Raw genomic sequence first — 576,716 nt, 5'->3', positions numbered from 1 at the left:
GGTCGCGAGCGCCGCACAATTATTTCGCCTCGCGAAGGATAGAGACGAGTTCAAGAAACTGACTGCCAACCTTCGCTAGTCGGAGAGGCACCCTAAGAAGAAGAAGAAGGCAATGTCGCTTTCAAAAAATTGTACCTGCTTTTGACATTCTACTAGAAAACATATTTCACAATTTATCTAGACCAACTTATGTATTTTACAGGTAGGTATTATGTTATACTTTAACTTTTGTGTAATTTATATTTTTTGGAAAATAAATTATAGACGAAAACAGTCCATTAACCATTATACCTAGTCGTAAAGCAAAATAGGCACAACGGGACGACCCTACTGACACTAATTAGGTAAGTTGTGTGTGACTTTTTTATTTATCAACTTTATAATTGCTGAAAAGGGACTCCCTAGACATTTATTTTGTAATTCACAAACAAAAAGTTGTCAAGGACAGCGAACATTTTTTCGAAATGTATCTTTGTACTCGTCTGTATTATCAACATTATCAATCTGTTTGATAAACCCCTCTAAAGGGATAGACTTCCCTTTTTATAGTAGGCTGTTTGCAATGCATCATGCTCTTTTTATTTAAAGAGTATGCAATATTATGCTGAGTTCGATCCCTTTACTGTTGTGTGTTGTAATTGTGTTGTGTGGCATAATTCTCTAATAAAGCTTTTTTCTTTCTTTCTTTCAATGAAGGTTGGCGGTCTCAATTTTATGACTTGTATTGTTATTAAATGTCATTGATGATAGTGACTGGGATCGAAAGCTTATATACTCAGAAGCACAATAATTATCCGCCCACATTAATATGACACGAGTATTATAAAGTGGGCGGACATTATTGTGCCTCTGTATATTAACATGCTCTCCAAGGCTCACGTACCTTATAATATATTCCTTTAAACTCCAGTATAACGTGACGTAGCCGCGACAGTGATTGTGTGATTGTACCATCAATTTGTGGTAGAGGAAACACCTCGAGCAGGCCCCAGGACTTGTGACTTTGGGTTTAGGTTTAAGGGATCCCTTTAAAATGCCTTAACACTCAGTTCCCCTGCCCGACATGTTTTCTATGCCTACATTAACAATTCACAATCAATAATTAGACCACGAAACATTATAGTACATAATCACTATAGCTTGGCAAGTTAGTTGATGACACTCCCATGATATGTGATCGACGGGGGAAAGGACTGCGCGGGTGTAAAGACGTGCGCGCGGGGCTAGCCCCCTCGCGGCCCTCGCAAACCATCGGTAGTGTTACGAACGAATTTACCAAGCTATAACGCGACTGGCAGCGTGACGGCGTTCACGCTGCCTAACAAAGAACTAAATAATGAATGTAAATACCACCCGTACTCGAGAAACTCGTAACACCAGGGTGTTACTGAAAAATTTTTGAAAAAAAGAAAATATTTTAAAAGGCAATATTTCTTAGCCTAGGGCTTGAATGCGGGACATCGTGATTGGAAGCCATATAGGCTAACCAACGACACTGTTATATTCAATAAAGATACATATAGTAAAAGAAAAATATATTTTATTTTGAAAAACAATATCTATACTGGAGTAAATTTTTAATTGATATCAGCCATGTTTGTTTTCTTAATTCGCTATTGCCTTTTTATCGGATATGTAACATGTAACAGAGTAGTAAATAAAGCGTACTCCATTTAACGTTGGACGTTAGCCAAATATTTGCTTTGGTGTAGCGGAAGCGTTGCTTAAACTAAATTAAAAATTCCTGTTTATACGAAAATTTGCAAATAAAATTAAAACTGTTTATTTTGTTTAAAAAAATATTTAATGAAATTATATTACGTTCCGTTAAATTGTGTGGATCACAAAGGACCAAGACTGTATCTGCCATTAGAACTCCTTAATCCGGCCCTGTCGCAAAATCTGTTGTTAGCGGACGACTCGTCGTCGTTAATAACCCATATACGGCTCACTGCGGAGATTGAGTCTCCTCTCAGAATGAGAGGGGTTAGGCCAATAGTCCACCACGCTGGCCCAATGCGGATTGGCAGACTTCACACACGCTGAGAATTAAGAAATTCTCTGGTGTGCAGGTTTCCTCACGATGTTTTCCTTCACCGTTTGAGACACGTGATATTTAATTTCTTAAAATGAACACAACTGAAAAATTGGAGGCGCATGCCCCGGACCGGATTCGAACCCACACCCTCCGGAATCGGAGGCTGAGGTCATATTCATAGGGCTATCACGGCTCAGCGAATAGCGGGTAGCGGACGTCTACTAAGTATAAACTACCTCACTGCCTTATTTTGTACGTTTATATTTGTACGTCAAGCTTTCGATTTTTCGTGATGTGACCTTTCGCTTTCATTGACATGGACTTTTTCAACCTTTTCGAAACATGACCTATAATCCTCTTTCCCTCCAACTATTTCAAATGCCTTGACAGTAAGAAGAACTTATGTGTATGTACTAGTATTTGTCGAAATGCATTAAATGAAAAAGATGCTGCATATATACCTAAGTGATGTAAATTTCGTAGTTCTCATTTGCTAATTAAATAGGTATTCTAACACAACTGAGCAACTGCAGTTACCCAGTGTATTTACTTCATCATCATAATAATCATCATCATCATTCATCAGCCGATGAACGTCCACTGTAGGACATAGGCCTTTAGTAGAGACTTTTAAACTAATTTATCTAGAACTTTAACACTCCTAGTATAAGATATTGGAGAAAACAAACAGACATTAAAACGTGCGCGACTGATATTATAAGGTTTCCGTTTTTGTACTACGTTTTACGTTCGGAACCCTAAAAAATAGTTGGATCATGGACTGACAAGCTTTCATCTTTTGTAAAATGAGACAATTCTAGTCACAGAGGCTCAGAAAAATATTGGGTACTTATGTGAATAACTAAAATTGGTAAAAAATACGCTATTTTCTAAACAGAACGGTGGAAATTACATAAAACCCATTCTACCGTACTCGATCTATTTCTCTTTCAAAATGACTTTTTAAACGTTAATTGTTTACGTAAATTGAAAAGTAAAAATATCTAATAAAGGCCGAAGCTTTCTTTCAATTAACAAAGAGTGAAAATTAACGTTTTTTTAATGCTAAGAGTTCCCTAAACAACGTTTAATTGGGCAGTTTTTCCTAAAGTAGAAAATTGAACGTTTATCTGTCCCTAGGGATTTTTCAACGCAACAGTGGATTTAAGCGTGAAAATGTTTTTATACTTGTTTCACACTTTAGACAATGAAATTATGTAAATAAAAATAAACAAGTAAAAAGAAAAATAGCGAGAACGACGGCGTTGTAAGTACAAATTTGGTACTTTATTAGATTACGATTTAACCTGCTTATGTAATTTATTAAATTTAACTTTAACCTAAACTTGACTGACGTCTAGACTAAACCTAACTAGATTTGGATGTGTGTATTTTTGTTTTTTTCGTTTGGTTGACGAAACCTATATTTAAAACACACTTACACTCATAAGTTCTCTTTTATATCGTACCTCAAAGATTAAAAAGTCGAAGCATTTATAAAAAATCTACAATTCTACCTGCCTGTTTAAACCTGACTGTCTCCTTTAACAACTAGACAGTACAAGTAGGTTTGTTCTGTCAATTATTATTACTATGAAAAAGCCCATCGAAACTGTGTCTAGTAATGCACAAGTTCAAAGTCTGCATTCATTTATTTCAAGTTTACAAACACTTTAGAAACGTCAAGTGTTAACACGGTGATAAGTACATCATCAATATTTCAATAGGCGGGAATCAAACCTCAGACCTTACAGATTTTACCCCAGGTCGGTAAATGTGGAGATGTTGAGGTCTTAAGCTTGTTTTACAACCTTTTAAAGCCCTCAGTAACATGTCCGGTAATGGAGATATCAGGGAGACGCATAAAAGAGTCTAGCTGCCGTCTGTGAGGTAATCCCCACGTCCCGCCATGCATAATACATGCGACTTATCTCGCAAACAACCTCCGCGAATGTCACTAATTAGCGACCACTCTCAGAGACGTTTTAACCCTTTTACTACCGCCTATATTATATACCCCCCGCTGTCGACGCCGGTTTCGATATGGAGTGACTACATTTTTGCAGTATTTTTTTAAATATTTTGCCAGTTATGTTTATACCTATAACTACTTATTAAACAATCTTAAACGATCTTCCGGACATGGTCAAAAATCATATAAAAGATACGAATATATTTACGAACGTTCATAGACGGAAACGAGGAGGACGGGACATATGTTGAGAGAAAAGAAAGAGAAATGGACAAAAATAATAACGAAATGGTACCCTAGAGACAGTAAACGAAATAGAGACAGATGAAGAGATGGGAAGATGATTTTAAGAAAATAGGAGGACCAAAATGGATGCGATTAGCAAAAAACAGAAATACGTGGAAAATATTAGAGGAGGCCTTCGTCTGTACAAGACAAGCTGTTTGAAAGGGAGTTCCATCGGGTGGAAAATTACTATTTTAGCTAGTTGCTAACAAAGTAAATAAAATGTAGGGTAACCTACTTGTATGTAATGATAAAAACAGCATTAAAGGCTTATTTTATTTTATTACTAGCTGACGCCACGCGGTTTCACCCGCGTGGTACCTGTTCCCGTAGGAATACGGGGATAATATATAGTCTATAATCTTCCTCGATAAATGGGCTATCTAACACTGAAAGAATTTTTCAAATCGGACCAGGAGTTCCTGAGATTAGCGCGTTCAATCAAACAAACACTCCAGCTTTATAATATTAGTATAGATAGGCGAAAATTAAAGAAATACTTTTTGGGACAGCCTGTGTAACTCCTCAGCAGCGATACTCTATAATTGTGTTGTTTATTTTACTACCCGCTAATGATTGTTCTTTGTTTTTTTTTTCTCTTTTTGTTTGTTATTTTTTTTTTAATATCGCATATTGTAATAATAACCAGTGCACAGTAAAACCAACTGTGGTTCGCGTTGCGTTAGGCTTAATTTAAATATGATTTTTGTAAATAAATAAAATATAAGAGATATAGTGCATGTAATAGAAATCCTTGTGCTATCTGTATACAAAACAAAGTTCCATAAATGGATTCGAGTTGAGAATTTGGGTAAAAATTAACATCACGGACCTTACCGGTCCAATTTTTCGACCAAGATCTGACCAGTTAGGTTGAAAATTACTCAACGGATTTTCATGTGGTTTTCACATCAAAATAAATAAATTAGTACAAAGTACCTAATGACTATTTCTCACAGATAATAGCAAAAATAATTTATTATTAATTCATTGGTGTCATTCGGACAAATCAACAAATAAACTCACAGACAAAAATTAAAAAAAAAAACAGCTGTTTGGGACCTGCAGCGCTACTCTGTAACGATGTTTTTATAACTCGCTAAGTACGAATTTCATATTCACCTCTATCTCTCTCTGTCTAACGCAATACCATAGAATGGAAAAGATAGATGTGAATTCGAAACTCGCACTTATGAATTCGATAATCGCAAGTGTGCGAGTTACACAAAAGAGAGATACATTTGCAAAAATCGTTACAGAATATCGCTACAGAACCCATTGTGTGATTGATTTGGCTTCGTTACAACTTTGTTATAATGACTATAAGACGCGTCGCGGTTTTAGCCGCGATGTTTTCCTTTTTCGTGGAAATACGGGGATAAAATTGTTACTCGGTGAAGATGTAGATTTAGAAAGAAAGAAAGAAAGAAAATATCTTTATTGCTACCATTATGCCACACATCACAATTATCGTAGAATAATAAATACCCTGCGATATGTGGCATAACCTAGAAAAAGGTTCCAGCTCAGCATATTGCTGTATGCTCCCCGTATTCAAAAAAGCATACAGCGCTGATTTTCAGCTCAGGACCCCGTTCCAAGTGCCACCACGAAAACAGACAACATAAACCCGTATTTAAAGATTTAACTACATTAAAACTTATAACTGGCTTTAACTACATTAAAACTTATAACTAGTTAAAATAATAATAAAAAATGAAAGGAGAAAAAAAAGTATTTAAAATTAAAATACAACAAATCAAAATTAATTCGATTGATTGATTGATTGATTTGATGATGTTTACTTTTTGAGTTAAAATGTAACAAACAAACATCAGTTTTTACTTATTTATAATATTACTTTACATTGAGTCCACATATATTAGTGTATTCTCAGTACTTCGGTACGAGTAGTGTGATGTCAAAACTCAATTTGCGATTCGCGTCAGTAAATACAGCAGTATTAGCCGAGTAAACCACTTTAGCTATTCAATCAGCATTGCTGTGTCGCTCCACATTAATAATCACTTGCTTAATTACAACATGTATATCATTAAGTGTTTACACTCTCAGATACTCGTAGCTGGTGATATGAACAGAATTCATCTAAACAGAATTTGAAATTATGGTAATATAAGAATATTTTTTACTAGCCGACGTCCCGTTGTTTCACCCACGTAGTTCCCATCCCCGTGAGAATACGGGGAAAAAATATACTCTATGATACTAGCAAATGACGTGGCTTTCTAATGGTAAAAAAAAAATTTAAAATCGGTTCTGATTATCCATAGATTACTCCCCACATTACGTGTGCAAGTGCATAATCTTTCAAGTTATTGTAACAAAATATTGGTGTTTCCCTAGCTAGCCTAGCTAGATTATTGTTTTCGAGACTGGCAGATCCCCTACGGTTTACCCATGTAGTTCTCATTCCTGTGGCAATAAAGAGATAAATTATAGCTTGTTATTCGCTCAAAATGTAGCTTTCATTTAGTGAAGTTTTTGACGGCCTCGTCGTTGGTATGCGCGGTTGATTTAATGTCGGAGGTCCTGGGTTGGGCCGATTGAGGTTTTCTTAATTGGTCCAGGTCTAGTTGGCGGCTGGCTTCGGCCGTGGCTAGTTACCACCCTACCGACAAAGACGTACCGCCAAGCGATTTAGCGTTCCGGTACCATGTCATGTACCTAGAAACCTCCCACCAGCTAGATCTGGAACAATTAGGAAAACCTCAATCAGTCCAGCCGGGCATCGAAGCCAGGAATCCGTCTTGTAAGTTCACTGCGTATACCACTGCGCCACGGAGGCCGTCAAAATAAACTTCGCGATAAGCTAGGTATGTCAATGACTTTACATTAGGGACTACTTTAGAAAAAAAACGTATGCGTCACGAGACGCTTGACAGAAGTGTTAACTTAAACATGCTGCCGTATGCGCGAGAGAATGGCAAGCCAGACAGAGTGGCGCCGTAACGCGTTACGTTACAAAGCAGTTTTAAGAAGTTATCTCTTCAAAAACAAATTCTACATGGGTACAATCCCGGGCGTCCACTAGAGTGTAATTTAGTAAGCAAATTCTACTTTGAAATTTTGAAAAGATCTCTCTCCATTCTTATAATGAAATAGCGAGATAACGTGTAGAATATAAATTAATTTCTCATGTAATAGCCCGGTCCAGCGGGATTAATATTGTATCAGGGAAACCTTTTACATTGCAGCACGGGCTGTGCTGCGTTTGAACGCTGTTTTAAATAGAAAGTTTTGATTTAAATCAAAGTCAGTCTAATATAATTCAATTAAAACCTGAAAGTTTTTAAATCTTCAAATCGTTTTAAATTACACATTAATGTATTAATGTACAGTAACTCTTTCGTTATCAACCATAAACGGCTCACTGCTGAGCTCGAGTCTCCTCTCAGAATGAGAGGGGTTAGGCTAATAGTCCACCACGCCCAATGCGTATTGGCAGACTTCACACACGCAGAGAATTAAGGAATTCTCTGGTGTGCAGGTTTCCTCACGATGTTTTCCTTCACCGTTTGAGACACGTGATATTTAATTTCTTAAAATTCACACAACTGAAAAGTTAGAGGACATTATACAGTAACTATGTTAATTTAAATATATATAATATAGTACACCCAGTCTCATCTTATAACTAAGAAAGACCTCCAAGAAAATCAGTCAGATTTATTTTATTATTACTATCTCATACGTAGTGTAAACTAACATTCTAGTACAAACAATTTTTAGTAAAGAAATTTTTTTTTCGCAAACTACCATCGATATTTATTTAAATAATATATATAAAACATGTTGTGTAACAACAACAAGATGTACTAAAGTAAAAAAATAAAAACACTCATCGTTCCTATGAGCTATCTACTAATCGGTTCAAAGGCAAGCATTTGTATAGTTCTAGAATGTCCCAGTTCAATTCACCGCTAAATTCATGTCTCATCTTCTAGATTTACCACGTTATTTAAAAATAAATTACTGAATTTTGTGAGACTAATCTGAGGTTTCGCCATTCAAATAAAAAAAGGGTTTTTAAAATCGGTTTATGGACGACATCACCACAACACGGTCTTTAATTTTAGGTGATAACACCGTAAGAAAACATTGATGTAAAATATCATACTCTTATCAATTGAAAAGTGAAAATATTCACTAATAAAAAGGAGTTTAGTGAAAATTACATTTTTTTTCGATTAATTATCAAGTCAATAACATAAAAATTCCTTAATGGACGAACGGAAACGCAATTGACGGAATTAAGAGATAACAAACAAAAAAAGCATAGAAGTGTGAACCACCTCCCTTTTTGCTTTATAAGTATAAATATTGCGTGAAAGTATATGAAATCGAAATGAACTTGATCGACTTTATTGTTTGCGTGCAACTTGATCCAGTTGAAAAGGAACAAGTTTACTGTTACCGTCTCAGTGTAAACGTGGCACAGTCGTTGTGCAAAGCAATCTTTCTCACTTAGCTCGGACTCTAACCCCATAGGGAATTTAAGAAGCACTGGTAGTAAAGAGCGAAATACTTTATTACATTACTATGTATCATGTTAAGAAAAGCAACTTTTTAATATTTTTGCTTCTATTTAACAAAACTTTTTATTTTTTTAATGATAGTCGATGTTTGACTTGAATGTCACTTTACTGGGCTAGGTAATATTAGAAATTATTTAATCGTCAGAGCCTGAAATAGTCAGTCATTTATAAAAAGCTGAAAGTCTGATAGACTTTGCTCTATAAACACTGTACATGTTACAGCCACTAGGGTGTTTGAACGACTGTTATTTTACATTTTCTTCTATATACAGGGTGCTCGGGAATATTTACCATAACTTCAAGATGTTGACGAGTCCACATATAAGACCACATATAAATAGTAAGTACGCGTAAACAAAGACGACGCTTCATTTGGGAACAAAATGATCCTTTGTTTGATTTATAGTGTATGTTTATAGAAATGGTGTATATGCCGTATGTGCTAATGTTAAAAACAAAATCGACAGATTTGTCGCTAAACAAAAAAGTGCGTAATGTGGTGCAGTGTATTTAGTAAAGTAATTACAATGCAATGCGTGCAGCAGGTAAGTTCAGTGTATTAATAAAGAAAATAGGTACATTGTGCTTTCTGTGCCAGACAAAAATTTCATAAAATAATATATTTAAACAACTTTTTGACAAAATATTAAGGTCATTTGAAGCCATATGTTCTGTCTTGAGAAGTGTAAATATAGATGTGGCGAACTACCTCTAAGTCTCGTGTTTCTCTGTAAAAAAATACCACTTAAAATTCTTGTATTGAAGTGGTAGGTACTTATGTCAGTCCACCTACACTGCGTATTAATTCGTAACTAATATTAAACTAACAGCATACATTGTTTGTTAAGTAGTTTAACTATAATACTTAAGAATAACTAACAATTTAAAGTTAAAACCAAAATAAATTCAAAGTTCGCGCTTTTCTTTTGACGTTTTGTAGCGTTGTCTCTCTCAAACATATTGCTATTCAACCGCAGATCAGAGACAAATGTCGATCACTCATTCACAATAGACGATTCAAATGCTATTCAGTTTAGGAGATGTCATGGTACGAATTAAAAGCGATTCACTATAGGCGCCGAAGTTGAATAGCGTCGGATTTGAACCGCTAGGTTAAAGTTGATAGTAGCCCTGCTGAACTGAATAACTAATATTTTTTTAACTAGAAAATAAAAACTTTTTATGTTTTCATAAAAAGTAATTCAAATATATCCGTCTATCTATGTAACACACGCTTTTATCTATCCTTGCATTTTAAAATACGTTAAACTTGGCTACGTCTTAATTGTAAGGATGCGTATAAGGGACACAATATTTTAAGATCTTTTTACAAAAGAAATATTTTTTACATCGAAGATATTCATTTTAGAACAAATGTTCCTTTGACATTTTTAATTAATTTAAAGAATATAACCCTAGAGTTATGTTAAATACTCCCGAGCACCCTGTACATATAATATGACAAAAAATTCACAAGACAACCCATTGAATGTTTCCTTTATAAAACAACGAAGGATGACAGTCGTTATTGATTGTTCACTTGAACATATCAATCGTTTATATCATTAAATGAAATTAAATGAATTGAAAATTGTTATAATATGCATCTTAACATTTGTCATACCCATACATTTTTTAGTTTTCGAAAGGTTAGCGTTTGTAATATGAGAATCGATGTGTAACTTAAGCTAGGCATATATGGCTAAAGGCTCTGACCATCGCAAGCTCTCGCTCTAATTACGCGCTTGAAATGTGACCGACAACTATATCAAACGAGCAATTACAGATGAAATAAATGTTTCACGCCTCACAAGCGAATCATTGAAGCCTGGCCCTCAAGTGGGTTATTATTAGGCTGATAATTATAATGATTTATTTGTTTATGGCAGCTGGACTGACACCCAAGACGACCAATGGTTACGACGACAAGGTTTAAGAAAATGCCTTGTGACCGGGGGAGCAAGATCCCCGCGCTTTAAGGGCAAGGTGGCTAAACCTCGAGACCACACAAACTTATCATCATGGGAGGAAATGACCTGTCTGCTATTTATTTATTTCATTGTATACAAAAATATATATTATTAAATATAAAATTATACAAATTTTCTTATAGTACAGCCAATTGTAGATTTTTCATAATCTTAACATATTGCGTAATATAACGCTTGAAAATACATTCAAGAAAAAGATCACATTAAAACGTATGTGTGTTTCCTGTTTATGTGCGAAGTGTGAGTGTATGTATGTTCATATATTATGAATGGAATGTGTGTGTGTGTGTGAGAATGTGTGTGTGTGTGAAGAAAGTGTGTGCTAGGCGTTTAATTACGAAGCTTCTTAAAGTCCGCAAGATGTCGCTTATGTATTATTTGAATATAGAAAGAAGTAAATTTGAGTATGTCTTATAGCTATCTGTATCTGTAATTTATTATGATAACTTCCCTAGTTAAGCACTGTTATAAAAAGAACTATTAATGAAAACGAAAGACATTGAAACGAAATGTACGAATGAGGTCATTCGTCAATTTCTTTTAGATTTAGACGCGTTTAACAACAACCCCTTTTCGCTAAACATAATTAACACTCCCTTTCCGTTGCCGAGTGATAAATTAGCGTCACAAAAAGGGGACCCCATGGCTTCTGACATCTTGTGTTGTAATTGTTGTTTTACCATAAATGGGGTTTTGTAAAACACCGCCATTTATGTTAATCTTCATTAGCCATGGCTTTTTATGATATACTATCGTCAGGGTTCGCATGGTGTGAAAATTATTAAAAAAATATGCATTGCATTACAATTTCAAAGGGCCGACTGGGTGTCATATCTGAATTACCTAATTCTACCTGTTTTCACTCTCTCCTTTATTTATTTATCTTTTTGTTTTAATTTTTAACAATGTTAATCTAAAAATATAATATAAAACACTATTAAATATTTATAAAAAAAATTAACCCTCCCGCTGCGGGACATTTGAGTGCCCAAGCAACCGGTGGTCAGGGCTCCAGAGTGAGGAACCTCCACACAATACGCGCCGTCTCAAAAATCACTGCCTTCGGTATCCGACCCTTGATCCAACAGTTAAATGAAAACTTCTTAAGGTGTTGGTCGAAGCTTTTCGCTATAAGACCATTGGCTGAAACAACTATCGGAACAATAATAGTTGACTCAACATTCCACATGGCGGTAATCTCGTCAATCTCTTTTTACCTGTAATTATTATTTACTTAAAACACAGAGGTGTCAACACGGTGAAGGAAAAACATCGTGAGGAAACCTGCAAATGACTGAGATTTTTTTTTAATTCTCTGCGTGAGTGAAAGCTGCCAATCTGCAATGGGCCAGCGTGGTAGACTATTGGCCTAATCCCTCTCATTCTGAGAAGAGATTCGTCTGATAATAGTGATGACAAAGAGGATTATATTTAAAAGCAGTGGATTAGATATAAAAAATTTAAAAACCAGTTTCTGCTGAATAGGCAGAGTCACTTTAATGGATAGACACGAATATCATCAACTAGCTATTGTGAGTAATTCTCTAGTCACAGCATTTCGTATTCGACATTAATTTCTCGCTAACTGATCAAAATTACTAATCAGTGTGTTAGCCACTGTGATTTTCATTAACAATGGGCTTTACAGAATACGAAAGATGCGGTTCTCATTAATTTGATGTTTTATATCAAGTGGTTCGTCATCAACCCATATTCGGCTCACTGCTAAGCTCAAGTCTCCTCTCAGAATGAGAGAGGTTATGCCAATAGTCCACCACGCTGGTCCAATGCGGATTGGCAGACTTCACACACGCAGAGAATTAAAATTTTCAGGTATTTGCTGATTTCCTTATGATGTTTTTCCTTCACCGTGTTGACACCTTTGTGTAATAGGTAAATAATAATTACAGGTAGAATAAGTAAAGTAGGTAATTCAGATATGACACCGAGTCGGCCCTTTGAAATTGTAATGCAATGCATATATTTGTTTTTAATTTTCACACCATGCGAGTGGTTAATCGACCTAATTTCTAGGTCAACTGGTCGTTTGTTTCAACTTCTAAGATTTTATGCCTTCTGTATCCGATCCTTAACTCTATGTTAAAAATAATAAAAATTAAACTACAAATTGATTTTTTCTTTTATTTATTTATTTACACATTATTTAATTGTCAATATAAATTACAAAATATAATACAAAACACTATAAGTCAAAGTCAAAGTCAAAATTCATTTATTTCAAATAGGCTTAGTTTACAAGCTCTTTCGAAACGTCATGTAATAATATTTAACTTAAGATAATGGTGATAATAATTATTCGAAAACTTAAAATTAAAGTTACGAGGTTTGGGGAGGGAGGGTTGGTACGAGGGACCAATATGGTCAGGGCTCCAGAGTGAGGAACCTTCTCAAAATACTCGACGTCTTTCCTTCACTTGATCATTACCTTCCCTTGATTCAACACTCAAGCGAAAGCTTCTCACGTAGTTGGTCGAAGCTTTTCAAAACTTTTCGAAGAAGAATAACGACTATCTATAATGGTTGACTTGACATTGTGTATTATTATGTATTCATAATAATTCTATTGACTCAGTATGTATCTATTTTTTTTTATTAGGTGTATAACCAGTAATAAATTTATAAGTATTATTTTGAAATATATAAACAGAAATCTAGGAAAAAGCGAGGTATTAAAATCAATTCCATTTTAACCTTATAAGTACGAATAGGTCCTATGTGACCTCTCCTTTCCTCCTTCTCCTTTGGCCGTTTCCGGTAGAACCCCTGTAGCTACATTTCTACTATATCCTATAGATTCAACAAAAATGTGAACATTAGATACAATGTTTACCTTACAACTAGATCTAAAGTTAAACCGTCTTCCTGAAATTTAAAACACATAATTATTTACTGTTTATACTATATTTCTCACTTATTATACGTATATTTTAATTCCTTTAATCATATGAACCATATCGTAATAATAATTTACTCCATTTCTAGGCCACCTCTTACCGACTGCCCACTGTCATACAATTGGTTGACATGCACCCTGTGTGAAACTTGTCTATACCAATACTTATAAGTTATTGTCACTACAAACAATAATATAGCAATAGTAAAACACGAAGCTATAATATATAATAATATTTTTATATCAACTAATGTATTATTATCAAATTCATTAAGTGAATCCGCACTTAATTTTGTAGCACTACCGGTCGAATTATTGTTTACATATTTACCAATTGTCATATTATTAGCAATTAATACCGGTGATTGTAATTTATCTTTCTGAATATTACCTAATTTGGTCAAGTTATTATTTATTTCCAATAATCTTATCATTGTGTTAATGTTGTTTGCTACTCTATCGCTATTGTTTAAAAGTTGCGGTAAGAGGTCACTTTTACTGTTTACAGCATTTTTTCGAAATTGTTCATCGAAAACTATTTCCGATCGATTCAATTTTGCTAAAGCATTGTCAAAATATTTGTGGTTATTTTCCAAAAGTGCAGTAATTCTGGAAAATGTCTCATTCAATGGCATTTTTAAATAGTTATAAATGTTATCAACAGCTTTTTTTATCTCATTCACATCGCTAGTGATATTAAAGTTGTTATTTTCATATTTATTTTCAACCCGTGATGAATTTGTTTTGCACGCTATACCATGTATATTTTCAGAATCAAAATCAAATGTTTCTGCAGTAACATTTAGGTTATAGTTATTATATTTTTTCCAATATGCCAAAGCATCGCATGATATACTATTCCCACCAATAGTTATAATGTTTACACTTGTTTCGCTAAGTGCTGTGAAATCCATACTTTTTAAATTATTATTATCAAGAAATAACTCGTTCAAATATGGACTACTGTGTAAAAGATTTACGCCAAACGTGTGTATTTCATTGTTTGATAAATTGAGAATACGAAGATTTCTAAGTCCATCAAGTACGCCAAACTGGAGATATTGCAAGTTATTGCTATAAAGGTTCAAGCTATTTATCATTTCATTTGATAAAAAAGTACCAGGCTGAATAGTGGAAATTATATTGAAACTTAAATCGAGCCAGTTGAGAATATTCATATTCTGCAGTGATCCTTTGTTCAATACTTTGATTTTATTTGAACTGGCATCTAATTTCAGAATGTCTTTTATTTGATAAACGTAAACAGAATTAATATCATCAATATCACAATTTGATAAAATTAACGTTGATATTGAAGTATTCGCAGCTTTTTCAAAATTAAATTTGTGTCTTACATTCCTTAGCGAAACTTTTGATAAAATCAAATTATTAAAAACATCACCCATAACGTGCAAATTGTAATTAGAAAACATGTCTAAATAGTGCAAATGTGGCGTTGATTGCAACCCACGAGAATCAAAATGATAAATATTATTATAAGCTAAATTTAGTTTTTCTAAAAAGCGTAAATTTTTAAATGTTTCACTTGTAATATTTTGTAACTTGTTATTGTTAAGATACAGTTCTAATATTTGTAGAATGCTTGAAGTATTGATGTGAAAATTTTGTAAAAAGTTATGTGATACATCAAGACTTTTGATAGACCCAGTCGCTTTGAAGGTTTCATACTCGATATTATCGAACAGACTGTGGGAAAGATTAAGATAAACAAGTGAAGCCATACCAGAAAACGTTCCATTGAGGCAAGAAACCGATTTTATGTACGACAAATCTAAAGAGTTTACCTTGTACAGACCTCGAAATAAATTTTGTGTTAAAGAGTTCACAAAAGCGTTATTACTAATATTAAGGTCTCTAAGATTTGTCAGATCAATAAATGAGCTAAATTCAATATCTTCAACTTTATTATTCGATAAATCTAACCTTACCAAACTTTTCATGTTTTTGAACATTTTAGAATTAACTTTTTTGATTAAATTATTTTGAATATAATATTCTGTTAACTGTGTAAGATCGCTTGTATTAAATTCAATATCAACAAGGTTATTACAAGACAAATCTAGTATCCTAAGTATTTCCAATGATTGAAAGGCGGATTCTGTTATATTTTCTAATAAATTATTACTCAAATTCAAATATTTCAAGTTTTGACCTAAAGTGCTAAAAGCTTTATCACCTAATGCTTTTAGACCACCACCCTTACTTAAATCTAAGCTTTCGACAGAAATGCCTAGGAATGTATCGCTATCTATTGATCCTCTAATATGGTTATCTTGTATATCAAAAAAGGATATATTAGTTGTACTAAATGCACCCCCTGCTATATTCTCTATATCATTGTGGGAAAGAGACAATTTGAACATTTTGTTGTTATTTTGAAATAGATGTTGACGAATTGCGTTTATTTTGTTATGACTTAAATCTAATTCTTTCAGATTTCTAAGAGTAGCTAGAGATTCATCTTCAATATGTTTTATGTAATTAGAACTAAGATTGAGTTTTTGTAAGCTGATCAAAGATTTAAAGCTTATAGCAGTTAGTGATGTCAGTTGATTGTTATCTATAGCTAAATCTTTTAAGTGCCTAAATCTTGCTAAGTTTTGACTAATTTCTGAAATTTCATTATTTGAGAGTTTGAGAGTCTCTAATTGCGTTATTCCTTCAAATGTCAGTATATCGAATTGTTTAAGTTTATTAAACGAAAGATCCAAATATATGAGTGTAGAAAACATTTCAAAACAATTATCAGGTATTGATTCAAGTGCATTATAGCTAAGATCAATGCTACTAACTAAGCTGTGGTATGGATTTACATTTTCATCTTCTTCAATGGTAGATATTTGGTTGTGAGATACATTTACGACCTTCATGGAAACACCTGATAATTTTCTCAAATTTATCATTTCCACTTGGTTGTACGTTAAAGAAAATTCGGTCAATACGATTAATCTGCTTATAATTGGAGGCACTGAAACTAGATTACCACTTCCAATATTCAATGTCGCTACTTTAGTATCTTCTTCTATTCCAATTAAAGGATTCTCGTTATCGTCAACATTTACAAATTGAACGTCTACATCTAATTTATAATCATTTAATTCATAATCATACGTTTCAGTATACCGATTCCATTGTCGGCTATCAGATTTAATGCAACGCCAATTGTTTAACAATGTATCGATATCTTCAGTTGTTCCAACACAGGTTATTTTGGCAGTGCAAATAGGACCAGAGTATTCTACAAACGAACAGTCTCCTTTAATGCCGTCAATCGTTGCAAAAACCATCAAAAATAACAGCAGCATAGCGTCTGAAAAAAAAGAAAAATACTATAAAAACTCAATGGTTTTATTATACGTAACAAAGCTTTTACAGCTTTTTCATCAGAGTATATTAATATTATAAAGAAAAAGATTTGTAGTCTTGTATGTAAAGAATAACATCAAAAAATATTTGACCGATTTAAAAAATTCTTACACGAAAAGCATTGGGGAATAACATAAGTTATCCACGGAATGAAAAAGGTGCGGGTGAAATCGCAAGGCTCTGTTAGTTGCCAATATGAAGATAAGGTTGCCCTTAGGTGGCTATTGGCATATTGCTGAGGTACGACTTAATCCATGGCACTAGTTTTTGCAACCTTATCCTACATAAGTTAGATTATAGCCAGTAATATTGTCAATAATAAAATTAGAAAGATACATTTTATAGGATTTTTCATCTCCTTAGTATATACTTACTAACTTAACTTTCATAATAAATAGATAATAATTACTAATATAAGAAAATTGTTACCAATTAACAGCTTAGGTTTAACTCACCAGGTTACTTAGACTTGTTAAACTTCTAAAATTATACTCTCCTCTTAAAGAGTTATAAATTATCTAAATTCTTTGTCATAATAAATGACTACGACTACTGCATTATAAACCAACGAACTGAATGGCTATTGGCTGTCGTTCAATTGGACGAGTGAGAGCGTGACGTCACCTGGTACCTTTGAGTTACTATACGTATTAGAGAAGCTGTTCCAAACAATAGCCATGTAGAAACGTAGCGGGAGGCCAGCGCTGGACTGGGTGATTATATTATTTGCTGCAGCGCTAAAACATTGGTAAATATCAGTTAATGAATGATGTTTTTTTGCGATCAACACCTCGTGGCGTTTTTTTTATTCTTTACAAGTTAGCCCATGACTACAATCTCACCTGATGGTAAGTGATTATGCAATCTAAGATTGAAAGGGGGTAACTTGTTAGGAGGAGGATGAAAATCCACACTCCTCTCGGTTTCTAAAGAAATTATGAAGTGCTATATCGCCGCGTGAGACGTGATAGCCCAGTGGATATGACCTCTGCCTCCAATTCCGGAGGGTGTGGGTTCGAATCCGGACCGGGGCATGCACCTCCAACATTTCAGTTGTGTGCATTTTAAGAAATTAAATATCTCGTGTCTCAAACGGTGAAGGAAAACATCGTGAGGAAACCTGCACACCAGAGAATTTCTTAATTCTCTGCGTGTGTGAAGTCTGCCAATCCGCATTGGGCCAGCGTGGTGGACTATTGGCCTAACTCCTCTCATTCTGAGAGGAGACTCGAGCTCAGTAGTGAGCCGTATATGGGTTGATAACGTATATCGCCGCAGTTGAACGGAACATAGTAGGGATAAGTGGGTGTATTTCTCTAGTACGTAGTAGTTGTAACTCAATGATAGGTACATTGTTTTTATTAAAACAGTATTATCACAGGGATGTATTTGGATAATGTTAAAGGAGATCATTCACGCTCCATACATTTTTGGGCTCTTTTTGAAAGTGCCGGCCAACAAAAAAAAATGGCACGACTCATTAGAATTAGCTATTTGGAGCAATAGTTAATATGGCATAAAAGTTGTCAGGTGGCTCTGAACCAAGTTATACAGGTTCGACGATTCGTTGTTTCCATACATTTTGTCAATTTTCAAAAGTGCCCGCCAAGAAAAAAAACTGGTACGTATCGTTAGAACTGTCCATTTGGAGCAATAGTTACTACGGCTCAAATGTAGTAGGACTGCACTGAACCAAGTTATACAGGTTCGATCACTCGTCACTTCTCACAATTTTTAAGTGCCAACCATTAAAATGGTACGTATCATTAGAACTGGCTATAATAGGAACGGGGAGTAATAGTTAGTATAGTACAACAAACGTTGTAGGCCTGCTCTGAGCCATGTTATACAAGTTCAATGATTCTTAATTTCTATGCATTTTATCGATTTAAGCAGTTAGTTGGTAGGTATGACAGAAACATTGTATGATTGCTCTGATCCAAGTTATTTGCGTTCGATAATTCGTCACTCTTGTTTTTGTTGATATCTGAATGTAATGGGGAACAATAAATAGGGAATAATGATGAATACTTAACTAATAATATGAAATAAATGTCATCATTGTGTAAGAGCTGTGTCATCATTATTTGTTATGTTCTTCCTTCTGGACCGTTTCTGCACTTAGCCATGTGATTTGCCGTTGTGCGTGTATTTGTTATGTTATTCAAGCTTGTAAACCGAAATTACAATTACTTGAGGAACTTAATAAAACGTTTTTATTTCTCTCAATGCACAATAACACAATTTTCAGTTACATTTGCACCATAATGTTGAATTTGTGCAAATGCTTAGAATCATTATTACTAGAATTTTTTCTGAAGCGTGTGCGACGTGTTACTAACTATTGCTCCTAATGACTAGTTTTAACGTTAGGTACCATATTTTAGGTGAACGGTACTTTAAAAAATCAGTAAAATATATGGATTTGACGAATCATCTAAACAGTATAACTTGATTCGGATCTATACTACAACGTTTATGCCATAGTAACTATTACTGAAAATGGCTAGTTATAACGATAAATAGCATTTACTTTGTAACTTACAAAACTCCATCAAATACATTGAAGTGACGAGACATCGAACCTGTATAACTTGGTTCAGAACAATCTTGCAACATTTGTGCCATACTAACTATTACTCCAAATGGGCAGTCTTAACCATAAGTACCATATTTTTGTTAAACGGTACTTTAAAAAATCAATAAAATAAATGGGTTGGACGAATTATTTAAACTGTATAACTCTACACAAAGCTATACTACAATGTTTATGCCATAGTAACTATTGCTGCAAATGGCTATTTATAACGATACGTATGATTTATTTTGTTTGCGGGCACTTACAAAACTCAGAAAAATGTATAGAAGTGACGAGTGATCGAACCTGTATAACTTGGTTCAGTGCAGTCCTACTACATTTGAGCCGTAGTAACTATTGCTCCAAATGGACAGTTCTAACGATACGTACCAGTTTTTTTTCTTGGCGGGCACTTTTGAAAATTGACAAAATGTATGGAAACAACGAATCGTCGAACCTGTATAACTTGGTTCAGAGCCCTCCTACAACTTTCATGCCATATTAACTATTACTCCAAATGACTAGTTCTATCGATTCGTGCTATTTTTTTTCGTTGGCCGGCACTTTCAAAAAGGGCCCAAAATGAATGATCTCCTTTCGTGCATTACGGAGTGTCTTCTCTAGAACGTTGTACATGGTAACTCAATGGTAGGTACATTGTTTTTATCAAAACAGTGTTATCAAGGATGTGTTGGATAATTTTAAATAATGAGTTCGTACATTAGACAATAATGAACGTTCCTTAGAAGAACAAAAATTGATTGTTCAACACACAATACCTATCTATATCGTATTGTATGATGTATAGCAATTTAAAGCTTCAAACTAATCGTACAGGGATTATCTTAATAGAGATGCCACAAGGAGTCTCCCGATAAGAGGACACAACGAAAGTGGATTCCGAATTTTAAAATGTTTTATAATGCACAAGAAAATGACAATTATATATGCAAATATCTACTTAAAGCTACTGTTACACATGCTCATTTCAAGCACGAAAGCATGCTACTATTGAGCAGTTGCTACTTATTAGCATATGAATCGCAACATTGCTAATAATGAGCATGCTTATTTCGAGCTTGCTCAAGAATCAGCAGTCGTGCGATTTATGAGCATGCTACTTGCTGCGCGGGTGAAAGGGGGCGTGCTTTCAACATGTCTGAACAGGTTTGCATAATGAGTATGCTAGTCGATCAGCATTGCTATTATGTATTCTCTTCACCATACTTAAAAATAGCATGCGTATTACCAGCAAATGTAAACTGATGATAAGCATGCTCGTATGGAGCATACTTAATAGCACGTTTTTAGCATGCTATTTTAGAGCATGTGTAATAGTACCATGATGTTGGTGGTTAATGATAAAAATATTATTTTGTATAGACTATTTATACTTTGTTATATTATCTGTATATTTTTCAATTCTTGTAGTAAACTTTATTAACCTTTCTTTCATTTTCACTCTCAGAATAAGTACACTAAATACAGTGCATTTCAATTACTTCAATAATACGTGATAGCCTAGTGGATATGACCTCTGCCTTAGATTTGGAAGGCGTAGATTCGAATCCGGTCCGGGGCATGCATCTCCAACTTTTCTGTTAAGTTTATTTAAAGAAATTGAATATCACGTGTCTCAAACGGTGAAGGAAAAACTTTGTGACGAAACCTGCATACCTGAGAATTTTCTTAATTCTCTACTGGTGTGATGTCTACCAATCCTCATTTTGCCAGTGTGGTGAACAAAGGCCTTACCCCTCTCATTGTGAGAGGAGACTCGTGCTCAACAGTGAGCCGAATATGGGTTGTTAATGATGATATGACAATAGAGGTGGATGTTGTGGTGGCTGGAGCTCCTTATCCCCTCTATAATTAGAGAGGTATGGCCTTGTAGTGGGCCCTAAATTAGGCTGAGAATGATGATGATGATGAATTTCAGCATTAATCCCAAATTATTCCATTGGCAGCACGGAAGATACAAGTTTTACCATAGAAAGATCATCAATAAAGAAAAGAAATAAGAAAAAATAAAAACAATTTATTATTGATACTAGGTACATGTTTTTAATACATTAGCAAAGTCTTTTGTACATGATCAATATCCCCTTCCAAGTAAACAGTTCCTGTGACAGAGTATGGAGTATGGAGTACTGGTGCAAAAAACCGAATTAGGAACGACCTTCCGACCGAACTAAAAGTTTTTCTTTTATTATTCTTGACTACAATCTCACCTGATGGTAAGTGATGATGGAATCTAAAATGGAAGCGGGCTACGAAATCGTACCAGAACGCTAAATCGCTTGGCGGTAAGGTGGTAACTACCCACGGCCGAAGCCTCCCACTAGCCAGGCCTGGACCAATTAAGAAAATTTCAATCGGCTCAACCGGGGATTGAGCCCAGGACCTCCGTTTTGTAGATCCACCGCGCCTACAAATACATACGAATATGTTACCTAAGAAATTCCTGGCCAATTTATAATTTACCATTACTTTGAATGATTGTTTGGCCAGGAGTTTATATACAACTTGTTTAATTGGATTTAAAACAGTTTTGGTCCAAAAGGAAAAAAAAGGTCGTTACTAATTCAAATCTTAGACAGCAGGCCAGTTCCCATATTAGTGGACATATTTGAAATTTACCAATTACATTATGTTAGTAATTCATAAGTCGCGTGATTTCGTATTCACAATTTATTTATTGCTTAAAATTGAGATTATATGTGAATATCATATAATAGATATAACTAACAATGGATTGTACAGAATACTAAAAATGCGGTTGTTATAATTTTGATGTTAATTATATTAGGTAGCTAACATAGGTAAAAGTTAGTGTGTTGGCCGGCTGGTGATATTCAAGCTTCTCCTTATATGATTAATTGTTGTTAACTAATTAATCCATTTCTAAGCCATTACTCATTCGTTGTCCACTTTCATAATTGTGAGTTATCCCTATCCTACGCGTTGCTTTACTACAAAAATATTTATGAGTCAATGCCACTGCTTGCAACATAACTACAATAGATAAACACACGGCTATAAAGTATAACAAAATTTTCATATCTGCAAATGTACGATTATCAAATTGGTCATTTTTATATCCTACAATCAATTTTGAAACATAATCCGTTAAATTTTTATTTTCATTTTTAAAAGTCGCCCTATCAGAAATTGGTATTGTATCTGATGGTTCCTTTTGGACGTTGGCTAATTTAGTTAAATTATTATTAGTTTCCAGCAATGATATCATCAATTTAATATCATTTGCTACACTATCACTTATATTTTTATTATCTTTCAATAGTTGTTTTATTTGCTCATTAAAAACTATTTGCGAACGGTTCTGTATTTCCAAAGCCTTATCTGTGCTATTATTATCAGAGACTTTGCCTATAACAGAAATCATATTTGAAATTGTTTCATTCATAGATATTTTTAAAAAGCCGTACATTTGCCCTAATACTTCTTTTATTTTTATCACTTCACTAGTTATATTGGCATTAGTGTTTTCATTATGAATAATTTCCGTATGAGAAAATCCTGTTTTTCCTTTGCAACTTATGCCATATAACTCGGTCAAAAATGGAGTAGAGTGTAAGAGGTTTATGCCAAATATATGTATTTCATTGTTTGATAAATTAAGAACACGAAGATTCTTAAGGCCATCGAGTACTCCAAATTGTAAAGATTCTAAATTGTTGCCATTAAGATTCAAAGTGTTGATCATTTTATTGGAAAGAAATGTTCCTGGTTGAATAGCAGAAATCATATTAAAGCTTATATCAAGCCAGTTTAGAGCATCCATATTCTGGAACGAACCTTTGTTTAATGCTTGGATTTTGTTTGAGCTAATATCTAACTTAAGAACGTCTTTAATTTTATAAACAAAAACAGAATTAATATCGCTAATTTCACAATTTGATAATATTAAAGTCGTTATTGAGCTATTCACGACATTATCAAAATTAAATATTTGTCTCACATTTTTGAAAGAAACTGTTGATATAACCAAATTATTGAAAGCATCACCTTTTATATGCATGTTAACATTAGAAAATAAATCCAGATAATGTAAATGAGACAACGATTTTATGCCCATAGAATGAAAATATAGGATGTTATTAAAAGCTAAATTTAGCTTTTCTAATAACTGAAAATTTTCAAATGTTTCACTCGTAATGTTTGTTAACTTGTTATTATTTAAATATAATTCTTTTAAAAGTGGAATGCATGAAGTATTAATAGCGAAGTTTTCCAGATAATTGTATGACAAATCAATAACTTCCATAGACCCAGTATTCTTAAATGTCTCATATTCAATAGTTTCTAATTGACTGTGAGATAGATTCAAATTAACAAGAGAAGTCATTCCTGAAAATGATTCATTCAAAGAAGTTGATGATCTTGTATTAGACAAATCTAGTGTAATTACTCGTGACAACCCTTGGAATAAATTCATTGTAAGAGAATTAACAAAATGATTGCTACTTATGTTTAAATCTTTTAAATTTTCAAGTTCAATGAATGAGTTTACTTCTACATCCCTAATTTTATTTTGTGATAAGTCTAATTTAACTAAGCTTTTCATATTTTTGAACATATTTGGAGTGACTTTTTTGATAAAATTATTTTGAAGATAATATTCTTTTAACTGAATAAGATCGCTCGTATTAAACTCCATATCGATCAAATTATTTTGTGACAAATCTAGTTTTAAAAGAATTTTTAATGAATAAAAGGCAGACTCTGTTATATTTTCTATTAAATTGTAGCTCAAATTTAAATACCTTAAATCATGACTCAAAGCACTAAATGCCTTATCGCCTAGGTTTTTTATAGTCCCATTACTCAAATCTAAATTCTCGACTGAAACGCCCAGGAACGTATCATAGACTATTGATCCACTAATATAGTTATTTTTTATATCAAAATTGGATATATTAGTTGTGCTAAAAGCACCTCCTTCTATGTTTTCTATATCATTGTGAGAAAGCGACAAGTCATTTATTTTGATGGTATTTTTAAATAATGTTTTACGAACCACGTTTATTTTATTATAACTTAAATCTAATTGTTCAAGATTTGTTAGTGTAGATAGAGATTGATCTTCAATATGTTTAATCATATTTGAACTAAGGTTGAGTCGTTCTAAGCTAATCAGAGTTCTGAGATTTACATCTGTAAGTGTTGTCAGTTGGTTGTGATCTAAACTCAAATCTTTTAACTTCATGAATCTTGCAAAGTTTTGACCGATTTCTAATATTTTATTATTAGAGAGTTTCAATATCTCCAACTGTGCTATACCTTCAAAGGTAAGTATATCGAAATTTTCGATCTTATTAAAAGAAAGGTCCAAATATTTAAGACGTAAATACATTGCAAAGCAATTATTTGGTATTGATTCTAGCGAGTTGTAACTAAGATCAATAGTTGTAATCATACTTGTACTTTCTACTGAGCTAAATTCAATCGTTGTTATCAAATTGTGAGATATATTTACAGTCTTTAAAGAATTGACTAATAATTGGTTAAAATTTATAGTTTCAAGTTTATTATACGTTACAGAAAACTCTGTAAGTTTATGAAAACCGGCTAATGTGACTCCCACTGCAACTAAATTGCCTCTTTCAACAATCAAAGATTTCACATTGGTTTTTGCATCTGATAAACCCGATAAATAATCCTCTGAAATACCAATATCAACATCACCAATGTTTACATTTAAGTTATAGTTGTTGTCCCAATTATAATCCCGTTCATTGCCATAGTAATATCGAACACGGTGTTTTATACAACTCCAGTTATTCTTAACTAATTGCATTAAGTTTTCAGTTTTTCCGTGGCAAGTAATATCTGCAGTACAAATATTATCTTCTTTTGCATATTCACTTAGTGTACATTGTCCTTCGACACCCAGTATCGTTGCAAAAAACAAAATACTTATCAGCAGCATTGTGTCTGTAAAAAGAAATGAAATATTAAGATTGCCTACATTTTTATAAATATGTATGAGATTTTAGAAAAACTTCAACCCATTCAACTTTTTGACAATGAAAGTCACTTTTGAGGGGCAAGATGGAAGGTAAAAATATTTTTTTGTAAACTGCATAGAATTCTCTTAGTAATTTTCAAAATGAAAAATTTAGTTTAACATCGGAACACTCGTCACGCGATTACAACTCACACTTGTCCAGTTTTGTTTACGTAAGACGTCTGTTTGTTATTTATCAAGTATTTAGGGGTAGGTAATATTAATCTTAACCATTAATATAAATATATTTAAACAATACACACATATCACTATCTAGCTAATTTATCATATAAATTTATTTACTACATATTATACATACTTATATAATATACTAGCAGACGCCACACGGTTTCAATCGTGTAGTTCCCGTTCCCGTGAGAATACGGGGATAGCTTCCCAACAGTGAAAGAGATTTTTAAAAGCGATTCAGTAGTTTCGGAGCCTATTTAATGCACACAAACAAACAAACAAACAATGAAATCTTTCCTCTTTACAATATTAATATAGATACACCCAGACACTGGAAAACACATATATTCATCATCCAGTTGTGGGAAACGAAATCGAATGACGGTCGTGGATGCAGGACGCAGAATCAGAACCCACTACGCTTTGCGACCATCAGTAGGTATATTGTAAGCAAGCATTGATTGATGATGAAGTCTATGACACTCACAAATAATCGCTAGATGAGGCCCCAGAAAATCATATGATTGATTGATGATGAAGTCTATGACACTCACAAATAACATCGCTTTTGATAAAAGGATTTTCAAATCAATGCAGTATATCCGGAGATTACATTACAAATTAACAAACTCACAAACTTTCAACTCTTTATAATAATGATGAATGAATGAATAAATGAATGAAATATACTTTATTGTACACCAAAAATAATAATTACAGACAAGAAATTAACTTAAAAACTAATGTACAATTGGCGGCTTTATCGCTAATGAGCGATCTCTTCCAGACAACCAACCGAAAAAGAGAAAATAAATACAATAATGATTATTAGTATACCTAGATTAAATTGTATATTATGGATAACTTACATTATATAACGTAAAGTGAGGAATGGAAGAACTAAATGATTGTATTGCTTACCAAATTATATTCTTCAAATATGAAACTTTCACCAACATAGTGCAATATTTCTTTTAATATTTATAATGTAATCGTTCGCCGTTCGCAAAGTGGTAACGCGACTGGAATATGCGCGTAAGAGCCCGGACGTGTCCTGTGTGATAGGCGTTGCTGTTCCGTAGTCAACTGTCAAACAATCCATATGTTTGTGATGAGTATGTTTATACCTACTCGTAATAAATTCGGACTTTAATACCAATATCTATCTATCTATATATATAAAAGAAAGTCGTGTTAGTTACTCCACTTATAACTCATGAACGACTGAACCGATTTAGCTGAAAATTGGCAGGGAGGTAGTTTGGAGTCAGAAGAAGGACATAGGATACTTTTTATAAAAAAAAATTAAAAAAAAGTAAAATAAAAGTCGGGTTTTCCTTCCTGACGCTATAACTCCAGAACGCACGAACCGATTTCCACGGTTTTGCATTCGTTGAAAAGGTCTCGGGCTCCGTGAGGTTTATAGCAAAGAAAATTCAGGAAAATTTTCAACGTAGGGTAGGGGTAGGCTAGGGGTAGGGTAAGGGTAGGGTAGGGGTAGGGTAGGGGTAGGGTTAGGGTTGGGGTAGGGTAGGGGTAGGGTAGGGGTAGGTTAGGGGTAGGATGGGGTAGGGTAGGGGTAGGGTAGGGTAAGGGTAGGGTAGGGGTAGGGTAGGGGTAGGATAGGGGTAGGGTAGGGACGCTGGGGTCCCAAGGAAAGCACAGTGTTGGTCGACCCCCCACTAGGTGGACCGCGGATATCAAGCGGGTTGCGGGGAGCCGCTGGATGCTGGCGGCTCGAGATCGTTGCGCTTGGAGGTCCATGCAAGAGGCCTATGTCTAGCAGTGGACGTCTATTGGCTGATAAGGTAAGTGGTCGTTAAATAATCTTACATCATAGCGCTACACCCGCAATCCGCATTGGAGATGCGTGGTGGGTCAAAGTTATATCCCCTCTCCTCTAAGGAGGTAATAGTATGACATGATCATCATCATTATCAACCCATATTCAGCTCACTGCTGAGCTCGAGTATCCTCTCAGAATGAGAGGGGTTAGGCCAATAGTCTACCACGCTGGCCCAATGCGGATTGGCAGACTTCTCACACGCAGAGAATTAAGAAAATTCTCTGGTATGCAGGTTTCCTCACGATGTTTTCCTTCACCGTTTGAAACACGTGATATTTAATTTCTTTAAATATATACAACTGAAAAAATAAACGGCATCTCCGGACCGGATTCGAACCCACACCGTCCGGAATCGGAAGCAGAGGTCATATCCACTGGGCTATCACAGCTTATGACATGATGCATAATGTTAAAGAAATACTCGTATGATGATATTTGTTGTTCGAATCCACGCGGATAACTATAGTAATATAAGTATAAGTTTATACGTTAATTAATTTTATAATTTATACTTACAAAATATAAACAGTAATGTTTTGTTGTTATAAATTGTAATTACATACCATTTCCTTTTCCCTTACGTGACAAAGATAAAGCAACTTTGTATTTATAAATTGTGTAGGTACTAAAGCATGCGGAAAGTTTTGCCACGCAGAATTTATATTTGACTTTTATAGTATTCTATATATACTTTTATAGTGAAAGTATAAGTATAATATAGCTATACTACTATAGCGTATTCACTAACTATGAGTTACTTTAGTGGATATACACATTACCAACTAGCTATCGCAAGCAATTCTTTAGTCACGTGGTTTGTAGTCAGCTAGTAGTAGCTGTATCAGCGCTGGTGTGTGTGGTGAAAATCCCTTTATAATTCTAACTGACGATGTCGCAATACCCAAACAGCGTCGTAGTCGTAGAGTAGAGAGAGTGATTTCGTTCTCTCTTTCTCTCTAAAGATCACATGAGGCGTTAGAGCGGGAGAGGCGCTCGCGCAACTGATTTAATTGTTTGATTTTTTAATTTAGTGTGATATACAAAGGCATTTAACTTTTGTACCTAAGTTTTATGTTTTCATGTAATTTGGTAGGTATCTACTGACTAAACATTAACCCCCCCCCCCCCCAACCCTATCTATCCACAAAACGTCCCGCATTCCATTTTCAGAAAGTTGGCCGCCATATACGAAACACTAATTAATATCGTGCAGTTTAAAGCAGTAAACATTCGAACAGCTTAGCTATGTGCGGCAGTAGGGTCGGTAAATCTCTGGATGGTGGTACTTTTTCCGGGTTTGGTGCTGTTTCCCCTTTTACACGTCTCAGAAAGGTGCAGCGTAGAATATACGATTGAAGATCGTTCTAAGGGCTACTTATACAACACTAGCTAACACCGCGCGGCTTCTCCAGCGTGGTTCCCGTTCCCGTAATAATGCGGGGATAATATATAGCCTACAGTCTTCCTCAATAAATGGGCTGTTTAACACTAAAAGAATTTTTCAAATAGGATCAGTAGTTCTTCAGATTAGCGTGTTTAAGCAAACAAACTCTTCAGCTTTATAATTTTAGTATAGATACGTTAAAATTACTGAATTGTGGGTCGCCAACCCGTAGCATAGGGTTTGACAACTTGTCCCTTGTTCTTAATAATTATGATTGAAAATGGGAAAATATTAATTGTAGATCTCAAGAACATGCAGTTTTACACTAACTGTAGCACTTTACCTGTGACCTTAAGTTGTTAGGCAAGTCAACTGAATGTCCTTATGACTTTGGTAGATATTTACTTTTTTTAATCTCTCTCTAGTTAATTATTTTGTCATCTGACAAAACAAACTGTGTGCCTAGTGGGAGTTTTCAATATTTTCATACTGTTACTATCACGGTGACGTTTACGCAAATTTATATGGAATTGAAACAGTTGTGCAGTAGTTCACTAGATGGCGCTGTTTCAATTCCTTAGAAATTCGCGTTTACGTTACGTGAGGGTAACAGTATCAAACTGCCACTAGGCCCTCTGTTTCCTTTTAAACATGGTGAAAGGTGCGGAAAGTAATAAAGTAGGTAAGGTACATAATGAGTTTATCGCGCAATACTTTCGTGGTGCTTCACAATACTCATTTTGATGATTTGACATAAAAACAATGAAATCATTCAGAACAAATGCATTCGGGGAAGTACCGTTTTATCATCACAATGTTGCCATTGTTTATTCGTTTGTTTGTAAAATAATAATTTGTTGATAGCTTTAGTTTATTTAACCCACAGCGCCAAACATTTTTGAACTATGTACCTACAAGTACATCCCTAAAAAATTCGACTCATACTATGTGTACCCGGTGCATCAGTAAGGCGAGGCAGATATTTAAATTAATTTAAGCTTTAGTATTAGTATTAGTATTTTGTATTTCGCACTAACATAGATAATAAGCTAATAACTACTATACTTGAAATTTTCTTAGATGTCAATTTTAAACAACAATAATGGCTGACTATGAACCAAAGACAATCAGTAGGGTTGAGAAGTTAACCGCGGGCATCGTAACGATATCAAGTAGGTATCGTTATATCTGAAATAACTAAACTAAAATATCCGTTACTATACGTCATCTTAAAAACGAATACGTTCCATATTCGTTTCGTTTTCCAACTTTTCAGTTGTGTGCATTTTAGGAAATTAAATATCATTTTAAGAATATATACACCAAGGAGAAGAAGTGAATCATGAAATACATGAAAATGTTGGATATAGTAATAATAATAATAATATAGCCTTTATTTCCTAGTACATAAATTACAAAAATTTTACAGTTTACATTTTTAAAAATTACAAAAGATACAAAAGTTAAAAAACATTAACATTTCATTTCATTTTGTTGGATATAGTAGCGACATTATTTCCACATACGAATATTTTTGAAATAAAGTCAGTGGCAATTTATAATGGAAATTTTTAATTTTTAAATTGTTGAAGAAAACAATTGAGAAAAACAAAAAAGCGACAAAAATATTTTTCTATTGAATTAAAGATTATTATTACTTTCTTTTTTTACCTTGGTTATACACCACTAGTCCAAATGACTATGTAGAACATAATTGGAATTAATGTACACTTACTGTCTGTCTCTAATTATAATTCGTAACATTTTTCTAGCTCTAGAACCTACTAAATTTATTACCGCATAATGTCATCTATTCAAAAACCTTTGTACTAAAGTTTCGGCCCCTTGTACATCACTATCTCTCAAACTTCTTTATATAATATCCTAATAACTCTGACTATCACGATTTACGTATACCAGAAAAATAAAAATCTCACCATGTTGCGAAACAAAAGTAATAATTTTTTTTCCATTAGTATTTCAAATCTTTTATTTATTTTTCTGATCCAGCAATCATAATATTCAAGTCGTATTTGTGTATTGTTTTCTTTATTCTTAATTTAAAAATTTTGCAAGTGGTTGAAGAATCGGTTTATCGGTTTTTTAATAATTTTTGATCGTGCTATATAATTACAAACATTCGGGAGCACTCGCGCCGCGATCGGTTAAGCTCGGTTTAGGATGAGTTAACTGCGAGCAAAAAGTGCCACATTGTCGCTTCCATGCTCACAGTGAGGTCGTGTCAATGTTTGTTCCATATCATCATTACTTATTTGTTTCGTTTGCAATTGTTAGTTTTGTTATTTATTTGTTGTTTGGTTGTTATATTATTGCTGATTGCTGAGTAGTGTATGACTAACAATAATATAACTAACCGAAAATTCCGACTTTCAGATGGGTGGATTTTAGGTTGAATTTCATATGGATTGATTTATTTATTAGGTATACTAAAAATATAAAAAAAAAATATTATGAAAAAATACAACCGACTTCAAAATGTTAACGTACCCACGAAACTAAAAAGGGAAAGATAACATTATTATATTTTCTACTTATTGATCATTTTGAAGTCGCTGCCAAGCCCGTCTGATGTTGACTTAAGTCGTTACTGAAAAAAACACATGACAGACAAAAATAATGTCTGAGAAACAAAAATCTTTACGATAGGGTACACCTTGAATTAATAGATTGAATACACTGGCTTGGCAGAAAATATAATGATATTATTTTTCCCTTTTTTAATTTCGTGGGTACGTTAATATTTTGAAGTCGGTTGTATATATTTTTTTAAATTATTATTTGTTTTTTCTCAATTAGGTCCTTCAACTATTTTAAAATCAAAAATCTCCATAAAATTGCCACTGACTTTATGAAAAAATATTCGTATGCGGAAATAATGTCGCTGCTATGTCCAACGTTTTCATGTATGTAGATTTACTTCTTCTCCATGGAGTATAATATATTCTTTGGTGCTGTGTTAATAAAGATACACATTTATTTTATTTATAAGCCACAAAGGACACAAATATTAAAATTAAAAAATATGTACATAATTATCGACAAGTTATAATTTCATGTATCTTTCCCGTCTCTTCAATTCATAGACAATCTAGCATTACGAAATGTCAAATTCGCAACATTTTTGTTAATCTGTAGAAATAAAACTTGTTGTGATTTCGTTTTTAGTGAAATAAATGTGATATAATAGTTAATTACAAGCAGTTATTATGTAATTCGCGGTGTGCGCGTTAAATGAAGTGATGTGTATATAAATGATTTAGTTTAAACGGACGGTTTGTGAGAAATATGTGAATGTCGTGACGACGGATCTTTGTTTACCTTTTTTGCCATGTAAGGAAAAAAATACTATAACACTATATGGGTCAATGGCCTGAAAAAAACATACTTTATTTTATGTTATTTTATTTATTATTATGTTCGCAATTTTCTCAAAAGCTTCTTATCAGGGTTGGATAGGGTATTAAGTACGTTACATAAATTCTTATAAACCTTAAAAGATGGTTTTATTTTCCTCGTCAAGTTATATTAAGTTAATAAAAATACAGTCAAGTCAGTGTCACAGTGTCGACTATTTGGGGAAGATTTTTAATTTTCATGTAAAAATTGTTAGGTAGTAATTAGCGGAGTTGGTCATTTAGCTTCTGATTATATTATTCTAAGCCATATATATACTCTATCGCTCAGACAATGATTTTAGCATACATACTAGTATACCTAATTTGAAATCGGTTTGTAGGCAGTTCCTTGAAAAAACGAGTGTGCCGAGACGTTCTTAAATGCCTTAATTAATTGAATTTTATTTATTATTCTTGAAATAAATTAAGAAGGCTTTGTTGTCGGAGAGGTGGGAAGAATATTTTGACAGCAGCAACATAGAAACTTTTAAAATAGTCTGTGGTCATAAAATCAGTCCAAAGTTTGCTCTGTCAATTGCTTGGCAAACGTGCAAACGTCAGCTGTAACGCGTTACGTTACCAAGCACTTTACCCTCCCATAAAAAGTTATCACTTCATAATTGTTATCCAAGTTTAGCTTGGCAACACTGCTTTCCCTAAAACTGGGGAATCACTGTTACGCTTATCGTAGGCAAATGCGTCCAACATACAATAATAATAATAATCAGTTTGTGTTCATATTGTATTGTAGGTACTGTGTGACTGGTATTGACCTTAATCATCTTTTTTTATCAGTTTCCATGACCTCAAAAATTGCCATCATTTACATTGCGTGTGAGCTTATGATATTATGATGTACCTATTTTAGGGATGATTTACATTAGACCGGGACGTCTCCGGGCCGAAGCCGTGAACGACTGTGGTGTAGATGAACATCGTACGTCAGTAGATGGATCTCAGACGAAATACCTATGGACCTTTATCGCACTCAAATTGACCAATAAAAGTAACCATCGTTTTTTGAGGGTGATGAGGTAAACTCACACATCGAAAATATTTAAAGCCAATAAATATATTTAACTGTCCTTACACTACAAACAACTATAAATTTGATTAAGTGATTAATTACGCAATAAATACACGTGTAATTTCTACACAGACTAACAAACAACTAATCGCTTAGATGACACATACAACACTCGTTACAGAATATTCATCAGAATAAACATCGATTAAGTAATAATAATAAAATAAATAGGTAATAATAATAAAGTAAATATTTATATTTATTTTATCGATATTCTGGTGTTCGGGGAAGAATAGTAACATTTTTAAAGTTCTTTAGACTCGCGACAAAAACTACAACAATGAAACATTAATTTAAATAAACGCGTTAGATCGTTGATCTTAAACTTCGACAGATCGTCGGTTAGCGAGGCAGGTCCCTATATAATTCGTCTGAGGCTCGGACGGGACACGGATCATGCACTGTGAAGTAAACTGCGTCATACACAATGTATGTAACGTTTAAAATCAGTACCTAATCCGGCCGTACACGACACGTCCCGGTCACGGCCTGGGTAATAAATCATCCCTTAATCTAACCCACTGCCATCTAGGGCTGCATTACAATGCTTCTTGGTAAAAAGAAAACTCAATATTTCATAGATTAAATCCCAGGACTTCATCAACCGAACCAAGGACATCACGATACGAAGTCGAATAGGCTAATCATTGGACCAAAGAGGTAGTTATTCGCGTCTAATACGAGTATGTTGATGGTTTATTGAGTCGCGAAGCTGAAGTAGCAATGGGCGGGGTACATAAACGAAAAGTGATGGACTTTGGAGTCCCAAGGTGCTGATGTGATGCTAGCGGCTCTGGCCGTTTTGTTTGGCAGTCCATGCAAGAGGCCTATGTCCAATTGTGGACGTCCATCGGTTGTCAAAGATAAATATGATAATGATTGATAATGAATGATGATGATGAGGATGCGATGACGAAGAGATGGTCTCCACCAGTCAGACCTGGACGAATTAAGAAAACCAGGACCAGGTCTGACTGTTGAACCAGGACTTCCGTCTTGTGACTCCACCACGAATACCACTGCCCCAAAAAAGATGTCTGCCAAAAAAGATGTTGATGGCAACGTATTAACACCAGCCAACTTTCCAACTCAAAGTCTACATATTTTTGGCTGGTGGGAGGCTTCGGCCGTGGCTAGTTACCACCCTACCGACAAAGACGAACCGCCAAGTGATTTAACGTTCCGGTAAGAGGTCGTGTAGAAACCGAAAGGATGTGGATTTCATCCTACTCCTAGCAAGTAGGCCCGCTTCCATTTTGGATTGCATTGAGTGAGATTGTAGTCAAGGGCTAACTTGTAGAGAATAAAAAAAAAAAATATAACCCACATGGATCGGGATGAAATGTTCCAAACATGGTTTGCATGGCTGGCTGGCTGCTGCGATGAAAATACGAGTAGTCTACATCCCGTAGGTATGCGCTGAGCCTTATTTTAAAAAAGTTCTAAGAGCCTGTAGGTAAGTAACGATGAAGTTTGGATCTTCGTGGCTATCTATGGTAGGCAAAGAGACACCTTTAAAAAATCTCGTGTAAGTACACATAAAAAACGATGTACTTTGAAGATTTCCAAGTAGCAGGTAGTCATTTTATAAACTTTTGGTTCTTTTGTGGCTCTCCTCATCCTATCACACTAATATTATAAAGGCGAAAGTTTGTGTGTAAGTGTGTAAGTATGTTTGTTCCTCTTTTACGCTACGGCTACTGAAGCGATTTGGCTGAAATTTGGAATGAAAATAGATTTTACTCTGGATTAACACATATGCTACTTTTCATCCCTGAAAAGTCCATGATTCTCGCCGGATTTGTGAAAATCGGATTCCACGCGGACGAAGTCGCGGGCGTCCGCTTATTATATTATAAACGCGAAAGTTTGTATGGATGTTTGGATGTTTGTTAATCTTTAACGCCGCTACTACTAAAGCGATTTAGCTAAAATTTGGAATGGAAATGGATTTTACTCTAGATTTTATCCCGAAAAATCCATGGTTCCCCGAGATTTGCGAAAACTGATGATGTTGTTGATATGAATGTTTGTTACACTTTCACGCCTCGATTACTGAACCGAATTAGCTGAAATTTGGTATTGAGATATATTATAGCATGAATTAACACATAGGCTACTTTTTAAATTAGACATTAGATATTAGATTAGATTCGATTACATTTTAGATATTAACGCCAAAGTCTATCCATAAAGGAGAGGGGCTATGGAGCTTAGAACCACTACACTGCTCCTACGTGGGTGAGCGGGTTTAACGTTATGTTAAATGTTAGACTTTTTTACAATCAATCTTTACTAATAATAAAAAGTTGATTTGTGTGTTTGTTTGTTTACTTAACGCGCTAATCTCAAGAATTAATGGTCTGATTTGAAAAATTATTTCAGTGTTAGATAGCCCATTTATCGAGGAAGAGTATAGGCTATTACACCCCCCTACGGGAACGGGAATCACGCAGGTGAAACTTGAATCTTTTCTTGAAAAAAAGAAAAGATCTGTATTTCATATCCCGACCCAGAACTCAAATCCAGGACATCGTGTTCCGAAACCACATAGTATAATCATTAGACCAAGGAGAGAATTTAGTAAGCAATCACTAAGAGTATGGACTAAAAATAAAAGGAAGACTGTCTGTTCACGGGCTCTTGAACTATAATAAATAAGCTGTAACTGCAATTCCTAGAAACTATTCGTTATAAGATACTGATATAAAATACATACATCAAAGTAAGGTATCAAGACTGCTGTGCGGTAAACATTTGATACCGAACACGTCAAAGAATATTCTTGTGAGACGTTTCATATAATTGCAAGAAGATGACCAACGTGATTGTGCCTAAGTGTAAAACCAACTTTAAACACTGGATATTATGAGACTAGACGTAACAGGATACTAGACAAGTTAGCACACTCGACATTTTATTACACTGGACATAGTCAACCTGCTGGCCTATTCACTATTTTGAATTTAAAAAAATCAAAATTTTTGTCTTTATTATCAACCAATTAAAATAAACAACAAATAAATTGTCAAATTGTCATCTACATACTATATAAGAACCACCAGTAAGCACCAGTAAGCGACATTTGTATTTGGTATCATATTAAGTAGATGATATTGTGTCAATTGATTTGTTGTTTATTTTAAAAGGTTGATAATACAGGCCAAAATAGGAAATAGGCCATCTGAACGCTATAAACAGAGTAAAGTTTCGCAGAAATTTTCCTAGAAACTGTCGCCCTGAGTCAATCAACAATAGACGTAGGTGTTCAATTAATGGTAATTTGATTTGGATCGTAAATAATTATGCGACGTATATCATCATCATCATCATCATTATCAACATTACAAAAAACAAGAGCAGCCTCCCCCCCCCCCCCCTCTTATAGGATGAGATCCTATTTTTAACCACAAAGTGGATAAAAGGAGGAAAGTTAAAAAAAGGATCTCATCCTATATCCCATTTATCATTTAGCATCCCTAGGTTTATCATGTTGTTACTGCATTTATTCCTGTTAAAGAGAAAGCCACATTTTAGATTCCATCATCATTGGTTGACACGGTCTATCTCTCTCTAAGCCGTTCTGAATGTGAAGATTAACGTATGGCCTTAATGTCTGTTCTGTTTAAAACATACTCTATGACGAAATACCGGTGTTTCTATTACGCAGAGTCAGCAAAATGGTGTGAGCGTCAAATTTTATTACGTCCACTGGACTTTAGAACTACACTTTGCGAGCGGTTGTGGTGTCTGTTACAAGTATTCGGGTAAGTCTTTATTATTTTATTACAACATAGTTATAGGAATGATATAAATAAATCAGTAAGTTTGTTTTGTTGTTGACTATGACCGGCTTAACCGCTGTACCAATATTGATAAGAATAACACCAATATTTACATAATCGGTGGACTACAGGCACATGGGCCTAAGTACTGCCTCGTTGTTTAAGCTATGACGAGGTTTTGGGTTCGAGTCCAGCGTATATAATACTTTTTTTTTAAATTAATAAAAATCCCCAACCCGGAGTTGGGAAGTTCGTAAAGTTACATCTTCGTAAGATGTGAGCAATATAAGCCCTCAATCATTGTTATTATCAGTATGATTGTGGTCATTAAAGAATTTAACATTATCACTTTAAAATTTGTATTGGAACAGCGTGACGCTGACGGGTCAAAAAAGGGAGCTATAAAGAGGGAGGCTTGCCGTTAAAAGTAAGCTAATAATGATTTTAATGTTGCCTTGTTGATGATAATGATAAAAAAGTATCAACTCTCCCGATACGGGACATTTGAGTGCCCAAGCAACCGGTGGTAAGGGCTCAAAATGAGAAACCTCCTCACAATACGCGCCGTCTCAAGTATCACTGCCTTTTGTATCCAGCCCTTGATCCAGCTGTTAAGCGAAAATCCGCTTGATGTCCTCGGTCCAGCTAGGTCTAGCTAGGACATCAAGCGGATTGCAGGAAACATCATCATCATCATCATCATCATCATCATCATCATCAGCATCATCATTATCAGTTGATGGACGTCCACTGCTGGACGTAGGCCTTATGCATAGACTTCCTTGCAAAACGGTCACGAGCGGCCAGTATCCAGCGGCTCCCTGCAACCCGCTTGATGTCTTCGGTCCACCTAGTGGGGGGTCAAGCTATGCTTGGAGTTTCTCTGCGTGATCGAATCACAAATGAGGAGATCCGCAGACGAACCAAAGTCACTGACATAGCTTAGCGAGTCGCGTAGCTGAAACCTTCAATCACCGAAATATAAAGTTAAAATAATTAAGTTAAAGTCCTTGTAGTCGCTTAAAGTTACTTTCAGTCTAAGAGTTATTCTTCTTGAATCTAGCAACCATTTTACCTACAAATTAATTTTTAATCCGGCCAGCTACAGAGATCATTGAGATTAGCGCGTTTAAACAAAGACTATAAGAATATAACTCGCTTTATAATGTTAGTATTAAAAACGTAATTTCATGTTAATATTAATACAATCTTTTATTTTCAGATTTACTTTAAATTGCAGCGTCTATGCAAGGAAAATGAGAGAGGGTGAGATAATTTATTTCTACTTATTAAAGCTAGAATGTCTAGTGGTTAGCGTAGCTTTCGATCACGATCACGAGGTACTGGGTTCGAATCCTTGGTCAGGATCTGAGGTACTGAGTTTTTGTTTCTTCTAAGACATTTTTAGTTAAAATTCTATAGCTTGGCAAGTTCTTTGATGACACTTCCATGATTCGCGAGCGACGGGGGGGAAGGACTGCGCGGGTATGAAGTCGTATGCGCATCGCTACCTCCCGGCCCTCGCGGACCATCGAGAGTGTTACGGACCAATTTGCCAAGCTATAAGTCGTTGGCGTACACCCGGTGTTTTATATTTGCCATATCATATTTTTATTTATTTTTGTAAATATTACGAATATTCCCATTCTTCTCCAGGTAGTCGGGAAAGACTGTGTTAGTTTAGACTCCTATAAGTGGACTTATACACCTTGAGGTGTTGACAGTTATAGAACCTACTCCCGAGCACCCTGTGTAAATGCGAACGGTCACTCATCAATAAATCTCTAAACCGACTCTAAACAATTGACGTGCACAAATGAAATTTATAAAAATAAAAATAGCTTTATTTCCTTACAATTACAGACATCTTTTGAAAATTATTCTTAAGGTTTACAAGTTTTATAGATTGTTAGTGGGTTAGTTGATATTATCAAATTTTTTTATATTATGTTAGTAATGTTAATTTTTCATTTTATTATTCTTTTTTGTAAGGACTGCAGTGAAAGCCTCCTCCAATTGTAGCCATTGTATTCTGTCTCTGGCTGTTCGTTGCCATGTTTTACCTGCAAGCCTGACTATATCGTCACTCCACCTTCTTAATGGTCTACCTCGTTTGCGTTTTGAGTCTCGTGGGTACCAGTTTGTAACAATTTGGGACCATCTATCGTCTGATGTTCTTTGTATGTGGCCTGCCCATTTCCATTAAAGACAGGTAGTTAATAGTAACTACGTGTCCACTAAGGACAGATTTTTCAAAAGGGGAGGTCCAATGGCGGACGAAGTCGCGGGCAGGGCCGTCCCGCCCTTACGGCGAACGGAGCAGTCGCTCCAGGCGACCAACCCTAGAGGGCGCCTAAATGGCAAAGAAAAATAAAATAAATGTATTTTTTTCGTCTAAATTTTAAGCGAAGTGATTAACGAGGCGCATGCGAATAGAATGCGCGGGCGCCATCGCTTCGCCATCCGGTGTCCGGAAGTATGATTATAGAAGTTATCGATATTCTATTACTTCTAAAATCCGTAGGCGGTATAGCGTCGGAATTTCAATTGGTCACTCTAGTCTAGAGTATGGTCGAGGTCTTCGCGTTCCATACTTTGCACTCCCTATTTATTATTAGGAGCAAACATGAGAGGCGACATAGTTGGATCTCGCTCCATTCTAAAATTTACTTCGGGCCGGCGCTGGTCGTGGGCATAACTAGTAATTTGTAATCTTGTTCCGTTTCAGTGATAGCTAGCTTGTTGCTTCTCATGGCGAGTCATGTCGCCGCGCACTGTCCGTTGAACATCCATATCGGCAACTGTTCGTACCGCATCCTATGTTACAACACAATCAGCGACCTCAAGTTTGACGGCGACTGCGAAGGCTCTAGCAACTATGACGTCAAGGTATTATTATTAAAAAACAAACTATTCTTCGCACGCCAAACGATGATCTGTGGATCACACTCATCTGTGGATCACAAGGATCTCAAACTGTTAATGGCCCACTTTAAGGCCAAGATTCTTATAGAATGGATTTAGAGCTTCAACCCACCTCGCTACAGATAACGCGAACTGCAAGGCTCAAAGGTGGACCCCGTTTCTATGAGAATACAGTAAAAAATAATCTGGCTTTCTATTAATAAAAGAATTTTTAAAAGCGGTTGTGTATTTCCAGAGATTTCTGTCAAAAAAAAGATAACGAAATCTCAGTATAATAACTTGAAATATTGTTTCTTTGTAGATCGACATCACTCTCCAAAATGCCTCCGATACATTCCACATTGGCGTGGACCCCGAGCTCCTTGCGACGATCACAACGCTCACTGTCCACGGAAACTGGCCAAGAACTGATCTATCATTTTTGGACATGATGTACAGACTCAAAAATCTTTATATCATCAATAACAACATACAGCAGATCTCTAACAGCCCTTTTCGAAATCTCGTTAATATCGAAAATATTGATTTATCGCATAACAGAATAGCAAACATTGAAGACCTTTTCCAATTTGAAAGTAGGCCATACAAAATGTATTCACTATCATTAGCTTACAACTCAATAGTAGAAGTACCCGGTGATTCTTTTGGAGAGCTGTCTAGTATACGCGAACTGGATCTCTCCCATAACTTCATCAGAGAATTGAAAGAAGAGCCTTTCTGCAACTTGACAAATTTGCATGTCTTGAAATTAAACAACAACAGAATCAAAGATCTAAATGGCGCGTTGCATAACTTGCTTAATTTGAGACACCTGTATTTGAGATCGAATCAAATAGAGAAAATCGATATGGTGTCAATAAATACGATAAATCATTTGGAGACGTTTGACATATCCAAAAACCACATTGAAGTTATAGATCCAACGTTATTCCCGAGACATTGGAATCATTTTAGGAACGACTCAGTTTGTAAGATCATACTTGCTGATAACCGTATTGCACACGTGCCGAATGCGTCGATTGAAGTTTACGAACGATACAGAAGAAATTCCGATTATAAATTTGTTTATACTAAACTTGATTTGTCAAACAATTCGATCACTCATTTGGAATACTACGCCTTCACTCTTATGCTGCCCATATCGATAGATCTATCTAATAACAAGTTAACCGACTTTATTGTAAACGCAGAAGATCTTATGTATGTACAATATTTAAATCTAAGCAGCAACTATTTGAACAGGCTGTATTATGAAAGCTTTTCAGCTATGCACAATTTGCATAACTTTGATTTGTCACATAACTACATGGAAAATTTTCCAGACCAATCATTGTCTAACACTCACAATTTGAAATACGTAAACATTACATACAATGACATTCTGGAATTGCACAGTTTGAGAATAACATTCCATCCCGAAGGTGGCTACTTAGACCTTTCGAACAATGGTCTTTCAGCTCTTGTTATACCTCAAAATGAAGCCATAGGATTAAAGGAGCTAGCCCTTACTTTTAACAATATTTCCGATCCATATCTCATAAGATTAACTGATCAAAAGAATCTGACAAGACTGGATATGAGCAATAATTTCATCGTCGAGTTAGATGAATCGTCGCTACAGTTGCCTCAACAGCTGGACTATTTAGATTTGAGTTTCAACGATATTTACAGAATTTCGCCATCAGCTTTCTACCGATTGACTAGTTTGCGAACATTGAAATTGTCGCATAATCATCTAAAAATTATTGAACACGGCGTGTTTCGTGGGCTGTCCATGTTATTGAACTTAGATCTTTCATTCAACGAAATTGGTCAATTAGACTCCAAAACCTTTACCGATTTGAAGAAACTGGGCATACTGTCTCTGAGTCATAATGGTTTAAATATACTGGATAATGAAGGTTGGCTCTCTCATGACCTAGAATTGATAGTCTATCTGGATGACAATAATTTGTCATGCGAGTGGCTTGCCAAGGCATTGAATGACTTCAAGAGAGGGTATTCTAAGATGCATCCCACCGTGTTTAAAACTGTAATAACTGGGAACTCAATCAATGGCATCCCGTGTATGCAAGAAGTGCAGAATTTGGAAAGACCAACCTCGAAATACATGACCGACGAGCGTCTTTTGATAATTTGCCAGAAAATTTTAGAAGCAGTCCAGAAGCAAACATCGCTAATGAAAGAGTTTCGATGGCAATTAATCCTTCAGGACGAAAAAAAGAAATCTGCTCTAAACACTTATAACACTAACAAAATCTTTGACTTTTAAATATTATGTTGGCTTTCAACATTATAATTTGTAATTCATTCTTACTTATTTTATAATCATTTGTTTGTCTTATAAATGTAATGACTTACTTTATAAATAAAGTAATTTTATCTTCTTTTAATGCTGTTTCAATTCATTAGGTACATACGTTAACAACACAATACTGTTAAGAAAAAAGACATATTGTCGATCATAATTATAGCTGTAGAATCGATAATATCTTTCTCTCTATCGTTGCGATGGGACGAAAGAGAGCTCTTTTTAACCGACTTCTAAAAAGGAGGAGGTTCTACATTCAGCTGTATGTATGTTTTTTTTTCTCTTCACGATATATCTCCAGTGACACTAACATTTTTTTCTTTACAAATTAGCCCTTGACTACAATCTCGCCTGATGGTAAGTGATGATGCAATCTAAGATGGCGGTGCTGTCCCAGTCCCATCTCTTTCGTACTAACGCAATGGAAGAGATAGCGATATTTCCGGATGCAACGCATTTAGTTTAATAGGGATGATGACTAGGTTTGAATATATTGATTTTTATGATACATTTAGGGTCAATGTTAACTAATTTATGCATAAAAAGCACTGATTGTCTGGATATTTGCAATTTAAATAAGATTATAAAATTTCAAAATCTATTAACAATCTTTTATTGTAATTAGATGAAAATTCATACAGTTTTAGCTTCCTTACATTAAATGTGACATTTTTACTATATGAACTATAAACATAAACGCACAAATAACAAGAATATTAGTAATTTTGTTTGAACGCACATACAAATCTAACAATCATTACATCACCTACGACGTCATTAGTTCGTGCCATTTTGTATGGGGCGTTTATCAGGGATCCGCGGCAGCGCCGCAAATCTGACCCTTTAAGTCCCTGTAGCTCCGAAAGTAATGATCGCAGATACTCTGTTCCTTTTACAAAATTGCTTTACTATTAGCATACTCTTAATTTATATACAATTTAAAAAACTGTCATCATCCCTATTGTTATTTTAGCGCCACTGGTACCTATCCTAGGCCCACTGGTGATATTACTACCTATTTAAAAAAAACTTATTTAATAGTCTATCTAATCTTAAGTCTATCAATATTAACAATGCAAACGATGTCTGTTACTTTTTCAAGGCTAAACCTCTGAACCAATTAGGTGTACTTCTAGATATAAATTGTAACTTGAAAAAGAAGGTCCATTTTTATCGCGTCGAATTGGTTTTAAAAAATAGAATTTTATCGCAAACTGAGTCTCCGGCGTCCGCTTTTACTTTATAATGCACTAGCTGACGCCGCGCGGTTTTACCCGCGTGGTTCCCGTTCCCGTAGGAATATGGGGATAATATATAGTCTATAGCCTCCCTCAATAAATAGGCTATCTATCACTGAAAGAATTTTTCAAATCGGACCAGTAGTTCCTGAGATTAGCGCGTTCAATCAAACAAACAAACAAACAAACAAACAAACAAACAAACAAACAAACAAACAAACAAACAAACAAACAAACAAACAAACAATAAGTTTTTTTTCTTCGGCTTTATAATATTAGTATAGATTAAAAATCAAAGAACATGCAGACATTTCAATTTTATTAATTTCTACATTAGATATCGCAGCAAAATTAAGTTCATAATTTCTTGCTTCATCTATTTTTGGTTTCAATATTAATATATTTCAAAATCTTCAAACTGAGGGTAGTTATCTCCATAGTCAACGCTGAACAAGACCGCGCACTCGACTTCCCCCGCGATAACATCCCGACTGACATGCGTTGGGCCAATGCCAACCAATTCCAGCAAAGCCAGATCCTTCTTTATGGAGATCATAAGTGCTAACTTTAATTTCTCTCTATAATCAATAACAAGTTTTTTTTTTTATTGAGAAAGAATACAATAAGGAACTTGAGCTAACTTATCCTAATAACAATACAAATCATGCCCACGTGGATCGCTGGCAAGAATACTGGCTGCATTTCCGCACTGGACAGCCAGGCTGATCTTCTGTGCAAAAAACGAGCCAGCCCTTCTGTCACCAGTCGAGGCAACTAGCCGCGATGAAATGATTCGGTAATTTTTTTTGGCACTGCGACTCCATGGCCCAAGGATCTCCACGGCAAAGGGTACAAATATGTAACTCTCTGTCAGAAAGGCATACTTGAGCCACGGTTTCAGCTTCATTAACAAGTTGAAGTTAATGTGACGAAAAACCTGGGCCTGTAACCATATGACATGTCGATTCTCTTTCTATAAACCAGCATTAACTAGTCGTTTAATAATTTTCATGAAATGAAAATTACATTTTCACTACTCTTGCTCAAAAACACTGTCATATTACCACTCCACAGCGGGGCTAAACAAGCATTTCAGGCTCTAGGGGCTAAAGTAATTTTGTTTTTTTTTAATTCTTGTCTGTTACGAGTTCTAGCCAAGTTAGCCTATTATAAAACGGAGGAGGTTTTATTCGAAAATAGAATCGTTTTATTGCGAAATTGTTTTGAAAAATAAATAAAAAACTTTAAATTGGAATGAAATGCAGCGTTATTGTATGTGGAATGCGTTAATTTTTTTATTTAATTTTTATTGAGTTGCGAATATAGCGAGATTTGAAGACATGGGACATCCTTTACTCATTATTCATCTTTACAATAGTCGGAAATTATGTTACCGGGTAAAAGCATCTCCCTTGATATCCAAGATTGTAGACTTTGTACATTTTATTTTCAAATAAAATAAAACATTGAATATTTTACTAAATTATTTTATTTTCTCGCAATCGTAGTGAAAAGCACAGTGTAACACTCGGGGCTAAACCCATTATAAACTCGGTTTCTATTTAGGCGGTTTCTATTTCCTAAAAATACCTCGTATATAATGGGTCTTTTTAGCCCCTTGTATAACAATCTACTATTTCGATAGCTGCTTACTACAAAATAGGAGAGACGCATATCTTAGCAATCCATGGATTCACCATGCGGGTGCCGAGTCCATCGCATGGAAGAGAAAAAAACTCCGAGCAGAGTCCCGGACTTGTGACCAACGGATGTAGGGTTAAGGAATTCCTCGACAATCGATTAACACTCCCCTTCTCCGCTCGTGTTGTTCTCCCTGCCTAGCCAAATTTGGTAAGATCTCTACATATAATCAGTGTCTGTTAAAAACAGTAAGCTGAAAATTGGTATGGGTATGTATATTAAAAATTACGTCTACAATTTGATAAAAAGAAAATTTGAAAAAATAATTTACATACATGCAAGCACATGCAAAGTGAAGATGAATTTTATATCGTCTATTCCATGATGTGGGGTATCATTATTGGTATTTTTGTGAATTACGTAAAGGATTAAAGTTCTAACTTGATCTACGGAACCCTACACTGCGCGTGGCCCGACACGCACTTGACCGGTTTTTCATTTCCCTTTACATCAAAGAAATAATTTTAATTAGTTTATTGTTCAAAAATACGTACAATTTATACGTTTTCCTTTTCGCCATGACATCAAACTGTTTTATGCTATAAGCTATATGCTTAACTGGACCTGATGGACGTGTAGCTTTAAAAATGCCCATCTAAAAGTATAAAGGTATCTCAATTATTTTTATCTACAAAACATTCTCACTTTTGTGACTCAGCTCTTTAAATGAGAATAAAAAACGAATCATACTTATTTTAATACTAATAAATAGGCACCGACATATCTATACTAATCTATACTAATATTATAAAGCTGAAGAGTTTGTTTGTTTGATTGAACGCGCTAATCTCAAGAACTGCTGGTCCGATTTGAAAAATTATTTCAGTGTTAGATAGCAAATTTATCGAGGAAGGCCATAGGCTTTATATTATTCCCATATTCCTACGGGAACGTAAACCACGCGGGTGAAACCGCCCGGCGTCAGCTAGTTATGCTATAAAGACTCCATTTACGTTTCATAAAACAGCGCACAAAAGTTTCTAAACTATTTCACAGGTTTTAACATAATTCCGTCAGCAGAGCGATTGACAGTGGTTGTCGAGTCAAGTCCAGTCTTTGGACCGTAGCTACACCACTCGATTTACAATTTAATAGTGTTTTTCAGATAGCAATTCGTCTCACGATTGGAAGTTTGCCGCGATTCTACGTAACGTCACAAGGCAACTATCGCCGTACCCATGCTATCTGAAAAACACTATCTGCTTTTGTGCGTGCTATCGTGTTCCAGGTATAACGTTCGAACGTATACTCTCTCCCAATCGATTTAAAATTTAATGAGGAAGCCTGAAACTGGCTGCAGTGACTAAAAAGTTGCGGAGTAAAATGTTGTCATGATTTGAACCTATAATGCTGATGTCAAGGGGATAATATGTCTTGTAAATAGGCGTAACCTTGACTATGCAATGATGAGGTTAAAGTTAGAGCGCGTTTGCATATAGAAGGTATGCCTATTCACTCTTGTTTTTAAATTGCATAAATAATAAATGTCTGCGGAAATACTGAAGCCAAAATGACATTCTACATTTTAGCTGTTCTAACTACACACGTCCATGCGGTAAGTTTCGTGAGAGTCGACTGGATTTCAACAACGAAAGCATGCCATTGTTCACGACGCTTCGATTATCTGTGGTAGAATGGAAATAGAGGGACTATAGAAACGCAGGAGCTGATGGAAGCTAAATATTGTTGCCGACACAAACTCTACGTTCGTTATGCATGCCTCTTCAAAATACACTAACGCATTGACAGACGTGTTGCTACCGATGTGAGCCTCACAAAATAAAGCCAAACCTTTGTATCGGTTGGAGTTTGCGGCAAGTACATGTGGTATAGGCTTTAAAATAGACTGATAAATAATGACATTGCTCAACGAGTCGCGAAGCTGAAGTGGCAATAGGCGGGGCACATAGTTCGAAGACGGACGTTGCGGTCCCAAGGTGCTGGAATGGCGACCCAGCACTACAAAGCGCAGTGTTGGTAGACCCCCACCAGGTGGACTGACGACATCAAGCGAGTCGCAGGGATTCGCTGGATTTAGGCGGCTCAGTATCGTGATGTTTGGAAGTCCCTACAAAAGGCTATGTCCTGCAATAGACGTCCATCGGCTGATATGATGATGATGATGATAATAATGATGATGATAAAGTCATTCTTTAGAGCAGAGAAGACATATTGAGATAGTTTGACCTGGTACTTTTGCATGTTTGATGGTAATGACAAAGATGCGGAGTGTATAAGCTATTAACATTGCTTTCAACGTCAAAAAATAATTGTAAATACTGTTTGATTTTAAATATTAATTGATTATGAAACACGGCTAAAACTCACGTGATATTACGTCGGAGTATGCCCGACTAGTTTCGAACCCATACGGGGCCCTTAGTCATGAGCTGGTTCTTGCATCGCGGCACGATCCAAACATAGTCGGGCATACTCCGACGTAATATCACGTGAGTTTTAGCCGTGTTTCATAATCAATTAATATGAATAACACTCACGATAGTTTAAATTCTAAAATGATTTTAAATAGTTTACAAATCTAAAAACACACTTTTAGCACGTACTAACAATTACAAATACTGGATTTAAGTCACGTGACTATTTTTTTCGTATTTCTGACAGCAAACCCTTTCATTTGCTATCCATACCATGGGGGTGGACTTCAAACAGTCAGTCCACCATCTTGGAGAGGCCGCCATATTGGATTTGTAATGACGTTTCTTAGCTAGTCATGTATTGTCATCAGAACTCAGAGCGTGTGCAAAATTTCATCCTACACGAAGACCGGGAAGTGGGTCAAATTAAGATTCCAAGATTTGTCTTTCCTACATAGTTAAAGTGATTGGGAAGGTCGCCATATTGGATTTGTAATGACGTTTCTTAGCTTGTCGTGTATTGTCATCAGAACTCAGAGCGTGTGCAAAATTTCGTCCTAATCAAAAACCAGGAAGTAGGTCAAATTAAGATTCCAAGATTATCTTACATACATTATAAGTGAAGCTAATATAAATCGTGTAAAAAGAGCCACTGTCGAGTTACTTGCCGGCTCTTCTAAGCAGATTCTATACCTTCACAACCGGTACAAATAGCTATCACTACAAATAGATGAACTTCAACACTGCTGGTATACTAGCCTACTGGAGTACCTGAACTAAAAGAATTTTGAATTTGAATTTTGGCTTACATGTATGACTTCGTCCTTGTACTGAGATATCACTTCCATGGCTTTATACCGCTTGTCCATATCAAACATAACTAGGACGTGCGGTGGTAGGAACTCGTCTTCCGGGGTTACGTTCTCTGAAACTAACTGTATTCATTTGTGACTAAAGAAGTCATCGTTATCAGCCTATTTTAATGGTCTTTTACTGGACCACGTGCCGTATTAGCCGTATCAATGATACGGGGCCCCCGGACTCTAGGGGGACCCCTGGAGTTCAGGGGGCCCCGAAAAAAACATATAAAAACTGCCTATAGGGCTTCCACTTTAGAAATTACAAAAATAAAAAAATATTTTTCACCCAAATAATTGCAACGTCCTACATTGGTTAAGTCACTGTCATATTTATTTTAAGCAAGCATTTTTATTTTTTTTTGTGAGAAATGTTTACCAAGGGCCCCCCCAACCTCCTAGGACTCCCTCCTTTTAGGAGAGAGATATACCAAATACTTTCTGAAGAATCTGAAGACCGTTAACCCGCCAAGCTACTTTGCGAGTTAACATTTAATGTCTTAAAATGCACACAACTGAAAAGTTGGAGGTGCGTGCCCCGGAACGGATTCGAACCTACACCCTACGGAATCGGAGGCAGAGGCCATATCCACTGGACTATCACGGCTCTTAGGGTGACGTGTAATACTGTATACCTATCTATCTCAGCCTGGAAGGGATCGACCAACATTACATTTATCGATGCTGAGTCGCCGTGTTACCGTTCCCGTTCCTGTGAGAATACGGAGATAAAATACCTATGACACTCGCAAATAACGTGGCTTTCTACTGATAAAATAATTTTTACAATCAGTTGAGTAGATCCAGAGATTATCCCTACAAATCCACAAACTTTACCTCTTTATAATATTAGTATCTTAAAATGCACACAACTGACTCTGACTCTGACTGACTCAGTTGTGTGCATGTTAAGAAATTAAATGTCACGTGTCTCAAACGGTTAAGGAAAAACATCGTGAGGAAACCTGCATACCAGAGTATTTTCTTAATTCTCTGCGATGAATGTGTGAAGTCTGCCAATCCGCATTGGACGAGCGTGGTGGACTATTGGCCTAACCCTTCTCATTCTGAGAGGAGACTTGAGCTCAGCCGTGAGCCGAATATGGGTTGATAATGATGAATATTAGTATCAGTATAGAAGGTGACATTATATTTATAATCAAGCAACTATCTGCTTAGTCCGTCAATTACTAAGTACATATAAAAATTACTTTGGGGAATAAGATAGCCAAGCCGTTGGTTTTTGCCACATCGTTGGGCGGAGCGTAGAAACCTGGTATTAGAAGACCGGCGGGTGGAAAGTACTCGTTTTCATCATCCGTTTCTTCTTCATCTTCCACTTCTACGTCAGGTAATACCTTTAAATTATATTGTAAACTTAATTTATCTTATATAGCTGATAACCGCGACATCGTCTGCCTAAAAATAGTTTTCCGAGATTTTAACAAATCCTGTGTATCATGGATTTTACAGGAATTAAAATTTGATTGTTTAACCTATTTACTAATTCAGGATAAAATTTCAGCAAATTTGGTTTAATAGTTACGGTGTAAAGGAGTGACAACACACAAACTTTTTCTAATACATTTTTCAATATTTATTTTATCCTCGCACTATGAAATTAGTTTTAAGAGCTTTATGTTACAACATTCTTCCAAACAAAACCATCAAGTTCGACCATTTGCAATGACTCTAGCATTGATTTTGAAGGCACATTTACACTGAGAAGAGTCAACATAACTCCTTTATTTAATTTAATTTATTTATTAATACTGACCTCAGGAATGACTATGTTTACATCATCGTCATCGGATTCTTGATTTAAATTTTCTAGAGCTGACAAATTCTGTAAAACACGTATATATTGAGACGCGCGAAAGAGCGACAGCCCAATTAAAAAGACTAACAACAAAGGGACAAGGAATCTTTACACGAACCATTTGAAGCCACTTTTGTCTACTTAATAACTATAAATCTATTTATTATATTTCGCTCTAGAAATAATAATTAACGCATACTTAAAGAACCTAATTTAAGCAAACACGCAAGAATTAGAACAAAATATATTTTACTAGCTGACGCCGCGTGGTTTCACCCGCGTGGTTTTCATTCCGGTAAGAGTACGGAGATAATATAGCTTATAGCCTTCCTTGATAAATAGGCTATCTAACACCGAAAGAATTTTTCAAATCGGCCCAGTAGTTCCTGAGATTAGCGCGTTCAAACAAACAAACAAACTCTTCAGCTTTATAATATTAGTACAGATATAGTGGATATTTGAAGAAAATAACGTATTTTTTTCAAATAAAACTTGTGAACCTTTTTAATTGTTTTTTTTATAGAATAATTTATTTCGCCTTTTATAACCGATATGCGGACGTTAGTAAAAAATACTTCATAAGCATATTCATAGATAGTCTGTCAAACGTATTCAAGAAAAGAATTAACGAATCCGCCTCAAACCTATTTTTCAACTAATCATTATCAACCTATTCGAATGACCAATACAGGGTTAGGACGACTCATGACGTCATTTCAAATATTATTTAATAAAACTGGATTTTCAAGCTAAACAATCTCGTGCTGATTTATACCAATAACTGTATTATCTTACTCCTGTTTTAAGGAGCTCGATTCTACGATTTTCCTTTGCAGCTCTTTTAGCTTGTATACCATCAGCAATAGCTTGTCTCGCTAGCCGTTGTATTTCAGACAATCTTCTTGCTCGCTTTTCTATAACTTCTTCCTAGAATCAGAGTCGAGGATAAACAAAATATTATTAGCAAAATGATGGAGAACATTTTCGAAGAACTAGTAAATATTTTTAATGACAAGCTTTTTCAGGATAAGGCTTTCACCCCATTTTTAACCCTATAAATATTTTACATTTATAAATACGTAAACGTACCTAAACTCGAATACTCCATAAGAGAGAAAGTTTCAAATACTTCAAACACATTAATATTTTTTTATTTAACCGAGTAAGTACGAGTATTTATCATTTGTTCAAATACATAACTTCAAAAATAGCAGATTATCAAACATATTAAATGAATTTTATATACCTTTTGTTTTAAGCGGTTTTCTTTGCGTTTTCGTAATATTTCTTCTCGGGAAGAGCTGTACGTTTTGTATGTATCAAAAGCAGTTTTCAAAGCATTTTGGTCTTTCAATGGCTTAGTTTCATCTATCGGGGTTACTTCTTCGTATAAAATTTTGCGCACCAGAGCTTAAAATAGATGAAATCACTTGTTAAAGAAACCGGCAATGGCTACGCCATAAGACCAGTGGTTAGGTTAGCTTAGGCTTCGGTTCATAAGGTCCTAGGTTCGAGTCCTGAATTGGAGTATGAAGTGTTGAACTTTTTTTTCAGTACATTCTCAGTAAAAACTAGGAGTAGGGAAGTCGACGGATGATGTATCGATGAACCGGTCATTTTCATCATCATCATCATCATCATCATCATCATCATCATCATCGTCGTCATCATCATATACTGTATTAGGTAGACTAAATAGATAATAAAGTAAATATAATAACATAGAGGCTGCATGCACATCGCGAGGCACTTTTTCCCGAGGAGTGCAGGAGGAGGAGTCACGTTTTAAGTTATATCTTAATTAATTTAGTTTTAAAATAATAATAAATAAAATGAAAATAAATAGATTTTACTCTGGATTAACACACAAGTTACTTTTCTTTCTGGTAAAATCCGTGGTTTCTGCGGGATATGTTGAAAACTGAATTCCACACGAACGAAGTCGCGGGCGTCCGATCGTTAGAAATAAATGAATTCTTTATTTTGGTCATCATGATTATGACGATGATGATACTACTAGCAAACGAAATGCTTGCCGGTGTCCAGCACACGGTAGCAAATGGCTAAAGCGTACACAAGGAGTATTCGTTAATTTAGCATCACTAACAAATAATACATCGTACGCCATCTCCTTGGACAGCTATACTTTTCGTGACCCACTATAATGATTGTCAAGTTGATGCTGGTGATGATGATGATGATGATGATGATGATAATGAATCTACTAACACACGAAATGCTTGTCAGTGTCCAGCAGACGAAAGCATATAGCTAAAGCCGGCGCAGAGAGCAGCGTATACAAGGAAGCCTCGTTCAGTTCGGCATCACCGGCATACAATACGTCGTACGCCATCTCTTCCGACAGCCGTACCTCTTCGCGACCCACCATGATTATATCTGGGGATGAAACAATTGTTTCAGTATTGCATCTGCGTGTATGAAGTGTCTGTCTGTGATTTCAAAATAACTACTCATGTAATAATTATTTACACAATAGCAACACATAATTAATCTTTTTTTAAATTTTTCTATCTATCTGTTTTTCCGGGCTAATCTATGGAAACGTGATCTATGGAACGTGAGCTTAAAGTTTCGTCACTTTCTTACTTTATGTCAAATTAAAAGAACAAAACTTGTTGATAAGCTAACAGACATTTATCAGGTGGTGTCACCGGCCCATAAACTATTAAACACTTAACTATTTTGATCCCATCGCTCATACAATTCAGGATGGGCATGTACCATATGTGGCCAGTACAACACAAAGTTCAAATGCTGCAAGTATGGTATCATCCTCTCCGCTCTGTGACGCTTGCGAGCTGCTTGTCTTTCTTGTCTACGAGCTTCTGCTGATGATTCTTCTTTCTGCTTCTCCAATATACGTGACTTATGCCATTCCTTTAATTTATTTAAAACAAGATTTGCAAAAATTATAGTAGGTATACTCGTAATGTGCTCTCCAAAAAAATTAGACTCTACTATGTATAGAGTTACACTTTTATTATAAGTATTATTTTTCAGTTTTTCCGCATTTTCCGCAAAATATTTGGGCTACTAAGAAGTTCAGACGGAACCTATCACCATAGAATGAACCACGAATTGGAAGACCTAGTAAAAGACGAAACAATAGTGCGAAATTGTAAAACCCAACGTCTTCAGTGGCTAGGGCACGTAGAGAGGCTGGATATACTCATACAAAATGGAGACCACAGGTAAAAAAATTAAAAGGAAGAAGATGGCTAGATTGTGTTAAAGAGGACCTGCAAAAAATGGAAAAATTATCTGCGTGGGAAAATAATGCAAGGAATAGAAATGAATGGAGAAAAGTGGTAAACCAAGACCCACAAAAAGGTTGTAGCGCCGAAGGAAGTAAGTAAGAAGTAATGTTTTGCGGTAGTATGGAGGCCTCATTATTCTAGGTATATTTGGTGACTTGAACTTGGTGACAGAAAACTATTTATCTGCACTATTTATCTTAAAAAAAAAACCTTTTCATCTAAGGAAAGGTTTTAGTAACTTCATTAGAATTATGATTTACTGTTGTGGCTTGTGTTTTTACACTTCCAAAATGAACACGAAGACATAATTAAGGGAATAAAATATAAAAACACAGTACATATTTTATAAGTCCACGTCCACTCACAGCATGCGCTTGTTACGTACTAAGATAAGATGTGTGTGCACGTCTTTGGGTAATGACATAAAATGGGATTTTTAGTATGGAGGGGACCATCTAACGATCTACGATAATTGATATAATGTTAGTCCAGTGACCAACGGGTCAATTAATCCACACCTTTTCACTATCTTTAATTTAACAGTAGTTTATGTCTTACCATTTCTTCTGGTGATGCCTCATCCAAGTTGTAAGTGACCCTTTCATTAAGATTACCTTTCTGGTATTGGTTAAAACAATCAATCTCAAACTTCGCAGCCTGTGCAAACCTCATATGATCGACTCCTCTGAAGACTCGCGTTATTTTTCGATTCTGTAAAAACGCGTCAAAATACAAAGATAAATTAATATAGGTAGATATACCCTGAGCCGTGATTACACAGTAAATAGCAGCATATGGATTCGAATCCGGTTCGGTGCATGCACCTTCAACTTTTCAGTTGTGTGCATTATGAAATTAAATATCACGTGTTTCTAACGGCGAAGAAAAACATCGTAAGGAAAGCTGCATACCAGAGAGTTTTCTTAATTCTCTGCGTGTGTGAAGTCTGCCGATCCGCATTGGGCCAGCGTAGTTGACTATTGGCCTAACTCTCATTCTGAAAGACTCGAGCTCAGCAGTGAGCCAAATATGAGTTGATAATGATGATAATGATAATATACCCTGTCACTCATCAATTTAATACTAATATTACAAAGAGGTAAAGTTTGTAGTGCTGAAGAAGGTAATCTGTGGATCTGCTGAACCGATTTAGAAAAAAATCTTTAAGCATTAAAAACCACGTTATTTGTGAGTATACTTTATCCCCATATTCCCACGGGAATGGGAACTACACGGGTGAAACCGCGGGGCGTCAGTTAGTTGGTAATGTAGCTGTCCATTGAAGAAAGAATTTTTAGTAGTTTAGCTGTGAAAGAAAAAGTATTTTTGTAAAGAAATATCTGAAGATGGAAAACGCTTACCACAATGAATAGAAATACAGGCTCGCTTTGGTCGTGGAAACGACTTAATGACTCAATTTCATCAATTAACACCTGCAACATGTCTTAAAAATTGATGGAAAAACATCGTGAGGAAACCTGCTTTTTTGAGAATTTTCTTAATTCTCTACGTGTGTGAACTTTGTCAATCCGCATTGGGCCAACGTGGTTAACTATAAGCCTCTCTTTCTCATTCTGAGAGGCGACTCGTGATCAACAGTGAGCCGAATATGGCTTGTTAATGATATTGAAACTCTAAACCCACCAACCTGCCTAAACAGCCGATAGGGTCTAAGCTCCAAACTTCCTTCTGGTATAGGGGAGAGGAAGCCTTTGCCCATTGGTGGGCCATCAACAGAAATGTGACTTATCTATACTAATATTATAAAGCTGAAGAGTTTGTTTGTTTGATTGAACGCGCTAATCTCAGGAACTACTGGTCCGATTTGAAAAAATTCTTTCAGTGTTAGATAGCCCATTTATTGAGGAAGGCCCCGTATATTTTACCTCCGTATTCCTACGGGAACGGGAACCACGCGGGTGAAATCGCGCGGCGTCTACTAGTATCAGAAAAAAGTATCTGAAATACTTTTTATTTTTTATTTTCAATTTATTTACCCTCAATAGCAGCATGTTTCCATCGCTCCAGTCAAGCTTAATCTTCACAAAGAGCTGGTCGAGAGCCGTGCAGGGACCAGCGAAGGAGTTGTAAACATCAGCACCTAAACAACCATGTTTTTAAAAATGAAGGCTTTTTTTTCTGTTTGTGTAAGTGCCTAAGGCTCTATAAAGGGACCGCAACGGCGTCACCAGGGGTTTGGGCGAGCGGGGGGCGGGGCACATAGTTCGAAGAGGACGTTGAGGTGGACCAAGGTGTTGGAATGTCGACCCCCGCACTAGGAAGCACAGTGTTGGTCGACCCCCCATCAAGTGGACTGACGACATCAAACGAGTCTCAGGTGGTGGATTCGCTAGATGCAGGTGGCTCAGGATCGTGATGTTTGGAAGTCCCTACAAAAGTATGTCCTGCAATGGACGTCCATCGGCTAATATGATGATGAAAACATTTCTTTATTATGTACCTATAGATTAGAATTAAACAATTAGCTTACAAATCAATATGTTTTGATTGTGATTGAGGATGTACTCAAATTGCTGTTCATTTTCAATATTTACGAACACCTCTATTTTCTTTTTAGCCATTTTGTCAAAAACGTAGTGAATGGAGTTATTTTAAAGTAAAATCACTGTGGCCAAGGCAAAAAGATCAATGACTTTTACTAGTTAGACATGAGAAATCCATGAAATAAACAAAGACTTTGAAAGTTTGAGTGTTTTAGATAACACTGTAACGGTAGGTAGGTAGGTCGAATGTTTATGATGATGTCAGGGTTTACGCTTCAACGTTTTTTTCAAATTTCTGAACCGCTACTAGTTATTTCTCAAAAGAAAAACCTCGATAGTCATCTCCTAACCCGATCCAGGACTCGAATCCAGAACTAAGAGATTCACGTAAGTATAAGGTCTTTGATCCAAATCCAAAGTAACAAAAGCTAATCGCTAGAAGGCCGTAAGCACGACATCTATGTGAAACCTAAAATACTAGCCAAAGTACTAACCAAGTATGATGAATATATTTTAATGGTCTTTCCTAGATGGCGCTGTTGTAACAATGATAAAGTATTATTGATATTTTGTTATATCTGTGTATATTATTGTGATTGTTATTTTATTTACATTTATTTTTATTAATTTCTTGTAAAAAAGTACAAGATAATTTTTTTTAATTATGCAAAACATTATGGCAACTTTCGGAAACTTCTAGATTGCAATATATTTTTAATCATCGTATCGTTTGTAATTTGAACTTATTATTAGAGCACTTATTTAACTGTTAAAAATTTATTTAATTTCACTTTACTTAATTACTACTTTTAGTTTAGTTTCATCACGAACTTTTTCTTGTCCGATCTTTGATATTTTATTTTTTGTAATGGCATTACAACACGAAGCTGTCACTTGTCAGGCAGCCATATTGAAAATTTTAGTGATTCGGAAATTATCGTTTGCGATGGAGTCATATTTTTGCGTAACAAATTCTGATTATAACTCCGTTGAAAACTCCTTGAAATTATGTCATTTGTTTACCTCTTTCCAATTCAGTCGTGTTCAATGCAGAAAAGTCTCTATCGTTTGACGAAATTCGCCTGAGAATTGTTATTGTTAGGAAAAATTTGTCGATTCGGGAGACATCTTGTGTTGAAAATCCAGCAAGTTGTGCGCCTTGTCTGATTTTGTCTTTCACGTGAAAAGTAAGCAAATTTAGATCAGTGCAATAAACGTCCGCAATCATGGACGTGTCGTGGGGTGCGTATCGTTTTCTTGTGATTAATGTTGTGATTTAGGATCGATGGGTTTTACGTGTGTATTTTCGCAGATGCAGACAACTTCGAACCAAAACTCCCGACCACGTTGACATCATCCAACAAATGGGAAGGAGAGGACGAGGATGATACTGTCAAGGTAACCGAAACAGCTGCCAAATTATTGAAATCGCTCTGTAACTTATCGTAATACCGACATATTGATTTATATTGTGATTGAAGGACATAACCTCAACCTGTCTACGTGTTGACGTCAGCTCACTTTACAGGACAGCTGGGAGGACGAGGAGGAAGAGAAGAAAGATGAGGAGAAAAAGGAGAGCACTCCGACTCCCTTACCAACGAAGCCTAAAAAGAAAATACTTGAAAAAATCGCTGAAAAAGAGGTTGGTAAAACTTATGTACCTACATGTCAATGTCACTATCTGTAAAACCTACTATCTAAACTGCATTACGATTCAGTATGTGTCGAAATTAAAGTTTGTGTAATATTTATTAACATATTCATATTATGTCATTTCAACATAATGAATATCTTGTACAATAATGTAATTTACCACCAATATGTTGCACTGTGTATGTTATATTTATTACATTCCTAATAGTATAGATAATTACTATTTTTTTTTTTTATTGAGAAAGAATACAATAAGGAACTTAAGCTAACTTATCCTAATAACTATACAAATCATGCCCACGTGGAATAGTGGCAAGAATACTGGCTGCATTTCCGCGTTGGACAGCCAGGCTGATCCTTTGCGCAAAAAATGAGCCAGCCCTTCTGTCACCAGTCGAGGCAACAAGCCGTGGTGAAATGGTACGGAAAAATTTTTTGGCACTGCGACTCCAAGGCCCAAGGGTCTCCACGGCAAAAGGTCTCGATAATTACTTAATTTATATCTATAAATATTACAAAGAGGTAAAGATTTCAGGTTGTAACCTCTGAGTCTACTGAACCAAATTTGAAAATTATTTTACTAATAGACAGCCACATCATTTGTAAGTATTTGTGATATCCATGGTGGGTCCATTGTGTGGCAGAGAGAAGACCTGGACTTGTGACCTACAGGTGTAGGGTTTAGAAATACCTTGACAGTCAATTATTACTACTTGTCAGCCTACACTGAACAACCTCCTATATAACTTGTCTATCTACTCAAAACTGGGGAGATAAACCATACCCAGATGGCAAAAATGAAAGCCGTAAAGTAGAATTGAATTGTACATCACTCTCATTCTCTGCTTGTGTTGTTCTCCCTGTTTAGCTAAACCTACTAGAGCAGCTTTGGATACCTTTACCTACCCTACCCAATATAGAACTGGCAGTGGCAGTGGCAGTTCTAGTGAGGCTAAGGTCTATAAGCCAGTTATAAAGAGACTTAGCTGGTAATCCTCTCACACCCACTTCACAGCATACAGACTAACCACATGGTTATTTTTAGTTAGTTCATTTGGTCATAACATTTATTCATTGGATGAATATCTTCGCATGCCACAGATTGATTGCAGTTCCATAGTCCATCATGTGGCAGAGAAGAAATCTCTGAGTCTGGACTTGTCAACTATTTGTATTTTTTAGGAATTCCTTGAATTCCTGTATTCCCACAGGAACAGGAACTATGTGGAAGGAACCATGATGCATAATATGCTATTATATAAATAAAAGCTGTTAGTATGTAAAGCTAAAACTCGATAACAACTTGATGATTTTAATAATTATTTTTTTTTTTTTTGTTGACTCTTATACAGAAGTGGTAAATAAAAATACTAAGATGAACTCTCGAAATGGCCAAAAACTTGAATAAACTGATGTAGGCACATAATCACTGAGTAGACATGTCAAATTACTTTGAACAGTTTGTGGCAGAGCTTTAGTTTAAGAGTTATGTGATTCAGGGCTGTTTGTCAATTTTTTATATGAAGTAAGGCTTATATAGAACTTGGTTTATTACAAGACAATGTTTGTTAGTTACCAATTCTTTTCAATAATGTATTAAATGTTTAATTATCAGTGACTTAAAATGGACTTCTTGAAAATGCATTTTGAATCATCCTGATATTATTGAATACAATAAATATTATGATTAGATGCAATAATATTAATTGGAAATAAATCTTTTCTTCTTGTCTTATCTTGGCTAATGAATGTCAAAGTGGTTTCAAATGTCAGCACTATCAGCCTATTTTAATACCCCCCTGCAGTACCAGGCTTCCCTTTTAGGAGAGGTGATTTGTAGCTTATTTTACTCTACCCATCAGGCTGGTCTAATATTGGTTGGCGGGCTAGAGTCTGACTCTGTAATAAATACTATCAATGTAAGATAATGGTCAGATAATGTAACATTCTACAGAGGTGGATGTAACACATATCTGTGTATGGGTATCCTAAAGTCAAGAGTGAATAGGCATTTTCTAGGCAAGTGTGTTCCACCATAGGCTGCATCATCGCTTACCAGGCGTGATTGCAGCCAAGCTCTTGCTTATACAAAATAAAAAAACATGACTAAATCCATAACTTTCAGACTGCAACTGAGAATTTTATGGATGAACAAAAAGCTCAATATTTCATAACCAAACCCTGGGCTTAATGACAACCCACCACTTAATAATCCTAATAATAACCCAGGACTAAAAGCACAATACCACTAAGGAGGTTTTAAACATATATTTAATAAATAGACAATTCTTATTACTAGTTTTACCTAAATGCAATGTTGAATGTGGACTGTAATGTGTCTTACAACTGTACTAACTTGATTTTTGTTTTATGTTATAGCGTCTAGAGCAAGCGGCTGAGAAGGAGGAGGAATTGACGCCAGAACAGAAGGCTGCAGAGAAGCTCCGGCGCCAGAAATTGCAGGAGGAGTCTGATTTGAGGCTTGCCATGGAAACATTTGGTAATAACTTTAGCTTATATCTTAGTGTTTTTGAGATAGCATGGGTAAGGTGACAGTTGCCTTATGACGTTCATAATATGTACTATTATCGTGAATCATCACAAATTTCTTAAAAAAAATATTTTGTTTATTAGGGCTAGGCTAATAAAGCGACAAAAGAACATACAGAGCTGCGCGGTTTTCAGTAATTTCAGTAAATTAAATTGTATCTTTTTATTAGTTAATTGTTGTTATAGAGTGGGTGTAACGCTATAAAGTGTATCATTATATGGAAAGCAAGCTAAACCAATAAAAGCTATGTGATTTCGCCATTTAAATCGAGTGACAGAGTCATGCCAACAGACCATTCGCTGAATGTTTTTTTTTAATAACAGATTGCAAAGAAAAACCACGTTACATGGAACTTTCACTGTATTTCTCTAATGTTTTTCCAGGCATAGAGAGTGGTGGCTCGGGCAAGCTGGACGGCTTCAACCCCACCACAAAGGAGGAGTTCACAGAGTTTGCCGACTTGCTCTGCACTAAAATCAACTTGTACAAGAACAGGGAGGAGTTCCCCGCCTTTGTTGATGAACTGGTCAAAAATATTATTTTACAAAGTAAGTTCAAAGTTCATCATCATCATTATGAACACATATTCGGCTCACTGCTGAGCTTGAGTCCTCTCAGAATGAGAGGGGTTAGGCTAATAGTCAACCACGCTGGCCCAATGCGGATCGACAGACTTCACACACGCAGAGAATTAAGAAAATTCTCTGGTATGCAGGTTTCCTCACGATGTGTTTTCCTCACTGTTTGAGTCCCATGATATTTTGTTTTTTTTAAATGAAAGTTGGAGGTGTATGCCCCAGACCAAATTCGAACTTACTCAAAATTACCTACAAGTATTTTTTGTTTTCAAAGATTGCATTCTATTTATTTATTAATTTTTTTTTGACAAGTTACTATGTGTGTGTATATGTATATCTTTTAAACTATTTATCTATATATAGTTTATCATTTTTAATTTGTGTAAGTAAATTGTTTGTGATTTCAACATTTAAATTGAATATAGCGCCCTCTGGACAATCTTTTTTTTTTTTAATTATTCTATATTGAGTGATCAAATAAATGTTTAATTTACTGGTATAGCATATTATTATTTACTAGCGGACGCCCGCGACTTCGTCCGCGTGAAAGTCGTTGTAAACTTTCAACTACCCCTATCCTACTCTACCCTAACCTACCTCTACCCCACCCCTACCCTACCCTATCCCAACCCTACTCCTACCCTACCACTACCCTATCCCTACCCTACCCTACCCCTACCCTACTCATTAAGACTACACTTCTTTATTTATACGCCTATTTTTTCCTCCCACCGCTAGTCGCGTCGAGCGCGGCAACCGTTACACAAAAATAATCCTTAAAGCATGAATTAGTATTCAGGCGCGTATGGCTTAGCGTATTTCATGTATAACTTTGGTGTTTCGCTACCAATTTTTATGATTATTTTTTTATTGAATAGGTAATAATGTTAACTTTTTTATTAGGGATGAGTGATGAGTGTTATAAACATAAGAGTAGACAAATATAATTAGAAAGCTCCGAACTGCTAAGCTGTCGGGAGTTACACGTGTTATCGTGAGTCAACCATAAAAGATAGACATATATATGCTATTGTGTTTTTTTTAAATAATTTTAAGGAGAACATTTCCGTCATACATGATTTCTATGTAGCTTTAACCATTAAGGCTGTACTTGCGACGGAAGCTTAAAAAATGGAGTAACTTCTCCCGTTTTCTCAACATTTCTCTTCACTGCCCTGTTCCTATTGATCGTAGCGTAATGAAAAGTATACTATAACCTGCCCAGGAGTATGTAGAATAATTATACCAAGTTTCGTTAAGATCCGTCGAGTAGTTTTTGTTTCTATAAAGAACATACAGACAGACAGACAAAAATTTTACTGATTGCATTTTTGGCATCAGTATCGATCACTAATCACCCCCTAATAGTTATTTTGGAAATATATTTCATGTACAGAATTGACCTCTCTACAGATTTATTATAAGTATAGATTGAGTCAGTTTAGACTTAAGTTTATTTATCTATAAATCATTGCATTTTTTTTTTTGACAGTGGCATCTGCTGACATAAAAAGAATAAAATTGACAGTGGACAACCTTTACATTGAGAAACAGAAGGCAGAAAAGAATGAAAAGTCAAAGAAGCCCAACAAGGGCAAAGGAAAGGCCAAATTAAAAGTGGAAGGCGATAATGTAAGTACTAGACTAAACTTTTTAGGAAATTAGAGAATTATCATTTTAATCAGCCATCCCAAGGCCGAGGCACTGCTGTCTTTTCACTACCGTCAGGGCCAGGCCTCGCTCTTTAAAAGAGTATCTAACTGCCTCATTGGTTCTGTGGTTAAATGGTTCAGCTACGAGTTATGCGGTCCAGGGTTCGATTTCCAGGTCAGACTAGTAAAAAAAATATGTTATTGGGATTTTTCTTACTAGGATAATCTGGTCTGGCTGGTCAGTCTTTCCTGGAGTTAGGAAGTTGGCGGTGTTAGTATACCCCTGTGCCTCGGGAGCACGTAAAGCCGTCGATCCTGCGCCTGATCTTTATTGGTCATGTTGGTCTACCGTCACATCACATCACACGGCCCTATGATATCCCCTACGTACATGTAACCATGTAATCTCATGGTGAGATGTTAATGTTGGCAGCTGTGGCCGAAAAAACATTTCAGTTGGGAACATTTATGTAGTCACAAGTTCAGGACTCTGCTCGGAGTTTTTCTCTCTACCTAGCAATGAACCCGGTACCCGCACGGTGAATCTATGGAATCCTAAGATATTTGTCTCTCTGGAAACAAATCTAGTTTAGATTCAAATCCCCTCTTATCGATTAAAGGCTCAATATTTTGTCCCCCAAGTGAGCACTTCAACCTCATTACCTCATCTTCCTGGGCCTTTACCGCACTTGGCCACTAATGGTTGGCCGTTGTACATCCTCATTATCCATAACTATCCATGCAAAGGCTAACCACTAGACCATCTATTCCCAAAGTGGTCCAGGTAGACCCATAGGGGTCTACGGAAGACTCAGCGGGGGTCTATGTTGACGTGACATTGATGGGGGTTCAAGATTCGTAAGCGGGGGTCTACAAAATTTCTTCTGATTTCATACCAAATGGGGAATTTTCTAAATAAAATAAGTAATTGTGAATTGATTGCTTCCTTGTGCTGTGAATAGATGTCAAAAATTAAAGTTGGCTGAAATAACTTCTTGCCTGGATAATTTTACTTTTTTTTATGTCACACAGCACAATCAATTAATTTACTTAGTACCTAATCAATTCACTTTTTTTTTAAAACTGTTTTGTATTGGTGGCTGTTGTTTTAGCTGCAACAAAAATTTCCATAGGTGAATCTAATTACTTTTTTGAATTTTGGATATAAAAAAAAAAAAAAAAAAAATTCAAAATTCATTTATTTCAAGTAGGCTCAGTTTACAAGCACTTTTGACACGTCAGTTGACTATTTGTAAAGATTCTACCACCGGTTCGGAAGGCAGGTTCTGCTGAGAAGATACCGGCAAGAAACTCAACAGTTGCTCTTTTGAAAAAGTCATACAGTATTACAATTTACATTTGATAACAATTAAATTACAATTTCTTATAGTTTTATTTCCTGTGTGAAGGTGGAAGCTGATCCAATGGCCTCCAAGCACCTTTGTCGTTAAGGAACTCATCAATAGTGTAGTAACCTCGACTAAGTAAATGTTTTTTAACACATTGCTTAAAGTTGTGCATTGGCAAGTCCATCACAGTCTTGGGGATCTTGTTATAGAAGAGTACACCCAAACCCACAAAAGATTTTTTAACTCTTTGGAGACGATATGCAGAAATAACTAACTTATGCCCGTGTCTAGTAAGACGTGGGTTTAGATCTCCTTTTCGTTTGTACAAATTAATATTTTGTCTCACATAAACTATACTGTTATATATATACTGACAGGCTACTGTTAAAATGCCTATTTCTTTAAACTTTTGACGAAGGGACTCGCGTGATTTTAGTTGATATATTGCTCGAATTGCTCTTTTTTGAAGTACAAATATAGAATGTATATCAGCAGCCTTGCCCCACAACAAAATACCGTAAGACATTACGCTGTGAAAGTACGCAAAATAAACAAGTCTAGCTGTATCAACATCAGTAAACTGTCTTATTTTTCTCACTGCAAAAGCAGCTGAGCTGAGTTTACCTGACAGTTTTTCTATATGAGCACCCCACTGAAGTTTAGAATCCAAGGTCACTCCCAGGAAAACTGTGATATAAATTTAGCAGCTGGTCCACTGGAACCAGTTAAATGAGAATAAAAGTTTGGGAAACTCTGCACTAGACTAATGAACTTTACTTTTTAAACTTTGCTTTGTAAGTTGTGCTAGCTTGTACCAATCGCAAGAAAGCTATTGGCGACAAACAGAGTTTTTACTCGCTTGTATACATTTTTTTTATTATTATTTCCAGGCTCATCTCAACCAATATGACGCATACGGCAACTACGACGACGATTACGACGATTTCATGTAAACACACAAACATACATACACACAGCAACGATACCTGGCCTCTGACTCAAAGAGATCACATCACTTTCAATGTGAAACTCATCGGTAACTTGTTTATCTACTTTTGGAAGTCTGTTTAGTCTTGCATGTATGGGTAAGGTTTACAGACAAGAGTTAGACAGTTCACAGTGTGTAAAACTGAAGTTTATACATGCAGAGGTAAATGGACTTTCTGTAGTTTGGAAACACAAACATAGGGACTACCATGTTTTTGTTAATTTTTTTTTTGTTTGCAGCTGTTTTGTGTTCTTTCTTTGCCTATGTTTAGCGTAAAGCCTAATTTCTCTGTTTGAAGCAAAAATTAGTTAAAAACTAAAATTTCGAATACCTCAGTATTTCAATTCAATTTTTGATTATATGGCTTGCTGCTGTACCAATTGGGTACAATTTACTTCGCCAATGTCACGTGGTAAGGAAGACACACTTTTATAGAGGTTGATCGGTGTAAGCTGGGAATCAAGTATTAATTATTATTGTACTAACTATTTCCTGCTAATTAATCAGTTGCCTTAATTATGTGGTTTGTTTCCTATAATAGTTTTACTGTACTTAATGGTAACATTACAGAATACAATAACAAATATATAGCAAACTTTAATTAATAAAAAATTGTAATAAATATTAATTACTTTTTTTTTAACAATCTAAGCTGGGATCAGAAATCGTAAAACAAAATAACAAGCATACAAATTTAAAATTATGTTTGACATTAAAAGTGATGTGACTAAATATATTTTTCTATAATAATCACAATAATGTATATAAAATGCTTCGACTCGAATTCATATATTTCAAAATTAAATTATTTTAATGTGTTGTAAATACATCCATCTGGTATGGATTTTTAATAATTTATGATTATTTTTATGGAATTCATAGCGTTTTTGCAGTAGGTATATGTGACGAAAATATCTAGATAACTTATGGTATTCATGGGTATTCACATCGGTCTCCCATTAAAAAGTGGATGCACAATCAGCGACCAAAAAATGTCCTTACTCAATGAGTGCCAAACACAACTTCTTCTTCTTCTTCTTCTTCTTCTTCATTTGCAAATTTAACCTTAAACTCAATGCTTGAGGTTGAATTTGGGATTTTATTGATTAATGGTCTATATTTAAAAGCTTTTAGGTATAATTTTCTTTACCAATAATCCTAAAACTGTCAAAGCAAAATTGGCCAGTTTTAAGTGAAATTTTCTACATGATTGTGCGTACTTTTATTATAAGAGATCAATAGGTAATTCAACATAAAACTATTGTTGTATAAACCGTTTTTTTTTTAATTTATCTTTTTAAATATTGGCCTACAACTTACTGAAGTTTTTTATAGAAGACCTCAAAAACTATAAAATAGTTTTGCAAAGTCTACCTAATGCAACTCATTTTAAAGGATATCTGTACTATCAAATAGTGTATTAATACAAATTTAATCTCTAACTTAAGGTGTATTAGGTTGATTTTACCATGTTTTTTTTTCTATTCTTGAACTATATACCTACATAAAACCTTTAAAAATATCACAAAAACACCTAAAAATTTTAATAAGTTATTGAAAGAAATTGCAAAATTAAATTTGTATATAATGATTTTGAATTTATATTTACTTTGAAATTTCGAGTCCTATGTAAACTAAGTTTGTTATCTAAGTACATTTTATTGTATAACCTCGTTTTTTTTCATTCAGTCATGTCTCCAATTGCTTTTTTAATTTCTTGAAATTGTATTTTTAGTCTAGGACTGATAAATTAATAATAAATAATATTGTCATCACATTTATTTTTAATATATTAGGGAACATGCACACAGTCAGTAATAATATTGACTATATTATTGAATGTGTGTAGACACCCTTATAGTCATATGTCTTCAGAGGACAGGTATCATATTGGTTCATACACAGTTTGAAATTTGAACATTAAAATGTATTCTATTGAATTTCTTTAAAATATCATTATTTTTAGTGAAGAAGTGACAATTTTTATGACGTTACATGGTCAAACAAGCTGTGCAATACAAGATTTTAGGTGTCAGCGGTAACGTAGCGGCGGCGGTGGGGCATCACTCCGCGCGCTGCTCATTTCGGAGACGTCATAAAGATTGCATCCGATTATATATATTGTCCAAAATATTTTTGTAAAATTCTTTGGACTACGTAATTTACCCTCTATGCATTGAAAGAAGAAATATCATGTCAATGTCTGAGGGTTTCCTATAATCATGTTATATGTACTATCATTCAAGTGTACATCTAGTCTTACGATTTGTTAGATTGCTATTTACAGTGGAATTCAGTCGTTGTAGGGGTACCCCCAGGGGACCATTCACCCGCTTAGTGTTGAATTCTCAAACATGAGAGTTTTACTTTGATTCTCAGCGGGTGAACAATCCCCTAGGGGCGCTCCCACAATGTCTGAATTCCACTGTTAGACAAATTCCATTTTAACTTTGGCACGCCATTGGGAGTAGTAAACTAGACTGAAGAGTTTAAATTCGACACTCAGCGGGTGAATGATCCCCTGGGGGCGCCCCACAATGTCTGAATTCCACTGTTAGACATATTCCTTTTTACGTCTAGACTTAGACTTAGACTGGGTCCAATGGTTAATTTTATGAACTGAATTGTTTCATTTATCTAGTTGCAAGTAAGAGTGTGATTTCAATAGTCATTACTTTTATTTATAATCTATTTTTTACAGGCAAAGGTTGCTGGGCATACAGCCTGTTAACCTTTATTGATTTAGTTAGTGAAAAAAAAAATTAAAATAATACTGTTTTTGTTACTAATTTATTAGGATATTTTGTCAAGTGTCTAAACTGTGTATGAATCAAACATCACCATACAAACAACAAGCCATGTATCGTATAATATACGCATATTTTGTAATATACTATCGTTTCATCCACGGTTACGGTCCGATGTTATGTTATATAGATAATAAATTTTTTTATTGTGATATTTTTCTGTATTTTTTTTTATTGTTTACAAGTTAATTATGGTAAGTGTAGATGGAAGCGAGCTAACTTGTTCAGAGTTGGATGAAAATCCACACGACATCGTACTGGAACGCTAAATCGCTTGCCGGTACATCTGTGCGGGTAGGGTGGTAACTAGCCACGGCCGAAGCCTCCCACCAGCCAGACATGGACTAATTAAGAAAACCTCAGTCAGCCCAGCCGGGAATCGAACACAGGGCCTCCGTATTGTAAATCCACTGAGCCACGGAGGTCGTTAAATATCATTTATTGAAGAAATTATCTGTAGCAGTCCTGAGGTCAGACAGTTTGGTTGGTGTTACAAAAGTAAAAAAAAAAGAGTTTATGTCCCATTTAGACACTGAACTTGATAAAAAAACATGTCCTAAAATGGGCCTCTATTATTTATAAGCAAGTCGATCGTATTTTTACGGATAGAAGATACTAATTGCTGTTTAGAAAATAATTTTCAGAATTTTTGGAACCCGCATTAATTAGATAAATATTTTTTTTGTTTCGCTCGCTTGTCTACAAATTAAACATAGACAATGCAGTGAAAGTGTTCAAAACAGCCAATAAAAACACCTGGAATTGAATTCATATCCGGTGTAAGCTGTCAATGTCATGTAATATTGTCAAAGTCAATATGACACAAGTTAAAAATAAACATCAATTAATAGACAGAGAAGCATGAAACAAAACAATTCCATATATTGCTTTAGAACGAACGCGACTACGCGAAGATCACTGACAATCTGTCAGGGTGTGAATTACGAGCATGTTGCCATGATATAATTCCTAATTAATGTTGTCAGCTAATGAAAAAATTACATTTTATATAAATAGTTTTAAAAAAAATGCCCTGTATTTTATGTTATTTTAAGATTAAAATAATTGGTTGTAAAGTAAGCATACTTGATACTCGGAATAAAGGCCCAGCCTCCATACAAAATTAAAACATGTACTAAAAACGAGGAAGAATCGCGGGCGTCTGCAAGTATAATTTGAAGAACGGACGTGGTCATTGAGACAGCCAATCCGTATAGGAAAAGGGTAAAGCCGCTCTCTCACGATCAAATGCAATATTGATTTGATTGAATGCAATGTTGAACGTGGTATGAGAAAACTGCTAAATGAAATTCAAAATTCAAAACACCTTTCCTAGGACCAACGCTGATGATAATCTTACCAATCTGATACGATTTTTGAATTGATAACATAGACCAAACAAATAATGGGAGAATGGGTGAATTCAAAGTTACGCAGTCTACAGTTTAGTACCTACCTGTTTTCCACTTGAATAATTTTGAATTTTGCAACCAAGAAGTTATCCATTATGGCCTCTGTATTTCCACTCCATTGTTTCCAGTAGGCATAATACAATTCACATACTATTTCCTGTGAATAGACCATTTCTCATAGCGTCATCGGTCATTATTAGGCAAGCAACTTGGGTAAGTGTTAACGGTCGTGCGAATGTAAATAATACAAGGCGTTTGAGTTTGAACAATTACCCATTAGAAAAACGATTCAGGAACTGCGCAATCTTTTGAGATTTGAGAGAATTCACGTAAGTAATTTTACGCAAATAGCTATAATTGAAAAATCAAGAATCTGAGTAATTCTAGCCTAATAATAACAGGCTGTAGAAATTAGCAAAAAAAACAGATACAGCTGAAGTAGGTAAGTACCTACATCAACCAAAGATTTTATACTAGGTATTAGACATGTTACCAGCACATCGCAACTGAGGCGCACGAAAGTGACCTCTTGAAGTTCTGTGACCCACTGTAACCATAAAACTTAAGGGGTAGAATTAAATGATTGAATTCTAATCATCCAAGTTCCGCTTTTATTAATAAACAGTACCTACCAATGATCTACGAGTTGGTACCTACCTATGAACCAAGACATGCCTCATAATATCAAGGATCAAAGTTTGTCATCGTATGCTCCTAGCAGGTGTGAGTAGTAGGTCCAGCAGGCCTATTCACTAAGAATAATGTCAGCTAATATAATTAACATCAAATCAATAACAACCCATATTTATTAACCGCGTATTTCGTACAGCCCATTACTTACGAAAATCATAACGGGAGACACGCTGGTTAGTAGGTAAATACAAAATCACTATATTGATAGCTAGTTTTAGTTGTAGTTGGTAAATTTCGTGTACCTTTATCCACTCAAAATTAGTGAATAGCCTAGCCGATCCTCAAATGTCCAAGTATAAAAAGTATTTTTTTTCCTACATGAAGAGTCATGTCTCCAGTAGCCAGATTCATTTTCATTTGTAGACCCCTGAGCCTGACCCATACAAGTTGATTCAAATTATCATTTAAAGCAATTTTTAAAAGCGAGATAGGCAAAAATCTGTTGTGCTATAAAGCCTTAAAGGAATAAACATTATTCCATAGAGCACAAAGATCTATTTTAAAATCCAACCCGTTTGTTATGAAAAAAGAAATTCGACATAAATCACGACCTTTCGCTTTGTGTAAGCAAGTATTTGCATACACTAGGTGAAAAGCGTTGTATGGCGGTATTTACAAGCTGCTGACTTCGTGCTTAGCTTACGATAGCGTTGACTTGTTTAGAATATAAGGCTGTGTGTTTAAAGCTACAAGTGTCAAGTTGACAGTCTGCTTCCTGTATCCACGGGCGTGGGTTCGATTCCCACAACTGGAAAATATTTGTGTGATGAACATGGGTATTTTCCAGTATCTGGGTGTAAATATACATTATTTAAGTATCTATTTGTAGTATATATAGTACCGACGAGTATAATACAAGCTATACGCTTACGGGGCTTTGGGGCTTATTGGGGCTACTCATGTGTGTGTATTGTTTAAAAAATCTATACTTTTAAAGCTGAAGAGTTTGTTTGTTTGAACGCGCTAATCTCAGGAACTACTGTCCGATTTAAAAATTCTTTCAATGTTAGTCCATTTATCGAGGAAGGCTATAGGTATAAGGTCTAAGATATATATTATCCCCGTATTCCTACGGGAACGGGAACTAGTAATAGATATGAATTAGTATATACTTACCTATATACACAACTGTCAGTCTGTCACCATAAATTGTCTCGCTATGCGTTTACCTTGCTGAGGTAAAATAACAACAATACATACGGTATGTTATCATCATTATCATCATCATCATCATCATCATCATAATCATCATCAATATTAGTTGATGGACATCCACTGCTGGACAAAGACTTCTTGTATAGACTTCCAAACACCAGCGGCTCCCTGAAACCCTCTTCAACTTCGCGACTGAGCTATGTCGGTGATTTTGAATCTTCTACGGATATCCTTTCATTCGATCACGCAGAGAAACTATGATGTATGCGTCGACACAGTTTGCATGTGTGAGTGTCGGCCAGCGCGAACCCAAGCATAGCTCGATCTATCGCCCGCTGAATGACTGTGAGCCTTCTTGAGTTAGCAATCAAGTCAAGTCAAGTTAACGGCATGTTAATAAAAAGCTAATATTAGCTTGAAGCTTAACACCACAGTGTGATCGCAGCCTGCCAGTAACCAGTCTGGCTCGTGAGCGAAGGATCTGTCGTCTTGCTTATACAAAATAAAAAAACATGACTAAATCCATAACTTTCAGACTGCATCTGAGAATTTTATGGATGAACAAAAAGCTCAATATTTCATAACCAAACTCTGGGCTTAATGACAACCCACCACTTAATAATCCAAATAATAACCCAGGACCTAATGATCCAAAGCAAGATACCACTAAGGAGGTTTTAAACATATACATATATTTAAAAAAATATAAATAGACAAAACTTATTACTAGTTTTACCTAAATGCAATGTTGAATGTGGACTGTAATGTGTTTTACAACTGTACTAACTTGATTTTTGTTTTATGTTATAGCGTCTAGAGCAAGCGGCTGAGAAGGAGGAGGAATTGACGCCAGAACAGAAGGCTGCAGAGAAGCTCCGGCGCCAGAAATTGCAGGAGGAGTCTGATTTGAGGCTTGCCATGGAAACATTTGGTAATAACTTTAGCTTATATCTTAATGTTTTTCAGATAGCATGGGTAAGGTGACAGTTGCCTTATGACGTTCATAATATGTACTATTATCGTGAATCATCACAAATTTCTTAAAAAAAATATTTTGTTTATTAGGGCTAGGCTAATAAAGCGACAAAAAAACATAGAGAGCTGCATGGTTTTCACTAATTTCAGCAAATTAAATTCTACCTTTTTATTAGTTAATTGTTGTTATAGAGTGGGTGTAACGCTATAAAGTGTATCATTATATGGAAAGCAAGCTAAACCAATAAAAGCCATGTGATTTCGCCGTTTTAGCGAGTTTGTCTTTAAATTGAGTGACAGAGTCATGCCAACAGACCATTCGCTGAATTTTTTTTTTTTAAATGAAAAATAAAAATCATGGAGCTTACACTGTATTTCATGAATATTTTTCCAGGCATAGAGAGTGGTGGTTCGGGCAAGCTGGACGGCTTCAACCCCACCACAAAGGAGGAGTTCACAGAGTTTGCCGACTTGCTCTGCACTAAAATCAACTTGTACAAGAACAGGGAGGAGTTCCCCGCCTTTGTTGATGAACTGGTCAAAAATATTATTTTACAAAGTAAGTTCAAAATTCATCATCATCGCCATTATCAACCCATATTCTGCTCACTGCTGAGCTCGAGTCCTCTCTAAATGAGAGGGGTTAGGCCAATAGTCAACCATACTGGCCCAATGCGGATCGGCAGACTTCACACACGCAGAGAATTAAGAAAATTCTCTGGTATGCAGGTTTCCTCACGATGTGTTTTCCTCACTGTTTGAGACCCATGATATTTTGTTTTTTTTACATGAAAGTTGGAGGTGCATGCCCCAGACCAAATTCGAACTTACTCAAAATTACCTACAAGTATTTTTTGTTTTCAAAGATTGCATTCTATTTATTTAATAATTTTTTTTTGACAAGTTACTATGTGTATATGTATATCTTTTAAACTATTTATCTATATATAGTTTATCATTTTTAATTTGTGTAAGTAAATTGTTTGTGATTTCAACATTTAAATTGAATATAGCGCCCTCTGGACAATCTTTTTTTTTTTTTTTTAATTATGCTATATTGAGTATCAAATAAATGTTTAATTTACTAGTATAGCATATTATTATTTATTGAGTCAGTTTAGACTTAAGTTTATTTATCTGTAAATCATTGCATTTTTTTTTGACAGTGGCATCTGCTGACATAAAAAGGATAAAATTGACAGTGGACAACCTTTACATTGAGAAACAGAAGGCAGAAAAGAATGAAAAGTCAAAGAAGCCCAACAAGGGCAAAGGAAAGGCCAAATTAAAAGTGGAAGGCGATAATGTAAGTACTAGACTAAACTTTTTAGGAAATTAGAGAATTATCATTTTAATCGGCCATCCCAAGGCCTTGCTCTTTAAAAGAGTATTTAACTGCCTCATTGGTTCTGTGTTTAAGTGGTTAAGTCCAGATTCCCAGGTCAGGCTAATAAAAAAATATGTTATTGGGATTTTTTATACAAGGAAAATCTGGTCTGGCTGGTCAGTCTTTCCTGGAGTTAGGAAGTTGGCGTTGTTAGTATACCCTTGTGCGTCGGGAGCACGTTAAGCCGTCGATCCTGCGCCTGATCTTTCATTGGTCATGTTGGTCTACCGTCCCATGGCACTATAATATCTCATACATGTAACCATGTAATCTCAAGGTGAGATGTCAATGTTGGAATCCATGGAATGCTTAGATATTTGTCTTATCAAATCCCCTCTTATCTATTAAAGGCTCAATATTTTGTAACCCAAGTGAGCACTTTAACCACAAGACGTTGACAAAGTCAAGACCTCATTACCCCATCTTCTTTCCTGGGCGTTTTCCGCACTTGTTCACTAATGGTTGGCGATTGAGCGTTGTACCCACGTATCGTACCCACTCCTAGCACAGTCTTTCCCGACTAGTTGGATGGGAATGGGGATATTAAAAAAAAATATGAAAATAATCTTTTATTATATTAAAAAAAGGTATGGCAAATAATCTTTTAAAAAAATAATAAAATAACAACCCATACAAAGGCTAACCACTAGACTAATGAACTTTACTTTATATTTAAACTAGCGGACCCAGTTCAGCTTTGCTTTGACAGTTGTGCTAGCTTGTACCAATCGCAATCGCTATTGACGACAAATGAGAGTTTTTACTTGCTTGTATACATTTTTTTTTATTATTATTTCCAGGCTCACCTCAATCAATATGACGCATACGGCAACTACGACGACGATTACGACGATTTCATGTAAACACACACACAAACATACACACAGCAACGATACCTGGCCTCTGACTCAAAGAGATCACCTCACTTTCAATGTGAAGCTCATCGGTAACTTGTTTATCTACTTAAAGAAGTCTGTTTAGTCTTGCATGGGTAAGGTATACAGACAAGAATTTAGACAGTATATAGTGTGTAAAACTGAAGTTTATACACACAAACACACTTGGTCTATCGACTTACCACTACATGCAGAGTTAAATGGACTTTCTGTAGTTTGAAACACAAACATAGGGATTACCATGTTTATGTTAATTTTTTTTTGTTTGCAGCTGTTTTGTGTTCTTTTTCTGCCTATGTTTAGCGTAAAGCCTAATTTCTCTGTTTGAAGCAAAAATTAGTTAAAAATTAAAATTACAAATACCTCAGTATTTGAACTAACAACAACTGGATTATCATGAAAAAGAAATTTAAGTTTATAATTATGCAGTAATTTATATTTCCTGCTCATTGATCAGTTGCCTTAATTATGTGGTTTATTTCCTTTAATAGTTTTACTGTACTTAATGGTAACATAACAGAATACAATAACAAATATATAGCAAACTTTAATTAACAAAAAATTGTAATAAATATTAATTACTTTTTTTTTAACAATCTAAGCTGGGGTCAGAAATCGTAAAACAAAATAACAAGCATACAAATTTAAAATTATGTTTCACATTAAAAGTGATGTGACTAAATATATTTTTCTATAATAATCACAATAATGTATAAAATGCTTCGACTCGAATTCATATATTTCAAAATTAAATTATTTTAATGTGTTGTAAATACATCCATCTGGTATGGATTTTTAATAATTTATAATGATTATTTTTATGGAATTCATAGCGTTTTTGCAGTAGGTATATGTGACGAAAATATCTAGATAACTTATTTCATGGGTATTCACATCGGTCTCCCATTAAAAAGTGGATGCACAATCAGCGACCAAAAAATGTCCTTACTCAATGAGTGCCAAACACAACTTCTTGGCACTCAATTCAAGTAGTCGCATTTGCAAATTTAACCTTAAACTCAATGCTTAAGGTTGAATTTGGGATTTTATTGATTAATGGACTATATTTAAAAGCTTTTAGGTATAATTTTCTTTACCAATAATCCTAAAACTGTCAAAGCAAAATTGGCCAGTTTTAAGTGAAATTTTTTACATGATTGTGCGTCCTTTTATTATAAGAGGTCAATGGGTATTTTAACATAAAACTGTTATTGTTGTATAAACCGTTTATTTTTTTTTTAATTTATCTTTTTTTAAATATTGGCCTACAACTTACTGAAGTTTTTTATAGAAGACCTCAAAAACTATAAAATAGTTTTGCTAAGTCTACCTAATGCACTTCATTTTAAAGGATATCTGTACTATTAAATAGTGTATTAATACAAATTTAATCTCTAATTTAAGGTATATTAGGTTGATTTTACTTGAAATTTTTTTTCTATTCTTGAACTATATACCTACATAAAACCTTTAAAAAATCACAAAAACACCTAAAAATTTTAATGAGTTATTGAAAGAAATTGCGAAATTATATTTGTATATAATGATTTCGAATTTATATTTAGTTTGAAATTTCGAGTCCTATGTAAACTAAGTTTGTTATCTAAGTACATTTTATTGTATAAACATCGTTTTTTTTTTCATTCAGTCATGTCTCCAATTGCTTTTTTAATTTCTTGAAATTGTATTTTTAGTCTAGGACTGATAAATATAAATAATATTGTCATCACATTTATTTTTAATATATTAGGGAACATGTACACAGTCAGTAATAATATTGACTATATTATTGAATGTGTGTAGACACCCTTATAGTCATATGTCTTCAGAGGACAGGTATCATATTGGTTCATACACAGTTTGAAATTTGAATATTAAAATGTATTCTATTGAATTTCTTTAAAATATCATCATTTTTAGTGAAGAAGTGACAATTTAGTATAGTCGGAAGCAATTTTTATGACGTTAAAAAACATGGTGCGTTAAGCTGTGCAATACAAGATTTTAGGTGTCAGCGGTAACGTAGCGGGGCAGCGGTGGGGCATCACTCCGCGCGCTGCTCATTTCGGAGACGTCATAAAGATTGCATCCGATTATATATATATTATACATATTGTCCAAAATATTTTTGTAAAATTCTACGTAATTTACCCTCTATGCATTGAAAGAAGAAATATCATGTCAATGTCTGGGGGTTTCCTATAACCATGTTATATGTACTATCATTCAAGTGTACATCTAGTCTTGCGATTTGTTAGATTGCTATTTACTGTGGAATTCATTGAAGTTGTAGGGGTACCCCCAGGGGACCATTCACCAGCTGAGTGTCGAATCCTCAAACATGAGAGTATTAATTCGACACTCAGCGAGTGAACGTTCCCCTTGGGGCGCCCCCACAATGTCTGTATTCCACTGTTAGACATATTCCATTTTAACTTTGGTACGCCATTGGGAGTAGTAAACTAAACTGAAGAGTTTAAATTCGACACTCAGCGGGTAAACGATTCCCTAGGGGCGCCCTCACAATGTCTGAATTCCACTGTTAGACATATTCCAATTATTCCATTTTAACTTTGGCACGCCATTGGGAGTAGTAAACTAAACTGAAGAGTTTAAATTCGACACTCAGCGGGTAAACGATCCCCTAGGGGCGCCCTCACAATGTCTGAATTCCACTGTTAGACATATTCCATTTTAACTTTGGCACGCCATTGGGAGTAGTAAACTAGACTGGGTCCATTTTATGAACTCTTATTGTTTCATTCATCTACTTGCAAGTAAGAGTGTGATTTCAATAGTCATTACTTTTATTTATAATCTATTTTTTACAGGCAAAGGTTGCTGGGCATACAGCCTGTTAATCTTTATTGATTTAGTTAGTGAAAAAAAAAAATTAAATTATTACTGTTTTTGTTACTTATTTATTAGGATATTTTGTCAAGTGTCAAAACTGTGTATGAATCAAACATCACCATACAAACAACAAGCCATGTATCGTATAATATACGCATATTTTGTAATATACTATCGTTTCATCCACGGTTACGGTCCGATGTTATGTTATATAGATAATAAATTTTTTTATTGTGATAACTTTCTGTATTTTTTTTTATTCTTTACAAGTTAGGTTTTAACTACAATCTCACCTAATGAGAAGTTGTGATGCAATCTAAGATGGGAGCGAGCTAACTTGTTTAGAGTTGGATGAAAATCCACACGACATCGTACTGGAACGCTAAATCGCTTGGCGGTACGTCTGTGCCGGTAGGGTGGTAACTAGCCACGGCCGAAGCCTCCCACCAGCCAGACATGGACTAATTAAGAAAACCTCAGTCAGCCCAGCCGGGAATCGAACACAGGGCCTCCGTATTGTAAATCCACTGAGCCACGGAGGTCGTTAAATATCATTTATTGAAGAAATTATCTGTAGCAGTCCTGAGGTTAGACACTTTGATTGGTGTTACAAAAGTAAAAAAAAGTGTTTTTGTTTGCACTTCACCTCGCATTTAGACACTGAACTACTCAACGGATTTTGATAAAAAACATGTCCCAAAATGGGCCTCTATTATTTATAAGCAAATCGATCGTATTTTTTACGGATAGAAGATACAAATTGCTGTTTAGAAAATAATATTCAGAATTTTTGGAACCCGCATTAATTAGATAAATATTTTTCGTTTCGCTCCCTTGTGTACAAATTAAACATAGAGACAATGCAGTGACAGTGTTCAAAACAGCCAATAAAAACACCTGGAATTGAATTCATATCCGGTGTAAGCTGCCAATGTCATGTAATATTGTCAAATGTCAATATGACACAAGTTAAAAATAAACATCAATTAATAGACAGAGAAGCATGAAACAAAACAGTCCAATTTGCTTTAAAAATGCCTTAAACGAACGCGACTACGCGAAGATCATCTGTCAGGGTGTGAACTGCGAGCATGTTGCCATGATAAAAATTCTTAATTAATGTTGTCAACTAATGAAAAAAATACATTTTTTAGAAATAGTTTAAAAAAATTCCCTGTATTTTATGTTCTTTTAAGATAAAAATAATTGGTTCTGCTTCCTTGACACTCGGAATAAAGGCCCAGCCCCCATACAAAATTACGACATGTCCTATAAACAAGGACGAGTCGCGGGCGTTTGCAAGTATAATTTGAAAAACGGACACAAATTCGTGTCAAACGTCATAGAGGCAGCTAATCCGTATAGGAAAAGGGTAAAGCCGCTCTCTCACGATCAAATGCAATGTTGATTTGATCGAATGCAATGTTGAACGTGGTATTAGAAAACTGCTAAACGAAATTCAAAATTCAAAACACCTTTCCTAGGACCAACGCTGATGATAATCTTACCAATCTGATACGATTTCTGATTGATAACATAGACCAAACAAATAATGGGAGAATGGGTGAATTCAAAGTTACGCAGTCTACAGTTTAGTACCTACCTGTTTTCCACTTGAATAATTTTGAATTTTGCAACCAAGAAGTTATCCATTATGGCCTCTGTATTTCCACTCCATTGTTTCCAGTAGGCATAATACAATTCACATACTATTTCCTGTGAATAGACCATTTCTCATAGCGTCATCGGTCATTATTAGGCAAGCAACTTGGGTAAGTGTTAACGGTCGTGCGAATGTAAATAATACAAGGCGTTTGAGTTTGAACAATTACCCATTAGAAAAACGATTCAGGAACTGCGCAATCTTTTGAGATTTGAGAGAATTCACGTAAGTAATTTTACGCAAATAGCTATAATTGAAAAATCAAGAATCTGAGTAATTCTAGCCTAATAATAACAGGCTGTAGAAATTAGCAAAAAAAACAGATACAGCTGAAGTAGGTAAGTACCTACATCAACCAAAGATTTTATACTAGGTATTAGACATGTTACCAGCACATCGCAACTGAGGCGCACGAAAGTGACCTCTTGAAGTTCTGTGACCCACTGTAACCATAAAACTTAAGGGGTAGAATTAAATGATTGAATTCTAATCATCCAAGTTCCGCTTTTATTAATAAACAGTACCTACCAATGATCTACGAGTTGGTACCTACCTATGAACCAAGACATGCCTCATAATATCAAGGATCAAAGTTTGTCATCGTATGCTCCTAGCAGGTGTGAGTAGTAGGTCCAGCAGGCCTATTCACTAAGAATAATGTCAGCTAATATAATTAACATCAAATCAATAACAACCCATATTTATTAACCGCGTATTTCGTACAGCCCATTACTTACGAAAATCATAACGGGAGACACGCTGGTTAGTAGGTAAATACAAAATCACTATATTGATAGCTAGTTTTAGTTGTAGTTGGTAAATTTCGTGTACCTTTATCCACTCAAAATTAGTGAATAGCCTAGCCGATCCTCAAATGTCCAAGTATAAAAAGTATTTTTTTTCCTACATGAAGAGTCATGTCTCCAGTAGCCAGATTCATTTTCATTTGTAGACCCCTGAGCCTGACCCATACAAGTTGATTCAAATTATCATTTAAAGCAATTTTTAAAAGCGAGATAGGCAAAAATCTGTTGTGCTATAAAGCCTTAAAGGAATAAACATTATTCCATAGAGCACAAAGATCTATTTTAAAATCCAACCCGTTTGTTATGAAAAAAGAAATTCGACATAAATCACGACCTTTCGCTTTGTGTAAGCAAGTATTTGCATACACTAGGTGAAAAGCGTTGTATGGCGGTATTTACAAGCTGCTGACTTCGTGCTTAGCTTACGATAGCGTTGACTTGTTTAGAATATAAGGCTGTGTGTTTAAAGCTACAAGTGTCAAGTTGACAGTCTGCTTCCTGTATCCACGGGCGTGGGTTCGATTCCCACAACTGGAAAATATTTGTGTGATGAACATGGGTATTTTCCAGTATCTGGGTGTAAATATACATTATTTAAGTATCTATTTGTAGTATATATAGTACCGACGAGTATAATACAAGCTATACGCTTACGGGGCTTTGGGGCTTATTGGGGCTACTCATGTGTGTGTATTGTTTAAAAAATCTATACTTTTAAAGCTGAAGAGTTTGTTTGTTTGAACGCGCTAATCTCAGGAACTACTGTCCGATTTAAAAATTCTTTCAATGTTAGTCCATTTATCGAGGAAGGCTATAGGTATAAGGTCTAAGATATATATTATCCCCGTATTCCTACGGGAACGGGAACTAGTAATAGATATGAATTAGTATATACTTACCTATATACACAACTGTCAGTCTGTCACCATAAATTGTCTCGCTATGCGTTTACCTTGCTGAGGTAAAATAACAACAATACATACGGTATGTTATCATCATTATCATCATCATCATCATCATCATCATAATCATCATCAATATTAGTTGATGGACATCCACTGCTGGACAAAGACTTCTTGTATAGACTTCCAAACACCAGCGGCTCCCTGAAACCCTCTTCAACTTCGCGACTGAGCTATGTCGGTGATTTTGAATCTTCTACGGATATCCTTTCATTCGATCACGCAGAGAAACTATGATGTATGCGTCGACACAGTTTGCATGTGTGAGTGTCGGCCAGCGCGAACCCAAGCATAGCTCGATCTATCGCCCGCTGAATGACTGTGAGCCTTCTTGAGTTAGCAATCAAGTCAAGTCAAGTTAACGGCATGTTAATAAAAAGCTAATATTAGCTTGAAGCTTAACACCACAGTGTGATCGCAGCCTGCCAGTAACCAGTCTGGCTCGTGAGCGAAGGATCTGTCGTCTTGCTTATACAAAATAAAAAAACATGACTAAATCCATAACTTTCAGACTGCATCTGAGAATTTTATGGATGAACAAAAAGCTCAATATTTCATAACCAAACTCTGGGCTTAATGACAACCCACCACTTAATAATCCAAATAATAACCCAGGACCTAATGATCCAAAGCAAGATACCACTAAGGAGGTTTTAAACATATACATATATTTAAAAAAATATAAATAGACAAAACTTATTACTAGTTTTACCTAAATGCAATGTTGAATGTGGACTGTAATGTGTTTTACAACTGTACTAACTTGATTTTTGTTTTATGTTATAGCGTCTAGAGCAAGCGGCTGAGAAGGAGGAGGAATTGACGCCAGAACAGAAGGCTGCAGAGAAGCTCCGGCGCCAGAAATTGCAGGAGGAGTCTGATTTGAGGCTTGCCATGGAAACATTTGGTAATAACTTTAGCTTATATCTTAATGTTTTTCAGATAGCATGGGTAAGGTGACAGTTGCCTTATGACGTTCATAATATGTACTATTATCGTGAATCATCACAAATTTCTTAAAAAAAATATTTTGTTTATTAGGGCTAGGCTAATAAAGCGACAAAAAAACATAGAGAGCTGCATGGTTTTCACTAATTTCAGCAAATTAAATTCTACCTTTTTATTAGTTAATTGTTGTTATAGAGTGGGTGTAACGCTATAAAGTGTATCATTATATGGAAAGCAAGCTAAACCAATAAAAGCCATGTGATTTCGCCGTTTTAGCGAGTTTGTCTTTAAATTGAGTGACAGAGTCATGCCAACAGACCATTCGCTGAATTTTTTTTTTTTAAATGAAAAATAAAAATCATGGAGCTTACACTGTATTTCATGAATATTTTTCCAGGCATAGAGAGTGGTGGTTCGGGCAAGCTGGACGGCTTCAACCCCACCACAAAGGAGGAGTTCACAGAGTTTGCCGACTTGCTCTGCACTAAAATCAACTTGTACAAGAACAGGGAGGAGTTCCCCGCCTTTGTTGATGAACTGGTCAAAAATATTATTTTACAAAGTAAGTTCAAAATTCATCATCATCGCCATTATCAACCCATATTCTGCTCACTGCTGAGCTCGAGTCCTCTCTAAATGAGAGGGGTTAGGCCAATAGTCAACCATACTGGCCCAATGCGGATCGGCAGACTTCACACACGCAGAGAATTAAGAAAATTCTCTGGTATGCAGGTTTCCTCACGATGTGTTTTCCTCACTGTTTGAGACCCATGATATTTTGTTTTTTTTACATGAAAGTTGGAGGTGCATGCCCCAGACCAAATTCGAACTTACTCAAAATTACCTACAAGTATTTTTTGTTTTCAAAGATTGCATTCTATTTATTTAATAATTTTTTTTTGACAAGTTACTATGTGTATATGTATATCTTTTAAACTATTTATCTATATATAGTTTATCATTTTTAATTTGTGTAAGTAAATTGTTTGTGATTTCAACATTTAAATTGAATATAGCGCCCTCTGGACAATCTTTTTTTTTTTTTTTTAATTATGCTATATTGAGTATCAAATAAATGTTTAATTTACTAGTATAGCATATTATTATTTATTGAGTCAGTTTAGACTTAAGTTTATTTATCTGTAAATCATTGCATTTTTTTTTGACAGTGGCATCTGCTGACATAAAAAGGATAAAATTGACAGTGGACAACCTTTACATTGAGAAACAGAAGGCAGAAAAGAATGAAAAGTCAAAGAAGCCCAACAAGGGCAAAGGAAAGGCCAAATTAAAAGTGGAAGGCGATAATGTAAGTACTAGACTAAACTTTTTAGGAAATTAGAGAATTATCATTTTAATCGGCCATCCCAAGGCCTTGCTCTTTAAAAGAGTATTTAACTGCCTCATTGGTTCTGTGTTTAAGTGGTTAAGTCCAGATTCCCAGGTCAGGCTAATAAAAAAATATGTTATTGGGATTTTTTATACAAGGAAAATCTGGTCTGGCTGGTCAGTCTTTCCTGGAGTTAGGAAGTTGGCGTTGTTAGTATACCCTTGTGCGTCGGGAGCACGTTAAGCCGTCGATCCTGCGCCTGATCTTTCATTGGTCATGTTGGTCTACCGTCCCATGGCACTATAATATCTCATACATGTAACCATGTAATCTCAAGGTGAGATGTCAATGTTGGAATCCATGGAATGCTTAGATATTTGTCTTATCAAATCCCCTCTTATCTATTAAAGGCTCAATATTTTGTAACCCAAGTGAGCACTTTAACCACAAGACGTTGACAAAGTCAAGACCTCATTACCCCATCTTCTTTCCTGGGCGTTTTCCGCACTTGTTCACTAATGGTTGGCGATTGAGCGTTGTACCCACGTATCGTACCCACTCCTAGCACAGTCTTTCCCGACTAGTTGGATGGGAATGGGGATATTAAAAAAAAATATGAAAATAATCTTTTATTATATTAAAAAAAGGTATGGCAAATAATCTTTTAAAAAAATAATAAAATAACAACCCATACAAAGGCTAACCACTAGACTAATGAACTTTACTTTATATTTAAACTAGCGGACCCAGTTCAGCTTTGCTTTGACAGTTGTGCTAGCTTGTACCAATCGCAATCGCTATTGACGACAAATGAGAGTTTTTACTTGCTTGTATACATTTTTTTTTATTATTATTTCCAGGCTCACCTCAATCAATATGACGCATACGGCAACTACGACGACGATTACGACGATTTCATGTAAACACACACACAAACATACACACAGCAACGATACCTGGCCTCTGACTCAAAGAGATCACCTCACTTTCAATGTGAAGCTCATCGGTAACTTGTTTATCTACTTAAAGAAGTCTGTTTAGTCTTGCATGGGTAAGGTATACAGACAAGAATTTAGACAGTATATAGTGTGTAAAACTGAAGTTTATACACACAAACACACTTGGTCTATCGACTTACCACTACATGCAGAGTTAAATGGACTTTCTGTAGTTTGAAACACAAACATAGGGATTACCATGTTTATGTTAATTTTTTTTTGTTTGCAGCTGTTTTGTGTTCTTTTTCTGCCTATGTTTAGCGTAAAGCCTAATTTCTCTGTTTGAAGCAAAAATTAGTTAAAAATTAAAATTACAAATACCTCAGTATTTGAACTAACAACAACTGGATTATCATGAAAAAGAAATTTAAGTTTATAATTATGCAGTAATTTATATTTCCTGCTCATTGATCAGTTGCCTTAATTATGTGGTTTATTTCCTTTAATAGTTTTACTGTACTTAATGGTAACATAACAGAATACAATAACAAATATATAGCAAACTTTAATTAACAAAAAATTGTAATAAATATTAATTACTTTTTTTTTAACAATCTAAGCTGGGGTCAGAAATCGTAAAACAAAATAACAAGCATACAAATTTAAAATTATGTTTCACATTAAAAGTGATGTGACTAAATATATTTTTCTATAATAATCACAATAATGTATAAAATGCTTCGACTCGAATTCATATATTTCAAAATTAAATTATTTTAATGTGTTGTAAATACATCCATCTGGTATGGATTTTTAATAATTTATAATGATTATTTTTATGGAATTCATAGCGTTTTTGCAGTAGGTATATGTGACGAAAATATCTAGATAACTTATTTCATGGGTATTCACATCGGTCTCCCATTAAAAAGTGGATGCACAATCAGCGACCAAAAAATGTCCTTACTCAATGAGTGCCAAACACAACTTCTTGGCACTCAATTCAAGTAGTCGCATTTGCAAATTTAACCTTAAACTCAATGCTTAAGGTTGAATTTGGGATTTTATTGATTAATGGACTATATTTAAAAGCTTTTAGGTATAATTTTCTTTACCAATAATCCTAAAACTGTCAAAGCAAAATTGGCCAGTTTTAAGTGAAATTTTTTACATGATTGTGCGTCCTTTTATTATAAGAGGTCAATGGGTATTTTAACATAAAACTGTTATTGTTGTATAAACCGTTTATTTTTTTTTTAATTTATCTTTTTTTAAATATTGGCCTACAACTTACTGAAGTTTTTTATAGAAGACCTCAAAAACTATAAAATAGTTTTGCTAAGTCTACCTAATGCACTTCATTTTAAAGGATATCTGTACTATTAAATAGTGTATTAATACAAATTTAATCTCTAATTTAAGGTATATTAGGTTGATTTTACTTGAAATTTTTTTTCTATTCTTGAACTATATACCTACATAAAACCTTTAAAAAATCACAAAAACACCTAAAAATTTTAATGAGTTATTGAAAGAAATTGCGAAATTATATTTGTATATAATGATTTCGAATTTATATTTAGTTTGAAATTTCGAGTCCTATGTAAACTAAGTTTGTTATCTAAGTACATTTTATTGTATAAACATCGTTTTTTTTTTCATTCAGTCATGTCTCCAATTGCTTTTTTAATTTCTTGAAATTGTATTTTTAGTCTAGGACTGATAAATATAAATAATATTGTCATCACATTTATTTTTAATATATTAGGGAACATGTACACAGTCAGTAATAATATTGACTATATTATTGAATGTGTGTAGACACCCTTATAGTCATATGTCTTCAGAGGACAGGTATCATATTGGTTCATACACAGTTTGAAATTTGAATATTAAAATGTATTCTATTGAATTTCTTTAAAATATCATCATTTTTAGTGAAGAAGTGACAATTTAGTATAGTCGGAAGCAATTTTTATGACGTTAAAAAACATGGTGCGTTAAGCTGTGCAATACAAGATTTTAGGTGTCAGCGGTAACGTAGCGGGGCAGCGGTGGGGCATCACTCCGCGCGCTGCTCATTTCGGAGACGTCATAAAGATTGCATCCGATTATATATATATTATACATATTGTCCAAAATATTTTTGTAAAATTCTACGTAATTTACCCTCTATGCATTGAAAGAAGAAATATCATGTCAATGTCTGGGGGTTTCCTATAACCATGTTATATGTACTATCATTCAAGTGTACATCTAGTCTTGCGATTTGTTAGATTGCTATTTACTGTGGAATTCATTGAAGTTGTAGGGGTACCCCCAGGGGACCATTCACCAGCTGAGTGTCGAATCCTCAAACATGAGAGTATTAATTCGACACTCAGCGAGTGAACGTTCCCCTTGGGGCGCCCCCACAATGTCTGTATTCCACTGTTAGACATATTCCATTTTAACTTTGGTACGCCATTGGGAGTAGTAAACTAAACTGAAGAGTTTAAATTCGACACTCAGCGGGTAAACGATTCCCTAGGGGCGCCCTCACAATGTCTGAATTCCACTGTTAGACATATTCCAATTATTCCATTTTAACTTTGGCACGCCATTGGGAGTAGTAAACTAAACTGAAGAGTTTAAATTCGACACTCAGCGGGTAAACGATCCCCTAGGGGCGCCCTCACAATGTCTGAATTCCACTGTTAGACATATTCCATTTTAACTTTGGCACGCCATTGGGAGTAGTAAACTAGACTGGGTCCATTTTATGAACTCTTATTGTTTCATTCATCTACTTGCAAGTAAGAGTGTGATTTCAATAGTCATTACTTTTATTTATAATCTATTTTTTACAGGCAAAGGTTGCTGGGCATACAGCCTGTTAATCTTTATTGATTTAGTTAGTGAAAAAAAAAAATTAAATTATTACTGTTTTTGTTACTTATTTATTAGGATATTTTGTCAAGTGTCAAAACTGTGTATGAATCAAACATCACCATACAAACAACAAGCCATGTATCGTATAATATACGCATATTTTGTAATATACTATCGTTTCATCCACGGTTACGGTCCGATGTTATGTTATATAGATAATAAATTTTTTTATTGTGATATTTTTCTGTATTTTTTTTTATTGTTTACAAGTTAATTATGGTAAGTGTAGATGGAAGCGAGCTAACTTGTTCAGAGTTGGATGAAAATCCACACGACATCGTACTGGAACGCTAAATCGCTTGCCGGTACATCTGTGCGGGTAGGGTGGTAACTAGCCACGGCCGAAGCCTCCCACCAGCCAGACATGGACTAATTAAGAAAACCTCAGTCAGCCCAGCCGGGAATCGAACACAGGGCCTCCGTATTGTAAATCCACTGAGCCACGGAGGTCGTTAAATATCATTTATTGAAGAAATTATCTGTAGCAGTCCTGAGGTCAGACAGTTTGGTTGGTGTTACAAAAGTAAAAAAAAAAGAGTTTATGTCCCATTTAGACACTGAACTTGATAAAAAAACATGTCCTAAAATGGGCCTCTATTATTTATAAGCAAGTCGATCGTATTTTTACGGATAGAAGATACTAATTGCTGTTTAGAAAATAATTTTCAGAATTTTTGGAACCCGCATTAATTAGATAAATATTTTTTTTGTTTCGCTCGCTTGTCTACAAATTAAACATAGACAATGCAGTGAAAGTGTTCAAAACAGCCAATAAAAACACCTGGAATTGAATTCATATCCGGTGTAAGCTGTCAATGTCATGTAATATTGTCAAAGTCAATATGACACAAGTTAAAAATAAACATCAATTAATAGACAGAGAAGCATGAAACAAAACAATTCCATATATTGCTTTAGAACGAACGCGACTACGCGAAGATCACTGACAATCTGTCAGGGTGTGAATTACGAGCATGTTGCCATGATATAATTCCTAATTAATGTTGTCAGCTAATGAAAAAATTACATTTTATATAAATAGTTTTAAAAAAAATGCCCTGTATTTTATGTTATTTTAAGATTAAAATAATTGGTTGTAAAGTAAGCATACTTGATACTCGGAATAAAGGCCCAGCCTCCATACAAAATTAAAACATGTACTAAAAACGAGGAAGAATCGCGGGCGTCTGCAAGTATAATTTGAAGAACGGACGTGGTCATTGAGACAGCCAATCCGTATAGGAAAAGGGTAAAGCCGCTCTCTCACGATCAAATGCAATATTGATTTGATTGAATGCAATGTTGAACGTGGTATGAGAAAACTGCTAAATGAAATTCAAAATTCAAAACACCTTTCCTAGGACCAACGCTGATGATAATCTTACCAATCTGATACGATTTTTGAATTGATAACATAGACCAAACAAATAATGGGAGAATGGGTGAATTCAAAGTTACGCAGTCTACAGTTTAGTACCTACCTGTTTTCCACTTGAATAATTTTGAATTTTGCAACCAAGAAGTTATCCATTATGGCCTCTGTATTTCCACTCCATTGTTTCCAGTAGGCATAATACAATTCACATACTATTTCCTGTGAATAGACCATTTCTCATAGCGTCATCGGTCATTATTAGGCAAGCAACTTGGGTAAGTGTTAACGGTCGTGCGAATGTAAATAATACAAGGCGTTTGAGTTTGAACAATTACCCATTAGAAAAACGATTCAGGAACTGCGCAATCTTTTGAGATTTGAGAGAATTCACGTAAGTAATTTTACGCAAATAGCTATAATTGAAAAATCAAGAATCTGAGTAATTCTAGCCTAATAATAACAGGCTGTAGAAATTAGCAAAAAAAACAGATACAGCTGAAGTAGGTAAGTACCTACATCAACCAAAGATTTTATACTAGGTATTAGACATGTTACCAGCACATCGCAACTGAGGCGCACGAAAGTGACCTCTTGAAGTTCTGTGACCCACTGTAACCATAAAACTTAAGGGGTAGAATTAAATGATTGAATTCTAATCATCCAAGTTCCGCTTTTATTAATAAACAGTACCTACCAATGATCTACGAGTTGGTACCTACCTATGAACCAAGACATGCCTCATAATATCAAGGATCAAAGTTTGTCATCGTATGCTCCTAGCAGGTGTGAGTAGTAGGTCCAGCAGGCCTATTCACTAAGAATAATGTCAGCTAATATAATTAACATCAAATCAATAACAACCCATATTTATTAACCGCGTATTTCGTACAGCCCATTACTTACGAAAATCATAACGGGAGACACGCTGGTTAGTAGGTAAATACAAAATCACTATATTGATAGCTAGTTTTAGTTGTAGTTGGTAAATTTCGTGTACCTTTATCCACTCAAAATTAGTGAATAGCCTAGCCGATCCTCAAATGTCCAAGTATAAAAAGTATTTTTTTTCCTACATGAAGAGTCATGTCTCCAGTAGCCAGATTCATTTTCATTTGTAGACCCCTGAGCCTGACCCATACAAGTTGATTCAAATTATCATTTAAAGCAATTTTTAAAAGCGAGATAGGCAAAAATCTGTTGTGCTATAAAGCCTTAAAGGAATAAACATTATTCCATAGAGCACAAAGATCTATTTTAAAATCCAACCCGTTTGTTATGAAAAAAGAAATTCGACATAAATCACGACCTTTCGCTTTGTGTAAGCAAGTATTTGCATACACTAGGTGAAAAGCGTTGTATGGCGGTATTTACAAGCTGCTGACTTCGTGCTTAGCTTACGATAGCGTTGACTTGTTTAGAATATAAGGCTGTGTGTTTAAAGCTACAAGTGTCAAGTTGACAGTCTGCTTCCTGTATCCACGGGCGTGGGTTCGATTCCCACAACTGGAAAATATTTGTGTGATGAACATGGGTATTTTCCAGTATCTGGGTGTAAATATACATTATTTAAGTATCTATTTGTAGTATATATAGTACCGACGAGTATAATACAAGCTATACGCTTACGGGGCTTTGGGGCTTATTGGGGCTACTCATGTGTGTGTATTGTTTAAAAAATCTATACTTTTAAAGCTGAAGAGTTTGTTTGTTTGAACGCGCTAATCTCAGGAACTACTGTCCGATTTAAAAATTCTTTCAATGTTAGTCCATTTATCGAGGAAGGCTATAGGTATAAGGTCTAAGATATATATTATCCCCGTATTCCTACGGGAACGGGAACTAGTAATAGATATGAATTAGTATATACTTACCTATATACACAACTGTCAGTCTGTCACCATAAATTGTCTCGCTATGCGTTTACCTTGCTGAGGTAAAATAACAACAATACATACGGTATGTTATCATCATTATCATCATCATCATCATCATCATCATAATCATCATCAATATTAGTTGATGGACATCCACTGCTGGACAAAGACTTCTTGTATAGACTTCCAAACACCAGCGGCTCCCTGAAACCCTCTTCAACTTCGCGACTGAGCTATGTCGGTGATTTTGAATCTTCTACGGATATCCTTTCATTCGATCACGCAGAGAAACTATGATGTATGCGTCGACACAGTTTGCATGTGTGAGTGTCGGCCAGCGCGAACCCAAGCATAGCTCGATCTATCGCCCGCTGAATGACTGTGAGCCTTCTTGAGTTAGCAATCAAGTCAAGTCAAGTTAACGGCATGTTAATAAAAAGCTAATATTAGCTTGAAGCTTAACACCACAGTGTGATCGCAGCCTGCCAGTAACCAGTCTGGCTCGTGAGCGAAGGATCTGTCGTGAAAGGGTTGTTTATGTAACTGACCGGCTGACCGGCTTTGTTCAAGCCTTTCCTCCATATTAGATGACGTTACCTTATAACATCTGTTTAGATTCTCCACCTCTTACGTCACCCGGACGTTGGTTCATATCAAGTTACGTTCAGGTTCGTCACACGTAGGTACCCTCTTACCAACGTCCGTCCCTCTCGGACGAGTCTCTTTTCCTCAGACCTCATTACCTACTCGCTATCAACGTCTTCCTGGGAATGTCATAGATGACGCCCTGGGAGACCCTCGGTCTGATAGATATATAATATAGCTTCTAAGCTAAATACCTGGAAACATTGCGGTCCATAACCTCACAGAAATTATTCATTTATAAGACTTTCGGCCACAAAACAGTATATTAAAAGTATCAAGAATAAGGTGACCCTGAGATCATCATTGTCTTTCATTTATGTCATTATAATCCTTTTTTAGCGTAGCGCCAGGTCTTTACGTTACTCTAATGTGGTTTAACGGACTAGTAGCGCGTAATGAGCCAATACTCCTGGATTAGCCTATAAGCTATTTATGCAGCTTAGGGTATCCCGTGTAGGAGGACACTAGAGACGACCGACAAAAAAATTAGCACACGAGAATTAAGGGAATTTCAAAATCCGCGCTTTTTAAATCGATGTTGACGGAGAACAGACAGGCAGAGGAACATTGCTTAGAGCATCAAGTTACCTTAATCCGGCACTGGCCAATACCGTATTATTGCTAACTTGTAAGTAGTTATAAGCGTTTTTTTAGTTCGGAAGGCAACTGTATGTATAGGTAGGTAATATAGGAATAGTAGGTAGGTAGGTATAGTATAACACAGTTGGCCTACTGTGCGATGTGTGTGGAATAGAGAGGCAGTGAAAGTCCCCACTGGACTGTCCTTGTAATAAATCAACGATACATATAACCCATTGTCACTGCATAGAATAGAACATTATAGCATGAGGCCATGTCGCAGCATAACGTTAAGTACATGGTTTGTGACCTACCTAGACCTAAGTACTTGGTTGTTTTTTTATTCAAATCCTACCATAAACCATGCTCAATTTTTTAAAAATAGCTAATTTTGACCGTAGCCTCTTGAAAATCATTATGAAGAAGTAAAATCACATTTTTCGGACAAAGGGTATTTTTTTAAGCAATTTATGCTTGCGAGGGTATTTTTTTTAGGCAATTTTTTAGATTTTGACTATAATTTAAATTGGAGCGCGCTTACCAAGAATATGCCTATTCACACATTCATTTCATGCCTTTCCAGGGATCCCTCTATGAGTTTCCTAGGTTGATCCTAGAAGATACCCGGAAAACGTGCTCCAGGAAGACAGCGGAAAGGGTGGATATAATGTCAAAGAGTGGTTCAAGTTAACCTGACCTGAGTTTGACAATCTTGCAACAGATCGGAAGTTTTCTATATACCTACCTGCACATGACCGCCAAACTTCAGTTGGAAGAAGGCATACATCTATATCTACTAATATTATAAAGAGGTAAAATTCGTGGTGTTGTAGTTGGTAATCTCTGGATCTACTGAACCGATTTCATCATCATCATCATCATCATCATCATCATCATGTCAGCCGATGGACGTCCACTGCAGGACATAGGCCTTTTGTAGAGACTTTCAAACATCAGGGTCCTAAGGCGCCTGCATCCAGCGAATCCCTGCGAATCGCTTGCCGTCAGTCCACTTGGTGGAGGTCTACCAACACTGCGCTTTCTGGTGCGGGGTCGCAACTGAACCAATTTAGAAAATTCTTTTACCACTAGCAAACCACGTTATTTGTGAGTGTTATAGGCTATATATCCCCGTATTCTTACGAGGACGGGAACTATGTGGGTGAGACCGCAGGGCGTCGGTTAATCTTCTATAAAATGAGGTATGTCTGGTTATCGCAGACTGTCGTACATACAAAACCTTCACCAAATAGTCACAACATGTAATCCACCCACACATTTTAAACTACCAAAGTGAATTTGTGTCGAAATTTTGAACCACAAATAATGATATTTCAAGCATCTTGAGGCAGTAAAAAGAAGAGCCGCAGTGTCACTCGAGTTATTAGAGGCGGTGTCGTAAACATAATACGCGTTACCTAAGCGGTCCGCGCGTCCTTTCACCGCATAGCGACTTTTAAGCCACTCCCTGCGATCAGCGAAGCTATGGCTATATAGCCAAAAATTTTATACTGTAGACATGTCACTAGCGTCGAAACTAAGACGAACAAAGGTCATAGAACATAGTCTTATAGTAAACAACGAAAGTTGTATACATAATATATATACACAACTTAATATTGTTTACAATATCATGTTGTGTCAAGTGAAGTAGCAATAATTCAGATCACTTTGTGCATATATGTATATAGTAACATATATATATAGTATAAAGCCATATTATAATTATAAAAAACTAAAGCACTTCTAAATGAGACATTTTAGTCTAAGTGTTTTTCGTATAGGTATATCTCTAGATTTTGTATTTCTCGTTTGCAACGAAATACAAAATCTAGAGCGTTTTGTGAGCAATCCATGGCAACTCCACAAAGTTATCCATGTATATTGTATACGCAAATACATTCTTACTTCTACAAGTAGTTTCTTTCTGAACTAAAAGTACTATAAGATTACTTTTAATGTATAGGTATACGTACAAGTAAAATAGTGTAAGTAAACCCGTTTACAATTTAAACCACAGTTATAAAGTATAACATATGTGCTTTACTCTGCAGTAATTTATAGTATGTTACATCTGTCAGTGGAAAATCAACCTCGGAATGACATTAGTGGGCGATAGGTATATTATTACTTTGCTACTATTACCTGATGCCGCCATTGTAATTTGAAAAGTTAGTTTATTGTTAACTCCTTTCATAATACATAAAACCTTATATTTTGGCGCTAAATTATTGTTTATTTATATATAAGTCAACAGTCAAACGGCGAGTATCGAACTTAAGATCTGTCAGAATAGACCAGCGGCTTAGCTCGAAAAATATTACACTTTGTTTGAAATATTACACATTGTAATGTATTTATATTTTATTCCAGGGCCTGTAGCCATGTGGCAAATCGAATCTCTTTCTACAAACGCTACGAAAACAAAAAACCCTACACTACCCCCACCCTACACCTACCCTAATCTACCCCTACCTACCCAAGCTATGTGTGTTTAATGTGCATCAATCATAATGATAAAACATAAACAACGACATAGGATATAGGCAAAAGTGTTACCGTGTTTTAGGCCGAAAAGGAGGAGGGGTTTTAGCCGGTAAGAGTCCGGCACTACCCTTTAGGGTGTCCATGAGGATTTCCCCTCCTTAATGGAAAAAAATCATAATGATGAAAAAAAAAAAAAAAAAAAAAAAAAAAAAAACATACATACAGCCGAACGTAGAACCTCCTCCTTTTTGGAAGTCGGTTAATTACTAACTAAAGAAGGCAAAAAGCATCACGTAATTTACATAGATTGATGAATTCATTTTTAAGTGACCAGCTGGTCTCATTTCTCACGAACTCTTTGACCTGAACTGACGCTTACCTACTGTTTTAATGATCGTGTGCGGAAATGTGGTATCTGTGATTTATTAATAAAAGAGTTAGGTAACTAAGTACTTTTTTAAGCCTCTTTTAATCTTTCTCGTTACGTAAATCGGAAGACGTTAATGGATTTTCCTCTAACTACAACACTAGGAACTAGTGGTTTATTCGGCATCTCTGCAATGACAATAGCACAGCCAAGGCTTCTACCGGCTTACTTATAGTCCACAAACACTGAGTCAAGATAGCTGGGTCCTCGGTCTTCTATATAACCAGTAACAAAGGATTAGGAGAGTAAGTAGTGTATAATTATGCGTATGGATTTGTATGGTCTAGGTACTACTTCACAAATTCGCTGGTGTCTTTATGTTTATCAAATTATATAAAAACGAAAATTTCCAAAACCGCTTGACGAACGTTGAAAATTGACAGGGAGGTAGTTTATAGTTAATCGACGAGCGCTAAAAAGGGGTCCTAGGGCAGACGATGTCGCGAACGTCCGCTAGTTATAATATAATTTATTCTTCAAGCAAATAACCATACAACACAAAGCGCGTAGGCTAACGTCGCTTTATAAATCCGTGTAATAAAGAAGTGTGCCACATCGATTCTCTTTCTACAATCGCAAACTCTTCGAAAATTATAACAAACTAATAGACGCCGTGCGGTTTCACCCGCGTGGTTCCCGTTCCCGTAGGAATACGAGGATACGCCTTCCTCGATAAATGGGCTATCTAACACTAAAAGAATTTTTCAAATCGGCCCAGTAGTTCCTGAGATTAACGCGTTCAAGCAAACAAACAAACTCTTTAGCTTTATAATATTAGTAAGTATAGATGTATGGGAATTACATTTGCTATCGGTCACGTGATCTGTCGTTTGGATCTGTCATTCCCATATATTTTTTTGTTTTGGTGGCGTTAGCATTTGTAGAAAGAGATTCGACGTGCCACATGGCTACAGGCCCTGGAATGAAATATAAATGCAATTTGTACAAGCAGTGTGATATTATTTCAGCCTGCGACCTGCATGCTGTGATGAAACGGCGAAAGTGAATGGAATTCGTGAGCATCGTCCGAACTTGGCTTACTCAATGTTATGCGCGACTCATAGGATATGAATCTTTCATTAAAATCGAAATATATATATCTAAAAGTAAAACTAGCGGACCCGATCAAGCTTCGCTTTAACTTAGGGTTGTTTTTATGGATTTTTATTTTAGAAAATGTGTACTTAAATCTGATGTATAAATATCTTAGTGTTGTGTAAGAAAAGATTGATTAATTTTGAAAAAGTTTTAAGTTTATTAAAAAAAAAATAAAAGTCAATGTTTAACATTTTTTATTAAAAGTAGATATTTGTTGGCGGCTTAAGTACAACGCTAAAGTTAATCTCTATATTATATATGGTATTTTATTTTCAAATACGTGCGATACTTAAGTCGTCGTAACGTTTTTAGTAGGTCGGCATCTGTCGAATTTCGGTAATTTTTGAGGATTTTTGGGGGGCGGGGATTATAGCTAAACGCCCCGCGTTTAGCTATATATCTGGTTAATATCATGGGCGTTCAAGTGGTTAGGTGCACTTACTTCTTCCCTACCTATACCCTACCTTACCCTACGCTACCTCTACCCTACCTCCGTCCTACCCCTACTCTTTTTCCATATTTTCTCACCTTTTTAATAAAGCCATAAGGGGTCTATGTAGTCCGGAGGCCCCGTATCATTGATATAGCTGACACGGCGGTAGCAGGGCTGGGCAGGACATCCGATAAAACTGATAGTGTGTTGGTCGCGATCTGCATGACATCAAGCACATTGCGGCCAACACACGATCAGTTTCATCGGATGTCCTGCTGTTGGCGCTGCAGGCATGTGGACTTATTGGATGGTGAGTGGCTAGCATTTCGCTTCCTAAATGTCCCGAAGATGATCCTCTACAAGTGAACATACAAAGCTTCTTGGATTACAACATAATTCAGATTATAGGCTGCATCGTCGCTTAATTTTTAAGCCTGATTGAAAAGTATTTTTTTTTTAATTCTAATATTTTTTTAAATCCTCTTATTCATCATCTTTCATGTATTCATTCCTTTCATCCTCTTATTCATCTTATTAAAAACCTTTCATTTGATCTCACAATGAAGTTTGTAAAAGTTTTCTTTTCAACTTTTCATCTTACCCCCCATAAATACCCCCCCATATTAAAATTTTACCTATTCACATTACATCCCTGTATTTGGGTCACTATTATTTATATGTGTACGAAATTTCAACTGGATTGGTCCAGTACGGACTGGATTGGTACGGTTTGACGGCCTCCGTGGCGCAGTGGCATGCGCGGTGGATTTACAAGACGGAGGTCCTGGGTTCGATCCCCGGCTGGGCAGATTGAGATTTTCTTAATTTGTCCAGGTCTGGCTGGTGGGAGGCTTCGGCCGTGGCTAGTTACCACCCTACCGACAAAGACGTACCGCCAAGCGATTTAGCGTTCCGGTACGATGCCGTGTAGAAACCGCAAGGGGTGTGGATTTTCATCCTCCTCCTAACAAGTTAGCCCGCTTCCATCGTAGACTGCATCATCACTTACCATCAGGTGAGATTGTAGTCAAGGGCTACCTTGTAAAGAATAATAAAAAAAAAAACATACGGAGAAAACCGACAGACATTAAAATGTGCGCGGGTAAGATTAAAATCAGACATTGTAAATATAAGGTTTAGGTACTAGAATAAATAAACAAATTAAATAAATAGTATCAAATACCTACTATGACAGAGAATTCTTTGCGCGCTTTCTTTACTTTCGTTCCGGTCGTGTCCCATTATATTCTACGACAAAAACCGGTCAAACCGCATTTCATTTAATCGGATCAATATCGGACTATAAATAGGTTGCGATATTTTTTTACGGATTTGGCGAAACCCTTCTGAGCAAATTACAATCAGTATTATTATAGGTATTTGTATTTCGCACTAACATAGATAATAAGCTAAAAAATAACACTATTTGTTATTATATTGCTGTGGGCTCTTCTCAGACCAAGGCGCGTTTGGAACCCTCGTAACTTTAATTATAAGTTTTCTAATAATTATTATCATCATTATCTTAAGTTTAGTATTATTACCTGACTTTTCGAAAGAGCTTGTAAACTAAGCCTATTTGAAAAAAAATTTAATAAAAAAAATACGACCGACTTCAAAACCTAAAAACGTACCCATTAAACTAAAAAGCGAAAAATAACATCATAATATGTTCTACCTGCTGATCAGTATGAAGGCGGTGCTAAGCCGGTGATGTATTAATTCAAGCCATGTGAATATCTTATAGATTTAGATTTTGCAGACAATGTTGTTTCATGTGGTCCTGTCAGAAATGGCTTAAAGAAAGTATGGATGTTTGTTACTCTTTTACGCCGCTACTACACAGGCGATTTGAAATTCCGAATGGAAATAGATTATACTCTGAATTAAAATACGCTACATCAATCAATAAAAAACCATGGTTCCCGCGGGATTTGTGAAAGACTGAATACCACGCGGACGAAGTCGCGGGCGTCCGCTAGTACGCTCATAGTGATGAAAATTTAATTTTCTGAAACTTGTAATATCACTTTATTCGTATAAGATCGTCAAGGCTCGAGCCTCGCGTTGCACAACGGCTCGTTATAGCGTCAGCCACATCAAACGGTGAATGTGAGGACCGCATAGTGTAGGAGACGGAAACTATTTTATTTAAACGCTTAATACAACGAAAAAAACAACATGACACATTTTTATTTATTTATTTAAGCCTTTACAATCTAAATTACATAATATTTATTACATGCTTTATAGTTAAATTTCTTCCCACTGCTGGGCAAAGGCCTCCCCCTTCCTCTTCCATTGTGTCCTTTCCATAGCTGATCGGGTCCTGTATGTTCCTTCAAAGGCAATCGTCTTTCCATCTACTAATTGGTCTGCCTCTTTTTCTTTTTTCATCCCTTTACATGACACATTTACATGATGAAAATTTAACCACAACTTCATGCAAAACCATCATGACATCTGTCCACCTTATTTAAGGGCGTAAAGTTACCTCAGTAAAATGGTATTGAATGAAATGAATGAAATGTTCAATGAAGTCCTACATTGTAATAGGAAACAATCCTGTGAAAAGCGTACTACTCGTAAATGTAAAACATTATGGAATCGCTACGAATTTAAGAGCTTGTGGTAAGACCCCTGACCATTAATTTCCTTAAGGAGTTATTGTCCGCAAGCGCAAGACTATTAACAATAGACAAACACAAATTTAAAATACTATCGTGTTAGTTTAGATTAAGAAAATAAGCAAATAATTTAATTATAAAATTAAGCTACATGGAAATATTCATAAAATTTCTTATTCCTGAGATTAAAATAACCTTTTGTCCCCTTGACTCTGCCACCAGTCTACTTTTACTTATTCCTTCTCCTTTCTACCATAAAACGGCATCGCTAACGGTGGCATCCATATATTGTGGATGTCCAAGCAACTCGTACGAAACGATTTACATCCACATTTCTAATTCGTACAGCAAAAATTTGGAACACCCTTCCGGGGTTTGTGTTTCCTGAAACTTATAATTTAAACACCTTCAAAGCATGAGTGATTAGGCATCTTCTAGGTAAGCGCCCTCCAACTTAGACCGCTTTAATGCTTTCCATCAGGCTTAGTTGTAGTATATTGCATAAAAAAAATACCATGACCGGACTTATGACACTTCCGGGTGACAGCGACATTGTCTTCGCAACCAAGGCGGTGATTCCCAATCCTATTGCCCGGGAGCGAGCTGAAAGCTATAAAGATATATTAATTTTTGTAACTATTCATAAGAAATTGTGATTTGATCAGACTTTTAATCAAAATACTGTATTTCGGCTGAAAACGAAAACAATAAAACTTACGTCGTTAGCTCTTGGCCTATCGCGTACTGAATCTAATTGCTTTATTCCACATTTGGCCACACTGTACGGCCGTTACCGTCTGATTGCCATAATGACAGTATTTTAGACTATTTGCGGCTGAATAATGAATTGTTATTCCTCTGTTACATTATAAATCTAATAGAGCATGTTAACCTTCAAAGAGAAGGGGAGATCTCTGTATTTATCTGTATTTTAGTAAATTATAGACTTTTGGGTTTTATTGAGCTGTTTGTGCCAGAGCTCTTATGTATCATCATCATCATCATTATCATGGACATGGATAACCACTGCTGAGCATAAGCTCTTAAGGATTTCCAAACAACCCTGTTTTGAGCCATCTGTAGTTAATAGTACATTATGATATAAGTGTGGTAAGTTGAAAATTACAGCCGAGGCGATATTGCAGCTCGAGCCAATGGCGAGAGCTATAGTAAGGAAGCAGAGGCTGTAATTATCAAAGCGCACGTATGTCAGAAGAACCAAAGTCACTGACATAGCTCAACGAGTTGCGAAGCTGAAGTGGCAATGGGCGGGGCACATAGTTCGAAGAGTCGATGGACGTTGGGGTCCCAAGGTACTGGAATGGCGACCCCGCACTAGAAAGCGCAATGTTGTCGACCCCCCACCAGGTGGACTGACGACATCAAGCAAGTCGCAGCGACTCGCTGGATGCAGGTGGCTCAGTATCGTGATGTTTGGAAGTCCCTACAAAAGGCCTATGTTCTGCAGTGGACGTCCATTGGCTAATATGATGTTGATGACGTATGTCATACGATGTTTTGACACATTTTGACACAACCTGCTTGATCTTTTTACTGTATCTTTGTTCCACATAAAGTGGGGTTGATGGTGGGTGGTTTGACCACCCGGAGGCACTTGATGGTAAGTGGAGGCACTTACCATCAAGTGCCTCCTACTGTTGTTCTGCTTCTAATATATATTTTATATTATTTACAAGTTAGCCCTTGGCTACATTCTCACCTCATTGTAAGTGATGATACAATCTAAGATGGATACGGGCTATCTTGTTAGGAGAATGAAAATCCACACCTCTTTTGGGTTCTACACGACATCATACCGGAACGCTAAATCGCTTGGCGGTACATCTTTGTCTGTAGGGCGGTAACTAGCCACGACCTAAGCCTCCCACCAGTCAGACCTGGATCAAAACCTCAATCGGCCCATCCGGGGATCAAACCCAGGCCCTCCGTCTTATAATCCACCGCGCATACCACTACGCCACGGAGGCCGTCACGTTTACGTCTTATTAACAACTAGCAGACACAATGCGGCTTTACCTGCATATTTCCCGTCCCGTGGAAATACAGGGATGAAATATAGCCTATATGTTCATCAGGGATAATGTGTTCTCTCTCTAAAATATAGATTACCATAATAAAAGATTTTTTATTTTTTGTGAAAGCTACCTATTATATAAGTTTCAAGTAATATCTTGTCCACGAGCATCTTGAGTAGATCACCTTGATTCGCTAGCGTAAATACTAGGTTTTGTACCATCGGAACAGATGGTACGTAATTGCTATGTGAGCCAAAACCACTCCTACATCCTTCGATTACTTAACTTTGATTAAATTTGAAATTATTAGAGACTACTTGGAATTTAAGTCTTAATAGCTTGAGGGCCCATAAGATCTAGATTCTGTCTGTTAAGTCTTCTATTTTTTTCTTTACAAGACTTACCTAGGGCTACTTGTTAGGAGGAGGATGAAAATCCACACCCCTTTCGGTTTCTACACTACGAAACCTCAATCGGCCCAAACGGGGCTCGAACCCAGGACCTCCGTCTTGTAAATCCACCGCGCATACCACTGCACTACTGAGGCTGTCAAACCACTCCTGTAACTCAAGCTATTTACGTAGTTGGAGAGGAAAGGGGAAATTCGAGAAAGTATTAAATGTATGTAAATCAAAGCCATTTCCGTGTTTTGAAGGTAGAACAACTATACCAATTATTTTGATGTAATAATTTGAAGTATAAGCAGTGGCGTAGCGTGCCTTGAAGGGGCCCTGTATCAAAATTAGTAGGGGGCTCAAAAGATTTCTCACAAAATATACAAAAATGCGCTGACTTAAATAGGATGGACTGAATGGATGGAAGACTTAAGTAGGATGTTTTCTACTTACTTTTGAGCGCACGCTTTCATACGTATGGAGCCTCTGTAGTCCGGGGCCCCGTGTCATTGTTACGACGGATACGGCGGTAGCTACGCCCCTGCGTATAAGGAGGTTGGCTTAGCTCTATGGTGTGGAGTGGAGAATGTACGAAATATCAAAACGATGCGATCTACGACATGCATGTAAGTTAACGCATGGCCATTCGTCTCACATGATGAAAAGTGACTTTTTTCCTGATTGTGTAAGTGCCGTAGGCTCCTTAATGGGACCTCAGCGGCGTCACCGGGGGGTGTTGGGCGAGCTCAGAAGCATCGCAAGAAAATGTGGTTGGAACGACTCTCTAAGGGCGTTTGACTCTAAGACTCGGACCTTGGCTTAGAGGGCCATTATGTAAGGGTATTTGGGCCTGAGTTTATCGGTCCGGGCGCCCCCAAAGTCGTGGATTAAAAACCTCAGTAACGTCAGAATGAGAAGTGACGTTGCGTCTACGATAGCTACTGCCGGGTAGTACAAAGTGCCAACAAGAAAGAAGAAGATCACTCGCTTGCCTATACACCTATATTTGAAATTCATAACTTTAAGTTTAAATTTTCAACTTTACATAAGTGTTTCAATAGTGCTAGTAAATAACCTTGCTAGAAATAAATGCTTTTTGACCTATTAATTTTTTTAAGTCTCAAAAAAGACTCCTCCATGCAAAGCCAGGTCACGCTAACTAGAACATCGAAGCCTAATCTGTAATTGTAATTTGATGCAAAAGACGCCACCACCCTTTGAGCTGGTTTACATAGAGTTCAATCACTTCGATAGAATTCGGGCTAAGGACGTGACTGACCTGACGATTAGATGCAGGTCGAACGCAAATTTTGAACTGCTAAAAGAGAACGGAAGCTATTCTGCAAGATTCATTCATTCATTCATTGAAGATTCAGGAACTATTCGATCTAGTTTCTCCTTTACTTTTATACCATAGAACCACTGAGCAACGTTTTTATAATTGATTTCCCGTAAACACTCATTTTTTGAGGCATGCACCTCCAACTTTTCAGTTGTGTGCATTTAAGAAATTAAATATCACGTGTCTCAAACGGTGAAGGAATAACATCGCGGGGAAACCTGCATACCTCAGAATTTTATCAATTCTGTGTGTAAAGTCTGCCAATCCCCATTACGCCAGCGTGGTAGACTAAGGCCTAACCCCTCTCATTCTGAGAGGAGACTCGTGTCGAATATGGGTTGATAATGATAAAACATTCATTTTAGTAGGTACCTACTATAAATAAAGAGCATGTTGTCTAATCGTGATCGTGAAGCGTTTTGACGGCCTCCGTGGCGCAGTGGTATGCGCGGTGGATTTACAAAATGGAGGTCCTGGGTCCGATCCTCGGCTGGGAGGATCGATGGCTGGGCTGCTTTCTTAGTTGGTCCAGGTCTGGCTGGTGAGAGGCTTTGGCCGTGGCTAGTTTAGTTCTGGTACGATGCCGTGTAGAAAACGAAAGGGGTGTGGATTTCATCCTCCTCCAAACAAGTTAGCCCGCTATCATCATATACTGCAACATCAGGTGAGATTGTAGTCAAGGGATAACTTGTAAAAAAAAATATATATAGACATTATTAGATATTACACTTAGTAGTATTAGAGCTTTCTTCAATGTATTCTGACTTGTAACATGTATTGTATATACAAGAATTTTATGTTTAATTGTTACATCAAGAGTCGGATATTAAAAGGCTGTTAATACTTGAGACAGTATATACACAATGGAGCACTGGCCACCAAACTGCGGATTCATATCAGTATTTTTGAAAATGTTGTTTATTAGAGAAACTAAATCATGAGAGATTGTACAATAATGTTGCCACACTAACTACAAGTAAGGCAACACACGAACTTCTCGTTTTACGAGTAAATCTAAGTATCAGTGTAACCTTACCTCCCACCTGACCCAATAAACTGTGCAACTTCAGGTATATTTTGAAACTATTTCATAGCTGACATCGCCTACGTACAGTCTAAAGTCTAAGTTATTATCAAGATGAAGCGATTTGCGCGCGAGCTCACTCTACGAACGAAGGCTTTTTTTTTTATTTAACAATGTAAAATATCTTGATTTTGAATTTCATTTCATTTTATTGTTTTTCATTAAATTATTAGAAAATATTACTTATTATTAAATATTAACATTATATTATTAAATCTGCTGATTTTTATGAACTTGCTTGATAATATCTATAGTAATATTATAAAGAGGAGAGATTTATATTTTTATATTTTTGTATTTTACAAGTTTATTTGTTACTGGACCTATTTGAAAAATTCTTTCACTAATAGAAAGCTACATTATTAAGGAGTAACATTGGTAACAACAACATCTATATATTTTTATCATTAAACAGGCACACCTTTTGTCCAACCAATTGCCAGACACTGTTTTTAAACAATTTTTTCTCAGGACGAGACCAATTTGGCGAATAAAAAGAAACCCTCTGAAATCTAGCAATCGCGCGATTGTACGTGCGACTAAATCGCTTGATCTGGACAAGGCCTAGTAACACCTATTTTGTAACTATCTAGTTTCATCGCGACGTTAGACAGGCACATCTTTTGTCTAACAAATTCCCAGGACACCGTTTTTTCTCATGTCGAGACCAATTTGTTAATTCTATTAATTGTTTTTGAGTATGACGACTTTAATTGCGCTAATTGGACTATTCAGTTTCATGAGATTTCTTTTGTATATCGTGTTTATTAGGTACTGTGTTGGTTTTGTGGTTCGTACACATAGTGCCGTAATAGCCCAATGGATATGACCTCTGACTCCGATTCCGGAGGGTGTGGATTTGAATCCGGTCCGGGGCATGCACCTCCAACTTTTCAGTTGTGCGTATTTTAAGAAATTAAATATGTGAATATTAAAGTCGATCTATCACGTATGTCTAACTAAGTTACTGACCCGATTTAGATGAATTTTGGTACCATGATCAATAGGACCTTTGAGCAGAACATAGATTTATTTTTTATCTTGGAAGACTCTATGATTCCTAAAAGATTTGCGAAACATGGAATTTCACAGAGTCGTGGCCGTACCCAAGTAGAGTCACCCACAATTATTATCTCTCCACCACCACCGAGTTCGTCTCAAATCACATAAATAAGTTCAACCATTAAACTAATGAATATAACAAAAATATATCGGGCGGTCACTAGTGTTTTGTAAGTAATTAAATAAATATAATAAAATGTAATCAAAACCATCTTACAAAACCTAAAAACAAATAAATTGTATCAAAATTACCAAGCCTGCGCTTAGTTGCAATCACCTGCAATCATACAACCACATCAGATAGAAAGCTGTGATTAGGTATCACTCAGACAGACCGAGATTGTCTACGGTAACGAGCATTCATTCTTGGTTTGAAGGTTCCCAAATTAGGAGATTACGTTTATTGCATTGTTACAATTATCATGAGATTATGACATAACATGATTTCATTTAACCGTAACAATCGAATCGTTAATTACATCAAACGGTTTAAACAAACAAAATTTTCATATCAAACTTTTTATATCACCATCATCATCATCATCATTGACACCAACACCACGCTGGCCAAATGCGGATTAGCAGACTTCATACACGTAGAGAATTGAGAAAATTTTCAGGTACGCAGGTTTCCTCACGATGTTTTTCCTTCGCCGTTGGAGACACGTGATATTTAATTTTTAAAATTACTATGGTATTTATTTATTTAGTTGGTTCACTAGTGACTTTTAAGAAATTAAATATCACGTGTTTCAATCGGTGAAGGAAAACATCGTGAGGAAACCTGCATACCAGATAATTATCTTAATTCTCTGTGTGTGTGAAGTTTGCCAATCCGCATTGGGCCAGCGTGGTGGACTATTGGCCTTACCCCTCTTATTTTGAGAGGAGACTCGAGCTCAGCAGTGAGCCGAACATGGGTTGATGACAACGACGACGACTAGTGACTGTTACAGTTTTACATAATTACAAATTCAAAAATACAAACACAAGGCTTTGTACAATATCATTAATCCTAATTCCTCTGATTAAAGTTTAACGTACACAAAATAAAAAGGTATTTTGAGCTTTTATTTATTTAGATTTTCGTTATCAATGAATTTTAAAACACACACTTCGCGCTTATTTCCGTAAGATTCTGTAAGAAAAAGTCAATTGACAACAACAAAACCGTGGGTACAGGTAAGAATGTAATAACATATGATTATGAGGCTCGCGGCCGTGGTGTTTGGAAGTCCATGCAAGAGGCCTATGTCCAGCAAATCAGCTTAAGGTTTAATCCTTTAAAAATATTGTTAAAGTGTAAAGCCAGTGTAAGCCAGAGTAGCAAGCTTATCTACAGGGTGCGCGGGAGTATTTCCCATAAAATTCAAAAAATTCAAAATTAATTTATATCAATAAGGCTTAGTTTACAAGCACTTTTGAAATGTCAGGATTATATCATAATTTAATTTAATCTAATGGTGGTAATAATAGTCGGAAACTTAAAATTAAAGTTACGAGGGTTCCAAAGGCGCCTTGGTCCGAGAAGAGACCACAACAAACTCAGCCAAGGTTTATTGTTTTTTTTTGTTTACCACCATTTTACAAACGTATTTAAAACTAAGCATAACTTCAAGGTGTTGACGAGACCACTTATAGTGCCGAACAGCTGCTTATCTAATATTTCATTAACTAAAAAAAAGATATTATGTTTCCATACTTCAAATAATTCCGACTATCCATGTAACACACAAGAGCCATGATAGCCCAGTGAATATGACCTCTGCCTCCGATTCCGGAAGGCGTAGGTTCGAACCCGGTCCGGGGCACAACACAACTTATCAGTTGTGTTCATTTTAAGAAATTAAATATCACGTGTCTCAAACGATGAAGGAAAACATCGTGAGGAAACCTGCACACCGGAGAGTTTTCTTAATTCTCTACGTGTGTGAAGTCTGCCAACCCGCATTGGGCCAGCGTGGTGAACTATTGGCCTAACCCCTCTCATTCTGAGAGGAGACTCGAGCTCAGCATGTATATGGGTTGATAATGATGATGTAACACACGCCTTTATCTATCCTTGCATTACATATGACACACATTTTAAGATCTATTTACGAAAGAAATTATTAATTATTATTTACTCCGAAAATATTCATTAAAGATTACATGTTCCTTGAACATTTTTAATTATTTTTGGTAAAGAATATAATCCTAGAGTTACGGAAAATACTCCCGAGCACCCTGTATAAGCAAGCTGAGGCAGGAAGCTACTGTCAGCTTAATCATAAAAATATATTGGAGGCTCTGCTAAATCTCAATAAGTGTAACGACTATAGATATTATTGTGGCTCGCGCTCGCGGTGCAATCTCCGACCTCGATGTCGCGGTTACGAAATATCAGGTAATGAATGTAATATATTACGATGCACTTTGCGAATTACAAAATTACTTACATGCTACAATCTATACAAATGTGTATATTTCAAATGTTTATTTGAGTGTATTTATAGAGCCTAATAAATATCAAGAGAAAAACATGATGAGACGTCGCGTAAATCTTTCATAATAAAACTGTTATATTTATATTTTGTACTATCGGACGCCCGTGACTTCGTCCGGTCTACTAACCATACCTTTTCTATTTCATTAACCTAACCTAACCCCTCTTATTCTGAGAGGAGACTCGAGTTTAACAGTGAGTTAAATATGGATTGATAATGATTATTTATCTGATAGAGAAGATTGTACACTTCTAAACTAAACAAAAACTCTGGTAATACATGTTAAAAAATTTACAGAAAGTTTTTTTTAATGTTTAAAAATAAACTTCTTAAATTTGAGAGATGATTATTTTAACTGCAACACAATTTACTCCTACTATCAATTGAGGTCATCATTTTTGAATTAAAAAAATAATTATAATATAAAAATCTTAATCGTTATATAAAAACTGTATTGATGTAACATACTCAAGACACTCAAGATTTTAGCCCAGTTTTTGAAAACATGATTATTTATAGAATTAGTTAATCGGCTGAGAGATTATTTTAATTATAATCTGTATTTTGATCAAGTTACAAATTACGATTACAGACAAACGAATTAAGTCATAAGCCCATACTTCAAGTATTTTGAATATTTCTAATTTATTGCCATTTTATTTATGTACCGTACCGTATTTATGCCTCCAATTCCGTAAGGTGTGGGTTCGAATCCGGCATACACCTCCAACTTTTCAGTTATGTGCATTTTAAAAAATTAAATATTACGTGTCTCAAACGGTGAAGGTGAAACATCGTGAGGATACCTGCATACCAGAGAACTTTCTTAATTCTCTGCGTGTGTTAAGTCTGCCAATCCGCATTGGCCAGCGTGGTGGACTATTGGCCTAACCCCTCTCGTTCTGAGAGGAGACTCGAGCTCAGCAGTGAGCCGAATATGGGTTGATAATGATGATGATGATGAATTAAATGAAGATCTGTATAAGGTCTCTAATTAATTGTCTTACCCGTAGGGTACTACTATCGAAACCTACGAGAGATTAAACATTAAGAATGTAGAAACAGTAAACAGTAATATTTATCGATGCCTTTCAGAAACTGGGAGTTTGAGTAATACATTCTCGTTTAATTGAATGCATCTTACAATCTTCAATTGCGCAAACAAAATGTGATTGGCAAATTATTGTTTGTGGCATCAGAAACAGTTCTTAGTGATCCTTAGGCCTAATATAGGTGACCAAACGACGTACTTCATGATGAGAAATAGGCAAATGTCAACAGCAGCATAATCCGACTTCCTATTAATATTATAAACGCAAAAGTTTGTATGGATGTTTTTGTGTATGTTTGGATGTTTGTTACTCTTTAACGCCGCAACTACTGAACCGATTTGGCTGAAATTTGGAATGGAAATAAATTTTACTCTGGATTATTACATAGGCTACTTTTTATCCCGAAAAAAATCCTGGATTCACGAGATTTACCTTGTGATTTTGATGGTTTGAGTGTTTTTTACTCTTTCACGCCTCGGCTACTGAACCGAATCGCCTAAAATTTGAAGTAGAGATAGATTACAGTCTGGATTAACACATAGGCTACTTTTTATCTCGAAAAAATCCATGGATCGAGGGATTTGTGAAAAAGTAAATTCCATGAAGACAGAAGAACGACGAACGAACGGAGTCGCGGGTCTTGTCAACTTCATTATTCTTGTATGTCTGTGGTATAGGTTTAGCCACCGAGTTAGTAAATAAAATGTGAACTGGAAAACAAATTCAACACATCCTAGTTGTAAAGGTTATTTTAAGGGTGTGGATTTTCATCCTCCTCCTAACAAGTTAGCCCACTTCCATCTTAGATCAGCACTTACCATCAGGTGTGAATGTAGTCATGGACTAACTTGTAAATAATAAAAAAGTTATTCTTGCACAATTACCTCAGAGTAGTCAATCAAAACGACCAAAAGCTTTGTGAGAAGCTAATATGTTAAAGTCAGTAAATGAATATGATCTGGAATACGAAGTCAGGACCTGCCACTTTAAAAGCAAAACTTGCACAATTACGTCAGAGAAGTCAATCATATAAAACAAAAGCTTCGTGAGAAGCTCAAATACTGAAGATATATTTAGTTTCGTTAGAATTTGATAAGGTACTGTTTCAAATATTTGAAAGTATCAATAAAACAACCTTTATAATGTAAGAAATTAGGAAGCAACATTTGTTATATCAAACCAAATAAACGTGATTTTTAATTTTTCTTATAAAATAATAGTTAATAGAATTAGTTATGATAATAAAATAATATAAAGATTATTTTATCATCAAAATTATAAGACATTTAATTTGTAACTACAGGTGATTGGATTTGATAGATCACGATCTCGCTAATAAAGTTAATTTAATGGCGCGTTGAAGTCTTTTATATGTCGAGGCGTTAATATGAAGCAATAGCAATGTCAGGTTGATAAATTGACTGTTATTTATCTAACTTTGCTTTTGGTCTACTGCTTTTTTATGAATGAAAATGAAAATTATTGGAGAAAAGTAACCTTCCTACCATACAAGAATTAAAAGATATAGGATATATAAATAATAATCTATCAATATCTAAAACCTACGCTCTAAATCTAGGTCTAATCTAGGCTCTAAATACCCTACAAGGAAGTAGGGATTGCCCTGTAGATATTCATTTTATAAATACTAGTTTAAAAATGTACTTGTATTCTGTAAAAAACGTCTCCGTAACAATAAAAAGCCGTAACAAACATAACCAACCATCACATCATAGAAGAGGTAAAAAAATCACACAAACGACCTTATCCCAATTTCCCTCTCGACGAGACTCACCTCTCCATTTACATAACACTGTGAAGGTTGACTTTCTTTAGGGGGGAGGCTGTATGCGACGCGGTCTTTGCCTCAGTTGTGAAGACGCGCGCGCCCGCGCAAGTGTTGTGACAGTTGACATTGACAGTTCCATTTTTTTCCCCCCAACCGCTGATAGTGTTCGGATACCATGAGGCTCAGTTTTTGGGTACGTTCCATTTTTGAATACTTTGTAGAGTGCGATGAACTTTCGTCAGTAAAAGTTATTGATATTGGAAGTCATAAGTTTCGAACGCGCTTTGATTGGAAAGTAATATGATATATTGTAAAAAATATTGTTATGCTAATTTTGATTTTTATTAATTTAGTTATTGTAAGCTAGTTTGTTTGTCATTTAATTGATTAATCTGTACCATGTTTCAATGTATTATCATTAAAAATTTATTTTATATTTCATATCGTGCAGCGATGCGTTTACGGTTGTGTTAATTAAGCTTTTACGTTGCGTCAATGTTTGACAAAGATGCTCGGAGGCAATTGAATCAGCTTTCATCTTTATTCAAGAACTAGTGATTAATTATTTACGGAATGACATATTATTTAACAAATATTGTAAATATTGATGATTTAAAAAAAGCAACTGATAAGCAATCGTCGTACTTGACGTTTGAAAAGTGTATTTAAATTAAGCCTACTTGAAATACACGATTTTTAATTTGATTTTGTCCTTACCGATTACGGAGCACCTTTTTAAAATGTAGTCTTGTCAATGTAAACGAAGGTTTGAAGGCTTTTGAAATATGTAAATAAGTACCGTGCGCAATGCATAAATTAATGATCTTAAGTCTTAAATAAGAGTTTAACTTTAAAGATTTGACCCACAAGATACGTACAAATTAATTACTTCAAATATGAATATTCAATTATTTTTTGACCAATACATACATGAATGTATACAAACTCATAATGCAAAGTAAATTTAATAAAATATAAATTATAAATCATACTGAAATAACAATTACTTACAATATATTTTTAACATGGACCTACTCAATCTACTTCCCTTAAAATAACACAAGCGAAGAGAGTACAAGAGAAAATAAAAGTGCCCCGAAAATGGACGGTCCTTTATTTATTTTTAAAACTATTCATTCATTTATAATAATCTTTGACCTATTTTTAACTGAAAGATATTGGAAAAATTTGGGCCTCATATTTTAAATACACCTTGCACCTGCATCACTAAAGCTATCTGGAAATATTTTATTTTATTTTCATAAAACCACGGAATAGTTACCAGGGTTGCATAAATACTAGCATGTGGTGTTCGCAGTACAAATCAAATTAATTATTACTCAATATCGATACATCCTTTCTCGAATTGCGTAAAAGCTTCAACGCGAGGAAGTGTGTCAGACGAGCGACGTGGAATTTGCGAACGGAACTCTACACATCAGCCGCTTACACACCAAAAGAGAAATGCTAAGCTATAAATATTTAGGCTTTCTTTCGTATCGCTTTGTATTCTTGTTGTAAAAGTTTATTTATGTCGGAAAAAAAATTGTCGATAGCGCAACTGTGAATGTTGGTTTGAATAAGACAACGCTAATCGTCTTAAATTGAAACCAGAAGGTACGTTGAGTTGTTATTGGAACTAAAGCACAATAATGTGACGTATACCATACGTATAAAAATATTATCAATGAATTAATATTCATACTAAGGCAAAAATTAAGTCTAGTAATTAGAAATTTGTTCTTCTTTTAATAATCTCCTTTATGACAAGTCTTCTATTTACTAAGAATCTCTTGTAGGTAGTCAAGTTTTGGAAGCTTTTTAACAAGAGACGATAAAAGATAATACTTTTACCTTTTTATGTATAGGTTTATTAATTTGATCATATATATTTTTTATGTGTGTTCCCAGTTATCTTCGTCGTTTTGTTTAAACTCATTACTGTACATTAAGGTGACACGCGTATACAAGCATATAGATGTTATGTTGCTGTCGTTAGTAAATTAAAAAGTGTTAAGTTTATAGCTGTTAGTGGACAAAGCCTTAACGACAACCTGCCGAGTGGGCAGCGTGTTCAGTTTTCTCTTGTTTATTCACCAATCCAAAGCATGCATAAGTGGGTATAGCTTTTTATTAAACATAAGAAAATCATTTTAACTGACAAACAACTGTCATTTTTTAAACATTGACAGTTTAATGAAAACCAAATGTCATGCTGGCCCATTCACTATTTTGGTCGTTATTATCAACCTATTAAAATAAACACCAAATCAATTGATGAACTTTCAAATACATACTGTATGATATCTACCAGTAGGTAAGCACCGGATGACATTAATTGTTACATATAATCTCAATTTCGTATATGTCAACTAGCATACGTCAAACATAGTGAATTAGCCTGCTGGTTTTTATTAAGCTACTAGCGGACGCCCGCGACTTTGTTCACGTAAAAATCCATGTATCTTTCAACCTCTATTTCACCTTCACCACCTTGTAAAACATACGAAAATATGAATTATTTTCGTATGTTTTACATATAATAAATAATCCAGTAATCATTTTACAAAAATATAACATAAAACATGAACGATTTATGAAAAAAAACTTCAACCCCTTTTAACCTGAATAGAAATTTGGATAATCTTGAATTTCATTATTATTAGTATTTTTTTGTAAATAAAGGACTTTCTATACAAACGCTCAACCCCTACTTCGTCCCCTTCTGATTTTATTTTTGCGACACAAAGTATCCTATAACCTTCTTTGTATTATGGTCTAAAATGGTGCTAAGTTTTTGTTTGAATTTATTCGGTAGTTTCAGCGTGATGCCCGGTCAAAAAAACACGGGCGAAAAATAAAAAAAATGAATTTTTGGCTTCAGTATCTATAATAAAATGCCTGTAAACAAAAATTTTCAAAATACCTTCTATGTCCTTAATTAGACCTGTCACAGTTTATTGAGTATAAAAGTCAAATGTCAATGCAGTTTTCATATAAGACTTGAACTTAGGAATCTGTGATCTGAAGCTACCACTGTGACAACGAGACTAAAGCTTTGAAAACATACAAAAAAAATACTTTAATTTAAATATTATTAACTCGCCGATGCACCACGGTTTCACCCGTCAGAATACACTACCAATTAACGTGGCTGTCTAGTGAAAAAATATATTTTTTAATCGGTTTGTCAGTAACCCTATTCAGAGAATTCTACCCCTCTACAACACCATAAACTTTATCTCTTTATAATGTTGTAGTATAGATTAGTATAATAGTTACAGATGGTGCCTGGGATCGAATCCCGACCTTCCTCTATTCGCATACCTAAAACAAAAAATAATTTAATTAAATTAATAAAATAACATAGAAAGTTTACACTAAACATTATATTTCAATACACATTTACATACATAATGGTGTGCATTATGAGGTATTTAGGTTTCACAACACTCATCTCGGCAATTTGTGTGCAAAGTAGACAGACGGGCAATAAAACTCTAAATTGTTGTTACGTGTTGTTATGTCACACGTGTGTTTGCTTCGGAAGTTATGTCTGGTTAAAAAAAAAACTTTTTTGAAAGGTATGTTATGCGCCGTTAAGTCGTCTTAATCTACGTATGTAAGAGTAATTCTTCCTAATTCTTATGTAGATACTTGACAATCTAGCCGATACTCTGCGGTTTCATCCGCGTAGTTCCCGGTCCCATGAGAAGATGGAAATAAAATATAGCCCATGTCGCTCGCAAAAAACGTGGTTTTCTAATGGTACAAAAATTTTCAAAATCGACTCTACCTCTCTACCCACAAACTTTACCTCGGTTTGGATCGTGCCACGATGCAAGAACTAGCTCATGACTAAGGGCTCCGTATGGATTCGAAACTAGTCGGGCATACTCCGATCTAATATCACGTGAGTTTCATGATCAAGTAAACTTTACCTCTTTATAATATTAGTATAGATTAAAATAAAACTGGTATTTAACCGCGAATAAGAATGGTGGGTTTTAGTTGGTCGTCTCTTTGAATTTTAATCCCTTCTTAGCTGTAATAGTTTTCTTTTTAATTGCATTAGGAACTTCTGTAATTTTTTTCATGTATCCATAAACAACCTAGCTTTGTGTATTTAAAACTTTGGACTGAAGGGAATTATGCAATCTTTGTTTTTACCCAAAAATGTGGGAGTTTCGCGGTGATATTTAAAAAAAGATTTTTTTTTTTTATTGGTTTTTATTTTATTTATTATTATCACATATATAATTTTTGTGGTGCATTCCCAGCTTAAATATTGTAATATGATAATCAAAAATTAAAAGGGATTTTCCTGGGCACATTTTTCATCCCCTGCAATCTGACTTAATATAACCCATTCAAATGAAATCTGGATTGACTAGGCTATAAATTAAATAAGACCATCGCAGTTATGCAATGTTCTCACTTGAAAATTCCCAAGCTATAAAATTATTCAAGTTCTTTAGACTAGGTACGAGTATTTTATTTATTTCAGCGGTTTCAAAATAACTCCCACGCATATAAAAGTATTTAATAATTGGAGTCAAGGTGAAGTCAATAATAAATGATAGTGCAATAAAATACCCTGATACTGGTGACCCGCACCTTAAAAGTTTTTAAATTGAAAAAAAAAATAAAGTAGATATTTTTATCTTAAAATGGAGAGGACTGAAGAAATTATGGTAATGTGCTCTGATTGCATAATATACTAATGTTCACTTTAGCATTTGGAACGTACAAAACCGTAAAATATGAGACTTAGACAGTTACAGTCTACAGAACACGAAGATTGAACAACACAAACAAACAATAAACAAACAACAACAGACAATAACAAACAAAGTCATGTTTTGTAAAATCGACGCTCTGAAAATGAGATCAATTATCATTATCATGATTATCAACCCATATTCGGCTCACTGCTGAGCTCGAGTTTCCTCTCAGAATGAGAGGGGTTAGGCCAAATAGTCAATCTCGCTGGCCCAATGGCAGACTTCACACACGCAGAGAATTAAGAAAATTCTCAGGTATGCAAGTTTCCTCACGATGTTTTTCCTTCACCGTTCACAAAGTGATATTTAATTTCTTAAAATGCACATAACTGAAAAGTTGGTGATGCATTTAACCGGATTTGACCCTCCGGAATTGGGGGCAGAGGTCATATCTACTGGGCTATCACGGCTCTCAAGCTATCAAGCAAACATCCTGATCTATTTTTTATCAGCAGGAAGTCACACGGAACTCCGCTGCCGCGGTGACTTGTGGGAGATCGGATTACTCTTTACCTACTAATAAACAGCCGTCTGTTCTTACATCGATAAATACTTCTTTGACAGACTAAAAACACTGCACAAGCTTGCCCTGCATCTCAACCTGATACATAGTTATGTTATGCTTACAATCTCACTGGCAACCATATCCTTTTAACTTAAACATGGCATTGCTGTTTTATAACAGTACGAGACTGTGGTAAGAGTATTTCTACTGCCAAATGGCGAAAGTACCAGGGTGTGATATCAGAATGAGCGTTCTAAAAAAGCAATAATAAAGCAAAAATAAAAGATAAAAGAAGATCAATACTCACCGAGCGAAGGTGGCAAGTGTGTGGTGTAATTACAAATAAACAACCACCTGAGCTTACGTTGATTAACTTTGTCTTGTAACAGCACTCAACGAATATGCCCTGCATCTAAAACTGAGGCACAATTAAGGAGTTTTATTATTTGCATGTAATTTCACTGGCAATCATATCCTTCTGACTGGATCATACCAATGCCTTTTAATATTAAGAACTAATCAGTTATTGTTATCGTATCTCTACTGTCAAATGGCGAATATACTTTACTTAAGTAGGTACTTTAACAGGGTAATATCAGAAAGATCAATTGTACAGGATAAAAACAAGACCAAAACACACATCTTGGCACACTGATCCATTTTTTGCCACCTGATATAGAGCTTTATTATTTACTTGTAAATTCACTAGCATCCTTCTTATCGGTATGATTCTATCTTACCGATTCTATTTGAAAATAATAGTGTATCTACAATAATAGCATTTCTACTCTGTAATGGAGAAAGTATTTTACTTGAATGATATCACAAAAGGGCAAATGTATTGGACAAAAACAAGATCAAAACACACATCCTGGCACACTGATCCATTTTTTGTCACCTGATATAGAGCTTTATTATTTACTTGTAAATTCACTAGCATTCTTCTTATCGGTATATTTCTACTCTGTAATGGAGAAAGTACTTTACTTGAATGATATCACAAAAGGGCAAATGTATTGGACAAAAACAAGATCATAACACACATCCTGGCACACTGATCCATTTTTTGTCACCTGCGGCAGGAAGCCAAGCCGCGGCGGTGCCGGTGGTGGCAGGTGCGTGGTTGAATTACTAATAAACAACGTTTTCTACGCCCTACTTGCGGTTCGGTTACCACAATCGCTAAACTTGACGTTTATGATTAGAAATTTCGATACCTGGTTTTGTCGTTAATGTTTTTCGCTTGATTCCGATCATTTCGCGGTTTTTGCTTCCTTTTTCCTTTCGTTGGTTTAATTAGATTTGTCGAAAATAATAAAATTAAAGGAAATGGTAATTGTGTTTCTCTGCATAAAAATAATGTCTTTGATCTGGTTTTGATAGCGTTGCTGCTTTTTTTATTTATAATTATTGTAGTTAATTTATGTTTCCCCTCTAGTTGAGTCGATAAATCTTCTAAATGTGGATACAAACGATAGAAAATCCACTTTAATGAAGTGGTCATTTGGATTTTATAGGCTAATGTAAGTAATCGAAATTTTTAAAATTACATAGGCCCCATTGGTCTATAAAACTTTAGAAATATATCATTAAACTTTAGATCATTATCCAGTCCTGGAAAAGACCAGGATTGAAGCAGAGTAAGTAACAAATTATTATTATTTTACAAAGAAAAAGTTTTAATGTAGGTAATACTAGCGGACGCTCGCGACTTCGTCCGAATGGAAATCAATGTAAACTTTCAAGCCCTATTTCACCACTTTAAAAAGTTTGAATTTTAAAATTTTTTAGATATTTAGTATTTTTTTTATGATTTATGAACAAATTTTTAAAACTGTAACTCATATCTCCTGCGTGCATGGTTAATCTCAATATGAGATTGGAAAAATTCGGTTAGAAGCATATTATTAAAGCAATGTCAATGATATTTTATACTAGAGATGAGGCACTAGCTCATCAAAACTGAGGCGGACAAATGTGGACAATTGACTTAATTTCATTTAGTCGTTTATTAAACAAACAAATAATACCTAAATATCGTCTACAATGTCGAGTTGTGTGTTCAGGAAGTGTAAAGACTATATATTTACATAAATATATAATGGAACTAAAGAGCACGTGTGCGCTCAGTGGTGTAGCAAAATCCGGATCACTTTTTGCGGTAATTTTGTAGGGACGTAACCTATCTATATTATAAAGTTATCATTGGGCAGTACACTGACTGACTGTAACATCTTTTGTATTGGTATCTTGCAATGAATAAATGAATTTGAATTTGAATTTAAAAATAAAGTAAATAAAAGCTCTTTCTTTGTAAACAGCGAAGGTTTTACAATGTTAATGCTAAGCTCGGCCTTGACTCTGTCCGATTGGCCACGTTTCCGATCGCACGTAACGCCAATTTAACGGTACGTTTACTGTCGCTCCACCTGCTCTACTTTACTACGGGAAATAGACAATAGTTACTTTTTTAACCTACTTCAAAAAAAGGAGGAGGTTCTCAATTCGACGAGTACCTATGTTTTTTTTAATCTTTATTACGTCTCATAACTTTTATGTATTAACCAATTTTGAAAATTCTTTTTTTGTTTGAGAGAGTTGGTATACCTACTTTCAGATTACACTATGCTAGGACACACTAAAAACAGAAAAAAAAATGTTTTTAACAAAAAAATTTAACCGACATCAAAGATGCTTTATCTACCTATACAACAACATTGTATCTATGTTCTGTCTAATGATCGATTTGAAGGCGGCGAATATTGCAGTAGAAATTGCGATGAAGAAAAAACATCGTGAGGAAACCTGCATACCTGAGAATTTTATTAATTCTTTGCGTGTGTGAAGTCTGCCAAACCGCATTGGGCCAGCGTGGTGGACTGTTGACCTAACCCCTCTCATTCTATGAGGAGACTCGAGCTCAGCAGTGAACCGAATATGGGTTGATAATGATGATTTCAAATGTTACGCCAAAATTGGCTTTTATACGGCAAAATTTCCTAAAATAGTAAGTTGTCACAAAGGTAACTTTCTAAAAAACTTTCTGTTAAAAAAGGAACTTCAAGCTTTTGCTTACAAATCGGTGTATTGAACTAAATTCTATTGTGTTCTTTATTTACTGACAAGTTGTGGAGGTCAAGTGTCAGCTATATATAAAACCTCGCTAAAACTGGTCTCGCCACTTATCTGGGTTAAGAATTACAAGTATTAATGTATCCTGAGGTTCCGGTCTTCAGAAATACATTACTATATGTTCAATGGCATCCAATATCTATATAATTTCCGGTATTTTATTACAGGCGAATTCAGATTTAACAGTTTGTGTAATTTCATTGTAGCAGACCAAACATATTGTACTGCCACGTAATTTCATTTATAAAGACCGCAATAAATATCGTATTTTATGTAGACCTTTTATCTGATGGCGTACCATTTTTGTATTTCTTTTTGCCCCCCTTCATGAAATACATAAATTATCTCTCAAATGGCAACAATACTTTAAACTACATACCATAAACTTAAATCGTGTGGGTGCCTGTGATGTTACAAGCACTGGACACAATTAATAAAACACCTAAGTCTCTAGACGCACGAGGAAAGCGGATTTATAAGACGTGTTCCTAGTAGGTGCCTATATAAGTGTACTTTATAATTGTGTGCTTGTTTCTCTGATATCTTAAGGTTTTGTTTATTCTGGCACTACTTTATTACAAATCCCGCGGGAACTTGAATTTTTCCAGGATAAAAAGTAACCTATATGTTAATCCGGCGTATCTTCATTCCACATTATAGCCAAATCCATTCAGTAGTATGCGTGAAAGAGAAACTAACCTCCATGCAACCGTACATACGAGTATTTGCACAATTATAATATTATCGTCGAATGTCGATGTACTTACTCCTTTTTCGTTCTTTTGTGTAGATATGCCTGCTTCGATACTGTCTGAGCTCTTGATCCGTTTACATGATGCAAAATTATTGTACACTAGCGGACGCCCGCGACTTTGTCCGCCCGTAGACCTCTTTAATCCAGCCCTTAGTAGTATGGTGTAACTTCTCCCGTTTTCCCAACATTTCCCTTGACTGCTCTGCTCCTATTGATCATAGCATGATGAAAAGTATACTATAACCTGCTTAGGAGTACGAAGAGTAATTGTCCCAAGTTTCGTTAAAATCCGTTGAGTTGTTTTTGTTTCTATAACAAACATACAGACAGACAGACAGCCAAAAATTTTACTGATTGCATTTTTGACATCAGCATCGATCACTTATCAGCCCCTGATAGTTAAAAAAAAATCCGTCAATTCCGTATATTAAATATATTTCCAAAAGTTATTTTGGAAATATATTTAATATACGGAATTGACCTCTCTACAGATTTATTATAAGTATAGATAGATAACGTCTCCATAGCTGAGTATCGTTGACACCCATGTACCTACAACATACCACAATGTTAATATCACTAGACCTACCCTTAGTACACAACAATCATCGGAAGCAGATGCTTAGTTAGCAAACAATGCAATAATTGTTGATGACATTGTTTTAGCCGGCTAGTGATTGGATTACAAGGCGGATTTGCCGGCTATTGTCTTATTCGTCACTGCGTTTGTCGCGTTAGATGCGGCTTTGTCAGCATATTATCGTTTCGCAGCATGACCGGATATTCTTACCTGTGACTAAATCTTTCTACTAGTTAGGTGATTGGTAATTCTATCTTTTACGCATATTTGCTTATTTAAAATAATTTCCCTCGGAACTGCACTTCCATTTCAGACTGGCCACTGATCTGCGCCAGCCCTAAATTCTGAAGATAGATTTATTACCAATAGAAATCATCAAATAAATAATATAAAAGTGGCATTTTCTGTATCGATATATCGGTGTGCCGATTTAATGATATAGACCTCTTGCGTGGACTTCCAAATACCTCTCAAACTGACAGCATCCATCGGCTCCTTTTAGATGTTACTTTAAGCAAAACATGGATTTACTAAATATATATTTTTTAATAATCCACCTATATATCCTAGTTCTAAAGGTACTAAAATATCATCATTATCAACCCATATTCAGCTCATTTGAGACACGTGATATTTAATTTCTTAAAATGCACACAACTGAAAAGTTGGAGGTGCATGCCCCGGACCGGATTCGAACCCACACCCGTAGGTAACACACCATAAGGTAGTAATACGATAACTATCAACTACGGGTATCAGTTAATTTAATTCACTGTATAATCGGTGCCGCCAAAAATATAAATCATACCTAAACCATAAATTAAACGTGATCCACCAAACACTCGATCACTCCGAGCGCGTCACCGTCCCACCCTCCGTGAAAGTCCATTCATATCACATCGCACATAATTGCAAATTAGCTCAAAAAATAAGCACGAATCGCGACCTTAACACGCACTAATAAGTGCCACGAGTTGAAGTAACTTTTACTTTTTTTTTAACGGCTCCGTAACCGGCAACGCAAACACCGGTTCACTTTCGGTGTAAGATTCGTAGTTAATTCTTCGGCCCATGCGAAGGTTGTATTGTATAATGGTTACGTCAGTTTAAACGTTTGTTCAAATGCGTTTTTACGTGGAAAATGCGTGACACATCCGCCTCCGTCGTTAGACGTTTGAACTTGTTAAACGTTGTCTGTTCTTCTTTCTTTTCTTTTTTTCTTTATTTATTCCATTTTAGTAATTAACCTGACATACGGTTTTTTTGATAGACCAATTTCTATGTTGTAATAAAATTTGTATCTCACAATTAGCGGAAACACTAATTGAAATTGAAACACATTCATAATTTAATGTAGGTAGTTACAATGAATTGGACGTTTTGGAGATTAACCAACACAGTGACACGTAGTTTCTATTTATTAAGACAAAACTTTGTTAAGTAGGTAACCTAAAATAACAACGTATTTTTCTTAAACATTACAGAGTATTTTAAATAACTATAATAACCAAAACACTTAAATTTGAGTCAACATACCATATTGTGCCATTTGTAAAATTCACGACGACTCTTCATTTTGAATACAATACGCTTTCAATATTTGTGTTTAAACATACACCTTCATGAATACTTAGTGAACTAGAAACTTGTGCGCGATGTTCACAAAAGAAGCCGAGTCATCCTCTAATAATGTACTGCGGAGTGACGCAGGGTGGTATAATAGAGCCAATGGTTTTTAACCTTTACATTAACAAAGTTACTGGTCCTGATCTTTAACCTACAAATGTTATTGATTGAAATGCCGTAAATATCCCGTGTTGAAAGGCACATCACAGCGTGAGACACATGATGTCTAAGATGAAATCTAAGTACGAACAAATGCCTTGATTACCTTATCTAATGTAATGGAGAGAGAATCTGCAAAGACCAGACCTTTGTTATTTTATAAAAGTACACCTACTATATAATCAAACTGTAAGTACATAATCTAAATCTAATAACGCTTTAAAACTTAAAAGCTCAGCGACAAATTAGCTAAAATTTTGAAACAATAAACAACAGGGATAGATTAAAAGACTAAATAAATATAGTCAAAATCACAGGCTTAAGCTGGATGTATTTATTATACTCTTACCGAAGTTTATCGCACTTTTAAACTTAAGCTAAATCATTACTACCAACAAATTACACAGGAGCATAATTATCATTTGAACAAATCCAATAGAAGGCCTATGAAAGACCACATTCATGCACATAAAAGACTATCTTGCAAATAGAAAGTGAAGTTAAAAGGTCCAAGCCATTAATTTTAATTGAGGTCATAACTCGTAAAATAAATCTAACAAGATCTGCATTTCTAAAGAACAATAAATTATAAATAAATTACATTTAAAAAATAAAGAGGAAATACATAAATTACATAAACGGTCGATTAGTTTTAATTAGTTGATCGGTCGCCAACCTTAATTAAGTGGCTTGTTTGAAGCTGTTGGTAATGGTTTTAGAAAAGACAGAAATTGATGTAATATTTGGCCTTAGTCGTTTGAATTTTGGACAAAAAATTATAAGTTTTGTAACTATAATTATAAATTAAGTCTAGTCGTCAAAGTATCATAATACTAAAACCCTGCACACAAATTTGATAACTAAGTACGTTAGATTTAATTAGATTTTCAGGTAGACTTAAAAAGTAGTTTGAGATTTTATAAAGCCTATTTTAATAAAAATGGTATTTTTATTAAAATAAGCTGCAAGCTGTATAAAAGAATCTATAATAAATAAGACACAAGTATATTCTATGCCATAAGTTCATACACCTTTAGTTACAAAAAAGTTATGTAATATTAAAATATAAAGAGTCGTTTATATTATGATACAAACTTCGAACTGTGTTAACCGTAACCAATTTTTCAAATACATTGGTGTGTTTAATTTGATAATGACTATAAAAGATTCGATTACATAAAAACGCGTTTTTAATAAACGTCGTTATATAAGTTTATCTAAGAGTGTTATCTTTTAAACTTGTTAAACTGCATTTATTAATAACTAGTGGACGCCCGCGACTTCGTCCACGTGAAACCCTACCCCTACCCTACCCTGCTCCCACCCTACCAATCCTACCATGCCCCTAATCAAAACTACCTTTACCGTACTTTTACTCTTACTCCTACCCCTACCCTATCCCTATACCCCTATCCTACCGCTACCTTGCGTATTCTATGTCCACCTACTAGTTCTAAGCTACTGCTCTACCAATTTTCAGCCAAATCAGCCCAGCTGTTCTCGAGTTATACCTAAATAGTATAACCAACACGACTTTCTTTTATAACAACGAATATATAGAAGTTAACTATAATTTTAAAAATACGAGTACATAGAAGTTAACTATAAGTTTAAGCCCCAATAGCTCAGTGGTAAAGGGGCCGGCCTCATCACCGAGATGTGGTGGTTCGATCCCCACCCAATGGACTAGTGTCGTACCCACTCCTAATACAGTCTTTTCCGACTAATGGGAGGTGAAAGAGAATATTGGACATAATATTCAAAACATAATTATTTAATTAATTTAAATTCTTTTAAAAAGAAGAAAATATATTATTTATCAACCTGCCAAATCTACAATGTCGAGTGGTGTGTTTAGTGTGTTAATATTTAATGTAAGTAAACACAAAATTGTGCATGTGCGCGCTCAGTAGAGTAGCTAAATTCGGACCACTTTTGTATCATCATTATCAACCCATATTTGTCTCACTGCTGAGCTCGAGTCTCCTCTCAGAATGAGAGGGTTTAGGCAAATAGTCCACCACGCTGGCCCAATGCGGATTGGCAGACTTCACACACGCAGAGAATTAAGAAAATTCTCTGGTATCTAGGTTTCCTCAAGATGTTTTCTTTCACCATTTGAGACACGTGATGAGTAATTTCTTAAAATGCACATAACTGAAAAGTTGGAGATGCATGCCCCGGACCAGATTCGAACCCACACCCTCCGGAATCGGAGGCAGAGGTCATATCCCCTGGGCTATCGGTCCCACTTTTGTATGCACGTAATAAATCTAAGAGTATAAAATCTTCGCTGCCTTCATCAAAAGGCTTACTTTCAAGCTTTCGACTTTTGATCCAATCTAGTGTCTCAATATGCCTACTCGTAAGATGAGCCTTAGGATGATTATGATTCACGCTACTCGTATCATAAGAAGCTTAAGATATTAAGTGAATCATATTATTTTTAGATAAGATTATCAGTAGACCCACCACACTGCTTTGACGTCTGACGTGGGTTAACGAGCTTATAAAAAAAAAAAGTTTTAGAAATCGGTCCAGGCGTCTTTGAGTAATCGGTGTACATACATAAAAAAAAAATACCGACCGAATTGAGAACCTCCTCCTTTTTGAAGTCGGTTAAAAAAGAAAGAAAGAAAAGACGTTTATTTTAAAAATTGTGCCACACACCACAATCCCTAAGTACTATTTTAGCATATTAATTGATTATGAAACACGGCTAAAACTCATGTGATATTAGGTCGGAATATGCTAGTTTCGAACCATACATACGGGGCTTAGTCATGAGCTGGTTCTTGCATCGCGGCACTATCCAAACTGTAAACTGTTTAAATTCTAAAATACTATTGTAGCGTCCGATGCCTCAACCAGTTGAGCTAGGCAAGACCAAAACTGTCAGCATTTTGCTGCATGAACCAAGCAAATGCCGGTGATTTTCAGCACTGATTTTCAACTGATTTATAAAACAAATTGTATTAAATTAAAATTATGATAATGACAGTAACACAAATAATTCAAACTAGCTTCCTACGAAATTGAAATTCAGTTTAGTTAGCTTTTCAAAATGTGCAAAATAGCTACCTATTTTATATCAGTAACAAACAATGATATTTCATACTAGAGATTACATTAGCGCATCAAAACTGAGGTGGACAAATGTGCATAAGTGTCTTAAGATAAGGTAGGGATAGGGTAGGGTAGGGGTATGGTAGGGGTAGGGTACGGGTAGGGTAGGTAGGGAAGAAGCGCACATAAGTCAAAATGAAGCTTGACCGGGTCCGATAGTAGTTCCTATAAGTAGCTGCCTTCCGATCCGGTGGTAGAATCTTTACAAATAGTCAACTGACGTGTCAAAAGTGCTTTTAAACTGAGCCTACTAGAAATAAATGATTTTTGATTGTGATTTTTTGATTTTTTAGGTCCTCATTAGCATAATAGGCTTATAGCTTATTTTGGGAGCTTAGACACACCACGGGTTCGATCACTATCACCTGGGTCTTTAAAAATAGACTGGTCTTAGTCGTTATTCTTTATCATTATATGGAATAACGACCAAACGTCTTGAAAAATACATTGGTAGTAAAAATACTGACTTATGTTTAAGTACTAGAACGCAAGACTTAATATTAAAACGTTAACCAACTAAAACGTGAACTAATTCAAAACATCCGAAGGGTCTATTAAAAATAAACTACAACGTTGTGATTACATTTGTACCTTTAGTTGTTACCGCCAAAGACGAAGCGTAATCGCGCCGTTGTTTCACTCTCACTCCAAAACGAACGGTGGACTGGTTGACGGACTGGTCGGCAGACGGGTCGGACGACTGGTCGCCCCGGAATGCCGTAGAAAGCTCGAATCGTAATGAAGAGGCGGGCGGGACGCCGCGGGTTTTCAAAATAACTTTGTCGTTAGAGAAATTGTTATGTTGTTTTTGTTATCAATCCTTCTCAGTAAATATACTCGCAGATATATCCTCTTTATCAGCTTTTTTCTGATTGTGTAAGTTTCGTAGGCTCCAATAGAACCCCAGTGACGTCACTGGGGGGTTTGATCGAGTGCCTGATGGGGCCCGAAGGCTGAAGTAAATATGGGCGTCTCCTCTGAGACTCGGATCTCAGCTTAGAGGGTCATTCTAGAAGGATGTTTTGACCTGAGTGTATCAGTCCGAGCGCCCACGAGATCGTGGATTTAAAACCCACATCCAGATGACGTCAGATATCGGCCCACATGGTCAGGGGATATTAATCCACTACCCTGATGCAAAGCTTAGGGTGGAAATTATGAATTACTTAACAGTCACTAGGTATCAGATGTTAAAGAGGAGTTTACCCTACCTATACTAATAGCATTAACAACTGAGTCTTAGGGCCATAAATCATTTCTCTATATCTATCTCGCTTGCACTTATGGGTCTTATGGAGCCGTCTAGTGAAGGGTGTAACAATGAAAGACATATTATCGATAAGTAAAGTTTATTATCGTATCTTGTTCACAAAATTAAAAAAATTAACAATATTTGATTTAATATAATACATATTTCATATTATATAATTATTAACTAAATAAAATTAATCTTCATCTGAGTCTTCATCATCAGAATCTTCGTCTTCTGCCAAATTTATTATATATTAGTATCCATAGTGCGCAACGAGTAACACATGAATGTATTTATTTAATTGCAGTAAACACATTTATAGCAAAAAAAATACGCAATGCAATTACATTAGAAACCGACCAATCAGAATCGTCCAAATCATTATTGACTCATCATTAGCACGTGCGCAGGTAGCCGTTTATCGATAATTAGGGTGCGCAGGTAGGCGCGCTGCACATTCCTATCTTTTTTGACTTTTATGACCGGACGACTCAGATGATAATGCGCATACTATAGTAGAGTTGTTTAACGAGTCGCGCAGTCTCGAAAGAGTGAGACCAGAAACCTTAGTAGGTAACAGCGGCGAAGAGTTCAATCAAGCCGACTCTCACCGGGTTACCTTTAAAAATCCATGCATATTTACTATTGTACTGCATCTACATATTTAAGAAGTTTGTATCACGCTATATGAATTTTCTTTTGTTTGAGACGGCTTTGCTTCATCAAAATGCCATCCTTCGCCACTGGTAGGTAATATTAAGTTTAACAAGTCTCAATGAAATAACTTTATGGCAATTTAAAAAAGCGTAACTCCTCATTCAAAGCCATTCATTCAAATGACGTCACTGGGGTATAATTACCCGTGAAAAAAAACGCTTAAGAATTTATTTAGGTACATTACCAATTATACTCATTAGAATAGAAACAATATTAATAAGCATATTATTAATCTACTTACCCACTGACTGATAGCAATGCAGATCTCCTTCGACACTAACCTACAAATTCAACCAAAGCATTTACTAACGTAATTTCATTAAGTGTTAGGTACTATGATAATTATATAACTATCAGTGGTAGAGTCTTAAGAAATAGACAAACTTGACGTTTCAAACGTGTTTGTAAACTAAAAAAATGAAAATTTTGAATTTTCAAACTTTTCGCTCTATCCTTCATTACCCAACTTTGATTTTTGTTTAGAAAAAGAAAGGGATAAACGTATTTTATTGCAGTCATCAACAGCCTTCCCGTCTCCCCGTCTTTTTTTTTGTTCTATACAAGTTATACTTGTACAAGTATACTTGACTACAATCTCACCTGATGGTAAATGATGATGTAATCTAAGATGGTAGCGGGCTAACTTGTTAGGAGTAGGAAGACAATCTACACCCCTACGTACGGTACGGTACGTCTTTTCCGGTAAGGTGGTAACTAGCCACGGCCGAAGCCTCCCACCAGCCAGACCTGGACCAATTAAGAAAACCTCAATCGGCCCAGCTGGGGATCGAACCCAAGACCTCCGTCTTGTAAATCCGCCGCGCATACCACTGCGCCACGGAGGCCGTCTCTCCGTCTATTTTCGCTCCCCTCCAATTAGACGGAAAGACTATTAGGAGTGGGTACGACAATAGATGAGTAGGCGGGGATCGAACCATGATCTCTCGATTTTGAGCCCCTTTCATCATCATCATCATTATCAGACCATATTCGGCTCACTGCTGAGCTCGAGTCTCCTCTGGGATAGACAGTCGGCATTATTTCAATTACTATGTATGGAAACAAAAAAGTTTTTTTTTATTAAAAAAATTAGTTACGCATTTCGGCTCCTATATGTGGACTTGTCAACACCTTGAAGTTATGGAAAATACTTCCGAGCATCCTGTATAATAAAATGTCTTACACTCTCGCATAGTGTGTATGTCATTAGAAAGCACACAGTCCTTCCTCATGAGCCGCGTGCGGCGGGTAATTTACATTTGATCTGAACCTGTCAATTGTAAACGAATCGATTTAAAATGATTCTATCGTTCGTTCAACTTATAGATAGATGCCATTAGCTGGACTCAAATCGCGAACGCAGTACCGGATATACATGACTAGCTGACGCTGCGCGGTTTCACCCGCGTGGTTTCCGTTCGCGTATGAATACGGGGATAATATATAACCTATAGCCTTCCTTGATAAATGGGCAATCTAACACTGCAAGAATTTTTCAAATCGGACCAGTAGTTCCTGAGATTAGCGCCTTCAATCAAACAAACTCTTTAGCTTTATAATATTAGTATAGATTTGTTCAGTATCTTGAGAATGTCGAGCTTTCGGAATCGAAAACAGAAATTGACGCGGACGGAGACTCGTGCGTCTGCTAAGCTGAAATTATTTTGAGAATGCTTCAATCACGGAAAATGATAGAGTTCCAATAGTAGTAGTAGAATTCGTTATCAATCCATATTCGGCTCACTACTGAGCTCGAGTCTCCTCTCAGAATGAGAGCGGTTAGGCCAATAGTTCACCACGCTGTCCCAATGCGGGTTGGTAGACTTCACACACGCAGATTATGCAGGTTTCCTCACGATGTTTTTCCTTTACCGTTTGAGACACTATTTTTATGATATTTAATTTCTTAAAATGTACACATATTTAATTTCTTAAAATGCACAGCACATATCTTTAAGTATTTATATAGTACATATCTTTAATTCTACGGGATGATTACCAGGAAATTGTTTTAAAAAAATACAAATGAAAAAAAATTACCGTATAAATGACCATCTAAAGCGGTCGTATAAGTTATAATATTTTGAATTAGCTAAGCAGCAAACAAATCAAAAAGCTCATTTCTACAAAACTGTCATAACAGCCGTAATGGCTGGTGCGTGACGTCACGCCAACAAATCCGCTGCGAGCAGGAAGCCCCATGAATAAATAGGAACTAATCATACGGCAGTTATTGATAAACGGATCCATTGTCCCGGTGAAAGTGTCGTGTCGGTGAACTTGATCTTCGGATAACGCCAAACATACAGACAGCGCGACTATTGCCTGTTACTTATGATATAACTAGATAAATTAGATTGTTTTTTATCTGTGACAGCATTGAGCTTGATTGTAATCACATTAACGTACTAATTATATTCACTTGATTTAGCGTTCCGGTAGAAACCGAAAAAGGCGGTGGATTTTCATTTTCCTCCTCCTTACAAGTTAGTCCGGTTTCATCTTAGACTGCATGATTTCTACAATCAGGTGAGATTGTAGTCAAAAGCAAACTTGTTAACAAAATGAAAACGCCTTCCTAGGTACAAGTATTTTCGTCTTTGGCGGAATGATAACAGTTGGATATATTCACTATTATGGTATTTATTATCAACCTATTAAAATTAACATCAAATCAACTAGCATACGTAAATAGTGAATTAGCCTGCAGGTGCATAATATTTTCCTGGACTATCCGCAGGAAAAAAAAAGTTTTAATTGTATATGGGTCACCAAGCTTTTGTTTCGAGGATAGCATTTGACATACGACGGTGATGATGATGATGATGAGGATAAATATACCACATTTTATAATATTTATACTTAAATTCTAACTTTTTTTTTCTTTTATTCTTTACAAGTTAGCCCTTGACTACAATCTCACCTGATGGTAAGTGATGATGCAATCTAAGATGGAAGCGGGCTAACTTGTTAGGAGGAGGATGAAAATCCACACCCCTCTCGATTTCTACACGGCATCGTACCGGAACGCTAAATCGCTTGGCGGTACGTCTTTGCCGGTAGGGTGGTAACTAGCCACGGCCGATGCCTCCCACCAGCCAGACCTGGACAAATTAAGAAAATCTCAATCTGCCCAGCCGGGGATCGAACCCAGGACCTCCGTTTTGTAAATCCACCGCGCATACCACTGCGCCATGGAGGCCGTCATATATATAACTATTTTTGAAGTTAATTGAATGTAACAGAAACATATACATATGTATATTTAAATAGAATTTCCAATATTTGGTACCAATATAGGTACCATGCGACAGAACGTTCCAATAATATCATGATTACTAACAGATACAAGAAAAAACATATAATTAATAAATTCATTAATCAGTTGGATTGTGTAATTTTATAAGGATCCACATTCACTTGTGTTTTCACCTTGGTATGATTGATCTAAAAATTCATAATATTAGTGCTGCAATATGAAATTACAAACGTTGATATAATGACTTGATTTATCAAAATGACGTGGCAAGGTCTCGGCGTCACGTTTCGGTAAATGTAAGGTCTAATGACCTAATGATGTTGGCGTTCTCTCTCTGGCTACGTATGGTTATCGGGTTTGATTTTTGTTTAGGTCAATTTGTGTAAATTAATTTCGATTTTTTCGAAAGCTGATGTTGAAGATGCTTTATTACTTAAGTTTTTCTTTGTCTTGTAGGTACGGTTTTATTAATTATTATTGTTCCGATAATCGTTTCAGTCAATGGTCTTATAGCGAAAAGCTATCCTAAAGAAGCTTTCGTTTGACTCAGGATCAAGGGTAGGATATAAAAGGAAATAATCCTTGACGAGACGAATCCTGTCCACCGGTGCCCTGGGCATTCAAAAGCTCCACTACTGAAGGAAAGGATTGTATCAATTTGTGTATTAAAAATATTATTAAAATAAAAAAGAGTAAATAAATAAATGAGAGAACAGAGTAATAAATAACCCAAATTTCGGCCATTTATACTAAGCCAGTTCATACTTACATAGTGCAAATTCCATGACATTAATTATCTGGATTTACACATATTATTATGTATGTATGTACTATATCGTATAATTAGTAGTAACTTTTAGTAATAAGGTTTTAGTTTTATTTTTATGTGTTTTTTTATCTTGAAAATAAAGATCATAATTGTTATTTTAAACATCAGGCTGTACATACATAAAACAAAACTTTGATTACGCAATAGTCAAATAAATTGTTGTGAATTATGCTCGAACTGCAGAAGAGTCACGTAAACGCAACAAAACGTAATATTATCATAATGAACAAAGCTCATCAACAATGACTAACAGCTACCGCATTGTGGTTCCGCATCTTAATCTAGTTTCAAGGAAAATTAACTTGTGGCCCGAGCAATTAATCATCCATTGTTATGTGCGCTTGCTCTACGGTTAGCGAAATATACTTTTACTCTCATAATAAAGTTTGTATAAGAGTAACTGTGCACAACAGTCAGACAAAGATATATATTTCGAATGAAAAAAAAATAATAAATCAGAAATTCGACTGGATCGAATGTAACCATTGATCCCATGTCTAGGTACGTACTAAAATTGTTTTTTTAAGGTCCAATGACAATGTTTCCGGATTTACTCTGTGTAAAAGATTTAGAAATAATCTTTTAAACATAAAAATGGAACCGACTTCAAAGACATATTTCAGTTACTTTGATTTTAACACAAAATTACGAAACCGATTTTCATGAAAATGACATCGATCTGGAACTATACTTTTTCAAACAAATAAAATCAATATTGGTTAGTGATATAACCTATAACTATAATGACGAAGTGATGGGAAAACAAACATTAAAAAAAAACAAACATAATTGAGAACCTCCTCCTTTTTTTGAAGTCGGTTACCTTAATGTATAGACATACTAAATGCCTTATATCATCTAGATTCTGGAATATAAAACCTTCAACTTTTAGAAGTGCGATATCTTAAAGGAATGATGATTCTAAGAAAAAAAAGTATAGGGACCAGTGGAGACTTTTGGTTTACCAAAGGACTCTAACCTAACCATAATACAGTTTTGGGTGGTTTGGTTAGGTTAGAGTCGGAGTTTCTGTTATTTGATGATGATGTTGATATACCACACTACAACCAACCCATATTTAAGTTCAAAAACTTTTTTTATATTGACGAACAGTTTACAGAACAAGTAGACGGATCACTTGATGTCAAGCAAAACAAAAATTCCCAGAACACATCCAATCTCTAAACACTTATGGTGTTATATAATTACACGTTCACAGTTCAAGTCATGCTGTCAAGTGCTATATAGCCTACAGGGAGCTATAAAAGAATCATCTACTGGAAATGATTGACAGACAGACAGACTAATGATTCTTTTCAATGGAAGATTGAATAGAGACCACCTTGCTTCTCGTAATAATAATTAATTAGTCTTCGCATGTTGAAAGATCGTAACACGTGAGTGAATTTAGGTATTGATTTATTTCAAACTAGCGGACGCCCGCGACTTTGTCCGCGTGAAACTCGATGTAAACATTCAACTACCCAAATATCTTACGGAACCTTATTTTTTTCCAAAATAAAATTTAGCCTATGTTATTTGAGGATAACGTAGCCTCCGAATGGTAAAAGAATTTTTAAAATCGGTCCAGTAGTTTTTGAGCCTATTCATTACAAACAAATAAACATACAAAGTTTTCCTCTTTATAATACTGGTAAAGATGGTATAGATAAGACATAAGTAATTTCATTTTCCGTTTTAATGTCTAAATTACAATATAATAAAATATCGGAACGATATCCGGCGGATTTCCAGTCTTTCCGTAGTAAAGGATTTAGCCCCACTACTCCCTAGCCAGGTATACAGACTTTACTCAAAAATTTCGACCATCTCTCTGCGAAACGAGATAAATAGAATACTAGCGGACGCCCGCGACTACGTCCGCGTGTAATTCAATTTTTCACAAATCCCGCGGGAACCATGGATTTTACCGGGATAAAAAGTATATAGCCTAAATGTTAAATCAGAGTAAAACCTATTTTCAATCCAAATTTTAGCCAAATCGCTTCAGTAGCCGCAGCGTAAAAGAGGAACAAACCTACACACACACAAACTTTGGCCTTTATAATAAAGTATTTTAATTTAATTTAGCCCATGTAGGTTAAATAGGAGTTGAAAATTTTTATGGAAGTCTGTAATTTTTCAGTAATGTAAAATTTATTGGGGATGAAAACTTACGCAGATGAAGTCGTGGGCGTCGGCTAGTATTTTTTTTTATTATTTATTATTCACAAGTTAGCCCTTGACTACAATCTCACCTGATGGTAAGTGATGATGTAGTCTAAGATGGAAGTGGGCTAACTTGTTAGGAGGAGGATGAAAACCCACACCCCTTTCGGTTTCTACACAACATCGTACCGGAACGCTAAATTGCTTGGCGGTACGTCTTTCTCGGTAACTAACCACGGCCGAAGCCTCCCACCAGCCAGACCTGGATCAATTAAGTAAATCTCTATCGGTCCAGCCGGGGATCGAACCCAGGACCTCCGTTTTGTAAATCCACCGCGCATACCGATACGCCACGGAGGTCGTCAAAATAAATTAATAGTATCTATAAATCCTTTCGGCAGCCGGCTAAGCGGAGTTATTACGTCATCATGTTTTGTGACCCGCATCAATTATATTTTCTAATGATATGATGATACGTCGTATGCATGTTCAATGTTACGACACGTTCTCACATTACGTAACATACGTAAAGGAAATAACAGAAAATAATCTCCATTTCCTCTTTGTAAGTTGACCCACATTTTGTGTAATCTTTGCATCTTAGTGTCCATTAGACGGACAAGTGTGCGAATTATAAACAATTATGTAGATTTTTAAAAGTTCTTCAAAGTGTCTATCGTTAAAAAAATATAGGCCTGCTATAAAAATACACTTTTAATATTAAAGAATTATGAGGCAGTTACGTACATTTAAATATTTTGATTTTTACGACACTTTCCCTTTCTTTGATCAAGACGCTACGTGGAAGGGATAGATGTATTTTTATTTACGCATAATACAAATACAAACATACGTAAATTATAATTAAATATTTTCTTGCACTATAAACTATTTTAATATAGTAATGCCTTTATTTAAAAGTTGTTGAAATTACTAAAAGCAATAAGATCTTTTTTAAAATAACGGTACACTTATGTCACATACATTTTTTTTTAATCGCGTCATCTTAATGAAAGAAAAATAATTATTGCACTCAAAGCTGTTTTTTATAATAATAATAATAATAATTTATTTGCTAAAACATGGGTTATAACAGATACAATGAATACAATTCACAATTATTAATGGGCCAAACATGTTTTGCCACAAATTAGGCGTGCAAATTTTTAAATCCAGTAATACAATATAAATGTTCAAATTATTTATATATGTTACATGATAATTTGATTGAAAATAAAGTGACATACAGGAAATTTACCACAACTATACCAATAATGAAATAATTCTAAAGTAATGAAAATAATAAAATATTTAAATAAAGTTTATGTCAAATTGCGAAACTATAATAAATTAGTCAAATTGATTTTATTTTAAAAAAAATTATTATAATTCATCGGTAATTTAATCTTTAAAATCTTAATTGCAGCTACAGTACAGTACTTACAGTACTAACAGTACTTACAGTACTGAAAAAAGTGATTCAAAATAGAAAAAAACCGTATATAGTATATGTAACCCTAAGGACTTTTTTCATTAATAAGTATAGGTAATTACGTAGAGTATCTACTATTTGCGTTTTATCCATTAATTATGGGACATCTTGTATACATAGCTTAAACCACAGCCTTGCAAGGTGTTAATTAAATATTTATATGATAAACTCGTGTGTCATAAAAACAACTGAAGCGTCCTTGTGTATTACCAAATTATTCTCGATCTGCAGGTAAAGGTAGACTTTCAAAGACACGTTACCGTGACACAAATAATCCGAAATGTGCAAGTGATAATGATGAAACAAGAAAAATACTGTTTCGCACCTAATTTTAGTGAATGGACTGTAGTGAACATATTAATATTAAGAACTAGTGAGCGCCCGCTATTTGGTCTACGAATACCTTATTACTGCTGGACATAGGCCTCTAGCATGGACCTCCAATGGGCACCAAGGGCGGCAAGTTTTGATAAGTATTTTTAAGTATTAGTTTTAATTTATTTTGATTTTATAGTTTTGAGTCAATTTATGCTTATTTTAATAGTTACATTTTATTGTACGAGTAGGTCAGAATTGACAATAAAATCTTCGTTGCACACCCAAAAAAGTGGGGTATCTGAAAATTTTCCAAAGTCTTGAAAATATTCCGCTTGTTAACATAAACTGAACTACTATGAGTTAATGAATTCGATTACATCTTTCTTATGTAACGTGATAATTGGATAGATATACTTAAATACATAATATATGTAAACTTATGGATATTCGAATGATAGGTATAATAAGTATGTATATGTAAAATGGAACGTCTCGGATATATCTACAGTTCGTTGCATGTAGAATGGTACGGGTGAGAGTTCGTTTTACTCTTGAAAGTTTACCGTGATTCACCGTACCCATTCTATCTGAAAAACACTATAAGTAAACTTTTAAAGAACTTTAAAAATCGGTTATACTTTTAAAGAATTTTAAAAAACGGGTTAGTAGATTCAGAGTTAGGTCAATATTATATTCTGTGGTAACCTACAACCTCACAATCTTTCCTTTAAAATATTACTCATAGTATGGATAACATCTACGTCAGAATAAAATTATAATAATGTAAGTGGAGGTACAAGTATTGAAACGATCGCAATGCGTAATTTATACGTTGACCGTGAGAAAAAGGCTCAGGGAAATTGTGGAAAATTGCTGCTACAGCTCTACTGGCCTAGCCTAGCGATACACCTTGATAACATGTTGTTTTACTGGATCTTGTCTGTGTTCTGTATCTAATACTTAAATGACTACTATTAAATTAATAATAAATCAAAGTTAAGAGTGATTAGAAACCTCAATAAATCTCTTTCAGGCTTGGAGTCTATACTACCTAATATCTATTACAAAGAGGTAATTTCTGGATATACTGAAAATTCTTTTACCACTAGAAAGCTACGTTATTTGTGAGTGTCATAGGTTATATTTTATCTCTGTATTCTCACGGAAACTTCGCAAGAGAAACCGCGAGGCGTCGGCTGGTAAATTAACTTTTACAGCATTTTGTCATCAAAAATATTATTAGTAGGTTCCTAGACCACAAATTGTGTTTACCGTCTATGTCCAAATCGATAGGTACAGATGTTTCGGCTTAAAATAAACAGACAAACTTACGTATTTATAATATTAGTATATTATAAATACGTAAGCGGTTTTGAATTATCATCATCATTCATCTTCAGCTCACTATCGGCATCACAACTCATATTCGGCTCACTGTTCGAGTCTGGTACGATATCGTGTAGACACCGAAAGAGGAGTGGATTTTCATCTTCTTCCTAACAAGTTAGCCCGCTTCCATCTTTGATAGCATCATCACTTACCATCAGTTGAGACTGTAGTCAAGGGCTAACTTGTAAAGAATAAAAAAGGGGTTAGGCTAATAGTCCACCAATGCGGATTGGCTGACTTTACATTTCTCCGGTACCTATGCAGGTTTCCTCGCGATGTTTTTCCTTCACCGTTTGAGACACGAGATATTTAATTTCTTAAAATGCACATATCTGAAAAGTTGGACGTGCATGCGCCGGACTGTATTCGAATTTACGTTCACCGAATGGAAGGCAGAGGTCATGTCCTGGGTTATAACGGCTTACGTATTGTAAATTCAATGTTATTGTACCTATACAAAGTGTTAGTCCAAAGGCCAAAGTCTCATCGATAATCTGATAAGCCGGTACACTGACACGACCGGAGACGAAGAGCGATTAGACACAGCTTTGGGTTTTGTGAGATACCTCGGATGAGGCACAGAGATGTAATACAGAGAATAAATTATCATAATGGAAGAAATACACACGGACGATGCGTGACAAAAATTTAACTACGACCACAACTTCTCTTCGTCCTCATGAAATTAGGTTATTTATACTATATTTCCTTGCTTACTTGTCATGTATTTCTGTTTGTTTTTTAATTATGAAAATATTATATTTCAAGGCTTAATAATGAGTCACGAGAAAAGCAACTATTTTTGATTCGACTTTTTTTCTTCGGGACAGTAGGTGAAGGTCCACGTCACCTACGCGTTATTGCTTTGATAAGTATTAAGTTTTACGTTGGCCTGACCCACGCTGCGCTTGACCCTATACCTGCTCGTACCTAACTAGAGATCGGATACAACACACACCCACGCCTGACCCCTAAACGTACTTGTAAATCGGTAACCGAACAATCTAACCACTGAACCAAGAAGACAGATATGTAGTAGGTAAGATACAATGGAAGGTATCTATAGTTACTACAGTACATATTGACTCAAGAACGTTGACGGCCTCCGTGGCGCAGTGGTATGCGCGGTGGATTTACAAGACGGAGGTCCTGGGTTCGATCCCCGGCTGGGCAGATTGAGATTTTCTTAATTTGTCCAGGTCTGGCTGGTCGGAGGCATCGGCCGTGGCTAGTTACCACCCTACCGGCTAAGACGTACCTACCGCCAAGCGATTTAGCGTTCCGGTACGATGCCGTGTAGAAACCGAAAGGGGTGTGGATTTTCATCCTCCTCCTAACAAGGTAGCCCGCTTCCATCTTAGACTGCATCATCACTTACCATCAGGTGAGATTGTAGTCAAGGGCTAACTTGTAAAGAATAAAAAAAATTTAAAAAAAACTTACGCCAACCAATGGTTCAATATACCTAAGTACTGTTTCGGGCAGCAATGAATTAAGTTTAATTGCTAACCTCCGGTAGGAGATGACCCTAACAGAAGATGGGACCCGTTTTTCCGTCCCGTGTTAAAATATAATACTATGCCACATTACAGGGATTTTTAGGTTTTTGCCGAGTAGGTAATATCCTCTATGGTAATGTCACGCTTTTTTGAGCTATAGGTCAATTATAGCGCACAGGGTGTAGCGTTTTTAGGCAACGTCGTATATTTATAAAGACTTAGATTAATTCTTTTAACTTTCTGTTTGCAAAAAATATGAAATAGGGCGGCGATCTTTAGGAAAAAAACTTCAGTCACCGAGATGAGCAGTAAGAGGTAAAAAGTTGAGAAAAATTTGTCACGTCGTATGGGTATGTTCCCTAATAATAATATAGGTAATACCCACAGAACAGACATCGCTAAAAGCTAACGCTTTTCTTATATCTATGGTAATACCTATCATGATATCGGGTATGGTGCTTACCCGTAGAACATAGATAAAGCGCATATAGCTTGCTCTTTAGACTCTGACTATTATTATGGCTTTAGAGATTATACGTACAGAATAAACAGGTTGTTTTTGTTTTCCAATTCAATTCAATTTACTCAACTCTACTTTAGTATTGCATGGTAACAAAACTATATGAAGTTACTTTTACTTTCAACAGTTTGCTGACAATGAAGCAATGTGTGCATTACAAAATAAATTAGCATTTACAAGCCGACAATCACCACACTTACCTCAGCCTATAACATGCTGCAATGACATGAAAAAATGGTAAAACAATCTGACCATACGATGATAATAAGTGTTGCAACCTTCTGTTTTATATAGACATGATAATCTCGTATCGCAATGTGCGTTGGCTTTAACTAAGAGGTTTTGCCGGTCAATTACTAACTTTGACGTACGTTAGCTACCTAATAGTATTAGCATCAAATCAATAAGAACTGCATTGTCCGTAGGTATTTCGTAAAATCATAATGTCAACTGAGAAATGTCCAAATGTGTAAATAAATAGTTTCACCTGCTGGATTTCAATTATCATAATATTCGTAGAACATATAAGTACAGGATGCAAGAAATGCTCGTTATGATAACAAGGACTCACGTTACTTATTTGTCATTTACAGTTGAAGTACATGCCCTTCATAGATACAAAAATCCACTGCCTACTCTAAGGATTTATTACGAACTTGTATTTTGTACCATCTATAGGTAGTATACGAATAATGCCTACCCCAATTTAAGGATCATGCGCACGCCACGCAGTAGTTACACCCTGTACATTCACACACTGTGACTGACTTCAAAAAAGAAACGTGTACCTATGTTTTGTTATGTTTGTTACCATTACTTGGTCATTTATTGACCAATTTGTAAATTATTAGATATTTTTTTCAAATGGGTAGATACCTACTTACAAATTTGTCCCATAGAATTTTCACGAAAATCGGTTTATTACTTTGATTTTAAAATCAAAAATACTTTAAACGGCATAGACGGTTTCATCCTTCCTACCTTACGGTTTCATCATCATCAGATGACAAAGCTAGAAGGTATGACAGGAGAGGTCGTCATATGATGTTGAGATTGAAAGATATTGTAGGTAGGTAGTCACATTAGGTACTCGTAACTAAGTAATAAAATAACTTTTAAAGATAAATTTAATTTACTAAAAATAACACAACTAACTACTGCAATAATAATAATGTACCTTTAAAATACTCTTTAATAACAGCCAGTTATCATAAAACTTCATGTTTCAAGTCGGTCTTTAATGACTTCCCAAATACCATCACGTACAAGGAAGACTCACTTTTATTTTCATTAAGAATGCAGACAAACATGTTTCGTCGAATCCCTTTTTTTGTTCTGGATAAAGTTATAACCTTATTGGATAGGACTCGGTACATACTTTATTTCAACGCAATTAATTAATAAACAGTTATAACTTTGTGATAAAAACATATTTAAAAATTAAAAAACTTTTTCCCTACTGTTATAAATGCCAATATTATCACAGATCTTATAAAAAAATCTAAAATGAACTTTATGGTTGTTTCAGGTCACAGCATTTGCTGTGCTCAGCACAACATACGCCAAGAACTCGACAACGAAAACGAAACCGAAACGACAGTTAGACAACATAAGGACACCTCAGAATCTTCAATACTCACTCGTGCTGCCTCATTCTAGAGTCGCACATTTTCGCTCCATTAGCAGCAATCGAAGAATCTCAAATGTTGCTCCAAGAGCAGGAAAATTACCCCCATACGCTGTACAAATGGAACCCGTAGTGCAGTACTCCCAAAAAGATCCACTATACGATCCAAGCCATGACAATCTAGTAGATGCCGTGAACCAAAACGAAATTTACGCTCAACCTAAAATACTCAATATTCACGATGATGGACCTGACGGATCCTACGGACCTCCTTACGGAGCACTACCCACTGCTCCACTATACAGTGGAGACTCACACCCTCACTATATTGAAGCTCCTGAACCTATAATAGAAATTATTATCAAAGAATCAAATGAATCTCTACCAGCCCCGCCTCCACCTCCAGTACTCAAAAAGAAAAAGGAACCAGTGCACGTTTTCTATGTAAAATACAGTAAGGACCCCCACTCAAAAGACAAAGTAGTCTACGAAAAACCTGTACCAGCTATCACACCGCCATCTAACGAGGACGAGGATCATCATGAAGATTATGTGACAGTTACTCCACAACCTCATTACATACCCCAACAAACGACTACGTTGAGAGCTATTATTAAACCAGAGTCTGAAATCTATCATAGTAACAGCAATGTTAAAATAACATTTGGAAACGATGACCATCATTATAGTCACAGACGAGAAGAGCATCATCACGGCGAAGATAGAGAGGAGACAGCTCCTAGACCAGCAATTGCGTTACCTAATTCACAGCCAACTGAAGTACAAACAGGAAGATCAGCGTCACCTAAAACACAATACGAACAAGAAACAAAACATTTTAGTCAGTCTAGTCAGCAAGTATATAATCAGCAACCTGTACAACAAGCACAAAGTCGCATACAATTTCAACAACAGCCACAACTTAATCATGAACCTCAATTACCTAGACAAGGGCCATCGGTTACACCTTTTAGAGCGCAAGCACCACGTCAACCGTTAGGTCCTACTATATCCCTAAGACCTACGTTTTCAAACGTGTCTCCTAATCCTAGCCAACATTTTGCTAATGTAGCTCCAACAATCCCTGGACCAATTGGACCAATTTTCTCATCGTTCCCACGACCAAATAACCCTCCTTCATTCCACTCTCGCCAAAATAATCCACCATCATTTGGTCCTAGGCCACATTTCAATGGTCCACCTAGAGTTAGTTTTCATCCAGGGCCACAAAGGCCTCAACAACAATATTTCGACGAAGCAAAATACTTGCAAGAAAATTATCACACAATAACAACTGATCAAGTAGATCCTCCAAAACAACAATTGTTGCCTAACAGACAAATTCAAAATTTCAACCTTAATTCTAAACCCAATCCAAGCCCTTCTCCAGCTCATTTCTCTGAGCTTAGCCGACCTCAGCAAATAATTCCTTTTAACCAACAATTACCTCAACAAAGACCACCACAAGTCTTTGATAACAATAAAAATAAACCATCATTTTCAATTGCCCCGAGCAGGTCTCCATTCTTTAACTTGAAACCATCTCCACCGCATATTGAAGATAACCGCCCTCCTTTTCAACGCCAGCCTCTTCCAAACCCCACTCAACAACATGTCAGTTTCCACCAAGGTCCTCAGGCACAGCTAAGACCTTCAGTTCAACTCTCTGCACAGGATACTCCTTCCCAAAACATATATTTAACATCTCCTTCGTCTACACCATCTCCAATTTCTCATAATCAGTTTCTTCCACAGCCTTCCTCCACGCCATTATTTAGCTTCCAACCATCACCTAATTCGAATGATCCTCAGAACTTCCATCCGCAGATCTTATCCACTGGTAGACCACAATACAATCCATCAGAAAGACCTCAGAGTAACAACCAAGAATTATCTAATCTTGACCATCAACAAAATGTTCAACAATTTGTACCCAATGGTGGGGAATTAGTAGCCTCCATACCACGATATGAACAGCATATAACGGTAAATGGACCAAATGAACAACCCAGTTATAATAGTGGTTTGAATATTATAAGCCAACCAACACCGACGGCAAGTGCGGTAGAACAACAAGCACTGCCGCAATATATAGATGCTGAACAAGAACAAGTTAGGCAACAGTTAGCACAAAATGTAAGAAAACAACAAGAGGAAATCCAACGCTTGCAACAACAACTACAATTAGCTCATCAACAGCAACAGCAGCATCAGCATCAGCAGCAGCAGCAACAACAACATCAGCAGCAGCAACAACAACATCAGCAGCAGCAGCAACAACAACAGCAACAACAGCAGCAACAGCTACACCAGCAACAGCAACAAGACGAATACCAACAAAGATTGAATCAATATAATCAACATCAAGCTGCAGCAAATAATCAGTATGTACAAGAAAGAACTAGATTGCAAACAGCGCAGAATTATGTAACCAGCTCGACGCCTACAGAATACTACCAATCTACTTCTAGGACAGTAGAAATTAAACCTACGACTCAAAAATATGTATCATCTACAGTAAACTCCGTCAGTAATAGTCCTGAACCTCAGAAAGAGCAGAAAAAGAAGCCCACTTTTGAGCTGCCCGATGAAGTTCCCGATGACTTACGACAACAGCTACTCTCTTCTGGTATTCTTGACAACGCTGATATAAGCGTCCTTGATTACGACAAAGTGGGCGAAACTCCTCTCGAATCATTACCTCCAGACCAGTTGGCAAACTTTTTCAGTGCTGGGGGCGGTCAACAAATAGCTGCCAGTGAGAACAGACCTATAATCGTCAAACCTAGTGGTGATAAAATAGAATCTAGAATAGACGAAAATATCGACGAAGATGACCAAGAAATCGCTGCATCGGAGAATTTGCCAAGCATTGTAGCACCTCCTCAAACTCAGGCTGTAGAAATGAAAGTTGTGCATTTTGACCCAAAAACTGCTGAAGGTCAACAAATTGCTAACGATTACGTAAAAGAAGATGCCACACAAGTTGACCCTGTGGCTTTGAATGATAAAAAATATAACAGATACCTACCTCTCAAAGTCAGAGGAAATCAATTTCCCTTACCTGACGTACTAAAAGGCAGAAAAATAACATCTGTTGTGGTCTTAGCTCCAGTTCAAACGGAAACTTTGGAAGGTGAACACCCAAGAGCTGAACGTTCGGCATCTGATAGTTTAAGAGGTATTAAATTTGTTGCCGGCGAAACTCTTAATACTCTTTTGAAGATGCCAACAAAAGACAACTTTGAAAAATGGCTCGATATGGAAAAGAAAACAGCAACCGATGAACAATCTGTCATTCTTTTGGTCACTGGGTAAGCTTAAACGTTTTTCTATCTATAATTAAACCAAGAAATTAATTATATTATATATAAATCTTAGTTATCCATTTTAAAGTTGATGTTTTAATGTAATTCAATTAACTAAAACTTTGTTTTGTTCATTTCCAACTGTTTAACCTAAAACTTTAAAGTTCTATTAAAACTTACTAATATTTTATTTCGCAGAAATGAAGAGAAACCAGAAGAAAGAGAAATTTTCATGTACGACATCGCAACAGGCAACGTAAGCAAGCTCAATGGGGATTTATCTAACGCATTCGTTGAAGCAGCAGAAAATAATTCGCTAAGCAAAGACATTGAAGCACTAGCAATCGAAGGGGAAGGCACACCAGAAAACTTTAACAAGGATGATGTCATCTCAGAGGGATCAGACAATGTGCCATTATTTGTAGATCTATCTGGAGCTAAATTAGATAAAGAAAACAATAAGGGAGTATTAATATCATCAGGGTATAGTAAAACAAAGCGGGGTAGATCCTTTAGAAGACATTGACATACCGCCTTTGGCTCTTTAACATTGTAAATAGTTTAGCTGTAGTATTACTAAATTAAAAAGGACTTGATGTTGTATATTTAGTTGTTAATAATTATGATGAAAGTGATGATCGGGTTGTAAAATATAAAGAATTTAATATAAGACCTTTGTGTGTTATTTTAATTGAAATCACATTAAAACATCAAGAACCAAACACATCGTGCACTTTCCTTACCTTGTGGATTTAACTTAGCTTCAAGTGCATACTATGATACTATATGCATACCTACGTCCTACTCCGTGGATTCACCACCTTAGTTCCGCTTCTCATGGGAATACGGAGATACTGTGTTACTGCCTATGTAGCTTAACATTGATGAAATAATTTTAAAAATCGGTTCAGTGGTTTAGCGAGAAAGCGTAACAAACAAACACATTCGCCTTACTTACAATATTAGTTAGGATAAATGAAACTATTAAGAGATCAGACACTTACCCACAGTACATAGCTCTCTTATGAATCCAGGGCGGAGCGTTAGAAATTAATAATAGCGGCCCATCTAGATAAATTAAAAGATTAAAAAATAAAATAATTTATTGATGATAACGGTAGCAGCTAGCGTTTATTATAGCGCCATCTATCAGGGCAGGAGAAAACTAAGGAGTGGTTGATAGTTGTGAACAAAGAATATATTGTTGTGAATATCATTCTAACGGTTGCATTAATATATTTTTCAAAGTTAGAGTAATAAATTTAAGATTAATAAAATTAGAGGCTACTTTTATATTAACAAGAATATAATGTTACACAAATAATGTATTTTTTTATATTTGCAACACAAAACATTGATGTCAATAAAGTTACAAAGGGGTAACACAGAAATTAACGTCAAACGTATGGATTATTTACGGTGGAACGTATTTGCCGCAGTGTAATTTTTTCTGTCTTTATTTTTGATGTGTTTTTAAATTGTTTTTGAGTTTTGTAACCATGATGGAAGGATCTTTGAGTAAATGGACAAATGTGATGAAAGGCTGGCAGTACCGCTGGTTCGTGCTGGATGAAAACGCTGGCCTCCTTTCCTATTATACTGTGAGTGACGTTCGAATATTTTTTCTCTTCTATAAATATTTGTTTTGAAATTACGACCTTTTGAATACAATTAATGTTTACACAGCATTAAAAGAAACGTTTGTGCGAGGCTTAAAACTTAATGAGAAAATAGCAACTGTGCAAAACTTTGAGGTTACCTACGTTATTATAATTGTTTATTTTGAACACTTGAAGATTTGTAAGAACAACTAAATAAATTAAACACTATTTATCTGATTAAACTACTGTAAAAAATGGTGATCTCTATGCATTAAGTTATTATAGTGGTCTTAAACAAACACTTGGTTTCTTGTCCTAAGTATATTTTTGTTTAAAAGTGTAAAATGTTTTTTTGCTTTAAACTAAAAAGCTAGTATGTTTTACAGTGCTTAAGTACTCTAAACTTTTTGCTTACTGCAGTTTTTGATTGAACAAGTGATTTATTATCCAGTAAAGAATTTCTTGGAAGAAGGAGGTCCTTTGATTGTTAAAAGACTCTTTTTGTCAGAAAGTGCCATTGGACACAGGTTCATTGAGTAGTTAGTATTACTATTCCACAAAAGGTCTGTGTTATTTGACACTGAAATGATTTTTAGTCTAAGTGTTAGCTGATAGTAAGTGTGCACTTCTTTCTTTTTATTCTCTTTTAGAGAGCTGAGTCACAAAAGTGTACCAAAGTGGTGAAGTAACAATTACAGCTACATTATGTTTTACTGTTACCAACAAACAAGAAAATGAACAAACAACCCAATCATTCCAACCCAATCTTCAAAAAATCATATCATATCATAAAATCATAAAACTCAGACTGTATGGTAAATGATCTTTGCCTGTCCCTGTTGGGAACAAATGAAAGATGACGTGTTGTGGTCCTTTTTTTGAAAATAACTGTCCACTACATAATTTCTCCACAGTGGATCGCTTTAGCCTTTTCGTCTTACAAGGTGTTATTAGCAAGACTGTTTGTGTGTTCTTGCAGTCTGCTTTTGTGTTTAATGGCATTTTTTGTTATTTCTTCCTTGACTGTCGGCATTTCGAGATATTCATATATGTCTGCTGTTTTGAAGTTGATAAAGTTATGATTTCATTATTAAAGTAGAATTATCAAGACTTTTTAGATATAAGTAAATTGCCATCCGGCAATTTCACTGCTTCTTAATTCTTTTGCTACCACAACACTAGAAATGGTGATAAGGTGGTATTGATTAATGCAAATTTGAAGACTAACTTCCCTGTGAAAATGTTTGATGATTATGTTACCTACACATTCCAATAAACTTACCAAGCTCGCCTTACCTTATTAAGGTACTAACTAATGCATCCTAAAGAAACCTGCATACCTGAGAATTTTCTTAATTCTCTACATGTGAAGCCTGCCAATCCACATTGAGCTAGCATAGTTTACTATTAGCCTAACCCCTCTTATTCTGAGAGAAGACCCTTGCTCAAGAGTGAGCCGAATATGGGTTGTAATGATGACTAAAGTGTGAAATCAAAACTCCTTGCAACAAATAGACTTATTTTAATCTTTAGATTTAACTCCATTTTGTTTGAAATTTGTTTTATTACATTTATTATTTATATAATTTTGCCGGAAGAAGTCGTAAAACATGTAGTAAATGAATATGACATTGGGGAAGTAGATTACTGTGATGCCAAGAGGCGCTGGACAGCTCGGCAGAAATACTTGAGCGCTGTGTAGTAACATCACTGTAAATTGGATCTGTTAAGGAAAATAGTTGTATTAGAACCTTCAGAAGTACCACTAATAAATTATGAACAAGTTAAATAAATTTTTGTACAACAGCTCTGCTCATAGTCTGCCGACTGATTGCATGAGATAAACAGAACAAAAAAAAAAAAAATTACTAAAACATTGTACTGCAATCCTACTCAATGTTTACTGTTCACCAACATATAAGTTAAAAATGAGGTTTTAAATTTTTAGTCATTTCACACTGTTGATAACTGATGTCTGACAATTTTGATACTTAAGAAATCCATACTAATATTATAAATGAAAGTGTGTGTGTATGTCTGTCTGTTTGTTTCTTTGTATTTCACAGCAAAACAATTGATGTGATTTTTTAAGTGGAGATAGTTGAAAGGAGAAATTGACGTAGGCTACTTTTGTCTTTTTCTAACTTCCAAACCCCCCCCCCACTTCCTAAAATGGGGGTTGAAAGTTTGTATTGAGCATTTGTAGGGTAGTTAGGGAATAAGCGCACATAAGTCAAAGCGAAGCTTGACTGGTTCCGCTAGTAGTATAATAAACATCTGTATGAATACGTACCATCTGGATAATTGTTAGCCATTTCTTATATTTAATAAGAACAGCTTTAACTGCGGGGCTTCCCTCTGAAGACATGAGGTAGTAACTGTACATTATCACGTGCACCGCATTGTTTATCATGGGGGAGAATGATGTTAAGCCACCTGTAAAAGAAATAGTTCAATGATTAACAATTAGCATTGTTACCATGATAATATAAATCATCATGACATCCTAATTGAGATCCTTAATAGCTCAACGGTAGAGCAAGCAGACTCTTCACTGAGGGGTGGTGGTTCAATCCCCTACTACTTTGACTACTTGCTGTTCCTCTTCATGTAGTCCCTAAAGTGTGTTAGGAGTAGGTACGTACGGTTACTAATGGAAGAACAGTGTTTAAAATTAAGTGTTTAAAAAAATTAAGAAATGCACTGGCCACCCCTCCGATTTTCTTTCTTTTTCTTTTTTTTTTGATTTGCCCATTGCAATTTTTCACTATTTTTATTATGCCCGCTGTAATAGTTTTGTAACTCTATGGTAAATTCATCCTGATTGATAATTTAACGGTTTCACTTCGATAGATTATAGTATACCGATAAATAACACGTTAAATTGTAATCACTATGTTCAGTTCACAATATATCGACAGATTACAATATCGCGAGTGAGATTATAAACAAACGTATTTTACAATTTTACGGTGACATATATAAAGGAGCCTAGACCAAAGAAATGTGCACTCGCACATCAAATATGTAACACCAAAGCTGATCCTTTAGCTTATCTAAACAGAATCCTATTTATTGAACATCTCTGAATATGATATTACTATATCAATAGAAATACATTTCTAAATACAACTAACACAAAACTCAGTTCTAAATTTAAAGTAATAAGATTCAATTTAGTTTGATTCAACAGAAACCACTTTCACGATTTGTATGCTCAGAGTTATGTATAGAAAACTGGATTTTAACGCGTCCTCTTTTATTTGAACGCCTTAGGCTTTGGATCCTTTTTGTTCTTATGGTAATTCGAGATCCTGTAGCGAGCAAATTAGCATTTTTAAATAAAAAAAATTGTTTACGAATAGGTGTTGTAACGTGTTTCTCTTTAATGACTATCCTTAATTGATTAAATTCAAGATCTAAATAATTTCCTTATAATACCAGTTCATAATAATTAAGTGAATCTTTGAGGTATATAGGCTGAGTGAGATCGTTTGGTATATCGGTAATTTAGATACCATAGCGAGGATGAATAAAATAAGAAAAGTAGGAATTTATAAAGCCTCAATAGCTTAATGCTAAGAGCGTTCGGACTCATCACCGAGGGGTGGTGGTTCGATCCCTGCCCCGTTGGTCTATTGTCGTACCCACTCTTAGCACAGTCTTTCCCGACTAGTTGGAGGGGAACGGGAATATTGATCTTATTAAAAAAAATATATGACAAATATTCTTTATATAACAGTGCGTGTTGCCAGTGATGACCTATCCGTTCCGAGACTTGGTCGCTAACTATGGGCCTCATAAGAAGGCTCAGAGTCACACAGCGGGCGATGAAACGAGCTATGCTCGGAGTATCTCTTCTTGATCGTATCAGAAATGAGGAGATCCGCAGAAGACAAAGCTCAACGCGTCGGAAAGCTGAAGTGGCAATAGGCGGGGCTTAAAGTTCGAAGAGCCGATGGACGTTGGGGATCCCAAGGTACTGGAATGGCGACCTCGCACTAGGAAGTGCAGTGTTGGTCGACCAGGTGGATTGACGACACTAAACGAGTCGCAGGTATTCGCTGGATGCAGGCGGCTCATCGATCGTGATGTTTGGAAGTCCCTACAAAAGTTCTATGTCCTGCAGTGGACGTCCATCGGCTGATATGATGATGATATTGTATGTATATAAAAATGTAGGTAGCGTCAGCGTAGTAAAAACTTAATTGAGTGTATAGCGTAACGTAATAGTGTGACTGCTCCCCATAGTGTGCAAATTAATAACACTCATCTAACCTGCTTATATGAATCACACTCATAATGCGGGGGAAACAAATTGGCGTGTGTTTGCGACGTGCGAGGCGAGAGTAATTGACCGAGGGTCAGAGCGTATCGATTATGCGTCTGTGTTATAAAACTGAGCCTACCTAGTTAGGTCTACATTTTATTATGTTGGATAGGTTCGCGCTAAAATTATTGTGGTGGGAAATTCTTCTTCTTCTTAGGGTGTCTCTCGATTACTGAAGGTCGGCGGTCAGGTTTCTAAACTTTTCCTTGTCCATGGCTAAGCGGAAAAGTTCTTCGACTGTCTTTATGCCAGTCCACTCCCTTGTGTTTCGTAGCCAGGACTTCTTTCTTCTTCCTACTCCTCTTTTGCCTGCAATCTTGCCCATCTTGATGATTTGAAGCAAACGGTATCTATCGTGTCGCAAAATATGCCCTAGATACGACATCTTCCGCTGCTTGATGCTTGACTGAGCTTGTTAAAACAACAAGCTCAGTCTTCTTCTGCACTCTGGCAAGAACCTCTGTGTTAGACACTTTCGCTTTCTTTCGTTGTGGGAAATGTAGAAGGCAAACGTCCTTTTACGAACGAAGATTTACCTCGTGTAAATCTCCAGCCTAATGGTCGGATCTTCTCAAGGAAACAGGGGCCCACACCTTTTACGGTGTCTTCCAAATGGCCAGCGACCCTACTCGATAGAGGAGCATTGTCTAACGAAAGATACTCGCCGAGGTGGTCACGATCCTCAGTCATGAGGGTCCGCCTGGAGAAAGACTGAAAAATATAAAATCTCAGCTAAAAACCGACAAAAGGACACCTACAAACCTAACGAAATACTCGTATTTAACTTGTATTACATATTATGTAACACTCTGAAATCAAAGCAACTTTAAGAAGATAGGTACTTCAATTATTGTTTATACAGTCAACTTGGTAAAAGAGTTCCTCTCAGAATGAGAGGGGTTAGGCCAATAGACCACACTGGCCCTATGCGAATTGGCAGACTTAAAACACGCAGAGAATTCTCAGGTATGCAGGTTTCCTCACGATGTTTTTCCTTCGCCGTTTGAGACACGTGATATTTAATTTCTTAAAATGCACACAACTGAAAAGTTGCAGGTGCATGCCCCGGACCGAATTCGAACTCACATCTTCCGGAATCGGAGGATATGTTCACAAGGCTATCACAAGGCTATATCCACAAGGCTATCACGGAAATAAACGGTAGATATTTCAAACATTTTTCCACAATCTTTTGTAGCGTTTTTCTTTTATTACTGGTAGTGATTTTCAAGCCGACAATAAAAGGCACCTTTGAACAAGCTTTCAGGTCTATTAGTTTGCGCGCCACGTTCTCAGAACCCTCGTTATAGCCAATACTTGTAAATAATTAATCATTTTTTTCATTACCATCACACTGCTCGTAAAGCCATGAGGCACGTTTGCTCATTAAAGTCTAATACACGTCGAGTCATTCGCGTTTTACGGCTCGCTCCTAAAATAGACTGCAATTAAAAAGTTTACCTACTACGAGCATTACTCTGTAATGAAGACACGGAACTTTCCGTTGAAGCTCTACTGTATGTAGTACTATCTACTTTTCATCATTAACTATTGAGCACGAGTCTCCTCTCAGAATGAGAGGGTTAGGTCCACCACGCTGGCCAAATGCGGATTGGGACTTCACACACTTAGAGAATTAAGAAAATTCTCAGGTATGCAGGTTTCCTCACGATGTTTTTCCTTCACCGTTTGAGACACGTGATATTTAATTTTTTAAAATGCACATGGTTGAATAAGTTGGAGGTGCATGCCCCGGACCGGATTCGAACCTACGCCCTTCGAATCGAAACCAGAGCCGCTGAATGACGAATTTAAACTATACGTTTGAGAATTTAAGTTTACAGTTAGTAGGCGTTTGTTAAGAATAGATTGTGCAAGAAGGCCGGATTAAGGAAGTCCAAGGGCCGCTAATAATTAACATGGTCATTACTCAATATTCATCTTGAAATTGAAAATAATTTTCTATGCGACATTTGAAAGTTACTATCCGTTTGTCACAATGTTTATTTCTAAACAATGAACAACAAATTTTCCTTTAGTGTAACGTTAGATAATAACAGTCCAGTTACGCAAGCTTTTATAATAAATAAAATAAGGAAGATAAGCTGTGAGTTGCGTTACATAATTCAATATCCTGATATTACGGAGCTTTCGAGCATCATAGTATAAGAGATGGCATAAAGATTTACTAATGTAAGACAACATAAACAATAATTCAACGTCCCTTAAAATCCTCAATAGCTGAACGGTATAGGGGGCAGACTCCTTGCCGAGGGGCTGTGGTTCGATCCCCGCCCGCTAGACGATATTGTCGTACCCACTCGTTTCAGTCTTTGCCGACTAGTTGGGGGCAAACATTCATTAAAAAATTGTTATCATATTCCACAAAACAGTAGTTTTGTAACGTTTATACTACTTATCTATACTAATATTATAAAGCTGAAGAGTTTGTTTGTTTGATTGAACGCGCTAATCTCAGGAACTACTGGTCCGTTTTGAAAAAATATTTCTGTATTAGATAGACCATTTATCAAGGAAGGCTATATGCTATATAATTATCCCTGTATTCATACATGAACGGCAACCGCGCGGGTAAAACCGCGCGGTGTCAGCTAGTCATTAATAAATACGAGAGTTTGGATGTTCAATGTCCATATTTGTTACTCTTTGACACAAATTACTAAAGAATGACTAAAGATAGATAATATCCAGATTTAATAAATGCTACTTTTTGTGCTGAATGCATGTTCTGGTAAAAATAATTAACGCTGACGAAGTCGCGGGGGTGTCATTGTAATAAATAAGTTCAGAAAAATAAACTTGCGTTACATAATTCGATATTTTGAAATTTCGGAGCTGTGGACCACTATAGTATGAGAGATATCCAGAACATTTTCTAATCTAAGACAACATGAAAAAGTATTGTTATAAGGTCCCACAAATCGGACGTTAGGTTCGTGACTAATCTAATTATTCGCACGCCTTGACTAATTGATGATTTGTTACGCTTTATTTGCTTACTTCATAGCGATTTGTTTGTAGTTAAGATTTTTCTCTATCTAATCGTTGTTTTACTATATTTTTTTTTAGATTTTAATTTACAGCCAAATTAAACCCTTAATTTATTTATTTTCATCAGTATTTTCATCTATACCTCATAGCCACCACGTTATTTGTACATTACAAACTCCATAGTAACATGAAAAAAAAGCAGGGACATAGTTTCTCCACTAATATTATGAAGAGGAAAAGTTTGGTACCTCTGAACAGATTTTGAAAAGCCTTTTGTCAAAATAAAGCTACTTATTCACCGAGCAACAACACTATATTCTATCCCCGTATTCCGGGAACTGAAGCTACGCGGGTGAAACCGCGGGGCGTCTTTTAGTATAAAATAATAAAGGCCCTGGCTCTCGGTCTACAAGTAACGATAAGAAAAGTATTGCTTTCTATACTAATCAACGCTATCAAGTCACGAGTGTATGCATACACTATATGACACATGTCGTGCTGTTTATTATTGACGAACCATTTGACGTACTCGTATGAGGAATTGACGTACCGTTGACGAATGAGGAGTTCTTAGATTGCCGAGGGCGTCGGCTTGTGGAACTACGTGATGTAACGCGCGTAGGCAAAGTTATCTACAGTTTCTTTGGTGAATAGAAAGGGAGAAGTAATGACAGTGGTGCTTTAATCACTATAGAATTGATATTTAAAAAAAATCGGTTATCTGTAAAGTCGGTTTACTGACGATAGTTGAACGTGACAACGTCATAAGAAAATACTAATGGAATTGTTGCATTTTTCCAAAGAAAATGTTCTTTTTTCTAAAATACTGTTTAATAATCTTCATATACCAGAATATACTTTATTTCTTGTAAAAAAAGTTGGCAATCCTATAGGGAACGACGTATGACGTCATTTTCTTTCGAGTGTGCAGCCGACTTCATCAAATTATAAGACGTTGTCATGTCAGAAATAATGGAGAAAGGATTCTATTTTGGATAAAATAAAAAATAATAACATGTCTCTCCTACGATTGAGGGACTTATTGGTGCGTTAGCTAACAACGGCTAGGGTGCCAGAGTGAAGAACCTTAAGCAGAAGATGAAATAATTTATTACACATAAAATAAAGGTTATACAAAGTGCTAGTGGGGCTGGCTCTGTATGTAGACCTTTTAACGGTAGTTCGGTACGTAGTACGGTAGAGAAAAAAATTTCTCGAATATACCATCATATTCGAGAAATTTTTTTCTCGATAATATTAGTTGGTTTAAATGTCAAAGTGATCCGAAACAGCTTCGAGCGCCTAAACTAAGGTATTTGGAATCGCGTGCAAAGTTTGGCAATGGAGGCTTGTTGATTGCTCCACGAAAATGTTCCAAGTTTTCCGACCAAACAACGTCTGGCGCCTCACGCGAGTCACGAATTAAAACACTTGTGCACTCACTGCGATCTGTATCCGAGGGAACAGTCTTTTTTTATTGTTTATAAGTTAGCCCTTGACTACAATCTCACCTGATGTTAAGTGATGATGGTAGTCTTAGATGGAAGCGGGCTAACTTGTAAGAAGGAGGATGAAAATCCACACACCTTTCGGTTTCTACACGGCATCGTACCGGAACGCTAAATCGCTTGGCGGTACGTCTTTGCCGGTAGGGTGGTAACTAGCCATGGCCGGAGCCTCCCACCAGCCAGACCTGGACCAATTAAGAAAATCTCGATCTGCTCGTTCCGATAAGTTTATTTAGTGGGATTGTTGTTGAGTAAACTTAAAAATTTTGAAAAATCAAAACGACAGTCAATAATTTTACTAGAATGATGGCTTTGAGAAATCTGTTACATCATAAGTTCGTTCAAGGTAAGAGTCTTATAATTGTTGCAAAAAAAAATTCCCGAAGTTAACAAGTTAGTGACATCACTACCACACGGAGAGGCCCGTTTATATCTATAGACACAGTGCGACACAGACAAGTACCGTGGCAGACACCCACAAACACCGTCTATTCACAGATTGAGATTTTCTTAATTGGTCCAGCTCTGGCTGGTGGGAGGCTTCGGCCGTGGCTAGTTACCACCCTACCGGCAAAGACGTATCGCCAAGCGATTTAGCGTTCAGCCTAACAAGTTAGCCCGCTTCCATCTTAGATTGCATCATCACTAACCATCAGGTGAGATTGTAGTCAAGGGCTAACTTGTCAAAAATAAAAAAAAAAACACTGCCCAGCAGGTAGCTAGAGACACGAGAAGTCCTTTTTAACCGACTTCAAGGAGGAGGTTCTCAATTCGGTCGGTATTTTTTTTTTTTCATGATAGAAGTCCCCAGACGCCAGACGTCTTAATGGCGCTAATTGACATTTGGTAGTGACGGCTTTTGTCTTTGTGGAAGGCACAATCAATTTTAGTTCAAATTTCATGAAAAAGATTCTACAGACATGAACCGCACAAACAAAATATTCTTTCCCCGAATACTGGCCGGGCGTGGCCCGTGTCTATCAATGTCTGGGCGGTCGCGTTACGATAGATATAAATACGTTAATAAACACATATAAAAGAATATTTTTTGTCTGCCACGGCACGTGTCTGGCACGCTAAATGTCTGTACAGATATGAGCGGACCTTAGCCGTCGATCATCATTAACATCGATAGTGTTTGTCAAATATCCTGGTCTTGTACTGCAACATCAGCTTCGTGACTCGTTGAGCTACGAGTATGTCGGTGACTTTGGTTCTTCTGTGGATCTCCTCATTTTTGATTCGATCACGCAGAGATACACCAAGCATAACTCCACACTGTCTTTAGCATCGTGTTAAACAGAGAGATATATAGAGACGAATTACATCGTACAAAAATGGCTCTTCTAATCAGAACCTGACTCGAACCGGTGGTATAGTCTCTACAAATAGTCAAACTTAGTAATAGTAAACGTTTCAAAGGTGATAATAAGGCCTACTTGAAACAAACGAATTTCATTCAAAATTTCTGACAGCAGGTGTAAATATCGTCAATTATTAATTATTGTTATCAAAAAATATATATGGCATTACCTCCAACATATTTAACACCGGACCAAACGATGATCAAAGTGCTGATGTGATGGTATATGTGTAGGAAAGACGCCTGTCTTTCCTTCTTCCGCAGCAGGAAGAACATTGTCTCCAAAAACTCCATCAGCTTCAAGATAACCGTCCACCAGAGAAACCGAAGCATTCTTAACGCTTCTGGATTCATTGAGTAGTCTGGTAGCATGCAGCCGAAGTGGTATGTGGTGGTCCAACCCGAAGTCATTATCTAGAATAATAAATATAGCTTGGATGCGAAATATACACGAATTAGAATACATTTGATTTAGAATACATTACTGTATGAAATGTATTCTAAATCAAATTAAATAATTATGTTAGTAAATATATTGCGAATGGTTTGTCTAAAACACTCAGTCAGGATATGATTAATTGTCAATTATTTTTTTAAATTTTCATAAAACAAAAAGTCAAAAATACAAAGTCCATACCAATCGAGCGAGCGAAAGTATGAAACCTACAGGACATAAACGCTAAATTATGTTTTTTTTGTTATTCGGGCATCACGCTGAAACTACTGAATGAATTCAAATAAAACTTTTGCTCGGTTTTAAACCATAATATGGAGAAGGTTATAGGATACTTTTTATTGCGAAAATAAAATAAGAAGAGGGTGAAATAGGGGTTGAAAGTTTGTATGGAAAGTCCTTCATTTATAGAGTTACAGTTTTAGAAATTTGTTCATAAATCATGAAAAAATACGAAATATAATGTGATTCAAATTTTTTTTAATTCAACCCCTTAAGCGGTGAAATAGGGAAAGTTTACATTGATTTCCACGCGGACGAAGTCGCGGGCGTCCGCTAGTGTTAATAATACGTTAATAGCAATCAAATAATCCCAAGGTTCACAAACCAGTTACAGATAAACATGGGACGTACCCCGAGCTTCCTTGTAATTGGATAATCACATCAAATTACAGTCCGCCTCATGCAAATTGAAAGCGCTGAGACGAAGATAGACAACGCCACTTACGTAGGTACCTCATATGTGTATGTATTAACATAAATAATATATGTATTATGTATGGTAATACATATAGATAGATATACTTTATTTGCGCACCACAAAGACAAAAACAAGTGAAATAAAAACATATTAAGAAGAGATCAGCATACAAAAGGCGGCCTTATCGCTAAGTAGCGATTTCTTCCAGGCAACCTTAGGAAAACTTAAGGACATCAGCAGGTGGCGCAAAACAAAAATAACCATAGTAATAGTTATATAAATAAATAATTTATATCCTAATACATAAACAATATTACACAAATACCTACAATAATGAAAATAATACATATCAATATATACTAATAAATACATTATAAAGTCATGTTGAAGAGAAATAATAGACAGATCTTTATCTCGTCCTTACTGCACCAGATAGTGAGTCTTTTTTGAAAATGTCCTGACTTACATGGTACTTAATATGTATATGTTCTCAATTTTAATTCTAAAAATGGTTTTAGTACGTGTCTAAAAAAATCATTAAACTCAAAAGTTATCGAAATTTAATTAATTTTAATAATTATATTAAAAGCGAATATTTTAATAATCAAGCAGTTATATCTACTTGTTGTATTCTTGTATCAGAGTATTGTTGTAACATTTTCAGAGGGCCTAGTGGCAGTTTGGTACTGTACGATCGCGTTAACGTAAACGCAAATTTCCAAGGAATTGAAACAGCGCCATCTAGTGGCACTGTTGTACAACTGTTTCAATTTCATATAAATTCGCGTTTACGTTAACGCGATAGTAACAGTATGAAAACTCCCACTACGCACACAGTGATTCTTTTTGAATCTGATTTTGTTCTGTCTTTTTAATTTTTTCCATTTACCTAATACTAATACAACCTAATGCTGGTATATTTTATTTATTTCATATTATCTATATTAATTTAAATTTATATAATTTACAACATTTTAATATTGTTTATTACTCTATAACAATTTACAGTTGAATTTCCTTTTCAAAATTGAATTGAATCCAAATTTAAGTACACTACACATAATAATTGTATCCGGGTCAAATCTTGATGCTAATCAGAAACATGATGCACTGAAATCTAGATCACTTCATAAACTTAGCACAACTGGAACGCGCGGAGGCTTTGTGATCATTTAGATCAGAGCCTGTCATAGCTAGACCTTCTCGTACCTCTTTTAATCATCATATCAGCCGACGTACGTCCACTGCAGGACATAGGCCTTTTGTACAATTGGCGGCCTTATCTATACTAATATTATACAGCTGAAGAGTTTGTTTGTTTCAACGCGGTAATCTCAGGAACTACTGGTCCGATTTGAAAAATTCTTTCAGTGTTAGATAGCACATTTATCGAGGAAGGCTATATTTTATCCCTGTATTTCTACGTGAACGGGAACCACGCGGGTGAAACCGCGCGGCGTTAGTCGCTAATAAGCCTCCGAACAGGCAACTCTAAAAGCTGACTCATGTGCTCTTAAAGACAACCAATCAAGAGAAAATAGTCAATATTCATTAATTTCAATTAGGCTTAGTTTACAATATATCTAGACATACATTACATAGATCTAGCTATTGCAAGCTTTTAGTCCAATTGCCTAGTTAATGCAGAACCAATAAGTAGAGGGAAATTGCACAAGACATTTGACATTTAGCGGAGAAAGGCAGGGTTGATCTACTTATAGATATATGTGATTGTAACGTTTGAACGTAAAAGCTTTACATCACAGACGTTAGTAAAGTAGTATTAAGTACTTTACATCTAACGATAGACCACAGAGTAAAGATGATCTAGAGTGAGTATTTACAAGCAGCGTAAAAGCAAGTAAGCAAGGTGAAGTCCTTGAAACCCATAAAAATAAAAAACAAACGTCACGCGTCCTCTTGACATCTGCGTATAGATAGGTACTCGAACTTTTTTCATAATTTGTATTTCAAAATTTAACACTAACAACAATTACGTAAATTAATATAATAATCAATTGCCGTGTAGAAACCGAAAGGGGTGTGGATTTTCATCCTCCTCCTAACAAGTTAGCCCGCTTCCAACTTAGACTGCATCATCACTTACCATCAGGTGAGATTGTAGTCAAGGGCTAACTTGTAAAAAATAAAAAAAAAATCAATATTTACCTACCAATAAAAAATACTCGCATCTTATTTTTTTAGTTTTTACCCGAAGGGTAAAGAAGAAGGGTTATGTTTATGTATGAACAGTTTTTAAAATATTTAAAAATAAAATTTATTAAAAAATTTTTTAATAAATTTTTTTTCAGTTTTTTAAATATTTAAAAATAATATTTAAAAGAAAATTACTGATGCGACGCTTCGTGTCGTACTGACTCGAGAATGTATTCGTTTTTGAATTTTGCACTTAAAGCGGCTACGACACCGTCATGTTCGGTGGGCTCTATCTGATTATTATTCTTTAATCTGTGCGATAGGCGTGCAATACGTAATTGGTACAGGCAAACTTTTGAATATGTACCAAAACATGTGTGTTTTTTTTACAACATTTTACATCAGGAAGTCGATTTCATATTGTATGTAGTAGTGAAAGCAAAGGAGATTATTCAGGCTCCATTAATTTTTGGGGCTCTTTCTGAAAGTGCGGGCAAGCAAATAAAATGCATGAATCGTTAGAACTAGCCATTTGGAGCAATGGGTAATATTGCTCTGAACCAAGTTATACTGCCTCAATGATTCATTTTCATATTTTTACTTTTTATTGTTTTTTTATACGTGCCCACAAACAAAATGTATGGTACGACTGCGTGTTGTTAGAACTGTTAATTTGAACCAATTGTATATCAGAACTGATGTAGCCAAGTTATAGGTAGTTCGATGATTCGTCACATACATACATAAATATCTGAAAGTACTGGAAAGTGGCAACCGTGATAGCCCACTGGATATGATCTCGGAAGGTGTTGGTTGGAATCCGGTCCGGGGCATGCACCTCCAGTTTATCAGTTGTGTGCATTTTAAGAAATTAAATATCACGTGTATCAAACGGTGAAGGAAATCGTGAAGATGCCTGCATACCAGAGAGTTTTCTTAATTCTCTGCGTGTGTGAAGTCTGCCAATCCGCATTGGGCAAGCGTGGTAAACTATTGGCCTAAATACTCTCATTCTGAGAGGAGACTCGAGTTCAGCAGTGAGCCGAATGTGGGTTGATATTGATAGTGACTGGAAAGTCAAGGACTCACCCCCCAAGTAACAATGGCGCATGATACAATTTGCAGCACATTGTACCACTTGATGATTGTCCTCAAATCGTAAGGCCTTCTGTCGCGCATGAATCGTTTCAGAAGCTTGATTGCCATCAAGTAGCTGGCGATGATGGAGACGAGCGGCCACGGTGACGTCATCAACACCCAGTCGCTCACTCGAGGGTCTGGAAGGAAATTATTCATCATCATTATGAACATAAAATCATGCTGTGATAGCCCAATGGGCATGACCTCTGCCTTAGATCCGGTCCAAGGCATGTACATGCAACATTTCAGTTATGTGCATTTTAAGAAATTAGGTAAATATCACGTGTCTCAAAGGAAAAACTCCGGCAGGAAACCTGAATACTTGAGAATTTTCTTAATTTCTACATGTGTTAAGTCCACATTAGGCCACCGTGGTGGACTATTTGCCGTATGCCTCTCATTATGAGTGTCTTTGCTCAGCAATGGTTTTGATATGGGTGTATCTATATATATAAAAATTAATTGCTGTTCGTTAGTCTCGCTAAAACTCGAGAACGGCTTAACGGATTTATCTTATCTTGGTCTTGAAATGTTCGTAAAGGTATTGGGAAGGTTTAAAAGGTGTGAAAAAATCAAATAATTTCCGGGTAAACCCCAAATACTGCCCTTTTCTATTTCCCATACAAACGTTTAAGAGTCAAGCGGTAGGGGTAGGGTAGGGTAGGGGTAGGGTAGGGGTAGAGTTATAGAAGGGTAGAGTAGGGATAGAGAATAAGTGCACTTATGTCAAAACGAAGCTTGACCGGGTCCGCTAGTATAGTATAATTGTGCTTTACTACATTATACTACATTCATAATGGAAACAAAGTGTGAATTGCGATTGGTTGACCAACTAGAAATGTTTTACTTAATGTACCATAACCTAATCGGAATGACACGTGCGATAGTTATCACAATCGTTACATAATATGCAGGTCACTCGTTATCTGCTATCGTACTTAATCGCATCACGATTTCTATGCAATTGTGATTTGGCGATGGTAATAGAGCATGGGCTTTTTGCAATTCCTATAAATTGTTATTGCATGTACGAAGTAGACACCATTTGTTGACTCATAAACGTTCATTTGAATTGTCTAAACTCTAACCTATTAACTAAAGGCGCGAACTACTTAATTTTGTAACTTCTGAGAGACGAAAAGGCTGGCTACACACGTTGTTTCCAACGCTTGTACCAACGACCCAAACAGGTCGACGTGTAGAGCCGGGATTACAAATCAAATCATTTATTTGCCAGAATACAATACATTACAATGTGAATTAATGATGTTTTTATTCTTTTGGGGAAATTTGTAACACATATTTGTTATTTATTGCTAGAGATTGTCCAGCTAGGTAATTTACAAGAGTCGAAGAGTTTGAAATAAAATGACAAATAGAAATCTTTTACTATAGTCTGGCAAGTTCTTAATAACACTCCCATGATATGCGGGCGACCGGCGGAAAGACTGCGCGGGTGTGAAATCGTACGTGCGGGGAAGTGACGTACATCACTCGTGGGTTTTTCATTCATCGCTAGAGGCCCATGCCACGCGCGCAAAATCGGAAGTGTTACGAACGAAGTTGCCAAGCTATAAATTTGATAGAAATATAATTTAATCAATATCTATGTATTATCACAGATTTAATAATCTTAATACCTATCAATAGGTTATTTGCGAATGTCCGATATTGCTATTTCTGATATTTTGATAATAAAGATTATCGTAAAAACAATATCACACGTATTGTGTCTAGGTACAATAAAGATATTCGACGTCGAGCGGAGAATAATAAGTACCTAAATCAAAGGTAAATTAGTTTGGCGTTATGGACTTTGAAATTTACATATTATTTTGTCAGTTTTTTTCCATTTTCTACATAATAGGGTATCAGAAACTAGGATCTATGTTTGAAAACAAAATGTATTTTCAGAGAATCTTACAGATAGAACAAATCCAAATACGAGTATGTAACACTGTTAACGTAGGCATGAGAGGGTAAGAGCTTTGCTTTTGCTGATAACGGTGTGGGGGAGGATAAATAATTGTAATAAATCTGCTTACGTAATACTTAACGAAATAAATTTCGGTTATGTCAAATGCAATACAAATTAAAGCAGACATTAAAGTCACCACACGCTATGTGCATCAAAATATACAATAAATTAGATGCAGATTTAAAGAGCCAAACTACTCGAAATTTTAAAACAAATCTCTTTCGTTGGCTGTGTAATAAATCGTTCTACTCATTAGACGAATTTTTCGCTAGATAAATTTTAATTTGATTTATTTTGTGTAATTTAATATTAATGCATGATACTCTTATAATTTTCTATTATATCTGACTATTAAAATAACATGTCTTCCTGCGGCAGATCGTAATTTCATTTGGACATATTTTCGTATAATTTAATTTTAATTATGTATATTTAAATGTCAATCTTAATTGTATTTATTTTATTAGTAACAATTATAACATTGTAAGTAAATAATATTACTTAAACAGTGCTTTATAAAATTGTAAAATTTGCACACCATGTTAATGGTAATACACTGTGACTAATTATACTTGTAAAACACCATTTGTATACGTGTATTAGGCAAATAAAATTTCATTTCATTTCATTTCATTTCATTTCATTTCATTTCATTAAACAGCCCCTTAAGATAGGCGACCACATATCCACATGGTACATATCGGTTACATCGCACCAATCATCAATCAAAGTATTATTTGTATAGAAATTCATATGAATGCACTGATGCGCATCGTACGGATCGAATCTACCGTAAAATAAAAAAAAAATATAAAAAAATACAACCGACTTCAAAATCACAAAAATATTTCTACTAAACTAAAAAACTAAAAATAACATCGTACTATGTACCAAGTCAGTGTTGTGTTAGTTAAAGCCGTATCTAAAAATCTAGTTAAAATCTTTATGATTTTAACGTCTTGAATAACCTACTGTAAACCGTTGAGGAGTTCCCTCATTTGTGCTTCGGCTCCATCATCAGATCGACACCAGATCATTAAATTACGTGCTTTGAAATAATTAATGAAAACATTAACAAACTCACTAGTAGCCCCTATAATATTCGAAAGTTCCCCTCGATTTCTCCAGGATCCCATCATCAGATCCTGACATGATTACTATGGGACCAATTGGAAAACAAACCCTTTCAAAATTTTTTTCAAATCGGTTCAGGCGTCTTCGAGTACCTAATCGGTGAACAATGAACATACATAAAAAAAAGATTCCCAAGAATTGATAACCTCCTCCTTTTTTTGAAGTTGGTTAAAAATCCGTAATCGTACGAAACGTATCAAACGCTGTCTTTTGTTCAAGACAAAAAGACAGCGTTTTCGATGAAAGCTTCCAGGCGGTTGGACGTCATATTTTAATCAATTTCACACAAACTCATGAAAAATTATATAGCCATACAGACGCTTCGGAGTTTGTATAGATTCATAATTAATTTACAATGTCAATTTTAGTGTTAATATTTATCTTCATAGAAGCACAATCTGATCTTCATCGTACATGGCAAAACACCCAAATATAGTCATACTTACAACACCCTTTAATTTGCGTTGGGGCTTAGAATAATCCGCGATGTGGATCTTTTAACTTGACATTTACGAAAGACTATCAGATAACATTAAGGTGGTAATGGCCCGCTATAGTATAATTGCTCGCTCGTGATCGTTAATGTATCGCGAGCTCTCACGATGCTCTACATGATGTCGCAACAGGTGGCTAGAGGTTGCGATAATTTAGCCACAGTATTCGCACAAATTAATTTCTAGGAGACAGCAACAATTTATATATCTATGATATTTATAATATAAAAATGAATGTATGAAATGTGTTGCATATCGCAAATCTCGAGAACGGCTGAACCGATTTTGCTAATTATTTTTTTAGAATATTCCTTGAAGTACGATGATGGTTTTATGGAGATTTTTTTTAGGGTACGGGTAAGGATAAGGTAGGGGTAAGATGAGAGTAAGGAAGGGTAGGGGTAGGAAAGAAACGCATATAAGTCAAAGCGAAGTTTGACCGGGTTCGTTAGTAGATAATAAAAAAATAGAAACCCAAAGTCTGTACATTGAATAAATATAGCACAAATTATTACTACAACTAATCTAGAACTCCGTGGCACTGATTTAATTGTAACAATAAAACGGCTAGAACCCAGATCCATGGCGCCAGTTATAAAGGAGATATAAAAAAACTAAACATGACATTTACGAAAGACACAATCAGATAACATTAAGGTGGTAATGGCCCGTTATAGTATAATTGCTCACTCGTGATCGTTAATGTATCGCGAGCTCTCACGATGCTCTACATGATGTCGCAACAGGTGGCTAGAGGTGGCGATGAATTAGCCACAGTATTTCTATTCGTATAAATTAATATTTAGGAGGCAGCAACAACTTACATGTATAATATAGGTAAGAAAAAAACTAGAAACTCAATGTATTTTATATACATTATTTACATTCAACAAAAATAACACAAATTATTATTACTACAACTAATCTACTCGAACACCGTGGCTGTAACATTAAAACGGCTAGAACCAAGATCCATGGCGCCGGTTACTTGTATAAGGGAAATATAAAAAAATGTCAACCTGACATTTACGAAAGACACTATCAGATAACATTATTAATTACGGTGGTAATGGCCCGCTATAGTATAATTGCTCACTCGTGATCGTTAATGTATCGCGAGCTCTCACGATACTCTACATGATGTCGCAAATAAATTAATAAGTCAAAGCGAAGCTTGAGCGGGTCCGCTAGTACAATATAAAAAACTGTAATCATTCCTATTTCGAAAACTCTTTGTATAATTATGCATAAATATAATATACATAATTCCATGTTATTTTTGTTAACTTAATAATTCTTCAACAACAAACAAACAAACAAGACTCACAATCGAATTTATTAAATTAGTAGGAAGTAACAACACAATAATTTGAGGTACGTCTTTTTATAAATATCATAAACTCGTGTACGGCAACAGAATGATAACATTACGTAAATGGCTAACAATAAAGTGGTAATAGCTCACTCAGTATGTAATTTAATTATCCGCTCACTTGCGAGCGAAGTGTGTCGCAAGTGACGATGCACTTGCACTGTGTTATGTCACAACGCCTCAAAGGTTAACCGCACTTGGTGTCACTTGATGTTACACATAAGTGTGTCATTGGAACCATGCTTTCCGGTATACGTTTTGATGACGGTGGTATGCGCGGTGGATTTATAAGACAGAGGTCCTGGATTTTATCCCCGGTTTGGCTGATTGAGGTTTTCTTAATTGGTCCAGGTCTGGCCGTGGCTAGTTACCACCCTACCGCCAAAGACGTACCGATACGAAGACGTACGTTCCGATACGATATCGTGTAGAAACAGAAAGGTCTGTAGATTTTCATCCTACTCCCAACAAGTTAGCCTGCTTCCATCATAGTTTTTCTCCCCTCGTATCTTTACTTATATTATAAATGCGAAAGTTAGTCTGTCAGTCAGTCAGTCTGTCTGTCTGTATGTCTGTTACCTTTTCACGGCTAAACGGCTGAACCGATCAAGATGAATTTTAGTATAATAGTAAATGGGCAGTGAAAGTCTCAAACGGTGAAGGAAAACATCGTGAGGAAACCTGCATACCAAAGAATTTCCTTAATTCTCTGCGTGTGTGAAGTCTGCCAATCCGCATTGGGACAGCGTGGTGGACTATTGGCCTAACCCTTCTCATTCTGAGAGGAGACTCAGGCTCAGCAGTGAGCCGAATATGAGTTGACAACGACGAAGTAAATGGGACTTTAGAGCAAAACAGGGTACTTTTTGACCCTAAAACAAAAATATCAAATAGGGGTTGAAAGTCTGTATAGTCCTTAATTTTTAGAGTTACAGTTTTAAAAATTTGTTCATAAATCATGAAAAAAATACGAACTATAATATGATTCAAGGATTTTTAAAATTCAACCCCTAAAGTGGTGAAACAAGGGTTGAAAGTTTACATTGATTTTCACGCGGACGAAGTCGCGGGCGTTTGCTAGTATAATATTAATTACAGGATTTATGACTCCTGTCTATAACTCATATGATCTACGGAATCCTGCACTGCGCGTGGCCCGACACGCACTAGGCCAGTTTTTTAAATATAACACATACCTGCTCGTTCAAAGAAGACAGTGTTGTAGACTCTCATGGCAGCGTCCATTGTAGCGATGCTTTAACGAGCCGCCGCGTATTGTTCCCTGAAACAATGTAACTTCAGCCAACACACCTTTGCTTATGTAAATACATGCCCATACATACATATTATACAATATTGAATTTACTATTCTAATTATGCTTAGTATACGGGCTGATTTCAGTTTAGTTTTAATATATTTTATACTAGCCGACGCCCGCGACTTCGTCCGCGTGAAACTCGACTACCCATAACCTACCCCTACCCCTACCCTACTTTTCTGGTTGAGTTTTTACACCTTGTGTCCGAAAAACCCAAATATCTTACGGAACCCTCTTTTTTTCAAAATAAAATGTAGCCTATGTTACTTGTGGATAATGTAGCTTTCGAATGGTGAAAGAATTTTTAAAATCGGTCCAGTAGTTTTTGAGTCTATTCATTACAATCAAACAAACAAACAAACAAACAAACATACAAACATACAAACAAAGTTTTCCTCTTTATAATATTAGTATAGACATCTGATGCTGATTCCCGTTCCAGTAGGAATACGGGAATAATATATGGTCGAACTATATACTAGACTAGAAACTCCTTCAATCCTTTCCGATCCTTTTACAACATGTAAACGCTCCCCTTACCCTCGTGTTGGCTTCAAGCTAAATAACTTACAATGCTGCTGACTAAACTGACTAGATCCAGTTTACGCGTTAAACCACGTTGAAATAAATAAAATTGATAGCTACGGCACACTCTGTCCGAGATCATCAGACAGATGTCCACAGACATCAGACATCTGACAGATGTCCAAAGACAAACAACTGACAGATAAACGACACGTACTTTGCCGTTTCTAACAGAAAACGACGTCGGGGGTACGGGCCTCGAGGCATGTCTCCTTGCCCGGGCGTGTCGCGGGGGATCTTCCTCCCCCGGTGTTTTCTTTCAACCCCTCCCGAGGTTGAGGCAATGGGCCTACAGGTTTATTGTTTCCTCAGCTCTGATGGCCCCGCGCAGACTACGTTTTCTCGCTATCCTGTGTCGAGGCAGCAGCGGGTTCAGTTGGAGACAAAGATGTCGCTATCAAATTAGTTACTCTAATTCATGTAAGATGGCGCTATTATTATCTATGTCTCCGACATATACAATACATTATATTATACTACAATGTATATATTTTTACATTCACAAGAAACTAAGGTAATGACTTAATTAATAATAATAATAATTAAAAATAATTATTATAAATTCATATTATACATATATATTTTATACTAATATTATAAAGAGGTAAAGTTTGTAACTGGCTTTATAAAGGGTAAACTTCGGAACTACTAATCCAATTTAAAGAAATCTTTCAAAAAAGTAGAATGATACGTTATCGAGGGAGTGTCATATTATATTATTATCACGAATATTAGCCAAGTTATGACAGTTTTTGTCGGACCGAAACTCCTCTTAAAACAGAATTGAAACTGCCTTAAATATAGCATATAATTGAAAGCAATGTATGTGGGCTTGTACCTTTTAAATTCATATAAAAAAGTCCGGGCCATCATATATCTGATAATTTTAAACTTATTTCGTGGTTGTTCATTATGAATGATATTTAAACGGGTACATACCACGATAAAACGACGAGATTTTTATTGTCGATATTTCGACCCAGTTGCATGGATCATATATCTGATCCACTTCTGAGTGCTAACTATACATGTATATGTATATTGGATGGTTTATATTTGTGATGATGGTGATGATTCCAGTTCCGATCCAGGGCCAATTTAGGCCTCATTATCAGACTTTTCTTAACGGCTCACTACAGGGCCCCTCCCTCCTTATAGGAGAGGGGATATAGAGCTTAAACCCACCACGCTGCTACAATGTAGTTTAGAATTTTAACAAAGAATGATAATGATGCTAATCTTTTTACATAACATAATGAAACCGACTTCAAAGACGTATTTCAGTTATTTTGATTTTAACACAAAATTACTTAACCGTTTTTTTTTAATAAAATGGAACCAATCTGGAAGTATACTCTTTCAAAAATAAAAAAGAATTTCCGAGATTGATTAAAAAAAAACATACGCGTGGAATCTCACTTCTCCAAATCGTTAGTTTTACTTGCCTGTGTGCCTAGTGGGAGTTTTTAATGTTTTCATACTGTTACTATCGCGTTAACGTAAACGCAAAATATGGAATTGAAGTGTGCCACTAGATGGCGCTGTTTCAATTCCTTAAAAAATCGCGTTTACGTTAACGCGATCGTTACATTATTAAACTGCCACTAGGCCCTCTGTTATTGTAACAGCCGCTATCCACTAGTGCCATTTCATTCGCAAATTATCATAAATTGGAATAATGTCAACAAAAGGTCGATTACTCGATTCACTGTCTGGCTCATTCCATATTGTGTGATATTATCATTATTACTACTATATAATATACTAGCTGACACCGCGCGGTTTCACCCGCTTGGTTCCCGTTCCCGTAGGAATACGGGGATAATATGTAGCCTATAATAGCCTTCCTTGATAAATGAATTATTCAAATCGGACCAGTAATTCCTGAGATTATCTACTATACTATACTATATCTGCTAAAATATAGAAAATAGATTTATGCTATCGCGACATTTTTTGTAAAAAATGATGTGTTCTGCAAAGTTGTAGTACATTATTTTATTCTTACATCAATAATTTTTGCAGCGCACGTCATGTAAACAAAACTTTTGTACACCTTGGGTTACATTATTGGAATTTCAGGAAGGATCCCTAATTTTTTTGAAAATATAATATAGCCTATAGGCTTCCTCGATAAATGGACTATCCTTTACTGAAAGTATTTTTCGAATCGGACCAGTAGTTCCTGAGATTAGCGCGTTCAATCAAACAAACAAACTCTTCCGCTTTGTAATATTAGTATACATAAGTTAGTACACCCATACACTGGAAAACACCCATGTTCATCACACGAATATTTTCCAGTTGTGGGAATCGAACCCACGGCCGTAGATGCAGACAGCAGTCACCTACTGCGCCACGCGACCGCTTGAGGCCCTTGGAACTGACATTGTCAGAAAGAGATCGATTTAGCGAATAACTCGCTCAAACAATATTGTCTTTGCCTGTTTATTATTGTGTTTATTTATATAAATTAGTGTACGAACCATGGAAATAAATCCTTAATCGCACTAAAAATAATCTGTAACAATATTTGTATACTGCCACTAACCACGGTAATATTAAAACAACTATTTCAACTTATTTCAATCTTATTTTGACTTATTAATATGTACACATGGATTGGACCGTAGTAAAAATCCTTACGCTCTTCTCATACTGGCGATTTGCGTGCGAGTTAAAAGCGAAGCAGCGCAGCGTTCTTAGAAACAGTAGCATATATTTACCTTTGTCACTTCGAAGAGGCACAAAACGGCACATTTTGGTGGATAAATTATGAACGAATAGAAGAGGTGAGTAAACGAGTCAAATTTAAACAAACACAAAATCGCAAAGTAATTAATTTTGTGTTTCTGTTAAAAATAATTCTGTGCAATACTATCCCGTACGAGCTTAGTCACATAAAACTATACTAAGGCTCTATGTGACAAAGCTCGTCTAATACTAACCCCGTGCTTAATGCCAAGTAGCATTGCTGGGTTCCGATATAAAGGCATCGACACAAGCACTTTGCGGATTCGCGATCCATTCGCATCCCAATAGGACGCAGGTGGCTTCTCTGGGTTTTAGTGGGTATTCTGGTAAGCCAATTAGCGAGTCCCACATACCCGGCTGTAGAATGTGCAGTTATGCCTGTGCACTCCGCAGTCAGTATGCGATAATCCATTTTCCAATGTCTTCGAATGATTTATAGGTCACTGGAGTACTTTACCCCATGAAGATGTATTGAAGGTTCAAAATGAACATATATAGGTTTAAGACCACAGGTTCTTAAACCAATATTTTCGTTTTGACGAAGGTTTGTCACAGGATATGTGACAGCAATTTTGTGCGATATCGCAGCGGTCGAGTCGTCGCGTGTGAAACATGCTTTATAATAATTATGATACTTTTTCGTCATTACTAAGTTGGCTATATAGATCTCTGGAAATGATAAGGCTGCCTTTTTTGTATCTCTCTCTTATGTTTTTAGGGTTCCGAACGTACGTAGTACAAAATCGGAACCCTTATAATATCACTCGTGCACATTTTAATGTCTGTCTGTTTTCTCCGAATGTACTGGACCAATCCAGTTGAAATTGGGTATACATATCAATTCTTGTGACCCAAATACAGGAATATGTAGTGGATAGGTAAAATTTGAATATGGGGAGGACTTATGGGGGTAAGATGGAAAGTTGAAAAAAAAAACTTTTACAAACTTCATCGTATGATACATCACATTTTTTAAAAATATTTTTTTTGGTATTTAAAAAAAATAGCTTTCAAGTTATTTTAACAAATAGACGACAATTGACCATGTCGTTTTTCTCAGAAACTACTTTATCCAAAATTTTGAAAAATATACAGAAATTAGCTTTTTACTTGAAGATTTCCGGAAAATTATGAAATATGAAGGTCATTTTTGAGGGGCCAAAATCCAAATCCAAAAAAAAAATTAAGTGCATCATGTGATAGGTCAAATGAAAGGTCTTGATTAGAGGATTTTAAAAACATTCTTTTTGGAATTTTAAAATAAATAGTACCCCCACCCCTTTTCTCCAAAACTACTAAACCTAAAATTGCGAAAAAAAATACAGAAGTTAACTTTCTATTTGAAGATTTGTGGGAAAACTTCAGAACTCTGAAATTTTTGAATATTTAGTTCACTTTTGGAAGGTAAGATGGAAAAATCTCAAATATATATTTTATAATTACTTATAGGTAGATTACAGGAAAACTTGTGCATATTATTATAAAACCAAAACTTATGTTAAGTTTTGTTAAATCCATACTAATATTTTACACATTGTAATAATAATTATAGGTTTAGCATAATATTTAAAGAAACAAATAAGCCTGAAAATTATATCATTATGTACAATTTCAGGTCAGTTTTCAAAACTCTTAGATTAACATCGCGCGGAACCCTCGTGACGCGAGTACTACTCGCACTTGTCCGGTTTTTTTTAATTACGTGTATGTTTATAATTAATTTTAAATACATACGTTTATCGTTTTTATCACAATTTATTACAAGTATGCATTATTAATACAAATATTTTAAGTAATTCATCGTCAAAATAAATTCTAAATGACCTTTGATCTAAATTTTAATTAGCAGATTCGTAAACCGAAATCTTGAAAAAGAACCCGAGTCGGAACGAGGAGTTCGACGGACCGTTCTTTTTCAGGTTTTTATTATTTTGACATAATAGAAGACTGAATAACAGATGAGAGCAATGATAATTTTATACCGGTTGGGACTGGGAATGGGAATTTCATTATAATATCTATACTAATATTATAAAGAGGTAAAGTTTGTAAGTTTGTAACAATTCTTTGAAATCTTCGGAACTACTGGTCCGATTTTAAAAATTCTTTCACCAATAGAATGCTACGTTATCGGGGAGTGCTATAGGCTATATTTTATATTTATATTGAATATAATTATAACTTCTAGCGGACGCCCGCGACTTCGTCCGCCCTTAGACCTCCTTAATGCGGCCCTCTTGCAAAATCCGTTCTCAGCGGACCTCTACGATCCATAAACTACCTCCCTGCTAAATTTTATCATTGTACGTCAAGCGGTTTGTGATTTCGTGATGAATGACAATGAATGAATGATAATTTCGCATTTATATATTAAGATGAATAAATAGTTAGGGTATATTTCTTACTAGCTGACCCAGCGTGGTTTCCGTTCCCGTTCCCGTAGGAATACGGAATAATAATATATAGCCTATAGTCTTCCTCGATAAATGGGCTATCTAACACTGAAAGAATTTTTTAAATTGGACCAGTAGTTCATGAGATTAAAGCGTTCAACCAAACAAACACACTCTTCAGCTTTATAATATTAGCGTAGACGCCGGTACTAAAATATCGTGCTCGTTGTTTTCAGTCCAAAGAGAAGATGACGCGCGGCGTCCGTCGCGGCTGCGTGCGACTGCGCGCCGCTGTCATCGGCATCGATGACGAGGACGACTCCACCTTCACCATCACCGTTGACCACAAGACTTTTCACTTCCAGGTGAGGCGCTTTTCTAATGACGTTTCTAGTCATGTGTTGTTTACAGAACTCAGAGCGTGTGCAAAATTTCATCCTAATCGAAGACCGAAAAGTGGGTCAAATTAAGATTTTCTTACATAGTTACAAGTGATTGGGAAGGCCGCCATATTGGATTTGTAGTGACGTTTTTTGTTTTGGCTAGTCATGTATTGTCATCAGAGCTCAGAGCGTGTGCAAAATTTCATCCTAATCGAAGACCGAGAAGTGGGTAAAATTAAGATTTAAAGAATTTCTTACATACATAGTTACAAGTGAAGCTAATATAAAGCGTGTAAAAAATGCACATAATGTTTAGCATACTTCTAATATTCCTAAAATAATATCAATTTATTATTCTATACTTCGGAAAATTCAAGGATAGGATAGATTTTATCTATCATATTTTGTGTGGTGATACCCTACTACTAACACTACTAAAAATACGTCCATCTACTAATACTTTAAAAATTGCATTTTAAAATAATACCTCGTGAATCAGATCCTCGGAATGCATTGGGCGTAGCGTCAGGCATATCGCCGATCTTGAAGCAACCTCGCCTCACTTGATAAAGACTACCTGATACACGTGACTTTGTCTGTGGAGATTTGTTACTCTTTCAGTCAGTATAGTTGGTATATTTTAATTTTTACATACATTTATTTTTCTATCGAAAAGGATTAACATTTGTTTGCTCTTTCCAGAAAGTACAGTGTCGCACTAGATTGTCGGACTAAATACATCAAACAAGTCCCAGGTTAATTTTTACAACTCAATATATCTGTTTTGGACGTCCGGATTTGAACCTGCGCCTTTTGAATCGAAGGCAAAAGTCATATCCACTGATGGGATATCACGTGCCTCTAATAACAGACTACGATAAATTATGTTATACAACTTGAAATACAACCTTGAAAACTGTAGTCAAAAATTGAAGATTTTAAAAAAGTTCTTATTCTTCCTTAAGTAAAACTTTATTCATTCGATCTTTACGTTGTCTGTCACACGCATTTTTTATATATATAAATGAATCACAGAATCCAGCCTTTCTCTCGCTCTTCCTATCTCCGCAACGTTTCCAATTCTCGACCGGAATACTAATTTGCAATCTTATCTCCCGACATCGAGTCTGCAGTATCTGTTCTGGTGATTAAATTTAGTTCGGCTGAAAGGTCAGATTATTTATGTCTTCAGAAATTCAGTTTACTCGGTCCTATTGTTATACATAATGAAGGCTTTTTGTTCTTGTTCATTTCTATTTTTGTAGGTCCTTTCTTTTTAGGCCACGATAACTTGGCGATTGCGTTTGATTGATTTCATTTTAAGTGACAATATTAGAATGTAGACCGCTTTTTAGATTTATTTATATATATTTATAAGAATCCTTGACTATTTTACGCTTCGTAGCGGAGCTTTAAATTACCCAATATATCTAAAGAGGTGATCGTTTCAGGGATAGCAATGCAGCAGGATAAGTTCTGATGATGAGCCCCATGGCTTGGTGTATTATTGAACATAGTTTTACAGCCATCCTTAGTTCTAACTTTTGGATACTTAATATATGTCGAATTCATGTATGTAGGACGTAGGTGTGTACAAAATTTTGACTTTGCCTATATTTCTGATGCCGCAGGCGCGAGACGGGTCAGAGCGCGAGCGCTGGGTGCGCGCGCTCGAAGACACGATCCTGCGGCACGGGCGGCGCGAGCGGTGGTCGCGGTGCGTGCCCGCGCCGGCGCACCGACACGGCGATCTGGAGCGGCGCATCTCAGAGGCGGACGCTTACCTGCAGATCATGATAGAACTTGTTGCCGTGAGTGTCATCATTAGTGCTCTAGGACACGCTCGTACGGCACGGGCGGCGCGAGTGGTGGTCGCGATGCGTGCCCGCGCCGGCGCACCGACAGCGACAGATCTGGAGCGACGCATTTCAGAGGCGGTCGCTTACCTGCAAATCATGATAGGACTTGTTGTCGTGAGTGTCATCACCAAGTGCTCTAGGACACGATCGTGCGGCACAGGCTGTGATGACTGAAAATTACTTAAATGAAATAAAAACGTTTGCAAAAATATTTTTTAATAATTAATTCATACTTAAAAACAACGTGTAATTTTACGATAAAGGCTATTCGCTTCCAAAGATAGGCCAAGATGCTTCAGCCCTAAAAAGGGGTTGAAAAACATAATCAGAAGAAAAACCTAGAAAGCCGTACACCCACCGAGTTACTCAGGAGAAGATGTCTCTTATACTACTAATATTTAAAATATTGTCTCTTTCAAAGCTGGATTAAGTAAAATTATCTAGATTCTCCAATTACAGAAAATGACCACACGAGTGTCGGAGCTTGCTGAACCACAAGACAAGAATAAAGGGCAAGTCATATTAGATCACTCTAACGTAAGTAATTACGTACGTAACACATACATATACATACATACATACATTATATATTTTATTTATATAGCATTCATATCGATCCAATCGATCGTGATCATTTGTTTCTATACCAATTTCAGTAAAACAATCGTTTTAAAAAACAGACAGTTTCCTAATGCATGTTTTCAACAGCTTTACTTTTAATACTCAAAACTCAAATTTACAGAGTTTTTTAGTTCATTATTTCAACACCTTCATTTCACTTTCAATTTTCTTTGGTAGGTATATTTTTATTACTGCTAATACGAAAGAAACACCATTAAATAATGTTGTATATTTAGATAATAAATAAAACGTAATTGTTCACACACTTATCGTTGATAATAGTCACAGACTATGGTCTATCGAGGATCCTGCTCTATGGTCTATGGTCCAAACCAACATGTCCTCTGAGCTTAACTTTGTTATACTGGTTCTACTGTAAACCACAACACACTGTATCAAACTACTCGTATAGACTTAAACAGTATATTATTTCCATTTGCGAAGCTTTTTTTGCAATATTTTTTGACAACTTCAAATATCCGTTTTATTTATTTACAACAAATCTTTAAGTTTCATATTTTTTTCGCAGGCAATGTTGGATAATATAAAACATTCCATAGTGCTTCTACAAATAGCTAAGGTACTATTTTTTTTATTTTAATACAAATAATTATTATAACAATGCTAAATTACAACAAAAACAACTATATTTTCGTACAAAAAATATCACTTACCACAACTAAATTTTATTTTTATATGAATGTGTTGATCTGCCACATTTTTTAGTTACATTTATTACTATAGTTTGAGTTTAGTAAGTAAATCCAATATATAGGATGTCCCGTAAACATTACAACATACTTTACAGGGTGATAGCTGATCAAGGCCTACTAAAATAACGCAATATATGTTTTTCAGGTTTTCAATGTTAAATGATTTTTTTGTATGTCTATTAACGGTCACATTGGAAATAAATGTAATATGAAAGTTGTACATCTTGCTTAAATACAGTTAAATGATGATGTACATTATTTCAAACACTTCGTCACAATTGCTTTTTTTGTTCTAGGGGTTGATTATGCAAAATTCGTTACTTATTAAAATTCGTTCCTGTCGCTTGAATAACAAAAGAATTAATCATAAGATAAACAGTTGAAATGACATAAACAATTTTAAATTGTAATAAAAAGACGAGTAGGTATTTGAAAAAAAATTTAGGACGCCGCCGTAGTCAACTAGGAACCTTTTTATTTTTATTTATAAAATAAATATTTTAACAAAGCAGGCGTGCTTGTTGCAGTAAGGTACATTGCCCTCTGTTGTCAATGTAAAAAGTCATTTATTTCAAGTATAGGCTTGGTTTACAAGGACTTATGAAACGTCAGGTTTTCTACAGTAATATTATAAAGCGGATGAGTTTGTTTGCTTGCTTAAACGCGCTAATCTCAGGGGCTACTGGTCCGATTTGGAAAATTCTTTCAGTGTTAGATAGCCCATTTGTCGAGGAAGTCACCTATTGTTCTGATAATAAGAAAATTTGAAAACTTAAAATCATTCCCATTTCATTAAAATGACATTCACTCCAGCCCTGTACCGCGTGGTTTGCATATAAGAGTTTCAATTCAAAAATAGTCATAATAATTCCATCGTAAAAAATATTCAGAAAATTAAAAATTTAATTACAATTAAATTTTGACTAGCTGTGTCCTGCGGTTTCACTCACAAATTGCCGCGTATATTGCCTTGTATAACCTACGTCAATTAATAGGTAATCCAACACTGTAATCATTTTTCAATTCTAACCAGCACTTACTGAATTAGCGCGTTCAAAAAAACTACCTACAGCTTTGTATTATAGATAGTAAAAAGTTAATGATAATTTTGGTATATTTTCTTGCTTAACTTTCATACAATTTTCAGAACACCGTGAACCCAGTGAACGGTGTGTACCAGGGGCCAACGAATCCTTCGCAATCACATATCAAAGAAGGTATTTTACTTTACTTGCTCTATTAGAATACTCGTAGCTCATATTTACCCGACTGCGTCAGAAGGAGGGTAATGTTTTTCGAGCGTTTGTATGTGTGTATGTGGGTTTATTTCTTTGGCACGCCCTATACCTCAATCGATTGAGGATCTGGATCGTAAAGAAGGAATCCTTAAAACCTGCAATCTTCCAAAGCCACTACGGTCCAAACTCCATAATAGGCTAGTTGACACTTTTTTCAAATGGTCTTAAATAGTTCATATTTTTTTAAGATGTGATTACTTGAAAGTATTAGTTTTTAAATATATTTTTTGACAATACGAGCCAAAACACCTGTCGGCCATGACAGTCTATATTTCAACTGTTTCATGACGTCACTACATAAATGCCGTACAAATGGAGCGTTTGACAAAAATATTAGTTAACAATTAGTTCGATGTTTAGTACATCAAGTTAGTGTCGTCACAAAATGGACAATAGCGTTTTTGACGTTTGGAAAATTTGAAAAAATACTTAAAAATTAAGTTTAAAAAGAAATCCTTAACTTTTATTAATTCATAATCATCTCCTTACCCTTATCCCACTTAAGTGGGATCGGAAAAATATGTCAATCTTTTCCATTCGTCTCTATTCCAACTCATCATCCACTCCCTTTACACGCATGTCCTCTTTCACACACTCCAACCATCTCTTCTTTGGCCTTCCTCTCCTCTTATGTCCTTCCACTAGCACATTCAACAGTTTTCTAGTAATATGACTTTCCTCCCTACACATTAACTTTTATTAATTGATATAGATATATTTCGGACCCTTATTCCATGTACTACACGAAATTAATATTGTTTAAATTAAATTTGATATGTGTCAACTACCCTATTTTCTTACCTATGGTAGGAGCATGAGCTGACAAACTTTCAGCTTTTATAAAATTACGAAGGTCTAGGATTCACGGGCTCTTAGGCTATAATAATTTCACGCAGTTTTCGTTATCTTGTCCCATACACCCAGTATATTTGTACGTTTGTTGCAGAATTATCATCACGCGTGGAACTCGGGTCGGAGTGTCGAGAACTGTCCACCCCCTCGCTACCTATAACGCCGCTGGAACATCTCGACGCACCTAGTAGGTTTCGGTCGCGGCTAGTTGCTTACATATCAGCAGGGTTATTATGTATCTCGGTGTACCATTCAAATAATGAGTCACTACATCGTTTTTCATCATATTTTAGTTTATGCAATAATCTAACATCATATTTTCAACTAAACGACATAAGTGTCTTCATTTTACGTAAAGTGACAGTATTATTAAAGTGGCAGTAGCAATTATTAAGATTATTTCAACGAAATACCGTTTTTTCGTCGAAATAATCATGTTAGATAATCGTTAAAATAAAAACATCGTTGCCAATTGATGTAAAATGACGTAGTCAAGATGATTTCATTGAAATAACTGTGTTAGATTATCACAATTATGAAAATACGATGAAAAACGATGTAGTGACTTATTATTTGAATGGTACACTGAGTTACATAATAACCCCACAGATTACTACTACACACTAAATGACGTAATAAGACACCATCAACAGACTTATTTAATACTAGCGGACGCCCGCAACTTCGACCGCGTGAAACTTAATGTAAACTTTCAACCCCTATTTCACCCCCTTCTATTTATATTTTTGCGTGTTTTATATGTAAATAAATATTCTTCTTATCAAGAATTTAGTGTCAGAACTTTATACAGATATTGTGATACCTACTTGTTTTTCTTTTTTCAGTTCATTAAGCAGTCGGGTTTTTTGTATTTATAATTTTTTTTTTTTAATTTGTTCCTGTCACTTGAAATACAAAAGAATTTACGTTGAAACATAAAATAAACAGTTTAAATATGCACATATAGCGAAGTGCGAACACCAGCATTTTTTTTAGGCAAATGTACCAAAAACAACCAGTATTACTTATAAAGTGAATTAATATTTTTGTGTTTTTTTGTTAATTATAAATGGTTGTCATTTATTGTCAAAATTATTAAATAACAAACTGACTTCGCAACAGACGGGTTAATAAATGAATATTTCCCCCCAGGGCAAGCGATGACGTTGCTGGTTCCAGACACGTCGTACTCGTCGTCGGAGGGGGAGGACGATTTCTACGACGCTGACGACGAGCTAGTAGACGTTGGCACACAGGGACCGAGGTGAGTGAACTGTTTTACAATTTTAAGTATTTATTTTAATCCAACGTAAAACAGCTCTTCGATCTTTTTATTTTTTTTTCTATACAAATTTGCCCTTGACTACACTCTCACCTGATGGTAAGTGATGATGCAGTCTAAAATGGAAGCGGGCTAACTTGTTAGGAGGAGGATGAAAATCCACACCCCTTTCGGTTTCTACACGGCATCGTACCGGAATGCTAAATCGCTTGGCGGTACGTCTTTGCCGGTAGGGTGGTAACTAGCCACGGCCGAAGCCTCCCACCAGCCAGACCTGGACAAATTAAGAAAATCTCAATCTGCCCAGCCGGGGATCGAACCCAGGACCTCCGTTTTGTAAATCCACCGCGCATACCACTGCGCCACGGAGGCCGTCTAAATCTGTGTACCAATTGCCACTTCAGCTTCGCAACTCGTTGAGCTATGTCAGTGACTTTGGTTCTTTTGCGGATCTCCTCATTTCTGATTCGATCACGCAGAGATACTCCTAGCATAGCTCGTTCCATCGCCCGCTGTGTGACTCTGAGCCTTCTTATGAGGCCCATAGTCAGCGACCAAATCTCGGAGCCATAGGTCATCACTGACAACACGCACTGTTCGAAGACTTTTGTCTTCAGGCACTGAAGAATTTGGGATGAAAAGATATAAGGTCAGGTCCCAAGGTGCTGAAATGGCGACCACGCACTACAAAGCACAGTGTTGGCCGACCCCCTACCAGGTGGACTGACGACATCAAGCGAGTCGCAGGGATTCGCTGGATGCAGGTGGCTCAGTATCGTGATTGTTGTTTATGTTGTTGATTATGATGACAATTGTATTAGTTGAAGATGAATGGCCCACAGGGCCAGGTCTTCCTCATTTTATATGGAGTTTTGATCCACCAAGCCGCTTTAATGTTGGTTGGCGGGCTTAGGGTAATACTATTTTTTAACGACCACTATCAGACGTTTATGATAATGACCGGGGTTGACAGGTTATTGACGGGATTAGGTTAAAGAAAGAAAGCTGTGTATCTCATGGCTCGATCCAGGATTGGAACCCAGGATCTCGTGATCCGAAACCACCTGCCGCTGCCCCCTTTTGTAGTTCGGCAGTGGCTAGTTACCACTCTACCGGCAAGACGTACTGCCAATGCCAAGCAATTTAGCGTTCCGGTACGATGTGAAGAAACCGAAAGGGGTGTGGATTTTCATATTTCTCCTAACAAGTTAGCCCGCTTCCATTTTAGATTGCATCATCACTTACCATCAGGTGAGGCAGAAAAAAAAAGATTGCAAACATCATTTAGGTCAATTTTCGCTTTCTATTGTAGAATACTCCTAATTAATCCATCCATTCACAGCACATTGAACCTTATAGGTAATGGAATAAGGCGTGAATTTGCAAACACCAGTAGTTATTTGTTCATGTGTATAACTAACAAATACTAGGTGATTGCCCCAATTTGGTGTATGTTTTGAAGTGAAATGCGTTTTGGCAATAAAATAGAAAGTATTGTTGCGGTGTCTTTGAACTTTGTAATCACTTCCAAGGCCTTCTAACTATCTCTCAGCTCAGCAGAGAGCTCCTCGTCCCCATAGTTTAGTCCTACTTAAAGGACTTGGTCCCTCGCTAGCCAACTTACCAACCCCTTCATTTCACGCAACACTCTGATCTAATAATAATACAACATCATCGCTTATCAAAATTCAAAATTCAAAATTCATTTATTTCAAGTAGGCTCAGTTTACAAGCACTTTTGACACGTCAGTTGACTATTTGTAAAGATTCTACCACCGGTTCGGAAGGCAGGTTCTGCTGAGAAGATACCGGCAAGAAACTCAACAGTTGCTCTTTTGAAAAAGTCATACAGTATTACAATTTACATTTGATAACAATTAAATTACAATTTCTTATAGTTTTATTTCCTGTGTGAAGGTGGAAGCTGATCCAATGGCCTCCATGCACCTTTGTCGTTAAGGAACTCATCAATAGTGTAGTAACCTTGACTAAGTAAATGTTTTTTAACACATTGCTTAAAGTTGTGCATTGGCAAGTCCATCACAGTCTTGGGGATCTTGTTATAGAAGAGTACACCCAAACCCACAAAAGATTTTTTAACTCTTTGGAGACGATATGCAGAAATAACTAACTTATGCCCGTGTCTAGTAAGACGTGGGTTTAGATCTCCTTTTCGTTTGTACAAATTAATATTTTGTCTCACATAAACTATACTGTTATATATATACTGACAGGCTACTGTTAAAATGCCTATTTCTTTAAACTTTTGACGAAGGGACTCGCGTGATTTTAGTTGATATATTGCTCGAATTGCTCTTTTTTGAAGTACAAATATAGAATGTATATCAGCAGCCTTGCCCCACAACAAAATACCGTAAGACATTACGCTGTGAAAGTACGCAAAATAAACAAGTCTAGCTGTATCAACATCAGTAAACTGTCTTATTTTTCTCACTGCAAAAGCAGCTGAGCTGAGTTTACCTGACAGTTTTTCTATATGAGCACCCCACTGAAGTTTAGAATCCAAGGTCACTCCCAGGAAAACTGTGGAATTCTCTATTTCTAGTGTTTCACCATTGATCATTATAGACTTATCTAATTTTATAACATTTGGTAATGAAAACTCAATACATTTAGTTTTCTTTGCATTTAAAAGTAAGTTGTTAACAGTGAACCAATGCGACACATGCGATATGACACGGTTTACATCGTCGGAATTATCTTTACTTCTGTCACTCTTAAAAATTAGGGATGTGTCGTCAGCAAACAGTACTATCTCACAGATGCCGCTAACATGGTGTGGTAAATCGTTTATGTACACTAGGAATAGAAAAGGACCCAGAATTGAACCCTGTGGGACGCCCATTGTGTTAGAAAAACCGCGAGACTTTGAATCATTTATGCATACCTTTTGTGTTCTATCACTAAGATAAGAGGCGATGAGATCGAGTGCAACACTTTTTATGCCATAGTGGCTTAACTTAAGTAAAAGAATGTTATGGTCAACACAATTGAATGCTTTGGACAAATCACAAAATACACCAATAGCATTCTTAGCATTTTCCCATGCATCATATATATGTTTTAAAAGTTTAGCACCTGCATCAGTTGTACTGCGACCTTTAGTAAAACCATACTGTTCAGGGTGAAATAAATTATTTAAATTAAAATGACTTAAAAGTTGATTTAAAATGATTTTTTCAAAAACCTTACTAAGTGTTGGCAGTATTGTAATTGGTCTATAATTATTAACATCAGTTTTGTCACCTGATTTAAAAAGTGGTAACAGTTTGCCATGTTTCATTAGGTTCGGAAAGATACCCAAATCCACGCATTCATTAAAAATAATAGCTAAGTGGGGAGCAATGACATCAATGATGTTAGATATTACTTTCACTGACATGCCCCACATGTCTCCAGTTCTTTTTAATTTTAACAGTTTAAAAGTTTTTTTAATGTCTGATACAGTTATATGATGAAATTCAAAAAGAACGTTGCACTCTTTAACATGGCCTCTTAATATCCTCTGGGCTTCCGTAGCAGAAGAGTCCAGTGAATCTGTTAACAAGATAGGAACATTCTGGAAAAAGTCTTCAAAGGCATTAACAACCTCGTTATCGGTGTTTATCTTTTTATCATTGACAATTAATTCAAAACTCATATCACGTGGTCTAATTTTGCCTGATTCTTTATTAATTATGTTCCAGGTTGTTTGTACCTTGTTTTCAGATTTTATTATTCTATCTTTGATGTGTAATGATTTTGCAAGAATACAAACACGTTTGAAAATTTTTGAATAGTTTTTTACATGTTCTAAATATGTTCGCGTTTGATTATACTGTTTCTCCTCGTACAACTCGTACAATCTGTCTCTACTTTTGTAAATGCCTACAGTAGCCCATTCGCTAAACTTTAATTTTTGAGTATCATTAATACGTTTAAAGTTAAAAATTTTACAAAACTCTTTGTCTATTGTCTTGAACAGCCGAATTGTAATAAAATCTTGAAAACTTTAAAAAATAATCAAAAAAATTTCAAAGTTCAAACAAACGCTCAATATATCAAATTATTACTAAGTATTGATGATGAAAGAACAGTCCAGCATTCATACCTAAAAACCTGCGAACTTCATACATAATAAAAAAAAATCAACTCTTTTCAAAAACATACCCACTTAACTAAGATGCGAAAAATAAACCTTGAAACCGGGAGAAAAGAAAAACATGGACTTGAATAGAGAACCTCCTCCTTTTTTTGAAGGCGGTTAAAAAATAACAAAGCAATAAACACAATATACGGACGGTACTTCACCGCCATTCAAAACAGGAACACCGTAATAATAAATTGACGCAATAATCCCTGAACCCTTACCCCAAGTATTCGCGATCTCCTTTAGTCCTATAAAACGTTATCACGTCCGTCGGGTCAACGACCTGACCTAGGTCACGCCACACTTTAGGTATACCTATATTCGTGCGACGGAAGTATTAGAGAGCCTTCCGAAGAGGAAAAGGCCTACTTTTGATAAAAGCTGACGGCTCTTTGTACATAGTATATTACGTTCGCGGATTAGTTGTGTTTGTTGATGTGATAACTTCTTATGGGACGGTAACGTAACGCGTTACGGCGCCACTCTATCTGGTTTCCCTTTCTCACGCGTACGTTTCGTGACGCACACTTTTACTGTCGAGCGTTTCGTGACGCACACTTTTTTACGAATATTTGCTATGTGTCTTTTAAATATGACCCATAATCTCATTCCTCTCCAACTAGTCGGAAAATACTGTGTTATGAGTGGGTACGACAATACGTCCAACGGACGGGGATCGAACCACGACCCCTCGGTGACAAGGGCGTCCCCTTTAACGTTGAGCTATTGAGACTCTGTTTGGTGTAATAGTATAACATGAGTATATTCAAGTCAAGAGTGAATAGGCATCTTCTATACTACAGCCTTTCTTGATGAGTACTGTTTACCAACAAACTCATCAAGAAAGGCTGTAGTATAGGCAAGCGCATTTCACCAAAGGCTGCATCATTGCTTACTGTCAAGCATGATTGCAGCCAAGCGCTCGCCTATATAATGTAAAAGAAAATCTTACCATAAACAATACAGCACATAAAGGATTATCTCTACATTGTTAATTTTACATTAATTGTTTGAAACTATTGCACGCCCTCTGCAAATGCCGAGCCAGAAGTATATTTTTTCACAAATACCGAGGGAACCATGGATTTTGGCCGGGATAAAAGATTAGCTTGTATGTTCCACAACAACCTTTTTTATCTTCACTGAAAGTCCCATTAAATTCGGTATAGATTATCCCACTCTGCAGCTTCATAACCATAGTGTCTAATTTATCTATTTCTAGTACTAGTACTCCCCTATTGATAGGGTTTCATAGTACTCTTCCATAATAATATCCCAATCAATCAATCAAAATCAATCAAAAATCATTTATTTCAAGTAGGCTCAGTTTACAAGCACTTTTGACACGTCAGTTGACTATTTGTAAAGATTCTACCACCGGTTCGGAAGGCAGGTTCTGCTGAGAAGATACCGGCAAGAAACTCAACAGTTGCTCTTTTGTAAAAGTCATACAGTATTATAATTTACAATTGATAACAATTACAATTTCTTATAGTTTTATTTCCAGTGTGAAGGTGGAAGCTGATCCAATGGCCTCCCATATAACTCTACCACAGAAAACGACTACCTACTAATGTAGTAGTTTTTTGTCGTGTGTTATAGTGCTTAGACCCAACACTCTGCTCTTAAGCGATTTGATCAACAGTACTATTGTATCTTGAATTCCACTGTAACTTTTAACATTTAGTCAACCTATTGTTTTCGATCGCGCTGCAGTGTTGTACTATTTTTGGTACAAAAGACAATACCTCGTATAATTTTGGTGCAGAATGAAAACGTGCTTAAAGCCGAACAGCTTTATTATGCGGGCTACATACATTTTATATTCTAAACCGCAATAGCAAATAGCGTGGGTAGATAAATACAATACTGTAATATGCTGTATTTGTATTTGCATATTTTGCTTATACCAAATACATTATTTTAATATTAACTAGCGGACACCCCATGGTTACACTCACTGTCACGTGAGAATACAATGATAAAATATAGTCTACGTTGCTCGCTGATAATGTGGCTTTCCATTAGTAAAATAATTTTTATAATCGGTCGAGCAGTTTCAGACCAAATTACCCTCTATTGGACTTCTCGCATCTCGCATTGGATCGCACTCAAATTTACCAACAAAATTGTCTGTCGTTTATTGAGGGGGACGAGGTAAACTCACACATCGGCAATATTTAACGCCAATAAATATATCCTGTGTCCTTATTACACTACACACTACTATAAATTTACTAGCTACATGAAACAGCTCTCTCGAAACTATTTCGACAGCCATCCATCCCAACCAACTAGTGGTTGAGGCCTGCAACTACACTCCCAACCTTAACGCTAACTTCACACAGAGGCGTTCCAAAAACGTCCTTTACTATCCAGTCGATTACATGACGACCGACAATGCTTCCCAGGCAACACAATCACAAGCCACACAGCGTCTTCGCCGGCGAAGACGAGATCCCCGATATCTAACGTCACCCGGACGTTGGTTTTCTAACTCACGATCTCGAGGGCGTCCGAACTGACTCACTCAGATCACGTTCACGGTCAGGTCAGTTCAGGAGTCTCATAGGAGACGCCCTTAGAGAGTCGTTCCGTCCTCTATCTTTATTTTAGCCTTCGGGTCTCATCAGGCGATGCTTCTGCGCTCGCCCAAACCCCCGGTGACGCCGTAGTGCTCCCACATGGAGCTGTCGGCACTTACTCAACACGAAAAAAAAAATTAAAAACTATTTTAAATCGTTATACACCCGTGTAATTTCTCAGCCTGGGGTTGGGAAGTTGGTTGTGTTACACCGCTGTGTCTAAGAGAGTTCATAAAGCCGTCGACTCCGGTCATAAATGATGATGATTTTTTTTTTATTCTCTACAAGTTAGCCCTCGACTACAATCTCACCTGGTGGTAAGTGTTTATGCTATCTAAGATGGAAGCGGGCTAACTTGTTAGGTGTAGAATGAAAATCCACACCCCTTTCGGTTTCTACACGACACCGTACCGGAACCCTAATCGCTTGGCGATACGTCTTTGCCGGTAACTAGCCAGACCTGGATCAATTCAGAAAGCATCAATGGGCCCAGCCGCGTATCGAACCCAGGACCTCCGTCTTGTCAATTCACCGCGCACTCCACTGCGTCCCAGAGGCCGTAAAAATGATGTTGTCTTCAGGTAAAAATAGTTGATATACAATTTACTGACCTTGCTCAAAAGGATAATAACATATAATAACAAAAGGATAAACACATATTATTATGGCGTTATATTTCACCTAAGTTCTTGTACGGTTCACGGTCAACGCCACGATTATGGTGAAAAGGAGTGCTCACATTAGGGTGACCATGTGTTTAGTAGTTTCTAGGAATTTTAGAACCCCTATCGAGAATGCAAGATGACCAATTTCTTATGCTCTTAAAAATCAATTTAAAAAAAAATCATATAATCCCGTTAAATGCAAATCTTTCAATCAAATATTCATCAAATTTTCACTATTCATAAGTATTGTACATGCCACTGGCTCGATATCATTACATGATAACTAATATTATAAATGCCAGTGTGAGTTTGTTTGTTTATTACGCTATCACGCTTAAATCACTAAGCGGGTTTTATCAATTCTTTCACCAACAGAAAGCTACATTATTATATTACTGAATTTTTTGGCTGATGTCGCGAATGGCACTTACCATCAGGTTAGATCATAATCAAACGCAAGCCTATTTGCATTAAAAATATGGTTTCAATTTACAAGTCGCGGTGAATTAAATAAAAAACATGAATATTGAAGTCTGGTGAAATATTACATTTTTTTTACAAATATTTCGCCCAAAGTGATATTAAAAAAGAAATATCACGTGTCTCAAATGGTAAAGAAAACCATACCAGTAAATTTTCCGTAACAGGGAATTCTCTCAATTGTCTTCGTATGTGAAGTCTGCCAATCCGCATAAGCCTCGCGCCGCGACTATTAGCCTAATCCCTCTCATTCTGAAAGGGTTTAGGTTTGTTAATGATGATGAAAAATGAACTCGACCAATTGCCTACAACCTCGCTATTAAATCAGATGATAAAACCGGAAAATTCCGCCTAAAACCGACAATTGTGGTCACACTAACCAAAAGCGAAATTTAATTTGAACGTATGCCTACCATCACGCAAGTGTTCGCGTTTCATAAAAGTCCGTATATTTCTCTTGTACGTAACATGTGGGCGCGTGCTGAAGAGTCATGCTTTCGTAATAAATCTAAATCGTGTCTGTAACAGTTATTAATATATAATATTTGTAAATTTATTACATTGCTCGGCTTCGCTTACGTGAATATTTATTACCTGATAGATACATTACTTTTCAACTAGCGAACCATCCCGGTTTTTCATGGATAGTAAACCTAGAGCACATACACCTATATTCTCTATATGCTATGGTTAGTTAGCAAGCCTCAAATAGCTCAACGGTAAGAGCGGTCGGACTCATCACCGATGGGTGGTGGTTCGATCCCCGCCCCGTTGGTCTATTGTCGTACCCACTCCTAACACAGTCTTTCCCGACTAGTTGGACGGGAATAAGTATATTGGGCATATTATAAAAAAGGCAAATATTCTTTATTAAAAAAAATATATCTCTTCTGGATAAAAGATATTGGCCTAGTTAGTTAACCACAATAAATTATCATTATCATCCGTCTATCTCTCTTCCATAAAGATGAGCATTTGTAGTTTGGAGCACCCTGTGACGTGCACTAGGTGTTCAACTAGGGTGTGCACTCAGTGGCGTGCTTAAGGTGTTCAACTAGGGTAGGCATCATACATGGAAATTTAAATGAAATGTTCCTTGTTCAGTACAATGACATTTCACTATACATGAAAGCTCCGATACAAGTCTGTAATGAGTCCACATTAGGCAAGCACTCAATATATGCAATAATGCATTGCATTTATGCAATTGCAACTGTTTGGACTCACCATTGAATGATGATGATTTTTTACCCACGACGAACGGAGGTGGTATAGAGGTATAGATGGGTTTATAATTTTTTTATTTTTTTTATAGTTATGTTTGGATGATTATTATTTTTAAAAAGAGATTACGGAGTTTCTTATCCGCTCATATTAATCTACTTACCAAACCGGTAATAGAGTCACTACAAACAGACAAAAGTAGTGCGTGTAAACTACTAAACTCTACTTGAAAACAAACCTAAATTAAATGTTGAATTTTATCTATAAGTACTAATATTATAAAGAGGTACAGTTTGTGGTATTGTAGGGGGTAATCTCTGGATCTACTGAACCGATTTTGAAAATTCTTGTACTACTAGAAAGCCACGCTATATGTGAGTGTAGGTTATACATATATAATCCCCGTATTCTTACGGGAACGGGAACTACACGTGTGGAACCGCGGGGCGTGAGCTAGTATGTAATAACTAGAGCTGAAATCATGTCAAGATTTTATCTAATACTTACCCTACTGCGTTATTAATCCAGGGACTAATATAATCAATATGGCGAGATAAAGAATGCATTGCATTTATTTATAAACAACACCGCGCCGGCAGTGTTTATTGGCTTTCCGGTAGCACAGTATCGATGCGCCGAATGTTCCATCGGATACGCAAAGATTATGATACAGATGCGACAATCGATTGAACGCAATCGCGACGCTCGAAATTCTTTCATCATATTAGAATAGAATAGAAAATACTTTATTTGTTAGCACAACATATTGAATACTCAAAACTAATACACGTCTACAATAATACACAGAGTATAAAAACTAAGAAAAAGCTTATAAACCTAATTTGAAAGTAAATAGAGAACGCAGTGTAAAACCATTATGAAAGGAAACTGATGAAAGAGGTTCCGTTCCGTACAAATATGTTTTTTAAGCATATTTAAATGATCCACTTAAGGTAATAAAGCCTTAATTTTAGCTAAATTATTGACTGTCAGAGGATCACAACAGTTGCAAACTTAAATATTGTCCATAAATCAATAATTCCCACAATGTTTAAACGCACGGGTATAAAAAACACTATGATATTAAAAATTGCGTAAACCAACGCTTGAAAGGGATTTTTTTTTAATTTTTAATTTCTTTGCGAGATAATAACTTTAAGACCTAGCTGAATTGTTGTGGATTTCTTCTCAGAACTAGTAGAGCTTGCATGAATTTAAATTCTAAGTTGAACCAATACACCATGAGGAAAGATACTTGAAACTCGTACAGAAATCTCTAAAGTAAAATGATATCTGAAAATAGCTCTATATAAAATAGCTCTACCTTCTGAAGACACAAGGTTAATAAAAACTTTAGAACAGTTGGAAACAAGTTATGTAAAATCCGACAAAACTTCGCTTCTATTTTATTAGTACAATGAATATCAAATCATTTTGTGTTTAAGCATACTTATGGACGATATTACAAAGTTCAGACATTTTCAACTTGGCAGCTCGAGAATTCGTGCCAACTTGGAAATTTAAAACGCATTTATGAATTATAATATTAGTATAGATAAATAGTACTGATTCGTTTGTTTTCCATATTTTTAAGTTGGAACCAAAAAGTATTCTAATTGGGAAATTTAGCTCTATCCTTATTCTAAAAATTATCTGCTTGACTATAGGCCTTCTTGCTCACAGAGTTTAATATGGAACTTAGTCACACCTAAGTATTAGGTACAATACGAAATGACAAGAGGGTGTTTTTAATAACCTTGTCTAATCTATCGATAAACTACACAACGCTAAGGTGTTTCGTTGTTATGCTAGACGGTAGAGACATAGCTATGTGTTATAATTTCCTACCGATTTTATCTAGTTGGTGTAGCTAAGAAATTAGTAAAAATTGAAGATAGTTTTTTTTAAATGTTTACTGACTAGATTTGGAAAAAACAGATTTTTCATTACTCTTTTTTTATTATTATTATTTACAAGTTAGCCCTTGACTACAATCTCACCTGATGGTAAGTGATGATGCAGTCTAAGATGGAAGCGGGATTACTTGTTAGGAGGAGGATGAAAATCCACACCTCTTTTCATTCACTCGAATGTGATTACGCAAATTCACATCACTATAGGGGTTTTGTAAATTCATAAATATTATGTTATGCGATAATAATTTGTTAATTATAAAGCATTTGTAATCATCTTTCAGCAATCATTAGGTAATAGCTACGTAATCTTCTAAATTTGTAAAAGTAAAAGGTCACAAAATCTCGAAAACCGCTTAACATATAAAGATGAAACTTGACAAGAAGGTAACTTTATGGTTGGTAGACATCCGCTTAGAACGGATTTTGCGACAATGTTGAATTAAGGAGCTCTAAAGGCGGACGAAGTCGCGGGCGTCCGCTAGTAACTAATAAGCTTAATGTATTGTATGAACAATTAGTAAGTCCTCAAGCCGCATCTAATTAAACACGCAACGCTAAACCGTCTGCAACGTTTGTTAGTCTATGTCCTCATCTCGTACATCGGGCTTCAGTCTTCAGTGCGCGGTCTAATGCGGCACGGGACGCACCGGCCGCCGAGCGCGCGCCCCGATCAATACACAGACGTTAGTGGGATCACTGCGACCCTAGTGCCCTAACCTTTGCGGCTAAACCGGGATAACCCTACAACGGCCACTAGTGTGTCGCGAAACGACAAAATTACCTACGTGTTTAGTGTTTAGCGGCATGTGTTAGTGGTATCACTGCGACCTTTGCGGCTAAACCGGGATAACCCTTTAAGAGCTACTAGTGTGTTGCAAAACAACAAAATTACGTACGTACGTGTTTACATGCATGCAGAAAAGCTAGTGGTATCATTGCGACCTGATTACATTAACCTTTGCGGCTAAGCCAGTATAACCCTTTAGCAATTAGCAGCAGTTTGCTGAAAATCGCCAACATTACGTATTTACATGCATGGTTTTACTACTAAGACCTTAATGGGATCATTACAACCTTTGTGGATTAGCCGGGATAACCCTCTCATGTGTTATAATTACGTTCCTAAGTGTTTACATGCATTGGATCACTGCAAACCCAATCTGTTTCCTAAAATATGACATAATCATGTTCGTGTTTACATGCACATAATTTACATGTGTTTGCTAAGTATATAGAAGTTAGTGGGATCACAGCTTCCTCTGTAAATAGCATTTGTAAGGGTTTAGCTTTGGCTGAACCAGGACAACCCCTCGTGTGTCTAAAATGATTTGAATGAAAATTATGTATGTAATTGTGTTTCTTATTTTATTTTAGTGTCTTAGATCATGTTTATTTTATTTTCTAAATTCAATTTTGTTTATCTCAGTTGTATTTACCAAGAGCCATTGGAAATTCTATTCTTGTATAAAGTGACTATTGAAAGCAGATTCTACTGAGAAGAGCAGGCAAAAATAGCAGCCGTTGATTATGATGATAGTGTCTCTACTGCTGACGGAACTCGCCTGTATTGCTCTTTAACAAAATTATGACATAGGACCTGATCTTGTTGCTATAGTAGTCTTTACTAATATTATAAAGAGAAAACCTTTGATTGTTTGTTTAAATTGAATAGGCCATGAAACTAGTGGGCCTGTTTGAAAAATTATTTCTCCATCAGAACCTTATACTATCCCTGATGATCTTAGGCTATATTATATCCCCGCATTCCCATGGGAACGGGAACTACGTGGGTGAAGCCGCGGGAGGTCTGCTACTGATGGTTATAAGTATACTATACGAGACCTCAATAAGGATAATATTAGTCACTCACCATCCAATAAGCCTACATACCTGCTAAAGATTTGACATCCGATAGCGCTACAGGCACATGGACTTATCGGATGGTGGGTGGCAAGCATTAGATCCGAAATTGCCTTGAAGATTCAATTTTATGAAAAACTAGCTGACGCCGATCGGTTTCACCCGCGTGGTTCCTGTTACCGTAGGAAAACGGGGATAATATAGCCTTTAATCTTCCTCGATAAATGGGCTATCTAATACTGAAAGAGCTTTTCAAATCGGACCAGTAGTTCCTGAGATTAGTGCGTTCAAACAAACAAACGAACTCTTCAACTTTATATTATTAGTACAGGTAATAAGTTTACTTATTCCAGCATTTATGTAATTATACGAAATGTCTTTTTGTCATTTATTATTTTAAAAGTTGGTTAAGTTGTCAATTCTCGACTAACAAATAAATTTTATTTATTCAAAACTTAAACTCTTTCAATGGTCAATACATTTTTACATTATGGTCATGTTATGCTAATTTAAAGCCGTAAACATCAATCAATGGGGTTTCCAAACGCGTTGAGCCTGGGAAGAGTAAATCAAAAAAAAAAAAGAAAAAAAAACCTTTTTACCAAAAGCCAAAACAATGTTGAGAAGACCTTTTTCAAAATTGGCCATATCCGGTTTGGCAGGGTTCCCCTTTTGTTTGTTTTATTTGCAGCTAAAAAAATGTCGTTTTACGCATTCACTAGCGGACTGACGGTCTTCGTCCGCGTGGAATTTCGTTTTTCACAAATCCCTCGGGAAACATGGATTTTTCCGAGATAAAAAGTAGCGTATGTGTTAATCCAGAGTAAAATCTATTTCCACTCCTAATTTCAGCAAAATCGCTTGAGTAGTAGCGGCGTTAAAGAGTAAAAAACATCCAAACAAATATCCAAACATACATCCAAACATCTATACATACTTTCGTGTTTATAATATTAGTAGGATTTAATTAAATAGGTACCTATGACACGAGGTGTCGACGTGATTTTTTTGGGTTTTTATATTATTTTTGTTAACAGCTGTACAATAAATCATTTACATAATTAAGTTAAATTCCTGCAAGGATAAATGATGACGTAGGTTTATTGGAATTTCCACTGTTATTCAAAACAAATGCCTTGTTGATTAGCGGTTAGGTTTTTCAGCTAAGGGTTCGAGTCAAGGGTCATCAAAAAAAAAGTTATTCGGTTAACCCTCCAGGTCATCCCTTCAACTTCCCGCTAATGTCAATTCTAAAGATGTTGAGATCTTTGAGCTCACAAAATGAAAAAAAAAATACTTTTTGTCTTTGAGATATCTCTGAATTTGACTATCCGAATACGATCAAATCGTATAGGAAATTTAAGTATGATGTTTTTTTTTATTCTTTACCAGTTAGCCCTTGGCCGATCCCACCTGATGGTAAGTGATGATGCAATCTAAGATGGAAGTGAGCTAACTTGTTAGGAGTAGGATGAAAATCCACACCCTTTTCGGTTTTCACACATCGTACCGGAACGCTAAATGGCTTAACAGTAGGTACGTCTTTGCTGGTAAGGTGGTAACTAGCCACGACCAAAGCCTCGCACCAGCCAGACCTGGACTAATTAAGAAAACCTCAATTGGCCCAGCCGGGGATCTACCCTAGGGCCATCCAAATTCACCGCGGATACCACTGCACCACGGAGTCTGTCAAAATACCGTCAAGTGATATCGCAGTAAAGAAAGAACTTTTTAAAAAAATAAAAGTATATACAATATTCGAGATGTGTATGTAACAACTGCGTAGTCTGTCCTGACCCTAATAATCCTCTTTCCCCGTGTACATATGTTTTCTGCGCCATAAGCGTATTATTTATATAAAAGAAAACATACATACAGCTGAACGTAGAACCTCCTCCTTTATGGAAGTCGGTTAAAATATTCGAGAGCGTTTGTTACAACAGCGTAGTCTGCCCTGGCCCTAATGATCTTCATCTTTCCCATAAGTGCATATAAAATATTCGAGAGCGTATGTAACAACTGCGTAGTCTGCCCTGACCCTAATAATCTTCATCTTTCCCATCGTCATTATCAACCCATATTCGGCTCACTGCTGAGCTCGAGTCTCCTCTCAGAATGAGAGGGGTTAGGCCAATAGTTTACCACGCTGGCCCAATGCGGATTGGTAGACTTCACACATGCAGAGAATTAAGAAAATTCTCTTTTTTTTGACGTTTTTCCTTCACCGTTTAATCAAACAAACAAACTCTTCAGCTTTATATCTTTCCCATAAGTGTATATAAAATACTAGCTGACGCTGCGCGGTTTCACCCGCGTGGTTCTCGTTGCCGTAGGAGTACGGGGATAATATATAGCCTATAGACTTCCTCGATAAATGGGCTATCTAACACTGAAAGAATTTTTCAAATCGGACCAATAGTTACTGAGATTAGCGCGTTCAATCAATCAAACAAACTCTTCAGCTTTATATATTAGTATAGAATTCGAGATAGTATGTAACAAGTGCGCAGTCTGCCCTGACCCTAATACGGAAAACTATACGTTTCACGCTACGTCGCCCGCGACTGCGTTCCGTTTCGCGTGAAATCGTTCCGCCCTTTACAGACAATTACCATTTACTCGTGTTTCAGCCGCGTCATCAGTGCACCATTGTGAATACAACGAACAGCTGTATAATGTATTGTGTCCACTTATTGTCGTGAAATAATATCCCTTCTGTGTCCAAGTTAAGCATTTTATAAATATATAAGTTTTTCACAATGTTTGTCGTCTAAAAGCCTAAATCTAAAAACGGCTTAAAACATCTCCATTAGATGATATTTTTCTATTTAGGTAAGTACTTGTGTATTTAATGCTTCTTTTTTTACAAGTTAACCCTTGATTACAATCTTACTTGATCGTAAGTGATGATGGAATCTAAGAATGAAGCGGGATAACTTGTTAGGAGGTTGATGAAAATTCCCTTTCGGCTTCTACACGATATCGTTCGGGGACGCTAAATCGCTTGGCGATACGTCTGCCGGTAGGGTAGTAACTAGTCACGTCCAAAGCCTCCCACCAGCCAGACCTGGACCAATTAAGAAAATCTCAATCGGCCCAGCTGGGAATCACTTGCAGCCTTCCCACACTAACACCAGACGTCGAAACTATACCTATATCGAAATTATATGGTTTCGATATTTTTCCACTGCCCACATCTCTAAGCGTGCTGCAGTCTGGACGTTAAACTTGACAGTGTGTGACTGGCGTAACGGAAATCAGCCTATATTTCACTGATACAGTAAATTTTTATCTTTATTGCGAGGTAGCGATAACGCGAATCACAATCACTCGTTGATTGGTAGCCACTGTCTATACTCGTTGCAATGTTTTGTTTACGGCCATAAAGTGTGAAGATTGCCCTGATCTTTGTATCTTAAATGACCTTTTGACTACCCTTGTTACCTGTGGTAATCGTATGTAGTGGATCAAGATATTGATAGAATTTGACAGTTCTCAACTGTGACTGAAATAGGCACTGTAAGGTTGCCTGTAAACCAAAGCGGAGCGAGGAGGCGTAGTGGAGAAACGGAGTAATGCAGAGCGGAGTTGCGTACTCTGTCTGTCCACCGGAGCGGAGTTGCAGATTATGTTAAATAAATAAATCATCATCATCATCATCATCATATCAGCCGATGGACGTTCACTGCAGGACATAGGTCCTTTTGTAGGGACTTCCAAACATCACGATACTGAGCCGCCTGCATCCAGCGAATCCCCGCGACTCGCTAGATGTCGTCAGTCCACCTGGTGGGGGTCTACCAACACTGCGCTTTGTAGTGCGGCGAGGAGTGCGACAGGGAGACGTGATCTCTCCGAAGCTATTTAAAGCTTCATTGGAAAACTCCTTTAAGCTTCTGGACTGGGTCGGACTTGGCATCAACATCAATGGCGAGTTCACCACTCAATAATTGCGGTTCGCAGACGATGTAGTCATCATGGCAGAGACTCTAGATGACCTTAGTACCATTTCTTAGTAACAATGACCTGATGAAATATGACGATAATTGTTCGAAATGTCGGAAAACTTGAGATTTGTTTCTCAAAAAAACTCATTGATATTACAAAACAACGCCTGTTGGGATATTCCACTTTTAAGGTAGGGTTAAACGCGGACCTATGTGTATAATGAAAAACGATAGTTAAAAATATACACCAAACCTCGTGTTTTATCAATTCAACTCCATTTATAAAGATATCTGATGACCCAAGTTCAATGTTTAGAGGACTCCTGTACAAATGAATTCTCTTCAAACACAATTGTCATTTGCAACACAATACCTACAATACAAACTCCTGGAGATTTTGCCAGAGATTTAGTCCCACATTTACATTTTGTTTGCGATACCTTGAACGTTTTCTTTCAATGCTAACGGAATTGTTATGTGGTATATTATATGCCTCATTGATTCAGTAGGGTAATATGAATCATGCGTTCCTAGGTTGGCTTATGAAATAGTTTTCCTCTTTGAAGTAAAAATTTCCTTTGGGAGAGTAAACCGTTTGGTAACATAACGCGTTACGGCGCCTCTCTTTCTCTCACGCATACGACAGCAGGTTTGAGTTACAACTTCTGTCGAGCGTCCCAAAACGCACAGGTTATTTTTTTAAATAAAATCTTAGTAACAACCCGTAGTCCTGGGAGGCTATTCTGTAACAATGTTTTGTATAACTCACAAGTGCGAGTTTCGAATGCACCTCTATCTTTCTTTTTCTATAGTGTCGTGTTCGACAGAGAGGCATAGAGGTAAATTCGAAACTCGCACTTGCGAGCTATACAAGCCATTGTTACAGATTAGTCGTTCTAGTGTTGTAACAATCCCGTGTCTCGGAGAGTACATTGAACTGTCGATCTTTGTCATTATCAATAGCATCTAATAATGGTCACCCACCGACGCTCATTGAAGCAGCGTGGTGGGCTTGACCTTGTACGCAGTAGCGGGGGGCGGAAGGAGCGGTTCGCCTTGGGCCTTGGAGATTTGGGGTTCTCTCCAAATCTTGGAGGACATCTGAAGTTTGGAGGCCTAAGATCCGAGGCCATAGTAACTAAATTGGCAGGTTATAAGTTAGAATAGCTGTAGCGTTATTCTGTGGCGACGTTTTTATAATTCTCCAGAGTGAGCTTCGAATTCGTATCGTGAATATCGTAAAATGATTAAGGCTCTTTTTAAAACACTAACTGCCCCCAAGTATCATACTCGTAGGCAAAATAACGTAAAAATAGAGACGGAATTATTTTTAATATATGGTTTAAAATCAAAGTCACCGACATAGCTCAGTGACTCGCGAATCTGAAGTGGCAAGGGGCGGGGCACATAGTTCAAAAAGCCGATGGACGTTGGGGTCCCAAAGTACCGGAATGGCGCCCCGCACTAGAAAGCGCAGTGTTGGTCGACCCCCCACCAAGTGGACTGGCGACATGCTAGTCGCAGGGATTTGCTGGATGCAGGCGGCTCAGTATCGTGATGTTTGGAAGTCCCCACTAAAGGCCTATGTCCTGCAGTGAACGTCCATCGGCTGATATGTTTGGTTTAAAAAACGTATGTAGACTGTTATAGTAGATCTTTATAAAATGTAATACACATAAGTCTGCTTCCGTTTTAATCCTGTTATACCAATGCAGCCGTAAACGTATAAAAACCGTTTATACATACATTTAGTAAAATGTCTGTAATACGCGCAGCATTAACTCGAAACATAAATTACACTGCGGCCCTTTCTAATGGACTGTTTAAAGCATGCCTGTTACTCGTTTCGTCGAATATAGGTTAGTGGGAGCACACGGCAATCCTTGGCCCAAATGTTTGACGTATTCGGCAAATGTGGATCCAATATCCCCTGTTTATGTTACGTGAATCTTTCTTTCATTAAATGAAACAGGAGCAGATGTTTCTTTTGTGCCAATAAATGTTGAAAGTCTGTCAATCATGCTCCTACAATTGGTGAGTTCGGTGGACAACTGTCGTTATTTTTGGAGGTATCAAGGGACCCCTTAATTTTCCAAATATAAAATGTACATATTTCCGTATATAACAAGCCTTCGCTAGATACCCTAAAAATGTTTAAATCTGTTCGACCCATCGCAAGAAAGAGTGGATATTTTCGATTGTGCCACTAATGGTCGACAATATGTATTTTTCTCGTAATTTAGATATAAGCTAGGCTATCATTTTGATCCGTCAAGTATTACAATACAGTGAATTAAATAAAATTAGCGAGATTGCCTTATGTTTCGCCGAATATAGGTTAGTGGGTTTACACGGCAAACCTTGGCCCAAATGTTCGACGTGTTTGCCCAACGTTACGGGCTTCCTCTCATTAAACAATACAGGAGCAGGTGTTTTTTATACATTCGCGTTATTGTAATTTGGGGTTATGGATTTTGAGTGAAACGTTCAGTGTGGTGATTGCGTTTAGTTTTTAATGTTTTTTTTTTTTTTGAAGAATATTGTCACTGATCTTGTCCCCTTCCTCCTAAGCATAGTCCACGAGTAACTAAATTAAATTACTCGTAGACACTAGGAGGCTTGCAAATTAATAAATGCGAAAATGTACAGCCTACCTCACTGACTTTTTATTATGTTTAATTTGTACCTCTAGTGCATACCTTAATTAAAAACCCTGCGCAAGCCACTGAGAAGTGTGTATACGACGATAGTCCAACGGTTGAAAATCGAAATTAAGTCCTATAATATTTTATATTATAGATTAATTTGAGGTTATTTGAGAATGCCCTTATAATCTGCTAGTATAACTTAACTAACTAATCCAAGCTCTAAAAATTTAGAAGAATTAAAAAGTGTTATAAAAATAGACAAGGAGATGACAGCAAATAAATAACATTACACAAAATGTTTATTAAACTATTTGAAAATGATATAGCGTCTCTCATAACAATGGACCGTTAAACAATAGTGACTCAGTGCAGTGCGTGTATGTATGTGATGACTTTTGTGAAATAAAATCGTGTGGAAAATGCTTCGCGCGTTGACTTCCAGGCGCTGGTCGTTGCGTCGCGAGAGTATCAGTGAGAGGTGAGACATTTGAATTTACTTTCAGACTAAATTTTGGAATTGTGGCTAGTTACCTACCGGCAGTGACGTACCGCCAAGCGATTTAGCGTTCCGCATGTCGTGTAGAAACCGAAAGGCGTATGGATTTTTATCATCCTCCTAACAAGGTAGCCCGCTTCCATCTTAGATTGCATCATCACTTACCATCAGGTGAAATTATAATCAACTAACTTGTAAATAATAAAAAAGACGACTTCCAAACATTTTAAGTATAATAAAAAAATGCCAGAACTCAGTTTATTATTAGTAGACGCAAAAAAGGCTATAGACGACTTTTAGCAGAAGTAAAGAAATGGCAATAGACAACTTCAGAACTCAGTTTACTATTAATAGACGCAAAAAAGGCTGTCAGCCATAGACGACTCCAGAACTCAATTTATTATTAGTAGACGCAAAAAAAGCTATAGACGACTCCAGAACTCAATTTGTTATTAGGAAACATAAAGAAATTGCTGTAGAGACGACTTCAGAAGTCAGTAAATTATTAGTAGACACAAAAAATACTACTCCAGAACTCAGTTTGCTATTAGCAGACGCTCGCTACTTTATCCGCAAAGTCTGTTTTATAAGATAATATTTTTTTTTTAAAAATACAAATTTCCTTTATAAATACATTCGTTATTAAACTATGAATATTACTTACTCTATGTTTGTGCTTGGTGTTAACACCATAAACAGACAGGCCTTAAAATGTGCGCGAGTGAGATTATAAGGGTTCCGTTTTTGTACGTTCGGAACCCTAAAAACAATTGACCAGCCCAGACCTCGGAATCTCAGAGGAGACGCCCTTAGAGAGCCATTCCGCCAATCTACTCTGCTTCTGCTTTCGGGCCCCATCAGGCGCTCGCCCAAACCACCCGGTGACGCCGCTGAGGTCTCATAAGGAGCGTACGCCTCTTACACAATCAGAAAAAAAACCCAGACCTTTGTCATTGTGAATTTGATTCCTGGTAAGCCAGAAGCCAACAGATCAAAGAACAGTTATTTTAATCCGTAAGATTCGCTATAGAAAGTAAATCCTTTAAACGAATACAGCAGATATTACGTCGGACATTTATAGAACTAAATAAATACCTGTTTAACCTTTAAAATATGATTAACGATAAAGAAGCTCTACCTCTGACCTTTTCACGAGATCTGTAGGCCGTTATCATTACACTGAGAGCTTTAACGAAATTCGCAATAATACTACATCAAAGAGAAGTCTACCGGAGGGTGAATGTCTAATATAATATTTATTCGGTCCCTTGTAAGCTTACATTTGTTTTATAATACGTTATTTATTATGTAATATACATTTCAACGCCCACAACATTGGTTTCGGTGGTTTTGATAATACCTTTATGTCCGCTATATCGCATTCGAACAGCGTGGTGGGTCTAAGCTCCAGATCCTCTCTCCTATAAGAAGGGAGGCCTGGCCCTGTACTAATAATGATATCGTAGGTTCGGTCAGGGGCAACCTCTGTGCATTTTAAGAAATTAAATATCACGTGTCTCAAACAGTAAAGGAGGAAACCTTACCTGAGAATTTTCTAAATTCTCTGCGTGTGTGAAGTCTGCCTATCCGCATTGGGCAAGCGTGGTGGACTATTAGTCTAATCCCTCTCATTCTGAGAGAAGACTCGTGCTCAACAGTGAGCCGAATATGGGTTTTTAATGATGATAATACTCGTAATGATTACATACGTACATCGATGAAACAAAGCCTGTACAATAAAAATATGAGTATATAATACATTATTCTCATATTTTTAGGATTCTCAACAGAATCTATACCTACTAGTATTATAAAACTGAAGAGTTTGTTTGTTTGTTTGGTTGAACGCGCTAATCTCAGGAACTACTGAACCACGCGGGCGAAACCGCGCGGCGTCAGCAAGTACAATATAATAGTTATGTACCTAGTGAGAAAGATATAATATTTTCTGAATACATCAACGATAATTTTAAAGTCAAAAAGTACTAAGTCTGCCTGAGACCCTTGTTCAGCGCTTTACTGTAATTAATCCCCATAAAAAACGTTTTACGTTTTCGCCCGACGGTCGTTCGGCATTAAAAGCCCGAAAACCCTGAGTCAACCCTCTTCACTTAATGGCTTCGCACTATTAGGTGTCTAAGGGACCGGGGCCATTGACCCCGGCGTCAACTTTCAACATTACAAAGGGTTGAATATGTTCATTAACTGAGCACTGTATAATACCCATGTTAACTTCTCTTGACGTGTGTCACCTATGTCGTAGACCAGCGTTTCCCAACCTTTTTCAGCCACGGACCCCTATTAAACCTAACACGCTTTTCACGGCACACGTTTAAATAAACCAGCAAAAAATCCCTGTGAATGCAGCAATGATGCCAGATAATAGCTGGATTCATCTTATTCGGAACCTGGAGCCACATAGGCTAACTTGGACAATAAGGCATTTCTGTAGACATCATTAACAACCCATATTCGGCTCACTGTCGAGCACTATTCCCCTCTCAGAATGTGACCACTTTAGGGTTAGACCACTTAGGCTAATAGTAAATCACGCTGGCCCAATGCGGATTGGCAGACTTCACATACGAACGAGATTTTTTTTTAAGGAATAAGTTCGGGCTTGACCACGATCTCATCTGACGCTAAATGTAGATGTGGGCTCAGGTGGAACGCGCGAATATGCATTTCACTCTCATCAGTTGTAAGAATTAGGAAGCACTGACTTCGGGAGCAGGGGCGTAGCTACCGCCGTATCTGCCGTATCAATCGCGCTCGGAAAACTGCTTACTTTGCAATTGCACGTTGTAGAATCAACATCTCCTGAGGATGCTCCAGTTTCGGTGTTAAACTTCCGTAGAGAATATTATGTCGGGCCTGGGTGACGTTGTCGCATGGGTTCGTCAGCTTTTCGCGGGTAATAGCAAAATAAATAAATCATATAATCATGATGGACTTTCGCAAAGTAACGCCTGCTTCTATAACGAAACTTGTAATCGGGCGAAGCGAACGGACGTTGAGAGGGAGAGCTAAAGAAGTTTTACTTTAGTGGTGTCGTCTCACACAGTTTTTTTACTCCACTGCAAGAAGAGTTATGTTTTTCGCGCGTATTTTGTATGTATGTATGTAATATTCTTTATTACCTCATATCTTTCAAACCACTGAACGGATTTACGTAATTAGGATATGGTTAGATTTGTCTACCCAAGTGTTCTTAGATAGGTGAAACTAAAAAAAATAACAAGACGACTGTGAGACGCTATAGACTCAAGGTGAATTTTTTTTTTCTAATTTGTATTATTGCTAGCCCCAATAAGCCGTGAAGTCAGAACAGCTAAACTGTTATGATAGATTGATTGAAGCTAATTTGGCACCGTTTCCAGACAACGCCTCTGCGAACATCTTTGTTTACTACGAACTGTTGTTGGCAGCGGAACAGGTATACAGACTATTAGCCGAATAGTTTTTGCAATAACAACTACCTATTCTTTTCAATTATGAGTGTTGTGTTGTATTAGAGTTGCACCCCAAAATAAATTCCAAACCCTTTACTTTAGTAAAGGGTTTTGGAATTTATTTTGGGGTGAAGGTTTTGGAATTTATTTTTTTTCACACATGAAGGATCGTTCATAAATAAATAATGATATTTTTAAATATTTATGCGTGGATAATCCAATTTTATCGTTCATAAATAAATAATGATATTTTTAAATATTTATGCGTGGATAACCCAATTTTGTAGGCGAGATAGAGAAATTTCTTAGGGGAGTACCTACTAATCGGTGACGGTAAACATCAAAATTGCCATTTCACTTATTCATAACAAATTCTTTTTTCGCTACAGATTATTTAAGCTCAATGCAGCTTTAGAAATGTGATGCTTATTGCCTACTAGCGGACGCCCACGGTTCAGAAGCCGAGGTGTGAAAGAGTAACAAACATTCATACCATATTAGTAGGATTCAGTCTTGCCAATATGTTTTCTGTGGTCTTGCCTTGAAGGTGTTTCAATTGTCATGAAACACAAACACCGGATGGGAATGTATGTAATAAAAAAGTTAAAATAACACGATACGGTAGGCAAAATTTAGTTTTACTACTAATTTTTATTTCAACAATCGATATAATATAATCAGGCAATTAACAAATTAACATTGAATCAGACCTTGAAGCGCCGCCGGGAAAAATACTCGTAAATCATGCTAATCCGATCTGCTCGGATTATATACCCGTTATAATCGACTTCATTTGGAGACTAACAGCCGCCCCGCGATTGCACTCGCGCAGATCCTGTTCCCGTGGGAATATGGGAATAAAATATAACCTATGGCAGTCACAATTAAAGTGATTTTGAACTTATTTCGTAGTTGTTCATTACGATTATATAAGTATTATTTAAACGGGTACATATCACGATAAAACGACGAGATTTTTAATGTCGATATTTCGACCCAGAAATCATATGCCCCGAGTAGTTTGAGAAGCCATTGAAATGCGAAAATACAATAATTTCAATCGGGAAGATGATTTCAAACTAGCCAACAAGTGGAATCCAATGTGGAATTGTGCAAACCAAGAGAGCGCCGCGAAAAACCTAATAACAAAAGCGATGTCGTGAGTGTGGTTTGCCTAAACAGACAAAAACGTGAGGTTGTTGAAAAAAGAACAAGAACGAGGGTAGATTCATCTAAAACCTCACAAACTTCTCTTTATAATATTAGTAGAATAAATTACAAAGGAAATTCACCGTCTCAAATACCTTAAAAGGCTTAAACTTAATCTTAATTCATTAATCTTATTTGTATAAAATTGCTTCAATATCTCAAAATGGACTCGGTATTTTTTATTTTCATTTCTGTGTAAAAAGTTATTTTATTTTAACTACTCTTCTCTACGTCTTCTCTTTTTCATCTTATACATCTTTAGAGGGCTATCATGGACAATCTTCATATCCTACAGTAACTGATAAAGTTAAACAGAGCTAAAAGCTTGTAGAAAAAACCTTATCGGGACGCGTCTTTGTATAAGACCCTTTGCTCATGACTGATAATCGTGACCACCTTGGCAAGTCATCTTTCGATAGACAATGTTTCTCCATCGAGTACGATAGCTGGCCATTTTTTTTTAGTTTTATTCTTTACAAGTTTGCCCTTTTGACTACAATCTCACCTGATGGTAAGCGATGATCCAATCTTAAGGAGTAGGATAAACTTTCAGTTTCTACATGACATCGTACCAGAACGCTTAACCGCTTGGCATGTTTCTTTCAGTAGATTCGACCATCGGGTTTGGAGATGGACTACCTCGTGGCAGTTTGCCTTCTATATTTCTCACTCATAATATCATGTTGACACCATATAATACTCAAGTCTTTTTATACTTGAAACTGTGGTGGATTTTTTAATAACGTAATTAATATAAGTGTTACCATTGCCATTGAAACTTAATACTCCTTGGAACAATAACGAAAACAAATCTAAGGCCACTTATATCGCGTTTCGAATAACGAATAAAAAGTTTGACCGTGTCCTTGATACCGACGGGCGAAGTAAATTATGTTTCACGGGAAACACCTATAAGAGAAGGGCTTTTTTGATTTTTTGATGGTGACCTCCGTGGCGCAGTGGTATGCGCAGTGGACTTACAAGACGAAGGGTCTGGGTTCGATCCCCGGCTGGACCGATTCAGGTTCTCTTAATTGGTCCAGATCTGGCTGGTGGGAGGCTTTGGCCGTGGCTAGTTACCACCCTACCGACAAAGACGTACCGCCAAGCGATTTAGCGTTCCGGTGCGACGTCGTATAGAAACCGAAAGCGATGTGGATTTCATGGATGTGGATTTCAGATTTTCAGATAATTCACACCGTATACACCGTATCGTGCTACGTTGTTTTACAAAGTTCTTAAATAATATAATCCTTTTTTTTATTAAATTTATTACTTTTATTATATTATTTTGCTTTGTCAAGTACAAGCAATAGGTATATAAATTAGTGTGAAAAATAATCAAAAACAATTGAAATGGCGTCCTATTAAAAATAATACATGACATTTACGTGTTCGACACAAAAGCGTTAAACTCACACTTAACCGTCATTCGCACAAGAGCTTTTTTAACAGACGTTAAAAAAGCGTTCAAATATGGTATAAAGTTAAATGAAGGTCTATTTCCAACGTCCAGAATTGAAAATGCAGCTCTGCTGAAAAAAAACGTCGTGTTCTAAAAACGCTGTCGTGTCAACAGATACTTGTGAATGCATTTGTTGTATTTGAACGCTTTTTTAACGTCTGTTAAAAAAAGCTCCCGTGCGAATGAGGGCTTACACATACAAACCTAAGCCTGAATTCACATGGCATTGTCGTCCTCGTTTTTTGAACCTATGCTTACGTTTTAACTAATACATAGTGGCATAATATACATGGTTTCTTGAACCGTTCACACCACGTTTATACTGAAATAAGACGTACTCGGCCTCTCGAAGTTATAAAAAAAGCACTTTATTTAACTGAAATTAAGTTTTTATTTAAATATCTATAATTCTTTACTACGACAATAAACTCCCTATTACTTATAATGGGCAAAGGGTCGTGGTAAATATTTATTTATTTATTGTCAGGGTCTTAGTCTTATTACTAGTCCAGACCGGCGGGCATCAACCAGATCCGTAGCTGGACAGCAATTCGGCTAATCACCAGAACGATTGGCTGTTGGAGTCAGAGCTACGGATTATATAGAGCTTGTAAAGTAAGCCTATTTGAAATAAATGAATTTTGACTTTGACTTTATAGCAAATATATTGCTGACTGAACATTTATATCTGTGTCATAGCTCTGCGGTTTGAATATGGAATTTAGGGATGTAACAGTACGACCAAATATATTGTATGTTTAGACATAGGACATGCGTTATAAATACGTGCAAGACATTGCAATGTGAACGTAACATTTGTATGTGTAACACCTTTCCTTACGTGACGTATTCTGTCGTCGCAAAAGAACTTCGTTCCAATATAAAAGCAAGTACAATTTAAATGTAGCATTAAGTCAATTTACACAGGAAACACGTCGAAGGGAAGGGGCTGGCAACAAAGCGCGCTAGAACAATGAGGAGCGTCCTTGGATAGTGGACACTCTACAGTTCAATACTATCTGCGGCCAATGTCACGGCCGAGCAAGGGATCGATGACACAAGGCTGTGGTATTTGCCTCATAATGAACGAGCAGTTGTTAAGCTATGTTTAACCGACTTTCATAAACCGGGGGTTCTCGAAATACTGTACTTTTAACAAAATTACATTATTAGTCTTTCGTAATGAATTAGCAGATAAACACCTCTCATGCAAAAATTTATGTCCACCCAGTTTCGACGGATCCACGGTTCATAATTATATCCTTGTTGTAACTATCAGGATTATTCGACTCATTGAGAGTTACAAAATTAAAAAAAATTCAAAAACGTACCCACTAAACTAAAAACCGAAAATAACAAGCTAAGCTGATGATGTAGTAATTGAAGCTACGTATGAATATCACAAAGATTTAGGTTTTTCATGTGGTTCTTTCAGGAACGGCTTAAACAAATACGACAACTGCTGAGGACTGCCTTCAAATTGATCAGCATGTAGAGCATAATATGGTCTTACTTTTCGCTTATCAGTTTTGTGGGTATTTTTTTGTGAAGTCTGTTAAAAATATGTCGTGACATGTAAAATTAAATATCCAACGTAGTTCAGTTTAGCTATTAGATATTCAGTAAACTTAAATTCGACTGATAAAGCTAATACAGCAGCATGTGAATAATCCACTATCATTTTCACTCTACGATATAAAAAAACAAATGTCATATAACGTGCAAACAGACAGATTGCGACATCGCGTGCAAGTTCTCACTGGAAGGAATTATGATCAAGGCGTGAAGGTCGACCAACGCTTTTCATAGGAACTCTCCCCGTTGTTGTTGTTCTGTAACTCATTTAATTAATCCCAATTAAAGATCAGGGCTTGATAATTTATGACATGTTATCGCCGCGTTGCAACGACTTGCGGTACGGACGGCTTCAGTGTGCTCGTGGCGTTCGAGCCGTCCACATCTCTTGTTGTGTAATTCTTTATCGGTTACATTCCGATGAGTGACTTGAGTGGAAAAGGGGAGCGTTTATTAACAGTCAAAGGTACCTTTAACCCTACGCACATCGTTCACAAGTGCGTGACTTCACTCAAGGTCATTCTCTACCCTTCTAGGGACTTATTTTGGTTACAGTTTGTTGTTAATTAAGTTGTCCTGACAAATGTTGTGAATCGTTACCTTTGTTCGACATTAGTTTTCTTATTTTTGTAATCACTTTTGAGTCTGCTAAAAGACATTGCTCAGGTGTGAACCAAGCTATAGAGTTGCTGCAATAAATTGCCAAGAACTACCGTGTATGTATACTTTATGAGTCGTGATTGTTGCAGTGCAAGTCGCACGTGCGGCGCGGAGGGCGCGTCGGAGCAGGAGCCGGCGTCGCCCGCCGCCGTCGACCTGCCGCGCACCAGAGACGGAGAGATCGACTATGACGGTGAGTGTATGTTTGAATACCGTCATAGGTATACAGGAAGAAATTTTTTTTAGTGCGGATATTTTTATATTTTGTACATAAACAAAATTTAATGATCACGTATTTTTTCTTTTTTTTTTTAACTCAAAAATAACAAAATTATCGTTAGCTAAAGTTATTTACTTTTGAACAGAATTTTAGGGTCACTCTATTGTGCGTTTATTTTATTTTCGTTTGATACCTAAAGGACGTCACCAGATCACTTTTAAGCTGAATATATCTTGTTTAGTAATAATATGTACATTATTTTGTTATTTTAGAGACATAAATTAAAAAAAAAATTACATAAAATGTATCGAACTGTTTGTAGATTTATATTCTATTAATGATACAGAACCACGAAAAAAAATATCCGCACTAAAGACCGAATCACCCTGTATATAGCGGGTGGGCCGGGTGGGCCGGGCCCACCCTAGAATAGTCCAGTGCCCACCCTAGGATACTGGGCTACCGATTTGAAATTCTATGATGGACGCCGAAAAACTAATAATTTTACACAAAAAATCATTTAAAATATCAAATAATAACAATCACAACTTATAGTAAAGAAAAACCTAAAGTAATAAACATTTTAAAAATCAACTTCATCATCGTCATTCTTGCAAATACAACATATTTTACGGTACAAACAACTGATAATTACAAACCTGTAAATGGAAACAACATTAAAAGCTATTGCTTCAAATATTCTTTTACAATAAGTAAATCAAAATTGTTTCCAATAAAAACGGTAACTTGTACAAAAAACCTCGAGAATTTTCTGACAGATGAATTATATTCGCGGGAAATTCAATTTAAATGGAGTTTATAAGAACTTCATTTACATATATTAGGACCTTTTCTGATACCTACCATAAATACAAAGAAAAAATAATAAATACGTCGAGCCGTTTCAGAGGTCTGCGTCCACAAATATTGCTAACGAAATTTTTATATTGAGTGTCGACTGTGTTCAGTGATATGTACATAGATACCCAGGAAATAATCCTAAATACGCCAATGGTATATTATATATCTACTCTGCAAATGTATAGTGATCTGATTATGTGGCACTAAAACCCCCATTTGTAATCCCCGAGTTCCAAAGAACGCACCGATGCCTCAGTTGCACTATTAAAGGTGTGGCCAAACGAGCGTAATTTTGTGCGTTGTCAGTCGCATAATTTCTGCTGCATTCGGTTTCATACAAAAGTCCAGTTCCTGCCACACGGCGTCGCAAAATGAAACTTTCTGAGGCTTAAATTACGCTCGTTTGGCCTCACCCTTACTCACGATCTCGGGGGCACCCGGACTGATAAACTCAGGCCAAAACACCCTTCAAGAACGGCCCTCTAAGCCGAGGTCCGAGTATCAGAGGGGTCTTTAGTGAGTCGTTCCGCCCGTCTCTTCTGCTTCTGCCTTCGCTTCATCGGGCGATGCTTCTGCGCTCGCCCAGAACCCCCGGTGACGCTGCTGAGGTCCAATGAAGGAGTCTACGGCACGTACACAATTAGAAAAACGAATATTTGGTTGCACTACGTACCTGGTGTCATAGGATATGCAAAGATAAGTGGTCAGATAAGAGGAATAACAGACATTTTTATGAGTAGGGGAGTTTTGGTATATCTCGTCACCTTGCAACAGATAAACTACTAAACACTAATAATAATTAAGTTCATGCAAGCCGATTCCGGCCGACTTACCACTAGAAATCCATGAATATTCACTGTTATACTGTGTCTAGATAGTTTGTATCACGCTTAATGAAATTCCTTTTCTTTGGGACGGCTTTCCTTAATTTAATTCAACCCTTTGCTACTGTAAGATATATAGGTACAATGTTCTTAATGTTTTCAAACATTTTTGGGCAGTCTAGTACGCTTATTATCTCTGACGTTCTTTCTCAACTAGCGTGACCGCTATCCACAGTGTCACATTAATCTTTTCTATAGCGGCTAACCAGGAAGCGACGCTCTGGTTCCCAGGACACTCCTCGAGCGTATATTGAGCCGTGTCCCAGCTTTCTATACAATGGTGACAACGCGGCAACGCCTCGCAGACTGTTCGTGACAAAAAAATCACCGACACACCCATGGTTTACCCCTACTAACACCCTACTAACGGTTAATTTTGATAAAAACTATATAATTATGTCAACTCACAGTTTAGTTAATGTATAATGCCGTGATAGCCCAGTGGATATGACCTCTGCCTCCGATTCCGGAGGGTGTGGGTTCGAATCAGGTCCGGGGCGTGCACCTCCAACTTTTAAGTTATGTGCATTTTAAGAAATTAAATATTACGTGTCTCAAACGGTGAAGGAAAACATCGTGAGGGAACCTGCATACCAGAGCATTTTCTTAGTTCTCTGCGCGTGTGAAGTCTACCAATCCGCATTGGGCCAGCGTGGTGGACTATTGGCCTAACCCCTCTCATTCTGAGAGGAGACTCGAGCTCAGCAGTGAGCCGAATATGGGTTGATAACGACAGTTTAGTTGACTATTGGAAATCTGTTGGGATTTTGATGTACCTAGTGGTTAAGGTGTTCAAAGCGTTTGACAGTCAAGTTGGTCTGTAAAACTGAAGTAATGTTAGTTTAAAAATACAAATAACCACATTTCTTTCCACTACATGTTTAGTTTTAAACAGGATCCCAGGAATAGTTTGACTATAACGTCATCACCATCAACTATCTAGGCCGATTATCTAAAAAAAGTAAACTGACTCGAAAAATTCCCTGTGTAAATATTGTTTACCTACTACAATTTCCTAAAATTACATTACTATCGTATCAATGAATAGGAACGCATATATAACGTATAGCCTTTGGCCTCCGTGGCGCAGTGGACTTACAAGTCCATGGTTGATCCCCGGCTGGGCCGATCGAGGTTTTTTTTTATTTAGTCCAGGTCTAACTTATGGGAGGCTTCGGCCGTGGCTAGTTATCCTACCGCCAATGTAGCGTTCCGTTATGTGTAGAAACCGAAATGGATGTGGATTTTCATCCTATTCCTAACAAGTTAGTCAGCTAAAACAAAGCACAAATAAACTGTTCCACTTTATTATACTTTGTGGCAGATATAGTAATTAATAATGCTATACAACAATATAAAAATGTCTTAAATACCTACTAGGTACAGAGTATATTAAAGGTATGACTACTTAAGTAAGTAAAGCTTTATTTTATTGATTGATGGTAGGAAACAAAAATTCATTTATTTCCTTCTAGCCTCTAAGGCAATCGGCAAAATGATTTATTAAATCTTAGGGGAAATCAGAAATTGAACGCGGACTAAATCTCAGACGATTATTTGGTTTTTAACCGCGACGAGGCGTGGATATGTTACTGTTAAATTGTAAAATACGTTAGTTTATAATCTCACTAGTAATATTGTAGCCAGCATATTGTGAACTGAAAATACTAATTACAATTTAACATGTTATTTTTCGGTATATTATAATCTATCGGAAGTGAAACCGTTAAATTGTCAATCAGGATCACATATGACGGTAGATTAAAATATCACGAGTGAGATTACGTATTTTAGAATCTAACGGTGACAGGTACAACACATTATAGAAGCTTAAACTGAGTACACCTCGGGAATTAGGGATCTTAACTCGACAGTATAAGCGAGTTCGTCTCTATCTCTCTCTGAGATATGATACAGTGTTAGACAAAGACAGATAGATAGAGAGGATTCAAGACTGTCGAATTACAAACATCGTTACAGATAAGCGCTACCGATCCGAGGTGTATTACGCCTGGTAGATCCTATCCTACTAATATTACAAACGCGAAAGTTTGTATGGATGTTTGTTACTCTTTATCGCCGCTACTGCTGAAGCGATTTGGTTGAAATTTGGAATGGAAATAGATTTTACTCTGGATTAACACATAGGCTTCTTTTCATTCGCGGGTGTCTGCTAGTGGGATATATAGGCGTGAATTCATATGATTTTTTTTATGGCGTGAAATGCTGACGTTTATTAATATATCCGGGTAGAAATGTTAGTCAAATTCTAATTAATAATTCAAAAAACACACAACCACATTCCTGTAACATAAGTTCTACTATGTGAAGCAACACAATAAGTGACTCGTGAGTCACAGTGAGTCAGAGGCGGCTGCAGGAGCGGCGCGTGACGGGAATAAAGTGGTTCCTTACATCGGCTGATGGCTCGGGATGTTGCATCACGATTATATACCTACCTAACCATTGCGGTTGCGACTTGCGCCACTAAATTACACATGGCCCGAGAGCTGGCGAATATTTTTGGGTAGGTAGGTACAGTCCGATGTAATCTTTATCTTCTTGGAAATTTTGACGGCCTCCGTGGCGCAGTGGTGTGCGCGGTGAATTTAAATGACAGAGGTCCTGGGTTCGATCCCCAGCTGGGCCGATTGAGGTTTTCTTAATCGGTCCAGGTCTGGCTGGTTGGAGGCTTTGGCCGTTGCTAATTACCACCCTATCGACAAAGACGTACCAAAAGGGGTGTGGATTTTCATCCCCCTCTTAAAAAATTAGCCCGCTTCCATCTTAGATTGCATCATCACTTACCATCTGGTGAGATTGTAGTCAAGGGCTAACTTGTGGTCCGAGAGCTGGCGAACACTTTTGGGCAGGTTAGGTAGGTACAGTCCGATGTAATCTTTATCGTCTTTGAAATTAGCTGTAGCTGCGTGTAGTGACAACCAAGCTAGTAGTAAAAAAGTGCCAAAATCAAGATGCGTTAGGCGACGGCGGCTGTGGAAGAGGGGCACGCGCGGAGTGATGAACTGCCTAACACAGAATTGAAGACCTGGCTTTTTTTTCTACAAGTTAGCGCTTGACTACAATCTCACCTGACGATAAGTGAAGATGCAATCTAAGATGTAAGCGGGCTAACTTGTTAGTAGTAGGACGAAATCCACAGTCCTTTCGGTTTCTACACGACATCGTACCGGAACGCTAAATCGCTTCGCGGTACGTCTTTGTCGCTTGTACGGTAGGGTGGCAACTAGCCACGACCGAAGCCTCCCAACAGGCTGGGTAGCAGTGTATTTTTTTTTTTTGCAAAAAATACCCTGACCTATTAACCTGAGTTTTTATTGACTATTAAATTGAATAAGACAAAAAATCAATAACTTTTAACTTCTTTTTGCAAAATGGTTTTGCAAGCATCTGGTGAAGTAAAAGATCCGAATAATTAATGATTTTCATTCTCCAAAAAATTAAATCTGTAAAATTTTCAGATTGCCTCAAGGCAATTGTTTTGCAATAAAAAACCCTATTCCTCAACCAGGTCTCTAGTACTCTATTAGAATAGTATAGGAGATGCACAATACAAGTTTTCATCTTGCCTCAAATACCTACCCAAAAATGTTCGCCAGCTCTCGGATTATCTACTACTTTACGTTTACTGACGCGGTGACGTCATAGGTACACAAGACCGCCGCCGCCCCAGCGAGCAGGGTGAAGTTATGTGTTTGCATTGCACCGTAATGGGTGTCGGAAGCGGGATAGCAATCTTTACATGACTCTATTTAGGCGCGGTATTTTTGGACGAGCCCATTTCTTTTGTTTTTTTCATTGTTTGATATTCTTGGTTTTAAATAACAGAATTTACTGTGAATAATTAATTAAGTCAGAAAGACTATATTTATTACTGCATACTTTCAGTAGATAGTTTCGCATTGGATGTAACAGAATGGTGTACACACAAGAATTTCTGTAAACATGTTACTTTTAGTACCTAGTATTAGTAGGTACTTCTATTTTCTGTTTATTAGGGTTCCAAACGTACACGCGTACAAAAACGGAACCCTTATAAGATGTTGTTGTTGTTGTTGTTGTTCGTTTTCTTCGAATCTTCTTAACCAATTAAGTTGAATTTAGATTATTCAGAACACATATCAATTCCTGTGACCCAAACGCAAAGGTGTAACGTGAATATTTAATTTCGTAACTGCAATAAATAATAAATAAAAGACATGGCTGCTTTTTGTCAATCATTGATCGCGTTGCCACTTTTCACAGAGTTTATCAGAGAGAGGTTTATCACAGAGGACAACCGAAAATACCACCCATTATTATTATTACAGTATCGGTCACAATCACAAGTCCGGGGATCTGCTCAGGTTTTTCTCTCTGCAATACGATGTACCCGGCACCCGCACGGTGAATCCATAGATTACTAAGATTGCCCAATGTTCATATTAAACTTCTGTAAATTAATGCCTGCTTCTATTTAATATGAATGTTTGTTCGCAGCTCTTTACGAAGACGACTCTGACAGCGACCTGGGCTCGATGGAGAACCACGGCTCGGTCGTCACACACCTACTCTCACAAGTTAAAATCGGAATGGATCTCACAAAGGTATCATCATATTCATCACTAGCTGACGCCGCGCGGTTTAACCCGCGTGGTTCCCGTTCCCGTAGGAATATGGGGATAATATATAGCCTTCCTCGATAAATGGGCTATCTAACACTAAAAGAATTTTTCAAATCGGACCAATAATTCCTGAGATTGGCGCGTTTAATCAAACAAACAAACAAACTCTTCAGCTTTATAATATTAGTATAGATTATCAGCTGATGAACGTCTGTCTACTGCTAGAGATAGGCCCCCAGTAAGTACCTCCTCCTAAAACCACAGCTCCTAATATCCAGCAGTTTTCCTTTTATGTCTACAGTCCTTTGTGAGGGTTGGACCAAAACTGCACTTTCCGGTGGTGGTCATTCCAGCACCTTAGGACCCCAACATTCATTGACTCTTCAGACTATATGCCCTGCCCATTACCACTTGAGCTTTCGTCGAGCTATGTGACATTGGTTCATGTAGAGATAATCCGAGTATATTTCGCTACTTCGTTCGAGTGCCTCTATGCCTTTTTAGGCCCATAGGTACAAAGCTCAAACTTCATGTATTTTTGAAATTTTTCCAAACGTCAAAAACGCTGTCGCCCGTTTTGTGACGTCACGATGTTACTTGATGTCAATAGCGCTATTTTTTTTCAATCTAGTAGAACACCACAAGATGTCATGAAATAGACACTACATTATTATATTTGGACAAATCACTGGATTTTGCACCAAACACGCCTTAATTCAAATACTTAAAAGCCCGCTGAATGTCTCACGACAGATTGCAGGAATAATGAGAGACTAAATAAATAAATAAAAAAAAATCTAGTAGAATGATAATGAATAATCTAAGGCCCTTTTTGAAGTGTCAACTGACCTATTCCTGTCTGTTTGCAGGTGGTGTTGCCCACGTTTATCCTGGAGAGGCGGTCACTGCTCGAGATGTACGCGGACTCCTTCGCTCACCCCGACCAATTTATTAAGTGAGTTTACTATTGCTTCACAATCTCCAAAATAGTATATGCCCATATCTTTGAAATATGCTTTCCAAATGTAAATCCTATTCTAGGTACGACATTAGTCTAAGAACTGGGGATCATACATTAGAACCTTTTGGATTTGTGTCCGGACTCTTAAATGTGGAAAAATAATTCTTCTTTTTTTTTAACCGTCAAACGTCTACGTATATAGTATATTTTTATTGGCATAATATGAGAAATGATATCCCCATTTGCCAGACAATTGGCTTCATGGCAACCCTTCGCTAGAGACCCTTGAAGTTTCAAATAAAATAGTGTTTTTCAAAGAGTTCCTGTGAAGCTAAGTGACTGGCGACTGGGAATATAATTTCTCATATTATGCCGAGGAAAACATGAAAAAATTGCGCTTTATACTTAGACGGTTGTCTTAATTCTTAAAACCTCTAAAAGCCACCACTGTCCAAATTCCATAATTAGCTACCATACTTACGGTAGGAGCATGAGCTGACAAAATTTCAGCTTGTATAAAATGACGAAGGTCTGGGGTTGACGGGCTCTTAGTCTATAATGGATCTTCCAGTTGACTTTGATCCATTATTATTATTTATGGGGCATCCTGTATGTACAATATTTGATAATATACTCTCACATTGCAGGATAGTAGACCAGCCGACCCCCCGCGAGCGCATGGTGCAGGTGATCCGCTGGTACCTGAGCTCGTACCACGCGGGCCGCAAGTCGCAGGTCGCCAAGAAACCGTACAACCCCATACTGGGCGAGGTGTTCCGATGCCACTGGGACCAAGAGGGGGAGTCGGTAGAAAACAACACATGCAAGGTATTATTTCTTAGTACATTAGTTACAGCTTGGCAAGTTCGTTCGTAACGCTCCCGATGGTCCGCGCGGGCCGAGGGGCGTGTAGCGATGAATGAAAAACCCACGACTAATGCACCTCACTTTCCCGCACGCACGATTTCACACCCGCGCAGTCTTTCCCTCCGTCGCCCGCATATCATGGGAGTGTCAACGATTTTATTTGGCTGTTGACTGTGGAAACCCTAATTATTTCATACGGACATAATGGATTTATGTGGGTATTTTTTAAGTAACACTTCGTGTTTGTTGTTTATAACCACCAGTAGATGGCGTTCTTAGAAAACTCTGACACGGTCCTTTTTTGTACACTTCAATGACCTGTTGTGATGCAGTTATGCCTGAGCCTCACAGATGGCGCTTTGTTTTTTATTTTTGAAAGTAGTTATACTTCAGTCATGTGGTCTAAAGGACACTTGTTTATATATTTGTAATCGATTTAGACATTGTAAAACGATGATAATTGTGAGTGACTTCGGTCTAAATCTTTATTAAGGATTTAGACCGAAGTCAATCACAATTAAGATTCCTTCTTAGATTGTTAAAGAATCCTTAACAATCTAAGAAGGCATCCGTGCCTATTTGGGGTCTATAATGAGTAGTTGTCGTTGACTCCAGCAAGAGGTGGGCGACGGGCCGGTGCCGTGGTGCTCGCCCGACCAGCTGTCGTTCGTGGCGGAGCAAGTGTCGCACCACCCGCCCATCTCCGCCTTCTACGCGGAGCACGTGAACAAGCGCATACAGTTCGACGCGTGGGTGTGGACCAAGAGCAAGTTCCTGGGCCTGTCCATCGGCGTGCACAACATCGGGCGCGGGCTCGTGACGCTGCTGGACCTGGGCGAGGAGTACTCGCTCACCTTTCCCAACGGATACGGCAGGTGGGACACTATAGTGGGGCTGTAACTGGGCGTCTACAAGGCGTACATCTGCTCGGGCCCCAAAACGCTGCAGACTGTATCGAGCTCTCTAAAACTAGCCTATTTATACCGGCGACAAAACAACAGAAGATTCTCGAAATGTCAATAAAAAGGTCCAATGCCAGCGAGAAAATAATTCCACGAAATTGTCGATAACAAATAAGAAAGAAGGTTTAACAAGCTTTTATAAACAACTCTATAGGTTAACATCGCCGAGCAATTTTGGCGAAGGATCGTGATGTTTGGAAGTCCCTAACAAAATGCCTATGTCCTGCAGTGGACGTCAAATTATAATTAGGTCCCCTCTAACAATACAATAGGCACACACATCTTTTTCGACGGCCTCTGAGTCAAATTTCAGAGGTCCTGGGTTCGATACCCAGGTGGGATTGGTGGGAGCCTTCGGCATTGGCTAGTAACCACCCTACTGGCAAATAGCGTCCCGGTACGATGTCGTGTAAAAACCGAAAGAGGTGTAGATCCGCTTCCATCTTAGATTGCATCATCACTTAAAATCAGGTGTAATTTTAGTCAAAGGCTAATTTGTAAAGAATCAAAAAAATAAATACATTTGACTATTTGCAACATGAAAATTTTATTCCATCAGGTCAATACTAACAGTTCCGTGGATAGAACTGGGAGGAGCGGTTGTGATAGAGTGCGTACAGACAGGGCACAAGGCCAACGTGGAGTTCCTCACGAAGCCCTTCTACGGCGGCAAGAAGCACCGCGTGACGTGCGAGATATACGCCGGCACCGACAAGAAGCCGTACTACACCGCGCAGGGGGAGTGGAACACTAGGATGGAAGGGAGGTGGACTGAATCTGGGGTAAGTAGATGGTTATTCAAGGATAATTGCATTAAGTAATTTTATTCTATAGCTTGGCAAATTCGTTCGAAACACTCCCGATGGGGTGTATCCCACTATTTCCATGGAAATACAAAATAGAAAAAGTGGAACAAGCGTTTTTTTCCAAATTGTTTCCCACTATTTCTATTGCGGGAAAAAAACGCTAGTACAGTCTATTCTCTAACATGAGGCAACAAACAGAGCCACTCGAGACTAATGAAGCTTCCTCAGGTCACCATTTATGCTTTGACACAGGATTTGATAAAAGCACTGGTAAATAATAACCACCATGAAAAAAAAAACATCTGACCTGTCACCGTTAGCCGAAAAGAAACGGCAGTAAAACCTTATTCTACCTAATCTTTTTCAAAAGGTTCTGGGCTCTGGCTGTTGACGTAAATTATAAGTTATTGTTTTTGTTTATCAACATGTGACATAAATCATTCGTCGTCGAACCGCTTTAAATGTTGTGTGATGGTTTTATCTAAAGAGAAAATAAATAGTTTCTATGTACACGCGTTTTTTTGTCGCCGCGTTTTTAACGGCGCCCACATTAGAAATATTGGGACTCTCTGTCCCAGTATTTTTATAAATACGAATTCAAAATAGAAATAGTGAGACCCACCCCTCGCGATGCAGTTACGCCAGAGGTGCGCAAATCAAATTCTAATCAATGTAGTCACGCCAGAGGTACACAAATTAAAATGTAATCAGTGTAGTCAAGCCAGAGGTACGCAAAGCAAAACATAGGGATATATCTAGTTGCGTCAGAGCCCAGAGATGTGATACTGATCATACATTGTGAAACTGTTAACTGTGTCTTAAATGATGATGACGTAGTTAGTTATGAACATGTATTATGAACGTGCGCAGCGCAGCGAAGTTCTATTCGACGTGTCGTCCATGCGGCCGCGGCGCAAGCGCGTGGCGCCGATTTCGCGGCAGGGCGGCAACGAGTCGCGGCGCGTGTGGCGGCACGTGACCGCCGGCCTGCGCGCCGCCGACACGGACGCCGCCACCAGCGCCAAGCGCCGCCTCGAGCAGACGCAGCGCGACGCTGCCAAGAAGCGTGTGGACACCGGCGACCGGTGGATCACGCAGGTGAGCGAGCCCGTAGTAACTGACGTCTGCCGTTAATACATTAAAGGTCGTTGGATTGGGGATAAGCCCAAGGGGCAAGTTATAAGGTGTGATGTGACGGGTAGCAGCGACAGTCATTGTATCATTATTTTGTGGTAGAGGAAACGCCTCGAGCAGGTCACACGACTTGTAACCTTGAGACCTTCCGACTAGCCAAAACACTCACCTTCCCTGCCCGACATGTTCTTCATGCACACACATTAAACAGTTTCTGTATCTGTAATCGAGGAACTTGTAACAAAGGGTCATCTAGGCCTTGTTAGACCCGCTTGTACGAAGCCCTACTTATTTGTGTGTGGACTGAGCCACTGTAACAGTAAACAGTGGACAATAAAGTTAGGTAAGATACAAGCTTTCAGGACTCGTTGATCAGTGGACTCGACTGACTCGAGTGACCATGACTGACTCGTCTCACACACCCGGAAGAATCAGTTCCGAGGTTGAAACCTTTTTCTGTGGTATCAGACCTGCTGTTAATACAGTCAAAAATTTTGTATAAATTCCTGAATTGCCTCGGTCAGGTATGGGACCTATAATGTCCATGTTAACTTGCTAAATCTCTTGGAATGGTAACAACTAACCAGAGCTTGTCCATTACAGCTCTTCAGTCCGAAGGGCGAGGAGGGCTGGGAGTACAACATGCCGCTCAGCAAACGCTCGGATGCGGCGCACGCTGCGTGCAAGTCGGCAGACGAGACCAGATAATGGCCGCGCTAGTTCGTATGGACTCTATGTGCCGGGACATGGCGTTATGATTGATAACTTGCGACAGATTTATTATCATATTATGTAATGACAAATCGACTATTGCAAATAAATTTTGTGTAGACCATCTATTCAGTTTCTCAATAATAGTATTATACGCCGTTATTGAAATTGGGAAAATCTTAGCATTCCATCGATTCACCGTAGGGATGCCGGGTCTATATTTTTTATTCTCTTTGAATTGGTGTACAAATGTACTTTAATTTAATTTGTTACGGAGAGAAAAAACGGAGTATAGTCTTGACGGAGGAATTTGAAGGGAAAGCTTAACTATTTGTTTCTATCATTAACGGGTTGTATTTGAAGAATTCTTTTGTATTCGATATATTTTGGATACGATGGAAGAGTGGGCGATGACATTTATACGAAATAGTCTGTCTACTTTTAGAAGTCCGTTAAGCTTCAGGCCTCGTGGTAAGAAGTACAGACAAGCGTTTGTCAGTAATTGACAGAAAGCGTGTATTCAAACACTGGTATAGGCAATCTATACCGGGGAGGTCTGTTTGGATGTATAGGCGAGTCATGAAAACATAAAACAAGCATATTCCCAAGTACTCAAAAACAGCTCCGATATTGATGATTTTTTTTAATATCATGTTCTTAAAACAAATTTAACAAAAAAGATCATCAAAATCGGAGCTGTTCTTGAGGATTTCGTGGGGAAATGCTTTATCATTTTTATGTGTTATTACTGCAATCGAACTTAAATTTATAGTGTACGATTAATTTTGCTCTATTGTTTGAATATTCTAATAATAATTTTTAGTGACATCGAAAATATTCCATAGCATAACGGAGAAATCTAACATCGATTGACAGCCATTTTCCTGTATGACATGCCTTTGTCCAGTCTACCTTTTATATATAGGCATCTTCTAGGCAAACGCTCTGACTTACCTTATATGACTTACCGTTGCTTTCGACCAGGAATGATTGTAGTCAAGCGAATGTCTACTAAGCATTAAAAATATTATATCTGTTTCCTCAGCTTTAACAGGTGCATATCTAATTGAAATGAAACAAAATTAAATTTTATTTTGCTCCACATTTTGCTAGGTATACGTGACAAAATACGAATGTGTAAGGATATTCTGGGGACTGGAGATTGCACTGAGTAAAAAACCTGCGTTGAAATTGAATTGTTACAAAGTTTTCTCAGCTTTGGGTGTTGCTGGAAAATAGTGCAAACCCATTAACAAACAAGAAAACGAAAAAACAAACCAATCACAAGTCTTCAAAAAATCACGTAAAGCTCAGTCTACGAACTTTACTTGGTGCTCGTTGGGCACTTACAAATGGCATAAAACGTTATAGCAAACTGTTTTTGTTAAAGCATTTCATTATTAAAGTAAGTATCAAGTTATTTTAGATACTTATGAGTAAATTTTCGGGTGATGAGGGTAGGCCAGGGTCGGGCATTCCCTTTTCTTGATTTTTATTTGGTGGTCTACTAAAGACTATTGACATTTTTTACGGATACTTTTGCGTAATGGCGATAACTAAAGGCGTAAACTTTAAATTTAAAGTATGAGGATACTGTACTCAAATCGGAAAAGGTTTCTAGAATCGTATGTAATAGTATTTCTTGTAGCGTAGCCACATTTTTATTATAATTTGTAACATATTCCACGCTCTATTGACAATTCATTTTACATATTATTAAGAGATCGACGAAAGATGAAAAATGTATATTTATTTTTTGACATTGTTTTATTTAAACTAATTTGGTATTCTAATGGTTTTATTTTAATTTAATTTATATTATTGTGGATAAATGCAATTTTTTGCACGCCTATTTGTGTAACATCATTGAAATGTAATGCCATATTTGCATCACATTTTGGCACTGAGCATATTGTATACAGCATCGGTTAATGCTAATAAGATCAGCGTCTGAATGATCCCCTGGGGGTGCCCCTACAACGTCTATGAATTCTACTGTAAGATGCGTCGTGAAAAAAAAGACAAGAATACGAATTTAGCCTCTATTTGTTTGAGAATTTTCTTTTTTTTATTCTGCCGCTGAGTGATGAATTTAACCTCAAGTTGTTTAAGAATTTGCCACTCAGCGGGTGGCAAATTGGCGGGACCATATACGGTCGTCAGTACTAACACCCCGATTGATTCAGGAATACCTTCGTGAAGGGTCTCCGTGCCAACAGTTTGTGGAGAAAAGCAAACTATTAGCATTGAGACTCTCGCGAACTACGACAGAAAACATAACATATTACATGGAATTCACCATCGGCATCGACGATCGAAGTAATTTTGTTGTTTAATTTTGAAAGAATAGTGGACATGTTTTCTGAACGCACACTTTTTGTTCAATAGAAAACAGTGTCTACCAAACATCCTAATGAGCTGCTATTCGAACAGAGAATTCGCCTGTATCTAGAAGTACGAAGATTAAACTTAAAATCTCTATCATATTGTACAAATTACAATAGTAATGTGGCTATGCTGTACTCTAATCCGTGATTGCTATACATCGTGCTGTAGCTGGGTGTAGGTGACAGTCGCCTGTATGACGTGCATAATACGTACTATTATCGTGAATCGCGGCAAACTTTCAAAAGTAAAATGAACTGTCACCTTGCTACAACGCACGAACTATAAAGTACCTAATTATTGTATCGATATAGACCGCGAGCTCACAATAGCACATTTTAGTAAGGCTGTAAGTTTGTCAAATTATGATCTCCTACTTTAATCGGAAATACGATAATATGATAGCAAATTATAGAGTTATCTGATTCCTTTCAAAGTGGCCACAGTCCTAACTCCATAATAGTGTAATGTACCTGTGTTACGAGTACGAGCAAGTTTCTTAAAATGAGGTGTGTCTAAACTTAACCTCTTATTTTGAAGTCGATTAATATTAATGGTCTAAGATCCAGCATTAGAAACATATACCCTCATCTGTTATTAATTAGTGATGAGAAATGAATGATAGATAATATTCAATGTTACATTGCAAATAAATTGCCTACTTAAATTGCGACCCGATTTTTCATACAAAATCTTGGAAACCATAAACTAGATCAAAGGCGACATGATGCAGTTAAATTAAGCCTAAAATAGCTTTCATTTGACATATTAGACGACTAAATAACTGATGAGGGTATATAAATATCATTATTCAGCTGTTTATATCTGGCAACCCCACAGTTGCAGTGTTACACCTTTACATTTTCAATTCTTTTTGGTAAACTCTTTTAAGTAGTGTACGATATTTTTTAATTAACCAATGGGGGGAGTAGATTAAATAAATTTAATAAAATAATTAACCATGTTACTATCTGGCCGCATTTTTAATAGGCAACCTATTTGTGTAAATGTGAATATTGTCTATAATTTACATCTTATCGTAAATATCTTTAACAAAAATAAATAACAGATGAGAGGATATATTTCTTATGTCGGATCTCATACTATGATAATATGGGGTAAACCTGTATCCAGCGGTTGCAAGTCTTAATATAACTATCGTGTAACGATTTATACATAAATTCGTTTATAAATAAATAGATAATTTAACCAGTATATCTTAATTCAATAATTATGGCCTATCAGATATATTTAGAGCAATAAATGTAAATATAGATTCCTAAATCTCTCTTGCTTTAAATTTTAAGAACTGGTGAAGTTATTTATTAATAAGATTTTAACGCGTATTTACATACAGTAAATAAATGTTTTTACTTTATTTTGACTAATAATGAATAGCTTTACGGTTAAGGGATCGGTTAAAAATCCGAAGATATTAGATTTGATTCAAACCTGTTGGACTATTTTCGCTTACTTGGAAAAGAAACAAGAACATGTCAAGCTCATTATCAATCTTAAATTTTTGATTTTATAGAAAATGCGTAAAATTATTTGTTATTTTATGTAAATACGCGTTTAGACATATCTATAAAGTGGTCATGCCAGTGCGTGTGTGGTTTCGTTCACATAAAAACGAAAATATATCTCTGTCATGCTTATGAACTTGGACACGTGAGAAAAAGAGACCTAAACTATATGCAGTACAGTGCTATGACAGGTCTTGCATTTATATTTTATTGATAGACAAAACATAAGCTCACGTTTACTAACTTTCAACCAACTGACCAATCAGATCCAATCAATTTAAACGAGCCTCGTGATTGGTCAGGACGCAGAATGCAACCGCCCACGCTCTGCTACTGCCATTATATATAAATCCCTATATCCATCGACGGGATGGTAAGTTAAGTAAAACTACAAAACGATACGAAAAGCTGTTATAATAATTGTAATATAATAAATATCTCTATAAAAATCAAAGTAAAATATTTTTTACATTAAAAAAATAAAAATTATGAATTAAACAAGGCAAAAAGATTTGCGCAATTACCAAAAATTTCTACACTGCCTTATAAAATAAAATTGCACCATTACGAGTATTAATAAACTACTGGTATATGATAATTGCAATCAATTCTATGGACTACTTTTTTGTATATTAAAAATGTACATAATTTACTTTCTTGATTTTTTTTTCTTAAATGATACCATATATTTTTTTAATGAGTATAAGATATTTTAGAATTTAAACTATTGTGAGTGTTATTCATATTAATTGATTATGATACACGGCTAAAACTCACGTGATATTAGGTCGGAGTATGCCCGACTTCGCAGTTTGGATCGTGCCGCGATGCAAGAACCAGCTCATGACTAAGGGCCCCGAATTGGTTCGAAACTAGTCGGGCATACTCCGACCTAATATCACGTGAGTTTTAGCCGTGTATTCAATTAATATGAGTATAAGATAGTTTTCTTTCCTCTTTTTCCTTTGACTGTTCATATCTCAAGATTGACCAATAGTATTGATTGCAACTGTCAATAATTAAAGATCTTTTGAATACCCGTCCTAGCTGTAGACTAAACCGACAAAATTAAAAGATACCTCTATCCTTTTCTACGAAAACACAAGAAAAAGGATAGCTCTAATTTTATATAAGTTATTTTAGTTTAATAATGTACATACTCGTACTTGGCGAATAAGCACCAATTCATATCATAAGTACATTTACAATTTGTTACATAGAGTATAGGAAATCTAGAAAAAATCGTATAAGATTTGTAAAAGTATTACATGACTCGAGATTTTGTAACCATCGGTAGGGAGCAACCCAACAAGCTTAACTTAGTGCATCGACCCCCTCTTGGAGTGGCTCAGGAACTCAAAAGGCTTTTCTCCTCAACTATAAGTTTTACATTAAAGTTTATTTGACAATAAATGTAGATGACATTCTCATCTACAATTAATGTCATTAAGGTACTATCGAACGACTTTAAATACGTAAGGTAGGTGACGCTGAAGTTACTTGAAATGTGTTCTCAAGTTAAGCTTGTTGGGTTGCTCCCTACCGATGGTTAAAAATTCTCGAGTCATGTAATTCTTGTAATCATATTTCCTAGATTTCTTGTACTATTAATGTATATCGCTTATAGCTCTACAGCTAAGCCGGGTCTACCAATACCCCAGCATACCTAAGAAGCAAGTCAAGAGATAGGTCACACAAAAATCTCTGGTCATCTCTTGGAGTGCTTCTTAAACTGCGGGCCACGATTTGTCGTATAAGCGGATTCATGGAAGCGGTTTGACGAAGTCGTGGCCCACCGTTTTGGTGAACCATCAAGATGTTTTACGCTTACAAGCCAACTTCGTGGCCTCGGGGGCTGAAAAATAATAATCCACCTGTTTACTGTTCTAAAGAAAATTTACATAGAATAATTCACGTTATTTGGTTCGCGAGAGACATTTCCATAGAAAAGACTGACATAATGCGAACGAATTGATTGAGAAAAAAAAAAGACGTGGTGAAAACAACACTTGAAAATTATAATTATATTCAATCACATAGACTTATTTAATTAATTGAATTACATAGATATAGCTACCATGTTGTATATTTAAATAAAAATTTAAATTATTCTTTGTTTTTTATTTAAGTATTTACGATTTTTTTTAGTTTCAACGTAAGAAATAAATATGTTTTAATAAATTATTTAGTGATGGGGACGGTATCTATCTATTTCTCTGTATAAAATTTAATGTTTATTTGTGTGCTTGTCTCAAAACTCACTTTTTTTAGAATTTAGACTGTACAGTGGTAAGTAATTGATGATTGAACAATAATACCTATTTGTTATTTTTTTACGTGCGCTTGCTCTTTATGAATTTAGGAACAGAGGGCGCTCAAGACGTTTTACTGAATGATGTTAAAGTCTGGCTAATGAAAGTAGATACTGAAAACGCCCGCCAAATTTAAAAAAATCATTTAATAAAATTAAAAAAACATACGTTTTCATAAATTTGTTTAAATTATATTTTTGTTTGTGAATATAAAGTATTAAACTCAGTTATTCCAATATTTGCACTTTAATCTTCAGAATTTACTCCGATGGTTTTTCAATTTGTTGTTTATTTTTGGTTTTAATGACTTTAATTTATATTCTTTGAGATTTGGATTTAACTATATCCACACATAAAATATATTTTTCTTAACTCTACCCTCCATAAAACGCATGCGGTAAACGCTATAAAATTTTTCTATAGCTCCCTACTGTGTTTTATTTTGATTTAATTTCCTTTTATTTGTCTTCGGTTTCATAAAACTCAAAGCCTTTTCTATTCTAGAAAGCTTTTCGCACGGCGTGTCTCGTATGACAGCTTCTACAGGTGCTGATAGTATTCTGAAATTCACTTGAGAGAAATCCATAGACTCGTAGAGGAAACGTGATTGTCTATTGCTTATTATCCAGAGGTTACCGTCATGGTCCACCTTTAAAAATAATTAGAATCTACATTATTATTTACGATTATGTACTTGCAGGAAATTTAGAAAAAAGCCGATCAGTGTATTAATCATAAGCGGCTAAAGTTTCTGTTTGTCACAGATAGCTTATTGGTTGCTTACGTACTTGTAACTGTAATACCCTATGGGTCTAAATTGTACGTCCACGTATTAAGTATTAATTGTCCACGTATACGGAGGGTAGGAGTAGGGGTATAGAAGAAGTATTTGCTTGTTTTAAGTCAAAGCGAAGCTTGATGAGGTCTGCTAGTTAAGAAATAACGACATTTCAGCTTTATTTCTTTAATAAGTGTTACTTCAGCAGTCAGATATTGCCTCCTCTTGTCAGACATTACAGATCTACCGAAAATGGGCAAGTATTTCACCTACCTTGATATCGCTTGGAAATTCCAGTACATTGCAGTCGCTAATGATGAGGGGCACATTCTCCTCTGTTAAGGGTTTGTCCATATTCCAACAGCTTACGCCGTTTTTGCTTAACTGTGAGAATTTAGACCAACGTTAATTTAGCATTTGATTTTATTCCCGATACTAATATGACTTTTTTCTTTTTTTTTTATTCTTTACAAGTTAGCCCTCGACTACAATCTCACCTAATGGTAAGTGATGATGCAGTCTAAGATGGAAACGGGCTAACTTGTTAGGAGGAGGATGAAAATCCACACCCCTTCCGGTTTCTACACGGCATCGTACCGGAACGCTAAATCGCTTGGCGGTACGTCTTTGCCGGTAGGGTGTTAACTAGCCACGGCCGAAGCCTCCCACCAGCCAAAACTGCACAGTTTACAAAACGAAACCTTTGGATCCGATACTTGGCCGCTAAATGAACCTCATACGAAGGATCAGAGCCACTCAGTCGTTAATGGAGTAAGCTACGCTCAAGAGTTATTTGCGTGACTGAATCGAAAATGAGATCCGCAGCCGCAGAACTACCAAAAATACCGAGATAGCTGATCGAGAAGTAGCAAAGGCCAGAAACTGCATTTGCAACCTCGTCACTAGACTAGGACTAGGTAGACTAACGAAAATAGTCTTTGGATACAAATGGCTCTTAACCATGGTGCTCTGAAGTTCATCATATAGGCTCTTATTCTGTAGTAGAAGTCCTTCAGCTGATGTGAAGATCTTGATTTACCTGTGTGTAAAATAGTACGTTGGTATTTGGGTCCAAATCACACGCAGTCGCCTGTGACTTGTCGCCTCTTTCGCCGACAACCTAATAAATGAAAAAAAATATATAGTACCTAATATTTGAGATTTTTTATTAATCTTAAAAAAGTTAGAACCTAAAGCTGTAATATGAAAAATTATTGTCGATTAATGTCAACTGTCATTGTCAGTAAACTCTCCTCTATGTCTATGCTAATTGGTACCTTTTTAACATTTTTGTCGTCTGTGTCTGCCTCTGCCAGCTGTCTACTGTCTATGGTATAAACATTTTGACATTCAAAAAGTTTATAAAATTACAAATACAAAAACTACCTGAGTACCTGCTTAAATAAAGACCTAAAAATAATCAGTGATGAGTGACTATTAAATAAATAGTAAAAAAGAGATTGCATGAAAATTGTGTGAGAAATAACATTTGCACTATTCACTTATTGGTTTTGAGTTTATAGACGTTCTCTAAAGAAATAGATGTAGTACGTGGTTGTACTTTTTAACGATTATATTTTTTAATCAGAGAAGTTTTGGGTAAACATACAGATATTGAATCTTCAATATGTTTGACACAGAAAGATTTATTTCTGAAGTTCATATGCGGGAATGCATTTGGAATTCTAATTTAAATGAATATGGCGACCGAATACTCCGAAGGAGGGCATGGGAAGAGATAGGCTCTGTTATTTATCAAGATTGGGAGGTGTTTGGAGGCAAAACGAAAAACGAGACCGGTGAGTGATTTTTTACTTAAAATATGCATTTTAAGATATTTTGTCTGTAATTAAGAGATAACCGAGAAATACTTCCTTTGGTTTTAGTTTTTTTTCTCATTAGTGAGTGATAGAAGTGGGAAGAAAGTTACATAGCAATAAAAGTGATTGTTGAAAAGTCTTCAACAGTTCTTATAAACCTCCACCCATGTCACAAGGCCCAGGTATTGGATTTTTTTCATCTGCCTCAAGATTACGTACCCCAATGTAAATTCATGGGGTTAAAGAAAATTCTCATATAGTAATTGTTTTCAATTTCAGCCCAAAAAACAAATATTAACAACTATACAGGGTGGTCCGGAGTATTTTCCATAACTTCAAGGTGTTGATGAGTCCACTTAAAGGAGCGGAACTGCATAACTAACATAATATATTTTTAATATATATATATAATAACTAACATAATATATTTTTAATATATATATAATAACATAATATATTTTTAACTGAAATATATATTTTTTCATGTTTTCTCGTAAAACTCAGCTATGTAATAATTATAAGGATGCATATAAGGGACACATTTGAAGATCTATTTACAAAAGAAATATTATTTACCCTGAAAATATTAATTTTAGAACACATGTTTCTTGAGCATTTTTAGTTAATTTTCAGTAAAGAATATAAACGCAGAATTATGAGAAATAATCCCCAGCAACCTGTATATAGCATGGTTTCCGTGCCTTTAAGAATACATGAAGAAAATATAGCTTATAGCACTCGGGATAGTGTAGCTTCCCAACATTGAAATAATTTTTTAAATTGGTTTAGTACTTTCAGAACATATGAAATGCAAACAAACATACAATCAGATCTCTCCTCTTTATAATATTATTATAGATTAACTATTTTCCATTATTTTTAGTACAAGAACTGCAAAAGAAGTGGAAACATCTCCGAGACTACTTCATCAGAGAGAAAAATAAAAAGAATTCCAAGAGTGAGGGTGTCACCACGAGGAAAAGGAAAAGACCTTTTCTAGAGATGCTAGAGTTTTTAACACTATCAAAAGATTCTGGAAACACAACATCAAACATGCAACCAACATCACCTTCACAAAACAGTAATAATTCAGGTAATACCACAAACGAAGAAATTTGTGAAAGTTTCAATACAGATATCTCATTGTACATGGATAACTCATTGCACACAGATGACTCATTGCGTATGGATAACTTATTGGGTACTTCGAAAAAATCAAAGACATCAAAATCAAAAAAATTGACACAATTTCAGAAAAGTTTGTTGAAATCCATTAAGAAACAAGAGCAAATCAATATGAATCCACATATGAACTTCTTCTTGACACTCTTACCAGAAATGCAGGCAATGTCTGAGAGTCAGGTATTTGAATTTAAATTTGAGATAATGAGGTTATTACAAAGAGTGAAATACACTAATGGATTAGTAGACGGATCAGGACCGTCATCTAGTTCAATGGTTCCCAAACTTGATTGGGCTCTGAACCACCTAACAAAAACAGACTAAGTCCAGACCCACCAGTAGACCATATTAAAAGGGGGCATAAAATATTGGTAATGCTGAGATTGCCTAGTATTTTTGGTCAGGGAAAAAATACTCTCTATGTGGATGAACTTTGATTTTCTTTCAAAACACCTTTTTTTGAATTGTGATTGAATTGTCATCATCACAGACAACAATAAATAAGTATTGTTATTGAATAACTTTAGTAATAGTAAGTCTGTGGCCATCTGCCCAAACATTCGGGTTATGCATCATGGCTCACTCAATTCTCGCTCGCAACCCACTTCTGGGTTGTGAACTCCTATATTCTAGTTAATAAGTATTAGGTAATATTTATTTGTATTATTCTACTTGACTTGACCTGGATGGTTTGTATAGAACAGCCTATACTACAGCTTTTCTTGATGAGTACTACCAACAAACAAGTTAGAAATGAAGGTAGGAAACACATGTCATTTCATAACTTATTTATTTTAAATTAATTATAGTTTGTTTATAAAATGTTATATAATATATTAACCATATCTTATTGTTTTAAGCTTATTAATCAAAATTATTTTCATTAATTTAAGATCAAGTTAATTATAAATATTATTAGGTTTGAAATGACTAGTGATTTATACCCTCATTTTAAATTTGTTTGTTGGTAAACAGTACTCATCAAGAAAGACTGTATTATAGTTTCTTAGCTCTAATTAGTACCTGGATAAGTGAGCCTTGTGTGGTATATTTTTTAATGTTTTCTAGCTAGATCAATTAGTTGCCCTAAAATCCCTTGAATATTAAATATAATGCAAACTGTTGGAGCCTTTTCTGAGATTCTGATTATATACATAGAATATTATAAAGAATTGATTGTTTAAAAATATAGGTTGCTATACACAGACATAAATATGATTAAGAGAAATATGATTAAGAGTAGGGTGAATCTCCACAAATAGTATGGGATTATTTTGTAGATATTGAATGCATTACAAGGGAGTAAAAGAATAGGCTACTCGTCTGCTGTACAAAACTAAGAAGATTTTTTGGCATATAGGCAGTTTAGATGCCTAGAAACTCTAATCACATTTTTCTTTGTGAAAAATCTCGTAATTGTAATATTTTTATAAAACAAAATTGTATTTTTATCACGTGACCGCAAACGCCAATCATAAACTGTGACGTCATTCGCTACAAGACATCGTTTTGTGATTGGCGCTTGAGGTGACGTGATATATCACATCGCTGCAAACGCCAATAACACTATTATCTCTATGAATGTCGTCACTTGCTAATGTGTTATGTTTCGGCGGCAAAAATTTACCGTAGATATTTTTTCATTTATATAATTTTTTTTACTGGTTATTATTGACGGGACAAAATAAAATATATCTTATAATACTTAGATTAAATACTGTTTACAAAAGTACCCTATTTCGCCGCATTTGGATCATGCCACGTTGCAAGACCAGCTCATTACTAAGGCCCCCGTATGAGTTCAAATAAAGTCGGACATACTACCTTATATCACGTGAGTTTTAGTCGTGTTTCATAATCAATTAATATTGTTAACATTATTAAAATTTCTTTTAGTTTTACTTCCTGTGTGAAGCTGATCTAATGGCCTCCAAGTATTATAACATTAAGTGTAGTAACCTCGACTAAGTAAATGTTTTTTTACACATTGCTTAAACTTATGCATAACTGTCTTAGGGACCTTGTTATAGAAGAGTATTTAAGAGATACATTATGTTAGACAAACATAGACATTTATCGGGTGAAGCATCTGTAAGTAATCACAGTTCACACAGTGTAATGTGTATGAATATGTGTACCTACCCCCAAATTTACATTTTGTAAGTTCTATTAAATTATTAATTATCATGTTTAAATAATATGCTTTAGTAGTTAGATTAGAATTATTTAGTTATGTAGCAAGACATGACTTATAAATGTATTGTGAAATTATTCTACTACATATAGAATTTAACTTTTGTTTAGAAAATAAATTATGTAGATTATAAACATGACATGAATTTTAATGGATTTACTTAGATTAAATTAGTTTTAAACATTTATGGCATAGTAGTTTTATTTACCCAATTAAAACAATCATTTGACGACCCAAATAATCCATAACTGAACTTAGTTATCCTTACAAAAAACTGAGATATAATCTTCTATATCTATACTTATAATAATGAATAGATAAAAAGACCTTCACAAACAACGCATATAGATTTTGAAAAATTTGAATTATTTTTCTGAGACCCCCACTGTATTCACCACAGGCCTGGTTAAAGTGACGCCTTCACCTGTTAGTATGAAAAAGACTTACTTCAACTCCAGTGAATATGTCCTCCTGAGGAACATGTTTGTCTCTCAGCAATTTTGTGGACATGCGGAACTGCTTCGTGCTTGACGTGGGGTGGAAGTACAGGTCAGGGAAACTGGAATCGGTATTTTAAAATTGGTAGGTAATTAGGATTCCGTCACACACCAAAGTGAATGTCTGACTCATTGGTATTGGTTAGCCTAGGTGATTTCAGTCCTCATTAGGTCCTACCTGAGTCGGGCTCTGAAATTGACAGCCTCCGTGGACCCAGGACCAAGATGGAGGTCCTGGGTTCGATTCCCGGCTGGGCTGATTGAGGTTTCTTAATTGGTCCAGGTCTGGTTGGAGGGAGGATTCGGACGTGGCTAGTTACCACCGGCAAAGACGTACTGCTAAGCGATTTAACGTTCCGGTACGATGTCGTGTAAAAACCGAAAGGGGTGTGGAATTTCATCCTCCGCCTAACAAGTTAGCCCGCTTCCATCTTAGATTGCATCATCACTTACCATCAGGTGAGATTGTGGACAAGGGCTAACTTGCTAGCTAAAAAGGTTAGCTTATGCTCTTACTATAGGTAAGTACCTAGTCAATTGTGGAGTTTGTACCGGATGGCTTTAGTAAGTAGGAGTTTTCAAAGGTCAATTGAGATTGTGAAAACCAAATCCTTAATTTTGCAAGTTCACAACGAATTTTTTATATTTCCCACGAAATACTATGAGTAGATGACTGACGTCTCCAGTCGCCAGACCCTTAGCTTCGTGTCAGCCCTTACCTAGAGACCCAAAAAGTTTGATCTTTACTGGTGTTTTTCCACGGAGTTTTTGGGACTAGGTTTAGTTTAGATTATAAGGTTGTGTTGGCTGTGTTCGTGGCGTTACCCAATCTGTGGTTCCAGCTGAAAATCAGCGCTACGTATCCTAATTCAAATGATCACGTAGCATTGTGCTGAGCTGGGGCCATTTTCTGGATTATGCATCGCAGGGTATTGTCCTGGATGACCTGGTGTACTCGAGATATTGTGATGTGTGCCACATAATTTCGAAATAAACGCATTTTTCTTTCCTTTCTTTCTTTTTTTTTAGGTCCTAACTCCATAATTGGCTAACGTCTATGACTTTCGTAGGTGTTCTTTTTATACCTGTTTATGCCTATAATATATAGATGACTTTAAAATGTCTACTAACCCAGAGGTCTTCTTTGAGGGTGAAAGAACAGCGGAAGAGACCCCGTCGCTCCAGTAGAACTCCACTCCCCCGACCTTGTAGACCCCCGCGTGGGGGTCGAAATGGAAGTAGTGGCTCTCCACGCGCCACGCCTCGTCTCGCGCCAGGTTGTACACTAGTATGGCGTTCGACCCCATATCAGGAATGTACGCGTAGGCGTTATTACACCCCTTGCAAGCTGTATCCACCACCTGGGTATTTGTTTGTGGGGAATGTTAATTTTGTTTTGTTAATCTTTTATTAAATCTGTAGAGAGGTCAATTCTGTACATGAAATATATTTCCAAAATAACTATCAGGGTTGATTAGTGATTAGTGATCGATACTGATGCCAAAAATGCAATCAGTAAAATTTTTGTCTGTCTGTCTGTATGTTCGTTATAGAAAGAAAAACTACTCGACAGATTTTAACGAAACTTATTATATTCATACTCCTGGGCAGGTTATAGTATAATTTTTACCACGCTACGATCAATAGAAGCAGAGCAGTGAAGGGAAATGTTGGGAAAACGGAAGAAGTTACTCCATTTTTTAGGCTTCCGTCGCGTGTGCAGCCTTAATGGGTAGGGTACCTACCGTAGGGGTGAGATTGTAGTCAAGGGCTAACTTGTAAAAAAAAAGAAATACCCTATGAAACTGCTTCGTTAGTTCAATTAGCCTATGTAACTTGTGATCACGAGGTCCTGGGTTCTTCCGAGTCTTGGAGCTTTTCTTTCTGAGCCGCCCGCGCGCCGGTCCCTATCATTATTATCACTAATTAATTAATATCCGTAAGCCGTGATAGCCAAGTGGTCCGGGGCATGCACCTCCAACTTTTCAGTTGTGTGCATTTTATGAAATTAAATATCAAGTGTCTCAAACGGTAAAGGAAAAACATCATCAGAAAATCTGCATACCAGAGAATTTTCTCCATTCTCTATGTGCGTGGTGGACTATTGACCTAACTACTCTTATTTCTGATAGGAGACTCGTGCTCAGGGTTGATAATGTTGATGATGAGTGCTAGACTATTGTAGCTGTAGTCTCACAATGCTGGTCAACACAGAGGAGTCCCGCAACAAATCGTCATCGATGACGTAGCGCCGCAGTAGTGTGTCTGTCTTGAGGTCGAACACCAGTATGGCGGGCGCCGTCACTTGGCGAAGGTCTCCTGTGAAGACGGATAAGTATAGGTACCGGCAAGTGGAACCTATTTTGGTTGTCTCTTGTTTCTTTTTTTTTTCGTGTTGAGTAAGTGCCGACAGCTCCATGTGGGAGCACTACGGCGTCACCGGGGGGTTTGGACGAGCGCAATAGCATCATCTGATGAGACCCGAAGGCTGAAATAAAGATAGAGTACTGAACGACTCTCTGAGGGCGTCTCCTATGAGACTCGGACCTCGGCTTAGAGGGCCATTCGAGGGTGTAATCGTGACCTGAGCGAATCAGTCCGGACGCCCCCGAAATCAAGAGTTAGAAAACCCAAGACAACTGTTACACACCCGTTGTAACAGTTGTCTGTTGTCTGTGTTGGTACAATAACTACCACCACCACCATGCCTCGGAGAGCATGTATCATTCACATCATTCATTATCATTGACGCATCGCTTGACGGTCTTTGCTGGTAGAGTGGTAACTAGCCACGGCCTAAGCCTCTTAACTGTCAGACCAATTTAGAAAATCTTAATCGACCCAGCCGGAGAACGAACCCAGGCCCATACTGCGCCACAGAGGCCGTCAAAAGAAAAATTATGTACTCGTAGATATTAAGTAATCTATACTAATAATATAAAACTGAAGAGTTTGTTTGGTTGAACGCGCTAATCTACGGAACTACTGGTCCGATTTGAAAAATTCTTTCAGTGTTAAATAGCCCATTTATCGACGAAGGCTATAGGCTATAAATTATCCCTGTATTCATATAGGAACGGGAATCACGCGGGTGAAACCACATGGCGTCAGCTAGTCTATTATATTGATATGCTTCGTTATTACGAGTCATATCAGCGACGCCATTGTCCACGACCCACAGCCGGTCGCAGCGGTCGACGTGCGGTCTGAAGGCGGACACCACGGTGCTGTTGGCGCTCACGCAGCACGCCGCGTCCGACACGAACGCCTCGCCCCAGCTCGGGTACGGACGCAGCGGTTGGGACTGACTCCCATTCACGTACACGTAGTTCAGTGACGTTGGTATTCCTGGAACACGGACACGTAGTTTGGTGACGTTAGTATTGTAGGCAGGGGTGTAACTACCGCTGTATCTGCCGTATCAATGTTAGGGCGGCCCCCTAAGTGAGGCCCCCTAAGGTAAGTAAAAAAATCTTGATAATTCTACTTTAATAATTAAATCATTACTTTATCAAAAAAAGTTTGCGTTATCACGTTTTACGACATTTTTTATTCATTTTTAACTAGCGGACGCCCGCGACTTCGTCCGCGTGAAACTCGATGTAAACTTTTAACTACCCCTACCCTACGTTGAATTTTTTCCTGAATTTTCTTTGCTATAAACCTCACGGAGCCCGTGACCTTTTCAACGAATGCAAAACCGTGGAAATCGGTTCGTGCGTTCTGGAGTTATAGCGTCAGGAAGGAAAACCCGACTTTTTTTATATAAAAAGTATCCTATGTCCTTCTCCTGGCTCTAAACTTCAGCTAAATCCCTGCCAAATTTCAGCTAAATCGGTTCAGCCGTTCTTGAGTTATAAGTGGAGTACCTACAAGTTAAGATGGACAAGTTAAGATCGTTGAGCATACAGCCTGAGTTTTATGATATTTTTTGAAGACTTATGATTGGTTTGTTTGTTCGTTTTCTTGTTTGTTACGCGTGTTGGTAACAGAAAAAAAATAATACAAAAAAAAATACAGCTTCAAATGTTACTTCGCCGTTTTGGTACACCGGCGAACATTTTGCCCTAGAAGAGTTATAAAAAAAGCATTTTTCTTCAAGAAACTAGTTAGAATAAGCCAATTATTTAACCAGATCCTTATTTATAGGTACATCATATATATCATCTTAAACTTTTATACGGGGGTATACCTGGGTTCCTTGGGCCGACGTTGTATGAGCCGGTGGACATTCTTTAACCCAATATAATATTCTTTGCCTACCGTCTACTTTTATCAACTTTTGTACTTTAATTTTAAAGTTAACCTTTTTTCCATCTCGGTATTGTGATGAACAATTTATCTCTCCATCTTGCAATCCCTGTCGGCATGTTATTTTCGGGAATGTACGCTTTAGATTTTAATGCTGCCTCCCGAGCATTGCCTTCCCATGCGAAATCTATGGTTTTCCATTGGAATTTAGGCGGTAGTAAACATTGCGAATCCTGTATCATTAAAAACACAAACAGACAAATTATTGATAATTTCATTGTAGGTACTTTTTGATTTACATTAGAAATTAATGGTTCATTTAAAGGTTTTGTTTTGGTTATTACTATTTCAAATTTAGTGCTCGGAAATTTGACTGACACACTTGTCAGTTGGGTTAGAGTCAATTGTGTCCAATTATCTATGATTATGTCCATGGTTGGAGCAAATTCTTTAATTGTCAGCATAGAGGAATTAGAAAATGGAGATGCATCGCACACAATTTCACGAACAAAATTGTCTGCCGTTTTTTGAGGGGGACGAGGTAGTTAAACTCACACATCGAAAATATTTAACACCATTAAAAATATTCTGTGTCCATACACTACACACAACAATAAATTTGACTAGCAATACGCACACGCGTAATTTTTACACAAACTAACAAACACATTGCTTAGACTATCCACAGATTAAATACATAGAATATGCGATTACTGATCGATGTTTGGCTGTTTCGTCAAAAGAATCGATTCTTTGTATAAATTGTTTTTATTACAAATTTGTGAAAATTAAGGTTTAAATACTTTCAAATGAAACGTTACTCCATCTTTTACTAAACTACAAGTTTTGACCGTTTTTTATGCCATTATGTATATGTGCCATATGCCACCTAAAAGAAACCGGCATTTTTAGGTAGCTCTTTACACGACGAAAACGATTACAACAATGAAACATCGATTCTATAGCAACAGTTTTTATAAACGCGTTAGATCATAGATTTTTGATCTTTGCTAGAGGGGTAACGGTTAGCGAGGCAGGTCCTGTTTTATTTAAATGGTCTAAGCTTGTCGTTGTCAGTCTTCAGTACAGTAGAATAGTAACAAATTTAGATACTGGCCGAGGAATTCAGCGAATGGTTTTTACCGTAATTCGTCTGGCAAATATCACACTTGTATAATATATTTTAAACACAGAGTAACGTGCCAGAGTGAGTCTTTACGTGTGAAGCCGGCGCAACTCATAAAAATAAACAAACGTCACACGTCTTCTAAACTTTTTTCATAATTTGTATTTCTTTATCACTAACAACAGCTAACAACAATTACGTAAATTATTGATTAATCTGTGATTTGAAATGAAACTTTTTCCATTTTAATATTGTAACGAACTTCCAAGTTAATTTAATTAGGTCTTTGTTACATGATGTGAATTCGGCTTTATGTGGCCACAAAACAGAAACCTCGGTGTCAAAGTCAAAGAATGTCAATGTCAATTCCACCTTCCACCATTTTGTCAATGACATTGACAGTTTGACGATAGTTTGTCTCATTGAATGTCACGATATCAATAAAGTTAGCACTTTCCATTAATTGTTCAATAATCCAAATCTAATTGAAGGAATTCATTCAGACGCCGTCTATTTAAAAAAGTGGTAAAATCGTGGCGTAACTCGAGTGCATGTTACTCTAAAAAGATGTCGGAGGCATCACAAACTACGAACGGTGAAGAAGTCGAAAACGCAGTAGCCGCTGATCAAATTATCGAAAAACGCATCGGATGTGCACATTACAAGAGGCGTGCTAAATTTGTGGTAAGATATTGCAGCTTAATGATGCTAAATAAGTGTTGTTTTATAGTTCCGGGACTGGTGTAGTAACCACGATACAAGAGTTCAAAACACTCGTTTCTATATTTATAACATTCGTACATCCACGCAAAACCTCAATGTAATAGTGTAATGATACGCAAATTGGGAAAACAAAGCATGTCAATGAACTATAATGAACTTAAAATTATGTCTAATATATAATTGTGAATTGAATGTTCTGATTAATTTCCATATTGATTGAATAAGGAACATTTACAATAGCCAACAATATTCTGAAAAAATGTAACCAAATAGATTGACAGCAAATTAACGCTTCACTTTGTAACAATTTAAATCTATGCATATTATCAATTAGTCTTCTGTCTGTCTGTACATTCACAACATACCCAATAACCCCTAATAATGTCAACACAATAGACTTATTGCGAAAAGCTTTGACCAACACTTTAAGAAGCTTTTCCTTAACTGCCGGGTCTAGGAACAGATACAAATGGCAGTGATTCTTGAGTGAAAAATACAAAAAAGAACAGAAATGTTGCCAATATGCTACAAGCATATGTGACATAATAGCCTATTGGATATGACCTCTGCCTACGATTTGGAGGGTGTAGGTTCGAATCCGGTCTGGGGCATGCACCTCCAAATTTTCAGCTTAGTGCATTTTAAAAAGTTAAATACCACATGTCCCAAACAGTGAAGAAATAACATTGTGAGGAATCCTGCATACCTGAGAATTTTCCTATCTAACCTATAGATAGGAAAATTCTCAGGTATGTCTCCCTTCTCATTCTGAGGGGAGACCCATGCTCAACAGTAAGCTGAATATGGGTTGTTAATGATGATGTTACAAGCTGTAAATTTTTAGGTGTATGTAAAAGTGAAATTTAATTTACATGCATAGTTCTTCTATTCCCAAAGGACATAATTATTTCGTTTGGATGTAGTACAGTAATTTGACATCAGTAACACTTTGTGTGGAATCTTAATAGACATCAATACAGCAGAAACTGGTATTTAAATTATTCCTCCTCTGTATCCCTCATACAGAGGAGGACATATTGATTTTTTTATTATAATTAGAATACTTCAAAAAAATTGCTTAAGAAACTCACACACATATAATATTTTTATATGTTTTTCCATTCCTTATTTACGCTCATGTGACACACTTTTTTTTACACTTTACCAAACAGTCTTCTGAAAGTAAAAATATTCTTATATGTACAACTACTAAATCAAATATGTCTTAAAAGACATGTGATATATTTAATGTAATATATTTAATTAAACACAGTGAAGAAAACCTGCATACCTGAGAATTTTCTTAATTCTCAATGTGTTTGAAGTCTGCAATTCTGTGTTGGGCTAGGACTATTAGCCTAACCTCTCTCAATTTTTTTTTTTCTCAATTTGAGAGAAGATTCATGCCCAAGAGTGAGCAGAATATGGGCTGTTAATGATGATATATTTCTAATATCCAGACCCCATGCTGCAACAAGCTGTACATGTGTCGCTACTGTCACGACGAGAAGGAACAACACTACTTCAACAGGAAGTCGGTCACTGAGCTCATCTGCACCGAGTGTGATATGCGGCAGAAGGTGCAGGCTGAATGCTCCAATTGTGGTGTCCGGTTTGGGAAGGTTAGTATGAATTTGTTTTATATTGGAGTTTACTCTTTAAGAATTGATTTTTCATATATTTATATTTTTAATTAATATTTACAAAACTTCACCTCATCTGGCCCAGTGGGGATCGAACCTGGACCTCTGTTTTGTAAATCCACTGCGTCACAGAGGCTGTCTAAATATTATGTTTACTTTTGAGTCTGCTCTGATATGATTGTTGCAGTAAATTAGAAGCCTCTGAATAACCTCATGAGACGTCTTTACAATCTAATATAATACACGCGTTTTTCCGACGGCAGTCAGTCATGAGGTGCCATGCCGTGCGATTCTAACTACCAAAGTAGAAGACTTGCGGTCATCGGCTAGTTAAAATAAATTCACCATTGATTATCTGCCCCTGTATCCAAGTGACACGTCGATTCTCTTTCTACGATCGCAAATGCTTCGAAAACTAGAAAATTGTACGGGAATGACAGATCTTGATCACGTGACCTGTCGATAGCAAATGTCATTCCTTTACTAGTTTGCGATCGTAGAAAGTGAATCGACGTGCCACTTCGCTACAGGGGCTGGTTTGGACAGCCCTAATATACATTTAATTCTTGCAGTATACATGCCTGATCTGCAACCTGTTTGACGATGAAGACAAGAAGCAGTACCACTGCGAGGGGTGCGGCATCTGCCGCGTGGGCGGTCGCGACCGGTTCTTTCACTGCGAGCGCTGCAACATGTGCCTGCCCGTGCAGCTGCAGTGCGTCGGTCACAGGGTACGCATGTGATACATACTTACACTGGAATTCATAGACGTTCTAGGGACACCCCCAAGGGATCATTCACCCGCTAGTGTGTCAAGTCAAGTGTCAAATTCTCAAACAAATAGAGGTTAAATTGGACACTCAGCGACTGAATGATCCCCTGGGTGCCCCTACAACGTCTATGAATTCCACTGTTAGTACTTGCATACAAGAAGCAGGAATGCGGCAACTGCATTTGTAATTTAATTTTTTTTTCTGTTACAAGACTACGATCTAACCTTTTTATGTGACTAATTAGTCATTTATTTTTTAACCGACTTCAAAAAGGAGGAGGTTCTCAATTCGGTCGGTATTTTTTTTTTTTTTTTTCCGATTTCAAAAATAACATCATAATATGTTCTACCTGCTGATATAATTTAAATTAAGACAACACCGGCTAAGCACCGCCTTCATACTGATCAGCAGGTAGAACATATTATGATGTTATTTTTCGCTTTTTAGTTTAGTGGGTACGTTTTTAGGTTTTGAAGTCGGTTGTATTTTTTTATTAAAATTTTTATTATAACCTAAACTTATAATATATTATTATATACATGAGCCGTGATAGCCCATGGTTAGTGGTTATGACCTCTGCTTCCGATTCCGGAGGGTGTGGGTTCGAATCCGGTCCGCGGCATGCACCTCCAACTTTTCAGTTGTGTGCATTTTAAGAAATAAAATATCACGTGTCTCAATAGGTGAAGGAAAACATCGTGAGGAAACCTGCGTACCAGAGAATTACCTTAATTCTCTGCGTGTGTGAAGTCTGCCAATCCGCATTGGGCCAGCGTGGTGTTGGCCTTACCCCTCTCATTCTGAGAGGAGACTCGAGCTCAGAGTGAGCCGAATATGGGTTGATGACAACGACGACGATAATTATATACTAAAATAAAGTCCAATAACTTTTCACTTTAAGTCATTTTGTTCACATTATTTTCAAATGTGTCTGCAAAACCATAGATTTATTTAGTTAACCTCTGCATGATGATGATTTTATTTTATTTATAAAACAGTTTTGTACAATAATATATATTACAAAACTTAAAAAAAATTTAAAAACAAATAGTTTACATACACAACCCACATCTCTATCCACGAGTAATTATACAAAATGTAGATGGGGCTGATAAAAATGATTTTCAAATTAAATTATCTAACAAAGTGCTTTTATACAAAGAAAAGAAAATAATGAAATAAAAAAAAACAAAAACAGAAATGACACAATTACAATAAAAATTAAAATATATAAATAAATAGCAAAATTATTAATCGCTTTTAATCGTACTGATGACCAACTTTTTAAAAGTACCTACTCGACTGGCAAAAATGTGTATGTTTTTGAAGTGCTTAATATACGTCTGTGTCATTCTTACTATTGGTGACCGTTTACCTGCATTTGTGCGGCACCTAGTAGTTGCAAACAGTCGATGATGCTGTACATGTAGTGATGATGCACATGATTGTGACAGTGCTGGAACTGGAAAATATTTGTGTGATGAGCATGGGTGTTTTCCAGTGTCTGTGTGTATTTATACATTATATAAGTATTTATATGTAGTACTAGCGGACACCCGCGACTTCGTCCGCGTGAAACTCGATGTAAACTTTCAACTACCTCTACCCTACCCCTACCCTACCCTACCCCTACCCCTACGCCTACCCTACCCCTACCCCTACCCTACCCCTAGCAATAAAGCTCAAATTGACTACGTTTTAGTTACAAATCATTTGTATGGGAAAAAGAAAAGGGCTATTTTTAGGGTTTTTCCAGCAATAATTCTAATTTTTCTCGTCGTTAAAACCATCCTTGAACTTGAACATTTTAAAAAAAGATTTGGCCAAATTGGTCCAGGCGTTGTTGAGTTATGCGCTTACCAACACATTATGCGATTCATTTTTTTTTATATGTAGTATATAATTGTATACTTGAAATTTTCTTAGATGTCAATTTTAAACAACAATAATGGCTGACTATGAACCAAAGACAATCAGTAGGGTTGAGAAGTTAACCGCGGGCATCGTAACGATATCAAGTAGGTATCGTTATATCTGAAATAACTAAACTAAAATATCCGTTACTATACGTCATCTTAAAAAACGAATACGTTCCATATTCGTTTCGTTTTCCAACTTTTCAGTTGTGTGCATTTTAGGAAATTAAATATCATTTTAAGAATATATACACCAAGGAGAAGAAGTGAATCATGAAATACATGAAAATGTTGGATATAGTAATAATAATAATATAGCCTTTATTTCCAAGTACATAAATTACAAAAATTTTACAGTTTACATTTTTAAAAATTACAAAAGATACAAAAGTTAAAAAACATTAACATTTCATTTCATTTTGTTGGATATAGTAGCGACATTATTTCCGCATACGAATATTTTTGAAATAAAGTCAGTGGCAATTTATAATGGAAATTTTTAATTTTTAAATTGTTGAAGAAAACAATTGAGAAAAACAAAAAAGCGACAAAAATATTTTTCTATTGAATTAAAGATTATTATTTCTTTCTTTTTTTACCTTGGTTATACACCACTAGTCCAAATGACTATGTAGAACATAATTGGAATTAATGTACACTTACTGTCTGTCTCTAATTATAATTCGTAACATTTTTCTAGCTCTAGAACCTACTAAATTTATTACCGCATAATGTCATATATTCAAAAACCTTTGTACTAAAGTTTCGGCCCCTTGTACATCACTATCTCTCAAACTTCTTTATATAATATCCTAATAACTCTGACTATCACGATTTACGTATACCAGAAAAATAAAAATCTCACCATGTTGCGAAACAAAAGTAATAAATTTTTTTCCATTAGTATTTCAAATCTTTTATTTATTTTTCTGATCCAGCAATCATAATATTCAAGTCGTATTTGTGTATTGTTTTCTTTATTCTTAATTTAAAAATTTTGCAAGTGGTTGAAGAATCGGTTTATCGGTTTTTTAATCATTTTTGATCGTGCTATATAATTACAAACATTCGGGAGCACTCGCGCCGCGATCGGTTAAGCTCGGTTTAGGATGAGTTAACTGCGAGCAAAAAGTGCCACATTGTCGCTTCCATGCTCACAGTGAGGTCGTGTCAATGTTTGTTCCATATCATCATTACTTATTTGTTTCGTTTGCAATTGTTAGTCTTGTTATTTATTTGTTGTTTGGTTGTTATATTATTGCTGATTGCTGAGTAGTGTATGACTAACAATAATATAACTAACCGAAAATTCCGACTTTCAGATGGGTGGATTTTAGGTTGAATTTCATATGGATTGATTTATTTATTAGGTATATTAAAAATATAAAAAAAAAAGTATTATGAAAAAATACAACCGACTTCAAAATGTTAACATACCCACGAAACTAAAAAGGGAAAGATAACATTATTATATTTTCTACTTATTGATCATTTTGAAGTCGCTGCCAAGCCCGTCTGATGTTGACTTAAGTCGTTACTGAAAAAAACACATGACAGACAAAAATAATGTCTGAGAAACAAAAATCTTTACGATAGGGTACACCTTGAATTAATAGATTGAATACACTGGCTTGGCAGAAAATATAATGATATTATTTTTCCCTTTTTTAATTTCGTGGGTACGTTAATATTTTGAAGTCGGTTGTATAAATTTTTTTAAATTATTATTTGTTTTTTCTCAATTAGGTCCTTCAACTATTTTAAAATCAAAAATCTCCATTTAAAATTGCCACTGACTTTATAAAAAAATATTCGTATGCGGAAATAATGTCGCTGCTATGTCCAACGTTTTCATGTATGTAGATTTACTTCTTCTCCATGGAGTATATTCTTTGGTGCTGTGTTAATAAAGATACACATTTATTTTATTTATAAGCCACAAAGGACACAAATATTAAAATTAAAAAATATGTACATACCTAATTATCGACAAGTTATAATTTCATGTATCTTTCCCGTCTCTTCAATTCATAGACAATCTAGCATTACGAAATGTCAAATTCGCAACATTTTCGTTAATCTGTAGAAATAAAACTTGTTGTGATTTCGTTTTTAGTGAAATAAATGTGATATAATAGTTAATTACAAGCAGTTTTTATGTAATTCGCGGTGTGCGCGTTAAATGAAGTGATGTGTATATAAATGATTTAGTTTAAACGGACGGTTTGTGAGAAATATGTGAATGTCGTGACGACGGACCTTTGTTTACCTTTTTTGCCATGTAAGGAAAAAAATACTATATATTAATATTATAATATCAACTATCTTAGCACCCATAACACAAGCTACTCTGTATGCTTACTTTGGGGCTAGATAGTGATGTGTATTGTTTAAGTATATTTATTTATTTATTTATATTTTATTTAGTGCGTGGAGAACGTATCCCGAGCCAACTGCCCGGTGTGCCTCGAGGACATCCACACGTCGCGCATCCCGTGCCACATCCCCGACTGCGGGCACCTGCTGCACCGGCCCTGCTTCGAGCAGATGCTCAAGTCCGGCCACTACGCGTGCCCCACCTGCCAGACCAGCATGATCGATATGACCAATGTGAGTACCAGTGGCGAAGGATGGATTTTTTTTTTTTTAATTTTATTCTTTACAAGTTAGCCCTTGACTACAATCTCACCTGATGGTAAGTGATGATGCAGTCTTAGATGGAAGCGGGCTAACTTGTTAGGAGGATGATGAAAATCCACACCCCTTTCGGTTTCTGCACCGGCCCCGCTTCGAGCAGATGCTCAAGTCCGGCCACTACGCGTGCCCCACCTGCCAGACCAGCATGATCGATATGACCAATGTGAGTACCAGTGGCGAAGGAAGGATTTTTTTATTTATTTTGTACAAGTTAGCCCTTGACTACAATCTCATCTGATGGTAAGTGATGATGCCGTCTTAGATGGAAGCGGGCTAACTTGTTAGGAGGATGATGAAAATCCACACCCCTTTCGGTTTCTACACGGCATCGTACTGGAACGCTTGGCGGTACGTCTTTGCCGGTAGGGTGGTAACTAGCCACGGCCGAAGCCTCCCACCAGATAAAATATATGCGGTAAGAAATTAACAGCAGAGGCAATATTGCAAGCTCGAGCCGCAAGCGAGAGCTATAGTAAGGAAGCAGTGGCTGTAATTATCAAAGCGCACGTATGTCACGACGTTTTATAACACATTTGTGAGGAAACACACTTTCTGAAAATGAATTTGTATCTTTGCTGTCCTATCTGTTTTCCATATGATGACATTTTGATACGCTTGTATCAAAGCTTGCATCCTCCTCCTAACAAGTTAGCTCGCTTCCATCTTAGACTGCATCATCACTTACCATCAGGTGTGATTGTAGTTAAGGGCTAACTTGTAAAGAATAAAAAAAAAATAATAATAATGTACTATTACTATCAATTTCTGCGAAAAATCAATGAAATCAAGCGACAACGCCAACATGTTTGTGTAAAGTTTCACCTCACTTCCCCGCACGATTTCACACCCGCGCAACCTTTCGCCCCGTCGCCCGCATATCATGGGATTGTCATCAAAAAACTTGCCTTGACTATAACCATGCTATTCTATTCACAGTTGTGGAACTACTTGGACTCTGAAGTGGATGCGACTCCTATGCCCCCCGAATATGCAGACTACAAAACCACAATTTTATGCAAAGACTGTCACAAGGTAATCTATCTATATTTCATCATCATCATTATCAGAATTTTGTATGAAAGTCATTAATTAAATAATTATAAAATTATTTTTCAGCTTTCAATAGTAAAATTCCATGTGGTCGGGTTGAAGTGCCAGTTCTGTGGTGGATACAACACATGTCAGACCAACGGCTTCCACAAGTGAGTGAATCAATTTCAACCTTTTATTTATTTAATAAGGACAACCAACAGCTGATACAATGTCACATATCAATAACATACTTAGTTATTGCACAGCTAATTATATGTTAACACAGCATTCACTAATTAAAATTGCTTATCAAAACTACAGTTGTCAGCAATGAATCAATGTCAAAATATACAATGTAAATTAATAGGTATCTAAAAAATGTCGGACACAATCAACTAAAAGCAACACAAGAAAAAAAAAATTCGATCTCTTTACTATCAAATACTTTCAATATCTTGATTGGTAAGAAGGCTCAGAGTCACTCAGCGAGTGATGGAGCGAGCTATGCTTGGAGTTTCTCTGTGTGATCGAATCAGAAATGAGGATATCCACAGATGAACCAAAGTCACTGACATAGCTCAACGAGTCGCGAAGTCGAAGTGGCAATGGACAAAGCACATAGTTCGAAGATACGATGGATGTTGGGGTCTCAAGGTGCTGGAATGGCGACCCCACACCGAAAAGCGCAGTGTTGATCGACCAAGTGAACTGAAAACATCAATAAGATAACTCAGAGTCTGTTAGATGTAAAGATGAAAGGACATGTCCCAAAATGGGCCTTTATCTATATCTATACTAATATTATAAAGAGGTAAAGTTTGTAAGTTTGTCACATATTTTAAATGGGGTAATCTTCGGAACTACTGGTCCGATTTTAGAAATTCTTTCACCAGTAGAATGCTACATTATCTATAGTGCTATAGGCTATATTTTATATTGGTATCGTATATATTAGCCGAGTTATCACAGTTTTTGTCATACAGGTCGGACTGAAAATCCTCTTAAACAGACTTATTCGCATGCGCTGCCTTAACTATTGTGTAAAATTGAAATTAATGTATGGAGAATTTATGTATCTTTAAAAGTTCTACAAAAAAGTCCGCGACACCATATATCTATCTTCTATATATTAGCAGATACAGTACCTTTTGTGTTTTAAAAATTATTAATTTTATATACTTAGGTTTACGTCATTATTTATACAACTAAACTTTAATCCTTATTAAAATAAATTATTTAATAATCACAAGGATATTATGGAGATAAGATTTGCCCTTTACAGTATGTTAATTACTTAAATAGTTTCGGAGATAATACAAAATTTCTAAAAGACGCAGAAATTCCGCTATATGACGCCCGGCGCTTTCATTTACGTAGTTCCCGTTCCCGTGTGAATATGGGGATTAAACATAGCCTAAGACACTCGCAAATAACGTAGCTTTCTATTGGTAAAACAATTTTCCAAATCGGTCCAGTAGATCCATAGATTACCTCCTACAACCACACGAACTTTACCTCTTTATATTATTAGCATAGAAGTCTCTACTTCTCTTGGTCATACCACCACTCTCGAAGGACTGGACCGATTTCGCTAAGGGTAGGAGTAAGATAGAGAAGTTACAGGGTAGGGTAGGGTGGGTAAGCGTAGGAGTAGTGTAGGGGTAGGGTAGGTTTAGGGCCGGGTTTAGGGTAGTGGTAGGGTAGGTGTAGAGGTAGGGTAGTGGTAGGGTAGAGGTACGGGTAGGATAGGGAAGTGGTAGGGTAGGGGTAGGGTAGGCGTGAGATAGGGGTACGAAAGGGATAGGGTACGGGGAGGGTAGGGGTAGGATGGGGGTAGGGTGTAGGTAAGGTAGGGGTAGGATAGGGGTAGGGGTAGGGTAGGTGTAGGGGTTGGGTAGGGTAGGGTTGGGGTAGGGGTAGGGTAGGGTAGGGTAGGGGTAGTAGTAAAGTTGACATCGAAATTTACGCGGACGAAGTCGCGGGCGTCCGCTAGTTATTTATAATTTTTAAGCAGGTCGATAATTTTTTTTTACGGATAGATAACAGCAATTTGTATCGAATCATTGGAACCCGCATTAAATAGATAAATATTTTTTTTGTTTCGTGTCGCTCCCTTGTCTACAAATTAAACATAGACAATACAGTAAAAGTATTCAGAATAGCCAATAAAAATTAGTGGGATACAATTCATATCCGGTGTAAGCTGTCAATGTCATGTCATTATGACATAAGTTACATTTAATTGTAGACAGAGAAGCATGAAACAAAAGAATTCCTTAAATTGCTTTAAAAACACCATAAACGAACGTGACTTCGTGAAGATCACTGACAATCTGTGAGTGACGAGCAATGTTGCCATGATAAAAATTATATTTTATATAATTAATTTAATAAAAATTTGGGTTCCTAAAACATTTTTATTGTAGATTTTAAGCTTTATATTATACGTTCTTTTAAGATAAAAATAATTTGTTCTGCTTAGTTGACACTCGGATTGTAGGCCCAGCCAACATACAAAATTGGGACACGTCATTTGGCATGGGTTTGTATATTAATTATGTCTAAAGTGGTTAACGAGACTTGGTCGCTAACTATGGGCCTATTAAGAAGGCTCAGAGTCACACAGCGGACGATAGAACAAGCTTTGCTTGGAGTTTCTCTGTGTGATCTTGAGAAAGTGTTGGTCAACCCCCCACTAGGTGGACCAAAGTCATCAATAAGATAACTCAGAGTCTCTTAGAAGCAGAAAGATGAAAGGAGATGGTAAAGAATTGTATGGAGCTCAGAATCAGTCATTGTACCCTGACGGAAATAGAAAATATTTTTTTTTTACTATTTTTGATTTTACAAATTTACTGATACTAATGATACTTTCGAAATAATATTCATTCTCTCCCAAAAAATGCAACACTAATATGGGTATTGATGGCGGATTGATGACGTTTTCAATGCAGTAGTCGATTTGAAGTTTGCTTATTCCAAGTGCTATACAAAATTATGTTTATATAAAATTTGAGAAATAAGGTAATATATGAATTCATTGAAATCTCAGACTAATTAGATAAAGACCTGCCTCGCAATACATTATTTTTCTGTCAAAGGATATGATCAACGATCTTATGCGATTATAAACAATGTCTCTATGAATCGATGTTTCATAGTTTAAAATCGTGTCCGTCGGTTAAAAACCTCCGTAAAAATACCTTTTTGTGTAGTTAAATGGTGTAAAAAACGAACCAAAACTGCTAGTTTAGTATAAGATATGTATGAAATCTTAGCTCGTTTTCCTTAGAAAATGGCAGAAAATTTTGTTCGTGAATTTGGGTGTGATACTAGTCCTTATATATTTAGTCTGAGATTGAAATTGCCAGGGACTCGAGCACTTCGGAGGCGTGCGAGACGGCATCACCGTCATCGTCTACGTCATCATCATCGACGAGCAGGAGCGGCTCGTCATCGGTGACGTTCGAGCGCGAGGAGCGGCATGTGGACGCCGGGGATGAGCTGCCGCGCGCCAACCCGATGGACGAGCCGCCGCAGGCCTGAGGTGATGAGAGACTCTTCGTCATTCGTTATCATCATCATCATCATCATTATCATCATCATCATCATCATCATCATCATCATCATCATCATCATCATCATCATCATCATCATCATCATCATCATCATCATCATCATCATCATCATCATCATCATCATCATCATCATCATCGTCATCGTCATCGTCATCACCATCATCATATTTATCATCATCCTCATTATCATCATCATCATCATCATCATCATCATCATCATCATCATCATCATCATCATCATCATCGATGACGTAATATAACTAAATCTAATATTTTCAGGTGTGACGCAGAACAACAAAAATGTGAAACCAGAGCGAACCATAAGATCTAAAAGGAACAACACATTTTATTTTAATGTAAAATAAAGTACAATATTGTATCAAAAATATTTGTAAGTGCTACTTTATACCAGCAGAGACTTCTTAGTAGAGATTTTAACAAACAAACAAACAAAGAGATTTTGACAAAGAAAATATTTAAATATTGGGCTACTAATAGACCGGAATGATGAAAAATAAAACAAAAATACCTCAGACTTAGATTACTATGCCTATATCACTTATTTTGATTGCTGCAAAAAAAAATCTTCATTATAAAAAAGTTCTGCTGGTTCGAAGTAATTTTGTCTACCTGCTTATATGTCACTGTAAAATTACAAATACCGTTAGATTATAATCTATCTCGCAAGATTGTTAACTGTCGAAAGAGTCGAAAAATTGTAAAACGCATCCACAGAATAAAGAATGATCCAGAATGAGTCTTTACAAGCAACGTGGTGAAGCCAGTGAAACCCATGAAACCTATATGTCACGCGTCTCATTGACCTCCGTTTAAACAATTTTATTTTAAATTTAAAACTGACAAAAATTACGTAAATTAATATAATAATCAATAATTACCAATGACAAAATAGTCCATCTTTTTTCTTTAGTTTTTGTGAAGTTTTCAAAATATTTATAAATATAAGACGCCATTTTTCTTGTATAATATTAAAAATTACTAATGCGACGCCTCGTGTCGTACAGACTCGTGAATATATTCGTTTTTAAATTTTGTATTTGGAACGGCTACGACACCGTCGTCTTCCGTGCGCTCTATCTACCTATTATTCTTTAATCTGTGACCGCAACATACTGCTTACAATTTAACGTGTTATTATTCAACAGAAATAGGAGGTAGCCTTTTTTTATTTAATATAAAATACCTATAACCTAACCATTGGTTTCAGAGTTCCGGTTCTTTGGAGTATGTTGCAGTTCACAATCTCGCTAGATAGATTATAATCTGACGGTATTTACAATTTTACTGTGACATACATAATAGATCTTTGTAATAATATCATTCATAATAATGATCTTTTAATAATAACTCATGGTACATATATTAAGTTGTAATATACTTTTTTCAGCTTCTAATAATAAATATATTTTAGAGAATTAATCCAGCGACATTAAGGGGTCATGCGCAGCGCCGGACCGAGGTAAATTTTAGAATGGAGCGAGATCCAATTATGGCGCCTTTCCCGTTTGTTCCTAACATTATATACTAGGGACGTTTGAAAAGTTCGTAGCCTAATTTATATCGGAATGTCATACATTTTTAACCGACTTCAAAAAAAGGAGGAGGTTTCTCAATTCGACCGTTCGATTTCGATTCGATTCAAGCCGTTTAAATCATAAAGATTTTAACTGGATTTTCAGATACTTCTTTCAGATACGGCTTTAATTAACACAGCACTAACTTGGTACCGCCTTCAAACTGATCAGAAGGTAGCACATACGATGTTATGTTTCGCTTTTAATTTAATGGAAACTTTATTATGATTTTAAGGTCGGTTGTTCTTTTTTATTATTATTATTTTTAAATTACCCTCATGTTAAAGCTACATTATTCAATATATATGTATTCGTTACGTTCCCCACGCGATCCCGTCAAACAAATCGTGACTAGGTACTCGTATTTTTAACATGAAAAAAAATCGAGTATCTTAATCTTAATAATAAACTTAATCACTGCAATGAAGAACTTGAAGAAGAAAGGTTTAGCAAAAAAAAATGAAGGTGAATTACTGCCTTCGTATATATCGAAGGCCGCGTGTTTTTTGCGCTTAGGTAAAATGCCCAGCCAAAGCCACAGTCGAAAGCCCTATTACAAACCCCTGGCCGAAGGTCGGTGTAAAATAAAGTTCGCAGCCGATTGTCGCGCGTTTTTTGCTATATATCCGATCTTAATGAAACAAAGCCTATATGTTGCCCTGGACTATGCTTAATCTATTTGTGAAAACCGCATCAAAATCCGTATAAAATAGATATAGACATAGAAGATAGATAGATAGATAGATAGATTGACTTTTAGGAAGATAGCTGACACTATTGGCATCTCAACAGAAGGCAAAAATCACATAATCGCCTTGGCTTCTTTGAATTGAACAAATACGCGATCGACTAACGAATTTTCGCAACTGCTTGGAGTTGTTTGAGGCAGATACTTGTGACCATGGTTAAAACCTGAGTATATTATTTTACTCCAGAAACAAAAGTACAGTCTAAAAAGTGGACACGACCAGGATCCAATGTTCTAAAAAGGCAGAAGCGGTTTTGCGTGTTGGAAAAGTAATGGCCTTAGTTTTTTGAGATTCGCGGGATGTAATTACGGTGGATTACTAAAAAAAGGCCTAAATATAAACTCTGCTTAACAGTGAAATCTGCTGCGATGTTTCAGAGGACAAATTAAAGAAAAATGGCCATGGTCATTGAGAAGAAAAGTTTTGTTTCATCAGGATAATTTGCGAGTTTCTGCTATGCTTTTAACAAACGTGTGAAACGTTTGTTAAAATAATAGCAGAAATTCATCAGTATAATTTAGAATTCTTACCTTACCACCATATTCATATGATCTAGTCTCATCTCCATCAGACTTTTATCTATTTCCGAAGCTAGAAAAAGCACTTATCGAGTTCAAAATTTTTATGAAAATGGTCTATGCATTTTCTAAGAGTTTAATGAAAAAAAATAGCTGGTATAGAAATGTTTCCAGGCCAACAAAATAAGTGTATTGAGCTCTAAATAAAGTTGAAAAATAAATTAACTAAAAATTTATAGCTTTGTAGTTTCCTGACTTACTTAGGCTACGAACTTATGGAACGCGAAGATTTTGACCATACTCAGACCAATTGAAAATCAGGCACAATACCGTCTCTCGATCACGTAGTGCCCGGGTGCAATCATCACCCTAGCGCCCCCTAGTACCTATAGAACCCGCGCGGCGAGCGGCGCTTGGGCGCCCCTGAGATCGCGGCACCCGGGTGTAACGCACCCCATGCACTACAGTTAAAGACTCTAGTTCACGTAGCGCCTGGGTGCAATCATCACCGTAGCGCCCTCTACTACCTGTATATACCCGGGTTAAAATCAACGCACTCCCTGCACCATAGGTAAAGAAAGACGCCTCTATTAGAAGTAAATTCGCGCACGTCGCCTTCACCTCTTCGCTTTAAATATAGACGATCGAAAAGAAATAAATTTCTTTTCGATCTTGTCTTTACCATTTCGGCGCCCCCTAGGATTTGGCGCCTGGAGCGACCGCTCCGTTCGCCGTATGGACGGTCCGGCCCTGGTCATGCGTTAAAGTAGGGGGTCATCAAATAGTGATTACACATGTGGGGTCACTGTACACGATGGTTGGCGCAGTGGATAGTGACCCTGCTTTCTGCATCCAGGGCCGTGGGTTCGATTCCCACAACTGGAAAATATTTGTTTGAGAATAGGTGTTTTACAATTTCTGGGTGTGTTTATAATATAGCGAGTAAAAACTCTGTTTGTCGTCTTGCGATTGGTTGCTTGCGTATCTGTCAAAACGAAGCTTGACTGTGTCCGCGCAAGATAAGTCTGCGTGCGACTGGCGGTGAAATTGTGTTGCCAGCGTTAGTGATCTCTTTTACCCGCCAAGAGATAGATAGAGATAGACGATAATATGGCGACACTTGATTAGTTCCGATTTTGGCCACGCGCAAACTTATCGTGCGCGCACTATAGTATTTATGTTATATGTAATATACAAAATGTATATGATGAAATCAGCCATCTTAGTATCCATAACACAGGCTATGCTTACTTTGGGGCTCGATTGTGATGTGTGTATTTTCCAAATATACTTGTATTTATTAATTTTAAAGTTACATTACAAATTATGGGGTCACATTATCGATCTCCTATTAAAAAGTGGATGCACAATCAGTGACCAAAAAACGCACCCACTTAATGAGTGCCAAACACGACTTATTGGCACTCAATTTAAGTAGTCTCATTTGCAAATTAAACCTTAAAATCAGTCCTTAAGGTTGAATTTGCTCTAAATTTGGGATTTTATTGAATATTGGACTATATTTAAAGGCTTTTACGTATAATTTTCTTTACCAATATTAAATTGTCAAAGCAAAATTGGCCATTAAGTGAAATTTTCTACATAATTGTGCGTCCTTTTATTATAATAGGTCAATGGGTCACATTGATAAGTGTCTGTGTAAATTATTAATTTATCTGTTGAAAATTTTCAAATAAATTAAACATTAATATTTTAGGCATACGATTCCTCAAATTTGTGATGCTCAAAATTTCCATTTTTTAATTTTATATTACATTTATTAATATAATAATAATGATGTGATCATCGCTTTATTTTTACTTGTTTGTATGATATTAAAATTCATTTGTAAAATTAAGCAATTAGACTATCATATTTAATGTAAAAAAAATATTTAACTAACTAATAAATAATGTAAATTATTATTATTCGAATAAATAAATAGCTAAACTTGCGTAAATTCGTTGGAATTTAACTGGTTTCATTCTTAATCATAAACTTGTTCTTGGCGTAAACCTAAACTTATGATGATGCAAAAACAATGCCTACACAGGTCTCATCACGAATATGTATATGAGGAGGAGTTTTCCATTATACAGTTTGTATGATGCCTACCCTAACTAAAAACCTTGTTCACGCCACTGGCGTAAACCAAACTGACGAACTTAACAATCCTGGGGCTTTAGCTATATGGCACGTCGAATCTCTTTCTACAAACGCTGTTTCGAAAACTAACAAAATGTATGGGAATGACAGATGCGACCGACAACTTGATCACGTGACCTATCAATAGTGAATGTCATTCCAATACATTTTTTAATTTTCGAAGCGTTAGCGTTTGTAGAAAGATAATCGCCGTGCCACAATGGCTATAGGTCCTAGTTAGTCGGACATATATCAACGAATTAACGTGGGTTAAGATGTTTATTTAATTCAGTATTATGGAATACTCGTGTTTTTCGAAAATTTTAAAATCTAAATGGTTATAATTATTATTAAAATGAGTGTTTTACCGTCAAGGCTTAAAATTGTGAATGCAAAAAAAAATGTCACTTGTCATATTGTTTTTGTGATATTACTTGTAATACTCTCATTAACGTCAATATTATTTAACTTATTATCTCTAACCAGTGGCGTAACTATAACCCGTGTGCATTAACTTGATACCTGGCTATCAAACACATTCATACAAACATCATTCGCCCCAGGTGTCAAGGTAATCCGCACGAGCTATATATTAATTGATTTACGGAACCTCCTTTAGTAAGGGCTCATACTTGGTGGAGGTAATTAACAACATATCTGCCGCGCTTGTGTGAATCCAAAAATCCCCCCTTTGGCTCCCCACCTGCATTAGTGCTATTTACGCCACTCAACGATATTTTATACTATTAGATATGGCATTAGCGCATCGTAACACTCGAGAATGGCTGCTTATTTTGATCTTTAAATGTTCGTGGAGGTTTTAAAGGTGAGAAATATAAGAATAATTGCCAGGAAAACCATAAAAACAACCCTTTTGTATTTCCCATACAAACGTTTAAGAGTCAAGAGGTAGGGGTAGGGTAGTGTAGAGTAGGGATAGTGAAGAAGTACACAGGTCAAAGCGAAGCTTGATCGGGTCCGCTTAAGTAAACAAAAAAAAGAGCCGTGATAGCCCAGTGGATATGACCTCTGCCTCCGATTCCGGAGGGTGTGGGTTCGAATCCGGTCTGGGCATGCACCTCCAACTTTTCAGTTGTGTGCATTTTAAGAAATTAAATATCACGTGTCTGAAACGATGAAGGAAAACATCGTGAGGAAACCTGCATACCAGGAAATTTTCTTAATTCTCTGCGTGAGTGAAGTCTGCCAATCTGCATTGGGCCAGCGTGGTGGACTATTGGCCTAACCCCTCTCATTGTGAGAGGAGACTCGAGCTCAGCAGTGAGCCGAATATGGGTTGATAATGATGACACAAAAAAATATTGTGCAAGTATGTGCTCAGAGGCGTTGAGTGTGGAACACTTTTTGCGGTGATATTGTAGGCACGTAACATATCTAATAGTATAAAATATCGTTGACGCCACTGGCCTTTACTTAGAAATAATACAACGTAAAACAATGTTTTATCGCCAATGTATATTGATAATATTTGTATAAGTAGTTACATCCCTGTTTGCTTATATATACAGGGTGTTGTGGAGTATTTTTCATAATTTCAAGGTATTGACAAGTCCACTTATAGGAGCCGAACTGCATAATTATTTTTTTTAACTAAAAAAAAAAAACTGGTTTTCGTATGAAGTAATTCAAATAATTCTGACTATCCATGTAACACACGCCTTTATCTATCCTTGCATTTTAAAATACGTAATCGTATTGGTAAGACTGTCGATATCGACGAGATATTGCAACTGGCACTCCGCACTTCACTAGTAAGCTACTTCATGATATTTATCAATGTCTCAGTTTAGTCATAATATAAGGGACACAATTAAAGATCTATTTAGAAAAGAAATATTTTTTACTCCGGTAATATTAATTTTAAAACGCATCCTTAGGCATTGATAATTAATTATGCTTACAAAATATAAACCAAGAGTTATGGGAAATCTCTCGAGCACCCTGTATAAACACTTGAGGCTTATGTTGATAAATAAAGTTATTATATGCTGTACCAATAACCATCCATTGTTTATAGGACTATATCCGTCAGTGTACATAATATAATATGGTGTAACTACAAAAAGGTATTTTACGTCTTTACTGTACTTAAAATTTGACTTGGGCCTACGACTACCTTTTCTAAAAAAATAGTTTTTTATTAAAAATAATCGCGTCGAAATCAGTCCATCCGTTTTAGAACACAAATATTAAGGTTTTAAACTTAAAACACTGTTTGTAGTTACACCACTAATTGATGTATAAATTTTAATAAAATGTAGCATAATAATATTATTGATATTTTTATTCATCTATATGTTAGGATAAGTATATAACGATATTATGAAAATTTTTAAATCTAGGTGTATACATTGTATACGTATTTATATATAGTATATAACTGTGTATGATAATATCAGCTATCTTAGTACCCATAACACATACTGTGTATGCTTACTAAGGGGTTAGATACTAATATTCGGCCGCTCAGAAATTGCGTTTCTGACGGGTCGTGATCGTATGGGGCTAACATTCAATTACTATGGGGATGATGACTAGGTTTGAATATATTGATTTTTATGAGGCATTCGGGTTAATAAGGTCAATATTACCTAATTAATATTTAAGAAACAGAGATTGACTGGATTGCAAACTAAATAAGATTATAAAATTCCTAAATCTACTAAAATTATTTTATCGCAATTAGATGAAAATGCATACATTTTTAGCTTCCTTACATTAAACGTGACATTTTTAATATAGAAACTATAAACACAAACGCACAAATTATAAAGAAATTTGTAATGTTATTGAACGCCCATACAAATCTAACGATCAGCGAATCAACGACGTCATTAATTCGTGCCACTTTGAATGGGGCGTTTTTCAGGGATCCGTAGCAGTGCTGCAAACCTGACCCTTTAATCTCTAGCTCCGAAAGTAATGATCGCAGATACCGTTACTTTTAAAAAAATGCTTTACTATTAGCATACTCCTAATTTGTATACAATTTAAAAAACTGTGATCATCCCTAGTGCCTCGTTTTTTATCTCTACAATAATCACTACAAAGAGAAACAGTTGGTATAAGCTTGAAACAGCGCAGTTCAACAACCTTGTACGCCAGTTCGAAGTTACATTTCCCATTCGATCACGACCTGTCAGAAACGCAATTTCTGAGCGGCCGGATATTAGATTGTGATGTGTGTATTGTTTAAGTATATTTATTTATGCCCGTACGTATTTTGATTTTGGTTAATTTGTCATAATAGTACTTGCATATTAAAAAAATAAATATGTAATTAAGTACATAATGAACTGTGAGATGTTACTTTATGATTTGTATTTATTTACATTGTTGGTTATACGGTTTTGGAACAACCGCTTTTGTTTTGGTTTTGATATGATTAAGAAATAAATTAAAGTACAATATTGTAATGATTTTTTTTTCTTGACAAATTTACTTTTTCCTATTATGAGTACTTTACTTTTTGTTTAAACAAATTAGCCCTTGGCTGTGATCAGTAGCGTGTACTTCAAACATGCATTTAAGTATTTCATACCCGAAGAGTTGTCTTCTTAGTCCATACTAGCGGACGCCCGCGACTTCTTCCCGCGTGAAACTCGATGTAAACTTTCGACTACCCCTACCTTTCCCTTAATTAGGGATGATTGAGAGTGTTATAAACGTAAGAGTAGAAAAATATAATCAGAAAGTTTCGAATTACTAAGCTTTCGGGAGTTACACGTGTTATTGCGAGTCAGCCATAAAAGATAGATATAAGCTGTTATGTTTTTTGGATGTATAATTTTACGGAAAACATTTCCGTCATAGATAATTTATATGTAGCTTTAACCATTAAGGCTTCACACGCGATGGAAGCTTAAAAATGGAGTAACTTTTCCCGTTTTCTTAACATTTCCCTTCACTGTTCTGCTCCTATTGATCATAGAGTGATGAAAGTATACTATAACCTGCCCAGAAGTATGAAGAATAATTGTACCAAGTTTCGTTAAAATCCGTCAAGTAGTTTTTGTTTCTATAAAGAACATACAGACAGACAGACGAAAATTTTACTGATTGCATTTTTGGCATCAGTATCGATTACTTATCACCCCCTTATAGTTATTTTGGAAATATATTTCATGTACAGAATTTACCTCTCTACAGATTTATTATAAGTATAGATTAAATACAGAATTTTACAGTTTGCTTAATTTAATTTCTAGTGCATACCCTGATCGACAACCTTTGCACGCCACTGGCTGTGAGTCTAAGATGGTAGCTGGATAACTGGAATATAACTTTAATGTAACCATGACACTTATTCTACACGTCATCACTGGAACGCTAATTGCTTGGGTGGTGGTAGTGGTGCTTTTGGGTAGTAACTAGCCACGCCCGAATTTAGAGTAGGTATGTATATAGAGCACCATCACGCTAGTCCAATACCTGTTGGCAGGCTTAGTGTGATAATTTTTGACTATTGCAACGATCAATAACACATATTAATTGAAGTAGTCGTACTTCGCTACCAGAGGCAAATCATGGGTCCATCGCTCGTCGAGTTGCTCGAGCTGACATGAAATATTATCATCATTTTCGGCTCACTGTTGATCACGAGTCTCTTCTCAGAATGAGAGTGGCTAGGCTGATAGTCCACCACGCTGGCCCAATGCGGATTGGCAGACTTTACACACGTAGAGAATTAAGAAAATTCTCAGGTATGCAGGTTCCCTCACGATGTTTTTCATTCACCGCGTGACACGTGATATTTAAATTCATAAAATGCACACAACTGAAGTACTAAAAACAATAAAGTCTGAAAAATAAAGTCTTCTTTACTACTTACTACTTTAACTGTTACTTTAGCTTTACATGAAGAAACTGGCTGTTAGAGTCTAGTAGAAGGGTGAATGGTAACGAATCGTTTCATTGTTTCCGGCTTGTATGAGGATCGATTTATAATAATATAGCTTCGTTATACGTCCAGGCCGAACTGTTCATAACAATACAGATAAGGTTTTAGAATAATGAAAAAATATTCAATAGCAAATACTTTTTATTGCAAATACGAAGTAGAAAAAGGTACATCTTTGATATAATCTCTTCCCAACTACATCGGGTCGATCCGGGAATGTTGCTTCTTAAACACTACGCTATACAAAATAAATCACTGTGTCTTGATTTCAGAAATATAAAAGACCTGGATAAAGACGAACGCACACTTACCCAAGCCGAACGAGTTGATCGAAACTAATTTTATTCTGTAGGTTTATGAAATTTTATGAATCCTCGCAGACCTCCCCGCTTCAAGTCGTCCGTAACTGGAAGACCTCCAGAATGACCAAACTAATTCGGATGAAGTCATCAGATTCGGCGCGGTTTGTGTCCAACTCTCAGACCAATTATTATAATGGACCTGCCTAGCTATAGCCGTTACTTAAATGTCCAAGTATATGATCAAAGATTTAATACCATTATAAAAACTGTCTCTATAAAATCATATGTTTCATAGTAATCGTATACGTCAGTTAGAGCTTCATAAAAATACCTATTTGTTTACATAGTTGAATTGTGTAAAAAAACATTCAAAAACTTCTAATTCAGTACGAGATCTACACAAAATCTAAGCTCGTTTTCCTCTGAATATGGATGCGTCACTGGTCCTTCTATAATTGGTCTGAGGTCCGACTCAACCGCCATTCACTTGTAATGGTGCTATATGCGTAAGAGCGCTTTCAGTGTCATGCGTTTTTCCTACGTAAACACACTGTGGACGTCGGCATAGTGACGTCAGGATCGGGAAAAGATGCAGACGGTAGGTATGACACTAAAAATACATAAGAAAAGACAAGGAAAAGACGTCCGCAATGCGTTTGCGTAAAAACGATGATACTAAAAGCGTTCTAAAGGAAATGTATGCAGATATGAGGCCTTCTTCAATTCGTTCGACGCGATCGGCTTCGATAAGTGAGCGTTCACCTTTAGGGCATCAAAAGTATTTTTGCCGCCTGCGCTCAGTGGCGTGCACTTCATACATGCTTTCAAGTACTGCGTACCCTAACAAATGTTTTGTTAATGCTTATCCAATGTACATTTGCCCAGTTTGGTTAAATTGTCTCATTAGTGCATACCCTGATCTACAACCTTATGCACGCCACTGCCTGCGCTTAGTATGTTAATCTCTTTCCTGTTTGACATTAGGTAAACACGGACTATCTCGAGCTACGCGCGTACTTACATTTATCAACGTTAGGTATATTTTTATCTTATTCGCGCCGGGTCCACTACATTTCTGATCAGACTTAATAAAATTTTTAATTAAATTTATCAAGGGACAAAAATCTGTACACAATTTAATACAAATCTTTTATACGATTAATTTATATTTCAATTTATAAATGAGCTCAATATTTAGATACTTTTCAAGGTTGTCCCTTGGATAATTTTTATACACAGAATAAAAGAAAAAAATAGACGAACCGTTTTCTAAACATGCGATTTTATTCATGAAATTATTAAATCAATAAGAGCAAATTTAATAAGAATACGGTCTACCTGACGTTAAGTGATTACTCATGTGATCCACCACACACCACGAATGCGATGCTAGATTTCAAGGGAACTGTTTATAATCTTGAACGTCGTGCTTTTCATTCAATTAGTAGATCAAAGTAAACTTCAAGAAGGTATATTACGTATTATTGTCAAAAGACATGATCAGACAATTTAAACAACGCACTTCAAATGCGCGAAATTATTTTTTTTAGAAATCCCGCGGAAATCTTGGATTTTTCCGGGATAATAAGTATCCTATGTTTTGCCCAAAAGTCCAATTCATCTCTATACTAAATTTCCTCTTAATTGATTAAGCGGTATGACCGTGTAAAGGTTACAGTCAGACTTACTTTCGCATTTATAATGTTAATAGTAAGTATAGATTATTATTAAAAGACATAAGATTATCGATCAATTTAAACGGCGCTACTAGTCAATATAAACTATAGGGCCAGGCTTCCACTTTAATCTAAACTCTAGGTACGGTACCTGTATAGAAGGGTTATAGTGGCGGGTTACATGTAATCTGGGAATTATTCGATTGCTCTAATCCTGCGGGGCACAAATGAAGTTACTTTTATGAACATTGCATACTAGAATTCGTCTACAATTTTCTTTTAGTCTGTTAGGTCATTAATGTTTCCTACTTTATGTTTCCTATTTTTCAATATTTTTATTTTCATTTATAAACTTCTGGGATACAAAACACTGAGCAAAAGTTGCGATTGAGCTCAATTTTTTTTTTGATAAAAGGGACTCGAATAAGCTTCTTATAAATAGTTTTAACATTACCTACAATATATTAATTTTTCTTAAACTTTACTACTACACTATAACTTATTTTATAATTATGTAATTGCAACTTATTTTATTTCGGCATACTGTTTTAGATAAATAAAACTAATGTACAATGTAAACCTAAAGCACTGAATTAATACAATATTATGCAGCTCAAAACTAAATATTAAAACTAGTCTAACAAAAGCAAAGCTAACTTAACACGTTGGCTGCGGCATTGATTTTTCTGCATTTTCCTCTGGTGTGATACGAGGTGTTTTGACCTCATACTAAAACTTTGTAGTGCGGTACGAGGTCCATCGACCTAGTAACTCTTGAAGCCGTACGAGGTCAATTGACCTCGTACCGCAGCAAACGTGTTTAGGTGTTTTTCATTGTACAGTATGGAATTACTATTAGCTTCTTTTTTAGGAAAACATTTGGGTACATACATACTCAATTTATTACCAGGCTAATGCCGTAATAATTCCTTTTTAATACTGCTCTTTAAAAGGGAAAACATTATCATTTGCTACAAATAGTTTTATTTGTAGCAAATGATAATGTTTTCCTTCAAATATCTGACATATTTCAGCATTCATAAACTACCATTTATTAAGTACTAGCAGACGCCCCGCGGTTTCACCCGCGAAGTTTTCATTCTCGTAGCAATACGGGTACATAATATATACCTGTGATACTCACAAACAACGTGGCTTTGTAGTAGTAAAAGAATTTTCAAAATCGGTTCAGTAGATCCAGAGATTACACCTTACAATACCAAAAACATTACCTCTTTATAATATTAGTAGATAGATACCAACTATTAAGGAATATAGGTAATGAAAAATATGTGGCCTTAACTCAGATGACAAGCATTTTCCCTAATACGAGGTAGGTGTAATAATAATGTTTATAAATGTAATGCTATCCCTATCACAATATATACCGTGTAATAAGGATGGCATGATAACTATCTGTGACGTTTTAATTTAATCAAAGATTAAAGTAGGCGAATTAACGCCTTATGAATTACAAAATATAGCATAAAATTAAAAAAACATGTTATACATGAAATAATTCGCTGAACTTACGCTGAGATCACTTACACTATAAAATTGCACATTCAATAACCGTTTATACGTAAAATGCAAGTTTTAACTTTTTATTACACGTATAATTTAATTAGATTACATTAACACAAAAAGCCTCCTGTATAACAATACGTTACCTTTTCTTTTTATATAGTACCTAATCACAAATCTTCTATAGGGTTTGTTGTTTATTTATACAGCCAAGTTTAAACTTGGCCAATTTATCGACACAATTCATACAAAAGCCAGCTGTCTTTCTAGTGGTGGTAACTATCTATTTATAGGCCCGTGGCATAACTAGGGCCCCAGATAAATGGTCGAATTGTATTTCTTTTATGTTGGATTACTTCTGAGCTCACAGCTTCTTAGGCAGGGGCCCCTGCGAACCTTGGGCCCGTGGCATTTTGCCATGTTATTTCTACGACACTGCATTTTCGGTAATTAGAAATACTATAGTAAGCATAACCATCCAAGAGTATACAGTAATTATGCCTGATATTGTATATTAAAGACAAATCGACTAGATATTAAAAATATACCAACTCAAAATCAATGATGTTAGAAGAAAAAGAGGTAGATAGGTTATATGCGGACCGTTAGAGCCACGTTAAAACTGTGTTAATTAGCAAACCTGAGCTCAGTCGCCGCATTGTCATCGCGCCGTTGACAACACCGCTGAAATAATTTTTGTGTGCCAGTTGTAAACATCGAATATAGTTTATGTAACCTATCTACCTCTTTTTTCTTCTAACATCATATAACATAAGCTCAAAATAAACAAATTCAAATTTCGGGTTCCTATTTTTTTTTTACTCAGCGAAGTTTTATTATCTTTCGCATGATTTTTATCATATCAAGCCACGCCTTATTCAATTACGAACATAAAACACTTTGTTGTATAAGATAACAATTATTAAAGCGATAAGATATCATTGAATGTTATCTGTTAATACGTGATTAATATACAGCTGGGATATTCCTGGGCGATACTAAGCATTGCTATTTATGGATTTGATTGCTTGAGGAACGATTTTCATATAAGCATTGCGATTTTCTGCGCAACTTAGCATTCACTTTGAGGTCTCATCTCATCTGTCTGTATGGGAAAAGACCATCAACACGATGGGCTGACCAGCTGAAAGAGGATAATAAGACTAATTTCTACACGCTAGCTAAAATGGCCACCAACAGAAGACGGTGGAAAACCTGGACCCGCAGGAGGTTAGGATCTTACCAGGACCACGATTTTTAGAAATGAAGGAGCGACTGTAGAGAGAGAGAGAGAGAGAGAGATCTGTCTAACAATTTCTTTCTACCTATACGATAATGCTGACTTTTTTTCAATTGTGTAAGTGCCATAATTCTTAATGGAACCTCAGCGGAGTCACCGGGGGTTTAGGGCGAGCGCAGAAGCCTGATGGGGCCTGATAGCACAAACAGGAAATACCTATAGGCGGAACGAATCTCTAAAGGCGCTCCTCTGAGACTCGGACCACGGGTGGAAAGGAATGGAAGGGTGTTTTGGCCTGAGTGTATCAGTCCGGGAGTCCCCTAGATCGTGTTTAAACAACTCACGGCCGGTTGACGTCAAATATCATGATCCTCGTTTTCGTCAGCGAAGACGCTGTGTAGCACGCTCATTTTCGAAAGATGATCTCACTTTCGGAGATGCGCGTGATTACAAATAGTTTAAACAGATTCCACTCCACTCTACATTCGCATTGAATTGCGCGCGGATACCTAAAAATGCCGCGAAACATAAGTGTAGAATAGTTTCCCGTATTATTTGCGGAATCGTGCATTGTGGGCAACAGTCTACGTTCTTTGGTATTGGTCGCTTTTTGTTCGACCCGTTCGCAAAGTATAGGGTAAACAGACGCGAGAGGGTTAATGCCATGCGTCAACGAATATAGCTGTACTGGACAAATTAAAGATGAATTAAAAATGTCGAAATCGTTGTAGCAAACTATTTTTGGTAAAATAATGATTTAATTATTAGATATAAGTAAACTGCCGGGTGGTTAGGTTGGGCCTGGACCAGGGATGACCATTGCCCTTTTGCGAATATGGAACAAAAAATAAAATTCTTGTCCCGGTGTGATTTGCGCCGTGTATTCGCACAAGAATATAAAGGGTAAGTGCAATATACATAATTATGTTTTATTGATTTTAGACAATTAGGTAATTAGATCCTAAAATCCAAATATTTAACTACCCGAAAAAAAGCAATTCCACACAATAAGTTTTTCGACACTAACAGCTATATAAGAAGGTCGTCGACTTCCTCTTCACTATGAATTACTTATTGATTGTATTTACAAGAGCGGCGCCACAAATAAAGACAATGGCTTGTTAAAATATTGTTTGTAAAATGAATCTTATGCACCTTGTATTAAAGTTCAACTTGAAATATCAGCAAAGCATATACATTATACAGTATACGCAATAGTTATACACACAATCAAGCATTAACCGTCATCCGATAATTTGCTACTTTTTTTTTGGTCTTACTTTAATGAGCAATTTGATGTTTTACATTCATTTGGCAATGAGTAGGCAATATACAGGGTGAGACTCTAAGATTATAATCAAAATTTATTTATTTAAATCAATAAATACTCAGTGTATTTTTATAAGTATGATGAAATTTGAAACTATAAGATAGAGAAGAAATCTCTCGCGAAAAGAACTTGATTTTTTTGAAATGTTTTTAGATACTACAAATGTTTATTTATACATCACGATATTTATAAAAAAAAAACTTTGATTAACCTAGCTCACCCTGTATATGAGCGAATGGTAATATTTTTTGTTTTCAATCTTAGAGCAAACTCGAATAGGTCTTCTTTTTAATAATTATTTCATGGTAGCATTGTTTCTATGGCAAACCGTGAAAATCGAAGTCTGTATAGAGGTTCTCTACGCGTTGGTACACTTCGTCACAGGACTTCAAGGTCTGCGGCAAAATGGCGAGCGCCTCTGTTAGTCTTTCTTCGTCGCCGAAAATCTGTAACGAGATGGAAAGCCTCATTAAAACTGGTCAATTAGCTTGGACAAAGAGACAAACATTTAATCATCATCATCATCATCATTCATCTTATCTACCCATATTCGGCTCACTGCTGAGCTCGAGTCTGCTCTCAGAATTAGACTTTAGTCCATTAGTCTACCACGCTGGTCCAATGCGGATTGGCAGACTTCACACACGCAGAGAATTAAGACAATTCTCTGGTTTGCAGGTTTCCTCACGATGTTTTGCCTTCACCGTTTGAGAAACTAGATATTTAATTTCTTAAAATGCACACAACTGAATAGTTGGAGGTGCATGACCTGGACCGGATTCGAACCCACACCCTCCGGTCATATCCGCTGGGTTATCACGGTACTTTTAATAAGTTTTAGTATTGTACTAATAGACAGATATTTTGAAATCCCAAACAGACACTTAAATTTTATTTATATATATTGATAGTAATTGACTCTCTCATAGCATTCGATTGTAAACGCTAACTTGCGAATCGCAAAGCAATTAGTAACAATTGTTCAGGACGCGTTTAACCTTGAAACCACGACTCAGATGTATGCAAATATTTCGAAGTGAATAATAAATATCTGGAACATTTGCCATCACAGAGTCAGCTAAAATTAAATTTAAACAGCAAATACGAAATTCCATTCGTACGAGGAACCAGTTACTTTTATTTTTTAAATAGAAGGCGTTAATTTACCGAAGTTCGTTATAAATAGAGAAGAAACAGTTTATTTTGCTAGCCTTCACGAAATTTCGTTAAAATTAAATCCAGCCTACGACTTAACAAAATATCTCTACAGTTTGTTTTGTTTGGCAAAACCAAACTTAGTTTTAAAAATCTGGTTGCACTACTGGCAAAACTAATTGAACACTACTTTTGATGAAGATAGATAGATAAATAACTTTTAGATTATTATAAATGCATTGTCAAAATCTATAAAGTTTATTAAAGAAATGCATCATATAAATTGATATTAATCCTTCTGATTAGAGAAACACTTTTTGTCACTGATAATAATCTACATAAAGTACATATAGTAATCTTTAACATTAAACAATTTTTACATTGAATAAAATGGCGGCTTTCTTTTCGCTTTAGAGTATTTTTATAGTAGGCACTACTGGTCAGGACAAATGACAAATATTTTATAAATCACATCATTATAACTAACAGGGTTACTTGGGATTGTCATTGTGATGCCAAAAAGCAAGCAAATTTTTGGGCTGACTAATAGCAGACTTTCGAAGAAAGTACAGCAAGCACCTATAAGGAAAGGGCACAAGGGCATAAGCAATGATAAAGACCAGCGGATAGCAGCAAACTGATGGCTGAAACAAAACCTATTATATTGCTCCAGGGTTTCGCTAAACTAATAATAAATAACTATTTATTGTATCGAAGGATTACCACAAACAGAAACAGTAATTAAAAAGATTGTGATATGTGTTCTGTTACATCTTTCAATGCCACATTTCTTTCACAAGGATTAATTCAGGTAAAAAAGTGTAAACAATTTTTGCATGCCTCATACTCAAAACTCATATGTCAGAGGGTCCTGATAAAACTTGCTACAACTTTGTTACATTACAGACTTTTAAAAAATAAGTATAACATAAGGACAACAGTATTTTAATGTAACAGTACCTTATGCAATAAATCTGGCCGTGCCGGCAGGGCATGCATGGCCAGGGTTGCAGCCTTCCTTATATACCAGGGGTGGAATTCTGCGAGGGTCTCATTGTAGGAACCCTGACAAGTTGTGCAGGTGTTCACTGACTCCTCTGCCTCACTTAATCTCTTGAGAAAGAGCCGTATGAAATCTATAACACAAATCAAATGAGGTATTATTAACAACAAATTTAAATTCAGGTTTATAAAACTTATTGAACGTTTAATTCATTTCATCAATATAAGGCTTCCTTATATAATCTCCATTAACACTTCCTCTGTTTATCAGAGTGATTCAGTTGTGGAATAAATTGCCAGAGGATTTGATAATACTGAAAACATTAAATATGTTAGAAAAATATATTTAATGTTTACATTAAAGATCTTTATCATTTTTAAGAATGCATAGACAATTATGTCCACCAATAATGTAAGCAATTTTACAATTACCAGCATTTATTATGCTTGACAACAAACAGCATGTCAGTAATCATAAGTATTTGGATGTTACTTAATAAATAATAAATAATGTTTGATAAATATTTACACACCTAATTGTTGTCTGTCATTAGGAAGTACCCAATTAAACCCATTTAACCCAAGCCAATAAATAAATAATAAGAGAACTAATCAGTAAAATCTTATAAAGAAACAATATCTTATCACAGTACTTCAATTGAAACAATTACCAAATAAATTTGTACAGAATGTCATGAACTTTGACATGGCATTGATTAGCAGTGCCCTACGGTTTCACCTGCATAGTTCCTGTTCCCATGAGAATACAGGGATAAAACATAGCCTATGACACTCGCAAACTTTTAAAAAAAATTGGTTCAGTAGATCCAGAGATTACCACAAAATTTACCTATTTATAATGTTAGTATAGAAGTATAGATTAATAGTAGTAGTAAATTGTACAGTCAAATTTTTTGTGATTTCCATGTAGGTACTACAGAAATTAACCGTAAAGATTTGATTTTTTAATTATTGTTAAGATTTAACTGTTTTTAAAAATACCCAGTGGACATTTTGTATAAATTCTTTTACCATTAGAAAACTAAATCTACAAACAGTAACATAGACTATTTTTTATCCCAGTTTTCCAGTAGGAACGAGAACTATGTGGGCATTTGTTAATTAGTCAATCAGACTTATAAAAATTAATAGTTTAAGAACAAACCTAGGCCTCTATGCAACCTCAACATGGTCCTTGATCCTGACACAAATCCATTCTTTTCGTGTAAGGTGGTCTCCTTTTCATACTTCATCATTTTCTTGAAGGACTCGTAGTAAATCGCGTCCTCCCCCGCTCTGTGTTTCTCCATTATTTTGATTTTACTCTTCACATCGCTGCTCACGAACGAGAACACTGTCCCGATAAGGTTCAAGAACCTGAACACACAAATATTCTTATCAAAACACAACCATATGGAATTAGCAGCAAATTATTAAATGTTGTACAATTCTCTTACTTAACGAGCTCATTGTAACCGTCTATATAAGCGTCTATTATCACGTCGTCGTCATCTTTTAAGCTTTTCTGAAAACTTTCGTTCACGTATTCTAAATCTAAGTTTTTCTCATTAGACATTTCTTTTAGTAATTTTATTTTTAAACAAAGAAACCTAACGCAGTGCTAAAACTTGGATTAACAAAATTCAACTGACGTTTGATGTGATGTCCGACGTCAAACTATTAGTTGACGTATAACAAAACGTCAATGTCAAACGATTTGTTTTTTTATCACATTATGGTTCTGAGATCTAGCCCCCTTCATGATGTACGAATACACCCACGATTTTTTTTCCGTTACACTTGCTTGAGAGATTTTATCATTCTAACTAGTAAGTCGAAAAGTAAGTAAGGTATGTATTTTGGTACGGCTGCCCGCCGTGCCCTTAGAATAACATCTTATTTTGTGTACACAGTAATTTGTACTGCCAGGTAAACGTAGTACTAACGTGTATTTTGGGATCCATAAGTGGAACTTATATTAGTTTAGTCGAGTAGGGCGGCAAATTTCGATAATTATTTCTAGGTATTAGTTTTAATTTTAATTTATTTTAATTTTGTAGTTGTAGTTATATTTCCTTATATTTTATTTTTATAATAAGTTTAGCTAATTTAAGTATTATCTTCATTAATAAATACTATTATTATACTACTATCGTTAACAACTGAGTCTTAGGGCCATAAATCATTTCTCTATATCTATCTCGCTTGCACTTATGGGTCTTATGGAGCCGTCTAGTGAAGGGTGTAACAATGAAAGACATATTATCGATAAGTAAAGTTTATTATCGTATCTTGTTCACAAAATTAAAAAAATTAACAATATTTGATTTAATATAATACATATTTCATATTATATAATTATTAACTAAATAAAATTAATCTTCATCTGAGTCTTCATCATCAGAATCTTCGTCTTCTGCCAAATTTATTATATATTAGTATCCATAGTGCGCAACGAGTAACACATGAATGTATTTATTTAATTGCAGTAAACACATTTATAGCAAAAAAAATACGCAATGCAATTACATTAGAAACCGACCAATCAGAATCGTCCAAATCATTATTGACTCATCATTAGCACGTGCGCAGGTAGCCGTTTATCGATAATTAGGGTGCGCAGGTAGGCGCGCTGCACATTCCTATCTTTTTTGACTTTTATGACCGGACGACTCAGATGATAATGCGCATACTATAGTCGAGTACGAAAAATTTTTGAATTTACCGCCCAAAAATCGTTCGTACCCGACTAAAATACTAAAGTAGTCCGTACTAGGCATTAATCAAGGACAAGGACAAGGAGTCAATACAGACTACAGACTGTAAATAACGCGGATTGTCACCTTTTGATGTCACCTAAGAATTTATTGTTGTCGCTTTATTAATATTTTTAATCTTGATTTTTTATCAAGTCTGTCAAGTGTCAAGCCAAGTGTCAAAAAAAATTAATTTGTCTTGCAGGCGAATAAAAATTTGCATTGTTTTGATAAAATTTAGCTAAAAAGTGCGTTTCCGTGATTATCAGTGATTGTGAATCAAGTCAAAAATATTTTGAAGATAACGCATCTGCAACTTGAAATAAAGTAAGTGCATTAGAAATCTAAAAAAACCTGTGTTTATTTTATCGTGTTACTTTTTTGAACCATTACAAACCCTTGAGTATTTTGATATCGCATTTCCGTCCTCTTTACATACTTTCACTTAGGTAGATATTAAGTGTTATCAAAATATCGTATCTTTGTATTTAATTAACACTTTTTTAGGTGTAATGCATAAATATGTCCTCAAAGGTGGAAAATGATGATGATTCATTTATAATTGTCCTGGGTTCTTCCCCTGGCGCCAGTATGGACGTGGAGAAGTGCAACGGTCTGGTTAATGGAGAATTGGAGAAGTCACAGATTGAAGATGCCATGAAAGATCTGTCAGTTGATGCCAATATGGCTTTTAAAGCACAATTTCAATTGGGGGACAGTGTGAGTATAAAAATATTATTTACTTCAGTTGTTTTTTTATTCTTTGAGAAGAATACCAGCAACCTATAACCTGTTTATAGACTGTAGTATGTGTCAATAGCTTAAGCTGTCAATAGATTAGTGTATAAATACAAGCCTCTGACATGATGGGGGCAATTGCACTTGGGTGCTACAGTAGTGCATGTAATAAGTAGATACAGTGTTCAACCCAGAGGAAGTAATTATCTGGGTGATCAACTGATCATCAGAGAGCATGCAAACATTTCAAAGACCTTGGCCTCACTAGAACAGCAAATTCTATATTAGAATGGGTGTCCAAAGCTGCTCTAGTGTGAGTAGTGAGAACAACCCAAGCAGATAAGGGGAGTGTTTACATTTTATAATGGAGCTCATTATTACACACACCTAGATCACAAGTATCAGTCTTACAGGTTTTCTTTCTGTTATGTGATGGATCTGGCACTAGCATGGTGAATCCATGGAATATAAATAATACACAATATAATGAGGTTATAAATTGTGTGGTAAAGGAAATTCCAGTTTTTATTTTTAATGTGTGTTTATTATTTATGTGGGGAGGGAGCTGTTAGCTAAGAAAAAATTCCCTAACAAATGTTTTTTTATTTTATTCTTTTACAAATTAGCCCTTGACTACAGTCTCACCTGATGGTAAGTGATGATGCAATCTAAGATGAAAGTGGGCTAACTTGTTAGGAGGAGCACGAAAATCCACACCCCTTTAGGTTTTTTACACAACATCATAACAGTACGCTAAATTGCTTGGCATTATGTCTTCATCAGTAGGGCGGTAACTAGAGCCATGGCCGAAGCCTCTCTACTTGGCTGACACTATTCTCTAGTTCACTATTCTTTATTGATCGATTTATAACTTGATAGTGTGAGTTTCAAAATTGTAAGTATTGGTCTCTGACCAACACAATATTATAGATGAAGAGAGATACAAATTAATTCAAAACTCACACTGTAGAGTTATAAACATTGTTATAGAATAGCAATACCTACTAGTTTTTTTCCCTAACTATACATGTTTATTTTAAAATACTACTGGTTAGGGTGAGATAATGTAGCAAGATATAATCTTGCACTACATCTTATACTTATTGGTAAAAAGTACATACATGTAAATTAATTTCAATCTACATAAAATTATATTTTTACAATGTTATTCGTTGTCATCTGTGTAAATAGATTTCTTGTCTTGAAACACATTAATGCAAGAAACATGAAGTTAATTTGCATCTTAATAACAAGATAAAAATATTAATAGAATGTTAATTTGCATAGCAAAACCAGAGATAATAGAGAAACATGTGAAGAGAAGGGGGGTGTACCCACCCTAGGATTCTGGGCTACTGATATGGAATTCTATTATGATACTATTAATAGAATTGATGTCTGGGGGCCAGGCCCACCTACAAAATAGTCCTAGATACGCTAATGATTTGACATTCATCAATAACAGACTATTTTAACATTCATCAATATCAGACTATTTTAACATTCATCAATAACAGACTATTTTAACATTCATCAATATCAGACTATTTTAACATTCATCAATAACAGACTATTTTAATATTCATCAATATCAGACTATTTTAACATTCATCAATAACAGACTATTTTAACATTCATCAATAACAGACCATTTCAACAGACTAAAATAGGCCTCCCTTTTTACAGATCTTATAGGGGATATAAAGCTTAGACCCAAAACACTGCTTCATTGTTTGACCCTGCTTTCTGCATCCACGGCCGTGGGTTCGATTCCCACAACTGGAAAATATTTGTGTGATGAACATGAGTGTATTCCAGTGTCTGTGTGTATTTATACATTATATAAGTATTTATATGTAGTTTATAATTGTATATGAATATTATAATATCAACTATCTTAGTACCCATAACACAAGCTACTCTGTATGCTTACTTTGGGGCTAGATAGTGATGTGTATTGTTTAAGTATATTTATTTATTTATTTATTGTTTCCATATGTTCCTTCAGAAATAACTAAATAGGGCTGCCAGTATGCCTAGCATTGACCAATGACATATCTGGTGAACAAAAATAGACAAATTATATCATCAGCCTATTTCTCTTTATGTTAGGACTTAGACAGGTTACATAGTTCACTTTTCTAGTTACGAGTATAGTATAAAACTCTTTGATTTCTTATTTCTGTTTTGCACTGTGAAGTGTGTTCTATACTTATAATAAAACTGTATCAGGTCCAATTCTGTACATTTTTAGTAACTAAGTACACCCCCGATGCAAAAAAGGGGTGTTATAAGTTTTGATGTGTCTGTCTGTCTGTCTGTGTCTTTGGCACCATAGCTCCCGAATGGATGAAGCAATTTCAGTTAAGTTTTTTTTTGTATGAATGGTGACTTATTGGGTGAATGATTTTAGACATGTTTGATAAAAATCAGAAAAGAAAATACTAAAAAAAATTGTTATTCAAGATTTTTCAAAATTCTACCATTAGAGGTTAAAAAGAGATTAAAGTTTTTTTAATATACATTAATAGTTCATGTTTAAAGTAGTAGTTTTGTAAAACGTTTAGTGGACTAATTATTGTATTTAAATTGTGTGAAAATGTAAATAGAAGGAGGTGAAATAGGGGTTGAAAGTGTACATTGTATTTTTACGTGTATGAGTCTTATTATACTTTATTTTATACATAATCTTATAATATTCTTATTATAAATACCTACACCTACACTATCTAGATATAAGTCAAGAATTAACTGGCATATACTAGGCAAGCAAGATCTAGGCTGAATCAGTCATGATTGCAGCCTAGCCTTAAGTACAAGCCTATTAATGGTATGAGAAATAAAATAATGGATTTAAAAGATATTAAATAATATACAGTGCAAGAATAAGGTTCCTTCAAGGTCACAATAAAAACAATACATATTATATTAATGAGTTACTAATTAATACTGTAGTTATTACAGTACTACAAATAAGAAAAAATTAAAAGTTATGATTATTATGAACAATAATCATGACTTTTAATTCTTAATACTTAAAAGTCATGATTATTATGATGTAAAGTTAATAACAAATATTAAAATGACAAAAAATATACATTAGTGTTTTTGTTCCAAGATTTATAAGCATTTACATAATATGAACCTTACTTGATAGTGGGACGAAAAAAACAACTACAGTAGAACCCGTTTAATACGATTTCACAGGGACCCAACTAAAAACGCGTCTTAGACGGGAAAGCATATTATACAGGGTGGAGGATACTGAAAAATGTAATGACTAATGTATATGTATGTAATAGTCATAAAGATTATTGTATTTGGTGTAAAAACAACCTAATTATGGTACTTAAAGTAATCACTTATATCTGGTATGATCATTATACAAGTATGATCATTAGCAATTATGAAATTTTCAATGAAATTTCACTTTTGCAGTGCGTCTTCAAATTTTTCAGTTTAGTTTGCATCATGTCAAGGGTCGTTTGCTGTCAGATTATTTCAGTTCTTTAAGATACCATGATTAGTCTTATCCTGCAACCTTGTTTAAGGACCTTTATGATATCCTGATCTTTCTTTTGTAATTTATTTGTCGCATTTGGAATTACACGCGTGTGACATGTAGGCGTATTAAACGGGATGACGAATCGTATTAAGCGTTAGGAAATGTATGAAAGTATGTCTCAAGTTGTAGGGACTGGTGTGAAATGACGTATTATGCGAGAAAATGTTTTAAGCGTGACCGTCTTAGCCGGATTCTACTGTAACATAGTGTGTACTAACATAGTGTTAAAAATATATTGCAAGAGTTTGATAAAGAATTTCTTTGTTTTTAGATAGGAGACAGTTATTATACTGTACAAATGTAAGAGCACACTTAGGCATTTATTCTCTCTTGAAGTTCGGTGGGATGTCAGACATAATAAAATAAAAATCAAATATAATAATAATAATTAATGGTGTTTGTTTTCAGCCATCCCCAGCCAGTATGATGGTTGCCAGCACCCTTATAACTGACGACAGGAGCACAGAGGAACTCCAAAAGAGATTCGGTGAACTTCTAGACGAGAATGTGGTCCTCAAGGAGACTCTGAAACAGAACAACGACTCAATGAAGGAACAGTTCATGTTGATAGCATCTTGTCAGGAAGACATGCTCAAAACCCACAGACTGCATAAAGAGAAATTTGATGAGACCAGGGAACTAGTTGAAAGGGTATATAACCTTTAATTTTTAAATTTTATTTGGATTTTCTGACATTAAAGTATTGGTTTGCTATAATACAGATTTAAGAAGGGTTCGCAAATGTTTTTAAAATTGTATTGATTATTTTGAAATTTACATGGCAATTGTAATTCTTGCAACTCTAGTTGCTTCTAGTTGTTCTACCGTAAAAAGTTGTGAGATCCATGTAATACCAAGTTGGTTACTATCAGTCCGTAATTAAGGGATCTTCTGTCCCAAGTTATTATGTAATTAGCTAACCTAACAATATCTGATAGTGACCATGTCAATGTTATTTTTTTTTTATATTTTAAATAACATAAAAGCCGCCAGATTAAAATTGTAAGTATCAAACTTGTATTTTTTTTTTGTGTTCGATTAAATCTATCACTGATCAATTGTTTGACTATAACCTGATTTTATGATAGCAGAAGATGTTTTAATTCGACGGTCACTCCATTTATACTAATATTATAAATGCGAAAGTAAGTCTGTCTCTCTGTCTGTTACATTTTCACGGCTAAATGGCATAACCGATCAAGTTGAATTTTGATATAATGGTAAATGGGACCTTCGAACAAAACATAGGGTACTTTTTGACCCTAAAATAAAAATAGAAGGGGTTGACATAGGGGTTGAAAGTTTGTATAGAAAGTCCTACTTATTTTGAGTTACAGTTTTAAAAATTTGTTTACAAATCATTGAAAAAATATAATGAATGATTCTAGAATTTTTAAAATTTATTCCCTAAAATGATGAAATAAGGGTTGAAAGTTTGTATTGATTTCCACGGGCGTCCGCTAGTGAATACATAAATGATTATTTTTATTTTTTTATTACAGCTAAGACACGAAAACAAACAGCTCAAAATGGACATATCCCGTATCTCAGATAGTGAAGTGCCAATAAACAGCGAGACAGGGGAGAGCAAGTCCGGAGCCTCGTCCGGGGTAGAGTTTGTCACGTCCCCAGAGGACGACACCATAGACAAACTGACTTCGCAGCTTGAACTAGTCGAAAAGCAGAGAAGACAGGTGACACTATACCATTCATCTATATTCTATACTTATAATAAATCTGTAGAGAGTTCAATTCTGTACATAAAATATATTTCCAAAACTAGCTGACGCCGCGCGCTTTCACTACCGTTGGTTCCCGTTCCCGTAGGAATACGGGCATAATATATAGTCTTCCTTGATAAATGGGCTATCTAACACTGAAAGAATTTTTCAAATCGGATCAGTAGTTCCTGAGATTAGCGCGTTCAATCAAACAAACAAACAAACTCTTCAGCTTTATAATATTAGTATAGATTTCAGGGGGTGATTAGCGATCGATGTTGATGCCAAAAATGCAATCAGTAAAATTTTTGCCTGTCTGTCTGTATGTTCGTTATAGAAACAAAAACTACGACGGATTTTAATGAAACTTGGCACAATTATTATTCATACTCCTGGGCAGGTTATAGTATACTTTTCATCACGCTACGATCAATAGGAGCAGAGCAGTGAAGGGAAATGTTGGGAAAACGGGAGAAGTTACTCCATTTTTACAGAGATAAGGTTAGGGCTGGACTAAAGAAGTCTAAGGGCGGACGAAGTCGCAGGCGTTCGCTAGTGTATAATAATAATAATTTTGACGGCCTCCGTGGCGCAGTGGTATGCGCGGTGGATTAAAAATAAAAAAAAAATTAAAAAAAAATGTCAACTAGCCTACTAAACAAAGCAATTACATATTTTCACAGGTTATTGTTGAGAACGAGAAACTGTCGTGGCAGAAGGAGTCGCTTGAACACATAGTAGATGCTACTTCCAAAGAAAGAGATGATGCTAAGGAGAAATTGAACGTTCTTGAGGTATTTTGTAACAATATTATAGTTGAATTGTTGACATTGGGCTAAAAACTAAGGGTTAGATAAGCGACTTATCCTGATAAGTGTCGGAAAGTCTAATCTTATGTTTTATCACTTTTTTCCTCTGAAAAATTACGATAACTAAAGGAGAATTCCCTCCGGCCCATACAACGCCGGCCCAGGGAACCCAGGTATACCTACCCCCGTATAAAAGTATCGTCATCAACCCATATTCGGCTCACTGCTGAGCTCGAGTCTCGTCTCAGAATGAGAGGGGTTAGGCCAATAGTCCACCACGCAGAGAATTAAGATAATTCTCTGGTATGCAGGTTTCCTTACGATGTTTTCCTTCACCGATTGAGACACGTGATATTTAATTCTTTAAAATGCACACAACTGAAAAGTTGGAGGTGCATGCCCCGGACCGGATTCAAACCCACACCCTCCGGAATCGGAGGCAGAGGTCATATCCACTGGGCTATCACAGCTATCACAGCAGTATAAAAGTATATGGAGATAATAATATGATGTATAAATAAGGATCTGGTTAAATAATTGCCATAATAAAAGTATATTCCTTAAACAAAAATACATTTTTTTTTATCACTCTTTTAGGGTAAAATGTTCGTCAGTGGTATACCGTAAGCGGTGAAGTAACATTTGTAGTTTTTTTATTTTTTTTCATTATGTTTTTCTGTTACCAACAAGCTTAACAAACAAGAAAACGAACAAACAAATCAATCATGTCTTTAAAACATATCGTAAAACTCAATGTATGACTGTATGGTCAACAATACTCTTGACTCTTATCAAATTTAATATAAACAATATTATTTCGTGGAATAAGAGTCCGAAATATATCGATATTAATTAATAGAAGTTAAGAATGTTTTTTAAAAGAATAAATCGTTTTGTAGAAGAAGAAATTGTTATGTCACTACCACAATTTTGACAAATTCAATGACACCTCATATGTCAATATCCGTCCGGCCATTTGGGCTGTAGGGCGTGCCAAAGAAATGGACACATACATTCATGCATACATACGCTCGAAAAACATTACCCTCCTTCTGATGCAGTTGGGTAAAGAGTGTCAACTAGCTTATTATAGTGATATGTGTGCTATTTTACAGCTACAAATGTCCAACAAGGAGACCATTCACGCCCAGGAGCTACAGAAGCTTCATTTCATTATAAATGATCTGCACGGCAAGCTGAAATCATCGAGCTCTGTAAGTTTATCTCATTATCATGTTTTTATGTATTCTTTACAAGTTAGCCCTCGACTACAATCTCACCTGATGATAAGGGCTAACTTGTAAAGAGTAAAAAGAAAAAATATCTTTCAACCAAATACAATGAAAAAATAAAAAAAAAGAGATAGAGGTATTCCTGGTTACAAGTAGCAACGCCATAAGTTGAAATTTGTCAATTTGTCTTCGAGAGATTATCTCGTTGGTCGCATTCTGTCGCCACTGGTGGCTTGACCAACACTGTTTTCAATACAATAATCTCTAGACGGATACAGATTATTAACGTTTTTGCAGATAGATAAGTGAAATCTGGAACAGGGCCTGTAGCCATGTCACACGTCGATTCTCTTTCTACAAATGCTAACGTTTCGAAAACTTGATCCCATGACCTGACGATATTAGATGTCATTCCACACATTTTAAAATTTTCGAAGCGTTTGCGATTATAGAAACAGAATCGACGTGCCACAGGCAGGGCCTATACTACAGCCTTTCTTGATGAGTACTGTTTACTAACAAACAATTATGAGGGTATAAATCACTAATCATTTCACACCTAATAATAATTAAAATTAACTTGTTCGTAAATTAATGAAAATAAATTTTATTAATAAGCTTAAACAATTAGATACGGTTAATGTATTTTATATAACATTTTAAAAACAAACCATACATAATTTAAAACAAATAAGTTATGAAAAGACAGGTGTTTTCTACCTTCATCACGATTTCATTGTTGGTAAACAGAATTCATCAAGAAAGGCTGTAGTATAGTTTTATAAAGATCCGAAATAAGGACATTAAGTTACAACAATTTCATTCTAACTGAATTACAATCGACTGCTATTGGATATTACTACAGATTTTCTTAAGTTATTTGTCTATTTCTCAGAATGTATCTCCTGAGGAATTGCTTAAACGGGACGCCTACATACAGCAGTTGGAGGGCAAGCTGTCCGTGCATCAGAACGAGTTGAAGAAGGCGCAAATTAAAATATTAGATTTGGAAAACATAAAGGTAAACCATATTTATTACTTAATAATGCCATTTTCAGTGATAATTCGCAGTTAGTGCATTGCTTCCAAAATGAGAAAAATAATGAAAATTATAAAGTATACAAAATGTTTTAAAAATAAAGGAAATAAAATAACGAAAATTATAAACAATACAAAATGTTTTAAAATAAAGGAGATGGTCCAAAATTATATGGAGCCCAGGATCAGTCATTGTACCCTGGCGGAAATAAAAGAAAATATTTTTTTAACTATTTTTGATTATACAAATCTACGAATTTACTTTAATTCTATCGAAATAATATTCATTCTCGCCCAAGAAATGCAACACTATTAAAAGTATTATTGGCGGATTGATGATGTTTTCAATGCAGTAGTCGATTTGATGTTTGCTGTCAATTGTCATGTCATAGTTGCTCTATGCGCGCCATTTTATATAACTCAAAAACTTGGGTTTTAATTTTATTTATTTCTTTTTATTTAGTTAGATTTATTCACTTTAATAAATTTAAAAAAAATCCTTGTATTTTTAAAATGTTAATGATACACAGTACAAGAGTGACTTGAAATGGACTATCTCCTTTATCAAGAAACATTCAATATAAACAATATTAATTTCATTTCTTTTAAATTAGATTTATTTCTTATACAAGTTAATTTAAACGTCAAGAACGCTGTCATCCATTCTATGACGTCACAATGTTACTTGATGTCATTATTGGATAAACGACAAAATAAGGCATGTTTAATTTTTTGCTTCTCTCAGTCTTATTATTGGTTTAGTGTTTACGTGACGTCATGGCACAGATAAAATAAAGACCATCATGGCTGATAGCGTTTTGTCAAAAAAAAAAAAACATTTTGATTTATTTTTTTATGAATGTTACAAAAAAGTATGATATTTTTTTTCAATCTAGTAGAACGATAATGAACCATTTCAGACCATTTAAAAAGTGTCAATTAGCCTTTTGGATGAAGTGTACGGAGAACCAAAAAAAATTTACATGTACACTTTTTTTTATAAAAGAATATTTGCCATATGTAATTAAAGATGAACAATATTCCCATTCCCCTCCAACTAGTCGGGAAAGACTGTGCTAGGAGTGGGTACGACAATAGACCAACAGAGCGGAGATCGAACCACCTCTCGGAGATGAGTCCATCGCTCTTACCGTTGAGCTATTAAGGCTGTATTATTACTTTATTTGTAGTTGGAATTCAGCCAGCACAAGTCGGGCGTAGCGGAGATCACGAAAATGCACAAAGAGCAGATACAGGAGTTGACCAACAGAATAAAAGAAGTACAGACAGTTGTGAGTATAGTTTTCACTATAGTATATCGAAGGCCTGAATAGGTATGGGTCAGCAATGGCGCAATCTTGAAAATAATATTGCCAGTAAATAGCAAAATAATCACTTTAATGAAATTACAAAACTAATTCAAATAATTAATAATAATAAATTGGATGGAAACGCGGTATTATGCCGTGAGGCCGTTTGTCCCATTTTTTATGACAGTTCTATTTTATCATTCCGTATTCTATATTCTTTATTTCTCTTCTTCTTTTAAAAACTTCCACTGACATCACAACTGACCATGTTACACATGTACATGCCTTCATGGCATAAACCTCACCCAAGTGCAGTACTTGACGTTTCCTACTGCCGCCATAAGATGGCACTATTATTATCTAATCTCCGACATATATAATTTATGCTTCGACCGCGTGGTTTCCGTTCCCGAAGAAGTCGTTTTCAAACCATACTGCTGAGCTTAAGTCTCCTTTCAGAATGAGAAGGGTTAGGCCAATAGTCCACCACGCTGGCCCAATGAGCATTGGCGGACTACACACACGCAGAGAATTAAGAAAATTCTCTGGTATGCAGGTTTGTTGAGGATGTTGTTGAATTTGAATTTGAATGTGCATGGAAGATTTTATAAATCGAATGGGATGCCATTTTTATTTTTTTTTAAATTTAACAGTTTAAAAAAATCGGTTGTCTGTAAAGTCGGTTGAACGTGACAATGTCATAAGAAAATACTGATGGTATGGTTGCATTTAAAAAAAAAATGTTCTTTTTGCTAAAATACTGTTTAATAATCTTCATAGACTAGAATATAATTATTTCTTCTAAAAAAGTTGGCAACCCTGGAGCGAGATATACTTTATTTCTTGTACAAAAAGTTGGCAACCCTAGAGCGAGGTAACGATTCATGACGTCAACTTTTTTCGAGTTTGCATCTGGCTTCATCGAATTATAAGACGTTGTCACGTCAAACATAAATATTTAAAAGGTGTCTTAAAAATAAATATTTAAAAATTTTTGACGGCCTCCGTGGCGCAGCGGTATGCGCGGTGGATTTACAAAACGGAGGTCCTGGGTTCGATCCCCGGCTGGGCCGATTGAGATTTTCTTGATTGGTCCAGGTCTGGCTGGCGGGAGGCTTCGGCCGTGGCTACCTTCCTACCGACAAAGACGTACCGCCAAGCGATTTAGCGTTCCGGTACGATGTCGTGTAGAAACCGAAAGGAGTGTGGATTTACTTATTTATCCTACTCTTAACAAGTTAGCCCGCTTCCATCTTAGACTACATCATCACTTACCATCAGGTGAGATTGAAGTCAAGGGCTAACCTGTAAATAATAATAAAAAAAAAAAGAAAAAAAAAGTGTCTGTATTCAGGTGTTCCAACCGGTGCACGTCTCGCTGAGCTCGGAGTGCGAGTCCTCGTCTGAGTACGCCAGCTACGCCAACAACGTGAGGATATACGACCGCGCGCTCAAACACCTGGCCCAGTACCTCACCAGCTTGAGCAACGAGTATGTACCTCGGACCAAATACCTATGGACGTGTCTTCGTCATCAACCCATATTCGGCTCACTGCTGAGCTCGAGTTTCCTCTCAGAATGAGAGGGGTAAGGCCAATAGTCCACCACGCTGGCCCAATGCGGATTGGCAGACTTCACACACGCAGAGAATTAAGATAATTCTCTGGTATGCAGGTTTCCTCACGATGTTTTCCTTCACCGATTGAGACACGTAATATTTAATTTCTTAAAATGGACACAACTGAAAAGTTGGAGGTGCATGCCCCGGACCGGATTTGAACCCACACCCTCCGGAATCGGAGGCAGAGGTCATATCCACTGGGCTATCACGGCTCGGCTTTGGACATGTATAAATAAATATTTATAACTATAACACCAGCTTCGGAAACCACAAATTACAAATGACAATAGTATAAAATAAACTAATACGTACCTAAATATTTTGAATAAGAAGCATTATAAAAATAAATGTCGCTATTTAGAAATCTAGACCAGACATTTTCCTTTTGTCCAAACAAACTAAGCGAATAGTACTTGTAGAGATTACTGTGCCGTGGGAGACTAACATTCCGAAGGACCACAGTATAAAAGTGAATAAATATTATGAACTAACTAAAAATGCCTATGTAGTTAGTCTGTACGCCGTAGAAGTAGGTGCGAGAGGATTACCAGCAAAATCTCTATAACTTGTTTAAAGACCTTGGCCTTTCTAGAAGCTAGTTCTATATTAGAACGAGTATCCAAAGCTGTTCTAATAGGATCTTACCAAATTTGGCTAGACAGGGAGAACAACACGAGCAGAGAACGGGGAATGTTGATCGATCGTCAAGGAATTCCTTAACCCTACTCTTAGTCACAAGTTCTGGACTTTGCTTGGTGTTTTTTTCTCTATAACGCGATGGACCCGGCACCCGCACGATGAATCCATGAAAAAAAGATATTCGTTTCCCCTCTTATTGTAAACAATCAGCATCTGTTTTTACTAAAATTGTGATGTTTATTTGTCTATCTAAATTTTAGGATGTTTTACTGAAGGTGTTCTGCGGTTTTCAGCTTGTCAGACAGTCTAGTCCACACTCTGGGAGTGATAGCCAGTCTGTACGATTTGAAGCTGGAGCGAGGATCAGTGGAGCGAGTCAAGACGGGACTGATTGAAGTCAAGCAGATGATAGAGCGACAACACAGCACTGCCTTGAATAACATGTGAGTACCTATCTGATTTACAAACCTTAGTAGGCTTAACATCCTACTACGCCACTAATATTATAAACGCGAAAGTTTGTATGGATGTTAGGATGTATATTTGGATGTTTGTTACTCTTTAACGCCGCCAAATTTTAGCTAAATTGCTTTAGTAGTACTAAAGCAATTTAGCTAAAATTTGGAATGGAAATGGATTTTACTCTGGATGAACACATAGCCTACTTTTTATCCCGAAAAAATCCATGGTTTTCCAAGATTTGCGAAAACTGATGATTTTAATGATACGAATGTTTGTTACTCTTTCACGCCTCGACTACTTAACCGAATTAGCTGAAATTTGGTATTGAGATATATTATAGCATGGATTAACACATAGGCTACTTTTTATCCCGGAAAAATCCATGGTTCCCGAGGGATTTGTGAAAAACTAAATTCCACGCGAACGAAGTCGCGGGCGTCAGCTAGGGCCATAATAGAAAAACCACAGATTACATACGTACAAGTACAGAAGATTCATTCTGCAGTATCATTTATTTAAACAAATAGCTACTCTCGCTACAAGACAATACGGCTCAATTCAGTTCGAACAAAATTATTGGCCTACCGTTTTATTCACCTACAACTCTTATCTATTCTGTCAACGTTAGGGCCGGGATAATACATTTTGTACAACTGATTACTATGAAGTTAATTTTTCGTGAGTAGCTTCTTCTCGATGAGACGATCAACTTTTTTATTAACGTCTGTTATTACTGTCTTTAATTACAACGGCTGTGTTTGTGTGCTTTGTTGATAAAATAAAAAAAAAGTAGTACGTGTCGTACTACCTTTGTTTTTATTTTTTATTTTTTATTTTATTGAATAGAGTGTCAATACACCAACACATCCAACACATAACTATGTAAATATTCATCCAAATTACGTGATGCAGAACATAAATATTACAGTTTTTAACGTACACTAACCTACGAAAATATGGTTACTACATACGTTAGGGTGTATTTTGTCTATGAAACTAAATTTCGTTAAGAATAGATAGATATAAGTACATGCGAAATAAAAAAAATTAAAAAAAAAAACGACGCATGAGGGAAGGAACACCGCACTTTTAGGTACTAACGTAACAAAAGATCGGAATACAGCAATGCTGATTTTATCAGCGACAATAAGTATAGTGGTAACATTTACACCCTCTGTTCCAAGACTTTCGTATGATGTACATAGTTCGAGAGCTTTTTTAACGGACGATAAAAAAACTCTCGTGCGAATGAGGCCTTATTATATTGCAGAAGCCAAGTCCGCGGTACGCTGTCAATCTTTGAAGGTATATTCAAAGACTACACTGATCTATTGAAGAAATCGCTGACGAAGCAAGACCCTGTAAGTATTACTCACTTTATTAGCTTTAATAACCGACTTAAAAAAGGAGGTTTTTATTATTTTTGGAGTGCTTAGTAGCGAAATCAAAATAACTGGAAATACGTGAACGAAATTGTCCATGCTGTGATAAAAAAAAAACTTTTTATCAAAAGAAACTGAACCGACTTCAAAGATGTATGACTACTCTAAAACGCAAAATATGACATCGTACCTATGTCCATTCTATTGATCGGTTTGAAGGCGGTGCCAAACAACAAAACAAATTTTAAAAGCCTATTTGGAATAGCACCGCCACCGTCTTCATTACAATCACAGTTATGATTGTTGCACACAGAAACCGCAGTCGCAAAGCGTCGAGCAACTGACGGCCGCGTTGGTCGCGCGCGGTCAGGAGCTGCAAGCCGTAGAGGAGAAGCTGCGCCAGTTACGAGACTATAAAGATGACAACGAACTGTTGAAAGCGCAAGTGGATTTATACAGGTATGTAATATTAAGGTTTTTTTTAATTGTTCCAGGCCTGGCTCTGCTGGCCGTGGCTAGTTTCCACCCTAGTTAGATTTAGCTTTCCGGTATGGTGTCGTGTATAAACCGACAGGGGTGTGGATTTTCATCCTCATCCTAACAAGTTAGCCCGCTTCCGTCTTATATTGCAGCATCACTTACTATCAGGTGAGATTGTAGTCAAGGGTTGTAAAAAATTAAAAAAAAAACATCTTCTAACAGGAGCGACTTCGAGGCGGAGCGCGACTCGCGCGCGATGATGGCAAGTGAGAAGGAAACCATCGCTGCCGACCTGCGCACCGCACAGCGCAAGCTGGACGAGCTCACCACACAGGTAATGTGCGAACAACATTAATAGCCTGTCATATACGTTATTAACCCATATTCGGCTCACTGCTGAACTCGAATCTCCTCTCAGAATGAGAGGGGTTAGGCCAATACGCTACGCTGGCCCAATGCGGATTGGGAGACTTCACACACGCAGAGAATTGAGAAAATTCTCTGGTATGCAGGTTTCCTCACGATGTTTTCCTTCACCGTTTGAGACACGTGATATTTTACTATAGGTACCTTATTTATGGCAGAAATCGATTAAAAATTTAAAATGAAATTCTTGAATATTGAAACCAATATTTATTTGTTCCAATAGATGGAGGAAATCCGCATACTAAGCCCGAGTATACACAAAAGTGTCACGGCCAAGAAGTTGCCTCCCAAGGCGCACGCGTCACCCGCGCGGCCCGCGCCCGTGTCTCACGTGCCCCCTGTCTCCCCCGCCTCCCCCGGAGCCGCCGCCGCTGCCACTGGGAATATGGTGAGTACTTGAGCTGATTTGTAATACACTAAGCCCGAGTCTATAGAACGCACTAGCGTTTCACCGCATGTGCGGCTAACCGCGCGGCTAGCCGCTTTTCTAGTTTGATATTGTAGCAGCCCAGCTTACGCCAACTAAGCGTTATTTTCCGACGCGCGTTGACATTTGCGTTTTTAGAGTTAGTCATTCGACTTCTTAAAGTAACGGTTCGGTTCGACAGTCCGCTGAGCACGTAATGAACATTAAGTTTATTTTATTGATTATTAATTTCATGACTTTATTTTATCCAAATCATATATTATAAAGAGAATAAAGACTAATCATCTCTCTTAAAAATTATTAACCTTATGTTCTTTATTAGTTATAATATGACATTTTTTGCCGGTTAAGTGGTTCCACAAGCGGTAGGATATTATAACTGGAATAGTTTTTAGCCGCGCGTTTAGCCAGTGCGTTATACCTAAGTCCAACACGGTTAAGAAGTTAAATATAATTGCAAAGCATTATTATTTTTAACTCTGTGGTAACTGATTAGAAATACCTTAAATCACTAATGTATTTATAACAAAGGTGCGTAAAAAGAAGAAAATAGAAAGAAAACCAAAAGAAGAGGAGCCGCCACCGCGCGAGACCACGCCGCCGCCGCAGCGGTTCGTCTGTCCAGTGTGCGACCAGCCTTACAAGACGCTCATACTGTTGCAGCAACATGTTGACTCTTGTTTACTTTAATGATAAAAATATAGAAAAAATTACATCATCATAATCATAATCATAATTCGCATTGGACTAGTAGACTGGACGTGGTAGACCTAACCCCTCTCATTCTGAGAGGAGACTCGAGCTCAGCACTGAGCCGAATATGAGTTGATAACGATAATCATTATTATCATTACCACCATAATGTGATTTAAAAGTACATTTTTATTAAATTTGTTTGAAAAAAAATTATGGGAATTTCGTATTAGAAAACAAAACAGTTCTTCAGCTGAAAAAATAGTAATTTGTGGGCGAAATATTATTATGTTAAGAATTATTTTACAGATAAGTCGCATGAGAAGTTAATCAATAGAAAAGTATTAATTAAACTTTCTCGACATGAAAGTCTAGGTTTGATTAGGACTTCCTATATCAGAAACTGTTTTTTAATAGGGTAGTTGACTCGTATCAAATTTCATGTAGTACATGGAATATGACTCCTAAATATATCGATATTAATTTATAAAAGTTAAGGATTTCATAGAAAACTTCATTTAATAATTATGTATTTAATCAATTATTCCAAACGTCAAAAACGCTGTCGCCCATTTTGTGACGTCACGATGTTACTTGATGTCACTAAAGGAATAAACGTCAAACTAATAGTAACTCATAATTTTGTCAAACGCTCCGTTTGGTTAAGGTTTAATGTTAATGTGACGTCATGAAACAGTTAAAATATAGACCATCATGGTCGACAGCGTTTTGGCTTGTGTAGTCAAAAATATATATATATATTAAATATATAATAAACATTTTTTTTTGTATCTAGTAAAATGCCAATGATCAATTTAAGACCATTTAAAAAGTGTCAACTAACCTATTGTGAATGATTAATTTAAATTAAATAACGAAATTCGTTATTTCTCTCATTAATTAATTAATTTATTGTTAAAGTAATATGAGATAATATTTATTTAGTTGGCTCAAATACTGCATTTTTGTTATTTACGAGTAAATACAATGTACAAATCTTAGTTTAATATAAATTATATAATATAGTGTTTCTTATAATGTTATATAACTACATAACTTTGTTAACAGTGCCTTGGTATTTTGCTTTAAACAATAATTATAATTAACTTATGTTATTTATATATGTATTTAATTTAAATTTTATTCATCTTGCATTTTTTACAAATGGTTTATAATTTTATATAATAATATATGAAATGGTTGTATTACTGTAAGAAATAAATAGGAGTTTCGATTTTGACTTTTGAAATTGTAATTTTATATTATTTGTATGACGTAATTTTTAATATACATATTTATGTCTATTATGGGTAAGATGTTTTTCGTGTTGTTTGGTTTGTTTATTGTTTGTTGTTTTATTTGTTACGGTGTTTTTTCTTCATGCACAATAACATAACAAATTTTTGAGTAACGTAACATAATTATATTTTTTAATTTGAGCTTTCTTTATGAGTAATTAAAAATAAATCAGAATATTTTTATGATAACCTTTTAATCAAAATTAAATACAAGTATTCTACAGTTAATTTAGCATGTTCTTAAACATCTAATTAATAATTTGTAGGCATGTCTTTATTTTGTGTGAATGTGAAAGCATAAAATGTATAAAATGTTGAATTGAGTGTGTGTTTTCAGGACTACTATACAATATTATTGTTGTATAAATTAATATGTTTTATCCAATTTAACAACTATTAATGTGTGCGTTCAATTAAATCGTCCTTCTTTGTTTTTGTGACCTATACTTATTTTTGGGTTTTTGATTATTTTAATTTTTTTTTCAATTATCCGGAAAGACTGAATATGATAATAGTCCAGCGGAGATCGAATCCACGAGCTCAGGGTGTGTGTCCGGCCCCTTTACCATTGGTCTATTGAGGCGTCAATAATTATATATTATAATACTAGCAAACGCCACGTGGTTCTCGTACCCGTAGGAATACGGGGATAAAATATAGCCTTATAGCACTCTGGGATATTGTAGCTTCCCAACAGTGAAAGAATTTTTCAAATCCGTTCAGTAGTTCCAGAGTCTATTCAAAACATACAAATCTTTCCTCTTTATAACATTAGTATAGAAAAATCTGTACAAACAAAAACAAAGAAGATTTGGCTACAAAAACAGAGGATATACAGAACGCCGATGTAATATATCATATAACGTTTCAGGTATACAAATGTCCGAAATGCATGCGGTTCTCCAGTGACCAGTACAAAGTGATGGAGGACCACTTTGACTTCTGCTTGGACGACTTTTAGTCATCTGTGAGTATAAACCTATAGCCATATATAGCCCCTCACTATATATCAATGATAACCGCACGTTACCAACGTGACAATAGAAATGGTGAGGTCATCTACTCCCGAGAGTGTCGGGTGGGGGTACCTCGAGGCTTGGCCTCCTTGCCCTAGTAAGACGCGGGGGAACTTACTCCCCCGGTGATTTCTGCCAGCCCCTAACGGAGCTGAGGCATCTTTGGCCATGAGTCGAGTCAGTGCTCCTGCGCTATCCAGCATTGAGACTGTGTCATATCCAGTAGTTTGTCAAAATTTGTTTGTTCAAAATATTAAAAAAACTATGTAATTAAAATTTTGTTACAATCATGCATGTCTACAAAAATGACATGTTAAAAACGATGTGTTAACTCTAAGTTAAGTGAACGGTACGTTATTTTTTGGAGAAATAAATATCTTTAAACCTTTATTGGTAGCGATTCGGTGAATACCATGCGCTGGGATAAACAGAAATGGCGCTACTTCCAACTCTAGACCACTAAAACGGAACTAGATGGCGCTTATTACGTCCTTAACTTACGCTTCTACAAATTTTAAACGATACAACCACGGCTATACAGGTATTTACTGTAAATAACAAATATTGTTTTCTATTACTTACAGTCTCCTGGTAGCCCAGAGTAATCTAATGACTCCAGATCATTCGATAGTATTCCACGAGCATATGCAGTGTGCTTACGTAACGTTCTTATCATTAAGGTAAGCTCATAACTTGAAGAAACGATAACAAATATCATCATATAGTTTATGCAATGTTTAAACGATTTTTGTGTAAATTAATTGGTTTCGGCAATAGATTTTTATGAATTTTTTGACTTTATTTGTATGAATTTCATATTTTTTAAACATTCAGTGTCTTGTTGATTGATTTATTAGCCCATGTCTTAGCACAATGCCGATTTCTGGGTGAAAATTCAACTTTTAAAGTTATCAATTGTAAGATATAACGACCGAAAATGTGGTCGTACAGTTCTCTCCGAGACGCGAAGGTGTTTTAAACAAATTTCCCGCCACTCTTAAAAAATATTGAGTATTACAAAAAAACATTAAAGCCCTTAAGTTTATAGTAGAGAAAATATAAGCTACTTATATACCTAAGACTTGTGCCACGAGATATCTCATGTATCTGCTGAAGAATTTCTTAGCAAAATTGTTTTGATTATTTTTTTTGGCATTGTAAGGACTTTTTTGACTATTATCTTTTTAATAAAAACTTTAAATATTTTTTTTTTCAACAAGACACTTGGAATTAAATATAATTAATTTTATTTCAATAAAAAATACTTTATTAAGTATGTATTAAAAATACAGTTTTATTCTGTCTGTATCGATATGTAGCTAATGTATTTAATAAGAATATGTACCTTCCAATTACGTATACCATAAAAGATTTTGTAGTGCCATTATATAGTTCCATATGAAATTTTATTTCGACGGTCATAATGAAACAGAGATATTTACTATAAAAAAATATATACTAAGTAAGTTTAGATGTAATATAAATGGTGAGTGAATTTATGACACTTTTACTGTTAACTAATTTGTGATACTTTCAATAAAATATATCATTACACATAGTTCTTTATAGTTACCGCATAATTTGCTATAAGCAAACCAATCCAAATAATGTAATACCTAACTTTGCTTTGAAGAGTATTTTGCATTTAGGATTCTTGTTTTACATAATCCAGTGTCATTCAAGATAATAATTTACAAGGAAATATTCGTGCAAATGTATTCCTTGGTAGGGCCGAAAATATTTTTTAGTTACAGCGTTGGAAAAGGCTTTTTTTGTAACCTGACAAAGCTTTATAAAACGCTTTATATACGGTTGTACTTGCGTGTTAGTGTGTGTGTTAGGAACGAGTCTTCAGTTTATCATGTTACCGGCAATCTGTATAATCCGGTATTCTATACAATGCCTAGGAAATGTATAAAATTCCGGGGGCGTTTTGACATTGTAGGAAATATTAGGAATAAGATCTTGTACCTAGACTCTGGGTAGGTGACTTCACTCTCTTCTCTCTTCTATAGAATACTCTAGGTCCTAGAGTATTCTATAAAACACAAAAGAGAGCAAGTCACGCAGTGTGAATTAAGTTCATAGCCTAATCTTCAATTTTGTGTGGTATGGACTCCTCGGAGTCTAGTCTTCCCTACCACTAGAGTACTTTTGAAAAACGCGAAGCGAAGTTCGTGAAGGAGGTCCTGAACGGAGGTCGAGAATGTGAAGCTGAATGAAAGGGCGACGGAACAAGTCTTCTGGCGCAGCTACATTTTAAAAACATGAGTCTTGAAAAATGTTTGCTATGTTATTTTGTGGCATGTTACCAATTTAAGTTATTGCTGTCTACCAAGCTAGAACCCTAAATGAGCTTGACAGTAGATATGACCATTGACTTCTGCCTTCGATTCATCGGGTGTAATTTTTCAGTTAGTGCATTTTAAGAATTTAAATATCACGCGTCTCAAACGGCGAAGGAAAAACATTGTGAGGAAACCTACAAACCTGAGAATTTTCTTAATTCTCTATGTGTGTGAAGTCTGCCAATCCACACTGGGCTAGCGTGGACTATTCTAACTCCTATCATTCTCATTATAAGGATACTCGTGCTTAATAATAAGCCGAATATGGGTTGTTAATGATGATGATGAAGCTAGAACTCAAAGCCGTAAAGCCATTTAAAAAAATCATACATTGGCAGAATGCCCTTTATTCTATACATTGCCTAGACACTGTATAGAATACCTGAATTATAAGTATTGTCTGTATCATATACACACAAACACGCTTGGTCACTACCACTACATTCAAAGCCGAACGGACTTCCCGTAGTAGATTGACTATATCTATGCATTTAATTTTGTTAGCTTTTCATACATTGGACCACCCTACTGTTATTCATAAATTGTTACATTTAGTTTCGAGAAAGCGATTTATTTGTATTTAGTGTGATTGAAAAAGACTGGTTGTTCCTAATATGCTATTAGTAGATTAAAATGTTTTAGACTCAATTAACTATAGATATGTCAATACAGTGGAGTGGATTACCCGAACATTCTTCTTTATTTTAATGGCTTTTAAATGATACTTGAAAGAAAGAAAGATTTTAATTTGATAAACACAACAAACGAATCAAAAAAGCATAAATACAATAGAAAACTTGTCTATGGCCTAACCATAGACACAGCATAACGTTCCACCTTACTACTACGTCTGATAGATGGCGCCAATGTCCCATCCAGCAAGGCAGTGGGAAATCAATGTCTTTTCACTCACTTCAACAAAAGAAACGAAAAGGAAGCGCAAATGAACAATTATCATGCTATGTTTTCCCCTACGTTGAGATTGGCGTAATTATAGCAAAATAATCGCAGTACATACCATAGACAAGACCGCAGTATACTATAGACAAGAAAGAAGAAATATTTTTTTTGTCAATAATGGACCGAGCCGTGATAGCCCAGTGGATTAAATCGTGGTTTCTAGTTTACAATGATTTAAGTAAAGAGTTTACTAATTCTCATTTAAATAAATAACGTATGGACTTTCATTAGTTCGGTTAATCAATTCCCCACTGTAGGTATTTCAATATACTGTAGTATTAAGTACATCAGAAATCTTGTATGCAATATTTGATAGTGTTTTAATGTTCAGCCATTTTGTAATAGAATTTTGAATGTAGTTATTTCCCATTTTATCTGTAGTTATTTGTTTTATTCATTAAACACATTATTATTCTTTAATTTAAACTATTGTTGATCATTTGAAGCAAAGGAAATTTACAAAGAAGTGTTATATATTTTTTTTTGTGTAAAATAATTTTAGTCAGTTTACAAAGAAAAAAATGATGGCGTAATGAAATAATTATACTGTAAAAAACATAGTGTTGATTTGGTTGAATTATCCGAATAAACTGTCAAAATTACATTTTAATATTGGTAGAGCTTTTTGTGACTCATTTATAAAAAAGGCCTAGCCCTGAGGGCCGTCAAAATAGGCCGTTAAAAGATGAGGGTTTTTGTGACACCTTGTACTACCGCCATGTTTGTTCTGCCGTCAATCAGCATTGCTGTCTGTTGGTGTGAAGAGCATTGATGCCAGTTTAGATACAGGAAAAAAAACAGACTCGAATTGGGAATCTCCTCCTTTTTTTGAAGTCAACCAACTTCAAAAAAAGTGATGCTTAGTATCTACGCCTTAGGCTAATGGATACAAGGCAGCATTTGATCGTCTCTACCCTATGATTTGCGCTAAAAATAAGGTATCCCTCCGCTCCAAGGTCACTTTCTATAACACCTGCATCCCTCCAATGACCTTTGATATAGTAGTGTTTACCCACCGCCCAAACTTTAAACAGTGTGGTTCAACACTTTTTCGTTCTAGCCTTAAGGTCACAACTTTTGGATGTGGGTCGTCCTGAGTAAGATCTAGTAGAAATGTTGGAGATTTTCTTTTTTAAATGAAATTCCCAGAAACTACAGGGGTTGTTAAGTTTGTGGCGTATTTTCCAAAAGTGAATATGAAAATTATGTGTAAATGCTATCAGTGCTAATCAGTGAAAAAGCTAAAGTAAATAGAAACGAAACAGAAAATGGTACATTTCTCTTGGCAGTTTGTGATAAAATCATCTAGATGAATTTATGTTCAACCAAATTAACATCACTGCTGATTGTATTCTGTCTTAGATTGAGTAGCACAAATTTTCCAAAAGTTAAGCATAACTACATTTTAAAGTTGAGTTTTTTTGTGATTGCATTTTAGTTATTGAGTCGTTAACATAATAAAGTTATTCTTATACCAATAATTTGTTTTATTGTTAATATAATGTTCCTTGCTGCCCTAAAAGAATATCACTTGCTTGTTGAACAATATATGTGAAAAATTCAAACATTTATATGATTTTCGTTAATTTGTTGAAAACTGAAAATGTATTGACTGTGTTTTTGACAATTCGTAAACTATTGGACTATGAGAATAGTGCCTCGTAGATTTGTGTATATGCGGCGACCACCAGCAGCCATTTTGATTTTTTGGAAATTGGTGTCGCATGGCTTACAGTCTCAGACTGCGATATCACTTTCGTAAAATTTTGAAAATGCTGGTCATATGGATTTGAAAAGGTGTTTTGATTTTTCCTTAGTTTAGCATTAAAATACTTTTGTTTCTTTCTCGAATTCAAATCTGGGGTATTGAAATAAAAATTCGCATATTCTTTTTTTAAATGAAATATATTTCATGGAACCCGTAGCGTTTCTTAGCTGTTGTATATAAAATTTATACAAATAGATTAATATTTTACTAATTCAATATATTTTTATTATTACAATAATTCCATAGGCCCTATAAATCGTTTTTAATTTCTGGCTCCATACACCATTAGCTAAATTCGTTACAACTATTTTTCTTGGGACAATAATTGGCACCATTTCTCTAAACATAGGAGTGATAGTGTCTCACCAAAGTTGAAAATATGGGCGATTAACTGAATATAGAAACATAAAAAGATGTAATCAAACTCCTGGACATACATGAGAGCTGTCAAAAAATCTGTCAATTTTACCGCGCAGTTTCAACTCAAGTGGCGCCCACTTAAAACAAGAAAGTTTGTTATAACTTTAAATATTCGTGTTCCATCACAAGTTAGATTTTCAGAAAAAAAAATCTTGTCTATGGTTGATGGTAACTTGTGTGGTAAGAAACGCTAAAAGAAACTATAAAAATCGAGATTCAAAATACAGAGAAAAGTTTTAGTGGAACTAATTAAAACAGTCAAATAAGTATAAACCGCAACTTACAAGATAAAAATTTCAGAAATACGTTAGACTGACCGTACTGTGGCCACTGACGCCTGAGCATAGAGAAAATGTATTAGACATAGACAAGTATTTTCGAATAGATTATGAATTAAATCAATAGTCCCGTATGTAATCGGTACTTAGTTCATTTAAATAAATATTCGTAAATCAAGTGTTAGTAGCCAAAGTACGTTTAGCCTGAGTCAGTAAAAGTTATAATCACTGGTATTCTCAACGGTTGCAAGTATTATAATATCGTTACAATAATAAAAAATAAATTATAAATCGTAAAAAGTAACAAATAAATAGGTCGGAAGTATATAAAAAATAAATCTTTATAAATACTTATGAACTAATTAAATTGCTAAATACAACTCAACCATTCCTATTTTATGTGACGGTAGGTAAAGTGAATAAAACCGTGCAATGGTATGATTAATTAATTCAATTTAAATAATGTGAAATTAAATTAAAAGGTTAATTAATTATTAAATAATTTAAAGGGTAGTAATTAATAAATTAAATTCTCCTTAAATTAATAAATCAATTTACAATATAAATCGTAAAACATAAAAATGATTTACTTTACTAAAATCTTCTCATGTCATTTTGTGTTTCACTTTACCACCAATTCTTATTTAAATCGTGCGTTAAATTGTAAATGTAAACAAAACTCAAATAGATTGCGTCCAATTAAATATTTTTAAAACCGTTAACTAAAATCGGAATACATACATTAAAAGCCACGTTTGTGATTTACATAATTAAACTATATATTACAAAAGCCTATTAGTTACTACTGTAAAATCTATTAAACATAATATAATACCATCGACAATACAAACGGAGCCTACCATGTTAGTAGAAAAAATCAGATAAAAAAGCGTAAGTTATTTGTTTCATTAAATACTGCGTTTGGAATGCGTAAAAATATTATTAAATAGGCAAACTCAGTCGAAAATTTTCATCATCGAAGATAGATAATTTGATGACCAGCATCGGATCCAGGAGAATATCTGCCTCTGTGAGTCTATATAAATATTTTTTTTTTATAATTTTGAATGTTTTTTTTTTATTTTACCTAGGAGGCGTCTAATACAAATAATATAATCAATAAAACAAATCTTTATTAATATACATTACACTCCCGTAGCTAGAAGCTTACAACACTTATATATGTATAACACAAAATAATAAATGTCCTTAGCACTGTATACACATTTGGTGCTAATTCGGTTGTACACATACACAAATCCGCGAACATCACTAAATTTGTCAAAAATAATGCTGTCCTTTACTACATGGAACGTTGCAAAAAGGATAGCACTACTTTGGAACCTGTCAATTTAGTTTTGTTTCCGAAATTTGTGTAAGCCGAATTATCACTATTTTCTAATACAAATTATGATAACATTACAATTACAAAGACTAGAATACGTTGAGGATAGAAAGCAGACGTCAATTTGGAGGAACTTGACATTTCTGTTCTGCTTTTTGTTGGCAAAGCGGTGGATTTGTGTTTTACCTTTACGCTGTTAATATTGTTTGGATTGTGCTCCGAGGAATTAATATAGTCAGTTAACATATTAACAGCCTTAGCGATGCTTATATACAAGGAAGTAAGGGCCAAAACTAGTAATAATTACATATTTTAAGAAGTAACATAGCAGTAGAAGTAGTACTACACGTGCTATTTCGGCTGTACATAAATCTCTATAGGTACTAAACTGACAGATCTAAAGTAAAGCCGTCCTTTTCTCACTGTTCCCTATTTGAAAAGAATGGCAACACATTCACTAGCTTTTAGCTGGTATACCTAATTTAAGGTTATTTTACAAAAACCTATCCATGTAAACCGGATGTGATAAAATTTCAAATTGCGTACTTAGACAAACATAGCAAACAAAATAAATTAACATGTCATGGCGATGGCTTTCTTCGATAACGTTATATTCTATTTAATTTTGAATCCTTATATTTATAAGTTTGAATGAAAAAAGATGGTACTTTTATCCGTAACTAGCTAAGGCTTTACTTATATTAATTCCTCTGAGAGTTTGGTTTGATTTTTAAATCGGTCGGGTTATACAATATGGCGTCATGTCAAGTGATGGCGCGAAATTTGGCTGTGTGCGTGTTAGCGTTTTCCGATGAAGTCGATCATTTGATCTAACTGTTCCTCCTCGTCGTAGAGGTACAAAGACTCCATGCAACCCTTGAAGTAGGGTGAGGTGAAACATTTTGACCTGAAATATAAAAAAAATGTTAAAAAACTTGCATTAATAATACCTCAGAAGGACAGAAATTGACGAAAGAGAGAGAGGATATAGTTTATTTATTCGAAACTTCATAAATTTTCTCCCTATCTGCTCCATAGCATGGCATTTGTCTATGCGAATATAATGAATAAAATGAAAATACAAATAATTCAATCAATTTGCTATAATTATTATTGGTTTTGATCAGCCTCAAAGTTGGCCAGCAGCTAGTCAATTGATCCCGATCGCTTAAACTAGTGACGTCTGTACGAATAAAGACTGATTTCGATCAATACAATATGGTACGAGTGTGTTGCCAATCATAAAACACAGATTTTGCCCGATTATGTAGCAATGACGCACGATCGACCTTATCGATAGATATAAATTATATACCAATCGATTTAACCGTTTTATCCAATGGATATATAATTTACTATTGAGGCCAAGGCACTTTTAAGTGCTATATGATTAATTCATACATTCTATTACTAATAATTTCCAATCACTTCTTCCGAAATAGTTTTACGCTGATATAACAAAAATAATTTGTAAAAATACATTAATAGAATCTTATGTTACTAACATGCACTAGAGTAAGAAAAAGTTAAGAAATGATACAGAAAGTTGAGACACTATAATAATACAATAAAAAAATGTTATTAAAGAAGTTGTAAGTAAAGTATTTTGATTACTTTAGGGTGTATTTAAATTAGAGTGCCAGATGGTTGGTCAGTTAAGTTATTACTACAAAAGACAATATTTTTTGTGAAAGCAAATTATGGCAGTATTGAAAATATTAAAGATTTTCCTTAAATCGTCGTATTCACAACGAACTTTGAATATATAAAATCAGCTGATTATTAATAAATCTATTTACTTCATGACGAGTAGCTTTAGCTATGTTCTGTAACTATCATTAATCAATAAGATGACTAATTTGAATGCACCCTTAATATTTGTTTACTCCAAATTCATACAAATTTTATAACCATACATATAAAAGAGTAGATTGTTATGACCAAGTTATAAAGATAATTTAAAGTCATTAAAAATATCCGAATCACCAAAAAGTCCGTGAAGATGTGCAAAGTGGTGCAGAAGTGGCATGCTGTTAATAACCAATACTTTAATTAAACGAGTGTTTCAATATAGCGTGCTTGTAAAAGAAAGCGTGATAAATTTCGTGTAGAGCTGAAAAGAGAAAGGATATCGAGAAACCAAAAGCCAATCTGAAAGTATTAAGAAGGAAGGGTATATTCCTATAAGGTAATATATTAGTATATATTTTAGATAATGTGGGTTCTTTGTTGATTTAATTAAATAAAGCTTTGGTATACATAATATCAGTAACAATTAAACTTAACTCTTGATATGGGTTGTCGCAACTTTCATTTAATTTTTTTCACTGTTGAGACAGCAATGGTTAATTTTTGATATTCAAACATGAATTTCTTCAGAATTATTTTCGATTTGATTTGATTGTATTATTTTTTATTTTGTTAGCAATAGGTACCCACAAGCTCCAATATTTCCACAAATAACTTGCTATAACTCACAAAAAAAAAGTAGTACAAGTACATAATTATATTTTTTTTATACATTATATTTAGTTTTTAATTTATAGAAAAAATCTGTATAATTAAGTCTCTATTACCTGTATTTAAAATGCTTAGTCAGTGGAAGAATAGGAATCCATCACAAGGAAGAAAGGAAGGAAGGTAAAAATAAAAAGTCTTCTGGTACCTAATCAGTAATCCCTGGGTCCGCACCGTGTAATTGTTTTATATACTTCTTGAATAGATCTAGTTGGTCCGTTTCTTGTAGCACTTCCACGCAGCCTTTGAAGTAGTCTGTCGTGAAACAGTCTTTCCTGTGTCCCAACAACCAACAGATATTTTGAGTATAAATACATATAATCAAATAAAGCCTTAAAGTTTGCCATATCCCCAAACGTTTAGATTCATTTAGTAAAATGAATTCGTCAAATCTCTAAACTATTAGATCAGTTTAGAAACATTACAAACTTCAAAGCTTTGCCTAGTCTATTTTTTTATTTGGCTGAAAAACGCCACAAAACTAAAAAAAAGAAAAAAATAAACAAAGTCTAATAGTTCTTTAACGTTGAAATTTAAAAAAAAAAATACTGGCTGGAAAATGTCACATTTACATAAATTACAATTAATTATCGACTGAAAAACGCCACAGCACATAAATACAATAAACAGTTAAATATAAAAAATCAGTGGCGGAAAAACAACATTGAACAAATGAAATGCTAAAAATTAAATAATACTTTTTAATTAATACTGGCTGAAAAACGCCACATAAAAAAAACAGATTGTTTATGGTCGCACCTGCACAGATTATAAAGCTGCGGCTCCCGGAAGAGGTTGAAGCAGTCGTCGCAGATCCGGTCGAGGCGCGCAAAGATGGCGGCGTCGTACACGCCCTTGCACTGCAGGTTGAAGAACGAGCGGCGCGCGACGTGGTGCGGCGCGGAGGCGGCGTGCGGCGCCGTCGCCAGCGCCAGCGTCATCAGCGCGCACACTTGGATTGAGCTTAGATGCATCTGTAACAAGCGAAATACCATTGGCGTATCTAGGATTATTTCCAGGGGTGGGCCTGGGATGGACCTACATTTCACTAAACAGAGTCGACGTTCAATATAAAAATTTTGTTAGCAATATTTGTAGACGCAGACCTCTGAAACGGCTCGACTTATTTATTATTTTTTCTTTGTATCTATGGTAGGTAAGTATCAGAATAGGTCTTAATTTATTTTTCAAAATATTTATTACTTATAGATTTTTCTTTATTATAAGTTGTAATTGTTAATGTTTGATATTTTAAATGATATTTTCTGTAAAATTATTAGTATTTCGGCGTTCATCATAGAATTTCAAATCGGTACCCCAGTATCCTAGGGTGGGCACGGGACTATTCTAGGGTGGGCCCGGCCCACCCACTATGCGAAATACACATTACTTCACTTTTCTGATTGATTATTTACAGGCTCCTTGAAGAACCTAAAAACTTTGAAGCTTAATGTTAATGGCAAGAGTCGTATCCGAAAACTCTTATTTGACTGGATCCCCGATCTTTTCCAAAGGTTTTTGATTAGTTAAAGACTTATTTTTTATGTTATATAATGTCACGTTTTTGTGAACGTTGTTCACGTTTTTAGTTGTATAGGTAAGGACTTAGTTGCAATCAAGGCTGGTGTTAGGCGATGATGCACGTGCTATGTTGTAGGGGGTACAGAAAACGGAAGCTGGAATGACATTCCGTAGCTTGAGTTTTTCTGATTGTGTTATTTGCTGTAGACTCCTTGTAGCTCATAGTCTGTAAACCTATTGAGCTTCACAGTTAATTGCCGGACTTAAACACTTCTCCGGAGACTTGGAATAGACTAACGACCTTTATCTAAAGTTTTTAGCTTAGTTATAGAAGATAAAGTCATGTTCATATTTAAAAGACTTGGTTAAGAAAGAATATTTGCCATTTTTTTCAAATATGACCAATATTTCCATTCGTCCAAGTCGGAAAGAGTGTTAGGAGTGGATACGTTAATATTCCACAGATTGAACCTATGACCTCTCAATGTTGAATCGGGCTCGGTCTCTTTACCGTGCAGCTATCGAAACTTCTAACTGGTACTACAGCACCACCAATTTTAGGAGAATTCAACGTTAGGAGGGCTCGAGTGTCCATAGAGAAAGTAGAACCCGAGAGGAGGACATGGGTGAACAGAACGTTTTAGGTCTGTGAGATTCGTACTTCGACTTAGAAGGGGAGGTGGGCATATAGACTGAGAGATCAGCTTATAAACGTGACAAATGACGTAAGAAATCAGAGACTTCAGATGAAGTCTATGGTGTTGGAATATAAACTAGTTGGTGACCGTTTTATAGGTACCATGAACCGACTACAGTCTACATCATTTATTATATTGTAATTAGTACCTAATGTAAATATACATTGTAACTTGATTGTAACAGTCGAGTCACTACCTACATACTTACTAGTCCATAGACTACGTCAGAGGTGAGGTTCATAGGTTAATTACTGCACAGTTTTAATATAACTCAATTCAAACCATAACTGTAACACTAACACAGAAAAAGGTTCCACTTGTTCGTACGTAACTCTGAGACCACGGACCGGTTAAAAACCAAGACCCACACACGTCGACCATTATTCGCATTGTTTATTGCGGATAGTGAAACCGCGGCAGAGTAGGCTTACCAAGCGATCTGATTTCCCAAGAAAGTCCGTAAACCTTGCATTGAACCTTGTATAGCACTGCAGCGGCAGCTAAGGAGTTTGGCCAAAATTCTTGTAACCTTGTTTAACGAATATATATCGGTTTTCAATACATAATTTGCTACTCGTATTATGTAAATTCGACCTTAATATTCTGTAGAGAAAAGATTTGTATTTTTCTATGTAACGAATAATCTGAAACTACTGGACCGATTTGAAAAATTCTTTCACCAATAGAATGCTACATTATCAGGAAGTAGCCCCCGTATCCCCGTATGCCCACGGAAGTGAAAACTTACGCCGGAGAAACATGCAAGGTATGGTGTTAGATATTTTTGAATATATTTAGATTTATATAAACCTTTATAAAACAAACCAAACTTTATAATACTTTCCGTGAAAAATCCAAATAGAGTACTCATAGTCGTCTTTACTTCATACTCGTTTATTCTTAGTATATTGGTCAGATTACTAAACAATATTTCATTTTCTAATCCGAGTTATTGGGATTGTCTCTATAAAACGACATAGTATGGCCAACCCAGTCACCCATTAAAGGCAGGCTGTAGGGAGATTATATTAATTCCTACAACCTCAAAAGCCGGTGGTCTCAGATAATCGCCCCGTATAAACTATAAACACTTTATGCTTGTCCACTTTAGTTAATCACTACCACAGAGCACTGAACTAATATAGAGTAAGTAATTTAAATACGTGAAGATTTTTGGAGGTTTCAATTTACTTTAAGCGAAAATATGTGAGGGAAGCTTTGGATGAAAGAGCCTCAAGAAGTCTCAAATTAATTTAATTAATTTATTATGGAACACGGCTAAAACTTAAGCGATATAACGTCGGAGTATGCCCGACTAATTTTGAACCCATACGCGGTCCTTAGTCATGAACTGGTTGTAGCAACGCGGTGCGAACCAAACGTGTTTCGTGATCCAAACGTTAGCCTTGTTTCATAATAAATTAAATTTGTTATATTTCCTTTTTTATTTTTATACTCGTAATATGTAGTTAATATAATACCTGTAAGTACGTACTCGTAATAGGTACGTAGTTTTAATATTATTGTAAAATTAAACAAATATTAAAAATATGTATGTCATATAATTGACCTCTTCCTCCGATTCCGGAAGGTGTGGGTTCGAATCCGGTCCGGGGCATGCACCTCCAACTTTTCAGTTGTGTGCATATTCAGAAATTAAATGCCGTGTCTCAAACGATGAAGGAAAATCATCGTAAAGAAACCTGCATACCAGAGAATTTTCTTAACTATCTGCGTGTGTGAAGTCTGCCAATCCGCATTGGGCCAGCGTGGTGGACTATTGACCTAACCCTGATAATAATGATGATGTCGTATAATTAAAAAAATAATAATAATTTAATTAGAAAAGCTTCTGTAGTTTATTTAGTCTGTGCGACTCGGTAGGTGTTCCCTAATCCGGTCCGACGACTCCGCCCGCTCGAACACCTGACAAACGCTGCGCCACCTGGTCGCTACCCGCTACCCGCTACCTGCTCATTACTCTATAAATAGCAACAACTTAGTACAGGTTAGATAATTACTCGTATAGGTATAATATGATGAGAATCAGCTCGTCTTATTGTATATGTATACCTACTAGCTGAAAAGTTCGTTTGTTTGCTGGACTGCGCTAATCTCAGGGACTACTGGTTCGATTTAAAAAAATATTTCAGTGTTAGATAGCCCATTTATTGAGGAAGGCTATGTACTATCACGCTAAGGCCAATAGGAGCGGAGCGCCAATGAAGAATGTTTCAAAAACTGGATATATTTTCCTATAAAGAGCTTACGCTGCGTGCGTTGCGTACACGGTTAAAGTTTCGCAAAAATCATGTATGACAGAACAGAGGGCCTAGTGGCAGTTTGATACTGTTACCGTCGCGTAACGTAAACGTCCTCTAGTAATATGATATGGCCAGTGGCGTGCGCAAGATATTTAACTAGGGTAGGCATTACGCGTATAAAATTCAAAATGAAAAATTCTTTCTACTGGTTCGTAATTAGCACAAGGGGTACGCAGTGGATTTTTGCATCTATGAAGTGCATGGTACTGGATATGGCTAGAGATAATCATTTACCCATCAATGCGAGAGAAGAACTTAAATCAAAAGCATATGTACGGAACACAAGGCGCTCGTTGTGTACGGACTGACGAGTTGAATAGATGCCTTGTTTCGTTAGTTGTGAAGCGGCACGGGTATTCACCGCTCGGGAACTCGACTACACTAATAAAAACTTAAATAATTAAATTAAAAAAAAACAATGTTATATTATATTGTCGTTAAAACTCTAAAAATATAAATGATTATCTCTAGCTATATCATATTATATTTTCAGGAACTTTTCCCGAATTTTAGACAACCTTTTTTGGGATTTAATTACGTAACTTTTGAGCATATTTTTGTATTAATGTCTATAACCATTTTACCACAATTTTTATAGCTATAATCAACGGGAAGTTTTGATTCCCTCGAGAGTGTTGAAATATGCATTTTTCTAAAGAAACAGCCGTGTCTTTATATTGCGAAAAGTTACAACTTTAATTTTAAACAATTTCAGGGGACCGTAGACCTGAATACCTATACGGTTTAAGTTTCTTTTAGATATCACCACGCATTCCCGAAGTAAAAGGCCTTTGCAGACAGATAGACGGACAACAAACTGAGCTTATAATGTTCTTGCGTTTTGACGTACGCAACCTTTTTCTTGGGGGTGAATCTCTTTGTAACCCGACTGGGGGACAAGACGTGTTATGTGGGACTTAAGTACCACTAAAACCTTTGGCAGGTTTCGAGACCTAATTTAAACTCGCCGATGCTTCGTTGCACTACGCCTCTAGTGCTCATCTAAGGGCAAGATCTTTTTTCATATACCAAGTATAGCTTGTGCCCTAAGCTATCTAATGAACGTACGGAACCCTAGAAAAGAGTTAAGATGCTTACCACAATAAAATCGATTGAAACCTACTAAATGATATCACAATTGGATGTCTGTAATCTGATGATAGCGGCCGGTAAATATAAAGCCGGTGTTATTTACTTATAAGTACGTACCTACTACAACAGCTTTTCTAGCCGTTTAGCAACAAGCTTTAAAATATTGTATCTTGATTTCATTTGACTGTGATTTTATAAGTCATTGAACTTAATTTTTTTTTATATTTTAGTACTAGAGCTTAATATTAATGTTATGTTCTATATAGTCAGTTTTTAAACTTTTTAAAAAGTTGCCTTTAGAAGTAGGTATAGTCAATCCATTATTTTTTATTATCCGCCCACTTTAATATACTCGCGTCATGCTAAAGTGGGCTGATAATTGTGGCTCTGAGTATATTTTGACTGGGTTGGTTGGCGTTTTCAGACTTTGCCGTGAGAATACGAGAGTTTAAAAATATATTGTACCTGTTCTTTGGTGAAGGAATTTTTAATGGGTTCAGTGGTTTATACGTGAAAGTGTGACAAACAAACAAATAAACTCACATTCGCGTATGTTTTTATAATATTTGGTACTTAGGGTATAGATAAAATAGTAATATTATAAAAAGGAAAGATTTGCATTTGTATGTAACTAGGTAATTAACTCAAAAACTATTGGATCGATTTGAAACTTACATTATCAGAGTGGAACATAGGCTATATTTTATCACCATATTCGCAAGGGAATGGGAAAAACGCGGGTGAAACTGCGAGGTTCTACTTGTAGTTTATGTAGAATATAGATGAACAAACTGCATCTATAAGTTATAACTAAGAAGTAAGATCTTTAACTAAGTATCGAAGGCGGTGCATTGAAGGCTATATACATCATACAGACGTGTGCCTGTGTGCGTGGCTCCCACGCGCGCACACACCCGCACCGCACGCACACTGACGCGTCGAGCAGACGCTAGACTGCTCGGCTGCCACCCAAGATACCTGTAGGGCTGACAATAATGGAAGATCTACACCTAATAAATAAGGGTTCCGTTTTTTGTACTACGTACTGTTAGTCTCGGTATCTTGGTGTTTATAAAAAAAACTAAGTTTATTATTTAAATATCTATAATTGTTTACTACATCCAGTTTATTAGAACCAGCTAAATAGTGAAGCGTAGTGGTGGAAAACCATATCATCCGGGGATGGGGATGTAGTTAAAAAAGTTTTCATATAAATCAGTTAGATTAATTACACTATTTGTAGCTTCAGAAAGTCTTGCGACTATGAAGAGAAATAGGCAAAAAAAGACAATGTTTTCAACATTGTTGTATCGCTTTCGTACCCACGCAATGAAAGAGATAACGGTATTTCCGGTTGCGCCGCCATTGGATTTATTTTGTCTATTTCTGTCCACGAATTAATCTTGTTGGTCGCATGTTAGCACCACAGTTTTACCCCTTAACACGAGTTTTTCGCTATGATGGAGTGAAAGTTAACACCTCCTTGATCTTTTTAATTAAGCCCGATAGTATGTCCACGTTATTCTTTATATAAAAATAAAAAAAAAACTTCAGAAAAAAGTAAATTAATATCATTTCAAGTTTGTTGTCAGCCCTAACCCAGCAGCAAATGAAATGCGTCCAGCCCAGCTATTTTATAAAAAGTTTACGCAGTTTTTTTTAAGAATGCGGTCTATAATTGCACAGCTGCGTTTATCCTAGTCCAGATACCTTGTTTCTGAGGGTACTTGTCACTAATAACAGTGTCATTCGTTATGCGTGTGGTAGCATTTACACTTTGATCATCGCCGACTTGCCGGGACTATTTGGATCGTTCTATTTTTTTTTATATTTCTCAAGAAATGCGTAAGAAATGAATGCAGGGAATAGGAATTTCTTTTTGTAAAACCGTATATAGCGCCGCGTTTGATGAATATACTTTTGGAATTATTATTTAATCATTTATTTACATGAAATTAATACAAAGATTTTTTTATTTTTGCTCGTAAGCGCTTGTCGGCTTTTCTAAGCACTACCACCTACACCTCTACATTTATTGTAATTTCATCATCATCATCATCATCATCATCATCATCATCATCATTAACAGCCGATGGACGTCCACTGCTGGACATAGGCCTCTTGCATGGACTTCCAAACACAACGGTCTCGAGCCGCCAGCATCCAGTGGCTCCCTGCAACCCGTTTGATATACTCAGTCCACCTAGAAGGGGGTCGAGAAATACTGCGCTATCCGGTGGGAGTCGCTGTTCCAGCAGCTTGGGACCCCAACGTCCATCGGTTCTTCGAACTATGTGCCCTCCCCATTTCACTTTGCGTATTGTAATTTAGTTATCGAAATTGTTACATACTTATTTAATTGATGATAAACAGTCGTTATTTCTTTGTTATTGATTGAAACCATTTATTTTGTTATTAGGTGTTCCTAAAATAAATGATATTCGTTATATGCTTCAAAGAATTACTCTCTTACCTACCACCTTCTATAACGCTTGTATAGATTCAGAAACCTTTTCGTACAGATTCGCGTTCATTACCAAAGCTTCTTAACAAAACAATTTATTGTAGTTAAATAGTGTATAGTGAAACAAAGGAATTTGACTCATAATTGAAGATAAAGTTCAAACAAACTTTAATCTGAAAGTCGAACACGTGAAGTCAAGGACCAGAAAAAGTAGAGGAGTACTGTATCTACATTTTTATAACTCGACTTTGTGAGTCTTGAATTTTAACACTAACGCGATATCAAATACAGCCAGAGAGAGATACCTACTCGTGGAGACAAATTCAAAACTCAAACTGTTGAGTTATAAAAACATGTTTATGTACTTAATATGGCTATAAGTAGATACTGTATCAAAGGTTTTATAAGGTGTGTCCTTATAAGACATGTAAGTATTTAACAAAGATTAAGATTCTTGACATGTCTAAGTAGAGCAAGAGGAAAATCGTGCGAGAAAATAGAATTTGTGAGCTAAAGTTACCAAGAACAGCTATTTAGAAACGTACCTTGAAGCGCAATGGAATTTTCTGAATGGCATTTAAAGTAAGCAATATCGCCTAATAAAAACACATCTCAAATTGAATGAACATAATTCAGTAATAAACCCACACAGTTTATTCTGTTTACATAAACACTGTGAAAATACTCATTTAGTTTACCAGTATAATAAGACCTCTGTTGTAAAAGCAAATGAAACCTCTCGTGGCTCTAACAAATGGTTATTGCTAGACAAAGTGGCACCGCCAGATTACTCGTCCCATACTGATGGTATGTGAAATGTATTTGCATTAATTGAAAGTTTCCACTGTCCTTGTCGGCGACAAAATATTGCAATTTGTGGTACAAGCATCGGGGACTATTTAAATAGGTAAATATTTGGTATTTTCCATTCATTTGGCGATAAAGTGGCTATTTGTTTGAAATTTTACGACTGAGTGCAGGTTTATCGTGGTAATTATAAATGTTTAAAAAAAAAACAATATAAAACAGGTTCATATTGATTGTAACTTGTATCTCTGCGTGATCTGATCAAAGATGAGAAGTCACAGAAGTACCAAAATAATGATATAGCTGAAGTGGCAATGGGAGATGAACTTTTTAGTTGGAAGAGGTGAACGGTCCCAAAGTAATGAAATGGCGACCCCACTAGATGTATGTACCCACCATTGTTATGTAAACTGGTTGTTTGAAGCTGCTAAATGCTAAATGTGCAGCACACCTATGTTCAATGAACGTAAATCTACACATAGTTAATTTAAAATTAAAGACTGCTTAATAGGTAAAGTACCTTGGTACCTTGACATACACCAACGGCTACGGATCATACAATACCTTGTAAAAGATAAAAATTAAAAACTATTTCAAATACTTAGGATAAATAAATACATACTCGTAGATACAAAAATTAATGTAGATGCGAATGAGAAACATACGAAGGTAAATATTTATTTGTGTGTCTAGATAACAAAATCCCTAAAACAACAACGCAGATGAGATGTAAATGATAAAAAAAAATGTTGTTTATTCTCCATTAGCAGCAAGTGGGTCAAGGGAGCCGATAGTAAACGGTAGTTACACGACACAACAATTGTGGACTTCGTAGAGCTATTACTGTCATCAGTCATCAGTCATCACCCTCGGCGTCATCGGTCAAATGTACTATTAATCTTAGTAAGCTTACAACCTTGCTGTTGGTGTTTAAGTCGTCTTAAGAGATGTATGTATACGAAAAGAATCGAATAGAGTCTGGATTATGATTATGACTATTTTAACGGCAGGGCCTCCCTCCTTATATACAAGGCAGTCTTTTACTGCCGTCATTACCATTGATGGGAACCTCTTCTCGCCTCCTCAAGCTTTTCCCAGACCTCCCTGTCCTTAGCTTTCCTTATTCGTTCATTTCCTGCTATCCATTGTATATCCTCTATCTACTTTTTTTGGGGTCGTCCTCTTGGGGTCTCCCTTTCTCAGGATCAGAAATCCTTCCCATACTTTTATTTCCAAATTTTTGTCTGTGTGTTCTTCACTATATGGCCTGTCCACCACTCACTTCTGTTTTACAGCATTTTGTAAGCCATTGATAACTTTTGTTTTGCGTTTTATGTGTGTGTACGCACATTTTGCATTCTTCTGGCACGCTTTTTGTTTCTCTGTCACAATGAATACCTACAATTCTTTAATAAGCGTACATCAAAAGTGCACATAGGTATTTGAAAGCGTACATTGCACAATAACACTGACGAGATTATGCCGCACCCTAATTGCCGATGTTGCAACAGTGAGTGATTTGCAAGACAATGCGCGAATTGGATCGGAAGCGTGCATTGTTGCGAGCGGCCTTCGCGGTGACCTCTGCGCGGGCGCTTGTGGCCTCTGCGCCCAATTCATGCTCTGTGACTCTCCTCGCTTCCTGGTTACGTACGAGTATACTCAAAATTCAAAATCCGTTTATTTCAAGCGACTTTGCTTACAAACACGTCTACTGAACATCAATTTTGACTATTTAGAGACACTTTTATCGGTTCACATCACTCATCATCATGGTTTAAAATAAAGTTAAACAATTGAGTGGACTATCATTTTTAGCTGCGCATAGCCGAATCCATAGATAGGTCAAACATTAGCGTCTTTGACCACTAAGTGTTATTTAACTATTTATAGTTAACCGACTTCCAAAAAGGAGGAGGTTCTACGTTCAGCTGTATGTATGTTTTTTTTGTACCTTCCTTTCGAAACGAAAACTGGAAAACCTATATGAAAATGTCCAAAGCTAACTTAGTGTCGCAATTATTACATGATGATATTTGTCTACTTTCTCATCTTTTATTTCCTGTCTTTTATATAGATCTCTTCTTTAATTTTTGTTGAAGTTTGTGGTTTTCTTTTTATTTAATGAATCTTCTAATTTGAAGAAATGCCTGTATGTAAATAGTCCTTACGCAATACTATTTCTTACATATTGAGATCGGAAGATCGGGTCGATGACCGGTGAATACCGATTTGCAAACACAATCAGGTCACAGTCCACTCAATTGTTAATCTTAAAATCGTTTGGCATACTAGGTACAGACTTTAATGAGATTTTTTTTATCAGTATACTGCTCATATTAAGAAGTACCTAAGTACACTGAGAAATAAGCTACGTAAATTAGTTACGTCACAGAAAACATATGCACAAGTAGTAAGTAGCTTGCATGCTGTGACGTTTAGAAGCAACACCATGGTCTTTATGTAGTTTGTGTTTAAACTAACCTTATTATAAAGCTAGGAACTTGCTGTATGTATTTCATCTACTTGAGGCATAGTCGTTAAGCCTTATGGCTTCTCTACACCCTCATCCTTTGGTCCACCCATTTAAGTGGTGTAGAAGAGTCATATAGAGTGTAAATAGAGTGTATTTAATTCTACAGGCATTCATATTTTTTAAACAGAAACAGCAAAACTATGGATAGTATTATAAGGAAGCGTGTAAATATTAAAAATCTTCCGAGCTAGGTTTCAAGTTTTATCTATGGACTGAGAGCCTGCGGTTGTCAGACATACCTTATTTTATGAATTTTTTTTTCATTATATAGGCGAGCACCTAATCGCTTGGCTGCAATTATGCTTGACAGTAAACGATGATGCAGCCTATGGTGGAACGCGCTTGCCTAGAAGATGCCTATTCGCTCTTGACTTGAATATACACATGTTGTAGGTGGTAGGGAGAACGGAAGCTGGAAGGGCATTCCATAACTTCGCAGTGCGGATCAGGAACGAAGAATCGAAACGCTTCGTACGCGTTCAAGGGACATGAGCTACATATGGATGCAGACCTCAGCGATATCTGGCAATTTTATGGTGACAAGGTGAAGAAGAAACTAGATCGATAAGATGATAATTTGACAGTCATTGCTTCTTCGATAGGTAAATATGGTAGCCAATTATGGAATTTGGATTGTTGTGGCTTTGAAAGTAGCCGGTTTCAAGGGTGAGACCCTCAAACTCAGGGTGAGCTCCGTTTACGGGGCATTAAAACTACGCAAGCTGCACTTTTGATTTGTATAGGTATCGGTATAGTATTGAGATTCTTAAAACCTTCCAAAGCCACCACTGTCCCAACTCCATAAGTGGCTACAGTACTTACCTATGACGTACTTAGCAGCATAGGCTGACAAACATCAATACTAATATTATAAACCTGAAGAGTTTGTTTGTTTGTTTCGTTGAACGCGCTAATTTCAGGGGCTAATGGTCAGATTTGAAAAATTCTTTCAGTGTTAGATAGCCCATTTATCGAGGAATGGTATAGGCTAATAACTAAAATAAATAAATTATCCCCGTATTCTCACGGGAACCACGAGGCAGAAAATGCGTGGCGTCAACTAGTCTTTCATAAATTGTGGTAAGTCTGGCTGTCACATGTTTTATTGTCATAAAGAGACACGCGGCGATGTCTCAGCGTACAGTTCTAATTCCTCTGACCCACATATGTGCACGTGGTTAATTGCCATTGGTCAACTCAACGTGGCCTCTTAATTGATACGTACGTCATGTGAGATACAAAAAGTTTGATATTCATTGCATTGTCACCTGAGTGTATGTGAAGCCGCTCTTTTAAAAGGTTAGATTAGGTTTATTCTCAAAAGGTGATTATTTGAGTTATTGTAAAATAGTCCAGAGCCGTGATAGCCCAGTGGATATGACCTCTGCCTCCGATTCCAGAAGGTGTGGGTTCGGGGCATGCATCTCCAACTTTTCAGCTGTGAGCATTTTAAGAAATTAAATGTCTCAAACGTCGAAGGAAAAACATCGTGAGGAAACCTGCATACCAGAGAATTTTTTTAATTCTCTGCGTGTGTCAAGTCTGCCAATCCGCATTAGGCCAGCGTGGTGGACTATTAGCCTAACCCCTCTCATTCTGAGAGAAGACTTGAGCTCAGCAGTGAGCCGATTATGGGTTGATAATGATGAAAATAGTCCAGTGGTGAGTCTATGAAGTTAAGGATCATAACGTAATTTAAGGTCCAGGCTCGAGTCCAAGGTATTACATACTAAACTTGTTTTCATTTACAGAAATTACCAGCAGTAGCTTTGAGTTGGGATTTTGTTAGCTGTCTTGACGATCTTCAATGTCATGCATTATGTTATAATTTAAAATATTATTTGGAAGAAAAAAATCACCGAATCATTTCACCGCGGCTAGTTGCTCAAATGGTGACAGAAAGGCTGGCTCATTTTTTGCGCAAAGGATCAGCCTGGCTGTCCAGCGCGGAAATGCAGCCAGTATTCTTGCCACCATTCCGTGTGGGCATGATTTGTATAGTTATTTGGATAAGTTAGCTAAGATAAAAAAAGGATATAAATAAATAAAAATAAACACTGTTCCTATTTATCGTATGAACAATTTATCCCGGATTTAACCAGTTTTACATAATTCATCGCATAAACGATATTGACTGTATCATTTTCATGATCTATCATATCTATTTTTATCCTAGCTCTCTTAAAATTATTTATTTACTTAATAGTTTCAAAGTGCTAATTCACAGATATTGTCAACTTAGCACCTTCTTCGCTAAATATAAGTTACTCAGACATAATAATTTAAACCTAAATGTATCAATTTACTATTCATACTGTTGATTAGCTCATCGGAGCCCGGATTCTGATGCTATCGAACGTTATGTAACTGCATTTCGTGACGTCATTAATGACGTCATATGCTGATAATTTTTACGTCACATTATTTCGTCTAAGCAGACAAACATCGATTTTTTATTGAGAAAGAATACATTATGAAACTTAAGCTAACTTATCCTTGGACTTGGTTGTAGTGCCAAAAAATCTCCAAATTATTTCACCGCGGCGATTAGCCTCAGTGACAGAAGAACTGGCTGACGTTCTGTTGGGTATACCATAGTATTTATGTACCACATAAACGCTAAAGCTAAAGCTTGTTACTTTTTTGTTTTGTATATTTTTGACGGCCTCCGTGGCGCAGTGGTATGCGCGGTGGATTTACAAGATGGAGGTCCTGGGTTCGATTCCCGGCTGGGCAGATTGAGATTTTCTTAATTTGTCCAGGTCTGGCTGGTGGGAGGCTTCGGCCGTGGCTAGTTACCACCCTACCAGCAAAGACGTACCGCTAAGCGATTTAGCGTTCCGGTACGATGCCGTGTAGAAACCAAAAGGGGTGTGGATTTTCATCCCCCTCCTAACAAGTTAGCCCGCTTCCATCTTAGACTGCATCATCACTTACCATCAGGTGAGATTGTAGTCAAGGGCTAACTTGTAAAAAATAAAAAAATAAAAAAAAATACTTAAGGACTTTATGTACTAAGGTGCCTTGTATGGCATTGGTACCTAAATACATTTCGCCATTCCCACAATATTACGACGTATTTATACGAACCACTTGTATCTCAATTATACTCGAGTCGACGTCAACGATGTTACGCGTTGAACTTTCAATTGGACACAAAATTATTATGTGCAGTTACGACATACCGTAACTACTTGTGAATACCTACTTGTTAAACAGTGGGTGATTGTAACAATATTGGAATGATGGCAAATTGCCACGTCTCTATGCGTCATTTATTTGCGAAAGTTACAAGCTACACATTCCAGGATATGTATTTTAAATTTTTCCCTATAAATTGAGTGTTAGGTTATGCTTGACTGGGATGTTACTTGTAGGCTGTAGCGCTATTATGTAAATATGGTTTTATAAATCGGATTTGTTACAAAATATAGCATAAAATAAGGAAAGAGTATATAAAAGTAAGTCTGGAAGCAGAGCCTGTGACAGAAAAATTATGAAGTAGAAGGTTAGCTTGGTATGGACATGTATTGCGGAGGGATGTAAGTCATATTACTAGAAAAATGTTAAATTTGCAAAGTGGAAGGACACAAGATGAGAGGAAAGTCAAAGAAGAGAAGAAAAAGTAAAAGGGGACATGTGTTTAAAGGGAGTGGATGATGAGTTTACGAGTAAAAGAGTCTAATGGAGAAGATTGACATATTTTGCCGACCCCACTTGGGATAAGAGGAAGAAGATAATGATTGAACACCACCCCTGAAGTCCAAGTATCTCAAAAGATGCTATTGAAGTTTCTAGCCCTTCTACTGTGGCAGAACTTCTGTGCTCACTGCCGCATCCCAAGAAAGCGGTCCCAGTTTATATCGAAAATATAAAATCTTAAATACAATACCTAGACCACTTGATCACATTTTCTAAGATAAACAGCCAAGCGACTTGACGTTCTGATGTCTCAAAGAAAACAGTCAGCGGTATTGAAGACGAAGTTTTTACATCTTCCAACGCGGACCAACCAAGACTGATGTGGATTGTATCACTAAACATCAAGTGATAACAAGGGCTAACTTGTTCAGCAAAAAGTAGTCTCAAAGATAGATAGTTGCCGTGGTATTTATAGATCATGGCAATATTAAACGTGCTAAGATCTTTGCACTAGGATCCGGTTTGGAGCGGTTCCATCAAGTTTTGATGCAGACTTGTGACATGTAGCAAGCACTTAATAGCCGGTAAGGAGTTTTTGCTATCATATTTACTTTGCTATTTAACCTAGCTCAGCAAAGATTGAAGTCCAAATGTCAGGCTCCATTATAGCTTTTTAGCAATCGTTGTCTTTGAAGTGATTGAGCGACGAGTGAGTTTTATGGATACACATTTAATTTCACGAGAGATCATAATGATGTGAAATACAAACATATATACATTTATTTTTATTTATTAAAAAAAAACTAGAAAGAGAAGAACAATGAGGTTAAGAAAATGTAAGAGTTGAGTTGGTATTTTTTTTAATAACGAATCATAGGGAATATTAGTTCCCTCCGATTAGTATGATCGATTAGATTAGTAAAGATTATGGGAAGACAATAGACACACAGGTGGGAATCAAACCCATGGACCTAATACCTCTCCGTGTTATGTCGTTTAGTTACCTTCGTGTTAATTTAATTACGACCATTACGACTTTGTTTGTATTTATTATGTATTTTCGTAGCATCTTAATCCCATCCCATTTGTTTATATACCCGCACCGAGAGGTTTGTTTTTTATTCAATGTTGATTGTAAATTACGCAATATAATGTATTTTTGTAATTGTAATATAGATATATTATTGTTAATGTAATGTATAAAAAGTAGTGAAGTGATGCTAAACACGTACCCGGTGCTTGTTTGAACATTTATTCCACGAGTGTTTCGCGATTTGCAATCGTATTCAGATGTAGGCTGGTATGCAATAGGCTGAGAGCCGTTGCACAAATATCTTACTTGTTGTAAAGTATGGTTATGCTCAAGGATTCGGGTTTGGGTTGGTCGGTTAGGTAGGCAAGGAGCAAAGAAGAATGTTGGTCATGTAAGTACGATCACTTAAAAAATACACCTCCGTTGGACATCTGCTAACTTATTTATTTATTTTTCTACAAAATACACAATGAAATTAAGCCCAACTATAATGCAACCCAAACCACATTTAGTTTTACTGTGCACTGGGTATTTTAATTGCTTATAAGCTAAAAACCAAACTTGAAGCGTTTTTGTCCATTGGCAATTAAATATACCTACCTACAAGATAGGCTCGCATATCACCATGATCTCACCTGATGGTAAGTGATATATCATATATTCCAAGATGGACAACGCTTGTCTACATATACTCTTGTTTTAAATATACCTACCCAAGTTTAACAATTAAGAAACACAGGCTTTGAAAGGGTAACTCTAACTATGCGTATGAGGAAAGACGCAAAGCGTTTTGTACGATTCCGGAGGGTGTGGGTTCGAATCTGGTCCGGGGGCATGGTAAATATCACGTGTCCCAAACGGTGAAGGAAAAACATCGTACCAGAGAATTTTCATAATTCTCTGCGTCTGTGAATTCCGCCAATCCGCATTGGGTTAGCGTGGTGGACTATTGGCCTAACCCCTCTCATACTGAGAGGAGACTCAAGCTCAGCAGTGATCCGAATATGGGTTAATAATGATGATGAAAGGCCTCGAAAAGCAGTATAAACGCTTGTGCTAAAATAGCCACCGGCTCTTGTACTACAAGCAATGGCCGCTGCGATGCGAGCGCCCCGCAGTCTGCGGCCCTCACGCACACGCGCGCGTTGCGTAATGCAACAGTTTGAGTTGCATTGCAAGATTTCCCTCAACGGATTTTCTTAAGTGGAAAACCTGTACTAAGTTTGCTACATTTGATAATTATTAAAACATCAAAGTTTTATTTATGCCCTGACATATAATAACACTACAAAGAAGGCAAGAAAAAATATATACGGTCGAATTGAGATCAAACGTGTAAAATTTTAATTTTAAGTTTTCCACTATTATTACCACCATTCGATTAAATTAAATTATGACATAATCCTCTATATATAACTTTCAAAAGTGCTTGTAAACTAAGCCTAATTGAAATAAATTAATGTTGAATTTTTCGAATTTTTAAAATTAAAATCGTGAACGAATTTGAAGTCGAAATAGAAATTCTATCGAACAGTTTATTTAAGAATCTGTACTCAATAAGAACATTGTGTTAAGAAATTGGGAGTGTTAAAACTTGCATTCCTTTATGTCATGTCCAAATCGTCAGGTTTTCGAATAAGTTATTAACTCACCCTCCTCTTATTGACTATTTCTGACGATAGATTGTTTCTAATATTATAACGAGTTAGCATAAACGCGAGCCATGTAAAGCGCTCATAATTGGTGGAAATACTGAAAACATGCAAGGTAACCTTAAGTCTTGCAGCGCTATAGTAAACCCCAAAATTTCTTTCGTCTCCCCTTCCATATATGACGTTGTTACAATCTCTTCGTTGGATTTGCCAAAACAACAAAAATTCCACAGTTGTTAGTCACAACAATATCACCAACACAATGACAGCGCATGCAAATCCATAAACAATTTGCACATGCCTAGTCTATGCCAATCGTGGAGAACAATGCACTCTGTTACACACACATGTATTTTTAACCTATAGATTAGGTTACTCCTCGTTGGACCAGTGATCAGCATAAACGGCTTCGAATTGTGAGGTCCTGCGTTCGTATCCTGGGCCTGTAGCCATGTGGCCATCTTTCTACAAACGGTAACGCTTCGAAAGCTAACAAAATATAGGAGAGTGACAGGTACGATCGATAACCTGATCACGTGACCTGTCTCGTATGCAAATATGGTTCTTCGTATCATAATTAACAACCCATATTCGGCTCACTGCTGTGCTCGAGTCTCCTCTCAGAATGATTGGATTAGGCCAATAGTCCACCACGCTGGCCCAATGCAAATCGGCCGACTTCACACACGCAGATAATTAAGAACATTCCCTGGTTTCCTCACGATGTTTTTCCTTCACCGTTTAAAACACGTGTTATTTAATTTCTTAAAATGCACAAAACTGAAAAGTCAGGGGTGAATGTTCCGGACCGGATTCGAACCCACACTCTCTAAAATCGGAAGCAGAGGTCATATCCACTGGGCTATCACGGCTTATGGTTCATCCTATTATTATTATTATTATTATTATTATAGCTTTATTTCCACTTAACAGTTTTACAATACATAAAATGTTACAATAAATTTTAAAGTAATTCTGTTATTTTGTTATGTGGCCCCCTATGGGTAAAAGCCTCCTCCATCTTTTTCCATTTTTCCCTATCTTTGGCCATATGCATCCAGTTTTTTCCTGCTGTTTTTATTATATCATCGACCCATCTCTTTTTCTGTCTTCCTACATTTCTTTTGCCAATTGGGCCTTGCCATTTAGTTGTTTGGTAAGTCCATCTCTTATCTTTATATCTTGATAAGTGACCAGCCCAGTTCCATTTTTGTTTTAAACTAAAAAGAAGCGCATCTGTTAATTTAGTTTTCATTCGGATGTCTACGTTTCTTGTTTTTTGTATCCTCCTCAATTTCAGTATGCTGCGTTCCATAGCATGTTAACATGATGAAATTTTGTTTTTTACTTTTTCTGTGTAGATCCATGTCTGACTAGCGTAAGTTAGGCTCGGGAGAATGCAAGAATCCATTATAATCTTTTTTATAGTAAGGCTATAGTTCCCTTTTAGAATTTCTTTTAGGGCCCAGTATTTCTTCCAAGCCGTACTTATTCGTCTGTCTATTTCGTTTTCATTACTGTTTGGATCGAAAGACACAGATTTACCTAGGTAAATATATTCATCCACGTAATCTATTGGTCTTTCCTCTACTGTAATTGGTTTCCTATGGCTGTTTGTCATTATCTTAGTTTTGAATGCGTTCATGTGCAAGCCGATCTTTTTACTTTCTGAGTTTAATCCTTGGAGCATTGCTTCTAGACTTTTCGCGGATTCGCTAAAAAGAACAATGTCATCTGCGAACCTTAGGTGTGTTAAGTTTCTATTTAATATCCATATGCCATTATTCTTCCAATCAATCTTTTTGAAAATGTCTTGAAGTACAGCTATGAATAGCTTTGGGGACAGCGGGTCTCCCTGCCGTACGCCTCTTTCAATTGCGAACTCCTCCCCTAGTTTTTCCAGTTTTACTCTGCTTACACTTTTAGAATAGATGTTTTTAATGACATTTATATATGTTTCATTTATGTCATTGTTTCTTAGAGCTGTCCAAATAGATGGGTGTACTATGCTATCAAACGCTTTGGAGTAGTCCACAAAAGCTATGTACAGCGGTTTATTGAATTCTTTGAATTTCTCTATTACTTGTTCCAAGGTATGTATATGGTCTATCGTTGAGTAGTGTGGACGAAAACCCGCTTGTTCTGTTGGCTGATTACTGTCAATATCTGGTGCTATTCTTCTCAAGATGATTGATGAAAAGAGTTTATATATTGTAGATAGCAAGCTGATAGGCCTATAATTTCCGATGTCACGTGGGTTTCCTTTTTTATATAATAATATTATGTTAGATTTGCTCCATTGTGATGGTACTTGCTCTTTTTCCAGAACTTGCTGGAGAACTTGCTGGAGAAACTCCATTAGATCCAATAACGGAAGGAGAAATAATGACTCAAATCAAACGACTAAAATCTGAGAAGAGCCCAGGAGATGATAACATCACAAACGAAGCCATAAAAGTCGGAGCGACAATTCTAGCCCCATATCTGGCGGTCTTCTTCAACTTAGTTCTGGTTCATCCTATATCTACCTTCAATTATAGTAAATATTGGTATCTTTCTTGAAGTAGACAAGTATATAAAGCTATCTTTCCCATATTTGATAAAAATAATAACGCTAGGACATAGACAGGTATAGCGAGCGACTTATACCAGAACCACATAACCGACCGACCATAAAAAACGTATTGGAAAATTGTCGCAGGCCGGCTGCAGGAAAGCTCAGAAACTGCTAGAACCTTTCGTTTACATAAACGTTACGTTCACTACTCCAAGAGACGGCACCAATAAAATGTAGGAAAGATAGAAAAAACTTAAAGAAAGAAAGAAAAAAGAAAATCACTTATTATTATAATTGTTTTAACTGAAATTGAAGTGTTTTTGAGATTCTGTGTTAAGTTATAATATTACTTTTTGTTATATTTTACATATTTTATTGTTATACCGATATTTTCGTAAATTTTATTTATTTTTTTTATTTTTTATTTAATACACTTTATTTGTACACCACAAAAATAAAAGAAAACAAGCAAAACAGAAACACAAGAAAAAGTAGAATACAAAAGGCGGCCTTATCGCTTAGTAGCGATCTCTTCCAGGCAACCTTAGGCTTAGGAACTTATTAGGACAACTGTAGGTGGTGTGTACGTAATAATATTGTACATATACATACATACAAATAACTACACACTAATACATAAACCATAATACACAAATTATATAATAATTAAATTATATAAATTATATAAATTATATAAATTTTGAATCGATTATCAAGACGATTTTATTGCTTGTAATGGTGTATTGTTAAAGGGAGCGGTATTAGAAGTATTTTTTCATTATTTATATAACATCTAGAAAAAAACGTACTCCAATTCGATTTTATACCTACGATATTTATGTATATTGTATATTTTCTATTAATATTTAGTATTTATGTAATTATGCATGGGTTACCTTAAGGAGTTTTCAATTACTTATTATTACTTCATTCTTATTAATACATAGTTTATATATGGGATATTAATATCCTTAAGTCTTTATCATTATTCTGAGATCTTAATAATAACTATTATTTATAGTTTACACGTAAATAGCATCATTGTAACATTATTAGTCATTTTTTGTTATTTCTTTATGATCCGCTTATGGCTTTATATGCTTTAACCGTATAAAACCATAAGCATGATTATTATTGCCTATTATAATGTACCTATTGGTTATTTTAATCGTTTCCTAAAAATAAATAATAGGTAATGTTAGGATATGTTTCTAACAAAGTATACTTAAAGTTGCTAATCGCCATATTACCATTGCTTATCATAGTTTATTTAGTATAGGATAGATATACTTAAAATATATGTACTAGCTATCAAGTACATTATCCTTCGTTAGAGTGACTGACGTTTTATATGATGGCTCCTATACTATACGTTGCAACAGAAGTTAGATTGAAGCTTTCGCAATTTTCAAAGTAGTTAATCGTTTGGCAATTGCTCAGATTATTAATAAATAATCATGATCCTATTATTAATAACAGACTTTCATTTATACGATAACAACTGCAAATATTGGAGTGTATATATTTTTCTTTGTTAGACAGTTTGTAAGTAAATACTAATTCTGTATTTTTTCCAATATGTCCTAAACTATAAACAAAGGTCGATGACCATACAGGCTATTTTATATTATTTTAACTGTTTATATTCCACATTACTGACTAAAAGATGAATAGTTCTTTGCTGAATTAATTTAGGTGCTAAAGAAATTATTTACAAAGTATTTTCTTGTTTTGTGCTAATAAGCGGTTGTTGGCTAATTGATAGTTTGGATTGTAAAAAACGTGAAAATTAAACTTATAAATGTTATATATCTACTTTTCATCTCTGCAATCCGTTACAAAAGGACTATACAATTTCTGTTCTATTTTCGATCGTAAAACACTAAAGTAAAAAGATATAAAAGGTAAATAATAAAACGTCTAAGCTAATCTTTGTTCGCCGCCATGAATCGTTCAACTCTCGGTTTCAACCGACCACACATATAAATCAGTGAGGCTATTATTAATAATGAATTTATCTCGTAATAATCCAAGGCCCACCTGAGCGGTTCAACGCCACTAGAACGACCAGTCCGTCTGGTTATATGTACCACGATATATTTACAGCTATCAATTGATATAACACACGATTCACAACCTTATCACTATCATAATAATGACGATATCGATGTGTGTGGCAACCGCCGTATGTAAATGTTATGTTTGCCGCCATTTATGTATTTATTTATTTTATTTTTTAAACTGTATCGCGGGATGGAAATGGCGGGACGACTGTAGACAATATAGAATGGAGTGAGTGAAATGATAATCTAAAATGACCTAAAAAGCTATGAAAACTATTAATTTTAAGTTTAAATTTATTAATAAATAATAATTAAGTTTCAAACAATTAACAAAGCCCATGATTAGGTAAAGAATATAACGAAATTGTTAACTACGTATTGTGCTGTAAAAACACTAAATAGAATTAGTAAATGAACTTTTTGTATTTTTAAATATACAAAAGGATATAAACAACAGTTTTATGGTGACCATACTAAAACCCATTATTTTCTTTGCAAGTAATTATAGCACATACTGTCATGAGTCAAACCGGAAGTACTTATGAGGAAGCGGATACTGACAATTCTTACGAGCATTATGTAAACGATTTTAATTGTTGTTCCCAAGAAAATGGAGACGAAACGTTAACAAGAATAAAGTGGTTTAAAAATAGATCCATATTCTTTCAAATGGCAATCTACGATAGATTCTATATTTAACAACTTGACGTAGTGAAATTACTTTACTTTCAAACTTAACTTATTATTGCATAAATGCTTAAATATTTGTTATCTAATAAGCTTTTATATGTCAATTGATTTGAAGTACACACTTCCGAGGTTCGTTAAAAAAGCTTCGATCTTCAGTTAATCTCCAAAATGAATTGAAAAAAAAAACAAAAGTTAATACGTCACCATTTTGAGTTTCGGTGTTCGAAGTCAAGAAAAGCGCGCTTCAAATTCGTTTCTCGGAAAAGCTCAACCGAGCTTGTGCTAACGAAAGCGTTTGACTGCAGCAATTTCTCCCACAGCACAGATTTATGAATGGGCTGTCTGAATTATGCCTTTGAGGAAACCGCGTACCAAAACAATTATCCCACTTGTTATATTAGTGAGCCTACACATTAGTCTTAGGGTCGGTGTCACTAGCTTTTTATAGTGTCTTTTGATACACTTATTACGTCAGATGCTTGGAGGCCGTTGGATCAGCTTCCACCTTCACACAGCTAGTAAAAATATAAGAAATTGTAATGTTGTCATCAATTGTAAATTATAATATTGTACGTTTTTTTTTAAAGAGCAACTGTTGAGTTTCTTGCCGCTTTCTTCTTAGCAGAACCTGCCTTCCGAACCAGTGGTAGAATCTTTACAAACAGTCAACTGACGTATCAAAAGTGCTTGTAAACTAAGCCTACTTGAAATAAATGAATTTTGAATTTCAGTAAAAATGACTTAGCCTCATTGTAGCCACAGCAATTGAAGAAGGGTCGATTTATGACTTGGTAGAAATAGGCGACTAACTAATTCAGAACAATTTAGAAACACATCCGTACTGGCTGGGTAACTCAAAATTTTAGACTTTTTCGATCGATATCTCAATATCAATGAAAAATGTAATAAAACAAATTTTTTTTATGTCAACGGAGCCGAGTTATTATAAAAAAAAACTGAATTTAACCCTTTTTCAGGTTGGTGGTAATTGCACATAGGAAATCTTGCTCGAGAATAAATATCTGTTAAAGACCAACGTGTAAACGTAAACATTCAACGTCCAATAAAGTAAAAATGCTTTCAAATGACCAACAGTCATCATTTGCGTCCAGTTTAAACGTAGTATCACGTATGATAAGGCTATTGTTATAATCTACTGTAAGAAATAGTAGTCTGAGACGGATATGACGTCGCTCGATCTTGTGTTGGTTCGTGGCGCGACTTGTTTCCGCAAAGAGTAGGAATTTAGAGAGGAGTAACGATCGGTTGACGGGAACGACTCGCGATTTAAGGCGCTCGTCTTCAGTTCGTCTTCAGTGTGCTCGTGCTCGCTCGTTCGAGCCGTCTACATTACTTGTTGTGTAATTCTTTATGGGTTACTTGGGATAGGCGGGGAGAGGCGCCTTTAACCCTACACACAACGTGACTCCACGCACTTACTTGTTAATTAAGTTGTCCTGATAAATGTTGTGAATCACAACCTTTGTTTGACATTGAATTTCTTATTTTTGTAATCCACTTCTGAGTTTGCTAAAACCACACTATTTTTTTGTTTGTTTTATGTAACGAGATTCACCAATGCATAGCTGCATTATCAGCGAGCAAAAATAAATTTCCGTACCGTAAAAACCGTATTCCCACGGGAAAGGGAACTAAACGGGCTAAACGCAAGCAGTCCGCTATAGTATGCGCGTTATCATCTGAGTCGTCCGGTCATAAAAGTCAAAAAAGATAGGAATGTGCAGCGCGCCTACCTGCGCACCCTAATTATCGATAAACGGCTACCTGCGCACGTGCTAATGATGAGTCAATAATGATTTGGACGATTCTGATTGGTCGGTTTCTAATGTAATTGCATTGCGTATTTTTTTTGCTATAAATGTGTTTACTGCAATTAAATAAATACATTCATGTGTTACTCGTTGCGCACTATGGATACTTTATTTTCTAACGTTGACAAAAAGCTCTAATTAGAGATCACGCGCCGCTTATAATAAATTTGGCAGAAGACGAAGATTCTGATGATGAAGACTCAGATGAAGATTAATTTTATTTAGTTAATAATTATATAATATGAAATATGTATTATATTAAATCAAATATTGTTAATTTTTTTAATTTTGTGAACAAGATACGATAATAAACTTTACTTATCGATAATATGTCTTTCATTGTTACACCCTTCACTAGACGGCTCCATAAGACCCATAAGTGCAAGCGAGATAGATATAGAGAAATGATTTATGGCCCTAAGACTCAGTTGTTAACGCGCGTACTATAGTAAAACATCACCCAGTGTGTAAGCTCATTAAACGAAACAAAACACGTTACGCGAACAACTCATTCACGTTTGACGCAATCGGCTAACTACATAATAATTGGCGCACTTAAAATAAAACCCATGAATCAATGCATGTGACTCCTTGAACCCTAGTATTTATACACGTCTCTGCCAAACCTTTCAAAATATCATGTGGGTGCATCCGCATTTACAAGTTTATGCATTTTCAACAATTCTATTATTATTATAAGCTTCTAAAGTTTCTGTTTGTCGCCGATAGTTTAAGTTTTTTGCGTAACTGATTACGTAGAAAATATTCAACGAACGTGATGAACACTTTGTAAGTTACGGCAGACTCGCCTATACTGAACAATATTGAAACTTAAGCTACTGTTACTCATGCTCATTTCAAGCACGATTAAGCATGCTACTATTGAGCAGTTGCTACTTATTAGCATGTGTATCGCAATATTGCTAATATAATGAGCATGCTTATTTCGAGCTTGCACAAGAATCAACAGTTGCTGCGCGGGTGGAAGGGGCGTGCTTTTAGCTCGTCTGAATAGGTTTGCTTATTGAGTATGCTATTCTATCAGCATTGCTATTCTGTATTTTCTTCACCTTCATCTCTCCCTGTCTAACACGATACTATAGACAGAGAGCGATGGACACAAATTAGCATGTGTAATTGGAACGTTTACTTTGAGCATGCTTATTTAGGAGCATACTTAAATATACCATGTTTATTGCTAGCAAATGTAAACTGATGATAAGCATGGTCGTATGAATCATACTTAATAGCAAGTTTTAGCATGATATTTTAGAGCATGTGTAACAGTACCTTTACGTTTTTATTTAGGTCCGTTCGTGCTTTTATTCAGTGAGCTGTCATTTGAGACCCTCAAATCTATTTGCAGACATTCGATTATTCTTCTCCACTTTCAACACCCAGAACTTTTAAACGGCTCAACCGATTTTTATCAAACATGTCACAAAACACTCGCACATAAGTCACCTTTCATACAAAAAAATCGCTTCATTCATTCGGGGGTACAACACTCCTCTTTTTGCATCGGGGGTTAAAAATAGCGTCTCTGTTGCAGGTGTTTATTTTTGTTCTGTTGTAAAAATCGTCTCGCAAAGTTAACATGTCAACGCTGTCTGGGCGGCAACATTAACTTCTTATTTATCATCAGGCGTACCTACTCTGGTCGTTGTTTCGGAGTTTACACTGGCAACACTCCAAACTCTCATAATATTGGATATCAAGTATTAAACAGTCTTTCATTCACGCTTCCGTTGCGTGGGCAACCCATTCATAAAATTACAAAGAAGTTTCTCGATACGTTATAAATTATTACCTATTATAATATGAATTAACTGAGTTTACAATAATTAACATAATTTATTGATCATGTTTATTTTAAAATTGATACCTGTTATGTAAATCAGCCAGGTCATAAAGACCAGGTGTTACATATTATGAACCTATTTTTCGTTTAGAAAACAGCGAAAATGGAGATTTTACCTCTGTCTACGTTTGACATTTTTTTTGTAGATATGAAATCATATTGATGATGATTTATTAAATGAAGATCTATATCTCCAGTGCCGGGCAAAGCTTTGTTATGGACCGAAGAAGTAATTCACAATCACAGTCCCTAGTCCCTGGCAGTTCTGCTATCCCTCGCTCTGGCAGCGGTTACGGTAACGGTGGTGCAAGGGGTGTTAATAGCGACCCCCAACTAGAAAGCGAACCCTCGCCAGGTCGACTGATGACATCAAGCGAGTCGTAGGGATTCGCTGGATGCAGGCGGCTCAGGATCGTGACGTTTGGAAGTTCGTACAAAAAGTGTACGTCCAGTGCAGTGGTTGTCCATTGGCTGGTATAATGATGATGTTGATATACCACCTGGGAGAAATTGGAAATAACCACATTTCTGTAGGACTTCCAAATCAAACGATGCAGATATACCGGAAATGAAGTGAAATGAACAATTTCTGTAGGAATGTTAAACCAAGTCTTTTAGCGCTAAAACATAGTAGCAACAAATAAATAAACAGTTTTTATTAAGTATTTAAAGAATTTTCCTACCGGAAATCTGAGCCGGAAACCTAAGAGGCGATCGAAATAAAGAGGGGTTCACATACTGGTTATTAAAAAAAATTGACAACCGGTTTATGACTTCAACAAGTTGAGGAAAAATAATAAAAAATATACATGTGGCGTCATTGAATATAACCGTCGTAGTGATTTTTCTCTAGAAGATCAGATACCTGTAATAAATTATATCTGTGGCGCCTATAATTGCCAGTAAACCAGTCGGCGTTTTTTTTTTTTAAATAAACAAAATGAGTCACGGCTTCTTTGAGTTTGTGGTGAACGTGTAATAAACGTCGGATTACGGCGCGGCGGAACGATAATAATGAAATATGTTCGAATCATTTTATTGTCTTACTACAAACAGTTGTAATGACGGAGTAGCTCCTCCATGGAATACATGGATTATATCGACAACGATCTCCAGTGCCGTGATAGCCCAGTAGATATGACCTCTGCCTCCGATTCCGGAGGGTGTGCGTTTGAATCAGGTCAGCTCAATACACAACCAGCCATCATATAGCTACGCGTAAAAAAATATAATATTATTATGTAGGTGCACGTTGTAACTTCTAAGGGGTACTTGGATGCTACATTCCTACCAGAAACTATTGCTATTAACTATTGATATCACTCCACGTCAATGCAAGAGAAGCTGCAGGTAAAAGTTAGTAGTTCTTCTAAATAGAGGAGTGAGTACAACTAATTATCTAGCGGAAGATCGATTTTAAACGATTTGAGTTTTAAATGTAGTAAACTTTGACTGTTTAAATAGCTTGTATGATTTGCATCGGACGTCCTTAACCCTACACCATCGGTTACAAGTCCGGGGATCTGCTCGGGGTTTTTCTCCCTTCCACTAAGGACCCGACACTCGCACAGTGATTCCATAGAATGCTAAGATATTTCGTCACAAAACTTGAAGATTCTGATCGATAACGTCACATTAAAACATTATTGATGAGTTCCTTAACGACAAAGGTGCTTGGAGGCCTTTGGATCAGCTTCCACCATCACACAGGAAATAAAACTATAAGAAATTGTAATTTAATTGTTACCAAATGTAAATTATAATACTGTATGACTTTTTCAAAAGAGCAACTGTTGAGTTTCTTGCCGGTATCTTCTCAGCAGAACCTGCCTTCCGAACCGGTGGTAGAATCTTTGCAAATAGTCAACTGACGTGTCAAAAGTGCTTGTAAACTGAGCCTACTTGAAATAAATGAATTTTGAATTTAATAATTATTTAGGCGGACGCAACCCGGATGCATTTTTAGCCCTCGGTGTGCCCCCCGCTTTATATACTATTATGTAATATGGCGCCATCGTGAAGAATGTCAATTGTTTGACAACAATACCTATCTGCTATTTATCTAGAGTGAGTTCGTGACAATACATATTATTATAAATTTAAATTCGCGATGATAATCCAATGCGATAAGATTATGATGAATGATAATAATACCTATCATGAATACAGATGTAGAATTTACGGAATACATTTAGAAGTACGGATTTTTAATTTTACGGTAGACAAAATACGTGATGCGGATCAGTGGACGCACTTGTACGACTTTCTATAAGTACAAAGAATACTAAAATCCGTTTGATGCGATGTATCCGATACGTACGGTGCGGATCAGTGGACGCTTACCATTAACATGCTCTCCGAGACATGAGATATACCGCCACCAGATTCCCTACTACGGGCTTCACAGCTCGACCCCGGACTCCTATTACTTCGTGATCCGAAGACACATAGGCTAACCTTTGGACCACCGAGGCACAACTTTAGTGGCCAAGTGTGGAAAAGGCCCAAAAAAGAAGATGAAGACAAATACAGATACAGATCTTTACATAATTATCCTTTTATCTCCTATGTGCTCATCCATGGAAGTAGAATAAGGCTGATAAGATGATTTGGGTAAAATTTTGCATTACATAAGTTTTTGGTTCATATTATATCTATGTAGTTGTCTTAGTACTTTGCGGCGCCTGAGGCAGTCTGCGAAGAAGTTTAGCTAGCGAGCCAGCAAGGCCGAGTATCATTCTACCGCAAAGTGTACATTGTACATTGCTCCACGTAGCTTTCGCAGCTTTTTATTTTGTTTCTAATATAAAAATAATGTATTTTCAAAAACCCTGTCGTCCGTTTTGTGACGTCACAATATTACTTGATTTACTAAACATCAAACTAAATTGTTAACTACTATTTTTGTCAAACGATCGGTTTGGTAGACAAGTTAACGTGACGTCATAAAACAGTTAAAATATAGACAGCGTTTTGGCTCGTATTGTCAAATATATATTTAAAAATTAAAATTTTCATCTAATCATGTCTCAAGAAATATGATACATTTTTTTTCAATTTAGTAAAACGATATTGATCAATATAAGACCATTTAAAAATGTATCTGTTAAGAGGTCGTTAAAGGATATAAATATCTTAGCAAACTGCTTTCGCACGTAGCGCTAAAAATAGACACGAAGAAACTAGCAGAAAGGAGGTAAGTAGCATTCATACTTATGACAAAATTAGCATTAATAATAATTAAGCTTAAAGAACAGGCTTGTAGCAACTCGGGTCGTATAGCAACGCGTCAATGGGTTATTTATAGGCTTTCGACGCCGAGATGGTGAGACATATGCCTACTATTGTCCTGCGAGCCGTGTCAACGCACTCTCAAGGCACTACTTTGAATAATGTGTCACCTATGCCGCACTCACGCAAGTATTCTTTTTTGTCAGTCTGTTGTAAACTTTTTCTTAGCTTCTCCGTTAATTTATATTTTAAACCTCACTGGCGCTTTAGTTTAATTATCTTCTTCTTCTTTAAGTCCTTTTACCTAGTGGTGCATGGGACTGAAACAAATTTTTTGAAAGAAAGAAAGAGAGGAATCACAAGGTCTTACACTTGTATAGTGTATGATGCCTCAACCTTCTCTAGGAAACCAATTATCTATACTAATATTATAAAGCAGAAGAGTTTGTTTGTTTGTTTGATTGATTGAACGCGCTAATCTCAGGAACTACTGGTCCGATTTGAAAAATTATTTCAGTGTTAGATAGCCTATTTATCGAGGAAGGCTATAGGCTATATTTTATCCCCGTATTCCTACGGGAACGGGAACCACGCGGGTGAAACCGCGCGGCGTCAGCTTGTTATATATATGCTGTTATTATAGAGATAAAGTTTGTGATTTTGTAAAGGGTTTTCTCTGGCTCTAATGAACTGTTTTTGAAATATAGAATACTAATAGAAAGCCTCGTTACTTGTGAGTATTGTAAAGGTTATAATTTTATCCTCTTATTTTTAAGGAAACGGGAACTACCCGGGTGAAACCGCGGGTAACCAGTATCATTTATTCTTGTTAGTTGTTGTTGTTGTTGTTGTTAATTCTTGTTGTTGTTGTTCGTTCTTGTTGTTTTTGTTAGTTCTTGTAGCTTAGCTTTGACATCATCATTTCCTTAGTTTTAATGGCTAACAACAGCACATGTCTACTCTTTCTTATAACAATGGGAGTCGTCACTAAACTTCTCAAAAATGGTTCCAATAAAAAAAATACTTCGTAAGAAAAATTATTATCACCGATGGATTCATAAATCTTGATTATGGTTTGAATTATACTGTCGATAAACGTCACGTTGCATAATCAAGTTACTGAACAATTTATTTATATATTTTTTCAACTTGTGTTATCTGTTGTACGTCATACTACGAGTACTTACGTAGGTATAGTCGTAAGATGATTGCAATCGCGGTTTTCAGTTGATGTAATCAAGATGACAAGATCAGAAATAACTTTTCATTGAACATTCTGATAGCCATTCCAGCATCTTAATTGTTATGGGATTCTTATGCTCAACCGTCATTGATGATTAACCTTTTGTTGATTTTATAATTTTCTTTTATTTCAGATTTTTGTTAATATCCTAGAGGCATTCGCTATTAGAACTTTTTGAACCGAAACTACTCACATAACAATGGTCTAAACCTCGCTGTAAATTTTCTAACCTGATCTGATCTCAATAGATATAGAGTAGTCTAAATCTCAGAGATCAAGAAGGTGTCTGTCTATTGCTCGTCGTGTTTGTATTATAAAAGAAAGAAAAGTAGGTTTGTATAGTCCAATCATGGTTTCTAATCAACATAAAAGTTACTTTGGCTTCTCTTCTCCGTCTCTGCATGGAATCTTTCACAAACTTAATTCATTAGCATTTATTTCTCACAAATATTAAGTATTTCTTCGGGTTATAAGGATATCAATACTCTTTTTAAAAACGAACTTTTGTCCTTGACTCTCACTTGCTCATAAAGTATCGCGTAATGTTAGCAGAGACGACATCTTAAATCGTTATTCTTGAACTAGTTAACAGATATAGATGGCAGAGTGTCGAATATATTTTTAGCGTCGTCTCCGATGTCGATTTATGTCCCGACACCCGAGGGCTGCATACGATTGAACGCACATTGGCTTCGAGTACTTGAGCTATAATTGCTCAGTTTTTAGAAGACCGTCCTAGCTATTCCGCTGGGCTTTTCTGCAAATATTATAAATGTAAACGTTTTTAAGATTTTACAGAATCGTCCGAAATCCAAAATGACTCCGAAATACAAAACTCAAGAGCGATGAAATTCAGAGTTTCAATACAAGATTTTCATATGTGAGGTTATTAGTTTATGGAACATGATAATGTAGTGTAGTGTAGATATAAGTTGGGGAATTTGGTCAAGGGTGATGCAACCTTAGAAGCCAAATTAGTTTAAAAGTTCAATTTACAGTTTTACACACAAATGCTAAGTAAACTTACTGCAATCTCATCGATTTCAATAATCGATCATCTGAATGATGGATCGATCACCACAAGTTTCTGAAGGTTGATTCCAAATGATTCTGAGCAGAGATCAGACGATTCATCAAGTTTCTTGCCGAGAACAATGCAACATGCAGTTCTCAGCAATGAGTAATGCATAAACCCGTTAATTTATCATTCTGCGTATTAATTCCACGACCATCAATCACTCGGTACTTAGGTGCCCTTCGCGATACTGTGCGATTTCTATCTGCGAATATCCGATGTCTGCGCTGACCCAAATACGACCATCTCGGGTTACTACAGCGTTAGATGGCTACTCGTTTTGTATACAATGATTCATTATTTACGATTTATGTATGCAAGTTACAAAGACTAAGTGTTGCCAAGTATAAGTAAGCAAATCGGTTTCTTAATGAGTCATCAACTGTCTCTATTGGATGTCCACTATTATCTTTTGTAAGCGTTTTAAACATTACAATCCTGTGTAATAGATGCAGGATTGTGAAGTTACCAGAATAGTCCGGTAACTGTTTTCGGTAAATTAATGTCACCGGAATGGTATTACATTTAATAGGCTACAATTTTTTTTTCTATAACGCAATGAGTCTCAATGCAAGTAGTATCTATATCATCATCATCTCTTTACCCTTATCCCACTTAAGTGGGGTCGGAAAAATATGTCAATCTTTTCCATTCGTCTCGATTACTCGTCAACTACATCATCCACTCCTTTTACACACATCACGTTGCATGAAAAATATGATCTAACCTTTTTGAGGGTCTGATTTGCGTGAAACTGACATTTACACTGTCAGATAATGTGCATCATTGTAAAGTTTCAAAATATTATAAAAGTGAAGAAGATTGGCAAGCATAATCTACACAGTCATGATAAGAGAATTATGAAGAAACAATGAGGAGAGAGGAAATGGAAAAAGTTTAAAAAACTAATTAAGAGAGGGGAATTGCATTGCAGTTTCGTGCAAAATTTAGAGCCTAGAAGTTTCTTAGAAGGAAGTCCGATTACTCTTTTTCCTCCTCGTAGAATACAAAACCCCTTGTCCTTGTATAACCGTTTTGAGTCATGCAAAAATTGGATTTCACTGGGCGCTTAATATAATAAGTACCTACTTGATTTTCATTATTATTACAACATAAAAACATTTTTAAAAGATGAAAGTATCTGTTAGTAGCGAAACAGTGATCGTATGCCAAAAAGCACATATAATTTTGTCAACACTTGGGCAGACATTGTAAAAACATAGCTCGTATCCGCAACATTTATCACTATTTTTTATTTAAAAACACCGGACGTGTAGTATACCTCGTTGTAAATTATATCACGGAATATACATGTATATGTTAATAAAAGTCTTAGAAGTTTATTTTATTTTTTGCCTGAAAACACGTAGTTTATGATTTTTGTACGTTTTGAAAATGTCGATTAAATGGTGGCTATTTACAAATTATACATGTTTCATATGCTGTTCAAAACAGAAATTAAATTCACTGAAATGACAAAAAAACACAGATCAGAATCTGTCATAGCTTATAAAGAGTCGAACTTATATATAGTTATCTTGAGTTGAACTTTAGAGCATTGTCGACCACTGGATAAACTTAACTAAGTAATTCAGTTAGTCTTAAGGACTAAAAGAGGATATTAGTAAGATACATTTCGAAAAGTATGGCCAACTATTACTTTTAAAAAACCTGGTTTGAGAAGAGGGCTAATTGTAAAAAGCACAGAGAGCTTATAGCCGTTTTTGCTTTATGGAATTGATTTCCTTCGTTTTCCACATCTTAACTGAGGATTTCTATTTTTCTGGTCAGGTAATATAAGCGGAAAATTTAAGCTAAATCATAAATCTTAATTTACTAGACTAAGCATTAGTTTTAGTTTTGCTATTGCACCCTATATTCTAATCTTTTGTACGTGTATCTTGCAATCAAAAAATTGACCTGGAATTTTGAATCACCACATAATATGGTTACCCTCACCTTCCACAGTTACTAGGCCATAGTTATTTGCCGTGTTAGGCAAATACTGGCAGAATATATTTTACATACAAAAGGCACATTAATGGAACAACATAGGACGCTAGGGCGTTACGGACGCTACGTGCGTACGCGCATTTGATTTCCCCGCCGCGTGTGTGCGTGTATCGAGTTACGTTAGCGCGTGTGTGCGTGGCTGCGGCAGACTTCTTGGCAACGCACACTGTTAGGGCGCGGTTACACTGGACTGTGTTGAGCAACTTTTTACCACTTATTAATAGCCTGTAATAGCCCATTATAGCCCATTACAGGGTATAGACCTCTATCATTGTAGAGTGAGGCCGGTAATTGGTGTAATCACCGTCGCTTACCGATGAGCGTATAGATAATATATGTTAGAAATGGAATGCGTGGTATCTGTTAAAGAGTAGGTTCTCAACCTTGTTTTGCCCAACGCTCGTCTTCTTGAGAAATAAAAATGTAAAACTATGTGAATTTTCACAAATTAAATTATTTTGGGAGTCTTATTTTCAGAGTTTCCTAGTCAATTATGAATAATATATTAAATAAAGGATTATAGTTTCGCCAAGTCTATCCGCGAATCGGAAACTTTTAGAAAATTCAATGTACTTACATAATTTTGCATTACGTACATTGAGCACGCTGACAAAGTACACACTGTGTAGGATATCGTTGGGGTTTTTTATACTATTATTTTATCTGTCTTCTTCCCTTCTTTACTCATTCATCTCAATGCTCTCTAAATTTCTCTGGGACCTCTACTACTATATTTTGTCAATAGTATTTGTAATATAAATTGTTGTATGCCAGAAATGACATTAGATTGTATGTGTTCTCAGCAAAATAAATGAATTATGAATTACACTTAATAATCTAAAACGCCCACAAGGGAGTTTTGTCACTCGGGTTGAGAACCTATGTGGTAAAGCGTTAGTCCGATACGTACCTACGTCCTACGTTCACATTCGGCCCGGATTACTGGCGGTTCTAGCCCAGATTTGCCTTTCAACTAAATTGCGTGTAGATTATGCGGGCAATTTGCCTTAATTGCATCGTTCAGATAACCGAAAATAACCAGTTAGAACTAGTTCAATTAGTTGTCACGTAACTTGGGTTTTTCTTGTGTGACTTTCAGTACATAGTATGTAATAATATTATTATACTTTATTAAGCAGTTCAATATTAGAACTAATATACTTCTTAGAATAATTTTAATAGTTTAAGGATATGCAATAAAGTTAAGTAATTGAGAGCACATATCTACTAGGAAGAGTTGTAGCGAGAAAACCTAATCTTTTTTTTGTAATGGTCGTGTTTCCCAAATTCCCTTATTAAATTTACTCACTTATTATTACTTAAGTACTGCTCTATTTTGAATGCCTTGTTTTCCTCATATTAGTCTATAATAAGGAAATAACTCCTTTTTATAGGATTGGTACAGTCATTCAAAAAAAGTACAAATATTTTATGATTTTCCTCAACAAATTCAATTGATTTATAAAATGAATCACATTACTTCCTGTGCTACATACTTCGCAATATCTAGATTATATTTATCGCTGTAGCATAATTTCGTTAAACTAAAAACTTGCTATTTATCAAGTAGGTATGCTTAGCAATACCGACAAATACTTAAAGGAGGACTCTGATATTGATAAAAAATGGCATTATTAGATCTTGAAACTCACAATGATTTATTCTTTTCTCTCAAAGGATAAATTAACGAGGGCATATCATAAAATGTCCTTCCACCTTTACAAATTTTTATTCGCATTACTGTTAGTACAAGTTTTAAGAAAGCTTACGATAATTTTCGATCAAAAAAAATAATAATGTAAAGTAGGCATATTACAAATACAAGACGAAAATTAAAAAAAAATTATAAATCTAATTGTGCAGTGTCTATTATAAATTCCATTTTTGAATTGAAGTCTTGTAAGGTGTATTTTGAAAATTTAACTTCTCTGTACATTAAATCAAATAGATTCAAATACTTCATCCTGTGCGAGCGTTTTAACTACTGTTACTTGTTTCCTTATTTCGTGGTTTTGGTCATAAAGCTTCAGTGGGTACACGCCTTTAGTCACGTCCACGGTGGGATGCGCCTGTGTGCACACATACACACACAGACACGTCGCCGTACGGTAAAATGTTACATTACACGCGCTACTGGGAGACATCTTTTTTTTATTCAACGACATGATTTTAGTTTTTTTGTGAAAGACCTCAAAATCATCTTAACGTTCGCTTCAAGGCACGGGGTGTGACAACACCAACTTATCAAGTAGTGGCTGAGAATTATTACTGAAAATTCGAGACCCGAAACCGCATAGGATAATCATCAGACCAACGGACAGTTACTTTGCAGACATTCTGTTATGTCAGCCGCTGACGATCCTATAAAACTTATCTAAGTTGGTCGCGATGTGCATGACATCATGCTGATCGCGACCAACACACGATCAGTTTTATCGGCTGTCAAGTCGTTAGCGCTGCAGGCATGTGAGCTTACTTGATCGTTAGTGACATTAGCTATATTTGTATCTCTTCGAATATTTTACCACTAGAAAGGTACATTATTAGTGAGTGTCATAGGATATATTTCATCCCCATATTCTCACAGGAACGGGAACTGCGCGGGTGAAACCGAGGCGAGTCGGCTATTCTTTGGCTGGTGGGAGGCTTCGGCCGTGCTTTGTCAGTAGGGTGGTAACTAGTACCACCCTACTGACAAAGATGTACCGCCAAGCGACTTAGAGTTCCAGTACGATGCCGTGTAGAAATATCGTGTGGATTTTCATCCTCCTCCTAACAAGTTAGCCCGCTTTCATCTTAGATTGCATCATCACTTGCCATCAGGTGAGTCAAGGGCGAACTTGTAATGAATAAAAAAAAAAATAGTTATACATATAGTAGTAGAACTTGGCGATACTTCAGGTGAAAAACTGTAACTTTTTTCATTGTTATACATATGTAGCTAGTTGTTTAAATATAGATAATTAGGTGCGACTCATAAATAGCGCTCGGTCCAACTTCCTACATGGTTAACGTAATGTAAGGGCGGAACAAACCTCAAGGGCGGTCTCACGCTTCCTTGATTTTGCAAATTAGGTACCTGCATGTTCGCTATTCATAGATATTTCACTTTTACTTAATACTAACGTTCGCCGCATCTTTGGACGAGTGGTATTCCTGATTGTAACGCCTTTTCTGTTAAGTACGATCTGCTTCAAGTTTACTTTGTTAATCTACCGAATGAAAACAAGCCTTTCTCAAATAGGTACGGTGGGTTTTTTTAAAGATAAAAATAGCACATGTGTTAATTTAGAGAAATATAATGTATCTCCATTTCAAACAGCCAAATCGGTTCAGTAGTTGCGGAGTAAGTGACCAACGTAAAAACACAATTTTTTCCTTGAAAGTTACAAACGTAAGAACGCGACTTTTTTTCGTGTTTAATTAGTTTCATTTAACTCTGACTTTTGACACTCTTCCAACGGTCAGTGATCAAACTCTCTATCTTTCGAGTTTGAGCCTGGCTCTGTATCTATTTAAATTGAGTTATTAAGTTTTGATGGTCATCGTCATAGTCCAGTTAACTTTGTAAACCATACATTGCTTGTTTAAAATTAAATACCCTTAGCATATCACACGCCTTCACTATACAATGTAAAGCTAAAAAAGTCTTCCGTCATTGGAAACGAGTAAAAGTTTAGCAAGATAGCGAAGTTTACCCTTCCAAACATGTATTATTCTTGTAATACGATAACAAATGACAGGGAAATCGCTAGTTACTCGTAGAGCTCGTATTTTACTGGTAGATATGAAATCAATAAGCAACTGGTACCCGCTTGGTTTTGCGGCCGATATCGTGCGAGTGAAAGGTGGTATCTTAATTAAATCTATATCGGACGCAGGTTTCCTTGCCGAGATTAACTTTGTTACACCTCGAAGCTGCGTAGGTATCGCCTCACCGGAAAAATACTTTGCCATCGTATTCTCTACACTCTTCGTCATATTCTTTGTCTACGCTTACCATCGTATTCTCTGTCTACGTTTGCCATCGTATGCTCTGTCTACGCTCTCCATCGTATTCTATCTCTACGCTCTCCATCGTATTCTCTCTCTACGCACTCCATTATTCTGTGCTTCTACGCGTCGCGTCTACGCTTGCCGTCTTGTTCTCTATCTACGAGTACGCTCGCCATGTCACGTAAAAAAATAATTGCTTTTTTCTAACTGCACGCAGTTCTGAGTTCTAGCCCTACTGAGCCTCTGGTAACAGCACCTTACCTTAAGCATAGAATGCATAGTAGTACAAGTAAGTCGTGAGTTTTGGCGGGAAAATCATAGGAATTACATAAAGCTCTCATTTGTTTTATTGATTTGCCATATTTTAGAGTTTTATTGCCTAAAGTAATACATGCAAATGAAGGTTAAGCTAGAATGTTATAAGTAGTTAATTCGATTTTCTTGCCCTCTATCAAAATGGACTATATTTGACTATTTTCGCCCAAATAGAGCAAATTATTCGATGAAAACTATTACTTGAGAACTAGCAAAGACAAAGCCGTAATGAAAAAAATGTAAGTTGCGACTACAAAATCTAAATGCACATCAAGGAATGAAATGCGTTATTCCTTCATTTCGCCTTTTCCACTTCGCATAAAATTGCGCATTAAAAATAAACATCAATCTCTCTTCTGTTTTTCCACAACCACAAAGTATTAGTATATCTACATAATGAAAACCAAACACGATTAGGCAAGGGATCAAGAAACGTTGTCACATATATAATGTGAAGCGCCAACTTGTCTGCGCTGAAGACTTGGCAGTCGACGCAGTTTAATAATACATACATTTCCGTTTTATAATTCTATACGCGTCTTTTGGGGTTTCTTTGCAATCATATGCGCGTGCATTTTATATTAACACTAGCGGACCCTTTCAAGCTTCGCTTTGACTTATGTGCACTTCTTCCCTATCTCCACCCTACACTATTCCTACCGTACCCCTACCCTACCCCTAGGGTTTAGGGGTTTGAAAAATAGATGTTGGCCTATTCTCATAGATACCGGATAAGCACAAAAAATTTCATCAAAATCAATCAAGCCGTTTCGGAGGAGTATGACAACGAAAACTGTGACACGAGAATTTTATATATTAGACTAGCAGACGCTCGGGGTTTCGACTGCCTAAAGTCAATATCATTTGTTAATTAATTTTTTGTTAACAATGTTAGCCTAAAAGTAGTAAGTGTGTTATTGAATTAATTAATAAAGTTGGTATAATTATTCAATAATATATAATAATTCAATAACTTTTAATGTTGTTACTCGAGGTTAATAAAATATATTTAAATATCTCATTGACATTGAAAGGTGTCAGAAACGCAACCTCTGAGCGTCCGGACTGTAATTCCCGTTCCCACAGGTACACGGAGATAAAATATAGCCTGTATTACTCGTTGATAATGTTGCTTTCTATTGGCGAAACAATCTTCGAAATCAACCTAGCGGTTTATCTGAGAGAGTGTATGAAAACAAACAAACATAAACTTATACACGCCACTGTTTATCTACCTACCACTATCGTCATTTTAATGGCCCAACGCAGAGCCAGGCCTCTTTCAACATTAGCCACAAGGTTTGGGACTTAGACCCAACAACATAGCTTGATTCTGCACCCTACTAACAGACATCAATGATGACGCCGAGGGTGATCTCAGAGGCACATTAAGGCCTAACGCACATAACGGATTTATACCATCTGAAATAAATCCTAAGGTATCATTATAACATTAACATCTGAACACAACACTCCTACATACAACTCGTATCGGAACAGAGTAGTAGCTTTAAGCTTCATAATATCCTCTTCTATAAGAAGTATAAGTACGTGATAGCCCAGTGGAAACCTCTGCCTTCGATTCGGAGGGTGTACGTTCGAATCCGGTCTGGGGCATGCACCTCCAACTTTTCATTTATGTGCATTTTAAGAAATTAAATATCACGGTGAAAGAAAAACATCGTGAGGAAACCTGCATGCCTGAGAATTTTCTAATTCTCTACGTGTGTAAAGTCTGCCAATCCGCATTGGGCCAGCGTGGTGGACTATTGGCCTAACCCCTCCCATCCTGAGAGGAGACTCGTGCTCAACAGTGAGACGCAAATGGGATGCTAATTATAAAGAAACCATTAATAAGGCTGATAAGGAGTATATAAGAGTATCGCCCAACACTTGTGCCTCCGCGATATCTTGAGCAAGATTACCTATAAGCACGTATAACGCAGTCTCCGCGTTAAGTGCAGTGTTTAATTTTCATAATCCAGCTGTCCCGGCCCGGACCGGTTGCGGACCGGTTCCGCTCCGGTGTGTGTATATACCGGCTCTAAGACGCCGCCGCGTCTCGTGTATTGCCCATTACAGACAACCCGTTGATAAAATAGAAAATCAACGATAACTTTGCAACTATATCGACGTTGCATGTTCGTATTTTACTTTTATTAAATCTTTAATTTACATTACATTCACAATTCCTCTTTTTTATAAGCTTTACAATAATCCTAACTTATAGCTGAAGAACTTAAAAATCAATATTTTTAAAGTATCTTTAAAGGCAAGGTATCACAGGCTTGCTGGCCAAAACCAGTGGCGTAGCGTGATTTGGAGGGGCCCTTTATCAATATTAGTTGGGGCCCTAAATTAAGGGTAAAGATTTATCACAAAAGAAACAATAATGCTCGTTTAAAATAAATACCATAGTAACCTAACCTATGTATCCTACATAAGTTTCCAATTTTTGGGCGCACGCTAATCCAAGGAAAAGAAACTGCAGTTTTTTTCATATTTTTTCCCGGGAAACACCAGAAATGAGATTGTGGCAAGTTCCATTGAGGAAATTTGCATACCTCATTTTGACGGCCTCCGTGGCGCAGTGGTATGCGCGGTGAATTTACAAAACGGAGCTCCTGGGTTCGATCCCCGGCTGGGCAGATTGAGATTTTCTTTTTTGTCTAATTTGTCCAGGTCTGGCTGGTGGGAGGCTTCGGCCGTGGCTAGTTACCACCCTACCGGCAAAGACGTACCGCTAAGCGATTTAGCGTTCCGGTACGATGCCGTGTAGAAACCGAAAGGGGTGTGGATTTTCATCGTCCTCCTAACAAGTTAGCCCGCTTCCATCTTAGACTGCATCATCACTTACCATCAAGTGAGATTGTAGTCAAGGGCTAACTTGTAAAGAATAAAAAAAAAAAAAGGTTGATATACCAAATTGTTTAGTATGTGGGAAATTAGAGGACATTGGGCGGGCCGGCCCTATGTATATGAAATATACTTACATACCAAGTCGGTTATGTTAGTACGAGCGTTGTGTTCACAAATTAGTGAGGCAGGTCAGGTGGTACAGGTGGCATTGCACTAATTTCCCGGTACCAAGCGGAGTTGGCTTACATCGTACAGTAACAATGTCCGTGTTCATATGAGTACTACCAATGATATTAAATACTGTTAGATGTGTTACTAGCGCATGAGAAATGAGGCGCTCAAAAGAGGAAAAGAGATGGTCCATTTCAGGTCTTGTACCCCGTACCATTAAAATTTAAAAAACAAGGATTTTGTTAAAATTTAAATAAGTGAATAAATAAATAAATAAAATTAAAACCCAAGTTTTTGAGATAAATCAAGATGTCGCCCTTGAAGCAACTATGACATGACAATTGACAGCAAACGTCAAATCGTCTACTGCATTGAAAACGCCATCGATCCGCCATTATTACCCATATTAGTGTTGCGTTTTTAGGGAAAGAATAAATATTATTTCAAGTAAATTCGTAGATTTGTATAATCAAAATAGTTTAAAAAAAAATTAATAGTATCTGGTAGTAAAAATTAATCTGCTAGTAAAAATTAATAGTATTAATAGTATCTGTAAAAAATTAATATTTATTTCTGCCAGGTGTACCCTGGCAGAAATAAAAGGGAATTTTTTTATAACAGATCCTGAGCTCCATAAAATTTTGGACCTTCATCTCCTTTATAGTCAACTCAATGTTAGTTGTGGTGAACAACGAACGAACGTTATGTATGTAAACAAATAAAACCAAAATATCGTCTACAATGTCGAGTTGTGTGTTCAGGAAGTGTAAAAACTATATATACATAAATATAATAATGGAGTTAAAGACAAAATTGTGCATGTGTGTGCTCAGTTTTGTAGCTTATTATTCGGATCACTTTTTGCGGTGATTTTGTAGGGACGTAAGCGATCTATAGTATGAAATTATCATTGAGTACTACACCAACTACACTATTAATTCATAGGTATACAAGTATGGAGTGAGCTAACGTGGGAAAAGCAGCTATTATAGAAATGGGACTTGTATTATATGATTTAATTGCACCATTCTGTGTGGCCGGTGGATTTTATTGCGGAACATTGGTCATTGGTGGTATTATATGTTGAATCGATGTTGGTAGAAATTATTTATTTATTACAAAAAAAGGAGGAGGTTCTAAATTCGACACTTGTGTTTTTTTAAATAATAATAAAAAAAAACTTTATTAAGGTTAAAAATCCACAACTAAAAGCATTAAGTATAGAGTCGTGAAGTAAATTAAAGCATTTGTAACCTCGCCGGAGATGACGTCATTTGTCATAATTGTCATTTATTGAGAAATATCAGTTTTATACTGACTTATTTCAATGGTGCATAACCAAGATATGGACAATGCCAAAAACAAATGCACTAATTCAACAAAAAACACACATTTCAAAAAATATTAGCAGCTATGAATTCTAGCTATTTTTGGTGATTTTAAAATGAAAATCCGTTATAAAATAAAGTATTATCGATTTCTTTTTATAACGTGCTGCCTAAAATGATCGGAGACATCAAACCCAGGATCTCTGATCCGAAGCTATACAGGCTAACCACTGAACAAACGAGGAAACAAACATGCGACGCAAGGTATTATAATTATGACTTTTGAAATCACAAGTTCAAAAAACACGTCATAAAAATGTGTAATGCAAAGTATTACATGACTTTTAAGATCATAAGTTTATAAAATACACGTCATACAAATGTGTTGTAATATATGACAATATATGACTTTTAAAATCATAAGTTCAAAACACACGTCATAAAAATGTGTGCTGCAAGGTATCAAGGTATTCATATCAAAACACACGTCACAAAAATCGTCACATTATATTACCCTGTTAACGGGAAGGTAAAGTCCATTTGTTGAATGAATCATTAAAGTTTACCCGTTTTCCATTTTTCACCCATCCTCAAATAACGATGTCTAATTTTGTACCGTCATTTTGGTTTTGAGGTGGTGTGAATGAGTCATTAATACCAAAGCAAATATGCCTATACCTACCATGAACTGAGCCTGCGCTGCCAGACATGCGTTATTTTTTTTAAGGCTGAAATTTGTCAGCTTAAGCTGTAAGGTGGTAAGGTAGCCGATAGGATATACGTCTACGTTTGAATATACTGATTTTTATGAGTCATTCGAGAAAATTAAGTAAATTTTAATTAATTAATACATAAAAAAACAACAATTATCAAGAGATTTGCAAAATAAATGTGGTTCGAAACGAAAATTTCAGAAAAAATCTCACACATTTAAAAAATAAATAAAATAAATATATAAAATCCAAATCGTATCATTTTCGATTCCTAACATTTAATACACAGATTACAAAGATACCTAAGTCTAAACACTTGGTAGTAGCATAAAGCATGGCCTGACAAACTGTCTACCTTGATAAAATGAAAGCTTTAATAATTATTGCACAGAAAAAAATTATAATAATAAGATTACATTGAAAATAAGGTATGTCTGGCTGCAGCAGGTTATAGTTCTATAGGTACTATTAAAACCACACAACTACTACTATAAAAACCGCATTTGTATTTACGAGTTTGGGAGGATAAATGTTATGTGTTTATTAATAAAGTAGTTTTACAAGTTCAATTCAGGTGGATGATATTTAGTGGAGTAGCATTGATTTTTAGCGAGAATAATGAACAGAATTTATTATTATTGAGGTTCCGTATCTCAAAAGGAAAAGTGGAATACTTATAGACAGTGGCTTAACCCGGAAAAAAGAGTTTTGTTTGTTTGTTTGCTTGAACGCGCTAATCTCAGGAACTTATGGTCCGATTTGAAAAATTCTTTCAGTGTTAGATAGATCGAGGAAGGCTTTAGGCTATATATACTCACCATTTTCCCACGGTAGCGCTAACTATGCGGGTAAAACCACAGAGCGTCTGCTAGTTCAATAAAATATATAAAAGACAAAGTGTATAAATCAAAAACGCGTTAAACGAAGTTAATAAAAACGAAGATATTTCAAAAAGGACGCCATCAGAACACAGCCATTGACTTTTACGTTACAAACAAAATACAAAACTTACACGCTATCAACGTAAATGGACAAGCGATAAAATTATAATAATATTATAATACATAATTGATGACCGTCCGTCGGTCCGGTGTCGGGTTACGAACAGGTGTCGCTCCAGGTGCGCGGATTTTACCTAAAACCGATAATTTTATACAAACACGTCAATACGTATACTTCTTATTATAGATCTGTCTGTCTATATTGTAATAATATTTTAAATCAGCATATCTTACATAAAATTTGCTAGTTTCAAATCGCTTAACCTAACCTAATTTTGTATTAAACACTAGCCGACGCTCCGCGGTTTCACCCACGTAGTTCCCGTTCCCGTTATACGGGGATAAAATATAACTGATATAAATAACGTGGCTTTCTAGTGGTAAAAGAATTTTCAAAATCTGTTCACTAGATCCAGAGATAATTCTTCCTGAATTTATTTATCGGTGAAATTTTTTTATAACCACCAAAAATTACAAATTAAAAAAAAACTCAAATTCATATTAAAAGTGTATTTATTTATTTATTTGGTCCACTAGTGATTGTTACAGTGTTTACATAATTATAATCCAAAAAATACAAATACAAGGCTCTGTACAATCAAATTGAAGTAGACCTTTGACCTCTGTACAATCTAATTAAAGTAGACCATTTCCGTAAATCCTTATTTAAACGTAAGTGACTGTAATGAAAAAATACACGGACAAAGTCGCTAGTCAAAATTTGTTTTACCCAAAGTGATAATGTGATACAAATTTTATTACTATTGGAGTCTGAGAGAGTCATCCGATACTATGTGTGTGGCTTTTTATAATTTTACATGGTTTTAATGATGTCTGCTTCATATTTTTACATAATTATATTAGACGTGATTTAAGTTATGGCTTTTTAATTTAAATTATGTTTGTCAGACATACCTACTCTCGCGAACGCAACCATTTATTTCAATAATAAAGAAATAATATTTTATATAGTAGTTGAACCTTTTGTGATAGAGCTACTTCGAGGAAGTACTACCACCATTGATTATTTTTTCTTTATAATTGAAATTACGTTTTCCAGATACATTTCTCTTATATGGAGGAAATTTTGTTGACGGCAAGAAAATAATAATTTTAATAGTTGCTGAGCTCTTTCAGACAAATAAGATTGAATGTACTACCCACTAAGCTAATTAACAACCGTAATGCAGAGATTTGGTTGTGTTACAAAAATTTGGCGACGCGCGTTGATGTCTTTTATTTGGCAGAGCTATCGCTTTACTTAAAACTAACTTCAGTTCTCTATTCCACGCGAATACTGTATTTTGGATTATACATAATATATATATATATATATAATTTACATTGGATATGTTGATCCAATGTAAATTTTATTTATTCACTAGCAGACGCTCGCGACTACGTCTGCGTGGAGAACGCCAACCATTCTAAATTAAAAGATAAGACAAATACAAAGTTACCTCGCTAATTTTCGTACTAATAATAAATAATAATATAATAAAAGCCTTTTATTCAGACAGTATTACAGTTTAAAAAAAATTATTATCTATTACTGACATTTTTAACATAAATATTATATTTAATTTCACACACACTTAATTATTTATTTTGCATCAATATCCCTCTGTCTGTCTGTATGCCACTGTTGGCAAAGGCCTCCTCCAACTTTCTCCATTTTTCTCTATCCTGTGCAGTTCTTGTCCATGTACCACCTGCCACGGCTTTGATGTCATCGGCCCATCGTCTAGATGGTCTACCTTTTTTCCTTTTCTTGTGGCTTGTATACCAGTTGATTATGGATTTTGACCATTTTTCCTTCCCTCTGATTGTATGTCCAGACCATTTCCATTTTAAAGTTTTTATTGTTTTTGTGACATCTTTTGTTTTTGTGTGTTTCTTTATGGTCACAGTTCTTATTTTGTCTGATAGTCTTTTCCCTAACATACTCCTTCCCATAGAATTTTGGCAAGTTTCCAGCTTTTTAATGTGCGCCTTATTGAGTGCCCAAGTTTGGCATCCATAGGTGAGTATAGGTAATATGCTGATGTCAAAAAGTTTCTGTTTGATCTTAATGTTTGTTTCTTTACTTTTCATTATTTCTTTCAGGCTCCAAAACTGTTTCCAAGCATTTCCAATGCGTCTGTCTATTTCTTTTGTGGTTAGATCTGTAGGAGAAATTATCTGGCCTAAGTAGATGTATTCATTGACATATTCAATCGGTTCATCATTGATCATAATAGGCTCTTGCTTGCTATTGGTCATAGCTTTGGTCTTCAGTGTATTCATGGCTAATCCAACTTTGAGACTTTCCTTAGCTAGATCGTTTAGCATCACTTGCAGTTCTTTACTCGATGGTGAGAGGATTATCAAATCATCCGCAAATCTCAAGTGGGATAGGTTTTCACCATTGATGGTCAGTCCACACTTCTCCCAATCTAATTGCCGGAACACCTCTTCCAAGACGGCTGTGAAAAGTTTCGGTGAAAGCGGGTCGCCTTGACGTACGCCTCTTTCTATTTTAATGTCTTCGCCTTCCTTTTCTAGTTTTATTTTAGCCTTACTGTTATCATAGATGTTTTTTAGCAATCTGATATATTTAGTTTCTATACCTTGCTTTTTCAGTGCCTGCCAGATTTTTTGATGATCTAATGTATCGAAAGCCTTACTATAGTCCACGAAGCAGCAATAGAAAGTTATGTTGTATTCTTTGCCCTTCTCGAACAGTTGTTTGATGACATGGATGTGGTCTAAAGTCGAATACCCACTTCTGAAACCTGCCTGCTCTCTCGGTTGGTTTTCATCCAGGGTTTTAGTTATTCTGTTGAGTAGTACTTTTGCGAAGATTTTGTAGATATTCGACAAGAGACTTATGGGTCTATAATTATTGATGTTATTTTTATCTCCTTTTTTGTGTAGGAGTACTATAGATGATGTTGTCCACTGATACGGTATTATCTCGCTTTGTAAGACTTCATTGAAAATATGTGTGAGAATTGGCACTAGATGGTTTTTATTTAAGATAAGAAACTCGTTACTTATGCCATCTGATCCTGGAGCTTTGTCTGTTTTTTGAGTTTTCACTGCTTTTTCTATTTCGTCGTGTATTATATCCGGTACTTCGCTTTCGTCTGTTAACATTGTTGCTTGTACATGGGTTTCCCTTGAATACAGTTCTTTGAAGAATTTAGTAGCTATTGATAAGATTTCTGGCCGTCGCTTTTCGCATTTATGATTTTTATTTATTAGATTAGGTATCCAGTCTTGTTTCTCCAATAGTTGCTTTGCTGCTTTTTTGGTACCTCCAGTTCTCTGTATGCATTTTTCCAGTTGGTCTAATCTGTATCTCTGACGATCTTTTCTCATATGAGTTTTAATTTTGTTACTTATATTAGCTATTTCCTTCCTTATAGTTTTTGTTTTTTCAGGGTCAGATATAAGTTCAGCTCTACTTTTTATTAATTCTTCTGTTTCTTTTGTTATCAATTTTGTCCCGTATGTTTTGCTTTCTTGTTTGTCTTTTTTATTTGTATATAGAAGTTCTTGGAACTTGTTGTATTTAGTTTGTACATCACAGTCCTTTATTTTGTCTATGAAATGTTCTAGCTTTTCTTTTAGTGATTCGACATTTTCCAGTGTTGTGTTATCGGTTTGTTTTACTTTAAACGGTCTAATTTTCTTAAGTGCACATAATTTAAGTTTAGCTCTTACCATTCTGTGGTTGCTGTTGAAATTGATTTTATTAATAACTCTACAGTCTTGAAAGTCTTTACTTTTGTTGGTTAATATAAAATCTATTTCATTTTTGTGGTGACCATCTGGGGATATCCATGTCCATCTATTGTTCTCACGTTTTCTGTATAGACTGTTTAGTCTTTTTAAGTTGTTTTCGAAAGCCAGTTGGACGAGTTTTTCCCCATTTCTTGTTCTTTTCCCTGAACAATACGGGCCCAGTATCATTTGTTCTCCATCTCCTCTTGTCCCAGTTCTTGCGTTGAAGTCACCCATTACTATTAAGTTGTTGTGTGTGTGATTATTTATTGCATCTATTAACATGGAGTAAAAGGAGTCTATTTCAGTTTTACTGGATTGTTCAGTTGGAGAGTAGACTTGAACAATTGACCACTTTTCGTTTTTTGGGGGTAGTTTTATATTTAGTATTACAATTCGTTCTGAAACGCCAATGAACTCGTCTATATACGGTTTTAGTTCATTTTTTATTAAGAATCCTGTTCCATATAGGCCTGGTGTTTCACCTTTATAATATAATATAAAATCTCCATAGTCTTCTATACTTTCTCCTAAGCGTCGGACTTCGCTCAGACCCAGTATCGACCAATTTATATTTTCTAGGGCTAGCATCAACTCTGTTAGGCTCTCATTAGTTCTTAAGGATAACGTATTATATGTAGAGATGTGTATTATATCTTCCATTTGACGATATTTAATAGAAGGAGTGGGTGTTTGATATTGTGGCAAGGTAATTGGAGGGTAATAGTCTTCTTCCCCCACGGTGACTGGCCGGATTGGGGTGCCTTTGTAAAAAGTTGGTTTATTTGTTGTTATGTTGCCTTTGTTCCGGATATCGATGCCATTTAAGCGTTTTTTGGTATTTCTGTTAGTGAAGCTGATCTTCCCCGTTGAACATAATTGAGAATACTAGGTTTTATAATGGTTTTCGTCTCTAAGTTACTTTGTCTCTTTATAGTCGTAGTTGTAGTTTTCTTTTGGTTTGAAGAATTCGGCGAGCCTGACTCTTCTCTTTTCCTCTTTTCTGGGTTGTTATCTGTGTTTTTCTTCACTACTAACTTATCATACTTTATGAATGCAGTATTGCCCTTTTTCTTTTCTTCTTCAACCTGTAATTGCAGCAGTTTCCGTTTTTCCAACACTTCTTTAGAATAGTCTTCCTTGATATATATTCCTTGTGGAAGTTTGGACTTGTTTCGGAGTATCAAGTGCTTTTTCCATAGAGTTGTGATTGTGACTACGACGGGGCGGTTTTTGTTGTTGACCCACTTTCCAATTCTATATATTTTGCTGATTTCGTGGTTATCGAAATGTGTTCCCGAGTCTATTATGGCTTCCTTGATGCAGTCTACAAGCTCATATTCGGTTTTTCCTATTTCTTGTATTCCAAAGAGTTTTCGTACTAATTTCCAAAAAATATTTCTTAGAACGTCTCTATTTTGCAAAAGAAAACTACTGTTCTTTCAGCTTGTCTGTGAGTTTGTATTGTCTGAGTATTGAGTTAGTCAGTCAGTTAGTTTTCCATAAATAAAGTTAAATATATTATTTAAGCAAGCGATTAGATTCTTTACCGAAAATTAATTAAAAATATTCAAGGAACATGTGTTCTAAAATCAATATTTTCGGGGTAAATAATATTTCTTTTGTAAATAGATCTTACAATATTAAGATATATTTAAAAAAGCACCCAATTGACCCGTATGCGCATCCTTATAATTATGACGTAGCCAAGTTTTACGTATTTTAAAATGCAATCATAGATAATGGCGTGTGTTACATGGATAGTCGGAATTATTTGAATTACTTTGTATGAAAACATAAAAAGTTGTTTTTTATTTCTTAACTCCCGAGCAACTTGTATATGTTTTTAGCTGTACTCCTCAAAATGTACGTATACACAAAATCAAAAAATACACAAAATATACACAAAATATACACGATGATCTGTCGAGCAGGTGGACTGTATAAAACGTTACTAAACAATTACTAGATACCTACTAAAAAAAATTACAAAGATATTCCAATCCTCATGTCACGTAGCGATAAATAATGATTCCCTACACGAGTTTAAACAGTTAATCCGTAACTCGATATGTACTTAAATCCTTAACGGAGCGGTTTCCTCAAAAGCTACAATAAACCATAAATTTTTGCTTGTTGGTAATTCAATATTCTTTGCTCGCTCGGCTCGTACCGGTTACAAGCTAGTTCAACCGTTCTACATTATTGCAACAATAAATATTTGCGAACAAACTCCATGTAGGCAGTTGTAATGTATTTGTGGACGGAAATCTTTTTGTCACATTGTCGTTTTGTATGCCTCGCAAATGGTGTCAACTGGGAGGTTGTTTTAACTTCGACATCAAGATACGCTGGAGCGTATTGGCCTAATACAAGCGTACGCCATCCAGTATATTTAAGCCTCAATAGCTCAACGGGAAGAGCGGTCGGACTCATTAACGAGGGACGGAGGTTCGATCCTCACCTGAAGATGAAGATATTCATTTTTATTAAAAACACGAACATTTTGGCTCACATAAAAGCCGTTGGTATTAGGTAATTTTTTTTTTTTTTTTAATATTCGTCATTATTCTCGTTCCCATGCAATAAGTCGGAAAAGATGTGCTAGGACTGGGTACGACAATAGTCCAGTGGCCAGGGTTTAATAAACCCACTACCACTAGGTGTTACGTACGGCCCCGTTTACTTTTACACCCCCGCTTACGCGGACCTTAAATATTTTTTTTCATTCTTTACAAGTTATCTCTTAACTACAATATCACCTGATAGTAAGTGATGATGCAGTCTAAAATCGAAGCGAGCATTTGTTATCAAGAGGATGAAAATCCACACCCCTTTTCTGTTTCTACACGACATCGTACCGGAACGCTAAATCGCTAGGCGGTACTTCTTTTCCGGTAGGGTTGTAACTAGCCACGGGTGAAGCCTCCCATCACCCAGACCCAGACCCAGGGATCGAACCCAGGACCTCTGTTTTGTAAGTCCACCGCGCATACCACTGCGCTACGGAGGCCGTCAATTGAGGAAATTAGGCTTGGTTTGATAATATGTAGGCTATTTCAAGGGATATAATTTGCAAATAACCTTTTGTACAGATATAGCATTGAATAGGTGTAACGCAGTCCTCAAGGTCGAAGGTATTATGTATCTAGTGACTGGCTATTTGTGCGGGTGATTGACAACATAATATGATTACATTCTCGCAGTCATACACACACATGCACACAGCTTGTATCTTATGCATTCTTGGATATAAACCTTCGTGTTAGATCATAGACAATATATGGACCCGCCCAAAATTGGTAATGATTATCATTTTATTATGTACTTTATATGATATTTATCGTAGTTATTATATTATTTGTTTAATCTGCTTTATAGTTTATTGTGTTAGTATTAGGTATGCATAGCGTGCAGTTAAATTTCTTGATGTTTTCCTTTGGTAGAGATCGCTAAGGTACGATAGTTTATATGCTTTTTTTTCTTTTATTAAATAAAGGCTTTCTGTTGTGGGTGGGTTGTTAATGATGATTTGATGAAAGGCAAAACATTGTGTCTGCTTTTAAATTTTTAACATCTTGTTGGTTTTGGTGCAAATAAATAATTTGAATTTGAATGGTGATCGATAGTCGAAAGCTTAAAATTAAAGTAACGAGGTTACTAAAGCGCTTCCGAGAAGTCCGATTCAAGTTCATCCATTGATTTGGTTATGAAAATTCTTTTGTGTTTATAAAATAAAATTAAAAATAAAGTAGCAGTTACAAAGGAAATCGATTAAAAATAAGTGGGTAACTGCATTAAACGCAAGTATAAAACTTAACGGAACGAAGGATTAAACTGTTATCGCAATGATTTATATACTTTCATCACTTTTACGTCCGTCAGTTTTATTGATCGTTTGGGATTTCTTTTTACAATTAAAAACGTCTTGTAAAATTTATATTGACGATATCGATCATGTTACGATGCGGCCATTTCACCGAAACTCGATATTGCGGACATGGTTCGATCTCTTTGCTATCCTTAATAAATGCTAAAAGTGAGTTTATTTGTCACACTACAGTGTAAACTATTCAAACGAACCGAATGTTTTGCACGGGGGGGGCGTTTTTCCCTTTTGTGGGACGCTACATGCGTTGACACATTAGCACCGTGTCATATCAAGGAGACAGAATCAAGACCGGGAGCTGCAGCAGAAAAAGCTGAAACCGGTAAGTGGCTCAAGTATTCCTGACAGAGAGTTAGATATTGTACCTTTTGCCGTGGAGACCCTTGGGCCATGGAGTCGCAGTGCCACCGACCGAACCGACTCATTTCACCGCGGCTAGTTGCCTCGACGGTGACAGATGGGCTGGCTCATTTTTTGCGCAAATTATCAGCCTGGTTGTCCAGCGCGGAAATGCAGCCATTCTTGCCATTATTCCACGTGGGCATGATTTGTATAGTTATGAGGATAAGTTCCTTATTGTATTATTTTGCACAAATATTGTCAAGGAGACAAAAAATAACATAGTGTAGGGTTGTAGTATTAGAGCCTGTTTTATTCTTTACAAGTTAACCCTTGACTATTTCTATGACTTGAGTGTGAGATGCTTCGATCTCGTCGCCGCCCTTACTAATGAAGTGAGATTAATTGTCCGATACACTTTCATGCTTAAACTGCTTTACCTGATGTGTAGGGTGTACCACATGTGTAGGGTATATATTAAAAGAACATAGGTAACTTTCACCAAGACTTTTTGACACAAGAGTTATTGAGGGATTAAAATCAATAGATACTATAATATAAATAAAGTATTAACTCAAACATAATATAAAACAGGTAAGCAACACTAATTTTCCATGTCATCATAATCATCATCATTAGCAACCCATATTCGGCTCACTGTTGAGCACGACTATCCTTTCAGATAGTTAAGGCCAAGAGTCCACTACGCTGGCCCAATGCAGTTTGGCAGACTTCAAACACCTAGAGTATTAAGAAAATTCTCAGTTTTCCTCGCGATGTTTTCCGTCACCGTTTGAGGCGTTACGTATTTTTCATGTATATGTAATTAATTAATATAAACAATGACGTCATAAAAATTGCTCAGCTGTTTGAGATGAGTCCTCAACGATTGACGAGAAAGATGATAAATACTGGCTCTCCATTATACGCGCGGCCTTACCGCTACGAGTATATTTCTAAGAACTATGTAGGTATCTTTGTTTTTTATATCAGTGACGGGCGCCGATTTTTTATGCAACAGATAAAAGTGACTCATATCAGTTCGGTGATTCTAAAATATAGATAAGTATTTTAAACGTTGCAGCATCCGCTGCCTCCTTATACAATCATCTAGTTGCAACCACGCCTTTTAATCTTTAAAAAAAACTATAAATATGAACTAAAAACAATTTAGAAGTATATACAGTAGTTATTAGGCTATAGAAAAAGTATCAAAGTCACCGACATAGCTCAACGAGTTGCGAAGCTGAATCGGGCGGGGCAAATGGTTCGATGAGCCCATAGATGTTCGGGTCCCAATGTGCTGGAATGGAATAGGCCTCATATATATATACAAGCATGCTCCAACGTAGGCTGCATCTTCGATTACTATTCTTGCACTTCAACGTTATATAGTCTATCATCATCATCATCGTCATCATCATGTTAATTGATGGACGTCCACTGCAGGACATAGGCCTTTTGTAGGGACTTCCAAACATCACGATACTGAGCCCCCGGTATCCAGCGAATCCCTGCGACTCGCTAGATGCCGTCAATCCACCTGGTGCGGGATCGACCAACACTGCGCTTACTAGTGCGGGGTCGCCATTCCCGCCCTTTGGGACCCCAACGACCATCGGCTCTTCGAACTATGTGCCCCGCCAATTGCCACTTCAGCACTTTTTTTCTCTACGGTTAGGTTATTCTATTAGGTTGTTAGGTAAAAAATAAATATTATTTCACCTTATAAAATGACACGTACAGATAATGTTAAAAAGCGTAATGTGACAACCGGTTGCTTACGTAACATTTGTGCGAGATTATCTTGCTAGTAGTGCATAATGTGTGCATTTTTGTAAGTGTACCTACTGATCTTGCGAACAAAGCAGATCTGAAACTTATGAGCTAACAAACAAGATAGAGAGGTTTATAAATAATTAGAGAGGCTCGGCTGGTGTTGTTACCACCCTATCGGCAAAGACGTACCGCTAAGCGATTTAGCGTTCCGGTATGTCGTGTAGAACCCCGATACATGTTATGCTTAGATGCAGAAGTGTATATGAACAACGCGCAGCACACATTGGATCCCCAGCAACACTCCAAGAGACATTCGGCAACCTGGGCGGCTTGCTAAGCTTCTGGAGCGAGCTTGGCTGGAGTGACTCCAGCGGAGATCAGCACGGACCTACGTACAACAGCCAACCCCTAGTGGCTAAGTGCGAAAAAGGTCAGAAAAGAAAAAGAACAAGAAGAAGAAAATGTCGTGTAGAAATCATAAGGGGTGCAGATTTTTATCCCACTCCTAACAAGTTTTTCCGTTTCTTCCATCTAACATCGGCTGATAATGATGATGATAGGTATAGCTACATTGATTTTAAACACTTTTATCTCATAAACAGATATGCGTTTATCCTATTATATTATTCTAGTGGTTTATCCTTTAAATAAAAATAGAGAGGGCAGGTATTATAGCATTCCACTTGAATTCTTTGGTTCATTTTATAATCATTTTATTAATGGATTATTTTAATAAAAAGGAAAATAACGGCCTTGCTTGGCAAGTTTATTTCGTTTCGTTCGTCCAATATTGTTAGGCCAAGTCCTGAAATGGTTACTTACATATTTCCAGGCTTAATTTCAACATTTGTTCCTACTATATCTATTTTGACGTTAGTTAGCAAAAAAATTAATTATTTATTAAGTTTTAAAAATATATATTTATTACTCATATTACTATGGTAATTATTTTTTCAGAAATTCGTCTTCTGAATTTTAACCGATTTCACAAGGCACCTTACATTTTGAACTAAATTAATTTTGTATTTAACTACACATCACTAACAATTATAAATGTAGGACCTACTTACATAAATGATTTACAAGTTAAGTAGAGAGTTTTGTAGAGAATGCAAAAAATAACCTCAAAAGTTGAACTTTAAAGTTTCACGTAACTTAAACACTCACAAACTTAAAACCGAACACGCTTATCAGATAATCGATAAAGGTAAATAAACCCTAATAAACATTGAAACCCCAATTACTATGGATCGCACGCAAATCTACCCGTGCCATTAGCAAAAGCAAAAACTAACTTTACTGCAATAAATTTAAAGTTTACAATACTGTAAAGGAAAGTTTATAACGATCTTTAAATGTGTTAATGAAAAAAAATCGTACTCACAGTTGATCCGAATGTGTTGGTACACCACAAAACACTTTCCCGTAAGTTGTCGGAATAGTCGGAACAAGTCCACTCGCGAGGCACAGCGTCCGTTCTTAGCGGCGTGCGTCAAAAGTTTGAACGCCACGGCTCCCACGTCACGCATATATTGCGGGCAAAAACGCTCCCATTGGTCGCCGCCGACGCGCCCGCGTTATACTACGTCACAGTAAAAGCCTGCAGGTTTCGGGCTGTCATTCACGAAACTGCGCGGTTTTTTTTTTGCGAACCGTAACCGTTGGTTAGTCTAGTTTGATTGCTTTTTGGATTCCGTTAGCGTGGCGCCAATGTGCGGGCAAACTGAAGACTCGACTCGACCTAGGATAGCATGGTATATAAAAATAATAATATACTTTATTTCAAGGAATAATTCCATAAGTAATATCCCATAAATTAAAACTAAGAATTAAATGTCCCATAAGTTACAAACTTCAATAAAAAAATGTGAAATGTCCACATAAAAGAATAAGAAATGCATGTCTCGACTGGTGACAGAAGGGCTGGCTCATTTTTAGCGCAAACGATCAGCCTGGCTGTCCAGCGCGGAAATGTAGCCAGTATTCTTGCCACCGATCCACGTGGGCATGATTTGTATAGTTATTAGGATAAGTTACTTAAGTTCCTTATTGTATTATTAATTAATAGAAAAAAAATGAAACGCAATTAAATTGAAGTCATACAAAATCATGTATGTTCTCAGTTGCCGGACTCTATGCTTCATGGCAACTCATGAACCCATGAATGATGAACTGACCCTTGAAGTTTTTGTCTTTAATGTTTTTCGAAAGTTTATCACGAAGCAGACTACTGGGGACATGGTTTCCCATATACCGAGGAAGTATTATTAATTTAAAATTATTTAGAAATTTAAATTCTATAATACCGAGGTAAATTTAAAAAAAATACACGCTTTTACTTTGACGTTTGGTGACCTGGAATATTGGAACCTAAGTAACTACGTCGCCTATACTACAAAGTTTAAACACGAAAGTCTATGACCAGAGGTTTCTACCTGTCATGGTATACGGTTCCGAAATGTGGACACTGACAGCGAGGCTAGTCCACAAACTCCACGTCACTCAGCCTCTTATGGAGAGAGCTTGGAATCTCTTTGAGGGATAAAATCCGGAACAAAGTGATTCGCCAAAGAACGAAAGTAACAGACATAGCTCTTAGGGCTAGTACATTTAAGTGGCAATGGGCTGGTCATGTCTGTGCGACCGATGGTCGTTGGTAAGGTTCTTGGAGACCGCGTCTTGACCTCCGGAAGGTTCCTGGATTGGATTCAAGAAGCCAAAGATAGAGCGGGCTGGCGCTACTTAGATGAAGAGGCCTATCCAGCAGGGGTTGCATAATGGCTGTTGATGATGAAGTAACTGCTTCTCAAAGTCTATACTATCAAACTCCATATTTGCACTCACTGCTGAGCTCGAGTCTCATCTCAGAACGAAAGGGGTTAGTCCACCTTACTGGCCCAATGCGGATTTGTAGACTTCACACACGCAGAGAATTAAGAAAATTCTCTAGTATGCAGGTTTCCTCACGATGTTTTTTCTTCACCGTTTGAGACATGTGATATTTAATTTCTTAAAATGCACACAACTGAAAAGTTGAAAGTGCATGCCCCGGACTACGCGCTCCGGAATCGGAGGCAGAGGTCATATCCATGGGACTATCATGGCTCCTCTGGTGCATGCATGAGTTATATTAAATAAAATCAAGCTATCATAGCACAGACTCTCAATCTTTTCAGCCTTAACAGCATTCCTTCTACTTTCTGTCAGAAAAGACTATCATAAATTCGTTGCAAGTCTCCTTGAATAAATCACACGGTGTTACACTGATGTCAATCACATAATCAGAACACAATAACACGTAACAAGATAAAAGATAGAAACATCTCTTATCTTTTATTTGTATTTACCGAAGTGCTGATATAAATAAATATTTAACTGCACCTTTTTTGTTGTACGTATTGTTTTCAATTGTATTTAGTAAAAACCAGCCTGTAGATCTAAATGTCCCTCTACCTCCGTTTCCGGAGGATGTGGGTTCGAATCTGGTCCGGGGCATGTACCTCCAACTTTACAGTTGTGTGCATTTTAAGAAATTACGTGTCTCAAACGGTGAAGGAAAACATCGTGAGGAAACCTGCATACCTACCTGAGAATTTTCATAATTCTCTACGTGTGTGAAGTCTACCAATCCGCATTGGGCCACCGTGGTGGACTATTGGCCTAACCCCTCTCATTCTGAGAGGAGACTCAGCAGCAGATGAAGGCGGGCGAGCTAACGGTCTCTACACGACATCGTACCGGAACGCTAAATCGGTTGGCGGTACGTCTTTGTCGGTAGGGTGATAACTAGCCAGGCCGAAGAATCACACCAACCAGACCTGGACCAATTAAGAAAATCTCAATCGGACCAGCCGGATATCGAACTCAGGACCTCGTTCCTATAAACCCTCTTGATTCAGTTCAGCGAAAAATCTGTACGACGTCTAAGGAGATTCGTTATACCTATTGTTACGCATTCATGACTAATCGATTTAAAAAATATACTTAATTTTAGAATCGATTCTAAAATAGATCAAATATAGTTTTTCTGTTTATCTTAATACCTCCAATGGTGCTATAATGGTGAATTGTGACTAATCGATTATAAAAATGTAATATGTTTGAATTACTGGTTATTTTCCGTGACTTTACGCGTGGAAATCAATATTCTTATTTACTTATCTATGCGATTATAAATCTGAACAAAGAGTTTGTTGGTTTGTTTGGTTGAACGCGCTAATCTCAGGAGCTACTGGTCCGATTAGAAAAATTCTTTCAGTGTTTGATAGCCCATTTATCGAGGAAGGCTATAGGCTATATATATTATCCCCGTATTCCTACGTGAACGGGAACCACGCGGGTGACACCGCGCGATGTTAGCTATTCATCTATTCATACATATTATAAAACAAAGTCAAGCGTCGTATCTGTTTGTCCTAATCGAGATTAATTAAAACACTACTAAACGGATTTTCATGCAATTTTCACTAAGAGGTAGGTAAAAAGGTTTGTTTATATAATTTTTCAAGGTTTTTTTTGGTAAATTAGTTGAAATGTGACGATTGTTAGAAGTGTCGGAAAAAGTCAAGCCGCCTGGAAGTTTTGGTCGAAAACTCTTTAACAATACATGATGGGATATTTTGCTCATTTAAAATGGTTTTACGCAGACGAAGTCGCGGGCGTCTTCTAGTTGAATAATAAAAAATAAATAAACTTACAGCTGCTGGCACACGCTCACAGATTAGGTTATCGATTACATGGTCCTTTAGATCTGACGAAGATATTCGATATCTACGAACACCTTAATGATTAGGGCTTTCAGAGTACTTAGATTAGGTCCTAATCTAATCATCAAATTATTTGAAACCGTTGATAAATCGTTGGATTTTTCCCCAATTTCCTCAATCCCATTCGCAAATCCACCTGCCGTGCAATAACTTTTAACAATAAGTTAACGAAAAGACACATTATAGACATAGCCTCGTTAGCTCAACGGTAAGAGCAGTCGAACTCGTCACAGATGGTGGTTCGATCCCCGCCCCGTTGGTAAATTGTCGTACCCACTCCTAATACAGTCTTTCCCGACTAGTTGGAGGGAAATGGGAATATTGGTCATATTTAAAAGATAGGGTAAATATCCTTAAAAAAATTAACACACCAAGCTATTCTTATGCGATCAGTCGACAAACTATCCGGTAACAACAAGTACAAAACTAGACTCAGGAATCATCCGAATCTGTTCATTAACTATACCACAGGATTGAACGCTTGAAGAGATGGCAAATTCTTGATTGAAAGATGAATCGTGGTAGAGTCTACAAATATACAGGGTGTCCTGTAATTAATGGATAAAACGCATATAACTTTTATCTATTAATAACGGGACACTCTGGTTATCTGGTTAATCATCTGGTTATTAGTCTATATCCATACTAATATTATAATTGTTATATTATAGGGGGTAGGTAATCACGGGTCTCAAACGGTGAAGGAAAACATCGAGAAGAAACCTGTATACCAGAGAATTTTCTAAATTCTCTGCGTGTGTGAAGTCTGCCAATCAGCATTGGTCCGCGTGGTAGACTATTGGCCTAACCCCTCTGAGAGGAGACTCGAGCTGAGCAGTGAACCGAATATGGGTTGATAACGAAGGGGTAATCTCTGGATTTAATGAATCGATTTTGAAAATTCTCTTACCACTAGAAAGCCACGTTATTTGTTTGTGACATAGGCTATATTTTATCCCCGTATTCTCGTGGGGTCGATAACTATTATAAATCCTTATTTATCAAAACTGCATACCACAATTAGTTTGAAGCCCTGCCTCCTGTACTATTTATTACAGTGTTACAGGTGGCAGTGTCTTCCCATTTTTAATGCTACAATTTGTTGATAAACAACTTACAATTTAAGTTTGAAAAAAAAAGCAATAAACCAATTGAAAGAAAAAGTGTGTGCGTGTATATGTGTGTGTATGTGACTCATAGACACACACACACACCCGTGTGTCTATGAGTGTTTATGTAAAGATGCGTTTAAAACCGTAGAGCGTCAGCTTCTATAAATTAAAGAACTGTGTGCCTAGTGGGAGTTTACAATATTTTCATACTATTACTATCGCGTTAACGTAAACGCGAATTTATATGGAATTGAAACAGTTGTGCAGTAGTGCCACTAGATGGCGCTGTTTCAATTCCTTAGAAATTCGCGTTTACGTCAACGCGATAGTAACAGTATTAAACTGCCACTAGGCCCTCAGTGGTATAAATCCGAATTAGTTCATCGGAATAAAAACAAGAGTAAGTATATTGAAAAGATATGCGTGATTATAGCACGGAAAATAGCAAGATAAACTCTTAAATATAGCCTATAAGATTAATATTATCACATTACGTCATTGCCGTTAGGAGGTGCTGATAAGCAAAACCCTTTGTAGGAACTAGGAAGCTATCCCAGGAAGACCAAGGTAATCTATTCTCAAACAAAACCGTATTCGTAATGGAAATCTTCCAAAATACAATGCATAACAATTTTGTGTAAGTATCTATTTAGTGGAGGTAAAAGCAGTAAATCAGTATAAGTAATATGCTGGAGGAGTCAGGAAACAGAGGTTTGCATATCCAATGTGGATATTTATCTTAGTTTCCTCATTCTTATACTCCTGAAGGTATATTATTATTAATACATTTGAGCCTCAATAGCTCAACGGTGAGAGCGATCGGAATCATTACAGAGGGGTGGTGGTTCGCCCCGTTGGTCTATAGTCGTATCTACTCCTAATAGGTACAGTCTTTCCCGACTAGTTGAAGGGTATTGGGAATATTGGTCATATTAAAAAGATATATTGTTTAAAAAAATACATCATCATCATCAATACATATAAATAAAATTTAAGTATCTATTTGTGATTCTAAATTATTAATGTTTTTTTTCAAGAGCTTAGAGCTATTTACAGGATACTAATACATTATCAAGCTTTTTATAAAAAAAAATGTCTCTGTCTTTCTGTTTGTCTGGCCTCTGAAACGGCTGAACCAATTTTAATGTGACTTTCACTGGAAGATAGAATAAGTTGTTGAACAACATAAAGGAAATTTTTTATCCCGAAAAAATACATGGTTCCTAACGAAGTCGCAGGCGACCGCTAGTTATAAATGAACTGTAGTAAGAGATTCAAATATATAAAATTCTCATGTCACAATGTTTGTTCCCATACCATCCCTTTCCGAAACGGCTTGACCGATTCTTATGAAATTCTTTATGCATATTCAGTAAGTCTGAGAATCGGCTACTATCTATTTTTCAAACTCTTCAACACTAGGGGTAGGGTAGAGTAGGAGTAGGGTAGGTGTAGGGTGGGAGTAGAATAGTATAGGGATAGGGAATGAGTCAAAGCGAAGCTTGACCGGGTCTGCTAGTAATACTAAACAAATATTCGCATCAAAGGAATGTGTCTACAAGAGTGTAACATATTTTGTGTCAATTCATCGCTGCATCAGCGTTGACAGGTTGGCGGCAGCTCGACGTTGCATTCGTTACTGGCGACGGCACAGTAGGCGTGGAATGTGTATAGCTGACGCAACAAACGTTGCCGCTTGGTTGTGCGAATACTACCTTGTGTTTAAATAATGTGAGAAAAATGATTTCAGAAAGAACAGAACTCAAAGGAAAATTATTTAAAACAGACTCTGAAAGAAATCGTTTAAAATATCTTTATAAAAAAATTAGAAAATCCTTAAAAACTAACAAAGAACACTACAAATTAAAGATATTTGAAGAGGAATTGATCAAAAGGAGATCTGTAAAACGCGGAAATAAACGTTTAAATAACACGAAAGAGTGGATACCAACTTTGAGAAACTCATCCGGCGCCACTACTACAAACAGAAACACCATTATTAAAGTAGCTACCGAGTTTTATCAAAATTTGTACAAAACGCCAGTCGAAATTGTAAATAACTCACCAATAAGAGATAAGAATATAGTTGAGATCCCTGTATTTCTCGAAAGTGAAATCCGGCGCGGAATCAACTCTTTGAAGTGTATGAAAAGCCCAGGAGAGGACAACATAACAAACGACACTATCAAAGCAATTTCCGAACCACTGACTCCTATATTAACCGAACTATTTAATAACATTTTAGAACAAGAAAAAATACCAGAACAATGGGAAACCTCAATCATAACCTTACTTTATAAAAAGGGAGACCCCCAGGAAATTAATAACTATCGGCCCATTAGCTTATTACAAGGGTTATATAAATTATTTACAAATATAATACTCTATAGGCTAAAGGGAGAGTTTGAGATCCACCAACCCCGAGAACAAGCAGGTTTTCGAAGAAATTACTCTACCTTGGACCATATTTTTACTCTTCGTCAAATCATGGAAAAATATGTAGAGTACGGAAAAACTATGTATTTAGCATTTATTGATTACTCCAAAGCTTTCGATTCCATTTTTTATGAATCCTTGTGGAGTGCTTTGAGGAGTCAAAACGTTGCTGAAAAATACATAAATATCCTTAAAGAAATCTACACGAAGAGTAAAGCAATAGTGAAACTTGAAAAGAGAGGGAGACCTTTTGAAGTAAAGCGAGGAGTAAGACAAGGGGACCCAATTTCGCCCAACCTTTTCACGGCTCTCCTAGAGTACATCTTCAGAAAGTTAAAATGGACCGGTTTAGGATTAAGTATAAATGGAGAATGTTTAAGTAATCTTCGCTTCGCCGACGACATAGTTTTACTGGCAAGAAGTCACGATCAGCTTGTACATATGATTAATACTTTAGATTCCCGCAGCCGAGAGTGTGGCTTACAAATGAATTTAGAGAAAACTTGCGTGATGACAAACAGTGACCGATATAAAGTTTCAGTGCAGGACAACGAGATTAAATATGTGGATGAGTATGTATATCTAGGTCAGAACATATCCTTCAAAGGACATTATGTCGATGAAGTCGATAGGCGGATCAAAAAAGCCTGGGCTGCATACTGGTCCTTAAAACATATATTTAAATCAAATATGGATGTTAAATTGAAGAAACAGGCAATGGACTCTGTAGTAACGCCAACTCTTTTATACGGCTGCCAAACGTGGCCGATCACTAAAGAAATAATTCATAAAATACAGGTTTCCCAAAGAGCCATGGAAAGGAGCATGCTAGGCCTAAAAATAAAACATAAAATAAAAAATAAAATAATAAGGAACAGGACAAAAGTTATAGACGCGGCCAAACTAGCATGTCTCCTAAAATGGCGCTGGGCTGGACACATAACAAGGACAACGGACGGGCGGTGGACAGAAAAGGTATTGCACTGGTACCCACGTGACGAGCGCCGGTCGAGAGGCCGGCCGCGACGACGCTGGCGCGACGACATCGTAGACACAGCGGGGACCACTTGGACAAGGTTGGCGAGAGATAGAGATACATGGAGAAGGATGGAGGAGGCCTATGCCCAAAAATGGGCGTTCCAATAATTAACTGACATAAAGAACTGACATAATATTAACAATGACGAAGAATTTTTCTGACATAAAATATTTATTAACATTTAAAATTGAAATTCAAATCAAAATTTAAATCAAACTTATAATGTACAAATTGAAATTGACATGTTTAAAAATTAATACTAAATTTATTATGTATAATGTTTTGCAATTACTTTTATATTATTGGAAATAAAGGCTTTATTTATTTTATTTATTTTTTTTATTTATACTTTGATAGATTTTGACGGCCTCCGTGGTGTGGTGGTATGCGCGGTGGATTTACAAGACGGAGGTCCTTCGATCCCCGGCTGGGCCGATTAAGGTTTCTAAAAAGGCTAGTTACCACCCTACCGGCAAAAAAGTACTGCCAAGCGATTTAGCGTTCCGGTATTATGTCGGGTAGAAACCGAAACAAGTTAACCCGCTTCCATCTTAGATTGCATCATCACTTACCATCAGGTGAGATTGTAGTCAAAGGCTAACTTTTAAGGAATGAATAAAAATGTATTTTTTTAATGTAGCGACATCTACTTGGAGAGACGGAAGAGGGGATTTTTGGATTTGATGAACATAAAGGAGGGTTGTATGTTGTTGAGTACCACCACCAAACATGAGCCTTTGTACTATAAAAAAACTAAAAAAAAAACATTCAGTGTTTTCACACATTTATTAAACTAAATCTTAACTAAACCACATGAATATCATTTATTACTTTCTTAATGAAGCTACAACCATTTTTTTATACAAGAAAACAAAGTATAAAACAGAAATATAGTACAGAATAAACAGAATACAAAAAGCATTCTTTAGCGCTTCGTAGCGATTTTTCCCTGGCACCCTAAAAATCAAAAATTCGAGGAATTTTTCGTTTGTTAGTCATAACTTTAGTTAAGGTTTATCAAAAATAAACTGACGCAAATTCATATAAAAATTTTCCACGACATACTTTATTTTTTTCATTTATTTGTAGGTACACACCACAGATTAAGAATAATAGGCAGATAGAGCGCACGGAACACTACGGTGTCGTAGCCGCTCCAAATACAAAAATCAAAAACGAATACATTCTCGAGTCAGTACGACATGAAGAGTCGCATCAGTAACTTTCAATGTTATTCAAGAAAAATGGCTTCTTATGTTTTTAAATATTTTAAAAACTGTTCACTATAACTAAATAAGTAAGATGGAGTATCTTTCTATTTGTAATTGTTAATTATTATATTAATTTACGTAATAATTGTTGTTGGTGATAAATCTTGAAATACAAATTATGAAAAAAGTTTGTACTTATATGCGCCAGGGAGACGCGTGACATTTTGGTTTTTATGGGTTTTACCGGCTTCACCACGCTGCTTGTAAAGACTCATTCTGGATCATTCTTTACTCTGTGGTACATACAAAATTATAATTAATTCCAAAACCCTAACCACAAATGATCAATTAAAAACTACCTATGTACCTATTAATACCCCTTTTGGTTTTACCCGTTCATTTCTCCGTTAGATTTGCGTCATCTGAACCAGTTTCGGCTTTGTTTTTCGTACAAAATAATGTCTTAAAATAAAGAGGTTGTTAAAAGTTCTCACGATTTTTTATACTATGCATACTACCTATTTTATAATATTGGTCAAGTGCGAGTCGTACTTTGAAAGATTCCGTACTTTGAAAATAGTGAACTTTATGGAAGCTCATAAACTATGAAAACATCGAAAGTCTCTCTCATGATAGCGCTCATGATGATAGCAATGATTTTCTTTATGAGTTTAAAACTGGACAGTCATCATCATCACATCATCAAACCATATTCGGCTCACTGCTGTGCTCGAATCTCCTCTCAGAATGAGATTGATTAGGCCAATAGTCCACCACGCTGGCCCAATGGGGATTGGCAGACTTCACACACGCAGATAATTAAGAAAAATCTCTGGTGTGCAGGTTTCCTCAAGATGTTATTCCTCCACCGTTTAAGACACGTGATATTTAATTTCTTAAAATGTACACAACTGAAAAGTTGGAGGTTCCGGACCGGATTCGAACCTACAACCTCCGGAATCGGTGTCACACATCTATACTATAAGAGAGAAGAGCCGTGATAGCCCAGTGAATATGACCTCTGCCTCCGATTTCGGAGGGTGTGGGTTCTCCGGTCCGGGGCATGCACCTCCAACTTTTCAGTTGTGTGCATTTTAAGAAATTAAATATCACTTGTCTCATACGATGAAGGAAAAACATCGTGAGGAAGCCTGCATACCAGAGAATTTTCTTAATTCTCTGCATATGTGAAGTCTGCCAAACCGCATTGGGCCACCGTGGTGGACTAATGGCCTAACCCCTCTCATTCTGAGAGGAGAGTCGAGCTTAACAGAGAGCCGAATATGGGTTGATAATGATGATGATGATGATGATCTATACTATTAAGATAATATATAGATATTTGTTAACAAGTATTTACGTGTGACGTCAAAACAAATATATATTAACATTTTTAATAACATCATGTGATAGATAGCCTTATCCGTAATGTAAATAATAATTGACGGAGGGGTGTAGGGTCATAATGTGTGTGAATCATTTTAACCTACTTTCAAAAAGGCGGAGGTTTTTATTGTCAACTTCTGGAAAATTTAATGTTGAGTTTATTTTATCACTAGTAAACCTGCGTAGTTCCTGTTCCCGTGAGAATACGGGGATACAATATATCCTACGACACTTGCAAATAAAGTAGCAAAAGAATTTTCTACATCGGTTCAGTAGATCGAGACTCACAATATCACAAATACCTCTTTACTAGCGAACGTCCTCGACTTCGTCCACGAGAAAACCCTAATGTAAATTATATACAATCGCGGACTTTTGTAGAGTATGTAAAAGAGAAATATTTCACCATGCATATGTTTTTGTTATATTTTCAAGGGGTTAGGCAATGTTTTCCATGAAATGAATGAAGTGTTCCAACAATTTTCGTCATATCTTAGCATTTCATGGATTCACCATGCGGGTACCGGGTCTATCGCGTGGTAGAGAGAAAACCTCCGAGCAGAGTCCTGAACTTGTGACTACAGGATGTAGGGTTAAGGAATTCCTTGACGATCGATCAACACTCCCCGTTCTCTGCTCGTGTTGTTCTCCCTGCCTAGCCAAATTTGGTAAGATCCTATTAGAGCAGCTTAGGATACTATATATTAAGATTTTATCCTCGTTATTCCATGGGAACCTACGCGCGTGAACCTGCGTGGCGTCTACTAGTACATAATATAATCATTACCCGCATTAGGTATTTTGAATATTGAGAATTATGGAAACAGAGGTGGTGGCATATGAGATTCCTTCGTATATTCTTCCCTACAGTCATGACTTTGTATTCGGTGTGAATATAAATATTTTAGGCAGATAAGAGGAATAGTGAGTAACGTTAAAATAAATATAAATATTTGTTATGTATGTAGTAATATTATGCTAAAATCAGCTGACTTGTGACTCGCCAGTTGTAATTTATTTAATACCAGCCTAAAAATATTTGTAGTTGAGAGTACATAGATACGTAATAGACGGCCACTACGTAATAGAGAGCCAGCGACAGCCAGACCTTCGTCATTTAATAAAAGCTGAAAGTTTGTCAGCTCATGCTCCTACTAAAGATGAGTACCGAAACCAACTATGGAGTTTCGACCGTAGTGACTTTGAGAGATAGCAGGTTTCAAGGATCCAGACCACCTAAGTATAAATTTATTAAAATTTATTTATTTTATATTTTATCAGCATAATATGAGAAATGATATCCCCATTCGCCGGACATTTGGCTTCATGGCAACCCTTCCCTAAAAACCCGCTAAAGTTTCAAATGAAAGTGTTTTTCGATGCCGTGAAGCTAAGTACTGGGAATATAATTTCTCATATTATGCCGAGGAAAACATAAAAAAATACACTACATACTTAGACGGTTAAGGGTCTGGGTCCTTAAAACCTGCTACCTCCCAAAGCCACCACGATACAAACTCCATAATTGGCTACCGTACTTACTTATGGTAAGAGCGTGAGCTGACAAACTTTCAGCTTTTATAAAATGACGAAGGTCTGGGGTACACGGGCTCTTAGTCTATATGTTTCAGTAAGGAAGTGCATTAGGATTTAAGTATTTATGAAATTATTTCTGTTGGTATAATAAAATTAAAAATTAAAACTGGCTAATTATTATTAAATTGTTTATTGGGCTTTTTATGGCAGGCAGGGCATAGATCCGCATCGTACGTATCGGATGCATCGCATCAAACGGGTTTTTAATTTTACAGCCTTAAAAACCCGACATTATTTTAGTGGACTTCCAGATTTGATTAGTCCTACTGAATTTTCATAAAACTCGACCTAGTTTGCTTTTAATTCGAACTCGCTGAAATAAATATCTATATCATCATTATTCAAATAAACGAAATTACGTTTTTTTCCTTCTGCTAGCAAAAATATACTCAATGTTAATAGATTTATACGTGTTTCAGCTATAAAGAATACAATAGGGAACTTAAGGTAACTTAAATCCGAATAACTATACAAGTCAGGCCCACGTGCAGCCCACCATTCCGATGGCAAGAATACTGGCGCTTTCTGGACAGCCAGTTATCCTTTGCAAAAAATTAGCCAACCCTTCTGTCACCATAGCAGTTTATTTTTATATAGAATTGTTGTGTATTTTTATTACATTTTCAGTTTATTTTGATAATGAATGATGAATGATGAATGCCATGCAGATTGGTGGCGGTTTAGACCGACCCGTCACCACAATCGATTTACCGTGTAGCATGGACTCTCCCGAAAGACTCTGAAGTCGAGGCAACCAGCCATGCTTTTGTTTGTCATCACGAAACAATTAGGTAAATGAGGATTAACATATAATGTTAGTATGCCTCAGATTGTTAAGAACAGGGTAGCTTATTAAGAACTTGTGAAATGTTTTTATAAACGATGTTATACCACATAACTATGTGACCTGAACTGAATCCGTCAATATTACAAGTAACACTATTCCAGCGACAAAAAATAAACGAGGTTAACAAGGTAAACTTCGCCGCCCCAAGCTTTTGATGAATGTGTTTTCAGTAGTGTTTTCCTATGACTCACTTAGGCTTTGAGTGAATGGAATACCTTGTATAACATATATTGCTGTTGAACCGAAGGATAGTTGAAATAATACGCATTAGCAGGAGATTATTAATCTCCTGCTATTAAATTTAACTAGGTATTATTTCTATGGTGATACGTTTCTAAAAACCCGCTTATCTCTGAAATAGTCGAATTGTATTTTTTATATATGATGGCCAGATTTATGCCTCGCTAGACATTATTTTTCTGTCAAAGTGATGATCAACGATCAACGATCTTATGCGATGCTAAAAACATTCTTTTTAAAGAAATAACTGGCCACGTGGTGTTCCAGGATTTTGTACTCATAAACAACTTACTCGTAAGTAACATTGGTGTAGTTCATAAGAAAATATTTAATTTGATTGAAGGACATACTTACCTATCATTGACACTAGAAAACTTGCTTTCCTTATGTCATGAAAAGTCCTAAAAAGTCCCCGAGGGTATATAAATCAAGGGTTTTCACGCGGACGTAAAAACGCGGGCGCTCGTCAGTTAAATCCTACTAATATTATAAACGCGAAAGTTTGTATGGATATTTGGATGATTGTTACTCTTTACGCCGCTACTACTATAGCGATTTAAAATGGAAATAGATTTTACTCTGGATTAAGACATAGGCTACTTTTTCTCCTGAAAAAATCCATTGTTTCCCGAAATGCGAAAACTGATGATTTTGATGATATGAATGTTTGTTACTCTTTCATGCCTCGACTATGGTATTGAGATATAATATAGCATGGATTAACACATAGGCTATTTTTATCCCGGAAAAACCCATGGTTCCCGAAGGATTAGTGAAAAACTAAATTCCACGCAGACGATGTCGCGGGCGTCCGCTAGTGTAAAATACATGGTGATGATGATCGAGTCTTCAAAGTTACATCAGCGTACCTTTTTGAGTCAGGTCAGTTTAGCATTGTACCGTATCATTTAGCTTCATCTTTAGCCACACCCACATTCCTTGGCACTTTTACCAGATCTAATTTAAATAAAGGGTTTACACGCGGGCGTTCTCCAGTTAAATGTAAAATACATGGTGATGATGATCGAGTCTTCAATGTTACATCAGCGTACCTTTTTGAGTCAGGTCAGTTTACCATTGTACCGTATCATTTAGCATCACCTTTAGCCACACCCACATTCCTTGGCACTTTTACCAGATCTAATTTAATTAGCAGAACAGCGCAAGCCGCCGCAGCGCTTACATCAGTCATAGAGTTGTGACCTTAAACTCAAAACGATCGTACGATACTGAACGGTAACCATTCTCTCGATACTGTGACGGTTGAAAGTGTACCGTTGCGTCATTTTGGATCTTAACACGTAGAATATTTTATACCCGACTACGGCGAAGCCAAAAGGAAGTGTAATTTATTTATTTATTTTATTTAATACATTAAGTTCGTGCTTATGACTATGTACATTAATAGAGTAAATAAGTAGGAGTAAATCCTACATTAATAGAGTAAGTGAAGTGAAACTACTTATAGATTCTCGCAACGTTCACAATCTATACTAATATTATAAAGCGGAAGAGTTTGTTTGTTTGTTTGATTGATTGAACGCGCTAATCTCAGGAAGTACTGGTCCGATTTGAAAAATTCTTTCAGTGTTAGATAGCCCATTTATTGAGGAAGGCTATATATTATTCCCGTATTCCTACGGGAACGGGAACTACGCGGGTGAAACTGCGCGGCATCAGCTAGTTTTTAGTATACCTATGTCATTAAATTCGTTAGCTATAATATTTAGTCGTTTCCAATATAATTACAATATAATATAAAATTTTTAGTATTTACAATAAAATAAAAACAATTATAAGCTAATTAATTTACATGATTTTGTCAGTCTTTTAGATTCGGTTTGAGTTATATCTTAACAAACAAACAAAAAATTAAATATTATCTTTTTATGATATTGGTTTAGTTTTTTAAAAAATCTACTCCTCCTCTTGCGATACTTTTGCCAAGCAGTCAGGGCTCCAAACTGACGAACCACCTCACAGTGCGTCGTTACGAGAACTACCGTTTTTTGTGTATGTAATGTTTTGCCCACAGGTTCACTATGACTAACACTGTCTTCTCGTTGTCCGTCTTTTATATGCTTATACCAACAGTATTTGACAATCCGCTGGATGTCAACATGCCTACGTATTTGTCACGTGATCCATCCGGTGGCCATATTTGAATTCTATTATCTCTTTGGTACGAACTGCATTCATAGACGCTTTGTTTACTTTTCGCTTTATGGCCTTTGACTGAAATGACTATCGGAACCACAACGATTAACTCAACACAGTCATTAGAATTAGTAGATCGAAATTTGGAAGCAAAATTAAATGCTTCTTAGAAATTGGACCCAACCAACGTACCCAACTACCCAACGTCTTTCAAATATTCCTGAAAAAAGCTTTTGATCAAAAATATACAGTGCAGTAGCTTTAAACTGATTATTTTACTTTTAGATAACTTTAAACTGAACCACAAAGATTGTCGCCACACATAGACTATTAATTATTATGGTGACAAAAACTGCAAGTGCAATGAACTCACATCTTACAGAGGGAAGGATATATTAAAAAGAGCAGACGCAAGGAAGTTCGCGTCTGTGCGGTTTAATTGGCCTTCGTTAAAATGAATGACTCATGAAATATATAGTTCTGAAAGTAAAATGACATTGAAGCGAGTTTTGGAGAACTGTTCAGCACACTGTATATTAACTAACCTTGGCTTTTAAGTTGTCACCTAAGACTATTCTAATGTCAGCCACTGACGATCAAGTAATCTCAGATGCCTGTAGTGCTTACAGCTTGACAGCCGATAAAACTGATCGTGTCTTGGTCGCGATCGGGAAGATGTCATCCACATCGCGACCAACAAACTTTCATCTCAAAGCGGGCTAACTTGTTAGGAGTAGTGTGAAAATCCACACCCCTTTCGGTTTCTACACGACACCGTACCGGAACGATAAATCTCTTTGCAGTACGTCTTTGCTGGTAAGGTGTAAGTAACCACGGCCGAAGCCTCCCACCAGCCAGACCTGTAAAATCAAGTGATATCCTTGTCGGACAATTTTCATTGGTAATATTTGTTATCGGAAACAGCGAAGTCTGGAATTTTCCAGACTTCGCTGTTTCGCTGCTTTGAAGAGAAACGCCCAACCACCTTGGCTCGCTACGTTCATAGTTATGTCACACAAAACATATATATTGTTATGTTCGACTCGCCATGAAAGTCACAAAAAGTTTGAGTAGTGTCGTCATCTGTACTAATATTATAAAGCTGAAGAGTTTGTTTGTTTTTAAAGCGCTAATCTCAGTAACTACTGGTCTAATTTGGAAATTTCTTTCAGTGTTAGAAAGCTCATTTATCGAGGAACGTTATATGCTATATTATCCCCGTACTCCTACGTGAACGAGAACCACGCGGGTGAAACCGCGCGTCAGCTATTGAATCAATATTTTGTTCCTGGGCCCAAGAATAAAGCAACTTCGTCATGTAATTTCGAGATCTTACTCCTCGACGTTGAGTGGAAACGTAATAATTTTGAGAAATTGTTTTTTTTTTCGGTCCACCGCTCGGAAGGGCTACGTCAGCGTCTGGGCGCGCCGCCGTTCTCTGAATCGGTGAAAAAAATAAAAAAAAAGTGTATTAAAAAAACATGGCGCCCAACCGGGACATGAGGGATCGTTGTATCTGTGTGTCGATATGAGAGACTTTTATCTTTTACACATAAATCTCTTGACGTCATCATCGAGAAATGGATTCGAACTTCCTCTTTGATAAACAATTGGGATTACCGCGAAATGTTTTTTTTTTAAATCGATGTCATAGAAGCGGTTTTATCGAGATACTATGCGTTTTATATTGGCTCGTGGGTAACAATTAAGAACACTTATTTTAATCAAACTATTCATCATCATCAACAAATATTCGGCTCACTGTTGAGCTCGAGACTCCTCTCAGAATGAGAAGGATTAGGCCAATAGTCCACCACGCTGGCCCAATGGCAGATTAAGAAAACTCTCTGGTTTGCAGGTTTCCTCACGATGTTTTTCCTTCGCCGTTGAACGAGTTGGATTTTTAAAAGGTAACCCGATAGAAATCAGGTTGTTAGGAACCATTGCCCCTGGTATCCAACATAAAAAAGGATAGAAAACAGTCTAACGAATGTTAATAAAGCAACTACTGTGCAAAAGAATACACATGGATTAGATTTCTCGTAGCTTATAGATAAACCTCCCACATCCGTATGAGTCATATATTTAATACAAACTCAGTTATTAAATAGGTTACAGTTACCAGTAAAACGTTTAATGGAAACAATCTTGTCATCGTGATAAGTAAGAAAATTATTGAGTGACGCAAAAAAAGATTAATTGTATTTTAATCGGTTGCAAAATAAGGGTTTATAACACTCGCGTAGAAAAAAAAATAAAACTGGTCAAATTACAAACATTAATTCACAATTTGAGATTTTACTTCGATTTGATTTTTTGTCTGTCTGTCTGTCCGTGTTTTTTTGTTATTCGAGCATCACGCTGAAACTACTGAATTAATTCAAATAAAACTTTTACTCGTTTTGAGACCATAATATGAAAAACGTTATAGGATGCTTTTTATTGCGAAAATAAAATAAGAAATGGGGTTGAAAGATTGTATGAAAAGTCCTTCATTTTAGAGTTACAGTTTTAAAAATTTGCTCTTAAATCATAAAAAAAAATATTAAATATAGTGTGATTCAAGAATTTTTAAAATTCAAGCCCTAAAGTGATGAAATAGGGGTTGAAAGTTTTCACTGATTTCCACGCGGAAGAAGTCGCAGGCGTCCGGTAGTACGTATAACTACAAGTAACATACGCCGCGCGGTTTGACCCGCGTCGTACCCGTTGCCATGGGTACGGAGATAAAATACAGCCTAAATTACAGTATAAAATACAGCCTAAATCACTCGGTGAAGATGTTGTGATTGTAATGGTGAAAGAATTTGTAAAATCGGTTGATTAAATAGTAATAAACATCGTGAGGAAACCTACGTACTTGAGAATTTTCTTAATTTTCACCAATCCGCATTAGGTTTGCGTAGTGGACTATTAGCCAAACCTTCATTCAAGACCGAAGCACGTTGTATACGACAATAATTGATCTCGGCAGGGATCCAACCTTTATTTTGGCTGGTGGGAGGTTTCAGCCGTGGCTAGTTACCCTACCGACAAAGACGTACCTCCAAGCGATTTAGTGTTCCGGTACGATATCATGTAGAAACCGAAAGGAGTGTGGATTTCACCCTACTCCTAACAAGTTAGCCCGCTTTCATCTTAGATTGCATCATCACTTACCATCAGGTGAGATTAACTACATTAAGGGCTAACTTGTAGAAAAAAGAAAAAAAGCCTTTTAGGAACCAAATCCTTTTAGTTTGGAGTCCGACCGGTTAATCGCGAAGTTATAGAGGCATTATTTCTTACACTCATTCTTCTCAGTATCGTGCGATACTAAACTAATTTATATAATTAACACCTTGGCTTAATTATCGCTTACTGGTATTAGGGAAAAATGTACGTATAGGGCGCCGTTTGACTATAGGGGGTAGTTACACCACACGATACGGAAACGATTTGTGGAATACATAGATGATTGAACTTGAAATGGATCGGGGACCTTAGCCGTGTGGCACGTCGATTCTCTTTTTACAAAGGCTAACGCTTCGAAAACTAACAAAACTTATGTGAATGACAGATGCGATCGACTACTTGATCACGTGACCTGTCGATAGTCAATGTCATTCCCATACATTTTTAATTTTCGCTAACGCTTCGAAAACTAGAAAGATGTATAGGAATGACATTAGCTATCGACAGTTCACGTGATCAAGATCTGTCATTCCCATACATTATTCTAGTTTTCAAAGCGTTAGCGATCGTAGAAAGAGAATCGACGTGCCACTTGGCTAGGGGAGCTGTATTGGAAAAGCAATTATTTATTTTGTACAATCTGTACGTATATATAAACAGTCAGTTAGTTTTTTTATCGAATCCCTCCCGTTACGTGCGATACAAGTTAACGTATTCCATGAACCAATGTAATTGATGTTCGGACCCACGCGTTTTACATGGAACTTTTAAAGTAAACATGCCTCCGAACAAATAATATGACAAACGTTTCATTCACTTCAACATTAACGAAAATTAATTCTATAATCATCACGAATAAAGGTCATAATCGCTTGAAGCTATCGAGGGCATCGGAGTAGACGCGCTGTCTGCCCGTCTTCACGCACATTCCACGAATTACACTATCAATTTCTCTTGTTAGCTTTCCATTGACGCATTATACCTATCTACGCACCAAAGATTACATTAACAACCAGCTATGTAAACTTAACAGATGGAATGTTCCTCTTTTAATGCGTGCGGTGTAAATTTTCCAATGAAGGTAAACAGCGAGGTACATAGTAGCACTTCGTACAAAGCTTGTTGGTACTCAAACAAATATAAGAATGATCAGGTAGCTTGTAAGTCATCATCGGGAAAATTATTTTGAAAAATAAGTGGAATCCTAAAGACACCGCGTTAATAAAGAAACCAGTGCTTCGTGGTTATATAGATGGCCCACATGGTAGGGTGGTAACTAGCCACCGCCGAAGCCTCCCACCAGCCAGACCTGGACAAATTAAGAAAATCTCAATCTGTCCAGCCAGGTATCGAACCCAGGACCTCCGTTTTGTAAATCCACCGCGCAAACCACTGCGCCACGGAGGCCGTCAAATAAACTACCAACTACCTCTAAATAAACTATTATTATTATTTCAAAAATTAATGTAAGCTAAGCCTAAGTACATAACATAAATTAATTTAGATTTCGATTTTTGGAAGTCCTCCTCTTTGGAAGTCGGTTAAAAATTACATGCACACGATACTTAACTCGTTATAACTTCGGACTTGGCACGACATTCCACACTCGGGAACTAAAACGGTGCGTTACATAAAAATAGCTTAATTATAATTAGTAAACATCGCTCAGGAATTTGTACATCGCGGAATTTGGAGTCATAAAAGTGTTTGTGCTGCGTTTGACGTGCGCAATGGAAATAGATTTATTGTCTAACGCACCCCCACTGGCATGCAACTATACAAGGTCATTAGGCTGAACGAGATCTTGAGAGCAACTTGTAGTGGGTATCTTCTTACCAGGAGTGTAGTTTCACCCGCGTGGAATACCCGCTAAGCGCTAGTTTATGTTAGGTTTTATTTTTTAATTGAAATAATAATATGGTTTAAATAATAATAATAATGTACTGTGTATTAGGTATGTATCCTTTTTAAGAAAGTTCTTACATATACCTAAACTTAAAATCAAAATGCGGGAAGCACATAGTTCGAAGAGCCCATGAACGGTGAGTTCCCAAGTTGCTGGAATGGCGACCACGCACTACAAAGCGCAGTGTTGTTAGACCCCCATCTGGTGGACTGACGACATCAAGCGAGTCGCAGGAATTCGCTGGATACAGGTGGCTCAGTATCGTGATGTTTGGAAGTCCCTACAAAAGGCCTATGTCCTGCAGTGGACGTCCATCGGCTTACATGATGATGATGATGAAAAAAATAAATATCTAAAAACACTTAAATGATCACAAAAATGTATAGTAGTTATGTACATGTAATAGGCTACGTTTAATGACCTACTGGCAGAGCTTTACTTATAAGTAAAAAATTTTTTGGAACATTGACCAACCACTGCTCCAATGACCCGCATTAGCTTAGTTATGACACTAAGCCCACTAATGCGGGGCATTGGAATAACTTTGTAGGTAACTTTTTTTTCTTTTATATCAGAATAGACTTGCGCTTGATTATAATCATGCCTGGTGGAAAGCTATAAGGTCTAGGTTTAAACGCGCTTGCCTAGAAGATGCCTATTCACTCTTGCCTTGAAGGTGCACAAATCGAAATAGACTAAGAGCCCTGAGCTGACAAACTTTTAACTTTTATAAAATGACGAAGGTCTGGAGTCGACGGGCTCTCCGTGTTACAGCACGTATCGTTTCGAAGCACAGAAGCCGAAAGGGCATTCCACATCTTCGATAACGTCGATAGAAACGTCGACGTGAATCGTTTGCGAGTCGATTAGACATCAACAACAAAAAAATGCCAATTTTTGCGGCGTCTGTTCTGTGACTTCGTAATTCGAATTTCTATAGGCTACTTGACAAACGAGGCAATTAGTAAATAAAATCTGCCTTAATGGATTTAAGTCACGTGACTATTTTTGTTCGTATCCCTGACAGCAAACCCTTTCGTTTGAAATCCGTATCAGGGGGTGGGTTTCAAACAGCCAGGCCACCATATTGGATTTGTAATGAGGTTTCTTGTATTGTCATCAGAACTGAGAGCGTGTGCAAAATTTAATCCTATTCCAAGACCGCGAAATCGGTTGAGATTCCAAGATTTTCTTACATACATAGTTACAAGTGAAGCTAATTTAAACGTGTTAAAAAATGTAGAGGTACATTTGCTTAAATACCTCTGTCAATTTACATTGCACTCGTGCGATGCGTGTCTGAGATCACAGTCCAAAGTCCTTGAAGAAAAAAGTCATTAAAAAGTTTTGTCTCGTCAATGACACAAAACATAATTATCGTATTATGACAAAAAAATACATCCGGATTAGAGCACAGAGTACCTTGCTACGAAATGCGTTATTAAATTACTTATTATCTATTTAGAACAAGTTAAAATTAAAAATTAGAAAATTTCCCGGCTAGATTATCTGCTTTTAATACAAAACATATTTCTATCATAACAGAAAAGCTAAACGGTGTTGGCAATGCAATGACGGAAAGATAAAACTATACTTACTCCTGACAAATCAGTCCATTGAAAAGTTACATTTGGGGTTGCGTTTTTTAGAGGACGCAATTTTATTTTTTTGCTATGTAGGGGGGGCCAGTATAAAGTTAAAACCAAGTTTGTGGAGTCGCCACCCTTGTCCCGCGGCCGCCATCTTGAAAATAAGGGTTGAAATGGTTTTTACGAGATATCTCGTAAACTATTTAAATCTGATAAAAAAATAGTAAGTATTTTTTTAGCAAATTAAATTCTCTACAACTTTGGTTCAGTAACTTTTTGTCATAGAACAATAAATAAAAAAGTTATAAGCAAAAATGTTCAGAAATTCCAGAAAAAAAAAATATTTTTTGTCATTTTACAAAAAATAACATCAGACCATTTTTGTGGATAATTTTTTTTGGGTACAACTTTTATACGAAACATTTTTTCATAAGTCAACAGCTGGTTTTACAGCGCTCCGAAGTGAGTACTATTTTTCAGTACTCTCAATTATCCATATACTCCATTGTAAAATGTGTAATTGTAAACGACTTCATCATTTTCATGAAACATAATCAACAAATCTAAATTCGTTAATTGCAAGTAGGCTTAGTTTACAAGCACGTTTGAAACGTCAAGTATGGCATCAGTAGAGACTCTGCCACTGGTTCAAAAAGACAGGTTCGGCCATTTAATTATTATGTACTACGTAGTACATAATTATGTAATTCAAGGGGCTCGGCTGAGGAGAACCGGCAATAAACTCAACAGTTGCTCTTTTAAAATTCTTAATAATTAACATACTACGAGTATCGTAGATGTACCATGAGGTATTGAGTCTGGCTTCTTTACCGCGCAGTTATTAAGGCTAAAATGTATATTGCCCTTGTTATTCTGAGTACCTAAAAGGAACCCTACGTGGCACGTGGCCCGATACGCACTTGACCGGTTTTATTTCAAAAGCTTTCGGTGTACAACTGAAAATTGTTAAAGCAATTACGAATTAATTGCTTGCCGCTAGTGCTAGAACACGTGAGATCCGAGTCACATGAAAATATCAATTAACTGCGGCAAATTAGTTTACTATTGTATAAATTTCCCGACAAATATTAACGGAACTTTACAGGAAAATTTGTTGGCGAAATTGAAATTAAATTTCCACTACCTTCTACAACTTGTATAATTATTATTATTGACTAACGGACGAACGCGATTTTGTCCGCATGGAAGACCAAAAAAAAAATAAAGGACTGACACCCAGATTTTTTAAAGAATGAAAAAAAAACATACAACTTTGCGTAACTTTAAGCGCAGCGCACGCAACGGATACTTCCAATTCGAAACAGTAGTTCCTGAGATAAGGCGTTCAATGAATCAAACAAAAAAAATCTTCGACTTTTTAATCATCATCATCATCATCATACTACAGACTAATATTTTATTGAATAAAGAGTCTATGACTGAATTAGTCTATAGTTAATTATGATAATATTACAGCGGATTACTGTGTCGGTGTAACGGTGCAAAAAGCTCGATTACCACGACAGATGTGTGTCGGGTGTCCACTGCCCATACAATAAGAGCCTCTTCACACGAGCTGTCGCGACGTTGTCTCCACATCACGGGACTTACGTTTGGAGGCTAAGGGTATTTTTTTTATCTTGGATAAGCTTGCGCTTGACTACACGCCTGATGGTGAGCAATGATGAGGTCTAAAACGAAACGCGCTTGCCTAAAATAGGTAATAGGTTGAATAATGCAAATGCGTATGATTATTAAAAATAATTTATAACTAATTATAACTAAGATGCGAATAGAGATTGGAGATCGATCTGAATTGAAAAATTATAACTAAGATCGGCAATTGATCTGTTACATTTTATACGTAAATATATACCGTGTATATATTTACGTATAAAATGTACGACTATGACTACCAATCGACGATCGACCAAGTAATGATCATCGCTAGCTCCTAATTCTAGAGCAAACGTGGACGTCAGTCAATGTAGGCCGATGCTGATCTTGCGCCTCTTACAGATGGTAACATGTGCGGGGTTTATAGACGAACTCTTATATGGGACCTTCTGAGTTAGGGCTGGACGTAACACGGGTGTGTCAATAAGTACTGATCTCACTCAACTCACATACCTTACTCTTTACAAATAGTCAACTGACGTGTCAAAAGTGCTTGTAAAGTAAGCCCACTTGAAATAAATGAATTTTGATTTTGATTTTTGTCCCAAATATCTCCTTTCCTTAGAGAGTAGTTCTGTACTCTAATGTAGCGTTCCCACTCGGGTAGAGCTACTTTGATCGCACTACTCCTCAGCTGAATTTATTTTTAGAATTTAGAAAAGAAATCCTCTTCAGGCAGTAACATAGGATCAAATAGAGTCGTGTCCAGGGTCCAGAATCTGGATCCAGACAGACACTTTCTAATCTAGAAATTGCAAGACTTGTTTAGTTAGCGTACTTTCATAGCAGATAATAGGTTTTTTTTACGAGAATATGCTGTTGGGCTGAGCTGATGATATATTTATACTAAAGAAAAGAGCTGTACGATCAATTCAAATCACGGGCAAACAGTATACGAGTATACTATCGATACAGATGGATCTCTTTAACGCAGCGGAACCGACGCGTCGTGTGAACCGGCCTTAATATCGCTTCTGTGCTCCGCATCTAAGATACGATCGCTTTTTTATTTGTCACTCATTGTTCCCTCGCTAATTAGAAGAAAACTTTCGAAAAACGCTTTTATTTCTTCAAAGATAACATCAATATCTCTGTAACAAACTTGAAAGTCAAAATATATTAATTTTAAATATATTAATACTTGTAATTATTAATAAATCTGGTCAATCTTGACATTCCAAAAGAGCTTGTAAACTAGGCCTTAGTATACTTAGTATACAAACTCTTTTTTTCAAGAAAGAAATAATTTAGTTTTTTTTTTAAACACAAGTAGCTAGGTGTACATCGCGTACAGGCAAGACATATTTTACGAGGTCCTCTTGTGGACATAATTTTTTTTTACAATATTGTAAATCCCCTAGACGCAGAAACGTTTAGTTCATTTGTTTTACTCGCCTTTTAAATACCTATACAAAAAGCTATTCCATAATTCCAGTATCAGTTTTCCCTACTCACAGTCAAAAGTGAATAGGCACTTCAACGCAAATAATATGAGAGATTCGAGAAGTACAGTCCAGTGCTAGCCTACTAAAAAAAGAATTATCCAAATTGGTCTATAAATGACGAAGTTATGCGCGAACACATAATCGAATTGAGAAACCTCCTCCTTTTTTTAAAGTCGGTTGAAAGTAGATCCGCTGGTACTTTCCCGGTGGCCGGTTCTTGCACAACATTGCACACCTAAGAGGTAAAAATATCTTGAAAATTTCAGGTAATTTATTCGATAAACGGAAATGATACATCAAACACGTACCTACACAATTTTTTATAGAGTTAGTCACTAGATATCGGCGAAAATGGTCTAAAAGATGAAATTATCACTACTGGTATGATTAAAGTAATCAAGGGAAAATAACCTTTGTACATAATGTAAATACGTACGAAATTGCTGAGACAAGGAAATAGGTTGAAGGATAGCCATTGTGTATATCGCATCAAGCAACACATCTAAGAGTAGACATTGATATGCGCTGATTTTTTCATTAAATTTGCGATGTACTTTTTAAGCTTTTTAAACAAAAGTTATATTTCACTTTGTTGTTGCTCACGAGATCACTGAGTGGGGAAAAGAATCCCTCTTAGGCAATCGGTACCGTGAAACTTTAGGAAAAGAAAAAGTTAAAATTATTTATTATTGAATGAGGATGGAAAATTACAATTGCACACCAAAGAAAATACATTTGATATCAACTTACGGGCAGAAAAGCTTAAATATATACTATACAAGTTTTTGTAACATTTCCATTAATAGACAAATTGATTTATGAGCAACGTATATAATTAAAAGGTCATGTAAATTGCCTGGAACATTACAAACATAGTGGCCAATCATGCCAACTGGGAGCGTTATTAGGGCTTTATCAAAATATATGTGTGTGTGATATTATAATATCATACATATAAGCAAATGATTTTTTTTCTATTCTCGTATATTGTCTCTTCCAAGAGATAAACTTTTTACATAAGGGCGGCGCATTGCCACTATACAAGAGCCACAGGTCCTGTACTTATCAGTTCAATCACTGAAAATTTGAAAACTGTACGTAAATCTTCTCCCCCTTGTGAGGAAAACCAACGATTCTTTCAGATTATGTACAATCATCATATTTATAGATAATTTTTAAATTAAATAAATAATTAGGAGTGACGCATTATTGAATATTCCTTAGCGTCACTCCTGCCACTTAAGTTGCCACCTTTCTTAGAAGTCGGGTAGGATATAATTATATGTCGAAGCCGTTAATCATTGTATGTCAATCGTCTCGGCCGCCATTACACAATGGATAAATAAATCACGGCATGAGTTCAAACGGAAATTACATAAATACTTTTATGTCGGAGGTTGATCAAACAAAATGGATCGTTGCAAAAATCTTAGCGTTTAGGCGTTCTACGTTTTCAGATATAGCTATAAAAAATATAGTACGCTTAAAAGAATATAGTATTTTATAGATTGATAGTAAATAATTAATATTTTTATAAATAAATCGACATTTATTTATAAAACAATATTAATTATTTACTCTTGTTGCATTTTTCAAAATCTGTTTGTCAATTGATTTTTCACATCTGATTTTCATATTTTAGAAAAACAAATGCTATTGTCTATTTCATTTTTAAAATATAAATCGTTTGTTTATGTAATGTTTAAAACTCAGTTATCAGTATGATTAATGATATACAAGTTCGGATAGGCTGGACGTTTCTGTCGAAAACTAATGTTCTTATAGGATTAAAATGAAATATTTGGTTATTAGATATCAGTATTGAAAATATAGTATTTTTACCTACTATATATTTTTTCAACAAATATAGTACAATACTAAATATTATAGTCCGGTTGGCAACCCTACGAGTAGGACAACATTATAAACGTAGCGAATCATCGTAGTGGGACGTTTTCCTACCAACCCATCTTCCAGAGTTCAGACAATGTTTGGTTCGATACCAAAATACCTATAGAAATGCCCCCTGAAAATTGTCTGACTGTTTACCAGTTGATATTAAATTTTAAAATTTTCCATAAGGTTTGTTGATTTGTTTATAAGATTTACAAAAAACATTATCTACAGGTCGAACTCATGAACCTCCTTTGTCTTTAAAATGTGTGTCTGTCTTTTGATTTTTGTTTTAACAATTACGCGCCTACCTTGTCAACTCTTTTTTGCAAATCGGTTAAAAAGGCTAACAAAAAACAAGCAGGTAAATATAAACAAACCAAGCGCCAGTTTGTGCTAAATGGTTTTCCGCTAAAACCTTCCGTCACAGGCAAATTCCTAACAATTACCACCATTACCCTATAATTATACCACTATGCCTTTGTCAGTATGAAAATATTTCACACACATTCACGATTTAACTTTACGTATGAGGATAATATTAAAAAATGTATTTATAGGGTTCCGTACCTCAAATGGAAAAAAAGGAACCTTATCTTGCGTGTTCAGTATAACAATGCCTTTAGGATGCTGTTGAGGCTGCCATGGTGCTGTAGCGCCTCAAAAATGTTCGCAGACGCGCATACAAATGACTTTTTTGCAATAAGGCGTAAAAAAGCGGTGTCTCTCCTACAGAGATTACGTGCTAGCACCAATGGCATCCTAAGGGTATTGTCTGCTAGGCCCGACTGCCCAATTCTAGGCCATTGTGTGGAAGTAGCTATAGGGCGTACTTGATTGTTGTTTTAAAAAAAATATCAAAAAAAAAAAAAAATTCCAATGTTACTAACTGTACTAATTTAATTTAATAAGTAAGATGAAAATGTCACCTACTAATATACTAACAATATATGGATTTGTAATTCTGAAATAAAATAAATTACTATTATTATTATTATTATTATCTATCATTATCATCATCGACCGATAGGCCTTTTGTAGGGACTTCCAAACATCACGATACTGAGCATCGCATCCAGCGAATTTGGGCACTTTGGGATCCCAACGTCCATCGGCTCTTCGAACTATGTGCCCTGCCCATTGCCACTACAACATCGCAGTTCGTTGAGCTATGTCGGTGACTTTGGTTCTTCTGCGGATCTCCTCATTTCTGATTCGATCACGCAGAGATACTCCTAACATAGCTCGTTCCATAGTCCGCTGTGTGACTCTGAGCCTTCTTATGAGGCCCATAGTAAGCGACCAAGTCTCGGAACCATAGGTCACCACTGGCAACACGCACTGTTCGAAGACTTTTGTCTTCAGGACTTTTATCTATACTAATATTATAAATAATTATTATTATAATTATATTATATTGAAGAATCTCAATCGCGATATTGTAATCTGTCGATATATTGTGAACTGAACATACTTTATAAATACTTAGACGGTTGAGGATTTGGATCCTAGAAATCTGTTAACTTCCCAAGCCACCACGGTCCAAACTCCATATACTTAAGGTAGGAGCATGAGCTGGCAAACAGCTTTTATGAAATGATGAAGGTCTGGAATTCACGGGCTCTTAGACTATATCCGTCATCGTCGGATTATTCATACTCTCCAATGATAATTTTGTACTATGGAGATCCGAATAATAGGCTACAAAACTGAGTACACACAGGCACAATTTTGTCTTTAATTCCAATATGTAACTATGTATAATATTTAGTTTTTACTTTTATCTTATTTACTTCCTGAACACACAACTCGATATTGTAGACGATATTTAGGTATTATTTGTTTAAATAACGTTAGTTGTTTACACAATTAACATTGAAGTTGTGTATAAATTTCCTCTTTTGAGGCTTGAGCACCTCATTTTTCATGTTCTAGTAACACCACGTTCACGCGTCAGTAACAAAACTTAAAATATTAGGTATTTAATATCATTGATACATTGATACATTGATACATTGATTAAGAGTGAGAACTCTTCTCCTTCCTAGTTCCTACTTGCGTGAGCTCGTGTTAATTTAGGTACTCACTATTTTTGCATTAAAACAAGAAAATCAATTAGTTACCTACATTTTATTACTAGTATTATCGAAATATTATGTTTCTTAGTAAAATACATTAACTTATTTCATAGTAACATTAAAATAAGAGCTCCGGCATCCGGCCTTTTAAGCTTACTTGATTACCCAGTGGCAAAGGGTATTAATATTAATCACTAAAGACATATCTTTTGCAGGTTACTGCAGTTAACTTAGTTTACCTTTTTTTCTGATTGTATACAGGCTGTCCCGTACTTAATAATTGGATAAAACACAAATGGTAGATATATACACCACCTAATTATCTAAAACTAATTTGAATAGTTTTCCAAAAATCGCTAGGGTGACCACGTTATATTTTTTTTCAGATTTTTCTACGACTACACGTGTGGTTATTGTGAAGGGCGAAGGCAATAATTCATTAGAAACTAAAGTTACAATAAGGGACGGCGAAGCAGAATTTGTCAGTTTATGTGACAGTGACTTTAAACGATTAATTAAACTAGCACAGAAAATGAGAAACATACGTAATAGTGTGTAGGTACAAGAAGATAAAAAGAGCCGCTCCGCCGTCCTTGCCTAGTAATTTACATACAACATAACTATTTCAAAAAGAAGCAATAGAAATTCACAACCTCCTCCGTTTTTTGAAGTCGGTTAAAAATAAGAATGACTGCAAAAAGTAGGTTCAAAATGACGATCTCCTTTTATTATGATAGTAAACACCGCCATCTATCGCTACTCTATCGTACTACGTTGCCAAGAGGTTCGTATTGAAACATGAATGGCAGTCGTTCGTTGAATAAACTGTCAAGTGTCAATTGCTTTTACTTGCTGTTGCTGCAACCAAAGTTCATCAGCTGATATCGCTGGGTCGAATTATTAACAGTTATTTCTGATTACTTTGTCGTAATTCTCAAAATATTATTAAAATGTAGTTAACAATGGTAGTTTTATCTCGCGTCTTAGTATTAGCTACGCAATTGTGGATGTTAAACGTGTTTTTGAAAGTGTTTTCAGAGAATTAACAATTCTAACCTCAAATCGTAAACAAATAAATAAGGTGAGTTTTCATTACCTGTAATAAAAGTGTAAGTCCTAATACTTGTGTGACATTAAAATCTGTGTTCCAATAGTAAAATTTAGTTTAGAATAATGAAATTAGATCTGTTTGGTCCAAATTGTAAATAGTGATAACTAGGCGCGTAAAATATTTTCCTTTGCCTTTTGACATAAGGTCGAGAGGTCAGAGTTAAATGTTTACTATTCAGTTATTTCCAGTTTACTATGCTATGTCTAATTTCCATATTACGCTATTAATTACTAGCTTTTGCCGGCGACTTCAATCGCGATGATAAAGATTTTGTCTATGTAATCAGTTTTATGTTCAAAGATCTATTGTACCTAGTAGGTACCTACATAATCAGGAGTAGGTATATAATTTATATGAAATAAACTCTTCCCATAAAATTTATAATGCAATGTAAGTACACATTTATGTAATAGGTAGGGGAGAAGGGGTCACATAAAAACAAAAATAGGTAATAGAAATAGGTTATCCATATAATCCTGAAAAGTCGGACGCTGACATCGAAAAACTTTACTCTGATGAATTATTTTTAGTATTGCATAATAGATGGTAACATTTAGCCGTACCTAATTAGTGTATTAACATAGTTTGATAAGTTTATAAATAATATTATCAACCAAAGTAGGTATGTTCTTATAATATCTACGTCACATTTTTATGCTCGTACGAATTAGACACCTACAATGTAAAATAAGTATATACTACCTATTGTTGTCAGTTTTATACTAATAAAACAAACTTACCTTGATCAGCGTTCTAAATAATAAAAAGCACATAACACTGCACATATTTCCAACAACCAACCTCTTGACCCAAATGACTATTATGGGATAGGTACTCCACTTTGCACTAATGACTTTTGAAATGCACTCACCTAAAACGTTATCGCATCAAGTAAATGGAACAGTGCGACTGACTCGAAGACCGAGCCGGCGAAAGTGATTTCTTTTTCTTTACACTCGATGCCAGACGTCGAAATGCAGGCATATCCGTTGCAGTATGCACCACAATGAGAATCGTCTTCGAAAGTACACACAACTATCACTGCATCCTGAGCACTGAGAAGGAAGTTAGTGAGAAATACATTTAGGTGTTATAGCTGTCGTTATACACGGGAATGCATCGTTCGGAGCCGACGAGCGTCGGTCGTCTAATCTCCACAAGTCTCGAAACCCACGCGAGGATGTGAATAATAAAACGGAACGTGATTAAAGACGCGATCACGGAAACGTACAACGGCAGGAATTTTTTTGTTTCTGTAAAAGGCGTATGCAGTTGCGTTAATACAGGAGCGGGAGAAACGGGCTCTTAGCATTGACTGGACGCGCTCGAGCCGCGCAGGATGCGGTCCATTAGGCAAAAGAGCGACCATTATTGTATTGTCGTGGGCTTATCGTAACGCTTGTCTCCTTACATCGCTGGGAGCGATAAATGTGAGTGGCACACACAATTTAGGTGAGAAGGCCTGTCTTAGGTGAGAAACCACTTAAGACAGTTAACGTATTTGGACACGATATCCCTACATTTACATATAACGAGTATTTAGGAAGACTTCGTCATTATGCATAGTTAAGAAGTTGTTAAACATTACTTAACATTAATTAACCTCCCAAATCCCCAATACTTTTTTTAGTAAGATAAGTAGTGTAGGGACACAATTGCTGAGAAAATCTAGTAAAATTGTAGTGAAGGGATTAATACTGTCACGGGACCGGATCCCGGATTATTCACGCTCGTTTGTTCAATTGGGCAGTTAAGTAGTACCGAAGCTGAAGCCGGTCATTTCCGTCGTTGTTTCACACAGGACCCACACTACGCTTGTGACTGACAATGTCGTTCACTTACGGAGATAGTAAAACCAATCAAAGAGTACAAGTTACTTACTCGTAACAAAAAATTGCAAAGCCGATTCAAGGATTTTGATGTTTAGTCACAAATAATGTGGACTTTTTAGTATGTCTAAAATGATATCAACATCTTGCTTAAGTCAAAACTTGTGTATATATACTATTTTTTGCGCTTAGCAAAACATCTGGCGATTATTTTTTATTTATATAAATTAGATTATTTTACCAATATGTGATCTTTGCACGCCATAATATGAGCAATTTATTTGATATCCTAATACTGGTCGTAATAGTAATTTTCTTCATTAAGCCAATTGAACATGATACAATTAGTAAACCTACTTCTTGTAATTGAAACAGTAAAATAGCTGGTGTTAAAAGATAAACCTAACGACGTTACACAACTGTACTACAAAAAAACCATGTAATCTCTTCGTACTAAGACACATAGATCAGACCATCCTTGTCGTCCAATCACCAAGTGGCACTAATTTTTTCCATCACTTACATAAACCGTTTACTTCAGAATAACACCGCCATTATTGTAAGACATTTACCTAAAGCACATGACCTCTTGTGCGTAGTAAATTCCTTATTCATAATTTTGTTGCAACAAATTACAAATCTAATTTTAGATTAGATAAGCTTAAAATATAATAATCATTGTTAGTTCACGGTTAATGAAACAATATTGCTTACTTTGTATTTTAATATAATATAAGCATAATTTAATCATTGTCTCAAAGTCGATAGTGTTCACAATAACTGGATAAGATCAGAGTTCTAGGTTTAGGTCACAGCCACTTCTTCTACGACTGGGACGCGTGCCATTGTAGAATAGTAGATATATTATTTTCTCACAGGCTTGACTTTTCAAAAGTGCTCCCAAAGTAAGCCTGAATTAAATAATTAAAGGGTCCGCTGTCTGTACTGTTATAATACTGAGTGAACAATCGTTAAGAATAATTATGTAGTTGTGATTAATATTCAAAATGTTTTCTATATATATTTTTTGTAGTTTGTGACATAAAAACGTGTGGTAGATTAAAATTATGATTGATTAAATGAAAAAACGGACAAGTGCGACTCGGACTCGCTTAACAAAGGTTCCGTACGTAGAACCATTATAAATAGTTCAGGAATCGAATTGCGTAGTTTATGCCGAGCTTTTTCTGAAATTCACCTTTAGACACTTAAGTGTACTTACGTAAACTTGGAAGTTTGAGCCCTGAGTCTATAGAAGTATACGATATTGAGCCGACTGAATATAGCGCGTTTCATACAATATACTATGTATTTTATAATTTATCTTATTATCCCTTTACTCATCTACTGTTTAGTGAAAGTGGCAGATTTCGCTTACTACATTAATTATCGTTGTATAGAAATTACGATTAATATTCGGATTGATGGATGTTAAACCGATAACAAATTAATCATTATATCAATCGATCATGTCAGTTAAATATCTAAGTTATTAGTTAACTATATTGCACATTATGTAACTTTTGAAAGCAAGATAGATACATAACTAAAATTCTACAATAAAGTTAGAAAGCTTGTGGATGTTAGTTTTAATTTTAAATTAAGAGAAAAATTTTATTATGAAAAATCATTTATTTATTGAGTATCTAATTAACATCAATATTGCAGAATGCCAATAAATTGGTGTGACTAAATAGTAAATACCTAATAATTATATAACTCATGATTATATACTCGTACAGTTAGAAAGTATTACAGTTAATTGGTAGTATTAATTAAAAATAATAATAAATTATAAAAATGTAATAAAATCAACAAAATATTGCGATGAAAATGTTTTTAAGAATAAGTAATGATAAAACATGCCTAGTAAAGTACAGTTAAACTGCATTATAGATTATTTAATTATTATTTTATATGGTGAATGAAACCGACTATTTTTTTATTTACATAATTATGCACACATCGCAAATGTAGAAAATGTTAGTTATTAGTGTCGCTTATATAATCAACTCATTGACGGAGATGATACAATAGAGATGTTAGTTCTATGTATTTTTTAACTTTATTGGAAACTATACCCAAAATAAAAATTTTTTAACATCATAAATTGTCGAAGCTCATTTTTTTATTGTAGTAGTTATTGTATTTTGATCCTATAATTACTAAAAACATTGTTAACCTAGGATAATACGAATAATAATGAGTCACACAATGTATCGCTTAATTTCGCACTTCACCCACAACCTTCGATAGCTCAGTTGGTAGAGCGGTGGACTGTAGAGGAACTGTTAAAGATATCCATAGGTCGCTGGTTCAAATCCGGCTCGAAGGAATAACTTTTTGCTTTTTCAACAATTATAGATCTTTTATTGTAAAATTTTAAGATAAACAAAAAAATACTTGAAACAAATTCTAGATAAGTGTTTTATCTAGCTTAATGCAAAATTAATCGGTACTTCACAGTACAATGACTTTTTTTCACACCATTGCAGTTCAATAATTTTGTAATTGTTATTTTATTTCTTATACCTGATAACACTGTCAATAGGTTTCGTTTTATTAAATAATGTTTATATTTCTTATTAATAATAAATTAATCAGGTGCCTATAGTTGAAAATCTTTTTACCAAAAGTTTTCTGAATTAAACAAAAAAATACAAATATAAATAATAGTAAATCTTATCATCAAATGTTTTCTGATTACTAATTAAAAAAGAAAAACAAAAAAACATAACTATTCATCAAAAAAATTTGTTTCCGCCCGGGATCGAACCGGGGACCTTGTGCGTGTGAAGCACACGTGATAACCGCTACACTACGGAAACTTATTTCTGAACGACGAAATTATAGAACGGTGTAAGCACTTTTTGTATTCCTGTATGTTTTCATCTGACTTTTTTTAATATTTTTTTACAACAAGGATCTACTTATATTTTCAAAAAGTTTTAATTAAAAACTAACTTACCCTGGATAACGATGCTGGCTGGAAAATATTTTGAAAAAGAAACACTGGAAACGGGCGCCCCTGTCAGTGGCGCGGGAAGAAACTTTCGCCTCATATTACTACACCTCTTTTTATACTAGAACAAATTACTATTCTCATTGACCACCCGCTGAATAAGCTCATTAGTCTATCCCAAGGGTGTGGTTGATGTGGTGCAAATTGTAATACGCTTCGCACCCCATTTTCATACTCGTATCACGTAATATAAAACTTCGACTGTTATTTGTATTTCAGTTACCATTGCTACTTTTGTATGTGACGATAGTTTTTATTCTCCGTAATTTGTATGCAAACCTGCAATGTATATTGAAGTTTTGCAACAGATAATAGTTTCGTATTGGTGATAATTTTAGAGTCAATGTATGATTACCCATCTTGTGGATGAAAGACGTGTGACACAATTTCAATTGCTTTCAATTTATATTACTATCTAACTACCTATTTTTTCTCTAATTTACATAGAAAATGTAAAACTACAGTCATAACTTTTCTTGTTCGATTTCTATGTTGATTTAGATTTTTATTTTTTTTTTTAAAAATTGCCATGTTTTTTTTTTAAATATGACCAATATTACCATTCCCCTCCAACTAGGAAAGACTGTATTAGGAGTGGGTACAGCAATAGACCAACGGGGTGGGGATCAAATCGCCACCCCTCGGTGATGAGTCCGACCCCTCTTACCGTTGAGCTATTGAGGCTCAAACTTAGGTAAAAGCGTGATTTAATTCTGACTTGCGGACGCCTCGTGGTTTCACCCGCGTAGTTCTTGTTCCCCTGGAAATACGGAGGCAAAATATATCCTATAACACTCAAAAATGTCACAAATTTGTCATCGATGTTCTCATAAAGTACTTAACCAATTTTAATCAAATTTGCACACAGTGTGCAGTTTGATCCAACTTGTAAATAAAATAGGATAGCTTAGAGGTAAGGTAGGGGTAGTGTATGGGAGAATAGGGATAGAGTAGGGGTAGGGTAGGAGTAGCGTGCTGAAGGTTAGGGGTAAGGTAAGGTAGTGTAGGGTAGGGGTAGGTAGTGGTAGGGTAGGGAAGAAGTAAGTTCATATAAGTCAAAACGAAGCTTGACAGGGTCCGCTAGTTAGTATACTCGTAATACATAATATTAGTATAGAGATTTAAAAAAGATACTTGTATTGCTAAAAGCTTTTTACCGTTTCCTGTTCTGTGCTTGTAAAGCGTTAGCTTTTAGCGATGTCTGTTCTGAGCTTGTAACCCTATACTTTTTGTTCTATAACCCTATACTTGCTATACTTGTAACCTAGGACTAGTAGGTAAATACAATACTGACTTCGTTTTCTTCGCAGGCTCCAAAATGAGTGTCGAAGGCGTGATGGTGTCGTACAACTACTCCGACGACGGCGAGCTGGCCAACATCCTCACCGTGTCAGCATCTGGCTTGAAGTACTCCAACCGATGGGTGCTCACCCATGGCTCAATACTCTCTCCCCTGAAACAGGCAAACGTCATCAAGAACGCGCGAGGCAGACCGCTGCTGAATGATGCGTTCTACAATGATCTGCCTGAGATATATGTCACGTGTGAAAAGGCAGCCTCCAAAGTGCCCAATGTTTATGAGGATGTTGAGAAGTTGAGCAGAGAAAGGAGCATGGATAATGATGTGGATTTCGAGCACAGTAGTTACCAAGTCAGAGTGCTTACTGGAAGGTAAATATTGCAATTATTTTAGAAATTACGTAATATCAAAAAAAATCAGAATCGATGGGAATCAAGTAAAGGCTCACTCAACTCTTTGGTTATTGCGGCTAGAGTATCATTTTAACTGGACGATTATTCCACTAGCGACAATGCCGAAATTATGCATGATATTAGGTATGGTTTTCAGTTAGCCTTCGAAGCTGCCAACGCCATTATAATATGAACTTATCGTGTTACGGCAGCTATTTATAAACTATCAATGTCGTTCTGTCCTGTCTTTCATTTTATGATTGACTACATGAGAGATAATCACTAGTGAATTTCACAGAAGACACCCTTTGTTCTGTTCCTATTCTTATTCCTCTTATTCCTCAGACTGAACTCTGGCAGAGTTTTGGCACTCACGAAAAATCCCCGGTAACCAAATAATTGAGTAACTATGTCACTAGAAGCCTAGGGCAAACGGCTAATTCCTACACAATCAGATAAATTATCCATACTACTCATTTTATTTAGACAAAACTTAACCCACAAATTTTATTATCATAGGAGGCTACATTTTCTCAATATACTTCTTTCCAGAATATGCCACGTATGGCAATGCCCAGTGCTGGAACGGTGCGTGGACGACATCCTATACAGCTGGACCATCGGCCACCAAGACGGAGACATGGAGAAGCAGACGCGACTGGGCAAAGCGCTGCTCTCAGTTTTCGTGCTCATCGACCTGGAGAGCGATTACAGAGGTATGTGGACATACTGTGCGGTTTACTGCTTTTTCCACCAAGACATAGGTATGGAGAAACAGATACAAATGGGCAAAGAGTATTGTCCTCGCTGATCGATCTGGATTCTGAACACAATCCATTAACAGACCTCATCGTTATTACCAGTATTGTTGCATTTCTGACAGTTTTTTTTAGACTATAGGTTGGAGAGTACGCCCATAAATCTCACCATCTTGTTTCTCCATCTCCTTGCCACCACAGAACAGCAAGACGCAAAAAAACGTTAATTGGCTCTTAATTGGCGTTTAATCAGGCAGGCACATTTTTAATTTATTTATATATAATTTATATATAAAAGCCTGTGTCCTTTGTCCAATAAGCTATAGCTATTAAATAAAAAGCTGATGATGAAGAAATATCCAGGCAAATTCGTTTGGTATTGTGATAATAATTAAGGATAAGAGAATGAGAAGAGATGATAAGATAATTTATGAAACAAAAGTAGTCTTAAATGGTTCGTGTAAAGCTACCTTGTCGCTTTGTTGCCAGTAGTTCTCTAAATTTGGCTGACGCGCTTCGCACGTTATGATATGAATAACGACGCTAAGGAAAATTGTATTTAAATATATTAACAACAGTTGCTTTCAGGCCTAAAAACTCTCAGGCCGTTGTCAGAACTGCTGGACATGGTCAAGCCGCCGCCGGAGCGAGGGACGAGCATCCAAGTACATTCCACGCCCTTTGGATGCGAGGTAGGGTCCTTTCTCATGTTCTAGTTTAAGTTATTCACGAGAAAACGCAGTGCCGGATTCAGGTAACTTGATTCTTTAAGAAATCTTCTTCTGTGGGCCCCCTTAAGTAGTTACAAAGAATTAATGAAAAATAATACCTTTAACTATTCATTTCCCATACCTTTTCCTGTGTTCTTAAAGACCTTATTATATCCATATTAAAACTTAGGACCGCAAAAAAGTTTACAGACTATCGAAACTCAAATCTTTGATGTATCAAAGTGTTAATTATACTAGTTGGACGTGTGCGACTTCGTCCGCGTGAGGTAACTTCTTCCGTTTTCCCTTCACTGCTCTGCTCCTATTGATCGTAGCGTGATGAAAAGTGTACCTACCTGCCCAGGAGAATGAAAAACAAATGTACCAAGTTTCGTTAAAAACCGTCGAGTAGTTTTTGTTTCTTTAACGACAGACAGACAAAAATTTTACTGATTGCACTCCCTGATAGTTATTTTGGAAATATATGTTATGTCTAATTCTTCCCCAGGCATTTCTGAACGCTGTAACCCGAGGTGCAGTGTGCGGGGTGGTGGGAAAAAGACCATCTCTGTTGCTAACGGATACTGCTACAGCTTTGGGCTCTGAGGGTGCGCCGGTCTTCACTGATGGACCAAAGTGAGTTAGTATAACCACCCATCTGTTGACTCCACTCCTCCTAACAAGTTAGTCCACTTTCATCTTAGATTGCATCATCACTTACAATAAAATTGTAGTCAAGATTGTAGTCAAGGGCTAACTTTTTAAACATAAAAAAACATATTATCTAAACACAATAACTATGCATCACTGACAGTTAGGACCCAGTTCAGTCCCCCTAGCCATGTGGCACGTCGATTTTCATTCCACGATCGCTAACGTTTCGAAAAATGTATGGGAAGACAGATCTTGATCACGTGACCGTAGAAAGCCATAGCGATCTAAGAAAGAGAATCGACGTGCCACTTAGCTAGGGGGGCAGGTGCCGCCACCAACTAACGTGAGCTCATGTGGGGCTCCCTGGCATGTGGTGATGTGAACGTTGAACCGGTCGTAGCAAGGAGCTGGTGGGCACGGTGGTGTGCAGCGTGTCGTGGTGGCGCGGCGAGTGGGTGGGGCTGACGTTGGCAGCGCCGCTGCGCGCCGTGCTGGCCGCCAAGCTGCGCGTGCCGCCGCTGCACCCGCCGCGCGCGCCCGCCTCGCCGCTCTACTCCAAGATACTGCGTGAGTTGGGGAAGGGACACTTTTTAATGGCATTTTTTTTTTGCCGTGGAGACCCTTGGGCCATGGAGTCACAATGCCAAAAAAATTCAAAATTCATTTATTTCAAGTAGGCTCAGTTTACAAGCACTTTTGATACGTCAGTTGACTATTTGTAAACGCAGGTTCTGCTGAAAAGAAACCGGCAAGAAACTCAACAGTTGCACGTTTATAAAAATCATACAATATTATAATTTAGAATTGATGACATTACAATTTCTTATAGTTTTACTTCCTGTGTGAAGGTGGAAGCAGATCCAATGACCTCCAAGCATCTTTATCATTGAGGAACTCATCAATGGTGTAGTAACCTCGACCAAGTAAATGTTTTTTGACACGTTGCTTAAGGCTATGTATTGGCAGGTCCATCGTAGTCTTGGGGATCTTGTTATAGAAGAGTACACCAAAACCTACAAAAGATTTTTTTACTCTTTGGAGACGATATGCAGAAATAACTAATTTATGCCCGTGTCTAGTAAGACGTGGGTTTAGGATCAATCAGCCTGGCTGTCCAGCGCGGAAATGTAGCTTTTAGGAAATAATTAACTTGAGTTCCTTATTACTCTTACAAAACTTGATATTAATTCAAACAGAACAGTGCAATGGATGATTTAAACTAAAACAACGTAGGTACGAGTATATAGAAATCACAGCATCACCGATCCTAAGGCCTCTTTTACACGGGCGGCACGTTGCCAGCGACAGAAGCGACAGCTGCCGTCGACATGTCACCATCAATAATCTACAGCAGCCGTCGACGTCTCTTTTAATACAATAGCCAGTTGGAAAATGGATTGCGAAACAAAACGTTTTTGTATGAAAAATAACGATAACAAATGTTTTGCACTCTATTCACTTTTACGAAGAAACAAGCTAAAACGTTTCATTTACCTACTTTCACATTTCAACTTCTTGTGACGAGTTACAGCTATTTCGAAATGTAATAATAAGCAATTCAAAATTTTTCACCGGAGCCCATTTTGTAAGTCCACAACGCGTGTGCTCTCTTGAAATATTTTTAGTCGACTGACAACACGCTACAACTGCAAGCGTCGTTAAAGGTCGACGGCAGCAGTCGCCTCTGTCGCTGGCTACGTGCCACCCGTTCAAAGGAGCCCTTAGACACACTTGTTACATTATCTTTTAAATCAACGTGTGAGGTATGAATGTATGAAACATATTTTTTTTCGTGTTATAGAAATAGTGGACCGCACGACGCTGCTGGTGCGGTGCGGCGCGGCGTGGGGCGCGGGCGTGTGGCTGGGCCGCGGGCACGTGCTCACCTGCGCGCACGTCGTCAGCAGCGTGAGTACTGCGCACGGTGACTGTGACATGTAGAGATTGTGGACCGCACGACGCTGCTGGTGCGGTGCGGTGCGGCGTGGGGCGCGGGCGTGTGGCTGGGCCGCGGGCACGTGCTCACCTGCGCGCACGTCGTCAGCAGCGTGAGTACTGCGCACGGTGACTGTGACATGTAGAGATAGTGGACCGCACGACGCTGCTGGTGCGGTGCGGCGCGGCGTGGGGTGCGGGCGTGTGGCTGGGCCGCGGGCACGTGCTCACCTGCGCGCACGTCGTCAGCAGCGTGAGTACTGCGCACGGTGACTGTGACATGTAGAGATAGTGGACCGCACGACGCTGCTGGTGCGGTGTGCCTACTCAAACCTCCTAATAGCTTATGTTAACCTGGTACTTCTTAAAAAAATAAATTGAACTTAACTGAGCGACTACAAATCAACTTCCATAGAAATAGACAGATGCTCTATCTACGTTAAGCTTCTGATATTCTCTGCTATCCTAGTACACATTATTGGATACTAGCGATGAACGGATTAATTCAATAGGTATCCATGGCCCAACGCATGATTCGAAACCTATGACCCCAAGATCAGAAGTCGAATAGACCAATAATGTAGACACCCCCGTACCTCGTAGTCTCAGACCAAATTACCTTCTATAACTACTAAAGCCATACTCGAGTACTACTGTCTGCTAACAAACAAATTAGAAATGAGGGTAGAAAACGCATGTCATTTCATAACTTTTTTATTTTAAATTATGTATTTCTTTTATATAAAATGTTATTAAAGATATAACAACTATATCTAATTGTTTTAATGCAGCCAGTATTCTTGCCACCATTCCACGTGGGCATGATTTGTATAATTATTAGGATAAGTTAGCTTAAGTTCCTTATTGTATTCTTTCTCAATAAATAAAAAAAATAAAGGTAAAAATAAAAATTTAAGCATATTAATCAAATATATTTTCATTCATTTAAGACCAATTTAAGTATAATTATTATTAGGTGTGAAATTACTAGCGATTTCTACCCTCATTTATAATTTGTTTGTTGGTAATCAGTACTTCTCGAGTATGGCTTTAGCATAGGTATAGTACGTGCGTCGCTAGACGTGAGACGCGATACCCATCTGTCAAAACTATATGATCATGATCAAACGTGTTCACACAAACGTCATCTATAGAATCGATGTTTAATTGTGTATGGATTTACGATTAAAATAGCACGTGTTATGTCACATGTATTACGATTTAAAATTTATAGTTGTGACACAAGATGTGGCGTTAAATATTTACAATGAGGTAAACTCATACCTACCTCCCCCCCCCCCCCCTCTCGAAAAACGACAGAAATGTTTCGGTGAATTTTAGTGCGATATAGAAATTCAATAGAAGGTAATTGGTCTGAGCTCGAAGAGCACAATCCCTCATTAGTCTGTTAATTTAATATTATCACCCAAATCCCGCCCGCATTACAGCAGCGTGGTGGTCTATATTCCATGTCCCCTGTTCCTACAAAGGTCTGGCCTGGGCCTCCAGGGCCTAGCCCTGTAGTTGGCTGTTAATGTTAATAGCTTGATAATTCCACAGCACGCGAGCTACAAGGTGTCCCTGTACTGTCAGAACAAGAAAGAGACGGCGATGGTCCGGTACAAGACAAAGGACGACAAGGCGTACGACCTGGCGCTGCTCTACACCAACCCGGACTACTGGACACATCTCACGCCGGCCGAGTTCGCGGAGGAACCCGCGGAGAAAGGTGAGACATAACTCAAGCTATGTAGGTATAGTCTGACAAGTTCGATGGTCAGGATAGAATACGGATGAAAAAAAAAACCTTGGCTGAGTTTGTTGTGGGCTCTTCTCGGACCAAGGCGCGTTTGGAACCCTCGTAACTTTAGTTTTAAGTTTTCGACTATTATTACCACCATTAAATTAAATTAAATTATGACATAACCTTGACCTTTCAAATGTGCTTGTAAACTAAGCTTATTAAAATAAATGAATTTTGTCTTTTGACTTTGACTTTGATGGAAATGATACATCAATGTTTAAAAAAACATCGATATTGAAAGAAAGAAAGAAAATATTATTCAAATGTAAAAGTTACGGTACCCTACCCTAATGACAGTAACCCTAAAAGAAAGGGTGTACAACTCAGCGTAGGCCGTGCCCTACATACAAGCACTGCTTAGTATAAAATTATGGTTTTCAGCTGAGACCCGTGTGACGCCTTTTTTTTTTATTCTTTACAAGTTAGCCCTCGACTACAATCTCACCTGATGGAAAGTGATGATGAAGTCTAAGATGGAAGCGGGCTAACTTGTTAGAAGGAGGATGAAAATCCACACCCCTTTCAGTTTCTACACGGCATCGTACCGGAACGCTAAATCGCTTGGCGGTACGTCTTTGCCGGTATGGTGGTAACTAGCCACGGCCGAAGCCTCCTACCAGTCAGACCTGGACAAATTAAGAAAATCTCAATCTGTCCAGCCGGGGATCGAACCCAGGACCTCCGTCTTGTAAATCCACCGCGCATACCACTGCGCCACGGAGGCCGTTAAAACAGCTAACATAAAAATAATATGAACAAATTCAAATGAATTAAATTAAATTATTAAGCAGTAAATATGTTTAAAAAAAAAATATTTATTACTAATTAACCTACAGATATAAAGATGTACAGTGTGTCCCGTAATTAATATATAAAACGCAAATGGCACCACCTAATTATCTAAAGCTAATTTGTTGAATACTTTTCAAATATCCCTAGGGTGACCAAGTTATATATGCACTGTTATACTATTTTTTCAAGTAATGTTTTATTTGTTTTGTACAAGAAGCTTTGAATGCAATAATTATTTTTCTTTCATTAAGATGACCCAATTAAAAAAAAATATTGTCCTGTAAAAAAAAGTATGGAGCTGAAACGTACCTACCATCATTTTAAAAACTTATCGAGGTTTGCAAATTTGTATAAAACTTGTGTCTATTCTTTGTATTTACAAAGTTGCTGGTAAAAATGTATGAGAGGTGCTGAATTTAGCGTTCCGGTACGATGTCGAGTATAAACCGAAAGGGGTGTGGATTTTCTTCCTACTCCTAACAAATTAACCCGCTTCAATCTTAGATTGCATCATAATTTACCATCAGATGAGAAAGTAGTCAAGGGCTAACTTGTAAAGAATGAAAAAAATAGCCGAGAAAAAAACATTCGGCTCGAAGGACCATTTTTATTTCTTTTACAGGTGAATCAGTTCTTGCGGCTGGCTACCCGTACTTCAACGAGAACAACTTGGAAGATCTGAAGCCGACCGTGACCAGCGGACATGTGAACAACGTGTCGCCATCTATGATACAGACGTCGTGTTGCGTGCAGTCGGGCTTCAGGTATTTTTTTTTAAATCATTATTTTAAAGGACTTTTATACAAGGAAGGCTTCAGGTATGTCAAGTGACAATACGGGGAGTGCTACAGCCTTGATGTTCCTGTAGTTAGTCTATGAAGCTTGAGGGCGTGGTTGAACGGACTATGAAATGAAAAAAGAAAGGAAAAGAAGAGGAAAGAATTCCTCCTTAAAATTTCTAGTAAAATTGTTTAGCCCGGAGTTGATGGTTAAACCCCTGGAGAGGACGTTAATACTAATCTATACTAATATTATAGAGGTAAAGTTTGTGGTGTTGTAGGGGGTAATCTCTGGATCTACCAAACTGCTTTTGAAAACCACGTGTGTGTGTTGATTGGCACGGGCTTTATTTTATCCCCGTATTCTCACGGGAACGGCAACTACGCGGGTGAAACCGCGGAGTATCGGCTAGTTTATGATAACTTTAAATACTATAAATTACAATAAATAAATTACATGAATTATGTACCTATAACTAAATGTTTTTTTATTTAAATATTTGTCTCTCCTCTCCAGTGGCGGTCCAATATTCCGAATAACCAAGGAATTGAAGGTGGAAGTAGTAGCAACCATAGTAAGCAACGCTAAAGCGCAGACTGGGGCCAGCTTCCCCTATATCAACATGGCGGTGCCCTCGAGGGCGTTCATACGCTCTGTGCAGCACTTCTTAATGGACAGAGGTGAGTGTTGTACAAGTTGTAGCAACTTTAGTGAGCAACGCTAAAGCGCAGACTGGGGCCAGCTTCCCCTATATCAACATGGCGGTGCCCTCGAGGGCGTTCATACGCTCTGTGCAGCACTTCTTAATGGACAGAGGTGAGTGTTGTACAAGTTGTAGCAACTTTAGTGAGCAACGCTAAAGCGCAGACTGGGGCCAGCTTCCCCTATATCAACATGGCGGTGCCCTCGAGGGCGTTCATACGCTCTGTGCAGCACTTCTTAATGGACAGAGGTGAGTGTTGTACAAGTTGTAGCAACTTTAGTGAGCAACGCTAAAGCGCAGACTGGGGCCAGCTTCCCCTATATCAACATGGCGGTGCCCTCGAGGGCGTTAATACGCTCTGTGCAGCACTTCTTAATGGACAGAGGTGAGTGTTGTACAAGTTGTAGCAACTTTAGTGAGCAACGCTAAGGCGCAGACTGGGGCCAGCTTCCCCTATATCAACATGTCGGTGCCCTCGAGGGCGTTCATACGCTCTGTGCAGCACTTCTTAATGGACAGAGGTGAATGTTGTACAAGTTGTAGCAACTTTAGTGAGCAACGCTAAAGCGCAGACTGGGGCCAGCTTCCCCTATATCAACATGGCGGTGCCCTCGAGAGCGTTCATACGCTCTGTACAGCACTTCTTAACGGAGAGAGGTGAGTGTTGTGCAAATTGTAGCAACCATTGTAGGCACTGCTAAAGCGCAGACTGGGACCATAGTCCCCTTCTTCCTTTCCTTTTTAGTCCCGCGGTTGGACTATTTGGCTTCGGATTGTGAGGTCCTGTGTTCGAACAAAAATTTTATAATTTTTTACAAATACTTTCTCAGCTTGGAGTCAGGAAGTTGGTGATGTTATATATCCCCCTTACCTACTCGCAACATTTTTTCAACATAATAATTTTGATTTAAATGTGAAGGTTGTTTCTGAGTCTATTCTTACGCTATGATCATAACTTAGATATGTATTTGATTTTTTTTTATGCAATATAGGCCAGCGCTTGACTACAATTTAAGCTTGATGGTAAGCATTAATGCGGTCTAAGTTGGAGCGCGTTTACCTAGAAGATGCCTATTCACTCTTACTTTGAAGGTGGTCAAATTACAAGTGTCAGGAAACACAAACGCCGGAAGGGCATTCCAAATTTTTGCTGTACGAATTAGAAAAGTTGGTGTAAATTGTTTCATACGAGTTGCCTGGACATCCACAATATATGGATGCCACCGTTCGCGACGTCTTGCTGTTCTGTGGTAGAAATGGGAAGGAGGAACTAGATGGTGAAGTTCCTGAGCACACCAAAGTATATCCGGCAAAAAACCGACAGACAAGCTTCATTGCGACGATGTTGCAAAGTCTGCAATTTCGCCTGTGTCATCGGTTTATAGGTTGTATTATATATGTTGTGTTTACTTTCAGACGAGTCGGTACTGTCGCCGATAGAGAACAACAAGGAAATAGTTCAGTCGCAATGGAGATTGCTGCCTTATAGATCTAAGATATGAGATGTTATTATTTATTTTTTATACTACATTTAATTTGATAGTGAATATTGTGATATATTATGTAAATATATATGTTTTAATTTAATAGATATTTTATTAATTAACGACTACAGTGATTTTTTCATTTAGGTATTAGCAAATGCTAGTTTTGATCCATGGTATAAAATATAGTATAATTTAATATGTTTATCAACGATAATGTAGGATTATAATGGTGAAAGAATTTTTCAAATTGCTCCATTATTTCCAGCATGCTAATTCACTATCTTTGAATACTACTTGAAATTGATATTCTATTTAACAAATGTCATCCGGTGCTTACTGGTGGATTTCATACATACAGGTAGATGACATTTCTCAATAGATTTTATGTTTTTTTTATTAGGTTGATAATAATGACCAAAATAGTAGTAAAAGGTCAGTAGGTCCTATTTGCAAACAAGCAAAATTTTGTTAATATTAGTATATGCGCTGGACTGACCAAGTAAAAACCGCTCTCCATGGATCGCTCCACGAAAGTTCTAGGAGAGCCACACTGCGGGAGGAATGGCGACGGATAGTCAGGCTCGCCACCGCGCCCAAATGACGACCACGACCACTCTGTCAAGAGTGTAACGACGAAGAAAATATACAACCAGTATATACTAATATTAACGGGTAGCGTTGAGTACTCTAGCCGAGGGTGAAGTCGCATTAGCATTCAGCAATCCTTTTACTTTCGTCTTTCAGTGTCAGCCCCGGATTCTGTAAAGTTACAGCGCCGTGACATCGTTGGTTTCTATGGAAATTTTGTTGTACTACTTACTGCATTTTATTTTTGGCATCCCATGGAAATAAAGTTCAAATTCTAATAAAACTTGTTATAATATATTGCGCCATGTTGCAGGCGTCGGATAGTAAGTGCCAATTTTTAGGAAATTCCCCAAATTACGGGAAATTTAAAATAAAGTTTATATGCATAAAGATTTTAATACTATTTGAAAAAACAACAGAATCAGGGTAACATTCAATATATTTCAATATATTTCAAGAAAAATGTTAAACTGAAATTATTTTAACTCTTTTTTCTTTATTTCTACATGTGGGAAATTAGTGGGAATTGGCAACGTAGATAATGATGTGCACTACCTAACATGTCTATAGTTTGTCCACAAGATCCAAGACAGGTAGGAGCCAAGAGAAACCGTGCGGCTTTCGCTAGCAGAGAAACTTTTAGAGTGTTTATCTTGGCATGTCATAAATAAACTGGTCGAAGCTTGCGAGGTCGTCGCAACCCGTCTTTGGCTCCTTGCACAACTTCTCGCAGGCCTCCTTCGTTTCGAAGTTGTTCTGGTTGCCGCCACAGCCGCTGTATATGAACCTATGGCATGCGTCGATATCTTGCTTATAGCACCATCTACAAACATACTTAGTTTTAGCTACACAATAAAGACGCTTGGCGGCCATTGGATCAGCTTCCAATTTCACACAGAAAATAAAACTATAAGAAATTGTAATGTCGTCATCAATTGTAAATTATAATACTGTATGATTTTTTTTAAAGAGCAACTGTTCAGTTTCTTACCGGTTTTTTCTCAGCAGAATCTGCCTTCCGAACCGGTGGTAGAATCTTTACAAATAGTCAACTGCCGTGTCAAAAGTGCTTGTAAACTGAGCCTACTTGAAATAAATGATTTTGATTTGATTTTACATAAAGATTCATCATCTTCATTATCAGCCTTATAATATGAGCTATTAGAGACGTGATAGCCCAGTGGATATGACCTCTGACCAACCCTCCCGCTGCGGGACATTTAAGTGCGCAGGTGGTGGTGGTCAGGGATCCAGAGTGAGGAACCTCCTCACAATAAGCACTGTCTCAAGTATCCGACTCTTAATCCAACAGTTAAGCGAAAGCTTCTTAAGGTTAAACCCTTATATATCCTTATTATAAGGGTTTATTACGGATTTTGATTTTTTTTTTGTTTGAAAGAGTTTACTTCCAGATTGGTCTCATTTTCATTTTCATGAAAATCGGTTTAGTAATTTTGTGTTAAAATCGAAATAACTGAAATACGTCTTTAAAGTCGGTTCCACTTTTATGTTAAAAAGATCATTTTGATAAAAAAATTTTTATTGTTCCTTATTAATTTGCCTCTCGATTTCCCTTAACTATGCCATACCTTCGTTTACGGTGAGTACAATCGCCGTATTTTGACCCCAGAAAGCAGAACGGTGGCCTATAGACACCATATCCCGGTCCTCCTCCTGGTCCATGCAATGATCCATTATAAAACCAACCAGATGCATTTTTAAACCATCCAGCTGTAGTTCCTTCTCCATTCAATCCAGATCCATTATAAAACCATCCAGATGCATTTTGAAACCATCCAGATCCAGGTCCTTCTCTATACAATTCAGACCCATTATAAAACCATCCAGATGAATTTTTAAACCATCCAGCTGTAGTTCCTTCGCCATGCAATCCAGATCCATTATAAAACCATCCAGATGCATTTTTAAACCATCCAGATACTGTTCCATTATAAAACCATCCAGATGAGTTTTTAAACCATCCAGATCCTGATCCATGTCCATGTCCAGATCCTGGTCCATGTCCAGATCCTGATCCATATCCTGATCCAGGTCCAAATCCAAACCCAGAACTAAACCCAGAACCAAATCCAGATCCAGATCCGTATCCAGGTTTTAATATAAATCCAAAATCAGCTCCAAATCCAGGGGCATTTTCATCTCCATCTCCAGGACCTAATGCAAGGCCAAATGCTTCTGCAAATGCATCTCCGAATCCAGGGAACAGTTCTAGAAAAAAATTAAAGAAACAGAAGCTATCAGTTTTTTTTGTGGTTTGGCATAATATATATTTTATTCTATTATACAGGGTGTCCCGTAATTGGTAAATGTGCCACCTAATTATTTAAAACTAATTTGAATAGTTAGTTAGTAAAAATCCCTAGATAGTAAATCAACTTATATTTTTTTTTTCGGATTTTTTAAATTGGAATAAGCTTTTACAATGCTGCAAATGCAAGATATTAAAGATATGATTTTTGTTAATTAAATTACCAATGTACTTTTATCCTATTTTTATAAATAACGTTTTGTTTGGTTTTGTAGAAGCTTTAAGTGCAATAATTCCTTTAAAAAAATGCATGAAACTGAAGTGTACAATCATTTTAAAAACTTGTACCTATCGAGGTTTGTAAATTGGTATCAAAATTATGTCTTCTCTTTCTAATTACAAAGTTGCTTGTAAAAATGTATGGGAGGTAAAGAATTTTTAATATTTGAAAATATTTTAAAGTGTGCTGCACATTTCAACTTTTTTCTTGAAAATGTATTACAACATCTGCATACTTGCCTAAATTTACTAATGCAGTCATTTGTATTGATTCCGAAAACAAAAAAGTATAAGTCTTCAAAAAATATCGTAAAAGGCTGTGGTAAACGATCTTAGCTTGTCCCCGTTGTTGACAAATTAAAAATGAATAACAATGTCATAAAACGTTGTAGCAAACTTTTTTTGATAAAATTATGATATATAAGATAACTAGCGGACGCCTGCGACTTCGTCCGCGTAAAAACTCGATGTAAACTTTCAACTACCCCTACCCCTACCCTACACCTACCCTACCCCTACAATATTGGTTTTTAGTACATGTTATGTACCAGAGATGGTGCTGTATGTGAAAAAAGATTTTCCCGCTTATTTGTTGAAATTTTTCCTGAATTTTCTTTGCTATAAACCTCAAGGAACCCAAAACCTTTCCAACGTTTCGTTTGTGCGTTCTGGAGTTATAAAATCAGGAAGGAAAACCCGCATTCCCTTTTCAGCCAAATCGGTTCAGTAGTTGCGGCGTAGTATAACAAACATCCAAAAATACATCCATACAAACACTCGCGTTCATAATATTAGTAGGATTTGATGGTTTCACCGTGTGAACTGTTTCTGGTTTCGTTCCATAACAACCACCGCTCCATCAGCACCGCCCAGAGCTCACTGCCGCGAGGTGGCCAGGTGCCGTTGGCCAAAAAATTACTGATGTTCCAGCCTCCTTCTCCAGATATTATTTTCCACTTATCAACCATAGTGTTGTTAAATTTGGCCTGCTCCGGATCTTGTTCTTCGCCATAGTCACCTCCGTAGTCGGCTCTGAAAAGGTATCGTTATTGCCTAGGAATTTACTTTTGCTCAATGTGAAGTAGGTAGCCTTGATAGCCCAGTGGACCTCTGTCTCGTAGGGTGTGGGCTCCAATCCGGTTCGGGGCATGCACCTCCAACTTTTCAGTTGTATGCATTTTAAGAAATTAAATATCAAGGGTGAAGGAAAAACATCGTGAGGAAACCTGCATACCAGAGATTTTTACATAATCAACCCCTTTCGGAACTAAAATAGCAATTGTGACGAAGTGTTTAAAAATAATGAACTAATGTCGCACATTTTTAGAATCTTTATTAAATGAGCATGTTTTTAAACTAGATGTACAACTTTGCCTAGTACGTTTTTTTTTCAACGTGACCGTTAAAGGTGCATGCAATAAAAAAAAATGGACTCAGCTCCTTAAAATAAAGATTTAAAAAAAATAATTACGCCCGTTTTTTGGAAAAACCTCACTTTTTCGAAGAAAACACAAAGTTTCACTGGCTGAAACAACTATTCAAAAAGTACTAAGCATAAAATTAACGCTAAAGTGATTTTTCAGCACATGGTACGACTAAACTGCATTGAAGGTAGAGATTTTTGTATTTTGTACAAAAACCAATATAACTTATAAACCACAAAAATTCGGCTAACATATATTGCGTTATTTTAGTAATATCAGCTATCACCTGTAACTTAGACCATTAATAACTGTCTAAGCCCTGTAAAGTATGTCGTACTATTTACGGGACACCCTGTATATTAGCATAGATATAGATATTAGATTACCCGCATGCAAGTAGACCCTCAAACCCGTGCAAAAATATTAATACTATTAACAGCCACATTCCAATCCTTTCCCAGATGTAATGTAGCCATACCTACATTATCAAGATTTTATTAAAGTTTTTTAATGAACAGATTAAATCTATAAAGAGTAAGTAAAGGTGCACGCATAAATACGGTTTCAAATTGGATTTCTTCTTTTCTGTAGGTCTCGCGGCCAACATTATCTCGTGTAAAGAAATAGACAAACGTCGACCAATGCGAAAAAAGTTAAAGCAATTTTTACGCACGAGCTCTTTAAGTTTTTTTTTTACTCTTTAAAAGATAACCCTTGACTACAACCTCACCCGATGGCAAGTGATGACGCAATCCTAGATGAAAGAGGGCTAACTTGTTTAGAGTAGGATGAAAATCCACACCCCTTTGACGATTATTGGTACATATTCAATTTACTACGTCGGTATTAACAATTTTTTTTTATTCATTACAAGTTAGCCCTTGACTACAATCTCACCTGATGGTAAGTGATGATGCAATCTAAGATGGAAGCGGGCTAACTTGTTTAGAGTAGGATGAAAATCCACACCCCTTTGACGATTATTGGTACATATTCAATTTACTACGTCGGTATTAACAATTTTTTTTTATTCATTACAAGTTAGCCCTTGACTACAATCTCACCTGATGGTAAGTGATGATGCAATCTAAGATGGAAGCGGGCTAACTTGTTAAAAGGAGGATGAAAATCCACACCCCTTTCGGTTTCTACACGACATCGTTCCGGAACGCTAAATCGCTTGTCGGTACGTCTTTGTCGTTAGGGTGGTAACTAGCCACGGCCAAAACCTCCCACCAGCCAAAAATTCTCTCGCGTCCCGCGGCTAAAACCTGAACTAAAATTGACGGCGCCTTACACAAATGACAATAGGACCGCCATTAATGAGCGCCGTTAAGACATCAGCGCCGCGTTAGGGGGACTCCTGTCATGAAAAGGACGTTACAAGTAGGTTTAGGGAGAGGGTAGGGGTAGACTAGGGTAGGATAGCTTAGGGTAGGTAGGGGTAGGGTAGGGTAGGTAGGGGTACTTGAAAGTTTACATCGAGTTTCACGCGGACGAAGTCGCGGGCGTCCGCTAGTTATTTAATAAATAAACAGCGTAAGCTATTATACGATTTATCGGGAAAAACTTTCTTAGCTTGTGGATACAACTTAACAATTGTAATTAAGGTGTTAATACTAATTAATATTTTAATTACTATTACAAAGAGAAATAATAGGTTAACCTATTTTGGTTCACATCGGCTTTTATAAAGTACGTTGGTTTGCTGCGAAGACTAGAGAAGTTGATTTTATGCTATAGAAATATATCGAGTAAATAATTAAAATACATATTATCTGTATATTAATTATTTATATTATCAAAATAATAACTACACCTTGGCAAAAGGTAATTACATAATTTCTTAAATCAGTATTTATTACCTATACACAAAGATATGTATAATAAATACTGTTTATTATACAATTATCTATACTTCTAAATATATGTATAAAACTCAAAGGTGACTAACTGACTGACTGATCTATCAAAGCACAGCCCAAACCACTGGACGAATCGGGATGAAATTTGGCATACAGATAGGTGTTATGACGTAGGCATCCGCTAAGAAAGGATTTTGATCAATTCTACTCCCAAGGGGATAAAATAGAGGACGAAAGTTTATATGAAACTTTGTCATTACCGAAGCGATTTGGCTGAAATTTGGAAAGGATATAGATTTTACTCTGGTTTAACACATAGGCTTTTCATCCCGTAAAAATCCGTGGTTCCCGTGGGATTTGTAAGAAACTGAATTCCACGCGGAAGAAGTCGCGGGCTAGTAGAAAAAAGTAGTAGCCGCTAGTAAAAAGCTGAAGAGTTTGTTTGTTTGTATGAACGGGCTAATCTCAGGAACTACTGTTCCAATTTGAAAGTGTTCAAGTTCTTTCAGTGTTGACATAGCTCTCAGGGCTAGTACCTACTACCTACATTGAAGTGGCAGTAGGCTGGTCATGTCTGTCAGACAACCGATGGTCATTAGCCGGGTCCACACCGGACGATCCAGGATCGCGGAGCGTGGATCGTGGATCGTGTTAGGCCGATCCACTCTTGGAAACTTGCGATCCCAAATTATGCGCTCCAAGCGATCCTAAGGCGATCCGTGATTCAGCCAGTCTAACTCTTGTACGATATGGAGTCACACGTACAACGGCGGCGTCTTGCCGTTGCAGCAGTAACTTTTATTTTGCTTAAATGCTTGCGCAAAAAATCACAAAAAAGAAAACGACGGTTTTGGGTGAAACAAATTTACAAAAATCGCTTGGAATCTGGGACTCAGCTGTACGCAGAGTTAGTGTCAGATAAAGTTGAACACAATTTTGCAAGAATGAATGCTAATCAATTTGAGATATTGTGTTCATTATTAAATAACAAGCTAAGAAAGAATGATACAAATTATAGAGATGCCATTACTGTGAAGGAAAGATTATTACTAACATTGAGATTTTTAGCAACTGGAGATTCGTACGTCAGTTTGCAGTATCTGTTCCGCATTTCCAAACAGTCTATATCGATAATTATTCCTGAAGTTTGTGAAGCCATCATTGACCTGTTAAATGATTATGTAAAGGTAAGTAAAACCATACTTTATTACTCAATAAAAAAGTAGTGTATTACAATCATAATTTAAAGAAGTAACATGTTTACAATTATTAATTATTTTTTGAAAACATGATATAGTTAGGTACTTATTTAATTCGGTGGTGACTGTGGAAGTGAATAATCCTGAGGTTTCAGAAACTGGGACTGCGATGAATTGGAGGCTAGATGAGCAGACGGTGATGTCTGTGGAATTGGAGCTGGATAATTTTGAGGTTGTAGAGACTGGGACTGTGATGAAGTGGATGCTATTGGTGTGCCAGGATATGAATTAGTGTAATATCCATAATTGCTATCCCCATATCTTCCTGTGTCAGCTTGAAAAATAACTTGGCATATAGCATTTTTGACATTAACTAATGTTACTGCATCATATTTCCGCAATTCAGTAGATATATACTGCCCGAAAGCAATGTAAGAATCAGTTTCCGGTTGTGGTGGCTGAGCACATTGTTGCAGAAGTTGGAAAGCCTCTGAAAGAGTTTCATCTGATATGTCATCTGCATTATTAGAAGTAGTTTTCTTTCTTTTTTTTTGTTCTTTTGTTTGTTGTTTGGACACTGGATTGTGCATTCTGATCATTCTGCTCTCTACTCTGATCTGTGTGGTGGTTGGCTCTCTCCGGTTGTGTGTCACTAGTAATGTTACTGTTCTCGTTTTCGCTCACTGTAGTATTAACTTCAAGTTCCCCTTCAGTCGTATCAGATTCTACCTGTAACAACAATTATTATTACTATTTACTGCTTATTCTTATTTTCAGCTTTATATTATAATTAAGATCTCCTTTATTTTCAGGTGCCGTCAACTAAAGAAGAATGGCGTACAGTTTCTCAGCAATTCGAGAATAAGTGGAATTTCCCACACGTGATAGGAGCGATGGACGGCAAACACGTCGCTATACAATCGCCTTTTAATAGTGGCAACGACTTTGATAATTACAAATTATTTCCTAGTATTGTTCTTTTTGCATTACTAGATGCAAATTATAGGTTCCTGTATGTGAATGTTGGGACTAAAGGCAGAATATCAGATGGAGGCGTGTTCAAAAGCACAAATTTATATAAAAAACTTGAAAAAAAAGAGCTAAATATTCCTCCACCGGAGATATTGCAAGTTCCCTATAAAATTGAGGTACCCTATTATATACTAGGTGATAAAGCTTTTCAGCTTAATGATTATACTATGAAACCATACGATGGTACACGGGAAAGGGGTTCTTGTGAAAGAATTTTCAACTACCGACTGTCAAGAGCACGTAGAGTAGTTGAAAACGCGTTTGGAGTACTTAGTTCTGCCTACAGAGTCCTGCGTAAACCTATGCTTTTGGAACCAGAAACTGCGACTAAAGTCGTGCTGGCAACGGTTCATCTATATAACTACTTACGCAGTAATCCTAACTTTATATCGCCAGGAACGTTTGATACAGTACAGGAGAATGGAGATGTAATACCTGGAAGCTGGCGAAATGAACCGCCATCACAATCGCTACAACCGATGGCCGTCGTACCAAGAAGAGCAACAGAAAATGCCACTACAATACGGTCCCACTTAGCAAGACACTTTGTTACAAACCATACAATAGTTTGGCAAAATGAATATCAGTAAACTAATAGCTCACATGTTCCAATGTATCGCGTGTGGTTCCGGGTTCATTTTTATCCGCCATAAAGTCGAAGTCATCATACGCAAACCACTTTGATTTATATGTATCTTGAGCACCTGAAATAAACAAGTTACTCATTAAAATAACCACGTGTATTTCTAACAGCTTAAATGTAAAAAGCGAAATCACGTGAAATCCACAGTAAATATTATGATGTAATTACTTATAATAAAATATATAATTTTAATACCTACAGATAAAAAGTAGCTTTGTTTTCTTACCGGATCCAGTTATACGGCTTTGCTTCTCTCTGTGTTTCTCCCTTCTGTAGCCTCCCGCCAGAGATCGCATTTTTTTCTTTAGGTTCTCGATCGACTTATTCCCCATTTCACAAGAAATCTGACGCCAAGCATCATCTCTAACACCTCTATTGGTGTAATTAGAATCTTTGGGATCCCATAAACATTTAAATTCTTTATAAAGCGATATCAAACGGCGACTTTCTGAGATGTTCATGGCGAGGTGGATCGCGCGAACCAACACAACCGTCCACACCGCGCGCATCACGCAACTGAGGCACCTTTGAGGCTGGCACAAAAACCGACCGCACACGGATCGCGCGAGGTAGGGAGCGCGCGCTCCAATACGTGCGCATGGATCGCGCGCGGCACGTCCACACCGCCTGCATCTTTGGATCGCGCTGCTGCCGCGCGCGATCGGAGCGCGATGGATCGTCCGGTGTGGACCCGGCTATTGGCGTCATAAAGTCATTGAGTGGAGACCGCGTCTCGGTCAGTTCCACATAGCCATTTGGCCTAGTGGTGCATAACAAAGGTACGATCTAATAATCCTGATTTCGAGCCCGGGGTAACAATGGAAAACTTTTTGTTTTTTTTTTGTTTTTCTCAATTGGTTTGTTCAACTATTACAAAATCTTTGTCCTTTACAAAAAATATGCATTATTATTTTTATAACATAATGGATACTATACTAGAAATACCGTAGCTAGTTGCTAGATGGCGCTATCACAGGCGTTCCGAAAAAAGTTAGAGTAGCCTATCTATTTCCAATAATACACTGTAATATTTGGTGTTAGTCGTTAGCATGCCATGGGAACTTAGAAGAACGTGAAATCTTTATGAAGCAGCGCCATCTACATCCTAGATTTAAGATTCCAGGATAGTAAATTCAATTACAAATGGTGTGTATGTATTAAAATTTTTTTAGAAGTTTAAACCGTGTAAGTACGGAAAAAACACCGAAAAAAAATTATTTATCCTTTTAATTTTTACGCGTAATAGGAAGAATGTGTTTATATTTCTAAAGCAAAGGGATTATCAAAGAAAGACAGTAAGTGAACATTAATTTCAACGATGTTTCTCATAGTTATTTGGCCTAGTGGTGCATAACAAAGGTTCGATCTAATAATCCTGAGTTCGAACCCGGGGGTAACAATGGAAACCTTGTTGTATTTTTTTTTTGTTTGTCTCAATTGGTTTCTTCAACTATTACAAAATCAAAAATCTCTCTCCTTTACAAAAAATATGCATTATTATTTTTATAACAATATAATGAATACTATACTAAAAATACCGTAGCTAGTTACTAGATGGCGCTTTCACAGGCGTTCCGAAAAAAGTTAGAGTAGCCTATCTATTTCCAATAATACACTGTAATCTTTGGTCGTTAGTGTTCTGTGATGACATCTGTCAGTGCGTTGCGTTCGCGATCGCGAATTACGGAATTATAGTGATTTTATTTTTCTCTGTAAACAAATGTGAAAATAAAGAATATTTTTCCAAATTTCACTTATTTCGGCATTAATGAAGCAGATATTCAATACAACTATGAACATACCATTTGTTTTAATTTTAAAAATAATCTATTGAAATTAAAATTAATGTTATGTTTCGGTACAGCATTTAAACCTAACATTCCGCTACAGTAATACTATCTTCTACCAAACAATAAACATTGTTAATGTTATTTGCTGGCAGTTCTCGGAAGTAGAAACAGACTGCAATCTGCATTTGAGCCACACCCTTGTTGTTCAGTGTTCAGTGTTTTAACTTTTAATCAAATGTATGTAAAACAAAGTGGTTAAAAAAAATAGACTTTGAAAATGACTCTACAGATCTTAAGTGTGTTGATGTGGAAACATCTGGTGGTGCGCCTGAAGCGATTCATCCATACACCCGTTGAAATATTGTCACCAATCATTTTCTTTGTTATTCTTTTCTCATTCAAAGATTACATCTATCCTGTACCAAGATCACATCAAGTAAACAAGTACAATGAACAAAACCACGTAAGTATTTGATTGATGTTTATATTAGAATTGGTATTCAAAGGTGCTCTGATACTGATAAGGTCTTAGTTTTTCAGAGAGAACAACACAAACAGAGAAAGTTGCTAGGGTTGTTATGTAGTCCAAGGCTCTGCTTGGAGTTTTTTTCTACACACATGATAGACTCAGCACCCGCCTGGTGTTTAGATATTTCATGTCATGTACAATAACTGTTTTCACTGATTCTGTTTACTGAAGGTTTTCTTAACAAGACCACCTTTCTGGTCACTTTTTGATGGCCATGGGGTCTTGACGAGTGCAGTGGTGCAAAAGCTGGTGCTAGCTCGCACAACAATAGTCCAGAGAGCTAAGACTGAACCCAGAACCTGTGGGCCTTGAATTTTACTGCTTCGCCATGGTATTCTATCAGCGTCCTGAGTGGTCTACTAAGCTTCTCGTGCAAGCTTTGCTGGATGAAATAAATCCAGCAGAAACCCACACCGAAGGACCCACACACACAGCCAATGACACGACAAAGTGCAGAATAGGCCCAGACAGAAGAAGAAAGTATTCAATGCACTGTTCCAAAATCTCATCAAAAGTGTTCATTTATTTGTAAATTTGTAGGAACCAGTAAGTTTAGCACCTGAAAAATATCAGGCAAAATTGTTCTACACACCTGATAATGATCTTACCAATGCCCTGATGAAAGAAGTTGGTCCACTACTGAAATTGGAAAATTTCTCTGGAGGTAATTTTATTTGTATCATGCATCTACTAATCTATATACAAACACACTTGCGGTCCTGCAGTTTCTCATGTAGCTCCCATTCCTGTGGGTATTCAGGGATACATTTAAAATTGATTAAAACTCCTCTATTTACATTCAACCTGGAATCGCTGAAACTGCTAAATGTTAAATGTTGAGAAAATACAGAAATTCCAATAAATACAGCTTTTTACTTATAGACTACCCAAATTTTTTGTTGTGAAGATCACTATTGGGAAAAAGATACAAAATTTGAAAAAAGAAATTAGGTTGCAGACTGTATCAGAACCCTCTTCATGCAAGGTTAACTCAAACTTACATCAACAACGCAAGTTCAACTCAAAACATCCTCATTCAGTTTTAGCTTCTGATGGCCTTAGTCCGCCACTGCTGTTGCACCAAAAATATGCTCCAGCAGCGTGGTAAATCATAATGGTCCTAAACTTCAAAATTCAGTTTTATAGAAAAAGAATATGAAATTTATTTACATAATACATAATAGTAGAAATAAGCTGAGTGTTCCATGTTTGTGCTGGTAAGATGGGAGTTACTAAGTAAGGATTCATTAGATAAAGCATATGGGAACCTCACCATATGGGATATTGTTAGGCTTGAGGGGTATCACTGTCAAGATATGGTCTGGAATGGTCCCTAATTAAGACTGATCACCCATCTAGCCTTGTCAGTCCCCTCTAGAATTATATATACAACCTAGTAAACATAATTTTTTATACTCTTTTCAGAATCACAGATGACAAAAAGCTATTATAAAGCATTTACAAATGAATCGGATATCCCTATACTTGCGGAGACTATGAATGTGGATGATGCCATTATTATATTTCCTGTAAGTTGCATGTCTCTTGTATTTACTTCAAAACTTAAATATTTTTATTTAATGCAGACAATTAGTATGACAGATGAATTATACAACAAGTCTTTAGATAATTAAATTTTATTTTAATTAAGTATATTTCTTTTTATTATTTTTATTACATGTGTTTTTTTTTATTCCTTACAAGCTCAGACCAATTATTGTATAGGACCTGCCTCTCTAGACGTTACTTTTCTGTCAAAGTATATGATCAACGATCTAATGCGATTATAGAAACTGTCTCTATAGTATTGATGTTAAATAGTTGTAATCGTGTTCGTCGGTTAAAGAGCTCCGTAAAAATATCTTTTTGTGTAATTGAATTGTGTAAAAAACGGGCAAAAACTTCTAGTTTAGTATAAGATATATACAAAATCTAAGCTCGTTTTCTTCAGAAAATGACAGACAATCTTGTTCGTGACTATGAGTGCGATACAGGTCCTTCTATAATTGGTCTGAGCTTACAAGTTAACCCTTGACTACAATTTCACCTGAAGGTAAGTGATGATGCAATCTAAAATGGAAGTGGGCTAACTTGTTAGGGTAGCAGATAGGAGGTAGTTAGGTTTAGGTTGTCAATATAAGTAAGTAGTGTTAATATAATTTTATTATAAACTTACAAATATTATGTACACATGGGACCTTTACTTTAGATTTAGGGGGTAGAACCATCACCCCTTGGTCTTCTGTGCCTAAGCATGCATCAGTGGAGTTTCCACAGAATATTGATTTCATATCTCAATAAGGCACATCCTTGATGAGCTGTCAATGCAGCATCTTGAGATACAATGATATGTCAAATGCGACTTAATGCAAAGACATTAGTCATACATATCAAGATTAGTGATAAGTTGATAAGTGAAGCTTACAATTGAAATAGTTATCCACAGCAACATACATTGTACCTACCTACGATATAGACTCCATCAGAGTTTCTCAAACTTTCGACTCCACGAACCCCTGTTAAAATTTTCAAGTGACAGCGAACCCCTTACTAAATAACCATCCTTTCCCCCCCACCCCCTCCTCCCCCAAAGAAAAAATAAATTTGACTGTTGAAGTAAATAAGGTTGTTGTTTGAATAAAAGGTAGCATAAAGTAACAAAATAAATGTCTTTGTAATGTTAATGTGATGGGTGTGCTTGTTTCTTGTCGCGAATGGATTCAATGTTAGAAGTAATTTTGGACAATTTTGTTTTGTTTGGACTACGTAACTGATACCAAGTGTATCAGTTACGTAAATGTTGTCGCGAACCCCCTGCCGTCGAATGGCGAACCCCTAGGTGTTCGCGTACCCCACTTTGAGAAACCTTGGACTAGATGATAACTCATTCGCTCGGCTCACGTAACTGAAGATCATATAAAAACTTGTCAAATAGTTGCTCCCCGCATAGTATTGAGAACAACTTTTATGCGCCGTATTCATGAAACGTAAATGCAGTCAATATAGTATGTCATTGGTTATCCTTCATTAGCTCACGCCGCGCGGTTTCACCAGTTCCCATAAGAATACTGGGATAATATATAGCAATTAGCATTATAGACTATACCCTTCCTCGATAAATGGGCTATCTAACACAAGAATTTATTAAATCGGACCAGTAGTTCATGAGATTAGTGTGTTCAACCAAACAAACTAACTCTTCAGCTTTATAATATTAGTACAGATAATAGCTATAAATTGATTTTGTCATCCCTCATGAATGGGGATGATGACTAGGTTTGAATATATTGATTTTTATGATACATACATATGTACGGCAGTAAAGCGTTGTTACCGCTACGCTACCGAGACGGTTTTAACATACATACTATAGTTAAACACCTTGTGCACGCCACTGGTGGAAATGCCAGGTAAAGTATTACACCAAGTAACTCAAATTACGTATGATAGTTTATAAACAGCACACAACTTAATATTATGTTATCTATCTATTGTATACATTATGTGTGATAGTGATGCAAAACTGAAGGCTGTTCTGTTTTTACGGAGGTTATTGTCGCTTTGTAGTTTTAGGTCAATATCGTTTGGCAATGGACAGGCCACATATTTCAAAGAGCTGATGGACACGACGTGGAGCCATGATAGCCCAGTGGATATGACTGCCTGCCTCTGCCTCCGATTCCGGAGGGCGTGGGGTCGAATCCGGTCAGGGGCGTGCACCTCCAACTTTTCAGTTGTGTGCATTTTAAGAAATTAAATATCACGTGTCTCTAACGGTGAAGGAAAACATCGTGAGGAAACCGGCATACCAGAGAATTTTCTTAATTCTCTGCGTGTGTACAGCCTGCCAATCCGCATTGGGCCAGCCTGGTGGACTATCGGCCTAACCCCTCTCACTCTGAGAGGAGACTCGAGCTCGGCAATGAGCCGAATATGGGTTGATAACGACGATGGACGTTGTGGTCGTAAAGTGGATGCTGGCGGCTCGAGACCGTGTTGTTTAGAAGTCCATGCAAGAGGCCTATATGGACGTCCATCGGCTGTTAAGGATGATGATGATGATGAATGATCGTTTGGCCTATTTTTGACACGCATAAATTAGCTTCACTTGTAACTATGTATGTAAGAAAATCTTCAATTTTCTTTAAAGAAAATGTTAGAATCTAAATTTGACCCACTTCCCGGTCTTCGATTAAGATGAAATTTTGCACTCGCTCTGAGTTATGATGACAATACATGACTAGCTAAGAAACGTCATTACAAATCAGATATGGCGGACTGGCTGTTTGAAATCCACCCCTATGATATGGGTATAAAATGAAATGGTTTGCTGTCAGGAATACGAAAAAAATAGTCACGTGACTTAAATCTAATATGGCGGACAGACTATTTGAAATGCACCCCCCACGATATGGGTATCAAGCGTGTTTTATAGTTTTTTAAACTATTTATTTTCTCTTGTTTTTGTGGTATAGTCATGTAGTGTGTTAGGAATGAAAGTCAAGAAGAATTTTAATATTGGAAGAGGAATACAGAAGAGGAGTGGGTGGCCAAAAAAGAGATGGTTGTTGTGACGTGAAAGAAGATACTTGCGTGGAAGAAGATATTATTGAGCATCCTATTATACACTTAACGACGGCCTTATATTTCCTAAATTGGCACAGGTCTAGTCTGGCTTTTTTTTTTAATTTTTATTCTTTACAAGCTAGCCCTTAACTACAATCTCATCTGATGGTAAGCGATGATGCAATCTAAGATGAAAGCCGGCTAACTTGTTAGAAGGAGGATGAAAATCCACACCCCTTTCGGTTTCTACACTTTTTTCGGGTTTTGACGGCCTCCGTGGCGCAGTTGCATGCGCGGTGGATTTACTAGACGGGGATCCTGGGTTCGATCCCCGGCTGGGCCGATTGAGTTACCACCCTACCGGCAAAGACGTACCGCCCAGTGATTTAGCGTTCCGATACGTGGTTAGGGGCCATAGAATGAGAGGGGTCAGGCCAATCGTTACGCTGGCCCAATGCGGATTGGCAGACTATTAGACCTAGCAAGCGTTAAAGACATCGCTCTCTGTTTCGCTGAGATGAGACGAATGTTATATTCGGCAATATGTCTTCGTCTCTTCATGTCCCGTGCCGCGCATTTACGAGTAAGCCTACCTACCTGTGCAGCTATGCATGATATAAACCGACTAGCCGACGCCGCGCGGTTTTACCCGCGTGGTTCCCGTTCCCGTTGGAACACGGGGATAATATATATCCTATAGCCTCCCTCAATAAATGGCCTATCTAACACAGAAAGAATTTTTCAAATCGTACCAGTAGTTCCTGAGATTAGCGTGTTCAATCAAACAAACTATTCAGCTTTATAATATTAGTTTAGATTTTGTATTCCATGTAAATATTGATTTAATGACCCGGAAAATGGTTTTGCAAAATAACCGCAAATGCTGTAACCACAAATGTTTTTTATTATTTTTCTTTTTACGTTTGTACAATTTCCTCAAATTATCATAATTAATTTTCCGCAAGTTTTGTCGTTTGTTATTATAAATGTTATGTTTTTGGACACTGATTTGAATATTAAGGATATGCGGTATCTTAAAAGTAAAAACCCGAGGTAGATACTTAGTACAAGTACATACAGTACGATGCCAACTTTATGACGTCTCAGATATCAGGCTGATGTTTTTTTTTTATTCTCTACAAGTTAGCCCTTGACTACAATCTCACCTGATGGGAAGTGATGTTGCAATCAAAGATGGAACCGGGCTAACATGTTAGGAGTAGGATGAAATCCACACTCCTTTCGGTTTCTAAACGACATCGTACTGGAACGCTAAATCGCTTGGCGGTACGTCTTTGTCGGTAGAATGGTAACTAGCCGCGGCCGAAGCCTCCCACCAGCCAAAAAGAAAAAGACTTGATGACATTAGATAAAGTAAAGTATGAAAGTGCATTAGGTACTTGGTATCAAAACTGGTGTCTATCACAGAACTCAGTTCGTTCGTTTTACAAAACGCTCTCAAGTTTTAGTAACTCCTGTCATGCAACCGTTTCGTTTTTTTAAAGAAATTGCATACGTAGCAAATTCTTTAAAAAATCGAAATTCCGTCTAATATTATAATCGCGAAAGTTTGTATGGATGTATGTTTGTTTGGATGTTTGTATGGATGTTTGTTACTCTTTAACGTCGCTATTACTGAAGCAATTTGGCTGAAATTTATTTTACTTTGGTTTGATTAACACATAAGCTACTTTTTATCCCGAAAAATACACGGATTCCCTGTTGATTTTTATGGTATGAATGGTTACTCTTTCACGCCTCGGCTACTGAACCGAATCACCGGAAATTTGAAGTAGACATAGATTATAGTATTAACACATAGGCTATTTTTTATCGCGGAAAAATCAATGGTTCCCGAGGGCTTTGTGAAAAACTTAATTTTGCGTGGACAAATCGCAGGCGTCCGCTAGTTTTTAAATATGTCCTCCAATTAGTCGGAAAATACTGTCAGGAGCAATGGCGTGCTGTTCATAGATGCAATATTGTACTGCCTACCAGCGGCGAAGAGTTCATGCAAGCCGCACCGCCTTCAAACTGATCATCAGTTAGAACGTAATATGATACATAGAACTTAGTATGTTGTTATTTTTTCGCTTTTTAGTTTAGTCAGTATGTTTTATGTTTTTGAAATCGGTTGAATTTTTTTTATTATATTATAAGAGGTCAATGATAGAAAGTCATACAAGTGTGTCCACTGATCGGCATCGTACGGATCGCATCGAACGGATGCTTTTATATTTATCTACCGTAAAAAAAAAAAATCTTATGATACGATGCGTCCGATAAGTACGATGCCGACCAGTGGACTTCTGCCATCACTATTTTCAGTTGTGTGTTAAAAATCTCCGGCTGAGATTCCGCTGCCAACCCCGACGAGTAGACCTGGCAACGTACAATGCACGCACTTTGAGGTCCGACGAATAAGTCATCGAGCTGATAGAAGCGGTTTTCCGACATTTCGTGATTAGATTCTCTTTATTTCATAGCATTAAAAGCTTTGTTCTGTTTCAGGACATGAATACTACGTGGCCCAAAAAATTACGCTACACAATACGCATGAAATCGTATTTCTACACTGAGACATATAAGTCGGAAGAGGTTAAGTTGGAGCCGAGAGAGAACTTTGGTAAGTTAAGTACCTAAATCTGTACCTCTTACTGATATTATAAAGAGGTAAAGTTTATGTGTTGTGGGGGTAATCTCTGTATCTACTGCATCAATTTTGAAAATTCTTTTACCTCCAGATAGCCACATTATTTGTGAGTGCCATCTTAATATACAGGGTGTCCCGTAATTAATAGATAAAACGCAAATGGTAGATACACCACCTAATTATCTAAAACTAATTTGAATAGTTTCCAAAATACCCCAGGGTGATATATTTTTTTCGGATATTTCAAATGTTTCTATCTTGAATCAGTTTTTTCTATGCTTTAGCTGTTGTAATTAAGATTTTAAAGATCTAATATTTGTAGAATATTACGGATTACATTACGGGAGGCTGAATTTCCAATACAACATTCCAACGTTTTTCTTCAAACATTTCAATTAGGCCTTATTTATTTGAATTAGGCTTAGTTTACAAGCACTTCCGAAACGTCATGTACACTAATATTATAAAGCTAAAGAGTTTGTTTGTTTGTTTGATTGAACGCGCTAATCTCAGGATTACTCTAGTAGAGAGGAATATCTCTACTGGTCCGATTTGAAAAATTCTTTCAGTGTTAGATAGCCCATTTATCGAGGAAGGCTATATATTATCCCCGTATTCCAACGGAAACGGGTACCACGCGAGTGAAACCGCGTGGCGTCAGCTAGTGTTATTAGATAAAGATGAAAATAATTAATCGAAAACATAAAAATATTGAATGATTTTCCAGATATTAAAGTTTCGAGGGTTCCTAACACGCCTTGGTTCGAGAAGGTCTAGCTAAAGATAATTGAAAATATTTGTTTCATGTGTGGTTTTTCGCAGGCACCGTCTACTCTGCGTTCATGAAACTCCAGTGGGCAATCGATTCTAGCTACATTAAACTTGTGTCGGGAAAAACTGTTCCACAGGTATGTAAACTAAGTCACAGGTCATGGTACGACACCTGCAGAACCTTTGGTTGAACACGCTCGTCATGCTTTTCCAATAGGCTAGTTGACACTTTTTACCCCATGACGAAAAAAGAGGGGTGTTTATAAGTTGGACGTGTCTGTCTGTCTGTCTGTCAATTTGTCAATTAGTTATTAATTAGTTTGACGTTTATTCCTTTAGTGACATTAAGTAACATCGTGCAAGTAACATCGTGACGTCACAAAATGGATGACAGCGTTTTTGTCCTTTAGAAAATTTGTAATTTGGAAAAAAAATACATGAATTTTAAAATAAGTTTTATAAGAAATGCTTTTATTAATTAATATCGATATATTTCGAATCCTTATTAAATGTACTTATACTAAATTGATATTGTTTATATTAAATTTGATATTAGTGAACTGAACTGAATCCTATTCCGCCGCTGAAATTTCCGCGCCAAAACGTTCAGCAGGTGTGTCGCTACTGTTTGATATAAAAAATATACCAATTTACCTTTTAAGTATGAGACTTATGGCATCAGTATTTAAATCACAGGAGGTGCTGCTTCAAGAATTCCCCTTTGTGAGAACGACAGGCAACGAAATTTCTGGGATGTTCAACGTTGTGTTACCAATCCTGTGCTATTTTTCGCTATTGCTGGTGTTCGTGTTCCTAACGGTGAGGCTGCTGGAGGAGCGGATTAATGGGATACAGGTGAGTTGTATGAACGAATTAATGGGATATGCTTCATTTTGATGAGCGGATTAATGGGATACATACAGGTGAGTTGTATTAGCGAATTAATGGGATATACTTTATTTCGATGAGCGGATTAATGGGATACAGGTGAGTTGTATGAACGAATTAATGGGTTATGCTTCATTTTGATGAGCTGATTAATGGGATACATACAGGTGAGTTGTATTAGCGAATTAATGGGATATACTTCATTTAGATGAGCGGATTAATGGAATACAGGTGAGTTGTATGAACGAATTAATGGGTTATGCTTCATTTTGATGAGCTGATTAATGGGATACATACAGGTGAGTTGTATTAGCGAATTAATGGGATATACTTCATTTAGATGAGCGGATTAATGGGATACAGGTGAGTTGTATGAACGAATTAATGGGTTATGCTTCATTTTGATGAGCGGATTAATGGGGTACATATAGGTGAGCTGTATTAGCGAAATAATTGGATATGTTTTTCTTTAGTGGATTAATTGGATACAGGTGAGTTTTATGAACGAATCCAAGCGCGCTATCGCAGTTAATTATTACTGATATACTTGATTTCTGTAACGGATAAGGTATGACGTGATAACTCAAGAACGGCTGGACCTATATGGCTGAACATTGGTGGAGAGGTAGCTTAGCAGGAGACGGACATGGGATACTTAGAGTAGGGGTATGGTTTCACGCGGTCCGGGTGATAGATACGGGGATTCTGTCACCCACCGGAGATAAGTCCTCGAGTTGTTAACGCTTTCAGTGTTCCCGTAGCGATCTCAATAAAATAACAGGAGAGCTCGATTTACGAGTTACTGGCTGGGTTGCGGTAGTTTACGAAATGTTCCCGTGGCTCAGTCATCAGGCGACGAGTCGAAACACCGTGGGGTTTTATTCGGTTGAAGTCCGACATAACCTTCTTGCCTCCCCGTGGCGAGAAGGTATACATGAGGATTTCCCCACGTTGAAAAAAAAAGGGTTTCACGCAGACGACCGGCCTCCGTGGCGCAGTGGTATGCGTGGTGGATTTACAAAACGGAGGTCCTGGATCCCCGGCTGGGCAGATTGAGATTTTATTAATTGGCTTTGGCTAGTTACCACCCTACCGACAAAGACGTATCGCCAAAAGATTTAGCATTCCGGTACGATGTCGTGTAGAAACCGAGGAGGGGTGTGGATTTTCATCCTCCTCCTAACAAGTTAGCCCGCTTCCATCTAAGACTGCATCATCACTTACCATCAGGTGACAATGTAGACAAGGACTAACTTGTAAAGAACGAAAAAAAGACGAAGTCTCGGGCGTCTGCTAGTAAAATATATATTTTCACAGGAGTTGATCAGAATGGTGGGTGTATCGAGCAACCTGCTCAACATATCCCACTTCCTGAACGTGCTGCCGGCGGGTCTTGCCTACTGCCTGGCGGGCACCGTGCTGCTGACCGCCAGCGACCACCCCTACGTCGCCTTCTCCAGCCCAGGGATGCTGTTCACTGTGCTGATCTTGCACTTCACCAGCGTCGTGTCGATGGCGTACGCTGGCAGCTACTTGGTCAAGACGAGTAAGCATTGAAGCCTTTTTACACTTTACACATGATGACTTCTCTCTGGCGCAAGAATATCAAATTTAATATAAACTATATTAATTTCGCAATTTCGCGTAGTACATCGAATCATCATCATCATCATCATCATATCAGCCGATGGACGTCCACTGCAGGACATAGGCCTTTTGTAGGGACTTCCAAACATCACGATACTGAGCCGCCTGCATCCAGCGAATCCCTGCGACTCGCTTGATGTCGTCAGTCCACCTGCAGGGCTAGCACGGGCAAGGGAAAAATTTATCCACGGGGAGAGGATAAAACGTTTATCCCCCACACTCGTTTTATCCACTCACCGCGCATGGGCACGCCGGTAGATATAATATCCCCGGTGGATAAACGGAGGGAAAGACTTGTCAACCCATTTGTATATATCTTATAAATTGGCATTAGGTATATTAATAGTCCGAAATAAACGTAAATTTGATAATATTTGGTTATTTTGTGCATATTATTTATCTGTTTTCTGTTGGCATTGTTTTGTTTGGTGATTGTTTTTTGCGGTGGTTTGTAGTAGGTATCTATAGTATCTATCATACTAGCGGACCCGGTCAAGCTTCGTTGTGACATAAGTGCACTTATTCTCTATCCCTACTCTACCCTTCTTTACCTCTACCCCTACCCATAGCTGGGCACCGTTAAACAAATAGTTAACTTCGTTAATCGTTAATCCGCTACAAAAAAAGTTAGCTTCGTTAAACGTTAAAGCGTTACATTCCGGAAGAATTAACGCAAGTTAACGTTAATCGTTAATCCGTTAATATGACTGGTTAATATTGCATTTTTATATCATTGTGTGAGATCCCCACTGTAAAATAAAGGTGAGCACTGGGGAAAAGTGCCATAATTTGTTTTTAGTTGATTTTATCTATAATTTTAACATAAATATAGTAATTTGTTGATTTCTTTGAATAAAAAGTCTTTCATAATTTCTTACTTGTCTAAACCTGTTAATCACGTCGCGCGGTAAATAGTAGGCATTGGATTAACGATTAACGGACTTCTGCATATTAACGGAAGTTAACGGGTCCGTTAACATTTTTAAAAGTTAACTTAAAAGTTAATCCGTTAATAAAAATGTTAACTTCGTTAATTAACGATTAACGGATTAACGAGTTAATGCCCAGCTATGCCCCTACCCTACCCCTGCCCTACCCCTGCCCTACCCCTGCCCTACCCCACACCCAACACTGCGCTTACTAGTGCGGGGTCGCCATTTCAGCACTTTGGGACCCCAACGTCCATCGGCTCTTCAAACTATGTGCCCCGCCCATTGCCACAATACTACATGTACATCAAATAAGGATCCGAAATATATATAATATAATCCTATATTTATTATCATTGTACTAGCAAACCATAAACTAAATTTTACTATTTACAGAACAAAAGTTTAAAATGATATATAAAAATCAAAATAGATCGATGATGAAAATGAATAGATTATATTGCTAATGTCATAATTTCACTACTTCATGAAATTGATAAATTCACTTATTTTATGAAAACTCTGTTCGAGGAACCAATTATTTAATTTATTCTTAAAACTTAGAAGAGGCATTGTTTGCAACTTACTGGGTAGCTTATTAAAAGCCATTATTTCCATATAGTAAGCATTGTTTTTGAATTTAGATACTCGGGCAATGAAACAAAAAAAAAATTGGATACAATGGGAAAAAAATAATAATTTTGACTTTTTTTTTATTTACAGCCCAATACACAGTAACTATAGCGATCACTTTATATGTGGCCTTTGTCATACCGGTGGAAGTGCTGATGGAATACGAGATCTCGCAGTCTTACATACCATTGACGGGACTTCTGCCGCACGTGCCTATGGTATGGTTTTGGAGGGAACTGGCGATTTTGGAACAGTATGGTATGTGACACATATGTACATCATCATCATCATCATCATCATCATCATCATCATCACATCATCATCATCATCATCATCATCATCATCATCATCACATCATCATCATCATCATCATCATCATCATCATCATCATCACATCATCATCATCATCATCATCATCATCATCATCATCATCATCATCATCATCATCATCGCTAACAATCTATAGGGCTCCCGCACACGGGCCACCGGCAACAACCACAAAACGCCGATACCGACATATTTCCTGTATATCTAGTTTTCATACACTTTATATGGTCTCGTCGCACACGGCTGACGTCAGTGGCCGCCACACACTGCAATTGTCGCTGCTCGCTTCTTGTGGCCCGCACCGGCCACAAACCGCAACACGCCACTCACGCCACACGGGGGACAAAAACGCTGTCGTCCATTTTGTGACGTCATAATGTTACTAAACGTCAAACTTTTTAACGAATAACTAATATTTTGTCAAACGCTCCGTTTGGTAAAGGATTAGTCAACTTGACGTCATGAAACAGTTAAAATATAAACCATCATGGCTTTTCGGTTTCGGCTCGTATTGTCAAAAAATATTTATAAATTAAAATTTTCATGTAATCACGTCTCGAAAAATAATGATATTTTTATTTCAATCTAGTAGAACGACAATTAACTATTTATGACCATTTCAAAAAAGTGTATCTAGCCTATTGTTCTTCACTTTTATCAGGGAGCGGAGTAACCATGGAAACCATTGGCAACGTCCACGGCGATCAGAACGGTTCAGTGCTGCTGAGCTTCATAATGTTAGTGGTGCAAAGCGCTATATTCTTCTCCATCGCCTGGTACCTCGCGAGGGTCAACCCTGGGCCCTATGGTACTGCTTTGCCTTGGAATTTCCTGTGTCTGGTATGTTGATATTTTATTACATTATCTGACGCTCTGCGTTTTCACCCGAGTTCATGTTCCTGTAGAAATAGAAAAGAATTTTCAAAATCGTTTTATTAGTAGATCCAGAGATTACTCCCTACACTAACTCTCGAACTTTACCTCTTTATAATATTAGTATTACCGGACGCGGTGGCGCTCTACCAATAGGAATCGATCACGTGACTCTGGTTCAATAGCATCGCATCCAATACGGTACGCTTGAAAGTGTGGGGGCACCCTGCAACCACTCTAGTCTGCTAGTTTAGCGTGGTAATCGCGATTTCGGAATGGATAGTCGTCTTCCATTTGTTAAATAGTGATAGTGATGTAGAAGTTTAGAGAGTGAGTTATCCGTATAGTTACATGGCTGGGAGGCAACACGAGTGGAGAAGGGGAGTGTTGGTTAACTGTAAAAGACGTCTTTAACCCTCCTACTAGCGGTTGCCAGTCCGTGATTCCGCTCGTGCTTGACTCTCTGCTATACGATAGTTAATGTCCCATCTTATGCGGGCAACGAGCGGAAGGACTGCGCGAGTGTAAAGTCGAGCGCGCGAGGCAGAGGAAAGAACTGCGCGGGGCATCGCTTAACCCCCCGCGCCTCCCGGCCCTCGCGGGCCTTTGGGAGTGTTACGAACGAATTTGCCATGTTATAACCTATCGTCACTTCACAGCAACGGCTGACTTGTTGTTGAATAAACTGGAGTTATTTCCAGAAACAATACTGGATGCCGTCCAAGGTGCAGCCTGGTGACAGGGACGAAGAGATGGAGGAGGTTAACGTCGCCGACGCGCAGTACTTCGAGCCAGCGCCCAAGAATGCGGAGATCGGCATCAGAATCGAAAATGTCACCAAGGTATTGTAGATATTAGGCTCATGGATCTATGGACATCTGCCTTAAACTCCATTTAGTTCCATCTCATCCCAAAACAAATTCACCCCTTAAATATATTTTTAACAGACTCAGAAGTGGATTATAAAAATAAAAAAAATCAATGTCGTATAAAGGATATGATTCACAATATTTGTCAGGACAACTTGATTAATAAAATCAAACTGTAACCAAGATCCTAGAATGGCAGAAAATGAGCTTGATTGGAGTCACGCACTTGTGAACGTTGTGTGTAGGGTCAAGGGCGCCCTTGAAATTTAACCAACACTCCCCTTTTCCACTCAAGTCACTCTCCCCGCCTATCCCAAGTAACCCATGAAAAATTATACAACAAGAAATGTGTGCGGCTCGAACGCCATGAGCATATTGAAGCCGACCGCACGACGCGCGCCTTATATCGCAAGTCCTTCCCGCCGAAAGATCGGTACCCCTCTCTAACTCCCCGATCTTAACGGAAACAATTCGCGCCACCTGGTGTCATATCCGTCTCAGACTACTATTTCCTACAATGTTATTATTTTTGTGTTGTTGCCAGATATTCGGCAAACAGAGAGCCCTAGACAACGTGTCCCTGGACGTGTACAAGGGCGAGATTACAGTGCTGCTGGGGCACAACGGGGCCGGGAAGACCACCCTCATGTCTATTATCACAGGTACATTGATTGTCAAACAAGCAATAGGCTAGTTGACCCATTTTTTAAAGGTCTTAATTGTTGACTATCGTAAAAAAATAATTTTTAAATATTTTTTTTAACAATACAAGCCAAAACGCTATCCGCCATATTCAACTGTTTCATGAAGTCACGTAAACACTAAAAATAACTGTTTGACGATATAATTATTAGTTTAACGTTTATTCCTTTAGTAACATTAAGTAACATCGTGACGTCACACAATTGACGACAGCATTTTTGACGTTTAGAAAAATTTTATAAATACATAATTTGTAAATTAAGTTTTCTATGAAATCCTTAACTTTAATTAATTGATATTGATATATTATTTTGGACCCTTTTTTCTGTGCGGTTTATGTCTTTTGGGTCATTTAAGTCTCGCGACTAAAACCTGAACTAAAATTGACAGCGCCTTACACAAATCACAATAAGACCGCCATTACCAAATGACAATGAGAGTCATTAAGACATTAGCGCCGCGTTAGGGGGACTTCTTCCGTGAAAAGGACTTTAGATGTCTCTAGCTAGAGCTACTTGCTGCGCAGTGTGAATAGACGGTGTCTGTGGGTGTCTGCCACGCTACTTGTCTGTGACGCTCTGTGTCTGTAGATATAAACAGACCTTTATAATCGAACTCTATACACAACCGTTACTTAAATTACGTCGTATGCTGAAATCCGCTTATATGCATGTACGTGATTTGAATATAGATCGTGAAAGTGTAACGAAGACAGTTAGCCTAAACAAAAATGTAACCAGAGAAATAAAACACAGCCTCTACCGAGGCAGTGCCGCTATTCCTGGCTCTAAAAGCGGTTACGGTAATGGCGGGGCAAAGGGTGTTAGGAATCTCAGGCAGAAACCCTGCCAATTTTGTTCTGGTTTTGCCTGCGATTTAACTTAAGTTATGTCATGTACGTATGGACTGTAGCTACATACCAAAAATTGCGCAGGAATGTACAGCGCGAGCGAAGGCAACGTGTTTGTGGAGGGCATGCAGTCGGTGGCGCAGCGCGACGAGATGCGCAAGCTGCTGGGCCTGTGTCCGCAGCACAACCTGTTCTTTCCCGACCTCACCGTGCTGCAGCACGTCATGTTCTTCACTATGGTGAGAGACGGTGACTACACAAGTGGAACTCTGGACTAGTAAAATGCCACGCGTTCCTCTCGACGAGGCCTCCAGAAGTCATGTGCTCAAAAGAGATCTAACTTAGAAAAAATATATTTAAAAAAAATCCTATAAAGGAGATCATTCACGCTCCATACATTTCTGGGCTCTTTTTTGAAAGTGCCGGCCAACAAAAAAAAAAATGGCACGACTCGTTAGAATTAGTCGTTTGGAGCAATAGCTAATATAGCATAAAAGTTGTAGGAGGGCTCTGAACCAAGTTACACAGGTTCGACGATTCGTTATTTCCATACATTTTGTCGATTTTCAAAAGTGCCCGCCAAGAAAAAAAACTAATACGTATCGTTAGAACTGCCCATTTGGAGCAATAGTTAGTATGGCACAAAGATTGTATTTCTAGTTTTTTTTTTCTTAGCGGGCACTTTTAAAAGTTGACAAAATGTATGGAAATAACGAATCATCGAACCTGTATAATTTGGTTCAGAGCCATCTGACAACTTTTATGCCGTATTAGCTATTATTTCAAATGATTAGTTCTAACGATTCGTGCCATTTTTTTTCGTTGGCCGGCACTTTCAAAAAGGGCCCAAAATGAATGATCTCCTTTGCCATGGGTTTCAGGAGGACAATTGCGTTACTTAATCGGATCTGTTGGATAGCAAATTCATTGCATTATAGTTGTTAAACTGACAGTTGTCCTAGGGATATGCCATTTTCGACTATAAATGGAGCTATCAAACGGACCTGGTCAAGTTTTTAGTACGATTAAGAAGTAAATTTTCAAAATAATGTCTTGTTGTGTCCTTGTGATTTAAAAGTCATGCCACTGTTACCCAATCCACTTTGTTCACAGCTCAAAGGCACGTCGTACTCTGAGGCCAAAACATCCTCAAAAACCCTTCTAGCTCGGCTCGGTCTCGGCGACAAGCTGTCGACCTACAGCTCTCAGTTGTCGGGCGGCATGAAGCGGCGCCTGCAGCTGGCGTGCGCGCTGGCCGGAGAGGCCAAGGTGCTGGTCCTCGACGAGCCCACGTCGGGCCTGGACGTGGAGACCAGGCGGGAGCTGTGGGACCTGTTATTGGTGAGGAAACTCTTCCAGCTCGGCTCAATCTGTCCGACAACAGATGTAATTCCAAAAGAATCTCATTAGCAACCCTAAGTTTGGTAGTTTATGGTGTTACTCAAACTTCAATACCTCAGAGATCATGTTTTGTCAAACCTGGTCATTACTGATAGTGCTATAAGTTACAAGGCCAAACATAAGTCAGCTAACCCGCATTGATTTTAATATCCGTATCTCCTATAACTTGATTTCTACTAATGAGTAGAGCAATAAAGTCGATGCAGCAATGCTGATAATTCGCATTCTTGGCAGTCGCTTCGCGGATCGCGCACAGTGCTGATCAGCACACACTTCATGGAGGAAGCAGAAGCGCTCGGGGACCGCGTGGCGGCGCTTCACGGCGGCAAACTACGCTGCCACGCTACCACCATGCATCTCAAGCGAGCACTGGGTAACTTATGTCACTTCACAGGGTTTCTGGGCCTTTGGCCTAAGGCAGGATGTTCGTCGTTGTGCGTAAGTCCTCTGGTCCCATTTGGAGTTCCTCCAGCCAACCGAGCTCGTTCCAAAAGCTAAACCAAGCAGTAGACCTAGCATGCGTCAAAGACATCTCGTGAAGAGGAAAAGACATTCGACCAATAGGAGCGGAGTTGAAATATCGCTCTCTCTTTCCAACACAATGGAAACAGGATGCCGACACATTCCCGTAGGGGACTTTTAAGACGAACATTTGTACTACAAAAACGAAGGTTTTTGCAAAATCCGCTTATTCCGTTCGGCTCCGAGGCGACTTTTAAGACTACATTTGTACGAAAATGAAGGTTGCTGCAAAAATTCAGCTAATTCCGTTTGGTTTAATGAAATCCTTAGCTACTTAGGACTATATTATATTATTTTCCAGGCACTGGCTACCGTCTGACTTTCACCACAACCGGCCTACCCAACGAGCCCGCAATATCTGCAGCCATCGTCGACAAAGTGCCCGAAGCGACTGTCAAAGAGAGATCCCTCAACTCCATCTCTTACAATCTCCCCTCCAAGAGCAGTAACAAGTTCCCCACACTGTTCAACACGTTGGAGAGTAAGAGATCCGAACTCGGAATAGAGTCCATCGGAGTCGGGATATCGACTTTGGAAGAGGTGTTTTTGAAGTAAGTTCTTTTAATTATTTATCATCAAGTTAACATTTGACGCACTTGCCAGCCAATTCACTAACTTTAACGTATGTTAGCTACCTGATATAATTAACATCAAATCAATAACAACCGCATTTTTCGTATTCTATAAAACCCCAATATTAACAAAAATCACAATGTCATCTACCTTCTCTATGATATGCACGAAGAGTTCATAAAAAAATAAAGAAAATAGTCATCAGATTTAATTTTTATCTAAAACTTCAATTTTGATTAGTAAGCATTAAATAAATAATGGTTTCTTCTTTCGTATATATGTCTACTTACATATAATGTCGAACTTAGTTAATTGACTTGCTGTTGTTGCTGTGATCTTGCTGTGATGATGCAGTGTATGATGGTATAGTTATTACATATTGACTTATGTTGGTGAATTAGTGGATGAGTGGCAGCGTAGATTAATAAAAAGCAGCTTAGATTGTTACAGTAGTTGTACTAGTTTCTTTACATCTTTGGTTAATTAAAAATAGACATGTTGGTGAAAAATTTGACAATGGAAAAAACGACGCGTGCACCGAAGTGACAAGACCGAAACGCGCGGGCACAGATTAATACTTCACAGACCCATAATACATGTAATGTCAGTTAGACGGAGAATTTTGATTGACACCAACACAGAGCGCGAGCGCGAACATCCTCCGGCCCTTGAAATGAAGTTTTCAAGCTGAATCGTCACTTGGCAGCAGGCTTAGGCGATTGAGAGCACGTCTTATGGTCCCCTGGGCGGTAGCGACGTCGGCCACACGTGGTATGCCATCTGATCCAGGGTATAGCCTCGCCACTCTCCCCAGCTGCCAGCAGAGCGGTGGAGCATTAGGCTCCTTTATTAATACAAGATCATCCACCTTCAGATTAGTGCATTTGGTGCGCCACTTCACTCGCTGCTGTAGCTCGGCCACATATTCACTGGACCATCTTCTCCAAAAGTGTTGCCTGGCTCTCTCTAGACGTTGATATCGGTCCAAGCGGCTCTCCTTGACTTCGGCAAATGATGGGCCTGGTAGTGAACTAAGAGGTCTGCCAATTAGAAAGTGTCCCGGGGTTAGGCATTGGAGATCATTAGGAGAAGAGCTGAGAGGACAGAGGGGTCGGCTATTTAGGATGGCTTCAACCTGAGCAAATAGCGAGGATAGTTCCTCGAAGGTCAAATGCGCATTACCCATGACTCTATTTAAATGAAATTTAGCACTTTTTATTCCGGCTTCCCATAAACCGCCAAAATGAGGAGCGTATGCAGGAGAGAACTTAAATTCTATGTTTAACTTGGATGTAAAATCAACAACAGAGTTTTCATACTCCTTAGATGTCAAAAAACTTGTTATTTCACGCGCAGCACCTACATAATTACGGCCCTGATCACTCAGAAGAATATGTGGGATTCCCCTGCGCGAAATCATGCGTCTTAGACTTAAAATATAGGCTTTAGTAGAGAGTTCGCTAACGGCTTCTAGATGCACACACTTATATGTGAAGCATACAAAAATGCACAAATAACATTTACTAATCTTAGCACCCCTACCTTTACGATCAGTAATCAAAAAGGGTCCAGCAAAGTCGGTACCTACTACACTGAAGGGAAAGCTATTTGTGAGACGGTCTTTGGGCAAATTGCCCATGATATTGGTCATAGTCTCTCCTCTGAATCGCCGGCATTTAATACAGCTTCTAGTGGTATTTCTCGCTAGGTTCCTCCCACCTATTGGCCAAAAACGATTTCTAATAGAGGCCAGTAGGTGGGAGGGACCAGCATGCATCAAACGAACATGCTCATATTGAAACAAGATTTTTGTGAGGTGACTACTAGCTTGTAGTAAGATCGGATGTTTTTTATCATAGTCAAAGTCAGACAAGACCAGACGGCCTCCTACTCTCAATATGCCATCAACATCAATAAATGGATTAAGAGAAGACAAAATAGATTTTGGTTTAAGTGGTTCTTTGTTGGATAGTAAGATCAACTCGCTCTGAAAGGATTCCTTTTGTGATATCTTTATCAACAGACGCAAAGAATTCTCACATTCGGAGGCCTGCAGAGGACCTGTAAATTTATCATTGGGATTTCTTGAATTGTGGATAAAACGTAGCAACCATGCATAGGCGCGTTGTAGGTATGTGAATCTAGAAATATTGGTAATGTTAAAAAATGAATCATTAGACTTTTCAACCATATGAACCTTAAGCTCGGGTAACTCTACCATACTTTTGTTATGATCTTGTGAAGGCCAAGATTCCTCTGACCCTAACAAGAAATCAGGCCCGTGCCACCATAGTGGGCAAGGGCTTATGTTGGAGGGATCCACACCACGTGACACTAGATCTGCAGGATTTTGAGTTGTAGGGACGTAACGCCACAAACTAGAGTCTGACACTTCCTGAATTGCTGTTACTCTATTGGCCACAAACGTTTTTGCTGATTTAGATGTCTGTAGCCATCCCAGAACAACTTTGGAGTCTGTCCAATACACATGGCGATCAATTCGGCATCGCAAAGCCTGAGTAACTGAGTTAGAGAGATCTGAGCTTAAAAGAGCCCCACAAAGCTCTAAGCGGGGGATAGTCTGCCGTTTTATAGGGCTTACTCTTGATTTAGCACAAAGTAGACGAACCTGAACTTCACCTTTAGCATTGCAAGATTTAAGATAAATACAACAACCATATGCAAGCTCAGATGCATCACAGAAGCTATGCATTTCGATTCGAATGGGATTCTCGATTAAAACTTGTCTAGAGATTGATAGATTGGTAATATTTTGAAAACCTTTTACAAATGTACGCCACTCGGACTCAATGTGAAGTGGAACCTTATCATCCCATCCAAGCTTTGTTTCTGACCAAAGCCTTTGGATGATGATCTTGGGTTTTATGGTGCAAAGAGAAAGAAGACCAAGAGGGTCAAAAACCTTGAAGGTGCAAGACAGAATGGTTCTCTTTGTAATTACGCCTGGATCCGAAAACTTAATAGGGAAATTAAGTCGGTCAGACGACGACGTCCAACTTATTCCTAATGTGCTAGCAGCATTACTAATGGAAAGGTCACCTTGCGCGTTAGACAAGGATGAATTTAGCAACGCAGTAGAATTGGAGCGATATTTCCTTAGGTGAAAGCCTCCAGCTGCAAGAGCCCCGCTAACAGATTGTTGTACATGAATCAAATCCTCCTCGGTCTGAGCTCCTGTCAACAGATCATCCACATAGAAATCACTTTTAATTATGTCGGCAATCCTAGCCTCAGCACACTCCTGGCCACACTGCCATAGACAACGTGTGCTGAGAAAGCTGGAGCTAGCAAAGCCATACGTTACTGTATTCAATTGTAATGTTTGCAAAGACTGTGTTGGGTGTTCCCTCCACAGAATTAGCTGCAGGTCGCGATCTGATTCATGCACAATGATGCTCCTGTACATCTTCTCTATGTCTGCTGCTAGTACATATTTATATTGGCGAAAACGAACTAATATATTGAATAATGAATCTTGAACATTAGGTCCAACCATTTGGAGGTCATTGACCGAGAATCCAGAAGTTGTACGGGCAGAAGCATCGTATACAACCCTGATCTTGGTTGATTCGGAATCTAGTTTCAAAACTGGTAGATGAGGAATATAGTAAGCTGTATCAGGTGGGATTTCATTATACACAGATAAATGTCCTAGGTCTGCATATTCCCTCATGAACTCAACATACAACTTTTTTAGTAAAGGTTGCTTAATGAATCGCTTTTCAAGTCTAAAGAATCTTTGCTCGGCTAGTTTGTAGGAGTTCCCTAGACAATCTCTATTGCAACGAAGTGGGATTCTCACCCTGAATTGACCATTGTCATGGCGGCTGGTAGTCTCAAGGAAGTGCTGTTCACACAGTCTTTCTTCCTCAGTATAGCTTGGCTTAGATGGGACCTTTTCAAGTTCCCAGAACTTAGAAATTTGATTAGATAGGTCATCATCACTGCAAGCCAGATTGCAGTGGATGGTTTTGGATGTCTTAGACACAGATGGAACAATACCTATAGGGCCTCCTATTAGCCACCCTAGTAGAGAGCTGCGTAAAGTAGGGCGATGCTCACCAAGGGAATGATGCTCGGTACCTATGATACTCCAAAATAGTTCTGCACCCAGGATCATGTCTGGTTCAGAAGGTATATTGAACGTTGGATCCGCCAACTGGAAATTAGAAATATTGAAATGGTTTATATCAAATGTAACTTTAGGTATATTGCCAGTGAGTTTAGGCAGGACAAGACAGGTAGTAGTCGTAGAAAAGTCACTGCATTTTGACTGAATGCGCACTGAGCAACGTTGTGTATTAACATTTAGCTTTTGGCCGCCTATACCCATAATCTTGGTTGTAGTGCTCTGAGAAGCCAACCTGAGCTTTGTTTTCACTGATGCTGACAAAAATGAGCATTGACTCCCACTGTCAAGAAGAGCTCGCACTACCATTCTTTCATTAGTGGAGGGGTTGATTACATTTACCATGGCAGTGCACAGCAATACCTCAGTTGAAGACAAGGACGACATAGAGACTGTTTCAACAGGAGCGCTCGACTCATCCACCGACTCAGGGACATGTATAAGGGTGTTGTGGCGCTGCCTACAGATCTTGCAGCCACCTGGCAGCCGACAGTGCTCAACATTGCAGTTGTTGCGAAGACAGTTTCTGCACAAATTTAAAGAGGATACTAGAGATAGCCTGTCCCGTATAGATTTAGCTTTGAATGCTAGACACTCATAGACTCGGTGGTTGCCCTTGCATACCGAGCATGCAATGGCTTTTGTACTAGAAGACGTTGTGGCAAATGATTTAGATGTTTGGAACTTGTGTTTTGGAGAGCACGGCATATCCGCACTGGAGCTGCGTCTGATATTCTTATTTTTATTGATAGTCTCAAATACATCAGCCCGATTTCTCAAAAACTCAAAGAAATCATGCAATGTAGGCAAGTCCCTTATATTACTCCTACACTCCTCCCATTTGAGAGCTGTGGTAGCATCCAGTTTCTGAGAAACTATGAAGATTATGATCATGTCCCAGCTCTCGGTGGGCAATCCTAGTGTGTGGAGGGCACGTAGATTTTTTGAGATATGGTCTATAATAAATCTTAAGGATTTTTCAGATTCCCTAACCGTATCAATGTTAAATAAAGCCTTTAAGTGATTATTTATTAGTTGACGTTTATTATCATATCGTTCGCAGAGAAGCTGCCATGCCTTGACATAATTTTTATCCACGACTTCCAAGTTACTTATTACACGGGCGGCCTCTCCCTCTAAATAGGAATTTAAATAATAAAACTTATGGACATCTTTAATTTTGTTATTATCATGAACTAGGGATGTAAAAATATCTTTGAACTCCAACCACTTATAATATGAACCGTCAAATTTAGTAATTTGTATGGTAGGCAACTTAAATCCCAACAATGATCTGTCCCTATCATCCTCATTAGAGCAGCAAGAGTGCGAGGATTTTCTTGGTGAGGAGTTGTCAGCAATTAATTGTTGGGCAGTAGCAATACAGTAACAGAAATCTTGTTCAAGAATATCTCTAATATTTAATTCGACTTCTTGGCTGTCCACATTTAAAATCTCAATCTGAGTTTGCAATTCATCAAACTCAGTGAATAATCCCTCAAATCTACTTAATTTAATTGATAGCTTACTGATTTCTACTTGTGGGATAGACTTTGAATTACTCAAAATCTCCAAAGTATTTTTAAATTTAGTGAGACGACCTTTAAATGAGCTACGCTTTGACGTTAGTTCTCTAAGGGCAGTATCAAAACTCTCTTTTTCCATTTTAAATGATAAATAAAGTCAACGTTACGGTAGGTACGCTCCTCGTTTCTGGCGATAAACTCGGCGGTCAAGGTTATGAAGCTGATAGTTGACAGCTGAAGTCGCTGCAGGCTCTCGCCGTCGAGCGCGCAGTTAGACGCGAGGCGTGGAGAAGCCGCTGAAATAGATTGTTTGTGCTGGGCTGTATTACAAGTTCAATGACCTTTGGACTAGGTTAAGTTTACGACAAAGTTAAGGTTACTTAAAAACGCTCGCGAAAAGCACATGGTTGAATACTTGTCACTTGAGACCTTCGGAACAATTGTTGCAACAGTTAGAGCCGGGACCACAGGCGAGAAAAGGATTAATAAGGAACGGGCTCACTTTATCGCTGGGATCGCCGTCGAGCACCGCCGTCGCTCCTTTTTTCTTTGTCTTGATCTTGATCCGGCCGAAGCGCAGTTTATCCAAAGATTGCAAGTCGTGTATCACGGTCGCCAGTTTTGTTGGTGAATTAGTGGATGAGTGGCAGCGTAGATTAATAAAAAGCAGCTTAGATTGTTACAGTAGTTGTACTAGTTTCTTTACATCTTTGGTTAATTAAAAATAGACATGTTGGTGAAAAATTTGACAATGGAAAAAACGACGCGTGCACCGAAGTGACAAGACCGAAACGCGCGGGCACAGATTAATACTTCACAGACCCATAATACATGTAATGTCAGTTAGACGGAGAATTTTGATTGACACCAACACAGAGCGCGAGCGCGAACAACTTAAGATGTAATACTAGCAATGCCCTGACAGGGCCCCATGTATGCTAAGCTTATGTATTAGTTTGTAAGTGCATGGATGCTAAGTAAATAAATATCTCAATATCTCTACTAAGATGACGGGACAAACATATTTGTGCATCCTAAATAAAGGAATATCAACAGAAACGCATTCTTAGAAAATTTTAACAAGAGATATGTAAACATAGCGTGTTAAAAGAGTTCGAATAACATGTATTTTGTGTTGTGTACAGACTGTGCAGTGACGTCAAAACTACGTTTGACGAAGATGATATCGACGGAGAAACTTCTGGTGCGTAACGCTGCCTAACACTTTTTTTTTTAATTATATAACACCAAAATACTTGCTTATTTGATTTTTGTGGCGGCCAGAGGTTGACGTAAACGAACATGCGCGTGTTTACTAGTGTAATATACACTAGTAAGTAAGACATTGAAATAAATGTTCGTTATCGTTATAGAACCGATATTCGAGAAGTTGTCCGGCGTGCGGCTCTACGCGCACCAACTGTTGATGCTGGTCATAAGACAGTTCAAGTTCCTGTGGTCCAAGAAGATGACGTTCCTTTTGCTGGTGAGTGGTTTGAATTATTCTACGTGAGTTGTTGTTGAATGCGTTCACGTGCGTACGTGCGTGCGTACGTGCGTGCGTGTGTGCGTGTGTGTATTTGAATGGACAAACGGGTAATGATATTTTTTTTGTCTCAAAGCTGAATTATTGGGAGTGTATTTAGCTAAGTTTGATAAAAACGGTCCAATATGTGGCTACCACCATAAAATGGAGGAATTCATGTTTTTCACAGGTCCTGTATGGGTATATGATATGGGTATCAAACCCTCGATATGGGTATCAAATGAAAGGGCCTGATTAGACTACCACGACAAACTTTAATATTTATTCTTGTAACGAAAGACTATTATATTGTATTTCAGCAAGCATTCCTACCTATAGTGATGATATGTTCGCTGGCCTACATGTCCAACAGCGACCACATGAAGACTTACACAGAAAGTCCGGCCGTCAATATGAACCTGGACTTATACAACGGACAGATAGCGGACCGCAGGGTCCTGTACAGCGTCAATGAGACCGGTCTGAGGCAGATATTCATCGGGCAGAAGTACAAATTCGTGGACTTCAAGAGTGTGCCCAATGTTGAAGAAGGTAAACTATTTATTTTTATTCAATCACAAGTTTGCCCTTGACGATCTCACCTGATCTGATTTTCTCATGGCATCTGGTGTAATGTGAACTATGTCCAGTGTCTGTGAGGTACCTACTGTACCTTTGCCTATAATAATGTAAGAGTCCAATGTCAAAAGTTAAGCTAGGGTTGACACCTCGAGATTTAAAGGTGTGTGTGAAAAATTCTCGAGGTGTCAACCCTAGCTAAACTTTTGACATTGGGGAAATTCTTGAAATCCCTATCTTCTTCAGGATTCTGACTAGAAAGCTCGTATTTTTTATAGGCATGTATTACTCCTTCCTAACTCCTGGTTGATGGTGGTAGGGTATTTTACCAGACACCTTGTATATCCATATATCCATGTATTATAATCATTATAATATACATCGAGTTTCGCTTTAGTATATCTGATTTTATTAACCGACTTCAAAAAAGAAGAAGGTTCTCAACTCGACGCGTCTGATTTTTTATTTTATTTTGTTACCTCATAACTTGGTAATTTATTAAGCATTTTAAAAAAATATGTTTTTGTTCGAAAGAGTATACTTCCAGATTCCCAGAGGTCCCATTGAATTTTCATAAAAAATTGGTTTAGTAATTCTGTGTTGTAATCAAAATAACTGAAATATATAAAACGAATTGCCCATATTGTGGCGTTTATGGTCACTATGGTGGGACAGACTATAAAAAGAGTAATTTTTAGAAAAACAATTGAAACATTCCAAGATGCAGTCACTCTAAAAAGCGAAAAATAATATCGTACCTGTAATATCGTACCTGGCGGTGCCAAAAAAAATACATAATTAACCTTAAGAGCATACTTGGCATAGCACCGCTATTTTTGTTAAAAATATTTTATTCCCAATACCTATTATACAATTCAAAAATACGCGGTGTTTGTTAAATCTGTGACTAACCATTAAAATGTTTCCAGCTATGCTCAGGATTGGACGCAAAAACATACTCGATTACAAAAACTATTTAGTTGGAAGTGAAATTAACGACACGCATGCGAAGGTGAGTGTATTTTTTTTTAAATAACAGTCATACGATAACAATCTGCCCTGTATTATAATCATAAACAATTTATTGGAAAAAAAATCAATTAATATTTTTTTCTAAAAAATCGAAAATGTCGACTGGTTCTTTAATTAAGTGAATAATTTTTTTTTTGATTGATCTCCTATTTTCACAAATCAAGGTATTTTAACCTACCTAGTTAACGATTTGTTAAATTATTGATTATTTTTTTCAACAAGCAATTGTGTCATAGATTAATGAGTTATTAGATATTACAAAATGAAGATAATTTTCTAAAAGGAATTTTTATATTTGTCCGATTTTATCTTTAAATCGCGGACGCCTGCTATTTAGTCGCGTGAATACGGTTTGTTCAAAAATCCCGAAGAACCATGGTTTTTTTTGGGATTAAAAGTAGCCTAAAACATATTTTATCCCGCTAAAACCCACCTCCAAGGTTCACTTTATCTATATGTTTGGACGAAAATGTCGACGATGATGATGTTGATTATGTTATAACTAGCGGACCCGATCAAGCTTCGCTTTGACTCATTCCCTACCCCTATCCTATTCTACTCCCACCCTACCCCTACCCTGCCCCTGCCCTAACCCTACCCTATCCCTTCCCTACCCTGCCCCTGCCCTAACCCTACCCTATCCCTACCCTTACCCTGCCCTACCCCTACCCTACCCCTACCCCTACCATACTCTTACCCTACTCCTACCCTAACATACCCTTACTCAACCCTACACCTACTATACAATACTCCCACCCAACACCTGCCTTACCCAGCTCTACCTTTCCCCTACCCTAAGTATCCTATGTCCTTCTCCTGGTTCTAAGCTACCTCTCCACCAATTTTCAGCCAAAGCAGTCAAACCGTTTTTGAGTTACAGCGTTGTAACACTTATAAATCAAGAACGGATATCGATATAGATAATAAACATTGGTATATTCAGGTGCTGTATACAACGCTGTACCGGCACGCGGCGCCCGTGTCGCTCAACCTGCTGTCCAACATGATCGCCGGCCAGATGATCCCCTACGCTGTAGAGGACACCATCACCACCATAAACCACCCCCTAAGCGACCGCGTTCACCCCGCTTCCTCCAATATCCGGCAGCCGAAGGATAAAACCTTGAGTCTGATTTGGGCAGTCGGTATCGTTTTCAGTAAGTCTTTACGTTAAAGTTATTAAAGTCAAAGTCAGAGTTCATTTATCTCAATTAGGCTTAGTTTATAAGCACTTTCGGAACGTCAGGTATATAATTATAATGGTGATAATAATTGGTCGAAAACTTAGAATTAATTGTTACGAGGCTTCCAAACGAGCCCACAACAAAGTCAGCCAGGGTTAATTTTTTGGTTATCACCATTCACAGAATAAAGAATGATTCAGAATGAGTCTTTAACAGCAGCGTAGTGAAACCCATTAAAAACAAACGTCACTCGTTTCCTTGACATCCGCATATAAAACATTTTTCACTTTGACTAATGTGCGCTTCTTCCCTACCCTTCCCTACTCCCACCCTACCCCTACTCTACTTTCCCCTAACCTATTTCTGTGTACCGAATTTTACCTTCCTACCTTGAAAACTGCGAAAAGTCCCATGTAAAATTTCACCCCCTCTTCTAAAAGATTGGGGCCGGATTAAAAAAAAATATGAACGTTGCTTTTTAGTCACAAATAGCCTGCATACCAATTTCTAGCTTTCTACCTTGAAAATTGCGGAATGCTCCTTACTAACTTCCACCCCCTATTTTGGGGAAGTGGGGGATTTCGTTATCAACCCATATTCGGCTTACTGCTGAGCTCGAGTCTCCTCTCAGAATGAGAGGGGTTAGTCCAATAGTCCACCACGCTGGCCCAATACGGATTGGGAGACTTCACACACGCAGAGAATTAAGAAAATTCTCGGGTATGCAGGTTACCTCACGATGTTTCCTTCACCGTTTGAGACACGTGATATTTAATTTCTCAAAATGCACACAACTGGAAAATTGGAGGTGCATGTCCCGGACTGGATTCGAACCTACACCCTCCGGAATCGGAGGCAGAGCTCATATCCACTGGGCTATCACTGACTGAGTGATTAGAAACAGACAAAAAGTATATTATTGTCCCCAGTAACGCTGTGCACAATCATAAACGGCGTGGTGCTGTATACGGACTGACATAGTGGCCCTTTCATACAAACACTTCAACGCTTGGATATAAGTGTAGTCGATCCGGTACCTTTGCAAAGACCTCAGCACAGCCCAAGTTTCCACCGAGTCGAAGGCTTTCTCATAGTCCACAAACGCTAAGCAAAGTGGCTTGTTATACTCTGCGGCATTCTTTTTTTTATTTATTTATTAAAGGAAAACAAACAGCTTTACATATTACTTAAAATTATATATATATATATATATATATATATATATATATCATATATAGTTGTTGACATTAAGCCAGCGAAGTTTTCACATATAAATTAAGAAATAATTACAAAGTACATAAATAATAATATAATAGATACATTTAATTTTTTATTTTGGCTCGTATACATTTGTATAACGTAAGGCTTACATCTGCAATCAGGAAACGAATTAATCACATTTCCTGCGTGCAGACGCAAACATTCCGTACTTATAAAAGAATATATCAATATGTTGGTATTTCTTATTATATTTATCACAAGATCTCTGCAAGAATTTGTTTTGCAGTAATTTCGATGTGCTTGTGATAGTTGAAATGTATTGTACTGCCGACATTTTCTCATTGACGGTTTAGGTACATTAAATTTTATTTTATTTAATAAGTAAGGACAGTCGATCATACCATTAACTAATTTATATAAAAATATTGGATCCTTATGTTCTCGTCTTAATTCTAATGAAGTTAGACTAATAACAGAGGAGCCAAATCTTTTATTGATGCATTTCACAAACTTACGCTGAATGTCCTCAATCATATCGACGTGACAGGCATACTGTGGGTTCCAAGCGGTAGAGGCGTGTTCCAAATGGGATCTCACCAGAGAGTTATAAAGTAAAATAAGGGATTTAGGGTTTCTGAAATCAGTGGTTTGACGAAGGACAAATCCAAGCATCTTGTAGGCATTCTGTATAACCTGCCGCAGCGTATGGATGTGGTCTATGCCACTAAAGCCAGTCAACGACTACTACTATTATCGTGTATGTTGTGAATAGAAGGATTGTCCCCAGTAACGCTGTGCACGATCATAAACGGCGTGGTGCTGCCGTGCAAGGAGCGCGCGTCCGGTTCGCGGCACATACACGTCATGACGGGCTGCCCGCCCGCGCTGCACTGGGCCGCCACGCTGCTGGCGCACCTGCTCACGTACGCCGTCGTGCTGCTGCTGCCGATCATCATCACCGCCGCCGCCATAGACAAGGACCACACGATCGACCAGCCGGAGTTCCTCGGTGAGTGGTTTCAGAGCTCGAATAGACAAGGACCACACGATCGACCAGCCGGAGTTCCTCGGTTAGTGTTTTTAGAGCTGTAAACCAATGATAAGTTTGCCGAATAATGGGCTAGTTGACACTTTTTTTATGATCTTAAATTGTTCATTATCGTTCTACTAGATTATTGAAAAAAGAATATCATATTTTTTGAGACGTGATTACATGAAAATTTTAATTTTTAAATATGTAGTTTTTTTGTCGGCTATGATGATGATATTTCAATTGTTTCATGACGTCACTTTAAAAAATCCCTTAATGTACGGAGCGTTTGGCAAAAATATTGATTAACAATTAAGTTGACGTTTAGTACATCAATCAGTCATAGAATGGAAGTTTGGAAAATTTAAAAAACTGCAACTGCACCCGATCTCTACGCCGATTGTAGATCTAGACGCCCGAAAAATGTCCTTTATGATCCTGACGATGAAATAACGACGACAACGCTTCCCAGGCAACATAAACACAAGCCACACAGCAGCCGGCGAAGACGGTTACTCAAGATCTCGGGGGCGCCCGGACTGATACACTCAGGCAGGACAGCCCTCTAAGCCGAGGTCCGCCGTCCGAGTCTCAGTGCAGACGCCTTTAGAGAGTCCTTCCACCCACCTCTTCTGCTTTTGCCTTCGGGCCCCGTCAGGCGATAGTCAGCGCTCACCCAAACCCTACCGATCACGCCGTTGAGGTGTTTAAGGAGCCTACAGCATTTAGACAAAAAAAAAATTTTTGGTGAAACATTGTCCGTTGAAGCACTCAACTTCCGACAGCGCATCGCGTCACAATCTCCCCACCTCGTTTCTTGACCGTCGGCTGATCCGTTGACATGTGTATTTAATTCCGCGAGAACACAAACATTTACCAGTTAAATTCAGTTCTAGAGGCTCTCACATGTTTGTATGAAAGTCTTTCATTTAATATGCTACAAACTTTAAATTTAGCAGTGAGGTGGTAGTTGGTAGTCGTCTGTTACAAACCCATTATAAGACAGGGCTGGATTAAAGAGGTCTAAAGGCTCTTAAGCTTAAAAAGTAAGGACTTTCATATGAACTTGCGAAAGCCTTTAGACCACCTTACATCGGCCCTATCGCAAAATCCATTCATAACCAACGTACACATCCATTCTTCTTCTTACAGTACACTTCGAAGGTCAGCAATCATTATGGAAAATCTTGAATTAAGGATACAGCAGCCCTGAATAGTGATCAAATGCTTTTATTGAACCACTGGTAAAAGTTTTCTTTAAAAAGAATTAACTTTAACTATTTGACCGATTTGAAAAATTCTTCTACCAATAGAAAGCTACATTATCAGGGAGTAACGTAGGGTATATTTATCTCCGTATCCCACGGGAATGGGAATTACGCGGGTGAAACAGCGAGGTTGAGCTAGTGCAGTCAACCAGTGGCGTTGGTCGGCAGGTGTGCTAACGCTGGTGCTGCTGCTGGGCTGCATGGCGTACATGGCCTTCATGTACCTGGTGAGCTGCGCGCTGGGCGAGCGCGGCGCCAACATTCTCCTCGCCGTCTGCGTCATCTTATTCAGTAAGTGTGTGCTAATAGTCTAAGATCCGGCATTAGAAATATATACACTCATCTGTTATTATTTTATTAGTGCTATGAAATAAATGATAGATAAGTTGACAGTGACACATTGCAAATACACTACCAGACACATTTTTCACAACAAAATCTAGGAAACCATGAACTAGATCGAAGGCTACTTAATACAGCTAAATTAAGCGTAAAATAAGCTTTAATTTGACGTAATATTAGACGACTAAATAACTGATGAGGTTTTTTATATAACATTACTTAACTGTTTATATCTGGCAACCCCACAGTTGCAGTGTGAAGCAAGCAACTTTTACTTTTTCAATTCTTCTGGGTATAATCTATTAACTAGTGTGTAACCAATGAGAGAAGGAGCCCAAATAAATTAAAAAAAAAATCATTTAATACTGTACTGCGAACTTCATGATTGGCTACCGTACATACTTATGGTAGAAGCTTGAGCTGACAAACTTACTGCTTTTATATAATGACGAACGTCTGGGGATCATGGGTTTTTAATCTGTATGTCATAGCGCGCATCGTAGATCTACTGGTGAGCTTAAAGAACCCCAGAGTTTAGTTTCACAATTAAACATCTTATTCGTTCTTGCTAATCTATATCATCGCCTTCATAGTACTCCCTATACGATACCAGATTCTTGCGGGTCAGACATAGGCAATCATTGAAATGGGAAGAGAAATATGTGGGAAAATTTTGTTTGGCATTGTCTGTTCTTTACAATTCGAAGGGTAAGCCTTGATTCATATACCGATACATCTTATGTAATAAGAACGTAAAGAACATTGCCGTGTGAACGTAGCGTAGGGTTATCAATGCAAATAAAGTCGCTACCTAAAATATTTGTCCGAATAAGTCAAATAGCCGTTTGAAAAATCGTTTTCATTTGCAGGTATCATAACGCCTATAATGAAGGTATCGATGAGTTTGCTCGAGATCGAGCGAAAAGGTGTCACGTACGTGTTGGTCACGCTGTGCGGGTACTTGTTGCCGCCGCACACGTTCACTATGGCGGTCGGGACGACCGTACACAATGCAGGGTTACAAGCGTACTGCGTGTTGAACAGGGATATGTGCGGACAACTTACCCCCATACCCGGCTTTGATCTTAACAAGTGTTGCGGTGAGTAGCTTTCTTTTATTCAATTACCCTTGGGAAAGGTACAAGTTTATTATACTCACCTTTGACTAACTACGCGGAATCGTACCAGAACAATAAAAAGCTTGACGGAATGCTCAGCCAAAGCTTATACCGCGAGGCTGAAAAGTCCGAAAGGTGTTATTTACGTGTTGATCACGCTGTGCGGGTACTTGTATAAAAATATGTTAAAACTATTTAAAAATGTGTTTTTGAAACGTCATGAATTTTATTACTTTTAGATATTCAAGTATTTCTTTTTTTTATTATAGTTCAAAAAGTATCACCCGTCTGTTACTTCTGCATCGATAAGTACACGCCCGCAGAGCACATGCTGATTCTTCTGTTTCAGTTTATTGTTTATATGGTGAGTGCTAACTTGGAAAGTAAAACTAGTCGTAGTTTTTAGTTTATTAGTATGTTTTAGATACCTTTTTCACTTTCAACCATGAGTAAAATTCAATGCAATGTTAATTCGCTTCGCTCCGAAAGTAGTCCGTCTCGAATCCAATCTACCGTTTTAACAGAATCCTTAGGGCTGTGGGGGAAATAGTTCCGGGGCATAGCTCACTGTGGTGTTTGCCAATAAAACTGACTCGAACAATCCGAAACACGCTAACATCACCGATCAATTGTGGACCTTATGGACCTAATAATAAGGTCCTTTGGAAAAAGTATCATAATACATGGACCTTGCTCACGAGATTACCGCCATGTGGAATGTTGAGTCAACTATTGTTCCGATAGTTGTTTCAGTCAATGGTCTTATAGCGAAAAGCTTCGACCAACACCTTAAGAAGCTTTCGCTTAACTGTTGGATCAAGAGTCCGATACAAAAGGCAGTGATTTTTGAGACGGCGCGTATTGTGAGGAGGTTCCTCACTCTGGAGCCCTGAATACCGGTTGCTTGGGCACTCAAATGTCCCGGAGAGTGAATTTTTTTTTACAAATATTTAATAATGTTTTGTATTTTATACTTATATTGTTAAAATTAAAAAAAAAAAAGAAGTAATAAATAAATGAGAGATAAAAAAGGTCCTTTGCAATAACAGTTATCATGTGTTGCAGACGCTAGTGGTGCTAATAGAGCACGGCGTGCTCAACAGTCTGTGCGACCGCGTGTTCAACGCAGCCTACGCGCCCGCCGCGCCCGCCACCGCGCACGAAGCCGTCCGCTCTGAGAAGGCCTACGTCGACAAGGCTATCAAGCTGCGTAAGTTTTTTTTTCTGTCTGAGTAGGTACCGATAGCTCCCTACGGAACCACTACGGCGTCACCGGGGGGGTGCGTAAGTCTCTCTACACTACTGTTACGAGTTCCTTGATTACGGGTGGTATTAACATTCATTATTTATATTAGGGAGGGGAGGTATTTGTACGAAGTTGTTGCAACAGTGATGGTATAAATAGAGGCAGCGTGGACACCGTCACGCTGCTGACTGCGTTAGTGATTTCGTGCAATAGTGTTATTTTGTAATTATTGATAATGTTTTAATTGTTAAGTGTGGGCATAGAGAACACGTCACGTCATATTACTGCATAGTATAGAATCGCGTGCTCATTTTGAAGAATTAAAACTATAAAAAATATTGAAGATACAAGATACATTAAGGTTGAATTCCACCTGCTGGTAGTTGAAAGAAAAAAGACATTTTCTTGAAGTCGGTTAAAAATACGGATGCGCTTTGACAAGGTTCAATTGCAACTGTCTAATCAATGTTTTACTAATAGCTGCGTAATGTTGTTATGTGTGATAACAATGATGTTATGTAGAGTTGTGTACATAATGTTTTGTTTCAGATGTATGACTGTGTGTTACTTATTTAGCTTATTAATCTCTACACGAATCTCAGACCAATTATTGTATAGGACCTGCCTCGCTAGACGTTACTTTTCTGTCAAAGTATATGATCAACGATCTAATGCGATTATAAAAACTGTCCCTATAGAATCGATGTTAAATAGTTGTAATCGTGTTCGTCGGTTAAAGAGCTCCGTTAAAATACCTTTTTGTGTAATTGAGTTGTGTAAAAAACGGGCAAAAACTTCTAGTTTAGTATAAGATATATACAAAATCTAAGCTCGTTTTCCCCAGAAAATGACAGACAATTTTGTTCGTGACTATAAGTGCGATACAGGTCCTTCTATAATTGGTCTGAGACACGAATTAATGTGACACGATTGTCCCACAGCTAGCAACCAGATCCAGGACGCGATGCTAGTGAGCGACGTACACAAGAAGTACTGGAAGCTGTGCGGCAAGGGCTGCAACGCGGTGCGCGGCATCGACTTCTCCGTCAAGCGGGGTGAGCAGAACGCACACGCATCCAACGTTCACGCAGCCAACGCACACGCATCCAACGTACACGCAACCAACGCACACGCAGCGAACGCACAAGTTACACTCAGGCGCCAGACTCGTTCCTGTGGCGCTAACATTCGAACGATCTTTGTCTTAGTCTCGTGATTGACAGAATTCAGCCAATAGGGTATCATATCAAATTTAATATAAACTATTGTAGGAAATAGTAGTCATCGCTCGATCACGTGGTGGCTTGTGCCGACGCTAGGTGGTTCGATACAAGGCGCTCATCGTACGGTTGGCTTCAGTATGTCCACATTTGTTTTTATAAAGGGGAGTGTTAGTTAACTGTCAAGGATGTCTTTAAGCCTACATACAACGATCACAGGTTCGTGACTTACGGGACTCCGTGTATAATACGCTAAAATCAAGACGTCAGAAGTGTTTTCGGAAGGAGACTGTGTTCAATCAGAACACGAACAAACAGGAAGAAAGAAACGTGGCTTTTGACTCTGGGTTCAGATTTAAAGTTTCTTTAAAGCCGCATCAACTATCGTCCGTCACTTCTGGTGTTATTCTTGCCGCATAACCCACGTGCCGACAATATAGATTCAAAGTCTTTCAGTTTTTAGAAGTTAGAAGTTCGTGTTAATTAATATTTTTAATTAAAAACAATACATGTTGTGTATAGGGGAGGTTTTCGGTCTGCTGGGCGTGAACGGCGCGGGCAAGTCCAGCACGTTCAAGATGCTGACGGGCGTGGAGTGCCCCACGCGCGGCACCATCTTCGCCAACGGACACTTCAGCGGCAAGAACTCCAGCAAAGTGAGTTATACCATACACATTCGCATCTACCTCATTTGCGTTACGTGCGTTCGGTACTGGTTCGTCACACAACGTTTCAACGGATCGACGGACGAGAGACGAAGCGGGGGCAGAATTCGCTGTTGAGCTCTGTTGCTACCACAGAACACACAGCGCTAAAAGCTAACGCTTTTAGCAATAGAAGTAGCAAAGGGGGCGTGGCCTGCATACACCCGTGTGCGGAACAACCCAAGCGTGTCCGCGCATGTACTAGTAGTATTGTTTTGTTCTGTGACAAAAGGAATAAATAATATTCAACTCGTAAGTTCAACAAGTAAGGGTGACATATTTCATTTTTCACTAAATATTAAACAGCATTTTAGGCCACGACCCGGGGTACGCTGGTTTCAATACAAAGAAATGACACTTTATAAATCTAGTTACCTCATATAATATCTGTTGTTGCTACCATGCGAAGTTGAAACTGACTGGGTGCGTGCGGTTAGGAGGGCCGACTTGACAGTCTTTATAAAAAAACCACTGTGAATTACACTAAGAAAAGAGAGGGTTACAAGTAAGTTCATCGTCGATTTACCTCGGAAACCGTTATTTCGCGAAAGTTGGCTAGTGACTGACTGGCCGCATGGAAACAAATATTTTTATTTAAGTCTAAATTGCTGATGCAGCGATTTAGTCTGTGTGCATAAAATAATAATTCATATCAGAGCGTCGTCCTCTTGCAATACGTTGTCGCAACGCAGTTGTGGCATACGTTGATTCGTTGCGATGATGCAACACAACGCTCTAATGAGGAACCGTTTATCAGATAGCGACAACCGTTTTCAAATGTCGCGTCTGCAAGAAAGTTTATTTCCCTTTCCCTTTGAATCCAGTACCTGCAGTCGCTGGGCTACTGTCCGCAATTCTTCGGGCTGGACGACTTCCTCAGCGGGTATGACAACCTCGCGCTGCTGCTGACTCTACGCGGACTGTCGCCCCGTGACGTGGAGGCCGAGGCCAACACGTGGATAGAGATTGTGGGTGAGTGGACGATGGGGTCACTGAGGTTGTTTGATTTTTGCTCAGGAGGCAATTGGGTAATTTGATCGGATCAGTATGACAGCAAAAAATACCTTTCGTTTATTTAATAACAATGCGTTAATTTTGGATCGTCAATACATATTATGTCTCTAATTTCTGACTAAAATCCAATATTCCAAATCCATCGCCTAGAGACTCGGCCGTGAATATGCACTTATCAAAATCAAAATCAAAATCAAAAAATCATTTATTTTAAGTAGGCTCAGTTTACAAGCACTTTTGACACGTCAGTTGACTATTTGTAAAGATTCTACCACCGGTTCGGAAGGCAGGTTCTGCTGAGAAGATACCGGCAAGAAACTCAACAGTTGCTCTTTTGAAAAAGTCATACAGTATTATAATTTACAATTGATAACAATTACAATTTCTTATTTTCTTAGTTTCCTGTGTGTAGGTGGAAGCTGATCCAATGGCCTCCAAGCGCTTTTATCTTTAAGGAACTCATCAATGTTGTAATTATTATCAAGCATTGGTTATGGTTACCAACTCATTAGCTTGGAGCTCCTCATGTATAGGCCGCCGTCCGATCTGCGGGTGGAAGTCCACTCGACTGCGAGACGCTTGTAACCAAGTCTACCTAACACGTATAATGGTTGTGCGCGATATGCCAGGGCTGCAGCAGTACGCGCGGCGGCCGGTGCAGGGCTACTCGGGCGGCTGCGCGCGGCGCGTGGCGGCGGCCGCGGCGCTGTGCTGCGGCGCCGCCGTCACGCTGCTAGACGAGCCCACCGCCGGCGTGGACGTGGCCGCGCGCCGCCGCGTGTGGGCCGCCGTACGCCGCGCCGCGCGCGCCCGCTCGCTGGTCATCACCTCGCACAGGTAACGGCGCCTCGGCAGCGTCCGACTACCTCAACACCTACCTCTTCGCAATAGGGAAATCTCCCTCCGAAAATTGATACTTCTGTGGAAAAGGGGACACTCCGCGACATGCCATATTCGAATGCCTGTGATGATCTGAGAGGGGCGATACATGGGGTAGATGGCCACGTAGACTCCGGCAGCCTGATTGCGCGTATGCTGTCAAGCGAAGGAGAGTGACAGAAATATGCACAAATGCTCCGGAAAATAATGATAAGAAAGGAAGAAATGGAAAAAGAGGAGAAAAAGAAATGGGAAATACCCTAGAGGCAGTTAGCACGATGTAATGCCATGCAGTTCCGTGCTAACTCTGACGATAAAAAAAAAAAAAGCAGCGTCAACAGGAGCTTTGGGTGAGCGCAGAACTCAGACCAATTATTGTATAGGACCTGCCTCGCTAGACGTCAACGATCTAATGCGATTATAAAAACTGTCTCTGTAGAATCGATGTTAAATAGTTGTAATCGTGTTCGTCGGTTAAAGAGCTCCGTAAAATACCTTTTTGTGGTCCTCCTATAATTGGTCTGAGGCGCAGAAGCATCACCTGATGTATTTATTTATTTGTAATGCCAACAATGATAGCAGAAAACATTATATATACGTAAGTTACAAAATTCTTGGACTACTGCAGCCATCTTTTACAGGCATTCACAGCACTGCAGAGTCCGGTTAAAAACTTAAAGTAAAAGATTAACCTACAATCTAAAATAATTTACCAAAAATTTACAATAATAATAAAAATAAAATAAAATAAAATATGTAGCCAAAAGGCAGAAGCAGAATAGGGGGGCGGAACGACTCTAAGTCTATAATATGTTCACATTAATATTATACACATAATTATATTATACAATTGTCTCCCACATTGAAAATCTGATTGAAGTAAAAATTGTGATAGTCATTAGTATGTTTCGTACCTCCAGTGACGGATGGCAGCAAGACAGACGTGGCGCGGCTCTAAGGGCATCTCTGAAACTTAGACCTTTGCTTAGAAGGCCGTCCTGGAAGGGTGTTTTGGGCATCTCCTCTGAAACTTGGACTTTGCTCAGAAAGCCGTCCTGAAAGGGTGTTTTGGGCATCTCCTCTGAAACTTGGACATTGCTTAGAAGGCCGTCCTGGAAGAGTGTTTTGGGCATCTCCTCTGAAACTTGGACTTTGCTTAGAAGGCCGTCCTGGAAGGGTGTTTTGGCCTGAGTGTATCAAAGCTTCCGAGATCGTGAGTTATTAGCCCACGTCCGGGTGAAGTCAGATATCGAGGCCCTCGTATTCGCCTGCGACGTAGAGAATGCTCGTTTAGCTCACTGTGTGTACAATAACCGAGTGCCCCCCGCAGCATGGACGAGATGGAGGCGCTGTGCGGACGCATCGCCATCATGTCTGGCGGGCGCGTGGTGGCGCTGGGCGAGGCGGCCGCGCTTCGCGCCGCGCACGCCGCCGGACACGCCGTGCTGTTGAAGCTGACCACGCGCGGTGACGCACAGGATGGTACGTACTCTATCTCTGCTGTCCCACTTCATCACACTTCACCGTTCTCGTTTTGCTCTCCCCATTATCGGATCGGTACACACTCAAGCCTTCTTTTTCTACTCTCCCCGTTATCGGTACACACCTCACCCTTCTCTTTCTGCTCTCCCCTTATCGGTACGCACTTCACCCCTCTCTTTCTACTCAAGTTTTATCAGTACGCACTTCACTCCTCTTTCTACTCTCCCCATTATCGGTACACACCCAAGCCTTCTCTTTCTACTCTCCCCGTTATCGGTACACACCTCACCCTTCTCTTTCTGCTCTCCCCTTATCGGTATGCACTTCACCCCTCTCTTTCTGCTCTCCCCTTATCGGTACGCACTTGACCCCTCTCTTTCTGCTTACAACAATAATTGTTTAACGATTCCAAGAACAAGGAGAAAGCTCCGCGTCCGCAAATCGAACTTCAAACTCATTTGACAATGACATGACATTGAATTCTTTTTTCTTTTTCAACTGGTCCACCGCTTTGCGTTCCAAGTCGAGAGAAAATGTTGTTATAATATGTTCACATTAATATTATACACATAATTATATTATACAATTGTCTGATAGTTGAAAATCTGATTGAGGTAAAAATTGTGATAGTCATTAGTACGTTTCGTACCTCCAGTGACGGATGGCAGCAAGACAGACGTGGCGCGGCTGAAGGCGACCTTGCACCAGAAGTTCAACTGCACCTTACGGGACGAACATACGGTAAACATCACGCTTTTTATCTTGGCAATAAGTACTGTTGTTTTTATGTGAAAAATCTTTCTATCACCATTGTCAGCCTATTAGAATGGCTGACTATTTTATGGAATGATCGAAAGATTGAGAATTGTCTAAATATTAGTATTATATTTCAGGCTTAATATCAAATTCCTCTCGTAAGCCCTATTTAGTCTTAGGTTCTGCACCTAATTGGACTTTATTAATGGATACATATGAAAAACATAAATTCCCAATGCATATAGGGTAAAGGTGGTCAGTACTGGGCAAAACTTTGTATGGACGGCAAAAACAAAACACAGCCCCTAGTCCCCGGCAGCCCCGCTATTCCTGGCTCTGGCAGCGGTTATGGTAACGGCGGGGCAAGGGGTGTTAAGAATCTCCGGCAGAGATTCCGCTGCCAACCCCGACGACTAGACCTGGCAACATACAACGCACGCACTTTGAGGGCCGACGAAAAGGTCATCGAGCTGGAAGAAGTTATGAGCAAGTTGCACTGGGATATCATAGGATTGTCTGAAGTCCGAAGAGAGGGGGAGGGCTCGATAATCCTTGAATCCGGCAACATGCTCTACTACCGGGAGGGCGACCAACAGTCCCAGGGTGGTGTCGGATTTATCGTTCACAAGTCCCTCGTGAACAATGTTGTAAAAGTCGAGAGTGTGTCGAGCAGGGTAGCGTTCCTGGTCCTCCGAATTACCAAACGGTATTCGTTGAAGGTTATACAGGTTTACGCACCGACCTCGACACATCCCGACGAGGAGGTAGAGGTATTGTATGAGGATATTTCTAAAGCCATACATGCCTCAAACTCTTATTACAATGTTGTGATGGGGGATTTTAACGCAAAGCTGGGCGAACGTAGCGGTTCAGAGTTGAAAGTGGGACGATTTGGATATGGGCAACGGAACGATAGGGGCCAAATGTTGGCTGACTTCATGGAGAAGGAGGGCCTCTTTATGATGAACTCCTTCTTCAAGAAGCCACCACACAGGAAATGGACCTGGATGAGCCCCGATGGTTCCACGAAAAACGAGATCGACTTCATCTTGTCTACCAGACGGCAAATATTCAACGATGTTTCTGTGATCCATAGGGTGAAAACCGGTAGCGATCACCGAATGGTTAGAGGCACGTTGAATATCAACATTCAGCTGGAACGGTATCGACTGGTGAAGTCTACGCTCCGACCTACTCGTGCCCATATTCAAAACCCCGAGTCCTTTCAACTAGAACTGCAGAACCGCTTTGATTGCCTAGCGAATTGCGAAACTGTGGACGATCTGAACAACAGGTTCGTGGAAACTGTCCATTCCGTTGGGTCTAAGTTCTATAAGACCCACCGTGCGAAAAGAACCAAAAAGTTCTCGGACCAAACACTTAAACTCATGGAAGAGAGGCAAGAAATGAGATTACAGTCTTCAGCAGATGCGTCAAAATACCGACAAATCAGTAGACAGATCTCTAAGTCGCAAACCAGCGACTTGCGAAATTTCAATACCGAGCGTATTAAAAATGCGATTGAAAATAATCGAGGCTCGAAAGTTTTCGCCAGAGATCTGTCTATTGGACAGAGGCAGCTGACGCGTTTGAAGACCGAACACGGTAATCTAATTTCTTCCAAGCCCGAGTTATTAAGTGAGGTCGAGAAGTTCTATGGACAGCTATACACGACTACTCAGCAGCCTGTTGTCAATTTGGCTAAAGACCCCAGAGCCAAGTTGACCCGACACTATACCGAAGATATCCCGGACGTCAGCCTATACGAGATTAGTGTGGCTTTCAAACACCTAAAGAACAATAAGGCGCCAGGTGAGGACGGAATCACAGCAGAACTCCTGAAAGCGGGTAGAAAACCGATACTTAAAGTCCTTCAGCGATTGTTCAATTCCGTCATTCACGAGGGCACGACGCCTGAGGCGTGGCATAGGAGCGTGGTGGTTCTGTTCTTCAAAAAAGGTGACAACACCTTGCTGAAGAATTACAGACCCATCTCGCTGCTAAGCCATGTTTACAAATTGTTCTCGAGAGTCATCACGAATCGTCTCGCTAATAGGTTTGACGACTTCCAGCCTCCCGAACAAGCCGGTTTCCGAAAAGGCTTTAGTACCATAGACCACATCCATACGCTGCGGCAGGTTATACAGAAGACTCACGAGTATAACCAGCCACTTTGCTTAGCGTTTGTGGACTATGAGAAAGCCTTTGATTCGGTGGAAACCTGGGCTGTGCTAAGGTCATTGCAGAGATGCCGAATTGATTACAGGTATATCCAAGCGTTGAAGTGCTTGTACGAAAACGCCACTATGTCAGTCCGTATTCAGGATCAGACTACGAGGCCAATCCAGTTGCAGCGAGGAGTGCGTCAGGGAGATGTGATCTCTCCGAAGCTATTTACCGCCGCACTGGAAGACGTCTTTAAGCTTCTGGACTGGAGCGGACTTGGCATCAACATCAATGGCGAGTACATCACTCAACTGCGGTTCGCGGATGATGTAGTCATCATGGCACAGACTCTGGATGACCTTAGTACCATGCTCAATGACCTCAGCAGCGTTTCTCAACAGGTAGGCCTGAAAATGAACATGGGCAAAACAAAAATAATGTGTAATGCTCATGTATCGCTCCACCCAGTTATAGTTGAGAACGCTGCACTCGAAATTGTAGACGAATACATATACCTAGGACATATGATCCAGTTAGGTAGGTCCAATTTCGAGAAAGAGGTGAACCGTCGAATCCAACTCGGCTGGGCTGCATTCGGGAAGCTTCGCGACATCTTTTCGTCCGAAATTCCTCAGTGCCTGAAGACAAAAGTCTTCGAACAGTGCGTGTTGCCAGTGATGACCTATGGTTCCGAGACTTGGTCGCTAACTATGGGCCTCATAAGAAGGCTTAGAGTCACACAGCGGGCGATGGAACGAGCTATGTTAGGAGTATCTCTGCGTGATCGAATCAGAAATGAGGAGATCCGCAGAAGAACCAAAGTCACCGACATAGCTCAACGAGTTGCGAAGCTGAAGTGGCAATGGGCGGGGCACATAGTTCGAAGAGCCGATGGACGTTGGGGTCCCAAAGTGCTGGAATGGCGACCCCGCACTAGTAAGCGCAGTGTTGGCCGACCCCCCACCAGGTGGACTGACGACATCAAGCGAGTCGCAGGGATTCGCTGGATGCAGGCGGCTCAGTATCGTGATGTTTGGAAGTCCCTACAAAAGGCCTATGTCCTGCAGTGGACGTCCATCGGCTGATATGATGATGATGATGATGATAGGGTAAAGGAATTCCTTAACCCTACGTCCATTGGTCACAAGTCCGGGACTCTGCTCGGAGAGCTAAGACATTCGTCTCATATTGCAGACCATGTTGCACTACCACATCAACGAGACGATGCGCTACAGCGACCTGTTCTCGGAGCTGGAGCACCTTCGCAACGAGTTCCCTGACCTGCTGGAGGACTACTCCGTGACGGAGACCACGCTGGAGGAGGTGTTCCTCTCCTTCGCGAAGGCCGAGAGCCAGCAGGAGCCGGTGCCGGTCGCTGTGTAACTCTGGACGATTGAAAGTCTGACTCACATTGGCTGCTGTCACGCTTTATTAACCAAAGATTTTATACTATTATAGCTTGGGAAATCGTTTCGTTCGACAATCCCATGATATGCGGGCGACGGGAGGGGAAGGACTGCACGGGTATGTAGTCGTGTGCGCAGGGCTTCGCTACCCCTCTCCCAGCCCGCGCGGGCCATCGGGAGTGTTACGAACGAATTTGCCTAGATATAATGCTACTTTATAGTCGTTGGTAGCCAATGTGACATAGACTAAAACTTTTTTATTTTTTAAATTCCATTTTTCTGCACGTGTGAGTTTTGACTTTTGAGTGCTGTTGTTTTATCAATTTTGTCACACACTCGGTTTTTTTTAATCCATCATCTATCGAGGCCTTTAAGGACTGGTATCCAGGGTCGTAAAAAAAATAATTAAAATCATTCTCTCGATGTAAGTCTTTGTTCTGCACAGACAACTTTTGGAAGCATTTTGTAGTATACAAAACGGTCCGGTAATTACTCTAATCAATTCTGCGACTAATTCAAATTATCTACTAAGAAATGATAAAATAAATCGTATATTTTTATAATGGATAAATGTGGCAGGGACGTAGCTACTGGTGTCGACTACAGGGGCCCCTAACGTGTGAAAACAAACATTAGTAAATTACAATCCACAATCTCACTTGATTTGGTGTTTCCCGGAAAAAAATAAAAAACTGCCTATGAGCTTTCATCTTAAAAATGTCAAAAATAAATAGACAAACTTGAAAAAATTTAAAATGACTTGAAAAACTTTTTTTTCCTTCAAAACAGATTGAAATGGCGTAACTTCGATGACTATAATTACATATTATAATTAATTTACTTTTTATTATACAAATAATATCCAGTAGTTTATGTATATTCCAATTTAGATTACAGATGTAATATGGGAGGACTCAGATTATAACTGCCGTATCAAAAGTAAAATCTTTCAAAAATTTGTCTGCTAGAGCCAGGACAAAGATTTATGTTTTTTGGATATCATCAATAGTTAATAAAATTCATTAAAATCAAACATTCCATCATAAATTCATAGTATTATTTAGAATTTCAGTTTATTTATTTTATATAGTCTTTAGAATCTCTATGGAATAATCACAAAGTCTTGGTTATTCTTATGTTAAGTGATTAGTGTTAAGTCAATATTAAATGTGTTTGCGACACGTAAAACCGTTTAGACAGCTTGATTTAGTGATGTAACTTAATCATCGATCTCGTATTAAAAAGTGGATGCACAATCAGTGACCAAAAAATGTCCCCACACAATGAGTGCCAAACACAACTTCTTGGCACTCAATTGAAGTAGTCGCATTTGAAAATTCAACCTTAAACTCAATTCTTAAGGTATAATTTTCTTTACCAATAATTCTTAAACAAAGCAAAATTGGCCAGTTTTTAAGTGAAATTTTCTACATGATTGTGCGTCCTTTTATTACAAGAGGTCAATGAACTATGTGTATTTTCAAAATATAATCGATAAAAAATATGTAATCGTAAACAATGTATAATCGTAAAAGATATATAATTAAATTGTATAGAACGAAATCCTGCTATAGCCATTTTATGAAAGAATGCATATTGGACTAATTGGAGGGAAACTGAAATATTGGCCGAATTTAAAAGATAAACTTTGTTATATACTGTTTTCAAAACAGTTGTAGTTTGGTATTTATAATTATAGTGCTTTAGACAAGATTGTTGTTGGTACGTATACTGACATTCGCTTGGATTTTACTGCTACGCGTATCTCGGTATAAGATAGCAAAAAGAAACAAATGTTGCTTTATTCATATTTCCCTAGAAGTATATATTTTTTATTCTCTTTTAAAGAGCTTAGTCACTAAAGTGAGAGCTAAGAGTTAAGAGAGCTACATAGCTCTCATAATGCTACTTAAGGTAAAAACATCCATTAACTAAAGCTATCTTAAGACTAATTAATATTACCTAGAGAAGTATATTTGTACATGTCATTATATTTATTTCTTAGACGTTTTATTGCTATAATGCGAAATTTTTTGACGTTAAAACAACAAAAAAGCAGAAAACAGCAAAAAAATGTGGATTTCGGAAACGAAATATAACAGTAATTATAGTAATGAGTAAAAAAAATGCATAGAAGGCATAATCGATATCGATGACTGCTGTCCTTTGTACTAAAGTAAAGCTAACAGATTAATCGATATACAAATAAGGACTATATTCGTCACTATTTTTGTCTATAAAACGCCACAGTTACGTTAGCTGATCTATTAACACACATCTCGAGCGAGTTCAGAGCGTTTTGTCAGCCTCCGTGGCGCAGTGGTATGCTCGGTGGATTTATAAGACGGAGGTCCTGGGTTCGATCCCCGATTAGGCCGATTGAGGTTTTCTTAATTGGTCCAGGTCTGGCTGGTGGGAGGCTTCGGCCGTGGCTAGTTACCACCCTACCGACAAAGACGTACCGCCAAGGGATTTAGATTTAGGTACGATGTCGTGTAGAAACCGAAAGGAGTGTGGATTTTCATCCTCCTCCTAACAAGTTAGCCCGCTTCCATCTTAGACTGCATCATCACTTACCATCAGGTGAGATTGTAGTCAAGGGCTTACTTGTAAAGAATAAAAAAAAAGGCGCGATAAAATTTTGCATACAGATATTTATCCGGCCAATAAAGTATATTCCTAAATTCAGTCCATAAGGGGATGAAACCGGGGCCCAAGGTTCATCAAGGGTTTCCACGCGGACCATCGATACCTACCAGTAGCGAAGGCTGAAATTTTGTAATAGGTAACCCGAACATGTGCTTTTTGCGTGCAGGCGTTTTTTTTTCAAAGATTGTAGAAATGCTGTGGTAATATTACATTTACTCGAGATATGTAGGTACATATATATGCACATATTTCGAGCATATAAAATAATATATAATTATAAATATGTACAAGTATTTATGGATTATAAAAAGGTAAGCCGCTAGGAATCGGGTTGTTTAGACTCCTCCCTAAATATGGTCTTAACGAGAACATATACGCTAACCCTATATCTTGTTACTGTGTCTACGTACTAGACAATACACCAATCATCACTACTGCGTTCAACTGTACTTTATAGTTCCTACTATTGAGCGAACCATAGGAGCAAACTTGACCATTTGGTCAAGTTCAAGAAAACAGTAGTGCACATATTTCGAGCATATAAAATAATATATAATTATAAATATGGACGAGTATTTATGGATTATAAAAAGGTAAGCCGCTGGGAATCGGGTTGTTTAGACTCCTCCCTAAATATGGTCTTAAAGAGAACATATACGCTAACCCTATATCTTGTTACTGTGTCTACGTACTGGACAATACACCAATCATCACTACTGCGTTCAACTGTACTTTATAGTTCTTACTATTGAGCGAACCATAGGAGCAAACTTGACCATTTGGTCAAGTTCAAGAAAACAATAGTACTTTAGGCAGGTATAATATTTTAGCACTTCATCCAAAAACTTCGATCAACCAATCCTTCAATGGTCCCCGCTGTTTTATGTTGCGACATGATATATTCTTACAAACAGCTTCTCTAGTACGTAGTCACTCAATGTCGTTATTTTCAATGCGTGACTTCTCATTAGCGCACGCTGACAATATTTGAGGCTAATTGTTGTGTCTTGCACTGTGATACATAATGTTTAAACTAAAAATAGCATTTTTTGAAGTACGTACATTTACACACAGTATTGTGAAACTCCTGTGATCTAAGAATATTGATATATTTTTGACAATTTCGTATTGTAAACAGTGAGATGTTATAATCTATAGAGCGCTTACTATTCCATTTGTACCGCTTAATTACGAGTAATTCCTATCTAATTGTATTATAGAGAGGTACTTTCACTATTTTCCCATTTTTTTTTAAATATTGTGTAATAAATATTCCGACCTGTGTGTATATTTTATGTATATAATGTCTGAATCACCTAAAACATTTTCCATTTAAAACATTATTAAAAACCAAAGTATGTAATATTAGAGTATTATAATTATCAGTTATTATGTAATAGGTTCACTATATTTATTTATTATTATTTGCAATTTATATTTACCAATTTGTAAGGCCACATCTGATTTATAAGACTTTAGTTTGTAAGCTTGTTTAATATAAATATAAAAGACATTGTAACCAATCTTAACTTTGATTTTGTGTTATAAGACTGAATGAACCAACATTGCTGAAACTCATTTTGGATGCACCTACAAATACGTCACGCCACATCGATTCTCTTTCTACAAACGCTAACGCTTCGAAAAGTGTCACATCGATCGTAGATCGTTAGATGGGCCCCGAAACGTCATTGGTTTCGCACGTTGAGTACGTCATCACTCGTAACACCTTTCTCTTTATTCATATTGCGGCTTGTGTTTTTACACTTCCAAAATGAACACGAAGTCATAATTAAAGGATTAAACAAGAAAAAGTAGTAAACTGTTTTTTTTTAATTCACGTCCACTCACAGCATGCGCGTACTAAGTTTAAAATGTGCGTGCACATCTTTGAGTAATGACATAACATTGTGCGTTCTTTAATATGGAGGGGCCCATCTATCGATTTATATCGGATGGGTAATGACAGATCTGACCGATAATTCGATCACGTGACTTGTCGATAGCAAATGTCATTCCCATACATTATTTAATTTACGAAGCGATTGCGATTGTAGATAGAGAATCGAATTGCCACATGGCTACAGACAGGCCCTGGTCATAGACAAACTACAAAAATGTTTAGGTTCTTGAAAAATATGGTACAGCATAACTATGTTACATGTTTTTTTTTATGGTTTGGTTTGGTTTTTTTATGGATGGTTTAGCAAGAACATCAAGTCAAGTCTCACTTCAAAAAAAAGCTTGGTTTTTTTAAAGAAGAATATTCTTGTCTATTGTCTAGACGAGTCTATTAAACGATTTGTACCACATGAACATGATTCAGATAATTTTTTTTTACCAACTTCCGTACTCTGTAATGAGAATTTTTACTGCAAATTGCTTGTAAGAAAGGAAATCAGTATTTCACACTCCGACTACGTCGAACCCGGGACTTCGTCCGAAATTACTATGACTAACTACTGAACCTATGAGGCAGATCTGATTGGTGCGCTCAAAATGGCGTTTCAACTTTCAGTGTAATATACCTACTGCCCTTGACGTATTATTTAAAACATGTATATTAATTAGTAAATATATGTTACTGTAAATGGCCGAACAATGTTAATAAATCTTAGATCTTACTTTTTTACAAAAAAAAAACTGTTTATCTTGATAAGATATTGTATAGTTAGCGTTACTTTGCGGAAGTTATGTACAATGAATAATGAATTTATTTGGTATTTTTTTTGCGAAAATTTAATAAAAAGACCTGTGTGCCTAGTGGGAGTTTTCAATGTTTTCATACTGTAACTATCGCGTTAACGTAAACGCGAATTTATATGGAATTGAAAAAGTTGTGTATTAGTGCCAATAGATGGCGCTGTTTCAATTCTTTAGAAATTCGCGTTTACTTTAACGCGATCGTCACAGTAGAAGCCACTTGCATAGTTCTGTAGTGTTATAACATTTTGCACTGCCGTTATGTACCCGTATTATTGGCAGTGTTACTAAATATTATTAATACTTATTTTATTTAAGTACTTATACGTCCAATAGATGTCTATTATGTAAACAAGTTTCCAGTACTTATTTTATACTGCGCTAAGGTAACCACTATTAATGTAAGAAACAAAGACTGTATAACAGTGCTTGATTGGTGTTAAATAAATGTTCAAATATTCAACCTTGTTATTTTAACTGATAGCCAGAAATATACGTATATATTGCACAAAATCACTAACGCGACTAGCAGCGTGACGGTGTTCACGCTGCCTAACAAAGAACTGCAGGCTAATTCACTATCTTTGACGTAGTTGGCATACACGAACTTGAGATTTTATGTACACAGTAGGTAAATGACATTATGTCAATTGATTTGATGTTTATTATAATAGGTTGATAGACCGAAATAGTGAATAGGCCAGCTGGACTCAAGTCATCAAATAGCCTTCGCTGTCGTAACAACTTTATACAAATAAATCCGGTTTTAACGGCCTTCGTGGCGCAATAGTATGCGCGGTGGATATACAAGACTGAGGCCCTGAGGTCCTGGGTTCGATCCCCGGCTGGGCTGATTGAGGTTTTCTTAATTGATCCAGGTCTGGCTGGTGGGAGGCTTCGGCCGTGGCTAGTTAGCAATCTACCGATAAAGAAGTACCAAGTGATTTAGCGTTCCGGTACGATGTCGTGTAAAAACCGAAATGGGTGTGGATTTGCATCTTCCTAACAAATTAGCCTGCTTCCGCTTCCATCTTAGATTGCATCATCACTTACCATCATGTGAAATTGTAGTCAAGTGCTAACTTGTATATAATATAAAAAAAACCTCCTTTTTATAATAAAATAAATAATATATAATGAATGTAAATACCACCCGTAGGTACTTAAAGAACTCTTATAGTCGGATGAAATCTTTATGAAGTCTCGGAAATCAGCTTCGGATGTCGCTACGCAGGTCACACCTCAACACGGGTGGGAGGAAGGCGAGTGCAGGGAGGTACCGCGCCACTACGTTACCGCTGATATCTAAAATCTTGTATTGCGCAGCTTGACGCACGATGATCCAAAACGTTGTATATTGCTATTGTATGCAATATAGTCTAAGAGCCCGTGAACCCCAGAGCTTTGTCATTTTATAAAAGCTGAAAGTTTGTCAGCTCATGCTCCTACCGTAAGTAAGTACGTCCATCCGTCCATGAGAGCTGCGATACCACATACAGACATCGACGTCAAACTTATAAATAACACCACTATTTGCAACAGCGAACTTGGCCAAGTGCAGAGCTCCATAACAAAGACGTAAGCACCCGTAAGAGTGCTTATCTTACATTACCTATCTCAGGGGCGTATCTACCGCCACATCACCGGTATCAATTATGCGGGGCATAGTACAGGGACCCTTACGTGTGAAAGCAATATTTTGTAAAAAGTTATCTACAATAAGTCTCAGTTAATCTGGTGGTGATTCCTGGGAAAAAAAAAACAAAAAAACTGCAGAAGTGACTAAAGTAAAAAAAGCAATACATTGTGTTGAAAGACTTAGAGAGGAGAGTATGTAGCGTTATTCATAAAAATATTATTATATTATTATTTTAGCTTATCTACATTAATATTTAGTTCGTAGATTATCTATAAGTTTACAACGTACCAAATTGTAAGTTAACATGTGCGCCACACATATGGCGCGCACATGTCGATTCTAACACTCAAGAGCACATTGCTAACCCAATGTATTTACTTATATTAAAACAGTTGAACAGTAAACGGCGATCGATAAACACGCTTTTCTTTGCCACCTTACCTTCTTACCACACGCGGCAAAAGTAAATCAATAACTAAACAGATTTTTCGGGATTTGCCGCTAGTCTGTCGCCTCCCCCCCCCCCCCAAAAAAAAACTAATTTTTATATAGGGCCCTATACCGCACACTTCGCCACTGACCTATCTTGAACGTTTCCGATACTATCTGCAATCGTGATGAACATAATTTTGCATGAGGAAGTAACCATCTCAGTATGTAAGTTGTATTGAAATCTTAATAGGTACAGTGTTATCCTTGAAATCTTAATAGGTACAGGAAGTAACCGGTCTTGAGATATTTTTTATATGTGAAATGGCAAATGTTATTTAAGAATTTTTATTATATTAATACTAGCGGACCCGGTCAAGCTTCGCTTTGACTTGTGCGCTATTTCCCTACCCCTACCCTTCCCTACTCCCACCCTACCCCTACCCTTCCCTACTCCCACCCTACCCCTACCCTTCCCTAAAACTCTTCGTAAAAATCGTCGTACTTCAAGAAATATTCTAAAGAATTAGCGAAATCGGTTCAATCGTTCGGGAGATTTGCGCTTAACAACACATTTAACAATTAATTTTATTATATAAGATTAGTGACCGGAAATTAAACTTTATAATATTAATTAACACTTAATTGCCAATTTTAGATCGTGTGAATTACACATTATCATTATCGTGTGTGTTCTACAAGAGAAAAATTGTTGAAATGATAAAAAGTATAGTTTCGCGCGTTGCAATATCAAAGCAGACTATAGATAGGTATTATACTATACTATACCTACAGTTATGTAGTCTGAAATGGTCCTGGGTTCAAATCCTGGGTCGGGCTATGAGATACCTACTGAGTTTTCTTCTAAGAAATTATAGTCAATAATTGTCAGACCAGTGTTGGGAAGTTGGTAGTGTTACACCACCGTGCTCTGTTAAGCTGTCGGTCCCGGTAATTATTATAAGCATGTGACTGGTTGTGAACGAATCAGCCTAAACCCGCCAACCTGCATTGAGGCAGCGTGGTGGGTATAAGCTTCATATCCCCTCTCCTATAAGGAAAGAGGCCTGAGCCCTATAGTGGGCCTTTAAAATAGACTGATAAGACGATAGATTATATGTATTTGCTATAGGCTACATACGGGGCTGGATGTCAGGACCTTTTGGCAAATAGTTCCCTCATAAATCATATTTTATATTCTTTTAGACCTTGCCACAATGAACTGATGAAATATTGATCATTTGATCATCAAGTCTGTTAATTGAGTCTTAACAATACTGGTCTAAGATTCAGCTTATGGAATATTATCTGTTATTTATTTGGGATAAGAAATAAATGATAGAAAATATTTATAAGACTCTTAAATCTATGGAAAATATTCACATTGACACATTGCAAATAGGTTGCCTAGTTAAATTGCGCCTGGTCAGTATTAAATGATTAATTTTTGTACTATACCAATAATGAGTTAGATAAATACAGCTAGATAATATTGATAAGTATGGATTGCTGATAAAATGATAACCATACTGTTCATAACAAACACAAAGTAAAGCACCATAATTATCATATTTATTTACTTTAGAAACTTTAGAAACATTTTCAATATTTTGAAAATATTTCTAAAGTTTGAATACTCTCTTTCAGCTTAGCCTCCTCTCATACAAGGGGTGTGTTAGGTTAGATAAGTGTCTAGTAGGGTCTGGTATACATACACATTTATAATTTGCACATAATTTTATTTGGAACTTCAATGCTATTTTGTATTTACAGCTATTTCTTATTAGGTTAACTAACAACTTAAACACAATTCATAACATATTGAATTATTTTAAAGATCTGTGCAGTTTTATTAAGTCTGACAGCAAAATTTATTTAGGGTAAGGTTGCAAATTTGGAAATGATAATTTTAATAGTAAATTATAACTTTAGGCAACCTACAAGATTGTAATCAATAATATTACTACATTATTGACTAGGCAGGTAGTAGGCACCATATAAGAAACTTGGTTTCAACACTTTTAGAACCCAAATTTTCTGTCACAAGATTGCAATTATTTGGTAATGTGAAAACGGTTTTTACATTTTTAATTAGTAATTAGCCAACACCAAGTGGTGTCACTTGCGTAGTTCACATACCCATGAGGATAAAGGAATAAAGCCTTATTAGCTCAACGGTAAGAGCAGTTGGACTCAGTCTCATCACCAAGGGGTGGTGGTTCGATCCCCGCCCTGTTGGTTCAGGTAATGGTCAGTAGATTAGAAATTACCCATATAATACCTGACTTTAATCTATTTAAAATATTAGCTTTGATTAAACTGAGGATTTTCATATTTTAAAATAAAAAAAACTATTTGGTTTTATAACTTTGGTCTTTATTTACATATAATACATAACCATTTATTTTATTATTTGGAATTTCAATGCTATTAAAATTTTATAGCACAGAAGTTTATTGCTATTTTATAACTTGACATAATTTCCTACTGGTAGTAACTTTATTTCACAAATTGATAAGTTTTCTCATTAATACATTAAAGTTAAACAGTAAGCTTGTAAGATTCTAAGTACGATTTGATTTTCTTTAATTGAAAAAAATACTTGATACTGCAGTGTATGGCACAAGAAAGGATTAAACATAGATTACTTAAAGCTTCAAGAAACATGACTTGCAAAAGTGACTTTTAACCTTAGTTGGAATGTACAGTAAAAAATAACAATGCCACATTACAGTGAAGGTCTCACAATTCATGGCAACCTTGCTTTATTGCTATTCAAACTTATCATTTTTATTTCAGCTGTAGTTTTTTACAATACTGTTCACTGGCTGTGAATAAATAAAGGAAGTCTTAAACTTCACCAAATAATATTCCTTAGGAATTAATAAATAAATTAAGTGTACAAGGCTCACAATTTTGCAGATATTTACTAATTTAGCACTATACAACTTTATTTATATTCAAATTTGATTTAAATCTCCAGCAGCAATTATGCTTAACAGTAAGATAAGTTGATTTACTATTTAATTCTCTATCCGATGTAATTCATTGAAATGTTTTTTGACATCTGCAAACACATCCTCAGGGGGCGACTCGGCGTTGACCCTACGCACCAGATCTTTCTGCTCGTAATGTTCTATGATGGGCATGGTGGCGTTGAGGTATGTGTTGAATCTCTTCTGCAGACTTTCAAGGTTGTCGTCGGAGCGGCCACTACCCGCCGCGCCGCGTCCCAGGCAGCGCTCCGTGCACAAGTCCCTCGAACACTCGAAAAATAACACGAACAGCAATTTAACTTTATCAGACATGACACGCTCCCAGCCTTCTAGATTATCCTTGTTACGAGGGAAGCCGTCGATCAAAAACCGCGTCTTACCAGACTTCTGCATCGCTTTGTGTAAAAGCGAACACGTAACCTCTACGGGGACGATCTCGCCGTTCCGGATCTTCTCTTCGATCATTTCTCCATACTCAGAGCCGGGCCTCTGACGCTCCTCGCGCAGTAAATCGCCGGCAGAGAGATGTACGAATCCGAATTCTTTGGAAATAAAGGTACATTGAGTGCCCTTGCCGGCACCTGGAGCTCCCAACACAAAAACCACTTCGGGCAACATTTTATTAAAATAACTGGATAACGGTCGAAGAAACCTACTCCACATGAAATTGCGAAGCACGACTAATTAAAAATTATTATATTCGTTTAAATAACATGCGCACAGCCGCAACCTTGAGCGATTCGATTTTGACGTAACTAAAGCCAATGTTACCACTTGCCAAGAATACTTAGCCGAATCAATAGCTTAGTGTAAGTGTTGCCATCACAAGCTATTAAATCATCTAATTTATTATATGATTGCACAAATCGCATTATTACTGAGGCGTGCCGCGTGAGCATTATTTACTGGGATGAGGATTTGTAATTTTGAATGCAAGAATGCAGTAGACACGGCACGTAATAAATATGTATTTATCATGAAACATGCAACCATTACCATTTGATATCGATTCGGTTTTGTGTCACACTAATCGATAAAGTACCTACATTGGCAGGCTATTTCTCTTCTTAGTCTTACCTTTCTCTTTAGTCTCGCTCTCGACTCTCGTCGCTTTTCATTAGACAAACTACCTATTCAGATTTTAGCATAAATGTTAGATACTTGTACCGAATCGTAGATCTATGGTAGGTATTGACTTTTTGAATACCTACTTAATTTACTTAAAGGAGACAGCATTGCTTACTGTATAAAACAGGATTTTTGCCAATCTACGTTTGAATATGAATTCAACAACCTGTGCTACGTAGAATAAAATCAAACTAAACAGTCTCAAAGTTGTTATAGAACTTTAAATTCTTCAGGTTCTAATAATAGAATTATTTTAATGGTGTATGCGCTAAACTTCGAGTCTCCTATGAAAACGAGGAGCATGCCGCATGGGTATTGCAGCTGCGCACACGAAACACCCCAAGCGGGTCATAATATCAGATGCACAATTATCCGCCTAATTTAATTGAAAATTTGGCGCATATACCATTACAGCATATAGTAGCTGGCATAAGCTGGAAAAGCACTTTAACACCTGCCTAAAATATTAAAACAATATTAGTATAGGGCTTTTTAAAATTAAATCACATCATACTTTATTATCGTATATTTTTCGCAAGTTAAAAATAAACATAATTAAATAGCATTTAACACGTCACATCAGTATGGCTTACCTGAAAATAAAAATAAAATAATATTACTTCTGTTACAGGCAATGTAAGGTCCAAGATATTATTTAAATTCATCAGGTTAATTTAATATATTGACCTCAACAAATATTCAGAACAGGTCTGTGATAATTCATCATATAAACAACATTTTTATACTTTAATGGTTAGTGTTAAGTTTGGTATATTATGAAAATAAAACCAATTAAATTTTTATAAGTAGACCACAAGATTATCCTTATTTTATTATTATCCTTAATTTTATCTTTATTTAAATTTCAGCTTACCTATATTATGAAGACAGGCCTTTACGAGGTGCCAACATAACTGCTACACCTGTAATAATGTTAATTGAATTAGTATTTTAAATATAACATGTAAATAAATATGTATATATATACATATCAGGCCTGTTGAGCTTGTAATCCATCACTAAAATATTTGGTACAGTTTTATCATCATTATATTTTATCTTTAAGTTTCAATATACATAATTCTACACATTTGATATTAGATATTTCACTGAACGCTGATTTTTAAAACATTATCCGTTTTTTTATAACATTTAACGTTTTGCTTGATGTTATTGCTAATCACATGCAGAGGGTTTATAATTAAATGTCATAATATAATTTACTGAAGTTCTTACCAAGATGAAGCTGATAAGTAGGTATTCAGTCGACACACACACCTGCAAAGAGAAATGCTAGTTAGTATGATACACACATTATCACATACAGATATAACAGAACGATTGGTGTATCAGGCCTGTTGAGCTTGTAAACCATCATGATAATATTTGGTACGATTTTATCATCATTAAGACTTTATCAATGTTTCAAAAAGACGAGCCTATAACAACAACAAACAAACAAATCTTTCCTTTTTATTAACATTAGTTTAAATTACCTTTAAATTAAGATGAAGAAAACACACAAGGTCGCTCTGGTCCGAGGTTGAGGTTATGTAATGTTTGCATACCTGGAGAAATAAGTATATAATTAATATAAAAAATATGTAATTAGGGTACTTGACAGATTTTTTGTACTATTTTCAGTAAATAACATTAATTTTTTTCCTCAAATTACTTAAGAACAGGTCTGTTGACTCATCATTAAATAAGAAAATACACATCTCTTGCAAAAAAAAACATTGTCATTTAAATTAGCCGGCTCTAACCGGGATAGCCTAGTGGAGCCTCTGCCTCTGTTCCCAGAGGGTGTGGGTTCGAATCCGGTCAGGGGCAGGGGCTTCACCTCTAACTTTTAAGCTGTGTGCATTTTAAGAAATTAAATATCACGTGTCTCAAAACTGTCAAGAAAAACTTCGTGAGGAAACCTCACAATTTCTCATTCTGAGAGGAGACTCGTGCTCAGCATGAGCCGAATATGGGTTGATAACGAAAATAGGTGACAGGAGAATATGCATGTGAACACTGGCAAAGACAATATTAGTTTTATAAATGTTACTTGTCAAGATATATTACAGTAATGAAAAAGGAAATAACTCTTTTAATAATATTGTTCTCTTACTTCAGATTTCAGCTTGAATGTGGTAGTTTGTGTCTGAAAGAAAAATATTTATAAATAACGGATTTCTCATAAATGTATCTGTGCATTGAACAGTTTCTAAAAATCAGATCATAATATGTTATTTTTGTCCTCAATTTACTTCAGAACAGGTCTGTTAACTCATCATAAAATGCAACAAAATTAAAAAAAAGAACTAAAAACAATTAACTTGAACTTATTAATATATTCATTTATGTTTTATTAGATGTTTTAACTGGTTAAGCTTTTCTGTTTTATTTTTAATATCTAGTCATTTGAAGAAAGTCTAGGAAAGATTATATTCTGGAAAAAAAAAGTGATTTTCCAAACTATTTACATACCTTCTACTCGTTTCGGGCATCAGCAAAACTGAATGTATGTATTTGTACCCTGAAACATTAAAATTATCTATAAACAACTTATTCTCGTAAACTTACATTATATGAAAAGCATTCACTATAAATCAGGAAAATACATAATTTTTTGTCCTCAAATTACTTCAGAACAGGTCTGTTAACTCATCATATGAACATAAATAAAGATAATGAAACAATTTTGTTTAAATGCCATAAAAACCTTAGTTAATTTGATTTACTTTTTGAATATCAATCTAGACAAGAAAAATTGTCTCCTACTGATTTCACTCACCTAATAATTTCTGATTGCAAGCTATTGTACCTGAAAAAATAAAATTATCTATAATAACTACTTTCTGTACATAAGAACAGTTATGTTGATTTGTAGCAAATGTATTGTATAACTTTTGCTACAAATCAGTGAAATTAAATTATTTTTGTCCTCAAATGACTTCAGAACAGGTCTGTTAACTCATCATGTAAGCTTTGACTTAGTCCCATATTAACTTCTATTTTATCAAATGTAATTGTCATATTGGTCATATCCATTGAGCCGTGATAGCTCAGTGGATATGACCTCTGCCTTCGATTCGAAGGGCTAGCGTGGTGGACTATTGACCTAACCTCTCATTCTGAGAGGAGACTCGTGGTCAACAGTGAGCCGAATATGGTTGTTAATGATGATGATATTTTATTGTATATATTTAAATGAAACATTATTATTATCTTAATATTAGAACGAATTTACATAATCAATAATATTGGAGCAAGGGTATGTATATGTAGATAATATGAATATAGTAACAAAGTGAAGTATACCATAAATTTCGAATTTTGCGTTAAAAACTAAATCTTAATGTACATGCCAGAAACTTACCTATATGTTAAGGTTGTAATCATTTATCTGTAATGAGAACAAAAAGTTAAATATTACACATTCAGTTACATTAACAAATATTTTAAGCAAATCACTGTAATTTAAATTAGGTGTTTTAGAATTCCTTATTTACAATAAGTACAAAGTATTATATATTTTAATTGCGAGCTATATAAAAATAAAATTCTCACCTTAGCGTAAACAGCATAAATGAAATTTACCCTAACACAATCAAATGTACAAATTAAAAATGCGCATAAAATAGAAAAATTATAATTTAAAAATTAATTACAGTATAATTAAATGTGTCCAGGTTCCCACTACGCTCAATGTTAACAAATTATGCGTGAGAAGGGATCTTGTTCTGATACAGCCGAGTATCACATTATGTTCATTAACAATACATCCTGTAGATATTATTTGTTGATTATTTTATTGAAAGATCTCTCTCGTTGGTACAAACTGAGGCGAAAAACAAAAACACGGTGTCTCCGAAACCAAAGTGAGTTGACACAGTATGCGTGAGGCGCGGTCGTAATGTTACATATATTACAGTATTGATTGCATTAGCTACGGCGTTTACAACTTGTCTAAGTATTGGGTTAGATCTGGGAGACCCTCCTTCAGTCCTTTCCGTTTTCTCGTGTCCTGCGAAACAATAAAAACAATCGTTAGCTTACAATATACTAAACAATCATAGCTCAACGAGTCGCGAAGCTAAGTGGCAATAGGTGGGGCACATTCGGTGGCGTGCATAAAATTGAAACTGGTAAAATATTCATTTAATAAGCATTAAGGAGACAACTCTTAGGGTATGCAGTACTTTAATGCATGTATGAAGTGTACGCCACTGGGCACATTAATTCGAAGCGCCGATGGACGTTGGGTTCCAAGGAATGACAATTCCATTATAGAAATGGCAGTGTTGCTCGACCCCCCGCCAGGTAGACTAATGACATCAAGCGAGTCACAGGGATTCGCTGGATGTATTTAGATTGTGTTGTTTGGAAATCCCTACAAAAGGCCTATGTCACATAGTAGTCCATCAGATAAACAATCATAGGGACTATACAAGAGATATACATAAAGGCAGTTTTTTCATCGCCAATTTGATTGCATTGCAATCTACATTAGGATATAAGCTTCTTGGTTACAAGCCAAGTATATTAAGCATGCTACATTAGGTGCAATGTATCGCGCGCGCCGTAGCATGCAGTCCGGGGACATGAGGACAGCGGTCCTGTGCAGCGTTTGGACGCGCGCGGCTCGCTCTGCGTCCGCACGAGCCGCCGGCGTCACCGCGCGCGGACCGCATGCGGACCGCACGCGGACCGCGCGCTACGCCGTGGCACGGTGTGCGGACGTCATCAGAAATTCAATTTATAGTTTGATTTATATTCCATAGAGCGGTAAAATTTTGTGTTAGTTTAGAAAATAAAAATGTACTCTGCATCAATATAGTAGGACATGTAAATTACTTTGAATTTAAAAATTTATAACACTTAAAAGTTTTAAAAATTCTAAATAAATTTTTAATAGGACAACCTCTATTAAAAATTCATTTCCTGTCATGAATTACTTTATTGTAGTAAAAATTAATATAAATTTTATAAAATTACTACAATGTATCTACAACATAAGAAGAGGTACAATTGCAAACTATATGACATCTCAAAAATTAGTACATTCAGACAGTACATAAAGAACGCTAAAATACTCCAAACGCGTACGTAAATACGCAGTGAGAGGCGCACGCGGGATGACTACGTTCCCGCTGATACCTAAAATTTTCCAATGCGCATTTCACAGACTATGTTCCACAACATCATAGAGTTTACATCGTAATGCACTACTCCTAGCCTACTAGCGTGAACTACAAAATATAAATCAGACTATATATTAACACAACATTAACACGTTTAATTACTTAGTTATTTAATTAGTATTAATTACTTTTCTTTGGTGCATTACGAGGTTTTTTGATCTCACACTAAAACTTTGTGGTACGGTACGAGGTCCATCGACCTCGTAACCCTTGCAGACACGAGGTCAATTGACCTCGTACAGCAGCGAACGTGTTAATATAGTGTTATAAACGACAGTAAGTGACTACAACGTCATCATCATCGTCATATTTTTTAATATGAACATGAAAGCAACAATTACCTGAACAACGCCGTAGGGCTTGGTGCCCGACTCGCAGGGGTCGCCGGGCAGGATCTGCCAGTGGTCGAACACGCACTGCGGGAAGGCCTGCCCGCCGGTGTTGGAGCGCAGGTCGGCGGTGAAGCCGAACGACTCGTTGACGGGCAGGTACGCCTTCACGATGAACATGGGCGTGCCGGCCACTTGCGACTCCTCGAACACGTGCCCGCGCCGTCTGTTCAGCACGCCGTAGATGCCGCCCACCGCCACCTCGGGACACTGCGCCATTTCAACATTTATTTATTAACACTTTCGTAACGGCATTGATTTTTCTGTACTTTCCTCTGGTGCGGTACGAGGTTTTTGAACTGATACTAAAACTTTATGTAGTTCAGTACGAGGTCCATCGACCTCGTAACTCTTGAAGACGATAGACGTACAAGGTCAATTGACCTCGTACTGCACGAATGTGTTAAAAAATCTCAAGATTTTTGATGCATGCTTATAATAAGGTGTAATGGTAACATGTGTGTTGGTAACAAGGTGACAAACGAGCGCGTTTGCATATTAGCGCTCCCGCACACGGGCCACAACCATAAAACGCCGCAACCGGCATATTTTCTGTAGTTTTCATACATTTTATGTAGACTCGACGCACACGGTTGACGCCGACCACCGGCCCCAAGCCATGTCGCGCGCTTCAGCTACTTTTGTGGCCCCTTCTTGCTTCTTGTAGCGGCGTTTGGCCCGTGTGCGGCTTCACTTATATATAAAGTGACGTGTTGTCTTTCAGCTATCCACTGTCAAATATTTGTCTATACTCCTTACCACTACATCTTTAGCCAAAAACAGACTGCAAAGTGTTCAAACTTTCGAATAACAAGCTTAAAAAGCTTTTATGAGCTATTAAAAAACTTGTAAATTAAACTTCTAGACAGTACTAATCTAAATCAAAAAATTTCAGCCGACCCGAGTCATTATTACTGCTCAGTTTGGTACATACTAGTGTAAAAAAAATAATAATAAAACAAATTCAAAACCTCCTCCTTTTAGAAGTCGGTTACAAAACATTCTCGTCGTCTTGCACCATGCAAACTGGTTTCATGTTTGGATTTGCCAATATTGTTTCGTGTTAAAATTTTTTATGAAGTGTTAGTTCCCCTATTCAGGCAAAGGGTATGTGGGGTGCACAATGCCGAAACAAAGAACTGTTGCTGTGCCACGACTCGGAACCGCGGTCTAGCAGTAGCAGCCAGCCCGCTTAGGAATGCACGTGGCCTGCATGCACACACTCAGACCAATTATAGAAGGACCTGTATCACACTCACAGTCACAAACAAAATTGTCTGTCATTTTCTGAAGAAGGCTTAGATTTGGTATATATTTTATACTAAAGTACGGTTTTTGCCCGTTTTTTACACAACTCAATTGCACAAAAAGGTATTTTTACGGAGCTCTTTAACCGACGAACACGATTACAACTATTAAAGATCGATTCTATAGGGACAGTTTTTATAATCGCATTAGATCGTTGATCATATACTTTGACAGAAAAGTAATGTCTAGCGAGGCAGGTCCTATACAATAATTGGTCTGAGTGCACACACACCTACAGACAGGGGCGTGCACAAGGTATTTAACGAGGGTATGCTGCACTAGGCCTCCAAATTGTACAAAATTGACAATTCCTTCTCCAAAATGGACTCGTATTGAGTCTTCAAGGTAGGCAGTGCATTTTTGCTTGAAGTGCACGCCACTGTCTACAGATAAGGAAATATATGGAACCTCACGCTGCTAAAATATTGTTATAAGTTCTTTGATTACAGGTGGTATTAAAATTCATTATTTATATTATCAGTGTTGGTATAAATAAAAGAGAATTTGTTGACATTTGGTAGGCAGCGTAGACACCGTCACGCTGCCAGTCGCGTTAGTGATTTAGTGCAATAATGTTTTTGTGTTGTAATTATTCTTCCACATATTTTCTTATTTGCATGCAGTCTAATACATTTTTCATGCTTAAACTATCTTTTTCTATATCACACATCACACGACTATTTAGACAACACTAGCATGCACATTACCTGAATCTCGCAAAGATATACGGGCTCCATGAGCCTGGGGGCGGCCGTCAGTAGACACGCGTATAGACATCTCCTAGTCGTTGGAATGATTTGACCGCCACCTCTGTAGACAATCAATCAAACACATCTTAATATATTGCAGTCTTCTGTCTTACTCTTAATATAATTTTAATCAAGAACATTTGCATTTAAATTATAGAAATGTGACTGACCCATTCAGTTTACAGTTACGTAAGTAAAAACTCATACAGTTTGGCTAATGAAAGTAGAGACTGAAATCCCCCACCAAATTTTAAAAAATCGGAGTATCTTCTAAAAAATTATAGTGCAAATATTGGAATTACTGAGTTTACTATTTATAGTATAGGTAGGAATGTATTCACAAACAAAAAAATTATTTAAACAAATTATGAAAACGCACAATTTTTAATTTGTTTAAATGTTTTTTTTAAATTTGGCGGGCGATTTTAGTCTCTACTTTCATTAGTCAAACTCTTACAACTCATATAATTATTTGCAATTAGTAAAATAACCATAAGCAGATGTATTGTATTATAATTTAGTTATTACAACATAACTAACAATAATTAGTAACCATACACAACATACCTGTGGATAGCATCTGTATGCAGGGTGACATCATAGATGTTGAACCTAACACCTCTCAAGTTCTCCTCAGCCAGGGCGCCCTCCTTGGCCGCCCACTGGAAGCCGGCGACCACAGAGTCCTTGATCTCGTTGAGGTACTGCACTCCCTTGGAGCAGTCCACCAGGATGTTGGGCCCGGTGCCCTCGGGGCCGAAGCACCAGATCTTACGCGCTTCCGTGACGTCATACTCGTACTTCTCGCCCAGGTAGCGGGCGCGAGTTTTGAAGTCGTCACGTGGGTTCACTTTACCCTGCACAAATGTTCTATTAGGAACTTAGTTATGTCTAACATTAAAGACGACAATCAATATTTACCTATATTTGTGTACTCTTTGTTGTAATTGACATTTATAAGGATGTATAAATTCTTTTTCTAGATCTACAAAATAACGTTTTTTTATAGACCTTGAATAAAAACCAATACATATTTTACTTTGTTGTAAATCTAGCGTCTATAGGCTTGTTAACAGATTTATTAAGTCACAAGTACTTTGAAGACGATTAGCCTTTGAGTTGATTGTTTTCTAAATTTAAAGTTAATAATTATGATTAATTTTTTTATCAAAAATTATAAATATTTAATAGAAAAGTTTTGTTTGGTAAAATTACAAATTGATTAAGTTTCCCACCAGTAGGAATAAAGAATCCACAACTCGCACACGCTACATTGTAAAGCATATTGATTGATTAGTCTTTTAACTAAGTGAATGTGCTGCTCATTGGGGCCCCAACGTCCTGGAATAGTAGTAGACCAGTAGACCAAGGAGATCAAGCAGCTTGCAGGAAGCCCTTGGATAATTGCACCTCGAGACAGTGGTGTTTTGGAAGTCCTTATAGAAGGTTTATGTCCAGCAGTGGACGTCCGACGGCTCATAATGAATGATAATGATGTATGTGCTATTAGATGAGTAAAATCCTAAAACTTACATCATCAATATCCTCCGGGAGTCCATCAGGCATGGGCGTGGCCTTCATGAAGAGACGGTTGTGCTTGTTGGGCGACTTGGACAGGCACATCTGGTTGGACTCCTCACTCACTGTCTCACGGTACGACACCACTGGGTCGGATTTCTTAATGGGAATGCATGCGTGGTCCTCCTCCAAATCCTAGGCAAAGTACACAAGAATATCAAAACAAGAGCTTCTTTGTTCTTTTGGCATATTTGGACACTTGACCCGGCAGTCGACTGTGCATGGGTCCTTCAGCACAATACAGTAGGTATCAAGCGCAATAGTTCAGAACGCGCCCTATCGTGCTTGAAAACATTTTACAAAAAAAGAATAGAGCATTTTTTTCACTCAACATGAGATACTATGTTCGTTTTGACTGATTATTTAAACTCCTGTTACTTTATACTCCACCACGGATGCCCCAGTTTAGCTGTAGTTTTATTCGAAAGAGATCATAGAGATACAGTTTATTCTACCCAACCTGAATTAGCTGCTGCAGTATAAATGAAAGGAGGAAAAAATATCCTACTAATATTATAAGCGCGAAAGTTTGTATGGATGTTTGTTTGGATGTATGTTACTCTTTAATGCAACTACTGAACCGATTTGGCTGAAATTTGGAATTGAAATAGATTTTACTCTGGATTAACGCAAACTACTTTTTATCCTGAAAAAATCCATGGTTCCCGAGGGATTTGCGAAAAACTAAATTCTAGCGTAGTAGTAGCAAAACAGAAACCTAATGTGACACTAACCTTGAGACAGATCTCAAGATGCAGCTCGCCGGCACCGGCGACGATGTGCTCGCCCGACTCCTCGTTGATGCACTGCACCATGGGGTCGGACTTGGCGAGCCGCTTCAGCCCCTCCACCAGCTTGGGCAGATCAGCGGGATTCTTGGGCTCCACGGCCACGCGCACCACGGGCGACACGCTGAACTTCATCACCTGTCCCAACAGACAACGTTGTTATAGCTTGGCAACTCCATTCGTTGCACTGCCGATGTTGCGCGAGGGCCGGGGGGAGTGTAACGATGAATGAAAAACCCACGACTGATGCACGTCACTTCCCCGCACGCACGATTTGCCCGCATATCATGGGAGTGTTATCGACGAACTTGCCAGACTACAGTATTCTTATAATCAGAATTTGATCTAGGTTCTTTTACAAGTTATAACAATTTAAAGTCAAATTAATTAAAACATGTTTATTACTTCATATGTTTGAAAATACCAAGTTCCAATCTCCGCAAATCTAGATGTTAGGTTGTAGACTGTTAGGCCTACAATCACAGGAGTCGCATAGCTGTGATTATCAAAATTAATTGACTTGAAACAAGTCACACAATTCACAACTTCTCTCGTGAAAACGAAATTGTGACTGAGCGGTGGAAGCTAAAATATCACTCTCTTTCGTCCACAACAAAAGACTGCAATATTTCCAGTTTTGATAAAATATGTATATCATAATTCTATGTAAAAAATAATTATTAGAGCGACAAGCTTGACCTTACACAATTTGCCTGTTTATATTTTCAATACCAACATAAATGCAAAACAGTACGAAAAACTCACCTTCATGTTGTGAGCGTTCTTGAAGGTGGTGATGGTACCAGTCTTGACGAGGAACTGGTCGACACCGACCAGCCCGCAGATGTTACCCGAGGGCACATCCTCGATGGCCTCCACATAGCGGCCCATCATGAGGATTGTACGTTGAATGGTCTTCTCGTACAGATCCTACAGGAAAACGTAATTGTTATAGCTTCATTCCTCCATAAAAACATTGCTTTTTTTAGTAATTTCTATAGTAGTGGTTTACAGTTAAAAGCAAAACAGATAAAAGTACATTATCTGTTTACACTTAACTTTATTCTGACGACCAAGTCTAAGGGCCGATTTTGCAACCTTCTGATAAGTGAATGAAAGCTAACTTTCAAGTTTGGTCTTTGTCATACAAACTAGTATTATAAAGTGGAAAATTTGATTTGATTGTTTGTTGATTTAGGCTTTAAAAACAACTCGACCGATTAGAGAAATTCTTCCGTCATAAGAATCCTACATTAAACATAGGCTGTTTATTCCTGTGTTCGCACAGGAACGGAAAATACGCGGGCGAATCCCTGTGGCACCTGCTATTTAACATAAAGTGAGAAATCGACAAAACCTACTGACTATTTGACACTTATCAGAAGGTGGTACTGGCGTTCATTGTTTTATAAGGATTCAAAAAAAAAAAAGAATAAAAATATTGTATCGCGCGCGCCGTAGCATGCAGTCCGGGGACATGAGGACAGCGGTCCTGTGCAGCGTTTGGACGCGCGCGGCTCGCTCTGCGTCCGCGCGAGCCGCCGGCGTCACCGCGCGCGGACCGCATGCGGACCGCACGCGGACCGCGCGCTACGCCGTGGCACGGTGTGCGGACGCCATACAAACGCAATGCAAAATAAGAGCTAACAATCTTAATATAAAAATCTCGTGAAATAACTGACATATACAAGTTTATTTTAAAATATTATTAAATCTAACTTCTTAAATTGACTGATTAACTACATATTATAAAAATAAAAAGGAAAAATATACTAAATTATGTGTTTTTTTTTGTGTTTGTTGTAAAACCTGTAATATGAATGTTTCTAATGGGCAATCCATTAGTAACATTCATATTATGTTATAGCTAACAACCTTTAATTCAGAAGCTAGTATGAATTTTGATCTCACAAAAGGGCTAAAAATGCTTAGTTAGTCCATTAATCAGGTGAATAATTCAATACATAGATAGTACAATTATATAATTTATTGAATCCAAACCTCTTTCTTGCCGGGCTGGAAGTTGGGGCCCATGATGCGAGCCTTCTGTCCAGTGATCACCTTGCCGGAGAACACACGGCCGAAAGCGTAGAAGCGACCCTTGTCCGAGGTCGGTACCATCTTGCTCACGTACATCATCAGAGGTGCTTCGGGGTCGCAGGTCTGGTGGAACATTATAAGTATGCTAATTGTCTTCTATTATAAATGTTAAATTATTTTTATCAACATAAATTTAAACTTGGCAGAGTTTGTTGTGGGCTCTTCTCGGACCAAGACACGCTTTGGAACCGTCGTCAATTAAATTTCAAGTTTTCGACTTAAATTACCACCATTAAATCGTGACACAGGTTGACATTTCAAAAGTGCTTGTAAATGAAATTTTATTTAATTTTGTCTTACACACATTTGAAAATTGTGCCTTTTAAAGTGCCTGTGTATGTGCAAATTATTGTTTTACGTCGTTGTTAGTAAGTGCACTTCTGTTTATTTTTAATTACAAATCTATTTTTGTTTGTATCTCAGTTCTCGTTGTGAAACATACACAGAGAGTGCCTCACCAATCCGTCACTGAGAATTTGATGTTCGTCCTTTTCTGCCGCTGGTGTATAGCATTGACAACCTTACCCAGTATCAACGGGACGAAACAATATCACATGTTATGAGATTACCTTGATGCCGATAGCTGCTTCATCATCGTGGGGGCCTTCGTACAACATCTCCATACGGTATTTCTGCGCCACCACGGGCGACGGCAGGTGGATGGCAATCATCTGCAGTAGCGCCTCGCCCGCCGGCAACCAGGAACGCATCACCACCTGCAACCGTGCTAGTTGTAGACAACTCCTATAACACCAGTGATGACTGCCAGGTGGACTGACAACACCAAGAGTCGCAGAGATTCGCTGGATGCTATGGCCTATGTCCTGCAGTAGACTTCTGCAGAATAGACGATGATGATGATGGATGATGATGATGATGATGATGATGATGATGATGATGATGATGATGATGATGATGATGATGATGATGATGATGATGATGATGATGATGATGATGGTGATGATGATGATGATGATGATGATGATGATGATGATGATGATGATGGTGATGATGATGATGATGATGATGATGATGATGATGATGATGATGATGATGATGATGATGATGATGATGATGATGATGATGATGATGATGATGATGATGATGATGACAGTACACCAGCAACTTTGGTAAGTGTAGGGGAAACACCTAAGGAACGTCCGGCGCTGAATGTTCGTTTGAATACACCCGTAATGGGATGATATCAGTTTTATTTAGTAGAGTATGCTAATACTAAACCAATTTTGTGGAAGTGACAGGGTATTTGCGATCATTACTTTTGGAGCAACAGGGATGGTGAGTGACTAGCATCAGCTAAAACCCAATCAATGCCTCAATAGCTCAACGTTAAGAGCGGTTGGACTCATCACCGAGGGGTGGTGGTTCAATCCTCACCCTGTTAGTCTATTGTCGTACCCACTTTTAGCACAGTCTTTCCTGACTCGGAGCGGAATGGGAATATTGGTCATATTATAAAAAAGATGCCAAATATTGTTTAAAAAAATGGATTTTGCATAGCAAGGGTCAGTTCATCTGATGTGTTACACGACCGATAGCTCCCCTGACACACTGTTCCGAGCGTTTGGTTTGTCATACCAATCGAAAGTTTCGGCATCGAACATTCCAAAGGTGAGTCACTAGACTTAAAGAGCTAAAGTATCTAGGATGTAATACCTTCTGAACCAGTAGTAGAGTACAAACAAGACACATTAGATCGAATACACTCTGATATCGGAACAACAAATAGCTATTTCAAAATATTCCTACTGGATATGATTTGTTTATTAAATAAATGATATATTGAAGACATTAAAAAAATTTAAACATTTACCTTTTATTTATCAATTTGATAATATTACATAATTTATTTTGTATCATTAATATACATATTGTATTGTGTATAAATAAATATTTTATTATATAGAATGTATCTATCATTTATGGGGTCACAGTTCACAGGATTTGCAACCAATTCCGGAAAGAAACAATACTGTAAGTCCTCTTTGACACCCAGAAGCCCACCGTTAAAGCAACTGGCAACACTTGGGACTATATACCCCTTGGGATAATAATATCAGACATCTTTATTATTTTTAATAATCTTCATGAGGTTTTAAAACAAATATAAAATTGTATATATTTTAATAAAACCTATAATGTAAATCGAACGGTGGTTTGAACGTAGAAAGGCTTGAGCCTTTAGTGGGCTATCAAATTCATTTACACTTATGTTAAAGATGTTACTGTCCATTATGTCCATAAACTAAGCAGTTTGTATCAACCCATTTTACCTTTCACCTGCCAAAATTGTTATCAATTTTAGCCTTCGAAAATAATACTTGAACTAAAATGCACACTTACGATAAAAGTGTCGTTTACTATAATTTGACGGTCACATGTAGATTAGTTCCCAAGGCTTATATAAAGACATTGTCGACCAATAGCGGTATTTATCTCGTCACAAACAACTTACTTTGAGCAACGCCTTTCCGTCCTTGTCAGCGTCCTCGTGTTTGATGGTGACGCCGATCTTCTTGAGCAGCGCATCGATCTCCTCCTTGCGGAAGTTCATGATGGCGTTGAACACCTTGTAGATGGGGTCCAGCACGTACATGCAGAACGAGCGCTTGTTGTCGCTGTCCTTCTGCTTCGCCCACTTCTTGGTCGACGCGTTGAAGAAGTTCTCACCCCACAGTCTGTTTGGATGAGAATGAGATATTTCTGAGTGTTTTATTTGGAAAATCTGAATAGGACTTTCAAAACAAAGGTTCAATATTGTCTAGATGGATATTTTATAGGATAAGAGCTTGCTACAAATTAAAAAAAAACCCTTTTGTTTTTAATTAGAAAAAACTTTCCAGAGGCTGCATGGAACACATCCAGTAATGTCTATTTAATATTTGTCCGTAATAATAATGATGTATCATTATGGAAATAATATATGACATTTAAAAAAATATTGGAAAGTTTGGTAAATTAATTGAAAAAAGAACTCAAATGATGATGATGGTTTTGAAACTCAATAAACATTTATATAAATGTATCTATCATTTATGGGGTCACAGTTCACGGGATTTGCAACCAATTCCGGAAAGAAACAATACTGTAAGTCCTCTTTGACACCCAGAAGCCCACCGTCAAAGCAACTGGCAACACTTGGGACTAGAAAATATATTCACATCAGATGTTTTTTTTATGAAATAAATAATTTGAATCACAAATTGTCTTTGACTTTTACCCTAGTAATAGAACACAAGTGAAGTGACCTTAAACTCATAGCTGGAGTTTGGGTGAAGGTACCTAGCACAGAATAGAAGAGGCCTATGCCAAGATGCATTCATACTTACTACAATTTAAATTTTTTTTTTAATTTTTTTTCATTCATAGTTAGTGACCAAGTCTCGAAACCATCACATCACGAGCTAAAAAAACCACAAAAGTTCTACCACTACTAAAATATTTTAAAAATAAATATAATTTACTTGTGACTGATGCACAAACCTGATGTGATTTAAAGAATTATTCCCTGAAAGTCATGAAAGTATCTAAATGAAAAGAAAAATTGCACGTAATTGTGCATAATTATATTTTGGTAGGCAGCCTTTCACTGGCCCAATGACCTTACAAATGACACGTTTCACAACTGACCTGTTCATGAGCTTGACAAGGTCGATCTTGAACTTGTCGGCGTACATCTCAGAGAACTGCTTGAGGGTGAACGCCCAGCCGTGCAGACCCGAGCCGAAACCGACGGAACCCTTGCTGGGGTCCACGCGTACCTCACCTGGTGGAAAGCAAGACTGTAAAATAACAAGAACCCCCACCACCATACTATATCTCTAATATTATAAAGAGGTAAACTTTGTAGGGGATAATCTCTGAAAAATTCTTTTACATTTCACAGATTAAATAGATAGAGCGCACAGAACACACGACGGTGTAGCCGATCCAAATACAACATTTAAAAAAGATTACACTCTCGAGTCAGTACGACACGAAACGTCGCACGAGTGTCATTTTCAATATTATAACAAAAAAAAAACAAAAAAAATAAGATTTTTTATTGGTTTATATTATTAAATTTTCAAATACAAATTATGAAAAAAGGATGTCAAGGAGACGTGTGTCGTTTGTTGTTTTTCATGGGTTTCGCCGGCTTCACCACGCTGCTTGTAAAAACTCACTCTGGATCATTCTTTACACTTCACAACAAAGCCCACGTTATTTGTGAATGTCATAGGCTATATTTTATCTCCGTATATGCACGGGAACATTAAGTACACCATTCCTGGCTTTTATTGAGAACTAGCGGACGCCCGCGACTTCGTCCGCGTAGAATTCAGTTTTTCACAAATCCCGCGATAAAAAGTAGCCTATGTGTTAATCCAGAGTAAAATCATACGAAATCGTACATATCCATTCCAAATTTCAGCCAAATCGCTTTAATAGCCGCAGCGTAAAAGAGGAACAAACACACTTACACACAATTAGTGTGATGTGATGTGATGTCCTGGATTTGGTCCAGGTCCAACGTTAATATAGGATATCAAATTATAGCTAATATTCTATAATCTATCTTACTGTACATAAATACTTTATGATCTCATAGTTTGGCACATGTTGTATTTACTCCAAGAAATCATTTATCACTGATATACACCTATATTTGTATATTCATTAGGTATAAATAAGTGTGAGTGATTATATCACACTAATCAATATATAATAATAAAAAGTGAATATTTGTGTTTGCGCGTGTATGTTTGCTACTCCTTCACGTACGAACCAATAAAGGTGAACGCATAGTTATCTGATCCGAAAGAGTCAAACGAAACAAATCTTAGAATTCTGTATGTGAATCTCTATGTTCAGCTTTAGGTTAAAATTAGATTATACTTTGAGTTACAGACAAGCTACTTTTTATACAATTGTAGAGTCCACAACTTAGGAATTTGCGCCAGTTTCGAAATGAATATGAAAATGGTTTTGTCGGTTCTAATGTCGCTTGGATTCTTCGGTGTTTTGCGGAGAATACCAAATTAAATCAAATATATATTGTACTATTTTACGCGAGAAATACCGAGCGGCGTCTGTCTACTAGTCATAATATATTTCGACCAATAACATTCAAAGGCTTTTATCTATCAACTAGCTGACTACTAGTAGGAATACGGGGATAATATTATAGCCTTCTTGGATAAATAGGCACTAGAGCTGAAATAATTATTCATAGCGGAACATTTATTAGCTCCTGAGATTAGCGCGTTCAAACAAACAACACTCTTCAGCTTTATAATATTAGTACAGATATAGATAAGTCTGTATAGGTCGCCGTCTGTTCCGCATTAAAATCGATTTACAAGTATTCCTGCTTCAAGCTGTGAGAGCACGCCGTAATGCAGTCCGTGCAAGCTTGGATTATGCAAGTTTTTCCTTTAGACACTACTAGCGGATGCCCGCGACTTCGTCCGCGTGAAATTAAATTTTCCCAAAAACCCGCAAGAACTATCGATCATTTCGGGATATATTTTGTTAATTAGGTAGGCTATGTTATTAGTTCTAGAATATAATCTACGAGTATAGCCATCCCAAGCGTCAACTAAATCGGTTGAATAGTTGCGGTTTGAATTTCACAAACTTGCGAAAGTTTTTAGACCTCTTTAATTCGGCCTTATCGCAAAATCAGTTCTTAGCGGATACCTAATAACTATAAACTGCTTCCCTGCCAAATTTCGTCTTTGTTATCGAGATTTCGTGATGAATGACATTTCGCATTTTTATAAAAGGTATAAGAGTAGTATATGTTACCGTTAAATTGTAAAATACGTTAGTTTATAATTTCACTCGCGATATTGCAATCTGTCGATATGTTGTGAGCTGAACATACTGATTAGTGATTACCATTTTATCGTGTTATTTTTCGGATTGTAATCTATCGAAGGGAAACCGTTAAATTGCAATCATAGAACGTCAACTTTCCGAACTTGCCCCTGATTGGTCGGCCTTACAGTAGACTGTTCTGTGTCCATAAATAGGTATTATATACTTGTAATACAAATAAAGGTAAAGTGACTTACAGTGGAATTCATAGACGTTATAGGGGCACCCCTAGGGGATCATTCAGCCGCTGAGCGTCGAATCTAACCTCTATTTGTTTGAGAATTTGACACTCAGCGGGTGAATGATCCCCTGGGGGTGCCCCTAGAATGTCTATGAATTCCACTGTCAGTGAAGTCCGCGATTCTGTCCGTAAAATTCTGTACTAGCCACACAAAATCGGTTAACTTTTTTTATTATTAATACCCCCAACTGATCTGATGAGTATTGGATAGTCTAAACATAATTTATGTCCTTCTTTACATTAAGGCAAGACCTGTGAATATTTTACCTTACAGCTACAATAAACATGGTGAAAACGTGATAACTGATAACACCTATCACTGAATCTATTGTGTGAAAATTTATCATCCTAAATGATAAACAAATGTGATAATATGTCTGATATATTGCAAAAAAGTATACATACAACAATAAAAAAAAAATGCACAATTAGGTTAAATAAAATGGACATTGTATATTAAATTCTCTATTCAATCTGTGGAACACTTTTACAATTGATTACTATCAAGTTAAATTTCCGTGAGTAGCTTCATCTTGATGAGACGCTCAACTTTTTTATATATGAAGATTCTTGGTTGGTAGCTAACTGGGTTACCAGGTAATAAAATTTTCTGAGCGTTGGAACGAGATAATCTACCACACAATTGATTCATGAAAGTTTGGCTATAGAATTCCAAAACTATTTAGTTTTTATGAATTTCAATAAATAAAAAACAAATCATCAGTGGTTCTAGATTTAAAATGAAACTTAGAAATGATTGTATCAACCTAGAAAGAGGCCAAAAACCTTGACCTTCAAATGTCCAAGTCAGCATAAAACTATCCTCACAATGGCAAAATAGGTGATTCAGCAATTTACATCACAAAATAAACAGTATAAATGCACAATTTGTGTAAAAGCATTTTTTTTTTATTAATTTTGCTAGAGGTCTAAAGCTTGCTTTGCTCACCACTACAGCCTTCGCTCCACTCAGCCTCATAGCCTTGCTCCATTTAGAACCTTCTATGCAAACTTTTAGCTTTTTGCTTTACAAAATTGGGAAGGGCAGACAAGACTGTGTAAAGTAGTAGCAAAGATAATGAATTTTATAGAATTCTTGCGTAAAATTATGGAAAAATATAGACTTTTTAAGTGTATCATATTTATTGTCATTTTTAAATAATGGTTTTCATTAATTAAAAATACAATTTCAGTTTATACTTATTAATTAATTCATATCTAGAAATCATAAATAAGTACTCTAATTTGAACTTTAGAACAGTATTTACTACAAATGTAAAGTATTGCATAATATTGCAGTGAAATTTTCATTTCAGCTAAGACACCCAAGTGGTCAAATATCTTATCTCTTTCTATTATATATTTCTGGTGTTCAAAAATGTAATTCATCTTGCATTTAAAGCTGTTATAAAATGGCTGTTTAACCAAAAATTACAAAGCTTACTTTACTTTACCACTGCTGTAATATGTTTTCATATATGATTCCAGAGGGTGTGGGTTCGAATTCAGCCTAAGGCATGCTTCTCAAACAGTGAAGGAAAACATTGAGGTAACCTGCATACCAGAGAACTTTCTTAATTCTCTGCGTGTGTGAAGTCTGCCAATCCGCATTGGGCCAGTGTTGTAGACTATTGGCCTAGCAGTGCAGACAATATGCAGCTGTTACACCATGTTCACAGGACTTTGGTTCAGAGAAGTTTAGCACATACAATAATAAAATAGATTATGTAATGACTTACCCATGGGACCACTGTCGTCAGAGTATGTGGCAATTATGACGTTGACGTTCTCCACAATACGCTGGAAGGTCTGGTACAGCTCCTCAGACTCCAGCTGCAGCTCCAGCAGGGCGCGGTCCATCTTGTTCATGAAGAGGATGGGCTTGATGCGCTCGGCAATGGCCTGACGCAGTACAGTTTCAGTTTGTACACATACACCTGGGTGAAAGTAACAAATACATTGGTTAATGGGACACCACTTTGTGTTCGCCTTAGTTCTTGAAGGCATTTTGGATTGGCAAAGTATATCCAGTAAGGTATGCATGGATATTTGCCATATCTTTTATATATGGCTAATATGCTTATTTCCTTTCAAGGAGTCATGAAAGACTGTATTAGAAGTAGTTACGACAATAGTCCAATGGGGTGGGAACCTACACTGTTTATAGAGGAAGTGTATGTCTTATCACTTCATTTTGTAATCTGAATTTGGATATTTTTCAAGATCTAATTTTCTATAATTCTACAATGGCGCATTACTGTAAAAATGCATCCTAGAATTAGAGAACTCGCTTACTACACTTGCTCGCTTTTATATTATACACAAAAACCCAAGTATCTAAGCAACAAATGACATACCTGACACACAATCCACCACAACGAGAGCTCCATCAGTGACTCGGAGAGCGGCTGTCACCTCTGATGAGAAGTCAACGTGCCCGGGAGAGTCTATGAGGTTGATCAAGAAACCCTTTTCACCCTTCTCACGCTGGTCGGGGTTTGTGATGAACACCAGGTCCTTCTCTTCAAGCTCAAAGAACATAGATATGGCACTGGAACAATGTTTATAGTTATAAAACTGATTTTTATTCTAAATACATTTTTTATTTGTGTAAAATGTATCAGATGGCCGTTCTGTGAATCCTCATTGATATTCAGTTTTGGTATGGTATGAACAATCATCATGGAAAGTGTAATTTTGTTGCATTGCACAACTATAATTGAAAATATTTATTGTAAGATTCATAAACATAGTCAATATTGAACAACTAATAATTGTGGTTTTCAATATGTTGTGCAATATCATATGTTGTTTATTTATTGTTAAAACAAACCAATTTAGATTAATTTCCTCAATTCATTAATTATTAAATTATTTGATGTTGAACTGCAATTTTAGGCTGCAACTTGTTAATTAATTTATAATATCTATAAAATTGCATTAGCAACCCTTTGCTATCTATTAACTACTACAAGTTTTGATAATTACTGAGGTCATTGAACTTTGCAAATTCAATGTCAAAGTGGTGTGATATTGTTGCCTTAAATTACACAACAAATAAAAATGTCATAGATAAATAGGTTACTGTATAAACTTTATAAAGGTTAAATAAACAAGTCCAAAAAGACTGACATGTAGATGAATAGGTTGCAGTCAAAACTTTATAAGGTTAGCTCGCGTGTAAAGTTGAGAAATATTTGGAATACTCACGTGGATTTAATGGTGATACATCTGTCTTGTTCGTCTTTCCGCGTGTCTGTAAACCGCGTTTCGCCGGCCCTGGCGTTAGCGATGATACCGGCCTTCGACACCAGCGAGTCCGTCAGGGTGGACTTGCCGTGGTCGACGTGAGCGATCACCGACATGTTGCGGATGTTCCGCTTCTTGTCCATCATCCCGCGGATCTCGTCTACAGTAAAATTCACCTGCACAAGCGAAATAACCACTCAAAATCTTCATTTCGACTCAAAAACTCACCAAACAGATGGTAATCCCTACTGTCACACGCACGTTGCATTGTTAGCATGTTGTTCTTCATTGCGCCCGATGTTTCAATGTTTTCCACCACTTAAGTTGAGTTACAATAGATTTTAAAACACTATTAAAATCACAGAAACACTTGGGAAACGTCACCCGATCACAAAGGAGAATGTCGTAAAGAACCTAGTTTTAAACCACTTTTTAAATGTTGTAACCGAAAAATATCACCAATAAATACAAGCGCAGATATCCCGGATCACTTTTGTGAACGCAAATATCAAATTATATACTCACCATATTGGATGGTTTATGATTTTTCTTTCAATAAAATACACCACCATACGCCAGCAATGGCGTACGCGTTAAAAAGGACACTTTTTCAACTTCGTGGGCCGGATATACCTGCCAGCTGTCAAACGACGTTCACTTTAATTTGGGTTGCCATTTGCTACTTGCTAGTTACTAGTTGCCAGTGCTTATTGTAGAACTTTGTGTCTCAGACGTCAAGAGAGGAATTTCAATGATCTCATACCGATAGAATTCGTCTGAGGACAATTTGAAAAGAAAAAGCTTTTTACTTAAAAAATGAAAATAAATAAAAACCAGTCATAATACATAATGGTCATTACTTAGTAACATACAGTATAGTTAATAAGATAATAAAAATAAAATTAAATTAAATGACTGAACCAGAGACCAAAGATTATATATAAAATATCTTTAAAATATTTTAAAAATTATTAATAAATTCTGCCCTCTATTGGTAAGCAGCCAAATGATATAGGTTTACTACTAACCACAAGATGTCGACACTTGACTGTGACTTCTTTTGTTTGTTGTTTGTTGTAAAAAAAGCGCTGTTCGAAACTTACGCTAAGAACCAAGTATGAACAGCGCGTTTTGAGAAGTTGAGAACGATAATTTCAATTTAGTGCATGTTTGACTTGCAATCAAAATTTATAATTAGGTATTTAGATAAAAAAAAAACAGAAGCATCGGTTTCTTTTTTTTTTTTTTAAAGTACCTACGCAGGTACATTCTAAAGATCTATACACAGCGTTTTGTATCATTACTTTGTGTCAATCTCAATCGCCAACGGCCAAGTAGGTATCAGCGAGGCTATGCCGCCGATTCCAAGAAAAATGCTACTACGGCCAAACGGGAATGAATTAGATCTTGTTGACAGTCGAGTGTCATCAACTTGGCCTAGAAACCATAATGCAAGTTCCAATTTTTGGAGATAAAATAAATGGATCGCCCGTTGGACTTTTAATCAAATCTACGTATCTATACCCAAAAATAAAATGCCCTAAACTTCGAGTCCGCTGTGACATCACAACACGACGAACTGCACAGCTGATAAACCCTCGCTGGCAGTGGCTGAGGATACATTACTACTTACTAGTCTGTATTGGAGTAGGAATTTTCTATATTTTTGTACAATTTATACGTATAGTGCCTACCCATGTCAAGAACCTTGTGCACGCCACTGCCCGCTGGATAAAGTTTTTGTAACTGCGCAGCCAGATGCCTCATGCTCAGAGTGGATCTGAAGTTTGACGCATACTATACTTGCAGTAAATAAAAATAAGGACTTTTGAAAAAGCGATCCACTGTAGAAGAGAGAGTGTGGTGAACAGTACGTACTCCAAATACCCAAAAAAAACACAACACGAAGAGTCGCCTACTAGAGTGAGTGACCTTCGCTTTAGAATAGCCCCCTGCTATCAAAAATCAGTTTAAAACCTAATTAATCGACTTTATTTAGCTATTTTCTGCGAAATCCTGGCAAAGCAAATCTGTATATAAACATGTGTCGGGCTATGTTAAAGGTTTTCTTCCTTCCAAGAAATTTTCAGTAAAATTTCTCAGTTACCGCTCACGATATCGTCTTCGTCAAATTTAGTTTTTCACGTATGAACTTTTCACCATGCATTTTTCCGGGATAAAATATATACGGAAATATCTCCTTTAAGGAAAATGCAATTTAAGTCGCTCCAGAGTTCGCGTTCCAAAGTTTAACCTGGGCAAATAGACAGACAGACAAAAAGGTAGTTTGTGTGTAAGATGGGGAAATAATAAGACGCACCTACTTGAAAAAATATAGACAGACACTTTATTTCTTTTAAATAGAATGAAAAATACAAAACATTGTAACAGAATATGATGTTTTTAATCATTGAACACAATATGTTTTTAATATTTTCACATGTCCAATGTCCATCTTATGTTGAAGCCGTTACAAGTCGTCCACAGAGTATAATTAGCTATGCACGACCTCAAGGCGGAGGCTTGGCAGTAAGGCACTGTCCGTGAATCACGTATTGATATTTAGATTCAGACATTCAGAGTAAAACAACTGCAGGTGTCATGCTGAAGTAGATATGTAGGTATAGTACACTACAGTGCACATCATGGAAACAAAATGCACTGCTTACCCTGAACTCATTACAAATCTGTATTAGAGAAGGAATTAGGTCTCCTCCGTTTCAGTCAATAGTGCCTAGCGGCAAAGACGTGCCGCTAAGCGATTTCTTAGCGTTCCGGTACGATGTCGTGTAGAAACCGAAAGGGAGGTGGATTTTCATCGCCCTCCTAACAAGTTAGCCCGCTTCCATCTTGCATCATCTCTGAAAGTTAAGGTGAAATTATAGTCAAGGACTAACTTGTAAAGAATAAAAGAAAACCATAGTTAAAATCCTGTGTACACTACTAGCACTATCTATATCTTTTATACTCATCTAAACTAATATTAAGAAGTATCTACGTATAAGATTTGATTTTTGCTTATTACGTTTTAACTGGAAAACTATTCGACTTTAAAAAAATCTTTCACCGTTATAAAGTTACATCTTTACCGACTCATCATTAACAACTCATGCGAGCACGAATCTCCTCTCAAAATAAAAAGTGTTAGAATACTAGACCACCACCAACCACCACCACCACCAATGCAGATTGGCAGACTTCACACACGCAAAGAATTAAGAAAATTCTCAAGTAGGTATGCAGTTTTCCTTACGATGTTTTTCCTTCACGTTAGAGACATGTGTCGGGCTATGTTAAAGGTTTTCTTTCTTCCAAGAAATTTTCAGTAAAATTTCTCTTAGTTAGAGACACGTGATATTTCTTACAATGCACAAAACTAAAAAGTTGGAGGTGCATGCCCTGGATTGCCTTTACCGAGTATTAAGTATAGGATATTATCCCCGTACTCCCAAGGGAATGGGAACTACACGGGTGAAACCGCGGGGAATTCGCTAGTAGGTTATGTTGTTAGGAAATCGTGATGTGGAAGCAATCGATATTGACATTAAAAGGGAATTGCATGACATAAATTGGTAAACGAATGCAGGGAAGGGTGCTTTCCTGCTATGCGTGTCTCGTGTGCGTGTAGGAGTATGGGGTCGCCACTGTCGCCGGGGGAGAGGTTAGGGTTGTCACCATGTTGCAAAATCATTAATGCTAATTTGTTTGTTTGATTGTTACGAATTCACGCCAAAACCACAGAACCGTTTTTTCTTAAATCTTTAATGCTACGTTATCAACGAATAACATAGGCTATATTTTATTCCCGTATTGTAAGGGCTTCGGGAACCACGCGGGTGAACGCTACTTTGATAACTGACCCAAAAAATGCCTGAACAGAAATTATTATATAAATAGGTAAGAACTATCTCCATCAGTTTTCAAATTCAACTGATTTTAAAAATTAAAGCCTCAATAGTTCAGTGGTAAAGAGGTCACCGACAGGTAGGGGCTTGATCCCTGTCCGCTCGCTCGTGCTCACTCCTAACACAGACTTTTCCGACTAGTTGGATTTCATAAGTATTTATAAGATTATATACTTTAAAAAAAATATACCTTAAAAAAATTGTACCTACTAATTAAATACATTTGTATTTGATTCTAATTAAGTAGAATCTTTACAAATAGTCAACTGACGTGTCAAAAGTGCTTGTAAACTGAGCCTACTTGAAATAAATGATTTTTGATTTTTGATTTTTGACATACCTACACTAAAAGTGATATAGTAACGTGCCAACCTATGTGCTGTCTATTCATTGGTTTAAAGACGGTGCTAAAAACTCGATAGCTGCTTAAGGCAAAATCTCAGGATTCATCATCATCATCATCATCATTCCACATACATCGTTGAAGTCGGTTGAGTTTTGTTTTCAAATATTTAATTTTTTTTTTCATCATTTGCAACCCTACTGGGCCCTACAACACGGGGCTTTGAGTTTGAAGGTCATCATGATTACAAATTGCATACGCACCGAAAGCCTTATCTGTGAAATTACGCAATAAAAACGTAATGTCGAGGGCCGGACAAAAAGCTATTCGCTTTTCATAGAGCCATAACAATATAAGATGAATAAATCTTATCATATCTTTATTTTAGGTATTAATATAATGACGATGATACTTGTGGCGATGATACTTGCCAGTGGCGTAGCGAGCCTTGGAGGGGTCCTGTAACAAAATTGGTTGGGGGGTTGGGCCCCCCAACCAATTTTGATGGGATTGATGGGATTTGATTGATGAAATGAAGGGCAAAAATCTATACTAATATTATAAAGCTGAAGAGTTTGTATGTTTGTTTGATTGAACGCAATAATCTCAGGAACTACAGATCCGATTTCAAAAATTCTTTCAGTGTTAGATAGGCTATATATTATCCCCATATTCCCACGGGAACGAGACCCCACGCGGGTGAAACTGGGCGACGTCAGCTAGTTTCTCATAAGAGAAAAAAAGACTTGCTTATAATAAATACAGTGTGTGACAGACTTAACGTAAGATGTTTTCAACTTTTGGGTGCACGTTTTGAAACCCGGGAAAAGAAGAGATTGCATTTTTTACTTCTGTAATTTTTTATGTCTTTTTTTCGGGAAACTCCAGATTCAGTGAAATTGTGGATTAGAGTTTTATATTTTTTGCTTTTTCACGTAAGGGGCCCTTGTAGTCCGGGGGCTGATATGGCTGCTACAGCGGTAGCTACGTCTCTGTGGCGTGCACAAGGGGCGCTATTCGTAGGGTACTCTAAGCACAGAATGCATATAATAAGTATTGTGGGCAATGGAAAACTCTTTCTCCGGGTTCGTAAGGTAAAGAGTGCATTTCTATAAAGCACTGGCCACTTACGGATTCCAAGTTGTTGTTAACTTATAAACAGGTTTTGGTAATACTTTACAGTAATATAGTTAATTTGTAGTCTAAAAAAAATATAAAGCTTCAACCTTCAAGGTAACCATATATAACACTATTCATATTATTCATCGATTACAAATCTTAAGAAGTTGATTTAAATGAAGAATGAATGGAAAAATTTAATAGTTATGTCATACCAACCTACGTTATAAAGTATGCATGTTACGTTCATTTAGACAAAAGTTTGAGCTTTACAAAAATTAAGGTAATTCGACCTTTTCAACCTTTTTTTACATTATGCCCGCTACCCGACCTTCGAGAAACCGCAAAATAACAATAATGTAGATCGCCAATATGTTGTTTCCATGAATCACTCCATTAAAACAGACCCATAAACAATTCAAGGTCCCTTTCCCACTGTTTTGTCACGATGCCAAGGATGTGAGCATTAAAAAGAATATTATGAAGATTGCACAAATTATAAAACGCATAGAGTAGGCAATTACTAGGCAAAAGAAAATTACAAGATGTCATGACATGTACAAACAACTATACCTATTAAAATCATATTATCTTCGCAAATGAAGAATTTGTTTCAGAACAAAATGGCCTTTCAGTTACTCAAAAATATTTAATTTTGTACTACGTCTTGTCTTTCGTATTTGCTACGAGTAGCTGCGGTTTCCCGCCAATTTTCTTTCGATGAAAATATCCCGTTGCAATTGACATCTTGACAAGAGCATACTTACCAAATTGTGTACCTATTCAAGACTATCCGGAAGGGACAGGCTAGGACTCTAAAGTCTATAACAAACAGACAAAGTTGCCTCAAACAAACATTTATTTTTTTTTCCTTTATTCTTTCCCGTAGGGAAGAGGCAAAGATATTACTCCGTACAGCCATAAAAAAAAACATTTAATAAATTAATAACCTTCAGATTTTTTTTAATTTGTCTCTTCCATTGGACAGGCAAAGATTGGCGACCATGCAGCCTAGGAAATAAAGAAAATAAATCGAAAAGTTTTTATTATACAATAAATCCTCCTTTATGCAGTAGAGTTTACGTCTATGGCTCGAGTGACAGTGATTTCCCGCGCAATCTTCATTTCCACGGAAGTATCGCATTTGTTCCTATGGTGTGTCACAGTGTTGGCGTACATCCAACGCGTACGTATTGCCAACGCCGCACGTGTGGCTATTTCAACTTGTTTCTCAACGACTTGTTACTATGTCGAAAAAAAAATATAGCTCGTAGTTTCTCTCAAAATCCTTGAATTTTGGTAGAGCATAATATTATTCGAGGAATCGTAAACAAAATTTATACGTAACATTAGGTACGATAAATAGAATACTTTTGTTTTTAACGGAATTAATGCAGATTGCACGATGGGTTGGTATTATACCGATGTACTGGATTATACGAATTACGATTATTCAGTGAAAGGCACTGAATAAAGCGATAACAGAAAAATAATACTTAGAAATCGTCTATAAAATCTGAAAATGATTTTCCCACTACTGAAAGCGGAAATATTGTTAAGTAAGAAGTTTAAGTTGGTGTCTTTTTTTTCCTAGAATCTAATTTACCATTTACCTATCGCGACACACAAGTAATCCCTATTTAGCACCATAGACTATCATCATCATTAACGACCCATAATCGGCTCACCGTTAAGCACGATTCTCCTCTCAGAATGAGTTAAGAAAATTCTCAGGTTTGCAGGTTTCCTCACGATGTTTTTCCTTTACCGTTGGAGATACCTACGTGATATTTAATTTCTTAAAATCCACATAACTGAAAAGTTGGCGGTGCATGCCCCGGACCGGATTCGAATCGAAGGCAGAGGTCATTTCCTCTAAGCTATCACGTCTTGTAATCATCATCATCATCACCATTAACAGCCGATGGAGTCCACTGCTGGACATAGATCTCTTGCATGGACTACCAAACAAAACGGTCGCGAGCATCCAGCGGCTCCCTGCAACCCGCTTGATGCTCAATGCCACTTCAGTTTCGCAACTCGCTAAGCTATATCAATGACTTTAGTTCTTCTACGGATCTCCTCATTTATGATTAGATCACGTAGAGAAACCCCATAGCATAGCTCGTTCCATCGCCCGCTGAGTGACTTTGAGCCTTTTTATGAGGGCCACAGTTAGCGATCCGTAAGTCATCACTGGCAACACGCACTGTTCGAAGACTTTCGTCTTCAGGCACTGAGGAATTTTGGACGAAAAGATACCGAACTGCCCAACGACTTGTAGAGTACAGCTTAATTGAAAAAAATGAATTTTAACTTTGACATAACTCCAAGACACGAGGACGAAATCGCGTCGGCTAGTTATTGATAGGTATGTACTTGTCAGTGCAGCCTATTGAATGAAGCCAACGAATGATGAATGAGTCTTGGATTTTCCCGCTAAAATGTTGTGAAACACTTATATAAAAAGCACACGGTCCATGCAAAACTAAAACTTACTCTATAGAAATAAAGTTCGTTTTTCTATATTAAAAACGCGCAATGGACTCCTGCCAGGGATTCGGGAAACTTTTAAAATCCGACAAATAAACTAAGGTGATGCAAGATGGAAGAACTTCTAGATACTTTATAAAAATAATTGACATTAATAGTATCTTCTTCTGACTTTAACATTGTTCCTAGACAACACTGTCCCGTGATTTCGTCCGCGTGGAAAATTCCTCTTGAATCATTTCATCATCTATTGTTAAAAACCGCATCAAAATTTGGTGCAAAGTTTAAAAAGAGCGACTTATAAATATTAAGAACTAGCTGACTCCGCGCGGTTTTACCCGCGTGGTTCCCGTTCCCGTGGGAATACGGGGATAATTTTTAGCCTATAGCCTTCCTCGATAAATGGGCTATCTAATATTGAAAGAATTTTTTAAATCGGATAAGTAGTTAATGAGATTAGCGCGTTCAATCAAACAAACAAACAAACTCTTCAGCTTTATAATATTAGTATAGATATAAAGCCAAAGTCTTAACTTTTAAGCACTTTTGAAACGTCAGTTATTGTAATAAGATAATGGTGGTAAATAAAGTCAAAAACTTAAAGTTAGGAGGGTTCCAAACGCGCCTTTATACTTACAAAGTGTCATAATTTAGCCTAACTAGGTACCTATAGTACATAAAACGCGCACATATTGAGACTAACCCCGCAACGGCTTGATCAATTTCAATAATTTTGTTTTCTTTCAGGGATTGCTTCACAAAATCGCAAAGAAACAGCCAGAAAATAGTTTACTTTATTAAATTGTTCATGGTACAAAGTTCATCGAGACAGATAGTAAATAAAACAAATTAAAGCGCTATTTTTACGCCATTTTTTCTAAAGTGGGTGGGACAATTAAAGTTGATTAACATGCTGGTCGACGCTTTTAGCTGTAAGCTTATTAATTAAAAGAATTATTACGAGTATACTCTAAAATTAGCTGTGTGGGGAAAAACGTGAAGAAAAGAAATTAATCGAGATAATCGGTAGAGGAGGCCAAGACCCACAAAGGATCAAAGGAAGAAGAAGAAGATTAATTATTATTAAACCTCTACATTCCATTATAAATGATTAATTGTCAGAAGACTCGGTTGACATCGCTTTCACTGTAGTAGATCAGCAGGTCTACTCACTATTTTGGTCTTTATTAGCAACCTAATAAAATAAACATCAAATCAATTGACAAAATGTCAATTACCTATTGTATGATATCCACCAGTAAGCACTGGATAACATTTTTACGTAGAATCACAATTTCGTAGAACGATCAACTACCATAGATAGTGAATGGGGATGATGTTTGTAAATATTAATTTTTATGATACATTCGGGCAAATAAGGTCAATGTTAATTAATTTATACATAAAAAGCAAAGATTGACTGGATATTTGCAAAATAAATAAGATTATTAAATTTCAAAATCTACTAAAAATATTTTATCGTAATTAGATGAAAATTCATACAGTGTTAGCTTCCTTACAATAAATGTGACATTTTTTAATATGTGAACTATAAACATAAACGCAGAAATAACAAAGATGTTAGTAATTTTGTTTAAACGCCCATACAAAGCTAACGATCATTAATTGCCTACGACGTCATAAGTTCGTACCATTTTGTATGGGGCGTTTTTCAGGGATCCGCGGCAGCGCCGCAAATCTGACCCTTTAAATCCCTGTAGCTTCGAAAGTAATGATCGCAGATAGTTACTTTTACAAAATTGATTTACTATTAGCGTACTCTTTATTTATATACAATTTAAAACTGTCATCATCCCTATTAGCCTGCAATGTGTTCAAATCTCGAGTCCTATGTCCATGACAATTAAATAAATAAATAAATAAATATACTTAAACAATACACATCACTATCTAGCCCCAAAGTAAGCATACAGAGCAGCTTGTATTATGGGTACTAAGATAGTTGATATTATAATATTCATATACATTTATATACTACATATAAATACTTATATAATGTAATTGATAGATAGATAGACATGACATAGAGACTTGACCTGACGACTCAATTGATAACGCATTGGCTATAGTAGATCAGTGTTCAAAGCTTCTTAGTGTAGAAGGGAGGGAGGGTGAAGGGTTATAAGTGTATTTGTGGTCGCGTGCGTGTGGCACGACCACGAGTAAAGTTACACCGTTTGCTCTTTTTGCGGGCTATTTGCGTTTCGAGTACGCACGCTTTGCTCTCAGTGTACTATGACTTACTATAACACTTGTATACTGTTGTACAATGTATTCTTTTTTTATACACAGTAAAAGCTCCTTATTCACGCTTCCGTTATTCACGTTTTCATTATTCGCGGATTAAAAAATTTTGTCCCAATTCCTATAAATATTTCGCTATTCGCGGATCTGACTGACGAAATTGACGTAAAATCTGCAAATGAATTTACCGAATCATTTCACCGCGGCTAGTTGTCTCGACTGGTGACAGAAGGGCTGGCTAATTTTTTGCGCAAAGGATCAGCCTGGCTGTCCAGCGCGGAAATGCAGCCAGTATTCTTGCCACCATTCCACGTGGGCATGATTTCTTTCTCAATAAATGTATTCTTTCTCAATAAATATTTTTTTTTCTTTATATATTTGTTATTTATTTTGTCACCCAAGAACATATTCCTTATAATCCCATGTAAAATATACCATTCCGTATTCACGGTTTCTGTGTTCGCGACACATTTAGTGAACGTATCCCCCGCGAATAAGCTTTTACTGTATTCAATAAGTTAGCTTATTCACGCCGTAAGGACAAGATGGAGAAGGCGCAACAATAATTCTATGGTCTTCATAGATCTAGAGAAGGCTTCTCCCTGTCCCTGGGTCGCTGGCAAGTGCTCAGAGCACATGACGTTGCAGACAGTGGCGTAGCGAGCCATGTATCAAAATTAGTTGGGGGCCTGAAATAAAGGATAAGGAATTAATATGACAGTGACTTAACCAACTTTTGTTCTATGTTTTCAACTTTTGGGTGCACGTTTAACCACAGAAACGTTTTTTTTTACTTTTATTATTTCTGAAGTGAAAAGTCTACAGGTTTATTATGATTTTTTCCTGGAAGCACCAGATTATACTCTATACGTACGTTTCACCCAGAAACCGGAACATCCTCTGGAGATGTCGACTCTAGAACTTGCAATTGAGAGAGTATTTTGTCGGACCTGGGTGACGTCGTCGCTTTTCGCGGAGGATAGCAAAATAAATAAATCATTATATATATTCGTATCTTGTGTGGTAGCGTGTTAATTAGTCATGACCGGGACTATTTTAATCCGTCGCTAGCAACTGTTACAACTAATTTTAAAGCCGTTCTTTATTCCAAATCGGTAGTTTCGCGCGAGTCCGCCATAAATCAGATGGCGCCACTCGTGAGTCAGCGACGCCGGCGCACGAAACGAAACTTTTTTCAGCTAATTTTGGCTTTGGAGCGGGTCAAGTGTCAATTGACAATGAAAAGCCCTTAATTGGGAATTAATTAGATAAGTATTTTTTTCACAGTGGCGTAGAGGTATGCGCGGAGGATTTACAAGACGGAGGTTCTGAGTTCGATCCCCGGCTGGGCTTTTTGAGGTTAATTGGTCCAGGTCTAGCCGTGGCTAGTTACCATCCTACCGGCATCGACGTACCGCCAAGTGATTTAGCGTTCCGGGACGATGTCGTGTAAAAACCGAAAGGGGTGTGGACAAGTTAGCCCGCTTCCATCTTAGACAGCATCATGACTTACCATCAGGTGAAACCGTAGTCAAGGGCTAACTTGTAAAGAATCAAAATTTAAAAAAAAGTAAGTGGTTTTACGAGGTTCATGAGAAGAGCACGTTAAGCCGTCAAGGTCATATTTTTCATTCAATAAAGCTTAAAAAAAATGTCAAACAAATCCGATACTGTTCAAAAGCCGTAATAGCCTAGTAGATTAAACCTCTTCATTCGATACGAAGGGCGTAGGTTCGAATCCGGTCCAGGGCCTACATTTCTAACTTTTTAGTTATGTGCATTTTAAGAAATTAAATATCACGTGTCTGAAACGGTGAAGGAAAAACATCGTGAGGAAACCTGATAGCTAAATCTGCCAATCCGTATTGGGCCAGCGTGGTGGACTATTAGCCTAACCCCTCTTATACTGAGAGGAGACTCGTGCTCAACAGTGAGCCAAACATGGGTTGTCATTCGTCAATGACAGTTTACCTAAATGCGTCGTGTGAATACTGCTATGGCCTACATTTATGCGTTTAATGCCCACATTTTGAAAGCTTCTGTACTTTACATTAGCTTCATTTTACAGCAGTTTATGTAATAAAAATTGGAGTAACATCTCACTATGTTAATATCAATATTATTAAGTTTTTATACATCAACCCCGACGCGCCGTTATTCAACGTTATTAAATTCGTGATGTTTCTATGGGGTTACTGTCCCTTACTAACGATTTACGATCGAGATTTTTTATCACTTCTGTACATTACCAATAACAGCAGATTTCTTTGGTCAAGACAATATAGTAATACCTACTTACGTTGCTTAATTTTAGTTACTAAGCAGCATTACTCTGTGTTGGTTTGAAAGGCATGGCTGACGGTAAAATTATAGGCACACTACTATATTCTGTGGACTGTGCACTCAGTTAAAATCTCATGTGGAGGCAAGCAAGGCATGAATTAAGATAATTAAGAATTATTCAAATTATGATTTTGGAGTGACAACTTCTCATGGGAGGGTAAATCGCTGAGTAACGTAACGCGTTACGGCGCCATTTTGTCTGGCTTCTCTTGCTCTCACGCATACGGCAGCACGTTTAAGTTATCACTTCTGTCGAGCATCCCGAAACGCACATTTTTTAAAATTCACTAGTTTGTGATGCCTATTCACTTTTGACTTAAGAATACCCATGTTGCAAGTAATAGGGAAAGCGTGGTGGATCTATGCTCTATCTCACCTCCTCTAAGGAGGTCTTCTTGTGGGTCGTTAGATTAGGCTGATAAAAATGAGTTGATAGTTTTTTTTCTGATAGTGTAAGTGCCGTAGGCTTCTTAATGAGACCTCAGCGGCGTCACCGGGCTGTTTGAGTGAGCGCAGAAGCATCGCCTGATGGGGCCCGAAGGCAGAAGCAGAGAAGATGGGCGAAACAACTCACTAAGGGCGTCTCCTCTGAGACTCGGACCTCGGCTTAGAGGGCCGTTCGGGAAGGGTGTTTTGGCCTGAGTGTATCAGTTCTGGCGCCCCCGAGATCTTGAATTAAAAAGCTCACATCTGGGTGACGTCAGATAACGAGGACCTCGTCTTCGTCGGCGAAGACGCTGTGTAGCTTGTGTTTGTGTTGCCAGGGAATTATTGTCGTTCGTTATGTCATCGTCGTTGATAGTATAAACTCGATTAACTTTATCAACTCGATACGGTTCGAGTTCCTGTGGTAGGAATCACCCCTACCCCGGCGACGGACAGAGGCGCCGTAACGTCGCGCCGTCCGGCGCCGCTCGCTCCCACTGTCAGGACAGCGAGCAAGTAGTGCTCTTTAGCTAATATTATTTGAACTTATCATTGATTTATTTATTAGGAAACTTTAAAGGATAATTAAAGGAAAGCTCAGACGTCTAAGAGGTACCTATAATGACGTTCTTTATAAAGACGCAAATACGCCCAGCTTACCTACACTGAAGTCTCTTTAGTTAATCTCACCATCACACTAATATTATAAAGGCGAAAGTTTGTGTGTAAGTGTGTTAAGTATGTTTGTTCCTCTTTTACGCTGCAGCTTCTGAAGCAATTTGGACATTTGGAATGGTTTAGATAGATTTTACTCTGGATTAACACATAGGCTACTTTCCATCCCAGAAACATCCATGGTTCCCGCGGGATTTGTGAAAAACTGAATTCTACGCGGACGAAGTCGCCGGCGTCCGCTAGTAACCTATATTCGGCTCATGGTTGAGCACGAGTCTTCTCTGAGAATGTGCGAGGTGTTTAATAGTCCACCATGCTGAATTAAGAAAGTTCTCAGGTATGCAGGTTTCCTCACGAAGTTTTTCCTTCACCGTTTGTATATGCGTCTACGTGATATTAATTCCTTAAAATGCACAAAACTGAAAAGTTGTAAGTACCCCGGACCGGATTTGAATCTAGGCCTATGGTCTAAGAGCCGTGATAGCCCAGTAGACTTGACCTCTGCCTCCGATTCCGGAGGTTGTGGGTTCGAATCCGGGGCATGAACCTCCAACTTTACAGTTGTATGCATTTTAAGAAATTAAATACCTATCACGTGTCTCAATCGGTGAAGGAAAACATCGTGAGGAAACCTGCATACCAGAGAATTATCTTAATTCTCTGCGTGTGTGAAGTCTGCCAATCCGCATTGGGCCAGCGTGGTGGACTATTGGCCTTACCCCTCTCATTCTGAGAGGAGACTCGAGCTCAGCAGTGAGCCAAATATGGGTTGATGACGACTATGGCCTATCAGATTTAAAGGCTATAAATAAATAGGTAAGTAACTACTTACATTGATATACTTATACAATAATTCTTATGTACAGTACAGTACTCTGTGTACAGCATATTATATTAACACTAATGCACGCAAATGTGCATTACATACACGCACTTCAATACATATGCAAACATACATACGAATACTCACACTTACAAACACGTAACAAGCTGTAGTCTAGCTTTTATTTCATTCAATAAAATGTAGGTCATTGTAAACTTGCATCGTGAGGCGACCAGCGGCTGCGGTGTTAATCAAACGAATAATATATGAGTCAACGCTTTATTTCTACATTTTATTGTTTCTTTCATTTGTAGTTATCCAGTTCACGTCTTAGCGTCGTTCTCTGTAAACATAAATTCAACTATTAGTCACGGAAGACCAGCGCTGCGCTGGTGGATCCACCATGGCGTAGCCAGGATTCTTATGGGGGGAGAGGGTCTATTTTACATTACAAATTGATACTGCCCGACCGAAACTAGTTTTACGGCCAAAACCGATTTTCAGTTTCGTCCGAAGGCGAAACATCCACAAGGTCACTTTTTCGTATCGAAGAAACAAAGTTAGTTAAATCTTTGAATATCTTCAAATTTGGTATGAAGACCGACCGCTCATCAAAGGGGGGGGGGGGGCAGTAGCCCCCTGCCCGCACCTCGCTACGCCCATGGGATCTACCAATAGCACATGCTAAGTGGTGACCATTTTGGTACCACACACATCATCTTTTTATTTTATATCTTGTTTTTATTTCAGTTAGGTACCTACTTTATTTTAATTACTGTTTTTTGGTCCACCTAGTGGGGGGTCGACCCCTTGCGCTTTCCCATGCTGGGTCGCCATTCCGGCACCTTGGGACCCCAACGTCCATCGCCTCTTCAAAGTATGTGCCCCGCCTATTGCCACTTCAGCTTCGCGACTCGCTGAACTGTCAGTGGCTTTAATTCGTCTGCGGATCTCCTCATTTCTTATTCGATCACGCAGAGAAACTCCAAGCATATTGGAGGGAGCCGCTGGATGCTGGCGGTTCGAGAACGTTGCGTGCTGGATGTCCGTGCAAGAGGTCTTTGTCCAGCTGTAGACGTCCATCGGCTGATAATTATGATATCATCATCATGATGACTGTTTTTTGGAATGTAAGTATCTTCTTTATTAAAATACTTTGTCCACGTAAAATACCGCGGGAACCAGCTTTCCAATAGTGAAAGAATTTTGAAAATCGGTCGAGTAGTTTTTTATGAACTTACCTAAATCATAACGCACAAACAAACAATCGAAATTTTTAGTTTAGATTATTATTATAGTCAGAAAATTCATGTAAACTACCTACGATCGTAACATGTAAATGAGATAGAAAGTTTTGCGTCTGTAAGGATGCAAAATTTTCCACGTTTCTTCTATCGTCCAATCAGAGAACAAAATACCTAAATTATTCAAAATGTCTACCCGCTATAAACCTGCTCGTTACATCTGCCATAAAAAGAGCCATAAAGCGAAGTAAACACAATACTTCTTGTTTGTTTCGCACGTGATCCCAATATAGATTGTGTCAAAACTTTGTGCCACGCGCGGATTTGTCTGTCTTTATTACAGACTCCAACATTTTCAATTAATCAAGCCCAACCAGGAGGTAGCTATTGCAAACCGTTGAGAATTTCCATTACCTGTCCTTTGTCTTCATCATCAGCCCCTGATGACAGTCACAACCCAACTAGGTGGAAAGTCCTCATCAGTACAAATTAATCAAGCCCTTCATCAAATTGTAGTTATTTATAGGGCTTGATGATAATATAAACAAGCGATATAGTCGCCCTTACGATTTTTGAAAGTTCTTCTCATTTTTCCAGGATCCCGTCATCAGACCTTGACATGAAAAAAATGGGACCACCTCGGGCGTATAATCTTGCAAACAAAACAAATTATTCAAATCGGTCCAGTACTCTTCGAGTAATGGAGTAACATACATACATAAAGAAAATCATAGACTAGAATTGAGAACCTCCTCCTTTTTTTGAAGTTGGTTAAAACACATTTTTTTTATTCTTTACAAGTTAGTCCTTGACTACAGTCTCATCTGATGGTAAGTGATGATGCAATCTAAGATGAAAGCGGGCTAACTTGTTAGGGGGAGGTTGAAAATCCACACCCTTTCGGTTTCTAAACGACATCGTACCGGAACGCTAAATCGCTTGGCAGTACGCCTTTGCCAGTACCGGTAGGGTGGTAACTATTCACGGCCAAAGCCTCCCACCAGCTAGACCAGGATCAATTAAGAGAACCTCAATCGGCCCAGCCGGAGATCGAACCCAAGACCTCCGTCTTGTAATTCCACCGCGCATACGTCCTATTAAATCCTACGTCAGCATAGGCTATAATTATGATTAGGTAGCAACTTTTTCCATAGGTTTGCTGAAAATATACACTCAACTAAAATATAAACTTGTTTTGTCAAAAATAACGTTTAACAAATTAGCACACTAACTTCACCAAATTATCAGCTTACAACACCAACAGGAAATACCAATCGTTTGGATATCGAATAACAGCGTACTTGTGATAATTAAATACACATACCTAGTACCTAACAACTTGCTAATTTTAATAAAGACAATTTGTCCGTTGGTGATACCACTGTTTTATATTTACCTTGGCAGGAAGGTAGTTTATAGTTAGAAGACGTCCGGTTAATTGCGTCCGTCCGGATTTTGCACGGTGTAAGGAAGGATGAAAAAATGATGACGAAATGTGGAAGGCAAACGGCACGAGGTAGATCTCCAACCCGATGGTCCGATCTTCTAAAGGAAGCAGGAGCCCGCACCTTTTACAGTGCCGTCCAAATGGCCAGCGACCGTACTCGATGGAGGAGCATTGTAAACCAAACGATGACTCGCCAAGGTGGTCACGATCCTCAGTCATGAGGGACCGACTAGAGAGAAGGGAGGATAAAGTCGCGAGCGTCAGGCTAAGCTAGGCCTGATAATGATGATACGCAATATAAAACAGCAACTGAACAACAATTAACGCACTTACACTTAGCTTGAACTAAAAACATAACACTGCACTTAGCATATAGATATTTGTCTCTTAGATACCAGCTGACGCCCCGCGATTTCACCAGTATAGTTCCAGTTCCAAAATATATATGACACTCAATAACGTGGCTAAAGTGGTAAAAGAATTTTTAAAATCGATTCAGTAGATCCAGAGATTACTATTACCTCGGAAAACACCACAAAACCTCTTTATAATATTAAGTATATAAGAATAGCCGACACCCTGCAGTTTCAGCCGCGTAGTTCCCGTTCCCGTGAACATACGGGGATAAATATAGCCTAAGACACTCACACATAACGTAGCTTTGTAGTTATTAAAGAATTTTCAAAATCCGTTCAGTAAATCCAGAGATTACAATACCATAAACTTCACCTCTTTATTATAATGTAAATTAAGAGAGTATAAATAAATGTAAGACAAATTAGCAGGTGCTCGCTGAATGTCAGCTCAGATCAAGTAAATAGCTCATGAACAAACAAACAGTGGGTCAGGTAACCTATTTTATTTGCACGTGCCATAGATTGGATATTTATCGCGTTCGTTGCATGATGTGAAGCGCATCACGTAGCAGATCTGCGAGACTGATTTTACTTTGTTAAGACTATTGGAAAAGAAGCCTGCAACCGTTAGACGTTCCTCATAAGAATTCTTACACAAAGCAAAAGCTACATTATCAGCGAGCAACATAGGCTATATTTATTCCCGTATTCCTACATGAACGGGAACTAAGCGGGTGTAACCGCGGGCGGTCCTTTAGTACACAATAAATGCTACCTGATGATTTATAAACGAAACCTGATCTTTTTTTATCGTCCACATAATACGATCTGTTTTGACTCTTGTATTTTTAATCCTGAGGAATTTACCCACCACTACGCTCAGGTATGCATCGCCCGATCGGCAAGGAGATAAGAATTAAAGATGCAAGGCATGTTATTACTGCCTTACATAAAATTATGCTTCTTTTTATTCTTTTTGAAAAATATACGAGAAGTTTTATTAATTTTTCATCAACAATAAAGAGTACAGACGACAAAAACACAGGGTCGGCATATGGTGTAAAATCTTTTAGATTTCTTTCAAACGCATTACACTCTCTTGTAAAAGCAATGGAATAAAATAACACAAGCTGGAATGTATAAACTGTATTTCAAATAACTTATTACTCATTCTTAAACAAATCGTTACTTTGGTAGATGGATAATACATTAATTAAATAAACTTCACGCCACATAATCGCATGTTCGCCTCTTTTACATAGAGTATATATCACAATACCCTACCAACCTCAGAATAAAACCATTATCATTAATAAACAGTACAGATTAAAACATTTATCTGGAAGAAGGAGTTTTTATATGTTGTCTTATGTATTTATAATTATTTAAATAATTAAAAATCTAACATTCGGCCATACTGACTACAAGTTTGTCCTCAAACTTTGTAAACACAAATAAATTCTAACATTACATTATTATAAAGATTCACTGAACTATGTCTCATAGTATTTAAAATTTTAATTTATGTTTATTACCACAACTCATTAATTCTCCAATAATTTCTAATTATAACAAAAGTGAGTCCCAATTAATCTATTATTATTACTACTTGCTAAATTCACTGATTTACAAGTAGTAAAATTCAATTTTGTCATTACAGATATTTTCTAATTTTAAACCTTGATTTAACAATATGTTGAAACACCCTACAATACATTTAATTATTCTTTAAGAATTATATAATTATAGTTTAACAGATTTCTCATTCAATATTTACAAATTGTGAATACAGACCTATACAGATTTTGATAGTGATTCTATTGATAAAAATCCAAACACTTAAATTCAGTTAAACTGGTATGTTAATTCTTGTTTTTACAAATTTGAAATAAATTCAATCTTTAATCACTTCCAGATTCAGTCCAATTACCCAAATTCATGACAAAATTGTCTGTCATTTTGTCATTCCTAAACTAAACTAAAAGTTATGTTAATATAAAGTTATAACTATGAAACCTCGATTCTACAGAGACAGTTCTTATAATCGCATTAGATCATACAAGTAAATCATGTACTTTGACGAAAAACAACATCTAGCGAGGTAGGTCTTATGTATGTCTGAGCTTCCAGATGACAAGAGGTAGCTTTACTCTAGACAGAGACTTATTAAATATTGTAATTAACTTAGACAGAGTAGTAGATTAATTTAAAGCATTAAGTACATAGACGATATGTAATATTTACAAATGTAATGTCTTTATCTTCTAATATTTGTCTGAGCTTCCAGATGACAAGAGGGAGCTTTACTCTAGACAGAGACTTATTAAATATTGTAATTAACTTAGACAGAGTAGTAGATTAATTTAAAGCATTAAGTACATAGACGATATGTAATATTTACAAATGTAATGTCTTTATCTTCTAATATTTGTCTGAGCTTCCAGATGACAAGAGGGAGCTTTACTCTAGACAGAGACTTATTAAATATTGTAATTAACTTAGACAGAGTAGTAGATTAATTTAAAGCATTAAGTACATAGACGATATGTAATATTTACAAATGTAATGTCTTTATCTTCTAATATTTGTCTGAGCTTCCAGATGACAAGAGGGAGCTTTACTCTAGACAGAGACTTATTAAATATTGTAATTAACTTAGACAGAGTAGTAGATTAATTTAAAGCATTAAGTACATAGACGATATGTAATATTTACAAATGTAATGTCTTTATCTTCTAATATTCGGCCATCCTTACTAAAAGTTTGTCCCCAAACAACACAAGAATATCATGAAATTATGACATTACTATAATATCAACTATAAATAGAACAATGTTAACAATAAAATTTTATAATTAATTATCACACAGCATCCCATAAGTTATTTAAAAGAATCCAATGAAACTATAATGAAATTCTTGATTTCTTCTATATACTTTTATCATAAAAATGTTAAATAAGAATAAGAGTGATACATATTATAAATAAACATAATGTTCATGTGAAGCTTTTGTCAATCAACTTATCTATTTTCATCATTTCAAAACATTATTTATATTTGTCAAATTCGTCATCATCGATTAATGGCATCTGCACCGAACCCCTCACCACCCAGTCCAGAACTAGTAAAGTTACAGGACTTTGTGATCGTGTTAGACTTCCAGATGATGTGTGACATCTGCACCGAACCCCTCACCACCAAGTCCAGAACTAGTAAAATTACAGGACTTTGTGATCGTGTTAGACTTCCAGATGATGTGTGACATCTGCACCGAACCCCTCACCACCAAGTCAAGAACTAGTAAAGTTACAGGACTTTGTGATCGTGTTAGACTTCCAGATGATGTGTGACATCTGCACCGAACCCCTCACCACCAAGTCAAGAACTAGTAAAGTTACAGGACTTTGTGATCGTGTTAGACTTCCAGATGATGTGTTGCATCTGCACCGAACCCCTCACCATCAAGTTCAGAACTAATATAGTTACAGGACTTCATGATCGTGTTAGACTTCCAGATGACATGTGATAGAAGATAATCAAAATATAAAATCAGATATAAATACATATACATACATTTTTAAACGACTTCAAAAAAAAGGAGTTTATCAATTCGTTGGAATCTTTTTATATTTATTTATTTATTTTATTTTGCTGTGTAATAATCAATAGAGAAATTATTATACAACAAATATATCCATAATCATTCACAAAACAAATAACGGTATATTAGTCGTCATAACACTACTATACTATAATACTATCTAAAATATTATCGATAACACCGGCCGACAAATGAATACTTTTTGAACGTTGTTTTGATTTCAGTAAAAATTATCAGTAATTTATAGTATTTTGAACACAAAAATACCTGCACAATTACTCTATCACATCAATTTTTTTTACAAAAAGGAAAACAAATTTTACTTTAAAAGCTTCTAACATACAGCAAAAATAACAATATCTGTATGATTGTCTTGCTTTCACTATATCATAGGTAGTACCAAAAGGTAGAGATTGTCTTTTGCTGTATGTCCAGTGTCCACTGCCTTAATTGTTCAACACGATTAGTACAAACTGCAGAGTCCACGATTTTATTTGTATTTTGAAGTCAAAATAAGCTACATATTTATTATACATATTTTCCACTACAAAATCAGTAGAAAAAAAATAATTATATCTTGGACAACGAAAATCGTGTCGGCCTGTGTAATACATCTATCCTTATATTAAAATTTTACCAAAACACAAATCGTCATCAGTAAGTCATAATTAATGAATAACATCATGGATGTGAGCAAATATTTAAAATATATGTATATATGATATCAAAACTAATAACTCTCAATATAATACATAATTATAATATCATCATATCATAAATAAAAATACTAAATTTAAATCGTGTGTTATCAATACATAGTGTAACTTCTCTCATCTTTGTGATTTGGGTCAACTGTCGAATAGGGCTGTGTTCAACCCGATGATTATCATGAGAATCTCATATATCCCATATTCATCAATCAATATCCATGCATCTCGGATCTGTAATCAAATATTTTCACACAGTATCACATAGCTCAGTCACTTAATCGTTCAGATAAATATCATACTTGTTTGACAAATAATTTAATTTAACATAACTAGCATACCTAGCATCCAAGAGAAAATCAGTCTATAATTGAATGAACCTTAGACCCGGTACATAAAATGAAATAAAATGTTAAACATGTGTTACTCTATCAATTTACTTTAATTCAGACAAAAGACTCTTTCTCTTAAAGAAATGCTTTTTTTTTTTTAATGATAATAAAGACTTCTTGAAAATATTGCGATTTATGATTGTAATAATTTTAGTATGTAATCCAATCCTAGTAGTTATCACTAGATAAGAAAAGATGATATTTGACTATGTATTGTATAATTATCTTCAGACTACCCCCTTTTTTGTAATAATAGTAGCATAAACCTGTCTTAGACCAGACCACCCCCTTTGTTATATACCTCTAGTTTGCTATCAGAGGTTTTACCTATTCATTAATTTTAGTATATTCTTTTTTTTTTAATTCTGTTAAATTTCTTTTTTTTTTTTTTTGGCTATATCCATTAATTATTTTACTGATGTAATGATTTAAGTCTCTATATTGATTCATACTTGATGCAGACCACCCATCAGTTGCATGCAGGTACCAACAACTCGGTGGCGTGCACTTTGTAGATGCACAAATGTACTGACTACCTAAGGACCCAATACAAATCTATATTCAAAACCTATACCACTTAATATGTTGGCCAAGGAATTTTCTAATTTTTTTTTTTTACCTTTAGTGTACTAGTATACCCTAGTTAAAACCTTATGCACATATCATTGTAACCATCCGAATATATAATTCTAACCACAACCCCATAATAATTACTAATTTTCATAATTATACAAAATGTTGCAATCTAATAAAATGCTAGAAATAAACAAATGAGACATGGATTAAATACACTAGTGTATCTGCAAATAATAAACTGATTGATTGAATCTAAAACAACAGCAATAGTATGGTTAATTTACTTGTATGTAGAATCTATACATCTGCACATGACCATTAATGAAAAGAGAGCCCAACGTCACCCACCCACAAAACTGTCAAAATATGTCTTAGACAAATATTTTACAACCTATTTATGGCAATCTGTGTCTCTTTACTTGAAGTCCATACAGACTGGGCTCTAAGACAATTTGTGATCAATGATATTATTATAATTAATTATTTATTACTCAATTGTCACACAAGTAACTTTTTAATATCACCCTAAAAAAAAATCTCCAATTTAATTAATTATAAGATTTCATTAAGATGAATATCATAATATCTCTTAGTACTCTTGTAGATAAGCCGAATATAATAATATTCATGGATAAGAATCATTTACTGTGTTGCTGCAGATTGTTAATAACTGTTCTATACTAAATAGGCTGAAGGCATGTTGTCAACGCTTGAATAGTTAAATAGGTTTTCAAACATAACTACAAATTTATTTTTCAAGAAATCTATCAATCCAATTTCTTAAAAGATTTAAAAAAATTTATATTAAGTACATACAGTAATCTACATAATGATATATCTAAGCAAATCCTATCTGAAAATATTGTAATAGCTGTCTCAAAACTTGTTATCAGGTACCTACATCAAGGCCTAAAATAATACTTGAACCATTACATAAAACTTCATATATTTTTAATTTTTATGTTATTCAGTCATAAAAACTCACATATAACAAATGTATAGTTTGAAGTTACAGGCACAAAAAAAAACAATATTTTAGTTAATTCATTTTAGTCCCATGTCAGCAACGGATGTAATGTAGTTCTATAATTAAGATTTCTCAATATTACATTATGCCAGTGTCCTACATCCTAACAACCCTAGAGTGGTCTGTCTTCATACGTTAATTTCTTGAGCAGTGTGTATGTGTGTGTGTGTGTGTGTACTTTTCACTTAAATGATTTTGGTTTCCTAGATATAGTCATCTAACAAAAATGTTTTGACAATAAGCCAGACAAACTGACAACCTATCAACCATACTTAGTTTCACCTAGTGATTATTTATTCTTTGTAATTTTATTTCATATTAGTCACAACTGAATAATTTATGAGGCTGTTTAATCAAACTAATAAAACTCACCAGACACCTAGTTTAATATATTTAGACATCATTGGTATTTCTCATCCGTCAAACCAACAGGATTCCATCTCATATAACTCTGCAGCTAACACCACACATGCATCTTTGTATTTTGTTATTAATTTACACGTTCTTCTCTGTTCTCTCGCAGTTTTTCAAATAATATCCTCTTATGAGTGCTGTTGGACTGTTTGACTGTTTTGCTCATAAATATCGTCAACATGGTATAAGTGTGTTACGTTTACGTTTCTTCATTCTTGTTAGATATTGTAAGCATCGACAACCGACATCGCATAAATACTTTTACCGGGACCAGTGCGGCGTGCGTCCCATAGCCGTCAGTGGTATACATACTTAATGGTTGTACACACGTATGATTTTTATCGCATTTCTCGTAATGTAAACCACTGTTTCCCAAATTCACACTTCATTTAAATGCCGTTACATTTTCTTTCTGTAGATCGACTTTAATGTAGGTAATGACATCGTGTTCGTAGGTACTCTCACTTCTGATAAAAGCAATGGAATAAAATAACACAAGCTGGAATGTATAAACTGTATTTCAAATAACTTATTACTCATTCTTAAACAAATCGTTACTTTGGTAGATGGATAATACATTAATTAAATAAACTTCACGCCACATAATCGCATGTTCGCCTCTTTTACATAGAGTATATATCACAATACCCTACCAACCTCAGAATAAAACCATTATCATTAATAAACAGTACAGATTAAAACATTTATCTGGAAGAAGGAGTTTTTATATGTTGTCTTATGTATTTATAATTATTTAAATAATTAAAAATCTAACACTTGAGAGTAATGGATACTCTGAAAGTTAGGACTGCCAGCTACAGGCTAGGCCTGTATTACACTAGTTTTACAGTGATGCCTTGTTCTGCTTGACATAAAGATGATAGTGGAAGCTAGGCCCGTATTTATATGGTGTTTACAGTGTGCCTTGCTCTATCGGTCGTCTGACAATCAGTTATCAATCCACTATGTGGAACTCACCCATACACACTAATGTACCCAAACAAACGATAACCCTTACGAAAAAGAGGGTCCTGATTCTTAAATAAACCTAAATCTAATCTCACTAAATTCAGGGAGAGGACCACCGTCATTGTGCGGGAGTTGGAGCCAATGACCATCTTTTATAAAAAAGACGCCACAACTATTCCCACTCGCTCACCTAAGCCTTACTCGCTCACCCAAAGCACGCCTTCTGTAAGTTGGTTAGAACTAGAGTAGGGCCAACCAATGAGCCATTTAACTCGACTGCTTCAGATGGACGGTAAGGTTATTCGAGCGTATGAATATATTGTGTATGTATGTCGAATTTTTTGGCCTTACAGCCCACTGCTGGACGGATTTTGTCACCGTATGCGGCAACATAAAGTAGTATAGAATGTTATATAGTTTTCTCTTTTCAGCTAATTACTCTTAAGCAGTCGGATGTTTTGTTTTGATGAATATTGACTCTATGTGCCCCATGTATCAATGTCGAATATCCTTTAAGCCTAGTTCGGACTACTTTAGTATTATAGTCGAGTGCGAACAATTTTTGGATTTACCGCCCAAAAATCTTTCGTACCCGACTAAAATACTAAAGTAGTCCGAACTAGGCATTACTCTAAGCCCTGAAAACATACGTATCTTAGTAAGACCGCTTCATTTCATGTTGTCTTCTTGTCTAAAATTAAAATTTAATTAAATTTGAAAACGTAAGCATTTTCATTGTTTATTTCAATATTTGACGGCCTCCGTGGCGCAGTGGTATGCGCGGTGGATTTACAAGACGGAGGTCCTGGGTTCGATCCCCGGCTGGGCAGATTGAGATTTTCTTAATTTGTCCAGGTCTGGCTGGTGGGAGGCTTCGGCCGTGGCTAGTTACCACCCTACCGGCAAAGACGTACCGCCAAGCGATTTAGCGTTCCGGTACGGTGCCGTGTAGAAACCGAAAGGGGTGTGGATTTTCATCCTCCTCCTAACTAGTTAGACCGCTTCCATCTTAGACTGCATCATCACTTACCATCAGGTGAGATTGTAGTCAAGGGTAGGTACTTGTAAATAATAAAAAAAAAAAAAGAAATATCCGGCAATCGAATACAAATTTCTTACATCGTATGTATTAATACAACAATCTTTTTGGTACCAATTTAACATTTTTACATTGCGGTTAGCCGATATAAACTACCAATTTTAGTGGAATACGGATCAGGGTCACGTAACCCTGACCAGAGTTTAAACTTTTTTACCCATCCCAAAAAAGTGCACAACGCCGCTAAAGAAGTCTTCACTACAAAAAAAAGTTTGTCAGCCTATTGCTACCAATACTACCATATTGACCATAGGTAAACACGGTAGCCAACCCTGGGAGTTTGGACAATGGTGCCAAAAAGGAATACTTCACTGTCTTGTCATAGAATATAAACAAAGAAAAGAGGAACTAATGCTTCTCTATATTATACCTACGCTAGCCTTTATATTATAGCTAAACTGCAGCGAGGCAACTGGTGATAAGACGTATAAAAATACAACGTTTGCATATACTAATACACAGCTATCGGCGCACCGCGAGCGGAAATGACCCTGAGAATTGTTTTATCCTTATGGTTCGACGTGACTAATACAGCCTGATGTTTGTTACTTTGTTCGATAATATTTAATCGCAAGGTTGTCAAAAGCTTTCAGAATTAAACTCAATTAATTTTGAAGTTAAACTTGTTTACAATTTTTGCAAGTCGTTCTTTTTTCCGCAACATGGCGAAATTTTAGTTTGCTGGTTAGACTATAAATAAGTAACCTCTTAAAAATAAAGACACTTGACACTGGCACAATCGTTAGACGCGCAGAGCTAATAGACCAATAACAGTCTTACAGTCGGGTAAAATTAAAAAAAAAACCTGTAACTACTGTTTATTGAGTGATATGCTAGTATTAAGTTACTTTATTGTATGCCATATACAAAAAGTTATCCTACGGATATCCATAAAATGATCACTCCACGTGGGATGGTGGCAAGAATACTGGCCTATGGGATTGAAACGACCAAACAAACATACAAAGATATCAAACCAAAATGTGTCAGCCCTGGTCAAAGAGCAGTCGTAGGCATAATGACGCAACTGACACAGTTCTTGTGAAATACTATAACAATACGTGAGAATTCACTGTAATTATATTACTAGGGTTTATTGATTTTACATTTTCCATTCATCATTTTTACCTGATGTAGTAACGCTACTACCTACATTATTAACAAGGAATATCTATTTACACAATTGTACATAGGTATTAGGTAACTATGCTTCAAACTTGTTTAAGAGTTTAATATTAAAATAATTGAACATTTTAATTTATCACAAATTATTACTTTAATTAGTACTCCTTAAGTTCTTTGCCCAGTGACCATCGATATACATACTATATACAGGGTGATTCGGACTTTAGTGCGGACATTTTTTTTCGTGGTTCTGTATCATTAATAGAACATAAATCTACAAACAGTTCGATACATTTTATGTAATTTTTTTTTTCAATTTATGTCTCAGAAATAACAAAATAATGGACACATTCCCAAACAAACTGCGCAACTGCTGGCGGCACTTTGTAAGACGCCGACAAAGAAATACCGGCAGTAGTCATATCGCTTCGGCTTCGGCTGACGGGGGTGGCAGGGGTGAGGGGATCGAAAAATCCCTGAGGACGCCTGCCGAATTGCCGATGGGCGACCAGTGACAGACAATCTGCCGTCGCTTGCGCATTTAAGTCGAATCATCCTTTAATGCAAAAGTTTGCGTAATAATAATCATCATTTGTATTTCATTATTCCAATCGAAAGTTTATAATTTTTATTATTACTACGCATTATTGATGGTCCTAAGCCCAATAAAGTATGAAGGGAAAATCGATACTCAACTCAAAAGTGACGACCTTTAATTATTATAAAAAATAATAGGTACAAAAATAAACGTAGAAAGGTCAACGGCCCTCGGCGCGGGCGCTCGCTAACCTAGTACCTACCAGCTGATTTTGTAGTTGCCTATTACTGTGCTATTACTTAGTACAGCGATAGGGTGACCCTCAAATTCTGTTTAAATGTTTAAACTTTAGCTAACGATAACTTTGTTATTGTTGAGTTAAAAAAAAAAAGAAAAAATACGTGTTCATTAAATTTTGTTTATGTACAAAATATAAAAATATCCGTACTTGAAAAAATTTCTTCCTGTATATATACATATAACGCATGCTGTGACTTAAAAAAATATTTTTCTGTTTTTTTCTTGTTTAGTCCCATAATTATGTCTTCGTGATCATTTTGGAAGTGTAAGAAATTTTACACTAAAAATGGAAAAATAATAAAAATTTTAATAAAAAAAATACAACCGACTTCAAAACCTAAAAACGTACCCACTAAACTAAAAAGTGAAAAATAACATAATAATATGTTCTACCTGCTGATCAGTATGAATTTTCTTCCATCTTGTACTGACGCCGTATGCGTGAAAGAAAGGGACGCCAGACAGAGTGGCGCTGTAACGCGTTACATTATGAAGCAGTTAACCCATATGAAGCTATCACTTTAAAATTATGCAGTATAATGTCAAAGCAAGCCATACTGCAGACAGTGGCGTGCACTCCATAGATGCGAAATGCCCTGCTTACTGCGAGAACTCATTAGGAAGTTGTACTGGCGAAGGAATTTTCCATCTTGAACAATTTGTACGTATAGAGCATACCCTAGGTAAAACCTTTGCTCTGCAGTCAGTGGCGGTCAGTGGCGTGCACAGGGTTCTTAACTAAGGTAGGCACTGCACGTACAAATAGTACAAAATGGAAAATACAGGTTCGTAATGAATTCTCAGGGTACTGCTGCAGAGCTGTTGTTGGGTCAGTTTTCCGCTTCATGCAGTTTTCAGAAGCAATAACTCCCACGCTTCTCACCTTGGAGCTCGACCTTCTGTGCTACAATTATGTAACCAGCCATTACGATGATTACATGATGTACTTAGCGAGCATTGTGCGAACGTAATTATTGTTCTTTCCCGCCATTACAATTTATGTAGTCAATGTGTAAACGAGTGAGTATTATAGAATTGTAACGGTGCTTGGCTTTGTAAAGATTGTAGGAAGCGATTTAAAGTGATGTTCGCTAAAAGACAGTCTTTAGAACCACAATAACTCTATGGTAAAGCGGCCGGACTCATCGCCGAGAGGTGGTGGTTGGGCGTAGCCAGGATTCTATCTAGGAAGGGGCAGCTATCTCAGACCAATTATTGTATAGGACCTGCCTCGCTAGACGTTACTTTTCTGTCAAAGTATATGATCAACGATCTAATGCGATTATAGAAACTGTCTCTATAGTATCGATGTTAAATAGTTGTAATCGTGTTCGTCGGTTAAAGAGCTCCGTAAAAATACCTTTTTGTGTAATTAAATTGTGTAAAAAACGGGCAAAAACTTCTGGTTTAGTTTAAGATATATACCAAATCTAAGCTTGTTTTCTTCAGAAAATGACAGACAATTTTGTTCGTGACTATGAGTTCGATACAGGTCTTTCTATAATTGGTCTGAGGGCAGCTATACATAAATTCAGTGGCGTAGCGTGTCTTGGATGGACCCTGTATCAAAATTTGTTGGGGTCCCCAATTTGAAGGGTAAAGATTTCTTTAAAAAAAGGTTGAAGAATTTATGGATTTAGGAGAATTCATAGGTTTAGGTTAGGTTAGGTCCAAAGGAGGTTGTGGATTACATTTTACTACTTTTAAAACCTTCACACGTAAGGGGCCCCTGTAGTCCAGGGAGGTGTTCAACCTAAGAATCTCATAGAGGGATCCCCTTTGCAGATGCCAGAAAAATACGATTTTCCTACTATTTTATGCTACTAAAATTTTTACCTAAATACCTACCTAAAACTTGAATAAATAATAATAATATTCGACGTGCTGCACGGCTCAGTGTTCCAGAACTTTAAAGCTTAATAATTTTCTAAAGTAAATGTTCTCTAAATTATTACTATAACAAAAATTTATTAACTTTTTCTTATATTGCTATTGTTCATTTAGTACCATATACCTACACGTGGGGACAGGCAATGGTCAAACCTCACAGCTTTTTTTTCTTGTTAAAAGCTTCGGACGACGCCTCCTAGGTACATACTCCCGAGTCACTTGCCATCAGGCTTTTTTGTATGAAGATAAAGGCATTTATGCATTCGAAATTCAAACAAATAAATCCCTCCAATTCCAATTCCGAACGTCCATTAATCCACACGTGACATTGACATATGCCCACAATATTTTTTTATCTGTGCCCGTCGACCTCGCGCCCAATGCCACTTCTAACCAACCATGAAAATAAACTTTTTTAATGTACCACGGAAAAAGGAAAAAACATAGACAAAAAGCCTAATTTAAAAAGCTGTATCGTAAGTAACCTTTTTAAATCCCCGATGCAAAAAAGGGATTTATAAGTTTGACCGCTACGTGTATGTTTGTCTTTTTGCAGCGTAAGTTGTTGAACAGGTAAACCGATTTGGATGGCTCTTAGACAATAATGGTTCTACAAAATTGTTTCTCTTCTAAATATACCCTAATAGAAACAAAAAACTTAATGATAACAAAACTTTAATTTATATCAGAACCGGTCAAATTCTCCTGTGGCATAAAAAGTTATGGCAAGTGGAAAATTAATTACTTATTACCATGCTGGAAAGAATTGCTGACTGATAGTAGTTATTTGTCGAGAGTTTTTCAAAATATCGAAATTTCACTTGTATACCAACGTTTTCACAATTTGTCTAATTAAACTAGTAGTTTTTAAAAATATTCTAAAAAACACGTAAACATGTTGTCACTCAGGCAGTTAGATGGACGGTTAAGGGATATAAAACACCAAATATACAAAGATAAAACTTTCTACATCATGGCCATCTATTTCTTCGACTAGTCTGTGTACTTCACTAACCTTTTGGACACACCTATTATGTTCGTGATAAGTTGTAGGTCTATTTGAAAACATTTATGGGAGTGGTTCAAAAAGATAATAACACATTTAAATGATGGTCTACTTTGGTTGGGCAAGCGATTAAGGAAAATATAAGTAGGTATAAATAAACTAATTATTATAAGTAGGTATAAATAAATTATTATTAAAATCTAATATTTAGTTGAAGGATGATCCAACTACATACAATCTTTATGTGTAATTTAAACAAACGTTTTTGAACTATTCTCAGGATTTTAAGAGTTCTCAGAGTTAAAGCAACAAACATTATCTTCCCATTTATAATAAGTAACGCAACGTAGATCCTGGTCTCTTTTCCTATAGGAATTTCGCGCGTAAACCCACCACACTGCTTAAATGCTGGTTGGCGGGCAAACCAAAATAACACTTTGGTAGTTCGGTAACATTTGATATTTTGCAACTCATTTTTAAGCTACATAATCCCTTACCATCGAGAAAAACTTGTTATTTATGTATTAAAAAATGTTAATATTTTTGTTAACAATTTGTTAATTTATTGGTATGTAAATCTATTAATAAATAGTAATAAATGCAGCAAATTATGACCGCATCAAAGATCAGTTCAGACAATTTAAATACCTTGAATCGCCTTGAAGGTTAAGTAGTACACACTCAACATGGCTATAATATGAAGGAACTGTAATTATTGCTTGAACACGATTGCATATCCAACAGTGATCTAATCGTTTCTGAAGAGGTTGGTACCTACCAGTACCATAGTCCTTTATTCTGTACCTATTCTTCAAGGAAAATCATTTTTAAATACATTGTAATGTTGCTATAGAAACTTGCGATATACATAGTTATACCAGAACTCACAGTTTCACTCATGTAGTTACCGTTCCCGTGGGAATACGGATATAAAGTATAGCTTATGTTACTCGGTGAAAATACAGCTTTCTAATGGTAAAAGACTTTTTAATATCGTAAGAGTAGCTTTTGATATACGAAAAAAACTATTTATAAATAGTTTAGATAATATTAGGACTATTTTAAGATGCCTATTATTTCTCTTTTCCCTCTAAATTAGCGAGAAGCTGAGAGCCGTCATAGCCTAGTGGTTATGGCTGGTTGGAGGCATCGGCCGTGGCTAGTTACAGTCCGTCCAAGTTGAGTTGATAAAAAATCCAAATAAATATGACCTTATTGATGACGTTACAACACCTCTAGAGATGGGACTTCAATGAACGAAAGTCATTGTTCCGCCGTTCCGATACGATGTCGTGTAGAAAACGAAAGAGGTGTGGATTTTCATACTCCTCCCAAAAAGTTAGCCCGTTTCCATCTTAGATTGCATCATCGCTTACTATCAGGTGAGATTGTAGTCAAGGGCTAACTTGTAAAGAATAAAAAAATATATGAGCTCTATAACAAGAGGCTAGTAGTGTTAGTTCTAGTAAATTCTTTCAGTATTCACACAATACAATGAATTTTTTACACCCATTCAGTAGGTATAAGTGTGAGAATCCTTGAAATGTATTTAGTACCGAAACACAATGCCGCCCACACGTAGCATTTCCGTGAACGATACAAAAGCTTCGCTCAAAGAACGTATTTTTAACCGACTTCCAAAAAGGAGGAGGTTCTACGTTCGGCTGTATGTATGTTTTTTTTTTTTTTTTTTTTTATGTATGTCCAGCGATAATTTCGTCAATTATGGACCGATTTTGAAAATTCTTTTTTTGTTTTGAAGGGTTTACTTCCAGGGTGGTCCCATTTTTTTCATGTCAGGATCTGATGATGGCATCCTGGAGAAATTGAGGGGAACTTTCGAAAGTTGTAGGGACGGCTAGTGCGTTTGTTAGTGTTTCCATAGGATATTTTAAACCACTACAATTTTATGAAGGTTTGGAGTTGGTCTGATGATGGAGCCGAAACACAGACGATGGAACTCGTCAACGAATTACAGCAGTCACCTTTTGTTTGGGCTTGATTAATTGGTATTGATGAGTACTTTCCACCTATATGGGTTGTGACTGTATTAAGGGTCTGGTGATGAAGACGAGGGACAGTGAAGAGAACTCCTCGACGGTTCACAGTAGCTACCTCGTGTTTGGACTTGATAAATTTGTATTGATGAGAACTTTCCACCTAGATGGATTGTGACTGTATTAAGGGTCTGGTGATGAAGACGAGGGACAGTGAAGAGAACTCCTCGACGTTTCACAGTAGCTACCTTGTGTTTGGACTTGATAAATTTGTGTTGATGAGAACTTTCCACCTAGATGTATTGTGACTGTATTAAGGGTCTGATGATGAAGACGAGGGACAGTGAAGAGAACTCCTCAACGGTTCACAGTAGCTACTTTGTGTTTGGACTTGATAAATTTGTATTGATAAGAACTTTCCACCTAGATGGATTGTGACTGTATTAAGGGTCTGGTGATGAAGACGAAGCACAGTGAAGAGAACTCCTCGACGGTTCACAGTAGCTACCTTGTGTTTGGACTTGATAATTTTGTATTGATAAGAACTTTCCACTTAGATAGGTTGTGACTGTACACACGCAGTAGGTGTGCTAACACTAAAAATAAAAAAATAAAAATTTTAATAAAAAAAATTCAACCGACTTCCAAGTCAAAAAATAACTTTAACTAAAAAGCAAAAAATAACATCCTACCTATGTGCTACCTTCTGATCAGTTTGAAGGCGGTGCCAAGCCAGTGTCGTGTTTTAATTAAAGCTGTTTCTGAAAGAACCACATAAATTTTGTAGTTAAAACGTGTTAAATTAAAACATCACTGGCTTGGCACCGCCTTCAAACTGATCAGAAGGTAGCACATAGGTAGGATGTTATTTTTTGCTTTTTAGTTAAAGTTATTTTTTGACTTGGAAGTCGGTTGAATTTTTTTTATTAAAATTTTTATCCTGATAAAATGTTTTAGGTATGTAGGACGTAGACTACTATATTAAGATTTATCATCATCATCGGCATTAACAGCCGATGGACGTCCACTGTTGGATATAGGCCTTTTGTAGGGACTTCCAAACATCACGATCCTGAGCCGCCTGCATCCAGCGACTCCCTGCAACCCGCTAGATGTAGACCAACACTGCGCTTTCCGGTGCGGAGTCGCCCAACGTCCATCAGCTCTTCGAACTACTCGTACGTGGCCTGCCCATTGCCACTTCAGCTTCGCGACTCGCTGAGCTATATCAGTGACTTTGGTTCGTCTCGTGGAGAAACTCCAAGCATAACTCGCTCCATCGCCCTCTGAGTGACTTTGAGCCTTTTAACAAGGCCTATAGTTAGCGACCAAGTCTCGGATTCGTAGGTCATCACTGGAAAATATAATTTAATATTCAAGCCAAATTGGTAGTGTTCTATAAGCACAGCTATAAGTTATATTTGTGTGTGTCATATATGCTATATTTTATCTCCGTATTGTCACCGAAAGTATAATATATAATAAAAAAAATGTCGAATACTCATACGTTCTTACTTAATCACACAGTAGTAGATAGTACAGTACAGACTAATTAGTTAAGGACCTGCCTCGCTAGACGTTACCTTTCTGTCTTTCTGTCAAATATGATCAACGATCTAAATGCGATTATAAAAATTATGTCTATAGAATCGATGTTTCATAGTTGTAATTGTGTTCGCCGGCTAGAGAGCTCCGTAAAAACACCTTTTTGTGTAATTGAATTAATGTTTATTTTGCCTACAAAATAAACGTAAAAAGTAATCCGAATTTAGTGACTCCACTGAGCGTTCACATTCACAATTTTGTGTTTACTTACATATGTATAGTTTTTACACTTCCTAAACACACTTCTCGTAAATTGTAGACAGTATTTAGTGTTTAAATTACTTTCGTTGTTTAATATGCGACTAAATAAAATTGAGACAATTATGCACGTTTGTCCGCCTCAGTTTTGATGCCCTATCTCAAGTATAAAATATCATCTGTAAAATACGAGCAAAAACTTCTAGTTTAGTAAAAGACATGAATTTTCCTCAGAAAATTACAGACAATTTCGTTAGTGAATTTGGGTGCGATACAAGTCCCTATGTAGTTAGTCTGAGGTCCCTACCTACAATCACAGCCAGCACTCACCACCTGCGCATACTCCAGTGATCCGGCACAAGTTGCCTTGTGTGGCATTAGCGACTCGCAGGCTGGCGCGGCTAATATGGCGATAATTGCTTATATTATTTCCGCGTTCACCGTTGCTTGGTTGTACTGTTACACGTGCATTTCGCACAACACAAACATACAAACTAACTATAAACTAGCATATGCGCCGCGGTTTCAGCTGCTTAATTCCCTTTCACGTGGGATACAATTAGGGCTGCCAACATTTATTCTTGATTTTCAAAAATGTGAAAAAAGCATATGTCACTCTTATTTTGACAAATAAATCTTGAAAACAAGATTAAATGTATATATGGTTTTTTAAAAATAAATGTCGATTTTTTGCTTATTCCATAAAATACTATATGTTATATACAATATATATATTTATATAGCTAAATCTGAAAAATCTATACTAATATTATAAAGCTGAAGAGTTTGTTTGTTTGTTTGAACGCGCTAATCTCAGGAACTACTGGTCTGATTTGAAAAATTCTTTCAGTGTTAGCTAGCCCATTTATCGAGGAAGGCTATATATTATCCCCGTATTCTTACGGGAACTGGAACCACGCTAGTGAAACCGCTTGGCGTCAGCTAGTACTAGCATATGCGCCGCGGTTTCAGCCGCGTAATCCTCTTTCTTGTGTGATACAAAATAGCCTATATTACGCGGTGACGATGCACCTTTATAATAGTAAATAAATTTTTAAAATCGGTCAAGTAGTTTTTGAGTAAAATCGAAACAAACAAAACATCAAATCTCACTTTTTTGTAATATTACTTTAGACACAGTAAATCTACTGTACTTTAGATTTGTGGACAATGACAAGTCCGTGTCTAATCCAGTTAGTTCATTTGTTGGAATTTTTTAAAATAAAATACGCTACGTAGCGATAAGCGCCTCTTGTATCCTACTTCTGTGCTTTACTTTTTTCTTTCTTGTTAATTGTTTTTTTCTTATGTGATGGTGTACAAATAAAGTATAAATAAATAAATAAACGCGTATTTTTTTTTTGGTAAATTCTCGGTTCCAACACTTTTATTATGGTACAGGTTACACAACCTACACGAGTTGTATATTGAAAGTTATAAATAATAAATAAATAGATAAATCTATCTGGCTTGTACTATTATGTATTCTACTACAGTACAAGTAGCAACCAGCCGCTTAGTAAACAAAGCCTACTTCCACAGAAGGCATTGTGTCTCGTGAATGAAATACCCAGGTGGCTAAACTGTGCGAACGAGTTCTTTTCCCAAATAGGTATAAACTGTGAAGTAATTGCAAAACATACCTTTTTTATTTATTAATAAAAAAATAATTTACAACATAAATAAAAAATATCAAAATACCTACCTACTCTACTCATACTATTTTCATAAATATATTTTCACAATATATATATATATATATATATATATATATATATATATATATATATATATATATATATATATAGCCGACGCCCGCGACTTCGTCCGCGTGAACCTTGATGTAAACTTTCAACTACCCCTATCCTTCCCCTACCCTACCCTACCCATACCCTACCCCACCCCTACCCTAAAGATTCAAGATTTTTATATAAAAAATTGGTTGTTGTGCCTCACTCGACATAGATAGGTATAGTCTGTCGCGGACTTTTTTGTAGATATTTATAAGATCTACAATTAATTAGAACATTTTATGGTTATATCTTTTATAGTTTAGACAGCGTACGCAAAATAAGTAGGTAACTTTTCTGGTTGATTTTTTACACCTTGTGTCCGAAAACCCCAAATATCTTACGGAACCCTATTTTTTTCCAAAATAAAATTTAGCCTATGTTACTTGTGGATAGTGTAGCTTTCGAATGGTGAAAGAATTTTTAAAATCGGTCCAGTAGTTTTTGAGCCTATTCATTACAATCAAACAAACAAACAAAAATACAAACAAAGTTTTCCTCTTTATAATATTAGTATAGATATACAGGAAGAAAATTTTTTTAGTGCGGATATTTTTATATTTTGTACATAAACAAAATTTAATGATCACGTATTTTTTCTTTTTTTTTTTAACTCAAAAATAACAAAATTATCGTTAGCTAAAGTTATTTACTTTTGAACAGAATTTTAGGGTCACCCTATTGTGCGTTTATTTTATTTTCGTTTGATACCTAAAGGACGTCACCAGATCACTTTTAAGCTGAATATGTCTTGTTTAGTAATAATATGTACATTATTTTGTTATTTTAGAGACATAAATTAAAAAAAAAATTACATAAAATGTATCGAACTGTTTGTAGATTTATATTCTATTAATGATACAGAACCACGAAAAAAAATATCCGCACTAAAGACCGAATCACCCTGTATATATCATGATATTATATTATTATATATATTAAAATGCAATATATAATTGAATATACATATAATACTCGTATATTATATTTTATAGTATAAGATTATAATTTTATGACTATTCCGATAGAATTAGAATATTTCTGATAGAAATGGAATTTTGCGAAAAGCTTTGATTCGTTTGGACCGATTGAGGTTTTCTTAATTGGTCCAGGTCTGGCTGGTGGGAGGATTCGGCCGTGGCTAGTTACCCTACCGGCTAAAACGTACCGCGATTTAGGGTTTCTGTATGATGTCGTATAGAAACCGAAAGGTGTATAGATTTTCAGCCTACTCCTAAAAAGTTAACCTGATTCATCTTAAATTGCAGAATCACTTAACATCAGGTGAGATTGTAGAAAAAAGCAAGTAAGGTTCAGTTTCACTGATGTTAAATACCTACTAGCACCCACGTAGTTCCCCTTCCTGTTGGATTACGGGAATAAAATACAGTCTGTGACACTCACAAATAACGTGGCTTTGTATTGGGAAAAGAATTATCAAAATCGGTTCACTAGATCCAGAGATTATATGTATCTACTTAATACCTACAGAATCATAAAATGTGGGTAGATAATAAACTTGATTATTACAGTTCAATTTTAAATTTTTATGATACCGTTTGACCTCATTTATTGTTATTATATAAAATAATAACATTGTAAGTAGGTAGGTGCGTAGGTTATATTCCGATAACTAGAGGGTGACCTAAAAACTAAAGGTACCTATTCATATGAAACTATTTCTTTAAAAGCAAATGTGTTTATTTCAATTAGTCTTTTTACTTATGAATAAGAAATGCATTATTGAACAGTCACGTCAGTACCTAATTCTGAATGACAAACTTTCATTTTAGTAACTAGCTGACGCCGCGCGGTTTCACCTGCGTGGTTCCCGGTCCCGTAGGAATACGGGGATAATAAATGGCCTTCCTCGATAAATGGCCTATCTAACATTTTAAGAATTTTTCAAATCGGACTATGAGATTAGCGCATCCAAGCAAGCAAACAAACTAACAAACTCTTCAGCTTTACTCGTATAATATTAGTAGGTATAGATAGGACCTCTGTGCTGTGTGTTTATGGTCCGTTCATCATGAGGTCACGGGTTTGAATCTCCCCACAACATTAGTCCAATACGTACAAGTGGGTACGACATTAATCCTGTAGTCGTACACCTCCTCCTAACACAGGGTATACTCTATGGGCAGGATTTGGAAAATAAGAAATGCCATTTTTTCTTATCAAGCTATTAAAAATAGATAAAGTGGTGTTCCCCGAACTCGATATTAGGTTATCATTATCACTCACAGTCACAAGTGCAGTTGTGAAGCAATCGTTCCCAAAGTGTTGACTGTTGTTAGCTTACACAGTGGTGTAACTTACCACTACGCAAATTGGAAAGTTTGTTGAAACTCCCATGATATGCGGGCGACGAGGGGAAAGACTGTACGGGTATGAATACGTGCGTGCGGGGAAGTGAGGTGCATCAGTCGTGGGTTTTTCATTCATCGCTACACGCCCCCCGGGCCGCGCGAACCATCGGGAATGTTACGAACGAAGTTGCCAAGCTATAGCTTATAGGTAGTACGAGTTAGTCCAAAAATGTCCAATTTGCGGGAATCGGCTAACAGGTAGGCATTGTGTTAGTTGATATACATATAAAGACCGTTTTGGTAAACACGTAACGATATCCACGACGGGTGTAACTATAATTTATCATCTGAAGGCCGTAAGAAAAGTCGTCATGTAATTTTTTTTATGTTTGAATTCGGGCTAAGGGCCCGATCGAGCTGGGGGCATGTTGCGTTTTGCCAGCTCTGTTATTGTTACGTCGCTGCTCACAGAATCAGTGGGCTGGTTGCAAATATTTCTTTACTTCAGTTGTCTCTCTGGTGGAGGTATTTTCTGCCCTGTTGGTCTACCACCAGCGCCTCTGACAAGTCTCGGTTCGTCCTTTTGTCGTCCTCTCTGAAATTTATTATTCGTTTCCATTTTCTTCTTTCTTCCCAGCGTCATGGCACTTCAGTTTCTTATTTCAATCTGTAGCCAAACCTGCGTATGATTATTTAGTTTTCATTATTTCTCATTCTCTTTTCAGTAATAGGAAAGTGAATTACAGTTTTCTACTCGCCACCTGCTAAAAGAGACAAAATTTAATTTGATCGGCAGGTTTGAGAACCGCTGCATTCAACAGAACATTCTACCTCATTATACCTATTGTAGTACTAAGTACAGGTAATCTAATCATTTCTACTTACTCGGCCCTTACGGCGAACGATAAGACACTGCCCAGAACACTTTTCGAAGCTCGATGCATTTACAATTATTGATTACAAAAATTCAAAAATGACTTTTAAATCCCAAGTGATACAAACTAAAATTATTTAATACTTTATGATATTTACTGACGTTTAACTTGTCTTAAAGTTTAGTTAACTTGTCTGTTTAAGAAATTAAATATCACGTGTCTCAAACGGTGAAGGAAAACATCGTGAGGAAACCTGCATACCAGAGAATTTTATTAATTCTCTGCGTGTGTGAAGTCAACTAAACAAAAATGTATAGATACTAATATTTTAAAAAGGTAAAGGTTTTGAGCTTGCGAAGCTGTAGGGCGATTTTGAAAATTACTCTTATTTTACCAATAGAAAGCCACGGTAATTTGTGAGTGTCACAAGCTATATTTTATAGCCGTATTGTATATATATGACCGTGTTAGCCTAGTGAATATGACCTCTGCCTCCGATTCCGGAGGGCGTAGATTCGAATCCGATCCGGGGCATGCACCACCTCCAACTTTTCTGTTATGAGCATTTTAAGAAATTAAATATCACGTGTCTCAAGCGGTGAAGGAAAACATCGTAAGGAAACCTGCACATCAGAGAATTAAGAAAATTCTCTGCGTGTGTGAAGTCTACCAATCCGCATTGGGCCAGCGTGGTGGACTATTGGCCTAATGGCTCTCATTCTGAGAGGAGACTTGAGCTCAGCAGTGTGCAGCATGAATGATTATTGTATATAGGTATGTATTCTGTGTCCGTAGTCCCAAGTGAGCAGGAACTACGTACCAAAGCGGAAGAAACCGCGCTGCGTCGGCTAGTCATATAATATTTTCCTTTTCAGTGTTGCCAGTTGGATCTCATGAGAAGTTACCCGAAATATTAAAAAAAGTAACCTTTTTGTGTAAAAAGTAACCTTTTGACTACTACTACTCTTGCTTTTTGCGTTCCACAGCATGGCTAAACCACCATTTCAGCCTCTGGGGGCTAAAGTAATTTTGTTTTTTTTTTTAATATCTGTCTGTTACGAATACTAGCCAAGTACTAAATTACTACAAACCGAAGAAGATTTTACTCGTAAATAGAATCATCTTAAGTAAGGCCCTGATTGTTTGCCTTTTACTTATGGGATAAGAAAAATACAATTAAAGAGCAAGGATTTAAAAAACAATAGACGTTAATTTCTTAAATTCATACTTGATTTTTTTAAGAAATTCAATGTGACTGCAACTTGCTTATTTCGCAACGTCAATTGTAACGTCTTCATTTATAGTGAGATTGACACAGAAACATCGATGAGTTCTTGAGCATTTGTCCGCATTTCTTGATTTAACGACCGTTCTGTTTTAGATATACGAAATTGTAAGTTAATTCTAAAAATTCCGAAATATCACGTAAAATTAACCTTTTTATTAATGTAACCTAAAAGTTACCAATGCAGTCAAAAAATCACCTAAAAGGTTACAAAAGTAACCTTCTGGCAACACTGTTCCTTTTATTAAGTGGAAAAGACTACATTGACTATGAGAACATAACAATATCAATATTAATAGGTACTTGAGCCTTAACAGCTCAGTGGTAAAGAGGCCGGACTCATCTCCGGGAGGTGGTGGTTCGATCCCGGGCCCCCGGACTATTGTCGTACCCACTCTTAACACAGTCATAATTCGACTACTTAGAGGGAATATTGTTATTGATCATAATATTAAAAAAAGATATAAAGTTCTTATAGCGGCATTTATATCTAAAAGTACTTTATACTTTTAGATATAAATTCCGTTAGGTAAGGATCTCAGACCAATTATTGTATAGGACCTCGCTAGACGTTATTTTTCTTTCAAAGTATATGATCAACGATCTAATGCGATTATAAAAACTGTCTCTATAGAATCGATGTTAAATAGTTGTAATCGTGTTCGTCGGTTAAAGAACCGTAAAAATCCCTTTTTGTGTAATTGAATTGTGTAAACGGGCAAAAACTTCTAGTTTCGTATAAGATATATACAAAATCTAAGCTCGTTTTCCTCAGAAAATGACAGACAATTTTGTTCGTGACTATGAGTGTGATACAGGTCCTTCTATAATTGGTCTGAGGGTAAGGATATATTCCACGTCAATTCGTCAAGAGGAAACAATCGATAAGCAACTTAACCCTGTACAAATCCTTCACAGTTTAGCTATAACATACCTACTTCGTGCGGTACGTCACGTATTCACTGGATATATGAAAATTATATACAAGCACTTACTATGTGTGAACACAAAGGGTTAGCAACCCATCAAATTAGCTTTTAGTAGAAGTATTTTATAACATTAGTATAGTTTACAGGGTACTCATAAAAAGGCTCAGTTAATAGTCATACAGCGGGCGATGGAACGAGCTATGCTCGGAGTATCTCTGCGTGATCGAATCAGAAATGAGGAGATCCGCAGAAGAACCAAAGTCACCGACATAGCTCGACGAGTCGCAAAGTCGTGGCAATGGGCGGGGCACATAGTTCGAAGAGCCGATGGACGTTGGGACCCAAGGTGCTGGAATGGCGAACCCGCATTAGAAAGCGCAGTGTTGATCGCTCCCCCCAGGTGGACTGACATCAAGCCAGTCGCAGGGATTCGCTGATTGCAGGCGGCTTACAAGGCTATTCTGTTACGATATTTTTATAACTCGCAAGTGCGAGTTTCTAATTCACCTCTATATCTCTCTGTTTTACACGATACTATAGAATGAGAAAGATAGCAGTGAATTCGAAACTCGCACTTGCGAGTTATACAAAACATAGTTATAGAATAGTAGTACAGGATCATGATGTTTGGAAGTTCCTACAAGAGACCTATGTCTTGCAGTGATCGTCCTTCAGCTGATATACGCATGGCTAGGATATGGAACTCTCTCCCGAATTCAGTGTTTCCGAATTCTTACAACCTGGGCATCTTTAAGAACAGAGTGAATATGCATATTTCCGTTCCACCTCAGGCCACATCTACACTTACCATCAGGTAAGATCGTGGTCAAGCGCGAGCTTATTCCAAAAAAAAAAGACGATAATGATGATTACAGGGTACAAAATGCGGTTGTCATAACGTACGTTATTAAGTACCGTTGGCATTGGCAAACCCTAGTAACCCTAAACTATATTTCACCATGCTCTCTACGGCATACATATCCATACAGTTACCTACAAAATCACGGATTTCCAAGTGATAGCCCTATTTCACAACTGCAAAAAACCCCACGCTGTATCGAAAAACCTCTAAATAATACCTACATAGATCTCACTGTATCCTTCAAATAAAAATATAACTTATGCTCTTTAATATACGAGTCAAAATTGGTCGTCACTTGTGAATTAAATGCAAATCATGTGCAGGAAAAGACGTGAGGAAGTTTAAATAACGCGCACATAAAAACGCAATCGAATTAATGAATGAATAATATCGTAGGTAGGTACACACGAGTGTATACCAATAATTGCATCATTGGTCTAATGGGTAGAATGTGGTTAGGAATCGAGGTCCTGGGTTCGAATTCCGGGTTGGACTTTGAAACATTGAAAATTTCTATCATCTAAGCAATTATCAGTAAAATTTCTTAGCCCTGAGTAGGAAAGATGTTTATTCACTCTTGACTTAAATATACCCATATTGTAGGTGGTAGGGAAAACGGAAGCTAGAAGGGTATTCCATAACTTCGCGGATCAGGAAAGGAGAACCGAAACGCTTCGTACGCGTCCAGGGGACATCAACTACGTATGGATGCAGACTATGGTAAAGCGCAGTTCTATGGTAAAAAGGTGAAGAGGAAACTAGATCGAAAAGTTCCTGAGCGCACTCTCCGAAATAAATCCTGCAGAACACAGACAGACAGGCAACTTTTCGGCTCTCATCTCCAAGGATTGCAATTTCACAGTTGTTAACCCCTCGTTACCGACGGCTGGTGGGAGGCTTCGGCCGTGGCTAGTTACCACCCTACCGACAAAGAAGTACCGCCAAGCAATTTAGCGTTCCGGTACGATTTCGTGTAGAAACCGAAAAGGGCTGTGGATTTTCATCCTCCTCCCAAGTTAGCCCGCTTCCATCTTAGACTGCATCATCACTTACCATCAGGTGAGATTGTAGTCAAGGCCTAACTTGTAAAGAATAAAAAAAAAGAGCCTTCAAGCTTGGCTCTACCGAGTCCAGGGCAGCAAGCTATTATTTGGCTTATCCATCCCATAAATGGGAGCAGTAGGTACTCCTTGAATGAAAGAATTTTACACCGGATTGACACTGATTTTCTCGAGAACTCGTGGGCGACTGCTTAATTTATTAAAAAAAAAATGCCGTTTGCCAAGCAATAAAAGGCTCGTGTCCATTATTTCCCGACACTGCGCATAAACCGGATGGGCATCGAGAGTAAATTCTTTACGATTCTTAGAAGGTGACTCACACCGCGCGTAGCTGTTCGAAGAATTAACAAACTTTTTAACAATTCCATCATTAACCGAAAATACACCTTATTAACTTAACCTAAGATTTAAAATGATATGAATCAACTTGGGTGTTAAGACGTATTTGAAAAAGTTTTTTTTTCGAGTATTATGGCCGACTTTGTATTGTATCTTCGTTATGAAATTGTTTGGTAAAAAAAGTAAAAGTTTTACATGTTGGGTAGGTGCTTTATTAGTTCTTGATATTGCTATACTATACAATAGCGGCTCACTGCTGAGCTCGAGTCTTCTCTCAGAATGAGAGGGGTCAGGCCAATAGCCCCCCGCTGGCCCAATGCGGATTGGAAGACTTCACTCACGCAGAGAATAAAGAATATTCTTTGGTATGTAGGTTTCCTCACGATGTTTTTCCTTCACCGATTGAGACACGCGATATTTAATTTCCTAAAATGCACACAACTGAAAAGTTGGAGGTGCATGCCCGGACCGGATTCGAACCCACACCCTCCGGAATCGGAGGCAGAGGTCATATCCACTGGGCTATCACGGCTCTATAAAGACTTGACTAGAACAGCAGAGAGCTCTACGTTGGAAGGGTACCCGTAGTTCTGTCAAGGCTGGGCAGGGAAAAAACATAACATAAGCAGTGCGTGAGTGTTAATCAAGGAGCTAAAACGCGTCACAAGACCCGGGATCTGCTCAGAGATTTTCTCTCTGCTTGACGATGAAGCCGGAACCCGGAATACGGTGAATCCATAGTGCTACTAAGAATACAACATTGATGAGTTCCTTAAAGATAAAAGTGCTTGGAGGCCATTGGATCAGCTTCCACCTTCACACAGGAAATAAAACTATAAGAAATTGTAATTGTTATCAATTGTAAATTATAATACTGTATGACTTTTTCAAAAGAGCAACTGTTGAGTTTCTTGCCGGTATCTTCTCAGCAGAACCTGCCTTCCGAACCGGTGGTAGAATCTTTACAAATAGTCAACTGACGTGTCAAAAGTGCTTGTAAACTGAGCCTACTTGAAATAAATGATTTTTGATTTTGATTTTGATTTTGAATATCATATAAGGCACGGATTACTTTAGGTAGTTTGAGGTAAAAGGTATCAAAGGTTAATGTCAAAAAGTTTGTGTATGTACCTATGTACAGTACTTTTATATTTTTTTTTGCATTCTTTACAAGTTAGCCCTTGACTACATCTCACCTGATGGTAAGTGAAGATGCAATCTAGTGAAAGCGGGCTAACTTGTTAGTAGAAGGAAAATCTACACCCATTTCGGTTTCTACATGACATTGGTTGGTTCGTTTTGCTGGTAGGGTGGAACTAGCCACGACCAGATTTGGTCCAATTAAGAAACCCTCAATAGGACCAGTCGGGAATTGAATTTAGGACTTCCGTTGTAAACTCACTGTACATACCATTGCGTCACGGAGGCCGTCGAGTACGCGAGTACCAAAATATTTTTTCGATGTATACCTACTCGTGGGTACATCGCAATGGATGCGGGTCGAATTGACCGACACATTAGCAACTTACATTTACCAAGCATTAGTGACACAGATGCAGAGAAACATAACTGGAAAAGCTTAGCAAGTATTTTTTTTTATTCTTTACAAGTTGGCCCTTGACTACAATCTCACCTGTAAGTGACGATGCAATCTAAGATGGAAGCGGGCTAACTTTTTAGGAGGAGGAACTAAACCCCTGATACAAACTTTAAAAGCGCGACTATACCACACTGGTAAGTCTTCAAAATAAATGAATTTTGAATTTCACAGAGCATTCCTGGTTCTTGACTTGGCAAACTGAAAATTCACATTAAATAACAAATAATACTTAAGTACTGTTAGTTTCCGTGAAAACGTTTTACTACTTCCCACGAAAAACCAACCAATCGATGCGTCAACGCAACCCAAATCGCACAAAAACCCTCACCGCACGTTTCACATCGGAACATCCTCAGGATGACTTCGAAGAATGGTGTATGAATGATGGGCACTGATGACCTTAGACTTAGAGTGACCAGTTGCTAAATGTTACATTTTATTGAACTAGAGTTAGCTTCATTTGCTACCTCCAGTTGATCCAGTAGTCAATCTGGGAAGGGCCGTATAAATTACGTCTAGGGTGGATAATACTTTTGCCTCAGACCAATTATAGAAGGACCTGTATCGCACTCATAGTCACGAACAAAATTGTCTGTCATTTTCTGAAGAAAACGAGCTTAGATTTGGTCTATATCTTATACTAAACTAGAAGTTCTTGCCCGTTTTTTTACACAATTCAATTACACAAAAAGGTATTTTTACTGAGCTCTTTAACCGACGAACACGATTACAACTATTTAACATCGATACTATAGAGACAGTTTTTATAATCGCATTAGATCGTTGATCATATACTTTGACAGAAAAGTAACGTCTAGCGAGGCAGGTCCTATACAATAATTGGTCTGAGTGCTTTTGCTATAGCTTGGCGTCTTCGTTCGTAACACTCCCGATGGTCCGCGCGGGCCGGGAGACGTGTTGCGTTGAATAAAAAACCCACGACTGATGCACCTCCCTTCCCTGCACGCACGATTTCACACCCGCGCAGTCTTTCCCCCGTCGCCCGCATATCATGGGAGTGTCATCAACGAACTTGCCTTATCGATGCTAGACGTAATTGATAATCGTATCGTAATCGTAATATTTTTTTCGTAATTCTTAAATCAAAGTTGGTAAATTAATGGGGTGTAGGTATTCTTACCTATGGGGTGTACTCATACTTATACATGTGTATTCTGTGGTGTGGTGTGATGAGAACACGTTATGTCGTCGGTATCATCTAAATACTCGTAGTAATCGTAGGAAGTTTGTGGTGTTCACTCCCGTGTATATATATATTTTATACATATATTCGTGTTTTTTTATGACTTAACAATTATTATCAAATTCCATTCTGTCACCAAACTGTACAAGCAGTTTGTTAGCGAGTCGACGCTCATTATCCTAATTATATCTAACACTAATTGCTAAATCTAAATTATAATAAGATATTTAACACTAAGATAACTAGCTCATTATGTCATCTGATAGTGACGTAGCATAGGGGAGTCATTAAAAGTGTAAGATATACCCTATGTTTTCGACCCTGACCTCAATTTTTAGACTAATAGATGGAAAGACTGAATCTTTTTTAGAATTTAAACTATCGTGAGTGTTATTCATATTAATTGATTATGAAACACGGCTAAAACTCACGTGATGTTAGGTCGGAGTATGCCCGACTAGTTTCGAACCCAAACAGACCACGATCCAAACAGTCAGTTTGGATTGTGCCAGCTCATGACTAAGGGCCCCGTATGGGTTCGAAACTAGTCGGGCATACTCCGACCTAACATCACGTGAGTTTTAGCCGTGTCTTATAATCAATTAAAGACTGAATCATTAAATCCGCACTCAATACAAATAGTTTTCATTGCATTTGAAGATATCGAACGGCCTTACAGTTTCTCTATAATTTATAAAGTGAAGCTCTTATGCCAGGCAAGCTCTAGCAGATAAGGCACTTCCAATGAAGCAGATATCTGTGTAATGTGTATATGTGTGTTTGTGTGTGTGTGTGTGTGTTGGTAGAAGCGAGCGCTAAACAAATTAGCATGTTTTTTACCAAACCGCGCGTCGAGCCAGCGCCGAGCGGCTTCACGTGCAAAGGTCACTTTGTTCAAACACAACTTGTTTGTTCAACACCTACGAGATTTAAAAGGTAGAACCATTATATTGACTAGAATAACAAAACACATATGCGCTAGCTTACGCTTCTACAATAGTACAATAGTGCTGAAGTAGATAGTGACAAACAAAAAACTTAAAACTTATGGTCTAAGAGCCAGTTCTTCGTGAAAGTCTTCTTTGTCAACCTGCGCATAGACCTTAAACGAGTAGTATAGAGTAGGCAGTAAAGAGTATAGACAGTATAGAGTACTATATCTGTAGGCAATTATAGAGTTTAGTTCGTGGTAGCTTTGGCAGGTAGCGGGTTTCTAAGGTCCAGCTCCAGACTCTCAATCGTTCGTAAAGCGTACTTTTTTAACTTATTTCGGTATTAGCAAACGCCACACGGTTTCATCCGCGTTGCGTCTGCTAATAAAAGTTCTCGTTCCCGTAGGAATACGGAGATAAAATATAGCTTACAACACCCGGGGATAGTGTAGCCTCTCATCAGTGAAAGAATTTTTCAAATAGGTTTAGTAGTTTCGGAGGTTATTCAATGTAAACAAAGACACAAGCAATCAATCAAATCTTTTCTCTCTATAATATTAGAACAGATTAAACATATGTTTCTACCTCTCAAAGTCCAGACACCATGTTCCATAGATGCCTAGATAGACCTATCATAGAACCATGAGCTGACCAACTCGGCTTTTAATGTAATATGATGACGAATTATTTCTGGCACAGCATAGTATTTTAGCTACTTCTTTTACTGTGCGTTTTCTCCTATCTATCAACATTTTAATATCTTGGTCGCATTTGCACATTTGACTTGTGTTACTTGTACATATGTTTTCTGTGCTTGTGTACTTTTTTTTGCAGAACGAGCATTTGTGGAGCTATTTTGGGACTGCTAAGTGTTTAAATGGACTATTGGTCTTCATTTAAATTAGGCAGCCCGCGTCGACATGGGATGAACCGCAAGGCTTTTAATATAGGTACTTATAGACCTGGGTAAGTCGAACCAAAATGACAGTTGTCTGCGCATGTACAATTATACACAAAAGTGTTAGACGCGTATTCCGTGGTTGCCCGGTACATTAATTAAGTAGGCAGATAGTTCAACTTACTGGCCGTTTACTATAACTACGGCATGGTTGCCGATGTAATTTCAGGCACCTGAAGCTTAACACCTCAGCCTATAAACTTAGCTTGTAGGATGTGTTCCTTGCACAGTGCACACCCAGTGCTGTGTCGCTTTGCTTACAGGCAGTGGCGGTTTTATTTATTTTTATTTATTTATTATAGCATTCATACACTTAAATATTAAATCACAGGTAGTCTTAATGTTAATAGTATGGTTGTTACATGAGGCCCTGTCAGGGTAATGCTAATCTATACTTATAATAAATCTGTAGAGAGGTCAATTCTGTACATGAAATATATTTCCAAAAAACCTATCAGGGGGTGATTAGTGATCGATACTGATGCCAAAAATGGAATCAGTAAAATTTTTGTCTGTCTGTCTGTCTGTCTGTCTGTCTGTCTGTCTGTCTGTCTGTCTGTCTGTCTGTCTGTCTGTCTGTATGTTCTTTATAGAAACAAAAACTACTGGACGGATTTTAACGAAACTTGGTACAATTATTCTACATACTCCTGGGCAGGTTATAGTATACTTTTCATTACGCTACGATCAATAGGAGCAGAGCAGTGAAGAGAAATATTGAGAAAACGGGAGAAGTTACTCAATTTTTTAAGTTTCCGTCGCGTGTACAGCCTTAATGGTTAAAGCTACATAAAAATCATGTATGACAGAAATGTTCTCCTTAAAATTATCTATAAAAACACAACAGCATATATATGTCTATCTTTTATGGTTGACTCACAATAGCACGTGTAAATCCCGATAGCTTAGCAGTTCGGAGCTTTCTAATTAAATTTGTCTACTCTTATCCCTAACTAAAAAAGTTTACATAAAAGAATCATAAAAATCGGTAAAGAAACACCAAAGTTATACAAGAAAGACGCTAAGCCATCGCGCGTGCATAGTAATTCATGCTATATGGATTATTTTTGTGTAACGGTTGCCGCGCTCGACGCGACTCGCGGGGGGGGGGGGGGGAATAAATAAAGAAGTGCAGCCTTAATGAGTAGGTTAGGGGTAGGGTAGGGTAGGGTAGGGGTAGGGGTAGGGTAGGGTAGGGTAGGGTAGGGGTAGTGTAGGGTAGGGTAGGGGTAGTGTAGGGTAGGGTAGGGGTAGGGCAGGGGTAGGATAGGGTAGATAAAAGTTTACAACGACTTACACGCGGACGAAGTCGCGGGCGTCCGCTAGTGCTTAATATAATCTACCCTAATAGACCGTACAGACTACTTTAGTATTATAGTCGAGTACGAATATTTTTTGAGTTTACCGCCCAAAAATCTTTCTTACTCGACTAAAATACTAAAGTAGTCCTAACTAGGCATTAGGTCCAGTAGGTCCAGGCCTAGGGCGGAATTTTGTGACAAAAAATGTGGGAATAAGCAATGCATACCTAATAAACATATTTCAACAATTTCAATATTTTTTTATTTATTCACTTTATTTTTTCATAAAACTTAAAACCATATTTAATGTTTTATTTAGATGTGTAATTCTAATTACTAATAACCCAAAACCTCGAACAATATTACGAAATCTATTCATTTTGATAACAATAAATATGGTAATAAAATAAATTATTTAAATAGTCTAGAATTGCATTCAATGCAATTGCATCATAATTCATTATGATGTGATAGGTACCTACTCAGTGGGGCGGCTGGTACTTTGGGCCCTAGGGCAGCCAAGACTGCAAATCCGCCACTGCTTACAGGCGATTTGCACATGCCACCAGGTAAATCTTCATTTTAATGAAATTATATATATTTTTGATGACTCCTCTATTGTTTATTTTTAGATCGATATTTTACTATGTTGTATGTTTTACTATGTCTAAGTTACCCTATTTTATATCAGAAATTATGCGCATAAATAGTAAAATTTACATAATAGGGACCGAAATGTAAAACATAAAACATAATTGACGGGATTCGAACCCGCATTACTTGTGGCAATTAGACAGCTTGGCTACTACAATTCGATTCTAGAATATTCTCCACTTTAGTTATTACCAAACAAATCGTAAACATCGAACGCAGACAAAATATGTTTACCACTATTTTAAAAATAGACAATTTTTCGACAAGGTTGCATCAATTATACTTATAAACACGTGGTACAGATGACAAAACAACAACATTCACACTTTTATTTATTTTGTATGCAGTGTAGAATTCTGCGAGGAAAATATCTCGTATCAAAATAAAAAAAATAATAACTAAACATTTTGCTACGTCGTCGGTTGATTTGTATAGTTAGCTTAAGTTCCCTATTGTATTCTTTCTCATTAAAAAAAAAAAAAACGTCGGTTCATATGTTCAATAAAAAATATATCGAATTCGAATTAGTTCATAACCATTGATGGTTAAGGTTTTTTTTTATTGACTTATTAGGAACCTTTGTAAAATCAGCTTTATATTCAAAATAATTTTAATACAAACTTAAATACAAACTTGTAAAATTAGCACTGAAAATTTCTTGGAAGACAGCACATTTTAACCCTGCTCCAGGACTCGAATCCTAATGATCCGAAGCAACATAGACTTACCACTGGACCATTGAGGCAATAAAGCTTCATTCGTCTGCCTAAAGCTGAAAAATCACATTATCAGTTTCCATTGCAACCTCAATATGCTATAATAGTTCCTTAATTTTACACAAGATGGCGAGTTGTTTTACATTTCTGGTCAGAGCCTCTAGCCATGTTACCTACTTGTATATTTTTACTGTGCCTATATCGTTCCTTTTTAGTACAAACAATTAAAAAGTATGGAAGTGACATTCGTTATCGATACCTAGGTCACGTGATCAACGCATCTATCAGATATGTTATTCTCTACATTTTTTATTTTCCGAAGCGTTAGCATTCGTTGAAACACAATTGATGTATAACTTTTTTACAGACTCATTTTTCACTGCAACCTTAGTATGAAGAAATTGGTTCCTTACTTTTCCGCAAGATGTCGATGATGCGAGGTCTTTCATTTTTCTAGTCAGGCTTAGTGTTTTGCTGTCAGTATCAGTAGTCGCGATGTAGGTACACAGCACACAGCCTCACCTTGAGCAATGCTTCCATCCTCGCTGTGATTAATGTGTGTACGTTGAGGCTGGAGGCACAAGGAAACACGAGCGTGCTTAGTGTTTATAATACCAACAATGTATCGCTTGTTGAAATGTTATTTCTTTACAATTTTAACCGACTTCTAATAAGTTAGAGGGTATAATATGTTCAGCTGTAAACAATTTTTAGGATGCCGTAACTCAATGAAAAAACGAGATAATTTGAAGTTTGTTTGTTTGTTTGTCTGTTACTCCCATGATATGCAGGCGATAGGGGAAAGGCTGCGCAGGTGTGAAATCGTGCGTGCGGGGAAGTGATGTGCATCAGTCGCGGGTTCTATTCATCCCTTCACGCCCCCCGGCCCGCGCGGACCATAGGGAGTGCTACGAACGAAGTTGCTAAGCTATAGCAATGGCTATTAGTTACTCGTAATTGCTTACGTCATCAACCCATATTCGGCTCACTGCTGAGCTCGAGTCTCCTCTCAGAATGAGAGGGGTTAGGCCAGTAGTCCACCACTCTGGCCCAATGCGGATTGGCAGACTTCACACACGTAGAGAGTTAAGATAATTCTCTGGTATGCAGGTTTCCTCACGATGTTTTCTTCACCGATTGAGACACGTGATATTTAATTTCTTAAAATGCACACAACTGAAAAGTTGGAGGTGCATGACCCGGACCGGATTCGAACCCACACCCTCCGGAATCGGAGGCAGAGGTCACATCCACTGGGCTATCACGGCTCTTATTGGAGAATAGAGGATGTTTAGAGGATAAACAATAACATCTAAGTACCTATTGCTTATACTTATTAGAAACTAGCGACGCCCGCGACTTCGTCCGCGTGGAATTGAGTTTTTCACAAATCCCGCGGGTACCATGGATTTTTCCGGAATGAAAAGTAGCCTATGTGTTAATCCAGAGTGCAATCTATTTCCATTCCAAATTTCAGCCAAATCGCTTCAGTAGCCATAGCGTAAAAGAGGAACAAACATACTTACACACTTACACACAAACTTTCGCCTTTATAATATTCCAAATTTCAGCCAAATCGCTTCAGTAGCCGCAGCGTAAAAGAGGGTCAAACATATTTACACACTAACACACAAACTTTCGCCTTTATAATATTAGTGTGATAGTGTGATTAACATGAAATTAAATTCATTGATAAAGCTATTAATTAGCAATTATTACGAGTCCACGTCTCGCGGGAGCCGGCCCAACGGGTCAAGCGGTACAAATTACAATTTATAGACAAAACCAGACCACAATACATCTGTCAAACAACACTGCGCTAAAATATACACTCTATTCCAATGACAAAAGGTTTTACAATGAAATTTTCAGGTTATACTAACGGAATATAAAGTTGTTATTTGTTCGCGTGACTCAGAGATATTTGCTTACGATCGGTACAATATTGTCCATTAATATACAAATAGAAGGGCCGGCACTTATGCAACTTTCTCAAAACTATACACAGCTGTTTTATTGGTCCAGCAGTTAGCCTATTTGTCTTCGGATTGTGAGGTCCTTCTCCTGAGTCCTGAGTTATGGCTGGTGGGAGGCTTTAGCCGTGGCTAGTTACCACCCTACTGGCAAATACGTATGTATATGTTTTTCTTGTGATTTGAGCAGAGCGGTTCCCTCCACTAAGAGGGTGCCTGTCCTCTTTTGCTGTCAGATCTAACAGCCAATCCGGGGACGATGTGCCTTTTCAATCTCTTATGAATGTCACTACCCGTGCCTACAAGTAATATGCCCGCTCGTTGACATTATTGGATACTCTGACTATCTTAACCATTAAATGCTCATCTATGTAATGTGCTGACTTCATGTATGTAATGTGATGACTTACGGCCAGTTTCTTAATCGCAAGTAACAGTCAAAGTAACGATATAAATCAAAAGTGACGATCTTATTTACTGAAAAATAAAGTCTTCTTTACTACTTACTACTTTTACTGTTACTTTAGCTTTACATGAAGAAACTGGCTGTTAATGTTTTTATTTAAAACAATGTAGTAGGTATATGTAGTAATGCGTATTAATGGCAAAAGCACAGACAGGCTCGGGCGATCGACATTGTCCTTTCAACCTCAAGTGGGTCAAGGCGGAGAGGTCGAGGCGCGGCCGGCTACCACAACTGCGACTGTTCATTACTTTTAATAAGGTTAAAGTTTTATATTTCATTTTTTTTAACTATCAATAGTGTACGTATACATATTGACGACCTCCGTGGCGCAGTGGTATGCGCGAAGGATTTACAAAAAACGGAGGTCCTGGGTTCGATCCCCGGCTGGGCAGATTGAGATTTTCTTCATTTGTCCAGGTCTGGCTGGTGGGAGGAGGCCGTGGCTAGTTACCACCCTACCGACAAAGACGTACCGCCAAGCGATTTAGCGTTCCGGTACGATGTCGTATAGAAACCGAAATGGGTGAGGATTTTCATCATCCTCCTAACAAGTTAGCCCGCTTCCATCTTAGATTGCATAATCACTTACCATCAGGTAAGATTGTAGTCAAGGTCTAACTTGTAAAGAATAAAAAAAAGAGGAGAGGAGGATCAAATGATGATGAAATAAAATTGTATTTATTTAAGTAGCGTGGACCTAGCAAAAGTACTGTGTCATAGACGATAGTTTTCCACTTACCGTCGGGTGAACTATCTGTTCTGTCATAGTTGACTACGAAAAGAAACAAACAAGTGTATTATTATCGTTTTCCTGTAACACTTTTCCTCACTTATCAGCTCGAGTCGCTGTCAAGGTTCCAGTACGAGAGATTGTAAAACTTCCAACACAAGAATGGGGCCATTTCCGTTCGGCGAGACGACTGATGTCTGCCTTTTAGCACGATATGCTTAATTGACTATTTCCTATGTAAATCATTAACTATTATCTATCAGTATTAAATACTTTATCGAGTTTTATGGAGTATTAAATGACTAACATAAAATAATAGTAAATTGTTATACAAGGGCTAAAAAGATTCATTATATACGAGGTATTTTATGGCACTATTTAAGTTATCAGACTTGGTGAGATCTCAGTCAAGCGCAATCATGACGAACAAAAAAATATGTTATTTTCCTTAAAAGTTAAAAAAAACTCCCGTTATCTTAGTTGCTTACCCACCTTGCAATCCTTTAATCGTAATCAAAAAATAATGTTTACTTAAATACGCATTAGGTACGAAAGTGGCCTAACTGACAATTAAACGAATTCGGGTCAGCTTACTTACAAATTCCTTTATTACTTAAATAAACCAACAAGCCAAAAAAAATGTTTATTTTTATTGTTGAGGTTTATAATTTGATTATGTAATAAAATAAAAGAATATATCTTTATGGAGTAACTCGAATCCTAAGAAGACCAAGTCGGAGGCATGCGCTAGTATCTGGCTCTTATAATATAAGTAGTACCACAGTAGAAAACATATGTACAAGGCAGAATCTAAATAACTTAATTTAACAATTATTTTAAATAAATTTAAAAATGACAGAGGTTATAGTCGGCGATATTTAAAAAAAATGTTTAAATAATACAATCCGTAAGTCAGTCCAAGTTAAAGAGGCCGGAATAACACCGACATTAAAGCCTTCTAGACTTTAGTCGTACATTTACATTTACTTATGTTCCAATGTCGGAGAAACGGAAAGTGTTCAATACATGTATCCTGCCATGTCTAACGTACGCATGTCAAACATGGGCGTTAACTGAACATCAACAAAATAAAATTAATGTATGTCAGAACAGTTTAGAGAGAAGTATATTGTGTGTAAGGCGAAGAGACAGAATCCAGTTAAAAAGAATAAAAGAAAAAACTAAGTTCAAAAATGTTTACAATGTATGTAGAAAATTAAAATGGCAGTGGACGGGACATATGTTGAGAGAAAAGAAAGAGAAATGGACAAAAATAATAACGGAATGGTACCCTAGAGATAGTAAACGAAATAGAGGAAGACAGATGAAGAGATGGGAAGATGATTTTAAGAAAATAGGAGGTCCAGAATGGATGCGATTAGCAAAAGACAGAAATACGTGGAAAATATTAGAGGAGGCCTTTGTCTGTACAAGACAAGCTGTTTGAAAGGGAGATCAATCGGATAGAAAATTACTATTTTAGCTAGTTGTTAACCCTACATTTTATTAACTTTGTTAGCAAGTAACTACTTGTATGTAATGATAAAAACAGCAATAAAGGCTTATTTTATTTTATTTATTTTTATTTATGTTTCTTTTTTAAAATTTTTGTAGTTATCTCAATTTTGTTCTGGTGATACCGTGTAATCAGATAGCCGCTTGGTTCACGGAAACAAAAGGCTGTAAACCGGGCACTTCACATTATTTGCATTTCTCAACGCCACGAGGAAAATGTGCATGTAATTACGCCTCAGTTTCATAAGCATGCCAGCCTGCATGGAATGCTCGCAATTTAATAGGCATGGAATTCATTCTAAATATGTATGCATATGCTAAACTATCACATTTATATTAAACGGCGAACTAGCTTGTGTGTAAGTGTGTATGTTTGTTACTCCATCACGCCGCAACTATTGAACTGATTTATCTGAAAATTAAAAATAATTACGAGTAAGATATAAACTTTTTATCCCAGAAACATCATTGGTTCCCACGTCATTTAAGAAACATAAAAAAAAAAAAAAAAAAAAAACATACATACAGCCGAACGTAGAACCTCCTCCTTTTTGGAAGTCGGTTAAAAATAGAATACCACGCGAACGGAGTCGCGAGCGTCCGCCAGTTAAATTATAATCTGGTTTTATTTTTGCCATAAAGTTAAGCGTCTTTCTACTCGATACATGATTCCTCGTGTTATCCCGCAGTGAATATAAAAAAAAACATTGTGGCATTTCAGGATTTGTATTGACCCATGAGACCAGTTACCTTCAAAAGCCACTATACGGTCCAAACTTGGTAGAATCATGGACTGACAATGGTTCATTCTTTATAAAATGAGGTATTCCTGGCTATCGGCAGCCTTTCTTTCTTATTATATTTTATTTTTTTAAATACTCTGACAGTTTTACATAAAATTGCGTCAAGTACGAAAACATCCTTCCTTAAATGCATAAAAACTTGTTTTTTGTTGTCGACGGACGGCAATTTTATTTGCGAAGCGCACCAAAGCGGAGAAAGCTGACGAGCTGGTTTGGTCTTCGTTACGATTGTGAATCGTCAATCGTTATCGACTTCATGAGAATAATAATTCTACGCTGCTCTTCTGATTACGGTAAAGAGTAATGGGAGCTTCTGTTTTTTAGCATCCTAGACGGCGTCGTTTAGTCAGGTAACTTACCAGAGCTCTTAGACTTAGACTTAGGTATATTTTGCTGGATACCGTTTTTTTAGTGTGCTGAAAATTTTGTACTTAAGAAATACGCTACTATTTAAGAAATACGCATTTAGCTCTGAGTCTAGTGGGAGTTTAATGTGTTCATAGTGTGATCGCATTTTTTTTTATTCTTTACAAGTTAGCCCTTGACTACAATCTCACCTGATGGTAAGTGATGATGCAATCTAAGATGGAAGTGGGCTAACTTGTTAGGAGGAGGATGAAAATCTACCCCCTTTCGCTTTCTACAAGACATCGTACCGGAACGCTAAATAAAACGCGTACCTAAGCGTAAACGCGAATTTCTAAGGAATTGAAACAGTTGTGCAATAGTGCCACTAGATGGCGCTGTTTCAATTCCTTAGAAATTCGCGTTGTTGTTGTTGTTGTTGTTCTTACGTTGTAGGCCAATAGTCCACCACGCTGGCCCAATGCGGATTGGCAGACTTCACACACGCAGATAATCAAGAAAATTCTCTGGTATGTAGGTTTTCTCACGATGGTTTCCTTCACCGTTTGAGACACGTGATATTTATTTTTCTTTTTTAAATGCACACATCTGAAAGGTTATGTCCTAAAATCCTTTCAAAGCAATGCAATTGAAGAGCGATTCCGATTACAAAGACAATTGCACGGGCACCCGCCCACTCGCGATCGTCTCCAGTTAAGGAAACCTTCGCCGACGACGTGGGTTGTATTATATGCGTGTGCCATCAATAAGCTTTTTTACAACACAATAATATTATTGTAGCGGTATTCATTTATTTTACCTAGGTACTTATCTTTTCGCAATACAACTTACAAGCAATTAAAGATAGATAATCAAGTGGGTGCGTTTTCACTGCGTAGTTGGGCAATTCTACGCAATGAATCTATCTACCAATGATTATTGATATGAAATGAGTTTATTGTGGGCTCTTCTCGGACCAAGGCGCCTTTGGAACCCTCGTAACTGTAATTTAAATTTTCGACTATTATTAACACTATTAGATTATAAAAAAAAATTCAACCGACTTCCAACTTAAAAATTAACCAAAACTAAAAAGCAAAAAATAACATCTTACCTATGTGCTACCTTCTGATCAGTTTGGAGGCGGATCAGTTATATTTTTATTTTTTAATTTTTAGTGTTAGCACACCAACGAAGTGTAAACAAAAATTAATAAGCAATTAGTTGAAACGTTTCTTATGATAAGTATCTAAGTCCTACAATCCCAATTTTAAAAATACTACCTTAACTCATATACAAAATTTCGCCCCCCTTTTATCCACTCGTAATATGAATATTCTGAAAAACGTGAAAGGTGACTGTCCTCCATCTTCATCACCAGGCCCCCTATGCAGTCACAATCCATATGGTTGGAAAGTTCTCATCAATATAAAATTTATCAAGTCCAAACACAAGGTAGCTACTGTGAACCGTCGAGGAGTTCCCTTAACTCTCCTTCATCTTCGTCACCAGACCCCTTAAACAGTCACAACCTATCCAGATGGAAAGTTCTCATCAATACAAAATTATCAAGTCAAAACACAAGGTAGCTACTGTGAACCGTCGAGGAGTTCCCTTAACTATCCTTCGTCTTTATCACCAGACCCCTAATACAGTCACAACCCATCTAGGTGGAAGTTCTCATCAATACAAATTTATCAAGTCCAAACACAAGGTAGCTACTGTGAACCGTTGAGGAGTTCTCTTGACTGTCCTTCGTCTTCATCATCAGACCCTTAATACAGTCACAACCCATCAAGGTGGAAAGTTCTCATCAATACAAATAAATCAAGCCCAAACAAAAGGTACCTGCTGTAAATCGTTGACGAGTTCCATCGTCTGTGTTTCGGCTCCATCATCAGACCAACTCCAGACCTTCATAAAATTGTAGTGGTTTAAAATACCTTATCGAAACACTAACAAACGCACTAGCCGTCTCTGCGATTTTCGAAAGTTCTCCTCGATTTCTCCACGATGCCACTATCAGATCCTGACATGAAAAAAATGGGGCCACCCTGGAATCAAACCCTTCAAAACAAAAAAAGAATTTTCAAAATCGGTCCACAAATGACGGAATTATCGCTGGACATACATAAAAAAAACATACATACAGTCGAACGTAGAACCTCCTCCTTTTTGGAAGTCGGTTAAAAATAAATTATGACGTAATCCTGACCTTTCAAAAGTGCTTGTAAACTAAGCCTAATAAATTTTGAATTTTATTTTATACTATAGATATGTTACCTGTCTACAAAATCACCACAAAAAATGCTCCGAATTTAGCGACTCCACTGAGCGCACACATGCACAATTTTGTGTTTACTTCATTAACAACACATATTTAGCTCACTATTGATCACGAGTTTCCTCTCAGAATGAGAGGGGAGGCCTTAGTCCACCACGCTGGCCCAATGCGGATTGGCAGATTTTCTTAAAATGCAAATAACTGAAAATTTGAAGGTGCAAGCCCCGGACCGGATTCGAGCCTATGCCCTCCGAATCGAAAGCAGAGGTCATATCCACTAGGCTATGACTTCATGTGTTTACTTACATTAATATACTTAAGTAAGTTTTTACACTTGCTAAACACACAACTCAACATTGTAGATTGTATTAGGTGTTTAAATAACTTTGCGACGATTATGCACATTTGTCTGCCTCAGTTTTAATGTGCTTGTGCCCTATCTCTAGTATATAATATCGTTCTCTAAATCTCTCTAAATTATTTATGTATTTAGAATGAGATTTAGTTGCTGGGAGCCGTTGCATTGTAGCGGATCAAGACATGGTGTTTGTGTTTGGAAGTTCGTTCAAGAGAGTTTCTTTACAAAGTTTACGCAAAAGCCGTTTTCTTTTTGAGAAATAGGAAGATGCTGTCTATTTGTCTATTTTCTTCTCTGTCTACATTAATTTATAGTAGACTAGCGGCATAGCTGGGCACCGTTAATCAAATAGTTAACTTCGTTAATCGGTAATCCGTTACAAAAAAAGTTAGCTTCGTTAAACGATAAAGCGTTACATTCCGGAAGAATTAACGCAAGTTAACGTTAATCGTTAATCCGTTAATATGACTGGTAATATTGCATTTTTATATCATTGTGTGAGATTGGAAATTTACCATTGGAAAAATAAAGGTGAGCACTGGGGAAAAGTGCCATATTTTGTTTTTAGTTGATTTTATCAATAATTTTAACATAAATATAGTAATTTGTTGATTTATTTGAAAAAAAATCTTTCATAATTTCTTACTTGTCTAAACCTGTTAATCACGTCGCGCGGTAAATAGTAGGCATTGGATTAACGATTAACGGACTTCTGCATATTAACGGAAGTTAACGGATCCGTTAACATTTTTAAGAGTTAACTTAAAAGTTAATCCGTTAATCAAAATGTTAACTTCGTTAATTAACGATTAACGGATTAACGAGTTAATGCCCAGCTATGACTAGCGGACGCCCGCGACTTTGTCCACGTGAAATTTAGTTTTTCACAAATCCTTTGGGAACCATGGATATTTCCCGAATGAAAAGTAGCCTATGTGTTTAATCCAGAGTAAAATTTATTTTCATTCTAAATTTCAGCTAAATCGTAGTTCAGTACAGTAGTTGCGCCGTTAAACAGTAACAAACATCCAAACAAACATCTATACAAACTTCGCGTTTATAATATTAGTAGGATAGGATAGGATACTAGATAGGTAATAAGGTAGGTATAGTTAATGTCAATATGTAAATATAATAATATCTATGTAATGTAGGTTTGTGCTAAATAAAGTTAATTTTATTAGCATTAGCATTACATTGCGGAAGTCCGTGATACAAAATTAACAACAAATAACCAATTAATTTTGACATTTTCCAGGAAAATAACATTTGTTTTTCCTTTATTTGTGTACCTACTAACGGACACATAGCGGTTAACCCGCGTAGTTACCGTTCCGAGGACATACGGGGATAAAATACAACCTACTTGCTCGCTAATAATGGAGCTTTCCATTGATGAAGGAATTTATTCAAATTTTTTTCTAGAATTTGAACTATCGTAAGTGGTATTCATATGAATTTATTATAAAACACAGCTAAAACACACGTGATACATCGTTGTATGCTTGTCTAGTAGGTAGACTAGCAAGAACCAGCTCATGACTAAGAGCCCCGTATGGGTTCGAAACTAGTCGGGCATACTCCGACGTTGTATCACGTAAGTTTTAGCCGTGTTTTATATTAAATTAGTTATTTAAATTCATTTATTGCCAGAATTAAACAGAAACAGATATTAAATTACATTTCGGTGCAGGGACGTAGCTACCGCCGTATCAGCCGTATCAATGATACGGGGCCCCAGGACTCAAGGGGTCCCTTAAGTGTGAAAGCAAAAATTAGTGAAATTTATTCCACAATCTCTCATAATTTTGTGCTTCCCGGAGAAAAATCATAAAACTGCTAAAGAGATTTTCGGGATTTGCCACTCATACCAAATTTGCCAACTAATTTTGATACAGCCCCCCATCAAGGCAAGCTACGCCACTGATTCGGTTTGAGTAACCATGAAAACGTAATAAAAAAAACAAAATTCAAATTTATTTATTTCAAGTAGGCTCAGTTTACAAGCACTTTTGATACGTCAGTTGACTATTTGTAAAGATTCTAACACCGGTTCGGAGGGCAGATTCTGCTGAGAAGAAACCGGCAAGAAACTCAACAGTTACTCTTTTAAAAAAAAATCATACAATATTATAATAAACAATTGACAAAAGACAAACTCATAAGGATTAAATAAAGCCCTACAAATTCAGAATCGGTTAAAATGAAGTGCACTGCTTGATAGCACTGCCCAATGCATGCCGAGTGTTTGCGAGATAAGAGCTCGATAAGATATGAACACAAACACACGTCCGAGCCTTGTGTAAACAGTTCAAGGGGTTCTTGTGTATGGTATAATCTCCTCAAGGCTGCTTGCAGATTAGCGACTGAATTATCTATGGTCTACATGTCCCCTAGTTGTCTATGATTGTTTGTGTTGGCTTATCTTGGAGTTATGTGTTTACACTATTTTGTTAGATATGTTATATCTAGCACTACAATGGATATTATAGATATGATATAATAAAAAGGGTTCTTGCCACCATAAATATTCCTGCGCTAATCAAGCCGTCAGGAATAAGTCGGGATGATGGCAAGAGACCTGTTGGATTGACGCTGGTTCCCTGGGAAATGTGGCGGGCCCTAATGTGGGACGCTACATGCGTTGAGAGCCGTGATAGCCCAGTGGATATGACCCCTGCTTCCGATTCCGGAGGGTGTAGGTACGGATCCGGTCCGGGGCATGCACCTCCAACTTTTCAGTTGTGTGCTTTTTAAGATATTAGATATCACGTGTCTCAAACGGTGAAGGAAAACATCGTGAGGAAACCTGCATACCAGAGAATTTTTTTAATTCTCTGCGTGTGTAAAGTCTGCCAATCCGTATTGGGCCAGCGTGGTGGACTATTGGCCTAACCCCTCTCATTCTGAGAGGAGCCGTGTATATGGGTTGATAACGACGACATGCGTTGACACATTAGCACCGTGTCATATCAGGGAGACAGAAAAAGCTGAAACCGGTAAGTGTGCCTCTCTGAATTAAAGTTACATATTTGTACCTTTTGCCGTGGAGACCCTTGGGCCATGGAGCCGCAGTGCCAGAAAATATCACCGTATTCACCGCGGCTACTTGCATCGACTGGTGACAGAAGGGCTGGCTCATTTTTTGCGAAAAGGATCAGCCTGGCTGTCCAGCGCGGCAATGCAGCCAGTATTCTTGCTTTGCAACCATTCCACGTGGACATGATTTGTTTATTTATGACTCTCAATGACTCTCAAGACAAAAGACTTGAATAGGTACATAAAGTGTAATAATTGCCTCTGCTTTTTATAAAAACACATAAGAAACTTTACGGTACATGTATCAGTTTCATATATTTTTCCATACGAAACTGTTGATTGTTTAGGATATAAGTCGTTAATTCGTAATTCATATCGCGGCCTGCAGTTACGAAGTTGTCTATGCTCTCAGCTCGAAAGAGTCGAATAACAACCGGCTGTTTGTCCTAAAAATGTGTAATAAACTTTATGGTACGTGTATCCGATTCGTGTATCGTGTTTCGTATGAAACTGTTGATTGTTTAAGCGATTATCAGTCGTAATTCATATAGCGCCCGCTGCAGCGGCCGGCCGTTCACCCCGCCTGTAATTCGGATAATAACTACCATTGTTGTATTAATGTCAACGTGCTCACTTTGGGGGGCTGTTCCGTACATTTGAATGCGGTTAAACGAAGTAGCTTTCTAAGCGGGTAATTGACCTTTAGGTATGCGGAGAACTAACAATATGTAAAACGATGAGTTTCTTGCCTCCTCTGTAGATTATCCGTCGATTTTAACCGGTATTTGAGTCACTACAAACGGACTGACATTAAGTTTCAATTTTTTTTTAAATTATTTGTTTGGTTCAGGGCATGCATCGCCTATTTTTCATTTATGTGCATTTTAAGAAATTAAATATCACGTTTCTCAAACGGCGAAGGAAAAACTATCACGAGGAAACATACATAACTGAGAATTTTCTTAATTCTCTACGTGTGTGAAGTCTGCCAATCCGCATATGGCCAGCGTGGTGGACTAATGCCTAACTCTTCTCATTCTGAGAGGAGACTCGTGCTCAGAAGAGACCCCAATATGGGTTGAGTTTTATGATTCGCAAGATAACAGTGTATTTTTTTCACACATTTTCTTTATTTTCATAACTGATTAGGTTTGTTTATTAACTCGGCAGTGCACCTTATACGTCGATACCTATTTAGTAATATTGTTTATCAGAGAGTTGAAGAAACTCTGCAGTTTTTATGTCGATAACTGATATTTTGTGCGCGTGGGTGCGACGCCCACTTCACCAATTTAATGTCAACTACTGCGTCTTACTCGCAAATCATTGGAGTCTGGGTAGTTAGACAAACCTTATTTTTAACCGACTTCAAAAAGGAGGAGGTTCTCAATTCGGTCGGTATTTTTTTTTTGTGTATTAGCCATTTCTGACAGGATGTGGTCCTGTCAGAAATGGCTTATATTAAGACAACAAAACTGTCTCCAAAATCTAAATCTATAAAATATTCTCACATGGCTTGAATTAATACATCACCGGCTTAGCACCGCCTTCATACTGATCAGCAGGTAGAACATATTATGATGTTATTTTTCGCTTTTTAGTTTAGTAGGTACGTTTTTAGGTTTTGAAGTCGGTTGTATTTTTTTTATTAAAATTTTTATTATTTTTATGCTTTACAAGTTAGTTTTTGACCGCCTCTGTGGCGCAATGGTGTGCGCGGTGGATTTACAAAACAAAAGTCCTGGGTTCGACCCTGGCTGGATCCCCGGATTTTCTTAATTGGTCCAGGTCTGGCTGGTGGGAGGCTTCTGCCGTGGCTAGTTACCACCCTACCGACAAAGACGTACCTTCAAGCGATTTAGTGTTCCGGTGCGATGTCGTGTAGAAACCGAAAAGGGGTGTGGATTTTCCTCATAACAAGTTAGCCTGCCTCCATCTTAGATTGCATCATCACTTACCATCAGGTGATATTGTAGTCAAGGGCTAACTTTTTTTTATTCTTTGCAAGTTAGCCCTTGACAATCTGACATGATGGTAAGTGATGATGCATACGATGACATGATGGTAATGATGCTAAGATGGAAGCGAGCTAACTTTTTAGGAGGGGGATGAAAATCACACCCTTTTCGGTTTCTACACAGTAAGTCTTTGTCGGAAAGTAACTTAGATTCGCGACAACGAAGACAGAGTTGAAGAAAGTGAGGATTTGAAGTCTGATATCTGGAAACAAGGTTGCTATATTTTCTTGTCTTTAAGTTGAACGTTATAAAAATCAGGGAACATATACCTGCCTACCAGGGGCGATGGTTCCTAAAATTCCAATTCCTTGGGTTACCTTTTGAAATCCACGAGTATTACGGACGCATATCACTTACTCAGCCAAAAACACATTCTGACTAAAAAAATTACATGAACGGATTACCTACGAGATAATTTCAGTCTTCGCTACTGCTACCTACTTGACATTTTTGACTGGACACTAGACATAGTTGCCTCTGGACCAGTGGCGTGCAGTTCATAGATGCAAAACTGCACTGCCTACCCTCATTACAATATGTTGGACCACAGAGTACATAGTTGGACAAGGAATATTTAAATTTTTACTTACAGTGGATACCCTAGTTAAAAACCTTATGCACGCCACTGCTCTGGTCCTACAGCTATAAGTATGGTCACCTTGTCCTCAATATGATATTCATGTTTCAGTATGTAGCATAGGTTCTCAAACTTTATTTGCTCACCGCCCTTTCATCCGAAGCGCCCAATTTCAAGTGCTCTCTAAAAATATTAGATTCAATAAATAGAACAGGAAACAATTTTTAGCTATTCTCCTCGTAGAACAGAACAATGGGAAATGTCCCGGGAACCCAGGTATACCCCGTATAAAAGTATATATGGAGATGATAATATCATGTATAAGTAAGGATCTGGTTAAATAATTGGCGTAATAAAAGTATGTTTCTTGAAACGTACTTTATTAAGCCAATTATTTAAAAACTCAGGCTGTACTATAAACTATCTTAGCTTGTGCCCGTTGTGGACAAATTAAAGATGAGTTAAAAATGTCTTAACATGTTGTAACAAACTCTTATTAATAAAGTATTTTATCAAGATTTTTTAGATTTATGTAAATTGCCGGGTGGTTAGGGTAGGCCTGGGCCGGGGATGGGCATTCCCTTTTGACACTTAGGTATATCGGACCAACCTCAGGAGACGTGGACTGTACTCACAATAACTTCTCTTGATCCTCTAATATCCTCTGAAATTTTTAAACGCCAACTAGGTGGCGTTATCGCCCAGTTTGAGAACCACGTCTATAGTCTTCGCTGATTGTATGGTAAGTAGCAACATTGAAGTGTCGAATCCAACATTGTGTTGTGGACAATCGGCCATAAATACTCAAGTAACATTTTAAACAATAATATTTTAATTTAAATAATTTTAATTAGCGTACAATACCTACAAGTTTATTTTTATAAGCTGTGTAAAATGCTAGCCACACACGGTGCGATGTACTTACCCACATGCTGCAGCAATGCTGGCATGACGTCCGGCAAAACTCATCTTGAAGCGATAATCGCGACCAACACACGTCAAGCCGGCAGCGCTTCAAGCATGTGGGTATATCGGACCGTGGGTGGGTAGCTTAACGTTCACATAGTTAATTTTATATACCTACCTAATGCAGTGTTGATCGCAGTGTTAGTCGACCCTACAATAGATGGACCGAGGACATCAAGCGGGTTGCAGAGAGCCGCTGGATGCTGGCGGCTCGAGACAGTGATGTTTGGAAGTCTATACAAGAGGTCTATGTCCAGCTGTGGACGTCCATCGGCTGATGATGATGATGATGAAACCAAGACCTCTCACTTGAAAACATATGATGGTTTTAAAAGAGCAAGTGTTGAGTGGTAGAGTGATTACAAATAGTCAAACTTTTTTCAAAAATGCTCGTAAACTAAGACTACTTGAAATAAATGAATTTTGAGTTTGATTTAAAAGACACGGTTAAAAAAAATAAACTGTTTGAAACTACAAAATTAGAACATTTATAAAACTCTATTTGTACTAAAGATAAGTTTTCCTTTTTCACTCCCATCGCCTATATATCAAAAGTTCTGATAATTTATCGCTATTACGAGCTTGTATGGAAATTAATGATGTTGAAATGTTGGGCTTAGTCTACATTATTGATTTTACAATTTGAGTTGAGCATACAAATGCAAAGTATGTCTGTCTGTCTGTCCTTTTGACGGTTAAACTATTGAACCGATGGATGAAATTTGGTATAGAGATAATTGGACCTTGAAGCAGAACATAGGCTACTTTATGTTCCGGAAAAATCCATGGTTCTGCGGGATTTTTAAAAAACAATTTTCACGCGAACGGTGGGCGTTTGCTCATTTTCTATAATTACCTACCAGATGAAACAAACATCTTCTTTCCGGAATTGTACTCTATGAATTGTATCTATACTAATATTATAAAGCTGAAGAGTTTGTTTGTTTGTTTGCTTGCACGCGCTGATCTCAGGAACTACTGGTACGATTTGAAAAATTATTTCAGTGTTAGATAGCCCATTTATTGAGAAAGGCCCTATATATATTATCCCCGTATTCCTACGGGAACGGGAACCACGCGGGTGAAACCGCGCAGCGTCAGCTAGTGTACGAATATGCACCAATATGCATGCTACTTAAATCGACTTGTCAGTACACTAATCGTAGAGTAGAAGAAAAAAAAGTGTGTGCGGCTCGGGAAGTTATAACTTAAACCTGCTGCCGTATCCGTGAGAGAAAAGGAAGCCAGACAGAGAGGCGCCGTAACACGTTACGTTACAAATCGGTTTATCCTCCCATAAAAAGTTATCGACAAAAAAAAATCGTTTATGTAGTCTTAGACTGGTAAAGTATTGAGTATGTACTCGTAGGCATGGTTTAATACGAATGTGTACTGTATGAATTGTATGTACGAATATGTATTACGCATGCCCCGTTTGTCGATTGTCGTACCCACTCCTAGCACAGTCTTTCCCGACTAGTTGGAGGGGAATATTGGCCATATATATGGCAAATATTCTTTAAAAAAAAAAAAATGCCATGTATGAATATGAGCGAACGTGTGTGCTAAGCCTTACGGCGCGGGCGCAGTCCCCTCGGCCGACAATGAATGATGTCTCCCATTCTTTCGGTGAAATATTTTGGGCCGATGTCGTTGACTCCACGCCATACACATGCCCATAAAGTTGTTACCGCCACACCATTGTTACAGCCCCATGTTGCTACTTTAAGGCAAATTGAAATTTAACTTTATTTAAAGTACACTAAATACTCATTGTGTAATATTGTTTCGTAGGAAGGTAGGTTATACTATACTTTTTTTATTTTTTATTTATTATCGTCAGAGTTAGCACGGAACTGCATGGCATTACATCGTGCTAACTGCCTCTAGGGTATTTTCCATTTCTTTTTCTCCTCTTTTTCCTTTTCTTCCTTTCTTATCATTATTTTCCGGAGCATTTGTGCATATTTCTGCCACTCGCCTTCGCTTGACAGCATACGTGCAATCAGGCTGTCGGAGACGTGACCATCTACCCCATGTGTCGCCCCTCTCAGATCATCACAGGCAGGGCATTGGAATATGGCATGTCGCGGAGTGTCTTCTTTTCCACAAAAGTAGCAATTTTCGGTGGGAGATTTCCTATTCTATTGCGAAGAGGTAGGTGTTAAACACTCCGTGGCCGCTCTACTAGCCTAGGTTATACTATACTGTGAGTAGGTACTCATAGTAACCTCCCTGTAAGTTGAACTATGCGCTGGAACAGATTTTTAGGTGCCACAAGTAACTGGCAAGACATTGATTATTACGAAAAGGGAATGGCCACCCTCGGTCCAGGGCTACCCTAACTACCCGGCAATTTCATCATTATCAACCCATATTCGATTCACTGCTGAGCTCGAGTCTCCTCTCAGAATGAGAGGGGTTAGGCCAATAGTCTACCACGCGGGCCCAATGCGGATTGGCAGACTTCACACACGCAGAGAATTAAGAAAATTCTCTGGTATGCTGGTTTCCTTACGATATTTTTCACCGTTTGAGACACGTGATATTTGATTTCTTGAAATGCACACAACTGAAAAGTTGGAGGTGCATGCCCCGGACCTGATTCGATCCCACGCTCTTCTGAATGGGAGGCAGAGATCATTTCAACTATCTATCACGGGCAATTTACTTATATCTAAAAAAATATTAATAATTCTACTTTATTAATGAAATTATTATTTTATCCAAAAAAGTTTGCTACAACGTTTTACGACATTTTTAATTCATCTTTAATTTGTCCACAACGGGGACAGGCCAAGTCAATGACCATTCATTCTGATTTATACGATATTGTTTTAGAGCTATGATTGGTTTGTTTGTATGTTTTCTTGTTTGTTATACTTGTTAGTAACAGAAAAAAAAATAATACAACTTCAAATGTTATTTTGCCCAACGGGAGTTAAACCAAAGACCGTTCGATGAGTCCTGTAACCGTAGAACAAACATTTTTATGGCTAAGCAAATACAGCCCACACTTCATTGTTTAGCTTTTTTACATGCATAATAATTGATGCACGTTACACGATCAATCTCTTTGTACGAAAAACTTTAATACACACGCACACATCCACACGCTCACACACACACACACACTCATATATATACACTCTCACACACTCTCAACACTCATACGCACGTGCCGCGCACACGTGCGTGCGTTCCGATTTCTTTGTCTCGGAACAAAGAGCGTACTTTTCGCGCCGATGTATGGAGCGCGCATGTTTCGTTGTGAATAAAGAAAATATTTTTTTTCTGATGGAAAATTTCTGCTATTGTTTTCTTGTTATCTCTTTTTAAAGCAACACGTAGGTAATTAAGGGTTTTTCTTATAAAAACTCACTGTGTTATTATTATTTAAAAAATATATTTTTATTGACGATTTAAAATTAACTCTTCTAGTAGGTATGCTTTTAGGGATAATGATTTTTACAAATGGAAGAAACGTGACATTATTTAAATTTTTAATTTTACTTTATAAAAACGTTTTTATTGAGTCAAATATTTTTTCAAGATTTTAATTTAAAACTTCAATAGCTCTACCGTTATGAGGTCGAACATGATAGTCCTTGGGTTCGATCCCCGCTTGTTGGATTATTCATTATTGTTGTATCCACTCCTAAAATATTTGTTACCAATAGTTGTTACGGTTCCGAATGTATGTATGTATGTATCCTACATTATACATATACAAACAAATCAAATTAAATCAAATCAAATCATTTATTTGCTAGAATGTGGTATACATATATTGATCTTAAAATTTATTGAGTTACCTATTCATTCTACAAACGGAACATTTATTAAATACAAGCGGACGCACGGGACTTCGTCCGCGTGGAATTCACAAAACCCGCGGGAACCATGGATTTTTGATGATGAAAAGTAGCCTATGTGTTAATCCAGAGTAAATTCTATTATCGTTCGAAATTTCAGCCAAATCGCTTTAGTAGCCGCAGCGTTAAGGAGGAACAAACACACACAAACTTTCGCCTTTATAATATTAAGTGTGATGACCCAATTCCCATTCCACTCCAAGTCATTGTCACAGTATTTCTAACTGTTTTGGGTGTTAGTACAACATTAGTCCAGCGAGCCGGGATCGAACTTAGGACTGCTTCTCTCTGCTTCTTTGTATATTAAGTTCAGTACAGTCGCCCCTCAGATAATTGATTATACCTAAAAAACATTATTAATAAAGAAGCAATCCGAGGTTTAGAAAAAACAAAGTATCTAATTCATAAAATAAAAAAAAAAATAAAAAAAAGAAAAATCATAGAACATAATTATTATTTCTTACGATGTCGCTAAGTCCGACATGAATGGACTGTAGCGATTACACTATCAATAAAAATTATCTGTAATCTATCGAATTATCTGAATATGTACAGACTTTATTACCAGTATGTATTTATCATAAAATCTTTAATACCTACAGACATTTTTATTCAATTAATGAAATATTATTATTATAAAGTGAAAAATAACCCGGCGCTTACTTGGTTTTCGCACTCACAGCAAAAATCGCTTTTGCTGATGGATATAAACCCATGTTTAAAACAGACTGCGGCATCTGGATGCGTATTCACCAATAGATAGAGATTCATGAGGATCAGTCAGGATATTAAGTTTCCGTGTTATTAGTTTGTCCACAAGTAGGTAACAAGATCAAAGAGGCAAAGAAGATAATAGAGTTAATAGTAACTCTTCATTACCTCTTTGACGAACCAGGGTTCAGAAACTGGCTCAAGACCAGTATCGCAAATCAGGGTTCCCAACTTAGAGGTTTTCCCCCCAGATTTAGGTGGCAAATAAGTGAAATGGGATTTTTAGGGGTCTGAAATTTTTAGGGGTATTTTCAGGGATTTTTTGACTCTTTAATATTTTTAAATCAGTCTTTCTAAAATCGCAAACGCTTTGAAAATTTAAAAAATGTATGATATAAAACTTATTGATCGGATTTTTCATCCCTAAACATTTTTTTAGTTTTATTAACGTTTGTAGAAAGAGAATCGACGTGCCACATGGCTACAGGCCCTGATTCCGTGCAGTGGCGTGCACTTCATAGATGCAAAAATGCACTACTTACCTAAGGATGCAATGCAAACCTATGTTGGACCCCAGAATACATAGTTGAACGAGGAAATTTCCAATATTTTACTTATAGTGCATAGTCTAGTTAAAAACCTTATGCACGCCTTGTTCCGTGTTACCTATAGGTAAGCGAAAGCTGACGAAGTATGCAGCCTGCGCAGGAGCGCGGGCGGGGCTTCCGCGCACTGTTGTGAAACCGTGAAAGCGCAGTTGCTCAAACTTGTACTGCGCTCATTGTGCCTCGGCCGCACTTATCGATGTTACGCGAATATTCGGGTTATCGCGATGTATGTGGCCAACTGTTCGCGAAGACTTCTGACCCTTTGGGCGAAAAATCATTTGTTTTTTAATTAAATTAAATGACAAATTAAACCTTAACTGCGATCTCATCTGAGTGCCTAATGGGAGTTTTCAATGTATTCATACTGTGACGATCGCGTAAACGTAAACGCGAATCTGAGGAATTGAAACAGCGCCATCTAGTGGCACTACTGCACAACAACAGTTGTGCTTGTTGTGCAGTAGTGTAGTTGAATTTCTAAGGAATTGAAACATCAATACTTTAGAAGTTCGCGTTTTGCGTTTACGCGATCGTCACAATACGAAAACATTGAAAACTCCTACTAGGCGCTCTGATGTTGAGTGCTGATGGTATCTAAGCTTACTTGGAAGAAGTACAAGTTTAGTCTACCCAAGCTTCTGACGGTTTCTACTCACCGTTCTTACGTACCGGAACGTTAAATCGCTTAGCGGTACGACCTTGCCGGCGGTTACACTAATTAGTCAAATAGTCACCACCAATGCCTACCACCAGAATGAATCTAGAAATTATAAAAACCTAAAATAACCCGAACTGGGACTTGAACCCACTATTTGTTCAGAACCACAGCGCTATGTTCCGTAGGTCATCATCATCACTAACAGCCGATGGCAGTCTACTGCTGGACAAAGGTCACATAAATTAACTCCCAAACTTAGTCTTAAATCGCCTGCATCTAGCGGCTCCCTGGGCCTTTTTCTAGGTTGTGCCACATATTACAGGGCATTCTTTAGTGCTCCACTGTTTGAGTGGACAGTTAAGCCATAATATGTTATAATTTAGATTTTATGTGATATGTGGCATTACTTAAAAATAAAGATCTTTTCTTTCTTTCTTTCTTTCTTTCTTTCTTTCTTTACATATACTAATATTATAAAGTTGAAGAGTTTGTTTGTTTGAACACGCTAATCTCAGGAACTACTGGTCCGATTTGAAAAATTCTTTCAATGTTAGATAGCCCATTTATCAAGGAAGGCTTTAGGCTATATATTATCCCCGTATTCCTACGGGAACGGGAACCACTAGGTTGAAACCACGCGGCGTCAGTTAGTAATATCATATTGCAGGAAGAAGCTGGATGCAGCTCGGGACCGTGGGGTTTGGACATTGTTTAAGGAATATTTGACTCAATTTTTAATGACATACTCGTACTTACTTTTAATTCTAATTATTGTATTTTAATGTAATTGTAACTTTTTCTTTTCTTTTTTTTTAATTTAATTTGGTAATTATGACAATTGTGTTATTTTTATTTAGTAATTTTATTTCATTTAATTTTGTAATTGTGACTGATTTTATTTATATTTTTATTTCACTGTTTGTATTTTTTTTTTTCACCATGTATAATATTTGCACACTATTAATTTAGTTGAATGTTGTAAAGGACAATAATTCTTGCAAATAAACGATATTATTATTATTACAGGAGGCCTACGACGAATAGTGAACGTTCATCGTCTGATAATGTAGATGATGGTAAATATTGTGACGGCCGCGTGACGCAGTGGGTAGTGACCCTGCTTTCTGCATCCACGGCCGTGGGTTCGATTCCCACAACTGGAAAATATTTGTGTGATGAGCATGGGTGTTTTCCAGTGTCAGTGTGTATTTATACATTTTATAAGTATTTATATGTAGTATATAATTGTATATTAATACTATAATATCAACTATCTTAGCACCCATAACACAAGCTACTCTGTATGCTTACTTTGGAGCTAGATAGTGATGTGTATTGTTTAAGTATATTTATATTTATTTATTTATTAAAATAAAAAAATAAAAAAATTGTATCAAGGAGATAAGACTAAAATCGCGAGACAATCGAGTACAAATAATCCGAAGCGAGCGAGCGATAAACAATGAAAGAAAGTGTGTCAGCCGCGCATATACAGCCGGCGCAAACGCAGCCTGCAGCGGAGTATTGACAAATACTTAGAAAGTGTTCAACCAAAAATCTTAGTAGAATGAATTTGTTGTGGAATAGGCTAGTTAACACGTTCGCTGCGGCATTGATTTTTCGGTACATTCCTCTAGCGCGGTACGAGGTTTTTTACCTCATACTAAAACTTTATGTGGTGCTGCACGAGGTCCATCGACCTCGTAACTCTTGAATACACTAGATGTACGAGGTCTATTGACCTCGTACCGCAGTAAACGTATAACAATTTTTTAAAATTGTCTTAAATTATTCATTAGCGTTCTACAAGATTAAAAAAAATTGTCATATTTTTTTGAGACGTGATTTCAATTTTTAAGTGATTACTATATACATTTCTCGATAAAAACATTGAAATATTCTAGAAAATCATTTAACGGCCATTAGCTAATGATTCCGAGCAGATCATTTACGTCATTAGGTACAATGACATTTTTGCTAAGTATTAGGTTTCCGAGTTTAAATTTTACTTTGAAAAACCGGAAAAATGATACTGGCCCACCGAGGGTTCCTACTATAAAATAACAATGGGTTGCAATCCAGGAGTTGCTGCAGAAGTGAAAAATTTGGACATTTTGAAATGGTTAAGGAATAATTTCGCACGAATTGTATTATTTATCAGTATATAAGTACTATCACAGAATAAAAAATAGAAATAAAAAATCATTTATTGCAAGTAGGCTCAGTTTACAAGCACTTTTAACACGTCAGTTGACCATTTGTAAAGATTCTACCACCGGTTCGGAAGGCAGGTTCTGCTGAGAATAAACCGGCGAGAAACTCAACAGTTGCTCTTTTTTAAAAAAATCATACAGTATTATAATTTACAATTGATGACAACATTACAATTTCTTATAGTTTTACTTTTCGTGTGAAGGTGGAACCTGATCCAACGGCCTCCAAGCGCCTTTATATTTAAGGAACTCTTCTATAGTGTAGTAACCTCGACTAAGTAAATGTTTTAACACATTGCTTATGCATTGGCAGGTCCATCACTGTTTTGGGATACATATTATGTAGTACTATACAATCATGATAGTGTATCAGCTGAAAATCTCAGCCCGGAGTTGAAGTCCTCGGTTCCGGTTATTATCATTATCATCTGATAGTGATCATTAAAACATCAAAACTGTCACTCTGCTACCGCCAACCCGCATTGCTGCAGTGTGGTGGTTCTAGCTCCTTATTCCCTCTCCTTTATGGAGGGAGACCTGCTGGCCTATTCACTATTTTGGTCTTTATTATCAACCTATTAAAATAAACATCAAACCAATTGATAAAATGTCACCTACCTACTGTATGACATCAACTAGTAAGCACCAGATGACATTTGTTACATAGAATCTCAAATCAAATCAAATCAAATCAAAATTTATTTATTGCGAATTCAGGTTACAGTCAGATCTTATTGAAATAAACACCAAATTCCGCCTTACAGCTTGCAATATCATTATAAAAATAAAAATAAAAACATTATAATTTACAATAATCAATTCACACATATTAATTATTTGTACAGTGATTAATTAATTAGTAGGTACATTGAATATTTTAAAGAATAAACCATGCAAAACAATAAAATTAAAAATCAAATTTATATATGTCAATTATTAGCATACGTCGAAAAACAAATTAATTAATTAATTAATTAAAAAAAATAATTAGCCTGTTTGTCCTTTATGAAGCCGTTAAAATAAAGCTAATACCTACTGACATTAATACAAGAAATTAAATAACACGTGTCTCAAACGGTGAAGGAAAACATCGTGAGGAAACCTGCGTTACAGAGAATTTTCTTAATTCTCTGCGTGTGTGAAGTCTGCCAATCCGCATTGGGCCAGCGTGGTGGACTATTGGCCTAACCCCTCTCATTCAGAGTGGAGACTCGAGCTCAGCAGTGAGCCGAATATGGGTTGATGACGACTACTGACATTTCCAAATGCAACTGGGCCTGGCAACAGATGACAGTTAATCTACATACAAGTAATAAGAAAAAAAGAGTCAATCAGCTAATTTACGATCTCTTTACGGTTAACTCGCTACGCCCTCGTTTCGTAACTAATTACGCCTTGAAGTCCATAAGTCTTTCTCGTTACATAATCTATTTATACTGGGAGTTGAACAAGAAACTGTGCGACGTAGAGATTTACTAAAGGGCACTGCAGAGAGACCATTGTCATTGAGAATACAAAGTTTTAGAAAGCTTTCAAAGTTCAAACTACTTAACCAGTCAAAATTAGTTTAACTAACGAAATATTTTAGTAAGTTGATTAACTATTACTATAACACTTTTTTGCACTACCACCACACAATATACCTACATATAAAAAAGTTGTTTACAAAAAGTTGCCATATCGCTTGGAAGTGATTTCTTTCAGGCAAACTTGACTTAGAAAAACATAACTTAATATTAGGTAATGGTACCTACATTTGTGTCATGATCATAATTATCATCAATGGATGGTGATCCAAAGATGAACGGCATTTTGTATGGACTCCCAAACATCACGATCCTGAGCCGCCTGCATCCAGCGAATCCGTGCGACTCGCTTGATATCCTATCCTTAGTCCATTGGTGGTAGGTCGACCAACACAATATTACTTCTATTTGCCTCGGAAAACAAATCAAACTAGTTTTGGTTGTGGTTATTAAAATTAACATCTGATAGTGGTCGTAACTAAGTCAATTATCACCCTAAGCCTAAACCTGCAAATCCCCTCTCCTCAATTGCTTAGTAGGGTAATTGGCCATTCAAATTCGCTTATAATAACGAAGTGGACAACTAACAATGCTTAAATATCTTCAACCGTTGACCGTTGTATAATAATGACTCTGTGTGAGTTTGTTAGAGATTTATTTCACCGTAGCAAGCCGGCGCGTGCGACGTTGGATCGCCGCCAGTGACCAACTGACCAGTGACCAGTCCACTCCCGAACGTCACTATATCTCGATGCTTACTGTGAAATGAGAATCATCATTAATGGCCCACTGTTGAGCACAAGTCTCCTCTCAGAATGAGAGCGCTGGCCCAATGCGGATTGGCAGACTTCACACACGTAGATAATTAAAAAAATTCTCATGTGTGCAGGTTTCCTCACGATGTTTTTCCTTCACCGTTATGCACATAACTGAAAAGTTGGAGATGCATGCCCTGGACCGGATTCAAACCTACGCCCTCAGAATCGAAAACAGAAGTGGAATCCATCTATCACGGCCCTTGACTTCAATATATCTTCGATAGTTGAGACAAAAATATATTTTTTTTTTATTCTTTACAAGTTAGCCCTTGATTACAATCTCGCCTGATGGTAAGTGATGATGCAATTTAAGATGGAGGCGGGCTAACTTGTTAGGAGGATGAAAATCCACACCCCTACCGGTTTCTACACGACATCGTACCGGAACGCTAAATCGCTTGGCGGTACGTCTTTGTCGGTGGTAACTAGCCAAGGCCGAAGCCTCGCACTAGCCGGACCTGGACCAATTAAGAAAACCTCAAGGACCTCCGTCTTGTAAATCCAACGCGCATACCACTGCGCCACGGAGGCCGTCAATTGTTTACGGCATCCTTGACGACAAGTCATGTTCAAAACTGTTGTGCGTAGTTTTTAAAAGTTATGTGATGAAACGAAACTCTAAGCATACATTAAATACTCGTACATAAAAAACTGTAAATAATTTTCATTATTATTCTCTACCCTATGGACCATTTCTTTCTGTTCCATTTTTTTACTATTGTTGTAACGACTTATTTTTGAAGGCAAGAGGCGAAAGTTCGCCATTCCTTTTGTTGAGCAGTCTTATAAAATCAGCCAGTAAAGCCGCGTGTAGAAAACACATCATTTCTATATAGGTTACTCTGGTAATGTCAACACTGGCCTACGCTGTTATAACTCGGCGACTATTTACAAACACCGCATGTTTACACGCTGGCTCTACCCGTCTCGTGTTATTAAAATATGAATATTTATTATTTGATTACTTTTATACAATCCGCTAAGGGTCAATGGAGAATGCAAAAATATATTAAAAGGAGATGGTCCATTTCAGTTCCAGTCTTGTACCCTGTATCATTAAAATTTAAAAAAAATACAAGGATTTCATTAAAATCTAAATAAATAAAAAGAAATAAATAAAATAAAAACCCAAGTCCCAAGCAACTATGACATGACAATTGACAGCAAACGTCAAATCGATTACTGCATTGAAAATGTCATCTATCCGCCATTAATACCCATTAATAATGTTGCATTTCTTGGGAAACAATAAATATTAATTCGAAAGAATTAAAGTAAATTTGTAGATTTGTATAATCAAAATTAGTTAAAAAAAATATCTTCTTTTATTTCCGCTAGGGTACAATGACTGCTGCTCCATACAATTTTGGACCATCTCCTTTTCATTAGCATCTTCATCAGCATTACAGAAGACACAGTATTAGAAGACTCGCTGTTCTGTAGTAGAAGGTATAATGTTTTTCAGATAGCATGGGTACGGTGACTGTTGCCTTATGACATTCATAATACGTACTAATAACGTGAATCGCGGCAAACTTTCAAGATTGAAACACACTGTCACCGCACCAATGCTATCTGAAAAACACTTTAGAGGATTTCCTGAGCACACTCTCTGCTCTTCAATAAATATATTTTTTAGTTATATAAAGTTTTAGTTCTTTTTAACCGACTTCCAAAAAGGAGAAGGTTCTGCGTTCTTCTTTTAAATAATTAATTTAGTTTCCTTTTATTGGATACCTAAGTATAGTTTTTGCTGTTAAATTATGAATTGTCTAGAATGAAACACATGTTAAGTTAGCCTGGAACTGGGGTATGTTTAATAATTTATAATTAATATTAACGCCAATCATAATTATTATTATTGTTATTTATTACTCAATTTATTTCAATGGATGTGTGCGAGTTCGTACGACCATTTAACATTTTCCTTATACTGTGTACCTACATCGTACACTTATTATACAGAGTTAAGGTCTTTACTGACCTATTTATTACTTATTCTGATAATAATTATATAAATACAACGTGTTTAGTTGTAATTGTAAGTAGGTAAATACTTTTAATTCTATATTGAGTTTCTCTTAAATAACTTAATCATTATTATCCTAAGGCTCTTTGTTTCTGAATTAGTTCTGAAAAAGTCTTGCACAAACAAAAAAATACAGGCACATGCGGCTTAACAACGAGATATAACTCAACCTTATGAAAGGTCAGGACATCGTATTGTAAGACATGCTACTTGCATGTAAAAGTTCTGGGGGTTGAAAGTGGGGAAGAATAAACAAATGTCTGCAGATATACTCGTGGGTCAAACCCGAAGGTCAGAACTTTTAAACAGCTCAACCGACTTTCATCAAATATATCTAAGAATACTCGCCCGTAAGTCACCTTTCATAAAAAAAAAAATACTAAATTGAAATCGTTTCATCCGTCCGGGAGCTATGGTGCCATAAACAGACACGTCAAACTTAGATAACATCCCTCTTTTGTGTCGGGGGTTAATTAGGTATTGTGACGTGTGGCACAACCTTAAAATAAACGCCTTTTCTTTCTTTCATTACTACAAAACCCAAACTAACGCAGTTTGCAAAAAATAGAACACCCTATACATTATTACACCTGACGTTAAACGTCGGCTTTATTGTATAACTAGCTGACGCCGCGCGGTTTCACCCGCGTGGTTCCCGTTCCCGTAGGAATATGGGGATAATATATAGCCTATAGCCTTCCTCGATAAATGGGCTATCTGACAGTGAAAGAATTTTTCAAATCGAACCAGTAGTTCCTGAGATTAGCGCGTTCAATCAAACAAAGAAACAAACAAACTCTTCAGCTTTATTATATTAGTATAGATGTTTTACTGTGTATAATGTGTGTGTGTGTGTAGGTGGCCGACATGTTGGGTTATTGCGCATTTCGAAGAAAGGGCCACCTCGAGTGCGGCTTTCCGTTTGTTATATTATCTAAGGAGGATTCACAGAAGTCTTTCGCGAAAGTTTCCTTTGAAACGAATGAGGATAAAAAATACAATGAAAAGAATAAATGGCTCATCCCGATACTCTTGTCACTTTGTCGATTGTTTAAATCTATGACGGGTCGAGGTTTTCTACATGTGCATAATCTGGATAATTAACTGTAAAAATGGATGCAAAAAGCCTTCGGTCATGTTACACTATTGTATTTTTGGTATTGTTTTTTATGTCCTTCAGAAAACAAGTTAAGTCATTGGTCCCGTTTCCTTTCTTTCTAGATTTACGTTCAGTAAAAGCCTTGCATAGGAAGCTGTTAGTGCACAAGTCACACACATCTCCGTGTCTCGGATAACACTTTACGCCTGTCTTTAGCATTATCTAACGTCTGATACCACAGAAAATATATGTACAAGTACTGATACCGAGTAATCATAACAGAATCAAAAATCCTACTAATGAATATAAACGCGAAAGTTTGTATGCATGTTTGAATGTTTGTTACTCTATAAAGCCGCAACAACTGAATCTATTTGGTTGGTTGAAACGTAGATAGTTTATACCTTAGATTAACACTTAAGCTATTTTATCCCGAAAAATCCATAGTATTTGCGAGATTTGCGAAACAATTATGGCTATGATGTGAATGTTTGTTACACATCTAGTTTACTGAACCGAATTAGCTGACATTTGGAATTGAAATAGATTATAGCCTGGATTAACTCATATTCAATTTTCGCGGGTAACACCGCAAAGCGCAGCTAGTTATCACCATAAGAACACAAACTGTGGTGAGCAACGCGGTGGGTTTAAGTTCCAAATAATTTCTCCAACGATCAGAGATGCAATGGGTCTTTAAAAATAGTGAGGATTATCATCTTTATACCTACAGAACCACCTGCTATGACACCACGCACAATTATACTTTGGCTATTGCTTTTAAAATTGGATGGGGTCCAAGGGAAACTCTGCGCTGTGCGGGCCTTCCTGCCAAAACTTCTGACTCACGATAAAAAAATAGACCAAGTTTGAGTCTAACAGAGTACCTACAGAGAGTTCCGTACGTACAATGGTACACCCTATCGGCAAAGACCACCAAGAGATTTAATCGCTATCTTATGTTGTGTAGAAAGTATAAGCCATTAAGGTTATAGTAAAATTTGACTTAACTTGAAGATAATAAAACTGGTCCATAATCAATTATTTTCTATTTACAGATCGTATCTATTTTTTCTATAGAAATTCAGGGTTAATGACAAAATTAAGGCGTAGTTACATAGTACGAATGTATCAATAGCTCCACGATTAAGATAAACACCGCGGCCATGCGTTGGATCCCCAGTCGTTGGGCTGTGTGGCCGAGCAAAATATTGCTTATCTTTTCCAATTTCAACATATGTCTGAAAGATACGGATGTAAATACAAAGAAAATATAAATGAATAATACACACACCTACACATCGCTATCTAGACCTTACAAAGCGTAGCTTGTATTATGGGTAGGTACCTACTAAGATAACTGATTAAAAAAATTATTAGTTTTAAAATTAATTACGAAAATTAATAATAGGTAATTATTAATTATTAATTTATATAATTGAGAGAACAAAAATAAAAAATAATCAATTCAACGCGGTCATGCCTGCGTGATGGGCACCCTAACAAGGGCGGCAAAGATAATTATTTTTAATTTATTTTAATGTATGCCTATTTAATTAATTAATTGTACCTTTTGTGTTCTAATAAACTCTTTTTTCATGTTTAGTAAATACGAGGATTTTCTTAATTCTCTACGTGTGTGAAGTCACTATGTCCACTATAGTCCACCACGCTGGCCCAATGCGCATTGGCAGACTTCACACACGCAGAGAATTAATAAATTCTCTGGCGTGCAGGTTTCCTCACCATGTTTTCCTTCACCGTTTGAGACACGTGATATTTATTTTCTTAAAATGCACACAACTGAAAAGTTGGAGGTACATGTCCCGGACCGGATTCGAACCCACACCCTCCGAAATTAGAGGTAGAGGTCATATCCACTGGGCTATCATATGGGTTGTAACTGTAAAACATGTTCATCATACGTTTCAATTGCGGGAATCTATCCCGTATAGCCTTGGATGTAACAAGCACTATTACTGCACCAATCAGTCATCGAAAATTTGGCACGGATCTCTAAAACACAATAGAGCACACACACTAATTATATTATCTAGAAAATACTGCTGTACTCTACATGTACTATTGAAAGTTATTTCGTTTAATTTCTTTGTTGTAAAGCAACTGCCGAGTTAAAATATAGCGGAGCGACCATGAGCTATTTTCGCGTGTAGTAAAAAGCAATAGATCTTTGACCTGGCGCTTTCCCGGTAGTCGGTCTGTCTGCGCAGTGTAAGGTTCTTTGTACAAGTTTGACGTCAAATGAATTTTAATTTGATAGAAAAAATAAGCTACCTAATAGTGGCGAATGATGGAATTTAGATGAAGGTAAGCCGTCCCAAAGAAAAGGAAATTCATACAGCGTGATACAAACTCCGGTTTCATATACATACAACAATGAATATGCATGGATTTTTAAAGGTGACCCGGCGGGAATCGGCTTGCATGAATTCTTTGCCGCTGCTACCTAATTAGGTAGGTAGGTACTTGTTGTATGGAGCTTTTTTTTTAAGTAAGTACATATAATTAATAAAATAACCAATTAAAAAATAGAGAGCCGTGATAGCCCAGTGGACATTACCGCTGCCTCCGATTCTGGGGGGTGTAGGTTCGAATCTGGTCTGGGGCATGCACCTCCAAATTTTCAATTTTGTGCATTTTAAGAAATTACATATCACACCTGCGACGATGCGTCAGCTTGGAAATCAATGTAAACTTTCAACCCCTATTTCACCACTTTAGAGGTTGTATTCTAAAAATTCTCGGATCACATTATATTTCGTATTTTTTTATGATTTATGAACAAATTTTTATAACTGTAACGCTAAAAATGAAGAACTTTCCATACAAACTTTCAACCCCTTCTATTTTTATTTTAGGGTCAAAAGTACCCTATGTTTTGCTCCAAGATTCCATATACCAAAATTCATCTAGATCGGTTCAGCGATTTAGCCGTGAAAAGGTAACAGATAGACAGACTTAATTTCGCATGTATAATATTATAGATCTAGATTTATTTGATACGTCATAAGCCTGTTTTTGTACCGTTTCACGAAAATACATCGTTCTAGACACAACTGTTATCAATTTTAATCTACTTAACGTATTATTATATCTTTTGTTTGTGTAAATCGTCATAGGTGGGGAATTCACAGTAAAATATGACAGGAATTACAAGAACATAGATAACAGCTGTAATCGGCTTCAGGTATACTTATCGTGCTGATATGAAACGAGGAAAACTTTGGCTTCCACACGTTTTCACGACTCACCTACGAGTAGGTATATCCGGATTTTGTTAATAGTTTTTAAAAAATCGTTAAAAACAGTACGTTCGTTTGGACAGTCATATTTTTTTACGTTATTTAAAAATTAACGAAAGAAGTACGTCTGCGTGAAATTCAGTTTTTCATCATCATCAGCAGCATCATCATCGTCATCATCATCATCAGCAATCAAATTGGTTGAGCAGGGATGATGACAGTTTGTTTAATTATATGTATATAATTGTATATAAATTAAGAGTATGCTAATAGTACAGCAATTTTGTAAAAGTAACAGGATATCTGCGATCATTACTTTCGGAGCTACAGGGATTTAAAGGGTCACATTTGCGGCACTGCAACAGATCCCTGATAAACGCCCCATACTCCTTTTTGGAAATTGGTTAAAAATACGCATTAAAATAACTAAGCTCTCGAGCAAATCAGATTAGTAGTTTTTTGAGAAAATCGTGGACATATAAACAAACATGGCGAATACAGAACCTCCTTTTTAAAGTTGAAAAATACAAATACAAACGAAAATTCCAAGTATCCTGGATAGTATTGAAATGTACACACGAATCACGATTTTCAAGAATTTCAAGAGTAGGTTGTTTGTTCACATGAGTAAATGAACACACTCACGGTGTAAATATAGTGAATATGTAAATATTTGAAGCTAATTCAAATAGAATTAGCATATTTTAAATATTTATACCCGAAAAAGGTTCATAAACATAAACGCAGTAGAGTGGTGAACCTTCTAGGTGGGTAAATACCATAAATAAAATGTACTCTATGTGGGTAAAGTTTGATGAAATTCTAATCTATACTTATAAACTACATTTATTACTATTACTTATTGTAGAGAGGAAAGATAAGTACATAGGTATACCTAGTAATCCATTCATTACTAATACTATAAATGCAAAGCGGAAGAATCTTTCTGTTTGTTTGTTAAAAAAGGTATAAAGGCATATGTAGAGAGAAAACGAGTTGAACTGTTTTTATTTTTTAATTTTTTACAAGTTAGCCTTGATTACAATCTCATCTCACCTGATGGTAAGTGATGATGCAGTCTAAGATGGAAGCGGGCTAACTTGTTAGGAGGAGGATGAAAATCCACACCTGTCGCAGGGTACAACAGCGAGTGGAGCACGATAAAACAAATCAATTCAAGAATCAAACTTGCTTTTATTGAATTAAACTTTACAACAATATGGGTTTTGGTTTGGGTTATAACCGCATGGCTGGCTAGACCAAAGAGAGAGAGCCGGAAAAAAAAACACACATGACAAGCTTACATAGAATGACAGATCAGTGTTTCCATAAAAGATTATAAAAGAGATGTAGACGCATAGACAATATTTCCAACAACACCCCTTTCGGTTTCTACACGGCATCCTACCGGAACGCTAAATCGCTTGGCGGAACGTAAAATTAAGTTGGACGTAGTCGATGTCTGCTAGTTATAGAATTTAGATAAATAAATAAAGAGCTAGGGCAGTATCGGCCATGACACCAGTCGCCATTTTCGCTGCCAAAACAAACCGTACCATGGCGCGGTTCAGCACACGTCATCACAACTTCGGATGTCCGGTTAACAGTCATTTTGGCAGCGGCTCTCGGTTGTGACCTTCACGCCGTTTACCTACTGTAGCGACAGAATATGTCAGCTGTAGAACTAGAAATCGTAGAAGCATAACAAGGTAATAGAAATGGCATGTTTCACTAATGTATAGAGGACCTTGGGTCTAGAGTGTCGATTGTGTGAATATTACGCAGTGGGCGACGTTTTCTTTCTATAGGACTTTTTTTATTTACATGTTAGTCCTTGGCTACAATCTCACCTGAATGATAGCAAGCGATGACGCAATCTAAGATAGAAGCGGACTGACCTGTTAGGAGAATGAAAATCCACACCCCTTTCGGTTTCTACACGACGTACGTCTTTGCCGGAAGGATGGTAACCACGGCTGAAGATCTGAACCAATTACGAAAACCTCAATCAGTCCAGCCGGGGATCGAACCCAGGACCTCCGTCTTGTAAATCCACCGCGCATACCACTGCGCCACGGAGGCTGTCAAAAACCTACAATACCTTTTGGTTTATAGAACGTAAGACGCAACGTAGTAGAAAATTACAATACAGTCGGATTACATTTTTCTTGAATTTTAGAGGTATCTGTCACATGCAAGTTTACTCATAGCCACTTCTATTGCCGTTTGACTTTTATGTGTGATTGGTGTAAGAACAATATTTCACAACACATTTCAATATTAACGGATAATGCATGTTTGTGCAGGTTTATGATGCTATTGCATGATAAACCTGATTGATTAATCTGTTCTGAGACTCAAAATTAATACTTTCTCAAAACCGTTTGGGTATTGCCGAGTTTCTTTGAAAAAAGTCTCAGTAATATTCCCCTGGTTGGTAAGGCTTTTGGTACATTCCGGATATGCAAACTTGGAGAGTTACTTCTAAGAATTTCCCAGTGAAAGTCTGGAGTACTCTTTTACAATTTATAGGGATGTAATAGTCGTACCTCAATAACCGCGAAGTCGTCATGATCATTAGTGAGATGTATAAGGATCCAAAAATCTTTAGCAGAGTGAGTTAAAATAATTTGGTGATGAGTTAGTTTTTATCCATAAAAGTTTAGGATCTCGAAGCGAACCAAATTCTTTCGTTATTTTTCATTTTTCATTAAATTTCGTTATTAAATTTCAATTATTTGACAAATACTCCTAATTTGTCAAAAAGTTAAGGCACTTAATGGGTGTAAATGCCAAAACAGTTTAGTAATAGTTAGTCTCTTGGAAGTCCCAATGTTGATTGTTGATACAGCATTACTTAATGTGAACTCGATTGTCGACTTTTGATTTATTCATTACGTGTTTATTACGTAACGACGTAACACCATTCTACGTAACACTGTTATCACTTTGATAATAGTAAATTCTGAAGCTTAATGATTTATCAGTTGTCACAGATGGTTGGATTTTATTTTTTGCGCGTTTTTCAATAGGTAGCCCTTCTTTGCTTTATTGGTAAGTGTGGTTCAACTCTTGGAAGCTAAACCAGAAACACTTTTTGAGAGTACTTACGACTATCAGATTCAATGGTAAACTTGCGTAACATCAGTGGCAAAGCGGTAATATGGTGATGATGGATTTAAGCTATCGCTTGACTGCAAGCATGCTGATAATACGCAAAATACAGCAGTGAAACGAGTTTGCATAGAAGATGCCTATTCACTCGTCTTAAATATAATTGTGGTAGGGAAAACGGAAGATGGAAGGGTATTTCATATCTCTGGACTTTGCAGTACGTATGATTGAGGAACCAATGTTCTATATGAATGCTAAATAAGATAACCTATATCGATTGGTCTTGGAAAACAAAAACAAACTAACAAACTAGTGCTAGGAGCTGAATCTAAAAACAGATTTGAAACTGATATCAAATCGTGGCACTGTTGATGTTCTTTTTTCATGCGTTTGCCTGACCTCAAAAATGTAGTATATGTTTTTTTTAATTCAACAATAAATTGCGATATGTTATCATACCATAAGAACACGTAACGGATGTACACAAATTAAGGCCTCGACCGAATTCCTCGGTCTTCTACAATGTATTACCCAAACATTGTACACATTATTGTGCCGAGGAATAATAATTTGACATTATTAGAAATTCGATTTGAAGCAGCATCACTGGTTTCATTATGACATCTTTCGATATGGATTTCTTTACAAATTTCTCTTCTTTTTTTATCGAGTTTCTC

General features: G+C 36.7%; 23 protein-coding genes, 1 long non-coding RNA gene and 2 other non-coding genes across 45 annotated transcripts; 13 read left to right on the top strand and 13 right to left on the bottom strand.

Annotated features, from left to right (window-relative positions):
* Window positions 1-12,970: 12,970 nt before the first annotated feature.
* LOC112054706 (toll-like receptor 3) lies at window positions 12,971-21,605 on the bottom strand. Its single transcript, XM_024094573.2, has 2 exons — window positions 17,599-21,605; window positions 12,971-17,087 (listed from the first exon to the last, which is right to left on the bottom strand). The coding sequence occupies exon 2, from the start codon at window positions 17,080-17,082 to the stop codon at window positions 13,831-13,833; it is 3,252 nt and encodes a 1,083-aa protein (XP_023950341.1). The 5' UTR covers window positions 17,083-17,087; window positions 17,599-21,605; the 3' UTR covers window positions 12,971-13,830.
* Window positions 21,606-21,740: 135 nt separating this feature from the next.
* Window positions 21,741-27,410, bottom strand: LOC112054707 (toll-like receptor 3). Its single transcript, XM_024094574.2, has 2 exons — window positions 26,863-27,410; window positions 21,741-25,679 (listed from the first exon to the last, which is right to left on the bottom strand). The coding sequence occupies exon 2, from the start codon at window positions 25,672-25,674 to the stop codon at window positions 22,615-22,617; it is 3,060 nt and encodes a 1,019-aa protein (XP_023950342.1). The 5' UTR covers window positions 25,675-25,679; window positions 26,863-27,410; the 3' UTR covers window positions 21,741-22,614.
* LOC112054708 (leucine-rich repeat-containing protein 15) lies at window positions 25,645-42,770 on the top strand. 3 transcript variants are annotated; one of them, XM_024094576.2, is made up of 5 exons: window positions 25,645-25,803; window positions 37,345-37,441; window positions 38,682-38,725; window positions 40,188-40,348; window positions 40,686-42,770. In XM_024094576.2, the coding sequence occupies exons 1-5, from the start codon at window positions 25,797-25,799 to the stop codon at window positions 42,654-42,656; spliced, it is 2,280 nt and encodes a 759-aa protein (XP_023950344.1). In that variant the 5' UTR covers window positions 25,645-25,796; the 3' UTR covers window positions 42,657-42,770. The 3 variants fall into 3 exon arrangements, with proteins under 3 accessions (XP_023950344.1, XP_023950343.1, XP_052743696.1); XM_024094575.2 differs by having other exon boundaries at window positions 25,648-25,803; window positions 37,212-37,441; XM_052887736.1 differs by lacking the exon at window positions 25,645-25,803 and adding an exon at window positions 27,567-27,749.
* Window positions 42,771-44,327: 1,557 nt separating this feature from the next.
* On the bottom strand, window positions 44,328-56,606 carry LOC112054704 (uncharacterized). Its single transcript, XM_024094571.2, has 13 exons — window positions 56,455-56,606; window positions 55,961-56,064; window positions 55,325-55,396; window positions 54,522-54,674; window positions 53,385-53,583; window positions 52,915-53,082; window positions 51,932-52,095; window positions 51,481-51,612; window positions 50,644-50,712; window positions 50,078-50,224; window positions 48,819-48,944; window positions 46,129-46,229; window positions 44,328-44,511 (listed from the first exon to the last, which is right to left on the bottom strand). Exons 1-13 carry the CDS (start codon window positions 56,543-56,545, stop codon window positions 44,328-44,330), a joined length of 1,710 nt encoding a protein of 569 aa, XP_023950339.1. The 5' UTR covers window positions 56,546-56,606.
* A 772-nt stretch (window positions 56,607-57,378) lies between these two features.
* LOC112054705 (eukaryotic translation initiation factor 3 subunit J) lies at window positions 57,379-68,202 on the top strand. Of its 2 annotated transcripts, none has more exons than XM_052887743.1 (7): window positions 57,379-57,709; window positions 57,780-57,865; window positions 57,984-58,112; window positions 60,503-60,623; window positions 61,058-61,222; window positions 62,745-62,884; window positions 65,144-68,202. In XM_052887743.1, exons 1-7 carry the CDS (start codon window positions 57,694-57,696, stop codon window positions 65,204-65,206), a joined length of 720 nt encoding a protein of 239 aa, XP_052743703.1. In that variant the 5' UTR covers window positions 57,379-57,693; the 3' UTR covers window positions 65,207-68,202. The 2 variants fall into 2 exon arrangements, with proteins under 2 accessions (XP_052743703.1, XP_023950340.1); XM_024094572.2 differs by having other exon boundaries at window positions 57,382-57,709; window positions 57,996-58,112.
* A 3,886-nt stretch (window positions 68,203-72,088) lies between these two features.
* LOC128199218 (eukaryotic translation initiation factor 3 subunit J-like) lies at window positions 72,089-76,397 on the top strand. The gene is made up of 4 exons (XM_052887744.1): window positions 72,089-72,239; window positions 72,678-72,842; window positions 73,450-73,589; window positions 74,471-76,397. Exons 1-4 carry the CDS (start codon window positions 72,227-72,229, stop codon window positions 74,531-74,533), a joined length of 381 nt encoding a protein of 126 aa, XP_052743704.1. The 5' UTR covers window positions 72,089-72,226; the 3' UTR covers window positions 74,534-76,397.
* A 5,209-nt stretch (window positions 76,398-81,606) lies between these two features.
* LOC128199219 (eukaryotic translation initiation factor 3 subunit J-like) lies at window positions 81,607-84,200 on the top strand. Its single transcript, XM_052887745.1, has 4 exons — window positions 81,607-81,757; window positions 82,196-82,360; window positions 82,968-83,107; window positions 83,989-84,200. Exons 1-4 carry the CDS (start codon window positions 81,745-81,747, stop codon window positions 84,049-84,051), a joined length of 381 nt encoding a protein of 126 aa, XP_052743705.1. The 5' UTR covers window positions 81,607-81,744; the 3' UTR covers window positions 84,052-84,200.
* A 25,623-nt stretch (window positions 84,201-109,823) lies between these two features.
* LOC112047062 (myb-like protein AA) lies at window positions 109,824-143,505 on the top strand. Its single transcript, XM_024083975.2, has 3 exons — window positions 109,824-109,981; window positions 139,427-142,839; window positions 143,032-143,505. The coding sequence occupies exons 1-3, from the start codon at window positions 109,964-109,966 to the stop codon at window positions 143,357-143,359; spliced, it is 3,759 nt and encodes a 1,252-aa protein (XP_023939743.1). The 5' UTR covers window positions 109,824-109,963; the 3' UTR covers window positions 143,360-143,505.
* A 713-nt stretch (window positions 143,506-144,218) lies between these two features.
* Window positions 144,219-224,520, top strand: LOC112047076 (oxysterol-binding protein-related protein 9). The gene is made up of 16 exons (XM_024083994.2): window positions 144,219-144,434; window positions 171,364-171,492; window positions 173,142-173,321; window positions 173,829-173,906; window positions 174,520-174,570; window positions 175,851-175,920; window positions 176,948-177,040; window positions 178,006-178,117; window positions 206,557-206,660; window positions 212,933-213,039; window positions 213,927-214,012; window positions 214,666-214,846; window positions 215,501-215,760; window positions 216,407-216,629; window positions 217,524-217,751; window positions 218,391-224,520. Exons 1-16 carry the CDS (start codon window positions 144,333-144,335, stop codon window positions 218,493-218,495), a joined length of 2,109 nt encoding a protein of 702 aa, XP_023939762.1. The 5' UTR covers window positions 144,219-144,332; the 3' UTR covers window positions 218,496-224,520.
* LOC112047077 (elongation of very long chain fatty acids protein-like) lies at window positions 145,941-168,950 on the bottom strand. Of its 2 annotated transcripts, XM_024083995.2 has the most exons (6): window positions 168,707-168,950; window positions 165,273-165,358; window positions 159,048-159,235; window positions 154,818-155,061; window positions 146,728-146,870; window positions 145,941-146,157 (listed from the first exon to the last, which is right to left on the bottom strand). In XM_024083995.2, the coding sequence occupies exons 2-6, from the start codon at window positions 165,319-165,321 to the stop codon at window positions 145,957-145,959; spliced, it is 825 nt and encodes a 274-aa protein (XP_023939763.1). In that variant the 5' UTR covers window positions 165,322-165,358; window positions 168,707-168,950; the 3' UTR covers window positions 145,941-145,956. The 2 variants fall into 2 exon arrangements, with proteins under 2 accessions (XP_023939763.1, XP_052743871.1); XM_052887911.1 differs by lacking the exons at window positions 165,273-165,358; window positions 168,707-168,950 and having other exon boundaries at window positions 159,048-162,240.
* A 147-nt stretch (window positions 224,521-224,667) lies between the features above and the next one.
* On the bottom strand, window positions 224,668-236,000 carry LOC112047052 (L-dopachrome tautomerase yellow-f2-like). 2 transcript variants are annotated; one of them, XM_052887910.1, is made up of 8 exons: window positions 235,385-236,000; window positions 234,337-234,540; window positions 233,390-233,511; window positions 232,324-232,553; window positions 231,143-231,254; window positions 226,539-226,619; window positions 225,773-225,883; window positions 224,668-225,370 (listed from the first exon to the last, which is right to left on the bottom strand). In XM_052887910.1, exons 1-8 carry the CDS (start codon window positions 235,422-235,424, stop codon window positions 225,149-225,151), a joined length of 1,122 nt encoding a protein of 373 aa, XP_052743870.1. In that variant the 5' UTR covers window positions 235,425-236,000; the 3' UTR covers window positions 224,668-225,148. The 2 variants fall into 2 exon arrangements, with proteins under 2 accessions (XP_052743870.1, XP_023939732.2); XM_024083964.2 differs by having other exon boundaries at window positions 235,499-235,996.
* Window positions 226,816-230,880, top strand: LOC112047053 (uncharacterized). The gene is made up of 2 exons (XM_024083965.2): window positions 226,816-227,298; window positions 228,203-230,880. The coding sequence occupies exons 1-2, from the start codon at window positions 227,127-227,129 to the stop codon at window positions 228,823-228,825; spliced, it is 795 nt and encodes a 264-aa protein (XP_023939733.1). The 5' UTR covers window positions 226,816-227,126; the 3' UTR covers window positions 228,826-230,880.
* Window positions 236,001-236,971: 971 nt separating the features above from the next.
* On the top strand, window positions 236,972-257,375 carry LOC112047073 (RING finger and CHY zinc finger domain-containing protein 1). The gene is made up of 8 exons (XM_024083991.2): window positions 236,972-237,253; window positions 238,753-238,914; window positions 239,508-239,666; window positions 244,052-244,234; window positions 245,258-245,353; window positions 245,438-245,523; window positions 248,725-248,900; window positions 249,211-257,375. The coding sequence occupies exons 1-7, from the start codon at window positions 237,137-237,139 to the stop codon at window positions 248,897-248,899; spliced, it is 978 nt and encodes a 325-aa protein (XP_023939759.1). The 5' UTR covers window positions 236,972-237,136; the 3' UTR covers window position 248,900; window positions 249,211-257,375.
* Window positions 257,376-258,982: 1,607 nt separating this feature from the next.
* Window positions 258,983-268,747, bottom strand: LOC112047061 (ceramide-1-phosphate transfer protein). Its single transcript, XM_024083974.2, has 4 exons — window positions 268,546-268,747; window positions 268,254-268,465; window positions 267,047-267,222; window positions 258,983-265,377 (listed from the first exon to the last, which is right to left on the bottom strand). The coding sequence occupies exons 1-4, from the start codon at window positions 268,662-268,664 to the stop codon at window positions 265,249-265,251; spliced, it is 636 nt and encodes a 211-aa protein (XP_023939742.1). The 5' UTR covers window positions 268,665-268,747; the 3' UTR covers window positions 258,983-265,248.
* A 1,262-nt stretch (window positions 268,748-270,009) lies between these two features.
* LOC112047048 (NF-kappa-B essential modulator) lies at window positions 270,010-293,490 on the top strand. 2 transcript variants are annotated; one of them, XM_024083957.2, is made up of 16 exons: window positions 270,013-270,171; window positions 270,352-270,564; window positions 274,556-274,798; window positions 275,650-275,841; window positions 276,552-276,662; window positions 277,793-277,891; window positions 278,805-278,930; window positions 280,138-280,239; window positions 281,612-281,748; window positions 282,811-282,960; window positions 284,250-284,340; window positions 284,675-284,820; window positions 285,064-285,175; window positions 285,491-285,655; window positions 288,557-288,652; window positions 289,286-293,490. In XM_024083957.2, exons 2-15 carry the CDS (start codon window positions 270,367-270,369, stop codon window positions 288,644-288,646), a joined length of 1,962 nt encoding a protein of 653 aa, XP_023939725.2. In that variant the 5' UTR covers window positions 270,013-270,171; window positions 270,352-270,366; the 3' UTR covers window positions 288,647-288,652; window positions 289,286-293,490. The 2 variants fall into 2 exon arrangements, with proteins under 2 accessions (XP_023939724.2, XP_023939725.2); XM_024083956.2 differs by lacking the exons at window positions 288,557-288,652; window positions 289,286-293,490 and adding an exon at window positions 286,226-287,471 and having other exon boundaries at window positions 270,010-270,171.
* Window positions 293,491-293,895: 405 nt separating this feature from the next.
* On the bottom strand, window positions 293,896-385,365 carry LOC112047039 (CHH-like protein). Of its 2 annotated transcripts, XM_052887983.1 has the most exons (4): window positions 385,233-385,359; window positions 299,097-299,311; window positions 298,486-298,612; window positions 293,896-296,727 (listed from the first exon to the last, which is right to left on the bottom strand). In XM_052887983.1, exons 1-3 carry the CDS (start codon window positions 385,275-385,277, stop codon window positions 298,486-298,488), a joined length of 387 nt encoding a protein of 128 aa, XP_052743943.1. In that variant the 5' UTR covers window positions 385,278-385,359; the 3' UTR covers window positions 293,896-296,727. The 2 variants fall into 2 exon arrangements, with proteins under 2 accessions (XP_052743943.1, XP_052743944.1); XM_052887984.1 differs by lacking the exon at window positions 298,486-298,612 and having other exon boundaries at window positions 385,233-385,365.
* LOC112047038 (peroxisomal leader peptide-processing protease) lies at window positions 384,222-400,783 on the top strand. Of its 3 annotated transcripts, none has more exons than XM_052887982.1 (11): window positions 384,222-384,462; window positions 390,654-391,014; window positions 391,588-391,751; window positions 392,382-392,485; window positions 393,012-393,139; window positions 393,558-393,724; window positions 394,959-395,065; window positions 396,653-396,821; window positions 398,311-398,452; window positions 398,985-399,148; window positions 400,588-400,783. In XM_052887982.1, the coding sequence occupies exons 2-11, from the start codon at window positions 390,662-390,664 to the stop codon at window positions 400,671-400,673; spliced, it is 1,584 nt and encodes a 527-aa protein (XP_052743942.1). In that variant the 5' UTR covers window positions 384,222-384,462; window positions 390,654-390,661; the 3' UTR covers window positions 400,674-400,783. The 3 variants fall into 3 exon arrangements, 1 of the variants encoding a protein (XP_052743942.1); XR_008251904.1 differs by lacking the exon at window positions 394,959-395,065 and adding an exon at window positions 395,239-395,345 and having other exon boundaries at window positions 384,223-384,462; window positions 398,985-399,420; XR_008251903.1 differs by having other exon boundaries at window positions 384,223-384,462; window positions 398,985-399,420.
* Window positions 388,568-388,656, top strand: Trnay-gua (transfer RNA tyrosine (anticodon GUA)). Its single transcript is given in 2 exon segments — window positions 388,568-388,604; window positions 388,621-388,656. It is a non-coding gene; the product is annotated as a tRNA-Tyr (tRNA).
* Trnav-cac (transfer RNA valine (anticodon CAC)) lies at window positions 389,077-389,149 on the bottom strand. Its single transcript has one exon. It is a non-coding gene; the product is annotated as a tRNA-Val (tRNA).
* Window positions 400,784-407,657: 6,874 nt separating the features above from the next.
* On the top strand, window positions 407,658-410,165 carry LOC112056747 (uncharacterized). Of its 2 annotated transcripts, none has more exons than XR_008251882.1 (2): window positions 407,658-408,270; window positions 408,438-409,213. XR_008251882.1 is itself a non-coding variant. In XM_024097223.2 (2 exons), the coding sequence occupies exons 1-2, from the start codon at window positions 407,833-407,835 to the stop codon at window positions 409,902-409,904; spliced, it is 1,248 nt and encodes a 415-aa protein (XP_023952991.2). In that variant the 5' UTR covers window positions 407,668-407,832; the 3' UTR covers window positions 409,905-410,165. The 2 variants fall into 2 exon arrangements, 1 of the variants encoding a protein (XP_023952991.2); XM_024097223.2 differs by having other exon boundaries at window positions 407,668-408,270; window positions 409,095-410,165.
* On the bottom strand, window positions 408,723-410,681 carry LOC128199221 (uncharacterized). Its single transcript, XM_052887754.1, has 3 exons — window positions 410,184-410,681; window positions 409,918-410,018; window positions 408,723-409,011 (listed from the first exon to the last, which is right to left on the bottom strand). Exons 1-3 carry the CDS (start codon window positions 410,464-410,466, stop codon window positions 408,808-408,810), a joined length of 588 nt encoding a protein of 195 aa, XP_052743714.1. The 5' UTR covers window positions 410,467-410,681; the 3' UTR covers window positions 408,723-408,807.
* A 918-nt stretch (window positions 410,682-411,599) lies between these two features.
* Window positions 411,600-462,143, top strand: LOC112047036 (phospholipid-transporting ATPase ABCA1). 8 transcript variants are annotated; one of them, XM_052887852.1, is made up of 33 exons: window positions 411,600-411,669; window positions 411,848-412,210; window positions 412,817-412,940; window positions 413,702-413,805; window positions 419,354-419,468; window positions 420,318-420,403; window positions 420,963-421,121; window positions 422,472-422,700; window positions 424,454-424,621; window positions 425,352-425,530; window positions 426,265-426,405; window positions 426,977-427,094; window positions 428,069-428,223; window positions 429,098-429,325; window positions 429,620-429,758; window positions 430,209-430,458; window positions 437,302-437,360; window positions 437,530-437,642; window positions 438,002-438,233; window positions 439,190-439,272; window positions 440,236-440,449; window positions 442,485-442,706; window positions 444,164-444,286; window positions 445,207-445,437; window positions 445,725-445,819; window positions 446,521-446,665; window positions 447,643-447,756; window positions 448,444-448,577; window positions 449,450-449,597; window positions 450,269-450,476; window positions 451,849-452,000; window positions 452,656-452,741; window positions 456,117-462,143. In XM_052887852.1, exons 2-33 carry the CDS (start codon window positions 412,025-412,027, stop codon window positions 456,303-456,305), a joined length of 4,929 nt encoding a protein of 1,642 aa, XP_052743812.1. In that variant the 5' UTR covers window positions 411,600-411,669; window positions 411,848-412,024; the 3' UTR covers window positions 456,306-462,143. The 8 variants fall into 8 exon arrangements, with proteins under 8 accessions (XP_052743812.1, XP_052743814.1, XP_052743815.1 ...); XM_052887854.1 differs by having other exon boundaries at window positions 411,602-411,651; XM_052887855.1 differs by having other exon boundaries at window positions 411,604-411,669; window positions 411,900-412,210.
* On the bottom strand, window positions 430,528-436,299 carry LOC128198008 (uncharacterized). Of its 3 annotated transcripts, XM_052887849.1 has the most exons (3): window positions 434,994-436,299; window positions 434,564-434,660; window positions 431,306-431,520 (listed from the first exon to the last, which is right to left on the bottom strand). In XM_052887849.1, exons 1-3 carry the CDS (start codon window positions 436,293-436,295, stop codon window positions 431,447-431,449), a joined length of 1,473 nt encoding a protein of 490 aa, XP_052743809.1. In that variant the 5' UTR covers window positions 436,296-436,299; the 3' UTR covers window positions 431,306-431,446. The 3 variants fall into 3 exon arrangements, with proteins under 3 accessions (XP_052743807.1, XP_052743809.1, XP_052743808.1); XM_052887847.1 differs by having other exon boundaries at window positions 430,528-434,660; XM_052887848.1 differs by having other exon boundaries at window positions 434,564-436,299.
* A 3,959-nt stretch (window positions 462,144-466,102) lies between the features above and the next one.
* LOC112047040 (UMP-CMP kinase) lies at window positions 466,103-467,532 on the bottom strand. The gene has a single exon (XM_024083949.2). The coding sequence runs from the start codon at window positions 467,405-467,407 to the stop codon at window positions 466,772-466,774; it is 636 nt and encodes a 211-aa protein (XP_023939717.2). The 5' UTR covers window positions 467,408-467,532; the 3' UTR covers window positions 466,103-466,771.
* An 851-nt stretch (window positions 467,533-468,383) lies between these two features.
* Window positions 468,384-471,236, bottom strand: LOC112047072 (uncharacterized). Its single transcript, XR_008251894.1, has 7 exons — window positions 470,658-471,236; window positions 470,351-470,399; window positions 469,992-470,024; window positions 469,369-469,440; window positions 469,109-469,150; window positions 468,747-468,795; window positions 468,384-468,465 (listed from the first exon to the last, which is right to left on the bottom strand). It is a non-coding gene; the product is annotated as an uncharacterized LOC112047072 (long non-coding RNA).
* A 263-nt stretch (window positions 471,237-471,499) lies between these two features.
* Window positions 471,500-490,029, bottom strand: LOC112047070 (translation elongation factor 2). Its single transcript, XM_024083989.2, has 15 exons — window positions 489,875-490,029; window positions 489,311-489,525; window positions 488,458-488,651; window positions 487,840-488,037; window positions 483,628-483,763; window positions 482,453-482,675; window positions 480,549-480,695; window positions 479,881-480,042; window positions 478,645-478,809; window positions 477,826-478,017; window positions 477,047-477,226; window positions 476,081-476,370; window positions 475,472-475,574; window positions 473,409-473,666; window positions 471,500-471,890 (listed from the first exon to the last, which is right to left on the bottom strand). Exons 1-15 carry the CDS (start codon window positions 489,875-489,877, stop codon window positions 471,822-471,824), a joined length of 2,535 nt encoding a protein of 844 aa, XP_023939757.1. The 5' UTR covers window positions 489,878-490,029; the 3' UTR covers window positions 471,500-471,821.
* Window positions 490,030-576,716: the final 86,687 nt, after the last annotated feature.

Source organism: Bicyclus anynana, chromosome 20, assembly GCF_947172395.1.
Source record: "Bicyclus anynana chromosome 20, ilBicAnyn1.1, whole genome shotgun sequence".
NCBI classification, from domain to species: domain Eukaryota; kingdom Metazoa; phylum Arthropoda; class Insecta; order Lepidoptera; family Nymphalidae; genus Bicyclus; species Bicyclus anynana.
Note: the sequence above shows the minus strand (reverse complement) of the source record. Positions and strands in the feature narration are given on the sequence as shown.

Excerpts from the sequence above, each read along its gene's own strand:
- LOC112047062 (XM_024083975.2), top strand. Across the intron at positions 142,840-143,031 it reads GTCATTCTTTTGGTCACTGG|AAATGAAGAGAAACCAGAAG; the intron begins GTAAGCTTAAAC and ends TTTATTTCGCAG.
- LOC112054707 (XM_024094574.2), bottom strand. The coding sequence starts at position 25,674 with ATGCTGCTGATAAGTATTTTGTTTTTTGCAACGATACTGGGTGTCGAA.
- LOC112054706 (XM_024094573.2), bottom strand. The coding sequence starts at position 17,082 with ATGCTGCTGTTATTTTTGATGGTTTTTGCAACGATTGACGGCATTAAA.
- LOC128198008 (XM_052887847.1), bottom strand. The coding sequence starts at position 436,295 with ATGGAAAAAGAGAGTTTTGATACTGCCCTTAGAGAACTAACGTCAAAG. Across the intron at positions 434,661-434,993 it reads CGTCCTTGTCTTCAACTGAG|TTGGCGGATCCAACGTTCAA; the intron begins GTATTGCTGTGC and ends TCTAATTTCCAG.
- LOC112047073 (XM_024083991.2), top strand. The coding sequence starts at position 237,137 with ATGTCGGAGGCATCACAAACTACGAACGGTGAAGAAGTCGAAAACGCA. Across the intron at positions 245,354-245,437 it reads TATGCAAAGACTGTCACAAG|CTTTCAATAGTAAAATTCCA; the intron begins GTAATCTATCTA and ends ATTATTTTTCAG. Across the intron at positions 245,524-248,724 it reads CAGACCAACGGCTTCCACAA|GGACTCGAGCACTTCGGAGG; the intron begins GTGAGTGAATCA and ends TGAAATTGCCAG.
- LOC112047053 (XM_024083965.2), top strand. The coding sequence starts at position 227,127 with ATGTTTGACACAGAAAGATTTATTTCTGAAGTTCATATGCGGGAATGC. Across the intron at positions 227,299-228,202 it reads CAAAACGAAAAACGAGACCG|TACAAGAACTGCAAAAGAAG; the intron begins GTGAGTGATTTT and ends CATTATTTTTAG.
- LOC112047048 (XM_024083956.2), top strand. The coding sequence starts at position 270,367 with ATGTCCTCAAAGGTGGAAAATGATGATGATTCATTTATAATTGTCCTG. Across the intron at positions 277,892-278,804 it reads AGCTGAAATCATCGAGCTCT|AATGTATCTCCTGAGGAATT; the intron begins GTAAGTTTATCT and ends TCTATTTCTCAG. Across the intron at positions 285,176-285,490 it reads TGGACGAGCTCACCACACAG|ATGGAGGAAATCCGCATACT; the intron begins GTAATGTGCGAA and ends TTGTTCCAATAG.
- LOC112047061 (XM_024083974.2), bottom strand. The coding sequence starts at position 268,664 with ATGTCTAATGAGAAAAACTTAGATTTAGAATACGTGAACGAAAGTTTT. Across the intron at positions 267,223-268,253 it reads GAGGTTGCATAGAGGCCTAG|ATTTCATACGGCTCTTTCTC; the intron begins GTTTGTTCTTAA and ends TTTGTGTTATAG. Across the intron at positions 265,378-267,046 it reads GGCCAGATTTATTGCATAAG|ATTTTCGGCGACGAAGAAAG; the intron begins GTACTGTTACAT and ends ATCTCGTTACAG.
- LOC112047076 (XM_024083994.2), top strand. The coding sequence starts at position 144,333 with ATGATGGAAGGATCTTTGAGTAAATGGACAAATGTGATGAAAGGCTGG. Across the intron at positions 175,921-176,947 it reads GCAATCACATATCAAAGAAG|AATTATCATCACGCGTGGAA; the intron begins GTATTTTACTTT and ends CGTTTGTTGCAG. Across the intron at positions 178,118-206,556 it reads GTTGGCACACAGGGACCGAG|TGCAAGTCGCACGTGCGGCG; the intron begins GTGAGTGAACTG and ends TGATTGTTGCAG.
- LOC112047052 (XM_024083964.2), bottom strand. The coding sequence starts at position 235,907 with ATGCTGACAATTAAAGAATTTGCTCCAACCATGGACATAATCATAGAT. Across the intron at positions 234,541-235,498 it reads AATACCGAGATGGAAAAAAG|GAATACCAACGTCACTGAAC; the intron begins GTTAACTTTAAA and ends TCCGTGTTCCAG. Across the intron at positions 225,884-226,538 it reads ACGTACTATTTTACACACAG|TTAAGCAAAAACGGCGTAAG; the intron begins GTAAATCAAGAT and ends AAATTCTCACAG.
- LOC112047070 (XM_024083989.2), bottom strand. Across the intron at positions 476,371-477,046 it reads TCCCGGAGGATATTGATGAT|GGTAAAGTGAACCCACGTGA; the intron begins GTAAGTTTTAGG and ends ACATTTGTGCAG. Across the intron at positions 471,891-473,408 it reads AGCCCTACGGCGTTGTTCAG|GACACGAGAAAACGGAAAGG; the intron begins GTAATTGTTGCT and ends ATTGTTTCGCAG.
- LOC112047036 (XM_052887852.1), top strand. The coding sequence starts at position 412,025 with ATGACTCTACAGATCTTAAGTGTGTTGATGTGGAAACATCTGGTGGTG. Across the intron at positions 429,759-430,208 it reads GCATCTCAAGCGAGCACTGG|GCACTGGCTACCGTCTGACT; the intron begins GTAACTTATGTC and ends ATTATTTTCCAG. Across the intron at positions 438,234-439,189 it reads TGTGCCCAATGTTGAAGAAG|CTATGCTCAGGATTGGACGC; the intron begins GTAAACTATTTA and ends AAATGTTTCCAG.
- LOC128199218 (XM_052887744.1), top strand. Across the intron at positions 72,843-73,449 it reads CAAAAATATTATTTTACAAA|TGGCATCTGCTGACATAAAA; the intron begins GTAAGTTCAAAA and ends TTTTTTTGACAG. Across the intron at positions 73,590-74,470 it reads TAAAAGTGGAAGGCGATAAT|GCTCACCTCAATCAATATGA; the intron begins GTAAGTACTAGA and ends TATTATTTCCAG.
- LOC112047077 (XM_052887911.1), bottom strand. The coding sequence starts at position 159,335 with ATGTACATGCCTTGGACCGGATCTAAGGCAGAGGTCATGCCCATTGGG. Across the intron at positions 155,062-159,047 it reads GCGCCATTGTTACTTGGGGG|ATAATGACTTCGGGTTGGAC; the intron begins GTGAGTCCTTGA and ends TTATTATTCTAG. Across the intron at positions 146,871-154,817 it reads CGGTGTTAAATATGTTGGAG|GTGGCTTAACATCATTCTCC; the intron begins GTAATGCCATAT and ends TTTCTTTTACAG.
- LOC112047039 (XM_052887983.1), bottom strand. The coding sequence starts at position 385,277 with ATGTGCAGTGTTATGTGCTTTTTATTATTTAGAACGCTGATCAAG. Across the intron at positions 299,312-385,232 it reads TATTTAGAACGCTGATCAAG|ATGCATCTAAGCTCAATCCA; the intron begins GTAAGTTTGTTT and ends CGCTTGTTACAG. Across the intron at positions 298,613-299,096 it reads CAGCTTTATAATCTGTGCAG|GAAAGACTGTTTCACGACAG; the intron begins GTGCGACCATAA and ends GTTGGGACACAG.
- LOC112047038 (XM_052887982.1), top strand. The coding sequence starts at position 390,662 with ATGAGTGTCGAAGGCGTGATGGTGTCGTACAACTACTCCGACGACGGC. Across the intron at positions 393,725-394,958 it reads GCTCTACTCCAAGATACTGC|AAATAGTGGACCGCACGACG; the intron begins GTGAGTTGGGGA and ends TTCGTGTTATAG. Across the intron at positions 395,066-396,652 it reads GCGCGCACGTCGTCAGCAGC|CACGCGAGCTACAAGGTGTC; the intron begins GTGAGTACTGCG and ends ATAATTCCACAG.
- LOC128199221 (XM_052887754.1), bottom strand. The coding sequence starts at position 410,466 with ATGCGCGCGGTGTGGACGGTTGTGTTGGTTCGCGCGATCCACCTCGCC. Across the intron at positions 410,019-410,183 it reads AAGCCGTATAACTGGATCCG|GTGCTCAAGATACATATAAA; the intron begins GTAAGAAAACAA and ends TGTTTATTTCAG. Across the intron at positions 409,012-409,917 it reads CACGCGATACATTGGAACAT|GTAGAATCTGATACGACTGA; the intron begins GTGAGCTATTAG and ends TTGTTGTTACAG.
- LOC112054704 (XM_024094571.2), bottom strand. The coding sequence starts at position 56,545 with ATGGCTAAAAAGAAAATAGAGGTGTTCGTAAATATTGAAAATGAACAG. Across the intron at positions 52,096-52,914 it reads CACTGACAAGCATTTCGTGT|CTCTGGTGCGCAAAATTTTA; the intron begins GTTAGTAGATTC and ends ATCTATTTTAAG. Across the intron at positions 50,225-50,643 it reads TAAACATAGTCATTCCTGAG|GTATTACCTGACGTAGAAGT; the intron begins GTCAGTATTAAT and ends TATAATTTAAAG.
- LOC112054705 (XM_052887743.1), top strand. Across the intron at positions 57,866-57,983 it reads ACGAGGATGATACTGTCAAG|CTCACTTTACAGGACAGCTG; the intron begins GTAACCGAAACA and ends TGTTGACGTCAG. Across the intron at positions 61,223-62,744 it reads CAAAAATATTATTTTACAAA|TGGCATCTGCTGACATAAAA; the intron begins GTAAGTTCAAAG and ends TTTTTTTGACAG.
- LOC112056747 (XM_024097223.2), top strand. The coding sequence starts at position 407,833 with ATGGAGTCACACGTACAACGGCGGCGTCTTGCCGTTGCAGCAGTAACT. Across the intron at positions 408,271-409,094 it reads TGTTAAATGATTATGTAAAG|GTGCCGTCAACTAAAGAAGA; the intron begins GTAAGTAAAACC and ends CTTTATTTTCAG.
- LOC112047040 (XM_024083949.2), bottom strand. The coding sequence starts at position 467,407 with ATGTGGAGTAGGTTTCTTCGACCGTTATCCAGTTATTTTAATAAAATG.
- LOC128199219 (XM_052887745.1), top strand. Across the intron at positions 82,361-82,967 it reads CAAAAATATTATTTTACAAA|TGGCATCTGCTGACATAAAA; the intron begins GTAAGTTCAAAA and ends TTTTTTTGACAG. Across the intron at positions 83,108-83,988 it reads TAAAAGTGGAAGGCGATAAT|GCTCACCTCAATCAATATGA; the intron begins GTAAGTACTAGA and ends TATTATTTCCAG.
- LOC112054708 (XM_024094575.2), top strand. The coding sequence starts at position 37,278 with ATGGCCTTAATGTCTGTTCTGTTTAAAACATACTCTATGACGAAATAC. Across the intron at positions 37,442-38,681 it reads TGTCTGTTACAAGTATTCGG|ATTTACTTTAAATTGCAGCG; the intron begins GTAAGTCTTTAT and ends TTTTATTTTCAG. Across the intron at positions 38,726-40,187 it reads TGCAAGGAAAATGAGAGAGG|TGATAGCTAGCTTGTTGCTT; the intron begins GTGAGATAATTT and ends GTTCCGTTTCAG.